The sequence below is a fragment of the Stegostoma tigrinum genome, chromosome 35, assembly GCF_030684315.1.
Source record: "Stegostoma tigrinum isolate sSteTig4 chromosome 35, sSteTig4.hap1, whole genome shotgun sequence".
Classification (NCBI taxonomy): Eukaryota; Metazoa; Chordata; class Chondrichthyes; order Orectolobiformes; family Stegostomatidae; genus Stegostoma; species Stegostoma tigrinum.
The window spans coordinates 1424940-2001655 of record NC_081388.1 but is presented as its reverse complement, the minus strand read 5'-3'; the positions used below and the strand labels follow the sequence as shown (position 1 = coordinate 2001655).

The window sequence follows — 576716 nt, the reverse complement described above, 5'->3', positions numbered from 1 at the left end:
TTAAAGATAGGAAACCATCCTCCCTAAACATCAACGATACCCTAGCCAGCATTACAGTGAGGAACAGTATATAGCCCAAACTTCCAGCAAGCATGGGAGAATTCACATTACCTGCAGCCCGCTGCCACACTGATGCAGCCCATAGCCAAAGAAGACAGTACGGTTCTCAGGGCAGACAGCGTGCAGTCCCCAGGGTCAGGCCAGCAGCTTTAATCAGGTGCCTGGTTCCAAATAAATCCAACTGGGCCCTGGCCAGCAGCTTGTGCTCTCCACACTGCACCATCACAGTCTGCAGTGGAGACACACTCCCACCCTCATATTCTGAAACTGGAACTAGTGGGACCCCCATGAGGAGGGACTCTCTCAGGTACAGGGGTAGCTCTCACTATTCTCCATGGATACCTCTGGCTCAAAAACTGTTGCCAAGTTTCAGAACAACAAACAGCTCGAACAAACGCCTCACTACAAAATCCCCCATGATCCCAAACAACTCAAGCATCCCTTCCAGCTCCTTTTATACACACAACCTGCTCTCACCTGACGCCAATCAGACCAGAAGCAGCAACATTGAACCAATGAACCAGCCCCAGTCACTACAATTTCCAGCACTGACTAAACTCATGGATTTCTGACCAGGAGGGCCTGTTCCATTTGGACCAATAGGAACACCTGGGAGTTGCTGTGCTGTCACCTGACTGCATTCAGCTCCACATGTTCTTGTGGTGATGGCCCCATGAATACAATGATCTAACATGAATCATTGATCCAAGAGGGTGAGAAATACAGACAGATTGTCAGAGGGTGGAGTTTGGAAACAGGGTTTGTGCTGAATAAAAGCAACGTTTTTCATATTTACCGTACACTGCCCTTAACACTTTATGTGTTTGATTGGGACAGTGTTGAGGAAGCTTTACTCTTCATGAAAACTTTGTGATACCTCTCCTAGGAGTGTTTGATCGAGACTGTGTGGAAGGAGCTTTATTCTGTATCTAACCCTCTGTTGTACCCGTCCTGGGACCTTTTGATTTGGACAGTGTGAATGAATTTTGGTCTGTATCTAATCCCGGGCTTTCCCTCTTGTGAGAGCATTTTATGTGCACAGTGCAGAATGTGCTTTACTCTGCACCTAAGCCTGACCGATCCCTGCCACTGTGGATTTGACTGGGATAATGTCAAGTGAGTTGGCGACCTCTTGAGCTGTGGTGCATCTTGTCCTAATTTTTCCTTCAAATGTATTTTTCTCTTGTTTTTGATTGTGGATGGAAAGTGTTCATCATCATCTTTTTATTCACAAACAGTAAAGGGTCCTCTGTTATCGGCCTGTTTAGTTTTATTGGTTACTGTGTGGATGTGGTTGTGCCGGCAAAACCAACATTTACTGACCAACATCGAACTGTCGTTGAGAAGGCAGTGTGTGTCTCCACAATGCACTGCATTCCATCTGGTGTTGCCATACTCAGTGCTGTTGGGGAGCGAGATACAGGATTCGGATGGAGTTGCAATGAAGGATATAGTTCCAAATCACGGTGGTGCATGGATTTGAGCATGAATTACACTTATTGATGTTCCCCTGTGTCTAGAACCTTTGTTCTTCCAGGTGATAACGGTCATAGATTGTGGTCCATTTGAAGGAGATGTGGCAAAGTGCTACAATGCCCCTTTATAGATGTTACACCCTCTGGCACTGCCCACCAATGTGGGAGAGTGAATGGAAATGGTGAATAACATGTTATTTTGGCTGCTCTGTCCCAGACATCGTCATGCTCCTTCAGTGTTGTTGGAGCTGCACTCATCCAAGCAAGTGGGGAGTGTTCCATCACTTTCCCAACATTATAGCTAGTTGGTGATTGACAGGGTTGAGCGACTCACCAAGTGAGATCCTCAGGTTTTGTAGTCTCGTACAAAGTCACAGGCAACTTAAGAATCATGGTGCCTGTAGTCTATGTGAAGAATGTAGATAATGATTGAGTATTGTTAACCTGGACGATGAATTGTAATCTGTGTGAGTGATCATTTTCTATAACAGATAATTGGGGTCTCAGAAATAAATGGGAAAGATTTGCTTCCAACATTTTATAATGAAATGTGATTTCTCAGTAATTTAACAAAAAAGGATCTTCTGTGAATATGTGCCCATAATACAATCACAATTTGTAACAATATTCCAAATCCAAATGTAGAATCTGAAACAAGCACTAAGTTATGAGCATCAGACTGGCTTAGGTTGAATGAGATTCGATATATTGTGTGAGCTGATGATTTTCAACTACAAAGATGTTACACTCAAGATTGAACCCTTTACATGGGTCTCATCACTCTGAAAACTCCAATAAAAATGTTTTGTTCCTGTGCCTGATACTTACATATGTACACTACACTCACAGGCATTTATGTGTCTGGACCTAAGCTAAGCAATTTGGATAATGATATAACAAGCATCACTCAGCAAATCATTGCCATGTGTCTCTGGTAGATTGTGTATCTCCTGTGAAACATACACAACAGAAACTGGTAAATAGAGTGGAAGATGGTTTGGTATTTAAAGAAAGATTAGCAATGCTGTTTGTAGTAAAAGTCTGTCTGGTTTACGAATGGCCTTTAAAGAAATGAAGTCAGCCATCGTTACTTGGTCTCGACTACATATGACTCCAGACCCACGGAAATGTGATGATCAATTCTTAACTACCATCTAGGTAATAATGGATGAGTAATAAATGACACGTGCAAGTGACACCCACATTCCATGAATGAATAATAAGTTCCATAAATAACAGCTCAATGTGAAAATTCAGTCCATACCTTAACCACAAAATTCAGGTTAGAATTGTGATTAAAAACTGAGATTTGTAATATTGCTATGAATTGTGCTAAGATTGAAAAATGAGAGAAATTTCAGAGCCAGCAAAGTAGAAACACAAGATTTAGAAATAAGAGAATATAAAAACATGAGCAATTTAATCATGAATGTATGAATGGGTCTGAGAGTCTTCCAAACATATCAAATACGAGAAGAGTAGCTAAAGTATACTTTAGTCTTCTGAAGGCAGAGACATGAGAAATGATGATGGACAATGTGATAATGATGGAACATTTGCTTAGTATTTATTATCTGTATCCAAGAAGACAAATTGTGTGTTGACTTTAATTGTACATATTGGAGATCAAGAATAAGGAAACCTTGCCATAATTGGGCATAATTGAGGACTGTGCTCAGTTCTATCTCAGAGGTGGCAATACTATCTGCCATTTCTGAAACATGTTCAGATACCACATGTTTGACCGTAGAAGGCAGTTTCAGATTGTCAGTCTTTCCCCAGGGTACAGCAGCCTTTTAAACATGGTACGAGTGCCAGGGATATCAAGTGAGTGGTGAGTTCTTGGTGATTGGCATATGATTAGGTGGGCCTGAAATCATAAGTGAGGGACACCATATGTGGCAGGGTAGGTAGATACTGAGGTATAACTGTTAAGTTGTGATGATAAATCTTACAACAGCTCACATGAGAAACCATGCAGAAATATCGGCACAACTTGCACTTATTCAAAAGAACATAAGATACAGCCCTGCGTTTTTAAACATAAATAAAGTCAATGATGAGAGCACGAAAACAGAGCAGCCTGTGGTGAACTGGTAAATGTTAAAGGACAATTAAAGAGAAATGCAGCAGCAGACCTTGATTGAGACTGTTCAGAACATACAAAGTACATGTCTTCCAACAAGCCAGAAAATTCCCAAGGGACGGACCCACCATTCACAGTTACCCAGAAAGTTTAAAGATAACATCAAATTGAAGAAAGAATGTATAATTGTGAGCAGAGAAGTCAGAAGACTGGGCACTTTAGAACAAAATTAATTTGTGGAAACTTTGAGAATGAGAGAAAACTGTCAGCAATGTGAAAGCATATAAGTACAAAAAGTGTATATAAATGAGTTTGTATTATTTAAACAAGGACATACTAAATAAAATGCAAAATATCCATGAGAAAGTGGGCCTAGATGATTCGTACAGGTTATTAAGGAAGTAAACATGTCTTTACTGCCGCAGTCAATATGGTTATAAGAAAGAGATCATCATTGTTCAATCTATTAGAATTCTTTTAGGAAGTAATCGTAGAATCCCTGCAGTGTGGAAACAGGCCCTTCAGCCCAACAAGTCCATACCAAACCTCAAAGCCCGGTATAACCCATCTAATCTACACATCCCTGAACATCACGGGCAATTTAGCATGGCCAATCCACCTAGCCTGCACATCTTTGGACTGTGGGAGAAAACCCATGCACACACAGGGAGAACATGCATTCTCCACACAGACAGTCACCCAAGGCTGGAATCAAAGCTGGGTCCGTGGGACTGTGAGGCAGCAGTGCTAACTACCGTGCCATTATGTGTTGGTGACGAAGGGCAATGTGTGTGTAATGTCCTTAGATTTCTAGAAGATCTTTGATAAAATTCCACAGTCAAGGTTATTGCAGAAAATATTGATTTAAATGACAAAGATGAAGGGGCAGAATATATGTTCGCCAAATTTCCTGTTGATACAAATATCAGTCGGAAAATAAAGTCTGAAGAGAACATAATGTTCCAAAATATATGAATAGAACAACAAACAACACTAAAGCCCAGGAACAGACCATTTGGCCTTCGAAGCCTGCTCCAACAGGTTTTGCCCTTCCATTATAAGACTGTAAGTTTAAGAGTAGATTTGTAGCTCGGGTTGTGGTTGTTGAGGTCGGTTGGCTCACTGAGGTAGTATGTTGTTCCGCAGACGTTTCGTTACCATGCTTGGTAACATCCTCAGTGCAGCCTCCAATGAAGCGTTGGTATGTTTTCCCACCTGGTTTTTAAACTCTGGGGTCCGTTGGGCTGAATTACCTTGCTTCCGTCACAATGGAGCGTATATGGGGTCAAGCTCTATGTGTTTATTGACGGCTTTCCTAGCAGAGTACCAGGCTTCTAAGAATTTGCTTGCCTGTCACTGTTTTGCCTGTCCCAGGATCCTGGTATTGTCCCAGTCGAATTGGTGGTTCTCCTTATCATTGTGGATGGAGATGAGCGAGTATTGGTTGTGTTTCTTTGTTGTTAATTAATGCTCATGTACCCTTGTGGTTAATTTCTAATTTCCTTCCTGTTTGTCCAATGCAGTGTTTCTCACAGTCTCTGTAGTGAATCTTGTATATGACATTGGTCTTGTCCATAGTGGGTAGTGGGTAATGGGTCTTTGGTCTGGGTGAGCAGTTGATGTGGGTTTGTGTGCTATTCTGATGCCCAGTGGTCATAGGAGTCTTGTGGTCAGCTTATGTGTTGTTAATGTAAAGTAGCATAACAGGGCATGTAGTATCTTCTTGGTATCTTTCGTGTCATAGGCATGTTCTGACCCGTTTTTTGGGTATCGATTCTCTTGGAATAACTGGAAGAGGTACTGTTGTTCTTTTTGGTGTAGTCTGTGTTGCTGCACCATGCTGTTCCCCATTTAAATAATGCCCTCACTCAATTTTGAGCGTGTGTGTTAAGGTGGTTGCTATTGAAATCCAGTACTTGGTCAGTGTGTGTGGCTTTCCACTGTACCTTTGTTAGAAACTCCCCTTTGGCCCTGCGTTCCACCATGACATCCAGGAATGGGAGCAATAAAACTGTCTTCACTTACAGGACACATATCCCTCTATTCCCCTCCTATTCATGTGTTTTGTCCAGGCGTTTCCTGAATGCTGCTTTTGGGTCTGCTTCCATCACCTGCTATGGCAGCACATTCCAGGTAGGAATAGGTTAAGTGAGTGGGCAAAAATGTGTAAAAGAGTATAATGTGGAAAATATGTAATTGTCTGTTGTGACAGGAATAATTTAAAAAATTATATTATCAAAAAGGTGCTTTAGAGCAATGCTTTCAGCTTCTTAAATGTGGGAAATAGGGTACACGAGCAGGGAGGTGATGGTGAACTTAAACCGGACACTGGTTGGAGCTCAGCTGGAGTATTATATACATTGATGGGCATTGCCCTATAGGAAAGATGTGAACCCACTGGAGGATGTGCAGAAGAGGTGGAGCAGTTTATGAAGTGCTTTCCTGGGTTGAGACACTTCAGTTATGAAAAAAAAGTTGAGAATTTCAGACTGATCTCCTTGTAGAGAAAAAGTATGAGGAAATCTTAAAGTTTTCAAAATCGAGGTCTCTGGACAGAGTGGATAGAGGGAAACTATTCACACCTACACAGTTTATGAAAATGTTTTACAAAAGGACCAAATGAGGGGTGGCTGGAGACTTTTTCCACACAGTGAGATGGGAGGGTATGGAATACACTGCCTGGAAATGGGGTGGAAACAGGTTAGGTCCAGACAACAAAGATGGCATTGCATGATTAAAATGTGCAAGGTTACAGGGAGAAAGGCAGGAGATAGACCCAAGGAGAAAATGTAAGTGAGCAAGAATCACAGTGGGCTGAATGGCCACCTCTGCACTTTAACAATGGTGAAATTCAGGAAGCAGCCCTGAGAAAGTTCAGCATTAATGCAATGTTGGGGCTGTCTGACAAAAGGCTGGATAAGCTGGACTTGAGATGAGGAAGAGGTATTGTGACTGAAACATGGTGGATCAGGGGAGGATGTTTCTACTTTTGGAACAAACTAGAAATAAGGGTCAATGTTTTAAAAAAGTTTTGTACAAGCATCCCCTGACTAAGGTGAGCTGAAAGGACTTGAACACACTTGAACAGCTGGTAGGTGCAGATTCAGGGAATATTTGGAAGACCTGGAGCCTTTGTTTTGTTTTCCATTGGTCCACTGTTCTAGACATTGCGGAGGTTCCTCCATCACATGGACTGTAGTGGTTCAGAAAAGGCAGCTCACCACAACCTCTCACCAGCAACTGGTTGTGGGCAATAAATTCTGGCCCAGCCAACAACACCCATGTCTCATTGATGACTGAAAAGTAACTGTCACGCAATGTATCAAATCCCAGTGAGACCAACCAGATGATAATCTGTCTGAGCCACTCAGGAGTAAAGTAATGATTCACTGCAAGTTATTTCAGTAACAGGAAAGTTAAAGTGTATTAATGCAAAGTGAAATTGAACAGGAAGATTTCTGATTTATGTAACTTAAGTTAACCCCAACAAGACTTCAAACACCCACAATAGCAAAACAAGCTACACAGACAATGAATAAATAGTTTAGCATACATAATGTGTAGAAAATAATTTCTAGAGTTATCAAAATTTTGATAATGGCAGATCTATGCCACAAGATGGGAAGTTATTCATCACAGTCCTTTTGATATTTTGCCATGGTGGATCTAGAGCAGCACATGTTCTTCAAATCAATGACTGAAGAGTGAACTTAACATTCATACAAGAAAATTCTATTTTTTCAAGCTGCCTTGATTTGTTGTTTTGTCTGCTTACAGAGAAAAGGAGAGCAAGAGGCAGATGCTTCCTCCCTGCAGCCTTCAGATATTTTTCACTCTGCTGTTCTTGGCATTAGATTGTTGCTCTGTAGTTAAACCAATCAAAAGGCTGTTTCCAGTCACAATGTGCAGAATGCCAAAGATTATTTTGAAGAGACTATTTCTGTTTGAATGAGTTGCTGGGTTATGGACAAAGAGGCAGGTGAATGGCACTAATTCAAACTGGTCAACATACTGCAGCTAGGATAGGCTGCATGGCCTTTCTGTTCTACAACAATTCTGTACAGAGGGGTCAACTGATTACTGTTTATATAAATATCTGGGATTATCCAGAGGGTAGGAATGGTCAGCAAATTTGTAGATGATACAAAATGTAAGTCAAAGTTGTGACTAGTTCATGAGGCTACACAGGGACAGAGGGCAAAGAGCTGGCAAATAGACAACAATGTGAGAAAGTATATTGTCAACTTTGACAAGAATAAAATAGTACTTCATCCCAAATGGGGAGAGATTACTATTCACCAGTGACCAGAAACCAAACTGCACAAGGCCTATAAATCCTGAGTACAAGAGCAGGTCAAAGGTTAGGACTACTGTGGTAAGTAATTCACCTCCTGACTCTTCAAACTCAGCTCGCAATTAAGAAGTTACAAGTCAGGAGTGTGATCGAACCCCACTCAGTTACCTGGATCAACGTAGCCTTATGAAGCTTGGCACCAGCCAAGACAAAGCAACCTGTTTGCATTCACTCAAACAGGGGATGCAAGAAGGTCAGGAAACAAAAAACAGCCACCTATAGGTCAGTTACGTAATTCTATAGAATCTACCCCTACAGTGGGGAAACAGGCCCCTTGGTCCAACGAGTCCACACTGACCCTCAGAATCCCACCCAGACCCATCCCCTAATCTGCAGATCCCTGAGCACTATGGGCTACTTAACATGGCCAGTCCACCTAACCTGCACATTTTTGGATTGTGGGAGGAAACCAGAGCACCCAGAGGAAACCAAAGCAAATACAGGAAGAATGTGCAAACTTCACACAGACAGTTGCCTGAGACTGGAAGCAAACCTGGGACCCTGGCACTGAGCCACCATGCTGCCCAAATAATGATGAGAAAGATGTTAGAGTCTATTACAGAGGGTTAATCCAATTCCTGCACTGTGAGGTTACCATGAAGTTACCACAAGTTTCCATATTGTTGTCCTGGCCCCTCACCTAAGACATGGTGACCTCCAGGTTCAGTTCCTCACCAATCACCTCTACCTAGTGAGACAGCAGCCATGCAGTTCTTCAGGACAACAGCAACATTACCTTTAATTCAGTTCTGAGGAAGGGTCACCAGACCCAAACATTAACTGTTTTCTCCTCCACAGATGCTGCCAGACATGCTGAGCTTTTCCAGCAACTTTGTTGCTGTTACCTTTAATTGGAGAACTTTCAAAAATACATTATATGATCAAATAGAGAGTATGGCTGCATGAAGAAAGAATAATGCCTGCACAAGTTGATTTAAAAAATTCATTGATGGGATTGAGGGCACAGCTGACCAGGCAGCAGTTATTGCCCATCCATAATTATCCTGAGGGCAGTCTAGAGTCAGATGTAGGCCAGACCAGCCTGGCAGTTTCCTTCCTGGGGTGGGGGGGTGGAGGCAACATCAGTAAATGAGATAGGATTTTCTGACAAACAATGGGTTCATGGTTATCATTAGAGTCTAATTTTTAGAAATTCCACCATCTGCCATGGCAGGATTTGAACCTGTCCCTAGATAATATCTGGGTCTCTGGATTAACAGTCCAGCAATAATATCATAGGCCATTGCCTTGACATTTGATGAGGACACAACAGGTTGGATTTGGATAAAGGGGAAAAACAGGAGGTATTGGGAATCCTCCTGCCTGAGTCCCAAAAAGCTTATGCATAATTCATCAAGTCACAGGAAAGGGAAATGGAATATTATCCTTTATTTGAGAAACAAAAATATGGAAGCCTTGCTAAAAGATAGAAGGCAATGTGTAGAATACTGAACAATTTTGGTCTCCTATCTGGGGAATGATATACTGGCATGGGAAGCTGTCCACAGAAGGTTCACCTGGCTGATACAAAATGTAGTATTTTGTCATGAGTTGAGTTCAATGGTCTCCTACTTGTTAGACTTTAAGCAAAGAATGAAGAACTTATTGCAAAATAAGATATTAGGGAGATGCTCAAGGTAGATGCAAGAAGGTTGTTCCCCTTGTGGAATAGCCTATTACCTGAGAACTACTCAGTAACAAAAACATAGCAAATAGGAGAAGGGATAGGCCTTCTGGTCCCTTGTGACTGATGATCCAATTTGTCACTGCTCCTACTTGCTCTTGATGCCCTTTACCTTCAATAGGATGAATTACAATGAATCAAAGACAGATTGAAGAAATAAGCCACTTGACAGAAGAGCAAGTAAATATTTCAGGAGGTAATGCACAACCCTCAATCATAATAATGCTAGTGAAGAGGAAAGATTCTGAGATGGATAAACCAAATCTCTGACCAAAGAAGTTCAGGAGATTATCAAACTGTGGAAAAAGCATTTAAGGAGATGAAAGCCAGAATCTGACAAAAAGACAACTAAAAACCTAATAAAAAGACCAAGAAAATAAATTGCAAGGATAATCAAGCAAAGAATAGAAAAAATGATAACTTTAAGATATACAAAGAATTCAAAGTAAACAGTTTAGAAAAAAGACCTTGAGTCAAGAATAGGAGAAGTATGGAAATGGCAGAGGGGTTCAGATATTTTCCATCAGTGTCTCTAGCAGAAGTTACTTTGCACATTCCACTAACACTAAGGAGATTTTGGTGAGGGGGGGGAAGTATTTAAGTCCCATTGCCATCACTAGGGAATTAGGAGGAGACAAACTAACAGCTGAATTATCCCCTCACCCTGATACTTGCATGCTAGTCTCCTAAAAAGGTTTGGCTGCATAGTTAAGTGGACATGTTGGTTGAAATTTAAACCCCATTACATTCTGGCAAAGTGCCAAAGGATTGAAAAAACTGTCTGACACCTGTATTGAGAAATGAGGGGGGAAGCAATGAGAGGCTGACAAAACCATTCAAGGCAGCTGAGGGAAACTTGTTAGACATCTATCAAATTGAGATGATAGATTGGCCTGTTGTTAGCAAGAATCTTTTTCCACTGAATTGAATTGTCTAATGCCAAGGGTCATGCACTTAAAGGAGAGGGATAACATTCAAATGAGATGTGACATACATGTTTATTTGCAGAGTATGGTAGAAATTTGAAATACACTGCCACAGTATTTCAGGTGCAATAAGTGGATTTTTAGATAAACACATCGATATACAGGAAATAAGGATATGGACTGGGGCAGGCAGAAAGGATTAGTTTAATGTGTCAATATCACTGGCAGAATAGTCTGTTTTGGTACTATACTGTAGTAACCATAGGACAATTGCTGGAGATGTACTGGAATCAATTTAAGTAATGCACAACATTTTCAAAATCAAACTTTAAATCAAACAGGCAGTGGAACTGCACAAAAGTGGAATTAATTCCAGGTTTTTGCCAAAGCCTGAACCAGAGTACAGGGGGAAACCCAGTAGATGAGTCATATTTGACATTCCAGACAGCTGTAGACAAGGTGTCCTTTGTGATTAAAGTCATAAGACTAAAGTGGAGAGAAATTTCTTCCTGAAGAGGGTTCAGTGCCTTCAGATCTCTTAGCCACACAGCTGTGGGGGGCAGAGTCTGTATATTCAAGGCTGAGATAGGTAGATTGTTGACTAGTAGGGTAATCAAGGGTTAGAGGGAAATGTCAGAAAAACATGTCAGATCAGTCATGGTCCTTTGAATGGAGGAGCACAGTCAAGGGGCAAAGCAACCTACTATAGCTAAGGTTTGATGAGAAATTGACTGCCAATCTGTATCCTTCCTGAATACAATCTTTTGCTCTTGATTGTTTTCTGCTGCAAAGCCAGTTCTACTGGCTCACCAGTCTCTGGGTGAAGAAATTTATCTTCACCTTAGACCTAAATGGCTGATCCTGTTTCCTTGACAGGTGATCCCTGTTTCTGGACTCCAGATCATTGGAAATATCCTCTATTTACCCTGCCTAGCCCTGTTAGACTATTATTGGTTTGATAGGATTGCCCCATGTAGTCTTCTCAACTAAGTAAAGTCACTGGAGAAATTACAGGTTTTAGACCAACAGGCCTGAAATCCAAAGCTTGAGTGCCACTCCATCAGGTGAAGCACACTTGATGGACCAGCACCACAAAGCTTGTGAATTGAAATAAACTTTTGGACTATAACCTGGTGCTGCGTGACCTGACATTATTCACCCTCCAACACTGGCAGCTCAATGTCAATTAACAGCTCTAACTGGTTCAGTCTCCTCAACTCTGCAAACCCAGGAATCTGTCTGGTAGACCTTTGCTACATTCCAACTACAGTTGGAACATTCTTCCTCAGGGAGAGAGACTAATCCTGCACACAATACTCCAGGTGGGGTCACTACAGCAGTATTTGCAGCAAGGCATCCCTACTTCTGTCCTTGCATACAAAGGGACAGCATACCATTTGTTGCCACTGTCCACCACACCCTCATGCAGACTTTCAGCAACATGTGTACATAGACACAAGATTCATGGTACCTCTTCTCATTCTGTTGAAAGAGAAAGGCAGAATTCTACAAAATTGGATAAGTGCTTCATCCATCTTGTACTGCTTCTGCCATATATTTTATATTCCTCACTTCAGTTATTGCACCCAACACCTACCTAATCTGAACCTCAACTCAGGATTCTCTCGTTTAGCCTTTCCAGTGACCCTTTAATCTCCATCGCAAGGAGTAAAACCTCCAAGTTAGTTTGTTATACCAACTCAGTAATAACCTTCCTCAGCAACATCAGACCAACACTTGCCATATACCCTGACCATACCTAGTTGTCTCTTGTACCAAGACCACAGATGATTGCAGACCTTTCAGCCCTTCAATAAACAAACAATCTTCCAACTGGTGAAGTAATCCCTCTAATTGAGGATGAAATACTAGCAGAACCCATTAGATGTCAACTCCCCCTTAAAGATGGATCAGCTTCTGTTGGAACCGAGGTGGTTAGCTCAGTCATGTTAGACAGCATGGCTTTTTGGGGCAGTGGACTGGCTGGATAATGGAGGAATGTTTGGGCTTGAAGGGAGCATGTCTACAGAGTACGCTTCTATCTACTCCCTGGGAGACCTCATTCACGTTGAGGCATCTGTTTCAGCCAGTGACAGATGCAAAGGCTGTTCAGCCCCACAGAACTGTGGTCACCCAGCAAATCTGACTGGTCATTGCATTTGACAATGCACAGCCACTACAAAGCAGGAACCACCTTCTGGCCACATGAATCTGGATTGTTGTACTGATGCACCTATTGGTCTGAGGAGCATGAGGATGCTTGTATTATCAGCAACCCGTGTGATGGTTGTGTTTGAGAACACTTACCTAACTTTTCCTCCAAAAGATTGGAATCACCTTGACTAAATTCAAAATCACATTGGCCAAGTCAACCACATCCTCCCTAACCACAAAAGGGCCATCCAGGCTATCTTGATTAGGACAACCAAACCTACCAACACCCTGCTGTTCAGCTCCACACAACACTACCCCATGACTCCAGAGTGGAGTTGCAAAAGCAGACATGAGCAGGGTATGCTCTATGTCTGACATATCTGGATAAAGAACAACCCTTGCAGAAATTTGACAGTTTGTGTTTCAGGACAAAATGCAGGCAGATTTGCATTTCCTTGTCAGATTGTTCATTGATGCACTCAAGGGAGTGCCATGTACTGTAATTCTCAAATTTGAGAATGAGTCACAACAGGTAGCTTACCAAATAACTCACTAACAAATTGGTTGGCATTAGCAATAGGATGTGAACAGTTGTGCTCCAGGTAGGAAGCAAAACAAAAAAGGTGACTAAAGCTCCATCCCCAGGGGAGGAAAAGGGATATGAAACAATGAGAGTAAACTGAATCCCAAACAGAAATAGTGGTGAACAGTGCCAGTTAAATTCAAAGAAGGTGGAAAGAGCCTGCTCCTAATACAAAAAGGGATTAAAGCTTTATTGCTGATTTCGTTAGTTGAATGATGTTTGCTTGTGTTTCCTGTACAGGAACAAGGCCATCAACGAAGCAGAGATCAGGGAGACAGCCGTCACTGTCAGGGACACCATCACAACCAGCTCAGACTGCAGACCTACACAACAAGGAGAAACCAATGGTTACTGAGGGAGACTGGGACAAAGAGGGAAACTAGCAGTCAGACAACTCACTGCCTGGAGACATCTCCTGCATCCTTTGCTCACCCTCAGTCGCCAGGCTAGTCAGCTCAGGATCCACAGTGAGCAGGGGGCCAAGAGAGGCCTCACCTCCTACTCCAATCCAGCTTCACTCTGTGGGAAGAAAGATGGCAGTCAGGGCCAGGGAGCGAGGGTATAGTCCCAACATCATGGGTCAGTGACCTACCAGCTTCAGCTCCAAGGTCTCTCCTTCCCCTGGAGGGAAGGATGATCTCCCTTGTGCTACTATAGTTCCCCACATGGCAACAGGCACAAATGTCACTGGTCGATTCCTCCAGTGGGGTCCAGCTAAACAGGAGAATCAACAACATGGTGCATCACCTCTCCCAACAACATCACTAAGGGATAGGGAGGGGGGACACATCTTGTGCAGCTTCTGGAAAGTACAAGCTTTGTTCCTGGAATCTCCCTGATCCACTGCAGCAACTTTCAGGTGACGGTGATGAAAATCTGAGGGACACATTCAGCACAAGTCAGTGTTTAGTCACTCCCACCCAATGGGGAGAAGCTAATCAGCAGCTTCCTCTTACCAAGGAACACATCTCCATAGAAACAGAAGGCATCCAGGTCAAACCTGAGCTTTTCCAGCTCCCGCCGGTCTCCCGGCAACACAAAGGTTGAAAAGGAGCCCTCAGCTTTGCTGTCCACAAGGCAACTGCATGTGAACAAAGGGCCATGAAGTGAATGGAGTGAAGCCATTGAGATGGGAGCAGCCGGAGAAAGCAGAGAGCTCCTTACCCATGGTAGTCAATGATGCTGTATCTGGGGCTGGAGTCCTTGCCTGGGCTCAGGGTAGCTACACAGCAGTCAATGTACAGCTTCAGGGGCATATGGTTGTCCATTGAAACAGATGCCTCAATGTGAATGAGGTCTCCCAGCGAGTAGACAGTGGAAGTGCACTCTAAGCCAGTCACCTGACATATGAGAGGGCAAGGGTTGCGACAGTGGGTGCAACCCCCAGTGAATGACACCAGGAGATCCCTCCCCAGCCAGCCATCACATATCATTCATTAGACTCAGAATGACAGATGCCCTTCTCCAGACCTGGTGGAGCTGAATGGGATCCAGGTAGGCCTGATGGGGTTACTTCTCACATTGTCCTATCTCTCCCCAGGAAAGGCAATGTCACAACAGCTGAGGATCATATACACCATAGAGTAGAGTTCTCACCTGAAATAATACAATGGGAATGACAGCTCCATTGGTTCTCAGTGACAGACCCAGGATAGTTTGGGATGAGAGTCAGATGGGTGGTGTAGGTCAAGAAGTCTCCAGTCATCTGAAAGATGTCAGGTTAAGGAATGAGGAACTAATCTGAAGTGAGAAAGGTCTACACAGGATTTGCAAGGAAATCATCCCATGTGATGCATTTAGGGGATCTTGGTACACTCAGTGCCAGGACATCATTTCTTCCTGGAAAGAGAGTCTACATGTTTAGTGGCAATAGCCCCAGGTCAGGGTTTAATCATGCCACAGGGCTAGAATAGTTACAGTTCCCTTTTCCAGAAAAAAAGGAGAATGCTCAGTGTATATCCATCTGGAGCTATTTAACTCATTTTGAGAGTTGGGACAAGAACATGGTGGGTGTGCATTGTTAATCAGCTCAAAGTTATTCTAGAGGGGGATATCCATGGATACCTCTGTCTCAGAAACTGTTGCCTAGTTTCAGAACAACAAACAGCTCCAACTTACACCAACAGAAGTAACAAACCCCTCACTACAAAATCCCCAAACAACTCAAGCAACCCTTCCAGCTCCCACCCAGCTCCTTTTATACACACAACCTGCACTCACCTGACACCAATCAGACCAGAGGCAGCAACATTGAACCAATGAACCGGCCCCAGTCTCTACAATTTCCACCAACGAGCGAACTCATTGATTTATCACCAGGAGGAACAATATCATTTAGACCAATAGGAATTTCTGCAAGTTGCTGTGCTGTCACCTGACTACATGCAGCTCCACAAGTTCTCATAGTAAAGGACCACTGCGTACAATCATCAAACACGGCTCATTGATCCAGGAGGGTGACTTTGAGAAAAACAGACAGGTTGTTGGAGGATGGAGTTTGGAATCAGGGTTTGTGCTGATTAAAAAGCAAAGTTTCTCATATTTGTGATAATGGGAACTGCAGATGCTGGAGAATCCAAGATAATAAAGTGTGAAGCTGGATGAACACAGCAGGCCAAGCAGCATCTCAGGAGCACAAAAGCTGACGTTTCGGGCCTAGACCCTTCATCAGAGAGGGGGATGGGGAGAGGGTTCTGGAATAAATAGGGAGAGAGGGGGAGGCGGACCGAAGATGGAGAGAAATGAAGATAGGTGGAGAGGAGAGTATAGGTGGGGAGGTAGGGAGGGGATAGGTCAGTCCAGGGAAGACGGACAGGTCAAGGAGGTGGGATGAGGTTAGTAGGTAGGAGATGGAGGTGCGGCTTGGGGTGGGAGGAAGGGATGGGTGGGAGGAAGAACAGGTTAGGGAGGCAGAGACTGGTTGTGTCTCATATTTGTGTTACATTGACACTGGGTGTATTTGATGTGCATAATTTAGATCAAGCTTTACTCTTTATTAAAACCTCTCCTGGGAGTATTTGATTGTGACAGTGTGGAAGGAAATTTAGTGTGTATCTGTGTTTGTGGTAGGGGTATGGAGTGCATTGCAGGAGATGGTAGTGGAGCCCGTCTTGTTAGGGGCATTTAAGCAGCCATTAGATAGGCATATGGATGATAGTATAAGGTAGTGGTGGAGGTTAGATAGACCTTAGGTTTAGGGTAAAAGTTCAGCACAACATCAGGGGCTGAAGGGCCTGTACTGTACTGTACTGTACTGTACTGTGTTGTTCTGTGCTGTATTGTTCAATGTTCTAAACTGGGTGCTGTAACTGTCCTGGGAGTTTTAATGAAGATAGTATGGAAGGTACTTTACACTTTATCTAATCCCATGCTGTAGCTGTCCTTGTAATGTTTGACAGTGTTAGGGAAATTTACTCTGTATCTAATCCTGAGCTGTACCCCTCCCGAAAGTGTTTTATGTGCACAATGTAGAATGTGCTTTACTCTGTAGTTAAACCTGAGCAATCCCTGCCACTGTGAATTTGATTGGTATTTTTACCAGAATGTTGCCTGGTCTGGAGTGAAGGCCTTATTAAGAAAGGCTGAGGGACTTGGATTTGTTCTCATTGGAGAGAAGGAGGCTAAGAGGGGATTTAATAGAGACAGACAAGATTATCAGAGGATTAGATAGGGTAGACAGTGAGAGTCTCTTTCTGAGGACGATGACATCAGCTTGTACAAGGGGGCATAGCTACAAATTGAGGGGTGATAGATTTAAGACAGATGTCAGAGGCAGGTTCTTTACTCAGCGTGGTAAGGGCATGGAATGCCCTGCTGGCCAATGTAGTTAACTCAGTCACATTAGGGGCATTTAAACAGTCCTTGGATAAGCATATGGATGATGATGGGTTAGTGTAGGGGGAGGGGCTTAGATTAGTTCACAGGTCAGCGTAACATCGAGGGCCGAATGGCCTGTTCTGCGCTGTATTCTTCTATGTTCTATTTTCCTCTTGGTTTTGATTTTGGATGGAAAGTGCTCACCATCCTTCCATTCACACCCCCTTGCGGCTACTCTCTTGTTTTGTTATCTGCCTGTTTAGTTTTATTGGTTACTGTGTGGATGTGGTTGTGCTGGCAAAGCCAACACTTACTGACCAACATCGAACTGTCGTTGAGAAGGTGGCATTGTGGCTTCTCAATGCATTGCATTCCATCTGGTGTCACAGTACTCAATGCTGTCAGCAAGGTGGGGGTACAGGATTCTGACCAAGTTACAGTGAAGGATACAGTTCCCAAATAAGGCAGTGGATGGATTAGAGAGTGCAGTGCGTGTTGGTGTTCCCCTGTACCTGGAACCATTGCTCTTCCAGGTGGTAATGGTTGCAGATGACAACCATCAAAGGAGCCTTGGGAAAATGTGTCGTGCATCTTCTAGAGGTTACACCCTTTATCACTGCCCACCAATGGGGAAGTGAATGAGTGGAAGTAATGGGATCTTGGTGTGCAGATACATAGATCCCTTAAAATGGCCACTCAAGTGGACAGGGTTGTTAAGAAAGCATATGGTGTTTTGGCTTTCATTAACAGGGGGATTGAGTTTAAGAGTCGTGAGATCTTGTTGCAGCTCTATAAAACTTTGGTTAGACCGCACTTGGAATACTGCGTCCAGTTCTGGGCGCCCTATTATAGGAAAGATGTGGATGCTTTGGAGAGGGTTCAGAGGAGGCTTACCAGGATGCTGCCTGGACTGGAGGGCTTATCTTATGAAGAGAGGTTGACTGAGCTCAGTCTCTTTTCATTGGAGAAAAGGAGGAGGAGAGGGGACCTAATTGAGGTATACAAGATAATGAGAGGCATAGATAGAGTTGATAGCCAGAGACTATTTCCCAGGGCAGAAATGGCTAGCACGAGGGGTCATAGTTTTAAGCTGGTTGGTGGAAAGTATAGAGGGGATGTCAGAGGCAGGTTCTTTACGCAGAGAGTTGTGAGAGCATGGAATGCGTTGCCAGCAGCAGTTGTGGAAGCAAGGTCATTGGAGTCATTTAAGAGACTGCTGGACATGTATATGGTCACAGAAATTTGAGGGTGCATACATGAGGATCAATGGTCGGCACAATATTGTGGGCTGAAGGGCCTGTTCTGTGCTGTACTGTTCTATGTTCTATGTTCTATGTTCTAACTCAATAAGGTTTGTGAGGCACGACCTTCCCTTCACAAAACTGTGCTGACTATCCCTAATCAATTTATTCTTTTCGAGATGATTATAAATCCTACCCCTTATAAACTTTTCCAACACTTTACCAACAACTGAGGTAAGGCTCACTGTCTATAATTACCAGGGTTGTCTCTACTCCCCTTCTTGAACAGGGGAACCACATTTGCTATCCTCCAGTCATCTGGCCCTATTCCTGTAGACAATGATGAGTTAAAGATCAATGCCAATAGCTCGGCAATCTCCTCCCTGGCTTCCCAGAGGATCCGAGGATAGATCCCATCTGGCCCAGTGGACTTATCTATCTTTACGCTCTGTCGGATTTTTAATACCTCTTCCTTGTGAACCTCAATCCCACCTAGTCTAGTAGCCTGTATCTCAGTATTCTCCTTGACAACATTGTCATTTTCTAGAGTGAATACTGTTGAAAAATATTCATTTAGCGCTTCCCCTATCTCATCTGACTCCACACACAACTTACCACTACTATCCTTGATTGGGCCTAATCTTACTTTTGTCATTCTTTTATTCCTTAAATACCGATAGAAAGCCTTAGGGTTTACCCTGATCCAATCCGCCAACAACTTCTCATGTCTCCTCCTCGCTCTTCTGAGCTCTCTCTTTAGGTCTTTCCTGGCTACCTCGTAGCCCTCAAGTGCCCTAACTGAGGCTTCACATCTCATCCTAACATAAGCCGCCTTCTTCCTCTTGACCAGAGATTCCACCTCCTTCGTAAACTACGGCTCCCGCACTCTACTGCTTCCTCCCTGCCTGACAGATACATACTTATCTAGGACACACAGCAGCTTTTCCTTGAATAAGCTCCACATTTCTAATGTGCCCATTCCCTGCAGTTTCTTTCCCCAGCCTATGATCCCTAAATCTTGCCTAATCTCATCATAATTGCCTTTCCCCCAGCTTTAACTCTTGCCCAGTGGTATACACCTGTCCCTTTCCATCACTCAGAGCCCAAGGAGAGAGAAAGACAGTTGGACAGACAAAGGAGTTGCTAACGATCAGGATGGGAGGGTGAGTAGTTCTTAATGGGGACTGTTAGTGACTACCAACAGGGGCTGTGTACTGGCAGGCTATGTGGTAACAAAGCCTGGTGTTTATGGTGGGGGCTGGGACATGGAAGAGTTTGGGCCCTAAAATTATTGAACTCAGTATTGAGTCCAGAGGGCTGTGGGGTTCGCAAGCGGAAAATGAGGTGTTGTTCCTCTAGCTTGCATTGAGCTTTGCTGGAACACTGCAGCAAGCCAGAGATGGAGATGTTGGCCAGGGAGCAGGGTGGTGCATTGAAGTGGCAGGCAACAGGTAGTTCAGGGTCTATTTTGCGAGCAGAACATAGATGTTCTGTGAAGCGGTCCCTGCTTCGTTTCCCCAATGTAGAGGAGACCATATTGTGAGCAGCAAATGCAGTAGGCCAGATTCTGGCAAGTGCAGGTGAAGTGCTACTTCACTTTCGAAGGTATGTGTGGGCCCTTGGATTCTGATTCAAGAGAGGAGATAAATGGGCAGGTGTTGCACCTACGCCGGTTACAGGGAAAGGTGCCGTAGGGCTGTGGGGAGGTGTTGGGGGTGAAGGAAGTGTGGACCATGGTGTCCTGGAGGGAACAGTCACTGTGGAAGATAGACAAGGGAGGGGAGGAAAATACATGCCTGGTGGTGGCATCTTGCTGGAGGTGGCGGAAATGGTGCCTAATGATTTTCTGGATGTGGATGCTGGTGGGATGGTGGGTGAGGATAAGAGGAACCCTATTGCTGCTGCGGGAGGGAAGTGAAGGGGTGAGGGCAGAAGTGCAGGAGATGGTTCGGACCTTGTTGAGAGCCCTGTCGACAACGGGGGTGGGGAATCCTCTGTTGAGGAAGAAGGTGGACATTTCAGAGGCTCCCTTGTCAAAGTTGGGCTTATCTTAACATATGCAACAGAGATGGAGGAACTGAGAGAATGGGATGGAGTCTTTATAGGAAGTGGAGTGTGAGGATGTGTAGTCCAGGTAGCTGTAGGAGCCAGTGGCTTTGTAATGAATATTGGTGGCCCATCTATCCCCAGAAATGGAAACAGAAATGTCGAGGAAGGGAAGGGAGGTGTCAGAGATAGACCAGGTGAAAGTGAGGGCAGGGTGGAAATTCAAAGTGAAATTAATGAAGTTTTCCAATTCCAGCCAAGAGAGGGAAGCAGCACTGATGTATTGGAGAAAGAGTGTGGGTGGGGGCCGGAATAGGACTGGAACAAGGAATGTTCCACATACCCCATGAAGAGACAGGCATAACTAGAGCCCACGTGCATACCCGTGGCCACCCCTTTAACATGAAGAAAATGAGAAGAGTTGAAAGAGAAGTTGTTGAGGGTGAGAGCGAGCTTGGCCAAGCGGAGGAGGGTGATGGTGGGTGGGGATGGTTCAGATCTTTGCTCCAGGAAGAAGCAGAGAGCCCTCAGACCCTCCTGGTGGGGAATAGAAAGTAAAGGGATTGCACGTCCATGGTAAAGGGGAGGTGGCTGGAGCCGGTAAACTGGAAGTTTTGAAACCGGAGTAAGACGTCAGAGGAATCACTGATGTACATGGGCAGGGATTGGAGCAGGGGGAAGAAGATTGAGTCAGTGTAGGGAGAGATGAGTTCTGTGAGGCATGAGCAGGCTGAAACAATGGCTCTGCCCAGACAGTCCTGTTTGTGGATTTTTGGCAGGAGGTGGAAATGAGCTGTATGGGGTTGAGGGACTCTTAGTTTGGAAGCAGAGTCTGGGAGATCACTGGATGAAATGAGATCATTAATCGTAGTGGATACAGTGGCCTGATGTGTCATGGTGGAGTCATGGTCCAGGGGAAGGTAGGAGGAGGTATCTGAGAGTTGGCGCTCAACTTCTGCGAGGTAGAGATCAATACACCAGTCTACAACAGCACCACCCTTATCAGCAGGCTTAATGACAAAGTCAGGGTTAGATCTGAGTGCACGGAGTGCAGTCAGTTTGGAGGGAGATAGGTTAGATTTGATGAGAGGAGCAGTGAAATTGAGGTGACTGATGTCACGTCGACAGTTCTCAATGAACAGATCGAATGCCATGGGGGGTTGTGTGGCAGGTGGAGGGAGAGTGTTGGGCCCAGGTGATGGGGTCTATGGGATGGGGAGAGGACTGTTGTCCAAAGAAATGAGCACAGAGGTGAAAACGTCGGAAGAAAAGTTTAGCGTCATGTTGTGCCTGAAATTCATTAAGGTGGGGACGCATAGGAATAAGGCTGAGGCCTTTGCTGAGTACAGAGCATTCATCATTGGAGACTTAGTGTATAAACTGATGTTTTCCCAGCCACGATCAGTTCTGAGGAAGGTTCACCGGACCCGAAACGTTAACTGTTTTTTACCCTTCATAGATGCTGCCAGCTGTGCTGAGCTTTTCCAGCAACTTTGTTTTTGTTCCTGATTTACAGCATCCACAATTCTTTCAGTTTCTGGAAATCATGGTGGATGGTTCACCAGTAGTTTGCAAACCAATGGATGGAGCTATTTTAGTGGCTGTTAAATTCCACTTGGTGCCTTCGTTTTGTTTTCCACTGGTGTAGGCATTGTGGGTGTTCCTTCAGCACATGGACTGCAGTGGTTCAAAAAGGCAGCTCACCTCAACCTCTCACCAGCAACTCGGTACGGACAATAAATTCTGGCCCAGCCAACAACACCCTTGTCTCATCGATGAATGACAAATAACTGTCACATAATGTATCAAATCCCAGTGAGACCACCAAGGTGACAATCTGCCTGAGCTACTCAGGAGAAAAGTAATGATTCACTGCAAGTAATTTCAGTAACAGGAAAATGAAAATGTATTGCTACAAAGTGAATTTGAACAGGAAGGATGCACCACAATGATGCCACCCGAAGGTTGCAGGAACAGCAACTCATATTCCGCCTGGGAACCCTGCAGCCATATGGTATCAATGTGGACTTCACCAGTTTCAAAATCTCCCCTTCCCCCACTGCATCCCTCAACCAGCCCAGTTCATCCCCTCCCCCCACTGCACCACACAACCAGCCCAGCTCTTCCCCCCCACCCACTGCATCCCAAAACCAGTCCAACCTGTCTCTGCCTCCCTAACCGGTTCTTCCTCTCACCCATCCCTTCCTCCCACCCCAAGCCGCACCCCCAGCTACCTACTAACCTCATCCCACCTCCTTGACCTGTCCGTCTTCCCTGGACTGACCTATCCCCTCCCTACCTCCCCACCTACACCCTCTCCACCTATCTTCTTTACTCTCCATCTTCGGTCCGCCTCCCCCTCTCTCCCTATTTATTCCAGTTCCCTCCCCCCATCCCCCTCTCTGATGAAGGGTCTAGGCCCGAAACGTCAGCTTTTGTGCTCCTGAGATGCTGCTTGGCCTGCTGTGTTCATCCAGCCTCACATTTTATTATCTTGAACAGGAAGGATTTCTGATTTATGTAACTTAAATTAAACCCAAACAAGAATTCAAGCACCCACATAATCAAAACAATCTACTCAATAAACAAATAGTTTAGCACATATAACAGGTGTGAAAAATAATTTATTGTCATCAAAATTCTGACAATGACAAACCTATGTCACAAAATGGGAAGTTATTTTCTTCAGAGTCCTTTTGATTTTTGCCATGATGATTGTACGGCAGTGCACTTCAATGATTGAAAAGTGAATTTATCAAATCAATGATTGAATAGTGAATTTATCATTCATACAAGGAAACTCTATTCTTTCAAGCAGCCGTGGATTTGCTGTTCTGTCCTCACACGGAGAAAGGAAGAGCAAGAGAGAGAGGCAGAAAGAGAGCGAGAGAGCAAGAGCAAGAGATCATGAGAGTGAGTGAGAGAGGGGTGCTTTCTGTCTGTCGCCTTCAGATATTTTTCACTCTCAACAGGTCCTGGCATTAGATTTCTAATATTCTGCAGCTAAATCAATCAAAGGGCTGTTTCCAGACAGAATGTGCTGAATGGCAAAGATTATTTTGAGGGGACTGTTGCTGTTTGAATGAGTTGCTGCATGATGGGTAAAAGGCAGATGAATGACACTAATTCAAACTGCTAAAAATACTGCAGCCAGGATGGGCTGAATGGCATCTTTCTGCACTGTAACAATTCTGTACACTTGTGATGGTGCCTGCAGGAAATAGAATCAGCATAGAATATTTTGCCAAGTTGGCAACTTATACCAAGTATCTGACACAGGGGTCAACTGCTCATAATTTATATAAGTAACTGAGATGGAGGTATGATAGGTATGGTCTGCAAATTTGTAGATGACACAAAATTAAGTCAGTAGGTTGTGAATAGTTCATGAGGATGTACAGAGAGACACATACACATTTAGTGAGAGTTCAGAGATTTCGCGAATCAAGTACAATACAGAAAAGTGTGATATTGTCAACTTTGGCAATAAGATGGATGGCACGGTGGCTCAGTGGTTAGCACTGCTGCCTCACAGCACTAGGAACCTGTGTTCGATTCCACCCTCAGGTGGCTGTCTGCATGGGTGTCCTCCAGGTGCTCCAGTTTCCTTCTACAGTCCAAAAATGTGTAGGCTAGATGGATAGTCCATGCTAAATTGCCCACAGCGTTCAGGGATGTGTACATTTGGGGGATGGGTCTGTGTGGGTTCCTCTGGGAGTCAATGTGGACTTGTTGGGCCGAAGGGCCTGTTTCCACAGTGTAGGGATTCGAAAAGAACAAAAATAAGCATTTTATGTTAAGTGCTGAGAGATTACTATTCACCAATGACCAGAAACTGAACTGAACCAGTTATATAAATACTCTGAATACAAGAGCAGGTCAAAGGTTAGGAATACTGGCACGTAACTCACCTCCTGACCCTTCAAATCCTGCCCACAATTAAGGAGGCACAAGTCAGGATTGTTCCTCATATTTGCCTTATGTTGTACATCCCCCTGGGAATGTTTAATTGTGACACTGTAAAGGGAGCTTTAATTTCAGTTTAAAGTGATAGCGAGAGCTTTACTTTCCATTTAAAAGAACAGAGAGAGTTTACTCACTATCTTGCCCCCTCTATGCTGTAACTGTCCTGGTAGTGTTTGATGGTTACAGTGTAGATGAAGCTTTATTCTCTACCTAACCCTGTGTTTAGATTAGATTAGATTCCCTTCATTGTGGAAACAGGCCCTTTGGCCCAACATGTCCACACCGCCCCTTCAGGCATCCCACCCAGACCTATCCCCCCTGAACTCTACGGGCAATTTAGCATGGCCAATCCACCTCACCTGCACATCTGTGGACTGTGGGAGGAAACCAGATCGCCCAGAGGAAACCCACGCAGACAGGGGGAGAATGTACAAACTCCACACAGACAGTTACCCGAGGCTGGAATCGAACCCGGGTCCCTGGTGCTGTGAGGCTGCAGTGCTAACCACTGAGCCACCGTGCCACTGTGTTATCCCTGTCTTTGGGTGTGTTGGTGGGGACAGCATAGAGACAGCTTTACTCTGGATCTAATCATATATTGTCAGCGTTCACTACTGTCACTGAGACTCTTTAATGGAGAATGTGTTGACTTTCAGCTTAAAATCAGTATTTTTAGTTTAATATTTTTCAACTTTTGAACTTTTAACCAGCTTTTGCCTGCTTCTAAATCTGGGTTGGGAGGGTTTGATAGGAAGGATGTAGAGGAGCTGTACTTTTAGTTTAAAGGAGCAGAGAATGCTTTACTTGCAGTTTATCAGAGTAAGGGAGCTGTAGTCTTTAACTAATCATGTGCTGTCCCTGTCCTGGGACAGTTTGTTAAGTCAGTGTATTGGTAGCTTTCATTCCAGTTCAAAAAGATAGAGGGAGATTTACTTCCAGCTTGCTAAAAGAGTACAGTGTGGAAAGAACTTTACTCTGTATCTAGCCCCAAGTGATACCTCTTCTGGTTGTGTTTGATGGGGACAATGTGAAGAAAGCTTTACTCTGTATCTAACCCTGTGGTATAACTATCCAGGGAGCATTTAATGGGGACATTATGGAGAGAGATTTATGTTTATAACAGTCAAGAAAGATTTATTCTGTCCTTACTCGTACTTGATCTTTGGTAGCTGTGTTTGATGGGGACAGTGTAAAAAGAGATTTGCTCTGTATCTAACCCTGGCATGGGAATTTTTGAAGGGAGACAGTGTTGATTTCTGTGTTACACAGTGTTACACAGTATTGCACAGTTCTGTGAGTTGAGTTCTGTTATACTGTTACAATGTTCTGTGAAAAAGACAACAGAGAGTTTTACATAGTATCCAACCATGTGCTGAACCAGTGCTTGGAGTGTTTGATGGGGCCTGGAGAAAACTTTAGTTTCTGTTCAACAGTGTCGAGAGAACATTCCGTTCAGTATAAAAAAGTTGAGGGACCCTCACTCTGTATCTGAGCCTGATCTGTAGCTTCCTATGGCAGTGTTGATGGGGATCGGAACAAGGGCTATTACTTCTTGCCATACGAGAGTAAAGCTCAAGGAAAAGCACCTCCTTTGAATGAGTCACTTTCCAGCTCTTCGCAATCAATACTAAGTTCACCGAAACAAAAACCAAAAGAACTGTGGAATGAAAACAGAAGTTGCTGGAACTGGACCCAAAATGTTAACTCTGATTCTTTTTCTTTACAAATGCTGTCAGACCTGCTGGGTTAAACAATTACAGGACATCTCCTAAATCCCATCTTGTTTAATTTTTCTTTGCTCATTTTTGTTCAAACTCATTTTCCTCAGGATTTTATGTTTGGATAGTAAGTGTTCATTGTCCTTTTATCCATGCCTCCTGGGGGATCCTCTTGCCTGTTTATTTTTATCCGTTCCTGGGTGGATGTGGACAGTACTGGAAATGCTAATGTTTACTGACCAACCTCCAAATGTCCCTGGTATTGAGGAACATTGAGTCACTTTCTTTAACCTAATGGGAGTCCATCTGGTGTAGCAGCACTCCATGCTGTTAAGGGGGGAGGTGTGGGAGTGGTTTTGGGTAGATGCTGTTCAGAGGGGTCAGTGCACATTTGATGGGCTGAATGGCTTCTTTCCACACTGTAGGGATTCTATGATTAAAGATAGCAGAACAGTGAAATATACACTTTGGCTCTACCTTCACAATGGAGGACACAAGGAACATCCTAAAAATGTTGGGGAACACAGGGTCACGAGAGAGGGAGAAAAATTCTATAGGCTCTAGAACAGTTTGGCTGAAAGGGTAGCGAATGTAATTCCACAATTTAAAAAAATAAAGGAAGTAAAGACAAAACAGGAAATTATAGACCAGTTGGACTGATGTTGATAGTGGGGGAAAATACAAAATTCTCTTCTAAAATATTTAATAGCAGAGCACAGGAAATCAGTGAACTGACAAAGTCAGCATGGATTTACAAAAGTGAAACCATTCTTGACAAATCAGCTGAAATTTTTGGAGCATGTACTGAGTACAATTGATAAGGGGGAGCAACTGGATATGATTTCTCTAGAATTTCAGAAAGCTTTTGATAAGGTTCCCACACAAAAGATGAACATGTAAAATTAATATTTGGACTAATTGAATTAGTGGGCATAAAAATGGCAACAGCATTACTATGTGGTTAAATGTGAGGTTATCCTTTTTGGAAGCAAAAGCAGGAAAGCAGATTAGTATCAGAATGGCAATAGAATGCAAAAGGGAGAGGTACAATGAATCCTGGGTGTCCTTGTACGCCAGTTGCTGAAAGTAATCATGAAGGTGTGGCAGGCGATACAGAAGCTAAATGGAATGTTGTCCTTCAGAGGGAACGGATTCAAGGACAGCATTAGGGGTGCCTTGCTGCAAATATACAGGGCCTGAGTGTGGCCTCTCCTGGAGTACTGTGTTCAGGTTTGGTTTCCTTTCCTGAAGAAGGATGTTCTGGCTATGGAGGGAATGCAGCAAAAATTTACCAAATTGATTCCTGGGTTGGCAGAGTTGAGGAATGAAAAGGCAGAACCGGTTAGAACTATATCCACTGCAAGTTAGAAGAATGAAGGGTATATCTCTTGGAAGCTTATAATATTCTAACAGGGTTAGGCAGTATAAACGCAGGGAGGATTTTCTTAAACATTCATTTACGGGATGAGGGCATCGCTGCCCAGGCAGCATTTATTGCCTTTCCCTAATTGCCCAGAGAGCAGTTAATAGTCAGCCATATTGTTGTGGGTCTTGAGTCACATGTAGGCCACACCAGGTAAGGTAGCAGTTTCCTCCCCTAAAGGACATTAGTGAATCAGATGGGTTTTTCCAACAATTGGCAATGGATTCATGGTCATCATTAGACTCTTAATTCCAGATATTTGTTGAATTCAAATTCGACCATCTGCCACGGTGGGATTCAAACCCACATCTCCAGAATGTTATCCTGGTCTCTGGATTAACAGTCCAGCAAAAATACCATTAGGCTTCCCATTATATGTTCCCAATGACCGTGGAATCTAGAAACAGGGGTCACAGTTTAAGGAAACAGGGTAGGCCACTTAGGGCTGAGGCGAGGATAAATGTCTTCACCCAGAGACGACTAACCCTGTAGAATTCTTTGCCACATAAAACAGTTAAGGCCAAAATATTGAATGTATTCAAGAAGGTGATAGATTGGTAAAGTTGAAATAATATCTCATAAGACTATAAGAAATAGGAACAACAGGAGGCCATTTGGCCCTTCAATCTTGCTCCACCATCCAATAGAATCGTAGCTGATCTGACATTCCTCCTGTCCACTTTCCTACATTTTCCTCATAATCCTAGGTTCCCCTCCTGACCAAGCATCTATCTATATCAGCCTTAAATATACACAAGGACTCTACCCCTACAGCTCACTGTGGCAATGAGATCCAAAGGCGCTAAACCCTCTTGGATGAAGAGGAATTTCTTCCCTTAGTCTTATGACATAACTGTTTGTTGGTGACCTTCTCATGTGCCTTCTGGAAATTCAAATACAGCACATCTACTGCTTCCCCTCTATCCATTCTTGCTGAGTCTTCCTCAAATCAATTAGCTAGGCATGATTCCCCTTTCATGAACCACATTGCCTCTGCTTAATTAGGTTATGATTTTGCAAATGTTCTGCTATTACTTCTTTAATAAACTGATCCAATAGTTTCCCAGCAATAGGTATTAGGCTATTTCCTTGGTTTTTTTTCTTTTCCTTTCTGAATAGGGATGTCACATTGGCAGTTTTCCAATCTGCAGGTGCTTCTTCAGAATGCAAGGATGTTTTTGAAAAAATTCAACCAATACATCCACTATCTCTAGCTAACTCTTTTAGGATCCTCAGATGCAAGTCATCAGAGCCAGGGGATAATTCTGTCATTAGTTTGTCTAATACTATTTCCAAGTCATGTGAATGGGTCTTGTATCCTCCCCAAATTCTTCAGTGTTTGTGAAATTTGCAAAGTAACTTCACCAAAACACTGATGCAAAGTATCCATTTAACTTCTCTGCCATTTCCTGGCTCTCCATAACTGACTTCCCAAATTCATTTTCTAAGGGGCCGATGCTGATTTTGATCCCTCTCATCCTTTTTATGTGCTTAAACAAACTTTTATTGTCAATTTTAATATACCTCGCTAATTTGCTCCTATAATTTACTTGCTATCTTTATTATCTTTTCAGTCCTCCTTTGTTGCACTCTGAGTTTATCCCAATCTTTGGGGCTGTCACTGTCCTCTTCTTAATTTAAAAGCAGAGCACAGGAAATCAGTGAACTGACAAAGTTGGTTTATCCCTCTCTTAGAATCTTTCCTCCTGAATGGAAAGTATCTTTGCTGAGAACTGTGAATTACTTCCTTAAATGTCTGCCACTCGCAATGCTTTCATACTGCCATTCCTGCTAATCCAACATCCAGTTCAAATTTTCTCACTGTCTCCTCATTTCATTGTAATTCCCTTTTAAGCTAAAGGATACAGGGAGACAGCAGAAACTGGGCACTGAACTGGGTGATCACCCATGATCATATTGAATGGTAGAGCAAGTTGGCAGGTCCAAATGGCCTACAACTTGTCTAATTGACAAAGTTGCTGTGTTCCTTTGCTCCTCTGAGATTATGTCCTCTGGTGATAGACTATTTGACAAGGGTAAACAGCTTCTCTGCATCTATCATGTCAAGCCCCTTAATACTCTTTTATTTTTAAATAAGATCATCATTCATTCTTTAAATTCTAATGAGTGGAAGCCCAACCAACACACCTTTGCATGAGAAAATACTTCCATACTTGTATCATCCTAGTAGGCTTCCTCCATTAGATAAGTAGACTAAAACTGTTCTTGTATTCTAAATGCAGCCTTGTGAAGTTTTAGAAAGACACTTCCTTATGTTTATACTCTACTTCTTCTGATATAATGGATTTTTTTGTGATTCATGCAGGAGGAGACTTCCAAATCCCTCTGTGCAATAGCTTTCTACAGTCTTCCTCCACTGAAATAACATTCACATTGTCTATTCCTTCTCCCAAAGTATAACCCCACATTTGCCCACATTCTATGACATCAGTCAAGTTATTGCCCACTCACCTAACCTATGTATATTGTTCTGCAAACTCCCTGTGCTAACTTCCCTAATTGACCTCCAGCGTACTGTTGTGTCATCTTGCGATCTTGATGTAATATTTTCACTTCCCTAATTTAAGCCAATAATATACATCTTAAGTAATTGTGAGCCTAGACTGACCCATGTGACACTCCACTAGAAACAGGTTGCCATTCTGAAAGTCTCCCTCTTATCTCACTCTTTGTCTTCTATTAGTTCACCAATCCTTTATCTATGCTGATATACTATCTCTAACATTGTGGATCCTTATAAAGTGGCCAAACCTGCAGTACCTTAACAAACATGTTCTAAAAATCCAAAGATAATATATGTAACATATCTACTGTTTCCCCTTTATCCAATCTGCCTATGTCTTCTTCAAACAACATGATAAATTTGAACGGGCATAATCTCCCCTTCATGCAGCCAGACTGACTCTGCTTGACCATATAATCTAAAGTTCTCCAGTTGAAGGTAACATTGTCACTGTCCCAAAGAACTACATGGCTGCTGTCTCATTAGATAGATGTGACTGGTGACAAACTTAACCTGGAGGTCACCATGCCTCAGGCAAGAAGCCAAGACGAGAATGTGGAAACTTCATGGTAACCTCAGCCAGTGCAGGAATTGAATTACACTCTCTGTAATAGACTGTAATATTTTCCTCGTTATAGAAGTTATGCTAACTGACCTATAGTTAGCTGTTTTATTGTCTCTCTTCCTCCTTGAATCCCTCGTTGTGTGAATTCAAACAGGCTGCTTTGTCCTGGATGGTTTTGAGCATCATAAAGCTACATCAATCCAGGCAACTGAGGAGTACTCTATCACACAATAAAAAGCAAAAGAACTGCGGATCCTGTAAATCAAGAACAAAAACAGAAGTTGCTGGAAAAGCTCAGCAGATCTGGCAGCACTAATGAAGGAAAAAGAGCCAGTCAATATTTTGGGTTTTGTGACCCCCTCCTGAGGAAAGGTCACCGACCTGAAACGTTAACTCTGATTTTTCTTTTCTTCACAGATACTGCCAGACCTGCTGAGCTTTTCCAGCAACTTCTGTTTTTGTTCAGCTATCAGAGTGACTGTTAATGCAGTTGGAAAGAATCTCCAGAATAGTTTTTAGACTTGGCTGTTGCTTGTTTCTTTTGGCTACTTCAATCTTCTTGCCCGTCCTGTTTGGAGTAAGGCTTTATCCACCTGTAGTTTGACATTATTATTGTCATGCAGACCCTATATTATAACAGAGCGTCTCTGATTGCTGATCCTTCATGATTCTTTTTTCCTCATGGAAGTGCTTGAGATTATGAATATCCATGTTTAGAAAGACTTTAACTTGCATTTATAAACACAATACTCTGACTTCAGCCACAAGCCCCACTTAATCTATACACATCCCTTTAACTCTGTACCCTCACTGATTACATTTCCAACTTGTTTTGTCTTTATAGGTCTAAGAGCTAGATCCAATCCTTGACATTGACACTCAAATGCATGAGGAAATGTAATATAATCACGAGTGGATTGTAAACTTCAATTTCATGCAAAGTTTTAAGCACGGACAAAGGCAGGAAGGCAGAAAATGACTGAAACAGGGTTGTTGTCTTAAAAAATTATTACAATTGACAGTTGGATAGGCTCCCACAAACATGTGTTGTGTCTATGTTTAACTTGCCATCTGCTGACCATTAGCAAGTAACTCAAATTAAGTAATAGCCATGAATCCAACCAACATGTTTATTATCTTCTAGCAATTGAAATGATGGTGTTGGCTGCTACTCAAATATTTACTTCTACCATTTAACTGAGATTTGGCCACAGGGCCTAACTTTTATGGACTAAGTCTAGGACAGCCATTAAACTAGCCATTGCAATACCCACCATTGAAAGATCCTGCCCTTTCCAAGATACGATTACAGCCGTCACCAAGTTAACTGTAAGAATGTGAAATATAGGTCAATTAAATGAACTGTGCTCATAAAAAAAAATCTCGTGGAATTGACATGAAGTGAAACTTGCTGTGGTCATTTTCTAAATAAATCCACCTAACCTACTCATCACTAGACACTCTGGGTAATTTCCCGTGGTCAATCTAAGTAACCTGCACATCTTTGGACTGTTGGAGGAATCCGGGGCACCTGCAGGAAATGTACACAGACACTGGGAGAACATGCAAACTCTGGATAGACAGTCATTCAAGGGTGGAATTCAGCCAGGTCCCTGGTGTTGTGAGGCAGCAAGGACAGTCACCATGCCACCCTCTTATTTATTGATCTTCAATATGTACAGAGAGCTGGGATACTTGTTAAAGGGGCTGAACCCTCTGTGCAAGACATAATTTACATGGAAACCTGATACTGAGTTTGCTGCCCTAGCAGGCAGGAATTGTACCACTGATACATTTGAGTAAAGTTGGTTGTATATGGCCAGGATTAATGTTGTTTTTGCTCTTTGCATCATTTTAGAAGTTTGATAATTGAAACAAAGGGATATTTTATCACATTCATCAACTGCTCCCTGAATTTAGCCTGTGTCACAGCATAAATACAAGTGTTGGTACAGCAGCTCAGGAGTTGGAACATTAATGCCATTTCTTGAACAAAAGCAGGTAAAGATATATAGTCATAACCCAAATACCACATTCGATTGTATATAGAAAACACCATCAGTGTAGCCCATAACAGGATGAAATTCCCTGAGATAAGATAAAGTAAAATAATTGATTTCTTTCGTTTTTCCATCTCTGGGTCTCTCTGCTTCTCGAAGGTGCTATTTGCCTGAAGTTTCCTGCGGCTTTTGCTGGCTATTAAAATGTGTCTAGAGGTAAATACATTGAGTAGCAGAATCAGAATAAATGGAACACCTGGGGTAAGAATATGATGAAGGAACTCAATTGATGTCCAGATCCGTGAACTCCGGATATTGTATGTGACGTGACAAAACCAGGGAATATTCATTAGTGTATACAGGCCTGTGAACATAAAATACCAAAAGATGTTCTTTAAGCAGCTCACTGCAGACACTATTCCCAGAACCAATGTTGCTGCTTTCTCAGTGCAATATTTACTTTTAAAATTTTTGCAACATATTGCCACAAATCGATCAAGGGTGAAGCTGACAGTGAACCATACAGAACAGTCTGTGGCTGCATAAAGCAGGATGGCATGGATGTTACATATCTGCATATACTTCAGGAAAAAAAAATGTTCTCGATAAACAATTGGAATATGCCTTAAGATCAAGTCAAAGATCATGACCAGTAGATCAGCTGCTGCCACGCCCACCAGGTAGAGTGTTACACACTTTGAGAGACCACACTTACATGAAGACAGGATCACAATCGTCACCAAATTAACTGTTGTGGGGAAGGGGAGGGAAGACAAATAAAGATGTCCATTATACATCCAGCAGGGAGCAGATTTACCAGTTTGGTTGTATCCAATGAGATTGAAAGATGTTTTACTGAATACTTACATATTTTTATAATGAATGTACCTAAGATATAGATGACATCATGATTGGTGATCCAGTGGATAGTGAAGAAGGTTACCACAGAGTGCTAAAGGACGTTTATCAGATGAGCAAATGGACTGAGGAGTAGCTGATGGAGTTTAATTTAGAAAAAAGTGAGGTGCTGCATTTTGGTAAGGCAAATCAAGGCAGGACTTATACACTAAATGGAAAGGTCCTGGGGAATTTTGCTGTACAAAGAGAACTTGGGATGCAAGTTCACAGCTGCTTGAAATTGAGTCATAGATGGATGAGGTAGTGAAGGAGGCATTTGGCATACTTGTTTTTATTGGCCAGTGCATTGAGTGCAGGAGTTGGGAGGTCATGTCAGGGCTGTACAGGAAATTGTTTAGGCCACATTTGGAAAAGTGCATTCAGTTCTGTCTCAATGCTATAAGAAAGATGTTATTAAACATGAAAGAGTTCAGAAAATATTTATAAGGATGTAGCCAGGCTTGGAGGGTTTGAGCTATAGTGACAGGCTAGACAGGCTGGGGCTCTTTTCCCTGAAGCATCAGAAGCTAACATTGCAGAATTTTAAAAATCATGATGAGCATGGATAGAGTGAATAGCCAATGTCTTTTCCCTATGATAGCTCAGTCCGAAACTAGAAGGAATATGTTTAAGATAACAAAGTGTGGAGCTGGATGAACACAGCAGGCGAAACACCATTCTAGGAGCACCAAAGCTGATGTTTCTGGCCTAGACCCTTCATTGCTGTGTTCATCCAGCTCCACGCTTTGTCATCTTGGATTCTCCAGTATCTGCAGTTCCAATTTTCTCTGAGGCATATGTTTAAGTTGAGAGGGGAAAGATTTAAAAGGGGACTAAGGGGCAACATTTTTATTCAGATCGTAGTGTGTACATTGAATGGCCTGCCAGATGAAGTGGTGGAGTCTAGTAAAATTAAAACATTTAAAAAGCATCTAGATGGGTACAGGGATATGGGCTGAATGCTGGCAAATGGGACTAGATTAATTTACGATAGCTTGCTGGCATGGACAAGTTGGACCAAAAGATCTGTTCCCATGCTATACACCTCTATGACTCTACCAGCACAAGGAATAGGAACAGGAGTTGGCCATTTGGCCCCTCGAACCTCATCCAACATTCAATGGGATCATGGCTGATCCAACATTCCTCACATCATTTTCCTGACCTTTCCGCATAACCCTTGATTTCCCAAATGATCAACATTTATCTATTGCAGCCTTAAATATACATAAGGAGTCTGCCGCCACAGCTGGCTCTGGCAAAGAGTTCTGGAGGTTGTCAACTCTCTAGGAGCTGAAATTTCTCCTCATCTTGCTCTTAAACTGGTAACCTTTTGTCACCACCTGTGGTTAGGTTACCCACAGGAAACAGAGACTAATACATAACAAAATCTCTCATTCAACAAAATAAGCAATTTTAATGAGATAGCCCATGAGGGATAGCAATTTATAAAGGATCATATAAAAGAACACTCCTGAGCTGACTACTTCATGATCTGGTGAGAAAAAATAAGCTGTGTTCAGGCAAATAAAATTACCGGGGTGGGGGGGGGGGGTGTAAAGCAGGGGAAGTCAAAAAGAATTTGGTGGCTCTGGGTCACTCTATGGAAACTAGCAAGGTTCTTGCTCCCAGTGACTGCCCAGTGATCCTATGGTATTGTGAGGGGAACAGCCTGGCTTCACAGACTGGCATGCAAGGGTTGAATTAGACCAAATCCCTAGTTTGATCCCTGCTGATTCTGTGCAACAAAAACATCTCAGTCTTGGATGAAGGCATTACATTTTGTTTATTTACTTATTTAAATACCATTGGAGGAATGTGTTAGAGCCCACTGGAGTGTGTTATGGAATGGAAATTCTGGCCCCAGATTCCCAGTATCAGGAAGCCTGCCCCCACTTAAATGCAAGAATCTCACACCATGGTTGTGTGATCTCAATGGGCTTATTACTGAGCCACTTGTCACCAATAATCCTTTAAACCAGCAGAATTCAACAGTGGCTGCAGGATTTGATGGGAATCATTTGACTTGATTAGGTTTGCCTGTGGTTTCAAGGGAGAGAATTATCTGTCTTTGCCTGCTTTCAGCAGCCCACCAATTTCTTAGCTTGGCCCAAAGATCCTGAGACAGCAGCTTCCAAATCCATGATCGTTTCCATCTAGAAGGTCAAGGACAACAGATGTGTGAAAACACCATTGTCCGCAAGGGGAGGCATGATTGCTCAGTGGCTAACATCGCTGCCTCACAGTGCCTGGGTCCAGGTTTTGATTCCAGCCTTTGGTGACTGTCTGTGTAAAATTTGCACGTTCTCTGTATGGAATGAGCTGCCAGAGGAAGTGGTGGAGTCTGGAATAATTACAACAAGGGGACACAGTGGCTCAGTAGTTAGCATTGCTGCCTCACAGTGCCTGGGCCCAGCATTCAATTCCAGCCTTGTGCAACTGTTTGATTTTTGCGCATTCTCTGTGTCTGCATGGATTTCCGTAAGGTGCTCTGGTTTCCACCCACAGTCCAAAGATGTAAAAGTTAGTTGAATTCTACATGTTAAATGACCCACAGCATTCAATGATGTGTAGGTTAGGTGCATTGGCCGTGAGATATGCAGGGAGAGGGAGATGGGTCTGAGTGGGATGATCTTCGGTGTCAATGTGGACTTTTTGGGCCGAATGGCCTGGTTCCACACTGTGGGGATTCTATGAATTTAAAAGGCATTTGGTTGGGTATATGAATAAGAAGGGTTTGGTGGATCTTAGCCAAATGCTGCCAAGTGGAACTAGATTCATTTAGGATATCTCGTTGATACAGGTGAGTTGAACCAAACGATCTGTTTCCGTGCTGTACAGCTCCATGAATCTATGAATGTGCCATGGGAAATGCAGAGTTGTAGGGTCAGGAGTGGGTATGGTTAGGATGCTTTTCAGAAAGTTGGTGGAAACATAATGGGTTGAATAGCCTTCTTTCACGCTGTAGGGATTCTATGAAGTTCCCCAACAAGCCACTCAGTATTTTGGCTTGGAAGTGAATCTCTATTCCTTCAGGTGCTGCTGAGACAAAATCCTGTTATTCCCGGCTTCATGGTATTGTTGGTGTACCTACACCCCATGGACTGTGTGAGAGTAACATTTGGTATTCCACTCATAGCCAGCTTTTGTTAATCAAGAGCAAACTCAACAACATGCACTGTACGTTCTCCTGCTCCAATATCAAACATGATGGCAGTGTCCTTTAAGCTGTTCAAATACCTATGGCCTATTTTTGAACACAGTTTCGTCAGATCAACATTGAGTTTAACAACGCAACAAGACCCATTTTTATTAGACAAGCACCCATAGGCTAGGCTTATATTTATGTAATTGAGTCATATCAATGAGAGATCCAGGACACACACACTACTGTTTCTGGGAGAAGGGTCAAGTTCTATTTAAGTAGCATCTAAACAGCCTAATGTGAGAACACATGGGCATTTGAACCCAAGGACAGAACGTCCATCCCTACCTCCTGAGAGCTCCCAGTCAAATCAAGACTGTCATTGCTTTTTATGGGTAGCTGTGGTTGTTGCTTGTATTGCTCCCAGGCCCATGCTCAGAATCTCTGCCGGATCTCAGAAGTGGAGGTATTGTGGAACAGAGTTGTTAAGGGATGAATGAGCCACAGGGAAGAGAAGGATGTTGCTTTTAGCAGCCCACCAATTTCCCAATGATTGGCCCGAAGATCCTGAGACAGCACCTTTTGAACCCATGATCATTTCAACCTGGAAGGGCAAGAACAACATATACATGGATGCAGTGCATCTTGTAGATGTTCTATAATGTGTTACAGTGTGTCAGTGGGGGAAGGGAGTAGATTCTTGTAGTAATGGAGCCAAATAAATGGGTTGCTTTGTCCTGTACGGTTTCTTGAGTATATTTGGAGCAACGCTTATCCTGGCAAGAGGGGAGTAATTCCTTCACACTCCTGTCTGTCTTCCTGTAGTTCAAATAATAACAATTATCCACTCTCTATTCTGTACTTACCTGAAATCTGATTATGTTCATGCATCTTTTTTTCATTTATTTGACAATAAATCCTAGCAGGGAATTGTTTAATACTAAGGGTGTAGGTTTAAGGTGAGAGAGGGAAAAGTTCAAAGGAGTTGTATGAGCATCTTTTTTGACATGGGGCTGAGAATGTGCCGGGGAGATGGCAGAAGTAGGTACAAGTAGAGAAGTAAGAAGTAGACAGACACAGGAATAGGCAGAGAATAAAGGCATTATGACCATGTGCAGGGAGATGGGATTAATTTAGAATGGCTTCATGGTTTGCACAGATATGGTCAAAGAAGAGCCCATTTCTGTGCTGTACTATTCTACATTTTAAATTCCATGTTCTAAGTTAACACTGACTAGACCATGCAGCTCAATTCGGTAATCAAGCCTTTTCAGTACTATTGCATGAATATGAACAGCATTCATTGCATAACCTGGGAGAATGGCAAAGATTGGAGACTTCCATGGATTTTGCATGTACACAATGGATCAAATGGTTCCTCCCCTTCCATAATGAACAGATTAATTAACTCATGACTCTGACAACATTCTTAGTAACTTCTTAAGAGAGTTTCTGTCATCCTTAAAGTGTGGCGCCCTGTATCACACACAACAACCCAAAACAATGATTGTTCTGTATTATTTCATAATACAGGGATATAGGTTTCTAATGCCTTCCAGTGCCTCTAGTTATAGATCCCAAGATTTCATACCCTTCACTGAGCAACCCGTCCGACAAAGTGTAATGCAGAAATTCACCAAGAATGTTTGGTGACGTTCATACAGACAACAAGCAAAACGAACGTCATCTACAAAATACCTTGCAAGAACTGTGACAAACACTACATTGGACAAACTGGCAGAAAGCTAGCCACCAGGATACATGAACATCAACTAGCCACAAAACAACATGACCCACTATCACTTGTATCCTTACATACAGATGAGGGAGGACACCACTTTGATTGGGACAACACATCCATGCTAGGACAAGCCAAACAGAGACACGCACGAGAATTCCTAGAAGCATGGCATTCCAACTGGAACTCCATCGACAAACACATTGACTTGGAGCCAATCTACCATCCTCTGAGAAAAAGAGCAAGAAATGGCATCACCAACGTAGGAAATGACATCACCAACCCAAGGAAACCTAAACAGATAAATAGAAAGCGGGACATAACACCAGCGCTTCATTGGAGGCTCACTGATGATGTTACCTAGAATGGTGACGAAACGTCTGAAAACTAACCTTCCAGCTCAGCGAGCAAACTCACATCCAGAACCTCAACCTGAGCTACAAATCTTCTCAAAACTCGCAAGGATGATTGTTCTTGCACCTCATTTAAAGTCATACTATGTAGCTCATGTGGTATGTCCTTTTCGTCATCATATGTCAACTGAAATAGCTGAACCCCCAAAAGGACAGGAAGGGTCATTTCAATTGAATGTGAAAGAAGATAGCCAGGACAATATGGAACCAAAGGTACAGGCAGAACAGTAATTTAGAAATATATTCTCTTTAAGGGGTGGCACGGTCAAGTGGTTAGCACCTCAGCCTCACAGTGCCAGGGACCCGCGTTCAATTCCAGCCTCAGGTAGCTGTCTGTGTGGAGTTTGCACATTCTCCCTGTGTCTGCGTGGGTTTCCTCTGGGTGCTCTGGTTTCCTTCCACAGCCCAAAGATGTGCAGGCTAGGTGGATTGGCCATCCTAAATTGCCCGTAATGTTCGGGGGGGGGGGGGGGGTGTGTTATAGGGGGATGGGTCTGGGTGGGATGCTGTAAGGGGCGGTGTGGACTTGTTGGGCCAAAGGGCCTGTTTCCACATAGTAGGGATTCTAATCTAATCTACACAGGAACCAGCCTTTTTCCAAATATGAACAAAAGAGATGGACTTCAAAGATGAGGTGAGAGTGATGTCAAGACTGTATTTGACAGTATCCTGTCGAGGAGTCCGAGTAAAATTGGAATCAATGGGAATCGGGGAAAAACTCTCTGCTGATTTTAAGACATTCACTCATGGAATATGGGCATCTCTTTCTGGGCATTTATCAGTCAGTACTTCGATGCCAGCTATAATTTCATGCCTAATTCTGAACACTGTACTTTGGCAAAGACTAAGTGAGGTAGTATCAGCGATTTAAGCAAATGGCTCCAGGACTCTGGAGAATCTGTTTCTATTCTGATCCGTGAAGTTGAAAGAACAAAGAGCAGTACAACAAGGAGGAGGTCCTTCGGCCCATCAAGCCTGCGTCCACTCATGGCACTTTGCTAAACTAAAAACCTTTCTCTTCTATGTGGTCTACAGCTCACTATTCCCTGCCTTTGATGTAAAGATGCCTCTTAAATAATACTATTGTATCCACTTAGACCACTACCTCTGGCAGCACATTCCAGCACTGACTGTCGTTTGCGCAAAAAATCTTGCCTCTCTCATCTCCTTTAAATTTACACCCTTTTACCTTAAACGTATGTCCCTAATATCTCTGGTATCCATAAATATGGAGCTGGAAAAGTACAGGCAGTCAGACAGCATCCGAGGAGCAGGAAAGTCAATGTTTCAGGTCGTAACCCTTTTTCAGGCAAATGGTTTCTGCCTGAAACATTGACTTTCCTGCTCCTCAGATGCTGTCTGACTGGATGTGCTTTTCCAGCTCCACGTTTACTGACTCTAGCTTCCAGCATCTGTAGCTCTTATCATCTCCAAGTAACAAAAAATCTCCAACCTGAGAAAAAGATTCCTACGATCCATTCTATCCATGCCTCTCATAGTTTTGTAAGCTTCTATCACTTGCCCCTCAGCCTCTGATATTCAAGTGAAAGGTGAGATGTCACACAGATTTCCAATTCAGTGAAGGTGTTGATACTGTAAAGAAGGCAAAACAGTTTTCAGTGCCAGAGGCTCAGTATGAACAGATAACAAATTTAACAGAACTAGCAGAAAACCAAAGGCCAAATGATGATGTGAAATGTCCGACACTTCCTGAAATTCTACTGGTAGCAGTTTGGATAATTATTTCAAATAAATGTATCCAAATATTTTAAAAATATAGACAAAATTATAGGATGAAAGAGCAGGGAATAGATGATGTATGAGATAGCTGATCCAAACAGTTGGAATGGACCAAATGCTCTCTTCATTTGCTCTGATCTTATATTCAATGAACAAGAGGCAGGAAGACAGAGAGAAAAAGAAGTGAGACACACGAAAGAGTTAAAATTTAATGGAGACAAAGGAAGAAAGACAGGATGGTGTACAAATGGAAAGAGACTGACTTTGAAAGAGAATTATTTCAATACTTGATGTGCAATGTTTTTCAGACAATAGGGTTAGCAGGTGAGTGGGATGACTCAGAACTGTGAGGCATTGTTGGAATTTGAACACGAAATGTAGAATATTGACTGCGCTGCAGGATGCACATTGGTGCTGGGGAAATTGGGCCTTACATAAATAAGGATAGGGACAGCAGGATTTCAGATGGGCTCTGGTTTGTGCAGGATGTAGCGAGATGATTGGTCAGGACAAGACTGGAAAAAATGGTAGTTATTTAACAAAGGCACCAGTTAGAGTTGGGAGTTGTCAGGGTTAACAATAGGGCATATAATGGAGAAAATGCAGTGTGTGGAATTCAGCTCAGGCTCAAAGAGATAGTTAACTGTGGGAACAGTGTAGCTCAGATTCAGATGTCAGCGAGGGAAGGGAATGGATTTGGTGGCTAGAAAATGTGTTTGTGTCGAAGGCTAAACACATTTGTATTTTCAGGATATAAAACACCAAGGCATGGAATACTGTCAAAATGGTTTATACACCCACTAGCTAGATATAAACAGCAAGCCCTGATAACAAAGAGAAGCGACCATGTTTCAAAAACAACAATACAATTGATATTAATAATTTTTGTTTTACCAGGAACAGAATAACAGCAAGGAAAAGAAATATAAATAAGGGCAGTACAGAAGTAAAGATTGGTTTAGAAAATCAACAACTGCAGAATACATCTTACCAGGGACACCAACGATAGCGAGAATGGGATAGTAAATATGTTGAATAAAGAGCAGAACACACAGGATCCGGGATTTTACTGGTAGTCTATCATGATTTGCAGAAAGGTAGTCAAGTTCCCAAAAGATACTCCGGGTGACTGTTACATTCATATCTGCTGTTTTCAGATTCCACTCCATTTTCTTAACATTCCAGTCTATTATTCTGAGATACCAAGCTACTCTCTCTCTCTCTCTCTCTCTCTCTCTCTCTCTCCCTTTCCCTGGGTATGTCGATCCTGTACCTGTTGTCACTATTGCTCCTACTGACACTAATGTAAACCTTATTGAACTGAATCCTTTATTAACAGATGAGAAAACACTCTAGTGAAACAATCAGGGAGCATGGAGACTGCAATTAATTACAGTCATTGAACAGTCACTTTAACCCTTTTCAAACTCATACATTTCCTGCCACAACAGGTTGAATGTTTCCCGAGTTCACCTGGGATGTGTAATGGTTGCTGAAGGAAAGTAAGTTGGGAGCAACCACTGGTCACAATTGGCTTGTCTATGGGAGTAAATCCCAGAGGAAAAGGTGTTGCCCTGTTCATAAAAGGAGACTGGGATAAACAGTGTAACTGCGGCTTACCGTTACCTGCAGATAAGATTCTGTACGCCATTATCCTGAACTGATGTCTTTGCTGCTTTGAAAGTATGGGTTAGTGATTGCTAAGAAGCACACATATGCTGATGCCAAAATCGTACCACATAATCTTGATCGGGGGACTTGAATAGTTTGCAGAGAGGGTTGCTGAAGGTAATTGCATTGATGCTCAGTATATAACTTTCAAAAGGCAATATGACCAAATATTATTTCATAAACCTGCTGGGAAAAATGAAATTCAAGAACAGGGTAGCTGTATGTGCTGTCATGTTTGGTAGACCAAGATAGTAACAGTGTTTAGAATGCATAAAAGATTATTAAAATAAAATAAAAAGCATGAAAGTTAGGATAAACTTCATCACCTTCTGTTCCTGGCTTGGATTAGCTGGAATACACCAATGTTGCCCATCATAATGGATGGATTCCGAAGCCTGAGAATGGGTGCAGAAGGGGTTTGCTCAAATTGTACTCGCCCAAGGGATTTCAGTTCAATGGAGAAACTGGGATTGTTTATTTGGATAAAGGAGAGATTTAGTAGAGGTATTCAAAATTGTGATGGGTTATATTAGAGTAAGTAAGGATTGAAATTTTAAAGTGATTCATAAAGCCCAGGAGAAGAGATGAAGTTGTTTTGAGTGCTTTCAGACTCCACTGCTTGCAGGAACGATACAAACAGATTCGGTGTTATTGCTCAAAGGAGAACTGGACAGACACTGTCTGGTGCCTTATAGGGCTGCTGGAACTGAGATGGCACAGAATAACGGCCCAGCTATTTCAAAGAGCTGGTACAGACACAATGGAACAAATGTCCTCCTTCTGGACAGAATAACAAATCTGTTGAGTCCTTACATCAAGTACATAAAAGATGTTTTTAAGGCATTGTCTAATTGCTACCTGTACTCTGATCAAGAAGAGAGGGAAAGGCAATTACAATGGGATGATAAACAAATCTGTGTGACAATTTGTTTAGTGAATCTTGAACATGATCTATTCATTGCCTTTGTTCGGGTTCAATCATTGTTTTTGTTCTGTTCTTGATATGATATTGTGATTTGTGTTCACACAAGGGAGATGGGTTTCAGTGGCTGGGTCAGAATTTATTGCCCGCTTCAGTTGACTTTGAGGGGTTTTTGGTTGTTGCCTTCCTGAACCGTTGTAGTCTTCAGGGAGCAGAGGAGCGATGTATTTCCAAGTCAGGTTGGTGAGTGAGTTGGAGGTGAACGTTTTGTTGATGTTTCCATGCAGTTGCTGCCCTCGTGCCTCTGGACAGTGGTGGCTGTGGGTTTGGAAGGTACTATCTCTGGATCTTTGACAAACGTCTGCAGTCCATCTTGTAGCTGTTACTGACTGCTGCTCCTGTGGTAGAGAGTGAACATTGAGATGGGAGATCTGGTACCAATCAAGGAAGCTACTTTATCCTGGATGGTGTGGAGCTCTTGAGTGTTGTTGTAGGTGCACTATGCAAATGGTTGGATAATATTCCACCATACTCCTAATGTGTACTTTGTAGAGAATGAACAGCCTTAGTGGAATTTGGAGGTGAGTTACTTGCCTGTGTGTTCATCGCCTCTGACTTGCTGTTGCAGCTACTGTATTTATATACAGCGGGATCATTTTAGTTTCGGGCCGATTGTAACTCCCATGTGTTGATAATGGGGGATTCAGTGATGGGGGAGGGGGGAGTAGAGGGTAGATGGCCTTGTGGTATTATCACTGAGCTCTCAATCCAGAGGCCCAGATAACACTCTGAGGGCCTGGTTTTGAGTCCCATCAGGACAGATGGTGGAATTTGAATTCAATAAAATATCTGGAATTAAGAATCTCATGATGACTGTGAGCCTATTGTCGATTGTCGGAAAAATGCCATCTGGTTCACTCGTGTCCTTTAGGGAAGGAAACTGCCATCCTTATGTTGTCTGGCCTACATGCGACTCCAGACCCACAGCAATGTGCTCGACTCTGCACTGCCTGCTGGGTAATTAGTAATGTGCAATAAATGCTGCCTAGCCAGAGATGCCCTCATCCTGTTAATGGATAAAGAAAAAAATGCCTTTGAAAATCAAGGGGTGATGGTTAGATTTGCTTTTGTTGAAGGTGGTCATCATCTGGTATTCATGTGATGACTGGGATGACTGCTTTCTGATAACCATAACTTCCTTTGTGTGAGATATGACTCCAACCAATCCAACCAGCAGAGATTCCCCCCCAGTTCCATTGTTTCCAGATCGAGAGCTCTTTGATGCCACACTCAGGCAACGCAGCCTCGTCTTTAAGGCAGTCAGCCTTCACTGACCTCTGCTATCCATGTTTGATCCAGGGCTGTAATGAGGTCAGGAGCTGAGTGACCGAGCAGAACCCAAACTAGGCATCACTGAGCAGTTATTGCTCAGCAGGAACTGCTTGATGGCACCTTCTGCCATTTTCCTGATGATTGAGAAGAAACTGATGGAGCAGTAATTGGCCAGGTTGGATTTGTCCTGCCTTTTACGTATAGGACAAACCCGGGTAATTTTTGAGTAGGTGCTGCCAAGGGATGAAGTGTTTTGTTTTACCTTATAGGCTCCGTCAATCAAACTAAACCACTTCAAGTGGAAGGGTCGCTGGATCCAAAACATTAACTCTGTTTTCTCCTTCACAGATGCTGCCAGACCTGCTGAGCTTTTCCAGCAACTTTGTTTTTGTTCAGATTTACAGCATCTGTAGTTCTTCTGGTTTTCAATTAAATCATATCTTAATCTTACATAGTCAAAGGAATGTAAAACTGTTATGTATAATCTGTGCTCATAGTTAATTTATTTTTTCCCAGTATTATTGAGGTGAATGACCACTGCGCTCTCTGCAATGTCTTTTAAGTATTCCAAAACTTTCTAGAACTATAACAACATGCAACTCCGACCAATTGGTCCCTTATAATTAACAGGAAGGCATTTTGGAGTTGTCTTTGAGTTCTTATGGTTTATCTGCATGCATCCCCTAAATACGTCTGATCTTCTGAAGTTCTCAGTCATTTAGAAAACGCTGAAATTAACTGTCATGTGCTGCAGTTTTTTTTAAGACCAAATTATTAAATCTGTCACAGTTCTCATGTGATTTTTTTTGCTCCCATCTTGGTTACCTTCTATGCTTCAACTGTGAGGTTTGCACAAGTGCCATAGTTTAGGACTGCAGTTTTCACTTTATAGTAAATAAAGAGTGCCTTATGATTTTTTTCAGGGCTGTGCTGACAGGAAGTCTCAGTTGTCTAATGATTTCAAATCAAAGGAGGGCTCAGACTGATTTACTGAGAAGGAAGTGTGGGTTACTTAGGTTTGCAGATGATGAATGTTCTGGATGTGAGTTTGCTCGCTGAGCTGGAAGGTTAGTTTTCAGACGTTTCGTCACTTTTTTTTATTTGAAAAAATATACTTTATTCATAGAATGTACAAAAAATAAAACATTTATACACCTACCCAGTCATGCAAGCTGCTCTGGGTTACCTCGGGGGTACGTACACCAACTAAAGGAAAAAAACAAAACAAAGAAGAAATAAAAAACAAAGCAAAGAAAATACCCCAGCAGTCGTCTCCCCGCACAGTCCCCGTTGGCCCCCTGACCAGTTGGGGAAGGTGCCAGCTGGGCCCAGTTACCAGATAGGGCCCTTTTTTCTATTCTGGACGAGGGGTCTCACATGGTGGTCTTTCCCCACCGCGCCTTGGCGGCGGCTGCCCCAAGCTTTAGCACGTCCCTCAGCACGTAGTCCTGGACCTTGGAGTGCACCAGTCAGCAACACTCGTTCGGGGTTAGTTCTTCCAGCTGGCAGACCAGCAAGTCGCGGGCAGACCAAAGAGCATCTTTCACCGCATTGATGGTCATCCAGGCGCAGTTGATGTTGGTCTCGGTGTGCGTCCCCGGAAACAGCCCGTAGAGCACGGAGTCCCATGTCACGGAGCTGCTCAGGACGAACCTCGACAAATATCACTGCATCCCCCTCCAGACCTCCTGCGCATAGGCACACTCCAGAAGGAGGTGATCGACAGTCTCATCCCCCCGACATCCGCCTCGAGGGCAGCGTGCGGTGGCGCAGAGATTCCAGGCATGCATTAAGACCTCAGTGGCAGAGTCCCTCTCACCGCCAGCCAAGCAATGTCCTTGTGCTTGTTTGAAAGTTCTGGCGATGAGGCATTCTGCCAAACGACTTTGGCAGTCTGCGTGGGGAACCACACGACGGGATCCACCCTCTCCTTTTCCCGAAGGGTCTCAAGGATACTACTTGCTGACCACTGCCTGACGGCCTTGTGGCCAAAGGTGTTTCCTTTCAAAAACTTCTCCACGAAGGACAGGTGGTACGGGACGGTCCAACTACTCGGAGTGTTCCGCGGCAACGAGGCCAGGCCCATCCTTCGCAACACCGGGGACAGGTAGAACCTCAGTAAGTAGTGACACTTGGTGTTTGCGTACTGAGGATCTACACACAGCTTGATGCAGCCGCACACAAAGGTAGCCATCAGGGCGAGGGTGGCGTTCGGTACGCCCTTTCCCCCATTTTCCAGGCCATTGTACATGGTGTCCCTGTGGACCCGGTCCATCCTCGACCCCCCAAATGAAGTGGAAGATAGCCCGGGTGACTGCAGCGGCGCAGGTCCAGTGAATTGGCCAGGCCTGCGCCACATACAACAGTACCGAAAGCCCCTCGCACCTGACAACCAGGTTCTTACCCGCGATGGAGAGGGATTGGAGCGTCCACCTGCCCAGCTTCTGCTTCAATTTAGTGATACGCTCCTCCCAAGTCTTAGTGCACGCCCCAGCTCCACCAAACCAAACACCCAGCACCTTCAGATAGTCTGTTCTGACGGTGAAGGGGATGAAGGAGCGGTCGTCCTAGTTCCCGAAGAACTTGACCTCGCTCTTACCCCTATTGACTTTGGCACCCGAGGCCAGTTTAAACTGGCCGCAGATGTCCAATAGCCTACTCACCGACCGACGATGGGTACAGAAGACGGCAACGTCATCCATGTACAGGGAGGTCTTGACCTAAAGGCCTTCCTGATGGATGCGGCGAAGGGCTCCACACAGCACACGAACAAGGCAGGAGAGAGTGGGCAGCCCTGCCTGACTCCAGATCTGACAGGAAAACAGTCCAATTCCCACCCGTTGATCGAGACTGCGCTAACGATGTTGGCGTAGAGCAACCGGATCCAATTGCAGATGCCCTCCCCGAACCCCAATTTGGAGAGGACGTCCCTCATGTAAGCATGAGAGACCCTGTCGAAGGCCTTCTCCTGGTCCAGGCTGACGAGGCAGGTGTCCACCCGCCTGTCCTGCACGTAGGCGATTGTATCCGTGATGAGCGCGAGGCTCTCAGCGATCATCCTGCCCAGCACAGCACAGGTTTGGTCAGGGTGAATCACCGACTCCAGGACAGACCTGACCCGGTTGGCTATGACATTGGCCAGGATTTTGTAGTCCACGTTCAATAGTGAAATGGGACGCCAATTCTTAATTTCTTCCCTCTCCCCCTTCCTCTTGTAAATGAGGGTGATGATGCCCTTCCTCATGGACTTGCACATTTCCCCTGCCCGAAGCGCACTATCGTACACCTCCAGCAAGTCCTGGCCGACCAAGTCCCACAGAGCGGAATACAGCTTGACCGGTAAGCCGTCGCTTCCGGGAGTCTTATTCCTCTCCAAGGACTTGAGGGCTCTGGTCAGCTCGTCCAGGGATATCAGCTGGTCCAGCCACTCCCTCGTGCCGTCATCTAAGACCTCCATGATAGACGACAGGAACGACTCGGAGGCCATGCTGTCCGTGGGCTTCGTGTCGTACAGTCCAGCATAGAAGGATCTGCTGATCCTCAAAATGTCGGGCCGAGACGACGTCACCGAGCCGTCGTCCTCCTTCAGCCGGCTAAGCACAGAGCTCTCTTTGTGCACCTTCTGAAAGAAGAAACGCGAGCACGTCTCATCTTGCTCCACGGAGTGGACCCTGGACCGGAAGATTATCCTGGAGGCCTCCGCGGCGAAGAGCGAGGCTTGCTGGCCCCTCACCTCGCGGAGGTCCTCCGTGACATCGACCCCCATCAACTGCAGAAGGAGCAGGTTCTGCAGCCTTTTCTGGAGTCGCGACAGCTTTCCCTGCCTCTCCCTCGCCTTCCGAACACCCTTGAGGACAAAGAACCTCTTGATGTTCTCCTTCACCGTCTCCCACCAGTCGCCCGGAGACTCAAAGAGGGGTTTCACGGTTCTCCAACCGGCGCACTCCCTCTTAAGCTCCTCGACGTTCTCTGGGGTCAACAGAGTCGTGTTGAGCTTCCACGTCTCCTTGCCAGCCGGCTGGTTGTCCTGTAAGTGACAGTCAGCCAGCAGGAGGCAATGGTCAGAGAAGAACACCGGCTCAACGCCGGTGGACCTGACCGAGAACGCCCGTGACACAAACAGGAAGTCTATCCTTCAGCGAATAGACCCTTCTGGCCGCGACCAGGTGTACCTCCGCTGCGCTCCGTCTGCAGGGGTGCTGAAGACGTCGAGCAGCTTGGCATCCTTCACCATGCCCATCAGGAATCTGGACGTGACGTCCAGTTGACTCCCCCCACCCGCTGTCCCCACGCCGGATCTTCCATCTGCGTCGATGATGCAGTTGAAGTCTCCGCCTAGGATGACCGGCCTGGACGTAGCCAGCAGGGGTGGAAGCTGCTGCAGGACGGCCAACCGCTCATTCCGTACCGCTGGGGCGTACACGTTGATCAGCCTCAGGGGAGCATTCCTGTAGGTGACGTCAGCCATTAGGAGGCGCCCCACAACCACCTCCTGAACTTGAGAGATGGTGAAGTCGCGCCCCCGCAGCAGAATAGCCAGGCCCGAGGAGCAACAGTCGTTACCCCCCGACCAGATCGAAGGCCCACAGGTCCAGGCGCCGGACCATTTCCCGTACCTGCCGAGGTGCGGTATCCCGCACTCCTGCAGAAACAGGAGGTCCGCCTTGATGGTGGTCAGGTAGGCCAACGTGGATACACATCTTGCGGTGGACTTGACACTGCGCACATTAATGCTCGCAACCCGTACCCCCATTGTGGGCAGTGACTGCAGTACCCTCCCCAAGTCCAAGGTCCAGCCCCTCCATCTGTCCCTTCATGCCCATTGCCCGGGCTAGTCGCTGGACGCTCTCCGGGCTCAGGAAACCGTCCACGCTGCCTTCTGGGAGGCATGCCCCCGTCAGGGGTGCGGATGCAGGAGGGTCCGGCTCTGGGTCAGGCTGGGGACGCGCTGTTTCCTCATTCCCGCCTGGAAGTTCCGGGGGGCCCTCCAGTGCCCCAGTGGCACTTGACTGGGTGTCGGAAGGAGCATCAGGACGCCTCCCGTCACCTGGAAGCGGGGTGCTGCTTTCCTTCTCCCTCGAGATCTTTAACTTCTGCTTCGGGCGGGCCCTCTCCAAATCCCCCTCGTCAGAGGAGCTCTTATAGACCCCCTGTAGCTGCCTCTTCCCGCCTGATGGTTGCGGTTCCTGGGCCCATCGACGCACCTTCCTCCTCGCTTTCCGGACAGTCGTGCACTCCCCTGGGTCGCCTGTCGCCGCCTCCATCGACTCCGGGTTGTCGGGGGGGGGATCGGAGCCTGCAGGGGCGCTTTGCTGGCCTCGGGCCCATCCTGTGGGGCTGGGCCCTCCTGCACGACCTGGCCCTCCTGCACATTAGTGGGGTCCTTGCTGGGCCCTGGTGCCTTCCTCTCCTCCGGCGGGGGGCTGGCCCCGCATTGCCCCTGCCAGCGACCTGGGCGTAGGTGGTCCCCCGCTGCGGCCATGCCCTATAGAGGTGGCCCGCTTCCCCGCAAAGGTTGCAGCTTTTCTCTTGTGGGCAATCCTTTGCAAGGTGTCCCTCCTCCCTGCAGTTCCTGCAGATAGTGGCTTTGGGGTCGGCCGCCACGTGACCTGACCTACCACAGGCATGGCAGACTTTAGGTTGCCCTGCATAGGTCAGGTAGCCCTTGCTCCCACCGATCGCGAAGCTGGACGGTGGGTGTACGACGTTCCCGTCCGCGCCCATCCTCAGCATCACCTTGACCTGCCTCTTACTGGATCAGATGCCTAAGGGGTCCATGATGTCAGTTAGTTCCCCTTCCACCTTCACGTACCTTCCAAGGAAGGTCAGGACATCAACTGCTGGCACATGCGGGTTGTACATGTGTACAGTCACCATACGGCTCCTCTGTGCTGGCATCACAAACAGTGGGACAGCGGTCAATACAGAGAGGGGGCCCTCCCCTCCTTTCTCCTTGAAAACCTCCAGGAAGCGCTCGCAAAGCTTGGCCCTCCTGAAGGTCACATCGTAAAAGCCTTCTCCAGGGAAATCCTGCAGGCAGTAAATGTCCGCAGCAGCAAACCCGCAACAGTCCAACAGGACCCTCTTCACGAAGAAGGTGCGGTCCACAGGTGCACTTTCATCCACCTTCTTTACGGAAACATGGATGGTGTTCCGGACCCCCTGACCTGGGGCACGAGCACTTGTCACAGCCATCGTTGCAGGTTGGCTGCTCCCCTGAACCAGCGTTAGGCCGAAGCCAGCATTAAGATCCACCGGTCGCAAGTGTGCACAGCCAACCCGACGTCTTCCTTTCACCTCCAAGACAGCACTCTCCTCCTCTCGGTCCACAAGAGAGTGGGTCGTTATTTTGTTCCGGATGTAAGCTGGTTCACTGAGCCGTAAGGTTTGTTCCCAGATGTTTTGTCACCATTCTAGGTAACATCAACAGTGAGCCTCCAATGAAGCGCTGGTGTTATGTCCCACTTTGTATTGATCTGTTTAGGTTTCCTTGGGTTGGTGATGTCATTTCCTGCATTGGTGATGTCATTTCCTGTTCTTGTTCTCAGGGGATGGTAGATTGGCTCCAGCTCAATGTGTTTGTTGATGGAGTTCCGGTTGGAATGCCATGCTTCTAGGAATTCACATGCGTGTCTCTGTTTGGCTTGTCCTAGGGAAGTCGCTTTTCGACAGAAGAAAGTATAAGTTGTCGACAAAGCTATAATCGTGTTTCTTCAACAGTAATTTTCAGTAATTTGAATATTAAACATTTTAAATGCTAAATTTTGATGTTTCATACTGTCAGTGTAAACCAGAACTTTGAATCTCAATTGGATAGTTATTGGTACCGACAGAGTTTATAACACCATGAGTTTAATGCAAACAGTGCACTTTGGTCTCTCAGTTTATGGAACATGGAACATAACAGCGCAGTACAGGCCCTTTGGCCCTTGATGTTGTGCCAACCTGTAAATCCAATCTGAAGGCCATCTAACCTACAGTATTCCATTATCATCCATATGTTTATCCGATGACCATTTAAATGCCCTTAAAGTTGGTGAGTCTACTACTGTTGCAGGCAGGGCATTCCATGCCCTTACTACTCTCTGAGTAAAGAATCTACCTCTGTCATTCACCTTTTTCCAAAAAATTATTAGGAAATGTTTCAGCACAAGTTCATACTCCAGTTGTGAATCAGATACATAATATTTTTGCACTTTATTCTTTTGTGGGATATGGGCACCACTGGCACGGCCACCATTTATTGCCCATCCCTAATTGCCCTTGAACTGAGTAGCTTACTAGGCCATTTCAGAGGGCAGTCAGCCATATTGCTGTGGATCTGGAGTCACATGCAGCCAAATCAGGTACGACCAATAGATTCCCCATGCAGATGTCCTAAAGGCCCTCCGCTTCTTCCTGTCCCACAGGCCTGACCAGTCCCCTTCCACCGACACCCTCATCCGCTTAGCTGAGCTCGTTCTCACCCTCAACAACTTCTCTTACAATTCCTCCCACTTCCTACATACAAAGTGGGTGGGCATGGGTACCTGCAAGGTATGCCTGTAGGTTACGTGGAACAATCCCTCTTCTGAAACTACAAGGGCCCTATGCGCCTCCTCTTCCTCCATTACATCGATGACAATATCAGCGCTGCCTCGTGCTCCCACAAGGAGCTCGAACAGTTCATCCACTTCACTTACACCTTCCACCCCAACCTGAAGTTCACCTGGATCATCTCCGATACCTCTCTCTCCTTTCTGGACCTCTGTTTCAGTCCCTGGCAACTACCTGGAAACCGAAATCCATTTCAAGCCTAATGACTCTCACAGCTACCTCGAATACACCTCCTCTCACCCACCTTCCTGCAAAAATGCCATTTCCTATTCCCAATTCTTTTGCCTCCACCACATCTGCTCCCAGGATGAGGCATTCCACTCCCAGACATCCCAGATGTCCTCGTCAAGGACTGCAACTTTCCCTCCACAGTGGTCAAAAACACCCTTGACCTTGTCTCTTGCATTTCCCGCACCTCATCCCTCACACCCACCTCCTGGGCAATAACAACCAAAAGAGAATCCCCCTCGTCCTCACATACCACCCCACCAACCTCCAGATCCAACGCATCATCCTCTGGCACTTCCGCCATCTGCAATCTGACCTCACTATCAAAGACATTTTTCCCTCCCCACCCTTGTCTGCTTTCCAGAGGGACAAACTCTCTCCACGACTCCCTTGTCCACTCCAGACTCCCCATCAGTCCCACCACCCCCGGCACTTTTCCCTGCAACCGTAGGAAGTGCTCCTACGCCTCCCCCTCACCCCCATCCCAGGCCCCAAGAAGACCTTCCACATCAAACAGATGTTCACCTGCACATCTGCTAATGTGGCATACTGTATCCGCTGTTCCCGATGTGGCCTCCTCTACATCGGGGAAACCAAGAGGAGGCTTGGAGGTCACTTTGCTCGGTTCATGACAAACATCTGCACCTCCCAGCCACAAACCACTTCAACTCCCCTCCCCACTCCTTGGGCAACATGTCCATTCTGGGCCTCCTGCAGTGCCACAACAATGCCACCCTAAAGCTGCAGGAACAGCATCTCATATTTCGCTTGGGAACCCTGCAGCCCAAGGGTATCAATGTGGACTTCACAAGCTTCAAAATCTCCCCTCCCCCGACCTCGCCTCAAAACTAGCCCAGTTCATCCCCACCTCTCTAACCTGTTCTTACTCCCACCTATCCACTCCTCCCACCTCAAGACACACACCCACCTCCTACCTACCAGCCTCATCCCACACCCTTGACCTGTCCATCCTCCCTGAACTGACCTATCCCCTCCCTAAACCCCCACCTACACTCACCTCTACTGGCTCCATCCCCGCCTCTTTGACCTGTCTGTCTCCACTCCACCTATCTTCTCCTCTATCCATCTTCTATCCGCCTCCTCCTGTCTTCCTATTTATTTCAGAATCCCCTTTCCATCCCCCATTTCTGAAAAAGGGCCTCAACACGAAACATTAGCTTTCCTGCTCCTCTGATGCTACTTGGCCTGCTGTGTTCATCCAGTTCTATACCTTGTTATATCAGAATCTCCAACGTCGGCAGCCCCTACTGTCTCTCATGACTAATAGAGTTCTTGCCTTCAGGGACATTCATGAACCAAATAAGTTTGTACAACAATTGAGGACAGTTGTCAATAATAGCTTTATATTCCAGATTTATTGAATTTAAATTCCATCAGCTGTCATCATGGGATGTGAAAACATATCTCCAGAGCATTAGCCTGAGCCTCTGGATAGCTAGCAGCATTACCTGTACAGCCCTATCCCCCTTCTCTTGTGCTCTTGATTCCTAATGAATCTCCTACTCATGCCAATAGATTATCTGATACAGCATATAGTTTCATTTCTGTGAAACGTCTCCTGGAAGATGATATACATAAGTTATCACATTACTTACTTCCACTTAAATATCTGATTAGATTATAAGTATATGTCTTTGTTCTGCAGGTCACTCAAGGAGGTTGTGTTTCTACAGACAATGATGATAAAGGCTTCAATTCTCATTCCAACACACAGCAGACCAGGAATCTCTCCCAGTATTGGCACTTTTCCTTGGCACATTCTTGGATTATTGTAGGTCACTACTTAACCTGTTTGCTGAACCATGGTACGACTCAACCTGCCCTGCAGTGGAGGCCAACTCTCTGGATACTTTCAAGAAAGACATAGATAGAGCTCCTAAAGATAGTGGAATCAAGGGTTATGGGGATAAGGCAAAAACAGGATACTCATTGTGGATGATCAGCCATGATCATAATGAATGGTGGTGCTGGCTCGAAGGGCCGAATGGCCTACTCCAGCACCTATTGTCTATTGTCTATTGACATCAAATCCTGAAGTGGAACTCAAAATCGACCTTGTGATGCTGAGGCAGATGTTGTTTACATGGACTATAATTAAGCCTTTGACAAGGTTCTGCATGGTAGACTAATTAATAAAATTACATCACATGTGATTCAAGTGAGCTTGTCAATTGGATACAAAATTATCAAACAACAGGAAACAGAGAGCGGTGGTGGAGGGTTTTTCTTTGGATTGAAGGCCTATTGCCAGTGCTGTTCCATGATGGTCAGTGCTCGGTCCACTTTTGTTGTCATTTATTTACATATTTAGAGGAGAATATCAAGGCCATGGTCAGTAAGCTTGCAGATGACACCAAAACTGATGATATAGTGGACAGGGAAGAAGTTTGTCTAAGATTACAAAGAGATCTTGATCATTTGGGTCAATGGACTGCAGAATGGCAGATGAAGTTTAATTTGGATAAATATGAGGTTTTGCATTTTTGTAAAGCAAACAAGGACAGGAATTATACAGTTAGAAGTAAGGCCTTGGGCAGTGTTGTAGAAGGAGAGAGACCTCGGAGTTCAGGCATACAATTCTTTGAAGTTTGTGTCACATATTGGCTGGATGGTTGAGAAGGTGTTTAGTTTGCTTCCTTTCATTGCTCTGCCCTTTGAGTATCGGAGTTTGAACATCATGTTGAGGTTGTGCAGGAGATAGATGAAGCCTCTCCCAGAGTACTGTGTTGAGTTATTGTTACCCTGTTATAGGAAGCGTATTATCATGCTGGGGAGGATTTAGAAAACATTCTGCACAGGGTGCTCAGGTGTGCAGTGGAATCCTGTCTGCACGTACCTCTGTTCTGTCAGAATTTCACATTATCCACAGGGTCCTGTACCTCCACAAGGGTTTGGACTCAGTGATGGGCATTAGGGACGATACAGATTCCATCTCTGGTGAGGTGTTCAACTCCCTCGTGCCCCCCATCCCCACCCCGGCACAGAGCAGCTCCAGGACTTTGTTGAAAACAGTCGCAGTGGCTGTGATAGAGTCCGGCTAGATCTCGACCGCTAGGGCGATTTTGGCCTGGGCTCTTGGTCTACCCGGGCTGCTCGTTACACACCCACGCTGGTCCAGAACAAGCAGCAGCAGTTCCGTACATTCCTCAGTGCACTCACTAGGAGGGCGAGGGACCGGTATACCCCTCCCCCATCCTCCCAGTAAGTGTTTATGGAACATTTTCACTGGTGGTGGTTGTACACTGACCCTGACAATGAAGACTACCATAGGCAGCCTCAACATCAACAGCAGCAGGGAGTCACAACGCAGGCATTCAGAACTTCTCAGTCCTTCAGGAAGGGACGTATGTGGGGTAATTCCTGTAAAAAATCCATACCTCCCCGGGAGATGAGACCACCTGCAGTGATGAGGCGGATTCTACATGAGGATGTGTGGGTGAGTTATCCTGTTGGCCCCACATTTCCAAGCAGAGATCTTGGGGAGTCAAGGGGATTGTGCCAGGTTGTTTGCGTAATCTGACGGTGCGGCTGTCGGGGGGTCGCGGTGTGACACTTTGTGAATGTACACCCTGCTTGGCTTCACATGCTGGTATTTGAACCACCTGCTGCTGGAAGACTAGTGGTTCCAGGACACGTTTTGTCCATTCTGAGCCAGCAGAAGATATAAGCAAGGGGGTTCCCCGCTCCTTGAGGCTATGGCGGAATGTGGGCAAGTCTCAGGCCTGTGTCTTCTGTCAGGAGTACGTGAGGTGTGGTGGGGGGTGGGGTGGGGGTGTCGATAAAGAGGAGGAAATCCAGGACTGAGGAGTTGGAGAAGGAGATGGTCGACATGGAGTCACATTTTGTTCAGTCTGACGTGGACCCAGCCCTTGGGGGTGGGGGGGTGTTTACTAAGAAATGAAAGCCGCACTCGGGGACTTGAAGCCTACGGGGTCCAGGAGCGCGTAGATGAGGTCACAGGTCTAGCTCCTTCAGGTCCTGGAACATGGATCCCACTTCTACAGTCTGGAAAAACAGCATGGTGCCCATCGGCAGCTCTCTGTGCTGCTGGCCAATGACAGGTCTCTCATCTCAGGCATGGACGGTATCAGGGCCCAGGTTGACAGTGGTTTTATTCACTCTGGAACCATCCAGCGAGGATGTTCAAGTTCTGTGGGAGGATGCAGCTCAGCCCGGATGGTGCCGGAAGGCTCAACATTCCCATCACTTTTGAGGAGCTGAGTGGCATCCCCTCACCCAGCTCTCGTGGGTCAAGCCGCCAGGGCAGCGTGTGGAGTTCTTCAGGGTGTTCTAGGACATCCTGGAGAGGTGAATACGCACAGGTCCCAGTGCAGGTCCTTATGGCCGGAGACCAGCCCCTTTCTTTGCACAGGGTGGTCATTGTGCTGCTGCTGGAGAAGGGGGTCATTCACTCTCTCCGGAAAAGGCATCCAGTCTCCCCCCTCAGCACAGATTATTACATCTTCACCAGGGTGTTGGCTTCTTACCTGGCATCAGTGCTGCCCCACATGATCCACCCTGACCCAGTCGCACACCTTCCCGAGCCAGAGGATTCCTGACAGAGGACTGGTCTATAGATCACCTTCCTATCTCTTAATCAGGAGGAGGCATGTGATGGGGTCAATCAGAAATATGTGTTCGGGACTGTGTGGGTATTCGGGTCTGGGATGCAGTTCATCTCCGGATCCAATTTTTATACACCATCGCAGAGTGTCTGGTAAAAGTTAATGGGTCCCTGGCAGCGCTCCTTCACTTTGGGAGAGGAGTGCTTCAGACCTGTTCCTTGTCTGGGCAAATGCATTCCCTGTGCATAGAGCCTTTCCTGTGCCTCTTGCAGAGGAGATTGTCAGAGCTGGCTCTACGTGGTCCGGGCAAGGGCGTGATCCTTTCAGATCACACCCACAACACCCTCTTCACATTCACCACCGAGGGTGACCCAGAGGTGTCCTCAGCAGCATCTACCACCAGGATCAACTGGGCCAAATGTTCCAGACTCCTTGTCGGTCTGTGGCGGGTGGACTCTCTACTCAGGGGAGTTACTCAGCTGGAGCACCACCCATCTCCACTATCTGCTGTTCTACCTCAGCCCAGCAGAAGAATCCTGGCCAGGGGTGAATTGGCAGGAGCTGGATGCCAAAGTCTCGGCTCACCTAGGCCGCTGGACAAGCCTGCTCCAAGTGCTGCTCATAAACCAGCTGGTGGCCACCGTGTTGTGGTAGTGAATGGTCCCCTTAGTCCCTCCTCCTGGTTTTGTCGCTAGCATCCAAAAAATGTTGGTTCACTTCTCCTGGGACAAAAAGCTGCACTGGGTCGTGGCAGTTCGGAGTCTCACTATTGTGGGGGGGGGGGGGGGGGGGGGGGGGGGGGGGGGCGCGGGGGCGGCATCAGTCGCTGGTGTGTGCCCATTCCCAGATGCTGACTTTCCACCTTCAAAACTTGCGGCAATACCTTTCCATTGAGCTTCCTCCTCGATAGTGTGCCCCAACAACATATTGTTTCTGCCAGATGGGTAACCTCAACTGTGATGCGCAGCTCTTACTTATCAACCGTGAGGGTTGGGACGTTGCTCTCACAACGCCCTCAGTATTTTACCAGGATCTGATCACTGTCTGGGACATGGTCAACTCAACCTGAGCTGCCTCCACCACATAGATAGAATGGATTTTAGAGGGGTGAAAATCGGACTCTGTACTGACCACTGCTAGCACACTGTTCAGCCATTCTCCTTTACCCACCACCCAATCACACCTTGGCATGCCCATTTGCTGCCAGGCAGTAGGGATCCCCAGAGCAGGACTCGCTAGGTGGGGTTCTTCCCTCTTTCTCTTGGAGTTTTGGTGGGGTGGAGGGTGTTGCACGCAGAGGCCCCATGTAACTGCAGATTGTGGTGGTTCACAGACTCCCAGCCCAACGCTTTGTTTTGTGGCACTGTAGAGTCCGTGGACCATGTATATATTGGTGGTGGGTGTTTGCACTCCCTTTTCAGTTATTTGAAAGACCTTGTCTTCTGCTTTTATTTGCACATCAGCCCCACATTCCTGATCTTGGGGCGCCAGGTGCAGAGGGATGTGGGTAGGTCAGAGGATCTCCTTGTGGGTCTGCTCCTGGGCCTGGCCAGGCTGGTCATTAACAGGTCCAGGCAGCGGGCTGTGGGGCAGGCCATTACGGCTGACTGCCTGCTCCTTTTCCACTGCTATGTTCTCGCCCAGGTATCCCTGGAGAATGAGCTTGCAGTGTGCATCAACACCCTCGATGCCTTCAGGGAGAGGTGGGCACTGTTGAGATGTTTATACTTCTATAAATTAAAGTCTTTTATCTGCCTTTGATTTCTATACTTCTATAAATTAAAGTCTTTTATCTGCCAACACATAGGTATGAAGGCACTGCCCTGAAGCTCCCTGCCCAGCTAGGAATTCAGTGTAAAACTTTTGTAACTCCTTATCTTCCCACACATCGGTATGCAGACACTGTCTTAAGCTTCCTGACTGAATAAAATTAGAATTAAACTGTCTCAAATAATGTTAAGTGAGGAACATTTGTAAAGGTGTGAGACTTCTGAAGCATGTAACTTCTGTCACTGACAAAGGGACCAGGGCACTGACTTTGTTCTAGCCAGACACACTGGCAACTTGAAATCATAATCTGTCCCGCTAACAACTTAAAATTGCCTCATGCCAGTAGCAGCCACTTCACTAGCAATCGATACCATATCCTGGTCTTTTATGTTCTTGATGTAATAATTGTTTGGTATCCTGTCTTTGTCTGTTGTAATTGTTTCATGTATCATGTCACTGTAAAATGTGAAATCGTTTTGTGTATCATGTCTTTTGTAAAGTATAAAAAGCGGGGACTGTCCGCTGCTCGGGGAGAATTACTTGTGTGACTCTGCACTCTGTGCCGGGTTAAGTCCAGTGATTCTCCACAGCTTGTACTTGCTTGGTAATAAAAGGATTTATGTTTTTCTAAACAGGTCAGTGTCTTGTTATTGCAGCAAGTCTGTGAGGGTGTCCGAAAACGAACTTGGCACTGTGGGGTGTGGAGTACTTCCTTTCCCCTTTGAACTCTGTTTTAATTTGAATGGCAGCAGTGTAGGGGTATAAAGAAATAAAACATAAAACTATCTTGCAGTTTGTTTTTGTACTAACTCCAGCACTTATACACACACACAACACCGGTGCTGTAGGGAAAAATTCATTCTGTTAAGCAGTACTGCAGAGGTTTAAATTAAAATAACAAGGAGGTTAGAATCTCCTCAGTTGAGGACTGACTCTGAGCTCACAGCCAATATACTATACACAAATAATTAAAGGGTGACTTGTGATGGGACACTGGCCTCTGTGCAGTTATTTCAGGGAGGTGGAGGAAGGATTTTTAGGCAGCGATGTTGGATCGTCGTGCCTTCTGAGGCCACGTACGGTGGTGGTCTGCTCCAGCGTCTTTGATAGCACAGCCCAGGATTCCCTTGCATGGGTCGGCCTGGAATTTCTTTGCGTGGCATCCTTCCTGGGATCGGCAACTGGTGATGGGATGGTTCCTTTGAGTGGCTTCTGCAGACTCTTGAGCCTAGCATTCCAGCAGCCTGGCATGGAGGGCCTGCTTTGGTGTTGGCTTCCAGACTGGAACTCCAGTGGTCTGCTGTGGCAGAGTTGTAGCGTTGTCTTTTCCCAACCCAGGAGTCATGAATTTAACTAAGATAGACTTTGTCTTACTCTTTTTTCCTTTTATCTATGCCTTCTGTTATTAATATTGGCACCATACTATGGTGATGTAAACACTTTTCAATGTCTGGTTTTTGTAAAAAAATACAAGAGGCAATAAATGACTGCTCTGATCTATTCCTTCCAACCCACCAATTCCTGTCTACAGCATATGTGACATCTTTTCATATTTACTATCAGCTCTGCAGAAGGGTTATCAGACTCAAAACATTAATTACACTTATTTTTTCCCCAGATGCTGCCAGCACTGTTGAGTTTCTCCAGCAAGTTCTATTTTTGTTTCAGATTTCCAGAACCTTCAGTTCTTTGATTTTTGTCACAGACTCACTGCAGCTTTGGAAGTTTTCTTTCTGTTTTGACTTCCTAGGTTTATGAAAATAAAAACAGCCCAGACAAGTTTGAGAGGCAAACAGTATCATAGGGATGCCCACTGTCTCTCCCTTAACTCGGCGTACAAGAAGTAAAGGACAATGGAATAGGCCCCGAAAAGATTTCCTTGGCTATTTTCTAAAGAGACTGGATTATTAGTAATGAGTAAATGGATCATAGCTGTTAAACTGTCAACTTAATTTCCAAGAAATTACATGATTTCCCGACATCATTGGAAAAAATCCTTTTTAATCAAGAAAGTGTCTAACTAGTTCAATATCTTCTACATTTTTCACAATATATATAAACATAGAAATGAATTCCCAGAAAAGAAAAATCTGGCCACTTGAAATGAGATATTCTCAGGAAGCTAGAGACAATGTACATGGACTTTCCCTGCCCTGACAGAAACTTCACACTAAATCCATAAATTGGTCCAAATTAGTGTGGAGAAATCAAACAATGTGACATCTGTCACTAGGGTGACTACCTGCAACCAACAGAGCATCTGCCTGAAATGCTTTCTAAAAAGGCAAGGGACAAGCCAGCCCCTGCCAGTTCAATGTCCTTTGTCATGACTCTGGTGGGAAAAGTGCAGTGGAAATCAGGGTGCACTACTTTGGTGTTGTCCTATTTTGTAAAAGAGTTAGTCAGAGCAGGGGCAGTAAATTTCATCTCAAGACGACTGTCTGTGACTAGAATGTGTTGTAATGCAGCTGCAAGATAGAGGGGCCGTGTCTAGCCCAGCTATGAAAATCAGGTGGGATAGAAACTGCTCACAATCTGTTGAACAAAGAATGTTTATAGGAGGTATAAACATAAAACGATACTTATAACTAACTTTATATTGGAATTAATTTTCAGAATTTTACAGCAATTAGTGAGAACTAACCTCCTTTTGTATCTCCTGTGATTGGGACAGAAGGAAATGTAAAATGAGGAACAGAATTTGATAAGGATTGTAATTAACCCAATCAAAAGCAGAATTCAGGCAGTCCTTAGAGATAGGCAAGTTTGGGAAATGTCTGAAGTAGAACCCACACTTCAACATTGGAATGGGAATTAATGGGGTACATTGTAAGATCCCAAGGTCTGATGATTATATTTGAACATAAACGTCTTCTGCCCAATGGAAGCAGGTGGAAGACAGTCTAACTGGGGTGGGAGGGGCCTTTGGTTATGTTTTTTATATAATCATTTTATGAAATGGTTTGAAAAAGAAACCTTTTCAAACTCAAAGTTCAAAACAAACTTTTTTTGTTTTGAAAGTTTTGTCCATTTTAGTCAATACTTTGATGACATGAGAGACATAACAGTTGAGTTCACCCGACAATTTCTTCTAACACCCACTAGAATAAAGCTGACTGCTACAGCAATGAATGAAGGTGTGAACTGCATGTTCGGGGGTCATATGTAGTTATCATCTGAAGCTCCTGATTCAGCATATTCATCAGTGACCCGAGGTTAGTGTATGCCGATGACTTCAGCAACTTACTCTCGATATTGTGAAGTTCTTTTAGTGTTTTGCTTTTAATCTCCATTCAAAGCTCCACACCCTAGTTATTGACACGATACCTCCACCAGGCAACACTCTGAGATTAAAGTGTCTGTGCAATTTGCTGTCACAATTGATTCCAAACGGGCTTCAAACCTCACCCACTTTCCATCACTAAAACCACCTACTCCCACCTCTGTAACATCACTCTCCATCACCACTGTTTCTGTTAACCTGCAACTGAAATATTCACTTATGCCCTTGTTACCTCAGGACTTGAACATTCAAATACACAACTGAATGTAGTCTCCCACATTGCAGCCACACAGTCATGGAAATCTTTAGTGCAGAAAAATGACAATTGGCCCATCAAGTCTGGACAGGTCAGAAGTAATCATTGTATTATTGTACTATTGTCTTCCTATTTTTCAGCATATGGCCCATAGCCTTTTGATGCCAAGACATACAAGTAACGGTCCACGTATTTCTGAATAGTTATGAGGAATACTCACAGGCAGTGATTTCCATATTCCTCCAGGGGCCTGAGTGAAAAAATTTTACTATTTCGATCATGAAGGGTTAACATTTCTTCCTGACAACCATTCTAATTTTATACAGCTCAATCTCTTCTGTTCTTAGGAAAACAACCCCAGTCTGTCCAATCTCTCTTCATAACTGAAACCCTCCAGCCCAGGCAACATCATGGTAAATCTACTCTTCACCTTGTCCAGTGCAAACACATCTCTTCGATAATGTGGATTCCAGAACTGCATACGAACTGTGGCCTTACCAAAGTTAATACGGCTCCAGCATAAGCACATTGTGCTTAAATTCTATGCCTCAACTAATAAAGTAAACTGTACTATTTAACTTCCTAACCATTTTAACCACCTGTCCTAATACCTTAAGGGATTGGTGTACACACACATCAAGTTCCATCTGAACCTGGTAATTTCCATTCATCACGTATTCCCATGTACTTCCTTGCTTTGTTTGTCCTGCCCAATTGCAAAACATAACAGGTACGTGGGTTGAATTCCAGCTGTCAATGATCAGCCCATTGGATCAACCTGTCTATATTCTTTTGTAGTCTAAGGCCATTCTCCTCACTATTTACCACCCCACAAATTTTTGTATTGTCTGCAAACGTACAACATTCAAATCTGAATCACTTATAGAAACTGCAAATAGCAAGGGCCGTAACACTGACCCCTTTAGCACTCCACTGATCACAGACATCTAGTCAGGAACATACGCCTCAACCATCACTCTTTGCTTCTTGCAACTTCTTGTGAATCCATTCTGTCAAATTTCTTTGGCTACCACGGGTTCCATTCTTGTCTCTAATAAATTTGGAGTCATCCGGAACTTGACTGCATCAGCTTACTGATGTAATGAGGTGAGAAAGCAATCCACCAAAATGTGGATGAGAGGATTACTGCCTGGGGACAGAACCTTACCAAGAACGCCAAAGGCAGCAAGCACAGAATAATAAATCTCTTCACTTCTCAGGAGGATGTGAAATATCAGTGGTTCCAAAGTAAAACCTGTTGCCTTTGTCTCAATGAAGTTTTTGGTCCCAGTTGATGTCAATGTTGAAGCCTGGCCTAACACTGTAGAATGTCAATTGCATAGAAGAGGGGAATCCTCTAGTGAGATAATTAGTATTCATAGAGAGGCCATTAATTACCGTCTCTGAACAAACAGTTTTGATTAATCTCTTTCAGACCTGGACTATGCAAGTACAACAGGCATTTAATTAGACATAAATGTTAACTCTTTAAACACAGTGTACAGTTTTTAAAGCTCCAGGAATATCATCAGGGTTGTATAGAATGGATCTGTCCTCACAAATTCTCCTCAATTATCGTCATATTTCTCCCTTGTGCCTTAAAGGAGAAAAGCAATATTCTTTGCAGAGTCTTTGCAAAACACATTGTGGCATTGGGCCACCAGAGAGACAGTTGGTCAAGCCTGAAGGTTGAGAATCAAAATTAAAGATGTTTACAGCATGGAAACAGGCCCTTCAGCCCAACTTGTCAATGCCGCCCAGTTTTCACAATTAATCTAGTCCCCTTTGCCTGCATTTGGTACATTTTCAGGTACACCGATCCCATCCATTGCCTGTGAAAATGTTTCTCAAATGGTAAAATTGTACTTTCCTTCACCACTACTTCTGGCAGCCTGTTCCATTCACTCACCACTCCCTGTGTGGAAGAAGCGCCTCCAGGCCATTTTATAACCTTAAAACTATGCCATCAGCTTTAGTCTCCACTACTATGGGGAAAACTGTTGGTTAACTACCTGATCTATGCCTCTCATAATTTTATAGATCTTTATAAGGTAGCCCTCAGTCTCCTAAGTTTCAGGAAAGCAAGTCCCAGCCTATCCAGCCTCTCCTTAGTATTCAAAACTTCCAAATCATGTAGCACCTGAGTAAATCTCTTCCGCAGTCTGTGCAATTTAACAATATCCTTTCTAAAATAGGGCAACCAGACCTGCATGCATTACTCCAGATGTGGCCCTAGTAATGTCATATACATCTGCAACAACTTGTCCCAACTCCTATACTCAATGCTCTGACCGAAAAGAGCAAGCATGTTGAATGCCTTCTCCACTGTCCTGCCTACCCGTGACTCCAGTTTGAAGTAAATACGAACCTGTACTCCCTGAGCTCTTTGTTCTATAACACTCCCCAGGGACCTACCATTGGCTGTGTAAGTCCTGCCCTGAGTTGCCTTACCAAAACGCAACACCTTGCATTTATTTAAATTAAACTCCATCTGCCATTCCTCAGCTCACTGGCCCAGTTGATCAAGATCTTACTTTATTCCCAGATAAACCTCTTCACTGTCCACGAATCTTGGGGTCATCTGCAAACTTACTAACTATGGTTTCTAAATTCTCACCTAAATCATTTGTGTGAATGATGACTAACAATTGACCCAGCACCTACCCCTGTGGCGTACAGTAGGTCACGGGCCTTCATTTTGAAAAATAACCCTGTATCACCATGTGTCTTCGAACTTCAAACCAATTTTGCATCCAGTTGGCTAGCTCTCACTGGATCCTGTGAGATTTAACCTTTCTCAACAACCCATGATGCAGCACCTTATCAGAGGCCTTGCTTAGGTCCATGTAGAAAAAATTTACCAAACTGGCCTTGTCTACTTCTTGGTCATCCCTTCAAGAAGCTCAGTCAGATTCATGGGACACTATTGCCTGTGCAGAAAGCCATTCTGATTATCCCAAATGAATCCTTACTTTTCCAAATGCTTGTAGATCCTATCTCCCAGAATCACCTCTAACAACTCACCCACCACAAATGTTAGCCTCACTGGTCTGTTGTTCCCAGGCATTTCCCTGCAGCCTTTCTTAAATTATGTTTTTAGGAGTTTGATAAAGTGGAAATATGAGATAGAGAAGCAGACAGGTGGATTAACAGAGCTCCAGACAATATAATTGAAGTCATATCCATCATTGATGCAATTATTAATATTGGGGAGAGCCAGGAGCCTAGAATTGATAAGTACAACTGACAGAGAGGATGTTGGAGCTGCATCCGAATAGAGAGATAAAAAGGACCATGGAGAGATTTGGCAATCAGGATGAGAATGTTAATGTCTAATGGTATCTTGAGCAGTACCATTTTGCGCAAACTGATATTTATGCAGGGTAGAATGTGAAGAAGACAGATGTGAAGGAACAGATTTAAACCTTTCACACTATTCACACTATTTTCACATTAATTCCCTTTCCTCCGACGCTGCGTTTGCCCAACATTTTCTGGGTTTTTCTTTTATGTTAAATGTCCACGTTGTGATATTTTGCTTTTATTTATTTATATTATACTGACTTTTAAAACCTTATTGATTTATACAGTGCAGAAATGGTCCTTCAGCCCATCACATCTAACACAGGCATAACTATGACTAAAAGTGCACTAAACCTAATCTCCTTCACTTGTCCCATACCCTTGAATGTTGTGATATTTGAAGTACTCATCCAAATATGTTTTACAAGTTGTAAGCTTTCCAGCCTCTACAGCCATCCTAGGTGGTGCATTCCAGATTCCTACCACTCCTTGAGTGAAAGAGTCCTTTTTTTCCCAAATCCCCTCTGAATCTTCTGGTCCATGCCTTAAAACTATGTCTATGTGTGATTGACCCCTCAAACAATTCAGAACAGCTGCTCTCTATTGACCCTGTCCATCGCTTTCATTATTTTATGCACTTCAAAAATGATCCCCGTCATTCTTCTCTGCTCTTAAGAAAACAATCCAAGCCTATCTAGTTTCTCCCAATAGATCAATTCCTCTATCCCGGGCAACATCCTTGACAAACTCCTCTGTAACCCCTCTAGTGCTATCACATCTCTCCTGTAGTGAGGTGACCAGAACAGCACACAGTACTGCAGCTGTGGCCTAAACAATACTCTGTACCACTCCAAAATTACCTCTTTGCCCTTATAATCAATACCACAATTTGTTTGCCCTATCCTCAGCAGGTCTGACAGCATCTGTGCACCCATACACGTTACACATCAGACTTGAAACATTAAATCTGTTTCTCTCTCAACAGATGCGGCCAGACACACTGAGATCCTCCAGAAATTTGTGTTTGTTTGAGATTTTCAGCACCTGCGGTATTTTGCATTTATTAAGTCATGGGTTATCTTTTATTGCAGGATGATCTTGGAGTAGTGAGGAACTGTGATGGTTGACAGAAAGACCTGATATTGGTTCAGTCTCAGTCTCCAGTGGATGAATAATCCAGTAGTCTGCTCAATGCTTTCCAAACAACATCATTTGGATTTAACAGAATGGAGCTGGTGGCTATATAAGGAAGGGAATGGATGGAGTGGAGCAAGAACAATAGGTTCATTCAGGACTATATTGCATCAAAAGAGGAACAGAAAAATAAAATAAATCTGGAGTCAACACAAATGTTTGAAAATTCATTCATTAGGTATGGACATAACAGAATATAGCTGGTCTGTATTGCCCATCCCTAATTACCATTGAGAAGGTGATGATGAGCCATCATCTCGATGCCACTGCAGGCCATGGAATTAGATATACCTGCAATGCTCAACAATGATGGATGTAGGTTTAAAAGAGACGAGCTGCCAATTTTAAATTTCCACATAATGTTGGACACTCTATCAAGTATGCATAGAACACAGAACATAGAGCAGTACAAGCCCTTCATCCCAAGATGTTGTGCCAAACTTTTACCCTAATCCTAATGTCCATCTAACCTCCACTCCTACGTTATACTATCATCCATATACCTATCTAATAACAGCTTAAATGCCCCTAATCAGGCCGACTCCGCTACCCTCTCCGGCAATACATTCCAGGCCTCAACCACTCTCTGAGTAAAGAACCCACCTCTGACATCTCCTCTATATCTACCTCCACTCACTTTAAAACTATGCCCCCTCATAATTGCTACCTCCACCCTCGGAAAAAGACTCTGGCTGATGCACTACAATTTCCCAGCAGATATACATATTTAATAAAAAAAAACAATATTTGTGCTGCAATCTGTATGTTGTTTCAGTTATCTAAGATTTCCTATCAGATGTGGACTCCAACTCCACCGTAGCACGCATGCATGGAAGAGGAAACAATACCTTCTGCTTTCTTCTTTGCCCACAAAGCTGTGGAATTGCTTTGCCCCTGACTTGTGATTTTGAAAGGCACCTGAGATGCTGCTTGCCCTGCTGTATTCATCCAGCTACACACTTCGTTATCGTGTTTCCAATCCCTTATGACTTCACATTGATTTGTCCACACTGCAAACTTACTGAAATAACGTTGAAACTGGGCAAGGAATAAACTCCAATAACGTACCTCCTGAGAAACAATTTAATCTTCATTTTGCTCTACTCAGCCAAGACTCTACACCATCAGTTTTGCGTACATTAACTGTTCACATCAGCTGGAGTTAGCTGTAAGAGATGTCAATCGTGCAAGTTTTCTGTCAATGAGTTAGGGATTGAAAGAGGGTCAGGGTGTAGAGTTAAGGACTTGACTGCACCTTCACTCTCCGAATCATTATTGAGCATGTGCCTTCAGACCTCTGTCCTAGAGACATCTGATTAGAGGGAACTGGAGACTGAGTCATTAGAGTTCCCAAAAGTGCTACCCCTTAACATCCCTTGTATGTTGAATAAAGCCTTCCAAAAGTTCATTTCCCTGAATGTAGGCATGCCTGTCTACTCTTTATAATCTTTGATGTTTCTAACTGTAACTGGTTCTGCCTGTTGAGCTGAAAAATTAAATCTATTTCTTTCTGCACCAACACTGCCTGATGTGTGTATTTGCAGCATCCACATTATTTTGCCCTCTTATTGAAAGGGCCACAAATACTATTTGTACTGAACATTTATTACAGATCAAACAAATGTTTTGATGGTTTTCTATGTGTACATGAATACGAGGGATATGGGCAAAATTCTGGAAAATGGGGCAAGATATAGATATGGATATCTGTTTGGCGTGGACGAGTTGAACCAAAGGTCTGCTTCCATGCTGTATATCTTTATGACTCTTAGACTCCAGATATTTGATCCAAAATTTCAAATGGTTCTGAATACAGCTTCACTTCAAAGATATCCTGGTAATTTGCACACAATACACATCAGTCCACATCTGTATGTATCCAAAATATTTGTTCATTACTCAGTTCAAGCAAATGACCTATTTACAAACTCTGTAGTACACTACTGCTCCTGGTGTTTACACTATATATACAAAGATGAATTATACAGTTATAGAGCCATAGCTTCATAAAGCATGGAAACAGACACTCTGACTAAGCCCATCCATGCTGACTAAGTTTCCTAAATTAAACTATTCCACTTGCCTGCATTGGGCTCATTTTTCTCTAAACCTTTTGTAATCGTGCAGCTGTTTTAAATATTCTGAGTAAAGGCAGATTTCCTTCCTGAAGACCAGAGTGAACCAACTTTGCTTTTTAACAGCAATCGACACTGGTTACAGGCATTAATCTTTGTAAATAATCAATCAGTCAGATTTCAGTATTCTTACTTACACTCTTGGTTCTGAGTTTCAAACTGAATCTCATGTCCATCTGGTCCAATTCAGCAGATGACTCAGTGAGACTCACAGAGTGGTATAACATGATGCTGTTGCAGCATTGACAACAGCATTTCATCGAGGCAAGACAGTAGGCATGAAGCAAATCCAAACTGTAACATTTTATGTTATCTGCTCATAGGATGTGGGCATCATTGGCTGGATCAGCATTTATTGTCCATGAGGAATAGCGCTGGAGAGCGTAGTTGTGAGTTGCGTTCTTGAAACTGTTAAACTTTGTACTGTCTTTGATACAACTGAATTGGTTTCTCGGGCCATTTCAGAGAGTCACATGTAGTCACATTTGGAGTCACATGTAGGTCGGACTGAGTAAGGACGGCTGATTTCCTTCCCTAATAACCAGTAGTAAATCAGATGGAATTTTATATCAATAGTTACACAGTTGACATTAGACCAACTTTAAATTTCAGATGTTTATTGAATTAAAAAATTCTGCATTTGACTCAGTAGGATTCAAGCCTATGTTCTTACAATATTAGCCGAGGGTTCACAATTAGCAGCCTAGTGACACATTCCTTAGCTGCAAGTACTTGAAGAGCCCAATCTGTGGCCTGCTTTGACACTGTAGGGATTCAATTATGTTGCCAAACTAGTGATCATGGATGGCAAATGCCCACATAAAGGGGATGTTAAAATTTCACTCTGTCATCAGCTGGTGTCTCCTCAGTGTTCAAAACAATGTTTGGAGATTGCAAACATCATTAAATTAGATATCAGGGATTCCTACTGGGCTTCTAGCTCCAGCTATGTCGCCATACGGAAAAACAATGACCTTGGTTATATGTCACCTTCCTGTGGATGTGCCCATTTCAGCAAAGCTGTCCTGTTTGATCACAGGCAATATACTTGAAAGAAGAGAATCTTTTCATGTAATTGTCCTTTTGAATGAGTAAGATGAAGGTGCAGAAGGTATGGTTGCCAAATCTGCTGTTGATCCAAAGATTAGTAGGAATGTAAATCCTGATGGGGACAGAGTTTAAAAAAAACAAATGAGTAGGTTAAATAATCAGGCAAAGATCTGGAAGATGGAGTACAGTGTGGAGAAATATGATATTGCCCACTATGGCTGGAAGAATAAAAACGTATACTATAAGAAAGACATAGGAGCAGAAATTAGGCCATTCAGCCCATTGAGTCTGCTGTGCCATTCAATCATGGCGGATGAGTTCCTCAACCCCATTCACCCGCTTTCTCCCGTAACCCCTGATCTCCTTGATAATCAAGAACTTATCTATCTCAGTCTTGAAAATACTCAATAACCTGGCCTCAGGCTGTGGAGCTTTCTGTGGGAGTGAATTCCATAGGTTCACACTCTCTGGCTGAAGAAGTTTCACCTTATCTCTGTTCTAAAAGGTCTTCCCTTTACTCCAAAGGCTGTGACCTCAGGTTCTGGACTCTCCTACCAATGGAAGCATCTTCCCAACATCCAGGCCATTCAGTATTCTGAAAGTTTCAATTTGATCCCCCCTCATACTTGTAAACTCCAATGAATATAGTCCTAGAGTCCTCAAATGCTCCTCATATGTCAAGCTTTCCATTCCTGGGATCATTCTTGTGAACCTCATCTGACGATGCTCCATGGCCAGTACATCCTTTCTGAGATATGGGTCCCAAAACTGCACACAGTACTCCAAATGTGGCCTTACCAGAGCCTTATAAAGCCTCAGGAGCACATTCCTGCTTTTATATTCAAGTCATCTCAAAATAAATGTCAACATTGCATTTTCCTTCCTGACTACTGACTCAACCTGCAAGTTTACCTTGAGAGAATCCTGGACTAGAACTCCTCAGTGTCTTTGCACATCAGACTTCTGAATTTTCTCCCCATTTAGAAAATAGTCTATGCTTTTCTTCTTCTTAGCAAAGTGCATGACCTCACACTTTCCCACATTGTACACCATCTGCCACTTCTTTGCCCAATCTCCTAATCTGTCCAAATCCTTCTGCAGCCTCCCCACCTTCTCAATACAACCTGTCCCTCTACCTATCTTTGATCCAACTGCAAACTTAGCCAGAATGCCCACAGTTCCTTCATCTAGACCATTAATGTATAAAGTGAAAAGTTGTGGTCTCAACACTGACCCTTACGGAACACCACTTGTCCCCGGCTACCATTCTGAGAAAGACGCCTTTATCCCCACTCTATGCTTTCTGCTAGAAGGCCAATCATCTATCCATGCTCGCACCTTGCCTCTAACACTGTGGGCCCTTATCTTACTCAGCAGCCTCCTGTGTGGCACCTTATCAAATGCCTCCTTGAAGTACAGGTACATAACATCCATTGACTCTCCTTGGTCTACCCTGCTCATAACTTCCTCAAAGAACTCTAGCAGATTCATCAGGTCTATCCTCCTCTTGATGAAACCATGCTGACTTTGTTATTTTCTTGTTCCCCACTACTATCTCTCCACAGTCATTTTCCAATGGACCAATGTCCACTTTTGCTTCTCTTTTGCCCCTTACGTACCTAAAGAAACTTTACGGTCTTCATTTATATTACTGGCTAGCTTACCCTCATATTTAATCTTCTTCCTCCTTATTTCTTTCTTTGTTGCCGTCTGTTGGTCTTTGTATGTTTCCCAATCCAGTGGTTTCCCACTGCCTTTCACCACATTATATGCTTTCTCTTTTACTTTTATGCTATCCCTGACTTTCTCGGTCTGCCACAGTTACCTTATCCTCCCTATACCATGCTTCTCTTTCCTAGGGATGAATTTTTGCTGCATCTCCAGAATTACTCCCAGAAACTCCGGCCATTACTGTTTCACTGTCTTTCCTGCTTTATTACCCAGAAGGTGCTCTAAACCAGTACTCTAGGCTTCATAAATAGGGGAAATAGAGTAAAAGAGCAGGGTGATAATGTAGGACTTAGTGAGAACCCCCTGTTGTTAGTCACAAACAGTCCCCATTAACAACAATTCACCCTCCCAGCCTGATCGTTAGCAACTCCTTTGTCAGTCCAACTGCCTTTCTCTCTCTTTGGGCTCTATCCTATTGTTTCCTCCCTACCCCATCTACCTCCATATTTTCTGCATATAAACTGATGTTTTCCCATCCATCACCAGTTCTGAGGAAGGGTCACCAGACCCGAAATGTTAACTCTGTTTTTTTTCCTTCACAGATGCTGCCAGGCCTGCTGGGCATTTCCAGTGAGGTCACTGGTTAGACCTCAGCTGGAGTGCTGTGTACAGTTATGGGTACTGCACTATAGGAAAGATGTGAGCCCATTGGAGAGAGTGCAGAAGAGGTGTAGGAGGTTATGAAGAGATTTCCAGGGATGAGGCACTTCAGTTATGAAGAAAAATTGGAGAAGTTGGGACTGATCTCTTTGTAGAGACAAGGACTATGAGGAAAGCTCGATGTTTTCAAAAATCATGAGATCTCTGGGCAAGGTGGATAGAGATAAACTCTTCTCACTTGTAAACAGATCAGGAGTCAGAGGGCACAATTTCAAAAAATATAGGATTTGCAAAAGATGGAAATGTGAGGTGAGTAGAATCTTTTTCACATAGCAAGTAGTGATGGTATGGAATACGCTGCTTGGAAATGCTATGGAAACAGGTTAAGTCCAGGCATTCAAGACGGCATTGAATGATTAAAATGTGCAGGGTTACAGGGAAAAGGTTGGAGCCTGATCCTCAGTAAAAAAAGGGCAGTTATCCAGTAATGGCACATGGGCCAAATGGCCTCCTGTGCACTGTGACAGTTTTGTGATTCTGGAAGCAGTCCTGTGAAGGTTTACCAGACTCATACAACGTGTATGTTGTCGTATGAGGAATGGATGGGCACACTAGCCTTGTATCTGCTGGAATTTAGAGCAATAGCATGTGTCCTGATTGAAACATGGTTGGCATGGAGAGGATGTTTCTCTTTATGGGAGAACCTAGAATTAAGTGTCAATGTTAAACCATCAGGGGCTGCCCATTAAAAACTAAGATGAGCTGAAATATTTTCTCTTGGGGCTGAGAGCCATCGGAACTCTCTTCCTGAAAAGCTCAATGGAACGGAGTTTGGGAATGTTCTCAGAAATTCGGGATGGATCCTGTCAGTGTTTGTGGAAATCGTAGTGGACAGTTCACCAGTGGTTGTTGAACCAGTGGGCAGGACTATTTAAAGTCCGTGTTAATTTCTGCCTGTGGTTGTGACGGTCAATTAAATGTGTCTTCTAACAAAAATCACAACTTCCTTGGGAAGCGGGCAGCAATAATCATTTCACTCTGGTCCACAGTTCCTGGCATCATGCGTCTATCTGCAGCATACGGACTGCAGTGCTTCAAAAAGGCAGCTCCCACCAGTGCCTCAAGGGCAACAAAGGACAGGCAATAAATTCTGGCCCAGCCAGTGACGACCACATCCTGTGAGTGAATTAAAAATGTTGTCACAGAATGTATAAAATCCCAGTGAAACCACTAAAATGAGCAATCTGCCCGGCTACCTGCTACTCAGGACAAAAGTGATGATGATTCACTCCAGAAACAAAAACAGAAATTTCCAGAAAAGCTCAGCAGGTTTGGCAGCATCTGTGGAGAGAAATCAGAGTTAACGGCTCAGGTCCAGTGGCCGTTCATCAGATCTGCCAGCTTTTGTTTCTGATTTACAGCATCTGCAGTTCATTCTATTTTTATTTATGATTCACTCCATATTATTTCAGGAACAGACAAATGACTGTATTGGTGCAAACAGAAATTGAACAGCAAGAGGCAACATGAAGGATTTCTGATTTATGCAACTTGTACTAAATCCCAAAATGACTTCAAACATGCATGCAAACAGTTGCAATCTAGAGAGACATTAGAAAAATAGTTTAACAAATATAACGTAGATTGAAAATAATATCATAGTTATCAAAGTTCTGGCAATGCCAGATCCATGCCAAAAGGTAGGATGTTATATTCCTCAGAGTCCTTTCGATTTTTGCTCCGGTGATGCAAGCTTGTATGTAGAGCTGCACTCATTTGAGAGAGAGAGAGAGAAAGATGCTTTTCTATCTGCAGGCTTCAGATGCTTTTTATTCTCGAATGGTCTTGGCATTAGATTTTTAGCTAAACCAATCAAAGGGCAGTTTTGAAGCAGAACGTCCTGAACGCCAAAGTTTATTTTGAGGTGACTACTTCTGTTTCAACGAGTTGTTGGCTTAGGGGGAAATGGTGTGTGAAGATTAGATTAGATTAGATTCCTTACAGTGTGGAAACAGAAGGGTCCTGACCCAAAACATCAGCTTTCCGGTTCCTTTGATGTTGCCTGGCCTGCTGTGTTACTCCTGCTCCATCCTTTGTTATCTTATATCATATATGTTTTTATATTTAATGCTTTTATATTTCTGACTTGTTTACACTCATTCTCAAATGTATTCCATATATTAATTTTGTTCTTGTGGAATGTACTTCTGAAGAAGGGCCCTGACCCGAACCATTGGTTTTCCTGCTCCTCTGCTGCGACCTGGCCTGCTGTGTTCCTCCAGCTCCACACTGTTATCTCTGACTCCAGCATCTGCAGTTCTCACTGTCTCTGGTCCGAATCGTCTGTTCTTTTGAATAAGTGCAAGTTGCCTGATATTTTTGCATGGTTTCTCGTGTGAGTTGGAGTAAGATTTAGAATCACATTTTACTAGTTAAACCCCTTCACCATAAGAACCTATGGAGCTGAATGCAGTCAGGGGACAGAACAGCAACTCACAGCCATTCCTATTGGTCCAAATGATATAGTTCATCCTGGAAATAAATCCATGAGTTCACTAATTGGTGGAAATTGTAGAGACTGGGGCCGGTTCATTAGTTCAATGTTGCTGCTTCTGGTCTGATTGGTGTCAGGTGAATGCAGGTTGTGTGTATAAAAGGAGCTGGGTGGGGGCTGGAAGGGATGCTTGTGTTGTTTGTGATCATGGGGAATTTTGTAGTGAGGGACATAGGACATAGGACATAGGACATAGGACATAGGACATAGGACATAGGACATAGGACATAGGACATAGGACATAGGACATAGGACATAACAGGCCCTTCAGCCCACAATGTTGTGCCACCCATTGATCCTCATGTATGCACCCTCAAATTTCTGTGACCGTATGCATGTCCAGCAGTCTCTTAAATAACCCCAATGACCTTGCTTCCACAACTGCTGCTGGCAATACATTCCATGCTCTCACAACTCTCTGTGTAAAGAACCCGCCTCTGACATCCCCTCTATACTTTCCTCCAACCAACTTAAAACTATGATCCCTCATGTTAGCCATTTCTGCCCTGGGAAATAGTCTCTGGCTATCAACTCTATCTATGCCTCTCATTATCTTGTATACCTCAATTAGGTCCCCTTTCCTCCTCCTTTTCTCCAATGAAAAAAGTCCGAGCTCAGTCAACCTCTCTTCATAAGATAAGCCCTCAAGTCCAGGCAGCATCCTGGTAAACCTCGTCTGAACCCTTTCCAAAGCATCCATATGTTTCCTATAATAGGGCAACCAGAACTGGACGCAGTATTCCAAGTGCGGTCTAACCAAAGTTTTATAGAGCTGCAACAAGATCTCACGACTCTTAAACTCAATCCCCCTGTTAATGAAAGCTAAAACACCATATGCTTTCTTAACAACCCTGTCCACTTGGGTGGCCATTTTAAGGGATCTATGTATCTGCACACCAAGATCCCTCTGTTCCTCCATACTGCCAAGAATCCTATCCTTAATCCTGTACTCAGCTTTCAAATCCGATCTTCCAAAATGCATCACCTCACATTTATCCAGGTTGAATTCCATCTGCCACCTCTCAGCCCATCTCTGCATCCTGTCAATGTCCCGCTGCAGCCTACAACAGCCCTCTATACTGTCAACAACACCTCCAACCTTTGTGTCGTCTGCAAACTTTCTGACCCATCCTTCAATCCCCTCATCCAAGTCATTAATGAAAATTACAAACAGTAGAGGCCCAAGGACAGAGCCCTGTGGAACACCACTGACTTCCAGGCAGAATATTTTCCTTCTACTACCACTCGCTGCCTTCTGTTGGCCAGCCAATTCTGTATCCAGACAGCTAAGTTCCCCTGTATCCCATTCCTCCTGACCTTCTGAATGAGCTTACCATGGGCACACTTATCAAATGCCTTACTGAAGTCCATACACACCACATCCACAGCTCAACCCTCATCAACTTTTCTAGTCACATCCTCAAAGAACTCGGTAAGGTTTGTGAGGCATGACCTGCCCCTCACAAAGCCGTGTTGACTGCATTTGATCAAGCCATGCTCTTCCAGATGGTCATAAGTCCTATCCCTCAGAATCCTTTCTAACACCTTGCAGACGACAGACGTGAGACTCCTTCCTTGCCTGCATGTAATCCTCTCTAGCTGAACTTGACCCTAGCTTCCTCCACCTTATGTAAGCTACCTTCTTCCTTTTCACAAGAAGCTCCACCGCTCTCGTCATCCAAGATTCCTTTATCTTACCCCTTCTTGCCTGTCTCAGAGGGACATATTTGCTCATCACTCGCAATAACTGTTCCTTAAACAGTCTCCACATGCCTTTAGTGCCCTTACCATGGAACAATTGCTCCCAGTCCATGCTTCCTAACTCATGTCTAATCATGTCATAGTTTCCTCTTCCCCAATTAAATATCCTCCCATTTTGCCTAATCCTCTCCTTCTCCATAGCTATGTAGAATGTGAGGTAGTTATGGTCACTATCACCAAAATGCTCTCCCACCACAAGATCTGATACCAGTGCTGGTGTTAGTTGGAGCTGTTTGTTGCTCTGAAACTTGGCAACAGTTTCTGAGCCAGAGGTATCCATGGAGAATAGTGAGAGCCACTCCTGTACCTGAGAGAGTCCCTCCTCATGGGGGTCCCATTGGTTCCAGTTTCAGTATGTCTGAGGGTGGGAGTGTGTCTCCGCTGCAGACTGTGATGGTGCAGTGTGGAAAGCACAAGCTGTTGGTCAGGGCCCAGTTGGATTTATTTGGAACCCAGCACCTGATTAAAGCTGCTGACCTGACCGTGGGGATAGCAGGTTGTCCACCAACCAGGATCTATCCAGAGAACCACACTGTCCTCTTTGACTATGGGCTGCATGAGTGTGGCAGCAGACTGCAGGTAATGTGAATCCTCCCATATTTGCTGTAAGGGTGAACTGGACATTGATACCTCAGCCAGGGTTACAGTGAGGTACACTGTTTAGGGAGGGTCATCTCCTGATCTTCACCCACAGGTTTGCTTTTAATCAGTTCTGTACTGAGCTTTTACCCTGTACCCAAGCTTGTGCTATCATCCCCATTGCTGGAGATACTCAGCTTGTGTTTTCAGTTCCTTTCCTGAATCTGGTATTTGATCATTAGACAGTGAATTGGTTTGAGGACAATCCAATTGATGGTATTGGACTTGTGTATAAATGAGATTAGAAATTGAAGACACTGTGCACTTGAGATAATCATCAGTCTCCTTGCCATTGGAATGACTTATCTGCTTGGTTCCAAACATTCTTGTCTTAGTCACTTTGAAGTGAAGCTGTCATTCTGAGCTTTCTCCACAATGGTCAATCTAATGTTCTATCTCAATCATCTGAAAGTATGGATGTGGGTATGATTATTTGTCCTGCAAGCCTGCCCAACCTTGGTGCTGGCCAGGATGGAGTTTTTAAACTGACTAATATTTACCTATGATCTGGTCTCACTTCATAGGTTATATGAATGGCCTGAAATAACTCTGGCCTGTCTTACTCTAAGCATTCCCATCTTTCTGGAAAAGAAAACTGTAATTGTTCCAGACATGTGGAATGAGGCAGTAACTTTGTCGTAGTGACTAAGTCTGACAAGGCTTTTGCTGAAGAAACAGCAGCTTTGGGGAAAATGGGGATAACAAGGTGTACAGCTGGATGAACACAGTAGGCCAAGTAGCATCTGAGGAGCAGGAAAGCTCATGTTTTGGGTCTAGACCCTTCAAAAAAAATTGGGAAGGGGAGCCTAAAATAAATAGGGGAGAAAGAAGATAAGTAGAGAGGAGGCAGGTCAGAGGGAGGGATGGAGCTGGTAAAGGTGAGTGTAAGTGGGGAGCAGATAGGTCAGTCTCATGAGGACGGACAGGTCAAGGGAGTGGAATGAGGCTGCTAGGTAGATTAGGGGTGATGTGTATGGGGCTTGATTTGGAGGAGAGGATTGGTAGGGGGGAGGCAAGCTAGTCTGGTTTTGGATGCTGTTAGGGGAGAGGATATTTTGAAGCTTGTGAAGTCCATATTGATACCATTGGGCTGCAGTGTTCTGAAGCAGAATGAGTTGCTGTTCTTGCAACCTACAGGTGGCATTGTTGTGGCACTGCAGGAGACCCAGGGTGGACATGCCATCTGAGGAATGGGAGCAGGAGTTGAGAAAATTTGTCTGGGTGGTGCAGTTGTTTAGGGGAGAGAGGTGGGAGAATGAAGAGTTGCAGTCGTTGGAAAAACAGGACATCTGAAATGTCCAAGAGGAGAAAGCTTCATCCCAAGAGCTGATTCAGTGGAGGTGAAGGACTTGGGAATGGTATGGTACTTTTTGGTTTTTCTTTTGCAGGAAGGTGGGTGAGAGGAGGTCTATTCCGGTGGCATTGGGAGTTGGTAGGCTTCGATTGGGTATCGGTTTCTAGGTTGTTGCAGATGGAAGCAGAGGTCCAGGAAGGAGAGATCAAGCCTGATCCTCTGATGATGTGTCTGTACTTCTCACTGTCAGATTCTGACATCAATGAGTCAGATTCCTACATCAATTGCACAATTGATTATTGTACTCAGGGGCCTTCACCATGAGAACTTGTCAAGCTGGTTGCAGTAAGGTGGCAACACAGCAACTCCCAGCCATTCCCAAGATAGTAGGAACTGCGGATGCTGGAGAATCTGAGACAACAAGGTGTATAGCTGAATGAACACAGTAGGCCAAGCAACATCAGAGGAGCAGGAAGGCTGACATTTCAGGCCTAGAACCTTCTTCAGAAAAAGTCTAAACCTGAAACTTCTGCTCCTCTGATGCTGCTTGATCTGCTCTGTTCATCCAGCTCTACACCTTTTTATTCCAGCCATTCCTATTGGTCCATATGAAACAGGCCCTCCTGGTCAGAAATCCATGAGTTTAGTCAGTGCTGGAAATTGTAGTGACTGGGGCTGGTTCATCGGTTCAATGTTGCTGCTTCTGGTCTGATTGGTGTCAGGTGAGTGCAGGTTGTGTGTATAAAAGGAGCTGGGTGGGGGCTGGAAGGGATGCTTGTGTTGTTTGGGATCATGGGGGATTTTGTAGTGTAGTGTAGTGTAGTGTAGTGTAGTGTAGTGTAGTGTAGTGTAGTGTAGTGTAGTGTAGTGTAGAGAATAGTGTAGTGTAGTGTAGTGTAGAGAATAGTGTAGTGTAGTGTAGAGAATAGTGTAGTGTAGTGTAGTGTAGAGAATAGTGTAGTGTAGTGTAGTGTAGTGTAGAGAATAGTGTAGTGTAGTGTAGAGAATAGTGTAGTGTAGTGTAGTGTAGAGAATAGTGTAGTGTAGAGAATAGTGTAGTGTAGAGAATAGTGTAGTGTAGTGTAGTGTAGAGAATAGTGTAGTGTAGTGTAGAGAATAGTGTAGTGTAGTGTAGTGTAGTGTAGTGTAGTGTAGTGTAGAGAATAGTGTAGTGTAGTGTAGAGAATAGTGTAGTGTAGTGTAGTGTAGAGAATAGTGTCCAACTACGTGAATCTGCAATTCCCATGAGGTGCAGCTCCAAGTTATGTTGACTTGGTATGACTGACCCTTGACCTGTCTCTCATTTCAGTCCTAGCAGTGATGTGAAGAAAAAGCTTGTGGACACTGTCTGGGTCCCTAAAGAATGCATCCAATGGGATGATGTCATTGTGAGCCCTGTGTGACCCTCCTCAGTTTGGACCCATTCCTCATTCCTTAACCTGGTGTCTTTCAGATGATGGGAGATTTCCTGATCTATACCACCTACTTGACACACATCTCAAACTAAGATAATAGAATGTGAGGCTGGATGAACACAGCAGGCCAAGCAGCATCTCAGGAGCACAAAAGCTGACGTTTCGGGCCTAGACCCATCTCAAACTATCCTGGGTCTGTCATTGTGAGAATCAATGGAGCTGTCATTCCCATTGTGTTGTTATTTCAGGTGAGAATCTTGTTTGATCAATCAGCTGTTACCTGACATTGTCCTAAAATAGCTGCCCTGTTTCTTCCCAGGAAGGGAATTGTGAGCAGTGATCCCATTCAGCTCCACCAGGTCTAGAGAAGGGCATCTGTCATTCTCCCTGCATCTAATGAATGGTATGTGATGGCTGGCTGGGGAGGGATCTCCTAGGGTCACTCACTGGGGGTTGCACCTACTGTCTCCAACCCTTGTCCTCTTCTCCTTCAGGTGACTGGCTTACAGAACGCACTTCCACTGTCTACTCGCTGGGAGATCTCATTCACATTGAGGCATCTGTTTCAATGGGCAACCATGTGCCCCTGAAGCTGTACACTGAGCCCAGGCAAGGACTCCAGCCCCAGATACAGCATCATTGACTACAATGGGTAAGGAGCTCTCTTGCTTTCTCCAGCTGCTCCTACCTCAATGGCTTCACTCCATTCACTTCATGGCCCTTTGTTCACCTGCAGTTGCCTTGTAGACAGCAAAGTTGAGGACTCCTTTTCAACTTTTGTGTTGCTCAGAAATCAGCGGGAGCTGGACAAGATCAAGTTTGACCTGGATGCCTTCTGTTTCTATGGAGATGAGTCCTCCTTGGTAAGAGGAAGCTGCTGATTGGCTTCTCTCCACTGGGTGGGGCTGACTAAACACTGACGTGTGCTGAATGTGTCCCTCAGATTTTCATCACCTGTCACCTGAGAGTTGCTGCAGTGGATCAGGGAGATTCCAGGAACAAAGTTTGTACTTTCCAGAAGCTGCACAAGATGAGTGTTTCTACCCTGCTTCTGTTTTTTTCTCCTCCTACTCTTCACGCGCCCCACCACCTCCCTGTTCCTTAGTGATTTTGTTGGGGAACAGGTGATGCACCATGTGGTTGATGGGCTGTTTCTCTTGTTCAGCTGGACCCCACTAGAGGAATCGACCAGTGACACTTGTGCCTGTTGCCATGTGGGGAACTCTGGCAGCACAAGGGAGATTGGCTCTCCTCTGGAGGGAAAGACACTCGGCCTGAAGCTGGCAGGTCACTGACCAACTAGATATTTGGGCTATACCCCCTTTCTCTCTGACCCTAACTGCAATGTTTCTTCCTGCAGAGAGTGAAGGTGGATTGAAGTGGGAGGGTGAGGCCTCACTTGGCCCCCTGCTCATTCTGGATCCTGAGCTGACCAGCCTGGCAACTGAGCCCCTGACTGAGGTTGAGCAAAGGATGCAGGAGATGTCTCCAGGCGGTGAGTTGCCTGACTGCTAGTTTCCCTCTTTGTCCCAGTCTCCCTCAGTAACCATTGGTTTCTCCTTGTTGTGTAGGTGTGCAGTCTGAGCTGGTTGTGATGTTGTCCCTGACAGTGACAGCTGTCTCCCTGGTCTCTGCCTCATTGGTGGCCTTGTTCATTTACAGGAAACACAAGCAAACTCCAGTCAACTGATGTGATCACCAATAAAGCAGTGATTCCATGTATCTTATGTTGGGGGCAGGCTTTTTGTTTTGCATAATCATCATGGAATTTAACAAGCACTGGTTCCTGTCCAGGTTGTTTGTTTGGGATTGGGTTGTCTTCCCACTGTTCTGTCTTTCCCTCTGGAGCTTTGTCACCTTTTCATCTTGCTTGGATCACACTGCATATGCAAACCAACTTCTAAATTGTTAATTGGACCAATCCAGTCTGTGGTCATGGGCTTGGGGGGGTAAGACCAAGTTGGCAAGGTCAGTGTTCTCATAACCACCTTGTAATGGGTAACTGAGAACAGACATCTCATGCCCATCAGACCAGTAGCTGTAGAAGTGAAAACTCAAATTTAATCAGACTAGTGATGCACTTTGCATTGGCTCTGTGCATTGTCAACTTGTAATGACCAGTAAAATGCATTGGGTGACTGAGCAGTTTTGGGGCTGAACAGCCTTTGCATCTATCACTGTGTAGCTGTGATATTAGGTGCTCCCCTCAAGCCCAAACATTCCTTCATTAGCCAGTAATACATGGCACAAAAAGCCATGTTTAACATGGCTGAGCTAAACACCTTGATCCTAACAGAAGCTGATCTCTCCTCTACACCTTCTTGAAGGGAGAGTTTAAATCTCCTGGGGTTTTCAGTGTTTTGCTCCTAGAGGGATTACTTTAGTTGGGAAACCCTTTCCTGAAGGGACTGCATACAATGTCTGCAGTCAGACATTAATGCCATTCTTGTTACAGGATATCAGGCACAGCCTGATACCTTGAGATCCAGATTTGTGTACATGATAGGTAAACTTTGGCCTGGTGTTGCTGAGGCTGGTTGTGGAGTTAGTGATTCAGGGGTACAAACCTGACTTGGAGGGGGGTCAAATTTCAGGAGAGAAATGCCTGATGGGAAGTTCCACTGCTGTGGAAAGGGTAGCTATGAGGAGAGATGTCAGGGGTTGAGGTGGGTGTTCAGATTTGATGGGGCTCAGGATAGTGGAGGCAAGCAATGTGAGATGAGGGGAAATATCAACAAACATGGGAACAAGGCAAAGTCATGTAGAGAGTACTTTGGTAATAAGGTGCAAGGTGTGGACAAAATCTGCTTGGAGTGGACCCATGGGGAGATGGGACAGTGTTGGAGAATGGAGACACTTCTAAATGGAACTAGACTAATGAACAAATGCCAGGTCAGGGCAGTTTCGGTCCAGCTGCAGAGTAGATGACCCTCTACTCTTAATCTCCATATAAAGCTACCCCTTATCTTTCTTGCAGAGAACAGATCTCCTTTAGTGTTTCCTTCAAAAATTCCCAAGCAATGAGCAATGCTGACTTAAAGTTCCCAATACGCTACCCAGACAACTGTTCCGAGAGCAGCTACTGTAGGAGTTAGATGTGGTGTAATAATCTCTCTCAAATGGTGTGCTCTCTTGACTCTTCTCCCACTAACCTCTCCCAAACCAGATACAGTTATACAGAATGAACTCTTGAAGAGGATAAGAAGGTGCTTTGGTGTGATTTGAAAAAGCTGTGAGTGGGGGTGGGGGGATGTTGGAGAAACATGGAAAAGGCAGTATAATGTGGCTAAATGTGATGTCTTTATTCTTAGAAGCAAAGAGCTGAGTTTGAGTACAATGAGAAAGGGGAATGTGTAATAAATTCTTTGTGTCACTTGTACACAAGTTGCTGAATGTCTGTGTACAGATGCAGCAGGTGGTGAGGAAAACTGGACTGTGCTCTCTAATAGAGCAAGGATTCAACTGCAGAAGTAGGGATGCCTTGCTGCAAATGTACAGGACCTGACAGTGGCCAACACCTGGAGTATGTCCTCCTTCCTTTGCTGAGGAAGGATGTTCTGGCATGGAGGGAATGCAGCAAAGATTCTGTGGACAGAAAACCTGGGTTAGCAGAGTTGAAGAAAGAGAATGAAGCAGCTTAAAATAAACTTAATTGGTGTTGGAGTAGGGTGGACAATGTCAGAGGTTACATAGCACTAGATAGGTTTATTTTACATTGGCTTTTCTAATGCTGGTCTTGAAATTCTACTTCCTTTGATAAAGGAGCAGTGCTCAAAAAGCTCTGGATTTCAGCCTTGTAGGACTACAACCTGTTGTCATGTGATTCCTCCAGTGAATACGGATAGTTTAGGAGCATAAAGGGGAAATCTCAAACCTGCAATATTTTAACAGCAGTGGGCAGGGTAAATGCAGGAAGGATATTCCCAATGACCATGGAGTCCAGAAACCAGATCATGGGTTAAGGAAACCAGCTAAGTCACTTCTGACTGAGGAGAGGATAAATTTCTTAACTTGCTGAACCTGTGGAGTTGCTTGCCACATAACAGGAGAGACCAAAACATTGAATGTATTCAAGGAGGCAGCTTGGCTGAGTCAGAATAATTCCTCATCAGACTACTAGAAATCACACCAGGCGTAGGCTGTTTTGTCCTCGAACATGTTCCACTTTATGAGCAGGTCATGGCTGATCTGACATTCCTCCTGTCCTCCTTCCTACACATTCCCCATAAACTTTGATTTCCTCTTCACCAAAAATTCCTCGAACACAGCCTGCAGTAGGCACAAGAAGTCTGCTCCTGTAGCTCTCTGGCAATGAGATCCAGAGGCACTGAATTTTCTTCTCAGGGAAGAAATTTCTGTTAGTCTTATGACTTAGCTCACCAAATGTTACCTTTTGAAGAGAAATGTTACCTTTGAAGAGCCTTCTGGAAATTCAAGCACAATACATCTACTGGTTTCCCTCTTTGCACTGTGGCTCCGAATTTGTCAAAAACTTCAAATTCCACTTTCGGGAAGCAAACACTGCTGCTTGATTTAGAGTATGATCTTAAAGAGGCTGTGCTATTACTAAAATAATTGATTCCAATATATTTCCAGCAACATGTTCAGTTAATGAGCCCATGTTCACCTGATCTTTTAGATCAAAGAACATACTGTACATGACTCCAAATGAAACTAATCCCCTCTGAGTTTTCCAATGTCTTTCCCTTTACAATTCTTGATGTGTTCCTCTAAAAGTCCCTGACATGCACCCTTTTCCACTGTTTGTAGTGCTTGCTTCCCAGATTCATACCAGTCTCTGTGAATAAACTTGTACATCACATCTCATTAGAACTTTACCCCTAATGTTAAACACATGACTATTAGATAATTGAACTTTTGTGTGGTGGGGTGGGTGCACAGAATAGATTGTTACAAACAACTCTGTACAACCCTATCTAGGCCTCAATTATATAGATGTCCAAGATCTTCCCCTCTTCCCCCCCACCCTCCTTTTTGAGGGAAAACAGCATTACGAGCCTGTCCTCCTGCCTGCCTCCCTCCCTTGCCCTTTCAATATGGGTGTCACACTGTTAATTTTCCAGTCTTTAGGTATCTTGCCAGAGAGCAATGACTTTTAAATTTCAACCTACTATCGCTGTCACGAAATCTTTTAGGATCCTCAGATGCAATTCATCAGGGCTGGGGATAATTCAGTCATTAGTTTGTCAAATACTCCTTTCCCAGTGAATGTGATGGGACTTGAATCCTCCCCATAGTATACTTTAGTATTGGTGCAGTATGCAATGTACTTTCCATTATAAACTGATTCAAGAAATGTTTGACTGTTCTGCCATCTCCTGGTTCCTTAGAACCGACTCAAGATTCATTTTCTCAGAGGCCTATGTTCACCTCGAACACTCTCCTTATCTAGTTGAAGAAACTTTTTTATTGTATGTTTTTCAGTTCCTCAATTAATTTGACCTTTTGTAGATTTTTTTTTTCCATTCATTTCTACACTTCCTTTGGATTCTGAACTTATCCCATTCTTAGGCTATTGCTGATTTTTCATCTCCTTAAATGCTTTTTCAACAACTTGATACACTCGTAAATTTTCTTGGTTAGTCAGGTCTGGTTTATCAATCTCTGAGAATCCCTTTACTGGGATTTATTATTACGGAGGGTCATGAGTTACATCCTGAGATCTCTGCCCATGCTTTCTTACTGTCTGCTATTCTATTACAGTTGATATTTCCTCAAACTGTCCACATTATCTTCAAGGGATTTAATGAAAAGAAAACAGGGGTGGAGTTAAGAGGCCCCAGAAGAAGAGTTCACCATCATGCCATATCAAATTCATCGAAGTTTGAGTGCAAAGAGTGCAAACAGTCTTTTGCTGAGTACAGAACATTAAACATCAAAGAATCGGAGGTCTGAAGGGATAATAAATACCTGACGAGGTGACGTTAGGAGGGATTATTCAGAAGGAAGGGGAAGGAAACATAACCTTTCTAGCTCCAAGTTGCAGACCATCCTGATTGTCAAATAGTGTGAGTTCTTGTTGTAATTGTGTCAAAATCTTGGCACTCACCACTTGTGGAAGTACAGAGCAGGCTTGAAGAGTTGAATGGGCTACCTGTGCTCCAAAGATTACACATTCTTAATGATTAGATTATTTACTGGACTTCTTCTCCACCCCTCCAACCCCCCCATTCAGTTGTGCTTTCAAACCTTTAATATTTCATGTGCAGTGACAAATAAGGCCTTTGTTTAACACTGTTTTTGAGAGATGGCATGTCTCAGTGTTTCATTGAAAGGATGCTGCCTGGACTGGAGGGCTTATCTTATGAAGAGAGGTTGACTGAGCTCGGTCTCTTTTCATTGGAGAAAAGGAGGAGGAGAGGGGGCCTAATTGAGGTATACAAGATAATGAGAGGCATAGATAGAGTTGATAGCCAGAGACTATTTCCCAGGGCAGAAATGGCTAGCACGAGGGGTCATAGTTTTAAGCTGGTTGGTGGAAAGTATAGAGGGGATGTCAGAGGCAGGTTCTTTACGCAGAGAGTTGTGAGAGCATGGAATGCGTTGCCAGCAGCAGTTGTGGAAGCAAGGTCATTGGGGTCATTTAAGAGACTGCTGGACATGTATATGGTCACAGAAATTTGAGGGTGCATACATGAGGATCAATGGTCGGCACAACATTGTGGGCTGAAGGGCCTGTTCTGTGCTGTACTGTTCTATGTTCTATGTTCTAATACAGAGGGGAAAGGGAATGAATTGGATGATCAGTCACAATCATTAAATGGAAGAGTATGTTCCAAGGACCAAAAGGCTTACACTTCACCTCTTTGCTGAGTTTACATGTTTTTTTTGTTAGCTGGGATATATTCTCTCGTAATAGACTATTCCACAAGGGCAAACAACCTTCCTGTAGCTATCTTCAGAACTTCTATAATCTTTTATTCTTCCATAGGATCTTCATTCATTCTTCCAATTCTAATGAGTGTAAGCCCATTGAGCTCAATCCTTGTGAGAAAATGCTTCCGTTCTTGAATCAGTCAAGTGAACCTTTTCCTGTTACTTGATGAATTTGTATATAAGCTTTTTGTGATTCATGCAGCAGGACTCTCAAACCCCTCTGCTGTAGCTGTCTCTAGTCTTTCTCCACTTGAATACTAGTCAGGAATACTGTGGCAAGTAACTCGCTTCCTGACACTTCAAACCCTCTCCACAATCAAGACGACACATATCTGGAGTGCAATAGAATACTCCACAGGTACCTGGATCGATGTAGCCTTGTGAAGCTTGACACCATCCAGGGCAAAGCAGCCTGTTTGAATTCACACCACGGGGGATTCATGGAGGAAGGGAGACAAAAAGCAGCTAACCATAGCTCTCCAAAGTATAACCACACATTCTACGAAATCAGCCATATTTTGGACTATTTGCCCAACCTATGTATATTGCTCTGCAAACTATTTCTTATCCCCACCAACTGCCCCCCCCCCACTTATTTTTGCAAACTTGGCTATGATAACTTCACTTCCCTAAATCAAGTCAATAATATTCAGTTCAAATGATTGTGAGCCTACCACTGACCCCATGTGATACTCCACAAACCCAGACTGCCAGCCTGAAAGTTTACCTCCTACTCCACACCTTGTCTTCTATAAGCTCACCAATCCTTGAGCCCTACTGACATACTACTGCAAACACTTAAGGTTTCTGATATGTAGCTTATCAAAAACCTTCCCAAAACCCCAAAATACTATATCTGCTGTTTTTCCCCTTTTAACCAATCTGTATGTGATCTCATCAAATAATGTGATAAATTTGAGCAGGCGTAATTTCCCCTTCATGCAGACAGGCTGACTGTTTGATCATGTAATGTGTATACAAAAATTCTACAAATAACAGCAATGTTGCCATTGTCCCAAAGAACTGTGTGGCTGCTGTCTCATTAGATAGAGGTGACTGGTGGGGGAACTTAACCTGGAGGTCAGGCAAGGGGCTGGGATGACAAGGTGAAAACTTAATGGTAACGTGAAAGGTGGCAAACGGAGTTTAATGTGGATAAATGTGAGGTGATTCACTTTGGGAAGAATAATAGGAAGGCAGAATGCCGGGTCGATGGAAAGATTCTTGGTAGTATGGATGTGCAGAGGGATCTTGGTGCCCATGTACATAGATCGCTGAAAGTTGCCACCCAGGTTGATAGTGCTGTTAATAAGGCTCACGGTGTGTTAGGTTCTATTGTTAGAGGGATTGAGTTCCGGAGCTGTGATGTCTTGCCGCAACTGTACAAAACGCCAGAGCAGTCTCGTTTGGAAAATTGCATGCAGTTCTGGTCGTCCCAATACAGGAAGGATGTGGAAGCATTGGAAAAGTTGCAGAGGAGATTTACCAGGTGATGCCCTATGAAGAAAGGCTGAGGGACTTGGGTCTGTTCTCATTGGAGAGAAGGAGGCTAAGAGGGGATTTATTAGAGACACAAGATGATCAGGGGATTAGATAGGGTGGACAGTGAGAGTCTTTTTCCGACGATGATGACGACAACTTCAGCTTGTACAAGGGGGCATAGCTACAAATTTAGGGGTGATACATGTCAGAGGCAGGTTCTTTACTCAGAGTGATAAGGACGTGCAACGCCCTGCCTCCAATGTAGTTAACTCAGCCATATTTGGGGCATTTAAGCAGTCCTTGGATAAGCATATGGATGATGATGGGATAGTGTAGGGGGATGGGTTTAGATTAGTTCACAGGTCGGTGCAACATGGAGGGCTGAAGGGCCTGTTCTGCGCTGTATTGTTCTAAGTTCTATGGTTCCGTTCAGTTTCTGATCACTGGTGAATAGTAATCTCTTTCCCACTTAAGATAAAATGATTATTTTTATTTTCCTTTCCAAAAATGATGATACCACACTTTCTCACATTGTTGTCCATTTGCTAGATCTTTGCCATCTTTTTTTTTTGTCCCTGTGTAGCTTCTTCATGAACTAGTCACAACTTTCTGACTTATCTTTGTGTCATTAACAACTTGGCCTACAGTACCTACTATCAGTAGATCGCAGTTATTGAAACAGACAGTGAGCAGTTGACCCCTGTGGCAGACATTCGGTACTAGTTGCCAACATGGAAAATATTCTATGCTGATTCTATTTCCTACAGGCAACATTCACAAACATGCAGAAAGAAACCATTCAGCCCATCCTAGCTGCAACACTTTGACCAGTTTGAAGTAATGCCATTCACCTGCCTTTTACCCATAGACTAGCAACTCATTCAAACAGAAACAGTGCCCCCCAAATAATCTTTGGCATTCAGCATACTGTGACTGGAAACAGCCCATTGTTATTGCTCAGTTGCTGAAACAAACAATCTAAACGCCAAGGCCAGCAGAGAGAGAAAAATATCTGAAGGCTGCAGACAGAAAACATCTGTCTCTCTTGCTCTCTTTTTTTCTGTATGGGGACCAAACAGGAAATCCAAGGTGGCTCAAAAGAATAGGGTTTCCTTGTATGAATGTTAAATTCACTACTCAATCATTGATTTGAAGAACGTGTGCTGCCCTCCAATCACCATGGCAAAATATCAAAAGGACTGAGGAATATAACTTCCCATCTTCTAGCATGGATCTGTCACTGTCAGAATTTTGCTAATTCCATAAATTGTTCTCTACCCATGTTATGTGCTAAACTGTGTTCATTGTGTAAATTGTTTTGATTATGTGGGCGTTTGAAGTCTTGTTGGGGTTTAAGTTGCATAAATCACAAATCCTTCCTGTTCAATTTGCATTAATACATTTTCATTTTCCTGTTACTGAAATAACTTGCAGTGAATCGTTACTTTTCTCCTGAGTAGCTCAGGCAGATTGTGATCTCAGAGGTCTCACTGGGATTTGATACATTGAAAAATAATTCATTGAGACATTGAGCCACACATTCATGGAGACATGGGTGTTGTTGGCTGGGCCAGAATTTATTGCTTGTACCCAGTTGCTGCTGAGATAGTTGTGGTGAGCTGCCTTTTTGAACCACTGCAGCCCATGTGCTGAAGGAACAACCATGAAGCCTGAAACAGTGGAAAACAAAACAAAGGCACCAGGTGGAATTGAACACCTGCTAAAATGGCTCCATTCACTCGCTCACTACTGGTGAACTGTCCACCATGATTTCCAGAAACCCCGGCATGATCCCTCTCACCATCATGAAAATATTCCCCGAATCTGCATCTACCAGCTGTTCAGGAAGAGAGTTCCAAATAGTCACAGCGCATCTTTGTTTTGAACAGGCATCCCCTGATTTTCAAACACTAGCACCTATTTCTAGTTTGTCCCATCAATAGAAACATCCTCCCCTGATCCACCATATTTCAATCAAAGTAACTCTCTCTCTTCTCAACTACAGCAGATACAAGTCCAGCTTGTTCGGCCTTTCGTCGTAAGACAAACCACACATCCCATTAATGCTGAACATTCTCTGGGCTGCTCCCTGAATCGCGCAGGGCAGAGGAGGCCATTCGGCCCATTGTGTTGATACTTGCTCAATGCTCCTTTTCTCTTCGGATCTATCTCCTACCTTTCTCCCTGTACATTTTAATCATGTAATGCCATCTTCGATGCCTGAAGTTAACCTGGTTCCAGGCAGTGTATTCTTTAGCCTCACATCTCACTGCACAAGAAAGGCTCCAACCACCTCACACTGGCTTCTTTTACAAACCATTTTTATAAACTGAGCACAAGAGAATAGTTTCTCTCTGCCCACACTGCCCAGACACCTCATGATTTAAAAAACTTCGAGATTTCCTCATAACCTTTTTCTCTAAAAGGAGATAAGTCCAACCTTCTCCAATCTGAATAAAAACTGAAAGGACTGCAGTTGCTGTAAATCAGGAGCAAAAATAAAGTTGCTAGAAAAGCTCAGCAGGTCTGGCAGCATCTGTGGAGGTAAAAAAGAGTTAACATTTCATGTCCATTTCAGCAGGGTTGCCAGACCCCAAATGTTCACTCTGTTTTTTCCTTCATAGATGATGCCAGACCTGCTGAGCTTTTCCAGCAACTTTGTTCATGTTCTCCAATCTCTCTTTTCCTAAAGATACTCATCCCTGGAAATCTCTTCATAGCCTGCTAAACCTATTCTGCACCTTAGCCAATAGGCTCACATCTTTCCTATAATGCAGTGCCCATCATTGTCCACAATACTCCAGCTTATCTCCAACCAGTGTCCTGTTTAGGTTCAACATCACCTCCCTGCTCTTGTACCCTAAATTCTCACATTTAAAAAGCCAAAAGCACTGCTTTAGAGCACATTTTTGACAATATCCTTTTCTTGTATTCTTCTTGCCACAACAGACAATTTCACATTTCCCACATTATACTCCACGAGACAGATGTATACCCGCTTCTTTAACCTATTCCTACCTGGAATGTGTTGTCCTGGCAGGTGACTGAAGCAGACACAATAGCAGCATTCAGGAAACACGGACGAAAAACATGAACAGGAAGGGGATAGAGGGATAAGAATCCTCTAAGTAAAGACAGTTTTATAATGGAAGGGCAAAATGTGTTAGAGCAGGTTTGGAAGGCCAAATGGCCCGTTCCTCTATTGTAGTGTTGTTTGTTGTTCTACCCATATCCCTTGTAACCTTTAGTCCACCTCAGAATTTAACTACCTCCCAATCTTTTCCAACAGCAAATCTTCTGTCCCTTCATATTTGTCATTTAATTCAATATTTTCTGCAATAACCTTTGACTTTGGCACTTTATCAAAGGTCTTCTGGAAATCTAAGGACATTATACCCACTCATTCTCCTTTATCTCCATCACATTACTTCCCCAAAGAATTGACAGATTGGCCAATGATGATCTGTTCCTCGTAATTTTATTGACTGTCTGACTATATTCAAAGTCTGTAAGCGCACTGCTATCGTACAGTTGTTTCTTACCTGCTCAAGAATAAGTTTTAACATGTTGGTTTAGTCAAATGTAAAACTAAATAGCCTGCAGCTTTCTGTTTCCCTTCCTTTTTGAATACATTGTCACATATTCACATTCTTCCAATCAAATGTGAACTTGAATAATTCAAGAGAATTTTGGAAAACTGGTGCTAATGCATCAACTATCTCATTAGACACATTTTTATAAACACACTAGGACGAGGTCCATCAGAGCCCAGTCCACAATTCAGTCCACAGCTCCAACAATGTGTTCAGTTCCATTTCCTAGTGACTGTAATTTCTCCAAGTTCCTCCCTCATGTTTCCTGATTTACCACTGCTTCTGTGATGTTACCTGTTTCTCAGCAGTGAAGATATATTCACCTCCTCAATAACCTTCATGAATCATTTAGGCCCACTTTCTCAGCGAAATTTTTCTTCATTTTTCTCAGTATGTCCTTGATTAAACAATACTAACTCATTCATATCCACTTTTTATATTTACAAATTTTATATTGCTAACTAGTTTTCTCTCATTCTCTCATTTTTTTCCACATATTAAGTTTGTTCTAAAGTGTACAATCTTCCGACTTTCGACTCGTCTTCTCACAATTAGACATCCTTTCTTCAATTGATACCATCTTTAAAATTTCTGGTTAACCGTGAATGGTGGACCCATCCCTTGGGAATTTTCTGACTTGTAGGAAGACACGTACTTTGTATGTTCTGAATTGTCCTGGTCAATGCCATCTGCTGATGCATCTCTCGAACTGTCTTTTAACCTTTTACCAGTTCAGCACAGACAATTCTGTTTTCTTGCTCTCATCATTGCCTTTATTTAAGTTTAAAAACACAGGGCTGGATCTTATTCAAAAGAATGTAAGTGCAAGTTTTGCTGATATTTTTACACAGTTTCTCATGTGAACTAGAGTAAAATATATCACCACACCTCATTAGTTATATCTCATTAACTACCTCCCCTGCCATATATGGTGTCCCTCGCTTCTGATCCAGCCCTAACTAACCACACGCCATTCCCCAAAGAACTCACCACTCACTGGATATCTGCCAAAAGACCAGCCTCCCTGGCACTCGTACCATGTTTAAAAGGCTGCTGTACCCTGGGGAAAGACTGACAATCTGAAACTGCTTTCAATGGTCAAGCATGTGGTGTCTGAACATGGCAGATAGTATTGCCACCTCAGATAGAACTGAGCACAGTCCTCAATTATGCCCAATTATGGCAAGGTTTCCTTATTCTTGATCTCCAATATGTACAATTAAGGTCAACACACAATTTGTCTTCTTGTATACAGATAAGAAATACTAAGCAAATGTTCCGTCATTATCACATTGCCCATCATCATTTCTCACGTCTCTGCCTTCAGAAGACTAAAGTATACTTCAGCTACTTTTCTCCTATTTGATATGTTTGGAAGAGCTCTCAGATCCATTCATACATTCGCAATTGCTCATGTTCTTCATATTCCCTCATTTTCAAATCATCTTTCCCCCACTTTGCTCTCTCACTTTTCAATCTTACCACGATTCACAGCAATATTACAACTTTCAATTTTCATCACAATACAAACCTGAATTTCATTGGCAAGGTATAGACTGAATTTTGACTTCGAACTGTTGTTTATGGAACATGAAATGTGGATGTCACTGGCTACTGACATTTATTATCCATTGGAAAGGGCTAGCAATCAAATGCTGGAAAAATGAATGAAAATGAGAAAAGGGAAGGTTGATACACGACTCAAGGTGTTATATCCGAATGCACGCTGTGTAAGGAATAAGCTAAATAAGATTGTGGTGTGGATCGTAACTGGTAGGTATGACGCAGTAAGCATCATTGAGAAGTAGCTGCAAGGGGATCACGGAACTGAATATCCAAGGATATACATCCTATTGCAAAGACAGGCAGGTGGCTCGAGGCGGTGGGGTTGCCTTATTAGTGAGGAATGAAATTAAATCAATAGGACGCAACGAAGTGAGGTCTGATGGTGTAGAATCTGGGGGAGTAGAATTGAGGAACCACAAAAGGTTAAAAAAAACACCATCGCTGGAGTTTTGTACGGGCGTCCAAACAGTAGTGAGGAGCTGTGGTGCAAGATATACCAGGAGATAGATAATGTGTGTAAGAATGCAAAGTCACAGTGATCATGGGAGATTTCAACATGCAGGTAGACTGGGAAAATCACGTTGGGAGTGGATTGCAAGGAAATGAGTTTGTGGAATGTCTACGAGATGCCTTTTTAGAGCAGCTCATGGTGGAGCCCACAGGGGAACAGGTAACATTGTATTTAGTATCAGAGATAATGGGAACTGCAGATGCTGGAGATTCCAAGATAATAAAATGTGAGGCTGGATGAACACAGCAGGCCAAGCAGCATCTCAGGAGCACAAAAGCTGACGTTTCGGGCCTAGACCCTTCATCAGAGATGAAGGGTCTAGGCCCGAAACGTCAGCTTTTGTGCTCCTGAGATGCTGCTTGGCCTGCTGTGTTCATCCAGCCTCACATTTTATTATCTTGTATTTAGTGTTGTGCAATGAGGTAGACTTGATAAGGGAGCTTAAGGTAAAGGAACCGTTAGGAAACAGGGATCATAAAATGATAGATTTCTGCTGCAATTTGAGATGGAGAAGGCAGAATCAGAGGTAACAGTATTACAGCTGAATAAGCGTGACTACACAGGTAAGAGGGTTAGGAGCTAGGCAGAATTGATAAGAGGAGGCAAGCAGGAAAGACAGTGGAATGGCAATGGCAGGAGTTTCTGGGAGTAATTCAGGAGATGCAGCAAAAATTCATCCCAGGCAAAAAGCAGCATGGTACGGGGAGGATGAGGCAACCATGGCTGACTAAGGAAGTCAGGGATAGCATAGAAGCAAAAGAGAAAACATATAATGTGGCAAAGGGCAGTGGGAAACCAGAGGGCTGGGAAGCTTACAAAGACCCACAGAAGGCAACAAAAGAAATACGGAGGGAAAGGATTAAATAGGAGGGTAAGCTAGCCAATAATATAAATAAAGACTGTAAGATTTTCTTTAGATATATAAAGGTCAAAGGGAGGCAAAAGTGGACATTTGTCCACTGGAAAATGACGATGGAGAGATAGTAGTGGGGAACAAGGAAATGGCTGAGGAACTGAATAATTACTTTGCGTCAGTCTTCACGGTGGAAGACATGAGTAATCTCCCTAAAATTCAAGAGTGTCAGGGGGCAGAGCTGAGTATGGTGGCCATCACCAAGGAAAAGTTGCCAGTAAAACTGATTGTTTCAGATATCCCTGCAACCACAGGAAGCGCTACACCTGCCCCTAGACCTCACCCCTCACCCCAATTCCAAGCCCCAATAAGACTTTCCACATCAAACAGATGTTCACCTGCACATCTGTAATGAGGTATACTGTATCCGCTGCTCCTGATATAGAGGAGGCCGCATCGGGGAAACTAAGCAGAGGCTTGAGGACTGCATTGTGGAACACCTCTGCTTAGTTCGCAACAAACAACTGCGCCTCCCAGGCACAAACCAATTCAGCTCCCCCTCCCACTCCTTGGACGATATATCCATTCTGGGCCTCCTCCAGTGCCACAATGATGCCACCCGAAGGTGGCCAGAACAGTACCTCATGTTTCACTTGGGAGCCCTGCAGCCCACTGGTATCAATGTGGACTTCACAAGCTTCAAAATCTCCGCTCCACCTCATGCACCCCAAAACCAGCCCAGCCTGTCCCTGCCTCCCACCACAAGCACCACCCCCATCTCCTACTGGCCAGCCTCATCCCACACCTTTGATCTGTCCATCCTCACTGGACTGACCCACCTGCCCCCCCACCTCCCCACTTACACTCACCTTTACTGGCTCCACCCCTGCCTCTGGCTTGTCTGTCTCCTCTCCAGCTATCCATCTACTTCATCCATCTGCTGTCCAACTCCCCGTTTCTCCCTATTTATTTCAGAATCCTCTTGCCCTCCCCCATTTCTGAAGAAGAGTCTAGACCTGAAACGTCAGCTTTCCTGCTCCTCTGATGCTGCTTGGCCTGCTGTGTTCATCCAGATCTACACCTTGTTATCTAGTAAAACTGATTGTCCTGAAGGTGGATAAATCACCTGGACCAGATGGACTACACCCCAGAGTCTAAAGGAGATCACTGAAGAGATAGTATATAGTGGTGATCTTTTCGGGATCACTAGTGGACTGGAAAATTGCTAACATGACACTCCTGTTTAAAAAGGGACTACGGCAAAAGATGGAAAATTACAGGCCGATTAGCCTAACCTCAGTTGTAGGTCAGATTTTGGAGTACGTTGTAAGGAATGAGATTTCAGAATATTTGGGAGCGTGCGGTAACACAGGGCAAAGTCAGCATGGTTTCATCAAGGGGAGGCTATGCCTGACATATCTGCTGGAATTCTTTCAGGAGAGCCAATGGATATTATCTACCTGGGCTTACAGAAGGCCTTTGACAAGGTGCCCCACTGGAGGCAGTTGAGCAAGAGAAGGGCCCATGTTGTTAGAGGCAAGGTGCTAGCATGGAGAGAAGATTGGCTTTCTGGCAGAAAGCCGAGAATGGGGATAAAGGGGTCTTTCTTAGGAAAGCAGCCAGTGGTAACTGGTGTTCCGTAAGGGTCAGTGATGAGACCACAACTTTTCACTTCATACATTAATGGTCTAGAGGAAGGAACTGTGGGCATTCTGGCTAAGTTTGCAGATGGTACAAAGATAGGTGGAGGGACAGGTTGTATGGAGAAGGTGGGGAGGCTGCAGCAGGATTTGGACAGGTGAGGAGAGTGGGCAAAGAATGACAGATGGAGTACAACATGGGAAAGTGTGTGGTCATGCACTTTGTTAAGAAGAAGAAAAGCATGGGCTATTTTCTAAATGGGGAGAAAATTCAGAAGTCTGAAGTGCTAAGACACTTGGGAGTTCCAGTCCAGGATTCTCTCAAAGAGAATTTGCAGAATCAGCCAGGAGTCAGGAAGGCAAATGCAATGTTGACATTTATTTTGAGATGACTTGAATATAAAAGCAGGAATGTGCTCCTGAGGCTTTATAAGGCTCTGGTAAGGCCACATTTGGAGTATTATGTGCAGTTTTAGGCCCCATATCTCAGGAAGGATGTACTGGCTCTGGAACGGAATCAAGGAAGTTCACGAGAATGATCCCACGAATGAAAAGCTTGACGTATGAGGAACGTTTGAGGACTCTGGGACTATATTCTTTGGAGTTTAGAAGGATGAGGAGGGATCGGATTGAGGGATCACAGTGCCAGAGACCAGAGTTCCTCACATAGCCCAAAGACATGCAGGCGTGGTGGTTTGGCTATGCTGAAATGCCCAAAGTGTTCATGAAGGTATAAATTAGGTGGCTTATGGGGGCGGGGGAGGTGGGGTCGGTCTGGGTGGGATTCTCTGATGCTTTCTTTTAAAAGATTAGATTCCCTACAGTGTGGAAACAGGCCCTTCAGCCCAACAAGTCCACACTGCCCCTTGAAGCATCCCATCCAGGCCTATCCCCGATAACCCACGCACCCCTGAACACTACTGGCAATTTAGCATGGCCAACCCACCTAGCCTGAACATCTTTGGACTGTGGGAGGAAACCGGAGCACCCGGAGGAAATCCACACAGACACGGGAAGAATGTGCAAACTCCACACAGACAGTCACCCGAGGCTGGAATTGAACCTGGGTCCCAGGCACTGAGGCTGCAGTGCTAACCACTGAGCCACCGTGCCGCCCCATGTTCAGTGTGCACTTGTTGGGCAGAAGGGCCTGTTTTCACACTGTAGGGATTCTATGATTCTATGAACACTGAAGAAACTTGACAATGTAAAGGATAGAGCAGCCAAAGTGACACTCTATTCACCATCATTTCCACTCACTCACTCCTACATTGGTGGATAGTAACAGAGGGTGTAACATCTATAAAGGTGCATTGTAGCATTTTTCTACATCTCCTTCAAATGGACCACAATCTATGACCGTTATCACCTGAAAGAACAAAGGTTCTAGACACAGGGGAACATAAACAAGTGTAATTTATGCTCCAATCCTTGTACCACCTTGATTGGGAACAATGTCCTTCATTGCAACTCCATCAGAATCCTGTATCTCACTCCCCAACAGCACTGAGTACGGCGACACCAGATGGAATGCAGTGCATTGAGAAGACACAACACGACCTTCTCAATGACAGTTTGATGTTGGTCAGTAAATGTGGCCCTTGCCGGCACAATCACATCCACACAGTAACCAATAAATCTAAACAAGCAGATAACAGAAGACCCTTTACGGTTTGTGAATAAAACGATGATGATGAACACTTTCCATCCACAATCAAAACCAAGAGAAAAATACATTTGAAGAAAAAATTAAGACACGTTTCACCACTGCCCAAGAGATAACAACTCACTTGACTTTCTCCCAACCCAACCCAATCCAATCCAATCCAATCCAATGGCAGGTAGGCTTAGTTTTGCTGCAGAGATAAACACATTCTACACTCTCCACACAAAAAAAAAACACCCAGAAGAGAAACAGCCCAGGATTAGATACAGAGTAAAGTTCATTCACGCTATCAACATCAAACACTCCCAGAACAGTTAGATCTTGGCATCAGATAAAATGTGAAGTTCCTTCCACACTAACACAAGCAGACACTCCCACAAGAGGTACCACAAAGTTTATAATAAAGAATAAAGCTTCATCAAAACAGTCCACATCATATACATCAGAGTCAAGTGCAGAAACAAGGTAAATACAAGAAAATTTGGTTTTGCTCAACACAAGCCCTACTTCCAAACTCCATTCTCTGACAATCTGTCTGTATTTCTCAATGTCGGTCTAGTCTCCTAAATTCACACCAACCAATCGCCCTCCTGAATCAACAATCCATGTTGGTGATTATTCTCAGGAGCCCCTTCACCATGAGAACTTATGGAGTTGAATGCAGTCAGGTGACAGAACAGCCAATCCTATTGGTCCAAATGGAACAGGCCCTCCTGGTAATCAATCCAAGAGTTTCGTCATTGATGGAAATTGTAGAGATTGGGGCTGGTTCATTGGTTCAATGTTGCTGCTTCTGGTCTGATTGGTGTCAGGTGAGTGCAGGTTGTGTGTATAAAAGGAGCTGGGTGGGGGCTGGAAGGGATGCTTGAGTTGTTTGGGATCATGGGGGATTTTGTAGTGAGGGGTTTGTTCCCTGTGCTGGTGTTAGTTGGAGCTGTTTGTTGCTCTGAAACTTGGCAACAGTTTCTGAGCCAGAGGTATCCATGGAGAATAGTGAGAGCCACTCCTGTACCTGAGAGAGTCCCTCCTCATAGGGGTCCCACTGGTTCCAGTTTCAGAATGTCTGAAGGTGGGAGTGTGTTTCCACTGCAGACTGATGGTGCAGTATGGAGAGCACAAGCTGTTGGTCAGGGCCCAGTTGGATTTATTTGGAACCAGGCACCTGATTAAAGCTGCTGACCTGACCCTGGGAACAGCAGGTTGTCAGCCAGCCAGGATCTACCCTGAGAACCACACTGTCCTCTTTATTATGGGCTGCATGAGTGTGGCAGCGGGCTGCATGAGTGTGGCAGCAGACTGCAGGTAATGTGAGTTCTCCATACTTGCTGGAAGTGTGTGCTGGACACTGTAACCCTGGCTGAGGTATCATTGTTTGGGGAGGGTTATCTCCTGATCTTCGCCCACAGGCTTACTTTTACTCTGTTCTGTACTGGGCTTTTTGAGCTTTTCTCCCTGGACTCAAACTTGTGCTATCATCCCCATTGATGGAGATACTCAGCTTGTGTTTTCAGTTCCTTTCCTTAATCTGGTATTTGATCATTAGACAGTGAATTGGTTTGAGGACAATCTGAGGGTATTGGACTTGTGTATGAATGAGATTAGAAATTCAAGACACTGTGATTAAGGTAATCACCAGTCTCCTTGCCATTGGAATGACTTACCTGCTTGGTTCAAAACATTCTTGTCTTAATCACTTTGAAGTGAAGCTGTCATTCTGGGCTCTCTCAACAATGATCAATCTAATGTTCTATCTCCATTACTTGAGAAGTTTTATGTGAACATGATTTGTCCTGCAAGCCTGCCCATCCTTGGTGCTGGCCAGGATGGAGTTTTTAAACTGACTAATATTTACCTATGATCTGGTCTCACTTCATAGGTTATATGAATGGCCTGAAATAACTCTGGCCTGTCTTACTCTAAGCATTCCCATCTTTCTGGAAAAGAAAACTGTAATTGTTCCAGACATGTGGAATGAGGCAGTAACTTTGTCGTAGTGACTAAGTCTGACAAGGCTTTTGCTGAAGAAACAGCAGCTTTGGGGAAAATGGGGATAACAAGATGTACAGGTGAATGAACACAGCAGGCCAAGCAGCATCTGAGGAGCAGGAAAGCTGATGTTTTGGGTCTGGACCCTCCTTCAAAAATGGGGAAGGGGTGCCTAAAATAAATAGGGGGAGGCAGGCAGAAGATAAGTGGAGAGGAGACAGAATGTCAGAGGTAGGGGTGGAGCCAGTAAAAGAAAGTGTAGGTGGGAGTCAGGGAGGGGATAAGGGATAAGTCTGTCTAGTGAGGACGGACAAGTCAAGGGAGTAGAATGAGACTGCTGGCTAGGAGATTGGGGGTCAGGGGCTTGAGATGGGAGGAGGGGATAGGTGGGAGGTATGACAAGTTAGGGAGGCAAGGACAAGCTAGGATGGTTTTGGATGCCAATGGGGGAGGGGAGATTTTGAAGCTTGTCAAGTCCTTGTTGATACCATTGGGCTGCAGTGTTCTGAAGCAGACTGAGATGCTGTTCATGCAACCTACAGGTGGCATTGTTGGGTACTGCAGGAGGCCTAGGGCAGACATGCTATCTGAGGAATGGGAGCAGGAGTTGAAATAGTTTGTTTGGGTGGGGGAGAGGTAGGAGAATGAAGAGTGGCAGACCTTGGAAAAACAGGACATCTGGAATGTCCCAGCGCAGATGTAGTGGAGGGGAAGGAATTGGGAAAGGTATGGCACTTTTTTGTTTTATCTTTTGCAGGAAGGTGGGTGAAAGGAGGTCTATTATAGGTAGTGCTGGGTGTTGGTAGACTTGGGCTAGGTATCGGTTTCTAGGTTGTTGCAGATGGAATCAGAGGTCCAGGAAGGAGAGATCCTTCAGGTGGAAATCAGCATCATGGGAATGAGCCTGTCAAGATCCCTAAACAGACATTCAATGACAATGTCAACTGTGACTGCTGTAGAGACCATTTTCTCTCTTTAGATCAGTTCCTAATTCTATTAACCTGGTGCCATTCAGATGACTGGAGATTTCCTGATCTTCTACACCCGCCTGGCCCACATCCCAAACTATCCTGGGTCTGTCATTGTGAGAACCAATGGAGGTGTCATTCCCATTGTGTGTCATTATTTCAGGTGAGAGTCTTTACTTGCTTGAACAAAATTATTCCCCCCCAACCACAGTTGTTACCTGACATTGTCCTAAAATGGTTGCCCTGTCTCTCCCCAGGAAGGGTAATGTGAGCAGTAACCCCATCAAGCCCACGTGGACTCCATTCAGCTCCACCAGGTCTGGAGAAGGGCATCTGTCATTCTCCTTGCGTCTAATGAATGGTATGTGATGGCTGGCTGGGGAGGGATCTCCTGGTGTCACTCGCTGGGGGTTGCACCCACTGTCTCCAAACCTTGTCCTCTGTACTTCAGGTGACTGGCTTACAGAGCACACTTCCACTGTCTAATCACTGGGAGATCTCATTCACATTGAGGCGTCTGTTTCAATGGACAACCACATGCCCCTGAAGCTGTACATTGACCGCTGTGTAGCTACACTGAGCCCAGGCAAGGACTCCAGCCCCAGATACAGCATCATTGACTACAATGGGTAAGAAGCTCTCTGCTTGCTCCAGCTGCTCCCACCTCAATGACTTCACTCCATTCACTTCATGTACCTTTGTTCACCTGCAGTTGCCTCGTGGACAGCAAAGCTGAGGACTCCTTTTCAACCTTTGTGTTGCCGAGAGACCAGCGGGAACTGGACAAGATCAGGTTTGACCTGGATACCTTCCGCTTCTATGGGGACGAGCGGTCCTTGGTAAGAGGAAGCTGCTGATTGGCTTCTCCCCACAGGGTGGGAGTGACTAAACACTGACTTATGCTGAATGTGTCCCTCAGATTTTCATCACCTGTCACCTGAAAGTTGCTGCAGTGGATCAGGGAGATTCCAGGAACAAAGCTTGTACTTTCCAGAAGCTGCACAAGATGTGAGTGTTTCTACCCCCACTCACCCCTCTCCCTGTTCCTTAATGGTGTTGCTGGGGAGAGATGATGCACCATCATGCACCAATTTGTACTTGACCAGTTCACTTCACTACATTAGAAAAGCTTGTATTAACAGGTCACAAAATTGACACCAGTCACAAGGGACCCTGGCACACTCTCCTCTGGGTGCATCACTGAACAAATCTCACAAGGGAACACAAACCTGGGTCTGTCACTTCACCCATAAGTAATGGTGAACTGTTGGGTTCCCCTCAGGGCTCTGGATTGACAAATGATCTTGACCTCATGTCTGTGATAATGGGAACTGCAATGCTAGAGAATCCAAGATAAGCAAGTGTGGAGCTGGATGAACACAGCAGGCCAAGTAGCATCATATCAGGAGCACAAAAGCTGATGTTTCAGGCTGAGACTCTTCATCAGGGAGGTCTCTCTGATGAAGGGTCTTGGTCTGAAACGTCAGCTTTTGTGCTCCTGATATGATGCTACTTGGCCTGCTGTTCATCCAGCTCCACACTGTTATCATGACCTCATGTCTGGTTTGCTTATGGGGTGTGCTTTTGTTGTCCTGGCTCACTTGAGGTGTGGTAGTGTTGGATACCAACCCCTTCATTTCCAGCCTCTCAACGGAGCCTGCATCGGTTTGAGTTGCTCCTTACAGTAAGGCAGGGGACACTAGAATTTAGTCAAATGCAACTACTGATCCAATAGTACTTTGGGAAAGATTAGGAAGGTTAGTTGGTTCTTGGGAACACCAAGATGTAACAGTAGGTTGAGTAGACATCTGATGTTCTTCCGATCGGTTGGTGTCAGTGACAAAACCTTTTTGTCAGATGAATCTGGATATCTGCCACTGAGGGTTGTTCATTGGCAGATGGAATGACAGGCCAAACTCACCAGGTGACTGAGTTGTTCTGTGGGGCTGAACAGCCTTTTCATCTGTCACTGTGTAGCTGAGACATGAGGTGCTCCCTTCAAGTGCAAACTTTCTTTATTATCCGATCAAGCCATGGCCCAAAAGGCCATGGTGTCTAACATGGCTGAGCTAACCAGCTTGATTCCAACAGAAAGTGGCCCTTCCTTAAAGGGGAGTTGATATTTGGTGGGTTCTGTTTCAGTTTCCTTCTCAGTGGGACTAATCCATCATTTGGATGATCCTTGACTGAAAGCAAGCTCTGCAGTCACCTCAGATAATGGGAACTGCAGATGCTGGAGAATTCCAAGATAAAATGTGAGGCTGGATGAACACAGCAGGCCAAGCAGCATCTCAGGAGCACAAAAGCTGATGTTTTGGGCCTAGACCCTTCATCAGAGAGGGGGATGGGAAGAGGGAACTGGAATAAATAGGGAGAGGGGGAGGCGGACTGAAGATGGAGAGAGAAAAGAAGATAGGAAGGGAGGGGATAGGTCAGGTCAAGGAGGTGGGATGAGGTTAGTAGGTAGATGGGGGTGCGGCTTGGGGTGGGAGGAAGGCATGGGTGAGAGGAAGAACTGGTTAGGGAGGCAGAGACAGGTTTGGACTGGTTTTGGGATGCAGTGGGTGGAGGGGAAGAGCTGGGCTGGTTGTGTGGTGCAGTGGGGTGGCCATGGGTACCCGCATGGGCCCCAGCTATGCCTGCCTCTTTGTAGATTACGTGGAACAGTCCCTCTTCCGCACCTACACAGGCCCCAAACCCCACCTCTTCTTCCGGTACATTGATGACTGTATCGGCGCCGCCTCTTGCTCCCCAGAGGAGCTCGAACAGTTCATCCACTTCACCAACACCTTCCACCCCAACTTTCAGTTCACCTGGGCCATCTCCAGCACATCCCTCACCTTCCTGGACCTCTCAGTCTCCATCTCAGGCAACCAGCTTGTAACTGATGTCCATTTCAAGCCCACCGACTCCCACAGCTACCTAGAATACACCTCCTCCCACCCACCCTCCTGCAAAAATTCCATCCCCTATTCCCAATTCCTCCACCTCCGCCGCATCTGCTCCCACGACAAGACATTCCACTCCCGCACATCCCAGATGTCCAAGTTCTTCAAGGACCACGACTTTCCCCCCACAGTGATCGAGAACGCCCTTGACCGCGTCTCCCATATTTCCCGCAACACATCCCTCACCCCGCCCCCTCGTTCTCACACCACCCTACAAACCTCCAGATACAATGCATCATCCTCCGACACTTTCGCCATTTACAATCCGACCCCACCACCAAGACACTTTTCCATCCCCGCCCCTGTCTGCTTTCCGGAGAGACCACTCTCTCCGTGACTCCCTTGTTCGCTCCACACTGCCCTCCAACCCCACCACACCCGGCACCTTCCCCTGCAACCGCAGAAAATGCTACACTTGCCCCCACACCTCCTCCCTCACCCCTATCCCAGGCCCCAAGATGACATTCCACATTAAGCAGAGGTTCACCTGCACATCTGCCAATGTGGTATACTGCATCCACTGTACCCGGTGTGGCTTCCTCTACATTGGGGAAACCAAGCGGAGGCTTGGAGACCGCTTTGCAGAACACCTCCGCTCAGTTCGCAACAAACAACTGCACCTCCCAGTCGCAAACCATTTCCACTCCCCCTCCCGTTCTCTAGATGACATGTCCATCATGGGCCTCCTGCAGTGCCACAATGATGCCACCCGAAGGTTGCAGGAACAGCAACTCATATTCCGCCTGGGAACTTTGCAGCCTAATGGTATCAATGTGGACTTCACCAGCTTCAAAATCTCCCCTTCCCCCACCACATCACAAAACCAGCCCAGTTCATCTCCTCCCCCCACTGCATCCCAAAACCAGTCCAACCTGTCTCTGCCTCCCTAACCTGTTCTTCCTCTCACCCATCCCTTCCTCCCACCCCAAGCCGCACCCCCATCTACCTACTAACCTCATCCCACCTCCTTGACCTGTCCGTCTTCCCTGGACTGACCTATCCCCTCCCTACCTCCCCACCTATATTCTCTCCACCTATCTTCTTTACACTCCATCTTCGGTCCGCCTCCCCCTCTCTCCCTATTTATTCCAGTTCCCTCTTCCCATCCCCCTCTCTGATGAAGGGTTTAGGCCCGAAACGTCAGCTTTTGTGCTCCTGAGATGCTGCTTGGCCTGCTGTGTTCATCCAGCCTCACATTTTATCTCTGCAGTCACCTCAATAGTGTTTCTCAGTACAGGATATCAGATGCACAGTCTGAATCCAACAGCTGTGTGGTCAAGGCACATGGTAAGTGTCAGCCTGGTTGTGGCTGAGGCTGGTTGTGGAGTGAGTCAAGGATAAAACATAATTTGGAGGGTTTCAGATCCCAGGAGTTGGAAATGAAAGGGTTCACTGTTGTGGAAAGGTTAAATGAGAGCATTGTTATTAGTTGAATGGTAAAAGGAATCCTGTGTCCCTGTACACCAGTTGCTGGAAGTCTGCATGATTATGTAGCAAATAGTGAAGACGAATAGTGTATTGTCTCTCAGTATGGAAGGACAGAAGTAAGGATGCATACTATAAACATACAGGGTCTGAGAATGACCACACCCTGGAGTATTGTGAACATTCTTGATCTTCCTTCAAGAAGGATGTTCTGGCCCTGGAAGGAATGCAGCAAAGGTTTATAAACTGATTTCTGGGTTGGCAGAGTTCAAGGAATGAAGGGACTAAGCCAGTTAGAGCTACGTTAACTGCTGTTGGAGGGGCATGGACAAAGCCCAAGGCCTCAAAGCACCAGGTTATGGTCTGACAGGTTTATTTCAATTCAAGTGTGCTTCAGTTGACAAAGGAGCTGCACTTGACTTCTGACTTCACTCATCTTGGACTATAACCTGGTGTCATGTGACTTTGCCATGATAGGCAGTTCAGAAGATGAGGGGGCAAATCTGAGGCTTTCAATATTCTAAAGGGCAAGGCAGGGGAAATGCAGGAAGGATATTCCCAATGACATATGGTCCAGAAATAAGGATCATAGGTTAAGGAATTGAGGTAAGCCATTTCTGACAGTGAGGATAACTTTCTTCACCCAGAGACCTTCTGAGACAGTAGAATTGTTTACCACACAAGTCAAGGCCAAAACATTGAATGTTTTCAGGAAGGAGACAGATTGGCCAAGTTGAATAAATTTTCATAATTCCATGAATAAAAACTGCAGTAAGCAGTTTGGGCCCTCAATCTTGCTGCCCCCTCCAATTGAATCATGGCTGATCTGATCTGTCATGTCTACTTTGCTACATTTTCACCTTAATGCTTCATTTCTGTACTGACCAAGAAGCTATTTATCGCAGCCTTAAGTATATGCAATGAATCTGATCCCAACTCTGTCGTAGTCTTATGATGTAACTTTGAGTTACCTTGTCTACAGCCTTGTGGAAATTCTCAAATCCACTGGTTTCCCACCACCACGTGCACCTCCTACCACTCTGTGCAAACCAACTTGTATGTCACATCTTTTGAACATGACCCTTAGTATGAGACCATTCAACCCTTGGCGGTGGGGTCAGTGGAGAAGATTCTTGCCAACAAGCTGCTGTATGCATCTCTATAGATGTCTCCGGTTCCCCTTGGCCTTCTCAAACAGTTTTTCCAACCTCTCCTCTTGCCTCCCCTCCTTTCTCAATAGGGATGTCACGGTTTTCCAAACAATCTTTTTTGTTTACTTTTCCAGAATGCAATGAATTTTAAAAATGTCAACCAATACCTCCACTATCTTGGTAGCTAAACATTTCAGGAGACTCAAATGCAAGTCAACAGGGCCATTAGTTTGTCTAATTTGACTTGCCTAGTGATAGCAATGGGAATTAAATACTTCCCCCTAACCTTTGGTGGAAAGTGCAAAGTAAATTCCACAATTAAACACTTAAATGTTTAATTCCCCTGCCATTTCCTTCCCACCTTACTGATAAGGTTCATCTTCAAATTCATTTTTTCTTTGAATTTTTTGTTTTTATTCTTCACTAATTTGCCCTTGTTTGTTCTCTTCTGTCTTAATAGTTTTTAGTCCTCTTGCTGAATTCTGCATTGATCCCAGTCTTTCAACCTACCACTGCTTTTCAGCTGCTTAAATGCTTTTTCTACATCTTGATACTCCCTGAACTTCCTTGGTTAGTAAGTTTGGTTTGTCCATCTTAGAATCCTAGTTCTTTATTGGCATATGATGTGACCTGAGGGTCATTAAATTACCACCTGAAATCTCCAACAACTTTCTTTCCATCCTTCCTGCTTTTGTCAATTTGTTTCCTGAATCTGTCCTTAATTCATTAATTCCCTTCAAGTTCAAGAGTACAGAGAGCAAGTCGGAACAGGGATGAATTGGATAATCAGTCACAAAGGACAACTAGTCCCCCTAATTGCTCAGTTTCTATCTTTCTTTGTTACTCTGAGAATATGTCCTCTGGTAATAGACTATTCCACAAGTAAATTCCCTGCGTCTATCTTGAACTTCCCTTGTCACATATTTCAATAAGTTCTTCATTCTTCAATTCTAATTTGCATAAGCCCATTGAACTCAACTCATGAGAAAATACTTAAATGTATCAGTCTAATGAACCTTTCGGGTCAGCTTCCAATGCCAGTATACCTTTCAGCAATGGGAGACCAAAACTGCTTACTGTTCTACATGTGGCCTTGTTCTTGTCTAAACTTGCAACTTTTTTATCTTCCAGCAAATCAAGGTTAACATTCCATTTCCCTTTCCTGTTACTTGATGAATTTATATGTAAGGTTTTTGTGACTCATGTAGGAGGACGCAATGCCTACTGTTCCTCTATTACCCAACCTGTTGTGTCCTCATCAAATGAGGAGGAGACAAGGGCCTAGTGGTATTATTGCTGGACTGTTAATCCAGGGACCCTGATAACATTCTGGGCCCAGGTTTGAATCTGCCGCAGATGGTGTAATTTGAAACCAATAATATCTCAAATTAAAAATCCAGTGTTGACCATTAACCCATGGTTCATTGTCAGAAAATCCTATCTGGTTCACTGTCCCTTAGCAAAGGAGACTGACATCCTGGTCTGGACTACATGTGACTCCAGACCTACCACAATCTGGCACTTGGATGGGCATTAAATGCTGTGTGGTCAGGCATGCCCTCATCTTTTATGTGAATGAATGAATCAAAACTAAAATGATAAATTTAAGCAAGTATAATTTCCCCTTCATGTAGCTATGATTGTTTTTGATCATAATGTATTTTTGAACCTTCTCCAATTGAAGGTAACATTGGGACATTGATTACAAACTGTATGGCTGCTGTCTCACTAGATAGAGGTGATTGGTGGGTAACTTAACCTGGACATCACCATGCCTCAGTTAAGAGGCTGGGATGAGAATGGAGAAAATTCATGGTAACCTCAGCCAGTGTGAGAATTCAGTTAGACTCTTAATAGGCTCTCTTCCTCCCTGAAGTTATGCTAACTGACCTATTGTTAGCTGCTTTCATTCTCCCTTCCTCCTTGAACCCCCTGCTGGGAGAATTCGGACAGCTGCTTTGTCCTGGATGGTGTTGATCTTAAAGCTACATCAATCCAGGCAACTGATGATTAATCTATTGCATTCCTGAATTGTTCCTTCTTGATTGTGGCAGGGTTTGGAGTGTCAAAGGTGAGTTAATTGACAGTATTCCTGACCTTTGAACATGACCTCTGTCATCTCCTCATGAACTAGTCACAACTTACTGACTTAGCTTTGTTATCAGCAAAATTTGCTGACCATACCTGCTATCTGTACATTCCAATCATATAAATAGGAGCAGCAGACCCTCCGTACATGTTGCCAACATAGAAAACATTCTATTTTGCAGGCAACATTCTCAAGTGTACAGAAGTATCTCAGGGCAGAAAGAGGCCATTCAACCCCTCTTGTCAATATTTGCTCAGTGCCCATTTCCTCTGCAGGTCTACCTCTGCCTTTCTGCTAGCATCCCTACATATTTTCATTATACGATATCATCTTCAATGCCTGGATTTAACTTGTTTCCACATATTTGCTGATAGTGCAATCCATGTCCTCATAACTCAGTGGAAAAAGTTTCCACTGACCTTGCATTTGCTTTGTTTAAAAAACATTTTTATGAACTGTGTCCCCTAGTTCATAATCCATTTACAAGTGGGAACAGTTTCGACTCTGCCCAGACTAAATGATTTTGACAACTTTGTAATTTCCTCATTTATTTTCTCTACAAAGATCAGTCCCAACTCTTCACAACATTCCTCATAATTGAAATTTCCCATCCCTGGAAACACTTCATTGCCTGCTACTCATTTTCTGCACTCACCAATGGGTTCACATCTTCCCTATCATGAAGTTCTCAACTGTATACAATAGTCCAGCTCAGGCCCAACCAGTTTCCTGTGTAAATTCATTTCACCTCCCTGCTCCTGTATTCCTTCTCATTTAGGAAGCTGAAAGCCATGCTTTAGACAAATTAGCCACAAACTGACACTATACGCAACTTTCCACATTGTACACATTTTTACAGATGTTTGCTCACTCACTTAACCCATTCCTGCCTGGATCATCCAGGCATAGGAAGTGATGGAAGTGAACACAAAAGCAGCAACCAGGAAACATCTGGATGAAATATGAACAGGAATGGAAGGATATGGATCTTGTAAGTGAAGACAGTTTATTATGCCAAATGTTGGAGCAGGCTTGGCAGGCCAATTGGCCTGTTCCTGTGCTGTAGTGTTCTTTGTTCTTCTGTTCATATCTGTTGTAACCTTATGTTCTCTGTAGAATTTACTTTCTTAATGATCACTGTATCAACAACCAAGCCTACATTGGCAACCGTATCTTCTGCCCCTTTATCTTTTGTCATTTAAATCACATCCTTCCTGTTTTGCAGGAAACATTGGAAAAGGTGCAGAGGAGATTTAACAGGATGCTGCCTGATCTGGAGTGAAGGCCCTATGAAAGGCTGAGGGACTTGGGTCTGTTCTCATTGGAGAGAAGGTGGCTAAGAGGGGATTTAATAGACATACAAGATGATCAGGATTAGATAGGGTGGACAGTGAGTCTTTTTCCAAGGATGATGACTTCAGCTTGTATGAGGGGGCATAGCTACAAATTGTGGGGTGATAGATTTAAGACAGGTGTCAGAGGCAGGTTCTTTCCTCAGTGGTAAGGGTGTAGAATGCCCTGCCTGCCAATGTAGCTAACTCAGCCACACTTAAGGGCATTTAAACACGCCTTGAATAAGCATACAGATGATAGGAGTGTGTAGGGGGAGGGGCTTAGATTAGTTCACAGGTCGGCCCAACATCAAGGGCCAGTTCTGTGCTGTATTGTTCTATATGCCAACCTTGACTGTGGACCTTCTTTATCAAAGATTTTTCTGGAATTATAAGTACACTACACTTACTCAATCCCCTTATCTCCACAAAATGTCTGCAGAATTCTCTCAGATTGGCCAATGATCATTTCTCCATCTCAAACATATTGACTGACTGTGTCTGATTTATATTGAAAGTCTAAGTGCACTGCTCTTACAACTTCTTAATTTCTCAATGAATTTTAATGTTCCCTTAGTGAAATGTTAAATGAACTGGTGTAGTTTTCTGCTTTGTTTAACTGCCATTTTGAATATATTGTAACAGTCACTCTTCCAAACAGATATGAAATTAAATAATTCAAGAGAATATTGGAAAATTAATGCTAATGCATCAATTACCTCTAGCCACTTTTTAATTTCCAATCCTAGGATGAGGTCCATGAGTCCAGACGCTTGTCAGTCCACAGCTCCAACAATGTATTAAGTTCCATTTCCTAGTGCCTGTAATTTGAGCACCTCCCTCAGTTTACTGACCCTGCAGTGAAGATATATTTGACTTTATTTACCTTTAATGAATAATTTTGGCCCACTCATTTATCACTTTATTCAGTACAGCCTTCTTTTAAGTAATAAAGAAATTCATACATCCACTTTATGTTAATGGTTTTGTATTGCTGACTAGTTTTATCAATTTTTTTGAGTATTAATTTTGTTCTGAAGTGTCCAATCTTCAGACTTTCTACTCGTCTTCAGACTTTCCACTCGTCTTCAGACTTTCCACTCGTCTTCAGACTTTCCACTCGTCTGCAGACTTTCCACTCGTCTTCAGACTTTCCACTCGTCTTCAGACTTTCCACTCGTCTTCAGACTTTCCACTCGTCTTCAGACTTTCCACTCGTCTTCAGACTTTCTACTCGTCTTCAGACTTTCTACTCGTCTTCAGACTTTCTACTCGTCTTCAGACTTTCTACTCGTCTTCAGACTTTCTACTCGTCTTCAGACTTTCTACTCGTCTTCAGACTTTCTACTCGTCTTCAGACTTTCTACTCGTCTTCAGACTTTCTACTCGTCTTCAGACTTTCTACTCGTCTTCAGACTTTCTACTCGTCTTCAGACTTTCTACTCGTCTTCAGACTTTCTACTCGTCTTCAGACTTTCTACTCGTCTTCAGACTTTCTACTCGTCTTCAGACTTTCTACTCGTCTTCAGACTTTCTACTCGTCTTCAGACTTTCTACTCGTCTTCAGACTTTCTACTCGTCTTCAGACTTTCTACTCGTCTTCAGACTTTCTACTCGTCTTCAGACTTTCTACTCGTCTTCAGACTTTCTACTCGTCTTCAGACTTTCTACTCCTCTTCAGACTTTCTACTCCTCTTCAGACTTTCTACTCCTCTTCAGACTTTCTACTCCTCTTCAGACTTTCTACTCCTCTTCAGACTTTCTACTCCTCTTCAGACTTTCTACTCCTCTTCAGACTTTCTACTCCTCTTCAGACTTTCTACTCCTCTTCAGACTTTCTACTCCTCTTCAGACTTTCTACTCCTCTTCAGACTTTCTACTCCTCTTCAGACTTTCTACTCCTCTTCAGACTTTCTACTCCTCTTCAGACTTTCTACTCCTCTTCAGACTTTCTACTCCTCTTCAGACTTTCTACTCCTCTTCAGACTTTCTACTCCTCTTCAGACTTTCTACTCCTCTTCAGACTTTCTACTCCTCTTCAGACTTTCTACTCCTCTTCAGACTTTCTACTCCTCTTCAGACTTTCTACTCCTCTTCAGACTTTCTACTCCTCTTCAGACTTTCTACTCCTCTTCAGACTTTCTACTCCTCTTCAGACTTTCTACTCCTCTTCAGACTTTCTACTCCTCTTCAGACTTTCTACTCCTCTTCAGACTTTCTACTCCTCTTCAGACTTTCTACTCCTCTTCAGACTTTCTACTCCTCTTCAGACTTTCTACTCCTCTTCAGACTTTCTACTCCTCTTCAGACTTTCTACTCCTCTTCAGACTTTCTACTCCTCTTCAGACTTTCTACTCCTCTTCAGACTTTCTACTCCTCTTCAGACTTTCTACTCCTCTTCAGACTTTCTACTCCTCTTCAGACTTTCTACTCCTCTTCAGACTTTCTACTCCTCTTCAGACTTTCTACTCCTCTTCAGACTTTCTACTCCTCTTCAGACTTTCTACTCCTCTTCAGACTTTCTACTCCTCTTCAGACTTTCTACTCCTCTTCAGACTTTCTACTCCTCTTCAGACTTTCTACTCCTCTTCAGACTTTCTACTCCTCTTCAGACTTTCTACTCCTCTTCAGACTTTCTACTCCTCTTCAGACTTTCTACTCCTCTTCAGACTTTCTACTCCTCTTCAGACTTTCTACTCCTCTTCAGACTTTCTACTCCTCTTCAGACTTTCTACTCCTCTTCAGACTTTCTACTCCTCTTCAGACTTTCTACTCCTCTTCAGACTTTCTACTCCTCTTCAGACTTTCTACTCCTCTTCAGACTTTCTACTCCTCTTCAGACTTTCTACTCCTCTTCAGACTTTCTACTCCTCTTCAGACTTTCTACTCCTCTTCAGACTTTCTACTCCTCTTCAGACTTTCTACTCCTCTTCAGACTTTCTACTCCTCTTCAGACTTTCTACTCCTCTTCAGACTTTCTACTCCTCTTCAGACTTTCTACTCCTCTTCAGACTTTCTACTCCTCTTCAGACTTTCTACTCCTCTTCAGACTTTCTACTCCTCTTCAGACTTTCTACTCCTCTTCAGACTTTCTACTCCTCTTCAGACTTTCTACTCCTCTTCAGACTTTCTACTCCTCTTCAGACTTTCTACTCCTCTTCAGACTTTCTACTCCTCTTCAGACTTTCTACTCCTCTTCAGACTTTCTACTCCTCTTCAGACTTTCTACTCCTCTTCAGACTTTCTACTCCTCTTCAGACTTTCTACTCCTCTTCAGACTTTCTACTCCTCTTCAGACTTTCTACTCCTCTTCAGACTTTCTACTCCTCTTCAGACTTTCTACTCCTCTTCAGACTTTCTACTCCTCTTCAGACTTTCTACTCCTCTTCAGACTTTCTACTCCTCTTCAGACTTTCTACTCCTCTTCAGACTTTCTACTCCTCTTCAGACTTTCTACTCCTCTTCAGACTTTCTACTCCTCTTCAGACTTTCTACTCCTCTTCAGACTTTCTACTCCTCTTCAGACTTTCTACTCCTCTTCAGACTTTCTACTCCTCTTCAGACTTTCTACTCCTCTTCAGACTTTCTACTCCTCTTCAGACTTTCTACTCCTCTTCAGACTTTCTACTCCTCTTCAGACTTTCTACTCCTCTTCAGACTTTCTACTCCTCTTCAGACTTTCTACTCCTCTTCAGACTTTCTACTCCTCTTCAGACTTTCTACTCCTCTTCAGACTTTCTACTCCTCTTCAGACTTTCTACTCCTCTTCAGACTTTCTACTCCTCTTCAGACTTTCTACTCCTCTTCAGACTTTCTACTCCTCTTCAGACTTTCTACTCCTCTTCAGACTTTCTACTCCTCTTCAGACTTTCTACTCCTCTTCAGACTTTCTACTCCTCTTCAGACTTTCTACTCCTCTTCAGACTTTCTACTCCTCTTCAGACTTTCTACTCCTCTTCAGACTTTCTACTCCTCTTCAGACTTTCTACTCCTCTTCAGACTTTCTACTCCTCTTCAGACTTTCTACTCCTCTTCAGACTTTCTACTCCTCTTCAGACTTTCTACTCCTCTTCAGACTTTCTACTCCTCTTCAGACTTTCTACTCCTCTTCAGACTTTCTACTCCTCTTCAGACTTTCTACTCCTCTTCAGACTTTCTACTCCTCTTCAGACTTTCTACTCCTCTTCAGACTTTCTACTCCTCTTCAGACTTTCTACTCCTCTTCAGACTTTCTACTCCTCTTCAGACTTTCTACTCCTCTTCAGACTTTCTACTCCTCTTCAGACTTTCTACTCCTCTTCAGACTTTCTACTCCTCTTCAGACTTTCTACTCCTCTTCAGACTTTCTACTCCTCTTCAGACTTTCTACTCCTCTTCAGACTTTCTACTCCTCTTCAGACTTTCTACTCCTCTTCAGACTTTCTACTCCTCTTCAGACTTTCTACTCCTCTTCAGACTTTCTACTCCTCTTCAGACTTTCTACTCCTCTTCAGACTTTCTACTCCTCTTCAGACTTTCTACTCCTCTTCAGACTTTCTACTCCTCTTCAGACTTTCTACTCCTCTTCAGACTTTCTACTCCTCTTCAGACTTTCTACTCCTCTTCAGACTTTCTACTCCTCTTCAGACTTTCTACTCCTCTTCAGACTTTCTACTCCTCTTCAGACTTTCTACTCCTCTTCAGACTTTCTACTCCTCTTCAGACTTTCTACTCCTCTTCAGACTTTCTACTCCTCTTCAGACTTTCTACTCCTCTTCAGACTTTCTACTCCTCTTCAGACTTTCTACTCCTCTTCAGACTTTCTACTCCTCTTCAGACTTTCTACTCCTCTTCAGACTTTCTACTCCTCTTCAGACTTTCTACTCCTCTTCAGACTTTCTACTCCTCTTCAGACTTTCTACTCCTCTTCAGACTTTCTACTCCTCTTCAGACTTTCTACTCCTCTTCAGACTTTCTACTCCTCTTCAGACTTTCTACTCCTCTTCAGACTTTCTACTCCTCTTCAGACTTTCTACTCCTCTTCAGACTTTCTACTCCTCTTCAGACTTTCTACTCCTCTTCAGACTTTCTACTCCTCTTCAGACTTTCTACTCCTCTTCAGACTTTCTACTCCTCTTCAGACTTTCTACTCCTCTTCAGACTTTCTACTCCTCTTCAGACTTTCTACTCCTCTTCAGACTTTCTACTCCTCTTCAGACTTTCTACTCCTCTTCAGACTTTCTACTCCTCTTCAGACTTTCTACTCCTCTTCAGACTTTCTACTCCTCTTCAGACTTTCTACTCCTCTTCAGACTTTCTACTCCTCTTCAGACTTTCTACTCCTCTTCAGACTTTCTACTCCTCTTCAGACTTTCTACTCCTCTTCAGACTTTCTACTCCTCTTCAGACTTTCTACTCCTCTTCAGACTTTCTACTCCTCTTCAGACTTTCTACTCCTCTTCAGACTTTCTACTCCTCTTCAGACTTTCTACTCCTCTTCAGACTTTCTACTCCTCTTCAGACTTTCTACTCCTCTTCAGACTTTCTACTCCTCTTCAGACTTTCTACTCCTCTTCAGACTTTCTACTCCTCTTCAGACTTTCTACTCCTCTTCAGACTTTCTACTCCTCTTCAGACTTTCTACTCCTCTTCAGACTTTCTACTCCTCTTCAGACTTTCTACTCCTCTTCAGACTTTCTACTCCTCTTCAGACTTTCTACTCCTCTTCAGACTTTCTACTCCTCTTCAGACTTTCTACTCCTCTTCAGACTTTCTACTCCTCTTCAGACTTTCTACTCCTCTTCAGACTTTCTACTCCTCTTCAGACTTTCTACTCCTCTTCAGACTTTCTACTCCTCTTCAGACTTTCTACTCCTCTTCAGACTTTCTACTCCTCTTCAGACTTTCTACTCCTCTTCAGACTTTCTACTCCTCTTCAGACTTTCTACTCCTCTTCAGACTTTCTACTCCTCTTCAGACTTTCTACTCCTCTTCAGACTTTCTACTCCTCTTCAGACTTTCTACTCCTCTTCAGACTTTCTACTCCTCTTCAGACTTTCTACTCCTCTTCAGACTTTCTACTCCTCTTCAGACTTTCTACTCCTCTTCAGACTTTCTACTCCTCTTCAGACTTTCTACTCCTCTTCAGACTTTCTACTCCTCTTCAGACTTTCTACTCCTCTTCAGACTTTCTACTCCTCTTCAGACTTTCTACTCCTCTTCAGACTTTCTACTCCTCTTCAGACTTTCTACTCCTCTTCAGACTTTCTACTCCTCTTCAGACTTTCTACTCCTCTTCAGACTTTCTACTCCTCTTCAGACTTTCTACTCCTCTTCAGACTTTCTACTCCTCTTCAGACTTTCTACTCCTCTTCAGACTTTCTACTCCTCTTCAGACTTTCTACTCCTCTTCAGACTTTCTACTCCTCTTCAGACTTTCTACTCCTCTTCAGACTTTCTACTCCTCTTCAGACTTTCTACTCCTCTTCAGACTTTCTACTCCTCTTCAGACTTTCTACTCCTCTTCAGACTTTCTACTCCTCTTCAGACTTTCTACTCCTCTTCAGACTTTCTACTCCTCTTCAGACTTTCTACTCCTCTTCAGACTTTCTACTCCTCTTCAGACTTTCTACTCCTCTTCAGACTTTCTACTCCTCTTCAGACTTTCTACTCCTCTTCAGACTTTCTACTCCTCTTCAGACTTTCTACTCCTCTTCAGACTTTCTACTCCTCTTCAGACTTTCTACTCCTCTTCAGACTTTCTACTCCTCTTCAGACTTTCTACTCCTCTTCAGACTTTCTACTCCTCTTCAGACTTTCTACTCCTCTTCAGACTTTCTACTCCTCTTCAGACTTTCTACTCCTCTTCAGACTTTCTACTCCTCTTCAGACTTTCTACTCCTCTTCAGACTTTCTACTCCTCTTCAGACTTTCTACTCCTCTTCAGACTTTCTACTCCTCTTCAGACTTTCTACTCCTCTTCAGACTTTCTACTCCTCTTCAGACTTTCTACTCCTCTTCAGACTTTCTACTCCTCTTCAGACTTTCTACTCCTCTTCAGACTTTCTACTCCTCTTCAGACTTTCTACTCCTCTTCAGACTTTCTACTCCTCTTCAGACTTTCTACTCCTCTTCAGACTTTCTACTCCTCTTCAGACTTTCTACTCCTCTTCAGACTTTCTACTCCTCTTCAGACTTTCTACTCCTCTTCAGACTTTCTACTCCTCTTCAGACTTTCTACTCCTCTTCAGACTTTCTACTCCTCTTCAGACTTTCTACTCCTCTTCAGACTTTCTACTCCTCTTCAGACTTTCTACTCCTCTTCAGACTTTCTACTCCTCTTCAGACTTTCTACTCCTCTTCAGACTTTCTACTCCTCTTCAGACTTTCTACTCCTCTTCAGACTTTCTACTCCTCTTCAGACTTTCTACTCCTCTTCAGACTTTCTACTCCTCTTCAGACTTTCTACTCCTCTTCAGACTTTCTACTCCTCTTCAGACTTTCTACTCCTCTTCAGACTTTCTACTCCTCTTCAGACTTTCTACTCCTCTTCAGACTTTCTACTCCTCTTCAGACTTTCTACTCCTCTTCAGACTTTCTACTCCTCTTCAGACTTTCTACTCCTCTTCAGACTTTCTACTCCTCTTCAGACTTTCTACTCCTCTTCAGACTTTCTACTCCTCTTCAGACTTTCTACTCCTCTTCAGACTTTCTACTCCTCTTCAGACTTTCTACTCCTCTTCAGACTTTCTACTCCTCTTCAGACTTTCTACTCCTCTTCAGACTTTCTACTCCTCTTCAGACTTTCTACTCCTCTTCAGACTTTCTACTCCTCTTCAGACTTTCTACTCCTCTTCAGACTTTCTACTCCTCTTCAGACTTTCTACTCCTCTTCAGACTTTCTACTCCTCTTCAGACTTTCTACTCCTCTTCAGACTTTCTACTCCTCTTCAGACTTTCTACTCCTCTTCAGACTTTCTACTCCTCTTCAGACTTTCTACTCCTCTTCAGACTTTCTACTCCTCTTCAGACTTTCTACTCCTCTTCAGACTTTCTACTCCTCTTCAGACTTTCTACTCCTCTTCAGACTTTCTACTCCTCTTCAGACTTTCTACTCCTCTTCAGACTTTCTACTCCTCTTCAGACTTTCTACTCCTCTTCAGACTTTCTACTCCTCTTCAGACTTTCTACTCCTCTTCAGACTTTCTACTCCTCTTCATTCAACTGATACCATCTTTTAAAATTTCTGGTTAACTGTGAATGGTGGACCCATCCCTTGGAATTTTCTGAACTGTCCTGGTCAATGCCATCTGCTGCTGCATCTCTCTTGAACTGTCTTTTACCCTTTTTAGCAGTTCACCAGACAGCTGTTTTCTTGTTCTCATCATTGCCTTTAGACTTAAATAAAGACACAGGGCTGTATCTTATTCAAAAGCATGTAAGTGCAAGTTTTTTGCTGATTATTTGTACAGTTTCTCGAGTGAGCTGTTCTAAGTTTTATCACAACATCTTACTAGTTATCTCATTAACTACCTCCCCTGCCATATATGGCCTCCCTCACTTACAATTCCAGGCCTAACTAACCACGTGCCATTCCCCAAAGAACTCACCACTCACTGGGTATCTGCCAAAAGACTAGCCTCCCTGGCACTTGCACCATTTTAAAAAGGCTGCTGTACCCTGGGGAAAGACTGACAATCTGAAACTGCTTTCTTTTGGTCAAGGATCTGGTGTCTGAACATGTTGGTGAAGGGGATGATGGCATTGCCACCTCTTAGGTAAAACTGAGCACAGTTCTCAATTATGCCCTATTATGGCAAGGTTTCCTTATTCTTGATCTCCAATATGTACAATTAAGGTCAACACACAATTTGTCTTCTTGGAGACATAAGTAATACTAAGCAAAGTTTTGCGTCATTATCACATTGTCCATTTCTTATGTCTCTGCCTTCAGAAGAGAAGTCTACTTTTAGCTTAACTTCTGATTTTGATATGTTTGGAAGAGCACAGGTCCATTTAAACAGTTGATTAAATTGCTCATTCTTCACTCTCTTGCCCGCTCTCTCTTCTTCTCCCCCACCCCCCCCCCCTTGTCGGTTTCCACTTTGTTTTTCATTACTGTACATGGAATCTGGGTGTCACATGTAGGCCAGACTATGTAACAATGGCAGACTGTTTGTTCATTTGTTTGGTTCACAAAAGATATTAAACAGACTTTTTTTACAAACAGCTTCACTGATATTTTTTAAACATTTCCCTCTGTTTGTTTGCCCTGCTGTCTTCTGCCCATAGGAGGTACATAATCTATCAGGCGCATGTGGGAATGAATGCCTTGCTGAGTGATGCATGTATAACCAATTTGGACAATGATTTAGCTTGGGCCCAGCCACACGTGCCTGTGCGTGCAGTTATGTAGATATCAGGTGCAGGAACAAAACATTTTCCTTGAAATCCTCAGTACTGTCACCCATGTAGTGGGTTCTATCTTGAGTATAACACATGACACCATTGTTGAAGAACATCAGCTCACACAATATATCAAATTGCATTCAACCTTGGCCAATCTGAGCTCCTAAACATGTACTTATTTCAATTTCTTAATCTGGATTTGGAATATTCATAGAACCTGTAGTTTTATGATAGGCACTTATTCACAGAAGTTTCTTTTTGTTAAAATTACTGAGAAGCCATATTTCATTGTAAAAGGCTGAATGTAAAACTTTTCCATTTATGTTTGAAACCTCAATGAATTGTTCTGGAAAATGATCATGATCACACAGTTTACAATTCATCTTGTAGATCAATAATACCCAATCATTATTTACAGTCTTCATACAGACTGCAGACACCCTGATTCTTATGTTACCTGTGCCTTTGTAAGACACTGCAAAACCTCAGGACTTCAACTGGTGAGGTTCTCAACCCTGTCAATCACCAACCAGCTTAATGTCAGAAAAGCTTGCTTGGATGAATGCAGCTCCAACAACACTGAAGGAACATGACAATGTCTAGGATACGGCAGCCAAACTGACATGTTATTCATCATTGTTTTCGCTCACTCACTCCCACATGGGTGGATAGTGGCAGAGGGTGTAACATCTGCAGGGTACATTGCAGCATCTTCCCCAAGGATCGGATCCTTCGATAGTTCTCATCTGCAACCAATGCCTCGCTCCCCGACAGCACTGAGTACTGCGATACCAGATGAAATGCAGTACATTGAGAAGCCACAACGCCACCTTCTCAATAACAGTTTGATGTTGGTCAGTAAATGTTGGGTTTGCCAGAACAACCACATCCACACAGTAACCAATAAAACTAAACGGACAAGTAAGAAAAGAGTAGCCTCGATGGGTGTGAATGGAAGGACAAGGAGTGTTTTCCAGCCAACGTCAAAACCAAGAGGAAAATACATTTGAATATATAATTAGGACAAGATTCAACACGGCTCAAGAGGTCACCAACTCACTTGACTTTATCCCAAACAAATGCACAGTGGCAGGGATCACTCAGATTCAGTTGCAGAATAAAGCGCACTGTGCACATCGAATGTTCCCAGCACAGGTACAGCCCAGGATTAGATACAGAGTAAAGTTCAATCGCAGTGTCCGCATCAAACACCCACATCCCCAGGACTGGTAAAACATTGAGTTTGATACAGACTAAATTTCCTTCCACACTGTCTCGATTAAACACTCCCAGGAGAGGTATTACAAAGGTTTTAATAAAGAGTAAAGTTTCCTGGACATTGTCCCAAACAAACAGAGTCAAGGGCAGTTTTAGGTAAATATGAGAAACTTTGCTTTTGTTCAGTACAAACCCTGTTTCCAAACCCGATCCTCCAATGACCTGTCTGTATTTCTCACTGTCACCCTCCTAAATCAATGAGCCATATTTGATGATTGCATTCAGAAGAAGGGTCCTGACCCAAAACATCAGCTTTCCTGCTCCTCTGATGCGGTCTGGTCTGCTGTGTTCGTCCAGCTCCACGCTGCATTATCTCTGACTACAGTGTCGGCAGTTCTTATTATCTCTAATCCTCTTATCAGACATCTCTAACCTATCGGACCTGGACCAGAGACGTAGGTAGCATTACCTCATGGCTCCACGGCTAAATAAGACCTTTGCATTAATTAATCATTCTTTCAAGTTTTGCAAAAAATTGTTTGGTACCATGTCGTTCTGACCCACTCAGACCAGCTCCTAGGTCTTGGTCATCCTTGGTTCACAAGCTGTTTCTTTCTTTATGTCAACATCTTTTAAACATCCAGTTTCTCCTGTCCACAATACTGGCAAGTGGCACCCCATCCTCACCCTTCTCTCTACAGCCACTAATCAGCGTCTCTCAAGGATTATGTGAGCAGCATTTCTTCTTACCCCTCTGCCTGTCCCTCTCCCTCACTCTTCAGCCCCTGGTTAACAGTGTTAAGAAGATTACTTAAACCCACCTTCTCAAGGACAGTTGGGCGATAGTCGTCAAAATTATGGCCTTGCCAGGACGACCCGTAGCCACACAGGAACCAATAAAACTTAACGAGCAAGTAACAAAACAACAGGGGACCTTTTACGGTTTGTGAATAAAAAGGTGAGGAACACTTTCAAACCAAAATCAAACCAAGAGAAAAACACATTTGAAGGAAAAACTAGGTCATGTTTCACCACATCTCAGGAGATACCAACTCACTTGACTTTAACCCAATCCAGTCCAGGAGCAGGGATAGCTCAGTTAAGCTACAGAGTAAAACACTTTCTACATTCTCCACACAAAAAACTCCCAGAAGAGGTACAGCCCAGGAAGAAATACAGAGTAAAGTTCATTCATGCTATCCACATCAAACAATCCCAGAACAGGTAGGTCTTGGCATCAGATAAAATGTAAAGTTCCTTCCACGCTGTCACAAGCAAACACTCTTGGGAGAGGTACCACAAAGTTTGTAATTAAGAATAAAGCTTCCTCAAAACAATCCCTGTCATATACATCAGACTTTTGTTCAACACAAACAGTTTCCAAACTCCATTCTCTGAAAACCTGCCTATATTTCTCACTGTCACCCTCCTGAATCAATGATCCATGTTTGATGATTTTACTCAGGGGGCCCCTTCACCATGAGAACTTGTGGAGCTGAATGCAGTCAGGTGACAGAACAGCAACTCAACCATTCCCGTTGGTCCAAATGGAACAGGCCCTCCTGGTAATAAATCCAAGAGTTCACGCGTTGGTGGAAATTATAGAGACTGGGACTGGTTCAATGTTGCTGCTTCTGGTCTGATTGGTGTCAGGTGAGTGCAGATTGTGTGTATAAAAGGAGCTGGGTGGGGGCTGGAAGAGATGGTTGAGGTGTTTGGGATTATTGGGGATTTTGTAGTGAGGGGTTTGTTCCCTGTGCTGGTGGTAGTGGGAGCTGTTTGTTGCTCTGAAACTTGGCAACAGTTTCTGAGCCAGAGGTATTCATGGAGAATAGTGAGAGCCACTCCTGTGCCTGAGAGAGTCCCTCCTCATGGGGATCCCACTGGTTCCAGTTTCAGAATGTCTGAGGGTGGGAATGTATCTCCACTGCAGACTGTGATGGTGCAGTGTGGAGAGCACAAGCTGCTGGTCAGGGCCCAGTTGGATTTATTTGGAACCAGGCACCTGATTAAATCTAAGATAATGGGATCTGCAGATGCTGGAGAATTTGAAATAAGAAAGTGTGAAGCTAGATGAACACAGCAGGCCAAGCAGCATCTTAGGACCACAAAAGCTGACGTTTCATGCCCAGACCCTTCAGCAGATGAAAGGTCTAGGCCCGAAATGTCAGTTTTTGTGCTCCTAAGATGCTCCTCGGCCTGCTGTGTTCATCTAGCTCCACACTTTGTTATACCTGATTAAAATCTGCTGACTTGACCCTGGGGACAGCAGGTTGTCGGCCAACCAGGATCTACCCTGAGAACCATACTGTCCTCTTTGACAATGGGATGCTGGAGTGTGCCAGCAGACTGCAGGTAATGTGAGTCCTCTATACTTGCTGGAAGCTTGGGTTTCCTCACTGTAACCCTGGCTGAGTGATCATTATTTGGGGAGGGTGGTCTTCTGATTATCAACCCATAGGATTGCTTTTACTCTTTGTCTGTACTGGGCTTAGCACTAATTATTCTCTCTGTTTTGCCCAAATGTTGTTATCCCCATTATTTGAGATACTCAGTTTGTGTTGCGTTTCCAGCTCCTTTTGAGTCTGCTGTGTGGTCATTGGACAGTGAACTGTTTTAAGGGCAATCCACAAGAGGGTACTCACTTATTATAGAAATGACCTTAGAATTTGAAGCTATTTTGTTCTTGAAGTAATCACCAGTTTAGTTGCTACTGAAATGACTTAGCCGTTTGCTCCAAAATATTCCAGTCCCTTTAACTTTGAACTGAGGCTGTCATTTAGTTCTTTCCACAATGCCCAATCTAATCTCCCTTCTCAAATGGTTGAGATGGTATATCTACACCAGGGTATGATTAGGATCTTTTGACCTGCAAGACTGTCTACCCTAGGCCAAACGTTTTTTGAACTAGTTACTATTCCCCTATGATCTGGTCTCATTTCAATGATAATTTGTCAATTGCCTGAAATGGTTCCATCCTTTTATACTCTGAGCATTCCCATCTTTCTGGAAAGAGAACTATAATCATTCCAGACATGTGGAATGATGCACTAACTTGTTTTTAGTGACTAAGTCTGCTAAATGTGGACTCAGTCTCTGTGAAGAAGCAGCATCTTGGCACTGAGCCTGTCTGGTTCCCAAAGAATGCAGCCAATGAGATGATGTCATTGTGAGCCCTGTGTTGACCCTTCCCGTTTCAGACCAGTTCCTCATTCATTAACCTGGTGTCTTTCAGATGACTGGAGATTTCCTGATCTACACCACTCACCTGACCCACATCCCAAACTATCCTGGGTCTGTCATTGTGAGAACCATTAGAGCTGTCATTCCCATTGAGTGTTGTTATTTAAGGTGAGAATCTTTACTCACCTTATCAATATTATTCCCCAACAGCTGTTACCTGACATTATCCTAAAATGGTTGCCCTGTCTCTCCCCAGGAAGGGCAATGTGAGCAGTAACCCCATCAAGCCCACCTGGATACCATTCAGCTCCACCAGGTCTGGAGAAGGGCATCTGTCATTCTCCCTGCGTCTAATGAATGGTATGTGATGGCTGGCTGGGGAGGGATCTCCTGGTGTCACTCACTGGGGGTTGCACCCACTGTCTACAACCCTTGTCCACTTGTACATCAGGTGACTGGCTTACAGAGCACACTTCCACTGTCTACTCGCTGGGAGACCTCATTCATATTGAGGCGTCTCTTAAAATGGACAAACACATGCCCCTGAAGCTGTACATTGATTGCTGTGTAGCTACACTGAGCTCAGACAAAGACTCCAGCCCCATATACAGCATCATTGACTACAATGGGTAAGGAGATCTCTGCTTTCTCCAGCTGCTTCCATCTCAATGGCTTCACTCCATTCACTTCATGGCCCTTTGTTCACCTGCAGTTGCCTTGTGGACAGCAAAGCTGAGGGCTTGTTTTCAACCTTTGTGTTGCCGAGAGACCAGTGGAAGCCAGACAAGCTCAGGTTTGACCTGGATACCTTCTGCTTCTATGGAGATGAGCATTCCTTGGTAAGAAGAAGCTGCTGATTGGCTTCTCCCCACTGGGTGGGAGTGACTAAACACTGACATGTGCTGAATGTGTCCCTCAGATTTTCATCACCTGTCACCTGAAAGTTGCTGCAGTGGATCAGGGAGATTCCAGGAATAAAGCTTGTACTTTCCAGAAGCTGCACAAGATGTGAGTGTTTCTACCCCCACTCACCCCTCTCCCTGTTCCTTAGTGGTGTTGCTGGGGAGAGATGATGCACCATGTGGTTGATGGGCTGTTTCTCCTGTTTAGCTGGACCCCACTGGAGGAATCGAACAGTGACATTTGTGCCTGTTGCCATGTGGGGAACTGTGGTATCACATGGGAGATGATGTTCCCTTCCAGAGGAAGGAGAGACCTTGGACTTGAAGCTGGTAGGTCACTGAACCACTCTGCTGTGGCTATATCCTGCTTTCCCTGACTACAATGTTTGATCTTGGAGTGAAGGTGGATTGAAGTGGGAGGGTGAAGCCTCACTTGGCCCCTGCTCATTCTGGATCCTGAGCTGACCAGCCTGGCAACTGAGACCCTGACTGAGGTTGAGGAAAGGATGCAGGAGAGGTCTCCAGGTGGTGAGTTGTCTGACTGCTAGTTTCCCTCTTTGCCCTGGTTTCCCTCAGTAACCATTGGTTTCTCCTTGTTGTTTAGGTATTCAGTCTGAGCTGGTTGTGATGGTGTCACTGACAGTGACAGCTGGCTCCCTGATCTCTGCTTCACTGGCCTTGTTCCTGTACAGGAAACACAAGCAAACTCCATTCAACTGATGAAATTACCAATAAAGCAGTGGTTCCATCTCTTGTAGTGGCAGCTGGTTTTTGTTTATGATGTTGCATCTTCATGGAATTTAACTGGCGCTGATCTCTGCAGGATTTTTCTTTTGCTTGAATTGGTTTGACTCCTTTTGTTGTCTCTTTTCCTCCCCTGGAGATGCAGCTTGGTCTCCTTTCTATGTTTGCCTTCATCCCTGAAGCCTAAGGGTTTATCAGACTGCAACAACACATGAATTCGTAAACCTGTTATTTGGACCAGTTTATTTCTTCTTTTTGGAGAAGCTTGGGTTAACTACAACTGATCTCCATCTTGGAGAACGAGGGCACATGACACTCTCCCTCTATTTCAGTGCATCAATGAGTAATCCCATCAAGAATACAAATCTCTGCAATTACACCTGAAACACTTGGTGCACCGTCTTGCCATGGGAGCTGCACCTTTCCCCACCCCAGAGTGCTCTCGAGTCAAGTATGACCACTTGATATCTGTTTTATCTTTCTCAATTCCACCATAATAGTCTGGACATGGGGGTTGGGTGCTGATCCTGACAGCATGGTGTCAGCAGGTTTGGCTTAACATGCCTAATTTTGCACCCCTAGTGCTAGACTGTAACTGTCTGAGTCCTTCCTTGATGTAAGGGAGGGTGTTGTTGTCCTGGCCAACATGATTTGGAATGTATTGAAATGGATGATTTTTCCTGCTGGGTTGGAAAATCTGGTTTCACAAGAAGCAACTGAGCTTCAGTCTATTACTTCTCCCAAAGCATAACCCCACGTTCTGACATCGGCCACATTTTGCCTGCTGACCTAACCTCGGCAGGCTCCTCGCTGCCCTCCTAACCCCTTTGTTTAGTTTTTTTTTATCAGGTCAACATGTATATTAAATGGTTGAGCCTGGCCCTGACCAATATGACACTCCACAAATACAGACTGCGAGCCTGAATGTTTCCCTCTTACTCCATAACTTGCCTTCAATCAGTTTGCCAATCCTCTGTCCATGCTGATATACAACCTACAATACTGTGAACTCTTAAGATTCCTAACGTAGCTTATCAAAACCTTCTTCAAAAATCCAATTTTACTATATTTACTATACCTACTGTTTCCCCATTGTCAAATATGTTTGTGTCCTCATCAAACAGTAATAAATTTGTGCAGGAGTAATTCTCCCTTTTTTTGTGTGAAGTCATGCTGGGTCTATTTGATCATTTAATGTTTTTCTAGAAGTTCTCCAATTAAAGGTAAAATGCCATATTCCAAGTGGTCTGTAGTGCTGCTCTTTCATTAGACAGGGATGACCGGTGAATTTAACTGGGGGGGGGGGGGGGGGGGGCCGCGGGGTGCAGGGGGGCGGGCGGGCGGGTGTGTGCGGGGGTAGGGGGGCTGCGGGCACCATGCCTTTGGTAAGAGGTGAGGATAAGAAGAAAAACTTCACGGTAAACTCAGACAGTGCTGGAAATGAATTACATCCTTTTGTTGCAGACTCCAATTTTTTTGTCATAATACAAATTTTATGCTCACTGATTTGTAGTTAGCTGTTTCTGTCTCCCTTCCTCCTTAAATCCCCTCCTGAATGGATTCAAACAGTATTTCTAACCTCTGACCTACTCTTGTGTTCAGAGTAATTATATGGATGGTCTGGTTCAGTTTCTGGTCCCTGGTGAATAATAATCTCTCACCATTTAAGATAAGATGTTTATTTTAATTCTTCTTGCTAAAGTGGACAATATCACACTTTCCCATGGTGTAGTGCATTTGCCAGATCTTTGCCCTCTCCCTGAAAATATGTATCTCTCTGTAGCCTTATCATGAACCAGTCACGACTTACTGACTGACTTTTGTGTCTTTGACAAATTTGCTGACTGTACCTGCCATCTCCATAGCCCAGTTATTTGTACAAATAGTGAGTGGTTGACACCAGTGAGTGGCAGACACTCAGTACAACTTGCCAATATGGGAAATATTCTATGCTGATTCTATTTCCTGCAGGCAGCATTCACAAGTGCACAGAATTGTTGCAGTGCAGAAAGAAGCCATTCAGCTCATCCTGGCTGGAGCATTTTGGAACAATGCCATTCACTTGTCTTCTCCCCATAACCCTGCAACTCATTCAAAGTCCCCTCAAAATAACCTGTCATTCAGCACTTTCTATCTGGAAAAAGCCCTTTGCTTGGTTTAGCAACAGAGCTTTAATAATCTAATGCCAAGAACAGCAGAGAGTGGAAAATATTTTCAAGTCTGCAGATAGAAAGCAGCTCTGTCTCTCTCTTGCTCTCCTTTTCTCTGTGTGGAGATCAAACAGGAAATCCAAGGCAGCTTGAAAGAATGGAGTTTCCTTGTATGAATGTTAAATTCACCATTCAATCATCGAATTGAAGAAGGAGTGCTGCCCTCCAACCAAGAGTGTATCACCATGGCAAAAACAAAGAATTGTGATGAATATGACTTCCCAACTTGTGACATTTTAATACACAATGCCATCTTCAGTGCTTGGGTTTAACCTGCTTTTATCATATTTCCAGCAGTGTATTCCATACCCTCATATCTCGCTGTAGGAAAAACATTCTCTCTCCTTTATATTTGCTTCTTTTACAAAACATCTTATTTTAAGCTATGCCCTTTGGTTCTTTATCTATTTACAAATGGAAATGATTTCTCTCTATCCACTCTGTCCTGAGCTATCAAGATTTTGAAAACTGAGATCTCTTCACAGTTGTTTCTACAAAGAGATCAGTCCCAATTTCTCCAATCTTTCTTCATAACTGAAGTCGCTTATCCCTGGAAACCTCTTTATAACCTCAGTGCAGGAGATCTTTATATCTCCAAGGGGTTCACATCTTTCCAATGCTGCAGTGCTCAGAACTGTACACTATACTCTAGCTGAGGTCTAACCGGTGTCCAACAAACATTCAACATCACCTCCCCCTCTTTTACTTGATTCCCTATTTATGAAGGTTAGAACACTGCTTTTGAGTACCTTTTTAAAAATGTACTTAATTTCCTGCCACAATGGATAATTTCATACTTCCCCATATTATACTCCATTTTCCAGATCGTTGCCCATTCACTTAGCCTATTCATTTTTTTTTACAACCTTCTGTCCACTTCACAATTTACCTTCTTACCAATTTTGGTATAAACTACATATTTGGTGACCGTTTCTTCTGCCCTTTTGTCTATGTCATTTATGTCAATATTTTCTGCATTTGCCTTGACTGTTGCACTTTATCAAAGATCTCTTGGATATCTAAGTACCTTACTTCTACTGGTTCCCCTTTATCCCCAGCACAATACTGTCTCAAACAATTCTAACTGATTTGTCAATCATGATATTTATTTAATATGACCAGGTTGACTCTGCTTACATTGAAAGTCTCCAAATGCCCTGTTGTATTTTAGCTTCTTATAACTCCTTTAAGAATAACTTTAATGTTTTTCGTATGCAGTTTCCTGCTTGCTGTTTCACTCTTTTTGTGAGTAAATTTGAACAGATTTGCATTCTTCCAATCAAATGGGGCCTTCCCTTATTCAAGAAAGTTTTGGAAAATTAATGCTAATACATCAATTGTCTCATTAGCCACTTTTTTACAACCTTAGGATAAGGTCCATCAGAGCCCAGGCACTCATCAGTCCACAGTTCCGACAATGTGTTCAGTTCCCATTTCCTAGACACTGTAATTTTTCTGAGTTCATCCCTCATGTTTGCTGATTTATCACTGCTTCTGGGATGTTACATTTTTCTCTACAGTGAAGGAAGATACAAAATACTTGTTTAATTCATTTGCCATTTCCTTATTAACCATTATTAATTCTCCAGGCCCACTTTCCAACGGATCATTGTTCATTTTATTCCTTATTCCTTTGTTTAAACACTCCAGGAAACTTTTGTATTCATAAATGCTCTTTATATTTATATGCATTTATACTTTGTCTGGTTTTCAATTATACTCTAATGCTTTCCTCACATCAATTTTGTTTTCATTTTTTGCTTTTTTTTGTAATATGTCCAATCTTCTGACTTTCCCCCCATCTTTGAACAATTATATGTTCTTGATTCAACATTTAAACTTTCTGCTTAACCATGGAGGGTGGACCATTTTATTGAAATTTTCTGAATTGTTGGAAGGTATCTATTTTGTATATTCTGATCTATCTCTGTCAAGGTCCGCTGCTGCATCTCTCTTGATCTATCCTTTAACTTTTACCAATTCACCACAGGTTCTCTGTTTTCTCATCATTGCCCTTATTTAAGTTTAAAAACACAGGGCTGTTTCTTAGATTCTTTTGAATACATGCATGTTGCCTTGACATTTCTGCACAGTTTCTCATGTGCGTTGGAGTAAGATTTATCACCACATCTTCCCAATTGAATCTCATTAACTACCTCCCCTGCCATATGGTGTCCCTCACGTCTGATTCTAGCCTGAACTAACCACACGCCATTCCCCAAAGAACTCACCATTCATTGCATAGCTGCCAAAAGACCAGCCTCCCTGGCACTCGCACCATCCTTAAAAGGCTGCTGTATCCTGGTCAAAGACTGACAATCTGAAGCTACCTTGTTTGGTCAAGGACAGGGTATCAGAACACGTTTGAGAAGGGAGAGATGGCATCGCTATCTCTTAGATTAAATTAATCACAGTTCTCACCATAGCCCTGCCTTATCTTGGATCTCCAATATAGTTGCAATTCAGGTCAACACATTATTTGTCTTCTTGAAGACAGATACAAAATACTAAGCCAAGGTGGCCACCATTTTCACATTGTCGATCATCAATTCTCGTGTCTCTGCATTTAGGGGAGTAAACTATATTATTCTAGGATAATAGGAACTGCAGATGCTGGAGAATCCAAGATAATAAAATGTGAGGCTGGATGAACACAGCAGGCCAAGCAGCATCTCAGGAGCACAAAAGCTGACGTTTCGGGCCTAGACCCTTCATCGATGAAGGGTCTAGGCCCAAAACGTCAGCTTTTGTGCTCCTGAGATGCTGCTTGGCCTGCTGTGTTCATCCAGCCTCACATTTTATTATCTTAAACTATATTATTCTTGTCCTTTTTGAAATGATATAATGAGCTCTCAGAACACATTCTTACAATCCTTGCTAAATTCGTCATAATGTCTGAGGGAGGGAGTGTGTCTCCACTGCAGACTGTGATGGTGCAGTGTGGAGAGCACAAGCTGCTGGTCAGGGCCCAGCTAGATTTATTTGGAACCAGGCACCTGATCAAAGCTGCTGACCTGACCCTGGGGAACAGCAGGTTGTTGGCCAACCAGGATCAACCCTGAGAACCACACTGTCCTCCTTGACTATAGCCTGCATGAGTGTGGGAACAGATTACAGTTAATGTGAGTTCTCCATACTTGCTGGAAGATTATGCTGTAGGGTGTGCTAACATTTGAGTGAGAAAGATATCAGTAATATTGAGTGTGGATGGTCCCCTGCTTTACTGAACTATAGACTAGCTTTTACTTTTGGTCTGTGTTGAGCTTTGCTTTAAGTGTTCTTTCTGTCACTAACTCTGTACTATCATTCCCATTGATCTAATTGTTAGCTTGTGTTTTCAGTCTTCAGCTCCATTCCCCTGAGTCTATATTATTATTGTTCAGAGAACTAGACTGAAAGTGCATTTCAAATGGGGGTACTGGTGTATTATAGAAATTAAATTGGAACTTGTAGATATTGGATTCTTGAAGTAACTACCACTCTCCTTGCCAGGGAATAACAGTCTCCCCTTGCGTTAAAACTGTTTTAATTCCTTTCACTGATCTGAAGACATTCTTCAGTTGAGTTCTGTCCCCAATAACCAATTCATATCACGTTAATCTCAAAGAACTGAGATGGTATACCCAGATCAAGATAATAAGGCCCTTCAGCCCTGCAAGACTGTGCTCAGTTTGTGAAAAAACTTTTGAATTTCTTCCATTCACCTGTCTCTCTCTCTTAATTCAATTGCCTGAAATAGATCATTTACTGTTATACTCAGTATTACCAGTGTTCTGAGGATAGATACTTCCAATGATTCCTGACTTGTGGAACAATGTAAAACCTTGTTACATTGAACCGAAATGAGTAATCACTGACCTGAGATTATTGTGACTCATAGTGGACTGATAGCCTATTCGTATGGAGACTGTCAAGGTTCCTGAAGAATGCATCCAATGGGATGAAGTCATTGTGAATGCTGTGTAGACCTTTTTCATTTCAGATCAGTTCCTCATTCCTTAAACTGGCGTCTTTCAGATGACGGGAAACTTCCTGATCTACACCATCCACCTGACCCACATCCAAAACTATCCTGCAGCTGTAACTGTGGGAATCAGTGGAGCTGTCATTCCCATTGAGCCTCATTATGAGGTGAGAATCTGTACTTGATTGTCAATATCATCCACAGCTGCTGCTGTTGTCGAACGTGTCCTAAAATGGCTGCCCTGTCACTCCCAGGAAGGGCAATGTGAGCAGTAACCCCATCAAGCCCACCTCGATCCCATTCAGCTCCACCAGGTCTGGAGAAGGGCATCTGTCATTCTCCCTACATCTAAGGAATGGTATGTAATGGCTGGCTGGGGAGGGATCTCCTGGTGTCACTCGCTGGGAGTTTCACCCACTGTCTCCAACCCTTGTCCTCTTGTACGTCAGGTGTCTGGCTCACAGAGCGCACTTCCACTGTCTATTCCCTGGGAGATCTCTTTCACATTGAGGCGTCTGTTTCAATGGACAACCATGTGCCCCTGAAGCTGTACGTTGACTGCTGTGTAGCTACACTGAGCCCAGACAAGGGCTCCAAACCCCGATACGGCATCATTGACTACAATGGGTAAGGAGCTCCCTGCTTTCTCCAGCTGCTTCCACCTCAATGGCTTCACTCCATTCACTGCATGGCCCTTTGTTCACCTGCAGTTGCCTCGTGGACAGCAAAGCTGAGGACTCCTTTTCGGCCTTTGTGTTGCCAAGAGACCAGCGGGAGCTGGACAAGCTCAGGTTTGACCTGGATGCCTTCCGTTTCTATGGAGATGAGCGTTCCTTGGTAAGAGGAAGCTGCTGATCGGCTTCTCCCCACTGGGTAAGAGTGACTGAACACTGACTTGTGCTGAATGTGTCCCTCAGATTTTCATCACCTGTCACCTGAAAGTTGCTGCAGTGGATCAGGGAGATTCCAGGAACAAACCTTGTACTTTCCAGAAGCTGCACAAGATGTGAATGTCCCCCCTACTCCCTGTTCCTTAGTGATGTTGTTGGGGAGAGGTGATGCACCATGTGGTTGATGGGCTGTTTCTCCTGTTTAGTTGGACTCCACTAGAGGAATCAAACAGTGACATTTGTGCCTGTTGCCATGTGGGAAACTGTGGTATCACATGGGAGATCGTGTTTCCCTCCAGTGGGAGAAGTGACCTTGGACCTGAGGCTGGTAGGACATTGACTAGATTTTGGGGCTACAATCCCATTTCCCTGACACTGACTCTGACAAATGCTTGATCTCGCAGAGAGTGAAGGTGGATTGAAGTGGGAGGGTGAGGCCTCACTTGGCCCCCTGCTCATTCTGGATCCTGAGCTGACCAGCCTGGCAACTGAGCCCCTGACTGAGGTTGAGCAAAGGATGCAGGAGATGTCTCCAGGCGGTGAGTTGCCTGACTGCTAGTTTCCCTCTTTGTCCCAGTTTCCCTCAGTAACCATTGGTTTCTCCTTGCTGTGTAGGTGCACAGTCTGAGCTGGTTGTGATGGCGTCCCTGACAGTGACAGCTGTCTCCCTGATCTCTGCTTCATTGGCCTTGTTCCTGTACACAAGACAACCTCTGATCAACTGGCGATAAATTGACCAATAAATACAAACCTAATTGAGTTTTTTGAGAAGGTGACCAAGCATGTGGATGAGAGTAGGGCAGCTGATGTGGTGTACATGGACTTCAGTAAAGCCTTTGATAAGTTTCCACATGGTAGGCTATTGGAGAAAATACAGAGGCACAGGATTGAGGTAGATTTAGCAGTTTGGATTAGAAACTGGCTTTCTGTAAGAAGGCAATGAGTGGTGGTTGATGAAAAATATTCAGCCTGGAGTCAGGTCATGAGTGATGTGCCTCAAGGATCTGTTTTGGCACCACTGCTATTTGTCATTTTTAGAAATGACATGGACGCAGGCATAAGTGGTTGGGTTCGTAAGTTTGCAGATGTCACTAAAGTCGGTGGAGTGGTGGACAGTGTGGAAGAATGTTGCAGGTTGCAGGGAGACTTGGATAAAGTGCAGAATTGGGCTGAAAGGTGGCAAATGGAGTTCAATGCGGATCAATGTGAAGTGATTCACTTTGGGAAGAAAAATAGGAAGACAGAATGCTGGGTCAGTGGAAATATTCTTCGTAATGTGGATGTACAGAGGGATCTTGGTGTCCATGTACATAGATCCCTGAAAGCTGCCACCCAGGTTGATAGTGCTGTTAAGAAGGCTTACTGTGTGTTAGGTTTTATTGGTAGAGGGATTGAGTTCTGAAGCCGTAATATCATGCTGCAACTATACAAAACGCTAGTGCGGCCTCATTTGGAATATTGCGTGCAGTTCTGGTCGCCCCATTATAGGAAGGATGTGGAAGCATTGGAAAAGGTGCAGAGGAGAATTACCAGGATGTTGCCTGGTCTGGAGAGCAGGCCCTTTGAAGAAAGGCTGAGGGACTTGGGCCTGTTCTCATTGGAGAGAAGGGGGCTAAGAAGGGATTTAATAGACACATACAAGATGATCAGAGGATTAGATAGGGTGGACAGTGAGAGTCTTTTTCCTAGGATGATGACTTCAGCTTGTACAAGGATCATAGCTACAAATTGAGGGGTGATAGATTTAAGACACTTGTCAGAGGCAGGTTCTTTACTCAGAGAGTGGTAAGGGTGTCGAACGCCCTGCCTGCCAATGTAGTGAACTCAGCCACATTAGGGGCATTTAAACAGTCCTTGGATAAGCATATGGATGATGATGGGATAGTGTAGGGGGAGGGGCTTAGATTAGTTCATGGGTTGGTGCAACATCGAGGGCCGAAGGGCCTGTTCTGCGCTGTATTGTTCTATGTTCTATGTTCTCTGTTCTCTGATCTCTGTTCTTTGTTCTAAAACAGTGCTTCCTTGTATCTGTATCTAGGCTCTGCATCCTCATAGAACTTACCTGCCAGGGGTCAGGTTTGCAGGTTTTATTTGTGGTTTGTTGCGGCTTTACTTGGGCTGGCTCATTCTGTTTCACCTCTCCCTCTCTGTTCCTTCCTTTGGAGGTGTAGCTTGCTGTTATGTTTGGGGTTTGCTCCCTCACTGGTGTACAAAGGCAAATGTCACCTGTGAGCTGAATCAGCTCACCTCAGAGGCAGCTTGTATTAACTATTCTGACTCCTCTCCCAACTTTGAGAACAGCAACACATGATATTCAGTCCACCAAGTACATGAACAATTGCACAAGAGAATGCAAATCTGGGTTTCTCTTTCATCACAAGACACTAAACTATCATGAGGACTTGTCTCTCTGGATTGACTCAGGTCTTGAGTGGAGTGTGACCTGCTTGTGTCTCCCTTCATTCACTTCTACCATGATCCTGTGGTCATGATCATTGACATTGACTCTCAAAGCCTTTAGTTTGGAGTGATATGATCAAATTCTATTTCCATGTGGATTGCCTTGTGAAGTGATCCTCATTTATTCCGGAACTCTGCTTTTGGGGTTTGGGATTGGCAGTGAGTTTGGTTATCTCCTCTTCCCATCCCTGGCAAGGAGGCTTGAACTTCCTGGCTTTCTCCTTATAGTAAGGCGGGGTGTACTCACACTCAATATAATTAGGTATTTTAAATTATTCCATTCACTTCTTTTTTAGGATGGGTTGGGTAAGTCAGTTCATTGCCATGATCTAATGGGAAGTTGAGAATACAAACACATGATACTCTTCAGGCCAGTAGGTGCGTCAGCAGACAAGCCCTCTGGGCAGCTGAATCAGCATGAAGGAGTCACCTGTCATGGAATGGTTCTTGATAAGAGAAAGATCAGGGGTTGAGGTGGGGGCTCATATTTGAAGGGGTTGAGCTAGGGATGGGCTAGGGAATATAGAGAAACAAATCTGAGGTGAGGGAAACATGTAAGCCATGAAGGGAGTTGTATGGTCAGCTGTTTAGTGGCCACAGGGTGAAGGGTGAATGAGGTGGGAGTTGTGTGCAGAAGGATCTTCAAATGGGGCTGGGGGCAGGGCTGGTGGTGGTGATAAGACTTGGTATTCGAGAATGGAGACATCCTTATTTGGAACCAGACTAAGGATGAACAGCTGCCAGGATGCGGACAGCACAGGGTTAGCTGCAGAGAAAAGTTACCTTCCCTCTCACTCTCTTTTAAGCTGAAAGTAAAGCTTTCTTCACACTGGCCCCATCAAAAACTCTAGGCAGCATATCTTGAGATTCCTTACGTAAAGCTGCTTCTGCAGTATCTCTTGAGCAGAAAACTGACAGGTTTAATCCACACAAGTGTTGGATGATGCACTTTGGAAGATGATATACAAGTGGAAATTGTACAATGAATGGCAAAATCCTTGGGAATTTTGATATGCAGAACCATTTGGGTGTGCAGGCCCACAGATCACTGAAGGTGGCAGTGCAGGTAGTTAGGCTTTTTTTAAACAATCTTTATGGAATGCTTCCCTTCCATGCAACGGGCATTGAGTATAAGAACAAGCAAGTTATGCTGCAGTTTTCTAGAACTTTAGTTAGGCCACACTTGGAATTTGCATACAGTTCTGACTACCGCACTACCAGAAGGATGTGGACGCTTTGGAGAGGGTACAGAAAAGGTTTACCAGGATGTTGCCTGGTATGGGGGATTTTAGCTATGAAGAAAGTTTGAATAGATTGTTTGTTTGATTGTTGTTTTTCACTGGAATGCAGGAAGTTCAGTAGATGACCTGTGGAAGTTTATAAGATTCTGAATGGCATGGATAGTGGAAAATATGAGGCTTCTTCCCAGAGTGGAAGGGTCAATTATTAGGAGGCACAGGTTCAAGGTGTCAGGGTTGGGGTGGTGGGTCGTTTAGAGATGTCCTCACACAAAGGGTGATGAATGCCTGGAACATGTGTGCCAGAGAAGGTGGTGGAAGCAGATACAGTAACTGCATCAAGCACCTGGACAAATCCACAAATACGAAGATAATACAAGGATACGGATCCTGTTGGAGGGCTGAAGGGCCTATTCCTGTGCTCTGTTCTAAATGCCCCCATCAAACATTCGCACAGTACAAAGTTAGATACAGAACAGCATTCCCTCCCAATAACTGTTCCCAGAGCAGCTACTGCATGGATTAAATATCAAGATCTTTCTACATCTTTTAAACTGCAAATTCCCCTGACATACTCCCCACTAACCTTTCCCCATTAACTAATTCCAGGACAGGTATGTTTACATAGAATAAGATCTAGAATAGAATAAGGCAATGAACCAGGCCAAGTGTTAGACCTGTTGCTAGGAGAGCATTTTGGCGGTAGTGATCATAACTCCAAGAGGAAGAAGGAGGCCTATGTAAGGTTTAGGAAAAGAGGAACAGAAAAGGCTGTAGAAGGATACAAGTTAGCCAAGAAGGAGATGAAGAAAGGGCTTAGGAGAGCTATAACCGGACATGAGAAAACCTTGGCAAATAGGATCAAGGAAAACTCCAAGGCTTTTTACATGAATGTGTAGAACAAGAGAATGACCAGAGAAAGGGTAGGGTGAATCAAGTATTGTAAAGGGAATTTGTACACAGAGCCTAAAGAGATAGGAGAGGTCCTGAATGAATACTTTTCTTCAGTATTCACAACTGAGAGGGACCTAGTTATAGAGGGGAACATTGTGAAACAGGCAAGTAGGCTAGAGGAGGTCGATGTTAGTAAAGATGTGATAGGAATTCTGACGAAGGTGAAGATAGATAAGTCCCCCGGGCCTGATGGGATTTATCCAAGGATTCTACGGGAAGTGAGGAATGAGATCACAGGGCCTTTGGTGATGATCTTTTTTGTCCTCACTGTACATGCGTATAGTGCCAGAAGATTGGAAAGAGGCAAACATCATTCCCTTGATGAAAAAAGGAACAGGGATAACCCTGGAAATTACAGACCAGTTAGTCTTACGTCAGTGGTGGGCAAATTATTGGAAAGGGCTCTGAGAGATAGAGTTTTTGATCACATGGAGAGGCACAGTTGATTTGTGATAGTCAGCATGGATTTGTGAGGGGTAGATCATGCCTCAAAAACCCTAGAGAATTCTTTTGAAGAGGTGACCATATACGTGGATGAAGATGGAGCAGTGGATATGGTATACATGGATTTAAGGAAGGCATTTGATAAGGTTCCCCATGGTAGGCTCATGCAGAAGTAAGGAGTCATGGGATAGGGAGAAATGTGGCAGATTGGATTCAGAATTGGCTGACCCTTAGAAGACAGGATGGTAGTGGATGGAAAATATTCAACATGGTGCTCAGGTACGAGTGGTGTACCACAAGGATCTGTTCTGGGTCCTCTTCTATTTGTGATTTTTGTAAATGATTTGGATGGAGGCGTGAAAAGGTAGATTAGTAAGTTTGCAGATGTTACAAAGGTGGGTCACGTTGCAGACAGTGTGGAGAGCTGTTCTAGGTTACAAAGGGACGTTGATAGGATGCAGAGCTGGGCTGAGAAGTGGCAGATGGAGTTTAACCCTAAAAAGTGTGAGGTGATTCATTTTAGAAGGGTAAACCTGAAAGCAGAACACAGGGTTAACAGAAAGATTCTTGGCAGGGTGGAGAAGCAGAGGGATTTTGGAGTTCAGAAAGCTGCCACCCAGGTGGATAGAATTGTTAAGAAGGCGTATGGTGTGTTAGTTTTCATGAAAAGAGGAATTAAGCTCAAGAGCCATGAAGTTATGCTCCAGATATACAAAAGCCTGGTTCGACCACATCTGGAGCATTGTGTCCAGTTCTGGTCACCTCATTACAGGAAAGATGTCAAAGTGTTAGAAAAGGTGCAGTGGAGATTTACCAGGATGTTGCCTGGACTGGAAGGAAGGTCTTACAAGGAAAGGTTGAGAGAGCTAGGGATTTTCTCTTTGGAACAATGATGGATGAGAGGTGACTTGCTAGAGATGTACAAAATGATTAGAGGTGTAGATGGAGTGGACAGACAGAGTCTTTTTCCTAGGGTGGAGGTAGCTTTTACGAGGGAACATACCTTTTTAAAGTGAAAGGAGGTAGGTTCTTTACTCAGTGGTTGGGGCGTGGAATGCATTGCCGGAGAGGTAATGGAGTCAGCCTCATTAGGGGCATTTTAAGCAGCTATTAGATAGGCATATGGATGATAGTATAAGGTAGGTGTGGAGGTTAGATTAGACCTTCAGTTTAGGGTAAAAGTTCACCACAATATTGTTGGCCAAAGGGCCTGTACTGTTCTATCTTTCTGTATTGTTCTCATCATCGCTGTACTGAGAGAGTGACGCAAACATTAGGGGGAATTAAACAAAAACAACATTTCTGGAAAAGCTCAGCAGGTCTGGCATCATCTGTGAAGGAAAGGAGTTAACATTTCTGGTCCGATGGCCTTTCCTCAGAACCCGAGCATTTCGAGTCCGGTGACCCGACCAGGTCAACGGACCCGAAACGTTACCTCTGTTTTTTCCTTCAAAGATGGTCAGTAGTGGATAAGTTAGTCAATTTTATCCTGGTTTATTGCAGTTTGTAAGCTTCACAATGGGGGAGAACCTGGACCTGTGGAATGATTCTCTTGCAATATGTGGGAAATCAGGGACACTGCCACTCTCCACAGTGACAACATATGCCAGTAGTATGTTCGGCTGTAGCTCCCAATTGACCATATGGAGTGGCTGGAGCTGCAGATGGACTATCTACAGAGGACTAAGAATAGCATGTTTAACCAGCTGGTCAGACACAAATAAGGGTTACACAGGCAGAAGAGTGCTGGTTGACCACCAGGGACACTACTAAGAGTGGGCAGATGGTGCAGGGCTCTGTGACCATTGTCCTCTCAGTTATACCACGTTGGATACTTTTGAGGGCATGGCCTCTCGGCAGAAAGCTCAAACTGTAAGACAACATGGGATCCAAATTGGCAAACTACATCCAAAAGTGGCTTGCAAATAGGAGGCAAAGGGTGATGGTGGAGGATTATTTTTAGATTGGAAACCTGTGACCATCAGTAGGCTATAGGGATTGGAGCTGGGACCCTTGCTGTTTGTTATGTACGTAAATGTAGAAGGTGTAATTAGTAAGTTTTCAGACACAAACATTGTAGTGTGTATTCTTGATAGTGAGTGGAATGGTCTTGGCTACAGTCTGATCACAAAAGTAGATGGAATTTAATCCTGACAAGTATGAAGTCATATATTTTGGGAAACCTAAGCAGGGAAGCATATATGCAATGAATGGTCGGTCCCTAGAGAATACTAAGGAACAAAAGGACTTTGGTATACAAGCCCATAGATCTCTGAAGTTGACAGCACAGGTAGGCAGGATTGTGAAGAAGGCATACCAGACGCTTGCCTTAATTAGTCAGAATGTAGAATATAGGAGTGAGGAAGTCTTGTTTTAACTTTGGTTAGGCCACAGATGGAATATAATGTTTTATAATGTGCAACTCTCGTCACTACACTAGCAGATGATGCCTGGAATGAAAAGCCTGTTATGAGGAGTGACTGAATAGGCTCAGTATGTTTTCCTGGGACCCAGAAGGCTGAGGATGCATCTGGTTGAGGCATTCAAAATTGACAGGTATAGACAGGGTGGTTGGTGAGAACCTTTTTCACCATGGCAAACATGTCTAAGACTAGAGGTCACAAGTTTAAGGTCAGGAGTTAATGGTTTAAAGAGGATCTGAGGAATTTTTTTTTACTGAGAGGATGGTGGAAATATGAAATATGTTGTCTGGCTGGGTTGTGGGGACAACCACTCTTGCAATGTTTAAAAAGCATCTGAAAGAACACTTAAAAATCCAGGGCATAGTAAACCAAATTCAGGTAAATGGGACAAGTGTCGGTTGGTCAGCAGAGATGTAGTGGGCTGAAGGGCCCATTTCAATGCTGTATGACTCAATCACTCTATACCAAGAACGAATTTGAGGTATTGGATACTGCAAAGGCTATAGATTCTGATAACATTTCATCAATAGCTCTGAAGACTTGTGCGCTAGAATTTGCCACTCCCCTAGCCAAGCTATTCCAGCACAGTTAGAACACTGGCATTTACCCCCAAACATGTGGAAAATTGCCCAGGTGTGTTCTGTACACACAATGCAGGACAAATCTAACCCATCCATTTACTGCCTTATCAGTCCACTCTCGATCATCACTGAAGTTACGGAAGTGTCATTAATAGAGCTATCAAGCAGCACGTGCTTAGTAATAACCTGCTCAAACTGAGCATCAGTGTTATCAGGGTCACTTAGCTGCAAGCTAGATTACAGCCTAAGGCCAAATATAGACAAAAGAGTTGAATTCCAAAGGTGATGTGAGAGTGACACCCCTTGACATCAAAACCACATTTGACTGAATCTGGCGTCAAGGGTCTCTCCTAAGACTGGAGTAAATGGGAATCAGGAGGAAACATCTCTGCTCTTTGGAGTCATACCTGGCATGAAGGAAGATGGTTGTTGTGATTGCACATCAATTATCTCAGCTCCAGGACATCTCTGCAAGAGTTCCTCAGGGTATTGTTCAAAACCCAACATGCTTCATCAATGACCATCCCGCAAACATGAGGTCAGAGGTGGAGATGCTCACTAATGATTGTTCTACGTTCAGCACCATCTGCATTTCCTCAGATACTGAATTACCCCCAGCCTAAATGCATCAAGATCTGGATAATATCCAGTTATTGTTTGAGAAATAGCAAGCAACATTCACAAAAGAGAATTTAACCATTGCCAAGAGATTCAATGGCATTACCATCGCTGAATTCCACGCTACCAACATCTGGGGGCTTACCATTGAGGAACTGGACCAACCATATAAAATCAGTGGCTACAAGAGCAGATCAACACTAGGAATACTGTAGTGTTCACTTCTTGACGACACCCGCTCCCCCCCCACCGCCCAAAGCCTCTCCGTAAGTCAGGAATGAGATGTAATCCACACTTTCCAACCAGAGCCATCAGACTGCTAAATATTGAGTCCAGCAAGGAAAGATCGAACCTACTAAAGAAGGAAGATCCTAAAATTGACTTGGCACTCAATGACATCATTTAGGTCTCCTCCCATTTTCCTTAGATGCATTTGAAAAGCAGATTTCCCTGACTTAGCAGCTCAAATGGAAATTCAAGGTGATTTCTTATAATTCATTCATGGGATGTGAGTGTTGCAGGAAGGGCCACAATTTGTTCTCTATCCCTAGTTGCCCTTGCGAAGGTGACGGTAAATTGTCTTCTTGAACTCCTATATTCCATGAACTGTAGATGGACCCACAATGCCCTTAAGGAGGGAGTTCCAGGATTTTTACCCAGCAACACTACAGAGACAATGATATATTTCCAAGTCAGGACAGTGTGTGGCCTGATGGGAACTTACAGGTGACGGTGTTCCCATGTGAGTGTGGGTAGAAGTGGTTGTGGGTTTGGGGAGAGATGCTTCAGTGCACTTTCTGGATGGTACACAGCTGCTGCTCCTGAGCATCAGTGCAGAGCGTGAATATTAGAACCTTCATTAATCTTTCATTTTTATTTTATTATCTTTTATTAATTTTGGTTTGGACCTGTGAATTGAGAGAGTGAACTGAAATTGATCTTTGGACTGCAGGTAGCAGCATGTGTTTTTAAAAAGAACAAACTGTTGTTTGTTGATGAGGCCAGGCCAGAAATGTTAATTTAAGAGTTGGATCTTGACCAAAGTGTTCTCCAAACTTTTTGACACTGAGGCAGTGCGATCTGTTTAATTGGAAACTAAATATTGGAACTTAACAAGGTCAATACCTGGGAATTTGTTCCAGCAAATCTTAGAAACCTTAAATTCCACCATCGACTGGAGAATGCATGGTAACTGGGCACCTGGCAGATGGTCTGTCTGACAGGGAGAGTCCAAAGTTCTGGACTATGTTTTCTGGTAGAGGAGTTTGCTGCCGATACTACAGCATGAAGACTTGAAACCTCCTGCCTAATCTCCTGTTTTCAGCTTTTGGACATTCAGAGAATAGAAACTAGGTTACAAGTATCACTGACTTCCTCTGAAAAAGTGGCCCTGATTGTTTCTTCTTTAATTTTCTGAAGAATTCAATCACCTATGCCTGTGGAACAACGCATAATGAAAACAAGTTAAGTGATCTCACCAGTTTTGTTATTTTCTTTGATTATATCTCTTACTCCCTTTGTTTATCTCTCTTTTGTGTGAGAGGGCTGAACACAAATGTTGGGTTTAAACATAGGCATAGGTTACCTCGGTTTTTGTTCCAGTAACGTTACTGCATTATTAATAAATTACTAAGCTACAAACCCAGTGTCTAGAACTTATCATTTGCAAAGTCTGGTTAGGAATCATTGGAGTGAATTTTGAACACTTTTTTTTAAAGTTTCCATTTTAATGCCTTGCAAGCACAAGAGGTAGAAAGGTTGATTTTGTTTTAGCAGTCTACACCATGTCGTAACAATGTGGATACTGTGCCAAACTGGCTGCTTTGTCCCGGATGGTATCAAACATCTTGCGTGGTGTTGCAGTTCCTACAGTAGGGAGTATTCCATCACACTCCTCTATATGTGAACTGTGAACAAGTGAACAGGAATTTTGAAGAGTTACTTGCTGCAAGATTCCAAGCTTCTGACCTGCTTTTTGCTGCAGTATTTAAAAAGCTAGTCCAGTTCACCTTCTGATAGATGATAAACCATTTGGATGTTTGTCATGTGGGATTCAGTGACAGCCGAAGAATTATGCAGCTTGGCCTGCTGTGTTCATCCAGCCCTTGTTATCTCGGATTCTCCAGCATCTGCAGTTCCCATTTTCAAAGAATTGTGTGTTTTTTTTGTTGTTGGAGATGGTCATTGCCTGGCACTTATGTTGTACAAATGTTACTTGCCATTTGTTAGTCCAAACCTGGATATGTTTAGGCCTTGATATACATTGATGCAACTGCTTCAGTATCTGAGTAGTTGTGAATGGTGCTGACCACTTTGCGGTCATCAGCAAACATCCTCCACTTATGATGGAGGTAAGGTCATTTAATGAAGCAGCTGAACTTGGTTGCCTAAAGCCTTGGGTGTTGTCAATTTACTCATGGTTGTGGTAGTGGATTATAGGTTGACGTATGAACAATTTAGGAGGCAATGTGATGAGGATAGTAGGCTGATTTGATGTATTGGGTTAGATTGCTTGATAAGAGGAGAGTTTGTTTTAGGCTGATGTGTAGGCGGTAGAATCAGTCATTTTGTCTTCACTGTGATTTGATGTGTGGACAATGCTGTGCTGTTGAATTTGACCTATCAGTGATAATTAACTTAATAGCCAGTACTGTGTATGTGGATAGTAGATTGGAGTGCAGAGTGTTTAACTGATGCTGTGGATGTTTGGGTCCTTGTTGTAAATCAAGGCTTTTTCATGTCCATGTTAGGTAAAGACATCCACAAATCCATGGGAGTTTCAGGAATTTGACTCCATGACAGTGAGGAAATGGAAATATATTTCCAAGTCAGGCTAGTGAATGGCTTGGAGGGGATCTTGCAGAGGGTGGTGGTGGGTTTGGAAGGGCTAATCAAAAGAGCCATGTGAATTCCTGCAGGGTCTGTCCTGGATAGCTTCAAGTTTCTCAACATTTATCTTTTTTTTTTGGCCATATAACTCCATCCATTTCATGCTCTGTTCAGTTCCACAGTTAAACTCTTCCATCAACAATGCAGTCAGAAGTCAGAAGTCACAGAACAGCAGGATATAGTCAAACAGGTTTAATTGAAATCACAAGCTTTGTCAGGTGAAGCTTGTGATTTCACATAAACCTGTTGGGCTATAAGCTGGTGGCATGTGACTTCTGACTTTGTCCACCCCCAGTCTAATACCACCACCTCCATATCATCATCATTAGAAGTTTACACTTCAGACACCAAACTGTTTAAACTAGAACAAGGCCCAGAACCTTGCACCTGGCTCTGGCTACACTGCTCAGCTGAGCCATCTCTCTCCTTTTTTGTTTCCTTTGTTGTTTTAATTCTTTCATTGGATGTGTGCATCACTGGCTAGGCCAGCATTTATTGCCTATCCCTAATTGGGGCAGTTAAGAGTCAACCACATTACTATTTGGTAAGAGACTTGTGTAGTCCAGACCTGGTAAGGATAACTTGTTTCCTTCCCTAAAGGACATTAGTGAACCAGATGGATTTTTTTTTCCCCCCGATCACTGGTTTCATGGTCATCATCAGACTTTCAATTCCAGGTTTTTCTTATTGTGGTGTTTTTTTTGTTATTGAATTTGAGTTCCAACCTGGGTCACAAGATCAACAGTCCAGCAATAATGCCACTAGGTCATCTCTTCTCCCTTATCCAGAGCTTAGTACCTGTTGGGGAGTAGGATGCACGCAGCGGACTTCTGTACAACCTACCTGTGTTTCTTTTCTTTTTCCTTAATGACTCACTGTTGTCTGTTTCCTCTCTCCTGGTAGGGGTGTGGGAAAAACTACTTCTCTCTTATGTACTATTCCCATAGCTCTCAACCTCAGACAGTCTGCCTGCTCAAGTTCTGACACTTGGAGCTGAAACTGTAGTTACTGTGCAGAACCTGTCATCAATCACCTTCCAAGTACATAGGTGCTTGGAGTTTTCAGGTAACACAGGATGTGCAATGCAGAGGTTGCAGTAATATTACCACCACTGGGGTAGTGTGCTGCAAATTAATGTGGTGACTGATAGCAGTCCTAGCCCTGGTTTATTTATTCATTAATCTTGCTAATGCAGATAAATGTTGCTCACACTAAAGCTTTTATCTTATGTATTAATAAGACACAGAACTAATAGTGAAAAAAACCTTATTTCAAACCAAACGTTAATATTAATTTGCACCAGCTACTCACTTGATACTTAGCATATCACATAGAATGGCTGGAAGGAACAGAGTGAAACAAACAAGAAATACACCACCACTCATGATGAACTCCACCTCAATCTGGATGAGGGCATCGTTGGCCAGGTGTGGAAGAATAATTAAAGTGTCAAAAGCAATTAGATGTAGAATGTAGCTAAGGCTTAGAATTAGAGGTTGGAATGATGGGAAAATAGGTCAAGAAAAAGACATGTGACAAATTGTTGCATATCTGTAGAAAACCTGGAACCAGCTGTTCAATGTTGACCCAAAACAAGACATGTTCCACTTAAAGATAACATATCAGCAACTACAAGTTGTGGAACCATGACGTATGACATGACATAGGACCTGCCTTAAGGGGATGTGATAAACTGTGCACTTGCTTTTCTGCTTGTAACAATTGTCTCAATCTATAACGGCGAGTATAAGTTTTTGCCTTGTTTTTGTATTCATCAGAAACTACAGACCTGACCTTTTGTCAGCGTTGGCTCACTGTGATAGCATAAATAACACCTCATTACCTCAAATGTTAAAACTCCAGTGTGTGACTAAATTAATATCTTCAACACTAGGGCAGTAATTATCACTCATCTCAGAGAGCAGTTGAGAGTCAACCACATTGCTGTGCCTAGAGTCTCACGTAGGCCAGACTAGGCAAAGAATGGCAGTTTCGTTCCCTAAAAGACATCAGTGAACCAGATGGGTTTTTTCTCAAATTATTTCATGGTCATCATGAGGCTCATAATTCTAGATTTTTGTTGAAATCAAATTCTACCTTCTTCCATGGCAAGGTTCAAATCTGAGTCTCTGGACTAACTGTCCAGTGCTCATACCATCTTCTTTGTATATGCATAGCATTCATGATGAAATAGATAAATTAAAAGCACACATTGAAGAACATAAATACGATCCACATGGCATGATAGAGGCTTGTCTGCAGAATGACAAAGTTTGGGTGCCGAATATTGAAGGATACAAGGTATTCAGGCAAGTGTGGTATAGGTGGAGATGCAGCACTTAATTTAGGAGGGGTTGTCACAATAGTGAGAGATGCCCTTGGATCAGGAGATAAGGATATAGAATTGGTTTGGATGGAAACGAGGTATAGCAGGAGAAAGAAGTCATTAGTGAGAATGGTCTTCAGGGCCCCAACAAAGAATCACAACTTGAGTCAAAGTGTACAAGGAGAAATAAAAACAAAATCTTATGCAAAACAGAAAATACTGGAGTCACAGAGCAGATCTGGCAGCATCTATTCAAAGAGAAACAGAGTTATTGTTTCAAGTCGGATATGAGTACGGACATTGTTTTGAGTTAGGAATGAGGGCCAGTGATCTCCATGGAGGTATAGGGCAACACTGCCTCTCAGTGGTGAAGCATTTGCACTGCAGGGAGCAAACTGCCTCTTGGAGAATCCAAGATAATAAAATGTGAGGCTGAATGAACACAGCAGGCCCAGCAGCATCTCAGGAGCACAAAAGCTGCGTTTCGGGCCTGGACCCTTCATCAGAGAGGGGGATGGCGTGAGGGTTCTGGAATAAATAGGGAGAGAGGGGGAGGCGGACCGAAGATGGAGAGAAAAGAAGATAGGTGGAGAGGAGAGAGTAGGTGGGGAGGTAGGGAGAGGATAGTCAGTCCAGGGAAGACGGACAGGTCAAGGAGGTGGGATGAGGTTAGTAGGTAGGAGATGGAGGTGCGGCTTGGGTGGGAGGAAGGGATGGGTGAGAGGAAGAACAGGTTAGGGAGGCAGAGACAGGTTGGACTGGTTTTGGGATGCAGTGGGTGGAGGGGAAGAGCTGGGCTGGTTGTGTGGTGCAGTGGGGGGAGGGGATGAACTGGGCTGGTTTTGGGATGCGGTGGGGGAAGGGGAGATTTTGAAGCTGGTGAAGTCCACATTGATACCATTGGGCTGCAGGGTTCCCAAGTGGAATATGAGTTGCTGTTCCTGCAACCTTCGGGTGGCATCATTGTGGCACTGCAGGAGGCCCATGATGGACATGTCATCAAAAGAATGGGAGGGAGAGTGGAAATGGTTTGCGCCTGGGAGGTGCAGTTGTTTATTGCGAACCGAGCAGAGGTGTTCTGCAAAGCGGTCCCCAAGCCTCCGCTTGGTTTCCCTCTTGGAGAACTTTGTCACGGTCATATTGTCAGTGGTTGGTGTAAGTGTAAGCACTTCTCTCCTCTGTCCTGAGTCAGTGTCTGCCTGATACACTCAGGTTCCCCACAAGGGAGACAGCATCTCCTGCTGATCCTAACAAGGTTAAGCAAAAGGGTATTGCTCCATTTGCACTCAGGATGAAAGCCAACTACATTGGTTTCATTCAGAGGTAGAAGGAACTGAAAATGCGGGAGTCAGCGATAACAGTGTGCAGCTGGTGGAACACAGCAGGCCAGGCAGCAGCATCATTTCTGAAGAAGGACCGTGGCCCGAAACATCAACTTTCCTGCTCCCCTGGTGCTGCCTGGCCCGCTGTGCTCCAGAATCGGCAGTTCTTACTATCTCTCTGGACAAACACACCCTTTATTCTACAGAAGAGATAATGGGTTCTGCAGATGCTGGAGAATCCGAGATAACAAAGTGTGGAGCTGGATGAACACAGCAGGCCAAGCAGCATCAGAGGAACACAAAAGTTTTACTCGACAAAGCTTCCCTAGTGTCATAGAGATGTACAGCATGGAAACAGATTCTTCAGTCCAACTTGTCCATGCCAACCGGATATTTTAAATTAATCCAGTCCGTTATGCCAGCATTTGCTCCTTATCCCTCTAAACCCTTTCTACTCATATACATCTTGATGCCGTTTAAATGTTGTAATTTTACCACCACTTCCTCCGGCAGTCCATTTCATACATGCACCACCCTCTGTGTGAAAAAGTTGCCCTTTTGATCCCTTTTAAAACTTTCCCTTCTCACCTTAAACCCATGCCCTCCAGTTTTGAACTCACCTACCCTGAGGAAAAGACTTTAATTATTCACCCTATCCATGCTTGTCCTGACTTTATAAATAGACCCAGTATTTTCAGTCTTTCCCTATAGCTCAAACCCTCCAGCCCTGGCATCACCCCTGTAAATCTTTTCTGAATGGTTTCAAGTTTCGCAACATCTTTTCTACAACAGGGAAACCAGAATTGAATGCAGTACTCCAAAAGTGGACTAACTAATGTCCTCTACAGTTGCACCATGGTCTCTCAACTCTCATACTGAAAGTACTGACCAATAAAAGTGAGCATCTTCTTCAAGCCACTTTCAAGCAGCCTGTACTCCAAGGTCTGTATTCTTGTCAAATTACCCCTTTGAAAGGTATCACCTCACACTTCTCAGGATAAATTCCATCTGCCATTCAACTGCTTATTTGACCATTGATGACTGTATCGGCGCCGCCTCTTGCTCCCCAGAGGAGCTCGAACAGTTCATCCACTTCACCAACACCTTCCACCCCAACCTTCAGTTCACCTGGGCCATCTCCAGCACATCCCTCACCTTCCTGGACCTCTCAGTCTCCATCTCAGGCAACCAGCTTGTAACTGAAGTCCATTTCAAGCCCACTGACTCCCACAGCTACCTAGAATACACTCCTGCAAAAATTCGATCCCCTATTCCCAATTCCTCCGCCTCCACCGCATCTGCTCCCACGATGAGGCATTCCACTCCGGCACATCCCATATGTCCAAGTTCTTCAAGGACCGCAACTTTCCACCCACAGTGGTCGAGAACGCCCTTGACCGCGTCTCCCGCATTTCCCGCAACACATCCCTCACACCCCGCCCCCGCCACAACCGCCCTAAGAGGATCCCCCTCGTTCTCACACACCACCCCACCAACCTCCGGATACAATGCATCATCCTCCGACACTTCCACCATCTACAATCCCACCCAACCACCCAAGACATTTTTCCATCCCCACCCCGTCTGCTTTCCAGACAGACCACTCTCTCCGTGACTCCCTTGTTTGCTCCACACTGCCCTCCAACCGCACCACAACCGGCACCTTCCCCTGCAACCGCAGGAAATGCTACACTTGCCCCCACACCTCCTCCCTCACCCCTATCCCAGGCCCCAAGATGACTTTCCACATTAAGCAGAGGTTCATCTGCACATCTGCCAATGTGGTATACTGCATCCACTGTACCCGGTGTGGCTTCCTCTACATTGGGGAAACCAAGTGGAGGCTTGGGGGTCGCTTTGCAGAACACTTCCGCTCGGTTCGCAACAAACAACTGCACCTCCCAGTCGCAAACCATTTCCACTCCCCCTCCCATTCTTTAGATGACATGTCCATCATGGGCCTCCTGCAGTGCCACAATGATGCCACCCGAAGGTTGCAGGAGCAGCAACTCATATTCCGCTTGGGAACCCTGCAGCCCAATGGTATCAATGTGGACTTCACCAGCTTCAAAATCTCCCCTTCCCCCACCGCATCCCAAAACCAGCCCAGTTCGTCCCCTCCCCCCACTGCGCCACACAACCAGCCCAGCTCTTCCCCTCCACCCACTGCATCCCAAAACCAGCCCCACCTGTCTCTGCCTCCCTAACCTGTTCTTCCTCTCACCCATCCCTTCCTCCCACCCCAAGCCGCACCTCCATCTCCTACCTACTAACCTCATCCCACCTCCTTGACCTGTCCGTCTTCCCTGGACTGACCTATCCCCTCCCTACCTCCCCACCTGTACTCTCCTCTCCATCTTCTTTTCTCTCCATCTTCGGTCTGCCTCCCCCTCTCTCCCTATTTATTCTAGAACCCTCACCCCATCCCCCTCTCTGATGAAAGGTCTAGGCCCGAAACGTCAGCTTTTGTGCTCCTGAGATGCTGCTTGGCCTGCTGTGTTCATCCAGCCTCACATTTTATTATCTTGGATTCTCCAGCATCTGCAGTTCCCATTATCACTGCTCATTTGACCATCCTGTTTATATCTTTTTGCAGCCCAAGACTTTCAACCTCACTCTTAACCAGACGAATCTCTGTGTCATCCTCAAAGTTCTTAATCCATCCCCCCACATAGTTATCTATGGCATTTATATAAATGATAAACAATAGGGGATCCAGCATGGACCCCTGTGGTGTGCCACTGGATTCTGGCTTCCAGTCCCTAAAGCAGTCTTCTGTCATCACCCTCTGTCTCCTACAACTGAGCCAATTTTGAATCCATTTTATCAAATTTCCCGACATTCCTTGTGCATTTGCCTTCCTGATAAGTCTCCTATGTGGAACCTTGCCATAAACTACATCAACCGCATGACCCTTAACCACGCACCTAGCCATCTCCTCAAAAATTTCAATCAAATGCAGCTCAATATTCTGGGATTTGAATGCCATAGAAAGAGATGTAAATGAGGAGGGGGAGTGGCATTTTTGATTAAGGAAAACATTATTGCTTGCAACTAGAGAAGATATTTCTGAAAAATCATCCAATGAAAATATGCATCCAAATTACACATAAAACAGGACTGATGATCATGATTGCACAATAGATTATACCTCCCACACCGCAGCAGTCAGAAAAAAATTGAGGAACAAACATGTACAGAGATCTCAGATATATGTAAGAATAAAATGGTTATAACTGTTGTTGATTTCTAATTTTCCAAACAGTGACATAGCATTAAAGGTTTGGTTGGTGACAAATTTGTTAAACGTGTCCAAGAAAATTTTCTTCATTGACGTGTAAATATTCCCAATGGAGAAGCAGCAAAACCCAACCTTGGAAATGAAACTTGGGGCTAGAACCAGAGCAGCAGGGGAGTAAGTGGAGGGATTGAGAAGAAGGTAGATTTATGACCATTGAGTTTGAAAGGAAGGACAGGCAGAGAGAGGTTAATGAAGATGATGGGTTGATGTGTGTTCATTTCAAAGCAAGGAGTGTTACGGGTAAGTTGGATGAGCTTAGACCGTGGATCAGTACATTCTGGAAATGTTGTGGCCATTACAGAGACCTGATTGAAGGAGGGACGAGACTAGCTGCTTAACTTTCTAGGGTTTCAATGTTTTGGCTGAGATACACAAGAATGTAAAAGAAGTGGAGGAGTTGCCTTACTAATCAGGGAGAATGTCACAGCTACACTCAGTGGGGATACACTGGAGGAGTTCATCCACTGAGGCAATCTGGGTAGAGCTCAAAAATAAGAAAAATGAAATTGCTCTGTACGATAGGCCCCTCCAGTAGCTACTGAGACATTGAGGAGCAGATATGTAGGCAGATTGTGAACGATGCAAAAACAACAGGGTTGTCATGGTGAGTGACTTTAACTTGCCCAATTCTGACTAGAATTTCCTTAGAGCAAGGAGCTTAGACAGGGCGGAAATTGTTGGCTTGCAACCAAAGCGTTTCTTGAAACAATATGTGGATATTCCAACTAGAAGAGGAGCTGTACTAAACCTTGTATTGGCAAATAAACCAAATAGGGAGAGGGCAAATTATGTGTCTATTAGGCAAGAGTTAGGGAGAATTCATCAGGAGAAGCTGTTATCACGCACGTCCACATTTGACATGTGGGAGTTGTTTCTACTGATCAGAGTTTAGGACCAGCATGTTTTAGTAAGGAGGAAGGACAAGAATGGCAAGGTATGGAAATCTTGAATGATGAGGGAGAATATGAACTTCTTCAAAAAGAGAAAAGAAGCGTATGTAAGGTTTAGAAAACTAAAATCAGACAGACCCATGAGGAACATAAAGAAAGCAGGGAAGAACAAAATTAGAAAAGCAAGAGGGGGCGCGGAAAATCTCTGGGTTAAACAGAATCTCAAGGCATTTTAGTTATGCATTAAAAGTAAGAGGATAACCTGGGAGAAGATAAGGCTACATAAGGATAAAGGAGGGAACTTGTGCTTAAAGGCAGAGGATGTGGATAAGATTCTAAGCAGTTTACATGGGTATTCACCAAGGAGAAGGACATTGGGGATAGTGAGATTAGAGTGGGGCATGCTAATTTGCTAGGGCATCTTGAGGTCAAAAAAGAAATGGTGATGGGTCTCATGAAAAGCATGTAAAATCCCCGAGGTCTGTTGGGATCTATACCAGGTTACTGAGAGAGGAGAATGCTCTCCTTTGTATCATGTTCAGCCACTGGAGAGGTCCCAGAGGACCGTCAAGTAGCTAATGTTGTTCCTCTGTTCAAGAAAGGAAATAGGGATAATCCAGGAAATAATGTACTGCAAATTTCACATCAACGGTTGGGAAGCAATTGGAGAGGATTTTTAAATATAGAATTCATGCACAACTGGAAAAGCATGGACTAATAAGGGGCAGGTCATGTCTTACTAACTTGACTGATATTTTTGAAGGTGTTATAAGGATGATTGATGAGGGTGGAGCAGTGGATGTTGTTGACATGGATTTTAGGAAGACTGTTAACAAGGTCCCTCAATGTAGGCTCATTGAGAAGATTGAGATGCATGGGATCTACAGTGATTGGCCGTTTGGATTCAGAATTGACTTGCCCTCAGAAGACAGAGGGGAGTGATTGAAAGATGTTGTTCTAGCTGGATGTCCATGACTGGTGGTATTCTATTGGGATCTACACTGGGACCTCTGCTGTTCATCTTTAATATAAATGATTTGGATGAAAACATGGTATCAGCAATACAGTGGATGAACTAAGAGCATAGGTTGGTACTTGGAAGTACAATGTTGTGGCCATTACAGAAACTTGGGCAACTTGGAGAGGAAGGGTTGTTGGCAGTTCTGGGATTTAGATGCTTTAAAAGAAATAGGGAGGGTGGAAAAGGAGGTGGGGAAGTGGCATTACTAGTCAAAGTGAGTATAGCAGCTACTGAGAGGCAATATGTCTACAGAGTCAGTTTGGGTTGAGGTCAGGAGCAAGAAAGGAGCAGTCACTTTGGGTTTCTTTTTTTTACAGACCCCATTATAGTTGCAGAGAAGTAGAGGGGCGGATTGGGAGGCAGATACTGGAAAGGTGCAGAAGTCACAGGGTTGTAGTCATGGGAAACTTCAACATTCCAAATATTGATGGGAAACATTTTAGTTCTAATAGATGGAGCAGATTTTGTCCAGTGCATTCTTACATATATCTGAGATCTCTGCGCATGTTTGTTTCTCAATTTTTTTCTGACTGCTGGGGTGTGGGGGGGTGTAATCTATTGTACATATTTTCATTGGATGATTTTTCAGAAATATCTTATCCAGTTGCAAGCAATAATACATTGTATGTAGATATACAAACACGAGGAGAGGCCACTTTGGATTTGCTGCTTGGCAATGAACCGGGCTAAGTGTGAGACCTGTTGGTAGGAGAGCATTTTGCCAGTAGCGATCATAACTCTGTTACTTTCACAATAGTCATGGATACTGATAGGTACATACAGCAGGGTAAGGTTTATAATTGGGGAAGGGTAATTATAATTCTGCTAGGCAAGAACTGGGTGACATAAATTGGGAACAGATGTTGTCAAGGAAGAGCACCACAGAAATGTGGAGATTGTTTAAAGAATGCATACTGCGTGTACTCGATATGTTTGTCCCTAGCAGGCAGAGAAGATGTGGTGGAGTGAGGGACCCTTGGTTCTCAAGAGGTCGAATGATGTCGAATTTTGTAAGGTTTAGGAAAAGAGAAATGGAAAAGGTTCTAGAGGGATACAAGTTAGCCAGGAAGGAGCTGAGAAAAGGGCTGAGGAGAGCTATAAAGGAGCATGAGGAAACCTTGGCAGATAGGATCAAGGAAAATTCCAAGACATTTTACATGAATGTGCAGAACAAGAGAATGGCCAGAGAAAGGGTAGGGCCGATCAAGGATTGTAAAGGGAATTTGTGCACAAAGCCTAAAGACATAGGAGAGTCGTTAATGAATACTTTTCTTCAGTATTCACAACTGAGAGGAACCTAGTTGTAGAGGTGGACTTTGTAAAACAGGCAGGTAGGCTAGAGGAGGTCGATGTTAGTAAAGATGTGCTAGGAATTCTGAGGAAGTCGAAGATAGATAAGTCCCCCGGGACTGATGGAATTTATCCAAGGATTCTATGGGAAGCAAGGGGCGAGATTGAAGGGCCTTTGGCGATGATCTTTTGTCCTCACTGTCCATGTGTATAGTGTCAGAAGATTGGAAAGAGGCAAACATCATTCCCTTGTTCAAAAAAGGAACAAGGATAAACCCGGAAATTACAGGCCAGTTAGTCTTACGTCAGTGGTGGGCAAATTTTTGGAAGGGGCTCTGGGAGACAGGATTTATGATCATTTGGAAAGGCACAGTTTGATTTGTGATAGTCAGCATGGATTTGTAAGGGATAGATCATGTCTCACAAACCTTACTGATTTCTTTAAAGAAATGACCAAATACGTGGATGAAAGTAGAGCAGTGGATGTGGTATATGTGAATTTAAGTAAGGCATTTGATAAGGTTCCCCATGGTAAGCTCATGCAGAAAGAAAGGAGGTGTGGGATGGGGGAATTTTGGTAGATTGGATTCAGAATTGGCTGACCCTTAGAAAACAAAAGATGGTAGTGTATGGAAAATATTCAACATGGTGCTCAGTCACAAGTGGTATACCATAAGGATCTGTTCTGGGTCCTCTTCTGTTTGTGTTTTCTTTTTTTTGTAAATGATTTGGATGAAGATGGAGTTTAACCCTTAAAAATATGAGGTGATTCATTTTGGAAGGACGAATTTGAAAGCAGAATACAGGGTTAACGGAAAGATTCTTGGCAGAGTGGAGGAGCAGAGGGATCTTGGGGGTCATGTTCACAGCTCCCTGAAAGTTGCCACCCAGGTGGATAGATAATAAAATGTGAGGCTGGATGAACACAGCAGACCAAGCGGCATCTCAGGAGCACAAAAGCTGACGTTTTGGGCCTGGACCCTTCATCAGAGAGGGGGATGGGGAGAGGGAACTAGAATAAATAGGGAGAGAGGGGGAGGCAGACCGAAGATGGAGAGTAAAGAAGATAGGTGGAGAGAGTATAGATGGGGAGGTAGGGAGGGGATAGGTCAGTACAGGGGAGACGGACAGGTCAAGGAGGTGGGATGAGGTTAGTAGGTAGATGGGGGTGCGGCTTGGGGTGGGAGGAAGGGACGGGTGAGAGGAAGAACCGGTTAGGGAGGCAGAGACAGGTTGGACTGGTTTTGGGATGCAGTGGGTGGGGGGGAAGAGCTGGGCTGGTTGTGTGGTGCAGTGGGGGGAGGGGACGAACTGGGCTGGTTTAGGGATGCAGTAGGGGAAGGGGAGATTTTGAAACTGGTGAAGTCCACATTGATACCATTAGGCTGCAGGGTTCCCAGGCGGAATATGAGTTGCTGTTCCTGCAACCTTCGGGTGGCATCATTATGGCAGTGCAGGAGGCCCATGATGGACATGTCATCTAGAGAATGGGAGGGGGAGTGGAAATGGTTTGCGACTGGGAGGTGCAGTTGTTTGTTGCGAACTGAGCGGAGGTGTTCTGCAAAGCGGTCTCCAAGCCTCCGCTTGGTTTCCCCAATGTAGAGGAAGCCACACCGGGTACAGTGGATGCAGTATACCACATTGGCAGATGTGCAGGTGAACCTGTGCTTAATGTGGAATGTCATCTTGGGGCCTGGTATAGGGGTGAGGGAGGAGGTGTGGGGGCAAGTGTAGCATTTTCTGCGGTTGCAGGGGAAGGTGCCGGGTGTGGTGGGGTTGGAGGGCAGTGTGGAGCAAACAAGGGAGTCACGGAGAGAGTGGTCTCTCCGGAAAGCAGACAGGGGTGGGGATGGAAAAATGTCTTGGGTTGTGGGGTCGGATTGTAAATGGCGAAAGTGTCAGAGGATGATGCGTTGTATCCGGATGTTGGTAGGGTGGTGTGTGAGAACGAGGGGGATCCTCTTAGGGCGGTTGTGGCGGGGGCGGGGTGTGAGGGATGTGTTGCGGGAAATACGGGAGACGCGGTCAAGGGCGTTCTCGATCACGTTGGGGGCAAGTTGCGGTCCTTGAAGAACTTGGACATCTGGGATGTGCGGGAGTGGAATGTCTTATCGTGGGAGCAGATGCGGCGGAGGCGGAGGAATTGGGAATAGGGAATGGAATTTTTGCAGGAGGGTGGGTGGGAGGAGGTGTACTCTAGGTAGCTGTGGGAGTCGGTGGGCTTGAAATGGACATCAGTTACAAGCTGGTTGCCTGAGATGGACACTGAGAGGTCCAGGAAGGTGAGGGATGTGCTGGAGATGGCCCAGGTGAACTGAAGGTTGGGGTGGAAGGTGTTGGTGAAGTGGATGAACTGTTCGAGCTCCTCTGGGGAGCAAGCGGCGGCGCCGATACAGTCATCAATGTACCGGAGGAAGAGGTGGGGTTTGGGGCCTGTGTAGGTGCGGAAGAGGGACTGTTCCACGTAACCTACAAAGAGGCAGGCATAGCTGGGGCCCATGCGGGTGCCCATGGCCACCCCCTTAGTCTGTAGGAAGTGGGAGGAGTCAAAAGATAAGTTGTTGAGGGGGAGGACGAGTTCAGCTAGGCGGATGAGAGTGTCGGTGGAGGGGGACTGGTCGGGCCTGCGGGACAGGAAGAAGCGGAGGGCCTTGAGGCCATCTGCATGCGGAATGCAGGTGTATAGGGACTGGACGTCCCTGGTGAATATGAGGTGTTGGGGGCCAGGGAATTGGAAGTCCTGGAGGAGGTGGAGGGCGTGGGTGGTGTCACGGACGTAGGTGGGGGGTTCCTGGACCAAAGGGGAGAAAATGGAGTCCAGATAGGTGGAGATGAGTTCGGTGGGGCAGGAGCAGGCTGAGACGATGGGTCGACCAGGGCAGGCAGGTTTGTGGATTTTGGGAAGGAGATAGAAACGGGCCGTGCGGGGTTGGGGAACAATGAGGTTGGAGGCTGTGGGTGGGAGGTCCCCTGAGGTGATGAGGTCAAGAATGGTGTTGGAGATGATGGTTTGGTGCTCGGGTGTGGGGTCATGATTGAGGGGGCGGTAGGAGGTGGTGTCGGAGAGTTGGCGTCTGGCCTCGGCGATGTAGAGGTCAGTGCGCCATACTACCACTGCGCCACCCTTGTCTGCGGGTTTGATGGTGAGGTTGGGGTTGGAGCGGAGGGCTGCCCGTTCTGCGGGGGAGAGGTTGGAGTGGGTGAGGGGTGGAGATGTTGAGGCGGTTAATGTCTCGACGGCAGTTGGAGATGAAGAGGTCGAGGGAGGGTAGGAGGCCTGGGGGTGGTGTCCAGGAGGAGGACTTGTGTTGGAAGCGGGTAAAGGGGTCAGTGGAAGGAGGGTTAGGTTCCCGGTTGAAGAAGTAGGCATGGAGGCAAAGACGGCGGAAAAACTGCTCTATGTCCAACCGTGACTGGTATTCGTTGATGTGTGGTTGTAGGGGGACAAAGGTGAGCCCCTTACTAAGGACTGACCGTTCGTCCTCAGTCAGTGGGAGGTCTGGGGGGATAGTGAAGATGCGGCAGGGCTCAGTGTGGCTGTCTCCTCTGGGGTTGCTGGCTGTGGAGGTTGTGGGCAGAGCGATGAGGTCATCAGCCGTGGGAGGGGTTCCGTCGGCATTGGGCGGGGTTCCGTCGGCCGTGGGCGGGGTTCCGTCGGCGTCGGCCGTGGGAGGGGTTCCGTTGGCGGTTGGAAGATCGGGGTGGGCGGCAGCAGCTGCGGTGAGGGTGGTGTGTGAGGTGTTGTACCTGGAAGTGGAGGTGGTGACTGCAGCAGCGGTTCCGGAAATTCTGTGGCCGGCGGAGGCGGATGTGACGTGGATAGGTGGATAGAGTTGTTAAGGAGGCATATGGTATTAGCTTTGATTAATAGAGGGATCATATTCAATCACCGTGAAGTTATGCTCCAGCTGTACAAAAGCCTGAGTTCGGCCACATCTGGAGTATTGTGTCCAGTTCTGGTCACCTCATTACAGGAAAGATGTCGAAGCACCGGAAAAGGTGCAGAGGAGATTTACCAGGATTTTGCCTGGAATGGAGGGAAGGTCTTATGAGAAAAGGTTGAGAGTGCTAGGGATTTTCTCTTTGGAACGACAAAGGATGAGAGGTGACTTGATAGATGTGTACAAAATGATCAGAGGTATAGATAGAGTAGACAGCCGGAGACTTTCTCTTAGGGTGGAGGTAGCTATTACAAGGGGGCATAGTTTTTAAAGTGAGTGGAGGTAGATATGGGGGAGACATCAGAGCTAGGTTTTTTATTCAGAGAGTGGGAGGGGCTTGGAATGCATTGCTGGAGAGGATAGTGGAGTCGACCTCATTAGGGGCATTTAAGCAGCTATTAGATAGGTATACGGATGATAGTGTAAGGTATGGGTGGAGGTTAGATAGCCCTTAGGATTAGGGTAAAAGTTCGGCACAACATTGTGGGCTGAAGGGCCTGTACTGTGCTGTACTGTTCTATGTTCTTTCCATCTCATCCATGCCTCTCATAATTTAGTGTACTTCTATCAGATTGCCTTCAGCATCTTATGATCCTGCAAAAACAATCCAATTTTGTCCAACCTCTCCTTATGGCTAAAACACTCTGACCCAGGCAATATCCTGGTGTCTGCACTCTCTCCAAAGCTTGCACATCCTTCCAAATGGTGCAGTGACCAGAACAGCAGACAGTACTACAAATGTAACCTGACCAAAGTCTTGCATAGTTGCAACATGACTTGCCAAGTCTTCTAATCAATGCCATGACCAATGAAGGTAACATTGCCATAGGGCTTCTTTACCACCTTATCCACTTGGGTTGCTACTCTCAAGATGCCATGGATTTAGACCCCAAGGGTGCAGCGGAGGTGCTGGGGAGGCTGGTGGAGGGGTGGGGGGGTGGTCGTGGAGGTTGGTGGGTGGGGGAGCGGTGAGGTTTGTTTCTTGTGCTGGTGTTAGTTGGAACCGTTTATTGCTCTGAAACTTGGCAACAGTTTCTGAGCTAGAGGTATCCATGGAGAATAGTGAGAGCCACCCCTGTACCTGAGAGAGTCCCTCCTCATGGGGGTCCCATTGGTTCCAGTTTCAGTATGTCTGAGGGTGGGAGTGTGTCTCCACTGCAGACTGTGATGGTGCAGTGTGGAGAGCACAAGCTGCTGGTCAGGGCCCAGTTGGATTTATTTGGAACCAGGCACCTGATTAAAGCTGCTGACCTGACCCTGGGGACAGCAGGTTGTCAGCCAACCAGGATCAACCCTGAGAACCACACTGTCCTCTTCGACTATGGGCTGCGTGAGTGTGGCAGCAGGCTGCAGGTAATGTGAGTCCTCCATACCTGCTGGAAGTTTGGGCTGTGGATGGTTCCTTAATGTATTCCTGGCTGAGAAGTTGTTGATATTAAGAGAGAATGCTCTCTTGCTTTTATAAGCACCAGTTTTATATTGTAGATTGTGCTTTGCCTTAAATGTTGCCTCTATCCCCAAATGTGTGCTATCATCTCCAATGGTTTGAAAGATTCTAATTCTTTGGGTGCTCCATTCCTCTTGGGCAGATCTGCTCAATTGGGGAGTGCACTTTCATGTCTGGCTCCCTCCCATTATAATAAAATGAATTCTTCAAAAGAATTTCTAGTGTTGGATTACTGGAGTACTTTCCACTATCTCTGCCACTAGAACAACTGGCCCATGGTTTAAAATTGTTCTGCTGCTATTCTCCACATTGCTGCCAAATTGTTCCCTATCGCTGAGTTCCTTTATCAATAACAAATCCTGACCATATGCTAATCTCCTCCTCTTCCCAGCCTCGCCCCACCCTTCGTAGTGAGGTGCTTTGTGTACACCAAGAACGTGATTAGGCCATTCAACCCTGTAAGGCAGTATGTTGTTTGAGAAATTCTGCTGAACTTCTCAGTGACCCTGGTTGAACTCAAGCAGGGTATCAGTGAGCAGGTGCTACTTAATAGCATTCTTGGTGTCTTCAATCACTTTACTGACAACGGGTTTATCCTATCTTCAGGACACATTGTGAGGAATTTTCCATTGTCTGATGCCAGTGTTGTGGCTGTATGAAGGTGGTTTAAACTTGGAACCCAAAATTAACCTCTGAGCAGGTCTGAAGTTGGGTAGAAGACTCATTGCCCACACCTAAACAGTTCTGTGGTCACTTGGTGTCCCTAAAAGCAACATAACATTCCAGTTGGAAACTAACAATATTGGCCCCAAATAAAAAATTTATCTTGAATAGGAAAATGTTTTCTGGTGATTCGCCTTGTGTATGTTATGGTTCAGAGAGGGGTAGGAGTCATCAGTTGAGAAGTGGTCTGTTGCATGCACTGAAAACAATGTCTGCAGCCTTCTCAATTGGCCTTAGTCAGCCACACAGCCTGATTCCTGAGCAGAGGGGAAAGAAGCTGGGTCTGGTCAGTGAATATGTAGAAAACAACTATTTGTGTGATTGCTGGGGGTGGTTGTGGCACCGGCAAAGGATACTGTTGCATTGAGAGGAGCTACCGCGATGAGTTCTCAGCCTGCGGTGGACTTTGTACCTATCAGAGTTAGCCCCATTCAGCTCTCAGAGAAAGCCCATTTAATTAATCAAAGATACCACTGTATTTTAGTTCAATCCTCATTAAGGTAACTAGAGATATAACATACGTGACAGCAGAATTAACAGAAGAAAGGTGTTTGTGAAGAGACCAGAGATGACTGAATACTCCAGAAGTTGAGGTTGTTATAATTTATTGCTTCTTATTAATTGGGTTTATATTAGTGAAACTTGTCTTTATTTAAACAGCATTCCAGTAGAATTTAGATCAGTTAGGGAGTAATTAGTAGTCTAAGAGGGGATTGTTAATTTGTTAATAATTTTGTTTATTTCTTCATTATTGGGTTAAATTGTTTCTTCTTACTTGTAAAGTAGAGATCATGAATTTTCTTTCTCTTAAACACTTTTAATAGATTATGAGGGGAAAGGTGAGTTCTCTGGGTGTTTCAGGGGTAATTATTAGAAGGGAACCTCTAATCCCATCAAAGCAGACTGGGGCTTATGTTCTGGTGTAACTGTCAGAGGGGTTCATTCTCCCTGTCATAACAAAAATTGGAGGCTTGAGCCTAAGATCTGGATGGACTTGGGCAGATCGAGTTCAGGATTTGGATGGTTTGTGTATGGGATCTGAACAGATTTAAAGACTTGGGGATTCATGTCCTAGATCTTTAAATAAAACTTAGGTTAGAAAAATCTATTTAATTTTGGTTACTCATAGGTAGGTTAAATTAAAAGTGAGGGAAATGGCTCTTAACATTGCTAAAGAGGTTGTGGGATTTGAAGATGCTTCCCAAATTTGCCAAGAGTTTAGAAAGAGCGAGGCTGATATACTTTTAAAATTAGCAAGAAGGTTAAATTTGGTTTTAACAAGGGATTAAAGGAAAGCTGAAATTGCAATGTAGTTAGTAAAGCACTTTGGGTATATCAGAGAAGCAGGCACTTTGGGTATATCAGAGAAGCAGGCATGTGCAGTGGAGTTAGAAAAACTTAAATTGAAAATGAGACAACTGGAGTTGGAGAATGAAAAGGAAGGCAGGGTTTGAATTATGGTTACAAGCAGAGGGAGGAGAAAGAGAGAAGAAAGGGGAGGAATGTTCAAGTTGGAAAAGATGAAGTCAGAACTTGAAGCTAAAAGACTTCAAATGGCAGAAGGAAAAGTACAAAATAGCAGTGAGGATGAGCAAACTCAAAGTAAACAACAGCCGAGTACAGATATAGACAAATGTGTCAAAACATTAGCAAAATTTGAAAAAGATATAGAGGCCTTATTCATTTCCTAAGAAACTGATTAAACAGATGAACTAGCTGGAGGATACATGGGCAATGTTAATTCAGACTAATTTGGTAAGTAAGGCTGGTGAGGTGTTTGTGGTGCTGTCAGCTGCATGTCAAGAGAATACGAAAAAGTAAAACAGGCTATTTTGAACGCCTATGAATTAGTACCAGAAGTATATAGACAATAGTTCAGAAGCATAACTCTGACCTGGTTCTTTCTTTATGCTGAGTTTGAAAAAAATTAAAAATAGCGATTTCGATAGTGGGTGAGAGCATTAAAGATAGAAAAGACATATGATAATCTTACAGATTATTCTGCTGGAGGAAGTTTTAAGAAAAAAATCACTTGCAGAGATAGAAAGAACTCATTGAGGAACAAAGTTTTCCAAGTAAGAAGAGCTGCAGAGATGGCAGATGAATATGTATTAGTCCATAAATCAAAATTTAACTTCCAACAGCAATTTCATTCCAAGAGGGATAGAAATTGGGGGGTGAGGGGGGAGTCCTTCAACGAAAAACAAAAAGTAGATCACACTGGGAACAGGTTAGCACAGGTGGAAAAACAAACCCAAGAGGATGAAAAGGAGGTGAAAGGCCTCAGGTGCTTTCACTGCAATGAAGTGGGATATAAAGTCACAGTGCTGGTGGTTGAACAAAGGCACTGGAGAAAAAGAATGTGGTAAAAGAGGCTAAAGTAGTGAAGGAAATCCAAAAAGATGTCAGAGCTGCAGGACAGTGCACAGCCTAGTCATGGGCCTCATTTAGGAATGAAGGGGACTCAGTCCAAAATACAAAAGCACTTCTATGGCCTGGATTGCACAAGAATGTGGTTGAATTCTACCATACATGTCACACGTCCAAGATGATAGGACAGCTTCAGGCAATAATAAAACCAGCACCTTTTGATACCAATTCCCACATTTGAAGAACCTTTCACGCAGGTTATGATTGTTATGAAGTTATAGCCCTAACCCTAACCCTATCCCTAAAACCAAAAGTGGGGACCAGTATTTGCTAACCATAATGGACTTGTCTACCAGATTTCCGGAAGCAATTCCATTATGGAATGTCAAGGCAAAGAGCATTGTGCAAGAGTTGCTTCATTTCTTAATGTGTTGTGGCCTACCCAGGGAGATTCAGTCAGACCAAGGATCCAATTTTACTGCCAAACCTTTTAACCAGGTCATGGATAGTTTAGGCATCAAACTCTTTAAATCAAGTGTGCACCATCCTGAATTCCAGGGAGCATTGGAAAGGTGGTATCAGACCCTTAAAAACCAAACAAACCCTTCAAAACCACGTTGAGGATAGGCCCGAAACATCAGCTTTCTGCTCCTCTGATGCTGCTTGGCCTGCTGTGTTCATCCAGCTCTGCACTTTGTTATCTGATGATTACTGCCAGGATTACTCAAATGATTGTGATTTAGGTATCCCATTTATGTTGTTTTCCATTTGACATGCCCAAAATGAATTGACTCAGTTTACTCCATTTGAGTTGATATTCATAAATGAAGTAAGAGGGTCTTTTATAAATAATTAAGGAAATGTTGATAGGTCCAAAGTCAGAGATTTCACAGTTGGATTATATATCTGAAATGAGAGAAAGATTAAACAGAGTCAGGGAACTAGCTAGACAACATCTGAAGTTGGCACAGCATCTAATGAAGCAAGAAGCAGATAAGAAATCTAAAATTTATACATCTGCCCATGGGGATAAAGCCTACCAGTTGTAGGAGATTCCTTCAAAGCAAGGTTTAGTGGTCCCTATCAGATTGAGGAGTTGAGTCAGGTGAATTATCTGGCAAATATGCCAGATAGACAGAAGCTGTATCAGGTACATCATATGAATATGTTGAAACCCTACTATGGCAGGGACAGGGAACCAGAGAAACAGGTATTAGTTACTGCTCCTCAGCGTGAGGAATCAGAATCGAAATCCGAGAACTGAATTGGAAGGCTTCTTGCAGAAATGTGAGGACATATGTAGGAACAGAATTGGGAGGATTAGAACTTGTGTATGAAGTTGAAGTAGGGAATGCTGTTCTGAAAAATACAACACCCCTACAAGTTTAATCTTCTTACACCAACACAGATACAGAAGGAAGTGAAAGCGATGCTGCAGGAAAACATCGTTAAGCTGACTCAAACTGAATGGAGTTTGTTGATAACATTGGTTTCAAAGCGTGATGGAACTCCACGGCTCTGCATGGATTATCAGAAGGTCAACGCTGTAACTAAATTGAATTCAGAACCAATTGCAATGCTGGAGGACCGTGTGGAAAAAGTTGGACAAACCACTTATATCACCAAGTTGGACTTGCAACGTGGTTACTGGCAAGTGCTTCTGTCAGAGAAAGTGGAAGAAGTTTCTGCATTTGTAACCCCAGATGAGCTGTATCAATTTAAAGTAATGCTGTTTGGTACGAAGAAGGCACCAGCCACATTTCAAAGACTTGTGAACAGAGTTGTGGCAGGATTGACTAATTGTGCTGTCTATATAGACGACAACGTGATCTTTAGCCATTCATGGCAAGATTACATGGTGCATTTGGTAGAGCTCTTTGAAAGACTATGGGAGGAAAAAATGGTTATAAATTTAGCCAAAACTGAATTTGCAAATGCAGAAGTGACATTCTTGGAACATAACACCAGATGTGGAAGTATGGCCCTGAGGAATGTAAAGACAAAGGCAATGAAAAACTTCCAAGATAATCCGCAAAAGAAAGAGGTGCTTCGTTTATTTTTTGGGAAAGAGGGTTTCCAACGGAAGTTTTTGCTGAACGTCAGTAGCATGGTGCCACTGCTGACATATTTGCTAAAGAAGAACACAAACTTTCAGTGGACAGAACAATGCCAGAACGCCTTTGAGAATTTAAAGGCTGTATTAACCACTGCACCAGTTTTACCCAAGTCAAATTTCTTGAAACCCTTTTTAAAGTTGTGATCGATGCCAGCAATATAGGGGTTGGAGCTATCATAGAATCCCTACAGTGGAAATAGGCCCTTCAGCCCAACAAGTCTACTCCAAACCTCAAAGCATCCCACTCAGACCCACCCCGCGATAACCACCTAATCTACACATCCCTGAACACTACTGGCAATTTAGCATGGCCAATCAACCTGACCTGCACATCTTTGGACTGTGGGAGGAAACCCACGCAGACATGGGGAGGGCAAACTCCACACAGACAGTCACCTGAGGGTTGGAGTCCTGCATTAGCACACAGGAAGATGTTTGTAGTTACAGGAGGTCAGTCATCTCAACTAAAGGGATTGCTGGATGAGTTCCTCAGGGTAGCTGGGCATGGGACATTGTCTTCAATCAGCTTTCCTCCAGTGTCATGTTAGAAGTTAGGACAGTTACAGAAGACTAATGTTCAACACAATTCACAACTCTACGTACTAAAGTAGAGTTTAAGAGCGTACGAATTACATTGCAAGGCCATGCGTATATACATGTTTGATCAATTCACTCCCAAATGGAAAGATGAGCAGCATTTGTTGACTCCATGATCCATGACCAAAGCATAGCTGGGAGAGAGGAAGAGACATGAGCAAACTTACCACAGCATTTCATCAATCCAGAGTGCAATGTCCATGGCTCTAATTGCCAGTTTACCCTAGCCTAGGATAGGAGGATGACCAGATTGTTATTTCCTTGTGGAGTCGTCCATTGATGGACTCAATGAACAAGGGCAGATGACGTTCAGACCAAAGTTGAGAGGTCAGTCAGAACAATTAATACAAGCCTTTCCAAAATAGTTCAGTCAAATGGTTCACTTAACAGGTTGTTTTGGAAATTGTTTTGCATTTGCAGTATGACACAAACCTCTCCTGCCTTAGTGTGGAAGTAAACCACAAACATCGTTAAGCTCCCCCTCCAGAAAGGAAAAACAGGGTGATGGAACAGAAGGATTCAGTTCAAGGAAAGCCTCAAGTCACTGTGTAAAAGAAAACTGATCAGTCCTAGTTAATTTGCATTAAGATATAGCAGAGACAGAAAACATCTGTAGGACAAGATACAAGGAATGACTGTTTTATGGAATGTTTCAATCACCTAGTTGAATAGAGTTTGCTAGTGTTTCCTTTACAGGAACAAGGCCATCAATGAAGCAGAGATCAGGGAGACAACTGTCCCTATCAGGGCCACCATCACAACCAGCTCAGACTGCACGCCTACACAACAAGGAGAAACCAACTGTTTCCTCAGGAACCAGAGGAACAGGAAAGGGAAAACTAGCAGTCAGCCAACTCACCACCTGGAGACCTCTCCTGCATCCTTTACTCAATCTCAGTCAGGGGCTCAGTTGCCAGGCTGGTCAGCTCAGGATCTAGAATAAGCAGGGGGCCAAGTGAGGCCTCGCCCTCCCACTTCCTCTCAAAGACAGATCCAGACAGTTTAGGATGTGTGTCAGGTGGATGGTGTAGATCAGGAAATTTCCCGTCATCTGAAAGTAACCAGGTTAAGGAATGAGCAACAGATCTGAAATGAGAAGGGTCTACACAGGGTTCAAAATAATATTATCCCATTGGAACAATTCCTTAGAGAGCTTGGCGCACTCAGTGCCTTGAGGTTGTTTCCTCTCAGAGTGGGAGATCATCCTATTAGAGGCAATAATGTCAGGTCTGGCATTAGTCATTTAAGATCAATGTGACAAGGAATGGCTTTGCTCTACACATCATGATTGATTAGAATTTTCTATCCCAGAAAGCTGCAACTGTTCAGTACAACATATCAGACCTAATTCAGGCAATTTGCACAATAAAATATGAAGGGGACAGGATCATGAAGGTTGTTGAGAAGTTTAGCAAAGTTTTTCCACAAATTGGTGGACTGGTCTGCAGGGTTGGATCATGTTTTTGGTGTGAGTATATGCTTGAGTGGGGGAGGAGATTAGCACATGATCAGAATTGGTTATTGGGGAAGAAAAACAATTAAAGGATAGTTTTAACAAAAACAAAGTTGCTGCTGGGCCTGCTAAGTTTTTCCAGCATCTGTGAAGGAAAAAAAACAGAGTTAACGTTTTGGGTCCGGTGACCCTTCCTCGGGACAGCTTTAGTTCAGTGATTAGAAACAGATTGCCATTATCCTTTCTGCCAGCGGAGTTGTTTTAAAATGGGGCCCAGTTATTTAAAAGTGGAAATTTCACGATCCAATATATACAAGTTCAAGTTTCATCTTTGTTAACACACCAGTCACCCCCAATTGGATTGAAATGTATGAAAGGGTGCTTCTCCAATTGAATGCATCAGACTGAGGGAAATAAAGCCAAATACCACAAAGCAAAAAAAGTTCAAAAGCAACCAGAGAGAAGGTTCCAGACCCATGGGGATGACAGTGTAAGTTTGGGGACGGAGTGCAATTATAGAGTCATTGAATCCTACAGCACAGAGAGAGGCCCTTACACCCAAACTGGTCCATGCTGACCAAAACGTCCTCACTAATCCCATTTCCCTTCTAAACCTTGCCTATCCACATATTTTGCCAAATCCCTTTCAAATGTTGTTAATGTACATAGCTTAACAACTCCACTGGCAGCTCATTCCATATCAGTACCACCCTCCAAGTAAAAAAAAAAGTTGCCACTCAGGTTCCCATGTATTCTTTCTCCTCTTACCTTGAAAGGATGCCCGCTAGGCTTCAATTTCCCTAACCCTGGGACAAAGACTGAGTGCATTCAGATCAGTTCCTCATGATCTCATACACTTCTTTCAGATACTCCCCACGCTCTAAAGAACAGAAGTCCTAGTTTGTACGATCTCTCCCTATAACTCAGTCCCTTCAATCTTGGCAACATCCTTTTAAATTTCTTCTGCACTCTTTCCAGTTTAATAACATGCAAAACCCAATTCAGGACGAAAAGCTTTGATAAAGCAGGAGACCACCTTCCCTTAGTATTAATAATATTTCTGCAAGCATTGCAGTGAGGAACAATCTACAGCATAATCTGTTAGCAAGTATGGAGGACTCACATCACCTGCAATCTGCTGCCACACTCAGTCACTGTGGGATCATGTTTTAAGTAACGACCAAAATTAGTGAGTGTCAATAATAGCCTCTTTATTGAGCGTCAGCAGTAGTTCAGTTCGAGGTGGCAGTAACATGTTTATACACAGTTTTTACATTTATTAAAATTCTAGCACTATGGTGTCATGTAATTGTATCTATTGTACATAAGAGTTTGTCTGAGACCCGTCCTGGGGCAGCTACTCAGATCGAAGTGTCTGTCCAGTCTGCTTGCATAATTAAGAGGTGTTAGTCCTTTTATCTTTTATGTTAGTGAATGTTAGTAAAAATACTAGATCTATATGATCTAAATAAGTTAGAAATTATACATGCAAAAAATAAATGTATAAAGATAAAAGGATATTAAACTGATTACTGCAGTTGGGTCATGAGGTTTATTTACTATTTGTCAGTGTGAGTTTATAAAGTTTTAGAGTAGATTTATAGCTTGAGTTTTAGATATCGTGGTTAGTTGGCTCGCTGAGCTGGTTCGTTATCCACAGATGTCTTGTTACCATGCTGGGTAAAATCATCACTACAGTTACACAACAGGGTAATGAAACATCTGCAGAACAATGAACCAGCTCGGCGAGCCAGCCAACCACAGCAGTGTGAGTTTCATTCATTCACACAATTTCACAAAAGTGCTGCTTTGATAGTAACTTTCTTAAAAGGGATGGATGCCCATTTCAACAGATACACAATAGTGGAGGAAACTTGTCTGACTTTCTGCAGCCTATTCAAGTCTCAAAAGCCAGGTATTAAGGGATTGACTGATATTGTAATCTTTCCATAGTTTCACGTGGATCATGGAGTCATCATGCAGCGATGGTTTTGTTTCTGAATAGGTTAGTAGTCTTTGATATTTATTCAGGGGTAGCTTTTGACGTAAGTAGGTCTGATACGGATTGAAGGTACGAGGAAGCAGTAATGGGTTGGAGGGAATGTTTTAGCTTAGTCTATTTCTCAATAGTACAATGCAATACCGAACATTAGAGTGGCTAGAAGGAGGGATGGATTCAAATATTATAGTAAACAGCAAGTTAGTAAAAGGGTTATGAATGAATGGGAATGCAGTATTAATGAATATGGCAAGCTGGCGAGTGAGTTAGTAGAGACCTATTATACAATACTTCACACAGCCCATGGTCAAAGAGGACAGTGTGGTTCTCAGGGTAGATCCTGGTTGGCTGACAACCTGCTGTCCCCAGGGTCAGGTCAGCAGCTTTAATCAGGTGCCTGGTTCCAAATAAATCCATCTGGGCCCTGACCAGCAGCTTGTGCTCTCCACACTGCACCATCACAGTCTGCAGTGGAGACACACTCCCATCCTCAGACATTCTGAAACGGAACCAATGGGAACCCCATGAGGAGGGACTCTCTCAGGTACAGGGGTGGCTCTCACTATTCATCATGGGAACCGCTGGCTCAGAAACTGTTGCCAAGTTTCAGAGTAACAAACAGCTCCAACTAACACCAGCACAGGGAACAAACTCCTCACTACAAAATCCCCCATGATCCCAAGCATCCCTTCAGCAAACTCAACCAGCTCTTTTATGCACACTGTTAGGTGCATTTTCGGAGACCCTCATGGACTTGATGCAATGACAAGACACTGACTTGTTTAGAAAAACACAAATCCTGAATTACAAAGCAAGTACAAGCCGTGGAGGATCACTGTACTCAACCTGGCACAGAGTGCAGGTCTTGTAAGCGATTCTCTCTGAGCAGCGGACAGTCCATGTTTTTTGTACCTTATCGAGTGCATAATACATAAAGCAATCTTACATCTCACATTGGCATGGTACATGAAACAATCACTACATCGGACACTGACATGATACACAAACAATTACTACATCAAAAACATAAAGAGAGCAGGATACAGTATCGATCGTTCGTGAAGCGACTGCTAACGGCAGGAGGCGATTTCATGTTGCCGAAGTGACAGAATGTAATTTCAAGCCGCTGAAGTGTCTGGCTTGAACAAAAGTCAGTGCCCGGGCCCCTTTAGCAGAAACAGAAGTTACATTCTTTACAGGATCTCAGAAGTCTCACACTTTTGCAAACACTGCCCACCTAATCTTTTTCGGACAGTTTCCATATATCCATGTGCAGGAAGATAAAGACTTACAAAGTTTATACTTAATTCTATTCAGGCAGGAAGGTTAAGGCAATGTCTTTCTACCTATGTGTAGGAAAGTAAGAATTTACAAAGTTTTACACCTAATTCTATTCAGGCATGAAGTTTTAAGGCAGTGTCTGCATACCTCTGTGTAATCAGATAAAGAACATAATTTATAGAAAATATAGAAATCAATGGGATGTTATCCCTATAACACTTCAACACAGCCTGCACCCACCTTGTCCTAATGAGACCACAAGCAGCAACAATAAACCAACCTTAATCTCTACAGTCTCCACCAATGACTAAACTCAAGGATTTATTATCAGGAGGGCCTATTTCATTTGGGTCCATGGAAGTAGCTGTGAATTGCTGATCTGTCACCTTTCAGACGGTAGTAATTGCCTAGAATGTGCTGCCAGGGGAGGGGTAGAAGCAGATATCTTAGCAAAGTTTAAGAGGCATTCAGACAAACACATGAATAGATGGGGAATAGAGGGACACTGACAATGTGCAGGCAGATGGGACTAGTTTAGAATGGCATCATAGTTGTCACAAATGTGGTGGGCCAAAGGCCTATTCCCATGCTTCTTTGTTCTAGAGATAATGGGAACTGCAGATGCTGGAGAATCCAAGATAACAAAGGGTGGGACTGAATGAACACAGCAGGCCAAGCAGCATCTTAGGAGCACAGAAACTGACGTTTCGGGCCTCGACCCTTCATTAGAAAAGATGAAGAGTCTAGGCCCGAAACATCAGCTTCTGTGCTCCTAAGATGCTGTTTGGCCTGCTGTGTTCATTCAGTCCCACCCTTTGTTATCTTAGCATCTTAGGAGCATGCTGCTTGGCCTTCTTTGTTCTATGCTTTAACACCTCGTTATTCTGTCCCAGGAAGCTTGAGAATGTAACTGATTTTGAGCAGGTTATGGGGGGAGGGGGAGTGTAAAAGGCACGAGAGATTTAAATATAAAATGAAAAATAACAAGTTCACGCTCCTAAAGCTAATGGTAATGGCCAAAGCAAAGAAGCTAAAGTTATGTCCAGATTAGTTGTGAATGGCTGCACAGTCTACATCTAAATGCAATGTGAAGGAAGAAAGAGATGCAACCAAACTGGCAAAAAAAAACCCAAAACATGATGAAAATAGTGGTCACAATCTAGTTCACTGATTTCAGAAGATTGTAGGACTTTGATTTCCAAAATGAGATCTTGTTCATTGAGCATCACTGGAGAACACAGCAGACTGTTGACAGAGTTCAGAGTGGGAACTAGTTGGATATTGACAAATGATAGGAAGCACAAGGTCACGCTTGCAGACTGAATGGAAGTGTTCAATAAAGCAATCATGCAATCTATGCTTCAATTCCCAGTGTAGAGGAGAATGTATTTTGAGCAGCGAACGTAGTTCACCAAATTGAGAGGACAAGTAACTGCTTGTCCAACTTTTCCATTTGGAGTTATTGACGTTTTCCATTTTCCATCCTACCTGCTCCTCTTAGATCTTTCTAATTCTAATTGTCTGTGGAACATTTCGCAATGTAATTTTGGGGGGTTTTTGTCATGCAATGTCCTTGTACCAACTCTAAGACAAGATTTGTGTCATTACATAGATTCATAGAACATCTACAGTGTTGAAGCTCATCAAGTCCTCACCAACCCTCCACAGACCATCCCACCCAAAGCCACCTCCCTACCCTTTCCTGTAGCCCTGCATTTCCCATGGCTGGTCCACCTAACCAGCATGTCCCTGGACACTATGAACAATTTAGCATGGCCAAACTACCTAACCTACATGTCTGAACAGGTTGATTCAAAAAAAAATCCACATTGTAACTTTACTCAGCCTAAAATAAATGATGTCACATAGGATACTCCAGCTGTCACAGTCTTGTTTGCTTTCTTCATCTATCAATGTCTCTGTACCACTTCCTGCTGCTGTCTGCAATATTCCCAATCCCCTTTGTTTGGGTATCACACATAAACTGAAAATACCGTTCAGTGTCTAGTCCAATTCATTCAGTAAAATAGTAGATGTTGATTGCAGAGCAGACTACAGTGAAACAGGACTGTCTGAGTCCAAATCCTATGTCTGCATTGTCTGGGCAGAATATAATGCCGTCTCACATAGATTGTTTGATTTCAGGGGATGGGACAAGTTGTTTGTATTCAAGGAGTAGGGTGGCAGAAGGGGACACAGTTGCCTTCTCAACTTTGCCCTGATTATGCCTGGACGGGAAAGGTGGTAGATACATTCCATCAGTTGAGTCCCTTCATTTTGTATTTGATGTTCTTGTTAGGGCTTGGTCCCAACATCATAGGTGCTCCCACAGCGATGGGTATGGGATCTCACCAGTTGGAAAGTTCAAAATCAAACTCTGCTCAGTATTTTGTGTGGTTTCCTGAGGCAGCGTGTCTATGGAAGAGCAAGAGGAAGATGGAGTAAAAATTGTTCAAATGCATTCAGTAACTGACCAAACTATTCAGCATTGAGAAGGGGGAAATGGAGAGCTACTGATGCCCCCACCTTTTCTAGCTCCAAAGTCCTGAATAATACCTACTCCTCACCAGCCCTTGACTTATGGTGAGGTGGATTGCCACTGCCAATTTGGCACTGCCTGAGATTGCACACCTTTTAGCCTCTGATTGGCAATTGATCTTGAGCTGGGGGAGTTTGGGGCAAAAGGATAACTGCGCCTTGAGGTCACTAATCACAGGGGAGGCTCGTCGCGTTAATTAACTACCTGATTGGCCCTTCGCAAAGGCAATGAAACCAATGCCGTTAGCTTTCATCCTGAGTGCAATGGGAACAATGTCCTTTTGCTTAACCCTTGCTGGAATCAGCAGGGGAGGTTGTCTCACCTGTGGGAAACCCAAGTGTCCCAGGTAGACACTGATTCAGGACAGGGGAGAGAAGTGAAGAAGGGTCTCGACCCTTTCCTGCTTTCCGGCCAAACTTTCCTGCTCCTCTGATGCTGCTTGGCCTTGCTGTGTTCATGCAGCTTCGCACTGCTCTATCTGCTGATAATATGATCATTGCAAAGTTCTTCGAGATGGATGATGATGACGAGAATCTCTCCTTGCATCCAGTAATGAAGTGATTCTAGCACCAAAAGGTGGCATTTTATAAACACCAAATTTGTTTTGTTGAGAGGGAATAATTTATTCAATGTCAACCAGTCATCGGCAATTGCCACAGGGGGGCAATGTTATCCTGTGCCTCTATTCCAAACATTGCCATCAGACCAAACTCCAAATTTCATTCTTTTTAAAAAGGGGATCTTGATGAATTACACTTAGAGTGGCTTGAAATTCACAATAAACACTTTCATGAAACAAATTGTGTGTTTTAAATAAACCAAATATTGAACATTGAACCATGTTCATTATTTGAAGGTCTATTTGAATATCCATTTAAGTTGGATAGAAGTTGGAATAAAGTTGGAAAATCAAATCAAGATGCAAATGAGAATAAAGGAGGGTTAGCGGCTCTATGACATAGTTCAAGTTCTTGAGGAAACAATTCTACTGTTACTCTCTGCTCATACTTACTACTTCCCTTCTCTCTCTCCAGGACACTAACCCTTGTGCAACAAGAAGCAATTTTTATTATTTTCTCAACTGCCTGATTTTGACCACTCAATTAAATCACCCCTCAACCTTCTCTGTTCTGAAGAGGCCCATCTTAGCTTTCCTAGTTACATTATCAAATTGAAATCCCAGATCCCTGGTGCTATTCAAGTGAATCTCCTTGATTCCATCTCTGAGGCTTTGACAGCAGCGTACAGCTGAGAGCAATTGGACACAATACTTTACTTTAGGGCCTAACCAAAGATTTAGCACAGGTTCCTTATTTTGAACTCTGCTTTTATTAACAATGCTCGACATTTTTCTCAAGAAGGGTCCCGACCCGAAACGTCAGCTTTCCTGCTCCTCTGATGCTACCTGGCCTGCTGTGTTCCTCCAGTTCCACACTGTGTTATGTCAACATTTTGTTTGCCTTTTAAATGCCTTTCCCCACCTGTTCTGCCATCTTTAATGATGTATGCCCTCTTACATTCCAGATCCCTTTGCTTCTGCACCCTTTTATAATTGTAACCTTTCCTTTTTTCTCACCTCTCCCTCCAACTAAAATGTATCCCTTCACATTTCCTTGCGTTGAAGTTTACCTTTTCTCCATGTAATCAGTCCATTAGCCTGTGTTGTCCTCTTGAAGTCTGTCACTATTGTTTGTACATTTCTCAGTAACTATCATTTCTGTATCATCTGAAAGTTTTGAATTTGTCTTCTGTATACCTGAGTCTATCAACCAGTAGTTTGTTTTCTGTCTCTGCTAATTCTGTGGCCATGTTGCTGCTGTTCCTTTGATCACAGGGATTTTGATTTTGCTAATAAATCATGTACTTTATGAAACATTAAATGTACATCCACAAGCACAAATCTAGATTCACCACAGTACCTCCCTCTTTGTTAATTCTATCTTACTGCACATAAGACATGACAAGCAACTTACAAAAATTGCTAGCAGCAGGTCGAGTACTGGCAAGGCAACACCAGTATAAAAACAAAGTTGCTGGAAAAGCTCAGCAGGTCTGGCAGCATCTATGGAGGAGAAAACAGACTTAACATTTCGGGTCCGGAGATCCTTCCTCAGAACACCAGTATAAGATTGAATCAGTCATTACAGTATTCAGTGCAGTGTTGACCCCTGTCTTGGTTTGGGAAACCCCATTTTCCCCAAAATGCAAACTCCAGAGTTGTTACAATTAAACCACATCAAAGTTAGGACACAGGAAACACCTAGTTCAAATCAAATCATTCTGCTCAACTGAAAACCCAACACAAAATACAATACCAGGTACTGAAAGAATGCTTGCTTTAACTAGAGAATCTGAGCATCAGCAAAAATGTCATGAAATGATAGTGACTGAGATACTATGATTAATCAGAATAAAACTCATGCTGTTTTGTTCTCCATTTTGGGTCATGTTTGAATATTTGCTTTGTTGCTGGAATGCTTGTTACTGCCACCACCAGAGGTACTGATTCAAAAGGTCAGGATGACATCCCATAACTAATGGGTGCCATACAGGCCAGGGAGCCACAATTATTTACAATTTATTGATGACTTTTGATGACATCCAAATGGGACATTGTTAATGAAGTCCACAGGAATTCAAAGAAATCTGGTAAATTGATTAGATGAGATTAGATTCCCTACAGTGTGGAAACAGGCCCTTCGGCCCAACAAGGCCACATAACCCCTTGAAGTAACCCAATCAGACCCAACCCCCTATAACACACACACCCACCCGTGAACACTACGGGCAATTTAGCATGGCCAATCCACCATGCCTGCTCATCTTTGGGCAGTGGGAGGAAACTGGAGCACCCGGAGGAAACCCACGCAGACACGGGGAGAATGTGCAAACTCCACACAGACAGTCACCCAAGGCTGGAGTTGAACCCAGGTCCCTGGCGCTGTGAGGCTGCAGTACTAACCACTGAGCCGCCGTGCCACCCCAATTGGATAGAGAAAGAATTGTCATAGAGCCCAACATGGCATTTGTCCGCGTAACTGCTCACCGTACCTGCTGGTTAATTGTTTTGTGTTCCTTATACAAATAGGATTTAAGAATCACAGGATTTTACAGTATGGAAGGAAGTCATTGTGAATGTACCCGCTTCGAAAAGGAGCTACCCAACTAGTTCCATATTCCAGCCTACTTCCAATACCCACTAAATTTATCACTTTCAAATATGTACATTTCAGCTCACTTTTGTAACCTCTTATGGAAACTATCTCCACAACTCTCCCAGGCAGTGCATACCAAATCCTAACAACTCTCTGAGTACATAAGTTCCTTCTCATTTCACTTCTAGTTCTTGTGCTGACAATCTTGAAATTATGACTCTCGTTATTGACATACCAACTAGTGGAAACAGAATATCTTTCTTTACCCTGTCGAAATTGAACACCTCAATCAGGTCACCTCTTAAAGCTTGAAATTAGACTCACCTTCCAAAGGGAACTGAAAGACTTCTGTGTGCTCTGTTTTACAGAGACATAGCTCAATCCGACTACACCTGATTGTAACTTACAACCTGAGGGCTTCTCAGTTCACTGAACAGACTGCTCAGTGTTCTTAGGCAAGGCAACGGGCGGTGCAGTCTGCCTCCGAAACAACACCTCCTTATGCTCTGACATGGCAATCCTGGTGAGTTACTGCTCCACGGACCAAGAATATCTTACAGTAAAGTGCCATCTCTATTACCTGCCAAGCGAGTTCACTTCCGCTATCCTGATAGCAGTTTACATCCCACATCATGCCAAAGTAAAGTATGCACTTGACATTACACAATGCTACAAACAGTCTTGAGACAGAATACTCCAAGGCTTTGTTCATCATAGCTGGTAACTTCAACTAGCCCAACTTCAAGAACATGCTACCAACATATCTCTACACATCTCCCGTCCCACCAGACGTCCGAACATCCTATACCATTGCTATACAGCCATCAAAAAATGCCTACCACTCCATCCCCATCAGCATTTTGGAAAATCAGATCACAATGGTGTGCTCCACCTCTTGTTTATAAGCAGAAATTGAAGTATGAACACACAGTACAGAAAGTAGTGTAGGGTTGGTCCTAAGCAACGGAAGGGTTTCTATGTAACTGCTTGGAGTTGGTGGACTGGGCCATATTCAAGAACTCAGTGGCCAATCCATATAAGTATGCCACCAGCGTCACAGACTACATTAGTAAGCATTTAGAATATTGCATGCCGAAGAAATTAACCTGAACGTTCCCCAAACTAAGAAACAAAGAAACCTACAGCACAGGAACAGGCCCTTCAGCCCTCCAAGCCTGTGCCGATCAAGATCCTCTGTCTAACCTGTCATCTTTTTTATAACGGTCTCTGTCCATGTGCTCCCTGCCCATCCATGTCCAAATATATCTTAAAAGACGCTAACGTGTCTGCGTCTACCACCTCCACTGGCAACGCGTTCCAGGCGCCCACCACCCTCTGTGTAAAGAACTTTCCACGCATATCTCCCTTAAACTTTCCTCCTCTCACTTTGAACTCATGACCCCTAGTAATTGAGTCCCCGACTCTGGGAAAAAGCTTATTGCTATCCACCCTGTCTATACCCCTCATGATTTTGTAGACCTCAATCAGGTTCCCCCTCAATCTCCATCTTTCTAATGAAAATAATCCTAATCTATTCAACCTCTCTTCATAGCTAGCACCCTCCATACCAGGCAACATCCTGGTGAACCTCCTCTGCACCCTCTCCAAAGCATCCACATCCTTTTGGTAATGTGGCGACCAGAACTGTACACAGTACTCCAAATGTGGCCGAACCAAAGTCCTATACAACTGCAACATGACCTGCCAACTCTTGTACTCAATACCCTGCCCAATGAAGGAAAGCATGCCATATGCCTTCTTGACCACCCTATTGACCTGCGTTGTCACCTTCAGGGAACAATGGACCTGAACACCCAGATCTCTCTGTTCATCAATTTTCCCTAGGACTTTTCCATTTACTGTATAGTTCGCCCTTGAATTTGATCTTCCAAAATGCATCACCTCGCGTTTGCCCGGATTGAACTCCATCTGCCATTTATCTGCCCAACTCTCCAGTCTATCTATATTCTGCTGTAATTTCTGACAGTCCCCTTCACTATCAGCTACTCCACCAATCTTAGTGTCATCAGCAAACTTGCTGATCAGACCATCTACACCTTCTTCCAGATCATTTACATATATCACAAACAACAGTGGTCCCAGCACAGATCCCTGTGGAACACCACTGGTTACAGGTCTCCAATTTGAGAAACTCCCTTCTGCTACTACCCTCTGTCTCCTGTTGCCCAGCCAGTTTTTTATCCATCTAGCTAGCACACCCTGGGCCCCATGTGACTTCACTTTCTCCATCAGCCTGCCATGGGGAACCTCATCAAACGCCTTACTGAAGTCCACGTATATGACATCTACAGCCTTTCCCTCATCAATCAACTTTGTCACGTCCTCAAAAAATTCTATTAAGTTGGTAAGACGTGACCTTCCCTGTACAAAACCATGTTGCCTATCACTGATAAGCCCATTTTCTTCCAAATGGGAATAGATCCTATCCCTCAGTATCTTCTCCAGTAGCTTCCCTACCACTGACGTCAGGCTCACCGGTCAATAATTACCTGGATTATCCTTGATGCCCTTTTTAAGCAAGGGGACAACATTAGCAAGTCTCCAGTCCTCCGTGACCTCACCCATGTCTAAGGATGCTGCAAAGATATCTGTTAGGGCCCCGGCTATTTCCTCTCTCGCGTCCCTCAGTAACCTGGGATAGATCCCATCCGGACCTGGGGACTTGACCACCTTCATATCTTTTAGGATACCTAACACTTCCTCCTTCCTTATGTCAACTTGACCTAGACTAAGCAAACATCTATCCCTAACCTCAACATCCGTCATGTCCCTCTCCTTGGTGAATACCAATGCAAAGTACTCGTTAAGAATGTCACCCATTTTCTCTGACTCAGCGCATAACCTTCCTTCTTTGTCCTTAAGTGGGCCAATCCTTTCTCTAGTTACCCTCTTGCTCTTTATATATGAATAAAAGGCTTTGGGATTTTCCTTAACCATGTTTGCCAGCAATATCTCATGTCCTCTCTTAGCCCTCTTAATCCCTCGTTTCAGATTCGCTCTACATTCCCGATATTCTTGCAAAGCTTCGTCTGTCTTCAGTCGCCTAGACTTCATGTATGCTTCCTTTTTTCTCTTGGCTAGTCTCACAACTTCACCTGTCATCCATGGTTCCCGAATCTTGCCTTTTCTATTCCTCATGTTCACAGGAACATGTCTCTCCTGCATGCTAATCAACCTCTCCTTAAAAGCCTCCCACATATCAAATGTGGATTTACCTTCAAACAGTTTCTCCCAATCTACATTCCTCAGATCCTGCTGAATCTTGGTATAGTTGGCCTTCCCCCAGTTTAGTACTCTTCCTTTAGGACCACTCCTATCCTTGTCCATGAGTATTGTAAAACTTACGGAATTGTAGTCGCTATTTCCAAAGTAGTCCCCTACTGTAATATCAACCACCTGACCGGGTTCATTCCCCAGCACCAGGTCCGGTATGGCCCTTTCCCGAGTTGGACTACATACATACTGCTCTAGAAAACCCTCATGGACACACCTTACAAATTCTGCTCCGTCTTGACCCCTAACACTGAGTGAATCCCAGTCAATGTTGGGAAAATTAAAATCTCCCATCACCACCACCCTGTTTCTCCTGCACCTTTCCATTATCTGTTTACATATTTGTACCTCTATCTCACGCTCGCTGTTGGGAGGCCTGTAGTACAGCCCCAGCATTGTTACTGCATCCTTCCTATTTCTGAGTTCTACCCAAATTGCCTCACTGCTTGAGTCCTCCATGGGACCCTCCTTCAGTGCGGCTGTGATATCGTCTTTGACCATTACTGCAACTCCTCCACTCCTTTTACCTCCCTCTCCATCCCGCCTGAAACATCGATATCCTGGGACAACTAGTTGCCAGTCATGCCCTTCCCTCAACCAAGTCTCAGTAATAGTAATAACATCATCCCTCCAGGTATCGATCCAAGCCCTAAGCTCAACTGGAAACCATGGAAGAACTGGGAGATCCACTCCCTACTGAAGTCCAGGTCTGAGGCATACTAGTTAGGCAACACTGACCTGTACAGGAAATCCAGGTACAATGTTTGCAAGGCCATCAGGATGCCAAGAGGCAATACCAAATTATACTTGACATCCAGACCAAACACACAGACACCTGTCATTTGTGGCAAGGCTTACTTGACATAATGGCCTGCAGGGTGAAGTCAAACAGAATTGTAGGCAACAGTACATTCTTACTCAATGAACTCATTGCATACTACACTCACTTTGAACAGGAGTTCAGTGAAACTATGTCACGTATCCCAAAAGCCTCGGATACCCTTGTACCCACCTTCACCTCTAGAGACGTTAGATCGGCCTTCTTGACAGTATTCCCATGGAAAGCGACTGGACCACACAGAGACCCCAGCCATGCACTTAGAATCTGTGTGGACTAGCTGGCAGAAGTATTTGCATGTATCAACCACTTTCTGTGGTGGAGAAGTTCACGCTCACCACTCTCTGGGTGAAGAAATTACTCCTTATCTCAGTCCTTAATGACCTACTCTGAATCCTTAGACTGTGACCCCTTGTTGTGAAAACCCAGTCATCAGGATCGTCTTTTCTACGTTTACCCTATTTATGAAATCTCCCGTCATTCTTCTAAACTCCTGTGAACATAGTCCTAAATATTTGAGTCTCTCTTCATTCATCAGTCTTTCCATTCCAGGATTCAGGCTGGTAAACCTTCATTGCAATCTGTCCATAGCCAGAATATCCTTCCTTAGGAAAGGAGACCAAAGCTACACACAATAATCTCACCAAAGTGCTGCACAATTACAACAAGACATCCTTACACTTATACTCAAGTCCTCATGCTATGAAACTAACTTACCATTTGCCATCTTCACCACTTGCTACACCTAACTGCTTATTTTCAGTGAGAGGTGTACGAGGTCTTGTTATAAATTCTCCTCTCAACACTATACGAGGTATTGTTATAAATTCTCCTCTCAACGCTATCAACATTATACTTCATCTGCCCACTCATATGATTTATCCAAATCATATTGAAGCATATGTGCATCCTCCTAACATTTCATCCTCCCACATAGCTTTACTTGGAGGTAAGATATTCAGTTTCCTCATCTAATCATTGATGAACATTGTGTATAGCTGGTGCCCTAGCACTAACACCTACAGCAGTCCAGTAATCACTGTTTGCCACTCAGAAAAGAGATCCATTCATTTCTACTCTTTATTGCCTGTCTTTCAACTTGTTCTCTACTCCTATCAGTACACTAACTCCCAACCCATGTGCTTTAATTTAATATGCTAGTCTCTTTTGTAGGACTCAGCAAATATCTTCTAAAAATCCAAGTAAGTACTGCCCTTCCCTTAGCAACTTGACACATTACATAGAATCATAGAGTATTACTATACAGAAGGAGGCTACTTGGTCCGTCATGACTGTACAGGTTCCTGGAAGAGCAACCTAGCTAGTCCCATTCTCCTGTCCTACATCTGTAGCCGTTTAAATTGATCTTCAAAAAAATTGCAAATGATTTGTCAAGCACGATTTCCTTTTCATAAATCCATACTGACTCTGTCCAATCCTGTTACAGTTGTCTAAGTGCTCTGCTGTTAAATCTTTTACAATCGACTCTAACATTTTCTCTACCACCAATATCAGGCTAACACTCCAGTCTATGGAATCTATGGAGTCTTGAAAGATGACCACCAAAGCATCCCCACTTTCTAGGGCCACTACCTTAAGTAATTCAGGATTATCAGGTCCTGATGATATGTTGGCATGTAATCCCATTAATTTCCTCAACTCCATTTCCCTCCTAATATTGATTTCCTTCAGATCTTCTCTCTCACTGGATCGTGTGTTTCTCAATGTTTTTGAAACTAGCGAGTTTTGAGAAGATTTGTAGCTCAGGTTTGCAACTTTATTTGAGTCCTCCCTTGGAAAAACACAACCAAAATGCATATTAAATTGGTCTGCCAATTCTTTATGGGCAAATCATAATTATACTATCTGTCACAAATCAATCTCCGTACTTCAGACAGAAAATCAAACTGGATGCATGAAAGAAGCAATTTGTGAGGTACTGAGTTACTTTAGAATTCTAGAAGGCCAAAAAAGAATAGTACCAAGCAGGTACTTTTTTATTCCCTAGGTCCAATAGCAGATCATGTTTTAAAATGATAAAGTGGAAGAGAAGAAAGTTACTTTTGATAACATTGCAGATTTACTAGAAAAATACAGCTTCCGGGAATACCTGTTGACTACTTTGTTAATGATCTTTGTGAATTTTATTGTTATTTACAATTAGTACTGATTGAGACAGAATTGTCGTCAGAGTTTCTGATTGGTTTCTTTCAGATATGTTACAATCGAAAAAGGAACTCACATTAGAAAGAACTATCCAAGTCATAGTTGCAGCTTAAATCTGAAAACAGCACAAGTGATGAACAGGAACAGAAAGTCAACCTCGTTTAAGGAGCTCATCAGACATTGTCAACTTTCTAAAGTACAAAAACACCAAAACATTACATGATCGTTCAGCACAAAAGTACTTAAATAATTTGATGCTAGATCTCACAGTTTGAGATGCAGAGTTAAATCATGACACAGATAAAACAATATCTGCTTTAATCATACCAATGCAACTCTTGTAAGAAAGTGGGCCAATTTCAGAGAATGTGCAAAGTTAAAAACATCAGATATCTAACAGTGCTTACTTGTACAAAGTGGTTAACACCTTACACAAGAGAACATCTTTGGAAGAAAACCCAGATGAACCAGACACACCTCTGTTAGAATGCATTCCCTTCTATGATGATATACCACTTTTGAATGATGCAACAAAACTATGCTTAAGAAATCTGAATCAGATATTATTTTAGATCATAGATGCTAATGATCTTCAACTGATATCAAACTTGGTACCAATGTGAGTGTTATTGTATTATCCCTACAGTGATTAAGCAGGCCATTTGGCCCATCAAGTCCACACTGACCCACCCTCTATCTTATTCCTGCATTTCCATCCTAGATGCAATGGGCAATTTAGCATGGCCAATGCAGCTAGGCTGCATATCTTTGGACTGTGGAAAGAAACTGGAGCACCTGCAGGAAACCCACAGAGGCACAGGGAGAATGTGAAGGCTCCACACCTGAGGCTGGAATCGAAACTAGGTCCCTGGTACTGTGAGGCAGCAGTACAAACCACTGAGTCACTATTACCACTCATTATTTGAAACATCTCCTTGGTCGATGAGAATGAACCTACAATTTTCCTCACAAAGAACAGCATAGCACAAGAACACCACTCAAAATCAAAGGAATTATGAGTGTTGTCAGAGAACAGCCTGATGAAGGGTTCCAACACGAAATGTCGATTTTCCTGCTCCTCTGATGCAGCCTGACCTGGTGTGTTCCTCCCATTCCACACTGTATTTACTCTGCAGTTATAGCTGTTTCCTAGTTGCTGAGAACAGTTGTCATATTCATTGACGGGATATGGGTGTGAATGCCTGGACCATTATTTATTGCCTATCCCTTTGTTTAATGTCTTTATTCAATCACAGGCTGAGGGCATTGCTGGCCAGCATTGATTGTGCATCCCTAATTGTCCAAAGGGAAGTTAGGAGTCAACCACATTGCTGTGGGTCTGGAGTCACATCTGGGCCAGAACAGGTAAGGACGGCAGTTTCCTTTCTTAAAGGACACCGGTGAACCAGATGGGTTTTCCTGACAATCGCAAATGAACTCATGGTCATCATTAGACTCTTTAGTTCCAGATATTTATTGAATTCTGCTGTGGCAGGATTTGAACCTGGGTCACCCAGAACATTACCTGAGTCTCTGGATTAATAGTCCAGCAATAATACCACTAGACCTATGCGTCCCCCTCATTTTTCTGGCCCTTTTTTCTGACAGTCTGGAATCACATGAGGAAAGGATGTTAGATTTCCATTCCCACAGTACATGAATGAACCAAATAGATTCTTATGACAATTGACAGTTGTGACACTCTCACCTTTCGGCTAGTTTTTCTTTTATTCCACATTTTGACTGAATTTAGCCTTCACCATCTGTCATTGTGGTATATGAAATCTTGTCACGATCCACGTTCCTTTCTCTCTATCGTCCTTCTTTTCCTCGCTCCCCATTTTTACTCACTGTCTCAATCCCGCGCTCTCCCACTAACCCCTCTCTTTCACACCTGCATTTCTCCACCATGTCTCTCTCTAACTCTGTGTAGGTTACATGGGCTTGAGATCAGTATGACAGGTCGGCACAACATCGAGGGCCGAAGGGCCTGTACTGTGCTGTAATGTTCTATGTTCTCCTTCTCCCCATAGCTACGTCTCTCCCTGTCTCTCTCTCTCTTCACCCACCTCCCCATCTCTCCTCCCTCCCGCTCTCCCGCTCTCTCTCTCCCCTTACTCATCTTTCTCCCTTTACTCTCTTGTCTCCAACATCAGCACCACAACAGCAGCCTCACAGAGGCCCACACAGGATTGGCTGGAGATGCATGTCAATCATAACGTTTACTGATTACTATTGGCGAAAACGCCGCATGGGCGGTGTCCGCTCCCATTGGCCGTCCTTTGTCCATTGTGGATTGGTCGTTATCTATGTCCATCAGATGGAGACACAGTTATGATTGGTTAGATAGGGGAAACGAGGCGGGGGAGGAGCTCTGATTGGTGCTCGGGCTGGACCCGTTGACGTCAAGGACGTGGTGCCCCGCCCCTGCTGTCAGGGCCCGAGCAGCAGAGGCGAAGGGAACTGGCTTGAGAACCTTCAAGGTAGGGGCGGGGGTCGATATTGGGACCGGTCGGTGACTGACACTATCTCCGGGTGTATAGGAGCCCGAACCATAGAGGCTGGGGACTGTTGTAAGGACTGGGTAAATAGGAACGGGGAAGCGGGGATTGACAGCTGGGACCGGGAGGGAGGGAGAGAGATACACCATCACCGTCAGAGGGACCGGGAGACGGTCGGGCAGGACCCGGCCATGGAGAGAACATCATGTGGGGTCGATGACCAGTCTCTCTCGGGCAGGGACGGCTCGTTGCCACAGCGACACTGTAGGGAGGGGCATAGTTTAAATCACTGCATGAGGGGAGGGAGAGGAGACAGCCTTGTCTTTCGCCCTCCGGCGACTCTAATGGCGGCAGGAGGATGGAGAAAGAGGGAGGTGTCCCTGAGGTAGGCCAGGGTGGGTACCAGGAAGTGTGAAAGGTGTTAGGGAGGGTTGGGAGGTTGTGACTGGAGGGGAAGTGGGAATTGTGAGTGGGGTGGAGGGAGGGCGGTCAGGAAGTGGGAGAGCGTGATTGGGTTAGGGGAAGACTCTGGACTGATAATTGGCTAACAATGGAGCTGGATAGAGCAGTGTGTTGATTGGAGAGAGTGCAGTGCGGGATAGATGATTGGGAGGAGACAAGGATAAAAAGGGGAAAGCCAGACTGGCTATGAAATTCATGGACTTTCCTTGTTTGTCTTGGAGCAAGGTTAATAACAATTAAGCCTTTAACATTTTTTAATGTAATTGAAATCAGATGGCATGTGATAACGGTATGAGTGACCAAGTCTTAGTCAAAAGAAATGTTTTAGGGAGTGTCATAACTGACAAAAGGGATCTTGAGAGGGAAGATGGGGTGAGAGGGCCTAAGCAGCTGAAACTGTAGGCATGAATGGTTGAACCATTGAAATTGAGATACTGAAGATTGGGGGGTTGGGGGAGTGCAGCACAGATATTTGTGTGGGACTAGAGGATGCTGCAGAGATGAGGGGAAAAACCATGGAGGAATTTGTAAGCAGAATGAGAATTTTTAAAATTGAGATTGCTTGACTGGGAGTCTGGTATAGGTTGGTGAACACAGGATGTATAGGGACCCACAATGATATCAAACTGCAGTTGGGAGCTTATTTGGTGGAATTTATTGACCCCAAATGTTTAGACTGAAACAGTTCCTTGACCAATTAAAGAAACAACTACTCACCCCAGTGCTGGATATTGGATAAAGCCAGAAGTCACATGACACCCTTTATAGTCCAACAGGTTTATATGAAATCACAAGCTTTTGAAGTGCTGCTTCAGCAGGCGAAGTGAGTAACAAAGGATGATGAACGAGCAGTGTTCCAAAAGCTTGTGACTTCAAATAAGCCTGTTGGACTAAACCTTGTGAACTGTATCTTCTGACCTAGTCCACTCAGTCCAACACTAGCATCTCCATATGATTGATATGGGATAAGTCTGACAGGTTAACAACAGTGGAAAATCTAGGAGAATAGCATGCATGTGAAAACTAATGGTATGTCTTCAGATGGTGTTGCCATGAGGCTCAGGTTGAACCCTTGTGGGACACCAGAGGCCATGTCACAGGAGAGATAAACAAGATAACAGTTAAGTACAACTTTGTCAGAAGTTCAGATTGATTCTGTCAGAAACTAGTATGTTTTGGCTGTGGATGTGCTCAAGAACACTCACCTGTTAACACCCATTTGGGCTAAGGAAGTTCTTTACCAAAATCTAAATCAGAACACGCTGTCTGTGTCCACATTTCCTATTTTGCTGATATTGACAGCTCGTTTACTATCTTAAGTGAGATTCTGGCAATCTCTTAAAAATATTGCTGTTTAGAATGCACATAAGCAACAAAAAAGGGCAATGCGATGAAAATTTTAGAATAATGAATGGTTTTGATTGTGACTCTAGGTTGGTAACCAAAGAACTTACAAAGATTGAATATTTTCACAAGAGGATTATATGTAATAGGTAAAATAAGTCTAGCCCGGGGGTGAAGATTGTGGTACAAATTAGATAGCTGTACCAAAATGTTAACACAGATAATGGCTGTCTCTGCAAAATTTTACCCCATTATTTCCATATTCCTTTATTTCATTCCTTCCAATTTCTGCCTTGAAATTGTTGAATGGTTGAACAATCAGGGATTCCAAAGGTCAACTTATCTGTTCTTACCACCAATTTTAATTGGTGTCAGCCATTGTTTAGAAAAGCACATTGTGTGCCCAGTGCAGCCAAATTGCATATTACTGCATTGTTTACATTTCAAACATTTCCTCAACTACAGTAACCTTGTCATTCCTGTTTGATTTCTGGTGAACACCATGTTGTGTGTCGAGTACATAATTGATACTAGTGGTCAGTATAGATATTTTCTAATCAAGCTGTTTGGAGATGTTATTGCATGCCTCTGGAGTACATGGGCCTTGAACCTGGGTTCTGGCTCAGAGGTAAGGATACTAAATGGCTGTTATAGATTAATGCTGTTTCCTTCTCATTCATTAGACTTATAAATTGATATACTTGGTGACACCTCCTAAATAGGGCACTTGTAGAACTCTTTTCATATTGGTGACGCTTTTGGCAACCCAAGATTACTGGATTGTTTAAAATAGGCACTGAGAAAGGTAACAGGGAGGCTACGGTTTTGGTGTCAATCTTCTCATGTGTTTCCATCAACTGTATCGAGCAAGTAATCTGGAGAACCCTGCAACGTCATTAGAATTTACCAATGTTTATTTCTTTGATATGACAGGTTAACCAGCAGCTGGCTTTTTACACATGCTGGGTGATTGGGTGTACTGTCCTTTCGACAGCATGTGCTCTCTCTGGTTTCATGCTGATTTTTATTTGCATGGTTAGTTTAGAGGATGTCAACCAATCTCCAAACTAGTGTCCCTTCAGTCAAGGGACAAGTGATGACAACCTCCTCTGAGTAATGTCAAAAAATGCCTGGTTTGCTCTTCTAATTCGAATACTGTGGCTGAAGAGAGCAGAATTAGATGAATTGGATCGGAAGTTGGCTTGCTGAAAGAAGACAGAGGGTGGTAGTTGATGGGAAATGTTCATCCTGGAGACCAGTTACCTGTGGTGTACCACAAGGGTCGGTGTTGGGTCCACTGTTGTTTGTCATTTTTATAAATGACCTGGATGAGGGCATAGAAGGATGGGTTAGTAAATTTGCAGACGACACTAAGGTCGGTGGAGTTGTGGATAGTGACGAAGGATGCTGTAGGTTGCAGAGAGACATAGATAAGCTGCAGAGCTGGGCTGAGAGGTGGCAAATGGACTTTAATGCAGACGAGTGTGAGGTGATGCACTTTGGTAAGAGTAACCGGAAAGCAAAGTACAGGGCTAATGGTAAGATTTTTAGTAGTGTCGATGAGCAGAGAGATCTCGGTGTCCATGTACACAGATCCTTGAAAGTTGCCACCCAGGTTGACAGGGCTGTTAAGAAGGCATACAGTGTTTTAGCTTTTATTAATAGAGGGATCGAGTTCCAGAACCAAGAGGTTATGGTGAAGCTGTACAAAACTCTGGTGCGGCCGCACTTGGAGTATTGCGTACAGTTCTGGTCACTGCACTATAAGAAGGATGTGGAAGCTTGGAAAGGGTGCAGAGGATATTTACTAGGATGTTGCCTGATATGGAGGGAAGGTCTTACGAGGAAAGGCTGAGGGTCTTGAGGCTGTTTTCATTAGAGAGAAGAAGGTTGAGAGGTGACTTAATTGAAACATATAAAATAATTAGAGGATTAGATAGGGTGGATAGGGAGAGCCTTTTTCCTAGGATGGTGACGGCGAGCATGAGGGGGCATAGCTTTAAATTGAGGGGTGAAAGATATAGGACAGATGTCAGAGGTAGTTTCTTTACTCAGAGTAGTAAGGGAATGGAACGCTTTGCCTGCAACGGTAGTAGATTCGCCAACTTTAGGTACATTTAAGTTGTCATTGGACAAGCATGTGGACGTACATTGAATAGTGTAGGTTAGATGGGCTTTAGATCGGTATGACAGGTCGGCACAACATTGAGGGCCGAAGGGCCTGTACAGTGCTGTTATGTTCTATGTTCTAAGCAGGGCCTTCTCCTTTAGAGGTCCAAGTTGACCATCTGTCTACTTTCAGCACTTTCCACTATTTGTCTCCAAATTTCCAAGGTTGTTGTGGTGAAAATATTTGAAATCTAAATATCAGAACACAAGTCAATCTTGTGATGGTGTGAACTAGGTGCATGGTGTGTCACCTTTTTCCAGCTTCATTTTTCCTGACTAATGTAATGTATTTTGATAATGTGAACAGCAGTGGGTTTGATGGATGTGATGATTAATTACTCAACAGTTGAGATTTTGGTGACTCCGCATTATTGAACACTGAGAGGACAAAGTATGGTAGATGGACAATTCAGCAAGGGACGTGGATATGGAATGCAAAGATGCTAAGGAAGGGAGTTTTGGTAATTACAAGAAAGTGGTTCATGTAAATGTGGCTTCCAGTCAGTATAACAGGTGGGGAGACTGACAGCTGTGTAATGTTGGTAAAATCACATTACATGGTGGATAGAACCATGGATTTGGCTTCTGAGATTAATGTGAAAATGATGGATTGAAGGTTCTTTATTTGGTAGAGGCCAGCATTTGTTGTTCACCCCTAATCCCTTTCAAGTTGGTGGATGTGGTGCTTTGAACTACTGTAGGTGCATTGATGGTGGGTAATTGAGTCAAGTTTGGCGGTTGGTGCTCAATCCTTCCCTTGTGCATCAAAACCAGAGGGGGAGTTGATTGTTTGTAAAACCTAATGGTTTATGGTTGGCTGATTGTTATATTGCCTTTAAACTGGATGAGTTCTGTAGGAGTGCTAGCCGTAATACACAATGAATGCCAGTTATACATGTGCAATCCATTCAGCACGTTGTAAATAATTTATCCAACAATAACTTAAAGGCTGCATCTCAATGTCAAATTCATTTTAAATGTGCTCAGCCTTCTTTCTGGGACTTTATTCCAGACATTGACTTTCTTTTTGTGCAATTCAGAATTTCTTGACATCAATTTTAATTCTGTCATTTACTAGCTTGAACATGTGCTTGTAGTCTTTGCTCTCAATTGAGTTGAAAGTGATTTTCCATATTTCAATCTCTTGAGCTCTATATGTCAACTCTGATACCTCTCCAGACTGATAGGCTTGAGCTTTCCTAATCTGATCTGGGCAAAAGCTCAACCTCATGGTTCCTTTTGCGCAGCCTGCAATAATTCAGCATCACTGGAGGCTGTCAGCTAGAGTTTTGAGAGATCTGTACAAAACAGAAATTACACGAATGGTACTTGTAGTTGTTACAATTGGGTCATCTACTATCTGGGAAGGAGACACACTGTTCTTAGATTATCTATGTATAAAGTTTGAGGAGTTTATTCATTATCTGAGTGAATGAGTTGCGTTTGGATTAGACAGGTATTTTTAGTGCAGTGAATTATATTAAATGGGGATGTAGAACATGGAGCAGGAGTAGGCCAATTGCACTTTAGAGCCTGCTTCAGCCATTTAATAAAACTTATGACTTATCTGCTTATAGACTCAAATCCTTGCAATGTTGGTGAAGTAACGATGGCAGAGGAGTTGAATAAATTTCAAGTGTCTGAATAATCCACGGTTCTTTGTCTTTATTCTTGAGTTGACTAAATGCTTTGCACCCATCTCCATAGAGGAAGACACTAGTAGCATTTCAAAAACTCAATCAAGGGGCAAAAGGAAGCGAGGAAATAAATACAATCTCTATCACTAGAGAAAATGTACTAGGGAAACTATTGAGGCTAAAGATCATTAAGCCCTTTGGACCGGATGGGATGGATCCTAGCGTGTTAAATAGAGTAGCAATGGAGATGCACAAGTAGTAATTCTCCAAGAACCCTTTAGATTTTGTAAAAATTGTAGAGCAGGGAAGCGCACTGTTCGGGTCAACTCATCTGCACCAACCAGACATTACAATCTGATCTCGTTCCGATTGCCAGCATTGCCCCATGTTCCTTTAAACCTTTCCTATACCCATCCAGATGCCTCTTAAATGTTATAATTATATCCATTCCTCCACTTCATCCAGCAACTCATTCCATACATGCACTATCGTCTGCGTGAAAATGTTACCCCTCAGGGTCTTTTTTTTTAAAAATCTTTCCTCTTTCACCTGAAACCTTTGTTCTCCTTTTGGGATGCCCCCACCCTAGGAAAAAGACCTTGGCTGTTCACCCCCATTTCCTACATACTAACCTCATTGCCCCCTTGACCTGTCCGTCCTCCCTGGACTGACCTATCCCCTCCCTACCTCCCCGCCTACACTCACCTTTACTGACTCCATCCTGCCACTTTGACCTGTCTGTCTCCTCTCCACCTATCTTCTCTTCTATTCATCTTCTATCTGCCTCTCCCTGTCTCCCTATTTATTTCAGAACCCCTCTCACCTCTCCCATTTCTGATGAAGGGTCTAGGCCCGAAATTTCAGCCTTCTTGCTCCTCTGATGCTGCTTGGCCTGCTGTGTTCATCCAGCTTTATACCTTGTTATCTTGGATTCTCCAGCATCTGCGGTTCCCATTATATCAGGTTGGAGATGGGGGTGGGGCTTGAGGTGGGAGGAGGCGATAGGAGGGAGGAAAGACAAGTTAGGGAGGTGGCGACGAGCTGGGCTGGTTTTGGGATGAGGACAGGGGAAGAGAGATTTTGAAGCTTGTGAAGTCCACATTGCCATTGGGCTGCAGGGTTCCCAAGTGGATTACGAGGTGCTGTTCCTGCAACTGTCAGGTGGCATCATTGTGTTACTGCAGGAGGCACAGGGTGGGCATATCTGAGGAATGGGAAGAGGAGTTGAAATGGTTCGCGACTGGGAGGTGCAGTTGTGTGTTGCGAACCGAGCATAGGTGTTCCACATAGCTGCTCTCAAGCCTCCACTTGGTTTCCCCGATGTGGCCTCCTCTACAATGGGAACAGTGGATACAGAATACCACATCAGCAGATGTGCAGGTGAATATCTTGATATTGAAGGTCTTCTTGAGGCCTGGGCTTTCCTGCTCCTCCGATGCTGCCTGGCCTGCTGTGTTCACCCAGCTGTCCACCTTGTTATCTTAGGAACTGCAAATGCTGGAGAATCTACTATCTCAGTAGATTTCTATTCTCTTAATGCTTATTTGACCCAGTTACAGAGGAACCAGTTTCACCTGACCCTTTCTTTAAGCCCATCTGCAATGAAGTGGAGACGTAGCAAAACCCTGTCCAAGGGAGGCAACTTCAGAGTTTTAAACTGTGGATTTCAGTTAAATACTAATAACAAAAAAAAATGAAATTGTCAAACGATTTAGGCTTATCTACCAACTGCCATCCTTAGTTGTTGGTATTTTTGAGTTAATGAACTGAAATTGAATCGGAGATTTAATCTGTATGATTCACTTCTGGGAGAAAAAAATATACAGGCATGGACTATTTTCTAAATGGTGAGAAAATTCATAAAGCAGAAGTACAACGGGATCTGGGAGTGCTGGCCCAGGATTCTCCAAAGGTTAACTTGCAGGTTGAATCCCTGATTAAGAAAGCGAATGTAATGTTGTCATTTATCTCGAGGGTTGGAATATAAAAGCAGTGATGTGCTTCTGAGACTTTATAAAGCTCTAGTTAGGCCCCATTTAGAATACTGTGTCCAATTTTGGGCCCCACATCTCAAAGGACATACTGGCCCTGGAGCTTGTCCAGCGGAGATTCCCTGGAATGATAGGCCTTGCGTATGATGAACGGCTGAGGATCCTGGGATTGTATTCATTAGAGTTTAGAAGGTTGAGGGGAGATCTAATAGAAAGGTACAAGATAATGCATGGCTTAGAAAGGGTGGACCCTGGGAGGTTGTTTCCATTAGGCGGAGAGACTAGGACCTGTGGGCACAGCCTTGGAATTAGTGGGGGTCAATTTAGAATGGAAATGAGACATTTCTGCAGCCAGAGTGTGGTGGGCCTGTGGAATTCGTTGCCATGCAGTGCAGTGGAGGCCGGGACATTAAATGCCTTCAAGGCAGAGTTTGATAAATTCTTGATCTCGCAAGGAATTAAGGGCTACGGGGAGTGTGCAGGTAAGTGGTGTTGAAATGCTCATCAGCCATGTTTAAATCGCGGAGTGGATTCGATGGGCCAAATGGCCTTACTTCCACTCCGATGTCTTATGATCTTCCTAACTGAGCATCAAAATAGCTACATTCTCAGTCTGATTTGCTGTTTATAAAAAAAAAACTTGCCATGTGAAGTTATCTTCCCATAATGTTTCATAGTAGCGAGTGTACTTTTGAAAAAGACCTTCATTGATTTATGACAATGTGAGGTGCAAGTTCTTGATTTTTATCATACAAAAACCTGTTGTCCAGCGTTTATTGATTAGTTTAAATCTGCCTCTTGCCAATTACATATTGATGTGTTCCTTGTGATGAAATGCTGTAGTGGGGACACTGTCATGAAACTGCCTCAGGGCCATATTACGCTGTTAGTATTGGTCATAAGTTTCTTTCCTAAAATATTAAATTTTCTGTGGAAGTCAAAAGAGGCTCACCAGGTAAAAACCACAAGAGAGTTCTACCTTCAAGGCTGGATGTGGCTGTGAGTTAAGAACATGAATTATGCTTCTGCAGTGTACGAGTCAACATGAGCACATTTTTGAAAACCTATTGTTTTTGAAGCATATTAATCTCTACCATATTGTGTAGTTGTTTTCATTGCTTACACTGTATTCCTGTGGTGTCTGTAACTAATTGATGGAAAGATAATGGTATGAGCAGGAGAAAGCGTAGAAGAGAGGAAAGGTGTGTGGTCAGCTACCAGTTGCACAAAACTATCTGGTAAAAAGGTGAACCTTGACATATACCCTCGAGAGTATGAAACCAACTGCTATCAGGTAGAAATGTCAGTCAATTCTGCTAGAAAGAATGCCACTCATTAAGATGTTCCCATGGCTGATGGCGGAAAAAAATCATTGCACTAAATATGTGGGGAAATCCTTTGGTATTGATGTATGATGTTGACTCAGTGGTACCTGTAATCCAGTTCGTATCCTTTGTCAGGTAGCATGGTTTTCATGCTGATTTGATGGCACCTATAACGGTGCAGCCCTAAGCGTCTACTGTCTTGGACTACCAATTTTGATTTTGCTCCTCATGAGCTGGAGTGGTACTTCAATTCAGAATTTCTAAGAGTTGAAGGTTACTAAGTGAAATCAGTGCATGAACAGTATTGATAGTGCTGACCCCTGGGGGACCTCACAAATTTCCTGTAGTCTGGAGAAAAAAAATAACGGTATACTCAGCCAATGTCTGTACTGCTGCAGTCCCTAAAATTCCATTGACTTCAACTTTAGAATGTCTCTTGGTGATTTATCAAATGCCACATAATTATCTTTTAACCACTCAATAGATTAGAAGGGGAAAGGCAAGCTTCTCTGACTGTTTGAGGTAACACCCATTAACAGCATTGCCAAGCATATGTAACCCCATTGAAAAATTCAAGCTGGCTCATGAAATATAGTTTACTGTTAAGATGGCTTTTCATATTGCGTCTGCAGTTGCTGAAATGACAGATAATTTTAGAGGTCTGCAGAAAAAAAGCCCTTCAGCCCCTCAGTTCTGTGCTGGTCAAAACAACCATCTAATTATTCCAATCTCATTTTCCAGCACCTGGCCTATGGGCTCATGTACCTTGGCGTCACAAATGACCATATAAATACCACTTAAATGTTATGAAGATTTTTGCCTGTAAGGGTTGTACAGGCAATGAATTCAGGATTTTCTCCACTGTCTGGGTACGCTGTCTCAATCATGTCTCCCCCTCTCAACCTGAGGAAAATGACCCCAGTCTATTCAGTTTCTCTACAATAACTAAAACTCCAATCAGGCAACACCCTGGTAAATCTCCTTTGCATCCTCCCCAGTGCTATCAAATCACACTTTGTGTACGTGGTACATTCATTGATATTAAATTTTCCCTGTGGTGTAGAAAGGGGATAGAATAAGCAAGGAGTTGTTCTAGTTGAAAATATGTACTGCTATCATTATAAACAAGTTACTTTTTACAAAGTCTCAATCCCATCTCTTGCTTTCATACCCTGGCGCTGGAGACTAGCTGCAAGTTCTAGCTATTGTTCACTTTGCTTCTGGCAGCAGGGAAATCAGACAAAAATGTTAAATTTGAGCCACTAATTTAGTTCTCTCATTAGACAAATGGGTTGGGGGGGGGAGAGGTGCATGAAAGCAAATAAATAAAACACATCCTGCCCCACTATTGATCGGTCTGTGTATTGTGGATTATTCTCTTACTACTCATGGCCTCACTAATGCCCTCTGTAGAATTGATAGGTTCAAAGGCATTTTCATTGACGTGTTCAGCAGTACCGCTCACGAAAATATCCCTCTGCAATTATGAATGATTTGGCTGTAGGTCAGCATAATTAGTCAAAGGATTTGACTTTGTCATGGAGGGGGAATAGCTGAACCCCCCTGATAATTGAACCAGAACACAAGCCTGAATCCGTTATGATGGGATTAGGGGTTCCCTTTCAATAATTACCTCAAACACCCAGAGAAGCTCGCCTTTCCCCTTTGTAATCTATTGTGTGGTTAAAAGAAAGAAAATCCGTGATATCCCCTTTACAAGTAACAAGAAATAATTTCACTATTTAACCCAACAATGAACAAATTAACAGAATTACCATCAAACTGAATAATTTCCCCCAAGATTACTAAGTACTTCCTAACTGGTCTAATTTCTACTAGAAAACTGTTCAAATAAGCACAAGTTCCACTTAATAAGAGAACAACAAATTATAACTTCAACTCTACATGGTCACACAGACTCCGTCTTCTAGAATATTCTCTCATCCCTGCTGTCTTCACAAGTGCCTTTCTTCGAATAATTCTGCAGTCAGAGGTGTTCAGTATGTAACTTTTTCAATGAGGACTTTGAGCTAAAATATTTTAGCCCATCCATTTAATCAAAGTGCTGAATGGTACTAACTCTGCCAGGTGGCGGATTGCTCTCCTGGATTTTCCAAATGTGCTCATCTTATATACCGACAATGACATAAGCAAATTCTTATGTGATTAGCTTCAGATTGTCAACACCATCAGTTTTTAAATTCTATCAGCTTTCTATATTTTGGTGCTTGGTTTAAATTAATTGGCCAAATTCAAACTTGTTGCCTTGGTTAAAATGCTGCACAGTTGTTCTACACAAAATATTTCCGTTCAGGCACTCTGTGCACCTGCATTTATAAACTTCAAGCACAGACAAGGCACAAGCTCTTAAAGGGACCATGGTACTTTTTTCCCCCCCTCACGCAATCATGTTTACCAACAAACTCTAACTTTCTGCCTTCCCATTCATGAATCTCTACCCAAGTTCGTAACAACTCTGAATTTTTGGTTCATTTCTCTCCTAATCTTTGACAGTGCCCAACATCTCTTCCCCCCCCCCCTCCCCCCACCAAACGTTTACTATCGTTTTGAGGGTGTGACTGATCTCTGCTGGGTAATGTGAATCTATTACTCATTTGTTTTTCAGTCTTTTTAAGGACTGGGAGCTGCAGTATTTTCTAATCCTTTCAAGTGTGGTCTGATTGAATGATAAGTTCATAGTTTTTCAAGTGTTCTAACCTGTCTGAAATAGAAAATGACATTATACAAAATCTTTACTCAAACTCATTACATTTAATACGTTGGTTAACTCCTCAAACTTCTCTGCAGTTGAATTTTTGATTTTGCGGTAAATGTGAATTTACACTGAACAGATATCAGTATGAAGTTCGAATGGTGAGTGAACAAGTAACTTACTGTAGGAGATAACAAGAAGGGTCTAGACCTGAAACGTCAGCTTTCCTGCTTGGCCTGCTGTGTTCATCCAGCTCTATGCCTTGTTACCTCAGATTCTCCAGCAACTGCAGTTCCCACTATTACTGTAGGAGGAATGCCTTCCCCTTACCCTCTGTTTTCCACCTTGTTCTTGATAGTAGTAGTGACTTTTTTGGATATGTAGTCGGTCGGAAGCAGACAGGAAAGGCTAATACTGGTTCACATCGCTAAAATAGATGTGCAGAGATTTGATTAGGGACATAGAATGATTGAACTGAGACAAATATTGTGTTTGGAAGACTGGTGTATATGTTTGGAGAGCTTCCAGTGCATATGTATAATTAGATTTATTTATCTCTCTTCTTATGACACTTTTTGCACAGTCAGCTCAGATGTTTTAGGAAGCCAGGAGCTCTGTTCTGTATAACATGCCTGTGTCAGAGTTTTAACTGTAGTCGTGGTGCTTTCTCGACACTTATAAGCTAAGTATTTTGGATTAGATTCTCCAAAAAAACTAGAATTTTAAATGACTCATGAACTTAACACATCACTTTCTAATGGTGGGAAATTATTCTGTATTTGTGAGCCATTGATTTGTCTTCTCCAATACTGTTATGTTACTCATCGGTCTCAATCTACTGCTGTTGAGGTAGTTGACTAATCAGTGTTTCTCATTTGACCAGATTGGGTCTGCCCTTGGTTATATACTAACCTATCCAAATGTAAAATTGAATGCCTTCAGCATTGATTCTCATCCAATTCCTATATCCTACTTAATATTTTCCAGGGTTTGGATCCCTTCTCCTCTATATCCTGTCATGGCTCCTTGATGCATCATTTGCAGGTATGGGGTTATTAACCATGACGACGTATACAATATGTGTTAAGTGATGGGTTTTCTCTTCATTACACGGGTAGCTTACTTCTACCTTCCAAGCTCTGTCAGACTGCATTTCTGAAATCATTGTCCCCCCTCAAACTGCTGACACGCTTCTCAGCTTCCACCCTCTAGAAACTTTATCTCACCAAAATATTGCTGTTGTCACCTGTCTTACTTGCATAGCATTGTCTTGTTTGTCTCCATCCTTTACACTGGCCTCCTTTAGTGCCTTAGATTGAAAATTCTCAAACTTGCATTCAATTTCTTTCATGATTTTGTCAATCCTGACCTCTTTGTCCTGAATCTGGCCTCCTTCAGAATTCCCCTTTCTTTACCCCCAAATTTTGGAGCTATGTCTTCAGCTTGTTTGTAATCAAGAGATGCCTACAGCATGGTTCCCAAACTTTTCCCTTCACATGACAAATATTAAAGATACTAACATTTACCTTTGATATCAAACAGTTCAAAACTACCACCTTTTAAAAGAAAACAATGTAATTGTACTGCTGGATGAATTTCATAGATCAAGCTGATGTCATCTGAACTGAAAAATCTATGGATGCTGTAAATCAGGAACAAACACAAGTTGCTGGACATGCCATGTGGGTATTTGACTATTCAAGACAATATGTTAGGATGTTTAATTTGTGTTGATAATCTGATGTTCAAGGAGGTCTGCACTTGTGACCAGACATTATTGAATGCTCTTTCATTAAACTAATGGATGTGACATTCAAAAACGTAAAGTGCAAGAGAAACTCGGCAGATCTGTCAGCATGGTGGAGAAAGAAACCGTTAATGTTTCAATTACAAAGAAACTTGTTCAAAAATATTAACTTTTTTTCTGTCAAACCTGCTAAGTTTCTCCAGCACCTGCAGTATTTTGTTTTTATTTGTAACAGTTAAGTGTGTGTTACCTTTCAGCTTTGAGCAAGATTATACTGGTTCAATAACATTGCCTGTGAGGCCTTCCTCTTGATGAAAGATGTGCAGACACAATTTCTTCAAGATATGTAAAGATACTAAATAATTAAACTTAATACCGAATGTTATAACTTCAATTTTACCGAGATCACAATGTTGTTTGGCACGACTGCTCACAACTGAAAAATGGAGATTGTATCTAGGGATTCGCTTGATCCTGCTGATTGTACCTGACACGTTTTCTCCATTAGCTTTACCAAAACCCCAATTTCTCTAGTTAGCCAACATTCCCTACACCTACCAGCCTTACCTTTTAACCCCTAATGGGAACATACTGTCGCTAGACTCTTGTTATCTCATGCTTTTGAAGGATTTCCATTTTCCAGCCATCCATTTACCTGCGAATAACCACCCTCAATCAACTTTTGAAAGTTTTGCCTGATACTGCCAAACTTTGCCTTCCTCCAATTTGAATCTTACCTTTTAGATGCAATCTATCCTTTTCCATCGCTGTTTTAAAACTAATAGAATTATGATCACAGGCCCCAAAGTCGACTTACACTGACATCTCGGTCACTTACCCTGCCTTATTTCCCAAGGTCAAGGTTTGCTCCTTCTCTACGCCATCCAAACCTTTAACACTGTGGCAGTCCCAGTCTGTTTGGGAAATTTAAATTCACTTACCATTTCTCAACTTCCTGCTGACTTTGTGTGTGTGTGTTGGGGGGGGGGGGGGGGGTGGGGGTTGGTGGAGGAGGTTGCGGTAGCAGTGTTGTGTGGTTTATAGTGCAATCCCAATAAGGTGATCATCCCTTATTTCCACCCAAATAACTTCACTGGATGTAGTCCCTGCAATACCCTCCCAAACTACAGCTGTAATGTTATCCCTAATTAACAAGACCATACCCACTCCCCTCTCGCTCCCTTTCTATCCTCCAGCATTGATACTCTGGGCCATTTAGCTGCCAGTCCTGTTCATCCCTGAGCAACATTTCCTTTTCCAAATATCTCAGCCCCATGTTCACAACCATGCTGTGAGTTCATCTGCCTTACCTGTCAGGCCTCTTGTATTGAAATAAATATGGTTTAATTGATCAGAGATACCTCGTTCTGTAATTTGCTCCTGACTGCCTTGACTATTTGACTTGCTCCTTTCCCCACCTGCACCAGCTTCAGACTGATCTCTTCTCTTGCTGTGTCTCCACACCTCCTAACTAGTTTAAATCCTCCTGTGTAACTCGAGCAAATTCTATTGCTAATGTATTAGTCCCCTTCCAGTTGTTGAAGAATCTTTCTAATTAGGAGCTCTCCTAGAGAAAATAGTCTAAAACACTCAGATTTAAAAATCTGCCCTCAGGAGCTGAACGGATTACTTCTTTTGCTTCAGAGATGTCACTTTTTAAGATATTCCATTCAGGAATACTTAAAAATATGTTGTGGCCACAAATAATCTTGTCTAAGCTTGGATAATTAGTCTTTGGGTGCTGTATTGGAGTGTGGGTAGTCAAATGCCTTTGAAATTACAATAAGAGGTTCATTGAAGATACTACAAGTATATAGTCATACGTGGAAATGCTGGCCCAACCAATTCTTGATGCCATTTATCCTCCTGGAAAATTTTAGTTCCTGCCACATTTGGCCAATGCCGCCTTCTCCCTCAACCCAGTAGGCTTTTAAAATTTTGGTAAGTAGATCTAATTTCAAAATCATTAGTATTTTTCACCTCCCCATCTAAACTGTGATGCTATACGTTATTTATAATGTGAAAGCACTGTAAAGAGCTTTCAATAATACTTAAGTGGCATCTATATACACAGCTCTGAGATTACTGTACTGTGCTGTTAAATCTCTATCCCCGGTGTAATGTTTGACAGCCTTCCTAAATCACTTTGCACTGCCAGATTGAACCTCTGCTTTATCTTTTCTGTCATAGCAGAAAATGTTTTATTTAATGTCAGCTGTTGAAACATAAAGAAATACTGTTATTGCTTCTTTCAGTTTGCTTCGCTGCTTTTAGCAGAACACGGTGGGTTCAGTAATGTTACTGGACTAGTAATCCAGAAACCTAGAATAGTGTTTTGGGGCATGGTTCAAATCCCACCATGCAGCTAGTAACTTATAATTGAAAGCTCGTCTCTGTTACGGTGAATGCAACCGTCAATTGTCATCAAAACCCATATGATTTGCTCACACCCTTTATGAAGCATGTTGTCCTCTTTACCTGCTCTGAGCAAAAGTGGCCTAATGGTCCCCTAACTTAGCTGAACAAGCTGCTCAGCTCGCAAGAAGTAACCTGTCAGCAGTAGACATATCAATGAATGAATTTAAAACAGTTATCTGATACCTGTGAAACATGGCAAGGTCTGCTTTTAACTGAAAGCAATCCAATATTAATGAGACAGACCTTAACAATGTACCAAACTCTAGATACATTATTTAAGTCAGAAATACATTTAACTTGGAGTTAATTTAGGGCCTATTTTCTTAAGCTGATCTCCCTGTTCCATGCAAAAGATGGCCAAAACTCTGACGGTGTTTGTTGAATGGCCACAGAACAGATTCATCAATTCATTCTGTTTTTACACTTCATATTACACTTCAGTTTCATGAAACTTTACATTTCATATTGATACAAAATACCTTGCAAGAACTGTGACAAACACTACATTGGACATAAGATAATAAAATGTGAGGCTGGATGAACACAGCAGGCCAAGCAGCATCTCAGGAGCACAAAAGCTGACGTTTCGGGCCTAGACCCTTCATCAGAGAGGGGGATGGGGGGAGGGAACTGGAATAAATAGGGAGAGAGGGGGAGGCGGACCGAAGATGGAGAGTAAAGAAGATAGGTGGAGAGGGTGTAGGTGGGGAGGTAGGGAGGGGATAGGTCAGTCCAGGGAAGACGGACAGGTCAAGGAGGTGGGATGAGGTTAGTAGGTAGCTGGGGGTGCGGCTTGGGGTGGGAGGAAGGGATGGGTGAGAGGAAGAACCGGTTAGGGAGGCAGAGACAGGTTGGACTGGTTTTGGGATGCAGTGGGTGGGGCGGAAGAGCTGGGCTGGTTGTGTGGTGCAGTGGGGGGAGGGGATGAACTGGGCTGGTGTGGGGGAAGGGGAGATTTTGAAACTGGTGAAGTCCACATTGATACCATATGGCTGCAGGGTTCCCAGGCGGAATATGAGTTGCTAGCCCAGTTCATCCCCTCCCCCCACTGCACCACACAACCAGCCCAGCTCTTCCCCCCCACCCACTGCATCCCAAAACCAGTCCAACCTGTCTCTGCCTCCCTAACCGGTTCTTCCTCTCACCCATCCCTTCCTCCCACCCCAAGCCGCACCCCCAGCTACCTACTAACCTCATCCCACCTCCTTGACCTGTCCGTCTTCCCTGGACTGACCTATCCCCTCCCTACCTCCCCACCTACACCCTCTCCACCTATCTTCTTTACTCTCCATCTTCGGTCCGCCTCCCCCTCTCTCCCTATTTATTCCAGTTCCCTCCCCCCATCCCCCTCTCTGATGAAGGGTCTAGGCCCGAAACGTCAGCTTTTGTGCTCCTGAGATGCTGCTTGGCCTGCTGTGTTCATCCAGCCTCACATTTTATTATCTTGGAATCTCCAGCATCTGCAGTTCCCATTATCTCTGATACTACATTGGACAAACAGGCAGAAAGCTAGCCACCAGGATACGCGAACATCAACTAGCCACAAAACCACATGACCCACTATCACTCGTATCCTTACACACAGATTAGGAAGGACACCACTTTGATTGGGACAACACATCCATCCTAGGACAAGCCAAACAGAGACACGCACGAGAATTTCTAGAAGCATGGCATTCCAACCGGAACTCCATCAACAAACACATTTGATTTGGAGCCAATCTACCATCCTCGTGGGTTGGGGGGGGGGGACAGGAAGTGACATCACCAACCTAAGGAAACCTAAACAGACAAATAGAAGGGGGGGGGGGACAGGAAGTGACATCACCAACCTAAGGAAACCTAAACAGACAAATAGAAAGCGGGGCATAACACCAGCGCTTCGGAGGCTTACTGATGATGTTACCTAGAATGGTGACAAAACATCTGATAAATAACCTTCCAGCTCAGTGAGCAAACTCGCATCCAGAACCTCAACCAGAGCTACAAATCTTCTCAAAACTCGCTATTTCATATTGAAGCATGATTCTCAGGCGTCCTGACAGTGTAGGTTTTGAGAGGATGTTTCCGTTTGTGAAGTAATGTAGAAATGGGGGTCATTTTTAAAAAAAAAAATTCCTGTTGAACATCGGTGAGGAGGAGTTTCTTCCTTTCAGGGGCTGTTTAATGTTTAGAATTCTTTTCTCCAGCAACCACCAGAGGCTGTGCCATTGAATGTCTTCAAAGCTGAGCTTGACAGATTGGTCAATGAACAAAAAGTTAAGGGTTAGGAGAGTACAGGTAGAAAAAGTGAGCTAAGGAAACAAACTGATGAGCCATGATCTGATTGAATAGCAGAGCAGGGTTAATCACCCAAATGGTCACTTCCTACTCCTAGCTCTGACTTTTCCCACTATATGATAAAGGCATTTTTTAGTGTCATGAGTTAATTGGCACCAAAAAATGCAAACTGCCAAAATTGAATTACAAAGAAATACTGTTGAATTTAAGAAGGAATGCACAACAAATTATAACATTAAGAACCATAAGGCAGAACATAAGATGAACAGGTAGCCTAAAGCTAAAATTTTGCTTATTAATTGAACTTGTAGTCATTTGGTAGTACAAAACCTGAGTATAGGGCTAAAAAAAAAGGCATTTTGTCAAAACATTTTGTCTTTTTACACTGTTTTGAGTAATAATTAGGTCTGGTTGCTCAGTGTCACATGCTCAACCACCTAATACATTAAGCTAAATCAAGTACATTTATTAACTGAGTCAACAGATTTAGTATTATGGAGCATGCTGCATTAACCACGGGATTTTAAAATATTGTGGGTAACACAACAAAGCAGAACATTTAAGTAGATTAAAGTGTATAAGAAAAAGAAGACGGTCTCTTTTCTATTGTTTATGTACAAGTAACTCTTGAGACTGGGGTGTGATTTTGCTTTAGGATTTCTGTTTGATGCAGGAACGTTGGGTAACGATTGATACTATCGACAAATCTCAAATAGAGTCTGTGAGGACCCTTGGGGTAACCAGCATAAGTGTAGTCATTAACATCATATTTGCTGGTTTGTGCGTTAAATTATTTTAGGAACTACCTAGCACTCCCAAGAGCACCATATCACATGCCACAGTGGTCCCCTGGAAAAATTTAAATGTGCAACTGACGACTGAAGTGATCTCCACACGGAATCAATCCAGTAAGTACCTACTGCCCATGTGCATGAAGAATAGGCATGACCCATACTCACATGGCCATAAGATGTAGCAGCAGAAGTAAGTCATTCAGCCCATCAACTCTACAGTACCGTTTGGCCGTAGTTGATCTGATAATTCTCAACTTCACTTTGCCTTTACCTCATAACCCTTGATTCTCTTAATGATAAGAAATCTTTCTATCTCAGCCTTCAATATTCTTAATAACCCAGCCTCTGAATCCTCCTGTGATAAAGAATTCCATATGATCTTTACTGTCACAGGAAAGTCGTCCTCATCTGTTTTAAGTGAGCCGTCCCTTACTCTGAGATTATGCCCTCTGGTCCAAGACGCTCACTTAAGGAGAAACAACCTTTCTATCAAACTTGTCAACTCTTAAGAATCGTGCATGCTTTTCCCCTAAACTTCAGTGTGTACAAGTCCAACCTAGAAAATGGTCCATCCATAGCTGACCTCAATTTGTGAGCTTTCTGGAAACTGCCAGAATGTCTTTCCTTGGATAAGGTAGTCAAAGTTGTTCACGGTATTCCAGTGCGGTCTAATTAGTGCCTTGTGTAACTTTAGGAAAACTTCCCTATTTTCCTATAATTTTGTTTTACCTATACTTTATTCTCCTCTTAAAGGGAACAGTCCATTTGCTTAACCTGTTACCCAAACTAACTACTTCACTTATTCATGAAGACCCTTCAACCCCTATGGTGAAACTTTCTGCAGTCTTTAATCCTTTTGAATAAACACTCAGTACTTCTATTCTTCATGCCCAGTGCATAACCTCTCACATTCCCTGCATAATATTCCATCTGCCAAGTTTATGTCTGCTTGCTTAACCTGTCAGGGTGGCATGGTGGCTCAGTGGTTAGCATTGCAGCCTCACAGCTCCAGGGACCTGGGTTCAATTGCAGCCTCGGGTAACTGTCTACGCGGAGTTTGCACATTCTCCCCGTGTCTCTTTGGGTTTCCTCCAGGTGCTCCGGTTTCCTCCCACAGCCCAAAGATGTGCAGGCTAGGTGGATCGGCCATGCTAAATTGCCCGTAGTGTTCAGACGTGTGTAGGTTATAGGGGGATGGGTCTGGGTGGGATGCTGCAATGGGCGGTGTGGACTTGTTCGGCCGAAGGGCCTGTTTCCATGCCGAAGGGAATCTAATCTAATCTGTCTGTATCTTTCCATAGATGTCTGCCATTCTCACCACTTGTCTTCTAAACCTATTTTTGTACCTTCCTCAGACACAGTGATTGTAAACCACGAACAAAGACAAAATAGCGGGATATAGCAGAATATTACAGCAGATTGCAGTGTCATACCCTCTCCACGGGCTTTCTTGCTCGAAGCAGCTTAAGGAATTTCTGAAGGATGCTCATCTAAAACAGATGAGGAAGGACTTTTCCTGAAACTGATTACCTGTTATTTCTTGCTTTTTGAATTCAAAGCAGACTTTTATTTCTCTCAGCCAGGATGCTTTGTGAACTGTCACTTCAGTTTTAATGGGAAATGCAGATGCTGGAGAATCCAAGATAATAAAATGTGAGGCTGGATGAACACAGCAGGCCCAGCAGCATCTCAGGAGCACAAAAGCTGACGTTTCGGGCCTAGATCCATCTTCAGAGAGGGGGATGGGGTGAGGGTTCTGGAATAAATAGGGAGAGAGGGGGAGGCGGACCGAAGATGGAGAGAAAAGAAGATAGGTGGAGAGGAGAGTATAGGTGGGGAGGTAGGGAGGGGATAGGTCAGTCCAGGGAAGATGGACAGGTCAAGGAGGTAGGATGAGGTTAGTACGTAGGAAATGGAGGTGCGGCTTGGGGTGGGAGGAAGAGATGGGTGAGAGGAAGAACAGGTTAGGGAGGCATAGAGATTTTGAAGCTGGTGAAGTCCACATTGATACCATTGGGCTGCAGGGTTCCCAAGTGGAATATGAGTTGCTGTTCCTGCAACCTTCGGGTGGCATCATTGTGGCACTGCAGGAGGCCCATGATGGACATGTCATCTACAGAATGGGAGTGGGAGTGGAAATGGTTTGCGACTGGGAGGTACAGTTGTTTATTGCGAACCGAGCGGAGGTGTTCTGCAAAGCGGTCCCCAAGCCTCCGCTTGGTTTCCCCAATGTAGAGTAAGCCACACCGGGTACAGTGGATGCAGTATACCACGTTGGCAGATGTGCAGTTGAACCTCTGCTTAATGTGGAAAGTCATCTTGGGGCCTGGGATAGGGGTGAGGGAGGAGGTGTGGGGGCAAGTGTAGCGTTTCCTGCGGTTGCAGGGGAGGGTGCTGGGTGTGGTGGGGTTGGAGGGCAGTGTGGAGCGAACAAGGGAGTCACGGAGAGAGTGGTCTGTCCCGAAAGCAGACGGGGTGGGGATGGAACAATGTCTTGGGTGGTGGGGTGGGATTGTAGATGGCGGAAGTGTCGGAGGATGATGCGTTGTATCTGGAGGTTGGTGGGGTGGTGTGTGAGAACGAGGGGGATCCGCTTTGGGCGATTGTTGCGGGGACAGGGCGTGAGGGATGTGTTGCGGGAAATGCGGGAGACGCGGTCAAGGGCGTTCTCGACCACTGTGGGGGGAAGGTTTCGGTCCTTGAAGAACTTGGACATCTGGGATGTGTGGGAGTGGAATGCCTCATCATGGGACCAGATGACGCCGAGGCGGAGGAATTGGGAATAGGGAATGGAATTTTTGCAGGAGGGTGGGTGGGAGGAGGTGTATTCTAGGTAGCTGTGGGAGTCGGTGGGCTTGAAATGGACATCAGTTACAAGCTGGTTGCCCGAGATGGAGACTGAGGGGTCCAGGAAGGTGAGGGATGTGCTGGAGTTGGCCCAGGTGAACTGAAGGTTGGGGTGGAAGGTGTTGGTGAAGTGGATGAACTGTTCGAGCTCCTCTGGGGAGCAAGAGGCGGCGCCGATACAGTCATCAATGTAATGGAGGAAGAGGTGGGGTTTGGGGCTTGTGTAGGTGCGGAAGAGGGACTGTTCGATGTGACCTACAAAGAGGCAGGCATAGTTGGGACCCATGCGGGTACCCATGGCCACCCCCTTAGTCTGTAGGAAGTGGGAGGAATCGAAAGAGAAGTTGTTGAGGGTGAGGACGAGTTCGGCTAGGCGGATGAGGGTGTCAGTGGAGGGGGACTGGTCGGGCCTGCGGGACAGGAAGAAGCGGAGCGCCTTGAGGCCATCTGCATGCGGAATACAGGTGTATAGGGACTGGACGTCCATGGTGAAAATGAGGTGTTGAGGGCCAGGGAACCACTCTCTCAGTGACTCCCTTGTTCGCTCCACACTGCCCTCCAACCCCACCACACCCGGCAGATTCCCCTGCAACCGCATGAAATGCTACACTTGCCCCCACACCACCTCCCTCACCCCTATCCCAGGCCCCAAGATGACTTTCCACATTAAGCAGAGGTTCACCTGCACATCTGCCAATGTGGTATACTGCATCCACTGTACCCGGTGTGGCTTACTCTACATTGGGGAAACCAAGCGGAGGCTTGGGGACCGCTTTGCAGAACACGTCCGCTCGGTTCGCAATAAACAACTGCACCTCCCAGTCGCAAACCATTTCCACTCCCCCTCCCATTCTTTAGATGACATGTCCATCATGGGCCTCCTGCAGTGCCACAATGATGCCACCCGAAGGCTGCAGGAACAGCAACTCATATTCCGCTTGGGAACCCTGCAGCCCAATGGTATCAATGTGGACTTCACCAGCTTCAAAATCTCCCCTTCCCCCACCGCATCCCAAAACCAGCCCAGCTCTTCCCCTCCACCCACTGCATCCCAAAACCAGTCCAACCTGTCTCTGCCTCCCTAACCTGTTCTTCCTCTCACCCATCCCTTCCTCCCACCCCAAGCCACACCTCCATCTCCGACCTACTAACCTCATCCCACCTCCTTGACCTTCCCTGGACTGACCTATCCCCTCCCTACCTCCCCACCTATACTCTCCTCTCCACCTATCATCTTTTCTCTCCATCTTCGGTCCGCCTCCCCCTCTCCCTATTTATTCCAGAACCCTCACCCCATCTCCCTCTCTGATGAAGGGTCTAGGCCCGAAACGTCAGCTTTTGTGCTCCTGAAATGCTGCTGAGCCTGCTGTGTTCATCCAGCCTCACATTTTATTGTCACTTCAGCTTTGCCTATTTTTCTGCTGTGTGGGAAGTCTTTAAATCATACTTGAAATTAGCCTCTGTGCTTCATAAATCTAACATATGAAATTAGACATCCTTTTTTTTTTGATTCTCAGTCCTGGACTCGGTTTTACCCATACTTTCAGGTGAAATACTTACATAGAATTAAGGACAACAAAAAGTAAAAAGGGCTAGAAACAAACAAACAGGTCAGATAGCATCTATGAAGAGTACAAAACAAAGCATTCCATTCCAACTGCAGCCTCACCAACATCCTGCCACACAACTTCAAAGAACTCTGTCTGTGCCAAAAGCCACCTTCACTGTCTTGCCTATCTGTCCTTCACCCTCACAGGAACATTTCGACAGTGAACCTGAGTCACTGTGGGACTGGACGAACACAGCAGGTCCGGCAACAGAGGAACAGGAAAATCAATGTTTCTGGTCGGGATCCTTCATCAATTCTTATAAAGGATCCCGACCCAAAACATCGACTTGCCTGTTCCTGTGCTACCTGACCTGCTGTGTTCCTCCAGCTCAACACTCTGACTGTGACGCCAGCGACTGCAGTTCTTGCTATCGCACTTTTTTAAAGACCTCACACATGCCAGAGCTCCCTTTGCCTGCAAACAGACAACTCCAGTCAGCCGCTGCAAGCTTGTCAAGTTCCATCAAAACGCGCCTTGCCCCAATTTAGAACTTGAACCTGTGGACCAGTTTTGTCCTTCTCCGTAACTATTTTGAAATTAATAAGACTGTGGTCACCAGTCCCAAAGTGCTCCTGCACTGTCACCTCCATCACCCATCCTGCCCTATTTCCCCTAGGGTAGGCGGGTTTTGCTCCTTCGTGAGTAGGACCTACTGTATACGGCTTGAGGAAACTTTCCTGAACTCGTAACAAATTCTATCCCGACCAAGCCCTTAACACTGGCAGTCACTGCCTGTGTCAGGAAAATTTAAAATACCCCACTAAAAACACCCTGTTGCTCCTGCTAGTTTCCCCAGTCTCCCATAGAATCCCTATAGCGTGGAAACAGGCCGAACAAGTCCACACCAACCCTTGGAGCATCCCACCCAGACCTTACAACCCACCTGAGCTACTCAACCCTGAACACAATGGGCAATTTATTATAGCCAGTCCACCTGACCTGCACGTCTTTGGGTAGTGGGAGGAATCCAGAGCACCTGAAGGAAACCCAAGCAGACATGTGGGGAGAATGTGCAAACTCCACACGCAGTCGCCCGAGGGTGGAATTGAACCTGGGTCCATGGCGCTGTGAGGCAGCAGTCCTAACCACTGTGCCACCTCACCCTGTTCCTCTAATTCCCATTGACTATTTGGGGACCTATGGTACAACCCCAATAACATCACCATCTTCTTATTTCTTCGCTGTACCCACCAAGTCTCACTGGATGATCCCTCAGTTATTTCATTTCTGACAACTGCTGTGATACTCCTTAATCAAAAATGCAACTCCCCCCTCCTCTCACCACCCCCCCCCCCCCCCCCACCCTGCCACCTTGCTTGTACTTGCGTCCCACCTAAAACACCTGTACCCTGGTATGTTAAGCTGCCAGTCCTTTATCTCCCTTAGCCATGCTTCTGTAATAATATCCCAGCCCCACGTACCTATCCATGCCCTGAGTTCTTCATCCTTACTTGTCAGTCCGCTTGCATTGAAATAGATGCAGTTTAATCCAAGAGGCATTTGTTGCTCTCTGTTCCCACCAGACCTGTCACTTCAACTTGCTATTTCTAATTACTGTGTCTCCTTCCAGCCTCTCACTTGCCACCCTGCTGTTGACCCACCCCCTGCCAATCTAGTTTAAGCCCTCCTTTGCAGCACTAGCAAATATGTCCACGAGGATATTGGCACCTTTCTAGTTCCAGTGCAACCCATTCGTCTTGAACTGGTCACCTCTGTGCCAGAACAAGATTCCAACGATCCAGGAATCTGAATTGCTGCCTCCTGAACCAATCCTTTCGCCACGCATTCATCTGCCGTACCCTCCTGTTCTTACTCTCATTAGTAAAGGGCACCGGAAGTAACCCTGAGATGATTACCGTCAAGGTTTTGAACTCTTTTTTTATAATTTTCTCTAAGTCTGTGCAGCACTCATCCCAAGTTTTACTGGTGTCATTTGTGCCAATGACCTCTGGCTGCTCATCCTCACCCTTGAGAACATTCTGCAGCTGTTTCGAGACAGCCTTGACCCTGGCACCCAGGAAGCAACACTGTCTTGGCTGAGCAGAAGAGCTATCACCAAAATGGAGTGCTTTGTTTTGTACTCTTCACAGATACTATCTGTCCTGTTTGTTTGCTTCTAGCCCTTTTTACTTTTCAGAATTAAGGACAATGTAAGTGTTTCTCCTGAAAGTATGGGTAACACTGAGTCCAGGAGTGAGAATCAAAAAATAAGAAGGATAACTGTAATTTCACATTAGATTTATGAAGCTCAGAGGCTAATTTCAAGTGTCACTTAAAGACTTCTCATACAGCAGAAAAATAGGCAAAACTGAAGTGACAGTTCACAAAGCATCCTGGCTCAGAGAAACAAAAGTCTGCTTTGAATGCAAAAAGCAAGAAATAACAGGTAATCAGTTTCAGGAAAAGTCCTGAAAGCGTCCTTCAGAAATTCCTTAAGCTGCTTCGAGCAAGAAAGCTCACGGAGCAGGTCTGACCTGCAAACTCTGCTGTAATATTCTGCAAGGATGGGGACCCAAAGATACTGTATAAAAATTAAAAGCCATCTATTTTCTAATGACAGGAGATAAAACAAGCCTTCCATATATGTGAAATGTCAGTTGACTGAAAAGCTTCATGAGCAATAGTCATTCTGCAATTCAGCTCAATTTGGTCATGCAGTGCAATTAACTTACCTACATTGAATTTGGGAGAAATTGAAGATTTTCTCTTAGGTGTAACCAGAACAGGGAAAATTACTGAATTGTTGCATTTTCATGGACAAGTTAACAGAATCAAACATTAAAGTGGGAGAATGTGCTGATGGTTTTGTATAGCCTATTTTGATGCTGTAAGAATTAGAGATGGTTTTTACAAGAACTGTCATAAATCAATGTGTGATCATGAGACAATGCATGTTGTATTGCTAAATCCATGCTTTAAAAAGAATGCTAACTAAATTTCAGGCTGTTGTAAATAGTGTTGACAGTTCTCACCATTTTGTGGAGTCAACGTGACCAGAAAAGTAAGAGTTCATGAGATTACATGGAAAATGACTTGTTGCAGTCAAATTTGGCTTGGTGTCGGGAGGGATAAGCTAATGATAGACATGCATTTGTCTGATTAGAAGGTTGTTTTGTGGTAGGGATCCTTCCTTCCTTACTGGACTAGTTAGGCAAGCAGAAATGGTGAATAGAATTCAATCCAGACAACAAGGTACAGATCAGAGATAATGGGAACTGCAGATGCTGGAGAATCTGAGATAACCAAGTGTGGGGCTGGATGAACACAGGCCAAGTAGCATCTTAGGAGCACAAAAGCTGACATTTTGGGCCTCGACCCTTCATCAGAAAAGGGGGATGGGGAGAGGATTCTGAAATAAATAGGGAGAGGGAGTACGCGGACCGAAGATAGACAGTGGAGAAGATAGGTGGAGAGGAGAGTATAGGTAGGGAGGGGATAGGTCAGCCCGGGGCAGCTGGGCAGGCCGAGGGGGCGGGATGAGGTTAGTGGGTAGGAAATGGAGGTGTGGCTTGAAGTGGGAGGAGGGGATAGGTGAGAGGAAGGACCGGTTAGGAAGGTGGGGATGAGTTGGGCTGGTTTTGGGATGCAGTGGTGGGGGAGGAGAGATTTTGAACCTTGTGAAATCCATGTTGATACCATTGGGCTGCAGGGTTCCCAAGTGGAATATGAGTTGCTGTTCCTGCATCCTTCATGTGGCATCATTATGGCACTGCAGGAGGCCTAGGATGGACATGTCGTCTAAGGAATGGGAGGGGGAGTTAAAATGTTTCACGACTGGGAGGTGCAGTTGTTTATTGCGAACCGAGCGTAGGTGTTCTGCAAAGCTGTCCCCAAACCTCTGCTTGGTTTCCTCAATGTAGAGGAAGCCACAATGGCTACAGCTGGTTGACTACTGTGAACTGTAGAGAAACAAAACAGCACTTAGATTGCATATCTGCAGACCCCTGAAGGACACGGGATAGGTCGAAGCGGATTAGAGGAATGTAGAGAAATTTTCTATCAGTTGCAACATGAAACAGTGGTTAAGTTTGAAATGTATAAAATACTAGTGAGGCCACAAGTTATGAACAGTGTTCAGTTCTGGTCCCTGCGTTGTAGGAAGGATGTTATTATGCTAAAATGAATATAGATGTTCAAAGAATTGAAGAATTTTGGCCAAGGGAAGTTGTTTTATTCATTCATGGGTGTGGGCATTGCTGCCAGGACATTCCCTATATCCTGTCTCTAATTGCCCAGAGGGCAATTGAGAGCCAACCACATTGCTGTGGGTCTAGAGTCACATAGCTTCCAGACCAGGTAAAGTGGCAGTTTCTATTCCTAAAGGGTATGAATGAACCACATGGATTTTCCAGCAATCAACATGGATTTGTGAATTTTTTAATTCCAGATTTTTATTGGATTCAAATTCTACCATCAGCCATGGCAGCATTTGAACCTGGGCCCTCCGAACATTACTTGTGTCTCTGAGTTAACAGCACAGCAACAATACCATAAGGTCATTGTCTATCTCAGTTGGATAGGCTGAGATTTTCTTTGAAACCAGAAGACAGAGGGGAAACTTAAATTGAGCTGTAAGAATATTGAGAGTGTGTCGGTGGATAGGAAGAATCTTCTTCCCTTAGCAAAATGGTCGATAACCAGGAGTCAGATTTGCTCTAGCCTGTGGTGTCTTTTGATATTTATTTCTTAGAAATTTCACGTCTAGCTTTTCGCTTTTCTGAGAGTTTGGTAAGCTCATAATCTCTACATTGTTTACGAAAAAGGTGACTGAAAACATTTTATCATAACTTTGACGCAATGAACTCGTTTTCTAAATTTCTACCCCGATGTCAATAATGCTACATTAATTTCCTGAGTTGATGTTCCTTTAAAAGTATGCAGTCAGGACACTATATTGTATAAATTGCAAATCCATTTTCCACATCCGGTTTCATCTGTGCTTTCTTCATTAATCGATGGTCTACTTCATAACAATATTATTTCACTGGATGCTATATCAATGCCAATAAAATGGTGGAGTCAAGCTATTGTAGAAGCAATAACCACTCTTTGCAAAAACTTTATTGTGATATTATCCCCAAAGCTGAAACTGGTCAAATTCTCATTGTTTAACTTTGTCTGATCTTTCTTTACTCAGAATCAAGGTAGCATTTTAGTCATTTTGTTCCATGAATGAGAGAGATGCACCCACTGTCAAATACTGTACAACTAAAAGACTCTTCAACCCATTGAATGTATTAGTTGCCACCAATTTGTGGTCATTGCAATGCTCCTTCATGTTTGATTTTTGAACATTTATTAAATTTGGCCAGCTCATGGCATAGTGGTACTTTGAATTGCACCCAAAACATCAGCTAATTGCACCCTGAGCATTTGTGATTTACTGGTTTCCTGTCAATCTCAATTTCCTTGCTTCTCTAATATCGATAGTATTTGTTTCCTCAATTCTATTGGGTACAGCCCTTGTTTTTTATAGTGTTGCCTGCATCCTGTATCTAGACTTGTTAAGGGGCGAATTCTCAGAAAGGATGGGTTACCATTTTATAATTTTAATTCAACAATATTCTTCGAATCAAAGAAAATTATACAGAATTCAACTTCACACTTGGCAAGTTTTATTTCAGTGAGCCACACTTCTCAAAACTCTCAACCCACTGATTACTAGCTCTCCAGATTTATACAGCCAATTCAGACCCAATTAGCTGAGTTACTGTGTCCATTCCATTAGGTCTTGGGCATTCCCTCAGAGGATAATATTCAGAATCAAAATCAAGCTTATAGTGGAAACTTGCATTTACGAACCCCATTAAATGCAATGTGCTGTTTTGTTTGAGTAACTTGGGCTTGTTGACAGTCATTGGGTGTGAGTAAGATTGGAGAGGGTCATCAGTGAGGAAGAGAGCTATTGATTTGGGGATAGAAAATATTGAATAGGGCAGAGGGCTTTTGAAGTGGAGAGAATAATGATTTGAGGGAGAAAGTGGCATTAAGCATTAAAAACAGTATATGTGCTATTATTACAGTATTATTATCAGACCTCACTATACTGTTTCCTCCACTGTGTTGGAATAAAGTTGGAGTAAGCCATTTAAGCTTGTTCAGCCATTAGGCAAGATCATGGCTGCTGTGGTTGCATTCTCAATTCCGCTCATCCTGTCTGTGTCCCATGACCCTTGTCTCCAATCCCAGCAGTTCAATTAGGTTACTTTCAGAGACGAAAGAGTCAGGTTTATTTCACCTCCGAGTTGTCAACCAATTTGTACTTGTTTTGGGTTTCACCTGAAAGCTACGCAGTATGAACTAGTGTCATTACATAAGTAACTGGAATGCATTTCGTGCCTTTTTAAAAAAGGAAACTATTTACATCAAATGCGTCTGGTGTCGTCTTTTTCTACAGATCCCTCTCGTATGCAATTAGGTAGGGAGAATTGTTCGTCAGTGTGTGGGAAGAGTGCCAGCCTTGTTTAAAATATAGGACTGTCGATGAAAGATGTGTTTTATTTTTAGAATTTCATCATAAACTAGGACCTCCTAAGAGTTAGGTGATGGTGAGGTTAGTGGAATGAGTTTAAATGCTCCTGTGTGGGGAAGTTGTGTTGAGGTATGAAAATAAAAGTTAGTTGTCTAGAAAATACTGTTTCAGGCTCCACTGGAGTATTGTGTCCAAATCTGGGCAGTGCACTTCAGGATAAATGTGAAGCCAAAGTTTAGGGAGAATGCAGAAAAGATTGACAAGAATAATTCTTCATTATGTGGATCAACTGGAGAAGTGGGCTAGCTTGCCTTGGAGATTATTATGAGGGGTCTGGCAGAGCAGATCGCAAGAAAATGCACCATTGATGAAAGAATTCTGAAAACCAGAGAGTACTAATTCTAGATGATGGCAAATCCAACCTAAGGTTAAATTCGCAACTGCAGAAACTTCACTTGGCTTGCTCGGAAGGAGCTCAAAAGTCGACTGAGGAGGGCCAGGAGGGGGCACGACAAAGGCTTGGCAGGAAGGATGAGGGAGAACCTGAAGGCATTTTGCTCATATGTGAGGAATAAGAGAATGATCAGGGAGAAGGTAGGGTCAATCAAGGATAGCGTAGGGAACTTGTGCGTGGAGTCTGAGCATATAGGGGAAGCCCTAAATGAGTGTTTTGCTTTGGTTTTCATGAAGGAAAGGGACCTTGTTGCGAATGAGAACTTTGAGGAGCAGGAAAACAGGCTTGAACAGATCAAGATTGAGGAAGTTGATGTGCTAGAAATTTTGGCAATCATTAAGATTGATAAGTCCCCAGAGCCAGACCAGATTTATCCTAAGTTGTTCCGGGAAGTGAGAAAGGAGATTGCTAAGCTGTTAGCGAAGATCTTTGCTTCCTCGCTCTCCATGGGAGTCGTACCAGAAGATTGGAGGGAGACAAATGTTGTTCCTCTTTTCAAGAAAGGGAATAGGAAAATCCCTGGAAATTATAGATCAGCCAGTCTTAGGTCTGTGGTCAGCAAGGTTTTGGAAAAATTTCTGAGGGCTAGGATTGATGACTATTTGGAAAAGCATAGAGTGATTAAAGGGAATCAGCATGGCTTTGTTAGGGGCAGGTCATGCTTTACAAATCTTATTGAGTTCTTTGAGGAAGTCATGAGACAGGTTGACGAGGGTCGAGCAGTGGATGTGGCATACATGGACTTCAGCAAGGCATTTGATAAGGTTCCCATGGCAGGCTCATTCATAAGGTCAAGAGGTATGGGATACAGGGTGATTTGGCTGTCTGGATTCAGAATTGGTTGGCTGACAGGAGGCAGAGTTGTTGATGGTATGTATTCTGCCTGGAGGTCAGTGCCGAGTGGTGTCCCACAGGGCTCTGTTCTTGGGCCTCTGCTCTTTGTAGTTTTTATAAATGACTCGGATGAGGAGGTTGAGGGGTGGGTTAGTATGTTTGCTGATGACACAAAGGTTGGAGGTGCCGTTGATAGTATCGAGGGCAATTGCAGGCTTCAGCGAGACATTGACAGTATACAGAGTTGGGCTGAGAAATGGCAGATGGAGTTCAACCTGGATAAATGTGAGGTGATGCATTTTGGAAGGTTGAACTTAAATGTTGAATATAGGATTAAAGGCAGTGTGGAGGAACAGCGGGATCTTGGTGTTCAAGTGCATAGCTCCCTCAAAGTTGCCACCCAAGTGCATAAGGTTGTTAAAAAAGCATATGGTGTTTTGGCTTTCATTAACAGGGAGATTGAGTTTAAGCGCTGCGAGGTTTTGCTGCAGCTCTACAAAACCCTGGTGAGACCACACTTGGAATGTTGTGTCCAGTTCTGGTCACCCTATTATAGGAAAGATGTGGAGGCTTTGGAGAGGGTGCAAAGGAGGTTTACCAGGATGCTGCCTGGACTGGAGGGCTTGTCTTTCGAGGAGAGTTTGACTGAGCTCGGACTTTTCCTCCTCCTCTCCAGAGAGAAGAGAGGTGACCTGATCGAGGTGTACAAGGTAATGAGAGGCATGGATCGAGTCGATAGCCAGAGACTTTTCCCCAGGGCAGGATTGACTGCCACGAGGGGTCATAGTTTTAAGGTGTTAGGAGGAAGGTATAGAGGAGATGTCAGAGGGAGGTTCTTCACCTAGGGAGTTGAGCGCATGGAATACTTTGCCAGTGGTAGTCGTGGAAGCAGAGTCATTAGTGACATTTAAGCGACTGCTGGACATGCACGTGGGCAGCAGTGAATTGAGGGGAATGTCGGTTAGGTTGTTTTAGTTTTGGATTAGGATTATTCCACGGCACAACATCGTGGGCCGAAGGGCCTGTACTGTGCTGTACTCTTGTGTTCTATGTTCTTTCAACTCCCCCTCCCCTCTCCACACTTGTCGTTTTCCCCCTGCCTGACTTGTCATTCCCCCCTTTCTTTTTTCTTTCTCTCCTCTCCAGCCCCCCCAACCCCGCAACAAGCGCTACCAGATCTGCTGAGTTTCACAAGCCGTTTTTTTTTGTTTTAGATCTTCATCTGCAGTTTTTTTTATTTCATTTGCTTCTTGCTGCTTGCATTACGGAATAAGATTCCTATGGAAGAGGGCCATTATTTTTTAGGCACTCCCCAGTGTGCTGACATTCAGTCATTGTTCCAAAAGTGTAGAGGAAAAACTCAACAGGAAGCCACAACTTGTTTTCTATTTAGAACGGCTTGTTTTAATGTAAATTTCACCCTGAAACTGCAAAATTCTCGAGATAAAGTGCTGATTGAGAGTTGACATTTAGTGTGGTTTGGTAGGCAGCACGAACAAAGCTGTTTCCACCAATACATCAGAGACACTTGGTTTTTTTCCCCCCCCCCTTCTGCAGGAATATTGCATCAAATAGAAAATTGTCAGTTCATTAGTCTGGATTTTTGTTTGACCAAGGACAATATTCTAATCCACTGCTGTCCACTTTGCATTTTTCTTTCTTGAATTTCAAAGTAAGTTTGATGGCTTTGTCTGTTTTAAATGTGGATAATGTTCCCAGACCTGTAGACAGGGAGAAACTGCAGTTAGCTGCAAGGGGGAGTGCGTAAGTGTTTGTCCTGTACTTTGATGTTTATTCAGCTGCTCTGTTAACCAGCTCAGTAGCTGCTTCCAAGCATATCAACAGCATCCTTTGTGCTGTAGTTTCTGAACATTCCTGTGCAGACAAATGTTAAAATTAAATCTCTGCGTTCATCAGTTTTCCATCATGCCAAATTGATACTTCCGTTCATAATTTTCCTTGTCTCCTATTTTTTAATACCAACAAAATGAAGGCGACATAGTTGTGACTTGACTGAATTACAGTAAATATCATATTTACATAGGCTTTAGGATCTATTTGAAGGTGTCAAAGTATTTGAATATTCTGCTGTGAAATAATGCATTGCATGATTTGCAAGCAGATCAGGCTTCAGTTTTTCTGTGCCAACCGTGCAACATCCTGTCAGTGTTTCATTGGAGAGTTGGTCTTGATTTTTTTCTTTGTGCTGAAGCCCTGGAACAGGACTTGACACACACACTGACACACACACACACTTCTGACTTTTTTTGAATTCACTTGAGGGGATTAGTATATCTTTGCAGCTTTGGTACCACCCTTGTGAATCATCAGTGTCTCCATATCCTTTACAATATCATAACCAGATCTGTTCATAAGTGTGAGATAACAAGGTGTAGAGCTTGATGAATGCAGCATCAGAGGAGCAGGAAGGCTGACGTTTCGGGCCTAGACCCCTTCTTCACCTTATTATCTCGGATTCGCCAGCATCTGCAGTTCCTATTGTCTTTGTGCATAAGTGTGGTCTCATTGTGATACAAATGCAGTTTGCTTATTTCGAGGCACCTCGTGCGGTATCAAACTTGGCTATCTCATCTTTTTTTTTGAAAATTTATGAATTCACAATGGGCTTATTTATTTTTACTCCTGAATTCATATTAAACATAATAGAATCATGTCCAGAAACAAATTTACAAGGCAAAGATAGGTTATTTACCCTCTGGTTCACTGTATATTGCTTTTGCATTGTTTAAGGCTAATTTTTAGACAGCGGGCTCTAGCATGTACACTTTCTTCTGTAGTGAACCATATGAGAAAAGAAACTAAATTCGACAGACTGCATCCAATTGAGATTTGTTTTGCCATAATCAAAAGGTTATTGGTTTGGGTGAAGCTCATGAAGCCTGTGTTATTCGGGTCAGATATATGGTTGTGAGAATTTTACTTGAAAGGTGTGGAAGATAATTTTCAGAACTTTTAAAATTGTGAGCTCAGCATTTTATTCTCAAGTTCTAGGTTAAAAATTAGTTCTAATGTTCTTGGAGCTTTGCTCCTTTCATTCACATTCTTTAATACAATAGATCAAGTTTATCTGGTAGAAGATTCTTCAGGCTATGTATTGAGGAAAGGCATGCTGCCTCTGAGTCTAAACTAATTGACATCACTGCTTTCTCACTTAAGTTACACTGACAGTTGACTTTGACCTGTCTCATTCGTTGCAATCAAAACGACTAGCTTTTTCTGTGATTCGAATCTTGATGTCTCTTTGAGTTTGTCAGCTGTTATGACTATGCTACAGAACCTTTTGCATTTTAACTTAATGAGCATTATGATATTAGAGTAGCTGTTAAATTGGGCTCCCATCAAATCTACCGACAGTTGGAAGATCTATTCCTCAAAGAATAGCTTCAGCTGTGTAGAAGGGAGCAAGCAGCTAATTAGGAATGTTGCGCTAGAAGTTGTATTTTTTGGCTGATGCACCAGCATGTTTAAATCAAAAGGAAGTATCCATGTTGAATATGAACACCGACCATACCTTAGTTTCTCATGACATACTTAGATGGGCTAAGATTCTTAAGGGAAAACAGAAAAGGCAAATTCCCGAGTAGTTTAGAAATCTGAAAAAAGAAATGTTGGAAGTCCTCAGCGTGTTCAACAGCAATGGAGTGAGATTCAGGGTTAATATTTTTGGTCATTTCCCTTTAAGCAGATCTGATGTTGCTGGACCTGTTGGAGTTTACTGCAGGGATTGTCCATTTTGGAGCATGCTGAGTCAATGATGAAAGATCATAAAGCGCTGAAATGCAAATAAATTTAGGTGTCCTAATGCATGAATCCTGAAAGATTGGTACGCTGGTACAGCAAATAATTAAGAAGTCTGTATTGTAGTTTGGGAGGGGAATTATTGGAAAAAGTAAAGGCATTATGTTTGAGTTTTAAAGTGTCCTTTACTACTCATGCTTGGATGTTGAACAGGTTTTTACATTGTTTCCATGCTTACTACTATAATCGTGAGCCGAGCCCTCCCTCTACTGACCCCTTCTCCCATCTCCAACACACCCCCTCCTGGAAACCACCCTTGACCTCCCTTGACCTCTTCATCTTCAACTGCTGCCGAGACATCAATCGCCTCTACCTCTCCACCCTTCTCTCCCACTCCAACTCTTCCCTCACAGAACGTGTAGCCATCTGCTCCCTCTGCTCCAGCTCCAACCCCAACCTCCCCATAAAACCTGCGGACAAGGGAGGCGCAGTTGTATTATGGCGCACTGATGTCTACATCGCCGAGGCCAGACGCCAGCTCTCTGACACCACCTTTTACCACCCCGTTAACCATGACCCCCATCCTGATTGCCAAAACATCATCTCCCAAACCATCCACAACCTCATCACTTCAGGTGACCTCCCACCCCAGGTAGCCTCCAAACTCATCCTTCCCAGCCCCGCAGCACCCACTTCTATCTCCTTCCCAGAATCCACAAACCTGACTGCCCTGGTTGATCCACTGCCTCGGCCTGCTCCTGCCCCACTGACCTTATCTTCCCCTGTCTCAACTCAATTTTCTCCCCCTGGGTCCAGGAACTCCCTCCCTATGTCTGTGACACCACCCACACCCTCCACCTCCTCCAAAACTTGTGACTTCCCGGTCGCCAACACCTCATCTTTACCACGGACATCCAGTCCCTGTACACTTGCATTCCCCATGCAGATGGCCTAAAGGCCCTTTGCTTCTTCCTATCCCACCTCCATCAGACCCCATCCCCCTCCACTGATGCCCTTATCTGCTGAGCTGAACTTGTTAAGGGTGAGGACAGCTTCTCCTTCAACTCTTCCCACCCCCACAGGCAAAGGGGGTGGCCATGGGTATCCGCATGAGCCCAAGATATGCCTGCCTCTTTGTAGGATACGTGGAACAGTCCCTCTTCCGAAGCTACGCTGGCGCTATCGTTCACCTCTTCCTCTGTTGCATCGATGACTGTATCGGTGTCGCCTCGTGCTCCCAAGTGAGGAGCTTGAACAGTTCATCCACTTCACTAACACCTTCCACCCTAACCTTTAAGTTCACCTGGATCATCTGATACCCCTCTTTCCTCCTTGGACCTCTGTTTCCATCTCTGGCAACCACCTAGAAACCAATATCCATTTCAACCCTACCGACTCCCACAGCTACCTAGAATACACCTCCTCTCACCCACCTTGCTGCAAAAATGCCATCACCTATTCCCAATTCCTTCACCACCACCACATCTGCTCCCAAGATGAGGCATTCCACTCCCGATCATCCTAGATGTCCTCGTTTTTCAAGGACTGTGACTTCCCCTCCATAATGGTCGAAAACTCCCTTGACCGTGTCTGTGTCGCATTTCCTGCAATGCATCCCTCACAACCCCTCCCCGCAACAACAATCAAAACAGAATCCCCCTCATCCTCACGTACCACCCCACCAACCTCCGGATCCAACGCATTATCCTCCAACATTTCTGCAATCTGACCCCACTACCAAAGACATTTTTCCCTCCCCACCCTTTATCTGCTTTCTGGAGGTACCAGTCTCTCCATGACTCCCTTGTCCGCTCCCCACACTCCTCCAGCCCCACCACCCTCTGCACTTTTTTCCCTGCAACGGCAGGAAGTGCTACATCTGCCCCCACACCACCTCCCTCACCACCATCCCAGGCCCCAAGAAGACTTTCCGCATCGAGCAGATGTTCACCTGCACATCTGTTAATCTGGTGTACTGTATCCGCTGTTCCCTATGTGGCCCCCTCTACACCAGGGAAAACAAGCAGAGTCTTAAAGACCACTTTGTGGAACATCTACGCTCAGTTCACGACAAACGACTGCACCTCCCAGTTGCGAACCATTTCACCCTCCTTTCCCCAGCCCACTCCTTGGATGACATGTCCATCCTGCAGTACCACAACGATGCCACCCGAAAATTACAGGAACAGCATCTCCTATTTTGCTTGGGAAACCTACAGCCCAATGGCATCAATGTGGACTTCACAAGCTTCAAAATCTCCCCTCCCCCAACTGCATCCCAAAAGCAAGATAACGAAATGTGAGGCTGGATGAACACAGCAGACCCAGCAACATCTCAGGAGCACAAAAGCTGACGTTTCGGGCCTAGACCCTTCATCAGAGAGGGGGATGGGGTGAGGGTTCTGGAATAAATAGGGAGAGAGGGGGAGCGGACCGAAGATGGAGAGAAAAGAAGATAAGTGGAGAGGACAGTATAGGTAGGGAGGGGATAGGTCAGTCCAGGGAAGACGGACAGGTCAAGGAGGTGGGATGAGGTTAGTAGGTAGGAGATGGAGGTGTGGCTTGGGGTGGGAGGAAGGGATGGCTGAGAGGAAGAACAGGTTAGGGAGGCAGAGACAGGTTGGACTGGTTTTGGGATGCAGTGGGTGGGGGGGGGGGAAGAGCTGGGCTGGTTGTGTGGTGCAGTGGGGGGAGGGGACGAACTGGGCTGGTTTTGGGATGCGGTGGGGGAAGGGGAGATTTTGAAGCTGGTGAAGTCCACATTGATACCATTGGGCTGCAGGGTTCCCAAGCGGAATATGAGTTGCTGTTCCTGCAACCTTTGGGTGGCATCATTGTGGCACTGCAGGAGGCCCATGATGGACATGTCATCTAAAGAATGGGAGGGGGAATGGAAATGTTTTGCGACTGGGAGGTGCAGTTGTTTATTGCGAATCGAGCTGAGGTGTTCTGCAAAGCGGTCCCCAAGCCTCCGCTTGGTTTCCCCAATGTAGAGTAAGCCACACCGGGTACAATGGATGCAGTATACCACGTTGGCAGATGTGCATGTGGAAAGTCATCTTGGGGCCTGGGATAGGGGTGAGGGAGGAGGTGTGGGGGCAAGTGTAGCATTTCCTGTGGTTGCAGGGGAAGGTGCCGGGTGTGGTGGGGTTGGAGGGCAGTGTGGAGCAAACAAGGGAGTCACTCTTCGGTCCACCTCCCCCTCTCTCCCTATTTATTCCAGAACCCTCACCCCATCCCTCTCTCTGATGGGTCTAGGCCCGAAACGTCAGCTTTTGTGCTCCTGAGATGCTGCTGGGCCTGCTGTGTTCATCCAGCCTCGCATTTCGTTATCTTGGATTCTCCAGCATCTGCAGTTCCCATTATCACTGCATCCCAAAAGCAACCCAGCTCGTCCCCACCTCCCTAACCTGTCAGTCCTCCCTCCCAACTATCCACTCCTTGCACATCCAATCCCTACCCCTACCTCCTACCTACAAGCCTCAAGCTGCCTCTCTGACATGTCGGGCCTCGCTGGGCTGAGCTATCCCCACCCTAACTCTCATTTACTGGCTCCGTCCCTGCCTCTTTGACCTGTTGGTCTCCTGTTCACCTATCTGCTCCTCTATTCATCTTCTATTCGCTTCCCCCTCTCTCCCTATTTATTTCAGAATCCTCTCCTGCTCCCCCATTTCTGAAGGAGGTCCAGACCCAAAACATCAGCTTTCCTGCTCCTGTGCTGCTTGGCCAGCTGTGTTCATCCAGCTGTACACCTTGTTATCTTGGATGATTGTGTGCTGACCTTTCTAATAGAACATAAACCTGTATAGCACAGGAATGAGCCTTCTGCCCATGATGTTGTACTGAACGTGATGCCAAATTGAACTAACCCATTCTGCCTGCTTTTGTTCACATCCTCTCACTCCTTGCAGATTCATTTGCTTATCTGAAAGCCCCTTTAATGCCCCTATTGTATCTGCCTCCACCATCACCTCTGGCAGTGCGCTTCAGACTCATACCACTCTTAGTATAAAAAAAAGACACGCTCCTCACATCTCCTTTTAATCTTTACCCATTCACCTTAAATGCTCACCCCCGAGTTTCAGACATTAAGGAAGGATATAAATGTTACATGCAGTTTAGAGAAGTTTTACTCGACTATAATATTAAGAATGAGCAGGATGATTTAGTGAAAATTTTGGAACGCCTGTACTTGTATCTACTGGTGTTTTAGAAAGGAAGAGATGACTGCATTAAAGTATACAAGACTGTGAAGAGTCACGACAGGATGCATGTGGAAACAATCTTTTGGCTTATGGGGGAAATCTAGAACTGGGGCATTTAAAAATCAAGTATTGCCCATTTGAGACAGCTACAGGATTTTTTCTTTCTTGGAAGGCGGTGGAGGCAGCCTTTGAATATTTTAAAGGCAGAGGTAGATTGATTTTTTTTGATGAGCAAGAGGCTCAAAGGTTACCAGGGTAGGCAATGTGGATTTAAGATTAAAATCAGACTAACCATCATGTTGAATGGCAGAACAGGCTTGAAAGGCAGAGTGGCCTACTCCTCGTCGTTCATAAGTTTGTATAGATTGTTGAATATTTCAGCATTTTGTTTCTTAATTTGTGAGGAAACTCATTGGGGGGAAATAGTTGAGTAGGAAATAGAAATAAGAGAAGTGCTAAAGAGATGCTTCATCTATATTTTGGTTAATAAGTATGGGACTCTCGAGTTTTATGTTCAAAATTAAAACAATATGCTACTGATGCCTTCCACCCCAAATCCCAGAGCCGCCCTCCTGACTATCTTCATAATTCTCAGCACGTACACATTTCTCCTGCTTTACCTAAAATCATTTGGATCTTCTGTTCCAGTAACCTCCAGTGCAGCCTCTCTCAAATCAAACAATTCTCTGAACTCAATTTCCTCTCCTTCCCACTGTCATGCATTCTTTCAGAAACTCTATCTCTTCTTGTATCACCTGAGGTCTTGACTCAGGAATGCTGTCCTCTTGGCTTGCACCTTAAATTTCGGCTCATTTTGTGGACTCTGCAGTATTTGCTCATGTCCATAAAGTACCATAATTGCAACTTACTTTCTTTGCCAAGTTCTCTGTGCCTGCAAGTTATGCTCACATCATTATAATCGGAGTCGTACAGCATGAAAACAGGCCCTTCCGCCCAACTCATCTGTGCTGACCAGGTTTCCTAAACTGAACTGGTCCCATTTGCCTGTGTTTGGCCCATATCCTCTAAACCTTTCCTATCCAAATATCTCTTAAATGTTGTAATTGTTCTGTCTCTACCACTTCATCATCTGGCAGCTTGCTCCATATACACACCACCCCCTGTGGAAAAAGCTGCTTGCCAGGTCAGTTTTAAATCTTTCCTCTGTGGTCTTAAACTAAGCCCTCTTGTTTTGGACACCTCTACCCTGGGGAAAGGACTTTGATTATTCACCTTTTCTGTGCTCCTCATGATTTTGTAAACCTCTAAAAGGTCACTCCTCACTCTCCAAACTTCAGTGGAAAAAATCCTAGCCTATCCAGCCTCTCCCTAAGTCAAACATGCTTGTAATTTTTTTTAACATTCTTTTGAGTTTAATAACAGGAGGGTGTCCAGAATTGTACGCAGTACTCCAAATGTGGCCTCACTAATATCTTCTACAGCTGTAACATAAAGTTTCAACTCCTGTGCTCAGTGCTCTGACTGCTGAAGGCAAGTGTGCTGAATGTCATCTTCCGCACCCTGTCTACCTGGCATGCCCCTTTTCAAGGAAGTATGTATCTGCGTCCCTAGGTATTTCTCTTTGCCAACGCACTGCATGGCCCTACCATTAACTGTAAGCCTCACCCTTGTTCGTTGTTCACTCCTTTGCCTACATGTGATCTCCCCAGTCTACAACAACAATCTTCTTTCTACCAAGTAGTCATATCTGTCCTCCAGGCACCTTCCATTGCTTCAGCAACAGTTCAATCACTGGCAAACTTCATATTCCCTCAGCACCTCTAATCAGTCACTACTTCCCACTTTCTTTAAAAATCTGCCTTACGAAGCTTGCTTTGATACACTATGGTTTTAGTTTTTTTTAAACTTGACCTTGTAAAGGGGCCCAAGATAAATCTTTCCATCAATAACTAGTGCTGTTGAATTGTCATCCATATTTATATTCAGCATCTTAGCTGATGAATGAACATTGACCTGATCTGAAAACAACAAATGTTGTACATCACGGCGCATCAGGCAGCATCCATGGAGAGAAAGCAAGCTAGTGTTTCAAGTCTAGAACATAGAACATAGAACATAGAACAGTACAGCACAGAACAGGCCCTTCAGCCCACAATGTTGTGCCGACCATTGATCCTCATGTATGCACCCTCAAATTTCTGTGACCATATACATGTCCAGCAGTCTCTTAAATGACCCCAATGACCTTGCTTCCACAACTGCTGCTGGCAACGCATTCCATGCTCCCACAACTCTCTGCGTAAAGAGCCTGCCTCTGACATCCCCTCTATACTTTCCTCCAAACAGCTTAAAACTATGACCCCTCGTGCTAGCCATTTCTGCCCTGGGAAATAGTCTCTGGCTATCAACTCTATCTATGCCTCTCATTATCTTGTATACCTCAATTAGGTCCCCTCTCCTCCTCCTTTTCTCCAATGAAAAGAGACCGAGCTCAGTCAACCTCTCTTCATAAGATAAGCCCTCCAGTCCAGGCAGCATCCTGGTAAACCTCCTCTGAACCCTCTCCAAAGCATCCACATCTTTCCTATAATAGGGCGCCCAGAACTGGATGCAGTATTCCAAGTGCGGTCTAACCAAAGTTTTATAGAGCTGCAACAAGATCTCACGACTCTTAAACTCAATCCCCCTGTTAATGAAAGCCAAAACACCATATGCTTTCTTAACAACCCTGTCCACTTGGGTGGCCATTTTAAGGGATCTATGTATCTGCACACCAAGATCCCTCTGTTCCTCCACGCTGCCAAGAATCCTATCCTTAATCCTGTACTCAGCTTTCAAATTCGACCTTCCAAAATGCATCACCTCGCATTTATCCAGGTTGAACTCCATCTGCCACCTCTCAGCCCATCTCTGCATCCTGTCAATGTCCCGCTGCAGCCTACAACAGCCCTCTACACTGTCAACGACACCTCCGACCTTAGTGTCGTCTGCAAACTTGCTGACCCATCCTTCAATCCCCTCGTCCAAGTCATTAATAAAAATTACAAACAGTAGAGGCCCAAGGACAGAGCCCTGTGGAACTCCACTCACCACTGACTTCCAGGCAGAATATTTTCCTTCTACTACCACTCGCTGTCTTCTGTTGGCCAGCCAATTCTGTATCCAAGCAGCTAAGTTCCCCTGTATCCCATTCCTCCTGACCTTCTGAATGAGCCTACCATGGGGAACCTTATCAAATGCCTTACTGAAGTCCATATACACCACATCCACAGCTCGACCCTCATCAACTTTTCTAGTCACATCCTCAAAAAACTCAATAAGGTTTGTAAGGCATGACCTACCCCTCACAAAGCCGTGTTGACTGTATTTGATCAAGCCATGCTCTTCCAGATGGTCATAAATCTTATCCCTCAGAATCCTTTCTAACACCTTGCAGACGACAGACGTGAGACTTACCGGTCTATAATTGCCGGGGATTTCCCTATTTCCTTTCTTGAAGAGAGGAATTACATTTGCCTCTCTCCAGTCCTCAGGTACGACTCCAGTGGAGAGCGAGGATGCAAAGATCTTCGCAAGTGGCGAAGCAATTGCATTTCTCGCTTCCCAAAGCAGCCGAGGACAAATCTGATCCGGGCCTGGCGACTTGTCAATCTAGATGACTGCTCATTGCATCCTGGTGACCTGATTCTTCTTCAAATCTTCTTAGAATCCCTACAATGTAGAAACAGGCATTTCAGCCCAACAAGTCCACAGTGACCCTCAGAACACCCCCTCAGACACATCTTCCTATAACCCACCTAATTTACATATCCCTGAACACTGTAGGTAAGTTTGCATGGCCAATCTGTGTAGCCCTCACATAGAACATAGAACATTACAGCGCAGTACAGGCCCTTCGGCCCTCAATGTTGTGCCGACCTGTCATACCGATCTCAAGCCCATCTAACCTACACTATTCCATGTACGTCCATATGCTCGTCCAATGACGACTTAAATATACCTAAAGTTAGTGAATCTACTACCGTTGCAGGCAAAGTGTTCCATTCCCTTACTACTGAGTAAAGAAACTACCTCTAATATATCTGTCCTATGTCTTTCACCCCTCAATTTAAAGCTATGCACCCTCATGCTCGCCATCACCATCCAAGGGAAATGCTCTCCCTATCCACCCCATCTAACCCTCTGATTATTTTATGTGTTTCAATTAAGTCACCTCTCAACCTTCTTCTCTCTAATGAAAACAGCCTCAAGTCCCTCAGCCTTTGCTCGTAAGACCTTCCCTCCATACCAGGCAACATCCTAGTAAATCTCCTCTGCACCCTTTCCAAAGCTTCCACATCCTCCTTATAATGTGGTGACCAGAACTGTACACAATACTCCAAGTGCGGCCGCACCAGAGTTTTGTACAGCTTCACCATAACCTCTTGGTTCTGGAACTCGATCCCTCTATTAATAAAAGCTAAAACACTGTATGCCTTCTTAACAGCCCTGTCAACCTGGGTGGCAGCTTTCAAGGATCTGTGTACATGGACACCGAGATCTCTCTGCTCATCTACACTGCTAAGAATCTTACCATTAGCCCTGTACTTTGCTTTCTGGTTACTCCTACCAAAGTGCATCACCTCACACTCGTCTGCATTAAACTCCATTTGCCACCTCTCAGCCCAGCTCTGCAGCTTATCTATGTCTCTCTGCAACCTACAGCATCATTGGTCACTATCCACAACTCCACCAACCTTAGTGTCGTCTGCAAATTTATTAACCCATCCTTCTACGCCCTCATCCAGGTCATTTATAAAAATGACAAACAGCAGTGGATCCAACACTGACCCTTGCGGTACACCACAGGTAACTGGTCTCCAGGATGAACATTTCCCATCAACTACCACCCTCTGTCTTCTTTCAGCAAGCCATTTCAGACATCTTTGGACTGTGGGAGGAAACCCCAACACCTCCAAGAAACTTGCACGGAAATGTGGTGAACGTGTAAACTCCACACAGTCGCCCGAGGGGGGACTTGAACCCAGGCCCCTAGTACCGTGAGGCAGCAGTGCTAACCACTGAACCACCATGCTGCCCCTGTTGTTCGTTGGTTTTCTTCCACACCTTGTTGTGATTGTGTATTTTTAACTTGTTTCAATTAGTCTGTCTCGAAATATTTTGCACTCCTGCTGAACTGTTTGTAAGACAGTAGCAGAGCTGCATTATTTAATGCAGCAACATTTGTAGCCAAATGCCATTATCCAAACTGGAGTGTGGCTGTGGGAAGAAGTAATAGTACTATCATTGCACACCTTTGAACGTAAACTGACGGCTCCATCTCAAACAAGATGGAGGAATGGGTGTTACCTGAAGCAATTTTAACAGTTGTGAACTTAAAGTAAATATTACCAAACTGACTGTAAAATGTGTACACAGTGCTAGATGAGCATGAATTGATTTTTACCCAGAACTTTGAATGTAACTCAAAAAGTGGAATGACTATATACAAGATAATAAAGTGTGAAGCTGGATGAACACAGCAGACCAAGCAGCATCTCAGGAGCACAAAAGCTGACGTTCGGGCCTAGACCCTTCATCAGAGGTAGATGTCTGCTGACTAATTTAGCATTAAATGTTCATCTTGCTTGTTTGAGATTTTCTGTCAATCATGCTATGGTTCCCACGTTTTTACACTAATAGAACATAGAATAGTACAGCACAGTACAGACCCTTCAGTCCATGATGTTGTGCCAAACCTTACCCTAAACCTAAGGTCTATCTAACCTCCAATCCTACCTTATACTATCATCCATATGCCTATCTAATAACTGCTTAAATACCCCTAATGAGGCCGACTCCACTACCCTCTCCAGCAAAGCATTCCATGCCCCTCCCACTCTGAGTAAAGAACCTGCCTGAACAAAGAAAATTACAGCACAGAAATGGGCCATTTGGCCCTCCATGCCTCTGCTGATCCAGGTCTTCTGTCTAAACCTGTTGTCCATTTTCCAAGGATCTGTATCCTTTTGCTCCCTGTCTGTTTGTCTATCTGTCTTAAATGATGCTATTGTGTCTGCTTCTACCACCTCCGCTAGCAATGTGTTCCAGGCACCCACCACCCTCTGCGTAAAGAACTTTCCACGCATATCTCCCTTGAACTTTTCCCCTCTTACCTTGAAATTGAGACCCTGAGTAATTGAGTCCTCTGCTCTGGGGAGGAGAAGCTTCTTGCTATCCACCTTGTCTATACCCCTCATGACTTTGTAGGCCTCAGTCAGGTCTCCCCCTCAACCTCTGACTCTCTAATGTAAATAATCCTAATCTACTCACCCTCTCTCCATAGCTAGCACCCTCCATACTAGGCAACATCCTGGTGAATCTCCTCTGCACCCTCTCCAAAGCTTCTGTATCCTTTTGGTAATGTGGCAACCAGAACTGTGCACAGTATTCCAAATGTGGTTGAACCAAAGCCCTATACAACTGCAACATGACCTGCCAACTCTTGTCTTCAATACCCGCTCTGATGAATGAAAGCACGCCTCTCACGTCTCCCCTATATCTACCTCCACTCACTTTAAAACTATGCCCCCTCTATTACTAATGGAGTAATTGGCAAAATATACTTACCAGGAAATGATTATTCATACTTTCTTTACTCTGGTATTTTCTGTTGTTTCCCAAATAACACAGCCGTCAGTTAACCTATTCTCTGCTGTCTTGGCTCTGCCCTTGTAGATGTACATTGGGTAATGGCTCGCTGCTTGAATGGTGCAGTTGGTTGATTAGCTTTATCACTGCTAGGCAGAAAACTGACTGTGAGGATATTGTGAGCCGGGGAACCATGTTTTTAGTTAAAAGCTAAATGGTGTTGATGTGGGAAATTAAGACCTACTTGGTAGGTCTAGCAGCAATTCTGGAGAGTGCAGCAAGAGTTAACACTTCATTCTAATGAAGAAAAGTTTAAACTTAATAGATTTTGAGCTTGTGAAAGGAGGGGAGGGTGAGACATGTCTATGACATTAGATCACACGATAACATCAAAAGTGAATGAGTGTCTTAATGGGGCTTATAGAGGCAAAAGATGTATGCAAATGAGTCATAAATTCCAAGATCATGAATAATTGCAGTCTAGAAACAAAAAATAAAAACCAAAATAGGAGATAAAAACCTATCCAGCCAAGTAAGAGGAAAAGAAAAATGGGCAATCTGTTGCAATCTGAGGTTATTGTGGAATATAAAAGCTTGTGGTGTGGGGGTAACATACTGGCAAGGGTAGAAGATTGGCTGGCTTACAGGAAACAGTAGGCATAAATGGGTTTTTCCAGCTTGACGAGCTGTAGCAAATGGTATAACGCAGGAACGTATGCTGATACCATAACAATTGACAGTTCATGTAAATGACTCTGATAAAGGGACCAAAGGCATGAATGCTAAATTTAGCTGATGACTCGAAGGTAGATAAAAGTAAATTTTGAACGGGTAAGAACAAGGTTACTTAAAGAAAGGGATAATGGGAACTGCAGATGCCGGAGAATCTGAGATAACAAGGTGTGGAGCTGGATGAACACAGGCCAAGCAGCATCTTAGGAGCACAAAAGCTGACGTTTCGGGCCTAGACCCTTCATCAGAAAGAAGGGTTCAGTGAATGAACAAAAATGTGGGGAAAATGTGAATTTCTCCACTTTGGTAGGGAGAATAAAACAAAGTATATTATCCAAATGGGGATATTGCAGGAGTGAGATTTTGGGATTCTCTTGAATGAATACCGAACGACTAATGTGCTATTACAGCATGCAATTAAGAATACTAATAGTTTGTTACCATTTATTATGAAGGGAATCAAATATGAAAATCAGGAGGTTATGCTTCAGTTAAACAGGACACTGGTGAGATCACACCTTGAGTACTATCTACAGTATTATTTAAAGAATGATATCAATGTTTTGGAGGCAGTTCAAAGATTTGCCAAACTAATACCTGGAGTTGGTGAGGAATGGTTGGGAGGAGTGGATGTAGTTGGACAGTACTTCTTTGCTAGAATTTGAGTAAGAAGTGACTTGATTGAAATGCAAGATCCTGACCAGGCTTTAGTGGAAAAGTATTGTGTATAGCTGAAAAATCTGGAACTAAGTTGCCATTCTTTAAAAATAGAATCACCCAGAGTTGAAGGTTGCGCGTCCTTCTAACTCTCCACCCACTGTCTTATGAGGAAGGGAGTATTTATTTATTTTATTAGAAGAACCACCAAGTAGGATTACAAGGAAGAGACACTCTACCAGGAATTAGGTAAACTTGTGGAGTAATCTAATCAGTCATAACCTTATTGAATAGTAGAAGGGTCTCAAGGGCATGGGGTCCTATCCTGCTCCTTACTTGTATGTTCATGTGATCTAATATTTTGGAACTCAGCATTAGGTTCAGAAGAATGTAAAGTGTTCAGAAAGATGGAACACTGTTCCTTTAGCTCATGTGGAGCTTTATCATTCTTGCCATACTGCATTGTTCAAGTGAGAGTTAAAATGAAGCATGACTGAGCTTCCGCTACCCTGTGTGGTCCAAACAGAGATGTTCTACCAAGTGGACAGCCAATCTAGGTTTCATTTCCCCAGTATAGTTCAGCTCACTTTGTAAGCAGCAAACTCAATATGCTAAGTTGAAATACACACTAATACAGTGGTTCCCAACCTTTCCAGTATCCATTCAATGAGACAAATCATTCCACAGCACACCCATTTTTTTTTCCCCAGTTGAACCGATTGCTCTTGAATGTAATACCTGTTTCATTCACTAAGCCATTGTTGTAATGCAGATGCCAGTTGATTGGTGAGGCTCCCCCATGGCCGCCTCTCACTCTCTGTTAGGTTTGTTTGTCAGAGACCCTCATGGACTTGATGCAAGAACAAGACGTTGACCTGGTTACAAAAATACAATCCTTTATCATTAAGCAAGTACAAGCTGCGGAGGATCGCTGTACGCAACCCGGCACAGAGTGCTGAGTATCGTGAGCGATTCTCCCGAACAGGGGACAGTCCCTGCTTTTATACCCTTGGAATTGGCAGATACATAAAATAATTACTACTTCTGAGAACAGGATACAGCTTTGATTGTCACGAAGTGTATGATAACGATAGGATGTGATTTCATGTGGTCACAACTGCCTGGCTTGATAAAAGGTCACTGACCTGGCCATTTCAGCAGAAAGATGGGTAGGCAGCAGTGTGGGGGTAGAGCCATAATGATTGCAAAGCATAATGCTTTTTGTGTTTATAGATGTTTCATACCATACATATGTTTCACACCCAATCCTATTCGAGCCACAGGTTGAGGCAGGGGTATGTGAACACTGTATGAGGAGAGAAGGAGCATAAACATTTATGGGATGTTAACACATTAACATCTCATCTCCCCACCATCCATTCAACCCTCATCCAGCTGCCCCTGTCAATATGTGCTCATCTTGCAGAGGTTGCCATGTGGTCCAATCACTAATAGAAGCAACTGTCCCCACTTCTTGCAGTTTGTTTATTGTTACAACATGGAGATGAACAATCCAAATCAAGTCAGCCTTTTCAACTCTTTGTTCACAAAACAGTAAAAATAAAACCTTCAAAGACCCTCGGAATTGATTTCCGTGGTTCCTGACCAAACCTTTCAATAATCAATCCCAGACTCTGCAAATAATCAATTCCAGATACTGGTTTAAAGACTTAGCTGTTTGTCCGCGATACAGTGACTTTATCGGAGTAAAATTAAACAAGGTAATCTAATTGGCCTGTATTTTGAAGCCAGAAACCTTTGTTTTCGGCTCCATTCTCACAAAAGACAGACAAATGTGGTTAAGGGATTAAGAAAATAACAAAACAAAACTGGCCAGAGTACTTGTATATTTTGTGATTTTTGTTTTTGATTGAGATCAAGTCACATTCGTATTTCACTGAATTTTTTTATTTACTCACAGGATGGAAATATCACTGGCTAGGCCAGTATTTATTGCCCATATCCATTTGCCCAGAGGGCAAGTAAAAGCAAAGTACTTATTTTTTCTGTTCTGAGAACTTCTAAAAGCTAATCATAGGAGCTTAAACAAGAAACTTCTTAACCTTTGTTGCTTTTGCATCAACAGCCAGACTCTCTCTACATAAAACGCAGTCCAAAACCCAATTCAAACTCTGACCACTTGCTGACAAACTTGCCATCTCCTCCATGAGGTCCCAGTTAGCAATCCACATCTGCCATCTGCTTGAGCACAAAGTCTTTTTCAGATTTGTTGGAACGAATTCCCAGGTTCTGACCTCGTATTAATAGCCAGGTTTTGCTGGTCTGTTTAAACATAGTGCTCTTCCTTAGTAACATACATCAGCAGAAGCTGTTGATCAGTAACTAACCTGCAATCAAAATCCAGGCCTCGCTTCACAAATATGGACAAGCTTGCTGGCCAGTTTTTGTTTTTAACACTAGCTGTTACCCACATTCTAAAAATTATCCTTAGCTTGCTGTTTCCAGTTCACAGCTCCAAATCAAAATTGATAAAAGAATAAAACAAAAATAATGAGAGCTTAAAGTACATTGAATACACATTGTGTAAAGGCAGTGGCACTGGCTGATGTGATACCAATATGTGGCACTGCTGCAAAAGAATGGAGCCGTTTTACCAAACTCTCTGAGGCAAGAAATTTCTCATTTCAATCCTAAATGATTAACCCCTTATCTTGAGACTGTATCCAATGTGTACTAGATTCCTGAGCCAGCAGAAATAATCTCTCAGTATCTATGCTGTCAAGCCCTTTCAGAACCTTGTAAGTTTCAAAGAGATCCTAGAAGAAAGGCTGTTGACACAGCTTACTTTTACTGGATGGTGTATTGCCCCCTGTATTCCACGGATCAGAAAAAGCAATTTCTGTTAAACGCTGTTCTATTCCAATTTCCGATCTTTCTGTTACCATTCCCTTTGAATCCTCATCCTTCAGAATCTTCTTTTCAGAATCATCTTTGAGCTTCCATGTAAAAAGAAAACAACATGATACATTCTCCATCAACAACTTGTGCAGTAAGAGGTGCCAAGGCACTTCACAGGACTGTTATCCAGCAAAATGTCACATAAAAGCAATATATTAAGACAGTTATTATTCAAACAGGCATGCTTCAGTGAGTACCTGAAATGGAAAGGATGAGGGGAAAAATGCCAGAAATTAGGAACTAAACAACTAAAAGCAACCCTGCCAAAGTTGAGGTGGTGAAAACTGTATTGTAAAAGAGCAAAAAATTGTAGCGGAGACAGATCTTTGTTCAGAGGGGTACAGTATGATGTATTATATGGTTTGCAGGAAGCAGAGTTAGGGAGAGGCAAGTCAATGCTGAGATTTGAACAGAAGAATGATTTTTTTTATATTGATGGACTTGTGGGACTGGAAGCCAATGCAGCTGAGCAAATACTAAGCTGATGATTGAGTGTAACTTGGTGAGAGTTAGACTACGGGCAGAAGCATTTTGGATGGATTGAAGTGCATGGAAAGCGGAAGGTTAAAAGGCTGGCCGTAGGACCTGATGAACTGAGGCTGGATGGAAATAGTAGCAAAGAAAATATGGGGTTTGAGGCTCAACTCAGGGTCAATTTCTTTTTCTTTATTCTTTCAGAAGATTTGGGAAACACTGACTAGACCACTGAAGATCAAATTTTACCCTTGAACTGAGTGGCTTACTAAGTCGTCTTAGACAAGTAAAGAGTCACATGTCGGGCAGGCTAGCTAAGGATGTCAGATTTCCTTCCCTAAAGGGCATCATGAACTAGATGGGCTTTTACAACGATTGATGATTATTTCTTGACTACTATTACCAAACATAGCTTTACAATCTAGACTTTTTAAATATAAATTTCACCTGCTGCCATGGTGGTACTTGAACCAACATTCTCAAAGTATTAACCAGGTTGCTGGACTAGACCAGTGATGTTACAACTATGCTGCCGTCCAGCCCTAGAGTACATCAGAATTGTTTGCAATTTGATTAATCTTTTAGGCAATGACTAGGAACAGGGATAGAATAGGTGACTCAGGAAGGTCTTTTGTAGTGGAGAGTTTAACAGAAGCTTCAGGCTTTCCAATATCTTAGTAAAGGTGATTTCTTCTCATCCAATACTGGATATCAATCCGGCAGAACAACAAGCGAAAAACAGCGTCTTTAACAGATTGTGAAAACTCTGCCGACAAACAGCAAATTACACTAGAACAGTCAGGGTGGATCTATTTTTAGGTTCTTCGGCCATGATGTGAAAGATTCCCAATCATAAAAGTTTACCATACCTTATTTATTTCAGAACCCGTTAAAATAAAATGGACTTCAGAAGAGTTAGTAATAATTGGATGGATTTTTCCAATTTCAGTTTGTGATTTAGTGCTGGGTTTTTCCAATGTTACCTCTTCACTTCCAACAGAATCCTCTGTTTGCTTGACCTTCTTCTTTTTCTTCTTTCGTTTTGACTTCCCAACGCCAGCAGGGTTAACCTGAGATTTTTCTTCCTCCCCATTGGACACCTTTAGTTTCTCATGATGCCCTTTAGGGAAGGAAATCTGACATCCTTAGCTAGCCTGCCCGACATGTGACTCTTTACTTGTCTAAGACGACTTAGTAAGCCACTCAGTTCAAGGGTAAAATTTGATCTTCAGTGGTCTAGTCAGTGTTTCCCAAATCTTCTGAAAGAATAAAGAAAAAGAAATTGACCCTGAGTTGAGCCTCAAACCCCATATTTTCTTTGCTACTATTTCCATCCAGCCTCAGTTCATCAGGTCCTACGGCCAGCCTTTTAACCTTCCGCTTTCCATGCACTTCAATCCATCCAAAATGCTTCTGCCCGTAGTCTAACTCTCACCAAGTTACACTCAATCATCAGCTTAGTATTTGCTCAGCTGCATTGGCTTCCAGTCCCACAAGTCCATCAATATAAAAAAATCATTCTTCTGTTCAAATCTCAGCATTGACTTGCCTCTCCCTAACTCTGCTTCCTGCAAACCATATAATACATCATACTGTACCCCTCTGAACAAAGATCTGTCTCCGCTACAATTTTTTGCTCTTTTACAATACAGTTTTCACCACCTCAACTTTGGCAGGGTTGCTTTTAGTTGTTTAGTTCCTAATTTCTGGCATTTTTCCCCTCATCCTTTCCATTTCAGGTACTCACTGAAGCATGCCTGTTTGAATAATAACTGTCTTAATATATTGCTTTTATGTGACATTTTGCTGGATAACAGTCCTGTGAAGTGCCTTGGCACCTCTTACTGCACAAGTTGTTGATGGAGAATGTATCATGTTGTTTTCTTTTTACATGGAAGCTCAAAGATGATTCTGAAAAGAAGATTCTGAAGGATGAGGATTCAAAGGGAATGGTAACAGAAAGATCGGAAATTGGAATAGAACAGCGTTTAACAGAAATTGCTTTTTCTGATCCGTGGAATACAGGGGGCAATACACCATCCAGTAAAAGTAAGCTGTGTCAACAGCCTTTCTTCTAGGATCTCTTTGAAACTTACAAGGTTCTGAAAGGGCTTGACAGCATAGATACTGAGAGATTATTTCTGCTGGCTCAGGAATCTAGTACACATTGGATACAGTCTCAAGATAAGGGGTTAATCATTTAGGATTGAAATGAGAAATTTCTTGCCTCAGAGAGTTTGGTAAAACGGCTCCATTCTTTTGCAAGAGACTGCTGGACATGTATATGGTCACAGAAATTTGAGGGTGCATACATGAGGATCAATGGTCGGCACAACATTGTGGGCTGAAGGGCCTGTTCTGTGCTGTACTGTTCTATGTTCTTATAAAATATGCATCAGCCAGTGTTCTTGTATTGCAACACCTTGATTGTTAGAATAAATTGCCATTTGGTTGCATTAGTGCTGCATGAGTATGCTATTTGTCATAAAGGTAATAGCTTTGTAAACCCATGATTGAAATGACTTATAGGCTTGCAGTTCATGTTCATGCCCTTAATTGTTTCATACCTACATTTTGGCTGCTGTTTAACTGTGTTCCAGGCACTTTAATTTTTACTTGGCTTCTTGTGGCTGCTTATTTGACTGCATAGTCATCTTATGGCGCAGAAAGCGCACATGCATTTGTGACAAACTGAAGAGTTGTAGCAAAATAATGTCTTTCAGATTCTTACAATGGAGGTATTTATTGAGTGTGATGTGATAGTTTCATTGTAAATTAATGCAGTTGTGAAATTGCTTTGCTGCCCTTCAGAGTGCTTGATTAAGATCCCTTATTTTAAAAAAAACTGAATGCTGGAAATCAAACAAATGGAAAATCTCAGCAAGGCTGGCAGCATCTTTGGAGAGGAACCAGTTAGTATTTCGGGTCCAGTGACCAAGGATAGGTTTGGGGGAAGGGGATAAGGAGTAAATGATGGGTGGAGATAATGTCTCGAGAGAGAACAACAGTTGGACAGATAAAGGAGCAATTAATGGTTAGCCTAGGAGAAATGGGATAATGGGAACTATTGGTGGCTAACAATGGCAGATGATGTGATAAGAAGACCTGGTACTTTGGGGTTGGGGTAAGGATGTAGGGGGAAGGTGCTTCAGGCCCTAAAATTGTTGAACTCAATTTGAGTCCAGAAGGCTGTAGAGTTCCCAAGCAGAAAATGAAATGCTGTTCTACCAGCCTGTGCTGACCTTTGGACCCCTTGCAGCGAGGTCTGTTCTGTCTAGAATTTAAAAGCTTAAGGAGTGATCTGATCAAAGTCTTTGAGGTATTAACAGGAAAAGACAGGGTGTCGGAAGATAAATTATTTCTCCTGCTTGGAGATAATAGAACTAAGAACTATAGTCTACAAATAAGGGCCAGCCTGTTCAGTTAGGAAGATGTTGGGAACCACTTCTAAACACATGTTTGTAAAGGTTTGAAACTCTTCTGCAAACAGCTGTGGATGCTCGATCATTGATTATAAATGAGAGAAATTTTCATTGAGCAAAATATTTAAAGACTTGGGCCAAAGACATGTCTTTTGGAGTTAGGCCACAGATCAACTGTGATCTCATTGAATGGCATGACAGGTTTGAGAATCTGAATGGCCTACTTCTCCTGTTCCAACATTTGGATAGAAGCTGGAAAGAAGCCAGGAACCTAGCAGTCTTGGAATGCAAGTCCAACAGTACTTACCAGATTATTGGTACTGCTTGATTGCAATGTTAATATCAACATTCATCAGTTTGAAGAGCGATTGGGGCAATACTTGGCTGATTTGGGTTTGTTTTGCTGTTTGTGGCTTTCGCCTTGACTTTGCACTTCTCTTTGAAACTCATTTGTGCTCCACAGTCGATGTTGAGGCTTTACAGGATATTCTTACCTGACTATATGCTATCTCCTCTCCTCTTGGGTCTGTTCTACAGCTGAAGCAATGCAAACTCAAAGATGACCATGCAGAAGTTTGTAACATTGACTGTAAGGTATGAGTTGGACAGTGTAGCTCTGCCAGTTTGCTTGACTAGTTGGTGGGCAAAATCTTCTGATTTTGCCATAAGCCTCCAGGTGTTAGGGAGATGGACTTTGCCAGGTCAACTCAGCAGGGTATGTTTGTTTATTTGGTCCCTAGGTTAGTACTAGCTGGCCCATTTGGTTTGCTTCTTTGTCTCTGGTTGTTTGTTATAGCTGAGTGTCTGGGCCTTTAAGAGTGCAGTTAAGAGCTAAATGCATTTGGGTGTGGGTCTGGAATGAAAAGTGCCCTTATCCAATGTGGAATGTGGTGACCCCTTATGAGTACTGTGCATGATGGTCTCCAGATTTATGCTTAGAGAAGGTTTACTTGACTTGTGCCTTGAAAAGAAACATTGATCAGACTAGGCTTGCATCATCTGGAATATGGAGTAAGTAATGACTTAAGAGTCAAAGGTTTTTAAGAAGATTTGTAGCTTGGGTTGTGGATGAGGTTGTAGACTTGCTCGCCAAACCTGTGTTAACAAGGTGTAGAGCTGGATGAGCACAGCAGGCCAAGCAGCATCAGAGGAGCAGGAAGGCTGAAGTTTCGGGCCTAGACCCCCCCTCCAGAAATAGAGGAGGGGAAGGGGGTTCTGAAATAATCAGGGAGGGGTGGGGTGGATACAACATGGATAGAGGAGAAAATAGGTGGAGAGGACTGGTCAAAGAGGCATGGATGGAGCCAGTGAGTGTAGGTGGGGAGGGGGGGATGAGATACATCAGGTCAAGAGGGCAGGATGAGATTAGTAGGTTTGAGGTGGGAGGAAGGAAAGGTTAGGGAGGCAGGGACGAGTTGGGCTGGTTTTAGAATGCGGTAGGGAGAGGGGAGATTTTGAAGCTTGTGAAGTCCACACTGATACCGTTGGCTGCAGGGTTCCCAAGCAGAATGAGTTGCTGTTCCGGCAACCTTTGGGTAGCATCATTGTGGCACTGTAGGAGGCCCAGGATGGATGTATTGTCTGTGGAATGGGAGGGGGAGTTGAAATGGTTGGCAGGTGCAGTTATTTAGTATGAAATGAGCATAGGTGTTCTGTAAAGTGGTCCACAAACCAGGTTCCCCCAATCCTCCCAGGATGAGGCATTCCACTCCGGTACATCTCGGATGTCCTCGTTTTTCAAGGACTGCAAACAACACCCCCCGCCCCCCCCCGCACCTCAGTGGTCGACAACGCCCTCAACCGTGTCTCCCACATTTCCCGCAACTCATCCCTCACACCCCCTCCCCGCGATAACAACCAAAACAGAATCCCCCTCGTCCTCACGTACCATCCCACACATCATCCTCTAACACTTTTGCCATCTGCAATCTGACCCCACCACATTTTTCCCTCCCACCCTTATCTGTTTTCTGGAGGGAACACTTTCTCTGTGACTCCCTTGTCTGCTTCACATTCCCCTCCAGCCCCACCTCACCAAGCACTTTTTCCTGCAACTTCAGGAAGTGCTACACCTGCCTCTACACCTCCCTGCTCACCCCCATCCCAGACCCCAAGAAGACTTTCCACATCAAGTAAATGTTCACCCGCACATCTGCCAATGTGGTACACTGCATACGCTGTTCCCATTGTGGCCTCCTCTACATCGGGGAAACCAAGTGGAGGCTTGGGAACTGCTTTGCAGAACACGTATGCTCGGTTCGCACTAAACAACTGCACCTCCCAGTCGCAAACCATTTCAATTCCCCCTCCCATTCCTCAAACAACATGTCCATCCTGGGTCTCCTGCAGTGCCACAACGATGCCACCCGAAGGTTGCAGGAACAGCAACTCATATTCCGCTTGGAAACCCTACAGCCCAATGGTATCAATGTGGACTTCACAAGCTTCAAAATCTCTCCACTCACTACAGCATCCCAAAACCAGCCCATCTTGTCCCTGCCTCCCTAACCTGTCCTTCCTCCCACCTCCAATCCCCATCCCCATCTCCTACCTACCAATCTCATCCTGCCTCCTTGACCTGTCAATCCTCCCTGGACTGACCTATTCTCCATTTCTCTCCCCCCCCCCCCCCCCCCCCAACCCTGGCCCTGCTATCTTCTCCTCTGTCCATTTTCTATCCACCTCACCCCCTTCCTATTTATTTCAGAACTCTCTTGCCCCTCCCCTGTTTCTGAAAAAGGGTCCTGCTCCCCTGATGCTGCTTGGCCTGCTGTGTTCATCCAGCTCTACACCTTGTTATCTCAGATTCTCTGGCATCTGCAGTTCCTACTGTCTCCACCAAATGTGTTTGGTTGCAGAAGTTGCTTCACTCTGGTAGGTAACATCGCCAGTGTGCCTCTAGTGAAGCGTTGATGTTCTGTCTAGCTTGTTATTTTATGTGCCTCTTATGTGCTGGGATGGTTAGCATTACCTCCGGTTCTGTGTTTCAGTGGTTTGCATATCGGCTCCAGTTTGTGTTGGATGGAGTTCCGGTCGAAATGCCATGCCTCTAGGAATTCCATGGCATGTCTCTGTTTGGCTCATGCTATTATGGATGTGTTCTCCCAGTCAAATTTGTGTCCTCCTTTGTCTGTGTGTATTGAGACCAGCGAGAATTGGTCATGTCTGTTGGTGGCTAGTTGGTGTTTGTGTATCCTTTATTGAAGATTTTCTTCCAATTTGGCCTGTGTAATGTTTCTCAGTCCTTAGCTGAAAGTGTACATGGATGGGTTAGTGAGCTTGCAGACAATACAAAGATCACTGGAGTTGTAGATATGTAGAATGTTGTGGAAGGATACAGTGAGATATAGATCAGTTGCAGATTTGAGTGGAGAAATGGCAGATGGGGTTTAATCCAGGTAATTGTGAGGTCCTGCACTTTGGGAGATCAAATGCTAAGGAAGTTATCAGTTAATGGCAGGAACCTGAATAGCATTAATGTGTAGAGCTATCTGGGGTTCAAGTCCATAACTCCCCAAAAGTGGCCATGCAATTCGATAGGGTGTCAAAAGAAGGTATGTTGGCATGCTTGCCCTTACTAGGTAAGGAATTGAGTACAAGAGTCACAATGTCATGGTGGAGCATTATAAGACATTGATGAGGTCACACTTAGAGTACTGCATTCAATTCTGGTAGCCACATTGCAGGAAAGATATGGAGGCTTTGGAGAAGATGCAGAAGAGGTTTACCAAGATCCTGCGTGGATTGGATGGTAATCTCGAAGGAGAGGCTAGAAAAATTTGGTTGTTTTCTCTGGAGCAGCGGATGCTGAGAGGAGACTTCGAACAGTACGGGCCCTTTGGCCCATGATGTGCCAAACTTTCACCCGAAACCTAAGGTCTGTCTAACCTCCACTCCTACCTTATACTGTCATCCATATGCCTATCTAATTGCTGCTTAAATGCCCCTAATGAGACCGACTCCACTATCCTCTCCGGCAATGCATTCCACACCCCTACCACTCTGAGTAAAGAATCTAGCTCTGACATCTCCCCTATATTTACCTCCACTCACTTTAAAACTGTGCCCCCTCATGATAGCTACTTCCACCCTAGGAAAAAGTCTCTGGCTGTCCATTCCATTTGTACGTCTGATTGTTCTGTACTCCTCTATCAAGTCACCTCTCCTCCTTCATTTTTCTAAAGAGAAAAGCCCTAGCGCACTCAACCTTTCCTTGTAAGATCTTCCTTGCATTCCAGGCAACATCCTTGTAAATCTCCTCTGCACCTTTTCCAGCGCTTCCACATCTTTCCTGTAATGAGGCGACCAGAACTGGAAACAGTACTCCAGAGGTGGCCGAACCAGGCTTTTATATAGCTAGAGCATAACTTCACAGCTCTTGAACTCAGTCCCTCTACTAATGAAAGTTAACACATCGTACACCTTCTGAACAACTCTATCCACCTAGGTGGCAGCTTTCAGGGAAATGTGATCATAAACCCCAAGATCCTCTGCTCCTCCACACTGTCAAGAATCTTTCCCTTAACCCTGTATACTACTTTCAAGTTTGTCCTTCCAAAATGAATCACCTCACACTTTTCTTGGTTCAAATCCATCTGCCACTTCTCAGCCCAGCTCTGCACCATATCAATGTCCCTTGGTAACCTCGAACATCCCTCCACACTATCCACAACTCGATACACTTTCATACCGTCCGTGAACTTACTAATCCATCCTTCCACTCCTTCATCCAAGTCATTTAAAAAAATCACAAATTTGATAGACACAAACTAGTCATAGTGAGATACAATTCTATCAGTGATAATGGGAACTGCAGATGCTGGAGAATGCAAGATAATAAAATGTGAGGCTGGATGAACACAGCAGGCCCAGCAGCATCTCAGGAGCACAAAAGCTGACCTGAAACGTCAGCTTTTGTGCTCCTGAGATGCTGCTGGGCCTGCTGTGTTCATCCAGCCTCACATTTTATTATCATAGTGAGATAGAAATGTGTAATATTGAGATGCATGGATAGGGTTAATGGTCAGAATCTTTCTTCCAGAGTTGAAATGACCGATACTAAGGAGCATGCATTTAAGATGAGAGGGAGAATGTTCGAAGGACGTCTAAGGGACAGGTTTGTTTGCAGAGTGGTGAGAGCCTGGAATGAGCTGCTAGGGGTAGTGCTGGAGGCAGATGTGGTAGGGGCATTTACAAGACTTTAAGATAAGCACATGAATATGCAAGGAATGGGGGGATATGGATCAAGGGCAGACAGAAGAAATTAGTTTAATTTGGTGTCAGTGTTTGGCACAACATCATGGGTAGAAGGGCCTGTTCCTGTGCTACGTTGTTCCATGTTCTGTTGCGAAGTTGGTATAGTACTTGTGGATTGGAAGGCAGGACGTTAGAATTTTTGTAAAATGACAGTGGAGAAGGGAGCTTGGTCCCTTTTTAAAAGGTGTGATTTTTAAGCTTGGAGATCTAAAATAAGGGCTGCAGGCAGCAGCAGATGCACAGAGAGTTCTTGAAACTGAAACATTGTATCAAAAGGCTACACTATTAATTGACAAAGCAACATTTTTACTAAGACAACAGTTTGTTTTTAATTTAGCTGATTAACTTAGTCCAGGCCCTAGATGCCAAAGCCCAACTAAATTTAAATCTGGCGGTTTTGACAAACTTGGATCCATCCAACTCGAAGAAATTAATGAGTCATTAAGGGTATAAAAGAAGAGGGCATTTGAGACTCGGTGGGAGAGCAAACTGCCATCTGTTAAAGCGCAGAGCACTGAACAGCCATCCTCTCTAAAGAAAGAAAATCACTGGCACTCTCAGAAATCTAAGATCTCAGAGTAAGCACCATTTTTAAAAAAAATTGGTACTACAGCATACTTAGCTAATTTTCCTAACTCAAGAATTCGATGGTGACACACGTTCCTGACTGGAGGTCAGTGGAGAAGGCAAATAACATTCCAGAAGTTTAAAGTTTTGGCAGAGGTCTGTACCTCCAGGTTGTGGATGAGGTTGTTGACCTTGCTCGTCAAACTGGTTTGTTCTCGTTCAGACGTTTCACCACCATGCTAGGTGACATCATCAATGGAACCTCTGGTGAAGCGGTGTTATTCTACGCCACTTGGAATTTACACTGTTCAGTCCATGATGTTGAGAAGTGTCATTCCTGGTTTTGAACTGTACGGATTTGTATATGGGGTTCAATTCTGTATGTTTGTTGATTGTAGTATGGGTGAAGGACCATGCCTCTAGGAACTCCTGTGCACGTCTATATTTGGTTACTATAGTAAACTTGTCCTAGTTAAACTGGCCTTCATTGTCTGAGTGTACTGATATTGAGGAGCGTTCGTTGTCTGTTTTGCTGCTAGCTGATGTTCATGTATTCTGATGGCTCGTTTCCTTCCTGTCTGTCTGATATAATATTTGTGGCAGTCATTGCATGGTATTTTGTAAACCACGTTGCTTCTGCATGTTGTGGGAATAAGATGTTTAATCCTTGTATGTGTTGGTCATAGAGTGGCTATGGTCTTGTGGCCCAGTATGATTCCTCGCGGTCTTGTTGTCCAGTCCAATATAACAAAGTAACATAGCCCAAGCCAAACGTAGACACACGTGGGAATTCCTAGCGGCATGGTTCTCCACTCGTACTTCAACCAACAAACACATGTAGAATTGGACTCCATATACAAATCCATACAGATCTAAACTGGAAATGACAGTACTCACCATAATTGACTGTACAGTATAAATTCCAAGCAGGTAGAATAATACCGCTTTATTGGAGGTTCTACTGATGATGTTACCTGGCATGGTGACAACACATCTGAATGAGAACAAGCCAGCTCGGCAAGCAAGTCAACAACTTCAAGATTCTGGTAGACTTATGCTGGCTGTAATTTTGAGAGATTAAGCTTTCGTTTTTGCTTATTAAGTTGGTTTATATAAGTGGGAGCCATATGTATGGAACAGCATACCGTTAGAATCTTGTTTTATTCAGGAATAGTTAACAGTTAAGGGGAATTGTTCGCATTGTTAGTTCTGTTTAATTTATTAACTGTCCTTTACATAAACTGTTACTTGTTGATTATAAAGTGAGTATCAAGGATTTCTTTCATTTAACCACTCCTTTTAATAGATTACAAAGCAAGGCAAACTTCTCTGGGTATTCTGGTTTTAATTATCAGAGGTGCCCATCTCCTCTTAACAGTTCTACGTAATTCTGTTTTCTTTTTGAGGCTTTGCCTGTATCCTTGTGTGCTATGCTATTTCAAGTGTTTATGTATATACATAAATATCGAGAGTTCTTGCGTCTACCATGTGTTCCGGGTAGACAGTGCCTTCTGAATAAAAAGTCTTGATCTCAAATCACTCTGAACATTCTCTTTGCATTAAATTGGGCCCCCTACTTACTGATCCTCTACTAAGGAGAAATATTAATTCCTATCCACCATGTCTACGTCCTTAAACTTTGGTCACCTCAATCAGGTTGTCCCACAGTCTCTGTGGTGGAAAGAAAATGACTAATGTCTGTCTAGTCTCTATGCCTGGGTTGGAGCAATTCAGCTATGAAACATCCTGGTGATTGTCTTCTGATTATCTAGTGCAGTCACAAAATGCTGTTACCAGAACTGTACATGTTATTCCAGCTGTGGCCTAACTAATGTTTCATACAGCTACGAAATAACCTCCCTGCTCCTGCATTTAATGCCCCAGCTTTTATAGGCAAGTATCCCAGATACCTTATTGAACAACCATATCCACCTGTCCTGCCTTCAAGGATCTGTGGACAGGCGCATCAAGGTCCATCTGATCCTCTACTTGGTAGAGCCCTGCCATTCTTCTTGTATTCCCTTATTATATTAGTGCTACCAAATGCTGCACCTTTCACTTTTTAAATGATTAGATTCCGTTTGCCACTGTTCAGCCCATTGCTATCCTTGTCACTATTTACCATACCATCAATTTCTGTGACACATGAACTTGCTGATCAAACTTTTATATTTGTGAACAGATCTTTAACATACATTAAAAGCAGCAAGGGACTCGGCACTGAATTTTTTGGCCTGCCGCTGGATATGAGCTTCTGGTCAGTGTCAAAAACTTATCAAGAGTCTAGACTGCGTCAATTGCTTTATCCTCCTCTAACTACCTTGTCAGTTCTTCAAAAAATTCAAATTTGTTAGACACTGTCTCTCCCAATAAAGCCATGCTGACTATTCTTGGTTATTCTTTGCTTCTTCAGGTGGGGGTAAACTCTATAGCTCAATTATTCTTTACAACAATTTCCCTGCCATTAATGTTAATCCTACTGGTTTATCTGTACCACCCTTGAATAATGGTACCGTATTAATTGTTACCTGATATAGGAGCAGCACTCCAAAAGCATGTGATTTCAAATGCACCTGTTGGACTGCACCCTGGTGTCATGTGACTTCTGACATCATCCATTCTGTAGTTAGAGAAGATTTGTAAATTGAAGTCAGAGCTTCTGCAACCTCTATCCTTGCACCCAACAATGGCCTGGGATGCATGTCCTCTGGGCCTAGGGCTTTATTTGTTTTCTGCTGTAACCACTAATACCTCTTCCCCTCCTATTATTTATTCAAATATATCATAGACCCCCTTCCTGGATTACCCTTCTCTTTGATGAATTGCAATGCAAAGTACCCATTTAAAATCTGAACTCTATCTTCTGGCTTCATACACACAGAATCATAGAATCCATACTCTGCAGAAGGCGACCATTTGGCCCATCATTAACCCTTCGAACAGCATCCCACTCAGACCCTGTCTCCAACCCTTTCGCAATATTCCTGCATTTGGTATGGCTAATCCATCTAAACTGCACATCCCTCAACACAACAGTGCAATTTAGCATGGCCAGTCCATTTAACCTGCGCATCTTTGTACTATGGGAGGAAACCAGAGCATCCAGTGAAAACCCATGCAGATATGGTGAATGTGCAAACGCTATACAAACAGTCACCCAAGGCTAGAATCAAACCTGTGTTCCTGGTGCTGTGAGGCCATATTGCTAACCACTGAGCCACGATCCACACAAACCGTACTGTCTCCCTGATTTAACACAGTGTGAAGCTGGATGAACACAGCAGGCCAAGCAGCATCAGAGGAGCAGATGCTGCTTGGCCTGCTGTGTTCATCCAGCTTCACACTCTGTTATCTCAGATTCTCCAGCATCGGCAGTTCCTACTATCTGTCTTCCTGATATATTGCCTTTTCCATCATATACTTTCAAATGCCTTTGGATTTTCCTTAATGTTACCCACTGCTGTATTTTTTTTCATGCATCCTTTTCAATCTCTCTTTTTTTTAAAGTAACCTCCTGAACTTTTATACTGTTGGACATATGCTGTTTTTGCCATAGGCTTTAACTTTTTTTCTTCATATCCACTTCTATATGTCTTTTGACATCCAGGGCCCTTTTAGACTTGGTGATTCCACTCTTCACCTTTGATTTGCCTTTCTGGTTTACCCATAAAAGGACCTGAGTTTTAAAGCTGGCAAAGCTTAATTAATTAAATTTGTCAGGTAGTTGGAAGCTGGTCAGGGCATTGCTATAGGGAGACAACAAGAGTGGAAGTCTCCAAAGGCCTTTTCTGTTTGAAAAGATGCAATGTTGTGTACATATTCCTTTCTTGTTTCTAAATGGTAAAGACAAAATAGGAATGTTGGACGAGAGGACAGGGGTCCAGGAATGAAATCATTGAATGGGTGAATAGATTTTTTAAAAAATGGTTAATACAGTACTTAAATTTGTGAGTGGAATTCATATAGTGAGTGCAACAAATGTAGTAACTGTGATTTTAGGACAAAAAGGAATGGTTAAATAAATCAAGTCAATATTTCCTTGAGTAACAAATATCATTTCTACATCTAGGTGAAGTGGTTCAGCCAGTCTTGAAAAAAAAGCTTCCTCTGGTGATAACTCTAGGGTCTGGGGATGCAATCTTAAGTTGAGCATGAGGCTGTTCAGAGGCAGTATGAGAAATTGTGTTATTATACAAACAGTAGGTAGGAGAGGTGTAAGTTTCTTTTTTGGGGCCTGAAATTGAATATTAGGAGAGCCTGACCAAGTAGATTGTTTAGATTTCATTGAGCAGCAAGAGGATTGTCAGAAACAAGAGCCAGGAAGATACACCTGACTGAAATAACAAGGTGTAGAGCTGGATGAACACAGCAGGCCAAGCAGCGTCAGAGGAGCAGGAAAGTTGACATTTCGGGTCTGGACCCTGAAACGTCAGTTTTCCTGCTCCTCTTGTATGCATTCGTCCAGCTCTACACCTTGTTATCTCAGATTCTCCAGCATTGGCAGTTCCTACTATCTCTGTATCTGACTGAAGTTGTGTTACAGCTTTTCAGAACAGGGCTTGGCTGAGTGACCACATTAGGCCTCTGCATCAGTGCGATCTATTTCTCAACTGGAGAGTACACCATGAAGAAGCATTTTGTCTTTGTTGGGTTTTTCTCTTCTAGAAATCCCTGCTTGAATTATCCATACAGTTGTAGTCATCCTTGAGATTGTCATCCGATTTTGCAAGGTGAGGATTTGGTGAGAAGGGGTCGCTGATAGTTTTTCATGGAATTTTATAGAATCCCAACAGTGTGGAAACATGCTCTTCAGTTGAACAAGTCCATACTGACCCTCAGCATCCCACCCAGATCCATCCCTTTATTACCCACCTAACCTAAACATTTCTGAACACTGTAGGCGATTTAACATAGCCAATCCACCTAGCCTGCCCATCTTTGGACAGAGAGGAAACCAGAACACCCAGAGGAAACCCACGCAAACATGGGGAAATTGTGCAAACTCAACAGATAGCTGCCTGATGATTGAATTGAACCTGGATCCCTGGCGCTGTGAGGCAGCAGTACTAACCAATGAGCCACCTTGCTGCCCCAAAGTTATCATTTTGTCAGAGTTGCAAACACATTACTAGTTGCAATTTATCTTCAAATGTTCAATTTATTCATGTACAGATGGCTGGGAGATGCCTTGAGCTTTTCTGAAAGGCAAACAATGTATTGATTTGTCGTTGAGCGGCTGTAAATCTAATTAACTGAAATGTTTATTTCTATTTATCTTCAAAGCAGTTTGAATGTTGCATTTGTGGCCAAGATTATTGCAATCAATTTATAACCAGTAGGAGCACTGCACTAAATCAGAGGCTCCAGTTAATGCTTTTGTGCCTCAGGTGAACATTTTGTTTATTTTTGATATTTTGAGGAGAATACAGTAAGTACTCTGTTTACTTGGGTGCTGTGTTGCCCCTGTTTATTCTCAGGGTTATGTGTTTTAATTGTGTAGATTTAATCTGTCAAGTGGCAGCATACAGTATGCTTCAGGAAGCAAGGATTCTTTGAACCTTGTGCCTCACCACGTTTATGTAGTCAATGGGGTAGGTAAGACGCTCTAGATTGGTCTATAAGATATACTTACCTGAGTGGTGATTCACCCAGCTCCAATGCCTGGTATGAAGGCCGAACTTGGCCATTGTGCTTCAGCAGACATCCCTAAGTAAAAATTAAATCTGAGATGTTTACGTGGCAGTATTTCCTTCCTGAGTCATCCTGTATCCACAAGGCAATTGACAGAATATGCTGTGCATCAAAACATATCTTGCACTTTTGTAAAATGATTTCTGACATTTCAGAATGGACAGATGATTCATTAAAACAGCCTCAAAACAACTGGTAGAACGTAAAACACAGAACTGTACAGCACAGGAATGGGCCCTTTGTCGGACAATGGTTGTGCTGAACAAGGCACCAAATTAAACTAATCCCTTCTGCTTGCCCTTTGTCTCTTTCCTTCCATTCCTTACATATAAATTCCTACCAGTCTCTGCTTTAAAAAATACTCATCCCTCAGACCTCCTTTGAACTTCCCCCTCACCTTTAAATGTATACCCCCTAGTTTTACCTTTTCAACTCTGGGAAAATGATTCTGACCATCAACCCTATCTATGCATCTCATAATTTTATGCACTTCTATCAAATCTTGCTTCAGCCTCCGCTGCTCCAGAGTTTTTTCTAGCCTCTCCTTATCGCTGATACCCTCCAATGAAGGCAGAGTCCTGGTACACCTCTTCTGTACCCTCTCCAAAGCATCCACATCCTTTCTGTAATGTGGCAACCAGAACTGTTGAAAAGACAATTATCTTAATCTTAAAGAATTTATAGTGTACTTCTAAGGATGGAATGTTTTATTTCAGGTCACAGAGATAAAATCGTTCTGTTATCATTTCAATGCTCATAAATTGCAATGCAGTACAATTTTTTTACCTGAGCTTGGACACTCCTTTCGTATCTGCAGTGAAATTTGTTTTTTTTATCCTTTACTGTGAGTTATTTAACCTGGGTGCCTGTCCCCATTTCATGATAGAAGCAACAACAGGTAGAAACATGGATCTCTCAATTTGTCATCATTCCAACATTTGGTTTTGGTTGAGCTGATTGCATCATGGTCACTAAATTTAGCATGTTGTTCCTCCTCTCACCCACATTCCAGATGACACAACATTTTCACTTCTCAATTTTCTCCTTTGAAGTTTAATTGCTATAAGGCTCTGTAGGCTGAGCAGTCTCCATTACCTTACCCATAGTTATTCACTCCAGTGAATTTTTGCAGTGAATTACTGCTATAAAGGCCAAACATGCTCATTGTGCTGTAGCAGGTGCCCCAAGTAAAAATTAAATCTGAGATGTTTGGGTGGCAGCATTTTCTTCTTGAGTCACCCTGTGTCCAAAAAGTAACTAACAGATTTTACTATAATACTTTCTGTTCTTTGATTATGCTTTTTGAGCTACTGATCAAGTAGATTTACTGGTGGTGGGAGAGGGTTGGTATCTTTTGCTGAGGGAATAGGAGAAAGATGCCTTTCACAGCTAGGTGTCGCAAGGTAGGCTCTGACATTGACCTCCCATCATGAGGTGTCACTGTTCTTGATCTGAAACCTGTGGTAAGTGTAATAAGTGTAATACCTCTGCAATTGACATCAGTTAATTCAAAAGTGATTTAGTAGTTGATCTGAGATATACTCTGGTCTGTTTCTCTACTAACTGCATGCTTGGGTTTAAATCGATACTTGGGCGTGAGTATAAGTAATCTAGAATCATTTGTATCTCATTATATTACCCTCTCTCTGATCAAAGATACTGCATCCTATCCCTTTATGGAATATGGTAGTGATTTGCCTAAAGACCTAAGTGTCAATGTCCTGCAGCTTCCTCTTCTGATGCCTATTGAAATTGTCAATCTCGATTAGCAATAGGAAAACAAAAAATGAGATGGTTCTCTGTGGTTTTCTGGAGTGTTTAAAAGAGACACTCGACCTTATTCTCATTGAGTTCTAGCCCTGCCACCATCACGACCAAGCACTCGCTGGTGTAGTCATTACCTAGGACTTGTAACCTGAGTGTGGGTACTCTTGCTACATCCTGTGGTGGCTCACACGATGACGCAGGTCATTCGTTTCATACTTTAAAGACTAATTGATGCAAATCTATTTAAATTGATTTTTGGCTGCAATCACCTAACTGTTACATTGTTGGAATAAACTGGCTTGCTCTCAGAGACTTTGAATAGCAGAGACACCTCATTACTTTACATTCATTACATTAAATACTTAGGAGCTGTGTTCCATATTCAGATTTTAAAACAAACTGCGTGTGAAATGATGGAATTGTAGAGGAGGTAATGCCAAGTAAACCATCTCCACTTGTGCTGGTACAAAACTGATGTTATACTTCAGTGCTGACCTGTCTGGAGTGCTCAAGAATTCCGTGTAGCTTAGTGCTTTGTGATTTGGTATCGGGTACAGTATCCTACCTACATCACACTCCAAAGCAGCTGTTAGTAACCACCTCTTAAATGGATATGTGGAGGAGTTTTACTGGTTCATGTTTGCCAGCCTGAAAGTGACAGATGCTCAGTGTTGCACTGCAGCATAAAATCTGAACTTGGCAATGTGAGTGAATTAAAGACTTCATTACTGAGTCCCTGAAATGAGAAAATTCAGATTTCCAGAAGCCGACTAAATTGTATCAGTTTTTCCTTTTGTGTATAATTAGCTGTTGCAATCACCATTGGTAAGAAAATACAGCCTGGTTATTGAAGCTTTGTTGTTTAGAAACATAGAAACCAAGAGCAGAAACAGGCCATTCAGCCCTTCAAGCCTGCTCTGAGCAGGATATGCTGACTCTGGCTCTCAATGCCAAATTTCTGCTTTCTCATTCTATCCCCTCAATGCCTTTTAAATCTAAAAATGTGTGTATCTTTTACTTGATTATGCTCAGTGACCTAGCCTCCACAGTCTTTGTGATTCACTATCCTGAGGGAAGAAATGTTTCCTCAGCTTATTCCTGAATGGTCCAACCTGGATGCTCAGATTGCCCAAAAAACTGAAACAACTGCTGGTGCTAGAAATTACTAGAAAAAATTCAGTAGCTCTGGCAGTCTGTCGAGAAAAATCAGAATTGACTTAGTTAACTGACTTCTGAAAAAAGGCCATTGGACTTGAAAAGTTAACTCTGATTTCTGTCTACAGATGCTGTCAGACCTGCAGAGTTTTTCCAGCAATTTCTGTTTTTGTTGCTGAGACTGTACCCTGATTCTAAACTCTGCAAGGGGAAACATCCTCCCTGCATCTGGACTGTCCAGCCCTGTTGAAATTTTATCCTCTGCTTAAACTCAACCTGTTTTCACTTAACTCTTATAGAAAAGACCTGCTCCCCCTGGTGAACCTTCACTGCTCTCTTTTTTTTGAGTCTATGTTCTCTTGGACAGGGAGATCAAAACTACATGTAGTTTTCCCGGTGTGTCTAAACAAGGTGTGGTATAATTACCGTAAGACATCTTTGCTTCTGAACTCAAATCTTTTTGCATTGAAGACCGAAATACCATTTACTGCCTTAATTGCTTGCTGTATTGCCTGTTTAATTTCATTGACTGGGGTACGAGGGCACCCAGATTCTTTTATGCAATCATACTTTCCCTACATATTTAGCATAGAAAATCAGGGCAGAAGTAGGCCATTTGACCCCTCAAGCTAACTCTGCTATTTAATATGATGATGACTGATCATCCAACTCATTTACCATATTGTATCAGAGATAATAGGATGCAGATGCTGGAGAATCTGAGATAACAAGGTCTGGAGCTGGATGAACACAGCAGGCCAAGCATCATCTTAGGAGCAGGAAAGCTGATGTTTCAGGCCTAGACCCTTCTTCAGAAATTTGATTGAAGCTTTCCTGCTCCTCAGATGCTGCTTGGCCTGCTGTGCTCATCCAGCTCCACACCTTTGTTATCTCTCATTTACCATGTTCTTTCTACCTATAACCTTTGATCCCTATAGTCACAAGACCCATATCTAACTATGCTAAATGTTTTGGGCTCAACAGCTTTTCTGTGAAAGATATTTCAACAGGCTCACCATTCTCTTGTTGAAGATATTTGTTCTCACTACAGTCCTCAATGGCCAAGCTGTCACCCCTGGTTCTGGACTCACTGGTCATCAGGAATTTCTGTCCTGCATTTACTCTGTGTCTAGTTAAATTAGAATTTCTCAGGTTTCAGTGAGATTCTTCCCCCTTTTCCCCCCGCCCTCCACCTCACACCACCACCGCCACCACCATTCTTCTAAACTCCCCTAAGCATAGTCTTAACTGAACCAGTAGCTCCTCTTCTCATGGCTTTCATCTCCATTCATTGACCAAGTTACGCTCTTGTTCCTCTGGTACGCTTCCCATTTGCACATTTCGTCTTCTCATCGCAATGGCAGTTTACATCATCTTGGTTATTGCCACACTTACCAACACTGTCACACCTCCAGGGCATGGATTTACACAGATCTATTTTATACTTGACTGCACATTTCACACTTCCTCGCAATTGCAACCTATTTCTTTACTGTGGCCTCAACAGTTCCAACTTGTCCCAGGAATCCGTATGGTAAATCTTTGTTGCACTCCCTCCATAGGCAATACATCTATTCTCAGATAGGGAGACCAAACCTATGCACAATCTTTGGAGAAATCCTCAGGGATAGGATTTACTGATATTTGTTAAAACCTGGGCTTATTAGCGATAGGCAGTATAGCTTTATGCAGGAAAGATTGCCTGTGTCAAACTTAGTGTGTTTTGAGGAAGTTACAAAGATGATTGAGGGAATAGCTGTAAATATTGTCTTTATAGACTTGAGCATGGCCTTTGATGTGGTTCCTTATAACAGGCTGATACCAAAGGTGAAGCCATGTAGGATCCGAGTTGGTAAGATGGATACAGAACTGGCTCTGCCCTAGGAGACAGACAGTGGTGGAAGGGTATTTTTCTAACTGTAGATTTGTGACCAATGATATTTTGCAGGGATCAGTGTGGGAGCACCTTATGTTTATTTGGAAGATAATATAGATGGCCTGTTTCATAAGTTTGCAGACTACTCATTGGGGGATCTGTGGATAGTGAGGAGGATTGCTAAAGGACACAGCAGGATATAGATAGGCTAGAGACTTAAGCATAGAAATTGCAAATGGAATTAAATCCGGACAAATGTCAGGTGATCTATTTTGGAAGATCTAGTGCAAGAGTGATGTGTGCAGTAAATGGCAGAACCCTTAGCAGCATCAAATTCAGAGGGATTTAGGTGTAAAAGTGTACAGCTCCCTGAAAGTGGCAACACAAGTGGTTAAGGTGGTCAAGAAGGCATACAGCCTTCATCAGTTAGGGCTTAGAGTATAAAAATTGATAAGTCATGTCGCAGCTGTATAGAAGCCTGGGCCACATGTGAAATATTGTGGACAGCTCTAGTTGCCGCATCGTGTGAAGGATGTGGAGGGTTTGGAGAAGGTCCAGAAATATTTTACCAGGATGTTTCCTGGTTTGGTGGGTATTAGCTGTGAGAAGAGTTTGGATCGACTTGGATTGTTTTCGCTTGAATGTCAAAGAATGAGGGGTGACCTGATGGATGATCACACAATTGAGTGGCATGAATAGAATGGATGGTCAGAGTCCTTTTCCTGAGGTAGAAATATCAATTACTAAGGGATATAAGTTTAAGAAAAAAGGCAGTAAGTTTAAAGGAGATGAGAGGCAAGCTTTTTTTTTACACAGGGTGGTTAGTGCATGGAATGTGCTGCCAGAGGAGGTGATGGATGCTGTTACAAAAGCAACATTTAAGAGGCAGCGATGAGTAGGCAGGGAATAAAGGGATAGCATTGAGGCGAGAGTTTTCTCATTTAGAAAGGCATGTTGATGCAATGCTGGTGGGCCAAAGGACCTGTTCCTGTGCTGTACTGTTATTTGTTCCAGGCATGGTCTCACCAAGGCCCTGTGCAATGCAGTAAGGCATCCTTACAGCTGTATTTGAATTCCCCTGCTGTGAAGACCAACATAACATTTGCCACCTGGTGTGCTTGCATGCTTACTTTCAGCCATAGTGTAAAAGAGTGCAGAGGTCATCTTGCATCTTCCCTTTCCCAATCTATCAAGATTGCAGGTGATAATCTGCCTTCTGTTTTTGCTACCTGAGTGGATAACCTCACATTTACCCACATTGTACTTCATCTACCATGTGTTTGCCAGCTCACTCAACTTGTTCAGATTGCACTGAAGCACCTTTTGCGCACTTCTCACAGTTTACCCAACATTGTGTTGTCTGCAAACTTGGACGTATTACTTCATCATTTACTATTATCTAAATCATTAATATGCATTGACAGTAGTTGAAGTACTCTGTCATCTTTGTGGTACCCCATGAGTTACTGGTTGCCACTCAAAAATACAGACTAATTCTGCAGCTTGGTTCCTCTCTGACCACCAGCTCCCTATGCATGTGCTTTAATTTTACGTGTTCATTTCTTCATTGAATCCTTATTGAAAGCCTTCTGGAAATCCAAGTAAACCACATCCATTTCCTATTGGAGGCCTGTGTCAAGTGGTACGCCATCAGGATTGGTCCTGGGTCCACTGCTTTTTTGTCATTTATATAAATGATTTGGATGTGAACATCAGAGGTATGGCAGATAGCACCAAAATTGGTGTACTGGACTGCCAAGAAGGTTCCCTCAGAATAATGGGATCTTGATCAGATGAGCTGGTGGGCTAAGGAGTGGCAGATGGAGTTTAATTTAGATAGATATGAGGTGCTGCATTTTGGAAAGGCAAATTAGGGCAGGACTTGCACATTTAATGGTAAGATTCTGGGGTGTGTTGCTGAATAGGAAGACCTGAGAGCATGGTCATAGTTTCTTGAAAGTAGAGTCACGGGTAGATAGGATAGTGAAGAAGGCACTTGGTTTGCTTGCCTTTATTGATCAGTGCCTTCAGTATGGGAGTTGGGAGGCCATAGTGCATTTGTACAGAACATTGGTTAGGCCATTTTTGGAATACTGCATTCAATTCTGATCTCCCGGCTATAGGAAGGATGTTGTGAAACTTGAAAGGATTCTAAAAAGATTTATAAGGATGTTGCCAAGGTTGAAGGGTTTGAGCTATTGGGAGAGGTTGAATAGGCTGGGGCTATTTTCCTCACAGCATCAGAGGCTGAGGGGTGACCATAAAATCGTGAGTGTCATGGATAGAGTGAAAAGCCAAAGTCTCTTCCTTAGGGTAGGGGAGGCATATTTAAAACTGTCTAAGAGGCAACTTTTCTCTGCAGATGGTGCATGTATGGAATGATCTGCCTCATACTTTTCACTTTCCATGTCATTCACAATCTTTTAAACTTCTACCAGGCCGCCCCCTCAACCTTCTGTGTTCCAGTGAAAAGAAACCCAGTCTATACAATCTTTCTTCATAGCTAAAATTCCCCATACCAGGCAAAATTCTGGTAAACCTTTTCTGACCCTCTCCAAAGCATCCACATCCTTCTAGTTCTGACCAGAGCGTACACAGTATTCCAAGTATGGCCTGACTAAAGTTCTATAAAGCTGCAGCATAACTTGCTTATGCTTATGCTTTCCAATGAAGACAAGCATGCCATAGGCCTTTTTTTTTAAAAAAACAACCTTAGCTACGTGTGCTGCCACCTTTTATGATCTATGGACCTGCACATCCAGATCCCTCTACATATCAATACTCCTCAGAGTCCTGCCATTCACTGTATCATTCCCACTGCTACCTGACCTTCCAAAATGCATCACCTCACGTTTGTCTGGATTAAACACCATCTGCTGTTTTTCTGCCCGTGCCTCCAACTAATTTATATTCTGCCATATTCTGATGATCCTCACTCTCTACAACAGTACCAATCTTTGTATTATCCACAAGCTTACTAATTAGACCAGCTAAATTTTCTTCCAGATCATTTATGTAGACTATGAACAGCAGAGGCCCCAGCACTGATCCCTGTGGAACACCAGTAGTCTTAACCCTCCATTTGGAAAAAGATCCTTCCGCTGCTACCCTCTGGCATGTTAATTTTAATTGGGTTGCCTTCTCTTTGTTTCCCGCTAAAATCTCACCTATTTCCAACTGTAAGGTGCCTTCATTTGTCTTCAATAATCTTTTTCCTTTCATGTACCTGTGGAAGCTTTTACATTCCCTGTAAGCTTACTGTCATACTGTTTTCCCCCTTATCAATCTCTCTTCCATCTTTCATTGAAATATAAACTGATCTTAATTCTTATGTCTGCTGCTCTTTATTCTTTGGCCAATTTCCCCTTCCTGACACAATTCCTCATTTCTCTTTGTCAGCTGTTGTTTGGCCACTTTTCCCATCTTATTTTTGTGTCTGTCAGAAATGCACAATTGTTGCATTTTGTTCTATACACATTTTAAATATTTGCCATGCCTGTCCACCACCATCCCTTTCAAGTAATACTCCTCAATGTATCATAGCCAACTTGCCTCTTATGCTATTTTAACAATACTCTAATTTTGCTTTTCAGTCCGCAGTGTAAAACTCACTTTTAGCTATGTTACAGTGCATCTTCCGTCTGTTTGCCCATACACTGAACTTATTTAGATTGCCCTAAAGATTCTTTGCATCATCCTCCTAACCAGTTTTGTGCCAATTTTATTGAATCCTGCTTCTGGTATAGTGACTCTGGCATTTGATTGAATTCTGTCTTTGATATAGTACTGAATTTATCCTGGTTCTATGGAGTTTTGAATTGTGTGTGTGTGTGGGGGGGGGGAACGTGGCAAGTTGCGAAAATGCTTATGACTAACAGGCATAGTAGGAACTCCAGATGTTGGAGAATCGTAGATAACCAGGTGTAGAGCTGGATGAACACAGGCCAAGCAGCATCAGAGGAGCAGGAAGGGCTCATGTTTCGGGCCTAGACCCTTCTTTAGCAAAAGGGTGTGGGCCCGAAACATGAGCCTTCCTGCTCCTCTGCTGCTTGGCCTGCTGTGTTGATCTAGCTCTGCACCTTGTTATCTATGATTAACAGGCAGGCAGCTTTGATTTTGTGATGCTGATTCGATAGCTCCTGTTAACCTTTGGCTTTGAGTATTGCCTAAATGTTGAAACTGCTCAGGTATGTTATAGGAGGTGCAGTTTCATGCTGTATTGTAGCTCCATGATTTTGTCTTCAACCCATGAAGGCAAATGAATGCATTGGCTTCAGAACTTAATCTGAACTCTTTGGCCAAATGAAGATAGAATATGCAGGCAACTGTGCTCTCACTTTGGCATTGGCATTAATCTGCGTTGCAATGCACCCAATTTACTCTGCTGTGACAGTGGCAGTTGTTTGGGTAATTTCTTCACTAGCCGGTGCTAGTCCTGAGATAAGAATATCGTTAAGGTGGGTTGAAAATTTGTTCCCACTAGCTGATTAGTGGCAGGCACATTATCCTTTTAATCTTGCCTGAAAACCTTAATGTGATTAAGAACTTTTTGCACAGCCAGCAGCAAAACACTGAAAGTGGCTGCTTGCGAGGGGTGGATGTTGTCAACAATTACAAAAGAAATTGAATGGGCACTTGAAGGAAATAAATTTGTTTGAACGAGCAAGCTCTTTCAAAGTGTGTCACTCTTTCTGAGAGGCCTTCTTATCACGCACATGATTATCATCGTAATCTTCGCGGCACGGTGGCTCAGTGGTTAGCACTGCAGCCTCAGAGACCTGGGTTCGATTCCACCCTTGAGTGACTATCTCTGTGGAGTTTGCACATTCTCCTCGTGTCTGCATGGGTTTCCTCCGGGTGCTCCGGTTTCCTCCCACAGTCCATAGAGATGCAGGCTCGGTGGATTGGCCACGCTAAATTGCCTGTAGCGTTCAGGGGTGTATGGGTTATAGGGGGATGGGCCTGGGTGGGATGCTTCAAGAGGCGGTGTGGACTTGTTGGGCCAAAGGCCCTGTTTCCACACTGTAGGGAATCTAATCTAATCTAATCATTGACCCAAAATATTTGAAACCTGTTCAAATCCACAGATTCAGCTGTAGTTCCAGACAGTAAAATAACTAAAACCAAAATTCCGCAAACAAGTTGCATCTAATGTTCCTCTTAGTTCTGGAATGATTTCAGTTTTCTTATTAAAATTATGCACAAGCTCACGTATCCATGTGTGTCAAATTATGGAATGAGGACATGCTCGGTGATGGCAGAAGGCAGCATGTTTAGTGCAAAACACGAGTCGAGAATTCACAGCCAGAAGTTCCAAGTGGATGATCCACCTCTCCTTCCTCAATCTCCCAATATCACCTATTCCACTTGTTCTACGTGATAATCAGGAAATGGCTGACGGCATTGGATATCGCAAAAAGCTGAGTGTGGTGACAGCATCCCAGCTGTGTTCTGAAGACTTGTGCTTTACAACTAACTGCAGTCATATCCAACCTATTCCAATTAAGCTACAGCACTCTCCTTCAATTTTCCCTCCAAGGCAAGCACCATCCTGACTTGGAACTAAATTGCAGCTCCTTCATTGTCACTGGGTTAAAATGCTGGAGCTCCCTAGTTTTTAAAAAAGAAACTGTGGGTGTGACTACTCAAAATGAGCTATATTGGTTTGAGAAAGCTGTCCAGCTGGGGGCAATTAGCAATGGCCAGTATCTTGCCAGCAATGTTTGCAATTTTTAAAATGTCTTTCATTAGAAGTTTAAGGAGACCACAGAATCCCAATAGGCCGTTTTGGCCCATCAAGTCCACACCAACCCTTTGAAGCACATCTGACCTAATCCACGTTTTCCCCCCTTACCCCGACTCTATCCCTGATTTCCCAAGGCTAATCCACCTAACCTGCACATCTTTGGTCTGTGGAAGGAAACCAGAGCACCCTGAGGAAGCACGCAGGCACGGGGTGAATGTGTAAACTCCATGCAGACAGTTGTCCAAGGGTGGGATTGAACCCTGTTCCCTCGTGCTGAGAGACAGCAGTGATAATCCCAGAGCCACTATGGGTATGAAAACCTTTGACCATTTTGTATGTTTCCACTCGTAATTTTATTGAGCTAGGTTATTAGAGAAGGTCAACTGAGTTCACAGGATTTGAGTCACTGGGTGCACTGCACAAGTTAGGAAGGTTTAAAGTGAAGAGAAATTTTGAGGAAATCTCAAAAGTATTCTGGAAATGACAAAAATAAAAGGCAGGTTATTTTTCATGGTCACAGATTCTACAACACAAGGTAATAGCTTAGTATTATACCCAAGAGAGTGGAAAGACAAGTTTAAATTAATTTCTGGAGAAAATGGTGAAAGAAAGAATAGGCTGCCAAAGAAGCTTTGGGGGACTGAATGGCATCAACAAGTTGAGACCTCACAAATACTTCCAGCCTTTTCTTAATTTATGTAATCTTTCAGCTCCAGTGTGCACCTTAGGATATATTGTCTCTGCTTTCTGTTTTTCATTGGTTGCAACCCATGTATGTTTACGAATGTTAAATAGATGCCAGAAACTGTCAATTTTAAATTGCACTATTGCTAGCTGATTCCAAAAGCAGTGTTGGTTTCATGTATCTGTAACTTTTCCTCTATCAAGTACCTAGTCAAATCTCTTTAAAAGGATACTATTGAGTTTGTTTTAGGCACATTATTAGACACTGCCATTAATCTGCAGCATTATCCATCCATTAATGTTCTGTGTATTACGTTACAGTCTTTCTGTGCTAATCTAGTTTGATTTGTTACCCAATTAGTTTTGACTTGTTTACTATCTATCTATCAAGATCTTATTTTAAATTGTCAGACTGCTTGTCCAACATCCTATTCAGAAATTCTGTCCAACTAAATAAAGGATTAGAGTTGGATCTGACTTTTTGCCTTTGGCCCCAGCAGAAACCTCTGTTCATTGCCCAATGTTCCTTGGTGTAGTCTGAGGTGAAGCTAGACCACACCATTCTTCACCTCTGTTATTTTTTTATCCCAAGGTGAATTTCAGACCATAAATTCAATTGTCATAAATTGTCAATTCCATTTCTCCCTGGGATAATGGAACAAATTTCTTTTTGGTTGCTGTGTTTGCCTATTTCTGACGCTGTCACTCACCCACCACTAATTGAATCTTCCTTGAAAGTTACTCGTTTTCTCCCTGATCTTTTCCACCTCACGCTGTGTGCAGTTTACCCTTTTGATCTGTGTCTAATTATTTGTATTCCGTGTATTAATGGTGAGCATTTCTTCTCTGCACCCTCTCCCCAAAAAAACAAAATTTCTTTTTTAACCTTTAGCACCTACAGATGTTAATAAGTTTTTGTCTTTTGTAGATAGAAATATTGATGTAACCTTTCAAATATTTTGCTTTTACATAGTGCAAATTGCTCTTGTAAATCCTCACTGATCTGGTGACCTTGTTTCTTTTTAGACTGACATCATTTTTTCATTTGTATTCAGTCTCTTAAACTCCTGTCTTATATGCCCACCTTAAAATTGTACTGTTATGAGTGTGGGAAATACTTAATGCAGAGGAATTCTTATGGACTTTATGATTATTAGAGTACAAAAACAGGTGTGATGATCTTGCGTAGTTGCAAGCATTCTCATTAGTGCCCACTCGAATGTGGAACCATGTGAAAATCTTTCCAACCCTGTCTGCATTATACAGAACTTTCACTTCTCACTCACTCATTAGCCAGTGTATGCTGTCCAAAGTCACCAGATGCAGTTAAGATCAGAAATCGCACAACTTGAAATAAACCTCTTGGACTATAACCTGGTGTCAAATGATTTCTGACTTTGTCCACCGCAGTCCAACACCAGCACCCCCACATCAGATGTGGTTAATATCAATGTAATGTGTGTTTGAGATCCTCTTACTCTGGTCATGACACTCTTAATGGCCCAGAATCTGGAGACTTCCTTCAGCACCCCTATAGCAATCTGGTGGATTGACGGCACTGAAGCAGCAACAGTTGTCCAGTCCACTGCTTCTCTGTCCTTTCCAGCTGTGTTACACACGTAGTACAGTCTTTGCTCCATTCTCAGAGACTCTCAAGGATGTGTCTTGAATTTTCAAATGGAAAAGTGATCCATTCAGAGGGAAACTTGCCTTTTCCCCCACAAATTCTTGTTGCCTGAACATTACTGCAATTAGCCTATAGATTATATGCGTACCCCTCTGCAGGAGTTTTAAGATAATGGCACTCCCTTATTGCATTTCATAGTCATGCATATTTTTTCACTTTGTTAATCCAGTGCCCTCAGAAACTCAATTGAATCTGCCTCTGCTGCCGTTTTGGGCAGTGCGTAACAAATTCTAACAACTCGGTGTTAGCAAAGTGTAGAGCTGGATGAATACAACAGGCCAAGCAGCATCTTGGGAGCAGAAAAGTTGACGTATCGGGCCTAGACCCTTCATCACCTGCTATGTCAGCTTTTATTGCCCATCTCTAAATGCTTGGAATTCTTGCTTCATAATTGCTTCACTTCTCTGAATTGACTCAGCAATTACAAGTCAACCATTATTGCTGTTGGTCTGGGGCCACTTGTAAGGTAGGCTAAGTAAGGCTGGCAGATTTTATTCCCTAACAGGCAGCGATCCAGATGGCTTTATAACTTCAGAATCGCTAATTGGCCAATGAGAATGGAACCAATCCTTGTAACTCTTTTCCTCATTTCATAGTAACTTTCTGCTTTTATATTCTTTGCCTCATCGGACATATCCTTGTTTGGCAATTGCTCCCTTTGTAATAAAATCTTGTTTGGTGACAGACATGTTTGGCAATGTTGAAATAATGATCAAATTAACCTACTTCACTGATACTTTGGGACAGCTGGAGGGTGAGAGAGAGAATCGATGGAAATTCGTTATTTCTGCTTTGCAGTTTAATTGTTAAAAGTTGAACAGTGCAGTGGAAGAAATAGGAGCAGGAGTAGACAATTCCCTTTAATGGATTAGTGATGTAACTAGGCAAAAGTGATGACTAGCTGAAGCCCACCTAGCTTTCTCATTGAAAAATGCAACAAGTGGAACGTGAGAGTTGCAGGGCGTGTGGACGAAAGTGGACACCCTCGCCAGGCCACCTGAGCTTGGGGAACACCCCTTAAGTTAAAAACAATTGCATAGCCTTACTTGGGATATCCCCTGAAAAGAGGCAGATGTGGTCAGCCCATGGCAAAACCCCAAAACAAAGCCAAGCCCCAGCCAAACAGTAAAATTTTCTTTAGGTTCAATGGATGAACACAGCAGGCTAAGCAGCATCTCAGGAACACAAAAGCAGATGTTTCGGGCCTGGACTCTTCATCAGGGAGGCGGATAGGGAGAGAGGGGGAGGCAGACTGAAGATGGAGAGAAAACAAGATAGGTAGAGAGGAGGTAGAGAGGGGATAGGTCAGTCCAGGGAAGATGGACAGGTCAAGGAGGCGGGATGAGGTGGTAGATAGGAAATGGAGGTGCAGCTTGAGGTGGGAGCAAGGGATGGGTGAGAGGAAGAACAGGTCAGGGAAGCGGAGACAGGCTGGGCTAGTTTTGGGATGCAGTGGGGGAAGGGGTGATTTTGAAGCTTGTGAAGTCCAGATTGATACCATTGGGCTGCAGGGTTCCCAAGCGGAATATGAGTTGCGGTTCCTGCAACCTTTGGGTGGCATCATTATGGCACTGCAGGAGGTCCATGATGGACATGTCATCTGAGGAATGGGAGGGGGCGTTGAAATAGTTTGCGACTGGGAGGTGCAGTTGTTTGTTGCGAACCGAGTGGAAGTGTTCTGCAAAGCGGTGCCCAAGCCTCTGCCTGGTTTCCCCAATGTAGAGGAAGCCACACCGGGTACAGTGGATACAGTATACTACATTGGCAGATGTGCAGGTGAACGTCTGCTTCGTATAGAAAGTCATCTTGGGGCCTGGGATAGAGGTGAGGGAGGAGGTGTGGGGATAAGTGTAGCACTTCCTGCAGTCACAGGGGAAGGTGCCGGGTGTGGTGGGGTTGGAGGGCAGTGTGGAATGGACAAGGGAGTCGCGATGAGAGACTTCAAAACCTGCACATCTGCCAATGTGGTATATTGTATCCATTGCACCCGGTGTTGCTCCCTCTACATTGGGGAAACCAAGCGGAGGCTTGGGGACCGCTTTACAGAACACCTCCGCTCGGTTCGCAATGAACAACTGCACCTCCCAGTCGTGAACCATTTCAACGCCCCCTCCCATTCCTCAGACGACATGTCCATCATGGACCTCCTGCAGTGCCATAATAATGCCACCCAAAGGTTGCAAGGACAGCAACTCCTATTCCGCTGGGGAACCCTGCAGCCCACTGGTATCAATGTGGACTTCACAAGCTTCAAAATCTCCCCTTCCCACACTGCATCCCAAAACCAGCCCAGCTCGTCCCCTACCCCCACTGCATCCCAAAACTAGCCCAGCCTGTCTGCGCTTCCCTGACCTGTTCTTCCCCTCACCCATCCCTTCCTCCCACCTCACGCTGCACCTCCATTTCCTACCTACCACCTCATCCTGCCTCCTTGACCTGTCTGTCTTCGCTGGACTGACCTATCCCCTCCCTACCTCCTCACCTATACTCTCCTCTCTACCTATCTTTTTTTCTCTCCATCTTTAGGCCTGCCTCCCCCTCTCTCCCTATTTATTCCAGTTCCCAATCTGAAGGGTCTATCCCCGAAATGTCAGCTTTTGTGCTTCTGAGATGCTGCTTTGCCTGCTGTGTTCAAACAGCTCCACACTTTATCTTGGATGCTCCAGCATCTGCAGTTCCCATTATTACAGTCAAAATAACTGTCTGGTTAAACAGTCTCGTGGTTCTAATGGGAGGTTGGTACTGGTGTGGCAGTTGGACTGGTCACAGAACTAGTTTTCAACAAAATTTTTCCCGGACTCGAACCTTAAAGTTTGCACAAGACCTTAGCTAGATGGAGAACCTCTACGAAATTACGGCGCAGCTTTGTTTCCGGCCTCTGATGTGAAGCAGCTGGCTTGGTTATCACTAATTCTAATAAAAGGCCTGGGCTCAAACTTGAGGCAAAATTGGTTGGGAAATATTCACCTAGATTGGCTCAACATTGTTCAATTAGAAAATAGCTGTTTGAGTGAAGTCCTAATTAACTAGCCAGAACATTTGTCAGTAACTTCTAGGCACCAGCAAAGGAACCATGGCCAATTTGAATGTTGGCCAGGAAGCAATTCTGTGATTCTGCAGGCCCACTCAGTGTCATTTGCTTTGCAGGCAAAAGTACAGGTAGAAATTTAGAGGACTGGAAAGCAAAGGAATGATCAAGCAATTCGTGTGTAGAATGGGCAGTACCGGTCGTACTGATAGTTTAGCCTGATGGGTTGGTTTGCCTTTGTGGGGATTTTAAACAAATAGCTGCTCTTTGCAGCTGGATTAATGCCCAGTCCCTTGCATAGAGGACTTGTATGCAAAGCTGGCAGAGGGGCTGGCCTTAACAAAGCTGGACATGAGCCATCTGTACTTGCAGTTGTCGTTAAATGAGGATTCCCTGAAGTATGCGACAATTAGTACCCATAAGGGTTTGTACCAATTTGAGACTGCCATCTGGGGCATCATCATTCTGAAATTTTTCAATGATTGTGAACATTTTACAAGGTCTACCCAAGTTGGTATTTATGCAGGGAAGACCAAGAAGGAGTACTTAGAGAACTTGGATGTAGTCCTTAGGTGTTTCTCCCAGGCAAGAGTATGCCTTGGAAAGGAAAAGTGTGTTGCTCCAGGCATCTACTTGGGCTTTAGAGTTGATATGACCAGGTTACACCCATTAGAAGATAAATTGAGGGCAATTAAAGGTGCCCCCATTCCCATGTCTGTACCAGAGCTTAGGTCTTTCCTTGGGCTGGTGAATTATTATGGAAAGTTCATCCATAACCTGGCCTCTGTCCTGGCAACCCCTTGCATCAGCGACTTTTAAAAAAAAAATACCCTGGAAATGGTCGCATAGCCAAGCCATAGCTTTCATGGAAAGGAAGAAATAGCTATCGTCCTCCCTGGTGTTGGCATACTGTGATCCCAAGCAAGACCTGGTATTAACAGATGATGCCTCCCCAAATGGCATTGGTGTAATATTAGCTCGTAGGTGGCCCATTGGAGAGGAATATCCAAAAGATTATGCATTCAAGACTTTGGCTAATGCAGAGTGTAAATATACCCAGATAGAGAAGGAAGGTTGGGCAGTCATGTTTAGAATTGGGAAGTTCAACCAATACCTTTACAGATATAAATTTGCAATAATAATAGACTAAAAACTCTTAGAGGACACAGCAGTGCCGCCCATAACTTCAGGCCAAATTCAGTGGTGGGTTCTCCAACTAACTGCATATGATTACGCCGTCCAGGAGGCCAAGTAGCAAATGCAGGTGTATTGAGGTGTTTTCCACTGACAGATACATTGCAGGTGGTTTTGCCACTGGAAGAGTCCACAATTGTTTTAAATTTTCTGGACACGTTTCCAGTCACTGTTGACAAGATCGGACTTTGAGCGCAGAAAGATCTGGTCCTTGCACAATTGAAATAGCTTGTGGTGCTAGAAGAAACAAAAGGGCTGTCATAACCCGAATTGAAATATTTTTGGACACAGACCAGATCGCAGAGGACGGCATTTTATTCGTGGGGAGCAAGAGTGATTGCCTTGAACAAAGGTTGCGATCAGATACTAGCTGAACTCTAATCATGGTTGCCCAAAGGTTTCCAAAATGAAGAAGTTGATGAGAAGTTTGTCTGGTGGTCGAGATTGGATGCAGACATAGCTGTGATTTTAGGGCAGTGCCAGCAGCTCTCCCATTGGAATGGCCATGTAAACACCAGGCTCGGTTACGTGTTGACAATGCAGGTGCTTTGATGGGCTCAGTGTTCTTAGTCATTGTGGACACCAAATGAAAATAGCTGGGTGTGCATAGAATTTATACGTCAAACAGGAGGGCAACTGTAGACAAACTGTCCGCATCTTTTGCGATACATCAATGTTTGGATTTGTTGGTCAGAGATAACGGGCCATCATTTATTAGCAAGGAATTTGAGTATTTCCTGAAGTCAAATGGCATTCGACATAAAAGGACAGCTCCATACCTTCCGTCATCCTATGGTCTGACAGAAAGAGGAGTCCAAACTATAACTTAATAAACCTCCTCTCATTCTTCTAAACTTCAGAAAATATTGGTCTAAACTACTCAATTTCTCTTAAGACATTATAAACTACTTAAAATTCATAATGCATATGAGCCCATTAGTTTATAATGGGAGAGGATGGTGTGCTGGTGTTATCGCTGGACTGTTAATCCAGAGACTCCAGTAATGTTTGGGGGGACTATGGTTCAAATCTCACCGCAGCAGATATTGGGATTTGAATTCAATTTAAAAAGTCTGGAATTAAGGATCTAATGATCACTATGAATCAATTGTTGAAAAAGCCCCATCTGGTTCACTATATCCTTTAGGGAAGAAAACTGCCATCCTTATCTGGTCTGTCCTATGTGTGACTCCTGACACACAGCAATGTGGTTTACTCTTAACTGCCGCCTTGATAAATGCTGGCCTAGTCAGTGACATGAAGGAAAAAGATTAAGGTTTATTGTGACATCCCTCTGGTGAGATTTGAGCTAGACCTTCTGGCTGAGCAATAGGGACGGTACCACTGGTAGAAGGATCCTTCAAACGGCTGAACACTACTTCAGGAAGTAACCCTTGCAATCATGGAAACAAATCCAGATTTCCTGTGTGAGAAGTGGTGACTATACCAACGAGGAACCTAACATGTATTATAATTATACAAATAGCCTTTACCCATGGACGGGGAATTGAAAACTAGCAGGCATAGGTTTAAGGTGAGAGGGGAAAGTTTTTAGAAGGACCTGGAGGGCAACTTCCTCACGCAGAGAGTAGTGCATATATGGAATGGGCTGCCAGAGAAAGTGGCTAAGGCATGTACAATAGCAATATTCCAGGTACATGAGAAGGGGTTAAAGGGATACCAAGTGCAGTCACTTGGAACTGGCTGAGTGGGCTACATGATCAGCATAGTCCAGTTTGGGTCAAAGGGACTGTTGCCATGCTGTATTACTCGATGACTCTAAATTGCCCGAATCTGACTTGGGGAATAAAATGAACAGTAACAATGCAGTGAAAAGTAGGTTAGCACATCAGTTGGTGACTTTACTAGGGGAGTTTGCTTTCTCCTTTTAACTCGGTCATAGGCTTTCCTCAAGGGTGAAAATCAGTAGTGAGCTAGCTCAAGTGTTTCTTACAAGGGGTTTTGCTTCAAGCCATAGTTCAGAGTTTAATTCCATTGTTCAGTTGTTTTCTGGTTTCAGTGTGTCTACAATGAGCTTATTGATTTTGCCTTTGACTGGGAATATAATTTATTCATTATTTTAAATCACTGGAAAGATTTAAATATTGATGGATCTTGGCATTTTTTATTTTAAAAATCACCACAACAAAGCTAGTGAATCACCTCACAGAACTTAGATTGTTATACATGTCTGCTCACCTTTCATTAAAAGGTAGAGCGCAGAATCATTGCTAGGTTAGTGCCGTATCCACAAAGGTATCTAAAATGGTCCTTGTTAACAGCATATGAAAACACTATCAGGTTGCATGTCAACGGTGTACCTCACCGGCTCTCAGTTCTGCTGCCATCTGGCTGGTCACACTGCTTAGCTAATACCCTACTCGGGTTGGGCAGAAGTTGAATCCCAACTAAATAAAGCCAAGTTCTGCATCAGCTCATCAGCTGCTTTTTCATTCTTTATTTTTGAGACCTTGGTTTTGATTATTCCAGTGCCCTCCTGCTCAGCCTCTCATTTTTCATTCCCTGCAGACTAAAATTTGTCCACATCCATTTCCTGACTCGCTCCAAGTCCTGTTTGCCTGTCTCCTCTATGCTTATGGAATTACACTGACTGCCGTTTGGGAGTGTTATCATTGTTAAATTCCAAAACAGAGGAGAATTTTAAACAATGATGTTGTCTTTATATACCTCCAAACTCAAATTTCCATGCTTGCCCGTTTCTAAACACTTACGCATCCATGACTTTTCTAATTGTTGCAGTGTTGTCAGACGTACTTTACTAGGCCCTGGAATTCCCCCGCTGCACTGTCAGCCATGGGCATTCTCCTCCTTCATTGCACTCCTTGGATCTCTCTCTGACCAAGCTTTTGAGCGGACTCTGAACTCCTTATCTTATTCTGTAAATTTAGCGACGCTACTTTGAAAGTCCTTGCAACATTTTACTCTGTTAAATGTACTATATGAGTGCACGTTATGTTCATTGTGCCCTGGACGTAGACAAAAAGAGGTTGTTCTGATTAAAAATGACTTGGAGACTGCCTGCCTGAGTATTAGACCTTGTGTATCTCGTCATTATAGTTTAAAACAGTGTTTCATCCATTGTTTGAAAGCAACGTATGCTCAGTTCTCCTTTTTTGAGATTAATGATTCTATTTTAATAGTGCAGATTAAGGCAGATTGTTAGTCTGGATGTCAAGAGTAGTTTAAAAAACAGAAATTGCTGGAAAAACTCAGCAGGTCTGGCAGCATTTGTGTGAGAGAAATCAGTCAGCATTTTGGATCCAGTGACCCTTCCTCGGGACTGGATCTGAAACATTAACTCTGATTTCTGTGCACAAGTGCTGCTAGACTCGCTGAGCTTCATTGGTGATTGGTTTTTGTTTCTGATTTCCAGCATTCAGTTCTTTCGGGTTTGTTTTGTTTTCAGTAGCACCGTGTCCTTTATTGTTGGCATGGAATCTTTAACACGAATGGCTAAAGCAGGCATCTTGGGCCTTGATTTGACTGCCCTGTTGGAGAGAGGTTATCGTGTAAAGCCAGGAAATCTTGCCTTCCTAAATACAAAAATAGTTTCCTGACAAAGGAGTAGCCGGACTGACTAACTTGGCTGTCTCTTGGGTGGAGAACTATAAAATGCCTGCAGCCCAGGTTGAGTTTTTCTTCTGTGAGAAGACTCTATCATGGGTGTGTGGGTGCTTGGATGGGCAGTTAAAAGGTCATGTGGTAGAGTAAGGTGGAATAGGATGGATTGATTACAGGTTTTTTCAGGTGCAGGGCAAAAGAGTGGTTCTAAGAAGCTAGCAAATGTGTAGGTGTTGGTACTGAGGGAGATCACTGCGATTGGGATGTAGAGATTGTTGAATTAGCATGAGGGAAGGTTAGAGTTTAAATTTAATTGGGTCTGGAGGTAACTCCTGTTCTGTCCACTAGCAATGCAATATAGGCACATACTTTCTGGATTCCACCCTTCTCATGCCCTTTTTCTTGCCAGGTTTCCTGAGGCCTGAGACCTTGAAATTCAAATCACTCTCTTTTTAAGTGAGATAACAAGGTGTAGAGCTGGATGAATAGCAGGCCAAGCAGCATCAGAGGAGCAGGAAAGCTGATGTTTCAGGTCTGGACCCTTAGAACATAGAACATAGAACGTAACAGCACAGTACAGGCCCTTCGGCCCTTGATGTTGTGCCGACCTGTCATACCGATCTGAAGCCCATCTAGCCAACACTATTCCATGTACATCCATGTGCTTGTCCAATGATGACTTAAAGTTGGCGAATCTACTACCATTGCAGGCAAAGCGTTCCATTCACTTACTACTCTGAGTAAAGAAACTACCTCTGATATCTGTCCTGTATCTTTCACCCCTCAATTTAAAGCTATGCCCCGTCGTGCTCGCCCTCGCCATCACCATCCTAGGAAAAAGGCTCTCCCTATCCACCCTATCTAACCCTCTGATTATTTTATATGTCTCAATTAAGTCACCTCTCAACCTTCTTCTTTCTAACGAAAACAGCCTCAAGTCCCTCAGCCTTTCCTCGTAAGACCTTCCCTCCATACCAGGCAACATCCTAGTAAGTCTCCTCTGCACCCTTTACAAAGCTTCCACATCCTCCTCATAATGCGGTGACCAGAACTGTACACAATACTCCAAGTGCAGCCGCACCAGAGTTTTGTACAGCTGCAGTATAACCTCTTCGTTCCGGAACTCGATCCCTCTATTAATAAAAGCTAAAACACTATGCCTTCTTAACAGCCCTGTCAACCTGGGTGGCAACTTTCAAGGATCTGTGTACATGGACATTGAGATCTCTCTGCTCATCTACACTACCAAGAATCTTACCATTAGCCCAGTACTTTGCCTTCCGGTTACTCCTACCGAAGGGCATCACCTCACACTTGTCTGCATTAAAGTCCATTTGCCACCTCTCAGCCCAGCTCTGCAGTTTATCTGTCTTTCTGCAACCTATAGCATCCTTGGTCACTATCCACAACTCCACCGACCTTAGTGTCATCTGCAAATTTACTAACCCACCCTTCTATGCCCTCATCCAGGTCATTTATAAAAATGACAAACAGCAGTGGACCCTACACCGACCCTTGTGGTACACCACTAGTAACTGGTCTCCAGGATGAACATTTCCCATCAACTACCACCCTCTGTCTTCTTTCAGCAAGCCAATTTCCGATCCAAACTGCTATATCTCCCACAATCCCATTCCTCCGCATTTTGTACAATAGCCTACTGTGGGGAACTTTTATCGAACGCCTTGCTGAAATCCATATACACCACATCAACCGGTTTACTCTCATCTACCTGTTTGGTCACCTTCTCAAAGAACTCAATAAGGTTTGTGAGGCACGACCTTCCCTTCACAAAACCGTGCTGACTATCCCTAATCAATTTAGTCTTTTCTAGATGATTATAAATCCTATCCCTTGTAACCTTTTCCAACACTTTACCAACAACTGAGGTAAGGCTCACTGGTCTGTAATTACCAGGGTTGTCTCACCTCCCCTTCTTGAACAGGGGAACCACATTTGCTATCCTCCAGTCGTCTGGCACTATTCCTGTAGACGATGAAGAGTTCAAGATCAATGCCAACGGCTCTGCAATCTCCTCCCTGGCTTCCCAGAGGATCCTAGGATCAATCCCATCCAGCCCAAGGGACTTATCTATCTTCACCCTCTGTAGGATTTCTAATACCTCTTCCTTGTGAACCTCAATCCCACCTAGTTTAGTAGCCTGTATCTCAGTATTCTCCTCGACAACATTGTCGTTTTCTAGCATGAAAAAATATTCATTTAGTGCTTCCCCTATCTCCTCTGACTCCACACACAACTTACCACTACTATCCTTGATTGGCCCTAATCTTAGTCTTGTCATTCTTTTATTCCTTAAATACCTATAGAAAGCCTTAGGGTTTACCCTGATCCTATCCGCCAACAACTTCCCATGTCTCCTCCTGGCTCTTCTGAGCTCTGTCTTTAAGTCTTTGCTGGCTACCTCGTAGCCCTCAAGCGCCCTAACTGAGCCTTCACATCTCATCCTAACATAGGCCGCCTTTGTCCTCTCGACCAGACATTCCACTTCCTTCATAAACCACAGCTCCCACACTGTACAGCTTCCTCCCTGCCTGACAGGTACGTACTTATCTAGGACACACAGGGGCTTTTCCTTGAATAGGCTCCACATTTCTAATGTGCCCATCCCCTGCAGTTTCCTTCCCCATCCTATGCTCCCTAAATCTTGCCTAATCTCAGCGTAATTGCCTTTTCCCCCAGCTATAACTCTTGCCCAGTGGTATACACCTATCCCCTTCCATCACTAAACTAAACATAACAGAATTGTGATCGCTATCACCAAAGTGCTCACCTACTTCCAAATTTAACACCTGGCCAGGCTCATTACCCAGTACCAAATCTAATGTGGCTTTGCCCCTTGTTGGCCTATCTACATACTGTGTCAGGAAGCCCTCCTGCCCACACTGGACAAAAACTGACCCATCTATAGTACTCGAACTATAGAACTATAACTTTCTTCAGAAATGATGATGGTAGTTGGTGAAATGTCCGTTTATATGCATAAGATAAAGTGGAAGAGGGGCTAAGGAGTAAATTATAGGTGTGGATAGAGCCCAAGAGACAGGAGAACAGTTGTCAAAGGAGTGGACACCTAGGAGGACATGGGAGAGCTCATGCCCTAAAGGTGTTGAACTCTATACAACCCAGAAGGCTGCAGGATTCCGAAGCAGGAAATGAGGTGCTGTTCTCCAACTTGCACTGAGCTTCGCTGGAGCACTTCAACAAGCTTGAGGCAAATGCTGGCCAATGGAACAGGGTGGTGTATTGAAGTGGCAAGCGACTGGAAGTTCAGGGTTTTTTGTTGACAGAATGTAGCCTGTGCAAGGCATTCATCTAGACTGACAATGCAGTGCTCAGCTGATGGAGGTTCTACTCTGCTGACTTGTAGTTTTGGCAGAGATAGACAAAGATTGGGTAATAAAACCTCCTCAGGAGATCGCACTCACGCTTAAATCTCTAAGAAAGATCAGTTGAGGTTTTATTACCCGCTCTTTGCCCAATCAACGCAGCAGCTCTATGCTGGCACTTCCCAGCACTAATTTGATCAGCATGATTCGCTGCTCTTTTTGCATATGACTCCACTTTCTCCTTTTGCATTTATCAAAGTTTCTGTGAAAGCTACCATTGAGTCTGTTTTCACCTTCCTAACACACTCTCTTCCGAATCCTAATAATGTGTACTCCTCCACCCTGCCCCCGTCAGAAGGGTTGTATATGTTCGTATGACTCACTCCTGCCAGGTGAGGAGTTTGGCTCAAACCTGGTAAGGTACAATGTCTATGACACTATTTCAAAGCAAATGAGAAGCTCTTCTCCCTGATGACCTGGTTAATATTTAAACTTCAATCAATGCCTCATAGTTTCTGATGATCATACTGCTATGCACAAATGTAGCTGCTGTTTTTCTTTGTTGATGGGATGTGGGCATCACTGACTAGGCCAGTATTGCCCTTCCCTAATTGCCTATAGAAGGTGATTGTAAGGTTCTCAAACCACTGCAGTCCTTAAGGTGTAAGAACATCCACAGTGCTGTTATGGAGGAAGTTTCAGGACTTTGGCCCAGTGACAGTGAAGGAATATAATTCCAGATCATGGTGGTGAGTCATCTGGAGGGGAAACTACAGATGCTGGTATTCTCTTGTCTCTGCTGCCCTTGTCCTTCCAGGTGGTAAAAGTTGTAGATTTGAAATGTAATGGTGATGGAGTCTTGAGTTACTCAAGTGCAACTTATGGATGGTGCACACTACTGCCACTGCCACTGATGTGCAGTGTACATTGAAGGTGGTGGAAGCGTTGTCAATTAACAGAGCTTCTGAATGGTGTCAAGTGTTAAAGCTGCACCCATTCAAACAAGTGGAGAGTATTCCACCACACTGCTGACACCCATCATCCACAAGGCACAAGCTAGAAAATATATTGCTCCCTTCAGAATTCCTGGCCTCTGACTTGCTGTTGTAGCTTCAATATGTATTTGGCTGGCCACTGGTAACCTTCAGGGAAGTTGATGGTGATTAGGTTATGGTCTACCATTGAACGTCAAGGAGGGATAGTTAGATTCCTTCTTGGAAATGGTGATTGCCTGGCACAAGGGTAGCACAAATGTTACTTATCACTTTTTCAGCCTAAATAAAATTGGATGTTGTCCAGGTCTTGCTTTGTATGGATGTGGACAACTTCATTATTGTGCAGAATGCTGTGCAACAATCATTAAACTTCTCCACTTCTGACATTATGATGGAGGACAAGCTTTTGATAAAGCAGTTGAACATGGCTGAGCCTTGGCTACTAGTCTGAGGAATTCCTGCAGAGATGTCCTGGGACTGAGATGATTGACTTCCAACAATCTGAAACATTTCCTTTGTACCAGGTATGACTCATAGCAGCAAAGGGGGTCTCCCTGCCTATGTCCAGTACTGACTCCAGTTTTCCTTGACTTCCTTGATGTCACGCCTCGTCAAATGCAGCCATGAAGTCAGAGATAGTCACACTCTGCTCATCTACTTTCATCTTTCCTATGTTGAAACAGGAGCTATACTTTAGAAGCACTTCCTTGTCTGCAATGTCTGGTGGTTGTGAATGCCACCATATAAATGTGCACCATTTTGTTCCATTACCCTGAATCTTGGAGTTGGTTTTGACCTCAGCCCAGTTGCTCCACACTGTGGATTATGCATCACATTCTTTCAAAACAACCAAAAGGACACACTGTTCCAGGCTTCACACTATCATTATTCTGATGCACTGCCAGAGAGCATTTAACATAAAGCACCGGGGGGGAAAAAAGATGTGGAAGGTGGATGGGTGGCTATCAATGGAGTATGCTTCTCCTACTCCTCTCTGTTAAACTCAGCCCCGTGTGTTGTCCAGTAATTGTGATGCAGCATGTACCCATGAGCAATGCAGTCACCTCTGTGGCCATGCTTTCAATGTACAAACTATTGCTCTCTGACCAAGCTTGTGAAATATTGAAGTATGAACATTTAATTTATTTGAAGCCTGAATTAGGAATAATATGCTGTCTTCAAAAAGTTTGGCAATATCTTCCCATGCATTTGGTTTCATAAAATCATAACATAATAGACTCCCTCAAGGGCAGAAAGAGGCCTTTCAGCCCATCAAGACTGCACTGACCCTCCAAAGACCATCCTACCTCGACTCGCTTCACAGTCCATAACCCCACAAAGGATTTTTACCATGGCTAACCCCCCAAAACTGCACATTCTTTGATATTACAGGGAAGTTTTTACCATGGCCAATCCACCTAATCTGCACAACTATGAACAGTGGGAGAAAACCAGAGCACCCACTGGAAACACATCAGTTGTGGGAAGAATGTGCAGACTCCACACAGACAGTGGTGCAAGAGAAATTCTGATCTAGCGTCATCAGCAAAATGGTTAACTTTGTTTCTCACTGCAGAAGTTGTATTATCATTCCTGCCTTCTCTCTCTTCACCCTCGTGCCAGGACTCATTTCATTATTGACTTGTAATTTTAATATTGTGCCCTGTTGTGTGTTGACTCACCAAAGGGAATAATTTTACTCTTCAACTCTCTGGATTAAAACTATTGATTAAAAATCTTGCGCTGAGTTTATCTGCACTGTTTCTGAAATTTGACCCATTAATAAAGTCCTGTTATCTTTGGCCTAATCTACATGTCAGCTGTTCCTAATGTGTGGTGCCAATGCAAACCACAAAATACAGAGACCCCATTGGCAATAATCATGGCTATATTCAGTGACTCATCCCTTCATGTGCTAATATTCTAGACCATGGGGAAAAATAATGCTAACTTTGAGATTTCTGTTCACAGACATCAGAATCCCTTTGCTCCTCCATAGCTTCTGGTATTTTTGCAAGTTTCATTTCTGTGATGTACTGAAATAGTTTGGTATGAGAATAGCTTTGTTAATCATCATCTGTACAGTTATTACCTGCTCCCTTTTTAAAACCACAGCTTTGGAGGAGGGGCTAACTGTAGCTACAAGCTTCCTAGGTGGCTCTAAGTCCACAATTGGCTGTAAGTTGGTATATTTGTATCTGTTTAACGTGAGATGCACAACATTATCATTCAAACCATGCTCATAAATATGCTGTGTTTTGATCTAGGTTAGCTGCCTTTTTTGTGTATGCACCTTGCCATGTGGCTTAGTGGTTAGCACTGCCGCCTCAGTGCTGGGGGCTCAGGTCTGATTTGAGCCCTGGGTGATTGTGAAGCTTACATGTTCTCCCTGTTTCTGCATCGGTTTCCTCTGAGTGCTCCAGTTTTCTCCCACAGTTCAAAGATGTGTAGTTAGGTGGATTGCTTTGGGAAATTGTCCAGTGCCCAGGAATGTGCAGTTAAGTGAGTTAGCCATGGTGAATGTAGGGTTATGGGGATAGGGTGGTAGGGGGAGCTGACTGTGGCTGGGATACTCTTTGAAGGGTCAGTGCAGACTTAATGGGCTGAATGACTTTTCCCTGCACTGTAGAGATTCTGTGATTATCACAGTTATTCCATGTGACTTGCCAAGCATTTATTGCCCATCTCTAATTTCTCTGGAGAAGGTGGTGCGGAGCCAAATCTTGAACCACTGCTGTCCTTGGGATAAGGACACCCACAGTGTTGTTCAGAGTTTCAGGATTTTGACCCAACAACAGTGAAAGACTAGAATAGTTTCAAGTCAGTGTTGTTTGGCTTGTTGGGGAACTTGTAGGTAGTGGTGAGCTGCAAACACTTTGAGCTCTATTATCGGAGGAAAGATATACTGGCAGTAGAGGCACCCCAGAGGAATTTCCCTCTTGATTATGCACATCAAGTGATTTTCCTATGAGTAGGTTGGGCTTGTGTTCATTGAATTTTACAAGAATGAGAGACCATCTTTATTGAAACATTCAGAATTCTTCAGGGACTTGATAGAATTGATAAGGAGATTGGCCCTAGACTCATCCACAAGAGAAAACCGGAGTGTATAATATCACTCTCTCCGTGACTCCCTTGTCCGCTCCACACTCCCCTCCAAGCCCACCATACCTCGCACCTTCCCCTGCAACCACAGGAAGTGCTTCACTTGCCCCCACACCACCTCCCTCACCCCCATCCCAGGCCCCAAGATGACTTGCCATATTAGCCACATGTTCACCTGCACATCTGTCAATGTATCCACTGTACCCGGTGTGGCTTCCTCTACATTGGGGAAACCAAGCGGAGGCTTGGGGACCACTTTGCAGAACACCTCCACTTGGTTCGCAGTAAACAACTGCACCTCTCAGTCGCAAACCATTTTAACTCCCACTCCCATTCCTCAGACGACATGCCCATCATGGGCCTCCAGCAGTGCCACAATGATGCCACCTGAAGGTTGCAGGAACAGCAACTCATATTCTGCTTGGGAACCCTACAGCCCAATGGTATCAATGTGGACTTCACAAGCTTCAAAATATCCCCCTCCCCCCACTGCATCACCAAACCAGCCCAGCTCGTCCCCGCCTCCCTAACCTGTTCTTCCTCTCACCTATCCCCTCCTCCCACCTCAAGCCGCACCTCCATTTCCCACCTACCAACCTCATCCCGCCTCCTTGACCTCTCCGTCCTTCTTGGACTGACCTATCCCCTCCCCACCTCCCTACCTATACTCTCCTCTACACCTCTCTTCTCCTCTATCCATCTTCCGTCTGCCTCTTTCCCCCCGCCGCCTTATTTATTCCAGAACCCTCTCCCCATCCCCTTCTCTGATGAAGGGTCTAGGCCCAAGACGTCAGCTTTTGTGTTCCTGAGATGCTGCGTGGCCTGCTGTGTTCATCCAGCTACACACTTTGTTGTCTTGTGTAATATCAGAGTTAGCATTTGAGAGAGATTAGGAGAATTTTTTTTCCTGAGGTTATACTGAATCTGTAGAATTCCTTACTGTAGAGGACCAACAGAGACTGGGGCTAAGTGAATTCAGGGCTGAGGTACAGATTTTTAATCCTTCAGGGAATCAAGGGTACTGGGAAATGGCAGGAAAGTTTTTAGTTGAGGATTATCGGATCAACCATGATCTCATTGGAGGACAGAGCAGATTCAATGGGCTGAATAATCTATTTCTGCTCCTGTGCCCTGTTATCTTAGTGGTATACCTTTTGCATCTGTTATCCTTCCCCTTCTAGGTTATAGAAGTCTTGATTTGAAAGATGCTGTCTTGGCGAGTTGCTGTACTGTTTGTTGTGTGCTGCTGTAGCTGTGTATTGGGGAATGGCAGCCAGAGAAGCAGCTGCTTTCTTCTGAATGATGTCAGGTTTCTTGCTTTGGAGCTGCATTCACCCAGCAAGTGGGCAATGTTCTATCTCACTCTTGACTCGTGCCAGTGAAGAGATGAGTTGTTGACTGCAGAATTTCCAGCCTCTGACCTGCTCTTGTGTTGTAAACTGGGCAAAAAAAAGTGCTTAAACTGGAAATTTCAAAAATATATCGTTTAAGCTTCAATGTAATGTTAATGAATAATGTGTGGCCTGTTTATACATTTGGACTGAACAACATCAATATTGGCTGAAAACAAAAGCTATACTTTTCATGCATGAAAAGTGTTGAAAATATGCTCTTTATCTGAAGAAAACTACAAGTGTTAGGGTGTGAATTCTTAAAATAAGTTCACTTTGCTCTTGTTATTGGTGGTGAGCCCATAGGAATTGGATCATTTGATGTTTTGTAGTTGAAACCTGTGATCCTCATGTTCAGTAGTCAAGAAAAAGCTGAGGAACCAGTAGCAAAAGTTAAACTTCAACTGATACAGAAAAGTCTGGTTGAGCCCTCATTGCTCTTTGTGAGACACTGTCTTGCACAAGTTGGCTGTGCTTTTTCTGCATTGCAACATTAAATATACTTCAGTTGCTTTCAATGAATATTGTTCTGTGGGTAAGGTTGTGCAACACATTATCAAGTAATGTACTTGTCTAGTCTATTCAAGAAATCTAATAATTAAACTAATTTTGGAATGGTGTACATCTCTCTTGCTTTAGTGTAAACTGTTTGATCCTTGTGAAACTGTGGATTAAATAAAAACTCAAAGAACCGCAGTTGCTGTAAATTGCATACAAAAACAGAAGTTGCTGGAAAAGCTCAGCAAGTCTAGCAGCATCTGTGAAGAGAAATCAGAATTAACGTGTTGTGCCTGGTGACCCTTCTGCAAAATTCACTGGGCCCTGGAACATTGACTCTGATTGCTGTTCATAGATGTTGCCAAACTTGCAGAGCCTTTCCAGCAACTTCTGTTTTTGTTGCAGATTAAATATAATTGTTAATGTTAAGCTCTCTCTCTTAGATAATATAAATTTTGCTGCCATACGGTGCATCACCTTCTGATGGATGAAGACCCTAACACTGCAAAGCCTTGTTTCCATGGCGAGTCCTGCAATCAGTCCTGACTCTTCCTCTTCTGATAACCTCAGTCCAGATGAGCTGGAACTTCTAGCAAAGTTAGAGGAGCAAAACAGGTGAGGGATGTCAGTAGCAAAATACACGATGGTAATGTTGTAGTATGGGCCCACTTAATGCTGTAATTTAGTAAGAGCTGTTAACTGACCTAAGCTATGCTAACTATTGGGAAACTATGTGGCTTGTGTCTTCATTTCTTGTCAAACTGCTGATTGTAAAGCATGGAATAAAGGCAGTCAGATTGTTTCGATAGAGGCCTATATCAGGGGATTCATTTCCTGGCCATGGTAGATGCTTTGCAGTTTCTCATGGTCAGTGCTACTAGCTTGGGTGCAGAATAATCTGCAAAGTATCTTTGTTGTTCATATTTTTTGGTGTGTTTCCTTTAAAGGTAAACATGCCAGTAACGGTGACTGGCCCATGACATGCAACCATGGCCACTGCTACCTGGTCATGAGGACTCGTTCTGTGATTTATGTTATGGTTCACTAAGGAGAATGAATAAGTTTTCATCAATTTGAAACAGTTGCTTTCCAATAATAAAACATCAGGGACTTTAAGATAGAAAGCAAAAATATAATTATGAGAGTCTGACATTTTTATGAAAAATAATTTAAAGTCATGAAAGGAGGCACCCAGTGCTGGTTCGCAAGAGAACTGGCTCATGTCAATAACTTGCATGGCAGCAAAGAACTGAAAGTGTGGTCAGACTATTTGATAGGTGCAGCATTTTTCAGTTCAAGCATAGAAAATATAAGTGAGAAAAAGGAGGGAAGCAATTGGGGTGTGCTTGTAGTGGTTAAATGTGTGTGCTGTTGGTTAATGTTAATGAATATTTTGATTGGAGGCTGCACATAAGGTAGTAGTTTTGGGAGATGGATGGAGAATTGGTGGTAAGAGAGCAGTGACATCTTCGCATTTAATGACCAAATGTCTTTAATTCTTGCTGTGTGCCCATGAAATCTGTTCCTCCCTCAACTAAGTATTTTACAGCATCGGACCAACTTCTCTTGTAGAGATACAGAGGGAGAAGTTTTGCATGAGCTGCTTTTGTATTTAAAATGTTTGAAATAAAGTATCTATTTCTGACTGAACATCATCAAAATTCTTTATTTTTCCATGAGATGTGGGCGCTAAGGCTGATATGTCTTGCCCATTGAACTGATTGAAATGGCCTCATGAGGCCAACGTCAGTTGAGAGTTTACTGTGGGTCTGGAGTCCCATGTAGGCCACACTAGTAAGTATAACAGATTCTATTCCTATTTTTATAGTAATTGACATAGTTGCAATTAAACTAGTGATAGTCATACAGCACGGAAACAGACAGGCCAGATGACCCTGTCCTTTTATTGGAAATCCAGGTACCCCCTCCATAAGGTCATTAGAGATGCCAGGAGGCAATGCTGGACAATGCTAGGCCCAAACTAACCAAAGGGGATATCCGCTGTTTGTGGCAAGGCCTACACTGCATACCAGGCTACAAAGAGCGGCAGAACAGAACAGTGGACAAAAATACATGCCTCCCTGATGCATTCAGCGCATTTTACACTCATTTCTAGCAGAAGATCAACAAAACGGTGTCCCCTGCACCAACAGCCTCTGGTGCATCTGCTCCCTAAGTCACTGCTGCAGAGGTCAGATCAGCCTTTTTGAGATAAAACTACAGAAAGTGACCAGCCCAGATAGAGTCCCTGGCTATGCATTCAGATCCTCAGCATACCAGTTGGCAAGGGTATTTGTTGATATCTTTAACTTCTCTGGACTACAATCTGATGTCTTCATTGAATTGAATTCCTTGTTCTGTTCAGTCACCCTTATGCACTTTGTAGAGTGATCTTTGTACTTTGATCTGCCTGTACTGCACACAAACAAAACATTTCACTGTACCTAGATGACAATAATAAATCAAATCAAATAAACAGTCCATGCAAACCATAGGTGAGACTAGTTTAATTTGGGACTGCCTGACCTTGGCCCATATCCCTCAAAATATTTCTTATTCATGTACGTATCCAAATGTCTTTCAAACGTTGTAACTGTATCCAAATTTGGCTACAGTACATTCTGTATCTGTTTTCAAGTCATTACTATAGTTTGTAAGTAGTAGACCCTGAGGACCAAACTCTGTGGCACTCCTCTACTTACAGTTTGCCTACCAGGAAAAGACTCATTTATCTGAAGTCTCTGCTTTTTGTTGGTTAGCCAATCCCATATCTATCCTAAAATATTACCCCAACCCCATGTGATTTTATCTTGTGTATTGACTTTTTGTTAACCACCTAAACAAGCAAAGTCCAAATGTATGCGATCTACAGGATCCCCATTATCCAGCTTGCTTGTTAGGTCTTGGAAGTACTCTAGCAAATTAGTCAACATGATTTACCTTTCATAAAACCACGTCGACTGTGATCAGTTGTACTTTAACTGTCCTGTTACTGTTGCCTTAACATGGGATCCCCAATTTATGAAGGTTTGCCTTACAAAGCTGCGAATTTACGAATGCAATCCCAGAGGTGGATGCACTTCGTTTAATGCAATTTTAAAGACCAAGCATAAGAACAAATGGACTTACAAACGGACTACAGGCTGGAGCCTATTGAGAGCGGCCTGTAATTAATCCTAATGATTTTCCCATTGACAAATGTTAAAATAATTGGTCTATAGTTTCCTATTTTCTACCCACCCCTAACCATTTCATGAGCCCAGACCTCCTGGCTTAGAAACAACTGTCGCAAGATCACAAAAACCCTTTACCATTTAGTTTATTTTGCTCATTTTTCCTTCCAAAATGTGTCACTTTTGGTGAATATTTTAGCACCACTAAATTCATTGAAGTGCCTCTGGAGCCAGTACTGCTGACGTTTAAGAAATTCTCACTATTTTCATGCCACTCAGCACCCTGCCTTCACGCATTGTCTCTGCTGTCACACTGAAGCTGCTCCCTCCCTCCCATTCAGTTCCTCGCTCCTTCATTCTTGGACATGGTAAACTGTGAAGCGGTGCACCACAGCACAGCAGTCGGGAGGTGAAAAAGTCATGAAGTCCAGGATCCGAATTAATTTAAAATATTAGGAAAACACAGTTGCTATCGCCCTCTGCTTTGATGAAGGCACCTCACTGCAATGTCACTGGCATTGCAGCTGCATGGATGATGCATGCATCCCTCGAATTATAGCAGCAAACACAGTCTTTCCCATCAGCCTGACAGTGCCCATTTTTTCCCAAGTGCCTGGGACCTCTAGTGACAAAACTCTAGTGGTGCTTCAGTGTGAAATATAACCAGACATTGGGGAAACCAAGCAGAGGCTTGGGGACCGCTTTGCAGAATACCTACGCTCGGTTCGCAATAAACAACCGCACCTGCCAGTCGCGAACCATTTCAGCTTCCCCTCGCCTTCCTTGGACAACATGCCCATCCTGGGCCTCCTGCAGTGCCACAACGATGCCACCCGAAGATTGCAGGAACAGCAGCTCATATTCCACTTAAGAACCCTGCAGCCCAATGATATCAATGTGGATTTCACAAGCTTCAAAATCTCCCCTCCCCCTACTGCATCCCAAAACCAGCCCAGGTCATCCCCGCCAAGCCGCGCCTCCATTTCCTACCTCCTAACTTCATCCCTCTGCCTTGACCAGTCCGTCCTCCCCAGATTTACATAACTGCGCGCACCCACACGCCCCTCTACTGGCTCCATCCCCACCCCTTTTTAACTTGTATGTCTCCTCTCCACTTATCTTCCCCTCTACCCACTTTCGATCTGCCTTCCCCCCCCCTCCCTAGTCTGATCAAGGGTCTTGGCCCAAAATATCAGCTTTTGCGCTGCTAAGATGTTGCTTGGCCTGCTGTGTTCATCCAGCTCCGTGCTTTATCTCACTTTCTGTTCTGATAGGTGAGACAGTTTTGACCTGTTTCTGCAGCTTGGATCTAATAATATAATGCAAACTGATCTGAAGCATCAATGTGGTGAGCCATGAAGATTGAAATAGCAGAAACTGGGGTTGACTGAAGTCGTGCAAAGATTTTTGCCTGGGGTATGCTTGAGTTAGTTTGTAGGTAGGCCTAAATATTTGTCACACATTCTTGTGATTTCCTTAATTACTGTTAGCTGCAAAATTCCTGTTGAAGAAGTGACGACTGAGACTATGTGCCTGTTTCTATAGTGAGGTAATCACTGATGTTCTCTGTAATTTTACAGAACTTTTTTTTTCCCCTCAAGTCCAGATTTCTACTGCAAATGTCTGCTAATTTCCTCTAGGTTGCTCGAGGCTGACAGTAAGTCATTACGGTCTGTGAATGGATCACGGCGGAACAGCAGTGGCTCACTCGTGTCAAGCTCCTCGGCTTCGAGCAACTTGAGCCACTTGGAGGAAGACACGTGGATCCTGTGGGGCCGACTGATCAATGAATGGGAAGAAGTGCGCAAAAAGAAAGAGAAACTGCTAAGGGTGAGTGACACAGGGAGGTTGATAGATGTCCTCAAATCTTGCATAGCCAATCAGCTAAAACAAGAGACATTGCTTGATGTTCAAAGCTCATTATTATCCAGTATACAGCAGCCCCAATTGATCAGTGCCCCATCAACCATCTTCAACATTCATTCTTGACCTCTGTTGCAGAGTGACAGCAGTGTGTGCCGTCTACAAGACACACTGCAAGAGCTCAGCAAGATTTGTTCCAACAAACACCTTAGAAACTTGCAACCTCTATCACTAAGAGCTGTCAGGGAACACTGTCTGCTGCAAGTTTCCCTCCAAGCCACACAGCCATGACTTAGATGTTTGCTGTTCTTTAACTATTGCTGGGTCAAATTCCTGGAACTCCCTCCCTAATAGCTCTGGTACATTTGCAGCGTATAGGCTTCAGCACATCAAGCAAGCAATTCACGAGAACCACGTTGAAGACAAACTGGATGGACAATAAATGCTGGCACTCATATCCCTGAATGAACAAAGGAAAAGCTTTGAGCATACGAACAATGAACAAGCGCATGCTGCTCCGCCCTTCAATGCTGCTCCGCCCTTCAATGCTGCTCCGCCCTTCAATCCTGAAGATCATGGCTGATCTGATTTTTAACTGCAACTCTACATTTCTGCACAATACCCCTTATAATTTTTCATTTCCTTTTGGACCCTATCAAGAAAGTAACTTGCCCTCTTTCCAAAGCTAATTGGCTTGTACTATATTCCAGTTATTTATAGTTCATGTTTATGGCTTTATCGCATTTGGTTGTTCTTTCATCCTAAGGAGCCTGCCAATGATATTTCAAAATTCTTCCTATTGTGCTTTAGGCCTGATTCCAGCTCAGCACTGCTCCTAATCCTGTTGCTATTGATAATTTTGTGAAATTTCATGAAATTACCAAGTAAAAACTTCAGACTGTTTCATATCATTGCATGAATCAGTTCATGTTCTAATCCCAGTTGATATTACCACTGGGGTAAGTTGGATCCCAGACTGACAACTAGCTTGATAAATCATACTCTGGTTTTGGTTTCAGCTAAGTGTTCCCTCATTGAAGCATGAGCACAAAATATTATAGGAAGTGCTTTAACAATAAAATAACTATTATTGAACGAAATGAAAATAAAATAGATTAAACCATGCTATTGACTTAAAACCATAAAATCAAAGATTTTTACACACTATTAAAGTACAATCCCAAAACACAGCTTTTAGAAATTGGAAAGAAAGGCTTCTCTTGTGTTCCTTATGGATGCTGAGCTTTTCTAGCAACTTCTGTATTTGTTCCTGATGTACAGCATCTGCAGTTCTTTCGACTTTTATCTTGGTTACTACACCAAGTAATTGTACAGTACCCAAAAACACCACTTGTATTATACCTGCAACATATCCTTGCCTTGAAGACCATGCTAGGCCTAAGTCATGTGACTTTAACATACAGACTGGAGTTGCAGATTGCTGCTTCCTGGAACTGCTAAATACTTGACCTTAAACTCCACTTTACTCTTTAGGGTTTTATTGAAACACATCTGGTCTGGGCCTGTCACTAATTCTCTTCAAGGTGATTTACTAAAACTTACCCTTCTCAGGAGCACGTGGTTATACAACCACCTCCACTAAAGGTTTTCTCAAAACTACACAAAACTCAATGTAGAACAGCCCAAGGGTATCAATGTGGACTTCACAAGCTTCAAAATCTCCCCTCCCCCGACCACATTCCAAAACCAGCGCAGCTCATCCCCGCCTCCCTAGCCGTTCCTCCAACCTCAAGCCCCATCCCCATCTCTTACCCACTAACTTCATTCCACCTCTTTGATCTGTCCATCCTTCTTGGACAGACCTATCCCCTCCCTTTCTCCCCACCTATGTTCCCCTTCACTGCTCTAACCCTGCCTCTTTGACCTGTCTGTCTCCTCTCACCCTATCTTCTCCTTTATCCATCTTCTATCCACCTCCCCCTGTCTCCCTATTTATTTCAGAATCTCCTTCCCCCTCCCCATTTCTGAAGAAGGGCCTCAACCTGAAATGTCAAACTTTACTGCTCCTCTGCTGTTTGGCCTGCTGTGTTCATCCAGCTTCACACCATGTTATCTCTGTCTGAGCTATGTGTGTTTCCCTTATAGTTAAAAACTTCTCCTGAGCTAAACTGGAGTTCAGTTGTCTTGTTCACTCATAAAAAAACTACCAATGTGTGCACACAAAAGTTAACTCCCAAGCTGGACCTCAAAGCCTTTTTTAAAAGCAATTACCGTGGCTACAAAAATACTTAGATATTAACTTTAGACACCCCCAAAAAAAACTTTGGATTCTGTTTTGTTTTAGCTGGTCCTTATGGTAAGCATGGTCTTTGAGTGAAAGATGTGTTCTTTGTTTAAATAAAGAATCTTAGAATCTTTACTTTGCTGGTAAAATTAACCTGACAAATGGTTGCCAAAATGGTACCCAACATCTGAGGCAGTTCATGATCTTAGAGCTTTACTAATTCCTTTTAGGGAAGGAAACTGCCATCTTTACCTGGTCTGACCTACATGTGACACCAGACCCACAGGAACGTGCTTGACTCTGTTCTGCACTCTAGGCAATTAGGGATGGGCAGTAAATGCTGCCTAGTCAGCAACACCCTCATCCCGTGAATGAATAAAGGAAAAAAAGCAAAAGCCTTCTAAAGGGGAATTGGGAGAGACAGTACTGTCAATCTGGTGATGGCCAAGGTAGTGAAGGATTAAAAATAAAGACTGTCTGTTCTGCTCTATCTATTATAGGAAGGGACAGCATGTGCATAGAGAATGAAAACTGCCTCCTGCTTCCTGGAGACTGACTTTGGGGCATAGGGTTGGGAACTTAGGCTGAGCATCAGACATCCATTATATTTATCTTCATGCCATCTGGGAAGTACCAATTTTATCCTTTTTTCTGTACAATCCTTTTGTTAAGATTTTCATGAGGCCAGAATTTCAGACTGTTACCACACTACTTGTAGTATAACAGCAGTTTGCATCTATTTGCAAATGTGCATTCAGTCAATTCATAGCTTTTAATCATCATCCTGACACTGGCAAGTATTAGAGATTCCTGCATCTTACCCAAACAGTATTGATCACTGAGTGTGAAGACTGATTTGCAGTGTATGTGGGAGAGGGAATACACTTGAAATGGATTGACTACTCTTGTTAATGTTGGGGATGGAGGAGGATTAAGTACTTTCGTAAGTTTACGATCTGTCAGGCTTTGCACTAGTTTAACCCTCCTGACTCTCGAGTTGCCATTCATCAGAGCATAAAATTGCCAAGGGATATTGATAGACTAAACAAATGGGCAAAACTGAGGCAGTTGAAGTTCACTAAGCCAATATGAGGTGATCCATTTTGGAAAGAAAAAGGATAAATCGGTACTTTCTAGATGGCGTGAAGATAATATAGTAAATGTCCTAAGAGACTTGGTTCAGGTTCAAAGCATATATCTTGAAAATATCATACATAGGTGCAGAAAAGAGTCATGAAAACTAATGAAATGCTGGTCTTTATATCCTGAAAACTGGAGTATAATGACAAAGGTGTACAAAACTTTGATTAGTCCTCACTCGGAGCATGTGAGCAGATTTGGGCACCACATCTTATCTGACCACACCCTTCAACTGGACGAAATCCAAGTTCTCAGCTGAGGACTCAATTTCTGCCCCACCACCAAAATGAGCCCTATTGGTCTCACGGCAGGCACAGAGGAATTCATCAGCCAGTGAACTGGAGCAGTCGACAGATATCCATGGAAGAGTGGGCAAAGGAGGAGGTAGATTGGGCCCCTCTGGAGGGCTGTTGCCTGGGGCTTGACATGTTGTTTGCAGCCTTCAACCTATTGAGGATAATGAACACCTTGCCAAGATCTTCCCCATGCTTCCACCTTTTGCCTTCAAACAACTGCCAAACCTTAAACAGACCTTTGTTTGCAGCAAAGTGGAGGACCACATCAACCACAATGCTGTTACGGCCAACTCTGCAAGATGTGTCAGATCTTTGACATGGACAACATGGGAACACCACCCACCATGTGCACAGCAGATACTCATGTGACTAGGCCAACGTTGTCTATCTCATATGCTGTAGGCAAGGATGTCCTGAGGCATGATATAGGGTGGATAGGGAGGGCCTTTTTCCTAGGATGGTGATGGCAAGCACGAGGGGGCATAGCTTTAAATTGAGGGGTGAAAGATATAGGACAGATGTCAGAGGTAGTTTCTTTACTCCGAGAGTAGTAAGGGAATGGAACGCTTTGCCTGCAACGGTAGTAGATTCGCCAATTTTAGGTACATTTAAGTCGTCATTGGACAAGCATATGGACGTACATGGAATAGTGTAGGATAGATGGGCTTCACATCGGTGTGACAGGTCGGCACAACATCGAGGGCCGAAGGACCTGTACAGTGCTGTTATGTTCTATGATACGTTGGTGAAACCATGCACGCGCTGTGACAAAGAACAAATGGACCCTGCACAAAAAATACTAAACAGGGATGCTCCCTCACAGTTGGGGAACACGTCAGTGGTCAAAGACTTGCTGGCTCTGTCTGTCTTGGTGTCGCTCGCATGTACACTTGTGCGCACTCTTGCGCATTCTCGCTCTCCCTCCCCTTCCGTGCGCGCTCACACAATGTGGAGTTTCCTAAGTCCCTGCTTTAGACAGAGCACTGGTCTGACTCTAAGCCAAAATACAAACAGTGCCTCACATCTGACGTGCGTTGTCTGACCTACAATGTCCCCTCTTCTTGACACGGATAAAACCTTTTAGTTCTCTCAGGGCAGTGACTTTAAAATAATTCGGGGATTTACATATACATGTTAATCAATTAAAACCTTGTAACTGATTAAAGATGTTATGGCATCCTAGGTTTCTTTAACACATCCTCATCATTCGTGTAACCCTTTGATCTTTTGCATATAAATTCTGTGTTTTTCTTTTTCACTTCACCCAATAAAAGGGCTACACTCTGAAAGCTTGTCTTTTCAAATAAACCTGTTGGACGATAACCTGGTGTTGTGATTTCTGACCTTGTCCATCCCAGTCCAACACCGGCACCTCCACATCAAATCTTCGCAACATTGCCTTTTTGCTAAAAGGAATAGAGTATACAAGTAGGGAAGTGTTGCTGTAACTGTACAAGGCATTAGTGAGACTGCACCTGGAGTGTTACGTAGAATGTTGGCCCTCTTATTAGATGAGGGATGTAGTTGTGTTGGAGGCAGTTTAGAGAAGATTCACTAGATTGATTTTGGATATGAGAGCTTTGTCTTATGAAGAGTGATTGGGGCCTATACAGAATGAGAGGTGATCTAATTGAGATACACAAGATGATTGATAATGTGGACATGGAGGATATTTCCTCTTGAAGGGCAATCTAAAACAGAGGTCCTAGTTTTAGGACAAGTAGTAGCAAATTGAAAATATGCAAGAAAAAATTGCTTCTCTTGAAGGGTCACAAATCAGAATTATCTACCCACATGCACATCGATTGTGCGTTGTAATAGGCCATTGAAAAAAATTTAAGGAAGTAGTAGACAGATTTTTAATTAGCAATGGGATGAAGGATTATGCAGTGAAAGTGGAATCAGAGCCAAAAATGAGATCACCTGAAATCACACTCGAGCAGAGCAGGCTCCAGGGCTGAATTGCCCACTTCTATTCCTAGTTCTTAGGTTTTTAACTGTACTCAATAGTTGTTTTGGTTTCTGAATGAATTACCTGGGCCAGTAACTACAGGGCTTTTACTGCACATGGAACATTAGCCCAGCACAAGTTGCCTTTTCAGATTGCAGAAGAAAAGATTGGATAAGATGATGAAAAAGATCTCATTTCTTTTCAGGAACTCATACGAAAAGGAATTCCACATCATTTCCGGGGGATTGCCTGGCAATTGCTCTGCAATGCGACTGACCTGCCAGTGAAAAATCAGTATTCAGAATTGCTAAAGATGACCTCTCCCTGTGAGAAGTTGATCCGAAGAGATATTGCACGTACTTACCCAGAGCATGACTTCTTTAAAGGACAGGACAGTCTTGGACAAGAGGTGCTGTTTAATGTGATGAAGGTGAGAGATGGGGCTTAACTCCAACTAAATTTGATTTCTTTCTTTAAAATTTTCTCTTTCCCTTGCTGAAGATGTGTTACCTCCAGTCTAGATTGTTCCAAATCCCTTCTGGTCAGCATCCTACCTTTCGTATTCCATGAAACTGAACTGATCTGATGCTCTGCCCATATCCAAATCAACATCAAGTTTCATTTCAATTCTTACAGACTTCAATTGACTTACTCCAGGAGTGTCTCAAGTTTCCAATTCTCACCTATGTTCAGTGACCTCACTTTTCTCTATCTGTTTCCTCCTCCAACTTTATCTTTCAAAAGGTGGTATGTTCCTTCTACTTTGGGTCTTATGTCCATCGCCCACTTTGTTCATCCCTTCCTTTCTCTGGTACAGGTGGCTGCTGTATCTGTTCTCCAGTCTGTTGAGTGAGACTACACTTTGTAATATTTTTTACTCTGATCTTTGACTGTAATATGTTTAAGAGCATGTGAATTAGCATGCTTCATACTAATTTGAAGAAAATCTAGGAACACCAAGGTGCAAAGAAGCACTGACGGATTAAGGAAGTGGGGAAATCTGTGTGGGCAGATAGAGTTCAGTGTGAGTGGAATTGAGAAGTCACCTACTTTGGACTTGAAAGAGGGTCAATCACTAAAAATAAGGCAGGAATTGTGAAACAGCTAAGAGAAATCACTAAAAATTAAGAGTGCAAATAGTAACTAAAAATTAAAATGTTCATCTTTATTTCAGGGCTGGAGCACAAGGTGTTGGAAGTTGCATTAATAATATAAATTCTAATCTGCAGTTTGAGAGGGAGAAGGGAGAATCGGAAGTGTCAGTATTGCAGTTGAATAAAGGGAACTATGGAGCTATGAGGGAGGAGCCGGCCAAAGTTCAATAGTACAGTACCCTAGCAGGGATGGCAGTGGAACAACAATGGCAGGTATTTCTGGATATAATGCAGAAGGTGCAGGATCAGCTCATTCCAAAGAGGAAGAAAGATCCTAAGGGGAGGCAGGGCCGGCCGTGGCTGACGAGGGAAGTTAAGGACTGTATAAAACTAAAAGAGAAGAAGAATAACATAGCAAAGATGAGTTGGAAGTCGGAGGACTGGGAAGCTTTTAAAGAGCAACAGCGGATAACTAAAAAGGCAATACACAGAAAAAATGAGCTATGAGGGAAAACTGGCCAAAAATATTAAGGAGGATAGTAAAAGCTTTTTTAGGTATGTGAAAAGAAAAAAAATGGTACGACTAAAATTGGGCCCTTGAAGTCAGAAACGGGTGAATTTATTATGGGGAACAAGGAAATGGCAGATGAGTTGAATAGGTACTTTGGATCTGTCTTCACCAGGGAAGACACAAGCAATCTCCCAGATGTTATAGTGGCTGAAGGAACCGAGGGTAATGGACGAACTGAAGGGTATTTATATTAGGCAGGAAATGGTGTTGGATAGACTGTTAGGTCTGAAGGCTGATAAGTCCCCGGGACCTGATGGTCTGCATCCCAGGGTACTTAAGGAGGTGGCTCTAGAAATTGTGGACACGTTGGTAATTATTTTCCAATGTTCTATAGATTTAGGATCAGTTCCTGCGGATTGGAAGGTGGCAAATGTTGTCCCACTTTTCAAGAAAGGAGGGAGAGAGAAAACAGGAAATTGTAGACCGGTTAGCCTGACGTCAGTGGTGGGAAAGATGCTGGAGTCAATTATAAGAGATGAAATTACAACTCATTTGAATAGCAGGAACAGAATAGGTCAGAGTCAGCATGGATTTACGAAGGGGAAGTCGTGCTTGACTAATCTTCTGGAATTTTTTTAGGATGTATCTATGAAGATGGATAAGGGAGAGCCAGTGGATGTAGTGTACCTGGACTTTCAGAAAGCCTTTTGATAAAGTCCCGCATAGCAGATTGGTGAACAAAATTAGGGCACATGGTATTGGGGACAAAATACTGAGTTGGATTGAAAATTGGCTGGCTGACAGGAAGCAAAGAGTAGTGATAAATGGGTCCCTTTCGGATTCACAGGCAGTGACCAGTGGGGTACCGCAAGGTTTGGTGCTGGGACTGCAGCTGTTTACGATATATATTAATGATATAGACGAAGGCATTAGAAGTAATATGAGCAAATTTGCTGATGACACAAAGCTGGGTGGCAGTGTGAAATGTGAGGAGGATGTTATGAGAATACAGGGTGACTTGGACAGGCTAGGTGAGTGGACGGATGCATGGCAGATGCAGTTTAATGTGGATAAATGTGTGGTTATACACTTTGGCAAGAATAGGAAGGCAGATTACTATCTCAATGGAGTCAAGTTAGGTAAAGGGGAAGCACAACGAGATCTAGGTGTTCTTGCACATCCGTCAATGAAAGCAAGCATGCAGGTACAGCAGGTAGTGAAGAAAGCTAATAGCATGCTGGCCTTTATCACAAGAGAAATTGAGTATAGGAACAAAGAGGTCCTTCTGCATCTGTACAAGGCCCTGGTGAGACCACACCTGGAGTATTGTGTGCAGTTTTGGTCTCCCAGTTTGAGGAAGGACATTCTCGCTGTTGAGGGAGTGCAGCGTAGGTTCACAAGGTCAATTCCCGGAATGGCGGGACTATCATATGTTGAAAGATTGGAGCGACTGGGCTTGTATACACTTGAGTTTAGAAGGATGAGAGGGTATCTGATTGAGACGTACAAGATTATTAAGGGATTGGATCATCTGGAGGCAGGAAGTATGTTTCCATTGATGGGGGAGTCCCGAACCAGAGGACACAGTTTAAAAGTAAGGGGTAGGCCGATTAGAACAGAGTTGAGGAAAAACTTCTTCACCCAGAGAGTGGTGGATATATGGAATGCTCTGCCCCAGAAGGCAGTGGAGGCCAAGTCTCTGGATGCTTTCAAGAAAGAGATAGACAGAGCTCTTAAAGATAGTGGAATCAAGGGTTATGGGGATAAGGCAGGAACAGGATACTGATTGTGGTTGATAATAAAATGTGAGGCTGGATGAACACAGCAGGCCAAGCAGCATCTCAGGAGCACAAAAGCTGACGTTTCGGGCCTAGACCCTTCATCAGAGAGGGTCTAGGCCCGAAACGTCAGCTTTTGTGCTCCTGAGATGCTGCTTGGCCTGCTGTGTTCATCCAGCCTCACATTTTATTATCTTGGATTCTCCAGCATCTGCAGTTCCCATTATCTGTGATACTGATTGTGGTTGATCAGCCTCTGGCTCGAAGGGCCGAATGGCCTACTCCAGCACCTATTGTCTATTGACATTTACAATAATATGCAGCATCTAAGTAAACTGTTTTCAATACTGCATTCAGTTCTGCGTATTGTCCCTTGAAAGGTCTGCTGACCTTGGAGAGGGTGCATTGCAAATTCCACAGAGTTGTACAAGTGCTACGGGGGAGCAAATTGCAAGACTATCCCCGTATTCACATTGTACTTGAAATAAAGGCTGAAATTTGTTTTTAGTCATGATTTAAGGAGTTGATGAAATGGATGCAGAACAACTGTTTTCTCTGTGGAGATGAAAATGAGGTGTAGAACTTCCTCGGGTTAGTCTATTCAATGGCAGTGCGCAAATGATGATCCTTTGAAACATGAACTAGGGTATGCTCCAGAGACACAGATTAGCAAGTGCCCATTGGAACACAAGTTTAAGGGCAGGTTTTTGCAGTTAAAGAAGTTTTCTCGGAAAAGGAGAGCTGACTGGAGTTTGTATTGTACTATTAAGTACAAATAAACACTTATGGCACACACACCAACTCTGGCTTTATTAAATGGATAATTAGCAATATAATATTCAGGAGCAATGCACACACAGTGCAGGATGTCAGGCAGAATCTGTTAACAATTTAGGTGGTTGACCATTCATCGCAACATGATTCAGAAAGGCCATCCACTTGAAAAATTAACTCTGTTTCTCTCTCCACAGATGCTGCCAGACCTGTTGAGCATGACTTTTTTTTTAAATTTCAGGTTTCTAGCATTTCTGTTTGTTTTGTCCAGGAGGAGGTGAGGTGATACCAGGATGCTCTTTTGTGCACAAATAATGAAAATCTGGAATTCTCTCCTCTCTTCTTTCCCATTCCTCCTCTTCCTCTTTCACGGAGTTTGCCCCTGCCCCCGCCCTCGCCGGAATTGAGATTCTTGTTGAGTAAAACTCGTAAGAGATGTGGAAGTAGAACAAAAATGGGCAAAACACTCAGTCCTCATTCAGGCAGGTTAACATTATCTCTGGGTACCGGAAGTCCACAGGATACTGCATCCTCAGTTTGATCTCGCCGTACAATTGGGATCCATTGTTTCACTTTGCAGTAGTCAACAGATCATTATTAAAATCGGACCACAACTCTTCCCAGCTTACAAGCAGAAATTGAGGCATGAGAACCCCATACACAAAGTAGCGCAGTGTTGGTCTGATGAAACTGAAGGCCTGCTGGTGGACTGCTTACAGTTGGTGGACTAGTCCATATTTAAGAACTCCGCCAACATAAACTAGTATGCTGCTACTGTTATAGACATCATTAGTGACTACGTGCCGAAGATGTTCATCCGAACATTCTTCACCTGGAAACCATAGATAAATCAGGAGATTCTCTTCCTGCTGATGTCCAGGTCAGAAGCGCTCAAGTCGGGCGACACTGACCTATACAGGAAATCTGGTGCGACCTTCGCAAGGCCATCAGGGATGTCAAACTAAGCTTAGGACCCAGTCAAAAACAAAGGCTGCTGGAGAAGCCCAGCAGGCTTGGCAGCATCTGAGAAAAGAAATCAGTTAACGTTTTGGGTCCGATGACCCTTCTGATTTCTCTTCACAGTTGCTGGCAGGCCTACTGAGCTTTTCCGGTAACTTCTAATTTTGTTTCTGACTTGTAGCATCTGCAGTTTTGTCAATTTTTGTGGAGACCCAGACTGACCACGTTGACATATGTTGTTTGTGGCAAGGCTTACATGACATAACGGGCTACAAATGATATCAAACAGAATCGGGGGCAACGGTATATCCCTCCCTGATGAGCTCAATGCATTCTATGCTTGCTTTGAACAGGACCTCAGTGAAACGATGCCACATGTCCCATCAACCTGTGATACACCTGTACCCTTGGTCACCATTGCAGATATTAGATTGACCTTCTTTCAGGTGAACCCACAGAAAGCAGTTGGCTCGGATGGATTTCCCAGCCATGCACTCAGATCCTGTGTGAGCCAGCTGGCAGAAGTATTTGCAGACATCTTTAACTTTTCCTTGCTTTGATCTGAAGTCCCCATCTGCTTCAAGAAGATCACCATCATCCCAGTACCGATGAAAAATCATGTAGCATGCCTCAATGACTGCTGCCCAGTGGCTCTGACATCCATAATTATGGAGTGTTTTGAGAAGTTGGCCATGGCTCACATCAACTCCACCACCTAGGTTGCCTTGATCCCTTGCAATTCACCTAACGGTGGAACGTGTCCACGGCAGGTGCTGTCTCCATGGCCTTGCAGTCCTCCCTGGAACATCTAGACAACAAGGTTACCTATTGACTACAGCTCTGCCTTCGGCACCATAATTGGAAACAAACTCCTCCAAATTCAGGGACTTAGATCTGTGCTCCCCACTTTGTAACTGGATTCTTGACTTCCTGACCAACAGATTGCATTAAGTAAGGATAAATAACAACGCCTCACGATAATCTTCAACACCAATGCCCTGGTAAGTTGTGCACTCACCTACCTACTATACTCCTTTATGCACACTTGACTATGTGGCCAAATTCCACACCAGTTCCATTTACAAGTTTGCTGATGACACCACCATGTCAACGAGACGGAATACAAGAAAGAAATTGAGTACTTTATGGCAGGGTGTAAAGACAACAATCTCTCCATCAATGTCAGCAAAACGAAGGAGCTGATCATTGGCTTCAGGGAGTGGAGGGCATGTCCCTATCTGCACAGGTGGTGCAGTCAGTGGAGCTGGTGAGGGGCATCAAGCTCCTAGGAATGACTATCACCAGCAATCTGTCCTGCATCTACCCCCATTGACACTGTGGTCAAGAAAGTACAGTAATGCCTCTGCTTAGGAGATAAAGGAAATTTGGCATGACCATCAAGACACTTAGCAGTTCTTGTATATGGATGTATCACTGCATGGTAGGAGAATTGCTCTCCCCAAGACTGAAAGAAACGACACAGAATTGTGAACATAGCCCAGTCCATCAAACAAACCAGCCTCCCATCTGTTGACTATCTGTACTTCCTGCTGCAGTGAGAAAGCAACCGACATAATCCGAGACCCCTCCCACCACAGTTACACTCGGCTACACTCTCTTCTGTCCGGCAGAAGATATAAGTCTGTGTACACACAGATTCGCAAACAGCTTCTTCCCTGCTGTTATCAGGCTTTTTCGTGGACCTCTTTAATGTTAATGGTGAATTTTCTCTGCACCTTCTCAACAGCTGCAACATTGTATCCTGCAATGGCGTTATATAAGTGCATCAGGGTGACTTAACAATCAGCCTGTAAAGCAACTAAGACAACACTTTCACTGTATCTTGGCATATGTGACCGCAATAAATTACATGATATCAGCCCTTCAATGTCATCTTGCCCTCCTGTGCAAAAAAAAGTCTGCTATCTTGTGGCATGGCTCTCTAAAGGCTGCTATAAAATAGTAACATATAATTTGAGGCTCACAGGTTTGCTTTGTGGGTTATATAGCATTGTGTGCTGACTATTTCCTGCACTGTTTTTGTATTACTCTTGAACGTTATGGGCTGTGGCATGGCATATGTTTAAGTTATTAATTCAGTGCTGGGAAATGGATGATAACAAAAGTGAGTTAGATGTTGAGATTTACTTGTGTCATCTACAGCCAACAAAATTCGCACATGGAGTGAACATGAGACAAATGACTGGGAAAAACATTTAATTTACAAAAGAGGAAGCAATTTTACGTTTTTAAACTTGAGCTGTTTGTGGTATAAGTTCCCTGCGTGTTCTAATACTTGGCTATGAATTGTTTTAGTAATATCAAAATGTGAGTTTCGTACTGAAAGCAGTTGAACTCAGTGAATTTGAACTGAGAGCAGTAAGTTCTACTGATGTATGTATATAGGACGCATCCTTGCAGGACTTTGCAACATTCTAGACAGAGAGCAAGTTTCTAATACAATAATCTGACCTATTTCCTTGCTGTTACAATAGACTGGGTTGGGTGTTTGACTCAGCATGTTTTTGTTGTAAGTTTGCAGATGCTAATTGCATCCATGATTATCATGTAACAAACCCTGTGGAGAATTACATAGCCATAACCTGTAAAGTGAAATCTCAAGGCTGCGGTTTTGGTTTACAACGTGGTGCATTCACGTACATAGATAGTGCTAATAACTGAAATGAACTTTGGATAAATTGTTTGTATAGACCATGTTGGTTTGACAGAGTGGACACAGTTTTCAATAATGCCCGTTATTATTAAGCAGCAATATCTGCTTAGGTCTGTGAGTCACTGTGTAGAATAAGTATCTGAATTTTCTCCCAGGCTTGAGACTGTACCCATTTGCTTTGTTGCAGGCATATTCTTTGGTTGACCGTGAAGTTGGATATTGCCAAGGAAGTGCATTCATTGTGGGACTCCTCCTCATGCAGGTGAGTGTGAATAATTTTTCTAATGATGCACTAGGATCGACAATTCTGGCTAAATGTGTTGTGTTTAAATAAATGTTTTAGTCTTCACATACAACTTTGGTAATATTTCCCCTTGGTGTTTCAGGTGTCGGCTTTGCTAGTTCGTTGTTTTACTTCAAATATTTGCCGTACAAAAACCAGCTATAGTTCACATGGGTGAACCTTGCTATATGCAGTATTATGCCAGTGAACACATCCCTGTTACTGTGTTTGAAAGTGATGTAGACAGTCTGTGTAATCCAACCAGACCATTGTGATCAAACAACCAAAGTGCTAGAGAAGCTCAGCAGGTCTGGCAGCATCTGTTGGTGAGAGAGAAGGTTAACATTTCACTTCCAAGGAAGCCATGTAGGATTCACGGCATTAATTCCATGGATGGCTCCTGACCTGCTGAATTTCTCTACAACTTTGTTATTTTTCTGATCTCCGGCATCTGCAATGTTTTGCTTTTATATTAGTTTCCAGATAGACTAAATTTTGTGGTAACGTTATTCAGCAGGCATCCTGTAAAAGATGCTGTCCTCACGGCACTTTCAGAGAAGAAACGCTGTAGAGAGCAGCCAATTATTAATTTATTGATATTCTCGCCAGGTGTAATGTCCATTTTCTTTTTTGGTCTTTTTAGATCTCATTTGCGGAGCCTGGTGGGTGCTCCAGGGTGCATTCTGTTAAATCTTGTAACAGTCTCGGACATAATCTAATTTTGAAATACCAGCATAATAGCCTCGGGGAAAAGTTTAAAATGTATATTTGCTTCTCACTGTTACTTCATCCCTCAGTTCTTCCAAATTCGTTGTTTTGCATCTCCTCTACTTTGACAATCAATCTTTCTTGATAATGCATCTGTTTACCCAATGGCTTTAGTGCCCTGTTGGGTCTGATTTGCATCAGAACATTTACACATTTTCAGAGTGCCTTGCCTGCAGCAAATTTCACTGTTTTTTATAGATGCCGGAAGAAGAAGCCTTTTGTGTGTTTGTGCGTTTGATGCAAGAATATCGATTGAGGGAGCTCTTCAAGCCTAGTATGGCGGAGTTGGGGCTCTGCATCTACCAGTTTGAGTACTTAATACAGGTAACCAGCTGATTACTACAAAGCCAGGCAATGTATTTGAGAGAATTGTGTATGCGAAACTTGGACTAAATTTAAACAACACGCTCACCACAAACTTGGTCAAAAAGATATACTTTATAGGAGCACAAGGACAGGCAGGAGGACGGATGGAATTCCACAGCTTGAGACTAAGGCCCTAGAAGACACTGCAACCAGTGGAGACTGATTATAATTGGGAATTAGAAGATCACTGATAGCTTGGAGTGTGTGGGATAAGGAGGGGCAAGGCAATGGAGGGATTTAAAAATTAGAATGAGAATTTCAAATTTAAAATCATATCAGTGAGCACAGGGCTGGTAGATGAATGGAACTTTGAAGACACAGGTAGCAGAGTGTTAGCTGCCCTCCTCTTTATGCGGGGGAGGTTGGAATTTGAGAGACCAATCAAGAATATGTTAGAATGGTCAAGCCTAGAAGAGAAATAAATAGGGCTTTAGAAGCAGTTAAGTTGAGAAAGTGACTAAACAAAAACAAATTGCTGGAGAAACTGCAGGTGTTAGAACATTGGTGGAGAGGGAGAGAGAAGAGGACCCTTCTTCAGAAGTGATCAAATTAGCTAGTGTTACAGAAGTGGAGGCAAATAGTTTTGATGGCAGGAATATGAAGCCAGAAGCTCGTGGAAGTGCCTTCAAGATTGTGAACACACTTAGTTAATTCCAGACAGTTTATAGGTAGGGGGTCAGAATTGGTTGTCGGAATGAAATTGGATGTGTTGTCGAAAGCAATGTTTTCTGTTTTCTAACTTGTGAATGTGCTGAGACACCTAAAATATCCTGCAGTTCCTGCTTGACTCAGGAATTTCAACCAATAGATATCAGCTGTCTGCCCTTGACATAAAAGATCATCCTTTTTTTCCTTATAATCTGTTGAATACCTTCTTTAAGCCTTTAGTTTATTTGCCTCTAGATCTTCTCCATTTCATCTGAGTTATTCATTTACTGGTATAATGATTGAAATTTGTCAGTTCCTGGCTTTGAATAAATAAAAATGCCTCATTCACTGTGATATCACTGCTTACTGCTTTTGGGAGCGAATGTGACAGGTCCACAATTCTCCTCACTATTTTGTTCTCCTCTCTCTGTTAGCATCCTGATATAGACTATTTCTATGAAATGAGCATTGGTTCCTGACTCCCAAAACTAAAGGAGCTGGATGGTGGAGCAAAGGCTAAGTGGCACTGTCACTGTTCTAGAAATCCCGAAACCTAGGGGACCTAGTTTTGAATCCCGCCACAGCAGATGGTTCAAATTGATTTATTTTTTTTTTAAAAATCTGGATTTATGAAATCATTGGTTGCCCTAAAAGTGTCCTATTAAGGAACGAAATTGCCATCGTGATCTAGCTTACAAGTGACTTCAAACCCACAGCAATGTGGTTGATTGCCAACTGCCCTTTGATACTGCAAGCCACTCAGTTGTATTAAGCCACCAGTAAGGATGAAAGGAATGAAACCACACAGGTATTAACTAAGGCACTGGGAATGACAATGGCAAATGCAGCCCTGTCAACCATAGAATTCCAACAGTGCGGAATCCGGTCATTCGGCTCATCAAGTCCATGCCGACCCTTCAAAGAGCGCCCCACCCAGATCTGTAACCCTGCATTTTCCGTGGCTAACGCATCTAGCCTGCATATCTCTAGACAATATGGGCGATTTAGCATGGCCAATCCACCTAATGTGTACATCTTTGGACTATGGGCAGAAATCTGAGCACCTGAAGGAAACCCAAGACACGGAGAATGTGCAAACTCGACACCAAGGTCCCAAGCCTGGAATTGAACCCGAGTTCCTGGTCACTGAGACAAGTGCTAACCACTGAGCTACTGTGCTGCCCAACAAACCCTACAAAGTTCTCATTGTTAACATAATGGACCACTACCAAGATTAGGAGAGCTGTCTCACAGACTAGTCAAGAGACAGTCTGACATTGTCTGCAAGACCTGATTCTGAGATTATGAATGTCCCAAACACCACTATCACCAGTCCTGGATATTTCCTGACCCACCAGCAGGCTGGATACTGGACAGGTGTTGGTATAGTGGTTTACAGTTGGAATCGAGCTGTTGCAAGCTGTGTTTCATCAAATTTTGATTTGTCTACACATCTGAGTCACAAGCACTTATGCTGTCCAACACTGACATCCAGTGGCAGTAGTGTGTACTATCTTCAAGACTCACTGTAGGAATTCACCAAGGCTCCTTCAGCAGCCAAATCCATGACCATTATCTCTAGAAGGGCAAGGGTAGCAAATACATGGGAACACCCCTGCATGCAAGATCCTCTCCAAGCCACTCATCAGTCAGATTTGGAAATATATCAACATTTCTTCAATATCATTGGTTGAATTCCTGGTACTCCCTCATGGCGCCATTGATGGCCCTACAGCGTACGCACTGCAGTGCTTCAAGAAGGCAGTTGCCATTGAGAAGGTGGCTGAGATTATAAATACCCACGTGGCCTGAGTAGGTGAGGTTTAACGTTTGGGCAACTTTTTATTTCAGGCTCACATTCAACTTTTTTTTAAATCTAAGTAAATTTGGACTTAGACTGCTGGAGAAACTCATCAGACCAGGCTGCTCTGGCGTGGGTAACAGTTACTGTTTAGAAGCCAGTACGACACTCTTGAGAGCTGGAAGAAAAAGATGGTTCTTATACTGTTTGCAGAGTGGCGAGAGGGAGCAAGCGGAACAGATGGTGAAGCTTTCCAGACCAAGTGTTGTCCCAGGTGATGTATAGTTAGCAAATAGGTAGGTCCTAATAGCTGAAAATAGGTTCGCTCTCCTAAGAACAAGTGCATGCAAAAAAGACGACGTTGTGTTTCCTGTGGGGAAAAGGGTGTAACCAAAATGGAGGATAGTGTTTATTGTCTGAAGCTGTTGGACTCAATGTTAAGTCCTCAAGGCTGTTAAAGGCCTAAGTGAGAAATAATTGACCATCTCTCCAGCTTATGTTGTGCTTACTGGAATACTGCAGCAGCTTAGGACAGAAATGTTAGCAAACTGCTGTGTTAAAATGGCAAGGTCTGGGTTTTTCTTGTGACTCGGCAAAGCCTAACACAAGCTAGAGGAACAGCACATCATTTTTTTTGCTCAGCACTTTTCAGCTTTAAGTACTGAACAGTGAGTTCAACTACTTCAGTTCATGAACTCTGCCCCACTTTCACCACATCTCCTCCACTCTGTCTTGTTTGCAAGGGTTTGGTCTTATCAGAGCAGACCTATTTTCTGCTATTGATATCAACTGTTAACACCTATTCCACAGAAATATGCTTGCTTACACTATTAACACTGCCTTTGACATTTATGCTCTGGGAACCTTCACCATCTATTAGATTAACTCCTCAACCCACTTTTGCCATTGGTGTGAAAACTACAATATTCCAATCCTTTTGAGTTTTATTCACTTATAGCACATGGAGGTTGCTGGCTGAGTCAGCATTTGTCTGTCCCTGGTCACCTTTTGAGAAAGTGGTTGTGAGATGCCTTCTTGAACTGCTGCAGTCCATGTGCTGTAGGTAGATCCACAATGCTTTGAGAATTCCATGAGTTTACCCTTGTGACACTGAAGGAATGGCAATATATCAAAGACAAGTTGGTGAGTGGGATGGAGGGGAACAGAGCATAACCTACCCAGCAACCTCAGAGAATCCTTTGACAAACTGGATATGACACCAAACCACTATGACTCCAAACCATCCATTGCATTGCAACACTAGTTGTTTAACACAGCAAATAAACTTTCTGGGAAACCACTTAGTGAATTCATGACAAGACTGCGGAAACTGACGAACACTGAGTATGAATCAGCGCTTCAGGTAGTTCAGGGGTTCACATAGTTTGTGGAATAAATAGTACTGTGACCCAAAGAAAACTGCTGACTGAACCAGATCTGTACCTCAAAGTCATAGAACTTCCCCTTCCCTGCAAAAGCAGGGAAAAAGGGATGTGACAGTTTCAGGGACCTGTGGATGGTTCTGCCCTTAGACTTGGATGACCAATAGTCGCAATTAAGATAAAACATGAGGTAAATGGCCACCCCAAATATGGAAGTAGATACTTCTATAAAGATGGAACAATAGATATCGCTGTATCTGCACTGGGAACAAACCTTCAGGAACTCCGATGGGGCATCTTGCCTTTAAGCTTGAAAGACACCAAGGCTAGGATTGGCCATTGGGGAGCCCATTTGTATTTTCTAGGGCCATTATAATCCCAGTAACCATAGGCAAAGGACAGTTTGACACCCCATAACAGTGATGCAAGGTTCAGGTCTTAATGTTTTGGGAATGAATTGACTACAAAATATCCACCTGAGTTTTTTTTTGGTCAAAAAAATCCAGGTTTTTAAAATAGGTAGTGGTAATTGAGAAGTATCCTGATGTTTTCCAAAAGGATCTCAAAGGTGAGAGGCACCTGAGCCAAGATTTGTGTAGACCCAGAGGCCCAACCTAATACTCCAAAGCACAGCCAGTCTGCTGTGCACTAAAATTGACGCTAAACTGAAACGTATAGAGGAATTGGGCATCATACGTCCAGTACAATTTGCTGATTGTGCCACACCAGCAGTCCTAATTGTAAAACCTAACAACTTAGTCTGTTTCTGTGGGGATTAGAGTTGTCAGTCTACAGGGTTTTCCCACTTATGTCATGCTTTGAAGATTTGTATGAAAAGTAGAGGGTGACTAGACCTGGGAAGTAACAGGAGTAAGGCTATGGGTAAGATGACACCCGTTCATCACAGGTGCAACAGGTTGCCCTTGGATTCGTTGGGAGAGGGATGTCATAACCCCTTTAAGGCCCATGGCGAGTCAATTATCTCCTCGTGAAGTTTGAGTGCAAATTCCCCTTAGTAACGGACAATGGCCTGCCCACCTAGAAATCATCCCATTTTGAGTCCTTTATAAAGCAGACTCGTGTGGGTCAGTCCTAGATTGGGACTAGCCTATGTATGCCATGTGTGGTGGCTGTACTTTGGTGTTCAACAACAAATGATGATGTTTAATTCCAGCCACGCTTCCTTATTTATTACAGCTTTCTGTTCTGTGCAGGTTCAGGCTGTCTTTCAACTTAAGCTGTGATAACTGACTAAGAATCAAACTAATGAAGCTGCTTTGTTAAATCTGAAATAAGCAGTGTCGCTAATGGTCCGAGCTTGCTATGTAGCCTCCTGTTATTAAAGTGACTGCTTGATGGAACTTGGAATTTTATTGGCCATGGGCCATTGTTAGTATTGCCTTCTCTCTTCATTATGCTTTACCGGTGCAGAATAAAAGCCTTCATATGGCTACACGGTGACCTGGAGTTCGATTTGCACAATAATTGGGAATGGTTTCACCTCTTTCTCACCCATTAGGCCTTTGTTGGATTAGCAACCCATGAAGCTGTGCAAATTTGCATAACTGGCAGAAATCTTCAGTGACCTGCTGGAAATGCAACAGTTGTCCTTTCTAATTTCCCCAAGAGTGCACTGAATACTGATTTACAGAGTTTGGTCACTTGCGTGGAGCAATGTCGCTGAGAGCTATGTTTATGTCATTGCTGTAAATTTTGGATCCAGTATTACACACAACTGTTTTTGCAATAATCAGGACTATATTGTGGTGTTTCTTCATTAATAAACAGTAAACTTGTGTGTTCCGTTCTTAAAATGAATGGGTAAAGTCATAAATGACTGAGTCTTTGACTTTGAAGGATGCCGTCAAACAGAGGCTGGCTGTGCCAGCCCTGCTGGAGTGCTACTTGTTTTTTTACCTTTCTTGTACTTCCCTTTTGGCTTATAACTTTTAAGTTACATTCTTAATATTGGTACCAACATATGCAACAATTTGAAACAACTTTTCAAATATAAAGTTTTATGTCTCTTTAATCACTAATTCATTGACCCAACTGAAATGATCCTTCATTGATTAGACATTAGTTGAGCTCGCAATTGTTTTGCTTGTTGCAATTTCCCCAAAGTTATCAGCATAATGAATAAAGGACAGTTAATGAACAGTCTACACAGATTGTGCTGCATTTCACTGACTTTGAGCATATCTCTTTGAGACCATTTCCATAGATACTGCAAGAGTCTTACTTATTGTGCATTCTTTACATGTGGGACTGGGAGTAACTGTCAGGGTATTTGTAGATATTTCTGCTTATGTGAAATGCATTGTTGTAAATGGATTTGCATAAATGTGTCTCCAATAACATAAATATTCTTGGACTTTCGCTGCTTGTTGGGTTAGTATGGCAGGGAGACAAGGATGGTTGAGGGAGGATGGGGAATCAGATGGGGTGTTGGGGAGTCGCAACGTTGTTGAGTCAGATAAGGGGATGGTGGGGAAAGAGGTAGAGGGGCAGCAAAGGGAGAGGCATGAAAGGGGAGTTTTATGTGAAAGAGGTGTTATGGCAATGCAGACAATGTCAGACAGAACAGGGGTATGTCAGAGGGTGCTGCAGGGTTAAAGTGTGCAGGCGATGTCCTTTGGACTACAGAATCCTGTGAGGCTGTGCTTAGTCCCTTGGCAGAGGCGTATGTTCTAAGGGACTGTGTAGGTTCCCCTTGGGGATTATGCAGTGTCCCTTTCTGGGAGGGAGGGGTGTTCCTTGGGCTGGGCAGAGTCCCTTGGGAGGGTGGGGAATGAAGGTGAGAGAGTAGCCCTGGGCACTGTGCAGGGTGCAGTGGCACAGGGCTGGACATGTTTCACTGGACTGAAAGGTATTTGAGCTGTGTAAGTTGGAGTGGAGTGGGGCTGTCAGATGTTGCATTGGAGCTGGGGTGGAATGTGGTGCTGGCTCAGCAGTACTTGGCCTTTGGACTGTGAAATTTAAATTGTTTAGTCTTCATTAGTCTTGCAGATATGTAAGGATTTTACAGTAATAACTAACTGTCCTGCAATAAATACCTCCTGATCATTACCAGTATTGTAAGCAGCAGTGATAATGTTGGTCATCAATCAAAAAACTGTTTTAAAGAGCAGAAATGGTCCTGAATGTAATTAAAATGTAGGCCTGATCAGTTGCATTAAATTATTTTTAAATTGCAAGCTGTGCAAAATAGTTTATGTAAAACAAAATGCCAATAAAAACAAATGGAACTGTTGACAGGGACCACTGCAAGCTGAAGCAGAGAGAGGTTTCGTGATGAGATGGACTTGCAATGGAAGTGGCTAGACCCTATTATTATATGTGCTATACTTCCAAAGTCGTGCACCCCCCCCTCCCAAAATCCATGTGAACTTGCTTTGAATTGTAATGTCAACAGGGATTAGGGAGTTCTGAGGTAGTCTCTCAACCTGTTGCTTGAAGAGATATGGGTAAAGGGTGCTACATGACTAATGGCATTAATCCTTATTAGATTCATCGAGTCATTGAGATATACAGCATGCAAACAAACCTTTGGGTCCAACTCATCCACGTTGACCAGATATCCTAAGTAAATCCAGTCCCTTTTGCCAGCATTTGGCCCCTATTCCTCTAAATCTTTCTATTCATAGAACATAGAATACAGCTCAGAACAGGCCCTTTGGCCCTCGATGTTGCGCCGACCTGTGAACTAATCTAAGCCCATCCCCCTACACTATCCCATCATCATCCGTATGCTTATCCAAGGACTATTTAAATGCCCCTAATGTGGCTGAGTTAACTACATTGGCAGGCGGGGCGTTCCATGCCCTTACCACTCTCTGAGTAAAGAACCTGCCTCTGACATCTGTCTTAAATCTATCACCCCTCAATTTGTAGCTGTGCCCCCTCGTACAAACTGACGTCATCATCTTCCGAAAAAGACTGTCACTGCCCACCCTATCTAATCCTCTGATCAGCTTTAGACATTCATGTACTCATCCAGATGCCTTTGAAATGTTGTAATTGTACCAGCCTCCTCCACTTCCTTTGGCAGCTCATTCCATACATGCATCGCCCTTCAAATGAAAAAGTTGTCCCTTGGACCCTTTCTTAATCTTTTCCCCTCTCTCCCTAAACGTATGCTGTCTAGTTTTGGACTCCCTTATCCTGGGGAAAATACTTTGTTTACCCTACCCATGCCCCTCACAATTTTAATCCCTGACCCTCCAGTGAAAATAGCCGCAGTATGTTCGGCATTTCACTATAGTTTAAACCCTCCAAATGTGGTAACATCCTCCTAGATCTTTTCTGAACCCTTTCAAGTTTCACAACATCCTTCCAATAGGAAAGATACCAGAATTGCATGCACTATTCTAATAGTGGCCTATCTAATGTCCTGTTCAGCCACAATGTGACCTCCCAACTACTATATTCAATGCAGTGGCCAATAAAGGCAAGGATAACAAACACCGCCTTCACTATCCTATCTATCTGTGACTCCACTTTCAAGCAACTGTGTACCTGCATTACCAAGGCCATGTTGTCCAGCACACCCCAGGACTTTACCATTAAGTGTACAAGTCCTGCCATGATTTACCTTTCCAAAATTTATCTATTTCTAAAATTTTCACATTTATCGAAATTAAACTCCATCTACCACTCCACAGCCCATTGGTCCATTTGATCAAAATCCCGTTGTACTCGACTACACCTCCAATTTTGGGGTTAACTGCACGCATACTAACCATACTTCCTATGTTCACATTCAGATTGTTTATGTAAATGACAAAAAGCCGCGGACCTAGCTCCGATCCTTGTGGCACACCACTGGTCATGGGCCTCCAGCCTGCAAAGCAACCCTCCACCACCACCTCTTCTACCTTTTGAGCCAGTTCTGTATCCAAATAGCTAGTCCTTCCTGTATTCGTTGTGATCTAAGCTTGCTAACTAGCCTACCATGAGGAACCTCGTTGAATGCCTTGGTGAAGTCCATATGGATCACATACACCACTCTGCCCTCATCAATCCTCTTAGTTAATGTTTCAAAAAAACTCTGCCAAGTTCATGAGACACTATTTCCCATGCACAAAGCCATGTTGACCCTCCCTAATTAGTCCTTGCCTTTGCAAATACATGTAAATTCTGTCTCTCAGGATTTCCTCAAATCTGTCCACTGCTGATGTCAGGTTCACTGGTCTATAGTTCCCTGGCTTTTCTTTTTTGCCTTTCTTAAATAATGGCACCACATTGGCCAACCTCCAATCTTCTGGCACCTTACCAGTCGCTATTGAAGATACAATATCTCAGCTAGGGGATCAGCAATCACTTCCCTAGCTTCCCACAAAGTTCTAGGGAACACCTGATCAGGTCCCAGGGATTTATCCACCCTTATGCATTTTAAGATGCCCAGCACCACCACCGCTGTAATGTAGACATTATTCAAGATGTTGCTATTTATTTCTCCGCGTTCTTGATCTTGCATATCCTTCTCCACGGTAAACGATGATGCAAAATACTCATTTAATATCTCCCCCCCCCCCCCCCCCCTCCAACCCATCTGCAGCGGTTCCACACGTAGGTAGCCTTGCTGATCTTTAAAGGGGTCTATTCTCTCTCTAGTTACCCTTTTGTCCTTCATGTATTTGTAGAATCCCTTTGGATTCTCCTTAACCCTATTTTCAAAGCTATCTCATGGCCCTTTTTTGCCCTTCCGATTTCCCTCTTAAGTATACTCTTCCAATGAATTGTTTTGCTGGCAAAGCCAGCATTTTTGCTCATTCGCAATTGTCCTTGACTAAGTTGCATGTGAGGCTGTCTCACTTTGCACTTTAGTCAACCACATTGCTGCAGGTCTGGATCAGATGTAGGCCAGACTGGCTAAGAATTCCAAGTTTGCTACCCTTAAGGTAGATGAGTCTTTGTGATAATTGACGTAAGACATAGAACAGTACAGGCCCTTTGGCCCATGATGTTCTTCTGACCTAGTATCCTGCTAAGATCAAATTGATATTGTACTATTTTTAATTCTATATTTTTATTCACGTTTCAACTGTTGTCACATTGCAGTTTGAATCAATACACCCCAGCACATTACATCCTATCTGGATTGCTGGTTCAGTGATCTTGGCAATAAGCCACTATCTCCCTATAAATTCCAAAATAATGCAAAGCTGCATCCAAGTTATCAGTGTAACACACAACTTAATTTATGCCCGAAGACACCCCCCCCCCCCCACTGTTGAAAGTTTTAACAAGTGGTAACTCCTCCAGTCTGTATGTGCACATGTGAGCCATGTGCACACATAACCTTCTCCCTTGATTAAGATTGGCAGGTAAATTTGGATGAAGAGAGCAGATGTCATCAGCAAATACAGCTGATATACATCAAGATTAGTAAGGCAAGGAAGTTGTAAAAAAAGTTTGGAAAAGAGTGCAGATTGGTTGAGATGAGTGGATAAAAATTTGGCAGATGAACTGTAATATAGGAAAATGTGAACTTGCCACTTTGGTAGCAAAAATAGGAGACCAGTGTACCATTTAAATAGAGAGAGATTACAGAACTCTGGTATAGACGGAGCTGGGAGTCCTCATAGATAAATTGCAAAAGGTTGGTCTACAGTAAGTGATTAGCAAGGCAAGTGAAAGTATTCATCCCAAAGGTAATTGAATATAAAGCTTTTTTTTAAAAACTGTGATTGTACAGCACATTGGTGAAACCATGTATGGAGTAAATGCGTCAGAAACCATTCCGAGAAGGTTCACGACAAATTCCCAGGTTGAAAGGCTTCTGAGGATAGACTGAACAGTTTGGGCATTCATTTAGAAGAATGAGGTAAACTTCAGTAAAATAGATGACTGAGGGGCCTAGAAAGGCTGAATGGGAGGATGACCCATCTTGTGGAGGAGACTAGAGCTAGGGAACATAGTTAAGGAGGCCTTTTAATGGATGAGAATTTTTTTGAGGTTACTTGTCTCTGAAATTCCCTTCCTCAGGCAGTGGAGGCTGGGTCCTTTAAAATTTTTCAAAGCAAACTTAAACTGTTGATGGCAAGCAAGTGTCAGCTTATGGGGGAGCAGAAAGGAGAATTGAGACACAGCTAGATCAGCCATGATCGTGTTGAATGATGGAATGGGCTCTAAAAGGCTGAATAGCCTTCTCATCCTAAATACTATGTTCCTGTGTTCCTAAACTACTTTTTTTTTGAGAACCATCTGACTGAAAAGAAGCCAGTCATTGGAATATTTTCTTCAGAATGAGAATCTGACAGCTGCCTCAGCTTTCTATTGAGCTGGCTGTCTTTGCAGACATCAGATTTGTACAAACTTAACGTTCATCCTTGGAAGTTATCTGAATGTTCCCTCCAGTCTGCCAATAGTATGTTAGAAGAGCATCTCCTCAGTATCTCAAGCCAATAGTCAAAGAGCAACTACAAAATAGACAACAAAATGATAGCAGTCAAAGACACCTCCCTCGCTGATACACTCGGTGCTTTCTATGCTTGGTTTGAGCAGAATACCATCGGCATGGTGACGCCTGCCCTGACAGCCCTGGACACATCAAATCCCTTGGTCACAGCTGCAGACATCAGATTGGTCACGCTGGGAGTCAACTCAAGAAAAGTGATGGGAAAACTGTCCATGCCCAGCCAAGCACTTAAATCCTGTGACGAGCAGAGGTATTCCCCGACATCTTCGACATCTTCAACCTCTCCCCACTAGATGCCGCAGTCCCCAAATTCTTCAAGAGACCACTGTCATCCCCGCACTAAGAAAGCACATGCAACATGCCTTAATGACTATTGCCCGGTGGCTCTGACCTCAATCATGAAATACTTTAAGAGGCTGGTCATGGCCGACATCAATTCCAGTCTCCCACAATTTGTCTACTGACATAACAGGTCCACAGTGGATGCCATATCCCTGGCCCAGCACTCATCCCTAGAACATTTTGGGCAACAAGGAGGCCTTGTCAGACTCCTGAGTGATTATAGCTCTGCCTTCAACACCGTGATCTCAAAAACTGTGACCTTGGTTTCGGATCCGTCCTCTGCACTGGATCTTCAGCTTTCTGGCCCACGGGCCATAATCAGTATAGATAGGTAACTGCACTACCTCCACAATAACACTCAACACTGGAGCCCCCGCCCCCCACTAAAGGTGCGTTCTCAGCCCCCCTACTGTATTCCCTGTGTAGCCACAATGGTGTTGCCAAATTCCGATTGAATGCCATCTACAAGTTCGCTGATGACACTGCTGTAGTGGGATGGATATCTAACAATGACAAGGCAAAATACAGAACGGTGATAGAGTTTGGCGATGTGCTGGAATGAGAAAAATCTGTGTCTGTCAACTTCAAAACTGAAGAACTGATCATTGCCTTCAGAAAGAAAGTGGGGAGAACATGCCCCCACCTATGTCAATGGGACTGAGGTTGAGACGGTGGAGAGTTCTTCAATGTGACTATTACCAACAACCTGTCCTGGGATTCCCATGTAGATGCGATGGTCAAGAAGCCAGAACAACGCCTCCTCTTCCTTAGGTGGCTCAGGAAATTTGGCATGTTCATAAGGTTCCTCACCAACCTCTACAGATGCACAATTGAAAGCAAACTGTCCAGGTGCATAACAGTCTGATATGACTGCGGAAGGCTTCCAACATCATCAAAGACCAAGCGAACCCTGGTAATGATCTCTTAGGGTCTCTTCTGTTAGGCAGAAGATACAAAAGCCTAAACATGCGTACCAGCAGGATCAGGAATAGCTGCTTCCTGGCTGTTATTAGACTGATGAATGAACTCACTGGTCTCAAATAATGCTGATCCTGCTAATGTTGACCTTGCCTTGCGCAAGCCCTGGGAAATGTAACTTGTGTACCTCAGTCCAAGTTGTCTTGATCTCTACATCGTTGCTTACTGTGATCTGCTTGTACTGCTCATAAACAAAGGTTTTCATTTGGTCAGTGCACATGACATTCAATAAATCAGTCTGGATCGCTGAATGGAATGGTACATTCTAGATTGAAGCTGTTGAGATTGTGTCTTGGATGTCTTTTTCTGCTAATTACATTGTCACCTGACCATAGCAGTGACTCTCATTGTGTAGGGTGTCTTGACCAACTCAATCTTCCATTTCACCCAAAAGTTCCCAAAAGTAGGGTCACTGTTTATTTTAGTCTTTATTTAAAAGAAACCATGCAAAAATGGATGTGCTGACATTAGAGACTATTCCACACAAACATTAAATAAATTATTTTTAACCGTAAGACCTTACAAGGTAAGTTAGTTTAATCTTAGAAGCTGCAGTTATCTCCCTTCTAGTGTCACACCTGAGTTTGCCGTGCCATCATTTCCCAGCTGTCTGTACAATAATGAGGTTAATTTGCAATATCTCTGATCCGCTTGCTGCGAATGGATCAATGTTTAAAAAAAGCAAAGCGTAAATGTATACATAAGCAGAACTGACAAGTCTAAATTTTGCTGTGGACCACTAAATACTTTTTACAAATTTAGGCCTGTTGTTGGGCAAGGTTGGTGTTGGGTCATGTGTAAATGTGATGTACTAGAGCTTGATTCTGAATTTTCTGAACTTCCTATTGACTGTGGAAGAATATAGCACTGTGATACTTACTGAACAAATTATACAGCAGAAATACTCAAAGCCAAAATTGACGACCATAGCAATGACAGCAATAGTTTAGAATGGGTTTGCAGTGCAGTTGGAAATCTTGCACTCTCTCCTTTCATCCTCAAACCATTCACTCTCCATTACGAGACTGTAGTGTGAGTTCGTGTTGTGTAGGGCTGCTGTGTGTTATCAATAAACACCTCTTCTGTCTATGGGACTATAGCAGCCAACTGGTGCTCCATTAAATCTACAATAAATCTAAATCTAAATCTATTCGGCCCCTCCCTTTTCTCCCAAACACTTGAAGTGCCACAATGTTAGGCAGGATGGCTTATTGTCTCTTATCTTTCCTCTGTATGGGCTGCAGCAGGTTGTGTGGAATACATTGTAGGATATTGACTTGGCAGGCTCAATGGCAATGTGTTGTCTCCACAAATTACTGAGCCTGGCAGTAATTTTGTTTCTTCAGCATGGGGTTAATCTGTGAAATCTGAACCACTAAAACATATGCAGTACGACTTCTGCTATTCTCTGCTAAGGACTGATGTTAATGCATCAATAGAGCTCGCAGAGAATTAACAAAAATGTCAATGCTAGCAGCACAAACATAAAATTGCACAATTGCTGACTGAGACCATACACCAGAAACAAGCAACCTGATAATCTGCCATGGCTTCAAATGAAGATATCTTGTGAGAAAGATTAGGAATTGGAGTTCATGCAAAAGCACGAAATGCTGCTGCAATTGGAAGACCCCTATAAAAATAGGAAATGCTAGGAATACACAGGTCCTGACAGTATTTTGTGGGGAGAGAAGCAGTTCCTACCTGTAAATGGACTATCCTCCTGGCTAGATGAGAAGACAAGCTGAAACACTCTTTTCCATTCTTCCCATGTGCTGTCAGGTATTTTCCAAGTCAGGATGGGGAGCAGCTTAGAGGGGCACTTGTAAATGCAGTGGTGTTTTACCATAATCAGACAGGTTTGCGCACAATTCTTTAGAGCAGAAAGGAAAAAGTAGTGTTGGCTGGATCCTTATCAAACTAGTCGGTTGTACCCAATGATGTTTCTTGAGAATAGCTTTGAATCCGTCACGCTTTCTCATTTTTATAAATGTTGATTGAGGTGTAGAGATCAAAATCAAATTTGGAGATAATGTGAAACCTGCCAAAGCAGTATAGTGAGATAACACTGTATCAGAGACAGTGGGAACTGCAGAATTCAAGATAAGTGTGGAGCTGGATGAACCCAGCGCGCCAAGCAGCATCTTAGGAGCGCACAAGCTAACGTTTTGGACCTAGACCCTCCTTCAGAAAAGGTTTCTGATGAAGGGTCTAGGTCTGAAACGTCAGCTTGAGTGCTCCTCTGATGCTGCTTGGCCTGCTGTGTTCATCCAGCTCCACATTTTGTTATCATAGTGAGATAACATGGTGTGAAGCTGGATGAACACAGCAGGCCAAGCAGCATCAGAGGAGCAGGCAAGTTTGACGTTTCGGGTCTCCAGCATCGGCAGTTCCTACTTTCTCTTTAACAAAGCAGTATAGTGATGAGACTCATTATAGGCTTCAAAATGACAGAGCAACAAATTGAGCAGCATCAGGGATTTTAAGTACTACAGGGGCAAAAAAAAACTGGAGATGCTATAATCCAAGATCGATTAACTGGAGGCTGGAAGAACACAGCAAACCGGGCAGCATCTGGAGGAAAGGAGAAGTCAATATTTTGTATAATACCTTTCTTTAGGACTGAATTTGGGGGTAAGGGGAGCTGCAAAACTCTGCTTTAGCCCAGTAAATGTACTTTCCTCAAATGTCTAATTGATTTCCTTTTGAGCTGTCCTTCATCCCTGCTTCGACCACATTGACGTGCAGAGTTTTGAGTCATTAACACGTTTGTAAAAAATGTTCTTGCCCGACAATATTGCCCAAACCCCCTCCTCTGTAACCCATTTGTCCTTAAATCATTATCCAATGGGAACAGCTTTTCTTTGTCTCCCTTTCCTAATCTTATCATAGGCTGCAATCAGATTTGCTTCCAATCTCTCTGTTCTGCAAAAAACAACTACAGCTTCTCCAAAATCACCCCTTGTACCTAAATTCCTCATTCTTGGAACCGCCCGGTAATCTCTGCAATCTCTGAAAGGCCCCTACTGTTCGAGGCAGTAACCTACAGATAAGAAGCTCCCACATAACAGCAGTGTGTTAATGAGCAGGTTATTGGTTTATGCAAGGTTGCTTTGAGGGATAAATGCTGGTCAGAATATACTTGAGTTAAATAACGATTTTTCCATGGCTAAACTAAACTGGAATTCAAATCCAGAGAAAATGATCTGGTAGCCAGGCTTAGCTTATTCTTCGCTTTTTTTGAAATTGATCTGCTTCTGTGTATTGGTGTAAATTTCATGTTTTCTGTCTATCCTAGGACCAATTGCCTGAATTGCACGTGCACTTTCGATCACAGAGTTTCCATACTTCTATGTATGCATCTTCCTGGTTCCTGACCATTTTTCTCACCACGTTTTCACTGCCGTTAGCTACCAGAATATTTGACATATTTATGTATGAGGTAAGATCTTTGCATCTGCAATGTGATTGAACTCATGGAATAAGATAAAAGTGATTGGCGTCATGAAGTTTGCTTTACCCAGTTAATGGGTAAGGATGAATTCCCTTCTCTGAATTAGGTGTGTCACGTATTAGGGGTTATCTGGCTTCAGAGAGTGCATTCTCCATTTTGTGGGCATCCCTTTCACAGTTCCAAAAACACTTAAACCACGTCTTTTGAGAGAAAGATCAAGCAGTGAATGGTGCAGTCAGCCTCAGAGATACACTGAACATGTTGGAGTGACATTCCCTTCTGTGTTCCCTTCCTGAAGTGTGCTCATTTCTCCTCCTTTTCTGCAGTGACATAGGTCTGGTCCTTTTCAGGTGTAATCACAAGCCATGTAAGTGGAGAAGTGATGAATGTTATATAGGCTCATTACCAGCACCAAGTCAAACAAGCAACAGTACGGAAAGCTTCTGCCTGGTGTTAGGGGCTCCAGTTCAAATCATTCACTTCTGTGTTGACTTATTGAATAATGAATACTGTTTTGAAATTTCTTGTATATTATTTCAGGAGACACCTCATGTTATTTTAGGGGCTTGTAAAAGGGTTGTTGGCAGGAGAAATAGCTTAATTTCGACAAATCCTCATGACTGCGAAGTAGTTGAGTGAGGCATAAATTTCCGCACAATGCAGGGAATGTCCCTGCTTCCGTGCAAGCAGCAAGAGCTCTGAGCTACGAACACTGGGTGTTCGTGACAGTCATTTCTTGTGCATTTATCACTGAGCATTTTTTTGTGGCCTTTGTTTCCACAATGGCTTTCAAAGTGGAATAGTTTGTCGAAAAATTTTAATGTAACAGACAAGACTTAATACAGTTTTGTGAACGGTGTCCGATTTTCCCCTATCAGTATTCTTGTGTGATTTTCGAAGCTTGGTGTTCAGCAAGAATTGTTTGATTCAAAGCATGATATCCTAAGTGTTTTTGAAACCCTGTTCCCATTTTTCTTTCTCGGTCACCTTTTTGTCCCACTACTAGCTCATTCTGCAACTTCCTAACTTCCACAAACACCCACTGCCACCTCCCACCAAGACGCTGATATCAAAATTCAGACCCAGTATGTTGTCATAAAATGAGCTATTTCGAAGGAGATTAGCCAGTGGGAGTCGGACTTTGCAGCTTCTGGAAATTAAGAAACTAACTGTTGCCTTCATGCTCATGTCAAATCTTCAGAATGCAATTCTTTCTCTCCCTCTACTTGTCCAACGCTGACAGCTGCTCTGAATGGTGCTAGGTTTCAAGGATTGTGTGCTGTACTATCTTTGCCCAATGCATACAGGTTGAGAAAATGAAATATGCAAAATTGTAGAGTCAACTTCCATTCTTGGTCATTTTTCAGCGAGGAGAAGTAAGATAGCATGTTTGTTTTTGCTAAATGTAACTTAATGACCCAGTCAGTATATCGCAGTCTTCAATTTGATGAACAGTTCTCCCATTCCTGTAACCTGTGCATAACCACCATGTTATGGAGATTGTAGAGTCAGACTGTATGAATAATCTCAATTATGTAGGGTCACCTGTTCATTAATGTGAATGCTTCGCATTCTATTTCTACTTCACTAACACTAATGTTACAGATCAGCTATTTCACTCCAAAAATAATTTTACTTGAACAGAATAGAAGTCCACAGTTTATGTAAGAACTTAGTTTACCACACTGTCTAAAATACTCAGTGCATTGATTACTAGCTCCCCATATTAGTACAACCAATTCATACTCAATCAACTCTCAATTTAAAAAGCCATCAGTCGTTCCCTCATTTCTTTAGGCCTTGGGTATTCTTTCAGACCACATTAGGTAAGTGTTTGTACTCAGCGTTTTTATTTTAAATGGAGTGGTTAGTAATGTGAAAATCTCCAGATAATCTGTTTTGTGAAGACACCTGGAGGCTATTCTAGAAGTTAGCGTGAGCATGGCTGACTTTTCCACTTGGCTTTTGTGTCCTGGTTTTGTAACCTTTTCAAATCTGTTTACTTTGAAGTGCATTCCTGTGTTGGCAGGGTTTGGAAATAGTGTTTCGCATTGGGATGGCCATCCTTCAGTTTAACCAGGTGGAATTGATGCAACTTGACATGGAAGGAATGTCTCAGGTAAAATCACTGTGTCTCTACAGGAAATAAGTTATCTGCACAGCTCCTTGCCACAAAGTAATTTTATCTCTGGCTGAAATTTAAGTCATTCTTAGTACCTCAGTGAATCATTGTATAGAGTTTAAACAGTGAAACCCTATTCACAAAACCATCTTTCTAACATTGTCTCCACACCGTTCTCCCCCCCCCCCCCAAAAAAAAATTCTCCTCCATCATGAGAGAGAAGGAGCAGGGTAGGGCAGGTGAGCCGTGCAGTGAGAGCTGTCTAGTACTACTTGGTAAGAAGCATTTGCCTATGTTTTCAAATTCAATGGGTAGGCACAGGAACTGACACTTTTTTATTGATTTCTCCTGTTATTAACTAGCTGCTATTGTTTCTGTAATTCTGATTGTACTAAAAATATATGAAACCTTGCAGTACTTGTGTGCTAATCAATGTTGCTGGAATATTCTACGTCCTGTTTAACAATCATTCTTCAGAATTAGCTAATGCCAGAGAGTTATACTTCCTACGCTGACTTGAATAATCATGCCCTTGAGTGCACAGGAACTTTTTTGTAATATGTAAGAAAAATGTTATTTTATTCTGGCCAAACATGTTCAGTCAGAGTTGCAAGATTCTTTGCATTTCCTTCATAAGCTAACTTTTCTTGATCCATGGATGCCTCCTTAGCAGCACAGCCCACTCTCTGATCTGCCAATCCCTGCTTACCGAGTCTGCGTTTGAAGACTTTTACAGCCCACATCTTAAAGAACCCCATTTGAGTGAGATATAACTTTAAAAAGATCAGAAGTGATGTTTGCCCTCTCCCTCTATAACTACTGTACCTTCAATATAAAAATAAGACTGCCTTCTCCACAGCTGAAGCCATAAAGTTTCTTTGTAGTGATGCTGCTTTACTTTAGTATAACTTGATGTTTAATAAAAGACAAATTGGACACAAGTCTGTGAAAGCAAAGAACACATGAGGCCAGTAAGAATGAGGTGGCAGCTTATCTTTACTAATCTGGGAAAATTAAATATATAAATGAGATTTGTATCTCAAGCTTATAAACTAAACCTTCAACTCTTGTCCCACAACAGTGTGCTGCTGAATCTACAAACAAGAAAATGCTGAAACTGAGGGGCTAGGCATTCTGACTTCAGGGGATTGTTCTGAGGGCCAAGATATGGATAGGTGTCAAAGGCTTAACTTTAGGTGGTTACATTTTCTTTTGGTTGGCCAAGATGCAAGTTTTCACATTTGCTGTTATTGCTTAAGCTACGTAATCGTGCCCTTTTACTGAGCTTTGTCAATTTTCTGCTTGAACTAATAGCTTTTAATGAATCACATCAAAATTGTCAGACCAAGCAATAAAGAGTCACTGCCTCTGAGGTCTTTCAAGAGGGATTGAAAGCCACTCAGTAGTACTGCATCCTCCTGCAAAATAATTGATTAGTTTGAAAAATTTCAGATCACATACTGGACTGAGAAATAAAACCCGTAAAGGCAGGATGCAGATTAAAAGCAATCAGCATCAAAACAAATAGATAACCAGCTAAAATAGAGCAAAAGAATAGGTGTACAATAAATATAGAGGGATGATAGATAGGAATCTTTGCAATAGAAAGCAAAGAAGTGAAGCTGGAAGGGAATATAGGAAATCAACATTCATCATTACAGCATGCGCAAAAGCAAACAAGGACCAGCTTTGATATCATGCAAGTAATCTCCCCAGTGTCTCCATCATAGATGTTTCTAATTTGTCATAATTCCCACTTAGCTATAAGATGAGGAAAATAGCTGCTTGCATTGCCTCTTCAAATCCTATAGGCATTTTCCTCTGGTAATTATCAGTGAATAATAGATTTATTTGTCTTTGTCACCTTCCCTGCATAAGAAAGCCAAAGAATGTTGAAACATAAAGATTCTAAATAAATCTACCTTGCTTTGTCATTTACTTAGGTTTACCGTGGTCCCAATCATAATCATTAAAATTGACTATTTCACAAATGCATCCTTTTGTCTTCCTAGATAGTTGGAGGCAAAGAATTTTTTTTGAGGAATATGTCATCTGTAACCTGTCAAATTGTTGCTTTTCTGCATGCAGAAGTGATGTTTTATCCCTCTGTTTCCTCCCTGCAGCATTTTCAGAAGGTGATTCCTCAGCAATTTGATGGCTGCCCTGACAAACTGGTCTTGAAAGCTTACCAGGTCAAGTACAACACAAAGAAAATGAAGAAGTATGTAACACACAAACCCAGCCTTTGCTTCCCGACACAATTTTATTTATAGTGGGGAATTGTTGCAAATGAATGTTGGCTGTGCTGCTGGGAGTTTCCTGATGATCAGCCACCTTTAGCCAGCAGGCGGCAGTGAGACAATGGCTGGCTGGTATTATCACTGAACTGTTAATCCAGATCTCCAGATAATGTTCTGGAGACTGGGGTTCAAATCCAGGCACGGCAGATGGTGGAATTTGAATTCATCCACAAAAACATATGGAATTAAGAGTCTCTGATGACCATGAATCTGTTGTCGATTTGTTGGAGAAAAGCCCATCTGGTTCAATAATTCCCTTTAGGGAAAGAAATTGCCATCCTTACCTGGCCTGGCCTACGCGTGACTCCAGACCCACATCAGAGCGGCTGACTCTTAACTGCTCTCTGAGCAATTAGGGATGGGTGATAAATACTGGCATAGCCAGCAATGCCCTCCACCCATGAAGGAACAAAAGGAAGATTCCTAATTGAATGTTTTGTATGAAAATTGCACTCCCACAAACAAAGCTTAGCATTAAAAAGTCAGTTTTCATAACACGGTGCATTATCTATGGTAATCGTTCTACCAATCCAAGTCTACTTGCCAACCAATCAATGCATTCCCCTGATTTTTTTTTTCTATTTATATTGATTTTTATTATAAATTGTTATGAGTGCAGAACAAAATGCTTAGACAGAATGTCTTTTCCTCAGCAATGTTTAGGTAAATTGTGGCTGACTTGTCTGTGCGGCTATATCCCAGATAGGAACCCGTGCCTCCCCCATTGGGAATAAATGACCCATAATAATCAAATGTAATCTTGTAAGCAATATGTTTTGTCTTGATTTTTGAAGAATTCCAGAACTGCAGGGTGGAACCATCTTTGTTCCACTCACCTGTTGCTGAATGTAATTGTTTCAGGTACAATTTTGTGATGTACACATTTGTTCTTTTAAAAAAAATCGAGAAAAATACCTTGCTCTTGATGGACTTTGAGAGATTCTGAATGGAAAAATATGTTCAGTAACCTTGTAAACCCATGATATTTCTGTGGAGGAGGAGGGTGCATTATATACATGAATGTTTATTTAGGGATTCTGTTTGACTTTGCCCTATAGACTTGAAAAAGAATATACTACAATCAAAAATAAAGAAATGGAGGAACAGATTGAAATTAAAGTGAGTTTTCACAACAGTGAATGTACAACATCTAAATAAAAATCTAAAGAACTGTGAATGTTGTAACTCAGAAATAAAAACAGAATTTGCTGGAAAAGCTCGGCAGTCCTGACAGCAAATGTGAAGCAAAACCAGAGTTAACGCTTTGAGCTCTGAGAAAGGGTCACCGAAGCCAAAATATTAACCCTGATTTCTCTTTAGGGCGGCGCGGTGGCTCAGTGGTTAGCACTGCAGCCTCATAGCGCCAGGGACCCAGGTTCAATTCCAGCCTCGGGTGACTGTGTGGAGTTTGCACATTCTCCCTGTGTCTGCATGGGTTTCCTCCGAGTGCTCTGGTTCCTCCCACAGTCCAAAGATGTGCAGGCTAGGTGGATTGGCCATACTAAATTGCCTGTAGTGTTCAAGGGTGTGTGGGTTATAGGGGGATGGGTCGCTTCAAGGGGCGGCGTGGACTTTTTGGGCCAAAGGGCCTATTTCCACAGTGTAGGGAATCTAATCTAATCTAATATTCACGGATGCTGCCAGACCTGCTGAGCTTTTCCACAAATCTCTATTTTTCAATGTACAACATCTATTTGAATTGTGGGTATATTCTTTGGAAGTTGGAATTTGCAATTGTGTTCAAGTGAGATTAATTTTCTAATTAATCTGCTTGCTGTAACTTTTCAAACCCAAAAAAAAGCCCATGTAATTATTGGAAATCCAGTCAGATAATGTGGTGTTTTCTCCAAAATAATTATTGGGTGGGAGCTTATGTTTGTTCAGACATACAGGGACTATAATTTGCACTTAACATGAAAATACATTTATTTGGGAGTGAGTAATTCAATGCGTCTTTTCCCCTCCATGTCTAATTTACCTGCACTGTAGATTCTGTTGTATTCATTCTTACTGATTTTCCTGTGACTGGAGTCTCTAAATGTATCACAATGAGTTGTTTATCTTTAGCTGCCCAGCATCTAGATATAAAGTTACTCAAGAAAGCTTTAAATATCTTATGACTTCATGTTATCTTCCATAGGTGCTTCTCCTGTTTCTGGACAACTGCCTAATTTATACTTTGAAATAATGCTGAATTTAAACGATCAAACTAGTCTATTTTACACCAATTGAAAGAATATTTTCAGTCTTGAAATAGATCTCAATAAGGGCACAGCAATTTGTTTTGTAGGGCTCTTGAGATTTTCTTGAACAATCTTTTCATTTCGTGTCTGTTAACTCATGCTAACTCACATTGAAGTGCAACAGTCTCTTCGTAAAATATCTACTGCATTTATGTTGATGTATGTGGTGTTTGATCTGGCACGAAGAATTGGAAGAAGTCATCAATATCCTTTATTATAACCAACGCGATTTCAAATAGTGTTCAGGGGTGTGTGTGCTATGGGGGGATGGGTCTGGGTGGGATGCTTCAAGGGGCGGTGTGGACTTGTTGGGCCGAAGGGCCTGTTTCCACACTGTAGGGAATCTAAACTAAAATCTAAAGCCAGAACACACTACACATTTCTTAGACACTACAGCATTGAGATTGGGACAAGACAACAGACATAAGTTAGCAGAGGTTATTTTCAGAATAGCTACGCACACAGCTATCAACCTAAACGCATCATCCGCTGACTGATGAGATCACCACTGTGTTTTCATCCTATAGGCACAAAACTGGACGATTATGATCAGGCAGTTACTACACTTCCATGCTGCATCTCCAATTTCAATCTCTAATTTAAAGTTATAATTGATGTAGTATTATCAAAAGTTATTTGGCTGAGGTGGGATAATAAGTAATTATACGTAATTCTCTGGCTGTGATTTGACTTGGTATGGGAGCCAGACATGTGGGGCCTAATCAAGCTAAGTCGTGAAAATGAACAGATGGGCAAGTAGGTCAAGTAGCCTGTCTAACACTCACTGTTATGGCCTATATGGAAAAAAAATGGTTACTTGGGTACCAGGCTTAAAATCAACAGGCAACTCCGTCTGTAAGAAGGTGGGGGAAATGAAAGAGAAATGAAAAGTATTTTTCATTCACTGGCCAAAAAATTAATAGTCATTAAAGGGGAGCTGTGATAATCAACAGCTTCACTGACCAAATCAGATCAAACCTGCGAGCTTATTTTTGCATTCAGTAATGATTTTAAAAGCACCAACAATTTTTTTGCAGATTGTTTGTTTATTTTATGACTGGGGAGCAGATCCCTACTCTTCTTTTTTAATCCCTTCTAGGTCACTCATAGCTAATTTTCTTTTTTCCTTTTTTATTATTTTTGTTGAAGAGTTATTAACTCAATTGAAACCAATAAGGGTGACCATGAAATGCCCATCAATTGTTATAACATCCGATCTGGTTCACTAATGTTCTTTAGGAAAGAAAATCTGCAAACCATACACGATCTGGCCCAGTTGTAACTCCAGATCCTCAGCAGTGGGGTTGATTCTGAAGTGGCCGAACAAGCCAATTTAAGGGCAACTGGACATAGGCTACAAATGTTGGCCTTGGCAGTGATGTCACATCTCATGAAAGAGCAAAGAAAAAACAGGAAAGCTGTACTTGATTCATTTAGATCAAGATATGTTGTCAATGGCAACTAATTGTATAAATTTTAAGAATGTACAGGTGGAGGGCGTTCATTAGAGACATCTTGGCACTGGGGGATTACAGAATGAGGAGATATCATTTGTAATGTTTCACGTTGTGAATAAGAGAACATGATTAAATATTGACTTCAGGGCTCTTCCTTCAACTGCCAGTTAGAAGCATGGGATGGACTAGTAACCATGTTGTGATACATGTGGCAAATGAGAGCTTAGAATATTGAAGACTGGCAATAGAAGATTGGTAGAATACTAACTCTAGCTCAGAATCTGTCTGAGTGGCCAGTAAAATGAGAACATGTTTTAGAGTCAATCAATAAATAAAAAGTACTGTACTAAAATCAAATTTACTTTTTAAAAAAATTACATTGAGGAAAACAAAATTTAATTCCCATGGTGTGATGGCAAAAACTGAACTAACCTTTGAAAAACCTTTTCAAAACATTGTAGTTTTTAAAAGAAAACTAGCAATTAAGCTCAATTCTGACATTCAACAAAACTCCAAGAACAGAAAATCAATTTTTGATCACCAAATGCAAGTCCCATTTGATTCAGTTGCAGTGAGTGCACAGGGATTCTGGCAGCCACGTAGAAGTGAGAGTTTTTGCTGAAGTAAAGGATTACAGTGGTTACTGGTCCGGTATGGGTCCCCAGTGCAGTTTTTGATAGAACAGTGAGTGACAAATTACAACATCAGTCTTCTCACCAGATCCAATGTGACGTCACATTTTTGGAGAGTCTAGCTCAATTTCAACCATTTGTTGGACAGAGATGGAGATTGTGGACAGTGAACAGAGTTGGAAGCTGGATCTCAATAAATTACAGAACCACAGAATTTTTATAACATGGGAGAAGGCAATTTGGCCCTTCGTGCCTGCACCAACACTACAAGAAAGCATCATTACCTGGTGCCAGTCTCCTGAGAACAATCCCTATTTCTTCAATCTGTCCTCGTAACCGAAGTTTCTCGTGCCTTGAAGTATACTTGTGAATCACTTCTGCATTCTGCACAGATTGAATTCGTGTTGTAATGTGATGTCCACGACTATGCATTATGCTCCAGCTGTGGACTGTCTTTTTAGTCTCAAGTTAAACTGTAGTAGCAGAACTAAAGAGCACAGTCTCAAATTGGTAAGGCTGGAAAGTTTGTTACAGCATATTTCTTGAAGGTAAATCAGTCAAGTTGATGACTTTGGAATCTTTGCAAAGCCTTTCTGACATTCTGATGATGTTGTGAAGGTCATGAAAAGTCATTGGCCAACAGGATTAAGGAAAATCCCAAGGCTTTTTATACAAATATAAAGAGCAAGAGGGTAGCCAGGGAGAGGATTAGCCCACTCAAGGGCAGGGAAGGGAATTTGTGTGGAGCCAGAATAAATGGACGAGGTACTAAATGAGTACTTTGTCACTGTTCACCAGAGAGAAGGGCTTGGTAGATGATGAGTCTGGGGAAGGGTGTGTAGATAGTTTGGGTCATGTTGAGATCAAAAGGGAGGAAGTATTGGGTGTCTTGAAAAACATAAAGGTGGACAAGTCCCCAGGGCCTGATGGGATGTACCCCAGATTACTGAGAGAAGCAAGGGAGGAAATTGCTGGGGCCTTGAAAGAAACCTTTGTATCCTCCCTGACTAGAGGGGAAGTCCCAAGGATTTGGAGAATAGCCAATGTTCTTTTATTTAAGAAGGGTGGCAGGGATAGTCCAGGTAATTACATGCTGGTGAGCTTTACATCAGCGGTAGGAAAATTATTGGAGAAGATTCTTCAAGACCGGACTTACATCCACTTATTTCTAAGTAGGGGTAAGCTCCTAAAATGCTGCTTGGCCTACTGTGTTCAGCCAGCTCCTCACTTTATTATAGCCAGAGGCAACCTGGTTTTGTGAAGGGAAGGTTGCATCTCACTAACTTGTTTGAGGTTTTTTGAGGAAGTGATGAAGATGATTGAGGGTAGGGCGTTGGATGTTATCTGCATGCACTTCAGTAAGGCCTTTGACAAGGTTCCTCATGACAGGCTGATACAGAAAGTAATGTTGCATGGGATTATAGGTGAGCTTGCAAGACGGATTTCAAAAAACTGGCTCGGTCATAGAAGACAGAAGGTGGCAGTGGAAAGGTGTGTTTCTGAATAGAGGGCTGTAACTAGTGGCATTCCTCAGGGATCAGTGTTGGGGGCTTTGCTATTTGTAATATATGTAAATGATTTGGAGGAAAATGTAACTAGTTTGAGTAAATTTGTGGCAAGGTTGGTGGAATTGCGGATAGTGATGAGGACTGTCAGACGATATAGCTGGATATAGATCGGCTGTTGAATTGGACAGAGAAATGGCAGTTGGAGTTTAATCTGGAAAAATAAGATGTAATGCATTTTGGAAGATGTAATCCAAAGGAAAATACACAGTAAATGGCAGAACCCTTAAGAGTACTGATAGGCAGAAGGATCTGGGTGCACAGGTACACAGGTCAGTGAAAGTGGCAACACAGGTGGAAAAGGTAGTCAACAAGGCATTTGGCATGCTTGCCATCATCGGCCAGGCAATGAATTTAAAAATTGGCAGTTAATGTTGCAGCTTTAGAGAACCATAGTTAGGCCGCATTTGGAATATTGTGTTCAACTCTGGTTGCCACGCTTCCAGAAGGATGTCGTGGCTTTGGAGAGGGTAGAGAAAAGATTTACCTGGATGTTGCCTGGTATGGAGGGAATTTGCTGTGTGGAGAAGTTGGAGAAACTTGGGTTGTTTTCACTGGAACAACAGAGGTTGAGGGGTGACCTGATAGAGGCTTACGTGATTATGAAGGGCATGGACAGAGTGGACTGTCAGAAGCTTTTTCCTAGGGTGGAAGAGTCAGTTACTTGGGGGCAGGGGTTTAAGGGGCAAGGTTTAAAGGTGACATATGAGGCAAGTTTTTTTACACAGGGCGGTGGGTGCCTGGGACTTGCTGTTGGGGCAGGTAGTGGAAACAGATACAATAATGACTTTTAAAGGGTATTTGTCAAGATGCCCTTTAAATGAATAAAATAGCAATAGAGGGATACGGTTCCTGGAAGGGTCAGGGGTTTTAGTTGTGACAGGCAGCATGGTGGTGCAGGCTTTGAGGGCTGAAGGGCCTGTTCCTGTACAGTAATTTTCTTTGTTGTTTGGATGAGCCAAGCTGGGCTGAAAATGGTTCCTCATCCACTCTGAATCCTGTCTGTTGTGCAACATTTGCTGTACCAATCATACTTCCCATTTTCTCTAAATGCATAATTTATCAATCTGATGGTTGCTGCTGACTACTTAGAAAACATAATGCAACTTAATTCCGAATTCTGATTAGTACTTGCCTGGTGTTCTGATTGCTGGTCAGGCTTAAGAATGGCCTATTTGTGTCAAGGTTTCTGTACATTGTAGTTAAATGCCATTGGCTTTATTAATCAGTGTAGCTGCTTTTTACACCTTCTGACTGACTTTAGCACTTTGGAATAAACAGCAAGCAAACCACAGCTTGCTCAGGAACATAAGAAATAGGAGCATTTCAGATTAGATTTGTGAAGTGTGTTTTTGCAGTGATTTGACACTGATCTCAGTGACCGGTGAACAGGTTTCTATTGAAATGCACGCTGAGTTACCCCAAGAGCCTTGTGCCTGAATAAGTGGATCTATATTTTGTGCAGAGTTTATTTGAGTATTGCAGTTAGTTGCAAACTTTATGAATGTGTGACTTTGTTATTACCACTTGTCAATATCTGACTTTTCTGTTCCAGTACATCTGTCTTCAAACACAATTTAACTGTAAATTTCAGAAGTGTGATAATTGCTCTTTTGTGTGGGTTTAGCTTCTCCTTCAGTTTCTGGTGGTGAATGGAACACTTTCAGCTCATGGCAGTTAAGTTGTTTTGTTTTTTGTTTTTTTTTTCTGCACAAAATGCTTCTATACTAACAGATTTATAATGCATAGTGCATGAATCAAATTCTCATCCTGGTCCCCATGATAAGCTTGTGTAACTTTCGCTGCCCTCTTAATGAGAACTGACCCACCCTGTTTGCTGCTCCATTGTTCCATTCAGTTTCCAGCTGAACTTGTTACCTTAAATTTCCTCCAATGTCATCAGCATCTGCTGCTGTCACTTCTGTACCATAATCTGTCTGCAACTGAAACTCCCTTCTTAGCCTGTGTCACCTCCGGACTTAACAGTTTAATCTCCCTGCCTTCTGGACTGTTTATATGTGTTTTCTGTAAGCTTCATTCAGGACTGCTCTACATTCTGTATCACAGAATGTTCTGCTCACTCATCTCCTCTGTGCTCGTTAGCTTGTGTCTTTCGTCACCAAATTCACATTCTTTAATAATTAAGTCTTACTACAGCCCTCCTTTCCACGCCTAATTCCCCCTGCCTTTCTATATAATTGCTGCCGCAACTCAATTTCTTCCCCCGATCTCTTATGCACGTGCTTCTCATTGGCACCCAATGACTACAAGACTCATTCTGGAATTTGTCTTAAACCTCTCTATTACTACTTGTATTGTTTTAAAATTCTCCTTAAAACCCATATTTTTAACCAGTTCTTATCATTGCAACACCTATTATCTCCTGAGCTTATTGTTGTCTTTCATGAAGAGGATTGCTGATTATTCAGAAATGTTTCTACACTGAAGGATTTTTGTATAAATGCTTCTTGATCATCAGTTCGAAGGGCAGCATTGACATATTTGCCTCCACACAAGATTGGTGATGCAAACCCTGACAAATCGTTTAGAATTCACGTTCATAATTGAATATTTGAGTTTAAATTCCTCTATGTTGGAGAAAAATCTTTCTCCAGCTATGAAAGATTAACACTAGAATGTTCCTACATGCAAGTAGAATAAAATGATTAGCTGACACTTCTGACAACAGCTTGTTTTACTTTACTGTGACTGGCATTTTGCTATAGAATTACACTAGAAATGTTGCACAAATCAACCTTTGATTTCCCCTTTTCTATTGTGGATCAAGGGGAGACTGTTAAATGAATGTGGTTGCATCAAGCACTCAGGCCAGACTTAAAGCATATTTGGCACTAGTGACTTTCAGTCGTGACTTTCCAAGTTTTATCAAGAAGTACTTGTCCAGTTTCACGTCTGATTTTCCAACAGCAATGTCATCTACTGTAAAGGAAGTATTATTGTATAAAGTGCTAATTAATGATAACTAATTTGGGGAGGCAATGATGATTTTACTTGATTTATACTCTAGATCTCTTGGCTAATGTTCTGAGATAGTAGGTTTGATTCCAGCCGTGGCAGATGGTGAAATTGTAATTTGATAAGTCTGCCATTAGAAGGCTGATCATGACTATGAAATCATCGACACTTGTCATAACATTTGGTTCACTAATGTCCGTATTGAAGGAAATCTGCCATCCTTCTGATTTGGCCTACATGTGACTCCTGACCCATAGCATTGAGGTTGACACTTTGCTATCCTCTGAAATTGTCTAGCAGCAACTTAGCTGAAGGGCAGCTACAGATGGACAGTAAATGATTGCCCAACTAGTGTCATCAACATCATATGAGGGAATAAATAAGTATAAAGGTAATAGATGTGTGCCGGATCGAGAAATCTGACTTTTCTTAGTCCTTGGAACTACTACTCAAGGGTCCAGTTTCGAAACTTACACCCTTCTTCAATGAGGACCTGGAGAAAACCCACACAGATACTGGGACAATGTGCAAACTCCACAACAACAGTTGCCCGAGGGTGGAATCGAACCCGGGGCTCTGGTGCTGAGAGGCAGTGGTGCTAACCGCTGTGCCGTTGTGCTCCCCTAAATAGTGTTGTCTGTAACAGTGCTTTGCTGTGGTGTTAATTCAGCAGAGTGTACAGTTCCAAGCTAGTTCACTGTTGACAGTGTGGGGTGGGAATTCTGCTTTCAGCTTAGTTGTTGCTGTTTAAATAGAAGATTTAAAACTTCATGTGCAGTATCTTCACCAGATGATGCTATAACCTTTTGAGATCAATTAGTATACTGCCACCTGTTCCTGTTAACTGTAATAGTGTCGATTTCACAAACTTTCAGTGTAAATAAGTTAGTAACTTCTCGCAACTGCGTATGCACTTTAAATGTGAAATCCCAGATGTGGGTTAGTGGGCTACCCTGATGCCAAGAGGTCCAAGTAGTCTGCAGTCATTTCGGAAATGTCTTTGATGTAGTGGAGAGTGGTTATGGTTTCTGAGCCTGTTTTGTAACACACTAAAACAGCAGCTAATGAACTTAAAAGACCCTATACAGACAACAAATAAAACAAACGTCATCTACAAAATACCTTGCAAGAACTGTGACAAACACTACATTGGACAAACTGGCAGAAAGCTAGCCACCAGAATGCATGAACATCAACTAGCCACAAAACCACATGACCCGCTATCACTCGTATCCTTACATACAGATGAGGAAGGACAACACATCCATCCTAGGACAAGCCAAACAGACACGCACGAGAATTCCTAGAAGCATGGCATTCCAACCGGAACTCCATCAACAAACAGAGCTGGAGCCAATCTACCATCCTCTGAGAAAAAAACAGGAAATGACGACATCAATGCAGGAAATGACATCACCAACCCAAGGAAACCTAACCAGATAAAGAGAGAGCGGGACATAACACCAGCGCTTCGTCGGAGGCTCACTGGATGATGTTGCCTAGAATGGTGACGAAACGTCTGAAAACAATCTTCCAGCTCAGTGAGCAAACTCACATCCAGTTTTAGAGATTGTTTATTGGAGCAGTAAGCTGTAGAACCAACCAGGGAGCAGGCTACTTTGCATTTGATATTGCGTAATGAGAAAAGATTAATTGATGACATCACAGTTAAGGATTCTCTGGGTTTAGTGACCATAATGTAATACAATTCAAAATTAAGTTTGCGGGTGAGAAAGTACAGTCCCATAGTAGTGTTCTGGAATTAAACAAGAGAAATTACAAAAGTATGAGGACAGATTTGGCCTTAGTAGACTGTGCAGGAAGGCTAAAAGGTATGACAGCAGATGAGCAATGCAGTTGTTTAAGTAGCTGCTCAATTCCTCACAACTACAATATATCCCAGTGAGGAAGCAAGATGGTGGGGGTTGGGAGTGGGGTGTTATAAAATATCCATGGCTAAACATGGAGGTCAAGGGTAATATAAAGTCAAAAACTAAGAAATGCCATTTGTAAAGGCCAGTGGCAGGCAGGAGGATTTGGGAAACTTCCAAACATAAAGGGATACTAAGAAATAAAAAGAGCTAAAGTAAATTAGAAAAGAAAACTAGCATAAAATATCAAAAAGGATAGAAAAAGCTTCTGTAGGTATATAAAAGGGAAGAGAGCCACTAAAGTGAATGTTGGCCCCTTCGAAGATGAAACTGGAGAGTTATAGTGGGAACCCTGAAATGACAGAGATTCTAAATCAATACTTGCATCAGTTTTCATGATGAAATATGCCATTGGAACAGGCAAGTCAGAGGCAGCAGAATGGGTAGAACTTGGAACAATCAACATTGATAGGAAAAAGGTACTCAGCAAACTATTAGGTTTGAGGGCAGACAAGTCCCGTTGGCCTGATGGCTGAAGTTGTAGGGTATTGAAGGAAATAGCAGAAGAGATGGTGGATCCATTGGTTACAATATTCCAAAATTACCTGGACATGGGAAAGGTTCCAGTGGATTGGAAAAATGCTAATGTGATGCCCTTATTCAAAAAGAGAAGGAGAGAATCTGTGGGAAATTATAGACCAGTTATTTGACATCTGTTTTTGTAACAGTATTAGAATCAAGAAGAAAGAAAATTACAGCACAGGAACAAGCCCTCCACGCCTGCGCTGACCCAGATCCTCTACCTAAACCTGTCACCTATGTTCCAAGGATCTGTGTCCCTCCACCCCCTGCCCATTCATGTATCTGTCTAGATACATCTTAAATGGGGCTATCGTGCCCGCCTCTACCGCCTGCGCTGGCAACATGTTCCAGGCACCCACCACCCTCTGCATAAAGAAAATTCCATGCATATCTCGCTTAAACTTTTCCCCTCTCATCTTGAAATCGTGACCCCCAGTAGTCGAGTCTCCCACTCTGGGGGGAGATGGCTTCTTACTATCCATCCTGTCTATACATCTCATGATTTTTGTAGACCTCAATCAGGTCCCCCCTCAACCTCAGTCTTTGTAATGTAAATAATCTTAATCTACTCAACCTCTCAATTATCAAGGAAGCAATATCAGGACATTTGGAATGTCAAAATACAATTCATAAGAGTCAGCATGGTCTCATGAGGGGCTAGTTATATTTAGCAAATTAGTCAGAGTTCTATAAAGATGTAACAAGGAAAGTGGATAATGTGCATCCTATAGACATCATGCATCTGGACTTCCAGAAGGCATTTAATAAGGTGCCATACAAAAGGTTAATTCACAAGGTTGTATTGTATGGGATTAGCGGTAATTTAGTTTGGATAGGTGACTAGCTGATGGACAGAAGACAGTAGAGATATGTGGATTTTTTTTTCTAGATGGCAACAAGTATTTAGTGTGGTGCTGCAGGGTTCGGTCCTTGGGACTTTAGCTATTTAGAATCTTCATTAATGACTTGGATAGAAGGCTATAGCCAAATTTGCAGATGACACAAAAATAGGTGGGACAGTTAATTGCAATGATGAAATAAGAACCTTACAAATGGGTACAGATAGGTTAGGAGTGGTTCAAAATGTGGCAGATGGAGTTTAACACGGATAAGTGTAAAGTTGTGCATTTTGGTGGAAAAACAGGAAGGCAACCTACTGTCTAAATGAGGAGACACTTTGGGGGATCTGGGCATCCTCATTAATGAGTCGCAGAAAACTAGCATGCAGGTACAGCAGGTAATAAAATGAATGAAATGTTGGCTTTATAGCTAAATAAATAGAATATTAAGGTAAGGAAATATTGTTGCAACTATACAAGGCGTTGGTGAGACCGCACCTGGAGTATTGTGCACAGTTTTGGTCGCTTTTTTTGTGGAAAAAGATGTACTGGCATTGGAGACAGTTCAGAGGACGTTTAGTAGATTGTTCCCGAAGAAGAGTTTGTCATATGAAGAGAGATTGATCAGTTTATGTCATTACTCCCTGGAATTTAGAGGAATGGCGGGGCGATCATATTGAGTCCTTTAAGATCATAAAAGGTATAGATAAAATAGACATGGATTAGATGCTTCCTCTTGTGGGACATTCTAGGATAAGAGGTCATCGCCTTAGGATAAGGGATAGCAAATTTAAAACAGTTGAGGAGAAACTACTTCTCACAACGGGAATTGTGAATCTGTGGAATTGGCTACTTCAAGTATGGTGGATGCTGGGACAGTGAGTAAATTTAAGGAGGAGTTACAGATTTTTAATTGGTAATGGGTTGAAAGATTATGGGGAGAAGGCAGGAGAATGAAGGTGAGGAGGATATCAACCATAATTGAATCGCAGTGCAGATTTTGATGGGTCACATGGCCAAATTCTGCCTGTATATCTTATGAACTTATGGTAAGAGTATACTGCAAGGGGAAATAACCTTAAAATCAGAGGCAGGCTAGCCATGTAGGAGAAAAATCTGAATAAAAACGAAAAGAACTGTGGATGCTGTAAATCAGGAACAAAAACAAAGTTGCTGGAAAAGCTCGGTGGGTCTGGCAGCATCCGTGGAGGAGAAAACAGTTAATGTTTTGGATCCAATGACCCTTCCTGAAAAATCAGTGGGTTTTTCATGCAAAGTGTGGTAGAAAGATCACCATCACCACAATATGATTGATGGATGATATGTCATGATAATATTACTGGACTAGTTATCAGTATTACATTAAAGCAGTCCATGTTAAAATGTAACAACATCTGGATAATATCCAGGTTTGGGCTGGTAAGTGGCAGGTAACATTAGCATCTCACAAATACCATCACTGACCATCAAAAGAGACAATCTAACTACCGCCCCTTGATATTCAATGGTTACTGTTACTGAATCGTTCACTACCAACATCCTAGTGGTTAGCATTGACCAGAAACTTGACTGGACTCACCACATAAACACACCAGCTACAAGAGCAATTCAGAGTCTAAGAATACTGCAGCAAGTAACTCTACTTGATTTCCCCAAAGCCTGTCTGCCATCCAGAAGGCACAAATCAGATGTGAGTTGGAATACACCTCACTTGCCTGGATGCATACAGCTCAATTAACACTCAAGCTTGATATCATCTTGAACAAAGCAACCTACTTAATAGGCATCACATCCACTCTCTCCAGCACTACAATCAGTAGCAGCAGTATGTACTATCTAAAAGATGCATTGCAGAAACGACAAGGGCAGCAGATACATGGGAACACCACCACTTGCAAGCACCCCTACATGTCACTCACCATCTTGACTTGGAAATATTTTGCAGTTCCTTCACCGTTGCTGGGTCAAACGCTGGAACTCCTTACTGAAAGGCATTGTGGGTCTACCTACAGCATGTGGACAGCAACAGTTCAAAAAGCAGCTCACCACCAACTTCTCATGGGCACCTAGGGATTGGCAATAAATGTTGGCCAGCAGTGAATCCCATGTTCCGTCAGTGAATTTTTAAAAAAATTGCAAGATTAATACCGAGGCCTTCGTTCAGGTCCAATGATGGCAGATAGTGGAATTTAAATTCAGTTAATAAATCTAGAATATTAAAAACCTGTCCCAGTAAGGGTAACATGGCAACGATTGTTGTAACTATCCATCTGGTTTGCTGATAGAATAAATTACAGTACCACAGGAACAGGCCCCTCAGCTCACCAAGCTTATGCTGATACATTATGCCTTTCTCAGGACAAAATGCCCTTTTCAGGAAGGAAATCCACTGCTTTCGCCCAGTTTGGCTTACATGTAATTCCATACCCATAGCGACACAATCGACTCAGTCTTCCGACATGTTCTAATAGGTCACTTATGCAAGGGCAATTAGAGATGTGCATCAAATATTCGCCTTGCCAGCTGTGCCCACATCTCATGAAAGAATAAAAGGAAAAGAATGTTCAATTAATAATTTTAAATATGAGGTTCTTGCATTTGGTGTGCCAAAACTGCCAAAATACTCAAGGAGTTGAAAGCAGAGAGAAAATACATACAATAGTGGTCAGCTGAGAAGAGAGTGCCATATAAATTAATGGGACTAAAGGCTGATACATCCTCTGGAGCTGAAGGGCTGCATCCTAGAATTAGGTTCTTTTGTCATGTGTACTCAAGTACAGGGATACAAGAGTACAGTGAAAAGTTTATAATGTTGCCATTCATGTTGCCACCTTAGGCTCAAGGTATAATAAACAAAGTAGCTGTGGAAATAATGGATGCACTGGCAGTAATCTTCCAACAATACCTGGGTTCTAAAAAAATTACTGGAAGATGTGGAAACTGTCAATGTAACACCTTAATTTAGAAAGGAGAGATGATGAAAACTAGGTAACCAGAGGCAAGTTAGCTTAACCTCTGCAACTGAGAAAATGCTACAGTCTTTTACAGAAGAATTTAGAAATACATAATATCGTCAAGCTGAGTCGGCCTGGATTTGTGAAGAGGAAATTGTGCATGACAAAATTACTAGCAGGTTTAAAGTTTTGGCAAAGACCTGTAGCTCAGGTTGTGGGTGAGGTTGTTGACTTGCTCACTGAGCTGGCTTGTTCTCATTCAGACGTTTCATCACCGTGCTAGGTGACATCATCAGTGGAGCCTCCGATAAAGCGGTGTAATTGTACTCTGCTCGGAATTTATGTTGTCCGGCCCGTTATGGTGAGTATCGTCATTTCCGGTTTTGATCTGTATGGGTTTGTATATGGGGTCCAATTCTATATATTTGTTGATTGCATTGCGATTGGAGAACTGTGTCTCTACGAATTCCCGTATGTGTCTATGTTTGGCTTGGGCTACTATGATTACTTTGCCCCAGTTAAACTGATGGCCTTCGTTATAGGAGTATACTGATATTAAGGAGAGTTCGTCATGCCATTTTGCTGCTGGTTGATGTTCATGTATTCTGATGGCTATTTTCCTTCCTGTCTGTCTGATGTAATGTTTATGGCAATTGTTGCATGGTATTTTGTAAACCATATTGGTTTTTTATATTGTGGGAATGGATCTTTTAACCCTTGTAAGTATTTGTTTGTAGAGTTGCTGTGGGTGTGTGGGGTACCATGATTCCTAGTGGTCTTAGGGGTCTTGTTGTCATGTGTACTCAAATACAGGAGTATGGTGAAAAGTTTACAATGTTGCCATTCATGGAGCCATCTTAGTTACAAGGTATAATAAATAAAGCAGCTGCAAAAATAATGGATGCACTAGTAGTAATCTTCCAACAATACTTAGGTTCTAAAAATTTTGATATAGGGCAGTGTGGCCATTGTGTCCTCCTATTGTCTGTTCAGTAGACATCCTGCAGATGAAGTTGCGGGGATATCCATTAATACCGAGGATTTTGTACAGGTGCTCTTCCTCTTTGCTGCGTAGTTCTGGAGTGTTGCAGTGTGTCCTGGCCCATTTAAATGCAGTCCTAATGCAGCTTTGTTTGTGGACGTTGGGATGGTTGCTGTGGAAGTTGAGGATTTGATCAGTGTGGGTTGCTTTTCTGCAAACTGAGGTTTGGAACTCCCCGTAGGTCATACTTTAACATCCAGAAATGGAAGTTGGTTGTTTTCTTCTCCCCTTGTGATATAATCCCTATGAGTATGCTGTTGATAAGGTGCTGCGTCTCTTCTAATTTGTTGCATTTAATAATGACAAATGTGTCATCTACATACTGGACCCACAGTTTAGATTAAATGCGGGGGAGGGTGGTCTGTTCTAGTCTTTACATGATTGCTTCTGTAATGAGTCCTGAGATGGGTGACTCCATTGGTGTACCATTGATCTGTTTGTATATCTGACCATTAAAGAGGAAGTGTGTGGTGAGACAGAGATCTAGTAGTTTAGGTATGCTGTCCTTGCTGATGGAGCTGCTGATCTGTGTTGCTGCTTCCTCTAGTGTGGCAACTTTGGCTAATGTTGATTGATGTGAATAAAGCTGTGACGTCAAAGGATACCATAATCTCGTCGCTGATTTTTATGTTATTGAGGGCATTGAGGAAATCTTGGGTTGGAATGGGGTGATCTGTCAAATAGGTGCTTCAGTCTCAGTTGTTGGTCTTTGTCCAGTTTGTATGAAGCTGTGCCTGGTAAGGAAACAATAGATGAGGGGAAAAGGAAACAATTTATTGTGAGGGGAATGAGATAGTAGGAACTGCCGATGCTGGAGAATCTGAGATAACACGGTTATCTCAGATCTGGGGGGAATGTCTGGTTTGTGTACTTTAGGAAACCCATAAAAGTGCAGAATGTTCATGCCTTCTGGTTTCATGCTCATGTGGTTCATCTTGGTTGTCTGCCCTGCATCCTTTCGTCTCTTCAGTGTCTGGGTGACCCTGTTACCTAGCTGCAGTGTTGTGTCTATCGCCACCTACTGGTAGGTGGTTTTATCGGCAAATAATGCCTGTGCTTTAACATAGCTCTCGTTTTTTTTAAATGATGGTCATGTGCCCTTTGTCTGCTGGTAGGATTATAACGTTCTTGTCTATCTTGAGTATCGTCAACTCATCTTAGCTGTGTGTTTAGGTTACCCCCTTTGTCCTGTGTTGTGTGGGGATTATAGTTTGTTGGATGGCTTTTTGTTTCATCCGTGAGCCTTTTAATGTCATATGTTTGTGATATACGTAAATGATTTGGAGGAAGATATAGGTGGTCTGATTAACAAGTTTGCAGATGACACCAAGATTGGTGGAGTAGCAGAAAGTGTAGGGAACTGTCAGAGATTACAGCAGAATATAGATAGTTTGGAAAGTGGGCAGATAAATGGCAGATGGAGTTCAATCCAGGCAAATGTGAGGTGATGCATTTTCGAAGATCTAATTCAAGAGCGAACTATACAGTAAATGAAAAAGTCCTGAGGATAATTGATGTATAGAGAGATCTGGGTGTTCAGGTCCATTGTTCCTTGAAGGTGGCAACACAGGTCAATAGGGTGGTCAAGAAGGCAAATGGCATGCTTTCCTTCATTGGATGGGATATTGAGTACAAGAGTTGGTAGGTTATGTTACAGTTGTGTAAGACTTTGGTTTGGCCACATTTGGAGTACTGTGTACAGTTCTGGTCGCCACACTACCAAAAGGATGTGGATGTTTTGGAGAGGGTGCAGAGGAGGTTCACCACGATGTTGCCTGGTACGGAGGGCACTAGCTATGAAGAAAGGTTGACTAGATTAGGATTATTTACATTAGAAAGATGGAGATTAAGGGGGACCTGATTTGAGGATTTCAGAATCATGAGGGGTATAGACAAGGTAGATAGTAAGAAGCTTTTTCTCAGAATGGGGGACTCAATTACTAGGGGTCATGAATTCAAAGTGATAGGAGGAAAGTTTATGGGAGATATGCGTGGAAAGTTCTGTACGGGGTGGGTAGTGGGTGCCTGGAACGTTTTGCCAGCGGAGGTGGTAGATGCAGATGCGTTGGTGTCTTTTAAGATGTATCTGGACAGGTACGTGGACAGGCGCGGAGCAGAGGGATACAGACCCTTAGAAAACAGATGACAGGTTTAGACAGAGGATATTGATCAGCGCAGGCTTAGAGGGCCGAAGGGCCTGTTGCTGTGCTGTAATTTCCTTTGTTCTTTCTTTCTTTGTCATCTCCAGGGTGGCCATGAAGTCTGTTCTCTTTGCATCTTTGTGGTTATAGTTCAGTCTGACAGCTTTCTCAGTTTCTGTGAATTGTCTGCCAAATAGGTTTCTTATCCATGTGTCCGGTTTGTTGTTGTCCTGGTCTTTGTGGTGGATGAGTTTGAGTTTCTCCTGTAGTTTGAGTCTATTCTTAGTTTTGGTTTTGTTTTGTTTGGTGATGGCCTGTTCTCGGGTTGTAGTTCACTGCTGGTCGATAGTGTTTAGGTACTGTGATTTTTGGTGCAAAATTTCTCGTTTATACCTGTGGAATTGGTTATGGGCATTATTAGTCATTGCTCGTAGCATTCTGCCCAGGTTCTGTTCAGCGATTTTTGTTTTGTTTTTTTAAATATGCGTATAGGTTGTTGAGTGGAGGTTTGTATTTCACACTCCGGGTTCCTGAGGCATTCGTGGAGAAATTGAAGTTGTTCGCAGGTAGAGCTTGATCAGTTGGCAAAGGTTTCCTGTTGTCAGGCAATTTTCAGTATGTTACGCTCCATGTGTTTCAAGTTTTGGCAAAGATCTGTAGCTCAGGTTGTGGGTGAGGTTGTAGACTCGCACACCGAGCTGACTTGTTCTTGTTCGGGCGTTTCATTGCCGTGCTAGGTGACATCATCAGTGGAGCCTCTGATGAAACAATGTTATTCTATTCCGCTTGAAAGTTATACTGTTTGGTGAGTAGTCTAATTTCCCATTTTGATCTGTATGATGTCACCTAGCATGGTGACAAAATGTCTGAATGAGAACAAGCCAGCTCGGCGAGCAAGTCAACAACCTTTTAACTAGAAGGTTTTGAGGAGGTAACAAGAAGAATAGTTCAGTTCACTCTGCATCCTGATCTTGATGACTAACATTGCCCCTTAATTGTAAAATTCTCTTCCTTGTCTTCAAATCCATCCGTGACATTGGACTTTCTCATCACTCCTTATCCTTTGGCCCTACAACCCTCTCAGACCTCTCCTCTCTGATTCTCCTTTCTGGCTCCCTTCATATTCCGGATATTGAATTTTCTCTCTTCCCCACTTCCTTCCCAGACCCCAAAAACTATCTGTGAAATCCTGCCAAGTTGTTGATGAGTACATTCTTCCTGTTAGAGTGTTACCTCAAGTAGATTGATGCAAATGAACATCTGCTATCTATCATTCTTTTAACTTTTCATGTCGATTTTTTATTTTTAAACAGTTGTGGGCTTTTTATCTAACCTTTGTGTACATTAATGTATTATCAGCCAACTTTCAGCATTATTCATCTTGTACAATATCCAAAGTCCTCCCATTACACTAGGTGTACCAGAACAGAACTTAGACATCTATTTTCTGCCCCTTAGTTATCTCCCTGTCAACATGCTATATTCCCTTTAATAGGCTGTTGGTTATGTTGAGATGATTTTTGTACCTAACTGCTCAATAATTTTAACGTAAGTATATTTGAGTTAAAATGTCATTGATGATCTACTGCTCAGTAAAATTCTTAATGTGGAGATACCACAGAAGTTTCAATATGGTCCATTTAAGTATGATCCAATGCTACATCTATAACAGCCTGATCAGCAATATATGAATTGGAGATGGGTATGACCAGACCAGCATGTGCTTATAATATATATCGTTTGGGATTCGCTTGTTGCTGATGTTTCATGATCTTGAATTAGTTTTGTTTTCAAGCAGACCAGAGGTTTGGGAGTGTTTTATTTCCCATGTGCATTTCCTAGCTCATGGCTCACCTGCAATGTTTTCTTGTGGTAAGTTACTAGGATGTCAAAACAGTGTTGTTAGTTGCCCCTGAGCATTTTCAGATCCCTTTTCCATGCCTGTTGCTACAGGACATCTTAAAGATCAGTCAGAAAGCACAACCTCTGTGAAATTCCATTCTAAGTTGCTAACACTTGTCTGTCTATTGCATGGTTGACATGGCCTTTGCTGGATGTATTGCAAGTTTCCCTGAGAGGGTATCTCTTATGTAAGATTGTCTGACACATCCTGTAAATGGAGGCAGTCAGGCAAAGGCCTTTTAAAAGCTCCCATTTGAAGTTTAGACATTCTTGATGCCTTTTGGAAGTAATAGAAATCATTGTACAGAAGTACAATGTGTTTGTGCTTTTCTGGACAAAGAGCATATGTAACTATTACTGCAGAGATATGTATACAGCAATCTCACTATTGGGTTTTGAGCCAGGACGCTTAACCTGATTTCCTTGTCGTTCCACAGAGACTCAGAACTGAAAATCGCCTCCTAAAGCAGCGGATTGAAACCCTCGAGAAGGTATGATATGTTTCTGCTATGGTTTGTAGGCCACTCTTTTGGATAGCTTGACTTTAATTGTCCTTGAGCTGCCCAATGCTGCCAGCAGCCTTCTATTCGCATGTAGAAAGAGAACTGAAGTTAATGTTCAAGATCAGCCTTTCATCAGATGGAAGGATTGTCAGTCTGCAACAATAATTGTCTTTCTCTCTCAGATGCGGCCTGACCTGAGTACTTCCAGCATTTCCTGTTTTTATTTCAGGTTTCCAATTGTATTTTATTTATGCTCTGCTCACTGCAGAAAGCATTACAAAATCTGAGTGTGTGTCCCTGTCTGTGTGTCCCTGTCTGTGTGTCCCTGTCTGTGTGTCCCTGTCTGTGTGTCCCTGTCTGTGTGTCCCTGTCTGTGTGTCCCTGTCTGTGTGTCCCTGTCTGTGTGTCCCTGTCTGTGTGTCCCTGTCTGTGTGTCCCTGTCTGTGTGTCCCTGTCTGTGTGTCCCTGTCCGTGTGTCCCTGTCCGTGTGTCCCTGTCCGTGTGTCCCTGTCCGTGTGTCCCTGTCCGTGTGTCCCTGTCCGTGTGTCCCTGTCCGTGTGTCCCTGTCCGTGTGTCCCTGTCCGTGTGTCCCTGTCCGTGTGTCCCTGTCCGTGTGTCCCTGTCCGTGTGTCCCTGTCCGTGTGTCCCTGTCCGTGTGTCCCTGCCCGTGTGTCCCTGCCCGTGTGTCCCTGCCCGTGTGTCCCTGCCCGTGTGTCCCTGCCCGTGTGTCCCTGCCCGTGTGTCCCTGCCCGTGTGTCCCTGCCCGTGTGTCCCTGCCCGTGTGTCCCTTGGATGGTGGAGCGTGATGTGGCAATTTTATTCTTTGCAAGATTAGTAGATAGTGTTTCTGAGTCATTGAGATATTCTTAATTCACCCTTTTTACTAGGCTCTGCAGGAGCTCATGCTTTGTAAGTTTGAATTTTGAGCAAGAGCATCACATTTGTGGAATATGGAATAAACACTTAATTTGGAACGTGATTTATGTAAACTTTAGTTAAACAGAGTAAACTAAACATTTCGTCTTCAGTTTCTTCTCTGAATGCCTCACTGTTGTGTAGTTGTAAAACCTGGTGTGTGAAGGGTACCGAAGGGCAAGGATGGGCAAATACATGTTGAAGCTCATGTACGTCATTCTCGGCAGATGTGACTATAGCTGAATAAAATCAAGAGCCAATAGAAGTGTAACTCTAAAAATATGAACAGAATATGAGAATTTAATGAAAAGTAATTTTTAGGCAAAATATTGATTTTTGATTTGATTAGATTAGATTCCCTACAGTGTGGGAACAGGCCCTTGGGCCCAACAAGTCCACACCGCCCCTTGAAGCATCCCAACCAGACCCATTCTCCCCCCCCCCGCCATAACCCACACCCCCCTGAACACTACGGGCAATTTAGCATGGCCAACCCACCTAGCCTGCACATGTTTGGACTGTGGGAGGAAACTGGAGCACCCAGAGGAAACCCACGCAGACACGGGGAAAATGTGCAAACTCCACACAGACAATTGCCCGAGGCTGGAATCAAACCTGGGTCCCTGGTGCTGTGAGGCTGCAGTGCTAACCACTGAGCCATCGTGCTGCCCTGGTTTCACTACAGTTAACACTACAGTTCTGGGCCCCTCTATGTAAGGGATAATGAAAGTTGTAGAGGGCATTCAGCACCATCTTACCAGAATAATGTGGGGATGAGAGGTTGTGATGAAGAAAGACTAGAGGTATAGGTACTTTTTTTTGCTGTGGAGCAGAGAAGATTTAATGGAGGTTTTATAAATTTGGTAGACAATTACGAGAACTTTTTAATACTTGCCTGTGAGAAAAGGTCATCAATTTAAAATTTAGGACAATGGCTGGGAAATGGCTTCTTTATACAGGATATATATTGAATGCTTTGGCACCATGTGGTTAAAATGGAGGCTATTGCACCTTTGGAGAGAAAATTGCTTGAAATTGAGCTGACCCAGACATGATGTGCTGAATGGCCGTCTGTGTTGTTGAATAAACTGACTTTGTTTATCAATTCTATGATGATGTAGATCTTGGTATAGAATTTTATTTTATTTGAACCTATTTTTCTAATTAACCTAATACCATGTTATTACACATTTCTGGAGCAGGTGAGACTTGAATCTGGGGCTTTCTAGTCCAAGGGAAGGGATACTACCACTGCTTCAAAGGAGGGCCAGGGTCTGGACATCTGGTCACACAAAAACTAGGAGCAGGTGTAGACCATTTAGCCAGTTGAGCCTGCTCTACCATTTGCTCCAGTCATGGCTAACTTTGTGTTTCAGTTTCACTTTTCTGCCTGATCCGTGTTTCGCTTGATTTCCTGAGAGGCCAACAATCTGTCTTGTTGCCAGTTTAAATATAATCAGTGATGGAGCACCCACACATCTATGGGGTCGAGAATTGCAAAGATTCACAAGACTTCGTGTGAACAAAATTCACCGAATCTCAGGCTTATTGAGTAAATCCTTTATGCTGAGACTGCCCATGTTCTTGATTTCCCCAGTAAGGAGAGACAACCTTTCCCATAATATTGAGTATTTCCATGTGATCTCTTGTCTGTCTTATAAAGTGTAAAGAAAATAAACACAATTTACTCAACCTGTAATCATGGGATAACCCCTTCATCCTGTGCACCAATCTCATGAACTTTTAGCTGCACCTGTCCCAATACAAGTGTACCCTTCCTTCAATGCGGATGGCAAAATTGTGCACACTGTTGAGGATTTCTTCTCAAAATGTGATTTTCTTTTTTAATGACCAAAGTGAATAACGTCAGAATTCCCCACATTATACTCCATCTGTTATCTCATTGCCATTCAATGAATGTTTTGATCCATATATCTTTTGCAGCCCTTTTTTGTGCTCTTCACAAATAGGTACATTTCCAACTAGTTTTCTGTTGTCAGCAGACTTGACTAAATTGCTATTTATCTCCCCTCCCAAATTATTAATGTAGATTGCGAATAGCTGAGGCTGCAGCTTTACAGCACTCCAAAAATTGCAGCCAGCCTATTTGAAAATGCCCTATTTATCTCTACTGTCAACTTCCTGGAAATTAACCAATCCCTCCATCCATGTTAATACATCACCTGCAACAGATGAGCTCTTCTCTTATGTATTAGCCCTTTGTGCTGTACCTTATCAAAATCTTTTGAAAAATCGAGTATTCTCCATCACAAAAAAAATGAACTCTGTGTGGAGAGAGAAACAGAGTTTGTTTCAAAAATCCAGTATGACTCCTCTTCAGATCCCTCCCTCTGCCCCCTGGTTTGTCTTTAACAATTAAGGTAGATAGATGCTCAGAACTCTGATTAATTTGTTATTTCATGTGAACACAGAAAATTTGGAGGGGTAAGACTGTTAGAGAGCAGAGGAGTTGGGGACTGGGGGGTTGTGATGGTAATCTGAACTTCTGACAAAAGGTATCAAAGATAATGGGAGCTGCAGATGCTGGAGGATCTGAGGTAACAAAGTGTGGAGCTGGATGAACACAGCAGGCCAAGCAGCATCTCGGGAGCACAAAAGCTGACGTTTCGGGCCTCGACCCTTCTGTGTTCGTTACTTCTGACGAAAGGTCACTGGATTCTGTCAGACCTGCTGTGTTTCTCCAACATGGTTTTTGTTATATTCATTACAACTTGGCATGTTTTAATCAAAGTTGGATAACCTATTGGCTTCTAAAACCCTCCCAATCCTTAGACTTATTATTCTTTGCAACCTTTACAAGCCTCTTCTTTCAATCTAATGTTAACCTTGACCATCTCAGTAAGTCACAGTTGGATCTTCTTTGCTGAGGTTTTGCTTTTCAGTGCAATGTATTTTTGTTGAAGATTGAGCTATTTCTTTAAATGTTTCCCACTGTTCGTTTGCTATTATACATTTTAGTCTATTTTCAAATCAACCCAAGTCAACCCTTCCTTATACCTTCAACAGGCTTTAGTTTTTTTTAGAATTAAAGTATATTGCTCTCACAGTTGAATTCTATTTATTTAATACTGCTATTTCTTGGGGAGACCCAGCACTACCTGACATTACTATTTAGTCCTACCTCATTGGACAAAACTAGATCTGAAATAGCTTTACCTGAAATAGTTTCACAATATAGCACTCCAAGAAATGCTGGGCTACCTTTGCCAATTTGATTGGCAGGTCTATGTGAAGGTTCAAGGGCACCCCAAAACAAAATTTATGCTGCTTTTCTTGCAGCTACAATAATTTTGATTAATCCTCTGTCTAGCACTCCATCTGCTGTTAGAGGTCTATAACCGTAATCCTGCCACCACTTTTTGACCCATTCTGTGATCCTGGTTGATCCTATTATCAAATTGTCTGTATCTTGAGGGTGACCATTGACCAGAAATTGAAGTGGACCAGCCATATAAATGTCATGGCTACAAGAGCCAGTCAGAGGCCAAGAATTCTGCATTGCCTAACTTTCCTGCTGTTCCTAATGCTTGACCACCATCTACTAAGGCCAAGCCATGTTTAGGGGAGATGATGGTGTAATAGCAATGTCACTAGATTAGTAACCAAAAACCCAACAATGTTCTGAGGAGGTGGGCTAGGCTTTAAACAGTGATCCTTTAGTTTTAGATTCTCCCATGAGAGAGAATATCTTCTCCACATTATAATCTGTGACGATCCCTCAGGATCATATGTTTCAATCAAGCTGCTGATTACTCTTCCGAACTCCAGTGGATGCAAGTGTAGCCCGTCCAACCTTTCTGGGACCAGGCTAATTTAGGATATCTGGTCAGCATGGGCAAGTTGGACTGAAGGCTCTGTTTTCAGGCTGTGCATCTCTCTCTTTAATTCTGTTAGACATCTTATTCCAGGTATTAGTTTAACAAAATGGCCTTTAAAGAATTATTACATGATTTGTAACATTTATATGTTTCTCCAAGGTGCAAAAACTCAAAATAAGGCCTCTCAACTGTAGCTAACTAACAAAGTTCAGGATTAAAGAAAAGGCCGATTAAAATTGCCAAAAGCTACAGTAATTCAGTGGATTGGTGTGTACAGAATAACGCATAGGTGAATCAAGAAATTGATGGAGAATGGAATTGAATGTAACCTAGCCAAAAATATATTTTTTAAATACTTCAAGTGCTTTTATAGGCACATAGAAAATAAGTATTTGGCTAAATGCATGTTGCTCCATTACAGGTAGTCTGGAGAATTTACAATAGGGAATAGAGAAACAAAATTATTACTTACTTTGTGTTTGCTTTCACTAGAAAGATGCAAGAAATACCCCCCCCCCACTTAGAATCCAAGTGGCGCAGGAGAATGAGGTGTTAAGGAAATTAATTTTTTACACTACAATCTTCTTACTGAAATTAATAGAGCTGAAAGTTGATATAAATACTCAGGACCTGATAATCTGCATCCCAGACTGTTGAAGGCAGTAGCTATAGAGACAGTCAATGCATTGGTAATTATCTTCGAAAATTATAGAAATTTTGTAATGATTCCTGTGGATTGGAAGGTAGCAAATATTTTTACACTATTTAAGAAGGAAATGACTCAAAACCAGGAACTATCACTTGTTAAACTTTACAGTAGCTGAGAAAAGTATTGACGAGGTTGGGATAGTGGACAGTATGGTGGCTCAGTGGTTAACACTGCTGCCTCTCTGCAACAGGGGCCATGTTCAATTCCCAACCGATGGTGGGTGGCTATGTTGACTTTGCAGACACAGGGAGAATGTGCGAAGGTTCCCACTGGGTGCTGCAGTTTCCTCCCACTGTATGAAGATGCGCAGGTTAGGTGGATTGGCAATGCTAAATTGCTCCATAGTGCCCAGGGATGTGCCAGCTCGATGGTTAGCTGTAGGAAATATGGAGTTCCGGTGATAGCCTGGGGACTGGGTCTGGTGGGATGCTCTCTCGGGTGTTGGTACTGAACTCAGTAGGTGGCTCCATCTTTGATGGAGGGTCTAGGCCCGAAACTTCAGCTTTTATGTTCCTAAGATGCTGTTTGTCCTGCTGTGTTCATCCAGCTCCACAGCTTGTTATCTAGGTGGCTGCATACTGTAGGGATTCTATGATAAATAAGACACTAATGATCTGATTGAGTTGAGAATAGTGTTTATCAAACTCTGAATTTTTTGAAGTGTTACTAACAAAATTGACAGAGAGCCAAAGGTCATACCTCAATTTTATGAAGGCTTTTTATGAAGTCCCTGCCAAGGCTGGTTAGAAAATATAAAACTCATCGGTTAGGAACAAATGTACTGGGATAGATTAATTATTGGGTAACAGATAAAACGGTACGAATAACTGGATTGTTGCCATGTTGATAGGCTATGATTAGCAGGGCACTGCAAGGATCAGTAATTGGGACCCAGCTGTTCACCATATATATCAATGTTTTGGAGTTAGGGACCAAATGTAGTATTTGCAAATTTGCAGGTGATACAAAACTAATTGGGAATGTGTGTTGTGAGGAAGATGTGAAGCAGCTTCAGGAGGATTTTCACAGGCTTTGTTAATGGGCAGTAACATCGCAAATGGAATATCACATGCATAAATAGGTTATTGTCCCCTTTGGCAGAATGAGCAGATGTGCAAAGTATTTTAATGAGAAAAGGTTGACAAGTGTAAATTTTCAGAGAGACTTGGGTGACTTTGTCAATAAGTATCAGAAGTGTAAGATCAGATGCTGCAAGCTATTAGGAAGACTAATGGAATGACAGCCTCTATTGCAACAGGATTTGAGAACAGCAGTAGTGAATTCTTGCTTACAGTTGTATGAGAGGTTAGACACGGCAATTCAGTTGTTCTGGTGTCCATATCTCTGAAAGATAATATGTTGAGTACAACAAAGGATCACTAGACCAATTCTTGGGGATTGTCCTGTGAAGAGAGAGGGGGGTCATTTGGACCTGTATTGTCTCGGGAATGAGAGGTGATCTCATTAAAACTTACAAAATTTTTAAGCAGAAAAGATTTCTGGGGAATTGAGAACTAGGGACACAATTTGAAAATGAGGATGCCGTTTTGGTGTGAGATGGAGAACTTTTTTTAACTCAGATTGTGAACCTTTGGAATTCTCAGAGGGCTGTGGATGCTCAGTGTTTCAATATTTTTAAGGCAAAGATCAGCAGTCAGAAACCTGTCAATGGTGTGCAGGGTTATGGGGATGGTGTAGGTGAATGGCATCAAAGTGCTGAATTAGTCATGAGCATACTTAATGAATGTCCTACTTGTGAACCTGCGTTCCTAGACCTTTTCTGAACCACATCCATTTATATCCTTTAAATAAGGAGACATCCTTTATTCCATACATGGTCACAGTGAAGTATTAGCTTTCCGAATTACTCGTATCTGTATATCAACCCTTCGATTCACGCATAAAAACGCATGAAATTCCTATGTACTCTGCAAATTCTCAAGATTGGGAACTTACTTTTTACTTCCCTTACCAAAATGGATAATTTCACATTTTCCAACATTATCCTTTATTTGTCACATCTTTTCCCACTCATTTCAGTTGTCTGTATCTTTTTTTATAGCCTCCTTATGACCTTTTCACAACTTGCTTTCCTATTTGGCAACCATATATTTTCCGTCCCATCATCCAAGTTGTTTCAACAAATTGTAAATAGCTGAGGTCCCAGCACTATAATTCTGTATATTCTGAAAGTATTTGCCATTGCATCTTTATAAACCATCCGTTAACTTAATTTGCCAATTCACTTTAGCCAGCTTTTTCATGCCGTCTTTTATAATTCCTTTTTGTTAACTTAAAAAGGTCTAAAGCCCATCTCCACTTCCTTGAATTGGATGTAACATTCAATCATGTTATAATTACTCCTACCTAGAGATGCCTTTGCTACAACATCGTTAATTTGGTATTGTCATGCAACACCAGGTCAGGTATTTTCTGCTTGCTAGTCAGCTCCAGATCACCTTCAGGTCAGGAACAAAACTGCAGTACTCCGAAGGTGGCTCTCAAATGCCCTGCATAGTTGTAATAAGACCTCTGTACTCTTCTACTTCAATCTCTTAGCATAATAATAAAATACTTTTTTAAAAAACATGAGAAATGAATGGAAAATAGCTGCAGTCATGTATTTAACACAGATGCTAACAGACAATTAGAAAAGCAAATTAAGTGTTAGTCTTGTTGCAAAAATGAGTAGCTTGATATATTGACACATTATATTCTATCTACCTGTATTTCCTTGCAGCCTATGTGCCCTCCTCACCGCTTATTTTGTACCCGATTCTACGTAGTGAGCAACTTGGATGTACTTTATTCAGTCCTTTCATCTAAGCTACAAGTATGGTGTGTAATTAACTGAAGCCAAATTGCTGATTCTTGTAGTACACTGCTAGTTATAGCCTGCCAACTCAAATGTCCCATTTATTTCTTTTCAGGATTGGTTAGTGGTCAGAAAACAGAATCTATGCAAATACATAACCCCCATCCCATTAATCCAAATTCTGTATAGTAACCTCCTTTGTAGCACCTTATGCAATGCTCTTGTTTTGAAAATCAAATACACCACACCCACTCATTCCTACTTATTCACTCTACAAGTTATAGCCTCAAAAATCCCCAGCAATTTCCTTTTCATAAATCTCTAACTGTTTTTAATCATGTTGCAACTGTTTAATCATGTTGTGACTTTAAGTAACTAGTTATAATATCCCTGATAAATTCCAACATCTTGCCTACTAGTTGGGCTAAATTAACTGTCGTATAGTTCTCAATTCCCTCTCTATCCTACTTAACTCTTACTGCTTATGTTTGTCTGTTTTCAATCTGAAAGTTCTCAAATCTGAGGAATTTTGGCAGATTTAAACCACCACTCTGTCTCATCAGGTTCAGGAATTTGTTGGCCCTTGGTCCTTGGCCTTTAGTCTTATTCCTCCAGAAGATCTTCCAGAGGATCTTTGAGATCCTGCTCTTCCCTATGTACTTGGCTGCCCCAAGCTTCTGGATATTTTTGTTGCCTTCCCATGGTGAAAGACATGAGGATTTTATTTAATGTTGTCATTTCCTTATTCCTCATAATTACTTAACCTGTTTTAGTCTCAATTGGGCCCATGATTAATCTCATTCATCTTACTTTGCATATCTATAGAAACATTTGCAACCTGTTATTCCCCTTCTTGCTAGTTTACTCGCATTCTCAATTTCCTTAGAACCCGGAGATCTACTAAGCTCTTGGAACATAATCAACATCCAGATTGAGGGAGATAATGGCCTCGTGGTATTTCATTTGACTGTTAATCCAGACACCCAGATAATGTTCTGGGGAACCAGATTTGAATCCTGCCATGGCAGATGGTGAAATTTGAATTCAGTAAATATCTGAAATTAGGAGCCTAATGATGACCATGAATCCATTGTCGTTTGATCCAGATGGATTTTTCCAACAGTTTCCTTCCCTACTCATCCTTACCTATGTGCCCAACGTGTGATTCCAGATCCACAGCAACATGATTGACTCTTAACTGCCCTCTAGGCAATTGAGGATGGTCAATAAATACTGCGTAGCCAGTGACGCCCTCATCCCATAAATGAATAAAGGAAAAAAAGTCATTGATTTCTTGGTCCTGCTTTGCTGGACTTGAAAATCCTCCCATCCTCCCTGAAGTTTCTTGGCAACTTTTTAATTCTTTTAAATTATCCCGTTATGTTCTAATACTATCTGTAACTCATCTTGTTAACACTGATTGGACCAAGTTTCCTATAGATTTATTGTGCATATGGAGATCTAGATTTGTTACACATTAAGTATTGGCTTAGATCTTCCAATTTCTGTGGGATAGATCAGTCAAAAGCAATCCTAGTAAAGGTTGTTCACTGGCCTCTCAGCCCCAGATGCCTTTATCATAGGAAACTGACTAGGAATCCATCCACTCAAGTTCAGCTTTGGAAGTCAATGCATGTCCCCTTTTTACGGCAAAAGCTGTCATGTTCCAGCAACTAAAATTGTTACAATTCCCAAAGCCATTTTGCCAGCTGCTGATGGAGGTAAGTGGGTAAGATAAGGTGAGGGATTTGGAATGCAAGTGGGTGAATAGGTAAAAGGTAACGTGCTAGCTGGGTGAGGGGTTACACTGGGTCACTATCTTCTGAGGGCCAAGGACTTTGCAGTGAGCGGTGGGGGGGGCGGGGGGGGGGGGGGGGGGTGCGGGTGCTGGATGGCGGAGGTGGTAGTAGTAGTATCAGTATGTGTTCTGACTGGTTGGGAGGTGAAGCAGGTTTTAATTTACTTACTTTTCTATTTTACTATTAAGATAAGCAAGTTAGCATTCTAAAGTCTTCAATTGTATCTCCTCTCTTGGACCAGAGTAATCTGAGCCATTGGATCTTTAAGTAATACCCATTCCTTGTCTGCCATTTTTTTTTAAAAATGGAATTTCCAAATGTAACTTAACCAACTTGCTCCTCAGTCTTGTAGAGTTTGCTTTCTTTCAGTTTAAGATACTTGTTTTATAATCCTCCAACTCCTTTTCTCTCTCAACCTAAAATTCTCTTTGTATTCTAGTCACTATTCCTAGTGTTTCCCTTCCCACAAGGTAGGTAATTAAAGGTAGAGAGAAAGCTTATTACTTATTGTCTACAGATGCTGCCAGACTTCCTGTGTTTCTCCAGCATACACTTTTTTTGTTTAGTATTAATCAACCATTTCTCATTGCGCAATATTGCATCCAGATTAGCCTGTTCCTGAGTTAGTCAAGACTAACTGTCTTCTACAAAACTCATGAACTCCTCCTTCACATTTGAATTACAGATTTGGTTTGTTTATCCTTGTGAATCTCCTTCAAATCGTTGCATAGCTCCATATGTGGGTATGAAGTTCAAATACTACATTAACTGTAATGGAGGGTCAGCATTTCTAGAAATCCATAAGACAAGAAGCAGATTAGACTTTCAGCTGATCAAGTCTGCTTTGCCAATTGATCATGGCTGGTAGGTTTCTTGACCCCATTCCCCTCCTTCTCCCTATAACCCTTGATCCCCTTATCAATCAAGTATCTATGTATTTCAGTGCTAATGCACTTAATGACTTGGTCTCCTCAGCCCTCTGCGACAGTGAGTCTCACAAATTAACTACCCTCTGGCTGAAGAAATTCCTCCTCATCTCTGTTCTAAAGGGTTGTCCCTTGACTGTGGGACTGTGCCCTCAGGTCTTAGTCTCTGTTGCTAGTAGAAACATTATCTCCACATGCACTCTATCCAGGCCCCTTCGTATTCTGTAAGTTTCAATCAGATATCCCCCTCATCGTTCTAAACACTGTCAAGTACAGAGCCAGAGTTCTCAACTACACTTCATATGACAAGCCCTTCATCGTTAGAATTAATCTCTTAAACTTCGTCTGGGCACTGTCCAATGTAATACATACTTCTTAGTTACAGGGCCCAAAACTGCTCTTAAATGTTCCAAATGCAGTCTGACCAGAGCCTTTTATAGCCTCGGCAGTACCTTTCTGCTCTTGTATTCTGCCCCGCTTGAAATGAATGCCAACATTTTGTTTGCCTTCTTAACTGCTGTTGGAATCTATGTGATAATCTTAAGAGAAACCTGTACTGATCTCCAAAATCCCTTTGTGCTTCAGATTTCCAAAGCCTTTCCGATTTACAAAATGGTCCACACGTCTGTTCTTCCTAACAAAATACATAACTTCACAATTTCCCACATCACATTCTGTCTGCCACTTCTTTGTCTACTCACCTAGTCTGCCCAAGTCCTCTGAAGCCTCCCTGTTTCCTCAAGACTACTTGTGCCTCCACCTGGTTTTGTGTCATTTGTAAAATTACCTGCAAAGCCCTCAATTCCTTCAACCAGTTTGTGGATTTATAATGTGGATATTTGTGGACCCAACACAGAACCATGCAGAACCCCACTAGTCACCGGCTGCTGAAAAAAAACCTCTTTATTCCTACTCTCTGCCTTCTGCCGGTCAGCCAGTCCTCCAGCCATGCCAAAGCCTGGCCCTTAATACCATGTCAATACCCTTAATACCTTATTTAGCAGCTTCCTGTGCGGTACCTTGAGTCATACAGTGCTAGAAAAGGCCCTTTAGCCCATCAAGTCTGCACTTTTGACAAAGACTACCTGGAAATTCAAATAGATCACATCTACTGACTCTCCTTTGTCTAACTTGGTTATTACATCCTCAAAGAATTCTAACAGATTCATCAGGTATGACCCTCTGTTCATGAAACCATGCCCACTCAGCTCTGTTTTAGAAGCCTACTCACTATTCTTTTGTCCCTGAACACGTCGTGGTCTGAAAACAATATGTGGCGCTTACTTTTAAATGGAGTTTTGATACAGATCTGTAAACTCCTCATACTTTTCACATCCCAAACACACAAACCTTAGATTATGTGGAGCATTAATGCCAGTGTGATTTTAATATTCTGTCATAACAGATATTGACATCTCTGTGAAGTCAGTTAAGGTTGACTTACAGGAAGTGTAGGCTGTAGCACCTCCTCCTTCCTGAAGATTTCACCATTGTGCAATGTTCTGGCTCATGATAGCATGGAATGAACTGCTGAACCCCCATAAGTGTAGGACATCAGGCTCAGTTTCGTCCTGTTCTCCTGTCCTCAAGACACAGTTTTGAAAGGGAAAGAAAAATCCATGTTTCCCAAGAAAGTTATCGAAAATAACCTGCTTTCACTTAGCCTGGTAAAGATTTCAGCAAATCCAGTTCTTTCTGGTTTGGCAAAGTTTAAAGCCATCTTTGTGTCTGATAGTTTTGAGACCTAGATAAAAGGATTGTTTACTTAGGTAGTTGTGGTAATGTCGAAGTTGTCCTCAGTTTTTTCTGATTCTTGTGAAAACTGCACCCACTATTTCTTTGTTTTATGGAAGCTGCCTGTAACACTAATTTATTCTTTAGTGTGAATGTGCTACATAATACCGTCCTCAGAAATCTTAGGACACTATTGACTCTCTTGTGTTTATTAACTTTATTTTCCAACTTAAAGTAATGATCTAGTGTGGTTCATTTTATCAGGGCATACGAATGCCATCAATCTGACTATGGCTAATAATGTTTGTCCACACTGCCAATAAGATACGTGACTATTAGGAGACTGGGTTCCCATGTGAAATAACATGGATGCATCTGAGGTCAAGCTTACTTGACACACATTCCACCAACTCTGCTTGTGGACAGCTGGTAATGTGATCCAGAGGAAATAAGATACTGACTTTGCTTACTTAACCTTTCCAGCCCAAATTGCGAAAAGCTATAGAACTGTGGAACTAGAAATCAGAAACAAAATCAGAACTTGCTGGAAAACCTCAGAACGTCGGGCAACATCTGCGGAGAGAAAGCAGAGTTAATGTTTTGAGTCCAATGATCCTTCTCAGCTCAAATTTCAGCTATCATTACACTCCATCTGTGATGTCTACATACTGTTGAAAGACATATGTTTGAGCTAACCAATGTTACATCTAGGCATTAGGAGTTGTGCTGTGGTTACAAAGCAGAATTGTCAAGCCCCGGGAGTGCAAGAAACAGCTTTGCCTGTTACCAGTCTTTTAAGATGCTTCATTAGACCTGTGCTTTCAATTGAAATCACGCCCAGCCTTGTGACTTTGGTTCCCCACCTCATGAATACTCGAGAAATGTAAATCTCCAGCATTATATTGAGGAAGTTATAAGGAATGTATGTTTTTGCATATTCCAAGGGAAAGGGTTCAGGGCCGTATATTCTTTGCTTCCCACCAAAGGAAGTACCACTGAGTTTCTTTATTAGAAAGAATATCTGACTCAATGATTACTTCTAATTGCTCCATGTTTACACATCCTTTCAATACAAACATTAGATTGTCTGTTTCGGATTAGTTTGCTCCTTATCCAGCGTCGGGTCATGTAGGAGATTATCTGTATATTGCTGTGTAATTTCGTGTTTTGGGTGCATGTTAAGAATGGACATGTTGCAGACTATCATCCTGTCCTGTTATTGGTGTATCCGCACAAAGGCATCACCTCCATAATTTGAACAAGACTCAGATCTGAAGTCACCCACTGGATGCTACGTTAGGCCAAAGTGGAACAGTTAATTTAACTGTCTGGCACAACATTCATTTAAACAAAAAAGCGATAAAGGGATCATACATTTTTTCCCTCCTTAAAAACTGCATTTTCCCCATGAATTTGTTTTTATGTTGACTCTATTTAATGAGAAATTGAGGAGGAAGGTGATGTCAATTTTGCTTCCAGTCCACTTGTTTGAGAATGTGAGAATGGCTTTATGTTACCTTGTATCTATTCGGCCTGCTATGTAAAAACGGTAATCATATGTAATCTATTAGACTAGTTCAAAATTGAACAAAATACTTAAAATTAATATCTCAAAGATCCTTCCTTCTCTTTTCCTCCCTCTCATCATCAAAAAAATGACTGCTTGGTAGACTGTGGGAATGCAGACTTGATATCTTGCTTTTATGGCTGGTTGTATCTGAGTTGTAAGGTGTGGGCTATGTACTATGAGCTTTCTACTGTGTTAGTGGTGTCTTTCTGTGAAACTTTTTCTTCCTTTTACTCCTGTGTGGATTTTCCCCCTGTAGGAAAGTGCTGCCTTGGCAGATAGATTGATCCAGGTATGCCTTCCACTTTCTTTTATGGCCATTAATAATGCTAACTTCTCCAAAGCAGTGCCATTTAACTTGTTTCATCTGGTGAGGTAACCTGCTGTGACACTCGCCTGCATGCTGCATGTGATCCTTGTGGAAGCACTCACTGTAATCCAGACCACACCCACACCTCGCCACCTGTGCTAAGTAAATGCAAAGATTAGTGATGCACAGGAACAGCTGCCCGGACTCTAGGTTTGGGCAGGTCATCTGTCAACTGGAGTGTTGGAGAATGGGTAGGTGGCATATCTTCCATAGGATCGTTAGAGTCAGGATTTGCAGTGCAGGACAGCCCAAAATGGGTAAAGGAAGAGTGTGCATGTACACATACCTGTGACTGGCATATTTGGTACTTTGTGCTCGAAAGCTGTGTGCTCACTACAGAAGGGGAACTGATATTTAACATGAAGAATCTGCACATCTGAGTATGACAGCCTTCAGAGTGCTATGCGTCTGTGTATATGTGCATGTACCTTTACTCTGTATACAGTGAAGTGGGACACTCTTGTGTATCACAACTCTGAGCATTTATTGAGCCCCTTTGGAGAGAGAAGATTTCATGTGATATTGGCGGATTGAACCCGTATACTCCAAGTGCATGCTGCAGGCTCCCGTAAACCTCTTTAACCATCAGCTCTATACTAATGTTATTCTTCACTTGAGCATGCAAAGCACCTAAAGGAGCATTCCTTGTCACCCCGTGAAATCTCTTGGAACAATGCATATCTGACTTGACCTGACATGTGCAATGCAATATAGTAATGCCTGGTAACCCTTTCCAATCACAGCATTGTTCTGATGCTTATTTTAAACAATGGTTATTAGTATGTTCCTGGAGTGCAATAAGCTCTTTGCTTAAACTAGTATTCATGGTGTTTCACATTTTTCAATTGCAAAGCACTGCATACAGTTCATGTAGTTATGTTTCTTATCATTAAGCAATAATCCATTGTGCTGCAGCATACTTGTCACATTTTGGGGAAGAAAATCTGGTAGAAACACCTTAAGTTGTGTAATAAAGTTTATATTTCTTAGCATAATTCATTCTAAATTAACTGTTTGGAAAGAAAACTTAGTTGTGTTTCTCACAGTTCTGGGTGAACAGTGTACCTTGCACACATTAATTAGACACACAGTGCTGGAATGGCTGAAGATGAACAGGTTCTGTTCAATTCACGGCCTCATGAGTGCCTTAGTTTGCACAGTAAGGATAATGCAAGAGATTGAGATTGTCCTACTGACTCCTATTTTAGAAGTGTTGTTTCTGGCAGCCAGTTTGTAAAGAAATACCATACTCTTTAATCTTTCAGACAGATTTAGTTTTGTTTTAGATTTATTGCTGCTTACTTTGTCATCCTTCCGGCTCCCCTACTCACTCACCAATCCCACCTTGGTGACTATGTCCTCAGCCCTTCCCCTGTACTGTTACCTGCTATTCCCATCCTCTCCCTTTCATCCATTTTCTGCTACTTCTCCAATATTACTCTCACTCCATGCCCCTTTCTTGTTACCCTTGATTTATGCTCCCCCTTTTTATCTGCTATCACTGTCCCTCCCCATTTCCTACCATCTGCTCTCGCACTCTGCTCACGTAGTCTTAATTCTTTCTATTCTCTGGTGGTCTGTCTCGCTCGCCAGGATCTCCACGGGATTTCTTGATTGCAGTTTGATCTGATAGCAAATTTGACAAGTGATAGTGGTGGGCATGTGAATTGTGTGGAGATACAATTTCACATGTTTGGCTTTTTTCATTCCCTTGTGTAAGTGCTGATGGTTGTTGTCTGTCGAAGGTTTAGGCCTGAACGTATTTCTGTCCCTTCCTTTCTTACCCTCCCTGCATCACGTAAAACCAACATGTTTAAATGTTTTTGGATATTCTTATGGTGCCCAATTAAGGTAAAGCTGGTTCTGGTAAGTCCTTGGATTCATGACTGCTGTCATCTGGCTTTTCATGGAACGGACTCCCTAAAATGTGGGAAGAGGGCCATTGGGTCCGCACTGACCCTCTGAAGAGTATCCCACCCAGACCTACCCCCTATTCTGTCCCTGTAATCCTGTATTTCCTATGACTAATCATCAAACATAGAACAGTACAGCACAGTACAGACCCTTTGGTCTACTATGTTGTGCCAACCTATTATCCTAAGATCAAACTACCCTGCATACCCTACATTTATACTATCCTCCGTGTGCCTATCCAGAGTCGCTTAAAAGTCTCTAAGGTATCTAACTCGACTAACACTGCCAGCAGCACGTTCCACACGCCCATCATTCTCTGTGTGAAGAACCTACCTCTGACATCTCCCCATACCTTCCTCCAATCACCTTAAAATTATGCCTTCTCATCATAATCTATTTTGCCTGAGCAACCCTGGACACCCTGGGGCAATTTAGCATGTCCGATCGACCTAATCTGCACAATTGGACCATAGGAAACCAGAGCACCCAGAGAAAACCCAGGCAGACACAAGAGAATGTGCAAACGGCATACAGTCGCTCAAGGGTGGAATTGAACTTATGTTCCTGGTACTGTAAGGCAGCTGTAATAACCACGGACCCACCATGGCGCCCACCAGTTTAGGATTTAGCTTTCTTTTGTCCTGTGCAATGTGTGGTGATGGCTGCTGGTGGGATTTATGTAAAAGATTTGTGGTGGATTATGTCCATTGATTTTTGAAGTAGACATATGTTTGGGCCTCAGAACTGTACATTCTTTGCAGGGAGAAGGGCCCAGACCTTTCCAGAATATATCATCCTCCTCCTTTTTGGAGGAGGATGTTACCATCTTGCCAGGTATGGCTGAGAAGATTCTCCTTGAGCCAGAGGATCATTGAATAGAAGGATGAGTAAGCAATTCTGCCCTTTGACCCTGCTATGCTATTGTAGATTAAGCTGATGACCTACTTCAACATCATTTTCCTGCACTTTGTCCATATCACTTGAAGTCATTTATAAACTCAAAATCTATACATCTGTATTAAACTTACAAATAACTGAGCTTCCACAACCCGCTGAGGAAGAGCATTCCAAAGATTTAACCACCTGAGGGCCCTTTTGATGAAGGGAATTCCAAAGATACTCAATTTGGAACAAGTTTTGTCATCTCTGTCATGAGTGGATAACTCCTTGTTATTAAATGATGTCCCCGAGTTCTATATTCTTCATCAAGAGGAAACATGCTTTCAGCACCCTGATCAAGCCCGCTCAGAATCTTGTATGTTTCAATCAAGTCGTCTCAGACTGTTCTAAATTCCAAAGGATACGGGCTTAACCCATCTAGCGTTTCCTCCAAAGGCCATACGTTCATTCCAGGTATTTGTCCAGTGAACCTTCTCTGAACTGCTCTGTATCACAAATATGCCCTTCCTTAGAATAATGGATCAGAACTGCGCACAATATTGCAGATGTGGTCTCACTGGTGCTTTATTTATTGCTGTCTCCACCAGTCCTGCCACCTTCAATGTTCTGCAGATATTCGCCCAGATCACACTGCAACTGTCTTCCTTATGTCATATTGTCTTTCAGAGTTCTTCCATATAATCAGGAAGACTATTGAGAAGAATTGAATGTGAAAAGTAAGGACACCAGGGAATTGATGGGACCACAAATCAAATAGTATACAGTTTTGATCTTATATAAGGAGGGATTTAAGTGCATTGGAGACAGTTCAGAAAAGGTTTACTGGATTGGTATTTGGAATGAGTAAGTTGCCTAAGGATAGGTTAGACAGACCGGGCTTGTTTCCAGTGGTGTTGAGAAGAGTGAAGGGTGACAATTGAAGTGTATGAGATCCTGAATGATGAACATGTAAAGTAAGTTTCCTGTTGTAAGTGAGCCCAGAATTAAGGGGCACAATTTGAAAATTAAGGGTCACCCGCTTACCACAGAGGTAAGGAGATTATTTGTTCACTTGTTTATTTGTTCCCCCCCCCCCCCCCCCAACCCCTAAGAGTTGTGAATCTTTGGAACTTGTTGGATCAAGGAATATTTTAAGACCAAGATGGATACCTACATTCTGGCTGCATTTCAAAGAAACCCTGAGCTCCCTGTTGGGAGCCACATAACACACCACCTTGTTCCATGGGCAGCATCTCTGGCTTGCTGCAGTGCTACAGCAAAGTTTGGCTCAAGCTGGAAGAGCAGCATCTTATTTTCCACTTGGGAACTTTGAAGCCTTCTGGCCTCAACATCGGTTCAACAATTTAAGGCCTTGAGGCACATTGTCCCGTGTCTTTACCCACCTCCCACACACCAGGCCTTGTTATCACATGGCATGCTATTGCACACAACTGAATGTTAGCCCCTGTTGGCAGCTGTTTGATCTCTTAAACTAATCATTATTCATTCCTTTGTCTGTCCTACTGATTTTCTCTCTTTGGGCTCTTTCTCCACCTATCATTTACTCCATATTCCCTTTCCCCACCCTATCTTCTGCATAAAAACCAACTTTTTCCTTGCTAATGTGACTTCTGAAGAAGGGCCTGAAACATTGACTCTGATGTCTCTCCACTGGTGTTGCCAGACCTGCTGAATTTATCCAGCAATTTCTGTTTTTATTTCTGATTTCCAGCATCTGCAGTTCTTCCAGTATTTTTTATAGATTCTTGTTAAGGCCGGGAATCGAAGGTCATCAGATGGAAATGTGAAGTTCAAAAGACCAATCAACTAGCCAATCTTTTTAAATGGAGCAGCAGACTGTAGTCTACTTTGTACCCATTCTGATCTCTATGGATATATCTTTAGTTCATTTGACATCAAGACCAGGATTCTCACTGCAAACAATTCCCTGGAATTCCCTTTTCATGTGCTCAGCTGACTTGAGCCCACCTTGTGGACCCCTTCCTTGCTGTGTCATTCTGTTCAGTGCTGTAGTTGTAATCATTTATTGATCACCTGCAGTATTATTGTCATTGCCTACTGCTTTCCCTATTTGCTTTCTTCCCTTTTGACCCAGATTTGGAGGTTGAGTCATCCAAACTTTAAGTGAACTTGTTGACTCTCTTCCTCCCCTTCATTCTGTGCCGCCACTTCCCCTCCACCCTTCCCATGGGTTCTGCCGTATTTGTTTATTTTTGTCAGATGTTTACTTTGACTTTCATTTCTCTTCATATAATCTATCCTAACAGTGCTTTTTTCATGCCCCCAAAACATTTTCAGTCCCAATATTAGATCTATCTTTCTCCCTCTGTGATCAATTTGTGTCTCAGTTTGTGCTCTTGGTGATACTATAATACTTTCTTCAAGTTGTTTCCATGCATATCACTGTTAACAGAGTTGACTTCCTGAGTTAACAATACGGAGCTGGAACCAAAATGTCATCTTTCCTGCTCTGCTGATGTGTGGCCGACTGTGTTCCTTCAGCTCCACACTTTGTCTCTGGCTCCAGCATCTGCAGTTCTTGCTATCTCAGACTTCCCTAGTTAGTCTTGTGTCACAGGCCTGTCACTAAGGTGTCAGACTCTTTTTGTACTATGTATTATCATTAGTCGTTCCTTTGAGCCCCTTTTTTTTTCCCTATCCCTGAAAGCACTGATTCTAGCTTGGGAATAATCTCGAGAGTGTTGGTTGTCCTCTGCCCTTTCCTCAAAAAATAGAAGTTGGCTGTTGGAGCTTGTGTTGATTATAACCTACCTTCTGTTCATGCCACTATTTCATTGCAAAATGTTAATGCTGTCCGGTTGATATCTTGGCTGAGGTCAACTGATTTAGCTTGGGCTAGAGGCCCTTCCTGTACAGTTTTGCCTATTGGTAGCTTGTTTTCTTTATGGGATGTGTCTGTCACTAATGAGGCCAGCATTTGTTGCCTATCACCAGATTCCCTTGAATTGAATGGATCCCCACTCCATTTCAGTGGGCGTTTAAAAGTCAACCATGATGTTGTGGTTTTCAAGTCATACTCAGACCAGACCAAGTAAGTATGGCAGATGTTCATTCTTAAAGGGTATCAATGAGGCCAGATGAGTTCTTATGGTAATAGATAGTGGTTACATGGTTAGTATTAGACTAGCTTTTAATTCCATGTGTAATTGAATTCAGTTCACCACTTGCTTTGATAGGATTCTAACACCTACTCCTGTACCATTAGCCTGGGATTCTGAATTATTCGTTCATGGCATTATTTCTATGTCACTGCCTTCCCACCACCACCACCCCCCCCCCCCCCCAAAAAAAAGAGTAAGTTAACTAATCCATTTGGAAATTTTGCATTTGTACAATCTTGTTATGAACTGGAAGAGCCCTCAAAAGCAACTAACCCTATTTCTTTTCCTGGCCATCAAAGGTAAATTAAGAATGGAATTAGGCCTTTAGAGAGTCAGTAGCCCATCTGTGTCGCTAACCTTTCTCTCCCTCGTGGGTTTGTCTTCAGGGGCAAGTAACCAGGGCGCAGGAAGCTGAGGAGAACTACGTCATCAAGCGAGAGCTGGCTGTAGCAAAGCAGCAGTTCAACACAACCAGTGAGAAACTAGAACAAGCGCAGAGCACCATTCAGGAACTGCAGGAGCTCAGGGTAAGGAAAGGCAGGTGTGGGATTTCTCACTCATGTTCAGTAAAGATTTAGTGCTAAGTGCACTACAAGCAATAAGCATCTGGTGTATTCTGGCTGCTTTACAGTAATCTCCCACCTGGCTAGTTGTCAGTGACATTTGAGGTGTTGCTATTATACTTGACCTCAAACTCAAAACCTAGAAATTGGTGATTTGCCCAAGCGACACTCTCTATTGTTAGATGGATTTTAATCAAGAAGATATGATCTTTCTCATAAGGAAAGGAAGAAACTTAATAGCTGATCATTTTAACCTGCCCTTGTGCATTTTATAGAAGGCACCTTGAGCAATAATGGAAGAGATCTGAGAATGGGTCACCTTCGTGCAGGAGCTAAGGCACAGTGATATGGTTTTGCAACATCCTGCTTAATTATCTCTGAACAAGAGAGTCCCTAGTTCGGCTATATATCCGAATTATCCCTTATGCCTTGATATTCCAATCCTGTGAAACTAATATGTGTCTGCCTATTTCTTCCTCATCAACTTGTTCAGATATTCTGTGACAGAGCTCTGGAGCAGGTGGGACTTCAAACAAGGCTTCTTGGCTCAGAAGTAGGGAGACTACCACAAGAGCCTCAAAGCCTGTGCCAACTGGTTACTTGCCTTGTATAAACACCTGAACACTACTTCTATGACATTCAGATTAAATAAATGTTGGATCGCTGGTTTCTGGTGATAGCAACTGTTTGAATTCAGTAAAAACACTCCAGTGGATCTTGATTGCTTTAATTTCTTGCACTGACAGAATGTGGTTATTTAAAACAATATAAGTGTAGTGTTTAGGATACTTCGATATTTCTTGCTGGTGGTGTTTTGTCTTTCAGGTTTTATTTGTTTTAATCAAACATACAGTTGAACCTAAATGAACATTTCAGAGAAAAATAAATGTGCGGACACCTTGCAACTTGATGTCATGCACACACCTGAACTGTGTTGCAACTTGCTACTCTATGTAGTTTGATCTATCAGATGTAAACAGTGACAGAGTTGGTGTGCAATACATTCCAATTTTGCTCCTCAAGTGAGAGAGCAAATGGGACAATGAAGTAAGCGACAGCCATGTGCTAACGGTATTCACCAGGGTCTGATGATGCACAGGTGGTCCTTGTCTGACAGTTTAACTGTGCGCCCTCATGATGAGAGGAAAACAAGCCCCGGTTCATGAAGCAGGTGCTCGGCTCCTTCCAACTGTTTGGCAGCATCTGTGCTGAGATATTTGTTAGTTCTGTAGCAGGGAGGGTTTAAATGTACCAACAACAGCCTGTCGTTGTGGTCAATGAGTGCTCGCTTTTGTGTGCCTTTGAGCATAGAGCACTGTGTAATGACGGCAGATTTCCAGATTCTTCCTCATTGCATCAGTTATTTTCCTGTTCACAATGTTTTTAGTCAGAAGTATTAAGGTAAAGATGCACTTCATCTCTCTGAATAATCTAAAGTTCATCCCTGACTGTGTCTTGTCCTATTGTAAAAAGCTGGCAGAGTTTATCTTCCTTGTACATTTCTATTAACTGTCACATAAACTAAACCAATCACCACTGACTCGTTGAATATTTTAAATAAGTATTAGGAAGCAAAGTAAGAGATTTCTTGCCTGCTGTTGCTGCTTCTCTTGCTCCTCTCTCCCTTGCAGCAATGAATAAACCGACCAACTGATGTGGAGTCCAAGTTGAGGTTTCAAACCTCATCCTGTACCAGCCTGTCAAATTATGTTCAGTGATATCTGTATTAATGCTGTATGGTAGAATACAAATGGAGAATAAGCATCTATTTTTGCTTCTCTTCCTTTCCCTTTGTTCCTTTTGTTACAAGAGGAAGCTTACGGTGGAAGAATAATATAATTATCATGGGGCATGGTGGATGTCCAGCAATGATTTATAGCTGTGGTTTCGTCATTCACTCATTCCACAAATGAGTTTGTTTTAAGCCAGAATTTGTTTATCCGAACCTCTTAGATTATCATAAAGCTATTATGGGGAAGGGAGTGTGTTAATTAATAAGCATATGCATATACATAGAAACATAGAAAAGTACAGCATATTACAGGCCCTTTGGCCCACGATGTTGTGCTGTGGAATAATCCTACTGATACTGACTAATACTGACTGTGATCATTTCCCCCCCCCCCCCCCCCCCCCCCCCCGAGGGTGTAGTTTGACCTTGATTTCAGTGGCAACCCAAGTCATTTGTGAAACCTTGTACCTTGGATTCAATTGGCCCAAAGCCACAGTCCCAGATTTCAGCTTTAACACACAGATGATAGATCAGTGAAATGGCATGCTAGGCATTAGACTATTGATATAAATGAGTATTTGACACGACCATATGTATTCTGAGTTTCAAACTTTTATCAAAGTAGTGATTTTTATGTAAAATTTATCCTGCCTACCCTTGATTTGTATAATGCTGCAAAGGGCTTTATTTAGAAACAAAATATAAATTCCAACAACTAGATTGAGTTAATCATAGTGGGGCACATCAGGGAGCTGTAGCTCAGTGTTACATTGCAAATATTTTAGTGATGCTGCACCATGCTTTGTTAGAGATGAATGAAATCTTTAACCTCAAGCAAGAAATCGCTCCACGTGGGCCTTGAGATCACGGAGAACTTACTATCGAGTTTTGAGAAGATTTGTAGCTCAGGTTGAGGTTCTGGATGTGAGTTTGCTTGCTGAGCTGGAAGGTTCGTTTTCAGACGTTTCATCACCATACTAGGTAACATCATCAGTGAGCCTCCGACGAAGCGCTAGTGTTATGTCCTGCTTTCTATTTATCTGGTTAGGTTTCCTTGGGTCGGTGATGTCATTTCCTGTTCTTTTTCTCAGGGGATGGTAGATTGGCTCCAAGTCAATGTGTTTGTTGATGGAGTTCCAGTTGGAATGCCATGCTTCTAGGAATTCTCGTGCGTGTCTCTGTTTGGCTTGTCCTAAGATGGATGTGTTGTCCCAGTCAAAGTGGTGTCCTTCCTCATCTGTATGTAAGGATACGAGTGATAGCGGGTCATGTCGTTTTGTGACTAGTTGATGTTCATGTATCCTGGTGGCTAGCTTTCTGCCAGTTTGTCCAATGTAGTGTTTGTCACAGTTCTTGCAAGGTATTTTGTAGATGACGTTCGTTTTATTTGTTGTCTGTATAGAGTCTTTTAAGTTCATTAGCTGCTGCTTTAGTGTGTTGGTGGGTTTGTGGGCTACCCTGATGCCAAGAGGTCTAAGTAGTCTGGCAGTCATTTCGGAAATGTCTTTGATGTAGGGGAGAGTGGTTATGGTTTCTGAGCCCGTTTTGTCTGTTTGTTTGGGTTTGTTGCTGAGGAATCGGCGGACTGTGTTCATAGGGTACCAATTCTTTTTGAATACGCTGTATAGGTGATTTTCCTCTGCTCTGCATAGTTCCTCTGTGCTGCAGTGTGTGGTGGCTCATTGGAATCATGTTCTAATGCAGTTTGTGGGTGTTGGGTTGGTTGCTCCTGTAGTTCAGTATTTGGTCCGTATGTGTTGATTTCCTGTAGACGCTGGTTTGAAGTTCCCCATTGGCTGTTCGCTCTACTGGGACATCTAGGAATGGCAGTAAACCCAAACAAACAGACAAAACGGGCTCAGAAAGCGGGACATAACACCAGTGCTTCGTCGGAGGCTCACTGATGATGTTACCTAGAATGGTGACGAAACGTCTGAAAACGAACCTTCCAGCTCAGCGAGCAAACTCACATCCAGAACTTACTATGTTTACTTTACTTAACTTTGAGTCAAGATCTCTCTCTTGATTGCTACTTGTAGTGTCATCAAAAAATACATTTTCAACTAAATTTCTGCTTTTCGGTATGGAATCTCGAGTGCTAATGTTTTATTTAATTGGATAAAGTAGAGGTCCCTTTCCTGGTCTAAAGAGGAATCCCTAAGCAAGCGTAGCATGTGTTAGATAGCATTATGTTTTGTACTGAATATATTTTCAATCTTCATTCCATCTGCCTCATTTTGTGTAATGACAAAAATTCAGGATTTTGCTATCTTGTACATTAAAATATTAAGGCATTCAGTGGATGCGATGAAATAATCGGCAGAGCAGGACTGGCACTTGGTGAGCTAGCTACTTTAAATGTTTCTGAACAACAAGGAATTTGGAAATTTTGCTGTCATGTAAACAGTTTTGACCAATACTGCCCACAGATACTAAATGTGGTGAGAGCAATTAGACTTATTAACATGGTATACTGAAAATATGGAGCACGGGCAATGTGGAGACATAAGAAATAGGAGCAATACTCGGCCATTTAGCCTCTGTAGCCTGTTTTGCTTTTCAATATAATCATAGCTGAATCTTCTACCTGCACACCCTCCCCATATCATTTTAGTCTCTTGTAACACGTAGTCAGTCTTTCTCAACCTTAGGAATACTCTCGCTTTCATATTCAGCTTTCTGGTGTATCTTGTTCCCAAGATTGAGAACAGCCTGAATTAAGAAATTTCTCTTCTTTCCATTATGAAATTATGTCTCTTGTCCATATCCTCATGTTTGAAATTGCCCAATCAGGATAAACAATTTGTCAAGCCCCTTCTGAATTTTGCATGTTTCGGGGAGAACATAGAGAATATGGACTCTGCTTTCCATAAATGGTTAACTCTGTCATCCCAGGAATTAGTCTAGCGAACCTTTGCTGTTCTGCCTGCAAAAACAAATATTTCTTTCCTTAAATATGGAGGGCTATCAATTGAATACCATAGTGGCTATTCTTTTTGGTTTGCTGAATTCTTTAAAACTGGCATGGTGGCCTTCCTGATCAAAAACTATTGAGTTTCACTTTTCAGTCTGAGCTCCCTATCAGGTAATTTGATAAACTTTATTTTATTGAAATATGGCAAAAACAGAAATTGCGGGAGAAATACAACTGGTCTGGCAGCATTTGTAAAGAGAAGACATAGTTAATGTTTTGAGTCCAGTTACCCTTTACACTGGGCGTTGCTACCCGGAAGGTTCAACTCTTCAATACTGTTAGCTTTAGAAGATGCCGTGGTTTGAAATAGTTGTTTCATGGCAGTGATTTTCTGTTTAATAAGGACATTCTTTTGTGCTGAAAGAAGTCTGGGAGCCTCCTATGTGAAACATAGGGATGCATGGGAGATGTAAGCTGTAAGAGGGAATTTGGCTTCTGAACTGCTTTACATTTGCTGTGATGTAGCCTTTTTACTTGAAAGCACTTGATGAGGAAGCTATGTTTACACTTTGGCAATGACTAAAAACTAGAATTCTGTTACAGCAATAATTCAGTGGAAAATCTGTTAATTAGTGTCTTATGAAACTTCGAAATTCTAGGAGCCCAAGGCTTATGTCCCCCTTTTTTCAAATAAGTGTTTTGTCTCTGAAACTAGCTTTGTTCAATTTGATGGCACTATTTTGGAAATGTTATTGTTAAGCAATGCTTCCTTCTTTCATAGCCTTTGATATTTATCCTTTTTAAGGTTTTGCAATCCTCACTTAAATTTTGATTGATTTGGATAATACCTTGTGAGAATGATCATCATAAACATTTATCCACATTACCCTTTCTGAAATCCAATTCTGAGTCTTCGCCTCCTCCTAGCTGAGTTAGTAACCATAAGAAACTCTTTTTCTATTTTTACCCTTAATTTTTCTTGATTTTGAACACTCCTATCCCAGTGTGTAGCTTCCAAAGTCTCATTGCTACTCTTGGCCCTCTTCTTAACTTTCATGGTGTTTCTTTTCTTGCAAAGAAGCAGCCCAAAGCCTGCAAATAGGGCCTCAGGTCAGTCATTGGCTACTCACTCTTTAGTTGATTCAACATATAAAACTCAACCCCACTTTCTCTGCTTATTGAATTTTTCCACCTACTTGTTCACCAGTTGCAATTCTTTGCTTTAATTAGACTCTGCACCTCTGCTGTTGGACTTCATCCCACATTTAGACTTCTTTGAGAATGTTTAAGCCTCTCCTCAAAGTAAGTTAAACCACTAGCGGCTTCAATTCTTTGTGAGTTACAAATCTTGCAAAAGCCAGATGCCGCTTCATGCCTTAAGTCTTATGTTCCCATTTTGTCTCCTGCACATCCTCCCTACCTCCTCCCTTCCTTTGTATCCGTGTGCTTCCTTGTGTTTTTCTATACTCATGACCTACCCTCCCCTCTTGCTCTTTGGCCCTTAATGCCTGCTCAGAATATCTGTTCAACAATATCACCCCTTGTCAGTCCTTATGCTGTTTATTTCACAATCTCTCAATCTGATTGAGATACACTGTTGAAAGTCTTGCGTGCCTGGGTATCAGATGCCTGGTTTCCCCTGTCACACCACTGTTGACTCGCCCACTTAGCAATGTATTTGCAAAATCTACATGTGCAAGGCAGTGTTTAAGTCATACTGTTAGAGGATCTTCTGCAGCAACATCTTGCCCAATGTACCTCAGATTGTCCTGCTATACTTGAGAATGGTCAGTAGGCTTTCAAAGTGAGAGCAGGAATTGGGCTGCAGGAGTCTGGCATCGGTATCCTGCTCATTGCATTCATGTGGGTTGGAGGCTGGAGGCTAGGCAGGCTTGTGTTTGTCCCGTACCCTGCACAGTTTGCGTCCACTGATTTTTCTGAACACACGTTTGTTGCTCCATGCTGCACTCCAGACCACTGTGAAGCATGAGTTTAATTTGCTGCATCAGCCAGCAGTGTTCTGCAGGCAAACCCTGAGCTGACGTGTACGTGGCCTCCTGATATGAGAGCCACCTGGGGGTAAAACCTTTGCAAGGCGGTTGATCAGATAAAAAGGAGCTGTGCAAATGTCAACAGGCAAGTTCACAGCAGTGCTTGTGGTTGTCAACCATTATAACACTAACCCTTTGCTCAGATTGGGTGGAGTGGGTGAGATTTTTTTTAAAAAAGCCTTTTGCAGCTCAAATCTCAAGCTGTTCTTTGGCAAATTCTAAATTGCCAGTTTTCGACTAGGTGATGGGTTTTTATTTTGTGAACCATACTCTTAAGTTTCTGATTTGAATCTTTTAGATTTATTTTGGTCCTTTTCAGCTGATTTGCTAAGTTGGCAGTGATGTTCGACTATTCTTTCTCCCAAAGAAAATGGGATGGGAGCCTTTTGGGGGCTACTTTTGTTTTTAAAGAATGTGGCTTCAACACTTAGTTCTATCTTGGATGATTTTTCTCTTTTTTTGATATTAGCAGTCAAGAAAGTAAATGATCAAGTGGTGTTCATCAAGTCCTGAATTTGGAACCGAGTTTCCAGTTTCAGTGCCATTATTGATAGAAGCTTGGCCAAGTACAAGAGGAAGATATATAGTGGATAAAATCCTCCAGTCGTCCCTGCCAGCGTAGAGTGGACTGGATTGGATTTGGCAGTCAGCTATGGAGGAGACTGAAAATTTCCTGTCACCTGCAATTAGGGTTGGTGCCCATGTGGGATACATTTACTTATCATCCCACCCTGCTACAAACCATGGTGCAGCATTTGAGATATTTCTGTTGTGTGTGCTACCAAGCAAAATAAGCTGAGTAAAATGTCAAAATGTTTCCACACTCCCAGGACTCTCCAAGTGACCTGAAATCTTGTCATCATGATAGCGTATTTCTTTAAAGAGTCATCTGTTATTGTTGAAAACCTTGAACAAAGGATGTAAATGCTGTAACTACACAGCAAGCCTGTAGACAGCTGAAACAATTGGTTACATTTTCCATTTTATGTCCTTTGTGACAAGTGCCGGGCCATGATCGTTACCAGCGAGAGAGGATCAAGCCACCTTTGCTTGGAGTCAGTTGCATTTCCATTGCTGAATTTGCCCACAATTCCTAGGGGGCTTACCACTGAACAAAAACTTTGCTGTGTAAGCATTATGGCCGCAAGACTTGAGAATTTTAAATGAGTAACTCACCTTCTGATTCTCCAAAGTCTGTGCACAATTTACACTGTCCAAATCCCCCCTCTGCCCCTCCCTGCTGTCTGTCAACCCATACTCCTTTCTTCCTGTTTCCCATTTATGCTCTCCCCAGTCTCACCCCCGACCTGCAATCGACCCTGCCTTTACACGCTCCTCCCTCCTTCTGCCCTCACCCCTCAACTTACTTTTCCGTACAACCTGCTCAATTAGTGGCACAGGCCAAAAAGCAAAGAGCTGGATGTCCAAACTGATGTATTAGTGTTGATGAGCGTGTCTGATTTTATATTGGGATGACCCAAGTGTGGAACGTAAGGTGACATATTAACACAGCTGGCTTGGTTTTGACTGTCATGGGCTACTTTTAAAGTCTATTTCTGTTTTCTTTTACATCCTATAGTGTGATCATCATCACAAAGAGGAGGTTGTCATGCAACTGAAGATGGAGCTAGAACAGTCTCGATTGAGAGAGGCTGAGACGCTGACAGCACTGAAAGAAATGCAGGATAAGGTTCTGGAAATGGAGAAGGTGAGAACATGATTTTGCTGCTGCTACGGGATTCAGCTCTAGAATCTGCAAACTGTAACCAGCATGGAGTGAAATATTGTTTCTTCAGTCTTCAATCAGAAAATAAAAGATAATAACAATGTTTGAATAAGGCAACCTAAAGGGTTCCACAGTTCCTGCTTAGAATAAAAAAAAATTGAAGAGAACAGGCACGTGAAGACCCTCTGAGAGGCAGTCAACATCAGCAAGAGGCACAGATGATGAGACTAAGGCAAGCAATTAGCATCACTGTGAGGTCTGAGTAAGGTGAGAACCTTGAGACAATCCAAGATTGTGATGAGCAATCCAAGATAGTGTTACATTTATTGGAGCTTATTTGAGTTTGTATTGCTGTAGTACAGAGAAAGGAACTACTGCTTGGTGAATCTGCAAGGTGACTAGAGACAGGAACTGAATATGTAGTGGTATTCAGTTTTTTTAGGAAGGACTGACAAAGAGGAAAAGGAAATGGAGTAGATTTGCTTGTTCGAGACCATTAGTGCAATCATGAGGAAGGATATTAGCTCTAATGAAATGGGATTTATATGGGTAAAGCTTAGAAGCACCAGGGGATCAAAAACAATAGTGGGTTTTTGATTATAGACCTTTAAACTATAGTCGTAACACTGGGGAAGGCATTAAATGGGAAATTAGTGACACAGGCAATAAAGGTACAGTGGAAATTATTGGTAGGCTTAATTTGCACGTAGGTGAGGCAAATCACATCACTATCAATGCTGAAGAGGATGTATTCCAGGAGTATGTGAGGGATGGTTTTCTGGATCAATGAGTTGAGGAACCAACTAGGGAACTGACTATGCCAGACTAGTTATTGCATAATCCGAAACAAATACTTGGAAATCTCACTGTCCAAGGCCACCTGGGGAAGAGTGACCATAATATGAAAGAATTGTTTGTTAAGGTGGATGGTGATGTCATTGATCTGAGACTAGGTTCCTGAATCCAAATAAAACAACCTCCCATGGCATGAAGCGTGAGCTGACTATGATAAATCGGGGAACATCGCTTATAAGAATGCTAGTGGACATGGCAAACATTTAAAGAGTACTGCATTCTAAAGTACTTAAGTGGCCCAATGCATTGGTGGCCGCCTTTCAAGGTTCTAGTTTTTGTTCAATTCTTCTTACAAATTTGGAGGAAGCTAATGTAACCCCACTATTTTCAAAAAAAAAGGAGGTGGAGAGAAAATGGAATTGTAGACAGGTTAAACAGACATTGGTAGTAAGTCAAATGTCAAAGTCCATTAGAATAAGATCTAAAAGCAGAACACTTGGAAAACAATAACTGAGTCAGATTGAGTCAGCTTGGCTTTATCAAAGGGAAGTTGTGCTTGACAAATCTACCGGAATTCTTTTGAATGTGTACCTAGCAGAGTTGATCAGGGGAACCCAGTGGATGTGGTTTACTTGTACTTTCAGAAGACTTTCAATAAGGCCCCACATAAGAGATTAACATGAAAAATTGAAGCACATGGGATTAGGGCTAGTGTACTGGGAAAACAAGGAGTAGGCAAAACTTTTCTGAAGAAGGTCTAGACCCAAAATGTCAGCTTTCCTGCTCCTCTGCTACTTGGCCAGCTGTGTTCTTCCAGCTCTATACCTTGGTATATCAGATGCTCTAGCATCAGAAGTTCCTACTGTCTCAGTAGGAATTAACAGATCTTTTTCTGAATGACAGCAATGATCAGTGGGGTACCACTGGAATCAGTGGTAGAATCCCAGCTATTCACAGTTTATATTAATGATTTAGATGAAAGAACAAAGTGCGATATCTCCAAATTTACAGATGACAAAGCTGGGTGGGAGGATGATCTGTGAGGAGGACAGAGATGCTTCATTGTGATTTGGGCAAAAAGTTCAGTGGATGGAGAAATGACGGCAGATCCTGTATAACATGAATAAATGTGAGGTTATCCACTTTGTAGTAAACACAGGAAGGCAGATGATTAACTGGCGATAGATTGATTCATCAGGAGGTGTCCTTATTCACTGATCATTTAAAAAAAAACCATGCAAGTGCAGTAACTAATGAGGAAGGCAAATGGTATGTAGGCCTTTATAGCAAGAGGATTTGGGTACAGGAGTAGGGACATGTTCCTGCACTTGCGTAGGCCTTTGTGAGATGACATCTGGAGAACTGCATTATGTTTTGCTCTTCCTGTTTTGGAAAATGATGTTAAACTTGAAGGGGTTCAGAACAGATTTTTAAAGTTATTGCCAGAAATCCAGATTTGAGCTTTGGGAAGAAGTTGAATAGGCTGAGGCTATTTTCCATAGAGTGTTGGAAGCTGAGGATTATAAAATTGAGGGCTGTGGATAGGGTGAATAGTCAAGGTCTTTTCTGCAGGATAGGGGAGTCCAAAACTGCAGGGTGTGGGTATAGGTATATGTTAAGGGGGAAAATTTTAAAAAGGGACCTAAAGTACAACATTTTCATGCAGAGAGTGGAACATGTATGGAATTAGCCACCAGAGGAAGTGTTAGATGCTCATTTAATTATAACATTTAATCAACATCTGGGCTACAACATCTGGATAGGTACGGAAATTGGAAGGATTTAGAGGGATGTGGACCAAATGCTGGTAAGATTAATTTAGGATGTCTGTTTAGCATGGGCGAGTTGGACTGAAGGGTCTGTTTGCACGCTGTGCATTTCATAAAATCCCTCCAGTGTGGAAGCAGGCCATTTGGCCCATCAGATCTACACCGACCCTATAAAAAATCCCATCCAGATCCTCACCCCCATCTCTGTACATTGCATTTCCCATGGCTAATCGACCTAACCTACACTTCCCTTGGCACTGTGGGCAATTTAGTTTGGCCAAATCCATCTAACTTGCACACCTTTGGACTGGAGGAAATCAGAGCACCCAGAGGAAACCCATGCATTTACAGACAGAAAGTGCAGTCTCCGTTCAAACAGTCGCCCGATGGTGGATTCAGACCCAGGCAATAGTGTTAATCATTGAGCCAGCGTGCCGCTCTGTGACTCTACTGTGTGTGTTTTGGCCTCCTTATTTAAAATATTTACTTGCCCCAGTGGAAGTGCAGTACAGGTTTACCAAATTGATTCCTGGGATGGCAGGACTGATGTATGAAGAAAGACGGGATTAATTAGGGTTATATTCACTGGTGTTTAGAAGAATGAGGAGGCATTCCACAGAAACCTAAAACTCTAACGTGACCAGACAGAGCGAATGCTGGAAGGATGTTTCCAATGATCAGCAAATCTAAAACCAGGGGTCACAGCCTAAGGATATGGAGTAGGCTATTTAGGATTGAGATGAGGAGAAACTTCTTCATTCAAAGTGGTGAACCTGTGTAATTCCCTGCCACAGAAGGCGTTTGAGGCCAAAATGTTGAATATTTTCAAGGAGTTGGGTGCAGCTTTTTGGGCTGAAGGACTGTAAGGGGAAGGAGAAAGCAGGAACAGAATACTGAGTTAGATGATCAGCCATGAATGGCAGAGAAGGCTCAAAGGGCAGAAAGGCCTACTCCTCCTATTTCGTATGTCTGTATTTCTAAGTCTTGTAAAGGTGGCATCTATTCTTAAATGTCGACAGGGTATGTAAATTGGGGGTAAAGTTAATTAAAATATATTTTTTAAAAAGCCTAAATAACTGGATATTATAATAAGAGCCAACACAAGTTCAGGAAGGTTTTTAGAGTACTATTACAGCTCAGCCAAAATTTTCAGGGCTACGAAGCAAACAAAAAAAAAATCAGAAACGTAACATCAATGGGAAACAGCATAAAGATCACCAGAGCTTAGAAACAAATCAAACTGCAGGACCTCACATGTAGTAATCTCAGAATCACTCATTGCCATGTGCTAATGTGATCTGGGATAGATGACTAGACAGAGTTGATTCATAGCTTGAGGGATGGTGTAGGCGGAAGGAATTTACATTATTGAGGGATTTGGACTGATTCTGGGCAAGATGAGAAATGTACTGGCTAAGCCGGTTGTCCCCATCATCCCGCTCCCCCACCCCACCCCAACAGGACTGGAACCAATATGTTCATATTCACCAGTCAGTGAAGAAAGGGTTAAACTAGAGCAGTAGGTGGGTGGGAACCTGAATGGGGAGACAAGTGAGGGAAACAAAGGAAAGTAGAAGCAAAAGTGGGAATGAAGGCTCGCAGTAAATAAGACTGGATTACAAATGAAATGTGTCAAAATGTGAGAGAGAAGTCTAAAGGCACTTTGATAAAACCAAGAACTGCAGAAGCTGGAAAGTTGAAACAGAATCCAAGTGCTAGAGAAACTGAACAAGTCTAGCAACATCTGCAGACAGAGAAAAACAGTTTAAAATTTGAAGTCCATTCTGACAAAGGGTCACTGGACTCAGGGTTAACTCTGTTTTTCTCTCACCTCACGCTGCCAGACCTGTTGAGTTTCTCCAGCACTTTGGTTTTGTTTCTAAAGAATGCATTGAGCATTCACAGTAAGGTGGACGAATGAACGATACAGTTGTTGTAAATGAGTATAATGTGATGGTGATTATTGAGTCTTGGTTGCAAGGTGACTGAGGCTGGGAACTGTACATCCAAGACTATTCAGCCTTCAGAAAGGACAGGCAAAATGGGAAAGGAGATTGGGTGAAAGTGACAATGAAAGATGATTTTACTACAAAAGTCAGAAAGAATATTGGTGCAGGAAATCTATATGTAGAATCAGTTGGGTGGAGTTATGCAAGAGGGGTGGAAAACATTAGTGGGAATCATCTATAGGCCTCCACACTGTAATGGTGCAGAAAGGATGGCAATAACCAGGAAATTAGAGGGTACAACAAGGGTACGACAATAATCAGGGGTGATTTCAATCTACACGCTGGGCAAACAACGTTAGCAATAACACCATGGTGTATGAATTTCGAGTGTGCACAAGATGGATTTTTAGATGAGTATGTCGAGAAACCAACTCCAGGCAAGCTATCCTAGACTTGATCTTAGAATCACATAGTGAATAGAATCATACAGTACGGAAGAGGGTCTGGAGCCCATTGAGCCTATATCGCAAAAAATACATAACTACCTGTACTAGTCTTATTTTACCACACTAGGCCCATAGCGTTGAATGTTATGACACTGCAACACTGCAAGTACTTGTTAAAAGATTTAGGGTTCCCCCACAATTACCCTTCTCTGCGATGCATTCCAGAACCCCGCTACACTCTGGGTGAAAATATTTTTCTTCGAATCATCTCTAAATCTCCTGCCTTTCACTTCAAAACTGTTATTCCCCTTCAACTAAGGGGAACAGTTGCTTTCTGTTTACACTGCGCATTGCTCTCAGATTCTTGCACACCCTTGTCAGATACCCCCTCAAACTCTTTTTTTGCTCTAAAGAAAATAACCTTTAGGACTCGTAGGAACATTGATACACAGAGGGATCTTGGGGTCCAGGTGCACAGCTCTCTGAAAATGGCAACTCATGTGGATTTGATGCTAAAGAAGAGGTATAACATGCTTGTTTTTATCTGTCAGGGCATTGAATATAAAAGCTAGTAAGTTGTGTTACAGCTGCATAAACTTTAGGCCACTTTGGAGTATTGTATGCAGTTCTGGTCATCACATTACAGGAAGGATGAGAAGCTTTGGAGAGGGTGCAAAAGAAGTTCCTGTAGGAGGGTGACTACAAAATGTTGACTTCTTTCCTCCGATGCTTCCTGACCTGCTGTGTTCTTCGAGGCTCTTGTTTGTTTCCCAGGTTGTTACCTGGATTATATTCAAAAGGGAGGTTGAACAAACTTGGATTACTTTTACTAAGCATGAAAGGCTGAGGGGTGACCTGATAGAATATATAAAATTGTGAGAAGCATGGATACGGTGATGGAATCTTTCTCTGTGTGAAAATGTCAAATACTAGAGGCGTAGTTTTAAGGTGAGAGGGGAAAGTTTTTAAAGGAGATGTGGAAAGCAAGTTTCTATTTTTATACAAAGGGTGGTAGGTGCCCGAAAAGCGCTGTGAGAGCGGAGATGATAGAAGCAGAAACGATAGCAATGTTTAAGAGGCAGTTAGACATACAAATGAACAGATAGGGATTAGAAGGATATAGACCGTGTGGAGACAGACGGGTTAATTTAGAATGGCATCATGGTCAGTGCAGAAATGGCAGGCAGAAGGGCCTGTTCCTGTGCTGTTCTGTTCTACATTCTAATTCAAAATTATTCAACCTCCCTTCATTGCTGAAATGCTTCATCCCAGGCTGAATCTATATAGCACACCCTCTAATGCAGTCATGCCCTTCCTCTGGGATGGAGACTGCAACTGCACACATTAGTCCAGCTGTGGCCTAACCAAAGTTCTGTACAGCTCCAACATTAACCTCGCTGCTCTTATAATCTATGCTTCAATTGATAAGAGCAAGTATGTTGTATGCCGCCTGAACTACCCTATTAACCTGTCCAAATACTTTCAGGGATCTGTGAACAAGTACACCAAGACCCAGTCTGTTCCTCTGAGCTTCCTAGTCTCCTGCCATTCGTTGATCAATCCTTGTCACCACCTTCTGAAGTGCATCACCTGATTTCCATCTGCCCATATGACTAATCGAACTATATACTCCTACAATCTAATACCTTCCTGCTCGCTGTCAACAACTCAGCTAATCTGTGTCATCTGCATGATGACACATGTGGATACACGTATGTGCTCGTACTAACAAACCCGCTGCCACATTCTTATCTATGTCATTTTATAAATATCACAAACTGCTAGACAATAAGGTACCCAGCACTGATCCCTGTGGTACACCACTGAACACCAAGCTCGATCATTCGTCAGCCTCCTACCGCCTCCTGTTTCCAATCACAAAGCTGATTTTGGGTACACCTTGCCAAGTTATCATGGATTTCATGATCTTTCATCTTTATCAATTTTCCATATGGGACCTTGTCCAAAAACTTGCTGAAATCTATAAAAACTAATCAATTGGCCTTACCTGCATCTACGTATTTGGTCATTACTTGAAAAATTCCACCAGATTTGTTAGGTGTGATCTCCCTCTGAGAGAACCATGCTGACTTTCTCTGATCAAGCAATACCTTTCTAAATGGAGATTAATTTTCTCCTTCACTATTTTCTCCAATAGTTTCCCATCCCCTGACATTAGACTAACTGGCCTATAGATCTCTGGTCTATCTGTATCACCCTACTTGTAAAGTGCAACCACATGAGCTGTCCTCTGGTATCGGCCCTGTGACCATAGATAACTTGTCCATGACCCAAATTGTTAAGTAATTTCCTGTTTTGTCTCCCACAGCATTCTGGGATGCAGCTCATCTAGACCTGTAGATTTGCCAAACCTTCAGTATGTGGAACAAAGGCACTTTTGGTGTGTTTGTAGGGTGATGAAAAGGTACAAGAGACACTTGTCTCGATCAGTCAAGGCGTAGATTACAAAAACAGAAGTCATATTGAAGTTGTATAGAACTTTGAGACCACAGCTAGAGTACTGTATGCAGTTCTGGTTGCCTCATTAAAGAAAGGATGTGATTGCACTGGAAGGGTGTAGATGAATTTCATTAGGATGCTGCCTGGGATGAAAAATTTGTTACGAGGAGAGCTCGGATAGGCTTGGGTTGTTTTCATTGCAGTTGAGAAGGCTAAGGGGTGATCTAATTGAGGTAAACAAGATTAAGACGCACGCACAGAGCGGATAAGGAGCAGCTGATGCCTAAAATGTTAGTCATAAAGGGGATGCCGGCTCAAGGTGAGAGGCTGAAGGTTTGGGGAGGATGTGAAGAAAAACTTCTTTAAACCCAGAAGGTGATGACAGTCTGGAATGTGCTGGTTGGGAGGGTGGTAGAGGCAAATTGCTTCACATCCTTTTTTAGAAAAAAAAAAGTACCTGTATGAGCATGTGTCATGGCTGTGGGCTAGGTGCTGGTAATTGAAATAAGGTTGAAGGTCAGGTATTTCTCATGTATCAGTGAAACTTGATGGGCCAAAGGGCCTCTTCTGCACTGTACGTTTCAGTGCTGTCCTCATTGCTTTTATTTGTCTGCAGCTAGTGCATCATTTGCAGTTGCTATCTTCATCCTCCTGAGTAAAGAAGTACATTTATTTTCGATGAAGGGCCTAGGCCCGAAACGTCAGCTTTTCTGCTCCTAAGATGCTGCTTGGCCTGCTGTGTTCATCCAGCTCTATACCTTGTTATCATTTGCCAATGTTTTCTGGCTTGATGCACAGATTACCCCCTTGGTCCCTAATACACCTTTCTCTTTTCCTGGTAATGCTATGAGAAGGAGATGAGAGGCCTTTTAAAAAAGAAGTGATCATAACATAAGAGCATCCTTCATTCGGATCAAAAGTAAAGTAATCCAACCCAAAACTAGTGTTCTATATCTTAATAAAAGAAACTACAAAGGTACAAAAGGTGAGTTTACTCAGGCAGACTAGCTAACTGCATTAAAATGCATGGTAGTGAATAGGCAATGGTTAATAGGAAATATTTAAGAAATACATGCATTGTAGCAGTTATATGTTCCTTTTGGGCATAAAATCATAACGTGGCAGGACCGCGGTTAATAAGAGAAACTAAGAAAAGTATTAGATCCAAGGAGGAGTCTTATAAAGCTGCTCGAAAAGTAGCAAGCCTGAGGACTGGCAGCTGTTTAGAACTCAGTAAGAGGTTGATGAAGTGCGAAAACATAGATGAGTTGACTCTTAAAGAACATAAAAATGACTGAGAGCTTCCATAAATAAATGGAAAGAAAAAGATTCTTCAAGACAAACGGTGGTCATTTCACAGTCTGAAATGAGAGAATCAATAATGGAGAGCAAGGGGGTGGATGCTAGGAAGTTGTTTCCGTTAGGCGGGGAGACTAGAACCCATGGGCACAGCCTTAAGATTAGAGGGGGTAAATTTAAAACTTAAATGAGACGACATTTCTTCAGCCAGAGTGTGGTGGGCTTGTGGAATTCATTGCCTCAGAGTGCAGTGGAGGCTGGGACGTTGGATGCCTTCAAGGCAGAGATCGACAAATTCTTGATCTCAGAAGGAATCAAGGGCTACGGGGAGAGTGCAGGGAAGAGGTGTTGAAATGCCCATCAGCCATGATTTAAATGGCGGAGTGGACTTGATGGGCCGAATGGCCTTACTTCCACTCCTATGTCTTATGGTCTTATGGAACGACAGAAAAGTTAAACAATCTACTTTAGTTCTGTCTTCACTGAAGAAGAGAGAAGTAACTTCCTAGAAGTGTTTGGGGAAGGAATGGCTTTTTGGAAGGATGAATTGAAGGAAATTAGTTTTCAACGTCATCAGTACCTTTTAAGAAAATGAAGGGACTGAAGACTGATAAATCCCCAAAACCTGATGATCTGCATCTATTTTTATTCGTTCGTGAAATATAGTGCATTTATTGTCCATTCCTAATAACAGAGAGGGAAATTAAGAGTCAACTGATTTGCTCTAGATCTGGAGACACGTGTTAGCCAGTTGGATACTGTTGTGCCCCAGCTATTCATAACAACAATTTAGATGAAGGAAACAAATGTAACATTTCCACGTTTGCTGACAATGCAAAACTACGTCAGTGAGAGTCGAGAAGAATGTGAAGAGGCTTAAGGGCAATTTAGACAAGTAAAGGGGTAAATACATGACAGATGAAGTATGACGTGGGTAATTGTGAAGTTGTACACATTTGTATGAAAAACAGAATGACAGTTCGCTTATCATGTAAGCGTTAGCAGAGGGAAAAGGATGATGTACAAAGAGATCTGACTTTGTTTGTACACTTTGTTGAAAGCAAGCATGCAGGTGCAACAAGTAGTTAGGAAAGAAAATGATATGATGATCTTCATTGCAAAAGCATGTGAGTAACAGGAAGAATGAAGACGCTGTACAGGACCTTGGTGAGACCACACCTGTGTGCAGTTTGTCTCCTTACTGAAGTAAAGATATATTTATCATGCAGCAAATATTGACCAAAGACTGATTCCAGGGATGGTAGGATTATTGTATGAGGAGGAATTGGGTTCCGTTGGACTGAGATTTACTAGAGTTTAGAAAAGTGGGAGGGGATCTCACTGAAACACAAAATTCTGTCAGAGCTTCCCCTAGGTGAAGAGTCCAGATTGGTGGTCACTGCCTTAGAGTACAGGACAGGTTTTTTCAGTTTCTTCACTGCAAGTGATGACCCTGTGGGATTCTTTAACACAGGCTGTGGAGGAAAAGACGATGAATAAATTTCTAGAGGCTAAAGGTATTCAGGACTGTGGGGGAGAGCAGAACATTGGTGATGAGCTAGGAGATCAACCATGATCATAAAGAAATGCAGAGCAAGCTTGATGAGGCCTACTCCTATTTCCTGAGTTTCTATCGGGCAAAATATGTGGTGGGGGATGCAGGAACCTGGACAGACTGAGACTGGTGTAGGGGCACACACAGTGCAGTTGGGGACAGAGTTCTGGGGTTTTACCCAGTGATGTTAAAGGACCTGTGATATATTTCCAAGTCGGGGACCTGCAGGTGGTGATGTTCCCAACGCAATCTGCTGCTGTCCTCTTGCTATGTCGTAATCAAGAAATTGGGAATAGTGATGGATTGTTATAACACACCCAATTGACTTAGTCTCTTAGGAAAAGAAATATTCTGCTCTCATCTCCCTGTTGAAAAAATGGGCATGAGGAGAGGTTTTGAGAGGGAAGTGTAAAATAGTAGACAAAAGGTTTCTCAGGAAAATCTGTAGGGCCAGCCAACTGTCAACTTCAGGCATTGATAAGCAAAGAGCCAAGGTCATTGCTCAGTTCTTGAGGAAGGTCTGCTGTTTTAAAGCTTCTTGGTGCTTTGAATGAAAAGAGCATCTTAAACGGGAGGGGGCAGAACTGTAAGCAGCAATTGGAATTCTGTTGTGAATGTGGTTTAATTCACATGGGATATCGCTCTGGATCGTAAGTGTCATGAAACAGTATCGTAACGGAGTACTATCTTGAGTAGTTGATGCTGACTTCTTAACATAACCTGATGACAGTACTGGGGGAACAGAAGAGACCACCACCACACAATGTTAGTGTCAACTGTTTCTGAAGTTTAGCTGCCCGCACTTTTGATCAGGTGATTGGCAACTTATTTTAAGTTTTCAGGTTGTATACCGTCCTGGTTTGGAGGCACTAAATATCACTGCACTTGGCAACGCACCCTCTGTTTGATATCTGACAATGAGCACAGAGGATTTTAGGGTACTGCGAAAACTATTTCATACAGACAGTGGCTTCTATTAACCAACCCCTATGATAGGCAAGTGAGCTGTTTGTCGATGATTGGAACAAAGCTAAATTAGGTTAGGGACCAAGTGTCACAGTAAGAGCTGAAACTGAGGGTTCATGATCAGGATATTACTCAGTAAGCGCAGCTTGTAAACACTATTGATGACCCCTTCTATCACTTTGCTGATAAATTGAGAGTGGACTGATGGGGTGGCAATTGGCTGGCTTGGATTTGTCCTACTTTTCATGGACCTAATGCCTGTGTGGGCTTCCTCTGAATGTTCTGATTCCTCCCATAGTCCAAAGATGTGCAGGTTAGGTGGATTGGCTATGCTAAAATGCTTGTAGTGTTCAATGGATTCCTAGATTAGGAGGGGTTAAAGGGGGATGGGTCTGGGTCCTCTGAAGGTCAGTGTGGACTTGTTGGGCCAAAGGGCCTGTTTCCGCACTGTAGGGATTCTATGATCTATGATTCTTCGTGCAGGTTGGGTGGATTGGCCATGTTAAATTGCCTGGTAGCGTCCAGGGCTGTGCAGGCTAGGTGGATTAGCCATGAGAAACACAGGGTTTTAGGGATAGGGTAGGCAGGTGGTTCTGGGTAGGGCGGTGTGAATGACGTGCTTCCACGCTGTAGGAATTCTATAAATATAAATTTCAGGTAGCTGCACTGAAACAGCTTAGCCAGGATTTTGTGGCTAGTTTTGTAACACAAATCTTCAGTACCATGTCCCAAATGTCTTGGGGGCCATAGCGTTTGCAGTAACCAGTGCATTTAACTATTTGTGATGGGGTAAATGAAATCTGAGTAGTTCGTGGTCATTGTTACTGATGATGATGCTTAATTTTGGATTTTTTTTGTTCCTTCATTAGCAAATTAAATTTCTCCAGACATTGTGATGGAATGAGTTGCCCATACTATAGCATCACTAACCCAGTATCAGAACATTTTAACTGGAATAATCTAGACATAAGGTGTTTTTGAGATAATAGGAACTGCAGCTGCTGGAGAACTAGAGATAACAAGATGTGGAGCTGGATGAACACAGCAAGCCAAGCAGCATCTTGCTCCTAAAATGCTGCTTGGCCTGCTGTGTTCATCCAGCTCTGTACCTTGTTACAAGGTGTTTTTGTTTGTGTTCATAGATGCATACACTGTTTTTGGACAAGGAAATAAAAGTTTTAAATTTGAAATTGTCCCTGCTGTATTGTATATAGTGTTTCCCAACACACAGCCAGGTAAAAGAAATATGTGACCAGATATTGGGCCTTGGAGTAGCAAAAAGTTGAATGAGGGTTAATATTGGTTGCCTTTGTTCACACGTGATTTCTGGTAAAAAGCACCAGGAAATGATGGTATGGGTACAACTTGAGATTTTTTTTCTTGCCACAGTGTTTAAATGTAGTGATTCGTGGGAGTTGTTGAGTAGAAACTGCTTGTTCAATGAGCATTGGGCTTCCAACATTAGATTATCTGATGGCAATTACAGAACATTCTGTAAAAGCACCTCTGTCGTGTGAGTCGCACATGTGAACGTGAGGTTACAGAGCTGAAATTTCTTTCTGCACTTTACATTGCTGATGCAGATTATTTTGTAACTGCTTTTGGGTTCTGAGGTCCTTGCTTCTGAAACCGAGGCATTGATAAATCTAAAAATGTATGTACCCATTGAACTTCAGGACTGACCTGATCACCACAATGTTACCTTCTGGGCGGGTGGGGAATATTTCAAATGCCCACGAGAAAGAAGGAATTCAGAGTTTTGCTACTGGACGTCGCAGCTCTGATTTTGAAATGCTACGCTATCCTTTGGAAATCACCCCATTTGGTTTAGAAAGAAAATCAGTACGTGAATCAAATTGGAATTTAGCTACAAACACTAACTTCCTATGTACGAATATGGGGCTGACTATCCCAAGTCGTCTTCTGATTCATCTACCAGAGTATCCAGATCACTCAACTCCAAGTTCTGAAATCTCTCTCCATTTAAATAATCTGTTCTTCCTGCCAAAATGAACAAGTCCACATTTTGCTCCATTTGTCATTTTTGCCCATTCACTTCACCCTTTACACTACCTCCTCTTGACAACTTTGTGTGGGTTTCCTCCAGGTGCTGCGATTTCTGCCCACAGCCCAAAGATGTGCAGGTTAGATGGATCAGCCATGGCAATTGCCCATAGTATCCTGGGATTTGCAGGTTAGGTGGATTAGCAATGGAATGTAGGGTTACACAGAAAGGGCATTTGGGGTTGGTCTGGGTGAATTGCTCTTCAGAGGATTGAATGGCCTGTACTGTAGGGATTGTATGATGCTCTATCTATGAAATGACCTAGCAAACCACTTGGGTACATATAACCACCACTGTGTCTAATAAAAGGAATACAACTGGGTGAACCACCTGGCATTGGTCATGGCACTAGAAACAACAATAACACAAATGGTCCTTTGGATCTGCAGCCCTACTAATATTTGGGATCTTGACCTATATACTCATCAAAGAGTCAACAGCAAGTTATATCTTCTGGACGATATCCCAGGTACCACTGTAACCGCCCCTGTCAGTAAAATGGGGCATAACCACTGGAAATGGCAGCACTGTGGTGTATAGCCAGGTGGAAATTAGCCTAGAAGATTTCACTGACTCCTGTTCCTATAAATGTCGTAAATTGTAAGCAAGGAAATATGCTGGTTACCAGCTATTCTCTTGCCTTCTTTCCCTTACTTCCCTTTTCTTCTGTCTACCTCATCTGATCCATGAGCTCTCTTCCATGTTGAGCATTTGTAGGATACGCTTGTAAATCTAGACCCTGGTACTCTGGTTAGGGGATTCCATTGTCCATGACCAAGGCAGTAGTAGTACCACTACTGGTCCACCCCTAAAGGGCGTAGATACTAGACTACAAGAAGGAAAAATATAAGTAACTTCATCGTCATTAATCCACATGCAACAGCATCTCCATAAGAATATTGGTATAAATGACCTTCCTTGTAGCAATGAAGTCCTGCTTTTACATCAAAGATGCACTGCATTGTGTGGTTGCATTACCACTGCTAAATGGGACTGATTTAATTCAGATCTGTTTGAGCAAAACTGAGCATCTGTGAGGCAAATTGAGCAGTGTTAGAATTGTGTTCACTCATCATCTGTGACCTCATGGCACAGAATACCCCTCTGCCTGCCATTGCCATCAGCACCAAGCATACCTAAAAATGAGGAGTCAAATTAGCGAAGTTACAAAACAGGGCCACTTGCATGCCAAACAGCATAAAATTGGGGCAAAGTGATATCACACTTTCTGAAACAATCACAAAGCTCTGCAGTCCTACCCCCATCCAGCTTGGAATGATGTTTGGAAAATTAAACAACTCACTGGAGAAAAATGTTCTGCAAATGTCCCCACCTTCAATGATGGGGAACTTGGCACATCAGTTATAAAAGACAAACCTGAATCATTTACAAACTCTTTAGAATCAGTGCCGAGAGAATGACCCTTTTAGGCTTCTTTCTAGGGTCCCCAGCAACATAGATGAAAGCCTTCAGTCAATTCAGTTTGAACAACCTGATCTCACCCAACTGTTGAAGGCACTGGATGCTGCAATATTGATATTCTGGCAATAGCACTAAAGACTAGTGCTAGACAATCGGCCACACCCTTCACTAAGCTGTTGTAGTAAATGTGGCAAATTAGCCAGATATATCCTGTACTCAATGTGGGACAACTGCAACTCACCCAATTACCGGCCCATCAGTCTGTGCTCTCTAATCCAAATTAATAAAGTAGTTGTTGACCGTGCTATCAAAAGCACTTTCATAACAACATGCTCACTGGTGCTTAGTTTGAGTTCTGTCAAGCCCACTGAACTCTTGACCTCATTGTCTGAAAATAGACAAAAAAGCAGAACTCAAAAAGAGCAGTGAGAATGACAAAAACGCCACACTTGACTGAATATAGCATCAAGGAGTACTCAATAAATAGCAAAACACTAGGAAGCTCAGAGGAGCAGAGGGATCTTGGTGTACTTGTCCACAGATCCCTGAAGGTGGGTAAACAGGTTAACAGCATAGTTAAGAAAGCATATGGGACAGGAAGGTTATGTTAGAGCTGTACAGATCATTGGTCTGCTCCACACTCCCCACTAATCCCACCACCCCAGCACCTTTCCCTGCAAATGCTGGGAAGTACTACACGTGCCACTACGCCCCCCCCCCCCCCCCCACCTCCAGTCAAGACCCAAAAGCAATCTTTCATATCAGACGGGTTCACCTGTACCTCTGCCAACTTGGTCTACCATATCAGTTGCTCCCGATGTGGCCTCCTCTATGTCGATGAGACCAAGTGTAGATTGAGACAATTTTGTAGAGCATCTGCTCTCTATATGCAACAAACGACAACATCTTCCAGTTGCCAACCATTTTAAATGCCCCTCTCATGCTCTGGGTGACTTGTCCATCCTGGGTTGCCTCCAGTGTCACAATGACACCACCTGCAAACTGCAAGAGCAACACCTTATATTCCACCTCAGAGCCTACAACCCAGTGGCCTAAACATGAATTTTACCAGTTTTAAAATCTACCCAACAGCGCCCTCATCCCATGTCGAACCCTTTTTCTCATTCCCACCTCCTTCACCTGACACAACCTGCCCATCTTCTCTCCCACCTATTTGCCCCACCCATCCCACTGACTAATCCCCATCACACTCTACCTGCACTCACCTATCACCATACCACTTACCTTCCCCAGCCCCACCCCTCCTCTCTCTCTCTATTTCCTAACTCACTTGCCCTTCCCCAAATCTGAAGAAAGTCCTGACTGAAAGGGCAACTTTCCTGATCCTTTGCTGCCTGAACTGCTGTGTTTCTCCAGCTCCACACTGTGTTGACTCTGAGAAAGCTTGGGATAGTTTCTCTGGAGCAAAGAAGATTATCTCTCCAACTGATAGAGGATTACAAGATTAAGAAAGGAGAGGGTGACTAGAAAGCAGCTGGTCCCTTGGGTGAAATGTCAATCACAAGGGGCATAATTTTAAAGTGAAAGGCAAAAGCTTGACGCAATTTGATTAAAACCTTTTCACCTGGAGGGTGGTTGGAGTCTGAAAGGTATTATCTGAGAGGGCAGTTGAAGCAAATAACCTCCACTTTTTCAAAAGCACTTGGATGACCACTTGAAACATGTCAAGGCTACAAGCCTGGTGCTGGAAGGTAGAACCCAGTGTAGATTTAATCAGAAGTTTCATGATACCAGGTTATAGCCCAGGTTTATTTGAAATCACAAACTTTTGGAGTGCTGCTCCCTTACTAGGTGAAGTGCCAACTTCACGTGATGAAGGGACAGTGCCTCCGAAAGTCTGTGATTCCAGTTAAACTACTTGGATAATAATCTTGTGTCATGAGACTTCTGATTTTGCCCACCCTGGCCCAACACTGGCACTTCCGTATCATAGTACAGATTTACTGTAGCTTTGGCAGCACATAATTGGTATGTGTAGGGGTCTTTTTCTGCATGAAGTGATTCTGAGGAGCCCTGGCAAAACTGCACCCAATGAGAATTGGAGGAGGGGAAAACTCCATTAGTTGAGGTCATACCTGTCATAAAAGAAGGTGCTTGTGCTTGTTGGCGATCACTCATTTTCAGATGCAGGACATCTCTGCAGGAGTTTGTCAAGGTGATGCCCTCGGCCCAACCATCTTCAACTGCTTCATCAATGATCGTTCCTCCATCATAAGGTCAGATTTATATGGCGCAGAAAAGGCCCTTGAGCCCATTAAGTCTGTACTGATTCTGATTTCCTGCACATGTCCCATATAGAACATAGAACAATACAGCGCAAAACAGGCCCTTCGGCCCTCAATGTTGCGCCAACCTGTGAACTAATCTAAGCCGATCCCCCTGCACAATCCCATCATCATCCATATGCTTATCCGAGGCCTGTTTAAATGCCTGTAATGTGGCTGAGTTAACTACGTTGGCAGGCAGGGCGTTCCACGCCCTTACCACTCTGAGTAAAGAACCTGCATCTGACATCTGTCTTAAATCTATCACCCCTCAATTTGTAGCTATGCCCCCTTGTACAAGCTGACATCATCATCCTAGGAAAAAGACACTCACTGTCCACCCTGTCTAATCCTTTGATCATCTTGTATGTCTCTATTAAATCCCCTCTTGGCCTCCTTCTCTCCAATGAGAACAGACCCAAGTCCCTCGGCCTTTCTTCATAGGGCCTTCGCTCCAGACCAGGCAACATCCTGGTAAATCACCTCTGCACCTTTTCCAATGCTTCCACATCCTTCCTGTAACAGGGTGGCCAGAACTGCACGCAATATTCCAAGTGCGACCGGACTAGCGGATCAGATCAGATCAGATCGGATCATGGTGATGTCCACTGAGTACGCAAGAAGACCTGTTTGGTACCCACACCTGGGCTAACAAGTGACACAACATTTATGCCATACAAATGCCAGGCAATGACATCTCAAAAAAAGAGAGAGAATCCAACAATTGTCCCTTGACATTCAGTAGCATTGCCATTAATGGATTCCTCACTGTCAACATTGAGGGGTGCCATTGACCAGAAACTGAACTGGGCCAGCCATATAAACACTGTGGCTATGAGAGCAGGTCAGGGTCAGAGTCGAGTCTGTCATAAAAACGTACAAGATAATGTACGGCTTAGAAAGGGTTGACGCTGGGAAGTTGTTTCTGTTAGGCGAGGAGTCTAGGACCCGTGGGCACAGCCTTAGAATTGGAGGGGGTAAATTTAAAACTGAAATGAGACGACATTTCTTCAGCCAGAGAGTGGTGGGCCTGTGGAGTTCATTGCCACGGAGCGCAGTGGAGGCTGGGTCATTAAATGTCTTCAAGACAGAGATTGATAAATTCTTGATCTCACAAGGAATCAAGGGCTACGGGGAGAGTGCAGAGAAATGGAGTTGACATGCCCATCAGCCATGATTAAATGGCGGAGTGGACTCGAAGGGCCAAATCTCCTTACTTCCACTCCTATGCCTAATGGCCTTGTAGAAAACTCTGCACTTGTCTGGATGAGAGTAACATGACACCATCTAGGACAAACAATCAGCTTTTGCACTACATCTAGCAAGGCTTCTCTGATAGTACCTTCTGAACCAATGATAGACAACAGGTTTTTGTGCAGGGAAGGTCATGTCTTACTAACTTGATAGAATTCTTTGAGGGCATGACAAAGTTGATTGATGAGGGAAAGGCTATAGATGTCATATACATGGACTTCAGTAAGGCGTTTGATAAGGTTTCCCATGGCAGGCTGATGGAGAAAGAGAAGTCACGTGGGGTCCAGGATATGCTAGCTAGATGGATAAAAAAAACTGGCTGGGCAACAGGAGACAGAGGATAGTAGTGGAAGGGGTTTCTCAAATTGGAGACCTGTAACCAGTGGTGTTCCACAGGGATCTGTGCTGGGACCACTTGTTACTCGTGATATACATAAGTGATTTAGAGGAAGGTATAAGTGGTCGGATTAGCAAGTTTGCAGACGACACGAAGATTGGTGGAATAGCAGATAGTGAAGGGGACTGTCAGAGATTACAGCAGAATATAGATAGACTGGAGATTTAGACAGATAAATGGCAGATGGAGTTCAATCCGGGCATATGCGAGGTGATACATTTTGGAAGATCTAATTCACGAGCAAACTATACAGTAAATGAAAAAGTCCTGGGGAAAATTCATGTATAGAGAGATCTGGGTGTTCAGGTCCATTGTTCCCTGAAGGTGGCAACACAATAGGGTGGTCAAGAAGGATACGGCATACTTTCCTTCATTGGACGGGGTATTGAGTACAAGAGTTGGCAGGTCATGTTACAGTTGTATAAGACTTTGGTTCGGCCACATTTAGAGTACTGCATACAGTTCTGGTCGCCACATTACCAAAAGGATGTGGATGCTTTGAAGAGGATGCAGAGGAGGTTCACCAGGATGTTGCCTGATATGGAGGGTGCTAGCTGTGAAGAAATGTTGACTAGATTAGGATTATTTTCATTAGAAAGATGGAGATTGAGGGGGGACCTGATTGAGGTCTACAAAATCATGAGGGGTATAGACAAGGTGGATAGCAAGAAGCTTTTTCCTAGAGTGGGGAACTCGGTTACTAGGGGTCATGAGTTCAAAGTGAGAGGAGGAAAGTTTTTTTATGCAGAGGCTGGTGGGTGCCTGGAATGCATTGCCAGCGGAGGTGGCAGACACAGACACGATAGTGTCTTTTAAGATGTAACTGGACAGGTACATGGATGGGCAGGGAGCAAAGGGATACAGACCCTTAGAAAATAGATGACGGGTTTAGACAGAGGATCTTGATCGGCGCAGGCTTGGAGGGCTGAAGGGCCTGTTCCTGTGCGGTAATTTTCTGTGTTCTTTGTTCCTTGCTCTTTGTTCTTTGAACCACCGAGAAGGACAAAGGCAGCAGATACATGGGAACACCATCACCTACATGCTCCCTGTCTGAGCTACAGACCATCCTGACTTGGAAAAATATAACTGTTCCTTCAGTGTAGTTGACTCAAAACCTTGGAGCTCCCTCCCCTTGTGGTATTTGCAGCAAATTGGACTGCGTTGGTTCAAGAAGGTAGCTCACTACCATCACCAGAATAATTCGGGATGGACAATAAATACTGGCCCAGCCAGCCACGACCTTGGCCCATGAATGAATGAATAAGTAAAAAAAAAGTTTAAAAAATTCAGTCACCACATCCGTGTCATTGATGTGGATTATAAGTAGTTGAGGCTGCAGTAACCCACGCACTAATCCCTGTGGCATTTCATTAGTTACAGCTTACCAGCCTGAACACTATCTAGTTATCATTGCTTCCTACTTCCTGTTAACTTTCAAATAAACTCCATGGGCTAGACTACACATTGTTTTAACTTTTGTATTTTTTCTTATAACCCAGATGAATGGAGGGTGGCAAATGTTATTCCATTGTTCAAGAAAGGGAATAGGGATAATCCTGGATTACAGACCTGTCAGTCTTCCTTCTGTGGTGGGCAAATTATTGGAGAGAATTCTGAGAGTTAGTATTTATGATTATTTGGAAAAGCATAGTTTGACATAGTCAGCATGGTTTTCTGAGGGGCAGGTCATGCCTCACAAGTCTTATTGAATTCTTTGACAATGTGACAAAACACATTGAAGAAGGCAGAGCAGTGGATGTGATGTTCATGGATTTTAGCATTTGATAAGCTTCCCCATGGTAAGCTCATTCAGAAAGTAGGGAGGCTTGGGATTCAGGGAAATTTGACTGTCCAAAAGAAGATAGAGGGTGATAGTAGATGGAAAGTATTCAGCTTGGAGCTCGGTGTCCAGTGTTCCACAGGGATAGAGGAATTGCAGATGCTGGAGAATCTGAGATAACAAGCTGTAGAGCTGGATGAACACAGCAGGCCAGGCAGCACCAGAGGAGAAGGAAAGCTGATGTTTCAAGCCTAGACCCTTCTTCAGAAATGAGGAAATGACGTTTCATGCCAAAACCCCCCTTCAGTTCCACAGCGATCTGTTCTGGGACCCTTGTTTGTGATTTTTATAAATGATTTGGATGAGGAAATGGGAAGGTGGCTTAGTAAGTTCGCTGATGACACGAAGGTTGGTAGAGTTGTGGATAATGTTGGCTGTTGTAGGTTACAATAGGACATTGACAGGATGCAGAGCTGTGCAAAGAAGTGGCAGATGGAATTCAACCCAGAAAAGTGTGAAGTGGTTCATTTAAAGGTCAAATTTGAATGCAGGATACAGGGTTAATGGCAGGATTATAGGCAGTGTGGAGGAACAGAAGGATCTTGGGGTCCATGTCCATAGATCCCTCAAAGTTGTCACTCAAGTTGATAGAGTTGTTAAGAAGACATATGGTGTGTTGGCTTTCATTGGTAGTGGAATTGAGTTTAAGAGCCACAAGGTTATGCTGCAGCTCTCTAAAAACCTGGTTAAACCACGCTTGGAATATTGTTCACTTCTGGTTGCCTCATTATAGGAAAGATGTGGAAGCTTCCAAGAGGTTGCAGAGGAGATTTACCAGGATGCTGCCTGATCTGGAGGGCAGGTCTTACGAGGAAAGGTTGAGGGAGCTAGGGCTTTTCTCATTGGAGCAACGAAGGATGAGAAGTGATTTAATAGAGGTGTATAAGATGATGAGACGCATAGAGGGAATAGCCAAGAGACATTTTTTCCTCAGGGTGGAAATGACTATTACGAGGGCGCATAATTTTAAGGCGATTGGAGGAAAGTATGGGCTGTGTGGAATGCGCTGCCAGCAGTGGCAGTGGAGTCAGATACGTTGGGAATATTCAAGCGACTCTTAGATAAGCATGTGGATGATAGTAAAATATAGGGTATGCAGGGTAGTTTGATGTGAGAGTAGGATAGTCGGTCGGCACAACAACCTGGGCCAATGGGCCTGTACTGTTCTATGTTCTATATTCTTAACCCTTGTGAGACAGAATATTTGGGTGAATGAATGCCACCTTCCCCTACTGCCACCAGCTTTAGTCATTTACGTGTTTGAGCATCCAAATCACCCTTTTGACAATTCTTTGTTGCCCTTGCTTGCACTTTTGCTGTCTGACTATTCTGGCCCCTCACCTTTTTTTACATATTTGGGATGTATTAAATTCCCTTCATCTTTCAATTTATTAACCTGTTTTGTAATCAGGACCTTAATACCAGTATTATTCTGATGACTGAGTGAGTGATGCGACAATCATCAGTTTTCCATATCAGGCAGAACCTGAAGCCTGATTCTGCAACAAAGGAACAGAAATGGGTCATTTATTTCTTCTACCTGATTCTGCCGTTCATTGAGAGAGTGGTGTATCTGCAGCCTCGCTCCGTATGCCCACCTTTTGCCCATATCCCTTTATAATTTTGTTAATCAAAGTATAGTCTTGAAATTAATAATTGATCTAAAGTCAATTGTGGAAGTGAGTTCCAAGCACACACCTCTCTTTCCTTGCATGTAGAAATGTTTCATAGTTTCGTTCTGAAAAGGTCTAGTTCTAATTTTTAAACATATCCCTTAGCCCTAGAATCCGCAACCAGTAGAAATAGTTGATGTCTGTTTCCTTTAATCATTTGGAAATTTCAAAACTATTGCCCCTTAACCTGAAAATAGTAACATAGGAGTAATTAGGCCATTCAGTCCCTTGAGCCAGCTCTGCCTTTCCTATGGCATGGCAGATCATCAATCTCAATGCCATTTTCCTAGCCTTTCCTTATATCCCTTAATGACTGACAGTGTACCTTGAGATTTATCATTCTCCATCTTGAGCATTCTTGATGTTTGATTGCATCGTCCTCCTGGACAGAGAACTCTCTGCCCTTTTAGTGAAGAAATTTCCCCTCCTCTCCACCCTAAATGGCCTGCCTCAATATGAGACTGTTTCCTGGTTCTAGATGCCCCCATCCAGAGGAAACATCCTCTACCTGCCCTGTTGAGCTCTCTAACATTTTGTAAGCTTTCATTAAGAACACTTTTTATTCTTCTAAATTCCAGGGTATACATGCCCACCGTACTCAATTTCGCCTCATAGGATGGCCCGACCATCCCAGTGGGGAGTTTGGTAAAGCTCTACTTTACTGTTTCAATGGCAAGTATATCCTTAAGATAAGGAGAACAAAGCTGTGTACGATACCCCAGGTGCAGTCTCACCAAGGTTGTAGCCGATTGTGGCCAGCCATCTTTACTCCTGAACTCAAATGCTCTTGTATTAAAGGCTAACTTAATGTTTATTTTCTTAATTGTTTGCTGCACCTAGCATGCAGGATTTCAGTGACTTGGGAACAAGGACATCAAGGTCAACAGTACTTTCTAATCTTTCGCCCTTGAATGAATATTGTACATATTTACCTAAATTCTGTTTCACCTATCCTTCCTCCCCCTGCCCCACCAGTTGTAAGAACATAACAACTAGGAGCAGGAGTAGGCAATTCAGCCCCTGGAGCCTGCTCTGCCATTTAATACAATTATGGCTGATCTCACCTTGGCCCGAACTCCACTTCCCTGCTCACCTTCCATACCCTTTAACCTATTATTAATTTTTTTTTAAAATTATCTCCTCCTTTAAATTTACCTATTGTCCTGGCATCCACCATCCTCTGAGATACTGAATTCCACAGAATTTCTCCTCATCTGTTTTAAATCTGCTACCCTTTAGCATTAAACTGTGAATGCATCTAGACTGTGCCAGATGAGGAAATGTTCTCTCTGTATCTACTTTGTCAATCCCCTTTAGTATCTAACGTACCTCAATTAAATCTCGTCTGATTCTCCTAAATTCCAGAAAGTATAGGCCTAAACTGCTTAATCCCCCTTCATAAGACAAGCTCCTCTGGAATCAATCATGTGAGCCTCCCCAAATTGTCTTTAATGCAACTATATCCCTATAGGAGGTAAAAGATGTCCACAATCTACCAGGTACAACCTGCTAAATCCCCTCAAAGTCTCTTTACGTCATGCTCACAATGCACATTCTCACCTAATTTTGTCATCTGCAGACTTGGAAAGGTTACATTTGGTTGCCATATCCAGATCATCAGCCGAGATTGCGAACAGCTTATGACCCTAGCACTGATCCTTATCACAGCCCATCAGCCTGAGAGTGATCCATCTATTCCCACAATCCGCTTTTCTCCCATTAATCACGCCTCAATACGTTATGCTGCTTTTTTAAAAAATTACTGACTTCCTGTGTTGGACCTAATTGAAAGCCTTCTGGAAGTCTAATTCACCATATCCACTGATTCCATTTGTCTATTGTGCTAGCTACGTTCTCAGAGAAACTCCCAACAGAGTACACAAAAATGTTATCCCCTTCATATCAGAATTATTTTCTAAGTGATAGCAGGAACTGCAGATGTTGGAGTCAGAGACAACACAGTGTGGGGTGGAGGAACACAGCAGGCCAGGCAGCATTAGAGGAGCAGGAAAGTTGACTTTGCAGGTCAGGAGCCTTGTTAAGAATTTGCTAACTGTCAGCTTTTCATGTCCTTTGAAAGATTGTAGTATTTTCCTTGCAACTGCTGTCAGGCGAAAAGGTTCCCTTTTTTCTGTCTTGTCCCCCTCCCTTTCCTCAAACAGTCGGCATGATGTGGAAGTGCTGATGTTGTTCTGAGGCTGACCAAGTCAGAAGTCACAGACAATGGGTTACTGCACAACGGATTTATTTGAAATCATAATCTTTCAGATTGCTGCTGCTGCTGCTTCATCAAATGAGGCATTTTTCTCATTCCTGTAAGACATCTGTAGTGGTGCAACAGAAGCTGGGGGTTTCTTGTACAATGGGTTTCCAGGTGTCCTCAACATATCCAGAGAATTTCACCTGGCAAAGAAGCAGTGCTCTGAAAGTTTGTGATTTTAAATAAACCTGTTGGACTGTATCCTGGTGTCATGTTACTTCTGACTTTAAGCAGTAAGGTTATTTTTGCAACCTTCTCACCCACAGACTGCAATGCAGAATCTATATATCTTGAAATATGGCCACCAATGCATCCACTATCTATATAGTCATGTTTTTTGGCACACTCAGATGTCAAGCTTCAGGTCAGTGTGGAAAGACGGCCTTTGGCCCAGCTTGTTCACACTGTTCTACTTATCCTATTTTTCACTGCTTGTATGCTATAGTGTTCCAACGTTTGTCTCGATACTTGTGAACTGTCATGTTTTTCATTCCTTACACATTTTTTCAGGCAGTAAGTTCCAGTTACCCACCACACTCTGGTGAAAGAAATTCTTAAATCTTCTCTGATCCTCCTGCCCTTATGTATGACCCCTGGCGATTGACCACTCTCCTGAGGTTGGCAGGGAGTGGGATGTTCTTGTTGAGCCTATCTATCACACTCATAACTTCCTGGATCTCAATCAGGTCTTCTCTCCCTTTAGATTCTATTATACTCAGTATAGATGCCACCATTCCATTAGTCTCTTTGAATAGTTTCCATACCTGTTCTGTGTATTAGGACCCCAAATCTCTTTGGATTTCTTTATTTCTCACTTCTCACCGTAGGATTATGTTCTTCCTGCTATTTTGCAGTAAAAATGCCTTGTTAGTGGCATGATGCATGTTTACAATGTCTGTCCACTCTTCAAATAGTCGTCTTGAACATGTCACATAAGCATGATACTGGGGTGGAGCTTAAAAATGGGAAAATCAACAATAGGGTATTTGTTTATATTGCTGTTTTAATACTATGAAAGCCTCTGTTATATAATTTAGAGTCATACAGTACAGAAGCAGACTCTACAGTCCAACTCATTTGCACCAACCAGTCTTCCCAATCTGACTTAATCCCATTTGCGATCATTTGGCCCTTTTCTCTTTAAATTCTTTCTATTCATATACCCATCCAGATGCCTTTTAAAAAGTTGTAATTGTACCTGCCTCCACCTGGTTCTCTGGTAGCTTCTTGCAGACACGCACCATCCTCTGTGTCTGCAAAACTTACCCTTCGGATCCTTTTCAAATCATTCCTCTCTCGCCTTAAACATATGCCATCTAGGTATGGACTCCTCTAACAGAGGGAAAAGGCCTTGGTTATTTGCCTTCCTGATGCCCTTAATGATTTCATGGACTTCTGTAAGGTCACCCCTCGGTCTCCTGGCACTTTTGGAAGCATGCCAGTATGGAAAACAATGCATTGTGGTAATGTTACTGGTACAGTAATAGGGAATATAGCTAAATGATACGATGGAAAGGAAACGTGAAGTTAGCATGCAGGTACAGCAAATGTCTAGGAAGGCAGATGTTTATTACAAAAACAATTGAATGTGAAAATAGGAATGTTTTGCTAAGTTGTACAAGGCACTGTTGGGATCACATCTGGAGTATTGTGTACAGTTTTAGCTTCCTTATTTAAGAAAAAGGCATGTTAACAATTCAGAGGGTTTATTTGAATGACACTGCAATGGGATGAGGTGTACTATGTGTAAATATGGGACCTGTATCTGTTGGAGGTTAAGAGTAAAATGTGGTTTAGTTGAAAAATTACAAGGTACTGCAAGGTCTTGATGCTGAAGGGCTGCTTCCCCTTGTAGGAGACACTGGAGCTCAGGGACACAGTTTAAAAACAAGTGGTCTTCCATTTCAGTCTGGGGTGAGACTTTTTTTGTCTTGAAGGGTCTAGTGTCCGTTGGAGCTCCAAGCTCAGAAGCAATGTTGTTAGAGTTGTTGAATATTTTTAAGATGGGTGAATAGATTCTTGACTAGTGAGGAAGTCAAAGCAAATAAGAGGTTGAGGCCAAAATCAGATTAACCATGATCTCCTTGAGTGTTGAAGCAGGCTTGAGAAGTGAATGGCCTACTCCAACTTCTGATTGATACGCCTGTGTAAAATCAAGAAGGCACAGATGCTTTTACTGGGTGTATCTGTCTTTGGCAAATGTGCAATTGGAAACTGAGTGGTGAATCATAAAATATTGCTGATTTACAGAGAGTGGTAATTATTAGTTTTGTGGTTTTTTTTGCTTACTGGGATTGAAGTTAAGCCTAACAAGTAGAATTTAATTTTCGAATTATTCCCCACCAGCAAAGTATAATTAATGCACATATTGGCTGCCCCTCGATTTGTCTACTCCATCACAAGTTTCTATGATGGTTCTTCATGTTACAGGCCAACTCATGACCTAAAGATCTTTGTCCATATATAGAGTGAGCTCTGCTTCCTTATTAAGTGTTTGCACTCAAAAATGTGTTGCAGCTTGATGGGCGAATTTTCACCAATTTGAACAGCTGGTAGAGCATTCCCCCCCCCCAGCCATTAATGTTAATGCTGCGGCACTTCAGGGAGACCTTCAGAATGCCCTAATAGTGTTTCCTTTGACATTTCATGAAGTCCTGGCCATTTAAGAATTAAGAAAATGAAATCTGGTGAAGTCATCAGTATAGAATCATAGAATCCCTACAATGTGAAAGCAGGCCTTTCTGCCCATCGAATTCACACCAACCGTCCAAAGAGCATGATGATGAGTAGATCATGAGGTGCACTGTTGCAGCATACGTTTGAGCGTAGCTTTTTAAAATTCAGTTCATTCGCGGGATGTGGGCTTTGCTGGTTAGGCCAGAATTTATTGCTATCCAAAGCTACCCAGAGATCAGTTAGCATAAACCACATTGCTATGGGTCTGGATTCACATGTAGGCTGGACCAGATAAGCGCTTTAGTGAATCAGATGTGTTTTTCTGACAATCAACACTGGTTTTGTGGTCCTCATAAGACACTTAACTCCAGGTTTTTAATTGAATCCAAATTCTATCTGTTATGGCAAGATCTGAACTCATGTTCCCAGGTCATTATTGGGGTCTCTGGATTAATATTATAGTCATAAATACCAGTAGACCATTGCCTCCTGAAAGTGTTCCTGTATTCTGATAGCTGCCACATCCATTCACTTTGGTTAAATAACCAAGAGGAATTGTGTATCAGTTCAACTTGCCACACAGCAACGTTAACTACTCATTTACAGATTTCTCAGACATGAGTTGATCTTTCTGTGGACCTTCTCTGTAGCTGTAACAGTATATTTTTAGCCCGATGTACTTACATACAGTATGCCTTATGTTGTTAGCATGCAAAACTGTATCTTGGTAGATGACAATAATAAATCAAATCAAATGGTCCATTCAGATCATGAGGTGAAGGAAGAGTTGCTGGGTGCCAGGAGAGTGGAAAATGTGTATGTGCACCTGGCAGAGGTAAGCTGCTCCTAGGGAAGGAAGAGGGTTTGGAAGTCTCACTGCCTGAGACTTCTGGGAAGGCAATGGCCTATTGGTATCATTGCTAGACTGTTAATCCAGAGACCCGGATAACTTTAGACCAGGGTTCAAATCCCACCATGGCAAATGGTGAAATTTGAATTCAGTAAAATATATGGAACTAAGAATCTAATGATGACCATGTATCCATTGTCAGTTGTCAGGAAAGAAAACCATCTGGTTCACTCGTGCTTTTAGGGAAGAAAATCTGCTATCTGTACCTGGTCTGGCCTACATGCAACTCCGGACCCACAACAATGTTCACTCTCAACTGCCCTCTGGCCAAGTAGGGTTGGGCAATAAATGCTGCCTAGCCAGCAATGCCCTCATCCCATTAATGATTTAAAAAATTAATGCCTAGCAAGGTGGTGGTTCATCTGGGACTGAGACCCCAAGTTACTAGATACTCTGCATGTGTGTCAATAGCTACCGGAGTTTTGAATTTTTTTAGGCTGCTTGTGGCCTTTTATTTTGTAAACCATTTCTATTGATTAATTCCAGAGAAACAGCTCACTCCCTGATGAGAACAACATAATACGCTTGCAGGAAGAGCTAAAAGCATTGAAGCTGCGTGAGGCAGAGGCAGTGACTTCCATGAAAGAACTACACCAACAGGTGAAGGATTTGGATGAACACTGGCAGGTAAGCTTGGCTGCATATGGTGAGCCCTTCTCCCACTTAAGCTGTCGCTGTCGTAGTCAATTCTGTACGGAATCTTATGTTGCTGATTTGATCAGAGTAATACAGTATGAGGGCGTATTTAGAACTGCCCTCAGTTGTTGAAGTAGATGATGTAAAACTGCTCTGATGCTGTTGCTGATGTTTTTTAATTTTATTTATTTATTCAAATTTAACTTTGTCAGCTGCCCAGTGATAATAACACACAAGCAGCTCAACACTATCCAGGACAGAGCAGCCCATTTGATTGACACCCCATCCATCATTTTCAACATTCACTCACTGCCGCTGTTCTGAGGAAGGGTCACCGGACCCCACGTTAACTCTGTTTTCTCCTCCACAGATGCTGCCAGACCTCCTGAGCTTTTCCAGAAACTTTGTTTTTGTTCCTGATGTAAAACTGTACCAGGTCACCCAGCATGTAGATAAGTTTCCTGAATATTTTAAACCACTCTTGAGCAGCCCTCATGTTGAACTGAACTATTTTCAGCGACATCTCGCCCGGACCGGAGGTCGATGGAAAGATTCCCCGAGGAAGAATGCCACCAATGAGCTGCACAACGAGCTGATGACAGTGCGGTTTAGTGAAGCCCAGGCTCAGGCCGAACTGAGAGAGCTAAGACACAAAGTACTGGAACTGGAGGCACAGGTATTGATGCATATACCACATGAACTACATTACGCTATTGGTCTAGAATGTTATTTTATTGTGTTTTCCTGCACTTCATATAGGATACGCCTACATTTAGGCCAGACCAGGTAGTTTCCTGATCATGGTTGCTGATGCTTTTTTTAAAATTTGGTTTATTGAATCAAATTTAACTTGCTCATCTGCCCAGTGATAATAGCACACAAGCAGCTCAACACTATCCAGGACCATTTGATTGACACCCCATCCACCACTTTCAACATTCACTCACTGCCCCTCTTATGGGCCAAACCAAACTCTTCTCAAAATATTTTAAGGAGGTAGCCTAGATCCTAACTTTTTCTTATTTTAAAGGCAAATGTAAAGTGCTGTATTCCAGATGCAGTTTGACTGGTCAAACTACTAAACGGTTACCAAAACACAATTTATTCATAGACTATAGTTAAAATACAACAGAAGCAAGAACTTATAATAGCAACTCTATAGAAAAACTTAACAGAATAATAGGTACAATATAACTATTACGAGTTAACTGTTCCAATATAGTAACAGCCTATAAATACACCCCTTGAGAAAAGACAAATTTCAGAAAACAGATTTTCTCACATGCAATGCCCAAAGTAGGAAGAGAAACCCCAGCTTCTCTCTGTAACTGTGAGAGGGGAGCAAAATAGCTTCTAATTCTTCAAGACTCCAGTTACATCTGTGGAATCTAAAAGCTGTAAAACTAAAACCTGGTCTACAAGAGCTAGTCTCACCCATCCAGGCTGCTTCTGTTGTTCCAACTTAAGAAAAAAATCCCAGGGCCTTACAAGCTATTTGTTACACCAGACTGTTTGACACCTATCGTTCAATCTCTCCCTTAAAAAAACCAGAATAAAATACACCTCTTAAAGCCCCAGATCGTCATAGCCCAATGACACAGTGTCAGCAGTCTTTACAATTCACAAGATGTATTGCTGCAATTCACCCAAGGCTGTTTAGACAGCACCCTCCAAACAGTGACTACTTACCCCTAGAAAGACAAGGATAGCAGAAACGTCGGAACATTTATCTGCAAGGTCCCCTCCAAATCACTCCCCATCCTAACTTGGATGGATATATGCTGCCATTCCTTTTCTTAACTCTGTGAGTAAAATGCTGCAGCTCTCTTCCTAACAGTACTGTGAATGACCTTGCACACAAAGAACTGCTTTAGGCATTTTGATTTGGCCAAAAAATACTGGTCTAGTCAGCAATTTCCACATCTGTTGAATGAAAGAAAAAAAAACTTGAAGAACCAGAGGTAATGGGAACTGCAGATGCTGGAGAATCCAAGACAACAAAGTGTGTAGCTGGATGAGCACAGCAGGCCAAGCAACATCTCAGGAGCACAAAAGCTCCTAAGATGCTGCTTGGCCTGCTGTGTTCATCCAGCTACACACTTTGTTAAACTTGAAGAACCACCTTGATAACAAGTGATGCCAGTGAGATTCCTCGGTAGTTTCTGTGCTTTGTAGGAATCCCCTAGGGGTCTAGGTGTGTATTAAATAGGATTCAAGGCAGAAACCTTAAAGATCAATCCCCAAGTGAACCAGGGAGATGGCACAGAATCCACCTTCTGTCCCAGCAGGCAGAAAAATTTAATCAGTGAGAAAGAAAATCATGTTTTATTTCCCCCAATCTTACTCTGCCAGATGCACATGTTTTTGTTCCAAAGTACCCATTAATGTAGTTGGCTCTCTCCTTATGTGCTATATTGTTGTTGGAAGCTGCTCACAGAAATGTTGCATGTTGTCAATGTAAAGGAGATGCTTTCATTGGGGAGTGTTGAAACCCTCTTTATTACTGACCTGTCCATAGATTATATTCCGCTTCTCACTGCAGTGCAGAAGGCAGGAGTCTAAATGGTTGATCTTGTATCCCAGTGCCTTATTCCTACTTTCTCCCCATATACCTTGATGCCAGTCATATCTAAATATTTTACCTTTATCTGTATTCAGGGATTTGGCCTCCACAGCCTGTTGTGGTAGTGAATTCCATAGACTGTTTACTCTTTGAGTGAAGAAATGTTTTCTCATCTCAATCCTAAATTGCCTAGTCTGTGTACAATGACTGTGTCCTCCAGCTCTGGACTCCCCCAACAGGGAAAATATCCTCCGTGGATCTAATATCTTCAGTTCAGTTAGAAGCATATGGATTTTGATCAAGTCTCCTCTCATCCTTCTAAATGCTAGTGAACGCAGGCCCAGTCAAACCAGCTTCTCCTCATTTGCTTCCCTTTGTTGATTTACATTAGCAAATCCTCTAATTAGAACTGTCTGTGTCTGTCCTGGGGAGGAAAACCCATGCCTGGGGGAAGAAAAAAAATCCAAGTTCAGTTCAGTAATGCTATCTGTAAATGGGTAGGTGCAACAAGACGTGGGTGTCCTTGTATACTGTATATACACTGGAGTTTAGAAGAATGAGGGGAGATCTCATAGAAATCCACAAAATGCTAACAGGACTAAACTAGGTAAATGCAATAAGGATGTTCCCAAGAACAGGAAGTCCAGAACCAGATAACAGTTTAAGGATACAGGGTAGGCAATTTAAGACTGAGATGAAGAGAAGTATCTCCACCCAGTAAGCCTGTGGAATTCTCTGCCACAGAAGGCTGTTGAGGTTGGACCTTTTATGTTTTCAAAAAGAATTAGATATAGTTCTTGGGGATAAATGGATCAAAGAGTATGAGGAGATGATCAGCAATGATTGTAATAAATGACAGAACAATGGCCATATGGCCAATCCTTATTTTCTGTTTACGATAAGTGGCTAAGGTGTCTTATTTTCTTAAACTTTAAGGTGCTATACAAATTGCTGATAAAGTTGGAAAAATAGTATTCAGCGGTTTACATACATTTGAAGAGTGCATATTTCCACAAGTTTAACCCTCCATGACTTTGGGCTAAAGATACTGAACTGAATTTGTATGGTTTTGTGAACAGAGACACAGCTTGATCATTTACTGGTGCAAAGACCAGACCCAAATGCCATTCTTATCTGAATTCCACAGTCTTTGGATTTGTCAGTATGCTAAAAAAGGAGAATTCAGCCAGGGATAAGAATACCACAATCAACCAGTTTGCAAACTCCTCTTAGTTCAGAGAACTGGTGTATGCAATGTCTTTCCAGTAGTTGAGATGTTATCACCCCCATTTACCACAATCTCAGCAGCAGTTAACTTCACTCAATCAGTATTTGATAAAAAGATTGAGTTATTTACCACATGCAGTTTTTTAATATTTAAAATCAATAATTTTACCCAATTTGCATGTTTAATATATTTTACAGCCGATAGTATACACTCAGCTGTCATAACCTGCAGCAACTGACTGCCAACGGGAAGTTAAAAGCTCATAACACTTGACATTTCAGAAAATCTTTTGACATTTAAAGATAATCGTAAAACTATGTAGCAATGTGTTAGCTCATTGTAAAACTTCTGAGAAGCAGAAATATGAAGCAGATGTTCATCGGAGTGAATTTTGAGTGCACTATTCATCGTGACGAAGTGATATACGACATGCATGTTAGATATAACACCAGATTATTTATGTAGGGTTTTTATTTAAAAATCTGAACCAAGGCCTATCCAAATAAGGATGTGGTTTTGCCAACTATGTCCTACTGGAAGTAGCTGAACCTTATTAAATGTGCATTTTGACAGCCATTTACTATGGCTGGTGCTGGGGAACATGCCCAGGAATAACTTGCAAGCCCAATTGCTTTTAACTTTTTAATAACCTCTTTGCTTTCCACAGCTGAGTTCTTCTAAGTTGCCAGACCACAGGGTGTGAGGTGCTTTTGTTGCAGAGACCATTGCGTCAAAAAATAAATGACAGAAATAACTCTCAAATTCCACCGAAAGAGGTGATGAGATTAGATTAGATTTCCTACAGTGTGGAAACAGGCCCTTCGGCCCAACAAGTCGACACCGCCCCTTGAAGCATCCCACCCAGACCCATCCTCCTATAACCCACACACCCCTGAACACTATGGGCAATTTAGCTTGGCTGATCCACCTAGCCTGCACATCTTTGGACTGATACCTTGATATCTGCATCTGATCCAAACTTGAGCAGTGGTGGCTAACGATCTATTGGCTAATTCTTTCTGGTTTCTGCTGCTTTTGTCTGAACGTTGAACTCATGACCGTGTGGAGGCCATTCAGCCCATTGATTATATGTCACTGCTCAGTAATGGTAGACTGAGTACCCTGCCCCATTCCACTAGTAGATCTCTTGTAACTCAGCAAATTTACTTCGCTCAGTTCCTGCTTCCTTCTTGAAATTTTCTTTTGAAATCATTCCAAACATTTGCTTCCAATAACCATTGTAAGGCAATGAATTCTTGATCATTTGCTAACAAGGAGATTCTTTCTCTTATTCCCTTGTATTTCTTGCCAAAAGCCTTAAATCCTTGTTCCTTGGCTCTTGCTAATGGGAATGCTTTTCTTCATCTTATTTAAGCATGTCATAATTTTGTCCTGCTGTTCCAGAATACCCTTGAACCCACTCTGCTTCCAGGCAAAGAACTGTAGCTGCTGTACCCTGATCTCATAGCTAAATTCGCACATCCCAGGAACCATCCTGGTAAATTTCCTCTGCATCCCTCAAGGACCCTCACACCCTTACTAAGGTGTGGTGACTTTAAAAGTTGTAGTGGCCCAACCAGAGCGTTATAAAGATTAAATATGAGCTCCTTCCTTTTTTCTTTCTTTGATGCCCAAGATCCCATTCAGTTAGCCCACTGACATCTGGATGTGTCCTGCCACCTGCAAAGTTCTATGCACAATTCCCCATATTTTGGTCTGACAGGCAGTCTTTGCTTCTCTACTCAGAACCAAGTGAATAGCAACCTCCTGAACCGAACGGAGCAGACTTGTACTGGTCTGCAGGACAAGTTGCAGTACATCACAGCGCAAAACAAAGGGCTACAGACTCAGCTTAGCGAGACCAGACGTAAACAAGCCGAGGTGGATTGTAAGGTGAGCATCTGCTTAAACTTGCTTTCGATAGATTGCCGTCTGAGTTATCCGATTGAGCACAGGAAACTTTACTCCAAACAAAGTGAATCTCGCTGTAGTAGAAATGTGACCTGTTCAGGGGGGTGTGGAGAAAGTTTCTTTTGAGGAAATGCTGAGTGCTAACTAAGTGGGCAACACTTGGCTGGGTTTCATCACCTAGCTTTGACATGAAAATATCAAAGTTTCATGTGGCTGAGCAGTGGTATTACTCATCAACACCCAACATGAGCAGCTCACTGGCATGCCGATATAGTCACGGTGGTAACTCGTATTTATGCAGTGTATTTTCATGCCGCAGGTGTCCTGAGGTAGTTGATCAGAGCAACATCAGCACAAACATTTTGGACATCCAGTCACCTGAGTTATTGAGTTATAAGCTTGGTGAATGGTGGGTTTCATCAACTTGAAAGAAGAGAGAGTGATACTAACGTGCACAGGTTTTATGAGGAAATTCTAGAGCTTCGCATCTGGGTGGCTGAAGGCATAGCCACCTGCTTTAGAGTACATAGAGTCAATACAACACGGAAATAGGCCACTTGACTCAACTTGCTCATGCCGACCAGTTGTCCTAAATTAAGCATGTTCGGTTTGCCGATGTTTGACCCTTATCCTTCCAAACCTTTACTATACATGTAACCTTCCAGTGTTTTAAATCTTGTAGTTGTACCTGCTTCTCCCACTTCCTCTTGAAGCTTATTCCATCTTCACACTGCCCTCTGTGGAAAAAGTTGCTACTCGTGTCCCTTTTAAATCTTTTTGCCCCTCAACTTAAACTTTACGTCCTCTAGGTTTAGACTCCCCTACCCTGATGAAAAGACCTTAGCTATTCACCTTATCTATGCCCTTCATGACCTTATAAACCTCTAAAAGCCTACCTGTGATGCCAGTTTCAAGGAAGTATGTACCTGCACTCCTAGGTGTCTCTGACCACACTTCCCAGGGCCCTACCATTAACTGTGCAAGTCCTGTCCAGGTTTGCCTTAGCAAAATGCAGCATCTTGCATTTATCTGCATTAAATTCCTTCTGCCATCCCTCAACCCATTTGGCCCAGTTAAGAAGATCCTTGCCCACTAGACAACCAATTCTGGTGTCATCTACAAACTTACTAAACATGCCACCTCTATTCTCATCCAAATTGGTTATATAAATGACTAACTACAGTGGACCCAGCGCCGATCATTGTGGCACACTTCAGGTGATGCTTAAGACTAGGATTGGAAGAGCCCAATTATTTTGAAAGATTGTGGGCCTGGAGAAGTTTACAGATTTAGGCAGGGTGCCTGTGTTGAAAGGTTTGGAAGCATGGATTAGAATTTTAGAATTGTATTGCTTATCTGGAAGCCTGGCTAAAGACAGCAAGTACAGGGGATTTGAGTGAATTGGACACTTGAACATAGAACAGCGTAGCATAGGAACAGATGCTTTGACTCACCATGTCTGTGCCAACTGTGATGCTGTTCTCAACTAATTCCATTTGCCTGCGCATAGTCTATATGTATTCTCCATTTCATGTCTGTCTGAATGCCTCGTAAAAGTTGCTATTGTAACTGTTTCTACCAGCTCCCTGGCAGCGTGTTCCAGGCACTGACAACCCACTGAATTTTAAAAAAAACGTGCCTTGCACATGTTAAACTTGGCCCCTTTCACATTAAACCTATAACCCTTGTATCTGACATTTCTACTCTGGGCAAAAGCCTCCAACTATTCCCCTATCCATGCCTCTCAGAATGTATATACCTCTCTCAGATATATATACTTCACTCAGCCTCTGATACTTTATTGTAAACAATCCAACTTTGTCCAACCTCTCCTTCTAGCTAATAGACTTTAATCTAGGCAATATCCTGGTAAACCTCTTCTGCACCCTCTCCAAAGCTTCTACATCCTTCCCATAATTTGGCAAACAGAACTGCAACGAAACTATAAATGTGGGCTAACTAAAGCCTTATACAGCTACAACATGACTTGCCAACTTCCTTATTCATTGCCCTAATTGATCAGGGCAGGCATGCCATACAACTTTTTAACCAACTTTTTAACCAACTTATTCACTTGTATTGCCATTTTCAGGGAGCTTTGGACTTGCATCCCAAGATTTCGCTGCAAATCCGTGCACCTAAGGGTCCTGCCATTTACTGTAGACTTTCCTCTTGCGTTTTTCCTTACAAAATACACCACCTTACACTTGCCTCGATAAATTCCACCCACCCAACTTTCCAACTGATCTATACACTCCTGTAGCCTTTGACAATCTTCCGCACTATCTGATATTTCATTAATTTTCGTGTTATCTGCACCTTTCAAATGAGACCAAACACATTTTCATCTCGATCATCACTACTCCCACACCTCCAGTCAGAAAAGCACCCCTTCATAACTACGCTATGTCTTCTATGACCAAGCCAGTTTTGTATCCAACTTACCAACTCACTGTGGATCCTATGTGACTTAATCATCTGGACCAGCTTACCATGAGTGAGCTTGTCAAAACCTTTAGTAAAGTCCATGTAGACAACGTGCCGACCCTACTCTGGTCAATCATCTTGGTCATAGCCTTAAAAAAACTCAATCCAGTTTGAGAGAAAAGTCTTCCCCCTATGCAAAAGTTATGCTGACTATCCCTAATAAGCCCGTGCCTTTTCAAATATGAGTAAATCCTGTCCCTAAGAATCTTCTCCAATAATTTCCCTACCACTGATGTAAGGTTCACTGACCTATAGTATCCTGTTATCCCTGTTGCCCTTCTTGAACAAAGGAGCAACGTCTGCTATTCTCCAATCTTCTGGGTCTTTTCATATGGCTAAAAGAATACAAAGATTTCTGCCAAAGCCTTAGCAATTACCTCCCTTGCCTCCTTCGTTGTCCGGGAATAGATCCCATCAGGCCGTGGGGACTGATCTACCTTAGAACACCCAACAATATCAACATGCCCCTCCTTAATCTTACAATCATTCATCTCCTCGGTGAATGCCAATGTGAAGTACTCATTAAGGACCTCACCCACTTTGTCTGGCTCCATGCGTAAATTTCCTCCTTTGCCTGGCTGCTCACTAGCTTCTAATGTATGTATAACATACTTTGGGATTCTCTGTAATCCTACTTTTCAAGGACTTTTTATGGCCCTTTTTCCATAAGGATCTTGTCTGATTTAAGTTTCTTAAACCTTAGGAAATGCTTCCTTTTCTTTGCTAACCCTTCAATATTGCCTGATATCCAGAGTTCATAAGTTTTACCATCCTCACAAGAACATCCTGAACTCTGATTAGCTAGCCTTTAAAAGACACCCAGATGTCAGGTGTGGGTTTACCCTCAAACATCCACCCCAATCTAATGTATTAAGTCATACAGCATGCAACAGGCCCTCTGGCCTAAACTGGTCCACATTGACCATGGTGCCAACTCAGCTCTTTTCAATTGCCTGCAATAGGTCCATATACTTCTACACAGTGCCATCCATGTACCTATCCAAATGTTTTTCAAATGTCGCTATTGTACCTGCCTCAACTATTTTCTCCGGCACCCAATCCATACGTGCACCGCTCTCTATGTGAAGAAGTTGCCCCTCAGGTCCTCCTCAAATCTTTCCCTGCCTCACCTTAAAAGCATGCCCTCAATCTCCCATCCCCGGAAAAAGATCATATGCATTCATCCTATCTATGCCCCTCATGATATTAAACACCTCAATAATTCACCCTTTATTCTCTTACATTCCAAGGAATGAAGTCCTATCCTGGCCAACCTCACTCTGTAACTCAGGGCCTTCAGGTCCTGGCAACATCCTCATACATCTTTGCACAATTTCCAGTTTAACTATGTCTTTCCTATAACACAGTGTCCAAAAATAGTACACAGTACTCCCAAGTGCGGCCACACCACCAACGCATACAACTGTTACAAAATGTCCCAACTCCCTACAGTCAGTGACTTGACAGATGACGGCCAGCATGCCAAGTGCCACCTTCACCACCCTGTCTACCTGTGACACCGTTTTCAAAGAACTACATACTTGTACCCCTAGGTCCCTCTGTTCCACAACACTCCTCAGGACCTTACCATTTACTGTATGAGTCCTACCTTGCTTTGACTTTCTAAAGTGCAACACCTCCCACTTCTGTGTTGAATCGCATTCGCCAAACCTCAGCCCACTTCTCCATCTGATCAAGATCCCTGTATATTTTTTGATAACCTCCTTTACTATCAACGATATCTCCTAATATTGTATCATCCGCAAACTTACTAATCATGCCTTTACGTTTGCATCCAGATCATTTATGTAAATAACAAATAACAAACATCCTAGCACCAACACCACTAGTCAAAGGCCTCCAGTACAAGAAATAACCTTCAACCATCACCTTGTGCTTCCAATTATTGAGCCAGTTTTGAATCCATTTAGCTAGCTCTCCCTAAATGCTGTGTGACCTTATCTTTATGACTAGTCTGTAATGGAGGACCTTGTCAAAGGCCTTATTAAAGTCCATATAGACAACATCCACTGCTCTACTGTCATCTATGCTCTTGGTTACCTCTTCAAAAAACTCCAAAAGATTTGTCAGACACTACTTCCTGCGGGCAAATCCATGCTATCAGATCTTGGCAATACAAATGTTGGTTGATCCTGTCCTTCAGTATCCTCTCCAATAACTTGCCTACAGCTGATGTCAGGCTCATTGGCTTGTCTTTGGTACCTTTCTAAACAATAGAATGACAACATGTAGGGTGGCATGGCGGCTCAGTGGTTAGCACTGCTGCTCTTAGCACCAGGAACCTGGGTTCAATTCCACCATCAGGTGACTGTCAAACTTCACACATTCTCCCCATGTATGCGTGGGTTTCCTCCGGGTGCACCAGTTTCCTCCCACCATCCAAAGATGTGCAAGTTAGGTGGATTGGCCATGCTAAATTGCCCATAGTGTTCAGGTTAGGTCAGTTAGACATGGGAAAATGCAGGGTTAGGGGCCTGGGTTTGGGTGGGATTGTCTTTGGCAGGGTGGTGTGGACTTGTTGGGCTGAATGGACTGTTGCCACACTGTCGGGATTCTGTAATTACCCACTGTCCAGTCTTCCAGAACTCTCCAGTGTCTAAAGATGAAACAGAAATCCCTACAAGGGCTGCTGTAATTTCTTCCCTAGCTTCCCACAACATCTGAAGATGGACTTGATCAGGCTGAGGGGATGCATCCACCTTTATACACTTTAAGGCTGCAAACACCTCTCCTTTGGTAATATGTATGTGGTCCAAAACTTCCCCACTTGTTTCCCTTATTTCCTTAGCATCAATGATTCACTGAGGAGAAATATTCATTAAAAACCTCCCCATTTCCTGTGACTCCACACATAGATGACCATGCCAATCTTTAAGGGGACCCATTCTCTCCCTAGCCACCCTTCTGCTCTTCAGGATTATCTTTAACCTTGTCCGCCAGATCAATCTCATACCCTCTTTTTGCTCTTCCGATTTCCCTCTTAAGTGTAATATCCCAGCCCCTAGAGCCAATCCATGCTTTGAGCTCATCTGCCTTACCAGTCAGATCTTGTGTGTTGAAATAAATGCACTTTCAACCAGAAGCCTTTCCCCTCTCTTTACTGTGCCCCGGCTATCCTGAATAATAAACTTCCTCTCGATTGGCTCATGTATTTCCCCTTACTTCGTGATGGCCCTTGTTTTATTCAGAGTCCTGCACCTCTGTCAGACTAAATTTAACCCTCCCAGGTAACATTCGCAAATCTCCCCGCATGAATATTGGACACCCTCTGGTTCAAGTGCTGCCCATCCCTCTCATATAGGCCACCTCTACCCCAAAAAGAGATAACAATCTTTCCCCTCTTACCTTAAAGCTATTACCCCTCGTTTTGGACTCCACGCCCTAGGAAACCTCATGATTTTGTAAACCTCAATAAGATCACCCTTCAGCTTCTAAGGTCCCAGGGGGAAGAGCCCCAGCCTATTCAAGCCACTCCATATAGCTCAAACCCTTCAGTCCTCGCAACATCCTTGTCAATCTTTTCTGCAACCTCTCAAGTTTAACTACAATTCCATAGGAGGAATGTTCACAGTATTCCAAAAATGGCCTCAACAACATCCTGCACAGCTGCAACATGACGTCCCAAATCCTATACTCAGTGTTATGACCAATTAAGGCAAGCTTGCCAAATGTCATCTTCACCAACAAGACTACCTATAACTCCATTTTCAAGGAACTGTGCACCTACACCCCAAGGTTTCTTTGTTCAGCAATATCCCCAGGTGCCTATCATTGACTGTACAAGTCCTGCCCTAGTTTGCCTTACCAAAATGCAGCACCTCATATGTTTCTGAATTAAACTGCATCTACCACTGCTCGGCCCATTTTCCCATCTGATCATGGTCCCATTGTACACTGAGATAATCATTTTTGCTGTCCACTATACTATCTATTTTAATGTCATCTGAAAACTTAATAACCATATCTCCTATTCAGCTGGCCCTACCTAAACACTGTTGTTATTAACTTTCTCCCAATTTAATCTGAGGACCTGTCTTAAGGTAACTATCTAAAAGCTTACATTGCTCCAAGTTAAGTCTCAAACAGAGAATTTGGATGGCCTAATATTTTATGGCAGATAGAAAATGGGAGATCAGCTAGGTGTATGTTAGAATAGCTGAGTTTGCAACTAACCAAGATATCAATGAAGCTTTCAGCATCAGGAGCTGGGGCGTTGGGGTGCTTGTTCACAAATCGCTAAAAGTTAGCATATAGGTGCCGCAAGCAGTTCAGAAGGCAAACAGTGTGTCTGCCTTCATCACAAAGGATGCAGGAGTAAATATCTTGGTCTAGTTATATAAAGCCGTGGTGAAACCACACTGGAATATTTTGCACAGTTTCTGTCTCGTCCTCTAAGGAGGGCTGTACTTGCTATAAAGACAATGCAATGAAGATTCACTGCACTAATCCCAGGAATAGCAGGATTAATTTTTGGGGGTAGATTGAGGAGATTGGTGTACCTTCCCTTGTATTCTGAAGAATTGAGGGTGACCTCATTGAAAGGTGGAAAATTCTTACAGGGATGATGTGACTGAAGTGGATGAGTTGTTTCCCCTGGTCTGTAAATCTAAAACCAGACAATCTATCTCAGTAAAAGGGATAAACCATTGAAGACTGAGAGTGAATTCTTTGGAATTCTCTCCCTGAGTGCCGTGGAAACTCCATCATTGAGGAGGTTTGGGTGAGAAGTCAATAGATTTCTGGCAACTAACATTGAGCTATCACCAAAGGGATCGAGCAGATAGAAATAAGAGCCAGCCAAGACTAGATCCTTCAGGGGTACCATAGTTAAAAGTGCAGGAGCAGGAAGAGAAGTAATTGAAAATTATTCTTTGGCTATGTAAGTGCAGTTCCACTCAATTAGTAAATGGTGCAGGGGTGCTGAAGGAACGTCATGCAGTCGACCATATGAAAGGCTGCAGACTGGCCAAGGAAAGCTGGGAATCTTGTTGCAGTCACTCGCCCCACATCCTTGGAGAAATAGTACCCTGCCCAATAAATCCCTCCTGTTAGTAGTGGGAAAAGAATTTAATCGAATAAAATCTTTACACAAAGCAATTTTACTCTTGGATTTGCTCCATGCTAACATGAGTCAGAGGTGTTGATAATGGGTCTGAGTCATTAACAATGTTGTACAGCAAGAAATGTGAGACTATTTTCCCACCTCTTCAAGACAGGGTTTCAAATATACTTTAACCTGTGGCCATCCTCTCGGCTCAGGGCAAAACTATCTATCCAGAGACTGTCACTATTCTCACAGAATTCATTGTTTATTGGAACTCAACATTAATATCTCTTGCTGATTTCTGTTATTTCCAAACTTAAATACTGTTGGCTTCTTTCGATGATGAGCATGTTTGAAATAAAAGGCTATGGAGATTTGAACTGTATTTTGAGTGGTCTGACCTGAGCTGAGTTTCAGTTGCAGCTTGAATCTAAGTTCTGTTCTGCTGTGAGAGCTTGTGACAATAAGGGAAACAACTTCTTGGAAATAACAGTCTGAAAGTTTCAGAATACCCTTAAATGGAAACTAGCTTGCTTACTTGCCTTGATACAATTCTGCTCACTTTATTGTAATTTCTGAATGTTTCCCAAAATTCCACTATTACCATATCCTAAGTTGCCATTTGTTGCCAAGCGTGTTAGGCAATGCTTCACAAAAGAATAGAACAAAATGCTAATCTGACCAATAGCCATCAGCCAACATCAGACTCCTAAAATCAAATATGAGAAGCACAATGATGTTCAAATCTACGGGGTAACTTGTGACTACAGCCCGGATCATTCACATCTGCTTTTCCAAAGTCTGTAATAGAGAACAACCACTTTGCCCGGAAATAGGATCTGCCGTGCATAGCAAAATGGGTGCTAGTTGAGGCATCATTATTTCTTATTATTCAAGGAGAAGCTTAATAACCACACAAAGTGGAGAACAGTGATGGGAGATGTTAATGGAGTTAGGTTAATTCGAGGAGAAGATCAAATGGCATGTTTCTGTCATGTGATTTCTGTATAATACGACTTTTCAACTTCAGATTACCCTTTGAAGCTGTCTGTTTTCTACTTTTTGCAGCCCTTGTTAGTGCTTTTGGGAATGTGTTGGGGACTCCTGGCTTAGTTCAATTCGAATGTGCTACACTAATGGAAACAATTGATGCCCGAGAAAAACTTTGACTGATCTATTTGAAGATAAGAGGAGGGCATCTGTATTCTGCAGTGCAGTTTACAGCTGCTTATTGTGGCCATTTATGTGAGAGTGCCCCTGCTCCATGCTGTGTAGTTGTGAACAGGTGGTACCAACCATAAGTAGAAGGGAGATAATGGGAACTGCAGATGCTGGAGAATCCAAGATAACAAAGTGTGAAGCTGGATGAACACAGCAGGCCAAGCAGCATCTCGGGCGCACAAAAGCTGACGTTTCGGGCCTAGACCCTTCATCAGAGAGAATCTTTGTCACGGTTGAATATTGTCCCTTGGCTGGCCTTAAGACCTCACCATTCGTTGGCCTTAAACATTCTTTCCCCAAGTTGTTCACTGTACATCAAATGAATATCAACCTGTGAAGGCTTCTCATGAAGCATTCAGATATTGTGCCTGATGTTGATTAAGGGCCCCCCCCTACTGAAAAGGGAGCACCAAACTGGGGCAGTAGTCCTGTAGGCTGAAGAATTGACCAGCCAGTCACTAAACTATATCACTGAGATTGGCAACAAATACCAAACTATGTATGAGCCTGTACGTAGGATGAGGCCATGCCTATTTAGTATTCTGTCATATAAGTGCTGCTTACTCCAGGTTTGATTCTCAATTAAGATCCATTTTTGGATTGTGCTGGAGTTAAGATGCCAAAGCAAATACAGTGATTCTTGGTTAGTTGTGGAATTCTGGCACTGTTTTTAAATCCTGAGCCTCCATCCTTCTTGTTAGCATGTTTTATTAAATTACTGACAGTATGCTCGATGGTGCAGTAAGTAACCAAAAATCCAATAGAGCTTTTGTAACATACCCTTGCTGTAGTGGAGAAATGTTCACCTTTATGACTGACCGTCACATGTATAAGCGCTTTAGTTCTGCAGGTGTTACAGCCTGTGATCTAGGTTGTGATTGCATTCACTTTCTGCGAGCATAGGTACGGAATGGTTTCTGCCTCATACTTTTGATCTGTTGGATGTTCACGTTTGTTGGAAAGCATGGGTTTTCTTGAGCCGAATCTTGAAGCAAAACTGCTCATCTCCTCTGCTTTCTCCCACCACACCCCCACCCCAAAACCTTATTACTATAGATGCAAACCAGAACAGTAGATTCTGAATCAAGAAGCAAACTAATTGCACTAAAACAGAACTATGAAGGCAAAACTTAAAGGTAGTAGAAAGGTTTGGCTCTAGTCATTGGGCAGTTGTTCAGCAGATCTGGAGCTGTTTAGGTTAGCCCTGGGTCACACTACTGTGCATGGCCTGTTGCCACATTCTGACAGCAGGGACATGACCATTCTAAAAGGTGTTGACATGGTCAGTGAGCACTCAGTGTACATTTGAAGTGCTGTTATCCCCAGGCCTAATGCCTAATAAACTTATCCAAGCTTTGTCAAAGCAACATGTTACCTGCACATTAGGTCAGAGTGTAATCATCCAACTTCCATGCCATTTCTGGAAAAGGGGCCTTTCTTTCCAGTCAAGTTATAAAGCAACTGTTATCCCCTGCATCACCCGAGCCAAGATTTTTGTACTGCCAGTTGTTCTCCCAATTTAAATTTGAAACCTAATCAAACATTATATTTCCATTATCCAGCAATGCTGCATATTCCTGTGAAGATGATGTGTGTAGAACTGTCTTTTTGAAAACTTATGTGCCTGCACTTCCACTGCATTGATGTGCTGCGTAAAAATGGAACTGGTAAACCAGCAAAAAAGCTGTTTTTAACTTATCTGTCAGCTACAATTGAAGAGGAAGATGAGGACCTGAATTGTTGGTGAAAGTTGTGCATAATTAATCACTTTTTAAAAAGCAAAAGTTTTCATGCGATAATAGCAAATCTGCTTTAAATGTTTATATACAGAAGTTTTGTGTTTAGAAGTTCCAGCCTATAGTGGAATCCTACTCAGAACCAAATATTTCAAATTAGGAATCCATAAAGAGGGCCTTTCCTCAAATCAGTTTGTGGTCGAGTTTCCTACAAAACTCTTTGAATTCCTTGTTTAATATGTGACGTTACCCTGGAGCAGATACTTGTTTTAAAAAGGAGCAGGGAGGGTTTTGCTTTTTTTATTTGAAGAATATTTCTTTCAAATAAGGAAGTGGGAAGTTGTTGTTTAAAATCTGTGGTGATTTTTCATTCAGGTAGACATAAACATATTAGCAACTGAAGTGAGGTGGCCAAACTCTCTGCCCCATAACCCCTATCGTGGTCCTAAAAGTGCAACAACTGCAGTGTTTCAGCAGCTGGCAGAATAATCTGAGGGCTGCAAAGGGGCAAATTTCTAACAGACCCAAAAGCTGCTTAGTTATCAGCAAAAATGTAGCTGTATTTTGCACTCGAGCTATCAGAATAGCAACACTCTTAACAGTGATCCTTTAGATAAGGAGGTGTTGAGTATGATGGAAAAACTGACACTGACTCTGCTTTTGAAAAGCACCCACCATAATGATTAACTAGATTATGTGCATCTAGGTTTACTTTGTTTATGGATATTGATGATTTTTTTGACATTTTTCTGGCCGTTTTGGTTTGGACTTGGTTTCAAAAGTTAAATCAGACCCGACAAGATGATGAGAGAGTTGTGTAAATCAGCAGCACCGCTGATGGGTCAGGACACTGAGATTAGATAGTGAAGGAAATACACAAGGAAGCTGATTTTTTTTTCATTATGATTGACACTTAGCACTCATTCAGTCAGCTGGATTGTTGGTGTATTTGTTTCCAGTTTTCCACAACAGTTAGTCCCTCTGTCTTTTTTTTTGTGCCTGCGAATGTGTCTTTGTGTCTGTGGGTGGGTCACCCCTGCCTCTCCCAACCCTCTGTGTTTGTCTCACTGTGTGTGGGTTTGTTGTCTTTCCAAGTGTGTCACTAGTTCTTGTTTTAAGTTTAAGACATGCATGACTGAGCCGGTTACTAACTTTAATCCCATAAACACTCAGGCTGTAACAGGTTTATTCCAAGTACTTATCTGGGCTAAAGTCCTTCATTTTTCTCCTTATTTATTCACAAGATACTGGTGCTACCAGAAAGACCAACATTTGTCATTATCGCTAACTGCCGTTGAGAGCATTGAGGTTTACATTTTACGGGCAGACTTAGTGTTTACCACAACTTATCGAATCCTACATCACAGAAGGACGCTGTTCTGCCCTTCTTGCTTTTCAAAGAACTCACCAGTTAATTCCACCCCCCCCCCCCCAAACTTACTTCAGATCCCTCCGAATCTCTCTCAAAGTATTAACTCAATTCCCTTTACAAAATAATTACTGAATTTGCTTGCACTGCCCTTTTCAGCAGTACGTTGTAGATAAAAAGCAAATTCATGTCGTGAAGCTCTGGTTCACCAGTCATAGAACATAGAACATAGAACAGTACAGCACAGAACAGGCCCTTCAGCCCACAATGTTGTGCCGACCATTGATCCTCATGTATGCACCCTCAAATTTCTGTGACCATATACATGTCCAGCAGTCTCTTAAATGACCCCAATGACCTTGCTTCCACAACTGCTGCTGGCAACGCATTCCATGCTCTCACAACTCTCTGCGTAAAGAACCTGCCTCTGACATCCCCTCTATACTTTCCACCAACCAGCTTAAAACTATGACCCCTCGTGCTAGCCATTTCTGCCCTGGGAAATAGTCTCTGGCTATCAACTCTATCTATGCCTCTCATTATCTTGTATACCTCAATTAGATCCCCTCTCCTCCTCCTTTTCTCCAATGAAAAGAGACCGAGCTCAGTCAACCTCTCTTCATAAGATAAGCCCTCCAGTCCAGGCAGCATCCTGGTAAACCTCCTCTGAACCCTCTCCAAAGCATCCACATCTTTCCTATAATAGGGCGCCCAGAACTGGATGCAGTATTCCAAGTGCGGTCTAACCAAAGTTTTATAGAGCTGCAACAAGATCTCACGACTCTTAAACTCAATCCCCCTGTTAATGAAAGCCAAAACACCATATGCTTTCTTAACAACCCTGTCCACTTGGGTGGCCATTTTAAGGGATCTATGTATCTGCACACCAAGATCCCTCTGTTCCTCCACGCTGCCAAGAATCCTATCCTTAATCCTGTACTCAGCTTTCAAATTCGACCTTCCAAAATGCATCACCTCGCATTTATCCAGGTTGAACTCCATCTGCCACCTCTCAGCCCATCTCTGCATCCTGTCAATGTCCCGCTGCAGCCTACAACAGCCCTCTACACTGTCAACGACACCTCCGACCTTTGTGTCGTCTGCAAACTTGCTGACCCATCCTTCAATCCCCTCGTCCAAGTCATTAATAAAAATTACAAACAGTAGAGGCCCAAGGACAGAGCCCTGTGGAACTCCACTCACCACTGACTTCCAGGCAGAATATTTTCCTTCTACTACCACTCGCTGTCTTCTGTTGGCCAGCCAATTCTGTATCCAAGCAGCTAAGTTCCCCTGTATCCCATTCCTCCTGACCTTCTGAATGAGCCTACCATGGGGAACCTTATCAAATGCCTTACTGAAGTCCATATACACCACATCCACAGCTCGACCCTCATCAACTTTTCTAGTCACATCCTCAAAAAACTCAATAAGGTTTGTAAGGCATGACCTACCCCTCACAAAGCCGTGTTGACTGTATTTGATCAAGCCATGCTCTTCCAGATGGTCATAAATCTTATCCCTCAGAATCCTTTCTAACACCTTGCAGACGACAGACGTGAGACTTACCGGTCTATAATTGCCGGGGATTTTCCTATTTCCTTTCTTGAAGAGAGGAATTACATTTGCCTCTCTCCAGTCCTCAGGTACGACTCCAGTGGAGAGCGAGGATGCAAAGATCTTCGCAAGTGGCGAAGTAATTGCATTTCTCGCTTCCCAAAGCAGCCGAGGACAAATCTGATCCGGGCCTGGCGACTTGTCAATCTTAATGTTTGACAAAATTTTGGTGTAAATGCGCATTGCCTTGAATTTGGGGAAAATTTGACCAGAAAGACTAGGAGCTTGGGCACTGCACCTTATTGTGCTGTCTGAATCAATGAATCCTCTAAGCTCAGTTGTCAATTGTATTATCAGAACACAGTGTATATAGTATTTAAGTACTTTTTTTTCCTGCTTGAGTTGGAGTACAAGGGATAACTGCTGCCTGATGTCTCTCTGAGTTAGAGTTGCTGAAGGTTTTGAGCTTTTATTAGATGAATGGAAGTTTCAGAAGGAGTAATTATGATCCTTCTAATGCTTTCTGCTCAGAGTGCAAGTGTTTTAATAAAATTCAGGAGAATGTTCAGCTGCATTGACAGAGTGAATGGTGTCAGGCCAGGATTTGAGTTCACCTGTATCTGTTGCTTCCTCATCATAGAAACCCCATAGTGCACAAAGAGGCCATTCAGTCGGTTGAGTCTGCACTGACCCTCTGAACAGGATACCACCCAAACTCAGCCCCCACCTTATCCCCATAAATGCGCATTTACCATGGCTAATCCACCTAGCCTACACATTCCAGAGAAACTAAGGACAATTTAGCATGGCCAGTCTACCTAACCTGCACATCTTTGAACCATGGGAGGAAACTGGAGCACTCAGCAGAAACCCACGCAGACACTGCAAGAATTGTGCAAACGCCACAAAGTCATTCAAAGTTTGAATTGCACCCGGGTCCCTGGTGTTGAGAGGTAACAGTGATAACCGCTGGCCCAATGTTTTAGTTCATATCAGTTTTCAAACCAGTGGCTGTTGTGACTTCTGGCCATGCAGGTTTTTAAATGTTAAACCACTATATCTAGCCAGTAATAATCTCAAATGCCTTGTTCCCGAGTCTCCAAACCATGATGATTCCACGACCACCTCTCTGTGAGCTGTCCAGATTGCAATAGTCCCCCAGCCTGTCATCCTGAAGTGTCTGAACAGTGATGGTCCCACGGGCTCTGGTCTCTGGGCTCTCCGGATAGTGATGGTCCGAGAGCTTCCTATCTCCAAGCTCTCTGGACAGTGATGGTCCCACAGCCTCTGATCTGTGAGCTCTTGCAGTATCTCTGTGCTTTTTTAAAAGACTTACATCTGTAGCTAAAACAAAATATTCTGTATTTTGTCAAAACTTCTTTATTTTTGCCTAAGAATTGGCTACTTCCTGTCATAAGGCCATTGACAGCCAAGTATGCATTACAAATATGGTGCATATCCTGATTTGGTTCTCTGGAAGCAGATTATCACAAACTCTTCTGTTTGTTTTCTCCTTGGTCCCATTAAGGTGGGAAAAGTCAAAGGATAGCCATGCAGAAAAGCCACAGTGAGCCAAGGTTGTCATGGCTTGTGCTTGATTGATAGGAACTTGAGCCCAAGTAACTGCTGAGTCATATCTGCTTTGTGGGCGTGGAAAGAAAAGAACAGGACTGTTTGTCCTCGTTTAACACCAGTTCTCTCTCTCCTCCCTCTCGCCCTGCAGAGCCACCCTTGTTAAAAGCTTTGTACCTTGTACTGCTGACATCACATGACCATTGATCAATTAATTGAGTTGCTGGGGGAGAAATTATTAGATATATCAGCATTATATGTTCAGATATTGATAGTACAGCATGTTAGGTTAAGTGCTGGTGGAATGGTAATTTCAGTGGACGAGTAATGCAGAGGCCCTGCTAATGAAATCCTATTCTGGAAGTTGGTGAAGTTTGAATTCAATAAAATTTGTAATCTGCATAATGGCAACCACATAGCAATTGTTATGAGAAGCCATCTGGTTTACTAATGTTCTTTGTCATCCTTCCTGGCCTATCTTGGTGTGACTTCAGAGTCTTAACTGCTGTGTGAAATGACAAAGGCCACTCTGTTTTAGATCAATTAGAAATGGGCAACAAAAAAACTGGCCTTGCCAGTGATGCCCACGTCCCTTGTGAAAAGGATCTGTGTGTGGACACTGTTCCAAGCTCCTAAAATATACCTGAAATCTGAAGAGTAATGAACAATTGATAGATTTTAAATTAGGGTTATTTTGAACACTAACTGGTCACATTCTCACAAGGTGGGTGTGGTGGGGTGAGGAAGAGCACACAATCTACAGCACCCTGAATAACAAACAGTATAGTTTAAAATAAAACTGAGAAAGGAAGCTTCTGATATGTTATGCTTGTGATTCAAAAGTGAGACAGACAAGTGGAAAATAAAGTGAACTGAGGAGCAAAGAGACTTGTGAAAATAGATTAGCCTGCAGCAGAAAAAGGACTAAAAAGTTTTTTGTAAGTTCATGAGTAATAAACAGATAATCAGAATATAGGGTTGTATTGTGGAGATGGAGATGGAGCATGGCTGATTACATTGTGGGGGTCTAGGCCCGAAACGTCAGCTTTTGTGCTCCTGAAATGCTGCTTGGCCTGCTGTGTTCAGCCAGCTTCACACTTTGTTGATTACTTTGTGTCTGTCTTCAGAAAATAAAATATTGCCCATGTCAGTAAAGAAAATGATGACGGGTGCAGAAAGAACAAAAAAAAAGAGATTTTAGAACGCTGGCAGTGCTCAGAACTGGCAAACGCACTCAGTAGAGTATAGCTGTTCATCTGATTCCAATTTTTACACACCAGTTTTGTTCACATTCACTGGGATGTTGAAAAAATTTCAAAGTTGAAACATTAGAAATTCTTCCTGTGCTTCCTTAATCAAAGGACAAAATTGTGTATTCTTATGATCAAAGTTCAAATGTAAAAACTAATTTTTGTTTGCTTTGTCACCAAGTTAGACATTAATTTAGTGAGGCAGTTTTTTGCTGGCACAAGTGGCCCATGGCCACATACTTGAGAAAACATAGAACAGAACAGCACAGAAACAGGCCCCTCGGCCCATCCTGTTGTGTCAAACGTGGCACCAAATTAATCCCTTCTGCCTGCCTTTGGTCCATATCGTTCCATTCCTTGCATATTCATGTGCTTATCTAAAAGTCCCTTAAATGCCCCTAATATATCTGCCTCCATCACCATCCCTAGCAGCGCATTCCAGACTCTCACCACTCTGTTTTTAAAAAAAATTGTCCCTGAGGTCTTTGAACTGCCACCACTATACCCCCCCCCCCCACCCACCAACCCACGCACACCTTAAATGCACGCCCATTGGTATTAGATATTTCAACTCTCGAAAGAAGATTCTGAACATCTACCCTATCTGCGTATCTATCAGGTCTCCCGTCAGACTCTATCTCTCCAGAGACGACGAGTTTTTCTAGCCTCCTTATTGTTCATATCCTCTTATCCAAGCAGCAGCCTAGCAAATCTCTCCTGCACCCTCTCCAAAGCCTCCACATCCTTTGTGTGATGTAGCAACCAGAACTGAACACGCTACTCTAAATGCAGCCTAACCACAGCCTTATAAAGCTGCATTATGACATCCTGGCTGTTGGACTCATTCCCCCAACCAATAAAGGCAAGCATGCCTTTATCATATTATCTACTTGCTTGGCCGCTTTTGGGGAGCCCTGGACTTGAACTCCTTGGGTTGTATACATCAGTGTTGTTCAGGGTCCTGCCATTAACTGTATACCCTTCCTTAACATTTGATCTCATAAAGTGCAGCACCTCACTTACCTGGATTAAACTCCATCTGCCATTTCTCTGCTTAAATCTGCAACTGACCTATATCCCACTGTATCCTTTGACAACTATCTATACCGATCTTTGTATCATTTGCAAACTTACTAATCCACCCATCTATATTTTCTTCCAAGTCATTTATGTATATCACAAACAGCAGAGGTCCCAGTATCGATCCCTGCAGAACACCACTAGTCACAGAACTCCAACAGAAAAACAGCCTTGCACCACCACTCTCTGGCTTCCCCATAGAACACAATTCTGAATCCAAGCTGCCAAGTCACCGTGAACCCAATAGTCTTAATCTTTTGGATGAGGGATTTTGTCAAAAGCCCTACTAAAATCTATGTAGACGTCATCTCCTGCTCTTCCCTCATATATTACCTTCATCCCCTCTTTGATAAATTCAGTCAAATTAATACAACATGACCTGGCCTGAACAAAGCCATGTTTTTCCACATGTTCAAAAAGAATGGGTACCCAATGAACACAGTCCGCCGATTTCTCAGCAACAAACCCAAACAAACAGACAAAACAGGCCCAGAAACCATAACCACTCTCCTCTACATCAAAGACATTTCCGAAATGACTGCCAGACTACTCGGACCTCTTGGCATCAGGGTAGCCCACAAACCCACCAACCCACCAACACACTAAAACAGCAGCTAATGAACTTAAAAAACCCTATTCAGACAACAAGCAAAACGAACATCATCTACAAAACACCTTGCAAGAACTGTGACAAACACTACATTGGACAAACTGGCAGAAAGCTAGCCACCAGGATACATGGACATCAACTAGCCACAAAACCACATGACCCTCTATCACTCGTATCCTTGCATACAGATGAGGAAGGACACCGCTTTGATTGGGACAACACATCCATCCGAGGACAAGCCAAACAGAGACATGCACGAGAATTCCTAGAAGCATGACATTCCAACCGGAACTCCATCAACAAACACATTGACTTGGAACCAATCTACCATCCGCTGAGGAAAAGAACAGGAAATGACATCATCAATGCATGAAATGACATCACCAACCCAAGGAAACCTAAACAAATAAATAGAAAGCGGGACATAACACCAGCGTTTCATCAGGTTCACTGATGATGTTACCTAAAATGGTGACGAAACGTCTGAAAACTAACCTTCTGCTCAGCGAGCAAACTCACATCCATGTTTTTCCATACATGTGTAAATCCTATCCCTAAGAATTCTCTCCAATTCCTTCCCAACTGCCAATTTGAGACTGTATGTCAATTGTTTCCTGGATTATTCCTATTTTCCTTCTTGAATAGAGGAACAGTATCAGCTACTTACCAGTTCTCTAGGACCTCCTCCATGGCTAATGATGATACAAAGATCTTGGTCAAGGCCTTAAAAATCTCCTGTCTAGCCTCTCCCAGCAACCTGTGGTTCATACCATTGGGCCCTAGACTTATCTATCTAAATGTTCTTCAAGAGATGCAACACTTTCTTTCTTGAACTCAACGTACCCTAGCAAATTTGCATGCTCCACATAAGTTTCACTATCCTCTATATCCTTCTCCTGGTTGAATACTGACGCAAAGTATTAATGTAAGATCTTACCCATGAAATGCCAAAGCCATCACTGTGTTGCACAGGATAATGTTATTCAGTGATAACAAAGTGTGGAGCTGGATGAACACAGCAGACCAAGCAGCATCTTAGAGTATTGTCTTCCGTGTAAATTGCCACCTTCTGTTGGAATACCAGATGCAACAGACATTTTTTTTTGGTCTTACTAAGTCCAAAATCTTGGATCTACGTTCCTCGGGTTTTTGAAAGCTAGACATTTTGGTATCAATTTTCTTTTCATTGTCCGTAATCAAGAAACCACAATCTATGTTCTAATAAGTAATGAGGATGGCTGTTTTGTCGAAAACAATCAGGTACATTGTCAGTATTTGAAATAAAGATTGTTCAATTTCTGTATGCAGGAACATCAAGGCAGTGAAGTAGCCTAGATCGGGATAATTTGGCAGAGAATTATCAGTCTGTTTTCCTCCTATTAGAGGACAGGAGCTATGGCATATTTTGCAAACTTCAACTTGGAGGCTTGGTGTGGGTGGTGCTGAGATGTTCCAGGATTGTAGTTGGAAGCTCAAGTATATGGAGGGTGATCTCAGTGAAGAGAGAAGTTGAGTTTATATCTAACTGAGGTTCAAGTAACAAATGAAAAAATACTTTGTCCAAAAACTAAGAACGTGTTCCAAGAAGATTGTGAATACCAAAGTCTGCAATTTACTGGAAGAATAATGATTCATAAAGTGAGGAAGCTTACAAGCATCATCGTAAATAATGAGACTGAAGTTAGACTAATATTTTGACCTATACCATAGCTTCTAAGGATTTTAATTGGTGACAATCTAGTGGGATTTATTATTTCATTTCAAAGCTATGTGAAATTTGGTGTAGTACCACCAAATTGGAAGGACACAAACTACATGCTGTTAACCAACAAAGAGGAAAGGACAAGCCAAATAACGACTTGCTGAAGAGTTTAATACTAGAAGTGGAAGATTAAGAGACTGAATATGTACATCTGGAATGTAAAGACTGGGGCAAGTTGACATGTTTTGTGTAAGCTGCTCTTGTCACCTGACTGAATAGTTCTTTGAAACCTACTAAATTGATGCATAAAGAAGGATGAATGGGTGACTATTTTTAATCATTCATAGGACGTAGGTTTCACTGGCCGTGCCAGAATTTATTCATCCCTAATTGCCTTAAAGAAGGTGGTAGTGAACTGCCATCTTGAATCACTGATATTCATAGGCTTTAGGTACACCTATGCTGCTGTTAGAAAGGATTTCCAGGACTTTAACTCAGTAACTACAAAGGAATGTTGATATAGTTGAGTCAGGATTGTGAGTGACTTGGCAAGGTAACTTGCAGTTGGTGCTGCTTTCATGTATCTGCTGTCCTCAGTCTTCCAGAAGTAGTTCAAGTTTTGGAAATCACCGTGGAAGGAAACCTGATGATTTGCCTCAGTTTTTACCTTTGATTCTGGCGGATTTATATTTCTTGCTGTAGAGGTTTGACAGATATTGATTTTGGATAGTCTAATTTCTTTCCCTCTGGTTTAAGTCCAAGGCTGAGATCTGACTGAAGTCGCCCAGTTAAGCTAAAGCTGAGCCAACTGTGCCAGACACAATCAAATCCATACCCTTGGATCTCTGGGAAAGAGGATCGGGGCTATCTAAGTTGAACAGCCAGAATGAGAATGAGGAATGTTCTTGCATCAGACACCAGCTTGATCACCTTTTCTCCCTTCTAAGCAGTTTTTGAATAAACTTCATAACCTTCCCCCTAATTTCTTGCCTTCAATCGGAATCTTGCATGTGTTCCTTCCAAATCCATTTTTAAAGCCTATTATATGTACTATTTCTGCCTAATTTCCACCTTCCTGTGTATGTGTTATTTCTGACACAGGACCTGAATATGTTATGAGTGATAATGGGAACTGCAGATGCTGGAAAATCCAAGATAATAAAATGTGAGGCTGGATGAACACAGCAGGCCCAGCAGCATCTCAGGAGCACAAAAGCTGACGTTTCGGGCCTAGACCCTTCATCAGAGAGGGGGATGGGAAGAGGGAACTGGAATAAATAGGGAGAGAGGGGGAGGCGGACCGAAGATGGAGAGTAAAGAAGATAGGTGGAGAGAGTATAGTTGGGGAGGTAGGGAGGGGATAGGTCAGTCCAGGGAAGACGGACAGGTCAAGGAGGTGGGATGAGGTTAGTAGGTAGGAGATGGAGGTGCAGCTTGGGATGGGAGGAAGGAATGGGTGAGAGGAAGAACAGGTTAGGGAGGCAGAGACAGGTTGGACTGGTTTTGGGATGCAGTGGGTGGAGGGGAAGAGCTGGGCTGGTTGTGTGGTGCAGTGGGGGGAGGGGACGAACTGGGCTGGTTTAGGGATGCGGTGGGGGAAGGGGAGATTTTGAAGATGAAGTCCACATTGATACCATTGGGCTGCAGGGTTCCCAAGCTTTGGGTGGCATCATTGTGGCACTGCAGGAGGCCCATTATGGACATCCCTTAGATGAGTTCGCAATAAACAACTGCACCTCCCAGTCGCAAACCATTTCCACTCCCCCTCCCGTTTCTTAGATGACATGTCCATCATGGGCCTCCTGCAGTGCCACAATGATGCCACCCGAAGGTTGCAGGAACAGCGACTCATATTCCGCTTGGGAACCCTGCAGCCCAATGGTATCACTGTGGACTTCACCAGCTTCAAAATCTCCCCTTCCCCCACCGCACCCCAAAACCAGCCCAGTTCGTCCCCTCCCCCCACTGCACCACACAACCAGCCCAGCTCTTCCCCTCCACCCACTGCATCCCAAAACCAGTCCAACCTGTCTCTGCCTCCCTAACTTGTTCTTCCTCTCACCCATCCCTTCCTCCCACACCAAGCCGCACCTCCATCTCCTACCTACTAACCTCATCCCGCCTCCTTGACCTGTCCGTCTTCCCTGGACTGACCTATCCCCTCCCGACCTCCCCACCTATACTCTCTCCACCTATCTTCTTTTCTCTCCCTCTTCGGTCCGCCTCCCCCTCTCTCCCTATTTATTCCAGAACCCTCACCCCATCCCCCTCTCTGATGAAGGGTCTAGGCCCGAAACGTCAGCTTTTGTGCTCCTGAGATGCTGCTTGGCCTGCTGTGTTCATCCAGCCTCACATTTTATTAACCTGAATATATTATGTTTTATTTGTTCCCTTTTTCAGACTGCCCTACTAGACTGCCTCATGGCAGTGATGAACTTTGCATGAGCACTTAGCAATTAATCAATTTCAAAGCGGGGAACAAGAATTCGTGTAACTTGAGAAACCTGCTGAATTGTCTTTAAAATGGGTGGATGAGCAAAAGAGCAGGTTATTGATGGGATCCTTTTTGTTGTAATATGTTTTAATTGAAAGCTGTTCTAAGGACTCAGTGTTCTGTGATATTTGTTTGGTGACTTCTACTATATTTTACATTGAGGGAAATAGGCAATTTGTATTTAGGCTCTTGCATGTTCTGCTTAAACCTTGCCCCATAAACCAGCAATGAATGTGGATTTACAATTCCTGGGGAGGGATTTGTGGAAAGTAGCAATTGGAATGAGGATAATTTGTATTCAAGGAAGCCCACTTGACTGATCTGATACATCACCACTGAGAAAAACCGCAGTGTCCCTCATTGCCCCTTCCTGTTGGCATGCTTCCGTAGTTTTCACTCACAGCTCCTTATCTTGGAGTATGTTCCATCCATGGATTTCTCTTTCAGTAAGCATTTCCTAACATCAGTGCTAAGTTTGCCTTCTAGCTTGACATTGGGTGGCCGTTCTGCTCTGAACGTTGAATTTTCTGGACATTCATGATCTAGTCCGTTTGATCAAGTGTCCGGTTAGGAATGTGGTCACTGTGATGTATCAGTGGAATTGGAAAGGGATTGTGGAGCCACCTTCTCTGCTCTCTCCTGAAGAAATTTTCACTGTGCAAGAACCACGTGGAGAAAACTGATTTGAATCAGGTAGCAGAGTGGTTTCTGTCTGCAGTGTGGCAATTGTTCATATGAGTCAGTTGAAGTTTTTGCCTTTGTTCTTTCAATATAGGCTGCTATTTTTTTAAGAAACAAAAGTGTGCTCACGGAGAATTGAGAATAGATTCTCACTGTGAAGGGAGAAATTGAGTTAACATTTCAAGTCCAATATGACTCCTCTTCATAACCCAAAAAAGTCATATTGGGTCTGAAATAATAACTCTGTTCCTTTCTTGATGGATGCAGCCAGCCTTGTCAAGTTTCTGTAGCACTTTCTCCAATCTTTGACTGGCTTGTAGTTTAACACTCCAATGCTTCCTGCCTTTTATCACTGGAGTAATCTTTCATATTTAACTGCTTACACTAGAACAAGGAGGAGGTTATGGCTGTACGGTTTCGGGAAGCTGATAGTATTGCTGCCATCGCTGAACTTCGCCAGCGTATTGCTGAACTGGAAATTCAGGTACAGATGCTTGCTCCTTGTGTCGTGTGTGTTCAGATCATCTATACAGCCACATCTTATTACTTGTTGTCTGTGGTCACTCTCCTTGGCATACACCCTGATAATTAACAGGCTTTCTCTCCCATTCATCACTCTGCTTTCTCTCTATATTGGACAGTATTGTGCATTTGCATCGGTCATTTATGGTTTTCATATCCCAGTACCACTTGGTCTCCTTTATCACGATTTCTAGTCACACTCGGTATGTCTGATAACAGTTCTAACCTTTCACGGCTTGCCTTTTTGCTCTGAGTTCAAGGTAAGTACCCGTTGGAAGACCACCATTTTAAAATGGGTAATGTTTATGCTGGGTGCTTGTATAATCTTATTGCTCACCTCCTGACTAAAATATCTTAACTAACTTTTAAATTCTCTGATTTATCATGAAATTTGTGGTTTACTGTCTAATATAATTTAATTCCTTGCTGGTATTTGATATGTATTATTATACAATGCAATGCATGTGTTTTGTTTATTTAATTGGGTGTCCAAAATTGTAAATCTCAGCAGTCAGTCAATAAGGCAGGCTCCCTATATTCTTGCACCAGAATACAAGGCCTTCAGCCATGTGAGTACTTTGGCTGAGTGCTTCACTCTCATCCATCAGCCAGCACAAGCTTAGTCTAAGTCCATAACTTGTATTCATGAGGCTATTGATAATTTCCAATGTTGGAAGTTGGTGACTGTACCAATAAGAGTACCAGATGGTTAGAAGTGCCAGTCATAGAATCCCTACAGTGTGGAAATGGGCCATTCAGCCCAACAAGTCCACATCTACCCTCCAAAGAGCATCCCACCCAGACCCAGCCTCTTACCCTTCTCCTATATCCCTTTCCATAGCTAATACACCCAATCTACATATCCCTGAACACTGAGCAATTTAGCATGGTCAATCCACTTAGCTGCACATCTTTGGACTGTGGGACGAAACCAGAACACCCAGCAGAAACCCACGCAGACACAGGAAGAACATGCAAACTCCACACAGACAGTTGCCTGAAGGTGGAATCGAACCCAGGTCCCTGGTGCTGTGAGGCAGCACTGCTAACCACCTTGCCACCGTGCCTCCACAGGTAACCTCGTTAAGCAACTTAGAGCAATGATGGCGAAATGAAGAATTGACCAAGGAGCTGTTCCTCTCTTCCTATCTCCTGAGATTTCATACCATAGCATAGCAAGCCTTGGGTGCATTCTCAGGTCTCTAGCCCCTGCATAAGATGCGTGTCCTTCAATAAACCTGAAGTAGGTGGTTTTCTGTGACCTGGTGTTAAGTCTGAATTAATGGAAGGAAAGGCAGAGGATAGTTGGAAATTCACTGTTGTTGCCAACTTGTTCTTCTCCACTGCTGTTTCCATTTCTTTTGAAGCTGCTATCATGGCTGCCACATTGGACATGAAATGATAACTCTATCTTCTCAATTTCTCCAGTGCTTTCTGTTTTGATCATGGAAGAAATTAGTTGGGTTTTCAAGAGAGACTCTATAGAGCATATTTGAAATATTCATGCGTAGAACAGAAAAGGTTTTGTGTATCAAGTCGTTTGTATTTTGGTGAGACTTTGCATGCTAAAATCTTTTGACATCTGCTGTCACCTTTCACTGTTTCATTTGAGAATTTGGGTGATGTCGGACTGTAGTGAGAGCTGATGAGTCACTCGCTACGTTCCTGTGTTCAGTATGTAGCTGGGTTTTTAACCACATGTTGCATGCACTGTTTGACTAGAAAAGCAAGCCTCACTCATTCCGTTGCTCTATTAGACTGTTGGCCAAGACTGAGATCATAGAAATTCGAATGAATAAGCTGTGCAGTCATTTCAAAAATATTACAAAAGATTTGAAAACCTGTTCTGAGTGTTAATAAATATAGATTAACCTAAATATTCCTGACAAATCTTAACAGTGCACACCATCAGCATGCCCATGCAATGAGCTTGAAAATAAAATGTCAGAATTGAGAGAGATTATGAAACTCATGAAAGCTTTAATTCCCCACTTCTTTGTGCTGAGTTCAGGGGTATTGAATCCAGTGACTGTTTATGTCATGTCAATTCACTTTGAGCAATAAAAGGAGGAATTTGCATTAATATAAGGCTGCCTTTTGGGGAGGGCTTTGGCACCTCAGTGTCAAAGTAAAAGTGGGCCCTGAGCCCACACTTATTGGCACTGAAATCTGCTTGGCAGTATTACCATAGGTAGCTTCCTGATTGAACGGCTGGCAAGCTCTCTTCGAGGTGCTGTAGGAGAAGGTTTCCCTGCTGGGGTCTGCAGGAGTGGTTGGGCTATCATTGGGAGCTGAAGGTGGGGGATTCACCTCCAGAGAGGAGCTGTAACAGCTGATGTCCCTAGACGAGGCCCTTCTTTAGTGAGTCCTTTCCTGCTGGCATATTAATGGGAAGACACCTCCAGAGAACTGTCACCCCATTATCTATAAAATGCCAGCAGCACTGTACGGTGGCCTGTAATTGTTTGTGTATTTTTATAAAACATTTGTCTGCCTCTTTGGACTTGGCTAACCTCAGCATCTAGTCCAAATAATGGTTAAACTTCCCAACATGGGAGGCAGCAAATTCCTGGCTATTGGCGTTCTACACAATCCAGGAACATAGCTATGTCCTTCCATTTCCATGAAATAATTTTAGTCACCATTATGTAGGAAATCCAGCAGCCAATTTTCAAGCAGCTAGCTCCCACAGCAGGTTGGAAGATCAACTCATCTGTTTTTTTAAGTTATTAATTGATTGATAATTATTGACCTGGACAGCAGAGCGAGCTCTCCTGCCTCCTCTTTGAATAGTGTCATGGGGTCCTTTGACAGATTAGACATGGGCTGAATTTAATATTCTATTGTCGTCATGCCAGGAGAACAGGAGCACTGGAGTGCCAAATGGAGTTTTCACTTACACTTCTGAAGTTAGGATTAAATCCTTAATTTCTTGATTTCATAGTGTTGATGCCACAAATTGTGGCTGACATTCTACTTTATATCAATGGTTAACCCACCACTGAAGCAAACCTATGACTGTTAAATTTCTGCAGCTCCTAGTGGTTCACTGCTGTGCAAAATGTAGGTTTGTATTAAACTGCAAGTGAAAAAAGGACGAAAGATTTTGCTGTGAAATTACTGCTCTGTTTTCTGCCCTTCCCAGGAATGCAATACTGATCTAAATCCACTTACTTTTCTCAGTTTGGAAGCTAGTAGTCTGAAACTGAACCAGTCCTGAGCGCTGCTAGATTTTTGAGTGTGAGGAAAATGTTAGTGTTAATAGGGAGGCATTGAATCAGAGCTTGCAGATTGGACCCAGATCAGTGATTTGAGTGTGGATGATAAGAGGTATTTAGTTCAGTCATTTACCACAGATTGAGAGGTGGTTGGTGTTGTGGGGGGGAGGTAGTCTCAAGTCACGCAAGCATGAAAGACCACGCTTGGTAGTGTTATGAGTAATGGCTTATGGTCGGCTTATGATCAGCTGATAGTCACGTCAGTGCTCCAGATAGTTGTGAAAATGAGCAGTTATTAGGGCGTTTTACATTAAACAGTATCAATTGTAGCAATCAATGAGGATGAAAATGACTTTATTTCTGAAAATATTCACTCCACGGTGTTTATATAGTGCCTAGTTTGGAATATAGCAGTAGGTGTAGGCGATTTAGCACGTCAAAGCTGTTTTACTGTTCTGAGATCTCGGTGAATCTCCTTTAGTGTGAGCCAGGAAGTGGAAATGGAGTGTGAAAGCTATGTGTGATCACTGAGAGGCTGCCTCTGTCAGGACGGCAGTGTGCCTGAAAGAGGATGGGTATAGCAACCAACACATAGACTGCAGGCTGATGATGGGAGCCAAGTGACTTCAATCCTGTTGAGAGATAGGGTGGTTTCAAATACTTAGTACAGTACATTCATCAAGGATTGGGGCATATGTTTTGTAGACTTTGCCCTGGCTAGGCTCTGTAATACCTTCATGTCAGGTGTAGCTGTCTGATGAAATCCTGCCTGACTGGCTGTACATGAGGGGAGGGACTGAACCAAGAGAACTTCTTTATGGTACTGGTGATGTTTGTCTTTTTATTTCCATTGGTATTTCCCACCTACATGAAGAAAAACCAACCCCCTCCCCTAATCCCTCCTTCAATTGCCCTCACCGTCTTGCGCTCTCTGCATCTCACGCTGTGTCTCTCCTCCTCCTCCTCCAACGTGCACAATTAAGCAACTCACTGGAGGCGGAGGTTGTACAAATATATCCATCTTGGGGAAGCCCAGAATACCAGTCCAAAAGATAAGGCTGAAGTGTTTATGAACAATCTTCAACCAGAATTGCTGATCCATCTCAACTTTGCCAAAGGTTCCCAGTATCAACAGGCTAGGTATTCAGCCAATTTGATTCATTCTACATCATATCACAAAACAGTTGGAGGCATTGGATACTGCAAAGGTTCTGGCCCTGACAACATTTTGGCAATCATTCTAAAGGCTTGTGTCCCAGAAGTTGCCACTGCCCTAGCCAAGCTATTTTAGGACAGCTAAGCACTGATATCTATTCGACTTTGTGGAAAATTGCCCAGGTATGTCTGTATATAAAAAAACAGGACAAATCCAATCTGGCTAATACTGCTCCATTAATCTACTGTCTGTCACCAGTAAAGTGATCGAAGGTGCCACGTACAGTGCTGTCAAACGGCACCTGCTGAGCAATAACCTGCTCAGTGTCGCCCAGTTTGGGGTCCAACAGGCCTCTGTGGATGAGCGATGGCTTAGTTGTATTATCACTAGACTATTAATCCGAAAAAAAAACAAAAGAACTATCCAGCTAATGTTCTAGGGGCCCAGGTTCAAATTCCACCATGGCAGATGGTAGAGTTTGAATTCAATTTTTTAAAAAAGTCTAATTAAAAATCTACTGATCACCATGAAACCATTGCCAATTGTTGGAAAAAGCCATCTAGTTCACTAATGTCCCTCAGGGAAGGAAATTCTGCCATCCTCACCTGGTCTGGCCTACATGTGACTCCAGACCCACAGCAATGTGGCTGACTCTCAACTGCTCTCTGAAATGGCCTAGCAAGCCATTCAGTTGCACCAATCGCTACAAAGTCTCAAAAAAAATGAAACCGGACAGATCACCTGGCATTGACCTAGACAGCGGAAATTGCCCTGTTGACCATGCAGAGTCCTCCCCAATAGCATCTGCGGGGTTAGTGCCAAAATTGGGAGAGCTGTCTCTCAGACTAGTCAAGCAACAGCCTAACACAGTCATCCTCATAGAATTATATCTTACGATGTCTCAGACACTACCATCACCATCCCCGGATATGTCCTGTCCCATCGAAAGGACCGACCCAGCAGAGGTGCTGGCTCAGACATGTACAGTTGGGAGGGAGTAGCTCTGGGAGTCGTCAGCATTGACCCTGGACCCCACGATGTCTCATGGCTTCAGGTTAAACATCAGCAAGGAAACCACCATCCTCCCTTTAGCTGATGAATCAAAACTCCTTCCTGTTGAACAATAGTTGGACCGAAGATGGCAAGGGCACAAAATATACTCTGGATGGGGATTTTCAATGTCCACCACCAAGAGTGGCTCAGCAGCAGTACTACGCATCGAGCTGATCGGGTCTAAAGGACATAGCTGCAGCAGGTGGTGAGAGATCCAACAAGAGAGAAAAGCATACTTGACCTCATCCTTACCAACCTGTCCCCTGCAGTTGCATCAGTCCATGACCGTATCAGTAAGAGTGACCACAACGCGGTCCTTGTGGAGATGAAGCCTTCAGACTGGTGAACCTGACGTCAGTGGTGGAGTAGCTGTTGGAGAAGATACTGAGGGATAGTATCTATTTGTATTTGGAAGAAAATGGGCTTATTAGTGATTGGTTTTGTGCTGGGAAGGTCATGTCTTACCAACTTGATAGAATTCTTTGAGGAAGTGGCAAAGTCGATAGATGAGGGAGGGGCTGTAGATGTCATATACATGGACTTCAGTAAGGCATTTGATAAGGTTCCCCACGGTAGGCTGATGGAGAAAGTGAAGTCACATGGGGTCCAGGGTGTGCTAGCTAGATGAATTAAAAACACTGGCTGGGCAACAGGAGACAGAGAGTAGTAGTGGAAGGGGTTTCTCAAATTGGAGACCTGTGACCAGTGGTGTTCCACAGGGATCTGTGCTGGGACCACTGTTACTTGTGATATACATAAGTGATTTAGAGGAAGGTATAAGTGGTCGGATTAGCAAGTTTGCAGATGACACGAAGGTTGGTGGACCAGCAGATAGTGAAGGGGCCTGTCAGAGAATGCAGCAGAATATAGATAGATTGGAGAGTTGGGCGGAGAAATGGCAGATGAGGCAAATTCAGGCAAATGCGAGGTGATGCATTTTGGAAGACCCAATTCAAGAGCGAATTATATAGTAAATGGAAAAGCCCTGGAGAAGATTGTATAGAGAGATCTGGATGTTCAGGTCCATTGAATCCTGAAGATCGCTACGCAGGCCGATAGAGTGGTCAAGAAGGTATACGCCGTGCTTTCATTCATTGGACGGCGTATTGAGTACAAGAGTTGGCACGTCATGTTACAGTTGTATGGGACTTTGGTTTGACCACATTTGCAACACTGCGTACAGTTCTGGTCTCCACATTACCAAAAAGATGTGGATGCTTTGGAGAAAGTGCAGAGGAGATTTACCAGGAAGTTACCTGGTATAGAGAGCGCTAGCTATGAAGGGAGGTTGAGTAGATGAGGATTATTTACATTAGAAAGATGGAGGATGAGTGGGGACCTGATTGAGGTCTGCAAAATCATGAGAGGTATAGACAGGGTGGATAGCAAGAAGGTTTTTCCCCCAGGGTTGGGGACTCAATTACTAGGGGTCATGATTTCAAGGTGAGCGGGGAAAAGTTTAAGGGAGATATGCGTAGAAAATTCTTTATGCAGAGGGTGGTGGGTGCCTGGAACGATAACGTCATTTAAGATGTATCTAGACAGATACCTGAATGGGCAGAGAGCAGAGGGATAAAGATCCTTGAAACATAGGCAACAGGTTTCGATAGAGGATCTGGATCGGTGCAGGCTTGGAGGGCCGAAGGGCCTGTTCCTGTGCTGTAATTTTCTTTGTTCTTTCTTTGCTCACCATTGAGAATAACTTCCATTGTGTTGTGTGGCACTATCACCATGCTAAATGGGACAAAACTTTGCACATATCTAGCATTTCAAGACTGGGCATCCATGGGACCCTTGCAGGCTATCAATAGCAGCAGAATTATACTCTAGCACAGTCTGTAACCTCATGGCTGGGCATATCCCTCACTCAACCATTACCATCAAGCTAGGGGATCAATCCTGGCTCAATGGAGAGTGCAGGAGGGCATGCCGGGAGCAGCGCCAGGCATACCTAAAGATGAAGTGTACACCTGGTGAAGCCACCAAGCAGGACTACTTGCACACCAAACAGCAAAATCAGCAAGTGATAGACAGAGCTAAGTGATCCCACAACCACTGGATCAGATCTAAGCTCTGCAGTCCTGCTACATCTAGTCATGAATGGTTGGTGGATAATTAAACAACTCATTTCAGGAGTCAACTCCACGAATACCCTGTCCTCAATAATGGAAGAGCCCAGCACATCAGTGCAAAAGATAAGGCTGAAGCATTCACAGCAGTCTTCAGCCAGAAGTGCCACGTGGATGATCCATCTCTGCCGCCTCCCGTCTCCCCAGCATTATAGTTACCGGTCTTCAGCTAATTTGATTTGCTCCACATGATAGCAAGAAATGGCTAGAGACATTGGATGCTGCAAAGGCTATGGTCCTGACAATATTCTGGCAATTGTCCTGAAGAGTTGTGCTCCAGAACTTGCTGCTCTCCTAGCCAAGTTGTTCCAGTGTTATTACAACACTGGTACCTACCGGCAATGTGGAAAATTGCCCAAGTATGTCCTGCACAGAAAAAGCAGGACAAACCTAACCCAGCCAATTTTCCACCCCTTCAGTCTACTCTTGATCATCAGTAAAACGATAGAAGATGTCATCAACAATACTATCAAGCAGCACCAGTTTGGGTTCCACCAGGGCCACTCGGATCCTAGTCTCATTATATCCTTGGTTCTAACGTGGACAAAAGAGCCGAATTCCAGAGGTGAGGTAAGAGTGACAGCCCTTGACATCAAGGTTGCATTTGACAACAGTGCGGCATGAAGGAACCCTAGCAAAATTGCAGTCAATGGATGTCATGGGGCAAGCTCTCCTGTGTTTGGAATCATACCTGACATATAGGAAGGTCGTCGTGGTTGTTGGAGGTCAGTCAACTTAGCACCAGGATATTTCTGCATGAGTTCCTCAGGATAGTGTCCTCAGCCCAACCATCTTCAGCTGCTTCATTAATGATCTTCTCTCCAATATAAGGTCAGAAGTGGGGATGTTCGCCAATAATTGCGCAATGTTCACTATTTGTGACGATTCAAATACTGAAACAGTCTGTGTTCAAATGCAGCAATATCCAGGCTTGAGCTGACAAGACAAGTGACATCCACGTTACACAAATGCCAGGCTGTCATAATCTCCAATAAGAGACAATATGGTGTCGCCCCTTGACGTTCAATGATGTTGCCATCATTGAATCCCCCACTATCAACACCCTAGGGGTTATCATAGCCAGATACTCATCTGGACTGACCATATTAACACAGTGGCTCCAAGAACAAGCCAGAAGCTTGGAATACTGCAGTGAGTATCTCATCTCTTGATTCCTCAAAGCCTGTCCACCACCTACAAGACACAAGTCAGGAGTGGGATGGAATACTCCCCACTTGCCTGGATGAGTGCAGCCCCAACATCACTCCAGAAGCTTGACACCATCCAGGACAAAGCAGCCCACTTAATTGGCACTACATCCACAAGCATCCACTCCCCCAATCCCAGGACCACTTGCACCTAGATGGACAAGGCATCAAACATATGGGTACACTACCACCTCCAAGTTCCCCTCCAAACCACTCACCATCCTGACTTGGAAATATATTGCTTCACTGTTGCTGGGTCAAAATCGTGGAATTCCCTCCCTAATGGCATTGTGGGTCAATCTGTAGAAGGTGAATTGCAGTGGTTCAAGAAGGCAGCTCACCACCACCTTCTCAAGGGCAATTCGGGATGGTCAAGAAATGCTGGCAAGCCAGAGACCCACATCCCACAAATTAATAGAAAAAAAATTTAGTTCCTGACTGCATTACAGCCTTGGTTCAAACATGGACAAAAGAACTGAATTCCAGAAGTGAGGTGAGAGTGACTACCGTTTATATAAAAGCTATGTTTCAACCCTATGCTAGGGTTTCTAGCATCAAGTAGATAAAGCAGTGCCAGTGTCAATGGAAACCAGGGGTAAGGTCTCTGCTGTTTGGAGTCAAACCTGGCACAAAGGAGAATTTGTGTGGTGGTTAGCGATGAGTTATCTCACTTGCAGGACATCTGTACAGAAGTTCCACTGGGTGGTGTCCTCAGCCCAACCGTCTTCAGCTGCTCCAAAGGTGGCTGCCTGATGAAATTCTGCCAGACTGACTGTACCTGAGGGAGGGACTGAACCAGGAAATGAAGATGTTTAGTGATGATGGCACAATATTAAGCACCATTCCCCATTCCTCAGAAACTGAAGCAGTCCATGTCCAAATGCAACAAGTTGTAGACAATATCCAGACTTGGGTCGAAAAGTGGTAAGTAACGTTCATGTCACACAAGTTCCAGGCAATGACCATTTCTAACGAGAGAATCTAACAATCACTTTGATGTTCAGTGCTACTACCATCACTACATCCTCTAATATTAATATTGTGGGGGATTCCATTGACCAAAAACTGAACTTGACTAGTCCCATAGGTACTGCAACTCCAAAAGGAGATCAGAGACTAGGAACCTTACATGATTAATTCACCACCCCCTGACTATTCAAAGCCTGTCCACTGTCTACAAGGCACGAGTCACTTGCCTGGATGGGTGCAGCTGCAGTAACACTCAAGAAGGTTGAGATCATCCAGGACTAGGCAGCCCACTTAATTTGATACCACAATCACAAACATCCACTCCCTCCACCACTGATGCACGGTAGAAGCATGAGTACCATATACAAGATGCACTGCGGAAATTCGCCTAGACTCCTTAGCACCTTTCAAGCCCATTATCGCCACCTTTCATCTAGAAGGACAAGGGCAATAGATACATGGGAACACTACCTGCAAGTTCCCTTCAAGCTCTTTACCATCCCAATTTGGAAATACTTCACTGTTCCTCCAGTGACTCTGGATAGAACTTGGAATGGTATTGTGCTCTACCTACAGCACACGATTGCAGTGGTTCAAGAAGGCGGCTTGCCATCTCCTCCTCAGAACAAGAGAATCCTGGTCCAGCCAGCAATGCTAATATCCTGTGAGTTTAAAAAAAGTGGTTAAGACTTAACTCCTCTCTGAAATGGCCCTAGCAAGTCCTTTTGGTTCTGAGGCAATTAGGGATGGTAGTAAATATTGGCCTTGCCACTGATGCCGAAGTTCCATGTAAGAAGAACAGAAAATGTTGAATTGAGTGAAACAGCATCACTAACTGAGGAGGCTAATCAGTTGGACAGACTGGAAAACAAAATGTAACAGTGCCCAAAATATTTAGGGTCGAGAAACCTTTTCACCAATTGCTTGTTTGTTTTCTGCTTCAAAGAGAGAAGAAGGACGGATTCAAGGCCAACTGAACAACTCCGACTCCAATCAGATAATTCGTGAGCTGAAGGACCAAATCACAGAATTGAAAACAGAGGTAAAATTGAACAATTGTGCTGCCTTTTGTGAACATCTGTTGTGGACAGTTAGTGCTGTGACAAATTAACCATGAAGAAAGATGCTTCTGCTTTGGGGTCAATGTGGAAATTGCCCAGTTGGGTCCAGGTTTGCTGAAGTAACATTTTCCCATGAATCAGCAGACTCAGGCAGAGTGATAGAATGTCAATGTGTTTTCCACTTAGATTTTTTTTGATGTATTCAGAAGTGGTAGTCAAGTATAAGACTGATGAAAATAGTTTTATCAGTTACCGTTTTCACTTTGTTTGTGCAGTATTCTACCTGAACCTGTGAAAATGACTAAAACTGTCTTGCACCATTGTAATTTAGTTTCACTGCTGTGGAGTTGACAGTTTCTTAAAACTTAAATGTTTTTTGACCTGGATCGATATCTGAAATCTGCCTGTGCCACTAGAGAAGTAAACGACCTTCCCGAAACAGTGAAATCTTGCAGTTTTGGCCAGAAAATGTAACAATTTTTCAGCTGAGGTGTGATTTGGTCAAATTGAATCTTGAGGCAGCTTGAGTGATTATATTAAAAAAAACCCACGAAGTTAAGTAATTTAAATCATTTTTCATTTTTTTTATGAATTAATACTAGCTTGGGAATGTATATAACCTTGCAGAGGGACATTTGCTCTGTAAATCTACTAAACCTGCCCAACGTGTACAGGGAATCCAACACCTAGATTCATTTGGCCACACCATCTCTTTAAATCATTTAAGCCCAACTCAAACCAGAAATTTTTGAGTTTGTTTAACCTGAGATCTTCAGGCTGATTATTGATTGGAAAACCATGGTGTAAGTGACTCTTTGTCACAAACTATTTCTATGTGTTTCCATTTTTTTCTCATTGTTTGAATTTTGATTTTGCAATATTTATCTAGAAAAGTATCAATTCAATCATAATCAGTCAATTGAATTGTTTCTGCATGATGAAGTGGGTGTTGGATTGGATAAGTTTGACAGAGTATCTGGTGTTGCAGCTTTAGATTTCAAATTCACTGATCCCTAGTTCATATCCCTATCTGGATTCTCACTGGCCTGGTTTCCTCCAGAACATCAGGCTCATGACTTTCATCCTGAGTCAGCAGTGCAAGGGAGGCAAGCCTTATCTTGGTTAGATCTATTTCCCATGTGATTAAGAGTTTCTACTTGATAACATGCTTTTCTTAGCTACATCGGTTATGAACCATCCAAAGCAATGGGAAATTCTGGAGGAAATTGCAGTGAAGTATGTTTACTTAGTCCTATCAGTAAGGAATCAGACATTTCTGGGCTTTTGGAGAACAAAGGATTTGGTTGTACACCACAGTACACTGACACTTCTGCTGTCAGTTACCATGTGATTGTCTGCACAGCACTGTCTCTTCTACTGTTCTTTTTTCCCCACTTCTGCCCTAAAGGATCCTTCCCTTTTTCAATAAAAGCTGAAATTCCCAGTGGGGAATGTTTTGGTACCCTGTCTGAGGTATAAGGCCAGTGAGAAGTAACAAGTCCACATAATAAGAAGGTAAGCTGACTGGATGTTTTTCTGCACTTCTGTGAAGTTTTCTCCTTGGTGCTTAAGTCAGGTCACCAATTCCTCAGCGATAACAAGGTGTAGAGCTGGATGAACACAGCAGGCCAAGCAGCATCAGAGGAGCAGGAAAGCTGACATTTCAGGCCTAGACCCTTCTTCAGAAACGTCAGTTTTTCTGCTCCTCTGGTGCTGCTTGGCCGGTTGTGTTCATCCAGCTCAACAACTGGTTATCTCAGATTCTCCAGCATCTGCAGTTCCTCCTATCTCTCTCCAATTCCTCAAGCAGTTTTTAACAAATGAAACAATTGGACACAGGCATCAAGGTGTAAAATACCTGAAGCTATGTGACATGTGGGAAGGTGCTGGGCTAGTGATATTATCACTAGACTATCAATTCAGAAACCCAAGTAGTGTTCGAGGAACTTAGGTTCACAATGGCAAATGGTGGTTTGAATTTTTTTTTAAAAGTCTTGAATTGTCAATTGTGGAGAAAAATTCATCTGGTTCAGTAAGTTCTTTAGGGAAGTAATCTGCTGTTACCTGGTTTGGCTTACATGTGACTCCAGACCCTTGGAGTCTAGTTGACCCTTAACTGCTCTCTTGGCAATTAGTGGTGGGTACTAAATGTTGGCCTAGCTGATGACACCCATATCATATGAGTGAATAATAAAAAAAAACTCATTCCCATCTCCAAACATGTTCTTATTGAATTTCTGAATTTCCCTCCAAGGAATGCACTTAAAAGGATAATTTTGTTGTAGCAATTTGTACCCAACAGATTTAGGCCACTGCCTCAGTAACCATGAGTCCTCAAGAAAGTTTCTGATCAATTATCCCCCAAAAATGCACATTGTAAATAATGCGTATTGTTTCCCTTACCTTGTGTCCTTATGTGCATGTATCAAAATAAGCTCAGCTTTGACACACAATCTCTGTTGACTTGATCTTCACCTTTCAGAATTGAACCTAGCACTTTATCTTTTATGATCACTTACAGTGGAGTGCCTGGTAGCTGCCAGAATGAACACTTTTCCATCAGACAGTCCCAGATTTGGCTGCACCAGTGTTTAGTTTCTGCTGTCCTCCATCCTCAGTCCAGGTGTTCTTGTTGTCCCCTGAGGTCATGACATTGAATTTTATAGAAATAGTTTTTCTCACCAAGCCACTGCATCTGATCCCTCAGGCAGATCTGTTCTGAAGAAGGGTCCCGACCTGAAATGTCAGCTTTCCCGCTCCTCTGATACTGCCTGGCCTACTATGTTCCTCCAGCTCCACACTTTGTTATCTCTGACTCTAGCATCTGCAGTTCTTGCTATATGTCTGTTCAGAAGCTGTTTTGTTTTATCATCTTCCTCATTCCCTATCTACCCAGCTTCAGCCTGCTATCTCCTTGGGAACAGATGAAGACTGATCCACTAAAGTGTCTTACCTTCAGAGTAATGACAAAAAAAGTCAGAAAGTCACAAGTTACCACTATAAGGGTCTAGAGTTTAAAAGACGTTATGTGGTCCGTAAGACATAGACGCTGAAATTAGGCCATTTGGCCCATCAGATCTGCTCTACCATTCAATTCTGGCTGATAAGTTTCTCAACTTCATTGTCCTGCTTTCTCCCCTTAACCCTTGATCCCCTTGACAATCAAGAAATTATCTACCTCTGTCTTAAATATACACGATGGCCTGGCTTCTACAGCCCTCTGTGGCAATGAATTCCATAGATTCACCACTGTCTGGCTGAAGAAGTTTCTTATGATCGATGAATTAAGGAACATGGATAATATAGCAATGTGACCTATAGACTCAATGATCAGATAAATGGAATGAAGGGAGTGTTGAATTATGAGAGGAAGGTCTCTACCAGTCGAGCTGACAGAATACATCATGTTTGTTTGGAGCTATTATACGTGACGATGACACATTTGAGATGTGAATAGGTGTGATGTCTCATGCAGTCTCAGCAGTCAATACAATCTGTTGCTGTAATCACAATTTCAAATCACATTTTTTTCTCAAAACAGTATCAACTATCAGTAACAAAAACAGAAATTGCTAGAAAATCTCAGTAGTGTGGCAGCATCTGCAAGAGAAATCAGAGTTAATATTTTGCATGGAGTGGCCCTTCCTCAGAACTAATGGTAGCTAGGATAATGTCAGTTTGTATGCAGAAGATAGGGTGCAGGGAATGAGTAAGGAGTAAACAATAGGTGAGGATAGAGCCCAAAGAGAGACAAGAACAGTTGGACTGACAAAGGAGTGGATAACAATCTGGCTAGGAGAATTAAAAGCTATTAAAAGTCTTCCAACTCAAGTAACAGTAACCAGTTTTGACATTTCCCTTCAGGGTCACTGTCACGAACTACCTATTACATAGGTCACTGGTTTTCTACATAGGTCACTGGTTTTCTACATTGACTGGCTCAGTCAGCTGATGGAGTTTTTGATGATGTGACCTCTGTACGCTTTGCTCGCACTTTATCAGGATTGAATTATATTCTATAATGAAAATGCCTGATAAAGTATTTTATAAAGCGACAAAACATTATTTAATACAAAGTATCTATTCGTCAACTTTTCTCCAATGAAGGGAAATCATTTTGTCTTTTTTTACGTTAACATAACGACTTTATCTATGCTAGGATTTATATTTATAGTGAAAAGAGAGGATTTTGCTCTGAAGTTTATAGAACAGAGAATGCTTTCTGAAATGGGATGATTGACACAGTAACAGCATTTAAAGTGTTTAAAAATTAAGTTCAGTTAGCACAGAAGAGAACATAATTAGAGTCCATAGCTCTGATTTGACTTGAAGCAAATGGCCTCCTTTTGTGCAGTTTCAACCTTGTCTTGACCCAGTTTATAACACATTGATCAGGGATCTTCACAGTCATTATCCCTTAACGTTTGTCATCTTAACCCTCTATTTCAGTAACTTTGATAAAGATTAAACTGTTTAATCTTTAAGTATTACTGACTTCCCACTTCGGTGAGTCCCAGTCTGTATGCTGAATGTCGCATGGAGAAATTACAAGTCATTTGGTTGAATCAGCAGTTTTTCAGTTCTTTGAAGGTAATGTTTCAGTTATGGGTGTCGGTCTAGCTGCAGGACTGACTATCAAAGCATCCATTTATGCATCAAACAAATAAAACATCTACATAAAACTTCCAGTTACTCAAAAGTAACAGGAAATAATAATGAATAGAAATAACAAGGGAGAGGCTAATTGTTGCACTTGCCTTCTCGCCTGGGCAGCTACTAACTTATGTGAGCTTTGGCTGTGGATACTGGCAACCATCTGATAACCACAGCCAGAGTTAAATCAACCGGTGCACCAGAAGAACTCACTGCTGTCCCATTATGATCTTTCTGACTCCATACAATGCTGTGACCGGCCAGTGTTCGTGCTGGCCCTCTGGCAAGGATTATAACAGGGCAAGTGAACAGTTTCTGACTAATCTATCTCTCACTAGTAAAGGCATCAAGAGCTGTTGTAACATCACTACAGCTGACGCTGCACACACCAGTGTCTTGCTGGGCTGTGTGGATCTATATCACCCTATTGCGCAGCTGAACCATCAGGAACACAGTCTAAATTTTTTGACAAGATTTGTAGCTGAGGTCATGGATGAGGTTGCAGACTTGCTCGCCAAGCCGGTGTGTTTGATTGCAGATGTTTCATCACCCTGTTAGGTAACATCATTTGTGCACCTCCAGTGAAGTGTTGGTGTTCTGTCCAGATTGTTATTTATATGTATCAGTTTGCTGGGGTGGTTCAGTACTACTTCTGGTTCTGTTTGTCAGTGGTTGGTATATCGGGCCCAGTTCAATGTGTTTGTTGATGGAGTTCCGGTTGGAATTCCAGGCCTCCAGGAATTCCCTGGCATGTGTTATTATGGATGTGTTCCCAGTCTAATTCGTGTCCTTCTATGTCCATGTGTATTGAGACTGGTGAGAATTGGCCTCTCTCGTTGGCTAGTTGCATGTCTCTTGGTGTCTAGTTAGTGTTTGTGTACCCTTATTACCAGTTTTCTTCCAGTTTGGCCTGTGTACTGATTCTCACAGTCCTTGCATGGTGTTTTGTATATTACATTAGTTTTATTGATTGTGGGTATTGTGTCTTTGACGTTCGGCAGTAGCTATCGCAGGGTGGTTGTTTGTGGACTACCCTGATACTTAGGGGTCTAAGTAGTCTTGCAGTGATTTCAGATATGTCCCTGATGTACGGGAGGGTGACTAGCGTGTCTGACTGTGTTATGTCGTCTTGTTGTGGTCTATTGCAGAGGTAACAGCAGATTGTGCTTTTTAGGTATCCAAAAAGCACAATCTGCTGTTTACTCTGCAACAGAACGCAACGAGATGACACAACACAGCCAGAGTTAAATCAACCAGTACACCAGAAGAACTTGCTGCTCTCCCATTATGATCTTTCTGACACCATACAAAAGCTCATTAGCCACATAAAATCTACACAGCTCTACGAATCCCTGATTCTACTCGTGATAGCACTGTCATATCATCTGAACAAACAAACATTTAACATTTTCATGTTCTCAAGGCGATGCTGCGATACGATCTACTGCTTCAAGGATGCCTTGTTAGTGTTCAGTGCTGCCCTGAATCACTTGTAAACCACAGAAATTTAGCACAGAACTCCCCCTTAGTGGTTTCATGGAGATTTGTTTTGGCTTTATGGGCGTGGCTGACACTGGAAAACTCCCGTTTATTGTCCATTTCTGGTTACCTTAAGAGGATAAGGTTGAGGCTGGTTAAAACTGAGTGACTTGCCAGGCAACTGAACAGAATGTGAGAACTTGAAGTAGATAATTCAGTCCTTTTGAGTCTGTCTGCCATTTAACATGCACATGCCGGAAAGTAGTTTGGATTTTATTGACAATTTCAGTAGGTTCATCAGGAACACTTTAGTTTTCTCTCTGGTTTCAGCTGAAAGCACCTTCTTCAAATCCATTCCCAATTTGGATTTAAAGTTTGTCTCTAGATTCATTTTTTTCTTCCAGCACTGTGCTCGGTGCACATGCCACTGCGTGATGCACTCATACACTCTTAATGCATGGGGGATCTCTACACGCCCTGCTCATCCCTAGCCTGCTTCCAAGAAACAGTGCAGTATGTAGTGAACGACAACATAGCAATCATAACATCAACACGGGTAGCTTCCTTTCAAACCATTTGGACTGTGAACTTTAAAAATAAATTGACCCACTTCTGTTTAGCATGGAGAAACTACCATAAATCATAATTTCCAGGGGGAAGAAAGAACCTTCAATTTTGTAGACTTCTGTGTGATCCAGGCATTTCAAAACATTTTTAAAGGTAGTGAAGTGACCCTGAAGAGTAGTGGGTTCAGTGAGTAGTAGTTCAGAGGAGGCAGCCTCCAATTTGCATAGTCTTGCAGCAGATGACCAGATCATCTGGTATCTGAAGTGTTAGTTTAGTTTGTGGAAGAAATATTGACAAGAATACAGTTTGTAGTTCCCCTGCTTCTCCTGAAACCATGTCATGGGTTTTTCTCATGCCTCAAACTAAGCCTTTTGATGCCTCAAGTTGACATTCCATCTGCAAGTCAGCACATCAGACGATGCAGAGGTCCCAAAATGCTGAAATGTTTGCCTAGATTTTGTACTGTACTCTGGAGCGACCCTACAACTGTTGACTCTGACAAGCAAGCTACCCGCTAAACCGTGCTGTTAAATTCTTGCAACTTTCCATCATACACTGCAGTCTCGTGTCCAGGTTTATTTTCTAACAAACTATAGATAGAAAGGGGAAGAAAAAATTTGCTCTGAAATTACTTGCCTGCTTTCACCCCCTCCCAGAAATGCAACAAAACCAATCCGTTTATTTTTCCCAGTTTGGAATCTAGTTATCATAAATTGAACTGGTCCCAGTGCTGGAAGCTGCTGGATTTATGGGTGTGAAGGAAGGACCAAAGTCAATGATAACAGTGAGACATTGAATCAGAGATTGCAAAGTGGACGCAGATCAGTGATTTAAGTTCAGATGATAACCAGACGTACATAGTTTAGTTGCTCACTGAGGGGGACGGTGTATGTGGGAGGAATATCCAGTCATGCAAGCATGAAAGATCAATTTAGGTAGTGTTGAGTTTAATGATGTGTATTCAGCTGACAGGAACATAATAGTCCAGAGCACTTGTGAAAATGAGCAGTTTTTGGGATGCATCACATCCAGCAGTGCTGATACCAAATCTTTCCGAATGAGTTCTCTTCATTTGTTAAGTAGTGGCTTTGTTTGCACCCAATTTTACTCCCAGATGTTTGCACTTGTCTGATTGGAGAGCTTGACATTTGTTCACAAGTCATAAGGAAATATGCATATAATAAAAGCCTTTTTTCCAAAGCTGCACCTTGATTTTAAAAGTCTCCACCTTTTTATTCAATCTCTCCACGGACTTGTCCTCCCTATCTGTGAAACCTAATTCAGCTATACAACCATCTGAGATATCTGTATTCCTCTAATTTCTAACTTTTGAATAATCCTAATCACTGCATGACTGGTGACTATGCCTTAAGTTGCCAGAGCTCTGAACTTTGGAATACCCTTGCCTATTCTCTTTCCTCTGACATTCTACCTTCCTTTCATCCTTGAGAGTCATTTAGGGCACCAAATGAGGCCACTTGAACCTATGCAGTTGTCAATGATCAAGACACAAACCTGTTTCTTTACCATATTTTTGGTCACATGTCTTAATTCCTGTCATTGCTCAGTGATATCTTTTGTTCTGTAATGCACCTGTAAAACGTCTTAGAAAATACTATCAAGTTAACAGCAGTTCTATGTTTTTATTTCTAGGTAAACTTTGTTTTGCTCAAAGGTTTCTATTCCTCAAAAGTTACTGGTGTGTAAAAGGCAAGTTTCAATGAGTTAAAAGGTTGTATATCAAATTAGAAACCATTGCATCAAATTTTCACCATAAAGTAGTTTGTATAAGTTGCTTCTCCCAATAAATGATGGGTGGAAGAGACTAGTCCAGTTCCTGTACCATCAGGGATTTATTATTTCTTCTTGGGGAGTGACTGTCACTGGCAATGTGATCAGTTGCTGACCAACCCAAATTACAGTAAGAAGGTGGTAGTGAACAGTCTTCTTGAACCATTGCAGTCCATCTGGAGTGGTACAGTGACTCAATTGTTAGCACCAGGGACCAAGACTCAATTCCAGCCTTGGGTGACTGTCCATGTGGAGTTTTCACATTCTGCATGACTGCACCGGTTTCTACGGCTGCTCTGGTTTCTCACACAATACAAAGGTGCGCAGATTAGTGGATTGGCCATGCTAAATTACCCATAGTGTCCAGGAATATGCCAGCCGGGTGGATTAGCCATGGCAAATGCAGGGTTCCAGGGATTGATTAGGAGGGTGAGTCAGTATGAACTTGATGGTGCCAAACTGTAAGGACTCTGTGATCATCTGTAGCTGCACCCACGGTGCTGTTAGGAAGTCCGTTCTAGGATTTTGAAACAATGGCATACTCGCAAGTCATGATGAGTGTGACTTTGAGGGGAACTTGGGTGACAGTTTGGTATGCGTCATCCCTTCCTGTCTTTCCAGGTGGTAAAGATTGTGGTTTTGGAAGTTGCTGTGGACAAAAGCTTAGCAAATTTTGCTGTGTATCTTGTCAAATGCTGCCACTGCATGCAGGTGGTGGAGGGAGTGGATATGTAAGATGAAGGATAGAATATTGATCAAGTGGGCTGCTTTGATCTGAATGGTGCCAAACGTCTTGAGTGTTGTACTCATCTAGTCAAGTAGGGATTATTCCATCACCCTCCCATCTTGGGCTTTATAGATGGTGGACAGGCTTTGGGGAGTCAAGAGGTGAGTTACTCTTTACAGAGTTCCAAGCCTCTGACGTGCTGTTTTAGCCAAAGTGTATATATGCCTGGAATGTTGATGCTGGGGTTTTCAGGAATGGTATTGCCATTGAGAATCAATGAACAATGGTTAGATTCTCTCTGGTTGGAGATGGTCATTGGAATTTCTGTGCCATGATGCTATTTGCAACTTGACACCCCAAACCTGATGTTATCCAAGTCTTGTGGCATACAGATGTGGGTTACTTCAGTATCACTGAAGATTGCGATCTTAAAATCAGTGAATATTCCCACTTCTCACTTACTGAAGCAACTGAAGATTATCAGGCCCAAGACATGACCATTGCACGAGTTTGGGATAATTCTCAGGGCTTAGATTATCTAACTCCCCATAGCCTCAGCCTTCTTACTTTTCACACAGTATGACTCCAACCATTGAAGAGTTTACTCCTGATTCCCATTGAATTAATTTGCCTCCTTAATGTCACACTTATTCAAATGTTGCCCTGATGTCACTTTATTGACAATTAAAATGAATGTGAATGGATAGTAATTGGCCAGGTTCAATTACTTCTGTTTTTTGAGCAAGACGTAACTGAGCAACCGCCCACATGTCACAAAAACAGGAATTGCTGGTCTGGCAGCATCTGTTGGGAGAAAGCCATGTTAACATTTCAAGTCCAGTGACTCTTCTCCACATTGTTGGGTAGATGCCATTGTTGTAGCTGCGCTGGAACAGCTTGGCTAGGAGTGTATCAGAGATAATGGGAACTGCAGATGCTGGGGAATCCGAGATAACAAAGTGTAGAGCTGGATGAACGCAGCAGGCCAAGCAGCATCTTAGGAGCAGGAAAGCTGACGTTTCGGGCCTACACCTTTTTCTGATGAAGGGCCTAGGCCTGAAACGTCAGCTTTCCTGCTCCTAAGATGCTGCTTGGCTTGCTCTGTTCATCCAGCTCTACACTTTGTAATCTTGGCTAGGAGTTTTGCAAGTTGTGGAGCTCCAGTCTTCAGTACTATTGCTGGAGTATTGTCAGGACCCACCCAGTTTTTGCTGCTGCATGCAGTACCTCCGATGTTTCTTGATACCACATGGAGCGAATTTAATTTACTGAAGACTGGCACCAGTGATGCAGAGGACCTCTGGAGGAAGCCAAGCTGTATTATCCACTTGGTACATCTAGCCAACTGTGAGACAGTAAGATATAGGAGTAGCCCATTCAGCCCATCAGGTCTGCTCTGCCATTCAGTCATGGCTGATGTGTTTCTCAGCTTCATTCTCCTGCCTGTTCCCTGTAAGCTGTGGTCCCCTTGTTAACCAAGAACCTATCAATCTCTGTCTTAAAGATGCTTGATTACTTGGCCTCCACAGCCTTTTGCGATAGTGAGTTCCACAAATACACTGGTGTCCGGCTGAAGAAATTCCTTTTCATCTTAGCTCTAAAGGGTCTTCCCTTCACTCTGAGGCTGTGCCTTTGGGCCCTCATCTCTTAGTAGTGGAGGTAGCTTCGACTCTATCCAGGCATCCCAATATTGTGTAAGTTTCAATCAAATTGATGCTCCCCCCACCCAATCCACCATCCTTCTAAACTCCAAGTACAGACAATGTTTCCTTTCTTTCTTGAGCCAAGTTTTCTCCACTTGGAGGCTGCTGACACTTCTGCCGAACCTGACCACAAATCCTAGGCATATTGCAGCAAAATTATAACCCACCTCATTGTGTGAGCCTGTGTTGATCCCAATACTCTTTGCACTGTAGTCTCAAAATATGGTTCTCTTGGAACAATCTAGCATGTGATTTTGCTTAGCCTTGCTATTCCAGATTGCCACAGCTAAGATCATTCCATTTTGACTAATGGAAGTCACGTTGTGGTACACTTCTTGTTTAGGAATAGAGAATTCAGCAGCACAGATGGATCTGTTTCTCTTGTTATGCTGTGCTAGCTATTTAGAGAAGCAGCCAAAAACCAGCCCTTGCACCCTGCTTTTCTGCGTTGCTGTCTGTCGTCTTTTACTTTACATGTTGATCTATTCCCTCTTGTAGAAGGGTAATGGGGCTTCTAGTGGCAGAACGTTACTGCTCTGGCAATTCCGTCAGAATAAATGTCTCTGAAACATGCTTCCACACCCTGTGGCCTTGTTAAAGTGATAAACCTTTGTCACTTGATTCTCAATTTGAAAAAAATAAATATCCAAATAGATATTTCCTAGGACCGAATTTGTATATTGCTGAAGAAAGCCACATCGTGTCAAAGCTGTTCATCTTGAACTCATCAGGACAATTTGCCAGAATATCATTTTGAGGGGAACTTACTAATTATACTGAGAGGAAAGTTAATTAATGACAAGTGGTCTTTTGTAGAGGCATTGCTCTGGAGAATCCACCTCATACGCCGCTGCATCACTCCTCCTTTGACAAGTGGATCCTTTCTTCAGGAAGGGAAGTAGAACTGCTCACAGTACCACAGGGGCAGAGCAGTTCAGGGTCAACGATTTAGCGGAGGGTGGCAACAATCATTTCTTGGTCCATTTCTCAACACAGCCATATCTTATTTTCAGCACTTCTGTTGTGTGCTTTGTATTGACCAACAGTGTAAGATTTTCAAAAAAGTTGTGTGTTATTCAAGTTTTCACAATTCACTATTATTCTGATCTGACAACTCGGTGCTTTAAGGGTGGTTGGTTACAGGAATTGGCCACCTCTGTTTTCTGTTATTTTGTTAACATTTTCTGTCATGACAATATTTGGCATGCATATCCAGACACCTTTTTAAATGAGTTGTGGATTTCTGCTTCTACCATCATTTTTGGATAGTGAGTGTCAGACCTCAACCACCATCTGACCAAAATAGAAGAGGAGAGCTACCATCTGGCTGAATTCTCTAAATTAGAATTGCGCAGTCACAGAAAGACCTTTCAAGTGTTCACAATACTACATCAACCAAATACTGTAGATGCTGGAAATCTAGCAGGCAGTTCTCATGAAAGGTTACTGACATTAAACGTGCCCCAATAAACACATTGCCTGACTTGTCAAATATTTCCAAATCTTTTGCCAAATGCTGTTGCGACCAAGTTGACACATTTAAAATGTTAGCACCAGAAAATATCTCTATGTTCAAGAGTAGAGAGAAAGGTTTAAGGTGAGCAGTGTTCAAAGATAAATGTTGTAGAATCAACAGTTTCTATATTTTTAATAGAAATCTCTGATTCTATGACATTTGTATTTGAATGTTATACACCTTCCTTTCCACTTTAGAGCATAGGGAAATGTGTCAGCTCAATCACAGCAGCATTTGGTAAAGTTTAGAAATTTTAGAAAAAAGTTGGAAATATTCAGCAGGTCAGGCAATGTGTGTATAGAAGTATGTTTTATGTCAGTAGCTTTTGTTCACAACCAATTACCAGGTTTTTGCAGCATCCAGAGAATTTTGCTGTTGTACTACCTTGAGTATTAGCTGTCGTGAACTTTTGAAAGCTCCTTCCCTGTGGGTGCATAGTTCTAATTTAGAGGATTCAGGTCAGATGCTGGGAAATTCACTTTGCAGTCAATACAGATTCAATGGCTATGTGGCCTCTGGCTATATTTGGTGGATATTTCAATTGCCCAGATGGCCAGCATCCCAGGTTTCTAAAGGTAGTGGAGGTGGAGCTGGTAGTAGCCAAACTTCCCCAATCTTACCCTGATATTAAAGGCTAAAGGGAAAGAAAAAAATTCTTTTTCAAGCAAGGGTACAAGGATATTTCTTGTAACTGTAGGCCAGTGAGTTTAATGTCCACTTGAGTGAAGTGGGCAAGGTTTTGTTAAAAGGGAGAGGGAACAAAACAAATGGGTACTTGGAGAGTTTTGAATTAATGAGAGGGATCAAGCCCAAGTTTGTGAACAATATTTGTATGGGATTAATCTGATTTTAAAGTCATAACCCTTTGAATTAATGAGAGGGATCAAGCCCAAGTTTGTGAACAATATTTGTATGGGATTAATCTGATTTTAAAGTCATAACCCTTTGAATTAATGAGAGGGATCAAGCCCAAGTTTGTGAACAATATTTGTATGGGATTAATCTGATTTTAGAGTCATAACCCTTTGATCCAATCTGTCCATGTTAACCAAGTTTCCCAAACTAAACTAGTCCATTTGGCCCGTATCTCTTTCAGCCTTTCCTATTCATGTACCTGGATGTAAGTTTGCTCACTGAGCTGGAAGGTTAGTTTTCAGACATTTCGTCACCATTCTGGGTAACATCATCAGTGAGCCTCCGATGAAGCGCTGGTGTTATGTCCCGCTTTCTATTTATCTGGTTAGGTTTCCTTGGGTCGGTGATGTCATTTCCTGTTCTTGTTCTCAGGGGATGGTAGATTGGCTCCAGCTCAATGAGTTTGTTGATGGAGTTCCGGTTGGAATGCCATGCTTCTAGGAATTCTCGTGTGTGTCTCTGTTTGGCTTGTCCTCGGATGGATGTGTTGTCCCAATCAAAATGGTGTCCTTCCTTATCTGTATGTAAGGATACGAGTGATAGTGGGTCATGTCGTTTTGTGGCGAGTTGATGTTCGTGTATTCTGGTGGCTAGCTTTCTGCCAGTTTGTCCAATGTAGTGTTTGTCACAGTTCTTGCAAGGTATTTTGTTGATGACGTTTGTTTTGTTTTGGAAATGACATCACCAACCCAAGGAAACCTAACCAGATAAATAGAAAGCGGGACATAACACCAGCGCTTCATTGGAGGCTCACTGATGATGTTACCCAGAATGGTGACGAAATGTCTGAAAACTAACCTTCCAGCTCAGCGAGCAAACTCACATCCAGAACCTCAACCTGAGCTACAAATCTTCTCAAAACTCGCTAGCATTCATGTACCTGTCTGAATGTCTTTTGAATGTTGCAACTGTACCTGCATTTACTAGTTCCTCTGGCAATTCATTCCATATAAACATGACCCTTTGTGTGGAAAATGTTTCCCCTCAGGTTCCTTTTTAAATCTTTCCCTCTCACTTAAAACCTATGGCTTCTAGCTTTAAACTCCCTTACCCTCACGTTAAGACCTTGTCTAATCCTCTCGTGATTTTATAAACTCTTAAGGTCACCCCTCAAACTTCATCGCACCATGAAATAACAAAGTTCAAGAATGGAATATAATACAGTGGCTCCAATACAATGCCCCACTCTACTTCAAGCAATAAATGTTGACAACCGCAACAGAATAAGTCAGAAAGCAGCAATGCAAGTGAGAACTTTTTGACAACTTCTAGGAATGTGTATGACAATAATTACTGCATCAAACTGAAGCATGTATAGTTTGTAGTGGTGACAATTGCCTAGCATACCAGGCTGGATGATATTCGTTATGAAGCAATTCTTCTTTGTATAAAAAACCTCCAGCAGCATTGTTCTGCAGTGTTTCATGCTGTATGTGGGCTTTTCACTTTCTTGTGGCAGGAAGCCATGTTATCATCAGATTATGTAAGAAATCGTGGAAACTGAATACTTTATCTACCCCCAACATCACAAATAGTCCAGAAAGTTCTTGGTACCATTGTCTGGTAGCCAAGGTGCATTTATATTCGATGGTCCTTTTAGGATGTTGATTGCCCTTCATTCAAGGTGTAATGAGAAAAGAGCTGGAAACCTCTTGGCCATCTCTTTATTTCTGTGGGAAAAGGTAAGCTCTAATTAGAATGTTTGTAAGACTACTGTCCATAATTTATACCAATGATTTACTCTATTACTGAAGGTGCTATTCATTGGAGCAGTTGTTAAACAATGATCAACGTTGCTTGTACCAACAATTCTGATGAATGTAGAAGGTCCCATAAAACAATTGGGAGAGCAGAAAGTTCCCTTAGTCAAAAACTTCTCAAACAACTTCAAGAAAGAGAGAGGTTATTGTTGTTTTTGAATGATCTTGCTTTCCAAAAAGAAAATATTGCGTTGGTTTCATAGCAACCAATTGTATCTTAACACTTCAGACTTGTTCAGAGATGGGCTGTTGTACTAAGGACTAACCTGTCCTGCTGTCATTTCCTCACTACTACTAGCCAAGACCGAACAAAGTATCTCTCAGCATGGAAGCCAACAATCAAAGTGCCAGCTACGGGAACCAACCTATGACATATCTAAGTCTAGAGGTCTGACCATTGCATTGACATCCTTGCTCTGTTTGAATTGTTGCTGATGAATAGTGCTGCCCTGTTTCTTACTGAACCGTGATGATATTGCCACTGCTGGAATGTCCTCATTAACAAGTTTACAGCTTGGTCTCTTACCTCTTACTCTTGTATTGGCATATTGTTCACTTTCCAAGAACCTCGCTTCAACTCTGTTTTACCCCTAAAGCAGGTGGGTCTTGAACCTGGGCCTCTTGGCCCAGAAGTAGGGATATTACCACGATGTCACAAGAGCGTGACCTGTCCCTGCCTATTCTTCAAAGGGAAAAACAAAATGTGTCTACACTTTAGAATAATGTGTAGGGGGTGGCTTGCTGTGGAGGAGGGTGTAGTTAGTCCCTCATTACCTTTGTAATCATCAGATCACGGTCTTTGACTTTCCTCCTTACTCCTTAAAGGACTGTTTTCTGAAGTTCTCTTCTCAGCTGTAGATTTGCTGTTCACTGGAGGAGTCTGTCTCGAGCCACTTAATTTATTGCAGCAGCCAACTTTGGCATTATCAGCCCCCTTTTTATATAAAAAAATATATTTTGGAAATATAACTTTGGAAACTTTGACAGGTTTAGACAGAGGATCTCGATTGGCGCAGGCTTGGAGGGTCGAAAGGCCTGTTCGTGTGCTGTAATTTTCTTTGTTCTTTGTTCTTTATAAGTTTAAAAATGCCTAAAAGACTTGTGACCTCATGACATCATGTTCATAACCACCCCCTCAAACCTGTCATCTTCATAGTCTCTAGTGCTGTGGGCTTGATAAAAGACAAGGTTATCTTTGACTTTTCCTTGCATGCTCAGGATCCACCTCCATTGCCTTGAACCATAACAATCCCCACTTCCCTCTGCATTTTCTTTTTGAGAACCTTTCTCCTTTCTGCTACTGTGGCAAATTCACAGTTGCCCAGCCTATGTCCTTCTTAGCTGAACACATTCTCACCATGTTGGTCATTTGCTAGCCAAAGTTTTATAGCTTTGTTCCTATTTTAGAAGCCTTTACTCACTTCCATCCAAATTAAACCTCCTCAGTACATCCGCCTTACTTCATCTTAAGCACAAGGAGTGCAATTTGAGCTGGCACAGAACTAGTTTAGCCATACATCACCAGATCTGACTTGGCCATGTGACATGTCTGTTGTTTTCGTCTGAAGCCACCCACTGCACTCAATCTGAAGAGCGACAACGAATCATTTTTTTACATTACAAGGCATTTCCTTAAAAACGACAAAATGCAGGAGCAGAGTTAGTCATTTAACTCATCGCGTCTGCTGTGCCATTCAGTGAAATCATGGCTAATCTGATCATCCTTAACTCTACTTTCCTACCTTATCCCTATCACACCCTTGATTTCCTTATTGATTAAAAATCTATCTCAGCCTTGAACATACTTAACAGCTCTGCCCTGACAGTGGGTAAAAAAAATTCAACAAGCTGACGACCATCAGAAAAAACTCCTTTTGAAATTATTTCTTCTGGTCCTAGACTGTCCCACATCAACCTCACCATATCAAGTCCCTTAAGAGTCATATATTTCAATAAGATCTCCGTTCACTATTCTAAACTCCAATGAGTTCAAGTCTGACCTACTGAACCTCAAAGGAGAGTGCCTCCATACCTGGCCTAAGTGAACTTTCTCTGGATTGATTCCATAGCCAGAACATTTTCCTCAGATAAGCGGACCAAAATAGTTCACAGTATTCCAAGTGTGATTTTAACTGGTGCCTTGTTCCACTTCCTTATTTTTATACTTCATACCTTGGACATAAAGACCAACATTCTTTTTTGCCTTCCCTATTATCTATTGAACTTCCACTCCTAAGACTACCCCACAACCACATGGCACCTTCCCATGCAGTCACAGAAGGGATAATACTTGCCCATTTAGTACTTCTCTCCCCACTACCCAATGCACTTCCAGATGAAGCATCAATTTACCTGTATTTCACTCAGTCTAGTCTCCTGTATTTGTTGCTAACAATGTGGCCTCCTCCCCAGTGGGGAAACACTAACTGGGTTGACTGCTTTGCAGAGCACGTATATTCTAACATAATACAGCACAGGAACAGACGCCTCAGTCCACCATGTGAGCACTGACCGTGATGTCATTCTAAACTAATCTTATCTGCCTGCACATGATCCATATGCCTTTATTCCTTACCTGTTCAGCTATCTGTGTAAATGCCTCTTAACTGCTATGATTGTATCTGTTTCAACCACCTCCCCTGGCAGTGGGTTCAAGGCACTTAATACCCTTTCTGTAACCAAAAACTTACCTTGCACATCCTTTGGATTTTCCCCCTCGCACCATAAACTTATGACCCTTTAGTATTTGAAATTTCCACCCAGGGGAAAAGAATTCCAACTATCCACCCTACCCATGCCTCCAAATAGTGTATGTCAGATTGCCCCAACCCCCTCATGCTCTGTCAAAAACAATCCAAATTTGTCCAACCTCACCTTATGACTATTACCCTCCAATCCAGGCAACATCCTGGTAAACCTCTTTCACACCCTCTCCAAAGCCTCCATGTCCTCCTCATAATGGGATGGTCCGAACTACACACACTGCTCCAAATGTGGCCAAACTAAGGTTTTATGCAACTGCAATATGACTTTGCAACTGCTATATGTACTGCCTCAACTAATAAAGGCAAGCATGCCATATGTTGTCTTTGCCACCTTATCCACTTGTGTTGTCACTTTGAAAGCTGTAGAGTTGCACCCAAACAACAGAGGTCCTAGGACTGATCCTTTGTGGAGCACCACTGATCACAGACCTCTAGTCAGAAAAACATCCCTCCACAACAGCCCTCTGTTTTCTATGACCAAGCCAGTTTTGTATTCAACTTACCATGGATCCCATGTGACATAATTTTCCGTATCAGCCAACCACGAGGGATCTTGTCAAATGCTTATGTAAATCCATGTAGACAACGTTCAATGCCCTACCCTCATCAGTCACCTTCATCACTTTCTCTAAAGGCTCAATCAAGTTTGTAAGACAAGACCTCCCAGAATAAAAACATAGTAACTATCCCTAATAATTCCATTCCTTTTCAAATGTGAGTAAATCCTGCCTCTAAGAATCTTCCAGTGTGATTTCCCTACCATTGTTGTAAGGCTCATCAGCCTAGAATTTCCTGGATTATCCCCGTTGCAGTTTTTTTTGAACAAAGGGAAAACACTGGCTATTCTCCAGTCTTCTTGGACCTTCCCCTGGCTAAAGAAGATACAAAGATCTTTCTCGAGACCACAGAAGTATCTTCCCTTGCCTCCATCAATAACTTGGGATAGGTCACGTCAGACCCTCGGGACTTATCTACCATAACGTTTTTCAAGGTCTAACCCAACACTACCTCCCCTTACCATCCGCATGCCCTACAATATTAACACGTCCCTATTTCATCTACCATCATCCTATCCTGCTGCTTGGTGCATACTGATGCAAAGTACTCATTAAGGATATCACCCACTTTCTCTGGCTCCATCTATAAATTCCCTCCTATCGAGTGAACCACCCTTTCCTTCGCTGCCCTCTTGCTCCTGATATAAAATTATTTGGGAGTCTCCCTAATCCTACTTGCCAAGGACATTTTATGACCCCTTTTAGCCCTCCTGATTATTTGCTGCTTCCTTTATTTTCCTCAAAGGTTTTGCCTGATTTCAGTTTTCTAAATCTTGCACATGCTACCTTTTTCTTCTTGGCTAAACTTTCAATTTGCTTGTCATCTAAGGTTCTTGAATCTTAGCATTCTTATCTTTCATCTTCACAAGAACATGCTGGTCCTGAACTCTGATCAACTGGCTTGTAAAAAAAATTTTCCACATATCAAATGTGGATTTACCCTCAGCTTGGCCCAATCTAATTTGCCCGGTTCGTACCTAATAAGTTTGAGAAAATGACCCAGAGCTTTCAGTTGCCTCCTACTTCATCATGACACTGTGATCCCTGGCCAAGATTTCTGTCTTGGGCCTGCTGTAGTGAGCTAGCGGGGTCAGCAAAACTGGAAGAACAGCATTTCATTTTCCACTTGGGAATCCCTCGATACTCAAAATCGAGTTCAATAATTTTAGGGCCTGCACACCCCTTTCGTGCCTCCTTTGAAGGAGGAAAGATATGGTAGATAGAAAGGAAAAGGCAATAGAACAAGGTAGTAAAATTGATAGTGGTTGTCAGAATTTGGTCTGAAGGGGTGGAGTGTACCAACTTGAGAGCAGCGGCAATAAGGCCAGATTTTGTAATGTAATGTAATGATGAATATAGTAAAAAGACACACTCAAAAGCTCTGTTATATGAATGCACATGGCATTACTAACAAATGAATGAATTGACAATTGAAATAGAAGTTGGGAAATGTGAATGTTGACAGGAAGAATGGAGAAGCAATAGATTTGAATGGAGAGAGTGCAGTCTGAAGTACAGAGATCTGGATGTCCTGGTATATAATCAGAAAAGACTATTGTAGAAGTGCAGCATGTGGTTAAAAGTCACTTGGTAAACTGGCGTTTATTGCAAGCGAATATAAAAGTAGGGAAGTTTGTTAGTTATACAGGATGTTAGTGAATTAGTGATTTGGAGTACTGTGTCATGTTTCAGTGTAGGGTAGCTGTGTTGCTAATGGCCTAGTTGTCTGCAGAGTGACATAGTAGTTCAGTTCCGGCACCAGCTGAGATCACCATGAATGGTCTACCTTCTAGCCTGAGCTGTGGTGCCCCTCGGGTATGTTGGTGACATTCACGGTTTTGCTGTCCTCGCTTAACGGATCCAGTTGCAGTGGAAACAATTCAGCAAAGGTTCACATGACTGTATATGGAATGAAGGGATAGACTTATGAGGGAAGATTGAGCCATTTATACTATACTCATTGGAGTTGAGAATAATGAGAGGTACATTTACTGACATCGAAGATCCTAAGGCTGTATGTCAAGAGGTTGCCCCCCTTTCTGAAAGATGCTAGAAATAGGGGACACAGTTTAAAAATAAACTATCTCCCATTTCAGACGGAGAAGAGAGAGAATTTTTTCCAAAGATCATTAAAATGTGCAATTTTCCCTAGAGAGCAGTGAAGAAAGAGTTATTACATTTTACTTGAGTTAGATTATTGAGCGAGTTTTGAGAAGATTTGTAGCTCAGGTTGTGGTTCTGGATGTGACTTTGCTTGCTGAGCTGGAAGGTTAGTTTTCAGACGTTTCGTCACCATTCTAGGTAACATCATCAGTGAGCCTCCGACGAAGCGCTGGTGTTATGTCCCGCTTTCTATTTATCTGTTTAGGTTTCCTTGGGTTGGTGATGTCATTTCCTGTTCTTTTTCTCAGGGGATGGTAGATCGGCTCCAGCTCAATGTGTTTGTTGATGGAGTTCTGGTTGGAATGTCATGCTTCTAGGAATTCTCGTGCGTGTCTCTGTTTGGCTTGTCCTAGGATGGATGTGTTGTCCCAATCAAAGTGGTGTCCTTCCTAATCTGTATGTCAGGATACTAGTGATAGTGGGTCATGTGGTTTTGTGGCAAGCTGATGTTCATGTATCCTGGTGGCTAGCTTTCTGCCTGTTTTTCTGACAAACACTACATTGGACAAACAGGCAGAAAGCTAGCTACCAGGATACATGAACATCAACTAGCCACAAAACGACATGACCCACTATCACTAGTATCCTTACATACAGATGAGGAAGCTCACCACTTTGACTGGGATAAATAGAAAGCGGGACATAACACCAGCGCTTCATTGGAGGCTCACTGATGTTACCTAGAATGGTGGCGAAACGTCTGAAAACTAACCTTCCAGCTCAGTGAGCAAACTTAGATTATTGATTTAAGAAGGGAGTCGATTGTAATAGGGGATAACAGGAAAATAGAATTGAGTCTGCAATCAGATCAGCCTTAATCCTGTAAAATGGCAGAGCAGTTTTGAGAGGCTGGCCTACTCTTGTTCCTATTTCAATGTCTGCATATGTTAACATCTCCAACTCTCTGCTAATTTTTCTTGTAACTCATTCAGATCCTTCCAATATTGTTTCCTAACCTGTTGCAGGACTGAAAACCTAACCAAAGTTATAAATTACATTTTTCATTGACCATGAACAGAGTGCTTTTTCCATCATTAGCTTTCCCAAACTCTTTCTAGCCTTTGCACAGCAGCCAAACTATACTGTCCAGAATTTCTGCTCTGACCTTTAGTTTAATTCCTTTGTTGATAAATCTCTTAATCACTGATCACATCCTGAGTGCCTGTAATAGTAGGTTCTCTTTCCAGTTCTACACCACTACATCCAGAAAACACCAAGAATCCACGTTCCCCCTCCACTTTTTCATTCCTGTGATTTCCCTGAGAGCTGGTCCTGGCGTTTTCATGCAGGATTCCACTCACATCCTCCTTTCCACAATCTCATAAGATGCTTCCACAGCAAGTTTGTTGCCAGGTTGTTCATTATCCAGTCTCTAATGAGCCACAACTTTATCCTAGTGTCAGATTAATGGCAAAGATTGGAGATGATCTTTCAGAACTGGCAGCCACCTCGGGCAAAATCATTTTTTGTAACTTTTACCTAGCTGCCTGACTCCAGCCTGAGCTTTCAGCATTATCCATCTCTTCCCCTGCATCTTTTTCAAAACTTCCCTGCCTTTGTACCTTCCAGCACTCAGCTAGCCAACCTTCTGACCGTGATCCCCTGTAAACGCGAATGGTTTGCCCAAAGTAGAATCCCACAAGTTTTGTTATGATAATGCATATTGTTATAAGAATCTATCTATCATTGATTGACAGAGGATACTGCAGTGTGGAGGTAAACCATACCAAAAATTGAGACATCATGCTCAATTGCACCCTGTCATTGAGACAGCATCTCCACAACTTTGAGAAGGAACTATGATGTAGAGTCAGTCTGCTCCAGAATCTTGCTGGGTTTCCAAGGGGTAAGAAATGGTCAAATTTGTCATACAGTATCCTGTGTCCTTGGTGTACCCTGCAGTGAAGTGTCCAACTGAACTCTACATTGATCAACACCATGATAATGGCTGCTTGTGCTTACAGATTTATCAGTGATATGCTTTGATCAAGACCACTGTCTGGCTGACTGTGCTTGCAGATTTTGCACCACCACACTTAGACCACCACACTCAAACCACAGGTATGAAGTCTCAACAGTGTATTACATCTATCGGCAAAGATATGCTGTCCAGGCAGAATTAATCCATCTATGATTAATCAGTCTCAAATCTAGAACAATGTTTTAGACTATTATCAAAGCCCTGCAGAAGCCTCCCCTTCACTTCAATGATTGGCCTAATGCTCAAGAAAACTGAGACGTCCCGTATGAACACCCATTGTATAAACCGAAAGATCAAGCCTTACTCTCAAATTGTGAACAACCAGCCTCAGAAGAGTCATAGTAGATCCTGCCACTTGTTCCACTGATGGGAGAATGAGCCATTTCCGGTACATGACCATCTTAATCAGAATCTACAGCACTTTACACCTAGGTACTTTGCATTCAGCCTGCACTGTTACATCTGACCAGAATATCTGACTTAGATACTGATATCTGGTTTGGTATTTTGTTATTACTATGTAGAAAAATAAAAGACAACTTGAGCTTGCCACAACTCTGCTCATGTCTTAATCTGCAGCACATCCAGCTCACCCAACAAACTTAACTAACATATACCACAATTTGATGTCTCAAATTTTCATCTTCCTGTTTTATGGCCATGCTCATCTTTATGTCTAACCTCCAGTCTCAAGCTCTCTTTCCCAGAATCTCCATTTCTTTGCTCTAGTGAATCAGTCCTGTTCACAGTTGACAGTTACTTATGCTTGATACTAATAAATTCCTTTGCTAAATCTTACTACCTCTACCTCCCTTTTTCATGAAACATCTATTTGACCAGTCTTATTTTTTTAAGTTCTTTTGGTTTATGTATTTTAAATTACAGCTCTGTGAAACTGCTTGGGTCATTTTGCTGCAATGGTATTATATAAATGCAGCTTCTGGTAACACACCTGAAGGAGGAAAGCTCTGCATCTCACTGCTTAATGTCAGAATTTGCCCAGATGTATCTGTCCACAAAATGTGAGGCATACCTAATATGGCCTATTGCTGTCCTATCCATAAACAGAGAGAGGGGGTCATTAACTCTTTGCTTACCAGCAATAACTTGCTCACCAGTGCACAGTTTTGGTTCTATCAGGGCCGCTTGACTTTCGATCCCCGTCAACCGTAAGCCAAAAATTGACAAAAGAACAGTGTTATAAAAGGTGTCATCTCCCTTGACATTGACGCAGATTTGACCAAGTGTGGCACTAAGCAATATGAGTAAAATTCAGTCATTGCAAATTGAGGATCGTAGAGGGGAGCATTTTGCTGGCTGGAGTCATACTTGGCACGAAGGAGGTCATGATGGCAGATGGTCGCCTCAGGCCCTAGACTGTGGTACATGAATTCCTCATTATTTGTAAGTGAACATCCCAATTTTGTAATGTGGGATTGTTCACTGGCACTTGTAGATTAAACAAAGAACAACAGTAGGTCTCTCAGCCCTTCAAACCTGCGCCACCATTTGATAAGATCATGGCTGATCTGATTTTAACATCAATTCTACATTCCTACATTTCCAAAGATCAAGAATCTATCTGACTCTGCCTTAAAAGTATAAAGATTCTGCATCTACTCCCCTTTGAGGAAGACACTCAACTCTCAGATATAAACAAAAAGCATCCTCATCTGACTTGTATGGACATTCTCTTATTTTTGTGCTTTGAGCCCTGGTTCTGGATTTGCCCACAAGGTGAAACAACATGTTTTTGGAGTCTATGTGGTAAAGTCCTCTCAGGATCTTGTGTTTTAACTTGCTTCTGAATCTTCTGAACTCCAGAGGATACAGAGTCTGTCCCGTCTTTCCTCAAAAAGCAATGTCCTCATTCTAGATATATGTGAGTGCAGTTAAATACTGTATATAGTTATATACAAATGAAATTTGTAAATTTAAATGCTTAGTTAAAAGTAGGGAGTTGATACACAGGTGACATTTTCATGGAGTGTAATCCATCTTCTCCCATTGACTTAGTACTGAACAGAAGCCATCCCTGCCAACTTCACCATCAAAAATAACACAAAAGAAGCTAAAAATACATTTGTAAGAGCTGGACAATCACCTTCAGTAGAATGGTATTCTGATTTTTTTTCGGCCAGAAATAAGATACTGACCTATGCATGCGTGCAACCGTTACCCACAAAAGTACAGTGGTTGTAGAAAGGATCAGAGATCACAGTTTTCTGACCAGAGGCCAGATTGAGATTAGCTGTGATCAGCAAGTTATTTTCCAAGAGAATAGTGAACTTCAGGAGCAGGCTGGCAACTCACACAGACAGTACTGATTTAGTGAATTCTTTCACACGTGAACTGGACCTCTGTCTCCTGTGGCAAATGTCACTGCTTTCCCAAAGATTGACAGTGCTGTTAGGAATTCAGAGTATAGAGATCACCTGAACACACTACCTCATCTCTGTATTTAAAGAGGAATTTTCCAGATGCGCTGCCCCCAGACTGGATTGTCCTAAACCTGATTTTACATGACTGAAGAAGAGTTTTGTGTTCATATACGCGCAGAACTAAAATTCTTATACCTATTGCTTACTACCTGTTGTTGCACTTCTTTCTCACCCCAAACGCATTTTCTATTGTGTTGTCTACCCCTGTCTCCCTCTCCCTCTCCCTCCCCCGTCTCCTTCTTTCCCCCTCTGCCCCCAGTCTCCCTCTCTCCCTCTCCCTCTCCCCCTTCACCCCGTCTCCCTCTCTCTCTCTCTATCCCCGAGCGCGACCGTGTGTGTCTCTCGGTCTCTCGGTCTCTCGGTCTCTCGGTCTCTCGGTCTCTCGGTCTCTCGGTCTCTCGGTCTCTCGGTCTCTCGGTCTCTCGGTCTCTCTGTCTCTCTGTCTCTCTGTCTCTCTGTCTCTCTGTCTCTCTGTCTCTCTGTCTCTCTGTCTCTCTGTCTCTCTGTCTCTCTGTCTCTCTGTCTCTCGGTCTCTCGGCCTCTCGGCCTCTCGGCCTCTCGGCCTCTCGGCCTCTCGGCCTCTCGGCCTCTCGGCCTCTCGGCCTCTCGGCCTCTCGGCCTCTCGGCCTCTCGGCCTCTCGGCCTCTCGGTCTCTCTCTCTCTCTCCCCCCCCCCGTCTCTCTCTCTCTCTCTCTCCTACCTCCCCCCCATCTCTGCCTCTCTCTCCTACCTCCCCCCGTCTCTCTCTCTACCTGCCCCCGTCTCTCTCTCTCTCTCTCTCTCTCTCTACCTGCCCCCGTGTCTCTCTCTCTCTCTCTCCCTCTCTCTCTCTCTCTCTCTACCTCCCCCCGTCTCTCTCTCTCTACACCTCCCCCCCGTGTCTCTCTTTCTCTCTCTTTCTACCTCCCCCCCGCCCCGTCTGTCTGTCTGTCTCTGTCTCTCTCTCTGTCTGTCTGTCTCTCTGTCTCTCTCTCTGTCTGTCTGTCTCTGTCTCTCTCTCTCTGTCTGTCTGTCTCTCTCTCTCTGTCTGTCTGTCTCTCTGTCTCTGTCTGTCTGTCTCTCTGTCTCTGTCTGTCTGTCTCTCTCTCTCTCTCTCTCTCTCTCTGCCTCTCTCTCTATCTATCTCTCATCTCTTCAACCCCTCATCCCCCACCTTTGCACAGTTTCTTTAGACTAACTGTGTTTCAGGGTACTCTCCCCACACAGCAGTCAGATTTCGAGTAGTTGTGGCAAAGAGTGGGAGTCTGTGGTCTGATGAGATAGCGTTCAGTCGCGCAGTGAGGTTTTCAGACCCAGAGCACTGAGGAAGAAGTGCAGCCTGCGGAATCTCATTGCTGTTACCATCAAAGCAAATCCTGGCAACTACACCTGGAGACTGAAGTCGTGTGGTACTAAGTACATTGAATGTGTTGTTCTCTGACCCAGCCAACCAACCAGCAGCTTTCAGTGTTATAGGTGCAGCAGGTTGTTGTTGATAATTGTACCCTGTGTGCCCTCACCTTGGTTAGTTTGCTGTCAGCTGATGCAGTGACTTAGCAGACAGCCGTTTATTCCTGGGAGCCAGGCCTAACTGCAGCTCACAGGAAACATGAAACCCATCTCTGTAATTACAAACAAACCAAAACAGAAATTGCTGGAAAAGCTCTGGAGGCATCTGCGAGAGGAATCAGCATTAATGTTTTGGGTCCAGTAACCCTTCCTCAAAACTGATGGTAGCTAAGAAAATGTTGGTTTATATGCAGAAGATAGGGTGGGAAGAGGGGAGTAAGGAGTAAATGATAGGTAGCATAAAGCCCAAAGTAAAAGAAAAACAGTTAGGCAAACAAAGGAGTTGATAATGATCTAGCTAGGAGATTGAATAGCTATTAATGGAGACTGTTTGTGGCTAATAATGGGTAATGTGTGTAAAAGCAGACCATGCAATAACAAGGCCTTGTGTGAGTGAGTACGGCCAAGGATTTGGGAGAGTTCAAGCTCTAAAGATATTGAACTCTATTGAGCTCAGAAGGATGCAGGGTTTACAAGCGAAAAATGGGGTGCTCTTCTTCCAGTTTGCACTGAGCTTCACTAGAGCCTTGCAGCAAGCCTGTGACTGAGATTGGCCAGAGAACAGGGTGGTGTGTTGAAGTGGCAAGCAACTGGAAGCTCAGGGATTTTTTTTGCAGGCAGAACTTAGGTGTTCTGCAAAGTGGTCACCCAGTCTACGCTTTGCTTCCCCAATGTGGAGGAGACCACTTTGTGAGCAGCAAATGCTGTGAAGTGCAGGTAAAGTGCTGCTTTGCCTGGAAGGTATGTTTGGGCCTTTTAGATACTGAGGGCAGAGGAGGTAAATGGACAGGAGTTGCCCCTTCTGCAGTTTTTCTTTCTTTATTAATTCACAGAATGAGGGTGTTGTTGACTCAGCAGCATTGATTGCACAGCCCTAACCACACAGAGGCCAGTTAAGAGTCAACCACATTGCTGTGGGTCTGGAATCACATGTGGCCAGACCAAGTAAGGATAGCAATTTCCTTCCCTAAAGTATGAACCAGATGGATTTTTCCAACAGTCGACAATGGATTCATGGTCATCATCAGATTCTTAATTCCCGAAATTTATAAATTCACAATCCACCACCTGCCATGGCAGATTTTGAACGCAGGTGCCCAGATCATTACCTGGATCTCTGGATTAACAGTCCAGCAATAATGTCATTTGGCCATCAGGAAAGGTACTGTTGGGAGTGAAGGAAGAGTGGACCAGGATGTCCTGGAAGTTCCTACAGACCATTAATTTCAAACTGGACTGTGCTGAACTGTGAAAAACCCCGTCTGCAGCCCAAAACAGTTGGCAGTCTTCCTCCTGTGTGGAAAGAGGCTGCTGCCAGATTGAGGTGGAACTGCATTGCGGCTGCTGAGTTAAATGAGGGAGTGGAAAGGGAGTAGACGTTTATACTCTGGGGAACTAACAGTTCATGCCTATAGAAAGGGAGGATGCAGATGAGAGAATGAATGCAGATTTATTCCTGGCAGATGACTGAGTGGAAGTCTATTATTGGGAAGTGGGAGTGGTGTGGGAATATATATAATCTATCTCTCAGGCTGGACTTTAAGTTTCAAGATGTCAGGATCTCAGAGGATCCTCAGTTTTACTTTATTGTGCCACCCTCTCACAGCCTTCCCCACCTGAACAGGAATGTCAACTAGCCTGCACTTCCTCCGTTTAATAATTAATCAGGCAAACTTAAGCACCAACTATGAAGCTGTTGAATTGGCTGATCCTGGAAGAAGGTGACCAAAGTTGTCCTGATTTATTTATTAAGTAGAACAGTCACGTAGTACCTAAAGCACCTTATTTCTTCTGTATTTTTGAAGAGTCCAGACCCGGAACGCCAGCTTTTTAGATTAGATTAGATTCGATTCGATTCCCTACAGTGTGGAAACAGGCCCTTCAGCCCAACAAATCCACACCACCCGTTGGAGCATCCCACCCAGACCCAGCCCCCAATAACCCACACACGGCTGAACACCACGCATAATTTAGCATGGCCAATCCACCTAGCGTGCACATCTTTGGACTGTGGGAGGAAACCGCAGCACCCGGAGGAAACCCACGCAGACACGGGGAGAATGTGCAAACTCCACACAGACGGTTACCCGAGGCTGGAATTGAACCCGGGTGCCTGGTGCTGTGAGGCTGCAGTGAAAACCACTGAGCCACCATGCCGCTGTTCCCTGCTCCTCCAATGCTGCCTGGCCTCCTGTGTTCTTCCAGTGCCACACCTTATTATCCCAGACTCCAGCATCAGCAGTTCCCACTATCTCTTCTGTATTTGTGTTGTGTTTAGATTCTGACAGAAGCAGAATTAGAAAAAGTCATCAGTACCCTTTAGAAAATTATCAAGTGTATGTTAAATTTTAAGTGCAACACAAGGAAGCCGTAAATTTAAATATCGCAGCATTTAAATTGGCCTAAGAATACTGATATAAGCTTTCAACATTAAGGAGTCACAAAGCTGGAATATTGTAGCCAGGCATTCCTTTACAGCATCTCAATCTCTGATTTAAGAATTGGCAGTGTTCATTCCAAACGTATCTACAGCCTTTTTCCGTACAATAGCTACTGACCACAGACCTTAAGCTAAAGATTCCACATTTATGTGCAAGTAATTCAATGTCTTAGTGATTTCCTAATTAGCTGAGTATTCCTTTGTCTCTTCAGAAACCGTTTTCTTCTTTGCAGCCTCCTACTTTCTTTCTCCCAGAATCAAAGAATTCTCTTCTCAATACAGCCTTCCTGTCTCTGCCCCACTGCCCTTTTATCCTCACCACCTCTGCTCCCAGCCTGTTTTATAGAATCCTTGTCTCCCCCAACCCCATTGCAGCATCTTTCTTAACCTCTTCACTGCTCAATTAACAGCAAACACAGACAAGAACCATCCTGTGGTTGGAGGATCAGCTCCTTGCCATTTCTATTTAGGAGTGTGCTCACCTGGATGTTTGCAGATTTGGGGAGGCAGATTTACCTTCCATGTCCCCAGTGTAGTTTGAGTGACTGTGATGACAAATACTTGGGGGAATCATTCTATTTAGCATCTTCCTTAGGCTTACCCCAGAAAGAGATCTGCACCTTCAGGACATAAATGACACCTGGCTAGGTAAAAAGATTGGCAGAAAATACCACATAGTCCTGCTTTGTTAGAATATCCTGATCTGATTGGATTATACAATCACCAAAGGAGATACCACCCTCGGGACCATTTACAACAGCCAGCTCCACTTTGAATGCATAGTTCATCAAAATCACCAGATTCCTACGGGCTGTGGCACCGAGGTGAACGGATCCCTACACATCCATAATAGGATTTAAAAAATGTAAAATGATGCAGAAGGGCGTTTGGCCTATGGTATCTGCCAGTTGATGTAGCATAGTCCAAATGCCAGCTCTTGTCCATTAAACCCAGGTTTCAGCACTTTTGCAAGTATGTGGATATATAGTTAGTATGATGGGGTTTCTGACAATGCCACTCCTTAAGGACTCTTACAATTCTGAACTTCTCCTTGTCTCCCCTCTAATCATTCAACCTGTTCCTATAAATCTGCCCTCCCTGCTATTTATTCTTCGCATCCTTTCTATTCAGTCCCTATTTATATGATACAATACAACACAATTATACAAGGCAATACAGCACAGGAACAGGCCCTTGGATCCACCAAGCACCAATTCCTAATCATAATTTAGACCCACTACTTATTGCTCGTACACAGTTTCCATCCCCCTGTTTGAGTCTCATTCATGTGTCTATCAAGATGCGCCTGAAACGTTGTTAACATGCCTGCTTCCGCCGCCTCCTCTGGCAGTGTGTTCCAGGCACCCACTATCATCTGTGTGAAAAATTTTCCCTGCATGTATCCCCTAACCATTCCCCCTGTCACCTTGAATCTGTGCCCTCTTGTAGTTGACTTTTCTGTCCTGGGAAAAAGTCTCTGACTATCCATCCTATCTATGCTTTCCATTATTTTGTAAGCCTCTATCAAGTTCCCCTCAGCCTCCATCTTTCCTAGGAAAATCTGAGTTTCTCTAACCTCTCCTTGTAACTAAAACCTTTCAGACCAGGCAACATCCTGGTAAATCTTCGCTACACTTTCTCCAAAGCATCCAAGTCCTTCTGGTAGTGTGGTAATCAGAGCTGCGCACAATTTCCATGTTTATTTTTATTTTTATTTATTTAAAGTGACACAGCAGATATTATTAATTTATACAATAATATTAAATCTTCCTTTAGCCACCTCTATTCAAAAGAAAACGCTTCCAACCGATGCACTCTTCCCTCAAGCTAAACTGTCTCAATTCCTGGCAATATCCTCTGTATCCCCGCCCCCCTCTCTTTCTCCAGTGCCGTAACATTCTTCCCACAATATGGTGACCAAAACTCTGCACCGTACCATAGCTGTAGCCTAGGGATTGTATACAGTTCTAGTTTAACCATCCTGCTGTAGTATTCCATGCCTCAATTAATAAAGGTGCATTAACCTGCTATCTTTGGGGCTTGTGACTTATATTCCAAGAATGCCCTCTTTCTACCTCTCTGGTTCCTGCCATTTATAATTTGCTCTCTCTAAATATTATAATGTTACACTTCTCCAAACTGAATTCGATTTGCCATTTTTCTTCCCTCTTTGAGCAGTCTAGTGATTTTGCCTCCACTGCCTTCTAAGACGGTTCCAAATTGCACGATCCTCAGAATAACTCTCTCCCCATCTCTGTCCTGAAAGAAACAACCTTAAATCTAAAACAGTGCCCCCTAGTTCTGACTGACCTACAAGAAGGAAGTATCCCTTTCACTGTGTCAAGACCACGTAGAATCTTGTATACTTCAATTAGGGCACCCCTCACTCTTCAATTCTGGTCTGAAACCCAGCCTGTCTAACACATCTCCATAAGTCAACCCAATCATTTTGGCTATTAGTCTAGTGACAAGGTCCCTCCTGGCAGGCTGATACAGAACGTAAAGTCACACAGGGTCAGAGGTGAGCTTGCAAAATGGATAAATACTGGCTCGGTCATAGAAGACAGGCATTTCTGAAAGGAGGTCTGTGACAAGTGGCGTTCCTCAGGGATCAGTGTTGGGACATTTGCTGTTTGCAATATATATAAATTTTTGGAGGAGAACGTAACTGGTCTGATTAGTAAGTTTGCTAATGTCACAAAGGTTGGTGGAATGCGGACAGCAATGAGGACTTGGGCAGAGATGGCAGATGGCGTTTAATCTGGAAAAATGTGAAGTAATGTATTTTGGAAGGCATAATCCAGATGGAAAATATACAGTAAATGGCAGAACCCTCAAGAGTACTGATAGGCAGAAGGATCTGGGTGTACAAGTGCATAGGTCACTGGAAGTGGTAATGGAGTCAACAAGGCGTACACTATGCTTGTCTTCATCAGTCAGGGCAAAGAGTTTAAAAATTGGCAGGTAATGTTGCAGCTTTATAGAACCCTAGTTAGGCCACATTTGGAATATTGTGTTGAATTCTGGTCACCACACTTCCAGAAGGATGTGGTGGCTTTGGAGAGGGTACAGAAATGACTTACCGAGATGTTACCTGGAATGGAGGCTATTAGCTATGAGGTGAAGTTGGAGAAACTTGGGTTCTCACTGGAACAATGGAGGTTGAGGAGTGACCTGATAGAGGTCTACAAGATTATGAAAGGCGTGGTCAAACTGGACAGTCAGAAGCTTTTTCCCAGGGCGGAAAAATCCGTTACCAGGGTCATGGGTTTAAGGTGCGAGGAGCAAGGTTTAAAGGTGATGTACGAGGCAAGTTTGGAGGGTGGTGTGTGCCTGGAACTCGCTGCTGCGGGAGGTAGTGGAAGCAGATACTACAGTGACTTTTAAAGGGCGTCTTGACAAATATATGAATAGGATGGGAATAAAGGGATACAGTCCCTGGAAGGGTAGGGGGGATTTAGTTGTGACAGGCAGCATGCCGGTGCAGGCATGGAGGGCCGAAGTGCCTGTTCCTGTGCTGTAATTTTTCTCTGTTCTCTGTTCTCTGTTCTTTGAACATCCTCTGAACAGCCTACAATTTACAAGTCAAACAAGCCATTGCAGTGGCTAATAAACCTATGGAACCACTTGGAGACAATTTGTGGTGTGAGGTAGATATGTTCTCACCTGTTTAGTTTCTTCATCTGTAAGGTCAAAGTTTGCTGCTTCCGATTAACATCTGTTTATTTTTGAATACAGATCCGGCTTTTCAAAGGTCAGGGCTCCTTCCCAACTCCGATGAGCTTTGATGGGATTCATATTGTGAATCACATGGTTGCAGATGATGAATCCATTCAGTCGTCTGATGAGGATCTCTTACCTAGCCCAATGGGAATAAGCGGTCTGCAGGAGGGGCTGTACCCAATTCCGCATGGAAATGGACATTTCCTCAGAGGGCTGGAGATCTCGGGAAAGGACAGTGATGGCAGCACCGACAGCGATCAGGAGGATCGGAATTCTGCACTAGAGCTTGAAGCAGAGATGGCTAATCATATAATGTGTAATGAGAGCCCAAATAAGACACCTTCCATCTCAACAACTGTGTAATGAAGAACTTTATGGCATTCCACTAAGTGAGACTTAACTGTGTATGAGACCATCCTGAACTGCCTATTATTTCTGTCAGACTTTGGTCTAGCATTAAATTCCATACATATTTGCCAACAAGAAATGATCGTTCCTAGGCAGTGATTTTAAAGGCTGCTGCATCTGACTTTTTTTTTCCCCCATTGAAGGGAATAGAGTTGATTTAGAAAACACTCAGATTCTCTGGTATTTTTGCTGTTTTCTAAAACCCAGTTGCTAAAATATTTGTGTTCCACCTTCCGTGGTGTTCAATGTGCTGTCTTCCAGGTGTACACTGTAAGTGGGACACAGATTCATGGCAGCATTTTAAACATTTACAATTAAAACCTGCTGACTGTGGGATCTCTCCTCTCTTCCATTCCAATTCCTCACTGGACCAATGATACATAGGTCAAGTTCGCCAATAACTTCTGATACTTTACCCTTTGGATTTTCTGGGATTATTACATTTATGGATCACTATCACTTTCTCTAACTTGGAGGTTGAGCGTGACAAATGCCCAAACATCATAGCAGTCATATATTTAATTTCTAGATTTGTCTGGGAAACAGCAAATCAAAACTCTTACACTGAGGCAGTCTGACAACAGGACTTGATGGAAAATTTTTCATGTGCCAACTGACAGTATCTCATTGACATAACTAATGTATTATTTGACTGACACAACATTTAGTTTCTGACCGACTGTTTCACTGGTGTCTGGCCAAATCCATATCTGACACAGTGTATTGAACCATTAACTGACTGGCACAGTATCTAACTGACTCTGAAATTGATGTAACTAGCTATCACCCATGCCTTCATATCATTGTAACTCAAAGTTTGAAACCATTGTTGTAATGAAGATAATAAGAAAACGCTATGTCCCAGAGTGAAATTATTATCCAGTCCTTCACTACTTAAGACAGCTATCAAATTAAAATATTTATTTGGTTCTCAATTCAGATCTTCATCAAATCCTGTACTACTATATTCACATTTCTCTTTGAGTTAATTTTTATAATTTTAATTTTACCCCACTCGGAGCACTTTTTGTCTTTAAGATTGTTTTGCTACTTTTTAAACCCTGACACTTACTCTTATTGTGTTGTTGGAACTCTTGACCTGCTTTGCAACAGTAGAGGGATGCTTCTGTCATTTCCAAAAGTTTCAACCCTGGAAAATATTTCTTTTAAATTAGACCCAGAGATGCACTCTGCTCACAGCCATTCTCAAAGCGCTCCCACATGGCATCTGAGGAGTATAATTGAATGGTGAGAGCTGGGCTGAGCCTGTGTGGAGTGTACCACCTCCCACTGAGCTCCTGACATCTCCCGGTATTAGCTGGGACCTAGGTTCCTTTACTTTAAGTATTTAAATAGTCGAAGTTGACAGTATGGCCACTTCCTACAGTTAGCAATAAGAGTCCACCATGAGTCTTTTCTGAGGGAGTAAGTTTACTTGTTGAAGACGTGTAACCCAGGGTGATGTTGGGGAACAGCATTTGAAAAGTTAAGGTGAAATCCATCCTTAGAGTGATTTTCTGCTTGTGTGGCCCAAGTTTCCATGTGATCATGTTGCTGTTGCTGTTTCTGTTTATAACCGATTTGTGTACCAGAGCAGTGTGCCAATTACCTGTTACTCCACCTTGAGTTCACTTGATTTTTGTTTCCTGTTGTTGTATTAACATAACATATCATCACATGGACATAAAACATCTTCTCATCACTTTGGCATCATTGCTGTCCAAAACACACGGGATTCTGTTTCTGTTGTACTATATCTGTGATTTGAGAATGTGGTCGAAATAGAACAAACAGAATAGTTTCATGTAACTCTATCATTTCTGTGTCTCTGCGGAGGTGAGTCCTCAGGATTAGCTAAGGAAGAGAAGGGGTAACTGTACCATAATGATTGGTGAAATATCAGTCTCACTGAGGTCAGTGTTAAAGTTGAGACATTAACATTTCCATGCAGGAACAATGAAGCATACTTCCCTTGGAATGGGATACTCAGACTTCTCTTTGTTTTATTGCCACAAACCCTTATCCTTATATTTGCTTCCAAGTTTTTCAATAAGCACCCAATCCCGCTTGTGGGACATGTATAGAGGTATCTGTCTATTGCTATAGGGCAGTAAGTTGATGAGGTCACTAAGCTATCTAGTCCTTGTGTTACTATGCAGCAACTCTCAACTTACGCAAAAGAACATCTTGAGCATAAAGTGGAACAGGTGGTAATGTGGGATGACTGTGACCCTCAACAGACCCAGTCTCATTTTAGCTTCACTGTGGTGTGTTTCCTTCAGACTCTCATCAAATCATTACTAACATTGTGTATCTTATATGACTTTTATGTATCACTGCCTTGAGTAACACTGCACGGAATTGTTCACCATCTAGAACCAGACTTTGGTGCCATAAATCACATCTCAGGATTCAGGCTTAGAGGCAGCTAGTAGTTTTGCTGCTGCTGTTGGTATCTCTGATGCAAGGACCAATGCTTTGTATGGCATCACTAACTCAAGTGATCTCTCCAATATTGAGGGTAAAGTCCATAGCTGGTCCAATTTTCCAACCTCTAGTTATACAGATGTTACCTTGTACAAAGGGATTGAATTTGCAGGTTTCTTAAACATATCTCACTGACTTGTGGCATTTTATGCAGCAGACTTTTTTTTAAGTTTAGCTCTCCTGTTACCTAGGATACTGGTACAAGTAAGTGCAAAGTTCTCAATACTGCTTTCAAACTTCACTTTGCAGTCAGAGACTAACAATGCTTCAATGTTTGTAAATTTGAGCTGGGTTTGAATATACTGTGCATTTGGAGTTGAGCTGGATCACATACAAGTGTGAACAAGAGTTGTCCCATCACCTACCGCCCAGTGTATAAATTTGGAAATGGCCGTACAGTTAGTCCACAGCTGGCATTCAAATGACAGAATTCAGCTGACAGAAAATGGTTGTGTGAGAGCCTCGTGCCTGTGGGACTAGCTGAATCTCAGCATGTGCCCTGGAAGCTGCTTGGCAAGGGGAATGACTGCAGTTTGGGATACTGTGAATGAGAGACTTGTGTTGAGTTTAAAAGTGTCCTGCTGACTGTGGGAAGAGCAATGCTCTCTGTCGTTCAATGTGCAATCGTCCCTGAAATCAGATTTAGACAGGTGTCAGAGAAATCTGTCTGATGTCTGTGTATGAAAGTAGGTTTCGTTATTCGAAGATTGAAAGTGTAGGTCTCTAGTACAGCTGAGTACTAACGTACAAGTGTTATAACGAATTCTAGCAGCACATAGCACGACTGCAGATGGGTTTTCAGTGAGTACTCAGTACTCTGGGTTATTTGTTTGCCCCAGTATGTTTTGTTGTGTGTTAAAGCTGGTGTCACATCTCTGCCCATGGAGAGTGTCCAAGCTCGCTCAGTTGTATAAACATGTTAGCCTGTTGTGTTCCATGGCAAGTAGCGGTGATGTGCCATGTGATGTGTCACGGGACCAGTGATTAGAGGTTACATATGGCTTAAAACCAGGGCTGTTACTGAATTGTATATATTCTGCTACTATGTATTGCCAAAACAATGTAGTATACCATTTATATTGAATTTTTGTGAAAATATTCCACAATGGTTTTTGAGATGTCTGTATTGCCACATTCAGATTGTGAGTTCCTCTTGTAAAGCTGATCCATGCTGAATCATGACCATTTTTAGCTGCTAGATCTGTAAATAAGGACACCAGTGCACACTGAACCATAACTGTGTTTTCACATCAAGAGCACGAGCTTTATTTGTCCGTACTGTGTAACAGTGGAGGCTATCCTCATAAAGCAGTGAATGTGATCCAGAGATATTAAACCAGAACATTGTGGGCTTGTTTTTTTTTTCCTGGTCATTTGTGTATCCAAAGACTAGTTCAAACTTGAGCAAGTAAAGTTCAGTAAATTGTAGCAGTGCTGGCTGGAATTGATTCTCTGACATTGTGACAATAGACTCTCAGCCCCCATTGAGACCCTTAACTTCTGCACATCAAGTCAAATGGTGTTATTCTCCATCTGTTAATTACACTCAGAACCAATTCTGTAATAACTGCCTCCCCAATGATTCTGTAATTAATTTTGCCACACCAGATTCTGTACTTAATAACCCACTGATTTTTCTAAGTATTCTTTCTGGCCTGGCTCTCTCATTACTCTAATTTCTCCCTCTGTGCCTAGCTCTCTTAATTGCCCCTTGTCTATTACACACACTCCACCCTGATTGTATTTAACCTCTCTACTTGCATTCTCCAATTACTTTCTCCATACTCAATTATATATTGCTACACCCAGTATTATAATTATTCCATAGAATCCCTACCATCTGGGAAACAGGCCATTTGGCCCAATAAGTTCACACTGACCCTCCAAAGAGCATCCACCACCCTGCCTTTTGCATGGCTAACACATCTACTCTACACATTTCTGAACACTGGGGTAATTTAGCATGGCCAATCCACCTAACCTGTGCATCTTTGGACTGTGGGAGGAAACTAGAGTACCTGACAGAAATCCACGCAGACAGAGGGAGAATGTGCCAACTCCACATGGTTGCCCAAGGGTGGAATTGAACCCTGGGTCACTGGGGCTGTGAGGCAGTAGTCCTAACCACTGAGCCACTGTGCTGCCCATTAAATTGGCTTTGCTCTCCAGTTACATCACTCCGCATGATATCAAGAAACAGTTAAAGGCACAGTTACGACAAAGCTATGGGTCATAGAGTACTACAGCAGGGTAATAGAACCTTTGGTCCAACCAGGTCATGCTGACCATAATCCCAAATTAAACTTGTGCTTGGCCTATCTCCCTCCAAACATTTACTCGTATACTTATCCAATTGTCTTTTAAACATTGTCACTGTACCAACATCCACCACTTGCTCTGGAAGTTCATTCCATACATGAACCATGCTGTATTTTTTTTTTAAAAAGTTGCCTATTCTATCTTTTGCAAACCTTTCTCCTCACACTGAAATAGGGCAACATGTACTGAAGACCTATGCCCCAGAACTGGTCATGCCCTAGCCAAGTTCTTCCAATACTGTTAGAACACTAGTGGGAAATTGTCCACATATGTCCTGTACACAAAAAACAGCCCATTACCATCCATCAGCCAAGTGATGGAAGATGTCATCAACAATACTGTCAACAGCACCTGCTCAGTGACACGCAGCTTAGGTTCTGCCAGGGCCAATCAGCTCCTGACCTCATTACAGCTTTGGCTCAAACATGGACAAAGGAGCTAAATTCCAGAAATGAGGTGTATGTGACAACCCTTGACATCAAGGCCATATTCAACCAAGTGTTACATCAAAGACCTTACCAAAAATAGAATAGATAGGTACTGGGGCAAACTGTCCACTGGCTGGAGTCATACTTGGCACATCAGAAAATAGTTGTGGTTGTTGGAGGTCGGTCATCTCAGCACATGGATATCTCTGCAGGAGTTCTTCATGGTAATGTTCTAGGCCCAACCTTCAGCTACTACTTCAATGTCTGATTTGGATTGATGAATGGCAAGTAATGTTTGCACCACACAATTGCCAGGTAATGACCATCTCCAATAAAAGACAATCTAATCACTGCCCGTTAGCATTCAAGGGCGTGACCCTCATTGAACTCCCCATTAAGGACATCATTCAGATTACCACTGACTAGAAATTCAACTGGACTCACCACATAAACTCAGTGGCTACGTAAATAGATCAGAAGCTGGGAATAGCGTGACAAATCACTCACTTCCTGACCCCCCCCCCCCCCAAGCTTGTCCACCATCTACGAGACACAGGTCAGCAGTGTGATGTAATATTCCCATTTACTTAGATGGGTGCAGCTCCAAGAACACTCAAGAAGTTTAACACCATCCAGACTGGCCCCACATCCACAAGAAACTACTCTGTTCACCACTTACACTTAATAGTGAGGTTTTTGACTTGCTCGCCGAGCTGGCTTGTTCTCTACACCTTATTATCTCAATAAAACTGGAAATGCTCTGCCGATCAAAGAGCATTCACGAAGAAAGAAAATTAGTCAGCATTACAGTTGGAGGACCTTTTGTAAGAACTGAAGAAAAACATAAATGTGAATCGTTTCAAGCCAGTTAAAAGTGGAGGAAACAGGATTAACAAAAAGGGATAACACGGTGTAGAGCTGGACGAACACAGCAGGTCGAGCAGCAAGGATGACGTTTCAGGTCTAGATCCTTCTTTTGAATGGGGGAGGGGAAGGGGACTTTGAAATAAATAGGAAGAGAAGGGGAGGCGTATAGAAGATGGATAGAGGAGAACGTAGGTGCAGAGGAGACAGACAGGTCAAAGAAGCGGGGGTGGAACCAGTAAAGGTGAGTGTAGGTGGAGAGTTGGGAGGGATAGGTCAGTCCAGGGAGGATGGCCAGGTCAAGGGGGTGGGATGAGGCTGGTAGATCGGAGATGGAGGTGGAGCTTGAAGTGGGAGGAGGGGATAGGTGGGAGGAAGGACAAGTTGTGGAGGCAGGGGCAAGCTGGGCTGGTTTTGGGAGGTCAGGGGAGAGAAGATTTGTTCAATCACATCCTGCTGTGTTCATCCAGCTCTACTCCTCATTATCTCATTCTCCAGCAGGTGCAGTTCCTACTATCTCTGAACAAAAAAGGTCTCTGATAGGCTAGAGGGAAGGGGAGATGAACTGACAAGGTGATGGTACAAATGATAAAGAAGTCCAGACGCTGGCCATCCAATCCAGCTTCTCCTGTTACCTTTACCAAATCCAACTCTAAACAAATTTCATCAAAGCTATGAGGAATTTAAACTTTTCATCTGAAATGATTTTCTGTCTTGCCAACACTTGTAATCTCCTCATTGTATAAATTTGAGCTATCATTGACCCAGTGTTAGTGTGTAAGAATTCTCACATCAGAGATGTCAATTCAGCTAGTTTCCCCTTACTTGGTTGAACTTCATTTGCAATCTAAGCCCCTGAACTAGATCTTGCAATCCTTCTCTTGTCACTACATCTTCGCACACTCAGTGCCCTGTCCCTTAGACAACCTTCTGCATTTAATGGAAATAGATATTGTCACTACCGTGGTTCTCTGCTGTTCTACTTTAGGTAATCACATCTAATGCCGCTAATCTTTGTGTTGAAGCATTTCATTCCAATCCCTTTCAACTGCTCCCAATCCTCTGCCATCTCTTTTATTTAAAATCCTCTGGATTTCTGCAGCCAAACAACAATCAAATGTTTTCTTCTTGTGTCTCAGTTTCTTCCCAACCTCTACAATTGAAATGAAATGTAATAACTGCAGGTTTCCCACTGACTCTCCCTTATCATGGCTTTATATTCCAAAACTCTTGTTCTCAGCCAACTGTTAACATTAATTTCCTGGATTTACCGATCACCCTCCCAACATCCAGCTGTTGTAGGCTAACATGAAAGCAAAATACCATGGATGCTGGAAATCCAAAACAAGACAGAGTGCTGGATGTCCTCAGCATGTCCGGCAGCATCTGTAGAGAGAAAACCAAATCAATGTTTCAGATCTGTGATCTTCTGTCAAAATGGGAAATAGTTAGAAATGGTATCAGAGATAATAGGAACTGCAGATGCTGGAGAATCCGAGATAACAAAGTGTGGAGCTGGATGAACACAGCAGGCCAAGCAGCATCTCAGGAGCACAAAAGCTGACGTTTCGGGCCTGGATGTGATGAAGCGTCTAGGCCCGAAATGTCAGCTTTTGTGCTCTTAAGATGTTGCTTGGTCTGCTGTGTTCGTCCAGCTCTACACTTTGTTAATAGTTAGAAATAGAATGGGTTTTAAATAAGTGAAAGATGGGAAGAACAAAGACAAGGTCTGTATTCCAGTGGAAGACAGCATGTTTTATCCTTGTTGCCACTCATCTAGCCAAAATGTTTATATGGCTGGTCCTGTTTGGAGGTTACCATTGCCCAGAAACTAGAATGTTGATGGTGAGGGTTTCAGAAATGGCAAAGCCATTGGATGTCAAGGGAAAATAGTTTGATTGAAGGTTATTGATTTCAATTAATAAAAAGGGCTACAGATGATGAGTAAGCATTTCTGGTGAACCCAGCAGCTAGAATTCATATAAGAAAACCCCTAGTGAATGAGGCCACAGGCATTTAAAATGGGAAAAGTTAGTACACGTATGACTAACAAACTACATAGAGAAGAAATAATTCAAAGATATTACCTGTATCAAGAGATGATGTTAACATGGAATGTTAACTTCGGCTCACCAACGGAATTTTGCAACATTGTTTGTGCCCGATGCTCTTGGAATTAAAACAGTCAATAGCAGACAGCTGCATTAATATCTAACTTATGTCAATCTGTGAACAATAGATTAATAATAAGTACTCAAAATTGACGGTAATTAATGAGGAACCTCTCCCACTGGAAGGAATTTGGCAATTAGTTTACAAATGTCAGATAGCAGTAAAAGAAATTCCAGGGAGAGATTTTTTTTATATAAGTCACAACGCACTAGCTGAAATTGGGGTAAAAACAGAATTTTCTGGCAAACTCAACAGGCCTGGTAGCATCAGTGGAGAGAGTAAAACAGTGTTAAAGTTTCAAGTCCGGTGACCTTTCTTCAGAAGTTCAGACCTGTTCCTGATTTATGAGGAAGCTGCAGAGAAATTGGGCTTAATTGGATGCCATGCTGTTCACCTTGTTATAGGAAAGCCATAGTAAAACTAGAAAGTGTGTAAAGAAGATTTACGAGGATGTTGCCAGGACTAGTAGACCTGAGTTATAGGGAGAGGTTGGTCAGGATAAGACTTTATTCCTTGGAACGTAGCAGAATGAGGAGCGACATTATTGAGGTGTATAAAATCACAAGGGGCATAGATAGAACGAATGCATATCGTCTTTTTCCCAGGGATGGGGAATTGAAAACTAGAGGGCACAGGTTTAAGGTGAGAGGGGAAAGATTTAAGAAGGAGCCAAGGGCAATTTTTTTCACACAGAGCGTGGTGTGTATGTGGAATGGGCTGCCAGAAGAAAGTGGTTGAGGCAGGTATAACAGCAACATTTAAAAAACATTTGGATAGATACATGGCTGGGAAGGGTTTAGAGGGATATGGACCAAATGCAGATGATTGGAACTGGTTGAGTGGTCATCATGGTCAGCATGGACCAGTTTTGGGCAAAGGGCCTGTTTCCATGCTGCATTACTATGACTCTATAACTCTCAAAGGAGTCTTGAAGGGAATGATGGGCTGAATGTCTTCACTCTCTGATTTAATACAGTCGACATTTGACATTTATTGTACAAAAATGTGCATGTATATAGGGCTTTTAGTGTAATAAGATATTGCATCATTTTCACAGGAACTTCCTAAATAAAATCTGACACCAAAACAGGTCCAAATGTGATAAACCATTCCCTGGGGCACTCTACTGGAAATCGAGCCCCACTGCTGTTGAGTTTTTAAAGTTTATTCATGAGATGTGGGCATCACTGACTGATTTAGCATTTATTGTCCATCCTTAATTGCCCAAAGGGCAGTTAAGAGTCAACCATATTGCTGTGGGTTTGGAGTTAGTGAACCAGATGGATTTTTTTCCCCCAACAATCAGCAATGGTTTTCATAGTCATCATTAGACTCTTAATTCTCTTACTGAATTCAAATTCCACAATCTGCCATGGCAGGATTTGAACCCAGGTCCCCAGAACATCAACTGGGTATCTGGATGAATAGTTTACCAATTACACCACTAGGCCATCGCTTAGTGGCCACAAATGTTAAGATTTAATGAAACTACCAAAAATCCCAATTTGCCTCTGACAGGCTGCTAACTAGGATAACAGTAAACCACACCAGGTTGCTTCAGGAACAAATTTTGAAAAATATATATATTGTAACACTCTGAATCCCAACCCGGATAGGATATCTAATTTATGAATTTGATCTTTACCCATTTTAAAACCACCCTCCACACACACACACAGACTAAACATATGTATTAGAACTGGAGGGATGGGTGAAGTAAAAAAAGGCAGAAGACTGTTCCACATTATCCGTCCAAATCACAGAAAAAAATGTATCAGACAAAATAGGAACTGCAGATGCTGGAGAATCTATGAGAATCTGGAGAACCCAATCTAGGCCCGAAAGGTCAGCCTTCCTGCTCCTATGATGCTGCTTGGCCTGCTGTGTTCATCTAGCTCAACACCTTGTTACCTCTTATGACAGAAAAAAATGGGTTGGTTTCACAATAGTTTTCTTTCTTCAATGTTACATGTACGTTATTAATCAGTCTCGAATTCATTAGCAACTTGGGTGGACACAGGGTCTTTCTTAATGCCCTTAGGTTTTAGAATTATCTCTTTCTGTGTCTCTTGCTTGCTGTTTCTTACGGTCTTTTGACAGAACATTGGAGAGACCAAATTTACAGACTAAGGGGAGAGAAAAAGATCTGCGCAGCCAACATCTATAAAGGTCTTTTTGCCTCTCTTTGATTCCCTTTCCTCACAGGATATGTGGAAACTTCAATCTCTCTTGAATGAATAATAGTGCCAAACTGTCTGAGCTCAATGTCCTTTAAAGGTAATATCACTTCATTTGCACCAGTTAGCTTCATCCTATTTTTCCCAGCTGCAAACAGCACCTTGGACATTTACACTTTAAAGGCAGCATCGATTTTTCTCATTTTCAGTCCATAGTCCAAAAATAGAAAAAAAATTGTTTTTAAAAGTTTATTCACGGGAAGTGGGCATTACTGGCCTGGTCAGCATTTATTGCCTATCCCTTTTGGCTGTTAAGAGCAGTAAAACTCAACCACATTGCTTTGCATCTGGGGTCACATCTCGGCCAGACTGGGTAACGTGTCTTGATAATAAAGTGTGAAGCTAGATGAACACAGTAGGCCAAGCAGCATCTCAGGAGCACAAAAGCCGACATTTCGTGCCTAGACCCTTCATCAGAGAGGGGGATAGGGTGAGGGTTCTGGAATAAATAGGGAGAGAGGGGGAGGCGGACCGAAGATGGAGAGAAAAGAAGATAGGTGGAGAGGAGAGTATAGGTGGGGGGGTAGGGAGGGGATAGGTCAGTCCAGGGAAGACGGACAGGTCAAGGAGGTGGGATGAGGTTAGTAGGTAGGAAATGGAGGTGCGGCTTGGGGTGGGAGGAAGGGATGGGTGAGAGGAAGAACAGGTTAGGGAGGCAGAGACAGGCTGGGCTGGTTTTGGGATGCAGTGGGTGGAGGGGAAGAGCTGGGCTGGTTGTCTGATGCAGTGGGAGGAGGGGACGAACTGGGCTGGTTTTGGGATGTGGTGGGGGAAGGGGAGATTTTGAATCTGGTGAAGTCCACATTGATACAATTGGGCTGCAGGGTTCCCAAGCTGAATATGAGTCGCTGTTCCTGCAACCTTCGGGTGGCATCATTGTGGCACTGCAGGAGGCCCATGATGGACATGTCATCTAAAGAATGGGAGGGGGAGTTGAAATGGTTCACGACTGGGAGGTGCAGTTGTTTATTGCGAACCGAACAGAGGTGTTCTGCAAAGCGGTCCCCAAGCCTCCGCTTGGTTTCCACAATGTAGAGGAAGCCACACCGGGTACGGAAACCAAGCGGAGGCTTGGGGACCGCTTTGCAGAACACCTCTGCTCGGTTCGCAATAAACAACTGCACCTCCCAGTTGCGAACCATTTCAACTCCCCCTCCCATTCTTTAGATGACATGTCCATCATGGGCCTCCTGCAGTGCCACAATGATGCCACCCGAAGGTTGCAGGAACAGCGACTCATATTCCGCTTGGGAACCCTGCAGCCCAGTGGTATCAATGTGGACTTCACCGTCTTCAAAATCTCCCCTTCCCCCACCGCATCCCAAAACCAGCCCAGTTCGTCCCCTCCCCCCACTGCATCAGACAACCAGCCCAGCTCTTCCCCTTCCCCCACTGCATCCCAAAACCAGCCCAGCCTGTCTCTGCCTCCCTAACCTGTTCTTCCTCTCACCCATCTCTTCCTCCCACCCCAAGCCGCACCTCCATTTCCTACCTACTAACCTCATCCCACCTCCTTGACCTGTCCGTCTTCCCTGGACTGACCTATCCCCTCCCTATCTCCCCACCTATACTCTCCTCTCCACCTATCTTCTTTTCTCTCCATCTTCGGTCCGCCTCCCCCTGTCTCCCTATTTATTCCAGAACCCTCACCCTATCCCCCTCTCTGATGAAGGGTCTAGGCCCGAAATGTCAGCTTTTGTGCTCCTGAGATGCTGCTTGGCCTGCTGTGTTCATCCAGCTTCACACTTTATTACCTTGGATTCTCCAGCATCTGCAGTTCCCATTATCTCAGGTAAGGTGCCTTACCTGAAAGATATCATTGAACCAGGTGGGTTTTTTCTGACAGTTAACAATGGTTTCACAGTCATCACTATACTCTTAATTCCATATTTTCTGTTTTAAAAATTAGTGAAAATTATAAAATCATGAGGGGCACAGCTAGGGTGAATAGCCAAAGCCTTTTTCCCAAGGTGAGGGAATCCAAAACTGGAGGGCATAGTTTTAAGATGAGAGGAGAAAATGTTAAAAGGGACTTAAGGGGCAGCTTTTTCATGCAGAGGGTAGTACATGTATAGAATGAGCTGCCAGACGAAGTGGTGTAACCTGGTACAATTACATTTACAAGGCATCTGGATGGCTATATAAATAGTAAGGGTTTAGAGGGATATGGGCCAAATGCTGGCAAATGAGACTAGATTAATTTAGATTCTGGTTGGACCAAAGCGTCTGTTTCCTTGCTATACATCTCTGACTCTAAATTAAACTCTACTGTGACATGATTTGACTCAGAACATCACTTGGATCATTGGTCAGCCTTTGCCTCCCCTATTGCAGTATTAGACATCTTAAGACCTTTGCCACCGGAAGGTAGGGCCAATCCATAGCAAGGTTGCATTTGTTCACGAGCCAATCTACTGTCTATGTCAAAGTATTGCCTCCTACAGTGTGGAAACAGGTTGTTCAACCCATCAAGTTTACAGTGACCTTCAAAGAGCATCCCACTCAGACCCAACCCACAACCCTATCCCTGTAACCCTGCTGTTCCCATGGTCAATCGTCCTAAGCTGTACCTCTTTGAACTGTGGGTAGAAACCCACGCTGGCACGGAGGGAATGTGCAAACTCCACATGGGCAGTCACCCAAGGGTAGAATTGAACCTGGTCTCTGGTGCTGTGAGGCAGCACTACTCACCACTGAGCCACCACACCATCCCTACCACACCATGAGCTTTTACCTTCCATAATAACTTTTGATCTGGCATCTCATCAAACGTCTTCTGGAAATCTAAGTACAGTACACGTACCAGTTCCCCGTTATTCACATTACATATTACTTTCTCAAAGAAGTAATGTGGTGTTATTACTTAAGAAAGGTGGTCAAGAAGAGCCAGGTAACTACAGACCAGTGAACCTGACATCTGTGGTGGGCAAGTTGTTGGAGGGGATTCTGAGGGACAGGGTTTACATGTATCTGGAAAGGCAAGGACTGATTAGGGGTCATCAACATGGCTTTGTGTGTGGGAAATCGTGTCTCATTAACTTGCTTAAGTTTTTTGAAGAACTGACAAAGAGGATTAATGAAGGCAGAACAGTGGACATCATCTATATGGATGTCAGTTAGGTGTTCGACAAGGTTCCACATGGTAGGTTGGTTAATAAGGTTAGATCACATGAAATACAGGCAGAGCAAGCCATTTAGATACAAAATTGACTCAAAGGTAGGAGACAGAAGTTGGTGGTAGAGAGTTGCTTTTTGAACTGGAGGCCCATGACCAGCGGTGAGCTTCAGGGATCAGTGTTGGGTCCACTGTTTGTTGTCATCTATATAAATGTTTTGGATCTGATTATAGGTGATATGGTTAGTAAATTTGCAGATGATACTATAACAGCAAAGAAATACAATGGGACCTTGATCAGATGGTTTGAGGAACAGCAGGTGCAATTTAATCTGGATAAATGTGAGGTGCTGCATTTTGATATAGCAAATCTGGCCATGACTTATACATTCATTGATAAGGTCCTGGGGAGTGTTTCCAAGACCTTAGAGCACAGATTCATAGTTTCTTGAAAGTGAAGTCGCAGGTAGGCAGGGTAGTGAGAAGGTTTTTGGCACGCTTGCCTTCATTGGTAAGTGGATTAAGCATAAGATTTGGGAGGTCATGTTGCGGCCGAACAGACATTGGCTAGGCTACTTTTGGAATATTGCATTCAATTCTGGTCTCCTTGCTATAAGAAGGATGTTGTTTAACTTGAAAGTGTTTAGAAAACATTGACAAGAATATTGCCAGGGTTGGTGGGTTTGAGCTGTTGGGAAAACTGAATAGGCTGGGGCTATTTTCCCCGGAGCATCAGAGGCTGAGGGGTGACCTTATAGAGGTTTATAAAATCATGAGGGACATGGATAGAGTAAATAGTCAAGGTCTTTTCCCCGGGGTGGAGAAGTCCAAAACTAGACAGTGTAGGTTTAAGGTGAGAAAGGAAAGATTTAAAAGGGATCTAAGGGACAACATTTTCACTCAGACAATGATTCATGTATGTAATGAGCTGCCAGGCAAAGTGTTGGAGGCTGGTAACATTTAAAAGGCACCTGGATGGGTATCTGAGTAGGAAAGATTTAGAGGATATGGTCCAAATACCAGCAAATAGGGCTAGATTTATTTAGAATATCTAGTCAGCATGGACGAGTTGGACCAAAGGGACTGTTTCTGTGCTGTACATCTCTGTGACATTATACATAAATGATTTGGAGAAGAATGTAGGTAGCCTGATTAGTAAGTTTGTGAATGACACAAAGATTGGGGTGCTGTGGATGTTGCGGAGGATTGCCAGAGGACACAAGAGAATATACATAGGATGGAGACTTGGGCAGAAAAATGGCAGATGAAGTTCAATCCAGATAAATGTGAGGTTATGTATTTTGGAAGATATAATGCAGGAAGGAAGTAGACAGTAAATGGCAGAACCCTTAGTAGCATCAACATTACATAAGGATCTAAACAGTTTCCTGAAAGTGGCAACACTAGTAGATAAGGTGGTCAAGAAAGCATATGGCATGCTCACCTTCATCAGTCAAGGCATGGAGTATAAGAATTGGCAAGTCATGTTGCTGCTGTGTAGAACTTTAGTTAGGCCACATTTGGAAATATTATGTACATTTCTGGTTGCCACACTCTCAGATGAATGTGGGTTCTTTGGAGAGGTTTCAGAAAAGGTTTACCAGGATGTTGCCTGGCTTGGAAGGTATTTGCTGTAGGCAGAGATTGGACAAACTTGATTTGTTTTCATTTGAATGTCAAAGGATGAGAGGCAACCTGTTGGAAGTTTATAAAGTTATGAGAGGCATGGATAGAATGGATATTTGCTGTCATAGAACTTTCAGTTAGTGGGTGACATAGATTTACGGTAAAGGGGAGTAAATTTAAGGGAGATGAGAGAATCAAGGTTTTTTTCTAAGAAGGTGCTGCCAGAGGAGGTGTTTCCGGGTGGATACAATAGCAACGATTAAGAGGAGTCTTGACAGATACATGAATTGGAAGTGAATACAGGACAGTAACAAAAGGATTTTAGTTTAGAGATGCATCAAGTGACCTTGGCTTGGTCAGCCAAAGGGCCTGCGCTAAACTGTTCTACGTTTTAGAGGAGAAATGCAATGGCATTCATTTTTTCTCATTCATCTCATACTTTGGCTTTCTCACTAGCAGACAAGTCTGGACCTGATGGAATGTACCCAGGGTACTAAAAGAGATGGCATGGGAAATGACAAATACACTCACCGTAATTTACTAAAATTCACTGGACTCTGAGGCAGTTCCGGCAGATCGGAAAACAGCAAATATCATGCCACTGCCTGAAAAAGGAGGTAGACAAAAGGCAGGTAACTAAAGGCCCATTAGTTTAACTTTGGTAATGGCAAAAATGAACAAAGAAAATTACAGCACAGGAATAGGCCCTTCGGCCCTCCAAGCCTGCGCCGATCCAGGTCCTCAGTCTAAACCTATCATCTATTTTCTAACGGTCTGTGTCCCTTTGCTCCCTGCCCATCCATGTACCTGTCCAGATACATCTTAAAAGACACAATCGTGTCTGCGTCTACCATCTCCGCTGGCAACGCGTTTCAGGCACCCACCACCCTCTGCGTAAAGAACTTCCCACGCATATCTCCCTTAAACTTTCCTCCTCTCACTTTGAACTCATGACACCTAGTAATTGCATCCCCCACTCTGGGAAAAAGCTTCTTGCTATCCACCCTGTCTATACCCCTCATGATTTTGTAGACGTCAATCAGGTCCCCCCTCAATCTCCGTCTTTCTAATGAAAACAATCCTAAGCTACTCAACCTTTCTTCATAGTTAGCGCCCTCCATACCAGGCAACATCCTGGTGAACCCCCCTCTGCACCCTCTCCAAAGCATCCACATCTTTTTGGTAATGTGGCAACCAGAACTGTATGCAGTACTCTAAATGTGGCCAAACCAAAGTCTTATACAACTGTAACATGACCTGCCAACTCTTGTACTCAAATGCTTGAATCTATCATCAAGGGAGATACAGCGAGACATCTAAATAGAAATTGTCCCATCAGGCATACGCACCATGGTTTCATGAAAGGCAGGTCATGTCTAACTAATTTACTGGGATTCTTTGAGGGCATTATGAGAGCAGTGAACAATAGGGAACCAGTGGATGTGGTCTATCTGAATTTCCAGAAGATATTTGACAAGATGCTGCACAAGAGATTCCTGCATAAGCTAAAGGTGCACAGTGTTACAGGTAATATGTTAACATGCATAGAAGATTGGTTTACTAACAGAAAGCAAAGAGTGGAGACAAATGGATGATTTTCTGTTGGCAATCAGTGGCTACTGGTGTGCCTCAGGGATCAGTGGTGGGACTGCAATTGTTTATAATTTACGTAGATGATTTAGAATTGGGGGCTCAGTGTAATGATGACACTAAGGTCAGTGGTACAGCGAAGTGTTTAGAGGACACTGAAAGTCTGCAGCAGGATATGCATAGGTTAAGTGAGTGGGCAAGGGTCTGGCAGATGGAGTACAATATTGGTAAATGTGAAGTCATCCATTTTAAATGGAATATCTGCAAAATGGACTATCATTTAAATGGTGACAAATTGCAGCAGGTTGTTTTGCAGAGAGACCTGGGTGACCTTGTGCATGAATCACAAAAAGTTGGTTTGCAGTTGCAGCAGGTAATTAAGAATGCAAATGGAATATTGTCCTTCATTGCTAAAGGGATGGAGTTTGAAAACAGGGAGGTTATGCTGCAGCTGTATAGGGTGTTGGTGAGGCCACACCTGGAGTACTGTGTACAGTTTTGTTTGAGAAAGGATGAATTGGCATTGGACAGAGTACAGAAGAGGTTCACTAGGTTGGTTCCGGAATTGACCAGGTTAGCTAATGAGGAAAGATTGAGTAGACTGGGACTATTCTCATTGGAATTTAGAAGGATGAGGGAGGATCCTATAGAAACATAAAATTATGAAGGGAATAAGTAAGATAGAAGCAGGGAGGTTATTTCCATTGGCAGGTGAAACTAGAACTAGGGGCCATAGCCTCAAAACAAGGGGGAGCAGATTTCGGACTGAGTTGAGGAGGAATTTTTTCACGAGAAAGGTTGTGAATCTGTGGAATTCCCTGCCCAGTGAAGCAATTGAGGCTGCCTCATTGAATATTTTTAAGGCAAAGACAGATTTTTGAACAGTGAATGGGTGGGTAAGTAGGGATGAGTCCACGAAAAGATCAGCCACAATCTTACTGAATGGCAGAGTAGGCTCGATGGGCCTACCCCTGCTCCTATTTCTTACTTTCTTATACAAATTTTACTCAATATTTGTCCAATTCCTTTTATAAAGTTTACATTTATCTGTCTTCACTTTGTAGGAATTTAAGACCCCACATTTATTGTTGCTTTAAATCTTTTTGTCTTGCATCAATCAGGATACAATCATAAGAAGTCCAAATCTCAAAAAGAACAACCGTCTGTGAAGTGAGTACTGATGGATTGGCAAGTTGTCTGAGATTTCATTGCTGTCTTATATACAACCTTTAAGAAGTGGGTTCAAGTCTGATCTGCTTCAGAGATGAGCAATAATATGCCTGAACAGGTTGATTCGAAAATATCTTCTGAGCATTCAACTTTTAAATTTTCAGGAATATGAGTGGCACAGTGGCTCAGTGATTAGCACTGCAGCCTCACAGCACTAGGGACCTGGGTTCAATTCCACCCTCAGGCAACTGTCTGTGTGGAGTTTGCACATTCTCCCTGTGCCTGTGTGGGTTTTCTCCCACAGTCCAAAGATGTGCAGGTTAGGTAGATTGGCCATGCTACATTGCCCCATAGTGTTCAGGGATGCATAGCTTAGGTAGGTTATTAGGGGATGGGTCTGGTGGGATGCTCCAAGGGTTGGTGAAGATTTGTAGTGCTGAAGTGTCTGTTTCTGCATTGTAGGGATTCTATGAGTATTAAACAATATTTGGGACCAAATGCTGAAATACATTTCAGTTGAGCTGAGCAGAAGGCTTGTTCTAAGAGGCAGGCTTTTAGGAGCATCTTGAAGACAAAGAGATTTAGGAAAGGAATTTGACAGCTTAGGACACAGGCATACAGGCACCAGTGGTGGAATGAGGGTATATGGGAGATGGAAGAGGCCTGAATTAGAGGAGCATGAAGGAGGGTCATGAGGATGGGGTGGATTACAGAGAGGAGCAAGGCACTAGATGGATTTGAAAATGAGGAAATTATTTTATAGTTAGGATGTTGTATAATCAAAAACCAAGGTCTGCAACACAGATGGGAGGAAGAGTGAATGAGAATTGTGCAAACCAGAACGCAGGAAGCAGAGTCTTGGAAAATCTCCTAATGTGGAGAATAGAAGCTGATCTCAGATTGAGAACAGAAGAAAAGGGATCATTGTTGGATATATATTAGCTTAAGCAGAACTGAAAATACAAATTCAAGGACGATGATGGTGTAATGATAATCTCACCGAACTTTCCAGAAGCTGTGGGCTTGCATCTCACTTGAGGATCTAATGGTCAAAAGGTTCAGAACAAAGAAAAACAAATATCAATTTGTAAATCCTTCCACTGCATCGATGGCAGTTGGTTCAGGCAGAAGAAAAGCTGCCTCTGAAAACAAGCATTGGATCTATCCTTCTCTGATGAAGGGTCTAGGCCCGAAACGTCAGCTTTTGTGCTCCTGAGATGCTGCTTGGCCTGCTGTGTTCATCCAGCCTCACATTTTATTATCTTGGATCTATCCTTGTTTTGTACAGTCATGAACAATGCATTAGAGAAAGGATGTAAACACACTGAAGGAAGTACCAAAGTGATTTCCAAGAATGGTTCCAATGATGAGAAACTTCAGTGATAAGGATAGATTGTAGAAGTTCAGATTGTTCCAAGACCAAGAGAGCATAGATTTGAAGTGATGTGCAAAAGAAAAAAAGATGAAGTAAGGAAAAGCTTTTTCACACAGTTAGTAATGTAGATAGAGTATGGAATGCATTTTGTGGAAAAACATAAGAGGCTGATTGAACTGAGTCATTCAAGAGAGGTATTGGATGATTATTTGGACAGAAACAGTATACAGGGATATGGGGAAATGAGAGGAAATTTGAACTGAATGATGACGCTTGTTTAATGAGCAAATGCAGGCATGAGGGGCCAAATCACCTCCTCCTGTGCTGTAACAGTCCTGTGAGCCGTCTCATGTGCCAATTGCCATCACAGGGAATTGAGGAGGAAAGGTTTTAACTTGACAACTGAGGTTGCAAGTGATATTTGCAGTGTCAAGGAACATCCCAGGAAGTCATGGAAGGAACCTTGAAAGTGTTTCTTCCTCTCAGATTGCTCAGACAGGTTTATGTTTCTCTGGGTCCCCCAGCGGATCTTGGCTCCCTCTGCTGCTGGGTAGATCTGTGTGTGTGTGTGTGTGTGTGTGTGTGTGTCTGTGGAGGCTAGTACAATTACAACATTTAAAAGGCATCTGGATGGGTACATGAATAGGAACGGTTTAGAGGGATTTGGGCTAAATGCTGGCAAATGGGGCTAGGTCAGATTGGAATCTCTGGTCAGTACATATGAGTTACAGTGAAGAGTCATAGAGTCATACACAAAACAACAGACACTATTTGATGGGGTGGGCTAGGTTTGCTTGACCTGCTGTATGGATGTTAGGCCTATTACATTCACATGTCCATGATTGGCAAGACCAGCCACAATGGTAGGAATTAAACAAAAATCATGGCAGCAAGAGAGCAGAGACCCAGGGATTAACTATCCTGCAATGAGAATCCTGCTGTGACCTGTCCAGAAATGGGATATTGTAATTGGGATCAGGGAGATATATGACATAACTACTTTCACCATCTGTACCAATTTAAAGGAAAGAGGTTGAAGAATATAATGAAGTTAAAGACAGACAAAGAGGCAGCTCCCAGTGGTTTTCACCCTGGGATATAGAAAGAGATATGGCAGGAAGTTGTTCATCACAATCTTCAGAAACCTCTCAATTTAGGGCTGGTCCCATTAGATTTTGGTAAACTAAGCAAACTATCAATTATTGAAGAAGAATATGAATGCAGAAAACTGGAAATCCCAAGCTTTACTAATCCAATTTGAGTCGAAGACTAGTAGCTGGAGTCTTCTTTCAAAGGGCAGAATGACTGTGAATTTGATCAGAAACAGAGCCAACGTGAATCAGATAGTAGATAAGTCAAATCTATTGAAACTAGTGAAACAATTTGGAGAAGGTCAATAAGAGAATGTGTGGTCTCCGCGTCTTGTGTACGGCAGCAACTTCTGTATGCAGCGTGATGATACCAGTTACCAGAGTAGATCTGTATGCAGCTGCCCAGCTTAGAGGGAATGCAGCTGATGACGTTCGAACAGTCATTCACTCAGCTACAAGGATTCACAGAAAGTTTCTCTCATGCCTACAGATGGAAGAGGAGGCTCCAAAAATATCCCCATCATCAATGGTGGAAGAGCTTACTACATCAGTACAAAATATAAGGCTGAAGCATTCGCAGCAATCGCCCATCTCGATCTGCTCAAGTGGTTCCCAGCATCATAGGTGCAATCTGAACCCAAATGAATTCACTCTACGTAATATCACGGAACACTAGGAGACACTGATTACTGCAAAGAACACTGGCCCTGACAACGTTCCAGCAATAGTATTCTGGATCAATAGCTCCAGAACTTACTGCACAACTAGGCAAATTCTTCCAGTTTAGTTACAACTCTGGCATCTACCTGACAATGTGGAAAATTGTCCTGTACACAGAAAACAAGACAAATCTAATATGGCCAATTATCGCTCCATTAGTTAATTCTTGATCATCAGTAAAGTGATAGACACTGTCATCAATAGTGCCATCAAGAAGCACCTGCTCAACAGTGACGCCCAGTTTGGGTTCCACCAGGGCCACTCAGCTCCTTTGATTTGATTTGATCTATTGTAGTCACATGTGCCTACATACAGTAAAAAGCTTTGTTTTGCAAGTAGGACAGGCAGATAATAGGATGTGTAGGCTGAGTGAGGCATTCCAGGTTACAGCTGGACAGGAAGAGTGCAAATCAAGATCAACATTAGCAAAATCAACCTTACTTGAACTTAGCAAGGTCCGTTCCGCATTCTAGCAACAGCAGTGAAGATGCTGTTCTTGAACCTGTTGGTGTGTGTGTTCAAGCTTCTGTATCTTCTGCCTGATCGAAGAGCTTAGAAGAGGGCATTACCAGGGAAGGAGAGGTCTTTGGTGATGTTGGCAGCCTTTCTGCAGCAACAAGAAGTATAAACAGAGTCCATGGATGTAATGTTGGCTTGCATGATGGTCTGGAATGTGCACACAACTTTCTGCAGTTTTGTATGGCTCTGAACAGCGCAGTTTCCAAACCAGGCCATTACACATCTAGATAGAATGTTTTCTATGGTGCATCTGTAAAATCAGTGTGCGTCCTTATGGATTTGCTAAATTTCCTAAGCCACCTGAGGAAGAAGAGGCATTGTTGTGCATTCTTGACTATCGTATCTACATGGGAAGTCTGAAGCAGATTGTCCGTCATTGTCATTCCTAGGAACTTAACACCCTCAACCCTCTCCACCTCAACTCCATTGCTGTAGATAAGGGCGTGTCATCCTCCTTTCTTCCTGAAGTCAAAGATCAGTTCTTTGGTTCTGCTGATACTGAGAGCGCGTTTGTTATCATTGCACCACATTACCAAGTGCTGTGTCTCCTTGCTGTAAGCCGTATCCTGGTTGTTCAATATCCATTGTATCATGTCATTGGCAAATTTGTAGATGATGTTTGTACAGAATTTGGCTACACAATCGTGGGTGTACAGTAGGGGGCTGAGAATGCATCCATACAGGGCACCAATGTTGAGGAATATGGTGGAGGAGGTGCTGTTATCCTCACTGATTGCTAGCTGTGGTTCAGGAAGCTGAGGATCTAGTTGCAGAGGGTGGAGCTGAAACCTAGGTCTCAGAGTTTTGAGATTAGTCTGGTAGGGATTATGGTGTTGAAGGCAGAGCTATAGTCAATGGCTCAGTTGCAGCTTTGGTTCAAAAAAGGACAAAAGTGCTGAATTCCAGAGGCGAGGTGAGAGTGACAGGCCTTGACATCAAGACCAAATGGGGCATTAAGGACCCACACCAGAACTGGAATGAATGTGTACTCAGGGGAACTCTCCACTGATTGCGGTTATATCTGCCACAAAGGAAGATGGTTCTAAGATAATGTCCTGGGCTCAACCATCTTCAGCTGCTTCATCAATGACCTTCCTTCCATCATAAGATCAGAAGTGGGGATGTTCACCAATGATTGCACAATGTTCAGCACCATTCACAGTTACTCAGATATATGCTCCAATTCCACGCCCAAATGAAATAAGATCTGAATAATATTCAGACCCTGTTAAATCACAGGTAACATTCATATCGCATAAGTGCCAGGCAATGACCATCCCAATAAGCAAGAATCTAACTAGTGCCTTTGACATTCAAAGGCATCATTGTCCCTGAACCAAACATACATACAAAACAGGCCATTCAGCCTCTCAGGCCTGCTTCACCATTCAACAGAAGCATGCCTGCTCTGTTTGTGTTTCAATTTCTATTTTCTATCTACTCCTAAAATATTTCCCTTCCTGACAAGAATTAAGATGTTATGAAGAAGGGTCACTGGTCACTCTGGAGACAAGGTTCATATCCTACCATGACAGACATTACTGGACCTGCTGAGTTTCTACAGTAATTTCTGTTTTGTTTCAAATTTCCAGCATTTGCAGTTATAAGGAGAAGCTGCATAGGGACATTTTTTTAATGGAGTGTAGGATGTTGGTGTATGATCTCATTGATGTTTATAAAATTGTGAGGGGCATAGATAAAGTGAGCAGCAAACATTTTTTCCCTAGGTCAATGAGTTAAGAACTAGAGAGCATAATTTTAAGGTGAGAGGACGAAGGTTTAAAAGGGACCTAAGAGGCAACTTTTACACACAGCAATGTGAATGAACTACCAGAGGAAGTGGTAGATGTAGGGACTGTTACAACATTTAAAAGACGAGTCAGACAGTTACATGAAAAGGGAAGATTTAGAGGGATACAAGCCAAATGCAGGCAAATGGGACTAATTTAGTTTGAGAAACTTTGTCAGCATGGAAGAAGGGTCTGTTGTACGACTCTATAACTCAATGATCTCTGTCTTAAAAATCTCTCAACCTTCTGAGAGGAAAAGATTCTTCACATCTCTGTCCTAAAAAGTCAAACCCTAATTTGTAAACAATTGCCCCTAACTCAAAAAGAGGACACATTTCCCCAACACCCACCTTTCAGGATCTTTACACTTCGTTCAAGTCCCTCCTGATTATTATAAACTTTAGTGGAAACAATCCCACTAAGATAACCTGCTTATTCCAGATATCAATCTAGTAAACGTCCTGTGTCCGCCTCCTATGTATTCCTACCCTTCTTTCAATAAGGAGACCAAAACTGCATAACAGTAGTCAAGGTGTAGTCTTTACCAATGTCCTGTATAACTGAAACTTAACATCCTTACTTTCATTTTCAGTTCCTGTCATCATAAAGGGTTAGCTGTTTTTATTATGTGCTATGTCTGCATACTCTTTTTTTTTGCGTGTGATTCATGCACTCAAACATCTAGATCCCTTTGCACTTTGGAATTCCACCATTGTTCCCTGTTTGGCTGATAGCTTGCTTTATTAATTTTCTTATTAAAGTGAACAACATCTCAAGGATTAGGACAAATCTAACCCATGAGACTGGGATCGGCATTAGTGGAGTCACTTCCTGGAAGGCTAACTCCTCCTTTGCTGTTTCACTCAGTCCAACTGAGGATGATGGGCAGCTCCCAATGATTCCCGGTCAGTGCAGCTCTGATAGGGACTGCTGTGGTAGGTCAAAGTGGGGCAGATAAATTTTGTGACAACCTTGGGAGGGGTGGAAATAATGAAGCCTGTTTCCCAATTTTTTTAACAGGTGTTGCTGGTTGGGCCCTCATGAACCAGGCACAAATCACATGCCCATCCTCACTCTACTCCAGACCCCAGAAAACTGCCCTCTAGTGGGAATCCATTGAGCAGCTATCTATTCCACAACACTGTATGATGATGAGGAGGTGAGGTTTGTAGTGGTCATGTCCCCTGGGTCCATAAGTCCAAGACCCAGGCCATCAGTTTGGGGATAAGGTTCAAATCCCACCATGACAGATGGTGAAATTCAATTCATAAATCTGAACTTGAAAACGAGTCTCATCATCAACTGACATAAAGACTCAGGGATAGCAAGAACTGCAGGTGCTGGAGTCAGAGTCGATACAGTGTGGAGCTGGAGAAACACAGCTGGTCAGGCAGCATCAGAAGAATTGATGGTTCAGGCCTAGGCACTTCATCAAGACATCCCGCTTCTGATGTCTGATGTGCTGCGTTCCTCCAGTTCCATACTGTATCGACTTAAAGACTCATCTGGTTCATTAGGGAAGGAAATCTCCCATCCTTAAGTGGTCTGGCCTACATTTGGCCTGAGAGCTACAGCCAAAGTGGTTGGCTCTTAACTACCCTCTGAAATGGCCTAGCAAGCTGCTCAGTCCAAGGGTAATTAGGAATGGGCAATAAATTCCTCTCTTGACAGTCGCACTCCTATCCTACCAAAGAATATTCAGCTCCTAGCATCTGTTTCAAGTCCAGCGAATCAAACTCAATTTCATGCAGTTGAAACCATTATTAATATTTAAAAGAAAGAAGAAATGAAAATGATGAGGCTGAGTGTAGGGAAAGAATGACTGCTGCTGATCTGTGAGTGTGTTTCATGTTTTGTGGTCACAGTGTACCACAAAATATTTTCAGTCTGCCTACATCCTACCACAGTTCTATCTGAACAGATCAAACAGTTTGAGACACTCTGGGAGGCATCTCTGTGTGCGGATCTCACTGATCTTAATCACCTCTTTCTATTTTTGATAAATCAGTGTCACGAACGTCAATCTGTGCACCAAAAAAGTCCCAAGGGCATCAGCTCGACCTGATGGATTCTGAGAATCACTCTGTGGGAGGTGAACGTTTCAGAAGAGCGGGTGAAGAAGGTTATGAGAAATGCAGCTGGAGTGTGTGAATATACCATGCAGCATAGCATGCGCCTCTGGCTCTGCGGCTCAATTTACAACTGTGTACTATCATCGTCAACCGCTCGCAGCAGGATTCTTACCCTCTGATATGCTCCTGTAGCCACTGCACTTGTATGGCTAATCCAAATAGTGCCTGGTCAATATAACCCCCAGCATATTGATAGTGGGGGAGTCAAGTGATGTTAAGGCTGCTGAATGTCAAGGAGCTGCAGTTAGATTGTCCCTTGTTGAGGATGGTCAATGCCTGGCACTTGTGTGCTGTGCACATGACTTGCCATTTGTCAGCCCAAACATGCATGATGTTCAGATCCCATTCCATATACACACAACATGAAGAAGTTGCCCCCTCACGTCCTTCTTAAATCTATCATCTTTCAACTTAAACCTATGCGCTCTAGTTTTCAATTCTCCATCCCTGGGAAAAAAACTACATGCTTTCCTATCTATGCCCCTCATGATTTTATATATCTCAATAACGTCACCCCTCATTCTCCTATGTTCCAAGGAATAACATCCTATCCTGGCCAGCCTCTCCTTATGACTGAGGTCTACAAGGTGTGCATCCTTGTAAATGCTCTTTGCATACTTTCCAGTTTAACTATGTCTCTCCTATAACATGGTGACCAAAACAGTACACAACACTCCAAGTGCAGCCTCACCAACAAATTATACAACTGTAACATTATGTCCCAACTCCTATACTCACTGCCTTAACCGATGAAGGTTAGATATCTTCTTCAACACCCTGTCCACCTGTAACGCCACTTTCAACGAACTGTGTACTTGTACTAGGTCCCTCTGTTCCACAACACTCCTCAGGATCTTACCATTTACTGTGTAAGTCCTACGTTGGTTTGAATTTTCCAAAATTCAACACCTCAAATTACATTTGCCAATCCTCAGCCCACTTTCCCGTATGATCAAGATGATCCCTCTGTAATTTTTTAAGAGCCTTCTTTGCTATCCTAATTTTGTATCATCCACAAACTTACTAATCATGCCTTGTGCATTCACATCCAGATCATTTGTGTCAATAACAAATAATAAGGCCCCCCCAGCAATGACACCACTAGTCACTGGACTCCAGTCCGAGAAGCAACCTTCAACCATCACCCCCTGCTTCCTACATCAAGCCAGCTTTGAATCCAATTAGTTGGCTCTCCCGAGATCCCATGCGACCTAAACTCCATGACCAGCCTGCCGTGTGGGACTTTGTCAAAGGCATGATTAAAATCCATATAGACTACATCTACTGTTCTACCCTCATCCATCCTCTTGGTTACCTCTTCGAAAAGCTCTAAAAGATTTGTCAGACATGACTTCCCATGCACAAATCCATGCTAGCTATCGCTAATCAGACCCTGACTATCCAAATGTTGGTCAATCCTGTCCCTCAGTATCCTCTCCAATAACTTGCCTACCACTGATGTCAGGCTCACAGCCTGTAGTTCCCTGGCTTGTCTTTGTTATCTTTCTTAAACAATGGAGCAACATTAGCCACCCTCCAGTCTTCTGGAGCTTTACCAGCAGCTAAAGATGAAAGAAAAATCTCTGCAAGGGCCTCTACAATTTCTTCTCTAGTCTCCCACAATGTCTGAAGGTGGACTTGATCAGGCTCAGGGGATTTATCCACCTTAATGCCCTTAAGGCTGCAAACACCTCTCTTTGGTAATATGTATGCAGTACAAAACTTCCCCACTTGTTTCCCTTGTTTCCTTTCATCCGTGATTCTCTCTGCAATAAACACAGAGGAGAAATATTCATTAAGAATCTCCTGTGGCTCCACATATTGATGGCCATGCTGATCTTTAGGAGACACATTCTCTCCCTAGCCACCCTCTTACTGTTAATATAGCTGTAGAACCTCTTGGGATTATCTTTAACCTTATCTGCCAGATCCATCTCATACCCTGTTTTTACTCTTCAGATTTCCCACTTACATATGCTGCTACACTTTTTATAGTCATCTAGGGATTCACTTGAGTCCGATAGCTTAAACCCAACACATGCCTTATTTTAATAAAATGTGAGGCTGGATGAACACAGCAGGCCAAGCAGCATCTCAGGAGCACAAAAGCTGACGTTTCGGGCCTAGACCCTTCATTAGAGATGGGGATGGGGAGAGGGAACTGGAATAAATAGGGAGAGAGGGGGAGGTGGACCGAAGATGGAGAGTAAAGACGATAGGTGGAGAGAGTGTAGGTGGGGAGGTAGGGAGGGGATAGGTCAGTCCAGGGAAGACGGACAGGTCAAGGAGGTGGGATGAGGTTAGTAGGTAGCTGGGGGTGCGGCTTGGGGTGGGAGGAAGGGATGGGTGAGAGGAAGAACAGGTTAGGGAGGCAGAGACAGGTTGGACTGGTTTTGGGATGCAGTGGGTGGGGGGGAAGAGCTGGGCTGGTTGTGTGATGCAGTGGGGGGAGGGGACGAACTGGGCTGGTTTAGGGATGCAGTAGGGGAAGGGGAGATTTTGAAACTGGTGAAGTCCACATTGATACCATTAGGCTGCAGGGTTCCCAGGCGGAATATGAGTTGCTGTTCCTGCAGCCTTCGGGTGGCATCATTGTGGCACTGCAGGAGGCCCATGATGGACATGTCATCAAGAGAATGGGAGGGGGAGTGGAAATGGTTTGCGACTGGGAGGTGCAGTTGTTTGTTGCGAACTGAGCGGAGGTGTTCTGCAAAGCGGTCTCCAAGCCTCCGCTTGGTTTCCCCAAAGTAGAGGAGGCCGCACCGGGTACAATGAATGCAGTATACCACATTGGCAGATGTGCAGGTGAACCTCTGCTTAATGTGGGTTGTCATCCTGGGGCCTGGGATAGGGGTAAGGGAGGAGGTGTGGGGGCAAGTGTAGCATTTCCTGCGTTTGCAGGGGAAGGTGCCGGGTGTGTTGGGGTTGGAGGGCAGTGTGGAGCGAACAAGGGAGTCACGGAGAGAGTCGTCTCTCCGGAAAGCAGACAGGGGTTCCACATTAAGCAGAGGTTCACCTGCACATCTGCCAATGTGGTATACTGCATTCATTGTACCCGGTGCGGCCTCCTCTACTTTGGGGAAACCAAGCGGAGGCTTGGAGACCGCTTTGCAGAACACCTCCGCTCAGTTCGCAACAAACAACTGCACCTCCCAGTCGCAAACCATTTCCACTCCCCCTCCCATTCTCTAGATGACATGTCCATCATGGGCCTCCTGCAGTGCCACAATGATGCCACCCGAAGGCTGCAGGAACAGCAACTCATATTCCGCCTGGGAACCCTGCAGCCTAATGGTATCAATGTGGACTTCACCAGTTTCAAAATCTCCCCTTCCCCTACTGCATCCCTAAACCAGCCCAGTTCGTCCCCTCCCCCCACTGCACCACACAACCAGCCCAGCTCTTCCCACCCACCCACTGCATCCCAAAACCAGTCCAACCTGTCTCTGCCTCCCTAACCGGTTCTTCCTCTCACCCATCCCTTCCTCCCACCCCAAGACGCACCCCCACCTACCTACTAACCTCATCCCACCTCCTTGACCTGTCCGTCTTCCCTGGACTGACCTATCCCCTCCCTACCTCCCCACCTATACTCTCTCCACCTATCTTCTTTACTCTCCATCTTTGGTCCGCCTCCCCCTCTCTCCCTATTTATTCCAGCTCCCTCTCCCCATCCCCCTCTCTGATGAAGGGTCTAGGCCCGAAACGTCAGCTTTTGTGCTCCTGAGATGCTGCTTGGCCTGCTGTGTTCATCCAGCCTCACATTTTATTATCTTGGAATTCTCCAGCATCTGCAGTTCCCATTATCTCTCACATGCCTTATTTTTCCTGACCAGAGCTTCAATATCTTTCAGCAACCAGGGGATGCCTAAACCTGCCAGCTTTTCCTTTCGGCCGAACAGAGACAAACTATCCCTGGATTCTTGCTATAGCATTTTTAAAACCCTCCAATTTGCCAGTCATTCATGTTCCCTCAAACAGACTCACCCAGTCAATCTCTGCTACATCCTGCCTAATGGCCCCAAAATTGGCTCTGTTCCAGTTCAGCATCTTAACCTATGTTTGTCCTATCTTCTTCCATAACTATGTTAAAATTAAGAGAGTAATGGCCACTGGACCCAATGTGCTCTCCAAGTGACATTTCAGTCATTTGCGTGACCTCGTTTTCTGAGACGAGATCCAGTGTTGCATGTACCCAAGTAGGGCCCTCTACATGTTGATTTAGGACACTGTAGCATACTTCAGGGATTTTGCTGTGGCTGACCTCGAGTCCCTTTTGTTCAGTATATGTCCTGAGTGAGACTAAGCAATTGCCTTCACACAGGTGGTGTTACCTCAGCTCAGTAGGCCAGGAGAGGGTGTCCACTCCAATCGGAATACCCTGTAACTCAAACTCCACTTCCAGCATTTTCTAATTACAAAACCACTTGTATTGCCTGTTTGAAGTTCAGTTGGGCTTCAGCAAGTAGACACTTTTGCACACTCACATCATGAATCCCACAGTCCAAATGGTCTCAAAGCATCTCACTTTGGGTTTAACCTAAATCATGTGCCTCTGCCAGTCTTCTTAACCTCAAAAGTCCCGACACAGATTCCCCTGGTTCTTGAATTGTCGAGTAAAACCAATAGTGTCACAGAATTAGAGGAGGCTTGGGGTTGTGATATTCCCTAGCTAAATATGTCAACTCTTGAACAGTTTTAGTATCTGGTGCCTCAGAGAAAGTTAGGCTCCAACTAACCGAAAAAGTTGTAAGTCCACAAGCTGTCAGGAGAATTACTCATTGCTTTTCATTTGCCTCAGTATCATTTGCCTGGAAAAAATGATGCATTCTTTCCTCATAGTGAGCCCAGTTTTCGCAGTCAAATTTGTTGAATTCTGTACAGGAGTATGTCAGGGAGGCCCTACCCAGGAATCTCCAACACAAAAAACGTTAAGCATAAGTGAGCAATTTTCAATCCAATCAGAGATGGAAATAGAGTTTTTGGTCTCAACCTTGGCGTGGGCCAATCTGTCCTGTCCATGAACCAAGTTTCCAAACCCTGACTACTTCTGACTATAGGAGCCCTTTTCTCCTGTATTAACTTCGAACATGGCACATTATAAAACATCTCTTAAATATGCAAGTGTACTACATCAATGTGTTCCACCTTAGTTGCCTTCAAACAACGTATCCAGGTTGCTTATGGAACTAACTCATACATACCCAAAGTAGCTATTTTTAAGTGCAATAATCCATAGAAATCTCCTCTGATAGTGAAGCATAAACTTCATATGTTCTACCTATTGATTTGTTCTGCATCAGCAATGTCCAGTTTATCTACTTCACCTGGTTCATTATTTTATTTCCTCAAATGATATAAATAAAGCCCCACATCTGTTTCCTCAAATTTTGATAGGGCTTTTTACAACTTAGATATTTCCTTACTGGATTTTGGATTATGACTGATTTTTTCTCGTCGGAGCTTGCATCAGCATCTAATGTCTCTTTTATGAATAGTATCATTTTATAAGCTCTTTCTCCCTCTTCCTCGATCTTGTTTCTATTCTCTTTTGACATTCTAATTTTAATATCTCCAACTCTCGTTCTTTGTCTTTCTGTTCTCTCTGAAGATAATTTCTAGAGTTCTAGTTCTTTTTCTCATTTCAAGCTGTTTTAACAGTAACTCAATATGAACAGATTCTGATGTCTCACTACTTGAAGTACCTGGTTGCTTGCACATTGCTTTAAGCCCAATAACCCAAATTATTTCTGCATCTGAGCTATGGCATGCAATTCCACTTTAACTTATTTGCTAACTCAATCAACCTGGCCTTTGTGTTCTCTCTTAGGTTCAACAGCACAGGTCCTCCACCTGCAGGAAGGCAGTACCATTTTATTAATGCAAAATCTGGTATCCATCCATTTATTGTCTATCTCTTCCTCTAACTCCAAACCTGATCTGATGTTGTCATTTGTTCCAAACACCTGGACAAGGCTCCAAGTGATGTCATGACTGACTGATGTGTGAGCAGAAAATGAAGACTCCTCTCAGAGTCATCACAAAAATGTGAGAAACCACTGAACTACCCAATCTTATCTAATTGTTTAGTTCAGGTTAAAAGAATGTGCATGCCAGGTTTTTCATGACGAGGAAAATTACTATTTATTGTATTTGTATTGTTTTTAACCAATGATAAGAAAGGCATAATTCGCTAACTTACAATTCCAAAATTTAAACCCTACCCATTTCCAAATATTCCCATAGACATCCAAACAGGCACACAAAGAGACAGGAAAGACCACATTATGTGTGGGGAAAGGGTACTAAAATAAATGAGTATAGTTCTGGATCACAGGTGTCAATGAATTATATTTTCATTTTTTTATTCTTTACTAATGAATGGGATTGCGAATACAAAAATTCTCAATCTTTCAATTAGTGGTTAGAGACTCACCCTTTCAATATCTGAGGGTGTTTTATCCTTTCAACCGGGGGATTGCAGAGAGAGTAGTTTACAGTGAACTAGAGAGTGAGAACAGATACTAAGACATTTCTTATCTTTTTTCTCTACCAATGAAGGTGAGAGAGAGAGCTTGAGTGAGTACTTTCTCTTTGCAGGCAAAATATTTCTCATCTATCATACACAGAATGTAGCCAGGAACAAATGAAATGGTTGTTACTATGCTGAGCCCTAGTTCCACCTAGAAGGACAAGGACAGCAGATATATTCAAGTCCACCGACTGCAAGTTCCTCTCAAACCCTTAGCTGAGATCTTGAAGCATCATAACATTCAAGGCTATGGGCCCAGTATTGGAAAGTGGACAGTGGTAGTATAGTGGGTGAGGTAAAGTGGTATTAGCATATTTTTGACAACAGATTTGTTGGGCTGAAGGGCCTCTTTTTGTAATGTATGGTTCCATGATGAGTCTATGAAGCCATTTACCATCCTGACTTGGAAATAGATCTCCATTCCTTTACTGTCATTGGATTGATGTCCTGGAATTCCCACCCTTAGAGCATTATGGTTCTACCTACAGCACGCAGACTGCAGCAGTTCAAGAAGGCAGATCAGTACCAACTTCTCAAGGGCAACTAGTGACAGGCAGTAAATACTGGGCCAGTCAGCAATGCTCACATCCAATGACAACTATAAAAAGTTATCACGGTGACAACATTATGGGCAGGAACTTGGCAAAAAAAAAATGGTTAAGACTAAAATTGGGCCCTTGAAGACAGAAACGTGAATTTATTATGGGCAACAAGGAAATGGCAGAAGAGTTGAATAGGTACTTTGGATCTGTCTTCACCAGGGAAGACACAAGCAATCTCCCAGATGTAATGGTGGCTGAAGGACCGACGGTAATGGATGAACTGAAGGGAATTTACATTCGGCAGGAAATGGTGTTGGATAGACTCTTAGGTCTGAAGGCTGATAAGTCCCTGGGACCTGATGGTCTGCATCCGAGGGTACTTAAGGAGGTGGCTCTACAAATTGTGAACGCATTAGTAATCATTTTCCAATGTTCTTTAGATTCAGGATCAGTTCCTGCGGATTGGAGGGTGGCAAATGTTGTCCCACTTCTCAAGAAAGGAGGGAGAGAAAAAACAGGGAATTATAGACCAGTTAGCCTGACATCAGTGGTGGGAAAGATGCTGGAGTCAATTATAAAAGATGAAATTACAACTCATTTGGATAGCAGTAACAGGATAGGTCAGAGTCAGCATGGATTTACGAAGGGAAAATCGTGCTTGACTAATCTTGTGGAATTTTTTGAGGATGTAACCATGAAGATAGACAAGGGAGAGCCAGTGGATGTAGTGTACCTGGATTTTCAGAAAGCCTTTGATAAAGTCCCATATAGGAGACTAGTGAGCAAAATTAGGGCACATGGTATTGGGGGCAAAATACTGAGTTGGGTTGAAAATTGGCTGGCTGACAGGAAGCAAAGAGTAGTGATAAACAGGTCCCTTTCGAAATGGCAGGCAGTGACCAGTGGGGTACCGCAAGGTTCGGTGCTGGGACCGCAGCTGTTTACGATATACATTAATGATATAGAGGAAGGCATTAAAAGTAATATTAGCAAATTTGCTGATGACACAAAGCTGGGTGGCAGGGTGAAATGTGAGGAGGATGTTATGAGAATATAGAGTGACTTGGACAGGCTAGGTGAGTGGACGGATGCATGGCCGATGCAGATAATGTGAATAAATGTGTGGTTATCCACTTTAGTGGCAAGAACAGGAAGGCAGATTACTATCTAAAGGGAGTCAAGTTAAGTAAAAGGGAAGTACAACAAGATCTAGGTGTTCTTGTACAGCAGTCAATGAAAGCAAACATGCAGGTACAGCAGGCAGAGAAGAAAGCTAATAGCATGCTGGCCTTCATAACAAGAGGAATTGAGTGTAGGAGCAAAGAGGTCCTTCTGCAGCTGTACAGGGCCATGGTGAGAACACACCTGGAAAATTGTGTGCAGTTTTGGTCTCCATATTTGAGGAAGGACATTGTTGCTATTGAGGGAGTGCAGCGTAAATTCACGAGATTAATTCCTGGAAAGGCGGGACTATCCTATGTTGAAAGATTGGAGCGACTGGACTTGTATACACTTGAGTTTAGAAGGATGAGAGGGGATCTGATTGAGACATATAAGATTATTAAGGGATTGGACACTCTGGAGGCAGGAAGCATGTTTCCTCTGATGGGTGAGTCCAGAACCATTGAGCACAGTTTAAAAATAAGGGGTAGGCCATTTAGAACAGAGTTGAGGAAAAACTTCTTCACCCACAGAGTGCTGGATATATGGAATGCTCTGCCCCAGAAGGCAGTGGAGGCCAAGTCTCTGGATACTTTCAAAAAAGAGATGGATAGAGCTCTTAAAGATAGTGGAATCAAGGGTTATGGGGATAAGGCAGGAACAGGATACTGATTGTGGATGATCAGCCATCATCATAGTGAATGGGGGTGCTGGCTCGAAGGGCCGAACGGCCTACTCCTGCATCTATTGTCTATTGTCTAATAATTGAAGTGATGTTTTCCCCTAATGCCTCAGCAATGGCTATGTTCATTCAGCATCTCAAAACTGTCAGGACTTGAAATTTTAAAACAAGCAGATTTCCAGAATGACAGTAACCTTTCACAGGATTAGATAAACTTTTTAAAATATGTCAGGTGAATTGGAAGAGTCAAAGAGTGAGGACCACGTGAGTGGTCTCAAAGGCTGATTCTCAGGGACGGAAGACAGAAGGAGCCAGTTCCTGAATAACAGGCCCCTCCCCCTCCCGCCCAAAGTGTTCACGTAATTCGCTAGTTGCATTTGTTGAATTTCTGGTTGTGAAGGGAAGCTGTGGTTTCATTCTGGGCCGAATGCTAAATGTAAGAGCAACAGCCGCCCTCATTCTCCTCGATCAGTGCTTTGGGTAGCGCTAGAACTCTAATTGCTTCAGCTCCCCTTGACCACTAATCCAACTATTGTGACAGTCCTGTCCATCTCCACGGTTCACCAGACACCCACTCCATCAGGATGAGGATTGGCCTTTTCACTGTGAGTAGACAAAGCTGTGATATTTAACGTAGATATCTTGAGCTGCCAGCATATTATCAGACCCAGCAAAACAATCATCAGGCGCTACTATTTATAGAAATTTATAAGCATTGCAGCTTCTTCAGCTTCTAACGCTAACCAAGGGCTAGATTATGGGGTAGAGTTCCATATCTGCTGACCCTCTCTGGAGTACATCCCACACACAGTGACATTTACTGAGGAGGCAAGTCCCACATACATACTCTTACCGGTGTACAGGCCCTGCAGACTGGCATTCAGTTCCACAAACACTGACTCTCACTTTGGCACAGGACTCACACATACTGGATGTCACTGGGGCACAGTCCTACACACAATGAATCTCACTGGGATACAGCCACACACACTGACTATCACTGGGGTACAGAGTCCCAGACACACTGACTCTCACTAGGGCACAGTCCAACACACACTGATTCTTACTAGGATACAGTCTCACAAACACTGACTCTCACTAGGGTGCGGGTCTCACACACTCTGACTCTTACTGGGCTACAGAACTCACACAAGCTGACTCTCACTGTGGTACCCATCCCACACGATCACACTGACCCTCTGTGGGGTAAATCCCACACACCGGCTGATCGTCTCCGGGGTACATGTTCCACACACTGACTGACGCTCTCTGGTTATGGTTCTGTGCGCACTAACCATGGCTGGTGCAAGACTGTGGATCCATAGTCAGCTGTAATGGCATTTAGCCAAGCACAATCTCTCCTCACCAAGGGAGCAGCCAATAATTGTACTAATTGCAGTCAATAATTTGATAGTACAAAGTAGGGGTGGAGGTTATATAGACTTTAGGATTAGGGTAAAAGTTCAGCACAACTTTGTGGGCCGAAGGGCCTGTACTGTGCTGTACTGTTCTATATTCTATGTTCTAATTGGGACCAATCACTAAACAGTGTTTTTTTGGCCAATATTGATCAATAACAAAGCAAACTCAGTTAATACAAAACAGTGAAATAAGAACTTATTCACAGAATGATCCTTCTGTTGAAATGTATCAAATCCCCACTTATTTTGTCTCAGCTTTAACTGAATTCAATTGTGAATGTGAACAAAGAGATATCTTAACCAAATTACTCAGGAAGTGGAGATGGAAATGATGTTGTGAATGATTCTACTGAAGGATTTCTGTTCCTGAGAGTGTGTGTGTGTGTGTGTGTGTGTGTGTGTGTGTGTGTGTGTGTTTAAAAGAGTAAGAGAGAGATAAAAGAGTAAGAGAGAGAGAGGGAAAAACCAAAAGCATCTGTTCGATATAAGCAGAAAATACATGCAGATTCTGGGTGAACCCAGCCCTCATTGTGAACTTGCTCAACTTGAAGTGATCTGGTCTCCTACGCCAATCCACCCACTCACCCTCTCAATCCATTGGAGTCTAAACCTGGTCCTGACCACAATCAACCTGAACTCTGACCCTGAGCACCATTCAATCTGACCTCTGACTTCGAACAATTTCTACCTTGACCCCTGACCTGTGCTGTCTGGTCTAACCATCAACTCTGAGCACTGCCTGACCCAAGAAAATGAGCACCCATACAGCGTCAGCCCTGACTATGAATACTCTCACTTGGCTCCCAATCCCAAGCAGTGTTCACTCTAACTCCGACCCTGAATCAGTCCGGTCTGCCTCCTGACCCTGAGAACCGTCCAGTCTGACCCCGATCCTGTGTAGTACCCACAGACAGTACCCTGTCTGACTTCCAAATGAGGACTATCCGCTCTGCCTCCTGACCCTGAGTATTGTCCAGTCTGACCACTGGCCATCAGAAGAGTTCATTTTGGCCCTGACCATGAGTACTGTTCAATCTAAGCCCTGAGCCTGAGTAATGTCTCATCTGTAGAACTACAACAAGTTTATCTATTGTGAAAATCTGTCTCATAAATCCACGCACACAGACAGCATTTATTTCTTTAGGTAACAGAATTGGTGTGACAGCAAATCCTCAGGATAAATCCATCAAATTTGAATCTTTTAGAAGATAACATCTGCCCTGGAACCACAGGTTGCTCCATAATACAGGAAGCTCTGCGCTCATGATGAATCCTCATACTGAGAGGTGTCAGTGTACAATACTGCTGGAGGTTATGGTGAAGGTGCAGTGAGTGTCAGCTAAGATCACTGTTAAACAGTGAGTATCAGATCATGGCATAACACAGCAACTAGTTGACCTCTGCTGAAAGATCAGATGGCAAGGCTCACTGAAGCTATCTGTACAGCCACTGCAGTTAGCCCCCATTAGAGACATGGGATGTTTGACCTCAAGTGCACAAAGATCAATGGGTACAGCTCTTTCACATTGCAGTACCAATTTCTATGTTCAAAATCGCCCGTCCGGTTTCAGTATAAAAACTACACATTGCTGCACTTTTGGAGGGTCAGTACTGAGACAGCATCGCAGTATCGAAGGGTCAGTACAGAACGAATGCCACATTGTCAGAATATCAGTTCTGAGGGAGTGCTGCAAAGTTCAGGGGCAAGTACTGAGAGAATGCTGCACTTTCAGAGGTTCAACATTGAATGAGTGCCTCCTGGTCAGAGAGTCAGCACTGAGGAAGTGCCACACTGTTGGCGGGTCAGTACTGAGGGAGTGCCTCACTGTCAGAGGGTCTGTACTCAAGAAGTGCCTCACTGTCAGAGGGTCAGCACTGAGGGAGTGCCGCACTGTCGTGCCGCACTGTCGGAGGGTTAGTACAGAGGAGGTGCCTCACTGTCGGAGGGTCAGGACAGAGGTGCCTCACTGTCACAGGGTCAGCACTGAGGGAGTGCTCACTGTCAGAAAATCAGTAGTGAGGGAGTGCCACACTGTTGGAGGGTCCATATTGAAGAAGTGCCTCACTGTCGGATGGTCAGTACTGATTGAGTGCCACAGTGTTGGAGGCTCAGCACTGAGGGAGTGTCTCACTGTCTGAGGGTCAGCACTGAGGGAATGCCTCACTGTCGGAGGGTTAGTACAGAGGAGGTGCCTCACTGTCGGAGGGTCAGCACTGAGGGAGTGGCTCACTGTCAGAGTGTCAGTACTGAGGGAATGCCTCACTGTCAGAGGGTCAGCACTGAGGGAGTGCTCGCTGTCAGACGATCAGTACTGAGGGAGTGCCGCACTGTCGGATGATCAGTGCTGAGAGAATGCTGCACTGTCAGAGGGTCTGTACTGAGGGATTGCCCCACTGCTAAAGGGTCAGTACTGAAGAAGTGCCGCACTGTCAGAGGGTCAGTACTGATGGAATGCTTCACTGTCGGAGGGTCAGTACTAAGGGAATGCCGCACTGTCGGAGGGTCAGTACTGAGGGATTGCCACACTGTCAGAGGGTCAGTACTGAGGGATTGCCGCACTGTCGGAGGGTCAGTACTGAGGGATTGCCGCACTGTCGGAGGATCAGTACTGAGGGAATGCCGCACTGTCAGGGGGGGCAGTACTGAGGGATTGCCGCACTGTTGGAGGGTCAGTACTGAGGGAGTGCCTAAGTTGGAGGGTCAGCACTGAAGGTGTGCCTCACTGCCACAGGGTCAGAACTGAGGGATTGCCTCACTGTCAAAGGGTCAGTGATGAGGGAGAGGTGCACTGTCAGAGGGTCAGTGCTGAGGAAGTGTCACACTGTTTTAGGGTCAGTACTGAGAGAGTGCCGCTCTGTCAGAGAGTCAGTACTGAAGCCGTGTTACACAATCCAAACGTTAGTACTGTTGGAATGCTGCATTATGGTAAAGCCAGTACTGAGGGAGTGCCACACCGCCATCAGAGGGTCAGCACTGACGAAGTGTTACACTATCCAAACATTACTACTGAGGGAATTGTACTAAGGTCAGTACTGAGGGAGTGCCGCAATGTTGGAGGGTCAGTGCTGAGGGAGTGCCTCACTGTCAGAGGGTCAGTGCTGAGGGAATGCTACGCTGACGGATGGTCAGGACTGAGAAAGTGTTACACTATCCAAACATTAGTACTGACGGAATGCTGCATTGTGGTAAGGTCAGTGCTGAGGGAGTGCCGCACTGTTGGAGGGTCAGTACTGAGGAAATGCCACACTGACAGAGGGGCAGGACTGAGGGAATGCTGCACTGTCGAGGGTCAGTACTGAGGAATTGCCTTACTGTCAAAGGGTCAGTGATGAGGGAGAGGTGCACTGTCAGAGGGTCAGTGCTGAGGAAGTGTCACACTGTTTTAGGGTCAGTACTGAGGGAGAGCCACACAGAGGGTCAGTACTGAGGGAATGCCGCACTGTCAGAGGGTCAGTACTGAGGGAATGCCGTGCCATCAGAGGGTTAGTACTGAGGGAGTGCTGCTCTGTTGGAGGGCTAGTGCTGAGGGAGTGCCACACTGTCAGAGGGTCAGTGCTGAGTGAGCAGCGGTCTGTTGGAGGGTTAGTGCTGACGGAGTGTCGCTCTGTCGGAGGGTCAATACTGAGGGAGTGTCACACTGTATGAGGGTCAGTACTGAAGAAGTGCCGCACTGTCGGAGGGTCAGTACTAAGGGAGTGCCTTTTGTTAAGCTGTTAAACTGAGCCTTCTTCGCATGGAAATTATCCCATGATAACTATTTCGAATATAAGCAGATATTATTACCCAGTGTTGTGCTCAATATTGCCCCTAAATTGACATTGTGAAAGCAGATTATCCACAATGTTCTTTGTGGGAGTTTGCTGTGCCAAAGGAGCTGCTGTGTTGCCCACATCACAACAAAGAACAGTACAGCATTGGAGCAGGCCTTGAGCCCATCAAGACTTCTGTTAGCTAATGATGCCTTTCTGAAGTAAGAACCTTTTGCCTCTATATGGTCCATATCCTCTTCCCTGTCTAGCCATATATCTGTAAAGATGCCGCTTAAATTTTGCTATTGTATCCGTCTCCACCATCTCTGCTGGCAGCACATTCCAGGCACTTACCACCTTCTGTAAAATACCTGCCTCTCACATCTTTAAAAATACCTTAAACCTATATCCCCTAGTAACAGACATTTTTACCTGGGTTAAAGAGTCCAATGATCCATTCTAGCTACCCATGCCGCTAATAATTTTAGTAAACTTCTATCAGGTCATCCCTCAATCTGAGACATTCAAGCAGAAAAAAAAACCATATTTGTTCAATCTCTCCTCAGAGCTAATACCCTCCAAACCAGGCAACATCCTGTTGAGATAGCAAGGTGTAGAGCTGGATGAAGACAGCAGACCAAGCAGCATCAGAGGAGCAGGAAGGCTGATGTTTCAGGCTTAGACCCTTCTTCAGAACATCCTGGTGAATCAATTCTGTGCGCTCTCCAAAGCTTCTACATCCTTCACATGGTGTGGCGACCCCACAACTCTAGACAATATTCCAAAGATTGTGACTCAATAATAAATCATTAGTTGGAAAGCACTTTGGGATAACTGGTGATTGGGAAAAGTGATATATTGATCCTTCTTTCAGTAACTCTTGCTCACCCTCTAGAGTTGAGAGGGCCACATTGCAGTCTCCTGGGTCTGGCTTAGGTAAGAATTTTTGCTGGTTTCTGTCTGTGTGGGTGGCAGGAAATTCAATCACTTCTTCCATTAAAGTGAGGCCCCTTGTGCCCCAATTATATTCCATCCATGAGGAGAAGACCAGGGTACACAATCTAACCTTTACCTTTCCCATTACTACCAGCTTCACAAGAGGTTATCAGCTCAGCCCCAAGAGAAATATTCAGAAATTTAAGATCCTGGAAGCATTGTGGACCATTTACACAGACATTTTCCAAATTATAGATCATTTCCTCACTTTCATGTGTAATTTCAATTCCATGTCCTGCATCTTTTGAAGGAAAATGTATGCCTTCTTTGCTTTTTTTCTTGCTCTCTCACCAAAACACACGAGAGAGAGAGAGAGAGAGAGATCCAGTAATACCCAAAACATTTACTTCTCCTTGCCTCCAGCTGTTGCTTCGCGTGTTGTGTTCTTCCAGCCGCCTGTTTGTCCACCTTGATTCCAGCATCTGCTGTATTTCTTTTGTCTCTGTCTCTCTTGAATCCTCTTTCTCAGCTCTATCAGCCATTTTACGCCTTGGTACAGTACATTTGGCTTTTCCTGACAAGTATTTAACAAGCATGGGTCCTTTCCAAAAAAATGCAAAGCAAGTGTATGTGGTTAAAAGAGCTGAATCTCTCTTCATGCCTTCATGGCAGGATGGTACAGTCACCTTGTTCAACACTATCACTGTGAGTGGCACAAGCATTGCATGGAACACAATCATTGTGTGTTTCACAGTCAGTGTGTTCATATCATAAGTTCAACAAGGTCATAGAATCATACAGAGCTACAGCACAGAGAAGGACTCTTTGGCTCATCATGTCCTTGCTGGTCAAAAACAAAACAATACACTTGACCCACAACCTAAATGCTTTGTCTTGGATGCTTTCCCACAAGTGCACATCTAAATACTTCTTCAATGTCATGAGAGTTTCTTCCTTTACAGGCAGTGAGTACCAAATTCCCACCATCTTCTGGGTAAAAAAGGTTTTCCTCACATTACCTCAAAACCTCCTGCACCTTTCCTTAAATCCATGCCTCTGGTCACTGATCCCTCCTTCAGAGAGAAACATTCTCACTGTCTAATCTATCTATGCCCCTCATAATTTTATACATCTCAAGTATGACCCTCTCAATCTCCTCTGTTCTCGTACAATATATGCCTTCCTAACCACTTTACCCACCTGTCCCAATACCTTAAAGGCCCAGTGTACATGCACACCAAGGACCCTCTAATGCTTCCTAAGTGCTTCCCAAAGTGCTATCATTGTATGTATTCCCTTGCCTTCTTTGTCCTGCCTAACAACAATGCCTCACACTTATCTGGACTGAATTTAGTTTGCTACTGATCAGTCTGTCTAGCCAGCCTGTCTATATTCTCTTGTAGTCTAAGGGTTTCATCCTCCTGTTTACCACCGCATCAATTTTTGTATCATTTTGAACATACTGATCAATTCTCCTACATTCAAGTCTAAATCATTTATAGAAACCACAAACAGGAAAAGCCCCAACACTGACCCCTGTGGAACCCTAATGACCTCCAGTCAGAAAAACACCCCTCAACATTCATACTCTGTCTCCTGTGACCAAGCCAATTTTGCATCCAACTTGCCAACTCTCCGTACAATTTAATCTTCCAAACCAGCATACCATGAGGGACCTTGTCAAATGCCTCAGTAAGTTCCATGTAGGCAACATCCGCTGTCCTACTCTCATCAATCATTATTGTCACTTCCTCAAAAAGCTCAATCAAGCTTATGAGGCCACACTTCCCCTGCATAAAGCCATGCCGAATAGGCCTGTCTTATTCTTTTCCAAATGTGAATAAATCCTGTCCCTTAAGAATTTTTTCTAATAATTTACTTCAACTGATGCAAGGCTCACAGGCCTATAATTTCCTGGATTATCCCTATTGTCCTTTTTGAAAAAAGGAACAATATTGGCTATTCCCCAGTTTTCTGGAACCTTGTCTGTGGGTAAAGAAGGTACAAAGATCTCTGTGAAGACACCAGAAATCTCTTCCTTTGCCTCATTCAGTATCCAGGGATAGGTTACATCATGGCCTGGGGACAGATCTACCTTAACGTTTTTCAAGACACCCAACACCATCTCCTCCTTAATATCAACATATCCCAGAATATCAAAATATCTCTCCCTAATCTTATCATCATTCATGACCTTCTCCATGGTGAATACTGAATCAAAGCACTCATTAAGGATCTCACCCACATCCTCTGGATCCACACTTAAATTCCCTCCTTTGTGCTTGAGTGGACCTTTCCCTCGTTTGCTTTGTGCTCCTAATATGCATATAAAATGCCTTGGGAGTCTCCTTAACCCTACTTGCCAAGGATATGTCATGGTCCCTTTTAGTCCTTCTAGTTTCTGGTTTGTATTTTCTTTCTGCTCCCTTGATAATTCTAAAGGGCCTTGTTTGATTTCTTTTTTCCTAAATCTTGTGTATGCTTCTTTTCTCTTTTTGACTAAACTTTAAACATCTCTTATCATCCAAAGTTCCCAAAGCTTGCCATCCTTATCTTTCATCCTCAAAGGATCATGCTGGTGCTGAACTCTGATTAGCTAGTTTCCCACATGTCAGATATGGATTTACCCTGAAAAGCAACCCTCAATCAAATTTCTCCAGTCCTTCCAAAAATGCTTCCCCGCTGAAACTTTGATCATCTGGCCAGGCTTATCCCCCAATACAATGTCTAGCACGGCCCCTTCTATAGTTGGACTATCTACATATTGTTTCTAGAAACTTTCCCGGCCACACTTAACAAATTTAGCCCCATCTAAACCCCCTGACACGAAGGGCATCTCAGTTCATATTGGAGAAGTTAAAATCACCCACAACAATGCCTCTGTTGATTCTATATCTTTCTCTGATCTGCTTACATATCTGTTTCTCTATCTTCCATTGGCTTTTAGGAGGCCTACAGTATAACCTTCGTAGTAACTGTATTTTTCTTATTCCTGAGTTCTGCCCATATGCCTCGCTGGATGAGCTTTCCAAGATGTCTTTACTCAGAGAGTGGTAGGGGCGTGGAATGCGTTGCTGAAGAGGGTAGTGGAATTGGCTTCATTAGGGCCATTTAAGCAGCTATTAGATAGGCATACAGACGATAGTATATGGTAGGATTGGAGGTTAAACAGACCTTAGATTTAGGGTAAAAGTTCAGCACAACATCATGGGCCGAAGGGCCTGTACTGTGCTGTACGGTTCTATGTTCTACGTCCTCTCTTTGTATATCTCTGGCATTCTCCTTAGACAGTATTGAGCTCCTCCATCCAATTTACATCCCTTTCTATCTCACCTGAAATATCTCAACCCTGGAACACTGAGCTGCCAGTCCTGCCATTCTCTCATTCAAGTTTCTGTAATGGCTGTTACATCATAGACCCATGTCCTAATCTAAGCTCTAAACTCATCTGCCTTACCTGTTATACTCTTTGCATTTGAATAATTCTGTGGTTGGTTGGCTCGCCAAATGGTTCGTCAGTTTGCAGATGTTTCATTAGCCTGCTGGGTAACATCATCAGCGCAGCCTCCGATGAAGCGCTGTTGTGTTTTCCCGCCTGGTATTTAAACTCTGGGATCCATTCGAATTGGTTACCTCATTTCCGGTTTTTCTTCGCAGTAGTGTGTGTATAGGATCTAATTGTATGTGTTTATTGATGGCCTTCTTGCTGGTCTAATTGCACTTCAGAATGCCAGTCCTGTAGTGTTTATTAATCTGGCCCTTTAGATTTACTGGATTTAACATCAACTTTGTCCTCATACACACCACATACACAGTGACCTACACCTGGTCACCTCTTTGAAAAATTCAATCCAATTAGCCAGACATGGCCTCCCGTGATTAATTCGGAATGCAGATTAATTCTGTCCCTCTGAATTGTTTCTACCACCAAGGTTAGACTGACCGGCCTGCAGTTTCCTTGCTAATTCCTTGCTCCCTCCTTGAATAACAGTACCATATTGGTTGTCCTCTAGTCCCCTGCCACCCCTTCTGTGGCCAGAGAGGATTTGAAAATTTCTGCAAGAGTTCCTGCTATTTCCTCTCTTGCCTCACTAAACAACCTGAAATACATTTCATCCCTGGAAATGTATCTACTAGTAAGCTTGCCAGACCACAGAGTTTTCTTGTTGTCTGTTAATTGCATGACATAACCTCCCCACTCTTCTGTTCAATTCCCCCTTGCAATAAACATATGGACCTATTTATTGCCACTTTCCGCTTTTTCTTAACCAGCCAATCTTCTATCCATGCCAATATGCCATGTTCATTCCTATACAATGAACATTTGTTTTCCACAGTAACCTTTGATGTTGCACCTGATTAAGTGTCTTCTGGAAAACCAAGTACAGTATATCTGCTGGGTTCCCTTTATCATAAGATATAAAAAAATAGGCTCAGGAGAGGGCTGTTTGGGCCCCTGCCATTCAATAGGATCCAACATTCCTCATATCCACTTTCCTACGTCTTTCCCATAATCCTTAATTGCCCAGCTGATCAAGAATCCATCTCAACCTTATGTATTCACAAGGACTCTGACTCTGTGGCAAGGAGTTCCAAAGACTAGTAACCATCTGAGAGCAGGAATTCCTCCTCATCTTAGTCTGAAATTGGTGCTCCTATATTCTGAGACTGTGCCCTCTGGTCCTAGACTCTCCCACAAAGGGAAACATCTTCTCAGCATTTAACCTGTCAGGCCCCTTAAGAATCCTACGTTTCCATGAGATCACCTCTCCTTCTTCTGAAATTTAATGAATAGAGTCCCAACCTGCTTAGTCTTTGCTCATAAGACAATCCTTCATACCAGAGATCATCCTCCGTAGTGAACCTACTCTAAACTGCCTCCAGTGAAATGATACCTTTACTGAGAAGTGGAACCCAAAACTGATCACAATAGTCCAGATGTGGTCTCACCAGCGCCTCGTACAGTTGCAGTAAGACTTTGCTACTCTTATATTCTAATTCCATTGAAATAATAGCAAACATTCCATTGGCATTCCTGATTATCTGCTGCACATATTATGCTGGCTTTCTATATTTCATGCACATGATTTTTCAGATGCACTGCTATTATTTCCTCAATAATTGATTCTAATAATCCAACCCATATTTGCCTCCTGCCCTTTTTGAACAGGGGTGTCACATTGGCAATTTTTCAATCCTCCTTTACTTCTCCAGAATCCAAGGATTTTTGGAAAATTACAACCAGTGCATCCACCATCTCTGTCACTACATTTAAGATCCTAAGGTGCAAGCTGTCAGGAAAAGGGGTCTTTTCTGCCTTTAGCTTCACTGAGTTGTCTAATACTACTTCTCTAGTGATGGTGATGGTGCTTAATTCCTTCCTCATATTCTTCAGTATGAATGGGATATTCAATGTATCTTCCACTGTAAAGACTGCTACAAAATATCTGTTTAACCCTTCTGCCATGTCTTTGTTACCTTAACTATCTCAGCAGATTCATTTTCTAAGGGGCCTATATTTACTTTGACCACTCTCTTCCTTTTTATATACTTGGAGAAGCTCTGATTGTCACTTTTTATGTTTACCCTCGCAATTTATTTTCTCCTTTGTTATTACCATTTTGGTTATCCCTTACTAGATTCTGAATTTATCCCAATCTTTGAGGCTATCGCTGAGTTTTGCCTCATTGTATGCTTCTTCATTCAGATGTATACTCTCTACACCCTCCTTGGTTAGTCATGTTTGGTTTATCCCTCTCTTAGAATCTTTTCTCCCTACTGAGCTATATTTTTGCTGAGAATCATGAATTACCTCCTTAAATAACTGTCATTACTTATTTACTGCCTTTCCTGCTAATCTATCCACCTAGTCCCGTCCACTTGAGCTAACTCTACTCTCAGTTCATTGTAATTCCCTTTATTTAAGTTAAACACAGTGGTTTTCATCCAAATTTCTTACATTCAAACTGAATATTAAATTCTACCATGTTATGATCACTACTTTCTCAGGGATCTTTTTACTCTCAGGTCATATGAGGAAAGTAGGGAAGAACTTAAATGAGGAATTAGAAGGGGTCATGAGAAGTCATCAGCAAACAGGATTAAGGAGAATCCCAGAGGGTAGCTGGGGAAAGAGTTGGCCAATTCAAGAACAAAGGAGGAAATCTGTGTGTGGAGCCAGAAGAGGCAGGTGTTGTTCCTAAATGAATACTTTGTGTCAGTATTGACCAAAGCAAAGGAATTAGTGGAGGATGATCTCAGGGAAGGGAGTATCAAATTTCTAAGCCAGGTTGCTACTGAAAAGGAAGAGGTGTTGTGCATCTTAAGAAGTATTAAGGCAGATAACTCTCCAGGTCTTGATGGGATCCATCTCAGATAATTGAGGGAAGCAAGAGAACAAATTGCCGGAACAGTGACAGACATCATTTATCTTCTTTGGCCACAGGTGAGGTCCCAGAGGACTGGAGAATAGTCAATGTTGTCCCATAGTTTTATAAGGGTAGAACAATTAATCTAGGAAATTACAAGCCTGTGAGCCTCATGTTAGTGGCATGGAAATTATTGGAAAAGATTCTCAGTGACAAGTTATATACGCATTTAGAAAAAAAAATTATTAGCGACAGACAACATGGTTTTGTGAGGGGAGATCGTGCCTCACCAATTTTACCAATTTTTTGAGGAGGTGATAAAGATAGTTAATGAGGAAAAAGTGGTTGATGTGTCTACGTGGACTTCAGTAAAATGCCTATCAAGGAAGACTGGTACAAAAGGTGAAATCACGTTGTGTTGGAGTGAGTTGGCAAAATGGATATAGAATTGGCTTAGCCATAGGAGACAGTGGGTAGCGGTAGAAGGATGGTTTCAGAATGGAGTGTTGAGGCTCGTGGTGTTCCACATGGATCAGTGCTGGGACCGCTGCTTTTCATGAACAATGTGATTTCAAGTAAAATGTGCTTGATCTAATTAGTAAATTTGCGGACGACACGAAGATTGGTGAAGTTGTAGATAGTGAGGACAATTATTAGAGGATACAGCAGGATATAAATCAGTTGGAGGCATCGGCAGAAAAATGGCAGATGGAGTTTAATCTGGACAAATGTGAGGTGATGCATTTTGGAAGAACATGTACAGGTGGAAAGTATACAGTGAATGGAAGAATCCTTGGGTGTTTTTATATGCAGAGGGATCTGGGTGTGCCGGCCCACAGATCACTGAAGGTGGCAGCGCAGGCAGGTAAGGTAGTAAAAAAGGCCTATGGCATGCTTGCCTTCACTGGACAGGGTATTGAGTATAATGAAGGGCAGGTTATGCTGCAGTTTTATAGGACTTTAGTTAGGCCACACTTGGAATATTGTGTACAGCTCTGGTCACCATACCACCAGAAGGATGTGGATGCTTTGGAGAGGGTACAGAAAAGGGTTACCAGCAGATAGCCTGGTAAGGGGATTTTAGCTATGAAGAAAGGTTAGATAGAATGGGATAGCAAGAGCTGCAGATAGTGGAGACAGAGATAACAAAGCGTGGAACTGGAGAAACACAGCAGGCCAGGCAGCATCAGAGAAACCAGAAAGCTAACATTTCCGGTCAGATTTCTAACTCGAAATGTCGGCTTTCCTGTTCCCATTTACAATGCTATCACTCTATCACTCTGATGCTGTCTGGCCTGCCGTGTTCCTCCAGCTCCACACTTTGGATAGAATGCATTTGTTTTAACTAGAACGCAGGAGGTTGGGGGCGGCGGGGGGGGGGGGGGGGGGGGGGGGGGGAGGGCAACCTGATACAAGTTTATAAGATTGTGAATGGCATGGATAGAGTTGAAAGTATGAGAGGTTTTCCCGGGGTGGAGGGTTTAATTACTATGGGACACAGGTTCAATGTGCAGACAGATGTTTAAAATAGATGTGAGAGGCAAGTTTTTCACATAAAGGGTCGTGAGTGCTTGGAATGCGCTGCCAGAAGAGGTGGTGGAAACAGATGCAATAGCAGCATTTGAGAAGAACTTGAATGAATACATGTATAGGAAGGGAATAGACGGATATGGATCCTGTAAGTGAAGACAGTTTTAGTATGGAAAGGTAAAATGTGTTAGCACAGGCTTGGAGGGCTGAAGAGCCTGTTCCTGAGCTGTATTGTTCTTATTCATTTATCAAACCTGTCTCATTGCCCATTACCAGATCCAGGATCACCTGCTCCCTCATTGGCTCCATATTGCTCTCGGAATCCATCCCCAGTACACACAATGAATTTGTTATCATAGCTATAGTTTCCGACTTGTTTGACTCATAGAACATAGAACATAGAAAAGTACAGCACAGTCCAGGCCCTTCGGCCCACGATGTTGTGCCATGGAATAATCCTAATCCAAAAATATAATAACCTAACCTACATTCCCCTCAATTCACAGCTGTCCATGTGCGTGTCCAGCAGTCGTTTAAATGTCACTAATGACTCTGCTTCCACGACTACAGTTACTGTGAAAGTTAAAGTCATCCATAATGATTGTCGTTTTTTAACATGCTCCTATTATTTGTTGATTTATACACTTTCCAACATCATGGCTACTATTTAGGTGTCTATATACTTTTCCTAGCAGTATCTTATTTCCCTTACTCCACAAAATTAGCTGTACATCATTCAAGCCTAGATCATTTCTCACAATTGTTATTTCATCTCTCATTAGCAGTGCTACCTACCACCTTTTATATCCCTCCTGTCTTTCCAAAAAGTCAAATATCCCTGAATGTTAAGTTCTGAATTCTGATCTCATTGTACCTCTGTCTCCGTAATAGCTACAAGTCATATCCATTTACCTCAAGATAATAAAATGTGAGGCTGGATGAACACAGCAGGCCAAGCAGCATCTCAGGAGCACAAAAGCTTTTGTGCTCCTGAGATGCTGCTTGGCCTGCTGTGTTCATCCAGCCTCACATTTTATTATCTTGGAATTCTCCAGCATCTGCAGTTCCCATTATCTCCATTTACCTCAATTTGTGATGTCAATGCATTTACCTTATTCTGATTGCTTCATACATTAAGATACAAAGTTTTGATAATCCTAACTTTTCCTTGAACTGCAGCCCTATTTGCCTCCTTACCCTTGAAAACCTTGTCTACTAATTCTTCATTTACTGTCTCTACTTTTATTGTTGTCCTTATTTCATTTTTCTTTGTCAACCCGCTTAAGTACACCTCCATCCCCCAGCTGTAGTTTAAATCTGCTCCAATCACACAAGAAAGTACTTGTCCTAGGACATCAGTCCCAGTCTTGCCCAGGTGTAAACTCATACTTGTCACACCATACCACCACCCCCCAGAACCAATGCCAATGTCACAGCCAATGATATTATCTTGAAGAATTCCAATAGGTAGGTCCAACATGATTTCACAAAATCATGTTGATTCTTCCTGACTACCTTGAACTGATCAGAATGCCCTCTATAATTTACTATTAGTTTCTAACTTTTTCTCCTTTAAGAGATGTTAAACTAATTCGTTTGTCAGTGTTCAGTGCTCAATGTTAGTTGTTTGCTCACTTACATTTACAGGGTTTTTGGGGTTATATTTACAGAGCATGGTGTAGCACTACAGCTGAAACATACAGGATGCCCCGATCTTTCCTCGTGCGGTGTAAACGGGTCAGTAGTTATCAGGAGCAGCACTACAGCAATGAAGACAACGTTCAGCAAAGACTCGGAACAGCACGCAGTGCAGGTAAGAAGCCTGCATTCAGTGTTGCTCATTCCCTTCACCTGTTAACAGAGGGAAGTGTGAGAGTCAGATGAAGACCACAATTTATGTCTGGTTTCAGTTCAGAAAGAGGATCTTATCCGGTTCTAAACCAAATTATCCATTTGGCTCATGCTACCCCGAAATGTAGAAAAATTGTGGATATTTCCTGCTGTCACCCTGGATATGTCATTTCGGATGCAGGTCATTTACAGTGAGGAATATTCATGGCAAGAGTATCCACAATTAGGATTATCCACAGTAAGGAGTATCCACAGTAAGGAGTATCCACAGTGTGGGTATACACAGTGAGGGTTATCCACAGTAAAGGTTATCCACAGTAAGGGGTATCCACAGTGTGGGTATACACACTGAGGGTTATCCACAGTAAAGGTTATCCACAGTGTGGGTATACACAGTAAGGGTTATCCAAAGTGTGGGTATACACAGTGAAGGTTATCGACAGTGTGGGTATATACAGTGAGGGTTATCCACAGTAAGGGTTATCCACAGTGTGGGTATACACAGTGAGGGTTATCCACAGTAAGGGTTATCCACAGTGTGGGTATACACAGTGAGGGTTATCCACAGTAAGGGTTATCCGCGGTGTGGGTATACACAGTGAGAGTTATCCACAGTAAGGGTTATCCGCGGTGTGGGTATACACAGTGAGAGTTATCCACAGTAAGGGTTATCCGCGGTGTGGGTAACCATGACGAGCTGTATGCCAGGTGTGGAGTATTTGCACTGAGGGGTATCCACAGTAAGAATGTCCTTGGATTCGAGGGACAAAAAAGGACAAGAAGTTTGATCAATGGGGCGAAAATGGTGCGCAAGAGTAAAATTGCAGAAATATAAAGAGTGACTATAAAAGCTTCTATACATATGGGAGGTGAAGATCAGTAAAAACATATTCTTACAGTCAAAAGTTGCTGAAATGACAATGGGGAGCAAAGAAATGGCTAAAAAAAATTAAGCACATTCTTTGGTTCTGTCTTCACAAAAGCAGACAAAAATAACCAACCAAAAATGTTAGGAGTGAAGTGTCTAATGAGAGTGTGGAATTGAAGGAAAGCTGTATTAGTTTTAAAAATGTGCAAGGGATTAATGGATTTGAAGGCTGTCAAACAAGACCTGATAATCTATATCCTAGGGTGCTAAAGGACATGGATCTCAAAATATTGGATGCATCAGTGGTCATCTTCAAAAATTCAATAGGCTCTGGAGCAGTTCCTACAAATTGGAAGGTGGCAAATCTAACCCCCTATTTAAATAAGGAGGAAGAGAAAACAAAAATAAAGAATTATAGACCATTATTGTAATATCAGTGGTGGAGAAACGCTAGTGTCTATTTGAAAAGACATCATAATACAATATTTGGAAAACATTAGTGCGATTGGATATATGCAGCATGGGTTTATGAAAGACAAATCATGCCTAAGAACTCTACTAGACTTTTTCTTGAGGATGTAACTACTGGAATAGATAATAAAGAACCTCTGGCTGTGGTGCATTTGGATTTTCAGAAGACTTTTCATCAGAGGCGAGTGGGCAAAATTAAATTGCATGGGATAAAGTGTAATGTATTGGCATTGATTAATAATTGGTTGACAGACTGGAAACTGAGAGTGGGAATAAACAGGTCTCTTTTTGAGGGGCAAGCAATGGATTTTAAGGTGCTGCAAGAATAAGTGCTTCGGCCCCAGTTATTCACAATATACATGTGGATAAGGAAACCAGTTACAATAGTTCCTTGTTTGTTGACAACATAAAATTAGGAGGGATTGTGAGTTGTGAGGAGGATGCAAGGAGCCTTGAAGGTAAGTTAGACAAAGTTGAGTGTGTGGTGAAGCATATGGCAGCTGCAATACCACATGGCTATATGTGAAGTTACACACTTTAGTGTGAAAAACAGAAAGGAAGAGTATTGTTTAATTGGTGACATACTGGGGAGTATGGATGGTCAATGGGATCTGGGTATCCTTGTACAACAGTCAATGAAAGTAGACTGGCAGGTTCAGCAAGCAGTTATGACGCAAACATTATGTCGGCCATTACTGCAAGAGGAGTTGAGTACAGAAGTAGAACATAGAACATAGAACTCTACAGCACAGGTCTATCTAGCCTCCACCCCTACCTTATACTATCATCCGTCTAATTGCCGCTTAAATGCCCCAATGAGGCCGACCCTACTGCCCTCTCTGGCAATGCATTCCACGCCCCGACCACTCTCTGAGGAAAGAACCTACCCTTGATACCTACCTCCACTCACTTTAAAACTATGTCTCCTCGTAATAGCTACCTCCACCCTAGGAAAAAATCTATGGCCGTCGACTCTATCTATACCTGTGATCATTTTGTACACCTCTATCGAGTCACCTCTCATCCTTCACTGTTCTGAAGAGAAAAGACCTTGCTCTCTCAACCTTTCCTTGTAAGACCTTCCCTCCATTCCAGGCAACATCCTGGTAAATCTCCTCTGCATCTTTTCCAACACTTCCACATCTTTCTTCGAATGAGGCAACCAGAACTGGACACAATACTCCAGATTTGGCCGAACCAGGCTTTTATATAGCTGGAGCATAACTTCACAGCTCTTGAATTAAATCCCATCACTAATGAAAGCTAACACACCATACGCCTTCTTAACAACTCTATCCACCTGGGTGGCAGCTTTCAGGGAACTGTGGACATGAACCCCAAGATGCCTCTGCTCCCTGACACTGCCAAGAATTTTTCCCTTAACCCTGTATTCTGCTTTCAATTTTGTCCTTCCAAAATGAATTACCTCACACTTTTCTTGGTTAAACTCAATCTGCCACTTCTCAGCCCAGCTCTGCATCCTATCAATGTCACTTTGTAACCTAGAACAGCCCCCAGCACTATCCACCACTTGACCCATCTTTGTATCGTCAGCGAATTTACTAATCCACTCTTCCACTCCTTTATCCAAATCATTTACAAAAATGTCCCTTTGTAACCTAGAACAACTCCCAGCACTATCCACAACTTGACCCATCTTTATATCATCCGCGAACTTACTAATCCACCCTTCCACTCCTTCATCCAAATCACACACAAAAATCACAAAGAGGACCCAGAACAGATCCTTGTGGTACACCACTTGTAATTGAGCACCATATTGAATATTTTGCATCCACTACTGTTCTTTGTCTTCTAAGGGTCAGTCAATTCTGAATCCAGTCTGCCACATTTCCCCCATCCCAGGCTTCCTTACTTTCTGCATGAGTCTACCATGGGGGAACCTTAACAAACACCTTACTTAGATCCATGTATACTACATCCACTGCTCAACCTTCATCCACGTGTTTGGTCACCGTTTCAAAGAATTCAATAAGGTTTGTGAGGCATGATCTACCCCTTGCAAATCCATGCTGACTACCACAAATCAAACTGCGCCTTTTCAAATGATCATAAAGCTTATCTCTCAGAGCCCTTTCCAATAATTTGCCCACCACTGATGTAAGACTAATTGGCCTGTAATTTCTAGGGCTATCCCTATTCCCTTTTTCGAACAAGGAAAAGACATTTGCCTCTCTCCAATCTTCCGGAATTATACCCGTAAACAGTGAGGACGAAAAAATCATCGCCAAGGGCCCTGCGATCTATTCCCTTGCTTCCCATAGAATCCTTGGATAAATCCCCATCAGGCCTGGGACTTATCATTCTTCACCTTCTTCAAAATTCCTAGGACATCTTCCTTACTACCACAGCTAGATCTCTCTCAGTTGTGAATACACAAGGAAAGTATTCATTAAGGACTATATCTTTAGGCTCTATGCACAAATTCCCTTCACAATCCTTGATCGGCCCTACCCTTTCTCTGGTCATTCTCTTATTCCTCACATATGTGTAAAAAGCCTTAAAGTTTTCCTTGATCCTATCTGCCCAGGTTTTCTCATGCCCCCTGATAGCTCTCCTAAGCCGTTTCTTCAGCTCCTTTCTGGATAACTTGTATTCCTCTCGAGTCTTTTCCAATCCTTGTTTCCTAAACCTTACATAAGCCTCCTCCTTCCTCTTAACCAGTCGTTTGACTTCTCTCAAGAACCATGGCTCTCTCACTTGACCGCATCTTCCCTGCCTGCTAGGGACAAAAATATTGAGCACACACAGTATGCATTGCTTAAACAATCTCCTCATTTCAGCAGTACTCTTCCCTGACAGCATCTGTTCCCATTTTATGTTACCCTGTTCTTGCCTAACAGAATTGTAATTACCCTTCCCCCAGTTATAAACCTTACCCTGCTATAAGTATCAGAGATAATAGGAACTGCAGCTGCTGGAGAATCCAAGATAAAAAGGTGTAGAGCTGGATGAACACAGCAGGCCAAGCAGCATCTTAGGATCAGGAAAGCTGACGTTTCAGGCCTAGACCCTTCATCAGAAATGGGAGAGGGGAAGGGGATTCTGAAATAAATAGGGAGAGAGGGGGAGGCAGATTGAAGATGGATAGAGGAGAAGATAGGTGGAGAGGAGACAAACAAGTTGAAGAGTTGGGGATGGAACCAGTAAAGGTGAGTGTAGGTGGGGAGGTAGGGGAGGAGATAGGTCAGTCCAGGGAGCAAGGACAGGTCAACGGGGTGGGATGAGGTTAGTAGGTAGGAAATGGGGGTGCAGCTTGAGGTGGGAGGAGGGGACAGGTGAGAAGAGGAACAGGTTAGGGAGTTGGGACAAGCTGGGCTAGTTTTGGGATGCGGTCGGGAGAGGGGAGATTTTGAAGCTTGTGAAACTCCCCCTCCCATTCCTTAGATGACATGTCCATCCTGGGCTTCCTGCAGTGCCACAACGATGCCACCCGAAGGTTGCAGGAACAGCAACTCATATTCCACTTGAGAACCCTGCAGCCCATTGGTATCAGTGTGGATTTCGCAAGCTTCAAAATTTCTAACTGAGCTGGACGAACTAGATGCAGGGAGGATGTTTTCCCTGATTGAGCAGTCTAAACCAGGGGACACAGTGACAATGTATGGAGCAGGCCATTTCGGACTAAAGTGAGGAAAACTTACTTCACTCAAAGATTAGTTAACCTTTGGAATTCTCTACCACAAAAGGCTGTGGAGCCCAAGTCCCTGAATGTATTCAAGAAAGATACATTTTTCAATGTTAAAGGCATCAAAGGGAATGGGGAGAAACCAGGAATATGGCATTGAGAGAGAGGATCATTGATGATCATACTGTATGGTGGAGTAGGTTTGGAGGGCCAAATGGCCTATTCCTGCTCCTAGTTTTCTGCCCAGGGGCTCTTCCACCAATAGTCGCCTGCCTGCTCAGGACAATTCAAACCTCTACCCGTTTCCTAAGACAATCCAACATCCTGCTCAATATGGCTGCATCTTGACACAGAGTCAGAGTCATAGGGTGCTACAGCACAGAGACAGGGCCTTCAGCCCAAACTGGTCCATGTCAACTAAAATGTCCATCCATGCCAACCCCATTTCCCTGAACTTGGCTCATATCCCTCTAAAACTTTCCCATCCATGTATTTGTCCAAATGGCTTTTAAATTTTGTTAATGTACCCACCTCAACCACTTCCCCAGGCATGACAAGGTGTGCAGCTGGACGAACACAGCAGGCTAAGCAGCATCTTAGGAGTAGGAAAGCTGATGTTTCAGGCCTAGAAGATGAAGGGTCTAGGCCCAAAACATCAGCTTTCTTGCTCCTAAGATGGTGCTTGGCCTGCTGTGTTCATCCAGCTGCACACCTTGGTATCTCGGATTCTCCAGCATCTGCAGTTCCTATTATCACTTCCACAAGCAGCTTATTATATATGCATACAATCCTCCATGTAAAAAAGTTGGCCCTCAGGTTCCCATGTATTCTTCCCCCCCCCACTTATCTTAAACTGATGTCTTCTAATCCTCGATTACCCAACACTGAGAAAAAAGACTGAGTGTATTCATCCTATCCATGCCTCTTGTTATCTGATACAATTCTATAAGATTCCCCCCTCAGTCTCCTACACTTTAAAGAAAAAAGTCCTATCTTGTTCAACCTCTCCCTGTAACTCAGACCCTTGAGTCCTGGCAATATCCTTGTAAATCTCTTCTGTATGCTTTCCAGTTTAATAACATTCCTCCTATAGCAAGGTGGCTAAAACTGAATATAATACTCCAAATGTGGCCTCACCAACATCCTGCACAACTGCAACATAGCTTCCCTACTTCTATATTCAATGCCCTGACTGATGAAGGCCATGTGCCAAAAGCCTTCTTCACTGCCCTGTCTACCTGCGACTCCACTTTCAGAGAACTGTGCACCTGAACTCCAAGGTCCCTCTGTTCTATTACACTCCTAAGGCCCTACCATTCACCATGAAACTGCTACCTTGATTTGATTTTCCAAAATGCAACACTTCACACTTACCTATATTAAACTCCATTTGCCATTTCTTGGCCCACTTCCCTAACTGATCAAGATCCTGCTGTAATTTCTGTTAACCTTCCTCACTGTCCACTATACCACCTATTTTAGTGTCATCCACAAACTGTCTAATCATGCCTTGTGCATTCTCATCCAATACATTGATACAGATAACAAACAGCAATGGGCTGTGCACCAATCCCTGAGTCACACCATGAGTCATAGGCGTCCAATTCTGACAAGCATCCTTCCACTATTACTCTCTGCTTCCTACCATCAAGCCAATTGTGTATCCAATCTGCCAGATCTCCATGGATTCCATGCGATCTAACCTTTCAGAGCAGCCTGCCATGTGGAACTTTATCAAAGGCCTTACTGAAATCCATATAGACTATGTCTACCGGCCTGCCCTCATCAATCTTCCAGGTCACTTCATCAAACAACTCTAACAAATTTGTGAGGCATGATCTCCCATGCACAAATCCATGCTGACTACTCCTTGTCAAACCCTGTCCACTTTCAAATGCATGTATATCTTATCATTCAGAATCTTCTAAAGTAACTTATCTACCACAGACGTTAAGCTTACTGGTCTACAGTTCCCAGGTTTTTCTTTGCAGCCCTTCTTGAATAAGGGTACATTTGTTACCCTCCAGTCTTCTGGGACCTCACCCATGGCTAACATTAATGACATGTAGTCTGTAGAAGGAAATATGGTCTCACCCCCACCCTTCATGGTCTGTCCTCAGGAGAAGACGGTCTCTCCCAACACCCACAAGCCAGCACAAGGACTGAGTAGTGAATAACTTTACAGTTGTCCCCCGTACTGATGACTGATTGATACAGTGCTTTTAAGCCTGACCCTGGGAACATTGGGGCACAAATCTGGTCCGAGTGTCTGGTTCCTTTGGTTGCCCAATTTGACTGTGGCACATGGTTCTAGCTCTACTGTCAGCTACTGATGGAACTGTGATTCCTGCAAGTTCGCGGTTACACTATCTACTGTTCTAGTAGTTACGGCCGACACCCCCTTGACACTGCCTCTCTCATTCTTTCTCATCAGAGCAAGCTGACCAAGATAAGCCTGTGTCCCAAGGAACGTCAGATGCTTCAACCAAATTTCTGGAGCCCTCCCAAAGTGTCACTCCCACTGAGAAGGACATCTTGGGGCAAGGGTCAGAGTTCGGGTGTTGGAGAACACCTCAGATAAACACTGGATCAATCAGGGCAAGAGAAATCTTCACAAATGCTCATGGAACAGAGACAGTAAAATGCGAAAGTCAAGTGGAGAACTTCTGGGGATCTGTCTCCTCATCTGGTGTGTCTTTAAAAAGAAATAACTTCAGAACTTTCCATATTTTGTGTCTATGGTTAATTCAACCTCCTTATTCCTGTTCCCCCAAGGAACAGACACCAGCTGGAAGCTCCATGAGACCACAAGACTCTGATAATCTCCAACTCCACATTCTTGCCTTTGCCCCATAGTCCTTGATTCCCTTACTGTTTAAAAACCTATCTATCATAGCCTTGAATATACCTAACAGCCTAGCATTGACAGCCCTATGCAGTAAAAAATTCCACAGATTCACGACCTTTCGGGAGAAGAAATTCCTCCTTATTGCTGTCCTAACTAGGTTACTCCATTGTCGGAGATTGTGCCTTCTAGACTATGCCTTGCCACCAAGGGAAATAACGTTTTTGCATCTATCCTATAAAATCTTAAAGATATAAATAAGGCCACCTCTCATTTTTTGAAACACCAGTGAGTAAAAGTCCAAACTACCAAACCTCTTCTCCTAAGACTGTCCCTCAATGCCAAAATCAACCAAGTTGAACCTTCTTTAGACTGTCTCCAATACAGTATATCTACCTCTTAGTTAAAGAGCCTAAAATTGTTCATAGTATTCCAACTGTGGTCTAACTAGTGCTTTGTACAGTTTTGGCAAGATGTTCTTATTTTTATACTCTATTCCCATTGAAATAAACATTCCATTTGTCCTCCCTGTTACCTATTGAACTTGGATGCTAAATTTTTGTGATCTATTTAAAAGGATACCCAAATCCCTCTGTGCTGAAGCTTTCTGCAGTCTTTCTCCATTTAAATGACATTTGGGTTTTCTATTCTTTCTGTCAAAGTGCATAATCTAACATTTTCCCACATTATATTCTATCTGCCAAACTTTTATCCAATTGTTTAACCTGTCTACATCACTCAGCAGACTCTTTGTCATCACCATTATTTGCGTTCCACTTATTTTTGTGTCAGCCACAAACGTAATGATAGTATATTCACTTTCCTCATTTAAATCATTACTATATATTATAAATAACTGTAGGCCCAGCAAAATCCCTGTGGCATTCCCCTACTTACACGTCGCCATCCTGAAAATGCCCCCAACCCCAACTCTTCTTCCATTAGTTCGCCAATCCTTCTGAGTTTGCAGATGACACCAAAATTGACGGAGTGGCAGACAGTGAGGAGGATTGTCAATGGATACAGAAGGATATGGATAGATTGCATAATTGGATAGAGAAATGGCAAGTGGAGTTCAATCTGGACAAACCCAAGGTGATGCATTTTGGAAGATCAAATTCAGGTGCAAATTATACAATGATTGGCAGAATCCTGAGGACCATTTTTGTAAAGGGGGATCTGGGTATACAGACCCCTGAAAGTGGCAACATGTGGATAAGGCGGTCTAAAAGGCATACAACAGTTAAGACTAAGGTGCTAATCAGTCACTTGTGAGGCAAGTAGAAATAAGAAAGTGGTGATTATCTTTCTATTCTACAGGTTTCCCAACAATTCAGGGGAGATAGAGGAGCAGATATGTCGGCAAATCACAGAAAGAGAGAATGGTATAATAGAAGTAGGGGATTTCAACTTTGCTAACATTAACTGGGACCACCTTAAAATGAAAGGATTAGACAGGGAGGAATTTTAAACGTGCATCCAGGTGAGCTTCTTGTGCCTGTACATAGAAAATTGAACTAGACATGGGGAAGTGCTAGATCTAATTCTAGGGAGTGAAGCCAGTCAAGTGGTTGAAGTTTGAATGGGTGAGCATTTTGAGGATAATGACCATAACTCTGTCAATATCAAAGTCATTGTGGAAAGGGATAAGGATAATGCGGAAGTTAGGCATCTAAATTGGGGGAAGGCTGATTTCAGTATCATTAAGCAGGAACTGGCAAACTTAGACTGGGAGCAGCTACTTGCAGATAAGTCTACATTTGGAAAGTGGGAGCTTTTTAAAAGCAGTCTAATAAGTACTCAGAGCCAGAACTCTAGGAGAGAATGGCAAGGACAGCAAGTCCAGGGACCCCTGGATGTCAAGGGATATTGAGAGTTTAATAACAAAAAAGAAGGAAGCATAGGTCAGGTTCAGCACATTAAAAACAGTTGGGGGGGGGGCGGCGGTGTGGACCTTCAAAAGTAAAGAGAGTGCAGAGGATTGCTTTAAAAGTAAACTAGGAAGGCAAGAGGACTTCAAAATATATTTGGCAGATGCTATCAAGAAAAGCCCAAGACTTTTACTAAATGTACATTAAGAGTAAGATGATCCCCAGGGCACGAGTGGGACCTATTAGAGACCAATGAAGCAAACTGTACATGGAGCCAGGGGACGTGGGTGAGGTTGTAAATTAATATTTCTCATCTGTATCCACAAAGGAGAAAGATATTGTAGCTGGAGACTTCAGCTGGGATGGTGAGTTCTAGAACGTGTTAAGATTAATGAGGAGGAGACATTAGGTTTTAGCAGGATTAAGATGAAAGGGAGGATATTTCTGGGACCCTGGAAAAGATATTTAATACTTCACTGATCATGTGAAGTGCTAGATGACTGGAGGAGACTTGATATTTTTCAAGATCATGTGTGGGCTGGATAGAGTAGAAGGTATAAGCTGTTCCCATTTGTAAAAGAAAAATTAAGGGAAATATTGAAAGTGATGTGCAAAAGAAACAAGTATAAAGTAAGGAAAACCTTTATCACACAGCAAGTAGTTAGAGTATGGTAGAGACAAGTTCAATTGAGGCATTCAAGAGGGCATTGGATGATCATTAGATAGAAATAGTCTGCCAGGGTATGGAGAAAAAGAAGGAGATTAGCACAAGGTAATGATTCTCAATTTGCAGAGATGTGCAGGTACGATGGGCCAAATATCCTCCTGTACTATAGCAATTCTGCGGTTCTGTGAGCAGTATAAGCAGAGTATGACGACTGAGAAAATCCCAATGGTTGCTGCCCTGTTACAACAAGGCTGAATTTATTGTACATTCTTTACAGGATGCGGCTGGGCTAGATTTATTGCTTATCCCTAATTGCCTACAGGGCAGATAAGAGTCAATCACATCACTGTGAGTCTAGAGTCACATTGGACAATAACAGTACAGAAGAGGCCCTTTGGCCCCTTGAGTCTGTGCTGCCAAATCTACAAGAGTCCCATACATAGTCTAGATCAGGTAAAGATGCCAGATTTCCTTTCCTGAAAGACATTGGTGAACCAGATTTTTTTTAACAACTCTAGCTATATGGTTTACCCATGGCTAGCTTTCCATTGTAGATTTTTCCTTTTTTATTGAAATCAAATTTCATCATCTTCATGGGGTGGAATTGTGAACCCATGTCCCTGGATCATTAGCCTGATATTCTAGATTACTTTACTAAGATTATCAATAGAATGCCACCATCCTCCCCTCAATAAAACAGCTTTTAGAAGACTGGTTGGAATTGGAATGAAATGGATCCATATGTGAAGGAGAAAGAGTCTGCAATAGTAAGGAATTGTTAGGTCAAGTTAGCTAAATCACCTTGGTTGTATATTTTGATTTCAGATAACTTGCTTCACTCTTCGGAGTCACCTCGCAGCCTTGGATTACAATTCCAACCGTACTCCTGGAGTGCTTACTCCACAGTTGGACTTAAACATCTGGTTGAGGATTACCTTTCACCGATGTTGGACCCCAGGAGCACACTTCAGAGCCAGAGCACTGCACGGAACATGGAAGATAAGAGTAATGTCATCTACACACAGATGAGCCTGCATAAAACTCCTTATAGCTGCAGCAAATGTGACAAGGTAATGAATCACACCCAGACACACACAATCACAATTACACCCTGTCACGGAGTCTCTGACATACATCCAAACACACACTATCACAATCATACTCAGATACATCCAGTTATATTCACAGTCTTATACTGACAAATGTGGATATGCACACAGTCACAGTCACACCCAGTTACACCCAACCACTCACAGTCACACACAGACTCACGCTATCACACTGAAATACATCCATTAACGAAAACTTCCAAACATCACAGTCACACGTAGCCACAATCCTACTCAGACACAAATACAGTCACAATTATACCCACTCACATTAGACTCACATAGACAGAGACTATTCAAAGTACCCATTATCACTTATTTGAATTCTGTCCTTCCATAGCCATACTATAAACAATCCCTTTGTCTACCTACACCGATTTTTTCTCTATCTCCTTGAACTCCATCTCCACCTGTCCACTCATACTTTACCCCTGCCATCCCCGACCTCAGTCATCATCATAAATATCACCTTTTCCCAGCTACTACCAGTTCTGAAGAAGGGTCATTGGACTTGATTCATTTCCTCTGTTTATCTCTCTCCACAGATGCTGCCAGACCTGTTGCATTTCTCAAAGCTGCAGCGAAGTGACCTTTTGCTAACTAATTTCATTAATTTTAGCTAATGCATTTCATTGTACTTCCCTTGATTTACAGTCACACAGTCATAGAGTTATACAGCACAGCAACAAACCCTTTGGTCCAACTCATCCAGGCCTACCAAGTTTCCTAAATTAAACTAGTCCCACCTGCCTGCATTTGGCCCATATTCCTCTAAGCATTTTCTATTCATGTACCTATCCAAATGTCTTTTAAATGCTGCAACTGTACCTGCATTTGGCAAATTCCTCTGGCAGTTCATTCCACATAAGAACCACCCTCTGTCTGAAAAAGGTGCCCCTCAGGAACTTTTTATATCTTTCTCCTTTAACCTTAAAAATATATCCCCTAGTTTTGAACTGTCTCCTTCCTAAGGAAAAGACCTTTGCTATTTACCTTGTCTATGCACCTCATCATTTCATAAACCTCTCACCACTCAACTTCCTACACGCCAGTGGAAAAGTAACCCAACCTATCCAAAGCCTCAATTCCCACCAACATCACGATAATTTTTTTTTTCTGAACCTTGCCCATCTCAATAACATCTAAACTATAGCAAGGCAATCAGAACTGCACACATTAGTGGCTTCACTGATGCCCTATACAACCTCAAAATGATATCCCAGCTCCAATACTCAGTTAAACTCAGTTGTTTCGGACCTAAGTTTCTCACTCTCGAACTGAATATTGAATTCAATCATTTTATGATCACTACTTCCTAGGGGATCTTTTACGCTAATGCCATTTATTCAACCTGCCTCATTACCAGGTCCAGGATAGCCTGCTCCCAGGATGACTCCATGACATATCGCTCCAGGAAACTATCCCTAATACACACAATGAACTAGTTGTTGTTGCTCCCTTTCCAATTTGATTCACCCAATCGACATGAATATTAAAGTCATTCATAGTTATTACTATATTTTGTTCTGTCCTCCCAATATTTGTTCAATTATAGCTTCTCCTACACAGTGGCTACTGTTTGGGGCTGTGCAAATTACTCCTACCAATGTCTTCCTTCCTTTGCTTTTCTTAACCTGCGCCCAAATGCACTCTACATCATCCAAGCTGAGATCATCTCTCACAATGACCTCATTTCATCTCTTATGAGCAATGCTCCACCAGCACATTTTCCACCCGCCCTTTCTTTCCAAAAGGTCATACATTCATGAATGTCAAGTCCCCACTTTTGATCTCCTTGTAATAACATTTACATAATGGCTATGAGATCATATTCATTTGCTTCAATTTGTAGCATCAGTTTGTCTATTTCTGCAGAGGTACACACCACTATGATAGAGGATCAATATTGAAGAGAATGTTTGTTTGTGGATGTAGCAGAATAAAGTGAGTTGCTTTGTCAAACTGGAATAGTTGGCTAATTGTTTTTGACTGGTGCAGACTCAGTGTGCTGAAGGGCCTTTTTCTGTGCTGTAGACATCTATCATTCTGCAGTCTGGAATCACTGAAAGCCACTCTTATATCCGTTGTATTTGTTTGTAGGTGTTTTCAACTTCTCATGGGCTAGAGGTGCATGTACGAAGGTCACACAGTGGTAGCCAGCTCTTCGTCTGTGAGGGCTGTGGTAAAGCCTTTGGGCATGCTGTTAGTCTGGAACAACATCAGGCCACACACTCCCAGGTCAAGGTGAGAGCTGCATCTCTGTACACACATGCCTGTTCACACTCATGTTTTTTCACACACACACACACACACACACACACACACACACACACACACACACACACACACACACACACACACACACCAACTTTAGTTAATGGCCTCTACAACAACGGATATGGGCCAAATGCTGGTAAATGGGACTAGATGAGATGTGGATATCTGGTCAGCATGGACCAGTTTGACTGAAGGGTCTGTTTCCATGCTATATGACTCTATATGCTGTTGTGGAGAGGAGGTCAAACCCCTCTGATATTAAAAACTGAAATACCCAGAAAGCCTTGCCTCACCTCATAATTTGCTAAAGGAAATGAGAAAAAAATGATATAACCTGCCTTATACCTCCCAATCTATTGTAAAGGAGATGTTAAATGAAACAAAATCCTTTCACTCACTCTACAAGCAACAAATAACATTTATTTATCTAACTCTAGCAGTGAACAAACTAATAGAACTACTAACAAACCAAAAATTCCCCCTTAACAACTAACTATTCCTTAATAAAACAAAATTCTAATGGTATGCCGTTCCAATAAGTACAAGTTCCACTTATATAAACAAAAATAGTAAAAAAAATTAAAACTTAAGACTCTCAAAAGTACAATCAGGATGTGACTTCTGGAATGTTCCGTGACCACTCCATTGATCCTCAACCAGGAATGCCTTTCTCCATCAAAAACGCCTCTGATTTGTTGAATTCTAATGTCAGGAATATTGGCTAAGAGTGCCGTGGTACTTTTTAGGTGGTACTTTATCAGAGAGCTTAAAGATTTTTGTGAAACCTAGAGTTTTACTCTTCCGATGGCAGTTTCCTCTCACTCTGATTTTCAATAGACAATAGACAATAGGTGCTGGAGTAGGCCATTCAGCCCTTCGAGTCAGCACCACCATTCATTATGATCATGGCTGATCATCCACAATCAGTATCCTGTTCCTGTCTTATCCCCATAACCCTTAATTCCACTATCTTTAAGAGTTCTATCTATCTCCTTCTTGCAAGTATCCAGAGAGTTGGTCTCCACTGTCTTCTGGGGCAGAGCATTCCATATATCCAGCACTCTGTGGGTGAAGAAGTTTTTCCTCAACTCTGTTCTAAATGGCCTACCCCTTATTTTTAAACTGTGTCGTCTGGTTCTGGACTCACCCATCAACAGAAACATACTTCCTTCTTCTTATATACCCTTGATGACCTGTGAATTTTATTATAATCGGATCGGTCCTAGGTTGTCAATACCAACAGATTTAAAATCAATTGGTTTTCAGTCTCTAGGTGCCTGGTTTAAATTAATTGGCTGATATTCAAGCTGGTTGCCTTAAAATCAAAATAGCCTGGGTTTCCAGCCGCTTTCAATGAATGCAAATGTTTCTATTTCAGAACTGTCTGCATATCTGTAGCTGCTTGCAGACATTTTTGTCTAAATCTCCAAGCTTAGAAAAACACATCACCTCTAAATGGGACTACACACTCTTTACCCCCTATTATTTTTACAAACAAATTATAACTTCTTGTCTTCCAATTCAAAGTATTCTGCGCAACATTGCAACAATCCACACACATACACATTCACAAACAATCACACACATAAACTCAAACACACTCATTTTCAGACACACTTTCACTTTCAGAGATCTATACACAAACAAATTTTGCTCACATACAGACATGCATAAAAATACACACAATATCCACATGTGCAGTGTTCAGCACGTCATGTCACAGATAAGTGGTACAAAATACTATACTCATATATAGTATATTTATTGTGCTCTGAACCACTAAATTTTCTCATTAAATATCAAAGGATTTCTGAAAGAAAGCCTGGTGTATACTGAAAATTTAATGTCAGATTTTTCTATTAAAGTTATAATTCTGAGGATGAGATCTCTATGTGTCATAACTCCCCAAACCAGTAGGTGGTGATATTACTGCAGGGTACAGTACCTCATGAGGATGTCTGTGGAGAATAGGAAATTCATCACTGCTACAGAAACATGAGTTGACAGAATGAAAAAGAGCTGAAACATTAGTTACTATTCTTACATAAACCATTCTGGAACTGTGTTCACATTCAGGTTTTCTTCCAATTCCAGAGTGGGGAAGGGATTACTTTGGGAATTGATACAGTGCTATGTGGCTAGAGTGGCACAATGGGATTAGTTTGGGGATTGGAACAGGGCAATAGGGAGCGAGGGGACAGTGGAATTAGTTTGTGGGTTGATGTGGAGCTATTGGAAGAGTGAAGGGCGACAGGATGAGTTTTTGGAATTAATGCAGGGCTATGTGAGAGAACTGGAAGTGGGACTAGCTTGGCAACTGATGCAGGACCAAGTGGAGAGAGTTTAATACAGGGATTAGTTGGGGATTGAGACAGGGTATGGGGATAGAAAAGGTAGTGGAATTAGTTTGGGATTGTTTTACAGCTGTGGAGAGACTTTGATTAGTTTGGGATTGAGAGAGTTATGGGAAGAGAACAGGCAGTGGGATTATTACATTTATGATGTCCTCATAGTTGACCAGCAGTTGGTACTCATAGTAAAGCCTCACAAGCTATCATTAGTTAATGGGGACTGTGTTACTAGAAGACCTGGGAAATGATATTGCAGATATCAAACCAATGGGAGAGTTATTAAAATGTCAAACAACTTCATCTGTCTACATTTCCCTTTCTGTAGGAGAAGAGTTTCAACTGCAAGATTTGTGGGAAAAATTTCAAACGCTCTTCGACGTTGTCCACCCACCTGCTGATTCACTCAGACACTCGGCCTTATCCCTGTCAATACTGCGGCAAGTCTTTCCATCAGAAATCAGATATGAAGAAACATACTTTCATCCACACAGGTACTAGATCACTCTGGATCACTCCTGACACACTCTCCCACTGGTACTGGATCATACCTAGCACACTGTCCCACAGATACCAGATCACTGCAAGCACACACTTTCCCACAGGTACTAGATCACTGCTAGCACACATTCCCACAGGTACTAGATCACTGCTAGCACACACTCCCACAGGTGCTGGATCACTGCTAGCACACACTCCCCCACAGGTACTGGATCACTGCGAACACACACTCCCATAGGTACTGGATCACTGCTAGCATACACTCCCGCAGGTACTGGATCACTGCTAGCACACACTCCCACAGGTGCTGGATCACTGCTAGCACACACTCCCGCAGGTACTAGATCACTGCTAGCACACACTCTCACAGGTACTGGATCACTGCTAGCACACACTCCCACAGGTGCTAGATCACTGCTAGCATACACTCCCGCAGGTACTAGATCACTGCTAGCACACACTCTCACAGGTACTGGATCACTGCTAGCACACACTCCCACAGGTTCTGGATCACTGCTAGCACACACTCCCACAGGTGCTGGATCACTGCTAGCACACACTCCCACAGATACTAGATCACTGCTAGCACACACTCCCACAGGTGCTGGATCACTGCTAGCACATACTCCCACAGGTGCTGGATCACTGCTAGCACACACTCCCCCACAGGTACTGGATCACTGCAAACACACACTCCCATAGGTACTGGATCACTGCTAGCATACACTCCCGCAGGTACTGGATCACTGCTAGCACACACTCCCACAGGTGCTGGATCACTGCTAGCACACACTCCCACAGGTACTAGATCACTGCTAGCACACACTCTCACAGGTACTGGATCACTGCTAGCACACACTCCCACAGGTGCTAGATCACTGCTAGCATACACTCCCGCAGGTACTAGATCACTGCTAGCACACACTGTCACAGGTACTGGATCACTGCTAGCACACACTCCCGCAGGTACTAGATCACTGCTAGCACACACTCTCACAGGTGCTGGATCACTGCTAGCACACACTCCCACAGATACTAGATCACTGCTAGCACACACTCCCACAGGTGCTGGATCACTGCTAGCACATACTCCCACAGGTGCTGGATCACTGCTAGCACACACTCCCACAGATACTGGATCACTGCTAGCACACACTCCCACAGGTGCTGGATCACTGCTAGCACATACTCCCACAGGTGCTGGATCACTGCTAGCACACACTCTCACAGGTACTGGATCACTGCTAGCACACACTCCCACAGATACTGGATCACTGCTAGCACACACTCCCACAGGTACTAGATCACTGCTAGCACACACTCTCACAGGTACTGGATCACTGCTAGCACACACTCCCACAGGTGCTAGATCACTGCTAGCATACACTCCCGCAGGTACTAGATCACTGCTAGCACACACTGTCACAGGTACTGGATCACTGCTAGCACACACTCCCGCAGGTACTAGATCACTGCTAGCACACACTCTCACAGGTGCTGGATCACTGCTAGCACACACTCCCACAGGTGCTGGATCACTGCTAGCACACACTCCCACAGATACTAGATCACTGCTAGCACACACTCCCACAGGTGCTGGATCACTGCTAGCACACACTCCCACAGGTGCTGGATCACTGCTAGCACATACTCCCACAGGTGCTGGATCACTGCTAGCACACACTCCCACAGATACTGGATCACTGCTAGCACACACTCCCACAGATACTGGATCACTGCTAGCATATTCTCACCGTTATGTACTATTATAACTCTGATTACTCCATGTTGGCAGTTTAGTACAGGTGTAACTTGACGGTGAATATTAATCATCAGCAATGTTGTCTTGCAGGCGAGAAGCCACATAAATGTCAGGTCTGTGGGAAAGCTTTCAGCCAGAGTTCAAATCTCATCACTCACAGCCGGAAACACACTGGCTTCAAGCCTTTCATATGCTCTGCATGTGGGAAAGGATTTCAGCGGAAAGTTGACTTGCGGAGGCATCAGGAGACACATACTGGAGTGGATCCAGCTACTGTTTAGCTCAATGGAAGCTTACAGACAGCCAATGAGGAATACACCGCCACCCTGACTCTATCAATAGACAACATATCGGAACGCCAAATCCTCCAATGAGGGGACAGTGTAGTTGGTCACTGAGATGATGATCCAACTGCAAATCAGAACTGTTACAGCACAGGGGGAGGCCACTCAGCCCATCATGTCTGCACCAGATCTATTCCCCAGGATCAACCTCCTGCCATTTCCCCACATCTCTGCACTGCATTTCTATCCAAGCTGCTCATGCATCATGACCTGAGGAGAAAGATGCTGACATAAATCCAGTCAATCTAACACATCAGTCACAATTAGATTGAATTACCTTGTACACTTCAAAATGAAAGACCAGTCTGTTATTTTCCAAGTATTATTGCTTTTTTGACTTTTTTTCCTCTCTGAGTCATATTTTGACATTTTTGCGAAGTTACTGATTTATTTTGAGAAAGTATTTTGAGTACAACTAAATGTAAAATCCCAAAGCAGCAAGTTCAGAAAGTGACAAGACAACTTTTCAAGATTCAGCCCTTGAAAACAAAGATGAACGTTCCTCTTGTAGGGAAACTGTCCTCAGTGAAACATTTCAGAAGAATCAGATCTTCTTAAGACAGAGTGTCTGAGTCAATTTCAGTTTCAATGTTTGTTTAAAGTATTAGTTAATTACTAAATGACCCAGGCTGAAACTGGATGCAGAGTGCAGGCAGTAATGAAGGGCTGCATTCTCACCTTGTCAAAGGGACTTTTTACTCAATTCCGGCTCCTTGGACCTGATCATCACCACTGACCATCACTGTGATCAGACACTGACTGTCACTGTGATCAAACACTAATGATCACTGTGATCACTGACCATCACCACAATCATACAATGACCGTCGCCAGATCAGACACTGACCGTCACCGTGATCAGACATTGACCATCACCATTATCAGACACTGACGGTCACTGTGATCAGACCCTGACCATCTTTATGATCAGACATGACCATCATCATGATCAGACACTGACCGTCACCATGATTAGCCACTGACCATCACCATTATCCAACACTGACCGTCACTGTGATCTGCCACTGATTGCCACCACATGTAAACACTGACATCACTGTGATCAGACACTGACCATCACCGTGATCAGACACTGAACGTCACCGTGATCAGACACTGAACGTCACCGTGATCAGACACTGACCATCACCGTGATCAGACACTGACCATCACCGTGATCAGACACTGAACGTCACCGTGATCAGACACTGACCATCACCGTGATCAGACACTGACCATCACCGTGATCAGACACTGAACGTCACCGTGATCAGACACTGACCATCACCGTGATCAGACACTGAACGTCACCGTGATCAGACACTGACCATCACCTTGATGCTTTTTCTGTGGTGTTGCCTCCACACTGAGACCGTTAGAAACGATCCCAGACATCACCGTCACTGAAGCCGAGCCTCAGCACGTAAGAGCACCACCAAGTGTACACACTTGGTATAACACACACTTGATCTCAGCCAAAAGACCACATGCAGACACTGACGTCACTGTGAGCTGACACTGACCATCATTCAGAGACAGGCCACCACCATGATCAGATGGTGACTGTCACTGTGCTCAAACACTGACCATACTATGACCAAACCATGACCACCACTGACCAAATACCCTTCATCTTGACGGGTGGAGTTTGTCATGATGTCAGTTTAACCTCTCATGAGCTAACTGTCTCATACAACAGCATGCACTCTCAGTTTTACTGACAAGTTCTTGTAAGGAACCTTAACAAATGGCTTCCGGAAGACCACAGAGATAACATCTGTCACAATGCCCCCATCCATTTGTCACAGAACTCCTCAAAGAAAGTGAATCAGATTACATGTGATCCAATCTTCCCAAATCCACGTGGACTCCCTCTCATCAGTTCAGACCTCTCCTAGGCTTAATCACTTTGGTCACTAACAATAGATTCCAGTCACTTTCCACCTTTGTTGTAGTGCAGGATATGAAACATCCCATTTTCACACAACCATTAAATTTTATTGACTTTATATTAACTGAAGGATAAAAATTGGCTGGGACACTGATAATATATCATATATTCTCCTGAGAGTGTCATGGATCATTCATGCCGATCTAGGAGGGCACTTGGAACTCGGTGTAATATCAAGTATGATGTAGAGCTGAGACAATCTCTGCTTCGTCATGTTGATTGACTAGTGGGTGGGATTTCCTCAAACTGGGCCCCACACACCCTACGGGCCAGAACAATGCTCTTTCTGGTATAGGCAAAACTCTCCCACAACAGACCAACAGCTGTCTATTTCAGGAGAAGTTTGACGTAGTGTGGTGAGGAATTGAAGCTGCAAACTGTCTGAGTAAAGCACTGACTGAGGAGTTCCCTGCACCGTCTATTGATTGACTCCTTGTAAAAGACAAGTTTAGATCAGTTCAGCAATGTGTGGTTACTGACGGTAAGCAGGAGTTGGTCTGACTAAAATGCTGCTGTTTGTTTCTTTGGCATTTGTTTCTGGTTCCATTTTTCTTTTCTTTCTTTCTCTGCCCCCTCTCCTCTCTCTTACTTCCCCTCCCTTTCTCTTTCTCACCTTTTCTTTCTCTACCTTCCCCCTTTCATTCCCTCTCCTTCACTTCCTTTTCTTTTTCTCTACCTTTCGTCTTTCAGTCTCTTGCTCTTTCCCTCTCCCTCTCTTTCTTCCTGTCTTCTTCTAGTTCCTTCTCTCTATCTCATTTCTCACTATCTCTCTTCCTTTTCTTTGTCTTACTGTTTCCTGATCTTTCTCTACATTTTATCTTTCTTCTCCCTCTCTTTCCCTCACTTTTTCCTTCCCTCATTTCTCCATTTCTTTCTCTGTTCCCTCTCTTTTCTTTCCTCTCAATCCTTCTCCTTTCTGTTATTCTCTCCTGATCTTCCTCTCTCTACATTTCATCTTTCTCTCTTTCCCTTGTTTTCTCTTCCATCTCTTTATTCCTCTTTATTTCATTACACTGTTTCTTTCTGTTTCTCTTTATTTCCATTTCTCTCTCTATTCTTTTCCTTTCTTTCCCCTTTGCTCCCCTTGCCCTGAAGCCTGAGCAGACTCATACCTGGTTTTGACTGTTCTTCGTTCAGCTATCCTCTAACCTCCTGTTTGAGATAATGCCATATATTCGGGGCAAAGTGAGTTTGAAGATGGGTGGTGGATGAGCATGTAGTCGAGTGTGCAATGTTGGGGTGGGTTGTGGTGGGAGGGTGAGGGAGCAGAGTGGAAGTGTATGTGCAGGGAAGGATGGGGTCTGCAATGATAGGGTAGAGTGGGCAAGTCAAAGGCAACTGACAGAAAAAGACTGAAGGCGACCAGATACAACTAAAGCTTTTGTGTCTAGAACTCTTCACAACAACATTGGGTTAAATGCTGGCTTCACTTATGGAGAAGGTGTGTCAGATGATTCAATTGTTATAATTATTTTGAATGTTGGGTGGGTTCCAAACTGCGCAATTCTAATCAAAATCTTGATGTAATTCACTCAAATAGCTTTCATGATGAACAGTAGCTATCAGGCTAGATTCCTCCGCACTACACTCCCTCTCCCTCTCTCATTTCCTGTGCTATGTTCCCCACTCTTGGTTTTAAATAGTTTTATTTAAATTCAAGCTTCAAACATTCTCATCAGTCGAAATGACTTCCTCTGCGGCAGAAGGGCGACTGGACAGGCTTCCCAGCTTCAAACTGGCTCTCGGCCTATCATGACTCAACTTCCGGGGAACTGCATGCTCTCCTACTCAGCAAAAATGACCCAGAATGTTAGAATTCAAATGAGGGCATTAAATCCATTTGGAAGAGCAACATGGTCAAGGTCCACTTCTGCGTTTAATGCCTGGCACGGTGATAAATGGTTAGTTAGCACTTCTGCCTCACAGCGCCAGGGGCCTGTGTTCAATTCCACTCTCAGGTGACTGCCTGTGTGGAGTTTGTACGTTCTCCCCAAGTCTGCATATGTTTTCCCTGGGTGCTCCAGTTTCCTCCCACAGTCCAGAGATGTGTTGGTTCGGTGAATTGGCCATGTTAAATTGCCCAATGTGTCCGGGGATGTGCAGACTGGGTGGCTTAGCTATGGTAATCATGGGGTTACAGGATAGAGTGGAATGCTCTGCAGAGGGTTGGCGCAGACTTGATGGGCTGAAAACCCTCTACCTGCACTATAGGGATTCTATATCATGGAAATAATAATGGTCTACTAGTCAATCGCTTGTCATAGACTGATTAACTCTGTAGGTTAATTTTAGTTTAAACAGTAAACACGTTATAAGTCATGAAGCAGACATTAGGATAACCAGTGATAATGGGAACTGCAGATGCTGGAGAATCCAAGATAACAAAGTGTGAAGCTGGATGAACACAGCAGGCCAAGCAGCATCTCAGGAGCACAAAAGCTGACATTTCGGGCCTAGACCCTTCAGCAGAGAGGGAGATGGGGAGAGGGTTCTGAAATAAATAGGGAGAGAGGGGGAGGCGGACCAATGATGGAGAGAAAAGAAGATAGGTGGAGAGGAGAGTATAGGTGGGGGGGTAGGGAGGGGATAGGTCAGTCCAGGGAAGATGGACAGGTCAAGGAGGTGGGATGAGGTTAGTAGGTAGGAAATGGAGGTGCGGCTTGAGGTGGGAGGAAGGGATGGGTGAGAGGAAGAACAGGTTAGGGAGGAGGAGACAGGCTGGGCTGGTTTTGGGATGCAGTGGGGGGAGGGGACGAGCTGGGCGACTCCTCCCACTTCCTACAGACAAAGGGGGTGGCCATGGGTACCCGCATGGGTCCAAGCTATGCCTGCCTCTTTGTAGGTTACGTGGAACAGTCCCTCTTCTGTACCTACAGAGGCCCCAAACCCCACCTCTTCCTCTGTTACATTGATGACTGTATCGGCGCCGCCTCTTGCTCCCCAGAGGAGCTCGAACAGTTCATCCACTTCACCAACACCTTCCACCCCAACCTCAAGTTCACCTGGGCCATCTCCAGCACATCCCTCACCTTCCTGGACCTCTCAGTCTCCATCTCAGGTAACCAGCTAGAAACTGACGTCCATTTCAAGCCCACCGACTCCCACAGCTATCTAGAATACACCTCTTCCCACCCACCTTCCTGCAAAAATTCCATCCCCTATTCCCAATTCCTCCGCCTCCGCCGCATCTGCTCTCAGGAAGAGGCATTCCACTCCCGCACCTCTCAGATGTCCAAGTTCTTCAAGGACCGCAACTTTCCCCCCGCAGTGGTCGAGAACGTCCTTGACCGTGTCTCCCGCATTTCCTGCAACACATCCCTCACACCCCGCTCCCACCACAACCGCCCAAAGAGGATCCCCCTCGTTCTCAGACACCACCCCACCAACCTCCGGATACAGCGCATCATCCTCCGACACGATCTACAATCTGACACCACCACCCAAGATATTTTTCCATCCCCAACCTTGTCTGCTTTCCGGAGAGACCACTCTCTCCGTGACTCCCTTGTCCACTCCACACCCTCCTCCAACCCCACCACACCCGGCACCTTCCCCTGCAACCGCAGGAAGTGCTACACTTGCCCCCATACCTCCTCCCTCACCCCCATCCCAGGCCCCAAGATGACTTTCCATATTAAGCAGATGTTCACCTACACATCTGCCAATGTGATATACTGTATCCATTGTACCCGGTGTGACTTCCTCTACATTGGGGAAACCAAGCAGAGGCTTGGGGACCGTTTTGCAGAACACCTCTGCTCGGTTCGCAATAAACAACTGCACCTCCCAGTCGCGAACCATTTTAACTTTCCCTCCCATTCCTCAGACGACATGTCCGTCATGGGCCTCCTGCAGTGCCACAATGATGCCACCCAAAGGTTGCAGGAACAGCAACTCATATTCCGCTTGGGAACCCTGCAGCCCAATGGTATCAATGTGGACTTCACAAGCTTCAAAATCTCCCCTTCCCCCACTGCATCCCTAAACCAGCCCAGTTCATCCCCTCCCCCTACTGCATCCCAAAACCAGCCCAGCCTGTCTCTGCCTCCCTAACCTGTTTTTCCTCTCACCCAACCCTTTCTCCCACCTCAACCTGCACCTCCATTTCCTACCTACTAACCTCATCCCACCTCCTTGACCTGTCTGTCTTCCCTGGACTGACCTATCCCCTCCCTACCTCCCCACCCATACTGTCCTCTCCACCTATCTTCTTTTCTCTCCATCTTCGGTCCGCCTCCCCCTCTCTCCCTATTTATTCCAGAACCCTCTCCCCATCCCCCTCTCTGATGAAAGGTCTAGGCCTGAAACGGCAGCTTTTGTGCTCCTGAAATGCTGCTTGGCCTGCTGTGCTCATCCAGCCTCACACTTTGTTATTAGGATAACCAACTGATTTCTGCGTGTGTGCACAGCTCACAAACTTACAGCAGACTAACCATCAGGTAGAGTTCCCACATTGTATACACACAGCATACACATCTCTTAAAGGCAAGGTACACATACAGAACCCCACTCATTCCCTGTGTCCCTGCAACGTTTTCAAATTCCCTTTGGAATCTGCATCCATGGAATCGGACTGCATGCTCCAAATCTAATCCATTTGCTGTGTAAATGTTCTTTTCTCATCTCTCCCCTGATTGATTGACCAACCACCTTAAATTGGAACTTCTTTATCGTCAATGTTTTGCATTTGAAACAGTAGTTAGAATGTTCAAGGCAAGGCTTTTGAATCACAGAATCCCTACAGTGTGGAAAGAGGTCATCTCCCCTAACAGGTCTATACCAACCGTCCAAACAGTGTCCCATTCATACCAGCCCCTACCCTATTACTGTAACCCCATATATACTGTGGCTAATCCACCTAACCTGCACATCCCTGGAAATTTCACAATTTAGCATGGCCAAGCTTTAGCTTTGTTACAAGACATTAATTAAAATAGCAAAAGTTGAGGCCCCAGCATTGTTTCCTGTGGTGCGCCACTCATTACGTCTGGTCAACCATAAAGTGACCCAGTTGACCCGATTAGCTGCATACTCTCCCTTTAGCTGTTGGTCATTCATGTTCACTCACAGGATGTGAGCGTTGCTGGCCAGGCCAGCATTCATAGTCGTCCCCTAACTGTCCTTTTAGAAGGAGTCAATGAACAACCTTCTTGAACCACTGCAATCCATTTTCTGTGGGGATACCCAAGTGTTGTGTGTGACAGGTTAAAAGTAGAGATTCTAGAAATGGATGACTTAAACCCACATTCCTTGATCCTTACCTACGGTTGCTGACTTAAGTGTGGAAATGGGCATGATGACATAAAGTCATAGAGATCTTCAGCAAAGAAAAGGATCCTTCAGTGCATTACGTTCATACTGGTCAAAATCAACCACGAAACTATTCTAATCCTATTTTCCAGCACTTGGCCCATAGCTTTGTATGCATTGACATTGCAAGCGCACATCCAAATACTTCTTAAATGTTATGAGGGTATCTGCCTCTAACACTCAGGCAGTGAGTTACAGATTCTTACTACCCTCTGATGAAAATGTTTCGCTTCTGACCCTTATTTTATATCTATGCCCCCAGATCTTAGAGATCTTCATCAAGGGGAAGGGTTTCTTCCTGTGAAACCTATCTATGACCCTCATAATTTTATGCATCTCAATCCCCATCAATTCTGGGGAAGAGTCACTGAATCTGAAATGTTAACTCCAGTTTCTCTCCACAGATGCTGCCAGACCTGCTGAGCTATTCCAGCAACTTCTGCTTTTGCCCCTCTCAATCTCTAAGGAAAACAATCCCAGTCTGTTCAATCTCTCTTCAAAGCTGAAACTCTGCAGCAGCAGGCAACATCCTGCTAATCTCCTCTGCACCCTCTCCAGTGTTTTCACATCCCTTTGATAATGCGGATTCGAGAACAGGACACAAAACTTTACCAGTGGTCTAATCAACATTTTACACAGTTCCAGCATAACCTTCCTGCTCTTAAACTCTACACCTCAAATAATAAAGGCAGTATACCATATGTTTTCTTACACCACTTTATCCACCTGTCCTGATACCTTATCAGGGAGTGGCACGGTGGCTCAGTAGCTAGCATTGCTGCCTCGACAGCAGGGACCTGGGTTTGATTCCACCCTCAAGCAACTGTCTGGGTGGAGTTTGCATGTTCTCCCTGTGTCTGCATGGGTTTCCTCCGGTTTCCTGCCACAATCCAATGATGTGCAGGTTAGGTGGATTGACCATGCTAAATTGCCCATAGTGTCCAAGAATGTGTAGGTTATATGGATTAGCCATGGGAAATGCAGTGTTACAAGGATAAGAGATTGGCCATGCTAAATTGCCCATAGTGCAAACTAAGTGGATTTGCCATGGGAAATGCAGGGTTATCAGGGTGGGATAGGGGTGGGTTTGAGTGGGTTGTTTTTTGGAGGGTTGGTGTAGACCTGATGGGCCTGCTTCCACCCTGTAGGGATTCTATTGATTCTCAACCATCACTCTCTGGATGAGTGACTAATTCAATGTGACAAAGCTGAAGGAGATTTTGATTATACACTGAGGGTCATGTGGTCAAAAAGGACAGAGATTTTGATCTGTCCTTTTTGACCACATGACCCTCTGTGTATAATGATGAGGATAACCAGCAACAAGCTTCACAATTTCTGTTGCAATGGAATGAGCTATCTTACCCAGCAATTTCCAGGGAAAAGTGGAGATTTAGAGATAAATCATCAGATTTCGTTATTGATTGATCATGTCGAGAAGCTGTGAGTCACAGTAAAAGTGAAAATAGATTCTCAATGATCGTAAACAACGTAATCTCTGTACTGGAAGGGAACAGAATATTTATACAATAGATGCTCACATGTAGCAGGAAATAGCTGGACCTCCTGTGTAAACATGTGGCGCCTGTTCTTCAAGAATTCAATAATGATTTGAAGGGTGGGGATGGGCTGGTGGAGGAAATTGTTTTGCTTATTTGAAGGCAGTAATATAACTGCGTGTCAGAGGAACAGAATCGAGTTCACACTCTTCAATGTTCTCCAATAGCACAATGCCCAGTGTTATGCTGTGACAGCCTGTCCCCACCAATCCTGTACCCCAGTATTATACAGCGACAGACCTATCCCCACCAGTACTGTACCCAATTGTTATACAGCAGCAGACCTATCCCTATCAGTATATCCCCTGCAGTACTATACCTAGTTTAATACAGTGACAAACAAGTCCACACCAGTACTGTAGCCCAGTGTTATACAGTGACAGACCTAACCCAACCATTACTGTACCTACATTACGCAGTGACAAAGCTGTCCCCACCAGTACTGTACTCCAGTGTTATACAGTGACAGACCTAACCCCGAGTGTTATACAATAACAAAACTGTCCATACAAGTAGTGTACCCCAGTGTTGTACAGTGACAGAGATTTCCATGCCAGCACTCTACCCAAAAATCTATCCCCACCAGTGCATTGCTAAGTGATTGCACATAAGACAATAAGAATGAGGAACATGAGTAGGTATGTAGCCCCTCGAGCTTGTTCTACCATTCAGTAGGATCACGGCTGATCCGACACTTTTCATGTCCACTTTTCTCCCTGTTCTCCATAACCCTTGGTTCCCTATCAGATCAAGAATCTATATCAACCTTAAATATTTAAGACTCTGCCCCCATAGCTTCCATGGCAAGGAGTTCTAAGGAACATGTTTTAAATGAGATAGAGAAATAGGTAAAAGAGTTGCATTACTACTCAGGGAGAAGGTCACATCTGCACTCAGACATGTCATACTAGAGATCTCATCCACTGAGGCAGTATAGATTCAGCTCAAAAAAAATGGGTGCAATCACTACGATAGAAATATACTACAGGTCCACCACCAACCACCGAGACATTGAGGAACAAAATATGTAGGCAGATTATGGAAAGATGCAATGAAGACAGAATTATCATAGCAGGTGACTTTAACTTCCCAAGTATTCCCCGATTGGGATTCCCTTAGAGTAAGAGGCTTAGACAAGGCAAAATTTGCTAAGTGCATCCAAGAGGATTTCTCAAAGAAGTGTGTGGAAAGGCCAACTGGAGGAGGAGCCATACTTGTACTACCTAATGAGCCTGGCCAGGTGACTGACCATTCAGTGGAAGAGCATTTTGGAAACAGTGATCACAACTCTTTAAGTTTTAAGGTAGCTACAAGGATAAAAGTCAGGACCTTGTGGCAAGGTACTAAATTGGGGGAGGGCAGATTACATCAGTATTAGGCAGAAACTAGAGTGTTAATTGGGAGGAGCAGTTATTAGGCAAGTCCACATTTGACATGTGAGACCTGTTTAAAGACATGCTGATGAGAATTCAGGCCTGGCATGTTCCAGTGAGGAGGAGAAACAAGGATGGCAAGGCCAGGAACCTTTGGAGAATTAGGGAGGTTAGGAACTTAGTTAAAAAGAAACAAGAAGCACATGTAAGGTTTTGGTAGAAGTCTATTAAATTTTGAGATGCATAGATAGGGTTGATGGTCAGAATCATTTTTCCAAAGTTAAAATGTCTAAAACTAGGAGCCATGCATTTAAGGTGAGAGTGGGAAAGTTCAGAGAAGAAGTCAGGGGCAAGTTTTTTTTTACAAAGAGAGTGGTAAGAGTGTGGAACATGCTGCCAGGGTGGTGTTGGAGGCAGACATGATAGGGGCTTTTAAGAGACTTTTAGATAAGCACATGAATATGCAAGGTAGTGAGGGATATGGACCAAGGACTGGCAGAAGGGATTAGCTTAATTTGGTGTCATATTCGACACAACATTGTGGGCCAAAGAGCCTGTCCTCGCTCTGAACAATTCTATGTGCGATGTTCTATGACTTGCAAACCTCTGAGAGAAGAAATTCTTCTTCATCTCAGTCTTAAATTGATGCCCCTTAATTCTGAGACTATGCCCTCTGGTCCTAGACTCTTCCATGAGGGAAAGTATCCTCTCGTTATTCCCGCTTGGGAACCCTGCAGCCCAAGGGTATCAATGTGGACTTCACAAGCTTCCAAATCTCCCCTCCCCTTACTGCATCCCAAAACCAGCCCAGCTTGTCCCCGCCTCCCTAACCTGTCCTTCCTCTCACCTATTCCCTCCTCCCACCTCAAGCCCCACCCCATCTCCTACCTCCTAACCTCATCCTGCCCCTTTGACCTGTCCATCCTCCCTGGACTGACCTATCTCCTCCCTACCTCCCCACCTACACTCACCTTTACTGGCTCCATCCCTGCCTTTTTGACTTGTCTGTCTCCTCTCCATTTATCTTCTCCCTGTCCATCTTCTATCCACCTTCCCGTCTCTCTCCCTATTTAATTTCAGAAACCCCTTCCCCTCCCCCATTTCTGAAGAAGGGTCTAGGCCCGAGACGTCACCCTTGCTGCTCCTCTGGTGCTGCTTGGCCTGCTGTGTTCATCCAGCTCTACACCTTGTTATCTCATTATTTACCCTGTCAAGCCCCTTAAGAATCCTATATGTTTTAAAGAAATCAGTTCTCATTCTTCTAAATTCCAATCTGCAGAGTCCCAACCTGAATTGAATTGAGAGATAATGGGAACTGCAGATGCTGGAGATTCCAAGATAACAAAATGTGAGGCTGGATGAACACAGCAGGCCAAGCAGCATCTCAGGAGCACAAAAGCTTTTGTGCTCCTGAGATGCTGCTTGGCCTGCTGTGTTCATCCAGCCTCACATTTTGTTATCCTGAATTGAATTGAATTAGCTTTATTGTCACAAGTACCTACGTACAATCCTTAGTCATACAATAGAGAAATGAAGAAAACAAAAGTTACATTACATTTATTAACGTACAGCCGTAAGTCAGAAAAACAAGAGGTTGAAAAGACAAACATTAAAGATTCCCTCTAAGGGCTCTTCACAGCAGACCAGCACAGGGGGCCTCCACGTGGTCTGATTGCTGGCTGCTGCCGCGCCCCGCACTGGGCTGCTACCCCTACCTCACACTGGGCCACTGGTTGCTAGCGTCCCTCTTTTGGGCCGCTGGTCAATGGTTTACCCTACTTCAGGCTGCTATATGGGCATTCAGTCCATTGAATCCACATCGCTCCTCCAAAGAGCATCCAACCAGACCCAGCCCTTGACCATTAGACTATTCCCCTAAACATGGCTAATCCACTTAACCTTCAGACACCAGGGGCAATTTAGCATGGCCAATCCATGTAACCTGCACATCTTCGAACTATGTGAAGTAACCAGAGCACCTGCAAACTCATGCAAACTCCTCACAGATGGACATCTGAGGCTGGAATTGAATCCAGGTCCCTGGCACTGGGAGGCAGAAGTGATAACTACTGTGCCTCCATGACACTCCTAACTTTTCTCTATTTAAATAATACTGTTCTCTTGTTCTCCCTTCCAAATGAACAACTTCACATTTTCCCACATTATACTGCACCTGCCAAATTTTAGCTCACTTACTTAAATGTATCAATGTATACATAAATCATTTGTATCCCTCTCATAACCTGCAATTTCATCTATTTCTCCTTCACTTCTCAATATCCTACGCTGCAGTGAAAGAAGTCCCAGCCTATCTAGGCTTTCCTTACATCTTAAACCTTCCATATCCAGCAAAATCCTGGTAAATCTCTTCTGAGCCCACTCCAGTTTGACAATATCCTTCCCGTAACTGGGCAACCAAAACTAGACACAGTATTCCAAAAGAGGCCTCACCAATGTCTTGTACAACCTCAACGTAATGTCCCAACTCCTATACTCAAAGGACCGGGCAATGAAGGCAAGCACGCCAAACACCTTTCTAGCCATCCTGTCTACATGTGTCACAAACTTTAAGGAATTAAGTACCTGCACTCCTAGATCCCTCTGCTCCACAACACTATCCAAGGCTCTACCATTAATTGTGTATGCCCTACCATTGTTTGTTGTACCAAAATGCAATACCTTGCATTTATCCAGATTGAACTCCATTTGCCATTTTCTTAGCCCACTGACCCATTTGATCAAGATCCCTTTGTAATCCTAGAAAGCCTTCTTCACTGTCTACAATGCCACCAATTTTAATGTCATCCTCAAATTTAATAACCATACCTTATATATACCCATCCAAATGGGATAGTGTAAGGGGATGGACTTAGATTAGTTCACAGGTCGGCGCAACATCGAGGGCCGAAGGGCCTGTTCTGCGCTGTAATGTTCTATGTTCTATAAACCATTTATATAAATGACTAACAAAAGAGGATCCGGAATCGAGCCCTGTGGAACACCACTGGTGACAGGCCTCCAGCTTGAAAAGCAACCCTCCACCACCACTCTCTGTCTCCTGCCACTAAGCCAATTATGTATCCAATGGGCAAGCTCACCCTGAATCCCATGTGACCTAACTTAACTAATTCATTTATCACGTGAAACCTTGTCATAGGCTTTACTAACATTCAAATAACCAACATCATCAACCTTTTTGGAACTTACTCAAAAAACCCAATCAAGTTTGTGAGACATGATTTTTCTCATACAAAACCATGCTGACTATCCCTAATCAATTTTTGTCTATCTAAATGTTCATAACTCCTATCTTTTATAATCATCTCCAACAATTTACCCACAACCAAAGTCAGGCTTCATATATGTCTTCCTTACAGGGACATATTTTTTGCTGAGAGCTATGAATTATCCCCTTATATATCTGCTATTGATTACTTATTGTCATTCCCGCTGACCTTTCCGCCTAGATCAGACACAGATCTGACTCCGCAAGTGCTACAGACCAGTTTCATACAAACCCATCCCCACCAGTATTGTACTGGTCATGAGTTCAAAGTGAGAGGAGGAAATTTTAAGGGAGATATGTGTGGAAAGTTCTTTACACAGAGCGTGGTGGGTGCCTGGAACGCGTTGCCAGCGGAGGTGGTACACGCAGACACATTAGCATCTTTTAAGATGTATCTGGACAGGTACATGGATGGGCAGGGAGCAAATGGACACAGACCGTTAGAAAATAGATGACAGGTTAGACAGAGGAACTTGATCGGCGCAGGCTTGGAGGGCCGAAGGGCTGTTCCTGTGCTGTAGGTTTCTTTGTTCTTCTTTGTTAGTGGGTAGTACAGATACCAAGCCTGGTGACCAATTTGAATAAATTCTTGCATTAAAAATTTATTTTGACACCGCGTGTCTTTCAGTGATTCAGTCTGTGGTTGACCCTGCCTTATCTCCCTATCTGTAAGCACCAGCATATTGTAGAGCTATCAGAGTGGGTCAGTTGCTGTCTGAAACACCCCACCCAACTGACAATTGGCCATGTGGGGCTAGGCAAAGGGGTCCAGAGGAGAGGCAGAGACCAGAGTTTGGCAGGTCTGGTTATACGTTGTTGGGATACCTAGTCAAAGGTAAGGCTGTAAGTCAACAAGTGTTATATCTGAGGGTTGAAGAAACCACTACATGTTTATGAGGCACCTTTAATGTGGAGAATATGGAGGGATTTCACAGGGGATGACAAAATCAGGGTGGAGGAAATTGAGAAGAGGGACTGATATTTAAAGAGACTGCATTTCTTTTGCACTTTGCATTAGCTGAGGGCGCTCGTAAAATAATTGTCAGCCATTTGAATACTCTTGAAATTTAGCCACTGTTGCCATAGGCACAGTAAATGAGTGTGCACAGTAAGCTCCCACAAGCAGCATGTGTTAGTGGACATTTAATATGTTTTAAATTAATGCTGAGGGATTAATGTGGGAAACTGAAAAACAACTGGGTTGGTGGGGAGTGGGAGTCTTATAGAGAAATAGTGGCAGGAAGCAGTGGGGGGAAAGATAGGGTGGAAGAGAGTGAGGGGCAGGCAACTGCGCAATAGGCAAATGAAGATGAAAGAAACACATTTAAGGGTTGTAAATAAGACTAGCATTGGACTGATTGAGGATGGGAAGTGAACAAATGGTGAAATAGTTGAGCTGGAGCTGCAGGAGTAAAATAGCAATATGAAATTGGGATGCAGGGAGTGAGGTTTGGTGTTGAGATGCAGGGAGTGTTGAGATGCAGAGGCTTGATGTTGATTTGAGAGTTGAAGAACACTTCAGCCTCAATGTGAGCCTGGCAATAGAGGAACAGTTAGTGGCCTGGTCACAGAGTGTCTGATGAAGGCCTAAGGCACTAAGTTCTGAAGAAGGGTCACTGCTCCTAAAAAGTTAACTCTGATTTCTCTTCATGGATGCTGCCAAACCTGCTGAACTTTTCCATCAGGTTCTGATTTTGTCTGCTTACCAGCATCTGCAGTTCTTTCAGGATTTTGTTTTGCCTGAGGCACTGGTCTTCCTGATGTAGCAAGACAAATGGTCATAAACCCAAATGTTAGAGAAACTAAGCTGAACCTGTCTGTCACCGATTTCTCTATGAAGGACCTCTGTCACTATCTCTTTCTTCTGCACTCTAACTCTCTATCCCCACCCTCCCCTTCACTGTCTCTCAATCTCTCTCTTTTCATTTCGCTCTCTCTTACTCTAACTCATAGTTCCGTCTCTCGCCCCCATTTTTCTCCCAGGCCTCCTCCTCTCTGTCTCTCTCATGGTTTCTTTCTGTTCCTCTCTCTTTCTGTTTGCCTCTCTTGCGCTCTATATCTCTCTCTCCCTATCTTTCTCAAATTATTAGGCCTCCTGTTCCATTGTTGGCTGTACCAGCTACAGGTGCATTAGTTAACACTGTGCATTAAAACAACCCCAGCCCAATAAAAGGCTGTCTGTCCTGGGCACAATGCCGAGCTGGGCATTCTGTTGACAGCTATGGCTCCAGTTAAAAGCTGGGCTCTCGGACAGCTGACCCAGTTGTGAACTCCCAGCACCAGTCTTCTGAGGCACCAAGCCATGAAGGAAGTGGGTAAGTGGTTGTTTAATCAGCAGCAGGGTTTATGTTGACTCTGTCCCCAACATCTTCCACTCACGTAGGATGACCTGTAGCCCAGGAAATTATGATATCCTGTTGGGCATATCAACTCCTTTTAGGGAACCCAGTCCAACCCCATAATACCAAGCACAGGTTCTCATCCCCAAATCCAGGTACCAGGCTGGAGCATTAGGTATCATTTCTGTCCTATGTCTTCATGTTCCAGCAAAGCAAGTTATAGGAACAACACCTCATTTTTCACTTATCCACTTTACAACCTTCATGGCTCAATTGGAATTCAACAGTTTTGGACCATGAACTCCAACATTTTGATTACACCCCTTCCCCACATCACACTGTAACTGCCATGTCTGGTTTTCATGTGTTTGCTTTCAGTAGAATTTATCTATTTTCTACCATTAACACCTACTCTTCAATCTATATCTCTTCTCTACTAACACTCCCTTTTGCACTCCCTTTGTCTTTTGCTGTTGGCATCCTCACGATTTTCTCCACTGCTTTTCCTTCTCTTCTGTCAACAGCATAAAAACCAACATTTTCTAGTCTTCCACTTCAAGTTGGAAGTAAAGTCATACTGGACTCAAAACATTACCTCTGTTTTTCTCCCTCTGCAGATGAAAGACCTACTGAGTTTCTCAAGCACTTCCTGTTTTCATTTCAGATCTTCATCATCTGCAGTATTTTGCTTTCATTTATCCAGGAATCCCTGCCCAACCCCTGTACCAGCTTCACCTCCAAGACCTGATTGTAGGATGAGTGGGTCAATGGCCCCTGTAAAGGATGAGACCAGATCTGATGGGTCGTGAGCATTTGTGTTTGAGTGGAATGTATTTCCCTTTGTAGAGAGGATGATCCCACTGACAGAGTTGAAACAGTTCGCAGACCAGCAACCAGCATTCCGGGTGCTGAAGCCCTGGTGGGATGTATTTACAGAGTATATCTGTGTGGCAATGTTGATGATCGGGGTCTTCGGGTGCACGTTGCAGGTAAGGAACTGACAAAATCACCTCAGCACTGATAGTCTTGCCGACAGGGTTACAAGCAATATACATTCACTGGATCAGAATAGACTCATCAATAAACAAATAGACACAAAAACACAGAATGAATACACACACATATAAACACAGGGTCAATATACACACATAGACAGGATGAATTATACACAGGATTAGTGGACACACACAAGCAATACTCATGCATGCATACATACACAGGATCAGTATACACACATGATTAGTATATACAGTCACAAAGCATATACATAGAAGCATGGCCAAGTGGTATTATTGCTGACTATTAATCTAGAGGCCCGTGCAATGTTCTTGGGATGCGAGCTCAAATCCTGCCATGGTAATTGGTGGAATTGTATTTAATAAATAATGTAATGGTGATACTGAAATGATGGTTGGGAAACCCCATCTGATTGAGGAATGCATTTTAGGGAACCAAACTGCCATCCTAACCTAGGCTGGCCTACATGGGACTCCATACTCACAGCAATGTGGTTGACTCTTAACTACCCTCTGGGAAATTAGGGAGGAACAATACATGCTGGTCTAGACAGGACTGTCCATATCCCATAAATAAGTTTTCAATTTTTTAAAAACACAGGTATTTTCAGGATCAGTATATACACAGGATTAGTGTAGACAGACATAAGATCAACATATACACAGACGCACACTCAAGATCAGTGCGCACACAGGATTAATGAGCATAGATACAAAAAATACACATACACTAACACACACAGAATCAATCATCACACAGGATTGATAAAGGGTCTCCACTCGAAACATCAGCTTTCCTGCTCCTCTGATGCTGCTTGCCTGCTGTGTTCATCCAGCTCTACACCGTGTTATCTCAGATTCTCCAACATCTGCAGTTCCTACTATGTCCTTGTAAATAATACACACACAGGATTGATATACATACTCTGAGAATCAGTTTACACAGGATTAGTACACACACACACACACACACACACACACACACACACACACACACACAACACATTGTCCTTGAACAACCTCACTCACACACAGACAGACAGTTTAAGGATTAATTAAAAGGGAAACAAGACAGAAGTAAGTGGCCAATTCACGTAAGCAGTTTCAACAATACATGGTATTGCAGGCACATTGGATTGTATCTTACTTGATTTTCGAAAACCCTGGTCAGTGAAATAGTTTCTAGTAGGCTCTGAGGAATATTCATTTATTCCTTATAACTGGGGTTCTATTCTCCAAACTTTCACTAAGATGATAACAGAGATAACTAGAGAGCAACAATTCTCTTCTGGCAGGCTTTGCAACTATAGCCTTTCTCTCCAAAAAGAGTTCAAAACTAGTACAAAATTTGTTTTTTTTTTCTATTTATTTTGTTTATTTTCAAACATTCCATTTGTCAGGCTGACTGGCATCAGTTTCCATCTGATAGCCTCTTTTAACACCTGAACATCTGCCATTGGAGCATAATATATCTCTGGACATGAAATGTCCACAGTGTTCTTTGAAAAATAATCAATCTGCAATTTATGGCCCTACCTATGACCCATTTACTTATGACCTTAATTTAATTATTTACTATTACTTATGACCCTACCGATGGCCCTCATCCCTGAAATATTTGGCAGCCTTCCAGCTCCTTTGATGCTGCTTCGCCTGCAGAATTCATCCAGCTCTGCACCTTGTTATCTCTAATCTGGAATTAATATCCAGGCCAGGTCCCATAAACAAATAAAAATCAGTTTGTTTGTTCTTATAAAAAAATGCTGTTGCTCATAGCCCAAATTCACAATTCACAGTTCCAAACAAAAATAAGAAAAACAAAAATAACGAGATCTCAATAATACACACTATATACATACACCGGAACGTACAATCAAACACAATCGACATACAGGCATACGCTGCATTAATACACATAGTCACACAATGTAGGGGAAAATACAAAGGCTGAATTCAGACGAGTTTACCACTTGGTGGGATACTTTCATTCAGTCTACCATCACAGTCCACTGGAGTACTATGCCGGAAATCAAGCTGGTCAGCATGGCTGAGTTGGATTGAAGGAGAGAGATAACAAAGTGTGGAGCTGGATGAACACAGCAGGCCAAGCGGCATCTTAGGAGCACGAAAGCTGACGTTTCGGGCCTAGACCCTTCATCAGAAAAGGCCTGTTATCCTGCTGTATGACTCTATGAGTCATCACAAACCTAAAAATGTTTGATCATCACTGAACTTCCCAACTCTACTGAATTATCAAATTGAGACTGAAAGTATTCATACCACCAGATTTGCATACTTCACCAGAAAAATGCAAACTGTGTTTATCAATGGAGTAAAAAATAGATTTGCATTAGTAACTCTATAAATCTATCACTTTGTAATCCTCCATATTTACATAAACAGACACATATAATCACGGACTGATTATGTTCTTGTTCTTGATCCCTCTTCCAAATGAGAACTGTTCGTCCACATTTATTCTGTGCAGGCCCATCAGGATTTTGAGCACCTCAATCAAATCTCCTCTCAGCCTCTCTTCTCCAAGGAGAACAGTGCCGGTATTTCCAATCTACTTATTCTACCTGTGGCTCTCATCCCTGAAACTATTCTTGTGAATCTTTCCTGCACCCTTTCTAATGTTTACAACCCTTCCAAGTGCAGAGAACTGGAGAAATAATTTCAGCTGAGGCCAAATCAGTTTTTAAACATCCTTGCTTTTGCATTCTAAAATCCTACAATTAAAGCCCAAGATATCACACGAATTATTTAACCACTCTCTCAACTTGTCCTGGCATATATAATGTCATATGCTTCATAGAATCATAGAATCCCCACAGTGTGGAAGCAGGCCCTTGGGCCCACTGAGTTCACAACGAGCCTCTGAAGAGCATCCCATCCAGACCCACCTCTCTGCCCTATCCTGCAACTCCACAATTCCCATGGCTAAACCATCTAGCTGACAAATCCCTGGGGACTATGGGAAATTTAGCATGGCCAATTCACCTAACTTGCTCATCTTTGGATTGTAGGAGGGAATCCACACAGCTATGGGGAGAATGTGCAAACCACACGCAGACAGTCACCCGAGATGGAATTAAACCCGGCTGCTAGGTGCTGTGAGACAGCAGCGCTAACCACCGAGACACCATTACTTAGGGTACACACAGGTCCTTTTAGACTGCATTCCTTTTGGAGTTCTACCTTTTATTTTGTATTGTCTCCCAATGTTCTTCCTCCCAAAACACATCACCTCACACTTCTTCACACTGAAATTCATTGACTCACAGAGTTGTACAACACAGAAGGAGGGCCTTTAGCCCTTGTAACTGCACCAATCACCAAACATCCAGTTATTCCAACCCCATCAAGTTATTGTTTTGCTCACCAAGCTGGTAAGTTTGTTTGCAAGCATGTCGGCATCACGCTGAGTAACATCACCAATGCACTTCTAGTTAAGCATTGTGTTGTGTCCAATTTGCTTTTTACATGTTTTTGTCTGTTGGGCTCACCATTGGGCATACATTTGACCATTAAGACCATTAAGGGAAGTCTGTTGCTGTTCTGCTCCTCTGTAGTGAAGTTTATGCTGGTGAGGATGTTGTTTATGAGTAGATGGGTTTCTTCCAGTTTAGTTTGATACTCACAAATGTGTCATCCACATAGCGGATCCATAGTATTGTTTGGACAGTGGGAAGTGCTGTCCGTTCTAATCTTTGCATTATGGCTTCTGCTATTAATCCTGATATCAGTGATCTGGTCCGTTGATTTGTCCATATATCCTCCTGCTGAAAGTGAAATGACATAAGTAACTAAGGAAATGTTTATGGAGGTAAATAGTGCAGTCACGTTGAAGGAGACCATGATACCTTTCTCATCAGTTCTGGTGTCCTTGATGGGTTGAGGAATTCTTGGGTGGAGTGGATGAGTGGTCTACTAGGTGTTTCAGTGTCCTATGTAGTTCTTTCACTTGTCTGTACGTCAGTGTACCTGGCAGTGAGACAATGAGTCTGAGGGGGACTTGTTTATCTTAGGGAGTCCATAGAAGCAGGGTGTGTTTGATCCCTCTGGTAATCAAATTTACTTCAATTCAATTCAATGAGTCCCACCATCCAAGCAAAACTATGGATCCGCTCCATAGATAACACATTTGTGATTACCAAACGCGCGAAACTAGAAGAAACTCATCTACTCAAAAACAACATCCTCACCAGCATAAAATTCACTAGGGAAGAGGAAAGCAACAACAGAGTTCCCTTCGTAGACATAATGATCGACCATTAGGCCAATAGTGAGCTCCAGACCAGCATACACAGGAAAGCTACCCATACGGATCAGGTACTCAACTACAATATTACTCATCCCAATACCCACAAATGATCAAAGCTCTCTTCAAGTGAGCCGCAACACATTGCAGCATCCTAGAGCTCGATGAGCAAGTCAACAACTGGATCAACAAGCCAAGGTACAAATCTTCTCAAAAGGTGGCCTCCCACCCTCCTGCCCCTCCCTCCCAACTGACTAACGCCCATCCCAATTCCCTACCTACACTCACCTTTACGGGCTCCGTCCCCACATCCGTGACCTGTCTGTCTTCTCTCCACCTATCTGCTCCTTTATCCACCTATCTGCTCCTTTATCCACCTTCCATCATCACGTCCCCCTCTCTCTACTTGTTTCATAGAACATAGAACATTACAGCACAGTACAGGCCCTTAGGCCCTCGATGTTGTGCCGACCTGTCATACCGATCTCAAGCCCATCTAACCTACACTATTCCATGTACGTCCATATGCTTGTCCAATGACGACTTAAATGTACCTAAAGTTGGCGAATCTACTACCGCTGCTGCAGTCACCCTCACCGCAGCTGCTGCTGCCGCCCACCCCGACACTCCCACCGCCGACGGAACCCCGCCCACGGCCGACGCCGACGGAACCCCGCCCACGGCCGACGCCGACGGAACCCCGCCCACGGCCGATGGCCTCATCGCTCCGCCCACAACCTCCACAGCCAGCAACCCCAGAGAAGACAGCCACACTCAGCCCTGCCGAATCTTCACCATCCCCCCAGACCTCCCACTGACTGAGGACGAACAGTCAGTCCTTAGCAAGGGGCTCACCTTTGTCCCCCTACAACCACACATCAACGAATACCAGTCACGGTTGGACATAGAGCAGTTTTTCCGCCGCCTTCGCCTCCACACCTACTTCTTCAACCAGGAGCCCAACCCTCCCTCCACTGACCCCTTTACCCACTTCCAACACAAGTCCTCCTCCTGGACACCACCCCCAGGCCTCCTACCCTCCCTCGACCTCTTCATCTCTAACTGCCGTCGAGACATTAACCGCCTCAACCTCTCCACCCCTCTCACCCACTCCAACCTCTCCCCTGCAGAACGGGCAGCCCTCCGCTCCCTCCACTCCAACCCCAACCTCACCATCAAACCCGCAGACAAGGGCGGCGCAGTGGTAGTATGGCGCACTGACCTCTACATCGCCGAGGCCAGACGCCAACTCTCCGACACCACCTCCTACCGCCCCCTCGATCATGACCCCACACCCAAGCACCAAACCATCATCTCCAACACCATTCTTGACCTCATCACCTCAGGGGCCCTCCCACCCACAGCCTCCAACCTCATTGTTCCCCAACCCCTCACGGCCCGTTTCTATCTCCTTCCCAAAATCCACAAACCTGCCTGCCTTGGTCGACCAATCGTCTCAGCCTGCTCCTGCCCCACCGAACTCATCTCCACCTATCTGGACTCCATTTTCTCCCCTTTGGTCCAGGAACTCCCCACCTACGTCCGTGACACCACCCACGCCCTCCACCTCCTCCAGAACTTCCAATTCCCTGGCCCCCAACACCTCATTTTCACCATGGACGTCCAGTCCCTATACACCTGCATTCCGCATGCAGATGGTCTCAAGGCCCTAGGCTTCTTCCTGTCCCGCAGGCCCGACCAGTCCCCCTCCACCGACACCCTCATCCGCCTAGCCGAACTCGTCCTCACCCTCAACAACTTCTCTTTTGACTCCTCCCACTTCCTACAGACTAAGGGGGTGGCCATGGGCACCCGCATAGGCCCCAGCTATGCCTGCCTCTTTGTAGGTTACGTAGAACAGTCCCTCGTCCGCACCTACACAGGCCCCAAGCCCCAGCTCTTCCTCCGGTACATTGATGACTGTATCGGCGTCGCCTCTTGCTCCCCAGAGGAGCTCGAACAGTTCATCCACTTCACCAACACCTTCCACCCCAACTTTCAGTTCACCTGGGCCATCTCCAGCACATCCCTCACCTTCCTGGACCTCTCAGTCTCCATCTCAGGCAACCAGCTTGTAACTGATGTCCATTTCAAGCCCACCGACTCCCACAACTACCTAGAATAGACCTCCTCCCACCCACCCTCCAGCAAAAACTCCATCCCCTATTCCCAATTCCTCCGCCTCCACCGCAACTGCTCCCACGACAAGACATTCCACTCCCGCACATCCCAGATGTCCAAGTTCTTCAAGAACCGCAACTTTCCCCCCACAGTGATCGAGAACGCCCTCGACCGCGTCTCCCGTATTTCCCGCCACACGTCCCTCACACCCCGCCCCCGCCACAACCGCCCAAAGAGGATCCCCCTTGTTCTCACACACCACCCCACCAACCTCTGGATACAACGCATCATCCTCCGACACTTCCGCCATATACAATCCGACCCCACCACCCAAGACATTTTTCCATCCCCACCCCTGTCGGCTTTCCGGAGAGACCACTCTCTCCGTGACTCCCTTGTTCGCTCCACACTGCCCTCCAACCCCACCACACCCGGCACCTTCCCCTGCAATCGCAGGAAATGCTACACTTGCCCCCACACCTCCCCCCTCACCCCTATCCCAGGCCCCAAGATGACATTCCACATTAAGCAGAGGTTCACCTGCACATCTGCCAATGTGGTATACTGCATCCAGTGTACCCGGTGTGGCTTCCTCTACATTGGGGAAACCAAGCGGAGGCTTGGAAACCGCTTTGCAGAACACCTCCGCTCAGTTCGCAGCAAACTACTGCACCTCCCAGTCGCAAACCATTTCCACTCCCCCTCCCATTCTCTAGATGACATGTCCATCATGGGCCTCCTGCAGTGCCACAATGATGCCACCCGAAGGTTGCAGGAACAGCAACTCATATTCCGCCTGGGAACCCTGCAGCCTAATGGTATCAATGTGGACCTCACCAGTTTCAAAATCTCCCCTTCCCCTACTGCATCCCTAAACCAGCCCAGTTCATCCCCTCCCCCCACTGCACCACACAACCAGCCCAGCTCTTCCCCTCCACCCACTGCATCCCAAAACCAGTCCAACCTGTCTCCGCCTCCCTAACCGGTTCTTCCTCTCACCCATCCCTTCCTCCCACCCCAAGCCGCACCCCCATCTACCTACTAACCTCATCCCACCTCCTTGACCTGTCCGTCTTCCCTGGACTGACCTATCCCCTCCCTACCTCCCCACCTATACTCTCTCCACCTATCTTCTTTTCTCTCCATCTTCGGTCCGCCTCCCCCTCTCTCCCTATTTATTCCAGAGCCCTCACCCCATCCCCCTCTCTGATGAAGGGTCTAGGCCCGAAACGTCAGCTTTTGTGCTCCTGAGATGCTGCTTGGCCTGCTGTGTTCATCCAGCCTCACATTTTGTTGTCTTGGAATCTACTACCATTGCAGGCAAAGCGTTCCATTCCCTTACTACTCTCTGAGTAAAGAAACTACCTCTGACATCTGTCCTATATCTTTCACCCCTCAATTTAAAGCTATGCTCCCTCGTGCTCGCCATCACCATCCTCGGAAAAAGGCTCTCCCTATCCACCCTATCTAACCCTCTGATTATTTTATACGTCTCAATTAAGTCACCTCTCAACCTTCTCTCTAATGAAAACAGCCCCAAGTCCCTCAGCCTTTCCTCATAAAACCGTCCCTCCATACCAGGCAACATCCGAGTAAATCTCCTCTGCACCCTTTCCAAAGCTTCCACATCCTTCTTATAATGCGGTGACCAGAACTGTACGCAATACTTCAAGTGCGGCCGCACCAGAGTTTTGTACAGCTTCACCATAACCTCTAGGTTCTGGAACTCGATCCCTCTATTAATAAAAGCTAAAACACTGTACGCCTTCTTAACAGCCCTGTCAACCTGGGTGGCAACTTTCAAGGATCTGTGTACATGGACACCGAGATCTCTCTGCTCATCTCCACTACTAAGAATCTTACCATTAGCCCTGTACTTCGCCTTCCGGTTACTCCTACCAAAGTGCATCACCTTACACTTGTCTGCATTAAACTCCATTTGCCACCTCTCAGCCCAGCTCTGCAGCTTACCTATGTCTCTCTGCAACATACAGCATCCTTCGTCACTATCCACAACTCCACCGACCTTAGTGTCGTCTGCAAATTTACTAACCCATCCTTCTACGCCCTCATCCAGGTCATTTATAAAAATGACAAACAGTATAAAAATGACAAACAGCATAAAAATGACAAACAGAGTCCCCTTACCCTCTCCCATTTCTGAAGAAGCATCCAGACTCGAAATGTCAGCTTTTCTGCTTCTCTGATGTTGCCTGGCCTGCTACATTCATTGAGTTCTACACCTTGTTATCCTCTAAACCTCTGGCATCCTACCTTAGAACTGTGACCCCAGTTATTTAGCCATCTAAAAAAGCAAGGCGTTTCTCCCTCTTTGCCTCTGAGAACTTTGTACACCTCAGTCAGGTTCACCCCTGGCCTTCTCTACTCTAAGAGAAACAACCCTACCCCATCTAGAACCAAAAACAGGAATTGCTGGAAAAGCTCAGCAGATCTGGCAGCATCTGTGAAGTGAAATCACAGTTAACTTTCGGGTGCGGTTTCTCTTCTTCAGAACGGATGAGAGCCAAGAAAACGAGGTTTTATGCAGAAAATATCGTGGGGGAGGGGCTAAGGCATAAACAAAAGGTGGGGATAGAACTAAGAGAGAGAAGAACAGTTGGACAGACAAAAGAGTGGATAACAATCTGGCTAGGAGAGTGAAAAGCTATTAATGGAGACTGTTAGTGGCTAACAATGGATTATATGTAATAGCAGACTGTGTGATAACAAGGTCTGGTGAAACTGGATATAGCAGAGTTCAAGCCCCAAAGTTATTGAACTCAATGCTGAGTCCAGAAGACTGCAGGGTCCCCAAATGGAAAATGAGGTGTTATTCTTCTAGCTTACTGTGAGCTTTACTGGAGCCTTGCAGCAAGCCTGAGACAGAAAGATTGGCCAGGCAAAAAGGTGGCGTGTTGAAGTGGCAAGCAATTGGAAGCTCAGGGTCTGTTTTACAGGTGCTTTATGAAGAGGTCACCCAGTCTACCCTTCATTTCCCCAATGTACAGGAGACCCCATTGTGCACAGCAAATACCACCCCACTTGATCTAGTCTGTCTTCACACCTGAAGCCCTTCTGCAAAACAACATCATGGTGAATCTCCAAAATAAAACAAAGGACTGTGAATACTGGAGGTCTGGAAAATTCAGTTCTGATGAAGAGTTACCAGACTCAAAATGTTAACAGTGTTTTCTCCCCACTGATGCTGTCAAACCTGTTTAGCTTCACCAGCATTTTCTGTTTTTGTTCCATGGTAAATCTGCACTTCAGTGCAATCACATCCTTCCAATAGTGTAGGGACCAGAACTGCACCCAGTACTCTAGCTGTGGCCAAGCTAAATTATATATAATTGTACCATAATCTTCCTTTTCTCGTATTCACTGCCTTGACAAATGCCGTCTTATCCAACTGTTCTACTGCCTTCAAGGATCTGTGATCATGCACATCAAGGTCCATCTGACAGTCTCTGTTTCCTAGGGTTCTACCATTCATCATGTACTCGCTGCCTTGTTAGTCCTTCCAAAACGCATCACCTCATACTTTTAGATTAAGTTCCATTTGCTACAATTCAGCCCATCAGGCCGGTGGTCTATATCGTCATGTAGTCCAACCTCTTTTTTGATTTACCATGCCACCAATTTTCAAGTTATCTGAGAATTTACTAAGCATGTCTCCTACAGCCATGTCTAGATCACTAATATACACAACAAACAGCAAAGGACCCAGTACCTAATCCTTTAGAATCCCATTGAACACAGGTTTCCAGTCACAACAACACTCTTTGACCATCACCCTCTGCTTCCTACCACTAAGTAAAATTGTGGACCCGATTAGCCAAATTTCCCTGGATCCTATGGATCCAAACCAGTCTGCCATGCACGACACTGTCAGAAATCTTACTGGAGTTCATGTAGACAGCATAAACAGCATTACTCTCATCTGTACTCCTATTCACTTCAAAAATGTCAATCGAACTTGTCAAACAAAGCCATGCTGACTGTTGTTGCTTAATCGTTGTCTCTCTAAGTAGAGATTAATTTCGTCCCTCATCTTTTTTTCAGTAGTTTCTTCACCACTGTTGTTATATTCACTGGATGTTATTTTCCTGGTTTATCCCTAACATCTTTCTTTTTTATTGATACCACTGAACTGTTCTCCAATCCTCTTGAATCTTTCCTGGGGCCAGACAGCATTAGAAAATTAACATCAAGGCTCCTGCAATCTCCACCTTCGCCTCCCACAGCAGCCTGTAATATACCTCATCTGGGCCTGTGGGTTTCTCCACTTTCAAGTCTGCTATAACTGCTAGTATCCCTCCCTCTCAATGCTAATTTATTCCTGGATATCACAGCCCTCCTGCTTCTCTACAATCAACCTAGGTAGAAAATATTCATTTAAAACCTCATCTTTGCCTTCTGGCTCCACACACAGATTACCACTTTGATCCTGAATGGGCCCTACTTGCTCCCTGGTTATTATCTTGTGTCTAATATACATGTAGAACCTTTGGACTTTCCTTAATATTACCGACCAATATTTTCTCATGTCACCTCATTGCCCTCCTAATTGTTTTAAGCAAAACCATCCACCCCCCACCCCACCACACCGTGCACTTTCTACACTCCCATAGAGGATCCGCTGCGTTCAGCCTTCAGTATCTCTCTTCCTTTATACCCTTAACTTCTAGGGTTGTCACAAGTTTGTTGGTCCCACCTTTGGCCTTCGTGGGAACATGCTGGCCTTACACTCTCGCTATTATTCTTTTGAATATCTCTCACTGCTGTGGTGTGGATTTTCCTGCAGATAGCTGCTCCCAGTCCACTACGACAGATCCTCAGTAAAATCAGCCATCCATCAATTAGATTAGGTTCCCTACAGTATGGAAACAGGCCTTAGGCCCAACAAGTCCACACTGGCTGTTGGAGCATCCCACCCAGACCCATCCCCCTACAACCTACACTCCGCTGAACACTCCGGGCAATTTAGCAAGGCCAATCCACCTAGCCTGCACATCTTTGGGCTGTGGAAGCAAACCGGAGCACCCGGAGGAAACCCACGCAGACACGGGGAGAATGTGCAAACTCTGCTCAGGCAGTTACCTGAGGCTGGAATTGAACATGGGTCCCTGGCACTGTGAGGCTGCAGTGCTAACCACTGAGCCACTGTGCTGCCCTATAAATTCAGAATGTTTATTTCTGGTCCATCCTTATCCTCATCCATAACTTATTTAAATCTGACTGAACTATGTTCACTGTCAGAAAATACTCCCCCACTGCCACATCTAGCACTTGCCTAGCCTCATTCACCAAAATTAAATATAGCAAGCTCTCTTTTGCAGATCCTTTTGCATGTTGTCTTAAACCACTCTTGTGGGTATATTGTAAGATTCCACATTGAGTAAACCTTTCAGCTTTTGTTTATCCCAGTTAATTTTGGAGAAGTTAAAATCCTCTATCAAAATACTATCCACTTCTCTGAGATCTATCTTTCTATCTCTCTCTCTAACTGTTTGGGAGTTTACAGCACACTCTCAGCAAGGTTCTTGTTGCCTCTTTGTTTTTAGCTTCTACCCATATGGCCGCATTTGAAGAGCCTTCCAAGATATCATCCCTCCTTACTGCTGTAATTGACTTGCTAATCAATAATGAAGAACCACATCCTCTTTTATACCCCTCCCTGTTTCACTTGAAGATTCTACACCCGGAATATTGAACATCCAGTTCTGCCCCTCCATCAACCATATCTCCCTGAAACCACATCCACATGTGTTAATCAACATCCTCAATTCATCTCTCTTACCCGCAAGGCTCCTAGAATTAAAATAAATGCCATCTACCTTGCCATGCTCCCTTCTGCCTCAACTTGACTACATACACTCTGGCTTTCAGACTGACTTGGTTCTTCTTCTACATTTGTCTGTGCATTACCCCGACTAATGCACCTCCACTCTCTGCCCCATCCTCCTGCTAAATTAGTTCAAACCTCCAGTGACTAGAAAATAGCAAGAACTGCAGATGCTGGAGTCAGAAGGGTCCCAACCCGAAACGTCAAGCTTTCCTGCTCCCCTGATGCTGCTTGGTCTTGCTGTGTTCATCCAGCTTCACACCGTGCTATCTCAGATTCTCCAGCATCGGCAGTTCCTACTATCTCTGTAGCATTTCTGAAGAAGGGTCCCGACCCGAAACATCAAGCCTTCCTACTCCTCTGGTGCTGCTTGGCCTGCTGTGTTCATCCACTTTCACACCGTGTTATCTCAGATCCTCCAGCATCGGCAGTTCCTACTATCTCAGAGTTAATACAGTGTGGAGCTGGAAGAACACAGCAGGTCAGGCAGCATCAGAGGAGCAGGAAAGTTCTGATGAAGAGCGTAAACCCGAAACATCAGCTTTCCTGCTCCTCTGATGCTGCCTGACCTGCTGTGTTCCTCCAGCTCCACACTGTATTGACTTAAACCTCCAGTAACAGCACTAGCAAACCTTCCCACAAGGAAGCTGATCTCATTCTGGTTCAGGTGCAGACCATCCTGCTTATACAGTGTCACTGTTCAGAAATGGACCCAGTGATGCAGGAATCTAAAGCCCTCCCTTCGGCATCAATTCTTTAACCCACACATTCATCTGTTTTATCCGCGTATTCCTATACTCACTAGCACACAGTACTAGGAGTAATCCGGAGATTATAAACTTTTTAGGTCCTGCTATTTTATCTGATACTGTGGTCTGTAAATTCTTGTTGGTCCCAATGTGAACCATATCTGCCTGTTTGTCAGTCCCCCTTCAGAATGCCCTGCAGCTATTCAGTGACATTCTTAGCACTGGCGTCATGGAAGCAACATATCTGTGTTGGCTGAAACACTTGTCCTTATCTCTCACTATTGTGTCTCCCGCCACAAACATTCTCCCTTCCTTTCTGCTCCTTCCTCATGTAGCTGGACTTTGGCTGCACTTCCCAGAGGAACTGTCACTCTCACCAGTTTCCAAAACAGACTATCTGTTCTTGACTGAAATGCACTTTGGGGCTTTCCAGATCTGTCTCCCTTTTTCTGACTGGATGGTATGGTGGCTCTGTGGTTAGCACTGCAACCTTACAGCGCCAGGGATCCGGGTTCAATTTCACCCTCAGCTGACTGAATGGAGTTTGCACATTCTCCCTGTATCTGCATGTGTTTCCTCTTGGTGTTCCAGTTTTCTCCCACTGTCCAAAGACATTCAGGTTAGGTGAATTGGCCATGCTAAATTGCCCATCATGTCCAAGGAAGTGTTGGCTAGGTGGATTAGCCATGGCAAATGCAGGATTACAGGGATGAGGTGGATCTGGGTGGGATGTTCTCCAGATGGTCGGTGTGGACTCAATGGGCTGAATGGTCTGCCTCTATAACATAGGGATTCTAGTTGTCCTCCCACCTCCCATCTACTACCACCAAAGATATTATGCAACCACTTAATGATATCAGGAAAGCAATGCACATCCAAGGTTCATATCTACAGTTCCTCACTCACCATGAAAACATATTGCCATTCCTTCACTGTCACTGGATTGAAATTTTGGTGTTCCCTCCTTAACAGCATTGTGGATCTACCTACAGCACATGGAGTGCAGTGGTTCAAGAAGGTAGCTTACCACCATCTTCTCAAGGGCAACTAGGGACAGGCAATAAATGTGGAGCAGCCAGTGATGCCCACATCCCGCAGTGAATTTTAAAAAAAACTATTGAACATTGTCTTCTTTGTGCCCCTGCACAGTTGAGGCACTGCCTGGAAACATGCAGTGACTGCATTCTCCAGATGCACCATCACTCTCACCAGCATTCGGAACAGAGTTCTGAGATACTTTCAAGGAGACTTCTGTGTTATTTGCTTCTTCCTCTTTCTTGCTGACTTTCTCTCTTCTTAAATGTTCTTCATCTACAGAGTGAGAATATCTATAAATTTGCTGTTTGTGAAGTTCCCAACATCTTGGAGCCATTAAATTGATGATGCCAGCTGCTTGTGAAACTCTGAAACCCAGAGTCTGAGCAGCCGTAACTGACAAGACTTTCTGAGCACATGGTTATCCAGGGCACAGGAAATGGCTTGGAGTCCTCACATAGTATAGAATGTGAACTCGAGATGTCTGAGCTATCCTGCTGATCCTCTAGCTATTAGACAACAAAACCTAGCTACTTTTTAAACGAGCGCTCACTTCTCTTCTGCAGTTGGCACTTAAATAGTAAAATTAAAATGTTTTAATACTTAACAGAAAATGAAATTTTGAATTTCCCAACTTGTCTAACATACTAAATCTGGAGAAAGGGGACTAAAGCTATAATGCTCACCAGCCAATCGACTCAGCACCGTCCTGTAATTCCCCAGTTTGATATTTTTTTTCTCCCTGATTTCTTCAAACACGACGATGTTACTGTTCTCTCCGCGATTGCTGCTTCCAATTCTACACAAGTACATATTGTTCTTCCTCACACACTCTCTCTATTTTGTCCTCTGCTGAAGCTGCAGATATCAACACCAATCAAATTTGCATTCTTCTCCCACACTCTCTGTCTTTAGAATCCTTGACACATAACCACTCCCTTTGGTCTTTAGACCGCAAGGCTAATTCTTTTGTCATTTAATTGTCTCTGTCTTCTGTTAGGCACAAACTTTCTCTTCTGTTTCTTCTTCTCACTTGGTGAAGACTGCATTTCTAAATTGCCCCAGTTCCGAAACATTAAAAGCAAAATTCTGTGGATAATGGAAAATCTGTAACAACTCAGAGGATGCGAGAGAAACTCAGCAGGTGCGGCAGCATGTGGACAGAGAAACAGAGCTAACATTTCAAGTCCAGTAAACCTTCTCCAGAATTGACGTTCTGGACTCAAAGTGTTAACTCTCTCTATATATACATGCTGTCGGACCACTATGAGTATATTCAGCACTTTCCGTTCTTATTTCAGATTTCCAGTGACTGCTTCATTCAGCCTTTGCTTTGTCATTTGTTTGTCTCTAGGTAACACAGGACAAGATTATCTGTCTCCCTGGGCCGGTATCGACACACTCTCTAATCCCGATCAATTGCTCAGAGTTCATGTTGCAAGTAAAGCCCTCGGAGAGCTCAACACAGGAACTGAATGGAGTAAAGACCAACCTGGACCTTCAGCAGTACAGCTTTATTAATCAGATCTGCTACGAGAAAGCTCTTCACTGGTATGTCAAGTACTTCCCCTACTTGGTGCTCGTCCACACCCTCACTTTCATGATCTGCGGGAGCTTCTGGTTCAAGTTCCCCGGGACCAGCTCCAAAATCGAGCACTTTGTCTCCATCCTGGCTAAGTGCTTCGACTCGCCATGGACCACCCGGGCTCTGAGCGAGGTGTCCGGTGAGAAGGCGGGCCAGCGGGACCAGTCGGGGAACCTGCCAGCTGGCTTCAGCTCCGGCTCTGGAGCTGAGTCCGGTGGACCATCCGAGGAACAGGCCGGCTCGGGGGAACCCCCACTGGTGGCAGACAAGGGGAGTGAGAGCACCCTGGACAAGCAGGAGGGCGAGCAGGCCAAGGCCTTGTTTGAAAAGGTGAAGAAATTCCGCCTGCACGTGGAGGACAGTGACATCCTTTACTTCATGTACATCGGACAGACAATTGTCCGGGTCATCAAGTTCATCCTGATCATCCTTTACCACGCCTTGTTGGTTCTGAATATACACGTCGTGGTGCCCTGCACCGTTAACATCGAGGATGTGACTGGTTACCGTCATTTTTGCTGTAATCACACAAAGGCCCACCTCTTCTTCAAACTTGCCATTTGCTACATCTGTTTTGTTTGTGGGTACGGCTGCACCTGCCTGTACACGCTGTACTGGCTCTTCTACCGACCTCTCAAGGAATATTCCTTCGAGTATGTGCGGCAGGAGTCAGGTATCAGCGACATTCCAGACGTGAGGAATGACTTCGCCTTCATGCTCCACCTGACCGACCAGTACGACGCACTCTATTCCAAGCGGTTTGCCGTCTTCCTGTCTGAGGTCAGCGAGAACAAGCTGATGCAGCTGAATCTGGACCGTGAATGGTCAACCGAGAAGCTGCGGCAGAGGTTGCAGAGGAACCTGGCCCACCGCCTCGAACTGCACCTCCTCATGGTGCCCGCTCTGCCCGCCGCCACCTTCCACTTGACCGAAATCCAGGCTCTGAAACTCGAGCTCAGTGCCGACCTGGAGTTGCCACCGGCCACGACGCAACTCATCCACCTGCAGGAGCTATCGCTGCTCAACTGCCCCGTGCGACTCCACCAGGCCGCCTTGGACTTTCTGAAGGAAAACCTCAAAGTCCTTCAAGTACGTTTTGACAGCCTCCAGGAGTTTCCCCTCTGGGTGCCCAGTATGGAAAATGTGGAGGAACTCAGCCTGACTGGATCTCTCACTCAGGAGGGTGCCAAGTGCTTCATTCTGGATTCTCTCTGCGAGCTTCACCACCTCAAGACCCTGTACCTGAAAAGCAACGTAGCCAAAATCCCTCCGTGTCTGGCAGACCTGTCCAGCCATCTCCAGAAGTTGAGCATCCACAATGATGGCACCAAATTCATGGCATCAAACATCTTGAAAAAACTGCTGCAGCTCAGAGTCTTGGAACTGGTGCAGTGCGAGCTGGAGAGGATCCCTCACACTGTGTCTAGCCTGGTGAACCTGGAGGAGCTGAATTTGAAGGAGAACCATCTCCGGTCCATTGAGGAAATCCTCTGCCTCCAACACTGCCAGAAGCTAACCTGTCTGAAGCTGTGGTACAATCACATCATCTACATCCCTGAACACATCAAAAAGCTGAGCTCTTTGGAGTGCCTCTATCTCAATAATAACCAGATCGAGGACATACCACCTCAACTCTTCTTGTGTAACAAGCTCCGACACCTTGACCTCTCCCACAATCGCATCAGATCAATCCCACCAGAAATAGGGGTCCTCCAGAACCTCCACCACTTCTCTGTGTCCCACAACTCTATTGAGTCCCTGCCTAACGAGCTCTTCTTCTGTAAGAAGCTGAAAGCCTTGAAAGTCGCCCACAATGACCTGATTGCCCTCTCACCCAGAATTGCTGGCCTGCCCCTGCTTGCAAGGCTGGAACTGAAGGGCAACCACTTGGAAGTATTGCCCCCTGAGGTCGGACAGTGCACCAGCCTGAAGCTCGGAGGCCTGATCGTGGAGGAGTCTCTGTTCCAGACACTCCCCTCAGATATCCGAGAGACGATGGAGGGTGACTGAGTCTAAGATGGTGGCTAGCACTGATTTAAGGATCAGTGAAGGAAAATCAGAGCTGGTCAGGATAAAGCTGAAATGGTTTGGGAGGTTGAATTTATACCAGTTTGCTGGAAAGATAGAAAAAGAAACTGGACACTGGATAATAATGGAAGCATGGTTTAGTGATTTAATTAGTGGGGTACCTCTCACTGCAGTATTCCTGAATATTGGGTCATTCGAACTATCTGGCATAGGGCTTCGTTCTCCCACAGTCTGTCTAAGACAGCTATAACACAGTAAATGGTGGAAATGTTCCATTGACAGTGGTCCTTCGCACCCATCTGAGATTCCAGTTGGAATGTAGAATCTGCAACGCATTTTATAACTTTTTATTGTTAATTTCATATGTTATTTAATATAATAAAACAGTGGATCCATCAGTCAGCCCCTTGATCTCGGCTTTCTGTCTCACCATCTGGACTTTGTTTCCAGACTTAAATGTTCCAGGTTCTGATCTGAATTTTGTCTCCTCACTCAGTAATTCTGGTTCCAGATCTTGATCCAGACAGGTGGATAAAATGGTTAAGAAGGCATGGAGATACTTGTCTTTATTATAGGCAGAGAGTTTAAGAGCAGGGAGTTTATGCTGAAACTAAATAAATGGTAGTTCGACCAATCTAGAGTATTGTGGGCAGTTGTGGAAATCACATTATAGGATGGATGTGTAGAGGATGTAAAAGAGATTTACCAGGATATGGCCTGTGCTGGAGAGTTTCAGCGATGAAGAGATATCAAACAGCTTAGGTTGTTCTCCTTGTAGCAGAGGAGACTG

The 576716-nt window shown here is 43.3% G+C and overlaps 3 protein-coding genes across 11 annotated transcripts; all 3 read left to right on the top strand.

Moving 5' to 3' along the window:
• The first annotated feature begins 184568 nt into the window (after positions 1-184568).
• LOC125447489 (EVI5-like protein) lies at positions 184569-476187 on the top strand. 7 transcript variants are annotated; one of them, XR_007246559.2, is made up of 22 exons: positions 184569-184637; positions 197284-197340; positions 280524-280695; positions 284894-285083; positions 290954-291178; positions 298727-298801; positions 299789-299914; positions 315829-315972; positions 318014-318103; positions 320230-320327; positions 321465-321525; positions 341048-341101; positions 355677-355709; positions 362110-362250; positions 370563-370691; positions 399217-399357; positions 399884-400042; positions 404904-405050; positions 428281-428376; positions 439094-439189; positions 440617-440723; positions 471953-472027. XR_007246559.2 is itself a non-coding variant. In XM_048521908.1 (21 exons), exons 3-21 carry the CDS (start codon positions 280568-280570, stop codon positions 472298-472300), a joined length of 2481 nt encoding a protein of 826 aa, XP_048377865.1. In that variant the 5' UTR covers positions 184569-184637; positions 197284-197340; positions 280524-280567; the 3' UTR covers positions 472301-476187. The 7 variants fall into 7 exon arrangements, 6 of the variants coding, with proteins under 6 accessions (XP_048377865.1, XP_048377867.1, XP_048377870.1 ...); XM_048521908.1 differs by lacking the exon at positions 440617-440723 and having other exon boundaries at positions 471953-476187; XM_048521910.1 differs by lacking the exons at positions 355677-355709; positions 440617-440723 and having other exon boundaries at positions 471953-476187.
• Positions 476188-507328: 31141 nt separating this feature from the next.
• Positions 507329-541763, top strand: LOC125447490 (zinc finger protein Gfi-1-like). Of its 2 annotated transcripts, XM_048521915.1 has the most exons (7): positions 507329-507502; positions 522573-522715; positions 530176-530430; positions 533950-534194; positions 536334-536477; positions 539187-539352; positions 541212-541763. In XM_048521915.1, exons 2-7 carry the CDS (start codon positions 522607-522609, stop codon positions 541400-541402), a joined length of 1110 nt encoding a protein of 369 aa, XP_048377872.1. In that variant the 5' UTR covers positions 507329-507502; positions 522573-522606; the 3' UTR covers positions 541403-541763. The 2 variants fall into 2 exon arrangements, with proteins under 2 accessions (XP_048377872.1, XP_048377873.1); XM_048521916.1 differs by lacking the exon at positions 530176-530430.
• A 2000-nt stretch (positions 541764-543763) lies between these two features.
• Positions 543764-576309, top strand: LOC125447519 (volume-regulated anion channel subunit LRRC8C-like). 2 transcript variants are annotated; one of them, XM_048521964.2, is made up of 3 exons: positions 543764-543897; positions 558130-558272; positions 573668-576309. In XM_048521964.2, exons 2-3 carry the CDS (start codon positions 558135-558137, stop codon positions 575906-575908), a joined length of 2379 nt encoding a protein of 792 aa, XP_048377921.1. In that variant the 5' UTR covers positions 543764-543897; positions 558130-558134; the 3' UTR covers positions 575909-576309. The 2 variants fall into 2 exon arrangements, with proteins under 2 accessions (XP_048377921.1, XP_048377922.1); XM_048521965.2 differs by lacking the exon at positions 543764-543897 and adding an exon at positions 555708-555779.
• Positions 576310-576716: the final 407 nt, after the last annotated feature.

Coding starts and splice junctions, on each gene's coding strand:
- LOC125447490 (XM_048521915.1), top strand. CDS start 522,607: ATGCCCCGATCTTTCCTCGTGCGGTGTAAACGGGTCAGTAGTTATCAG. Junction 536,478..539,186: donor CCACACACTCCCAGGTCAAG/GTGAGAGCTGCA, acceptor CCCTTTCTGTAG/GAGAAGAGTTTCAACTGCAA. Junction 539,353..541,211: donor ACATACTTTCATCCACACAG/GTACTAGATCAC, acceptor GTTGTCTTGCAG/GCGAGAAGCCACATAAATGT.
- LOC125447489 (XM_048521908.1), top strand. CDS start 280,568: ATGAAGACCCTAACACTGCAAAGCCTTGTTTCCATGGCGAGTCCTGCA. Junction 299,915..315,828: donor AGTTTGAGTACTTAATACAG/GTAACCAGCTGA, acceptor TGTCTATCCTAG/GACCAATTGCCTGAATTGCA. Junction 439,190..471,952: donor TCACAGAATTGAAAACAGAG/GTAAAATTGAAC, acceptor TTTTGAATACAG/ATCCGGCTTTTCAAAGGTCA.
- LOC125447519 (XM_048521964.2), top strand. CDS start 558,135: ATGATCCCACTGACAGAGTTGAAACAGTTCGCAGACCAGCAACCAGCA. Junction 558,273..573,667: donor TCTTCGGGTGCACGTTGCAG/GTAAGGAACTGA, acceptor GTTTGTCTCTAG/GTAACACAGGACAAGATTAT.